This window comes from Heptranchias perlo, chromosome 9, assembly GCF_035084215.1.
Source record: "Heptranchias perlo isolate sHepPer1 chromosome 9, sHepPer1.hap1, whole genome shotgun sequence".
NCBI lineage: Eukaryota > Metazoa > Chordata > Chondrichthyes > Hexanchiformes > Hexanchidae > Heptranchias > Heptranchias perlo.
The window spans coordinates 76,698,790-77,220,757 of NC_090333.1; the positions used below are offsets into that span (position 1 = coordinate 76,698,790).

General features: G+C 45.0%; 2 protein-coding genes across 3 annotated transcripts; one reads left to right on the top strand and one right to left on the bottom strand.

The window, feature by feature from the left end:
- The first annotated feature begins 92,856 nt into the window (after positions 1 to 92,856).
- atf6 (activating transcription factor 6) lies at positions 92,857 to 424,120 on the top strand. Of its 2 annotated transcripts, none has more exons than XM_067990768.1 (16): positions 92,857 to 92,938; positions 113,108 to 113,175; positions 122,936 to 123,020; positions 131,151 to 131,233; positions 134,023 to 134,152; positions 139,561 to 139,743; positions 156,717 to 156,931; positions 192,817 to 193,002; positions 195,499 to 195,590; positions 211,432 to 211,587; positions 230,100 to 230,210; positions 234,167 to 234,266; positions 241,995 to 242,062; positions 251,199 to 251,310; positions 312,512 to 312,596; positions 420,935 to 424,120. In XM_067990768.1, exons 1-16 carry the CDS (start codon positions 92,857 to 92,859, stop codon positions 421,162 to 421,164), a joined length of 1,986 nt encoding a protein of 661 aa, XP_067846869.1. In that variant the 3' UTR covers positions 421,165 to 424,120. The 2 variants fall into 2 exon arrangements, with proteins under 2 accessions (XP_067846869.1, XP_067846871.1); XM_067990770.1 differs by lacking the exon at positions 420,935 to 424,120 and adding an exon at positions 353,628 to 353,792.
- Positions 424,121 to 436,094: 11,974 nt separating this feature from the next.
- Positions 436,095 to 487,706, bottom strand: olfml2ba (olfactomedin-like 2Ba). The gene is made up of 8 exons (XM_067990771.1): positions 487,381 to 487,706; positions 486,337 to 486,600; positions 464,851 to 464,958; positions 457,041 to 457,223; positions 453,653 to 453,887; positions 447,606 to 448,778; positions 442,898 to 443,074; positions 436,095 to 437,492 (listed from the first exon to the last, which is right to left on the bottom strand). The coding sequence occupies exons 1-8, from the start codon at positions 487,573 to 487,575 to the stop codon at positions 436,891 to 436,893; spliced, it is 2,937 nt and encodes a 978-aa protein (XP_067846872.1). The 5' UTR covers positions 487,576 to 487,706; the 3' UTR covers positions 436,095 to 436,890.
- Positions 487,707 to 521,968: the final 34,262 nt, after the last annotated feature.

Consider the following 521,968-nt stretch of genomic DNA (forward strand, 5'->3'; position numbering starts at 1 on the left):
TCACGAGTAGGTTCCTTTATTTAAAATGACAGCGTTCCCAAAACTCCATGGGAACAGCTCTCATTTTACTAAGATTATACCTGGGTCTTTCCTGACAATGTTTTCCCCTCTGCTCCATTTGGATCTTGGCTGACATCTCTGCTGCCTTCGTGCCATCTGTTGAGCAGAGATCATTAATCCAGTGTTTCCCAACATTGCGACAATGACGACACTTCAAAAATACTTCATTGGCTGAAATGCGCTTAGGGACGTGAAGTGCGCAATATAAATGCAAGTCTTTCTTCCCAGTGCGGGCTGGAAGGCAAACAAGAACAAGTCGACATGTTAAACGGTGAGTAACAAGACAAAAAAACAAAAACAAAACATGTTTTCGCAGGGTCGAATACTCCGTGGGACACAATGGTTCTTGTGCTGCCGGGAATACGGCAGAGTCATCTGTGGAAAGCACTTGGCCAGGAGTGAAATATGGGGGTGAAAAGGTCAGTAGGTATTCTGGAATATTCCTCAATTAAATTTGGGTGTCAGAGAAGTTTTTTTTTTCGAAGAGCTTTCCCTCAGGAGATTGAATGGGTGGAGAGGAATCCATCCCAGTGAAGGATTGCACTGCTTCTGACTTGTGCTGCCTTGACCACAGCAGTATGGAGTATTGGCAATCGCTAAGTTCATTGTTCAGTCGGTTTCCTTGAATTGAAACAAAACTCTTTTTGCAGGGCGTTGCGGTGATGAAGCACGTGGGCCTCCAACACACCAAGGAATGGAGCGGCAGGACTTTGTGGGGATTTACGCCCACGGGGAGGGAGGGAGAGAAGGCCTTCTCGAGCCGCTCTCGTGAGACTCCTGGTCAGAGCCAGATTAAGAACTCTTGGGGGCCCCTTGGGCAGCAAGGACGTTCAGAGCCCCTCCGCACAAAGCCCCCCCCCTCCACTCCGATCAAATCAAACACAAACCCATCACACCGTGTTGTCCGATACATTAGCCACCAGCCACATGTGGCTAATTGGGAACCCAGATGTGGCTAATTGGGAATCCGGATGTGGCTAATTGGGAATCCAGATGTGGCGAATTGCATTTCTGATTCGTAAATAAAGAATGTTGTTCATCTGATCCCAATACTCATTTGCACGGCATGTGCACGTGTACTTTTTGTGTATTTGTTGGTTAAATGGTGAGAAAAAGAGCAGTGTTTTTTGATCACTGCGAGTGCTTCACTTCCTGGGTTACTGACTGATGTTTGTTATGTTAATATACACGTGTGAAGTACCTTTACCTGCACTGTGTGAGAATCGGTGAGGCGATTTCTACTAAATTTGGTTCATGCGGCTGAAACGGTGTCACCGTAACCTCACCTGTGGCGAGTCAGTGGTTTCTATTGGACAACACCGGTGGAGCAAAATGCCTGAAAGAATGGGCCTGCAGAACGTTTACACCTGGTATTAATAATAAAACAAATCACATCACAATTAGAGTCTCCACCCCTCAAGGACTGTCCTCGAGTCTCGATGAATTAAAGAGTCGTCTTCTGGACACAGCTACGAGCAAAAAACCCAGGAGAAGGATCATAACAAAATAATTGTGCGTCTTTTTCATTTTCCTTGAACACTTTTGTTTATTCGTTCTAAAAATGTTGGAGATGGGATAAAAGGATGTTTGACCAGGCGAGGAGGTTGGAGGCAGGCAGGTCATGTGATGAAACCTCCAGGAATACGTCCAACCAGAGTTGGCAACCCGACTCACAATATACTACGTTTAAATGAAACTGTTTAATTTTGCCACACACACACACACACACACACACACCCACAAAAACAAAATAACTGTGGTTGCTTTAGGAAAAATGGTTACCAAATATGCAACCATCACAAACACACAGGTCAACAGCAAAATACTGCGGATGCTGGAAATCTGAAATAAAAACAGGAAATGCTGGAGAAGCTCCGCAAGTCAGGCAGCGTCTCTGGAGAAAGAAACAGAGTTAATGTTTCCTTCGACCTGAAACGTGAACTCTGTTTCTTTCTCCACAGGCGCTGCCTGATTTGCTGAGCTTCTCCAGCATTTTCTGACAAACAACACAGGTTGCGTGTACACGTGTCTGATGGAAATTGCCTGCGTGTTTATTAAGTGTGCAACTAAATATGAAAAGATACAAACACACAAATGACATGAAAACGTAATGCCTTCTTTTCGTGAGCTGCAGCGGCAAATCCTGTGACGACCCCACCTCGCCCCCTTCTGACAATGTGTAGAACTGCGAGTATATTTCGCCCAGCGGGCGAGAGCAGATTTCTTTTCTGTGCCACCGTGAGTTCTGCCGGGGGTCTCCCTTATTTGTCTGGGGTGTCTTGGTCCACCCCTGCTCCTCGTGCCCAGCTGTATAGCAACAGTCAGGTAGACTCGGGAATTAATTTCACCTCCGCTCTCTGGGGCTGAGAATGTAGCTCACCAGCAAAACGAGCAGCACATAGCTTGAAAAGTTTAATAAATAAACGACCCATAATGGGATCCTTTGTTGTGCTGGTGTCGTGGGTGTTGATACTATCCCCACCTCTTTATTCTTGAGAAGACTGTGGGCGTCCACAGTGAAACATCTGAAATGAAAACTTTTATTCTCGACCGAACAATACAGCACATTGTATTCTGGACAGAGTTGGATCCTGTCCCATTAGGGTGTGCGGCAATACACGCGATCAGGAGGAACCAGAGGACACAGGATTTGAGTGCACACTCACACCACAAACATACACCACACAAACTCACCACACACTCACACCACACACACTCACCACACACTCACATCACAAACACACACCACACACACTCACACCACAAACATACACCACACACACTCACCACACACTCACACCACACACACTCACACCACAAACATACACCACACACACTCACCACACACTCACACCACACACTCACATCACAAACATACACCACACACACTCACACCACAAACATACACCACACACACTCACCACACACTCACACCACACACACTCACCACACACTCACATCACAAACATACACCACACACACTCACCACACACTCACATCACACACTCACACCACACACACTCACACCACAAACATACACCACACACACTCACACCACACACTCACACCACAAACATACACCACACACATTCACCACACACACACCACACACCACACACTCACACTCATCACACACTCACACCATACACACTCACACCACACACTCACACCACAAACATACACCACACACATTCACCACACACACACCACACACTCACCGCACACTCACCACACACTCACCACACACTCACACCACACATTCACACACCACACACTCACCACACACTCACACCACACACTCACACACCACACACTCACCACACACTCACACCACACACTCACACACCACACACTCACTGCCCACTCACCACACACTCACCGCACACTCACACCACAAACATACACCACACTCACACACCACACACTCACCACACTCACACCACACACATCACCGCACACTCACCACACACTCACACCACAAACATACACCACACACTCACAACACACACACACTCACACCACACACTCACCACACACTCACACCACACACTCACACACCACACACTCACTGCCCACTCACCACACACTCACCGCACACTCACACCACAAACATACACCACACTCACACACCACACACTCACCACACTCACACCACACACATCACCGCACACTCACCACACACTCACACCACAAACATACACCACACACTCACAACACACACACACTCACACCACACACTCACACCACACACACTCACACCACACACTCACACCACACACACTCACCACACACTCACCACACACTCACACCACACACTCACACCACACACACTCACACAACACACTCACCACACACTCACACCACACACTCACACCACACACACTCACACCACACACTCACCACACACTCACACCACACACTCACACCACACACACTCGCACCACACACTCACCACACACTAAAACCACACACACTCACACCACACACACTCATCACACACTCACACCACACACTCACATCACAAACGTACAACGCACACTCACACCACACACACTCGCACCACACACTCACCACACACACACCACACACTCACACCACACTCACCACACTCACACCACACACTCACACCACACACTCACATCACAAACGTACACCGCACACTCACACCACACACACTCGCACCACACACTCACCACACACTCACACCACACACACTCACACCACACACACTCATCACACACTCACACCACACACTCACCACACACTCACCACACTCGCACCACACACTCACCACACACTCACCACACTCGCACCACACACTCACCACACACTCACACCACACACACTCACACCACACACACTCACACCACACACTCACCACACACTCACACCACACACACTCACACCACACACACTCACACAACACAATCACACCACACACTCACCACACACTCACCACACACACACCACACACTCACCACACTCACACTCACACCACACACACTCACACCACACACTCACCACACACACACCACACACTCACCACACTCACACTCACACCACACACACTCACACCACACACTCACCACACACTCACACCACACACTCACACCACACACACTCACACCACACTCACTCACACCACACACACTCACCACACACTCAACCCCACACACAACACACAATCACCACACACTCAATCACACACACTCACACTACGCACACACGACACACTCACCACACTCACACCACACACTCACCACACACACACCACACACTCACCACACTCACACCACACACTCACACCACACACACTCACACCACATTCACTCACACCACACACACTCACCACACACTCAACCCCACACACAACACACAATCACCACACACTCAATCACACACACTCACACTACGCACACACGACACACTCACCACACTCACACCACACACACACCGCACACACACCACACACTCACTCATCACACACACACTCACACCACACCCACACCGCACACACACACCACATTCACCGCACACTCACCGCACACTCACCACACACACACTCACCACACACTCACACCACACACACTCACACCACACACTCACATCACAAACATACACCACACACTCACACCACACACACTCACACCACACATTCACCACACACTCACACCGCACAGACTCACACCACACACTCACACCACACACACTCACCACACACTCACACCACACACATACACCACACACTCACACCACACACTCACCACACACTCACACCACACACTCACCACACACACACTCACCACACACTCACCGCACACTCACCACACACTCACACCACACTCACACACCACACACTCACCACACACACCACACACTCACCACACACACACCGCACACTCACCACACACACACACAACACACACACACACCACACTCACACCACACTCACACACCACACACTCACCACACACACATCACACACTCACCACACACTCACCACACACACTCACCACACTCACACCACACACTCACCACACTCACACTACACACTCACCACACACTCACCACACACTCACCACACTCACACACCACACACTCACCACACACACTCACCACACTCACACCACACACTCACCACACTCACACCACACACTCACCACACACTCACCACACACACTCACCACACTCACACCACACACTCACCACACTCACACTACACACTCACCACACACTCACCACACACACACCACACACTCACACCACACACTCACCACACTCACACCACACACTCATCACACACTCACCACACACACTCACCACACTCACACCACACACTCACCACACTCACACTACACACTCACCACACACTCACCACACACACACCACACACTCACCACACTCACACACCACACACTCACCACACACTCACTGCACACTCACCACACACTCACCACACACTCACACACCACACACTCACCACACACACCGCACACTCACCACACACTCACCACACACACACCACACACACACCACACACTCACCACACACACACCACACACTCACCACACACACACCACACACTCACCACACTCACACACCACACACTCACCACACACTCACCGCACACTCACCACACACTCACCACACACTCACACACCACACACTCACCACACACACCGCACACTCACCACACACTCACCACACACACACCACACACTCACCACACACACACCACACACTCACCGCACACTCACCACACACTCACCACACACACACCACACACTCACCACAATCACACCACACACTCACCACACACACTCACCACACTCACACCACACACTCACCACACACTCACCACACTCACACTACACACTCACCACACACACACCACACACTCACACACCACACACTCACCACACACTCACCGCACACTCACCACACACTCACCACACACTCACACACCACACACTCACACACCACACACTCACCACACACTCACCACACACTCACACCACACACTCACACACCACACACTCACCACACACTCACACCACACACTCACACACCACACACTCACCACACACTCACACCACACACTCACACACCACACACTCACTGCACACTCACCACACACTCACACCACACATTCACACACCACACACTCACCACACACTCACACCACACACTCACACACCACACACTCACCACACACTCACACCACACACTCACACACCACACACTCACTGCCCACTCACCACACACTCACCGCACACTCACACCACAAACATACACCACACTCACACACCACACACTCACCACACTCACACCACACACTCACCACACTCATACCACACACTCACCGCACACTCACCACACACTCACACCACAAACATACACCACACACTCACAACACACACACACTCACACCACACACACTCACACCACACACTCACACCACACACACTCACCACACACTCACCACACACTCACACCACACACTCACACCACACACACTCACGCAACACACTCACCACACACTCACACCACACACTCACACCACACACACTCACACCACACACTCACCGCACACTCACCACACACACACCACACACTCACCGCACACACACCACACACTCACCGCACACTCACCACACACTCAACACACACTCACCACACACTCACCACACACACACCACACACTCACCACACACACACCACACACTCACCACACACTCACACACCACACACTCACCACACACTCACACCACACACTCACACACCACACACTCACTGCCCACTCACCACACACTCACCGCACACTCACACCACAAACATACACCACACTCACACACCACACACTCACCACACTCACACCACACACTCACCACACTCATACCACACACTCACCGCACACTCACCACACACTCACACCACAAACATACACCACACACTCACAACACACACACACTCACACCACACACACTCACACCACACACTCACACCACACACACTCACCACACACTCACCACACACTCACACCACACACTCACACCACACACACTCACGCAACACACTCACCACACACTCACACCACACACTCACACCACACACACTCACACCACACACTCACCGCACACTCACCACACACACACCACACACTCACCGCACACACACCACACACTCACCGCACACTCACCACACACTCAACACACACTCACCACACACTCACCACACACACACCACACACTCACCACACACACACCACACACTCACCACACACACATCACACACTCACCACACACTCACCACACACACACTCACCACACTCACACCACACACTCACCACACTCACACCACACACTCACCACACACTCACCACACACACTCACCACACTCACACCACACACTCACCACACTCACACTACACACTCACCACACACTCACACCACACACTCACCACACACTCACACCACACACTCACACCACACACACTCGCACCACACACTCACCACACACTAAAACCACACACACTCACACCACACACACTCATCACACACTCACACCACACACTCACATCACAAACGTACAACGCACACTCACACCACACACACTCGCACCACACACTCACCACACACACACCACACACTCACACCACACTCACCACACTCACACCACACACTCACACCACACACTCACATCACAAACGTACACCGCACACTCACACCACACACTCACCACACACTCACACCACACACACTCACACCACACACACTCATCACACACTCACACCACACACTCACCACACACTCACCACACTCGCACCACACACTCACCACACACTCACACCACACACACTCACACCACACACAATCATCACACACTCACACCACACACTCACCACACACTCACCACACTCGCACCACACACTCACCACACACTCACACCACACACACTCACACCACACACACTCACACCACACACTCACCACACACTCACACCACACACACTCACACCACACACACTCACACAACACACTCACACAACACACTCACCACACACTCACCACACACACACACCACACACTCACCACACTCACACTCACACCACACACACTCACACCACACACTCACCACACACACACCACACACTCACCACACTCACACTCACACCACACACTCACCACACACTCACACCACACACTCACACCACACACACTCACACCACACTCACTCACACCACACACACTCACCACACACTCAACCCCACACACAACACACAATCACCACACACTCAATCACACACACTCACACTACGCACACACGACACACTCACCACACTCACACCACACACTCACCACACACACACCACACACTCACACCACACACTCACACCACACACTCACACCACACACACTCACACCACATTCACTCACACCACACACACTCACCACACACTCAACCCCACACACAACACACAATCACCACACACTCAATCACACACACTCACACTACGCACACACGACACACTCACCACACTCACACCACACACACACCGCACACACACCACACACTCACTCATCACACACACACTCACACCACACCCACACCGCACACACACACCACATTCACCGCACACTCACCGCACACTCACCACACACACACTCACCACACACTCACACCACACACACTCACACCACACACTCACATCACAAACATACACCACACACTCACACCACACACACTCACACCACACATTCACCACACACTCACACCGCACAGACTCACACCACACACTCACACCACACACACTCACCACATACTCACACCACACACATACACCACACACTCACACCACACACTCACCACACACTCACACCACACACTCACCACACACACACTCACCACACACTCACCGCACACTCACCACACACTCACACCACACTCACACACCACACACTCACCACACACACCACACACTCACCACACACACACCGCACACTCACCACACACACACACACCACACACACACACCACACACTCACCACACTCACACCACACACACACCACACTCACACACCACACACTCACCACACACACATCACACACTCACCACACACTCACCACACACACTCACCACACTCACACCACACACTCACCACACTCACACTACACACTCACCACACACTCACCACACTCACACACCACACACTCACCACACACACTCACCACACTCACCACACACACACCACACACTCACCACACTCACACACCACACACTCACCACACACTCACTGCACACTCACCACACACTCACCACACACTCACACACCACACACTCACCACACACACACACCACACACTCACCACACTCACACCACACACACACCACACTCACACACCACACACTCACCACACACACATCACACACTCACCACACACTCACCACACACACTCACCACACTCACACCACACACTCACCACACTCACACTACACACTCACCACACACTCACCACACTCACACACCACACACTCACCACACACACTCACCACACTCACCACACACACACCACACACTCACCACACTCACACACCACACACTCACCACACACTCACTGCACACTCACCACACACTCACCACACACTCACACACCACACACTCACCACACACACCACACACTCACCACACACTCACTGCACACTCACCACACACTCACCACACACTCACACCACACACTCACACACCACACACTCACCACACACTCACACCACACACTCACACACCACACACTCACCACACACTCACACCACACACTCACACACCACACACTCACCACACACTCACCGCACACTCACCACACACTCACACCACACACTCACACACCACACACACCACACTCACACCGCACACTCACACCACAAACATACACCACACGCACACACCACACACTCACCACACTCACACCACACACTCACCACACTCATACCACACACTCACCGCACACTCACCGCACACTCACCACACACTCACACCACAAACATACAACACAAACTCACAACACACACACACTCACACCACACACTCACACCACACACACTCACACCACACACTCGCACCACACACTCACCACACACTCACACCACACACTCACACCACACTCACACCACACACTCACACCACACACTCACACCACACACACTCGCACCACACACTCACCACACACTCACACCACACACACTCACACCACACACACTCATCACACACTCACACCACACACTCACATCACAAACGTACAATGCACACTCACACCACACACACTCGCACCACACACTCACACCACACTCACCACACTCACACCACACACTCACACCACACACTCACATCACAAACGTACACCGCACACTCACACCACACACACTCGCACCACACACTCACCACACACTCACGCCACACACACTCACACCACACACACTCATCACACACTCACACCACACACACTCACACCACACACACTCATCACACACTCACACCACACACTCACCACACACTCACCACACTCGCACCACACACTCACCACACACTCACACCACACACACTCACACCACACACACTCACCACACACTCACACCACACACACTCACACCACACACACTCACACAACACACTCACACCACACACTCACCACACACTCACCACACACACACCACACTCACACTCACACCACACACACTCACACCACACACTCACCACACACACACCACACACTCACCACACTCACACTCACACCACACACACTCACACCACAAACATACACCACACACACTCACACCACACATTCACACCACAAACATACACCACACACACTCACACCACACACTCACACCACAAACATACACCACACACACTCACACCACACACTCACACCACAAACATACACCACACACATTCACCACACACACACCACACACCACACACTCACACCACACACTCACACTCATCACACACTCACACCACACACACTCACACACACTCACACCACACATTCACACCACACACACTCACACCACACACTCACCACACTCACACCACACACACACCACACTCACACCACACACTCACACCACACACTCACCACACTCACACCACACACACACCACACTCACACCACACACTCACACCACACTCACACCACACTCACCACACACACAAACCACACTCACACCACACACACACCACACTCACACCACACACTCACATCACACTCACACCACACTCACCACACACACAAACCACACTCACACCACACACACACCACACACACACCACACACTCATACCACACTCATACCACACTCACCACACACTCACCACACACACACCACACACTCATACCACACTCACACCACACTCACCACACACACAAACCACACTCACACCACACACACACCACACACACACCACACACTCATACCACACTCACCACACACACTCACACCACACACTCACCACACACACACCACACTCACACCACACACTCAACACACTCACACTACACACACCACACACACCACACACACACCACACTCACACCACACACTCACCACACATTCACACCACACACACTCACACCACACACTCACACTACACACACCACACACACACCACACACACACCACACACTCACCGCACACTCACACCACACACACTCACACCACACACTCATCACACACACACCACACACTCACCACACACACACCACACACTCACCACACACACTCACACCACACACTCACCACACACTCACCACACACTCACCACACACTCACCACACACACTCACCACACACTCACACCACACACACTCACACCACACACTCACACCACACACACTCACACCACACACTCACCACACACTCACACACTCACCACACACACTCACACCACACACACTCACACCACACACTCACCACACACTCACACACTCACCACACACACTCACCACACACTCACACCACACACACTCACACCACACACTCACACCACACACACACACACCACACACTCACCACACACACACCGCACACTCACCACACACTCACCACACACTCACCACACACACACACTCCACACACTCACCACACACTCACCACACACACACACCACACACACCACACACTCACCACACTCACCACACACTCACACCACACACTCACCACACACACACTCACCACACCACACACTCACCACACACTCACCACAAACACACACACCACACACACACCACACACTCACCACACACTCACCACACACACACACACACCACACACACACCGCACACACAGCACACACACAAACCACACACTCACCACACACTCACCACACACACACCACACACACACCACACACTCACCACACACACACCACACACACACCACACACTCACCACACACTCACCACACACACACACACACCACACACACACCACACACTCACCACACACACACCACACACTCACCGCAAACTTAACACACACTCACACCACACACTCACACACCACACACTCACCACACACACCACACACTCACCACACACTCACCGCACACACACCACACTCACACACCACACACTAACCACACACACTCACCACACACTCACCACACACTCACCACACTCACCACACACACACTCACCACACACACTCACCACACACTCACACCACACACACTCACACCACACACTCACACCACACACACTCACACCACACACTCACCACACACTCACACACTCACCACACACACTCACACCACACACACTCACACCACACACTCACCACACACACTCACCACACACTCACACACTCACCACACACACACCACACACTCACCACACACACTCACACCACACACTCACCACACACTCACACACTCACCACACACACACCACACACTCACCACACACACTCACCACACACTCACACCACACACACTCACACCACACACTCACACCACACACACTCACACCACACACTCACCACACACACTCACACCACACACACTCACACCACACACTCACCACACACTCACACACTCACCACACACACTCACACCACACACACTCACACCACACACACACCGCACACTCACCACACACACACACACACACCACACACACACCACACACTCACCACACACACACACCACACACTCACCACACACTCACCACACACACACAACACTCACACACCACACACACCACACACTCACCACACACTCACCACACACTCACCACACACACACCACACACTCACCGCAAACTTACCACACACTCACACCACACACTCACACACCACACACTCACCACACACACCACACACTCACCACACACTCACCGCACACACACCACACTCACACACCACACACACCACACACTCACCACACACACTCACCACACACTCACCACACACTCACCACACTCACCACACACACACTCACCACACACACACCGCACACTCACCACACACACACTACACTCACACACCACACACACCACACACTCACCACACACACACCACACACTCACCACACACTCACCACACACTCACCACACTCACCACACACACACTCACCACACACACACCACACACTCACCACACACACACCACACTCACACACCACACCACACACTCACCACACACTCACCACACACTCACCATACACTCACCACACACACACCACACACTCACCACACACACACCACACACTCACCACACACTCACCACACTCACCACACACACACTCACCACACACACACTCACCACACACTCACCACACACACACCACACTCACACACCACACACACCACACACTCACCACACACACACCACACACTCACCACACACTCACCACACACACACCACACACTCACCACACACTCACCACACACACACACCATACACTCACCACACACACTCACCACACACTCACCACACACTCACCACACACACACACCATACACTCACCACACACACTCACCACACACTCACCACACACTCACCACACTCACACACCACACACTCACCACACACACTCACCACACTCACACCACACATTCACCACACTCACACTACACACTCACCACACACTCACCACACACTCACTGCACACTCACCACACACACCACACACTCACCACACACACCACACACTCACCACACACTCACTGCACACTCACCACACACTCACCACACACTCACACCACACACTCACACACCACACACTCACCACACACTCACACCACACACTCACACACCACACACTCACTGCACACTCACCACACACTCACCACACACTCACACCACACACTCACACACCACACACACCACACTCACACCACACACTCACCGCACACTCACCGCACACTCACACCACAAACATACACTACACTCACACACCACACACTCACCACACTCACACCACACACTCACCACACTCATACCACACACTCACCGCACACTCACCGCACACTCACCACACACTCACACCACAAACATACACCACACACTCACAACACACACACACTCACACCACACACTCACACCACACACACTCACACCACACACTCACACCACACACACTCACACCACACACTCACCACACACTCACCACACACTCACACCACACACTCACACCACACACACTCGCACCACACACTCACCACACACTCACACCACACACTCACACCACATACACTCACACCACACACACACCACACACTCAAAACACACTCACACCACACACTCACACCACACACACTCGCACCACACACTCACCACACACTCACACCACACACACTCACACCACACACACTCATCACACACTCACACGACACACTCACATCACAAACGTACAACGCACACTCACACCACACACACTCGCACCACACACTCACCACACACACACCACACACTCACACCACACTCACCACACTCACACCACACACTCACACCATACACTCACACCACACACACTCATCACACACTCACACCACACACTCACACCACACACACTCACACCACACACACTCATCACACACTCACACCACACACACTCATCACACACTCACACCACACACTCAACACACACTCACCACACTCGCACCACACACTCACCACACACTCACACCACACACACTCACACCACACACTCACACCACACACACTCACACCACACACACTCATCACACACTCACACCACACACACTCATCACACACTCACACCACACACTCACACCACACACACTCACACCACACACTCACCACACACTCACACCACACACACTCACACCACACACACTCACTGCACACTCACCACACACTCACACCACACACACTCACACCACACACACTCATCACACACTCACACCACACACTCACCACACACTCACACCACACACACTCACACCACACACACTCATCACACACTCACACCACACACACTCATCACACACTCACACCACACACTCACCACACACTCACCACACTCGCACCACACACTCACCACACACTCACACCACACACACTCACACCACACACACTCACACCACACACTCACCACACACTCACACCACACACACTCACACCACACACACTCACACAACACACTCACCACACACTCACCACACACACACCACACACTCACCACACTCACACTCACACCACACACACTCACACTACACACTCACCACACACACACCACACACTCACCACACTCACACTCACACCACACACACTCACACCACACGCTCACCACACACTCACACCACACACTCACACCACACACACTCACACCACACTCACTCACACCACACACTCACCACACACTCAACCCCACACACAACACACAATCACCACACACTCAATCACACACACTCACACTACACACACACGACACACTCACCACACTCACACCACACATTCACCACACTCACACCACACATTCACCACACACACACCACACACTCACCACACTCACACTCACACACCGCACACACACCACACACTCACTCATCACACACACACTCACACCACACCCACACCACACACACACACCACACTCACCGCACACTCACCGCACACTCACCACACACACACTCACCACACACTCACACCACACACACTCACACCACACACTCACATCACAAACATACACCACACACTCACACCACACACACTCAAACCACACATTCACCACACACTCACACCGCACAGACTCACACCACACACACTCACCACACACTCACACCACACACACTCACACCACACTCACACCACACACACTCACACCACACACTCACCACACACACACTCACCACACACACCACACACTCATCACAAACTCACCGCACACTCACCACACACTCACACCACACTCACACACCACACACTCACCACACACACCACACACTCACCACACACTCACCACACACACACACACCACACACTCACCACACTCATACCACACACTCACCACACTCATACCACACTCACACCACACACTCACCACACACTCACCGCACACTCACCACACACTCACACCACACACATTCACCACACACTCACACCACACTCATACCACACACTCACCGCACACTCACCACACACTCACACCACACACACTCACCACACACTCACACCACAAACATACACCACACACACTCGCACCACACACTCACACCACACACACTCACACCACACACTCACACCACACTCACACCACACACTCACACCACACACACTCGCACCACACACTCACACCACACACACTCACACCACACACACTCACACCACACACACTCATACCACACACTCACCACACTCACACCACACACTCACCACACACTCACCGCACACACACCACACACTCACCACACACTCACACCACACACTCACACCACACACTCACATCACAAACGTACACCGCACACTCACACCACACACACTCGCACCACACACTCACCAGACACTCACCACACACTCACACCACATACACTCACACCACACACACTCATCACACACTCACACCACACACTCACCACACACTCACCACACTCACACCACACACTCACACCACACACTCACATCACAAACGTACACCGCACTCACACCACACACACTTGCACCACACACTCACCAGACACACATCACACACTCACACCACACTCACCACACTCACACCACACACTCACACCACACACTCACATCACAAACGTACACCGCACACTCACACCACAAACACTCGCACCACACACTCACCACACACTCACACCACACACACTCACACCACACACACTCATCACACACTCACACCACACACTCACACCACACACTCACCACACACTCACACTCACACCACACACACTCATCACACACTCACACCACACACTCACCACACACTCACCACACTCGCACCACACACTCACCACACACTCACACCACACACTCACACCACACACACTCACCACACACTCACCACACACACCACACACTCACCACACACACTGCACACACACCACACACTCACACACCACACTCACACACCACACTCACACACCACACACTCACCACACACTCAACCCCACACACAACACACAATCACCACACACTCAATCACACACACTCACACTACGCACACACGACACACTCACCACACTCACACCACACACTCACCACACACACACACCACACACTCACCACACACACACCACACACTCACACTCACACACCACACACTCACCGCACACTCACCGCACACACACCACACACTCACTTATCACACACACACTCACACCACACCCACACCGCACACACACACCACACTCACCGCACACTCACCACACACACACTCACCACACACTCACCACACACACTCACAACACACACACACACTCACACCACACAAACTCACACCACACACTCACACCACACACACTCACACACCACACACACTCACACCACACACTCACCACACACACTCACCACACACACTCACACCACACACACTCACACACAAACTCACACCACACACTCACACCACAAACATTCACCACACACTCACAACACACACTCACCACACACTCACATCACAAACGTACACCGCACACTCACACCACACACACTCGCACCACACACTCACCACACACTCACACCACACACACTCACACCACACACTCACCACACACACACCACACACTCACACCACACTCACCACACTCACACCACACACACCGCACACTCACCACACACACACCGCACACTCACCACACACTCATCACACACTCGCACCACACACACCGCACACTCACCACACACTCACCACACACACACCACACACTCACCACACACACTCACACCACACACTCACCACACACTCACACCACACACTCACACCACACACACTCACACCACACTCACTCACACCACACACACTCACCACACACTCAACCCCACACACAACACACAATCACCACACACTCAATCACACACACTCACACTACGCACACACGACACACTCACCACACTCACACCACACACTCACCACACACACACACCACACACTCACCACACTCACACCACACACTCACCACTCACTCATCACACACACACTCACACCACACCCACACCGCACACACACACCACACTCACCGCACACTCACCACACACACACTCACCACACACTCACACCACAAACATACACCACACACTCACAACACACACACACTCACACCACACACACTCACACCACACACTCACATCACAAACATACACCACACACTCACACCACACACACTCACACCACACATTCACCACACACTCACACCGCACAGACTCACACCACACACTCACACCACACACACTCACCACACACTCACACCACACACATACACCACAAACATACACCACACACTCACACCACACACACTCATCACACACTCACACCACACACTCACCACACACTCACCACACTCGCACCACACACTCACCACACACTCACACCACACACTCACACCACACACACTCACCACACACTCACCACACACACCATACACTCACCACACACACCGCACACACACCACACACTCACACACCACACTCACACACCACACTCACACACCACACACTCACCACACACTCAACCCCACACACAACACACAATCACCACACACTCAATCACACACACTCACACTACGCACACACGACACACTCACCACACTCACACCACACACTCACCACACACACACACCACACACTCACCACACACACACCACACACTCACACACCACACACTCACCGCACACTCACCGCACACTCACCACACACTCACACCACACTCACACACCACACACTCACCACAAACACCACACACTCACCACACACACACACACCACACACTCACCACACTCATACCACACACTCACCACACTCATACCACACTCACACCACACACTCACCACACACTCACCGCACACTCACCACACACTCACACCACACACATTCACCACACACTCACACCACACTCATACCACACACTCACCGCACACTCACCACACACTCACACCACACACACTCACCACACACTCACACCACAAACATACACCACACACACTCGCACCACACACTCACACCACACACACTCACACCACACACTCACACCACACTCACACCACACACTCACACCACACACACTCGCACCACACACTCACACCACACACACTCACACCACACACACTCATACCACACACTCACCACACTCACACCACACACTCACCACACACTCACCGCACACACACCACACACTCACCACACACTCACACCACACACTCACACCACACACTCACATCACAAACGTACACCGCACACTCACACCACACACACTCGCACCACACACTCACCAGACACTCACCACACACTCACACCACATACACTCACACCACACACACTCATCACACACTCACACCACACACTCACCACACACTCACCACACTCACACCACACACTCACACCACACACTCACATCACAAACGTACACCGCACTCACACCACACACACTTGCACCACACACTCACCAGACACACATCACACACTCACACCACACTCACCACACTCACACCACACACTCACACCACACACTCACATCACAAACGTACACCGCACACTCACACCACAAACACTCGCACCACACACTCACCACACACTCACACCACACACACTCACACCACACACACTCATCACACACTCACACCACACACTCACACCACACACTCACCACACACTCACACTCACACCACACACACTCATCACACACTCACACCACACACTCACCACACACTCACCACACTCGCACCACACACTCACCACACACTCACACCACACACTCACACCACACACACTCACCACACACTCACCACACACACCACACACTCACCACACACACTGCACACACACCACACACTCACACACCACACTCACACACCACACTCACACACCACACACTCACCACACACTCAACCCCACACACAACACACAATCACCACACACTCAATCACACACACTCACACTACGCACACACGACACACTCACCACACTCACACCACACACTCACCACACACACACACCACACACTCACCACACACACACCACACACTCACACTCACACACCACACACTCACCGCACACTCACCGCACACACACCACACACTCACTTATCACACACACACTCACACCACACCCACACCGCACACACACACCACACTCACCGCACACTCACCACACACACACTCACCACACACTCACCACACACACTCACAACACACACACACACTCACACCACACAAACTCACACCACACACTCACACCACACACACTCACACACCACACACACTCACACCACACACTCACCACACACACTCACCACACACACTCACACCACACACACTCACACACAAACTCACACCACACACTCACACCACAAACATTCACCACACACTCACAACACACACTCACCACACACTCACATCACAAACGTACACCGCACACTCACACCACACACACTCGCACCACACACTCACCACACACTCACACCACACACACTCACACCACACACTCACCACACACACACCACACACTCACACCACACTCACCACACTCACACCACACACACCGCACACTCACCACACACACACCGCACACTCACCACACACTCATCACACACTCGCACCACACACACCGCACACTCACCACACACTCACCACACACACACCACACACTCACCACACACACTCACACCACACACTCACCACACACTCACACCACACACTCACACCACACACACTCACACCACACTCACTCACACCACACACACTCACCACACACTCAACCCCACACACAACACACAATCACCACACACTCAATCACACACACTCACACTACGCACACACGACACACTCACCACACTCACACCACACACTCACCACACACACACACCACACACTCACCACACTCACACCACACACTCACCATTCACTCATCACACACACACTCACACCACACCCACACCGCACACACACACCACACTCACCGCACACTCACCACACACACACTCACCACACACTCACACCACAAACATACACCACACACTCACAACACACACACACTCACACCACACACACTCACACCACACACTCACATCACAAACATACACCACACACTCACACCACACACACTCACACCACACATTCACCACACACTCACACCGCACAGACTCACACCACACACTCACACCACACACACTCACCACACACTCACACCACACACATACACCACAAACATACACCACACACTCACACCACACACACTCATCACACACTCACACCACACACTCACCACACACTCACCACACTCGCACCACACACTCACCACACACTCACACCACACACTCACACCACACACACTCACCACACACTCACCACACACACCATACACTCACCACACACACCGCACACACACCACACACTCACACACCACACTCACACACCACACTCACACACCACACACTCACCACACACTCAACCCCACACACAACACACAATCACCACACACTCAATCACACACACTCACACTACGCACACACGACACACTCACCACACTCACACCACACACTCACCACACACACACACCACACACTCACCACACACACACCACACACTCACACACCACACACTCACCGCACACTCACCGCACACACACCACACACTCACTCATCACACACACACTCACACCACACCCACACCGCACACACACACCACACTCACCGCACACTCACCACACACACACTCACCACACACTCACCACACACACACTCACTACACACACACACACTCACACCACACAAACTCACACCACACACTCACACCACACACACTCACACACCACACACACTCACACCACACACTCACCACACACACTCACCACACACACTCACACCACACACACTCACACACAAACTCACACCACACACTCACACCACAAACATTCACCACACACTCACAACACACACTCACCACACACTCACATCACAAACGTACACCGCACACTCACACCACACACACTCGCACCACACACTCACCACACACTCACACCACACACACTCACACCACACACTCACCACACACACACCACACACTCACACCACACTCACCACACTCACACCACACACACCGCACACTCACCACACACTCACACCGCACACTCACCACACACTCATCACACACTCGCACCACACACACCGCACACTCACCACACACTCACCACACACACACCACACACTCACCACACACACTCACACCACACACTCACCACACACTCACACCACACACTCACACCACACACACTCACACCACACTCACTCACACCACACACACTCACCACACACTCAACCCCACACACAACACACAATCACCACACACTCAATCACACACACTCACACTACGCACACACGACACACTCACCACACTCACACCACACACTCACCACACACACACACCACACACTCACCACACTCACACCACACACTCACCACTCACTCATCACACACACACTCACACCACACCCACACCGCACACACACACCACACTCACCGCACACTCACACCACAAACATACACCACACACTCACAACACACACACACTCACACCACACACACTCACACCACACACTCACATCACAAACATACACCACACACTCACACCACACACACTCACACCACACATTCACCACACACTCACACCGCACAGACTCACACCACACACTCACACCACACACACTCACCACACACTCACACCACACACATACACCACAAACATACACCACACACTCACACCACACACACTCATCACACACTCACACCACACACTCACCACACACTCACCACACTCGCACCACACACTCACCACACACTCACACCACACACTCACACCACACACACTCACCACACACTCACCACACACACCATACACTCACCACACACACCGCACACACACCACACACTCACACACCACACTCACACACCACACTCACACACCACACACTCACCACACACTCAACCCCACACACAACACACAATCACCACACACTCAATCACACACACTCACACTACGCACACACGACACACTCACCACACTCACACCACACACTCACCACACACACACACCACACACTCACCACACACACACCACACACTCACACACCACACACTCACCGCACACTCACCGCACACACACCACACACTCACTCATCACACACACACTCACACCACACCCACACCGCACACACACACCACACTCACCGCACACTCACCACACACACACACACCACACACTCACCACACACACACTCACTACACACACACACACTCACACCACACAAACTCACACCACACACTCACACCACACACACTCACACACCACACACACTCACACCACACACTCACCACACACACTAACCACACACACTCACACCACACACACTCACACACAAACTCACACCACACACTCACACCACAAACATACACCACACACTCACAACACACACTCACCACACACTCACATCACAAACGTACACCGCACACTCACACCACACACACTCACACCACACACTCACCACACACTCACCACACACACACCACACACTCACACCACACTCACCACACTCACACCACACACACCGCACACTCACCACACACTCACACCGCACACTCACCACACACTCATCACACACTCGCACCACACACTCACCACACACTCACACCACACACACCGCACACTCACCACACACTCACCACACACACACCACACACTCACCACACTCACACTCACACCACACACACTCACACCACACACTCACCACACACTCACACCACACACTCACACCACACACACTCACACCACACTCACTCACACCACACACACTCACCACACACTCAACCCCACACACAACACACAATCACCACACACTCAATCACACACACTCACACTACGCACACACGACACACTCACCACACTCACACCACACACTCACCACACACTCACCACACACACACACACCACACACTCACCACACTCACACCACACACTCACACTCACACACCGCACACACACCACACACTCACTCATCACACACACACTCACACCACACCCACACCGCACACACACACCACACTCACCGCACACTCACCACACACACACTCACCACACACTCACACCACAAACATACACCACACACTCACAACACACACACACTCACACCACACACACTCACACCACACACTCACATCACAAACATACACCACACACTCACACCACACACACTCACACCACATATTCACCACACACTCACACCGCACAGACTCACACCACACACTCACACCACACACACTCACCACACACTCACACCACACACATACACCACAAACATACACCACACACTCACACCACACACACTCACACCACACTCACACCACACACACTCACACCACACACTCACACCACACTCACACACCACACACTCACCACACACACCACACACTCAACACACTCACACCGCACACTCACCACACTCATACCACACACTCACCACACTCATACCACACTCACACCACACACTCACCACACACTCACCGCACACTCACTGCACACTCACCACACACTCACACCACACACACTCACCACACACTCACACCACAAACATACACCACACTCATACCACACACTCACCGCACACTCACCGCACACTCACCACACACTCACACCACACACACTCACCACACACTCACACCACAAACATACACCACACACTCACAACACACACACACTCACACCACACACACTCACACCACAAACATACACCACACACACTCGCACCACACACTCACACCACACACACTCACACCACACACTCACCACACACTCACACCACACACTCACCACACACTCACACCACACACACTCACACCACACACACTCACACCACACACACTCATACCACACACTCACCACACTCACACCACACACTCACCGCACACACACCACACACTCACCACACACTCACACCACACACTCACACCACAGACTCACACCACACACTCACATCACAAACGTACACCGCACACTCACACCACACACACTCGCACCACACACTCACCACACACTCACACCACACACACGCACACCACACACACTCATCACACACTCACACCACACACTCACCACACTCACACCACACACTCACACCACACACTCACATCACAAACGTACACCGCACACTCACACCACACACACTCGCACCACACACTCACCACACACTCACACCACACACACTCACACCACACACTCACCACACACTCACCACACACTCACACTCACACCACACACACTCATCACACACTCACACCACACACTCACCACACACTCACCACACTCGCACCACACACTCACCACACACTCACACCACACACACTCACACCACACACTCACCACACACTCACACCACACACACTCACACCACACACTCACACCACACACACTCACACCCCACTCACCACACACTCACCACACACTCACACCACACACACTCACACCACACACTCACCACACTCACACCACACACTCACCACACACACACCACACACTCACCACACACTCACACCACACACTCACACCACAGACTCACACCACACACTCACATCACAAACGTACACCGCACACTCACACCACACACACTCGCACCACACACTCACCACACACTCACACTACACACACTCGCACCACACACTCACCACACAATCACACCACACACACGCACACCACACACACTCATCACACACTCACACCACACACTCACACCACACACACTCACACCCCACTCACCACACACTCACCACACACTCACACCACACACACTCACACCACACACTCACCACACTCACACCACACACTCACCACACACACACCACACACTCACCACACACTCACACCACACACTCACACCACAGACTCACACCACACACTCACATCACAAACGTACACCGCACACTCACACCACACACACTCGCACCACACACACTCACACCACACATACTCATCACACACTCACACCACACACTCACCACACACTCACCACACACTCACACTCACACCACACACACTCATCACACACTCACACCACACACTCACCACACACTCACCACACTCGCACCACACACTCACCACACACTCACACCACACACACTCACACCACACACTCACCACACACTCACACCACACACTCACCACACACTCACCACACTCGCACCACACACTCACCACACACTCACACCACACACACTCACACCACACACTCACACCACACACACTCACACCCCACTCACCACACACTCACCACACACTCACACCACACACACTCACACCACACACACTCACACCACACACACTCATACCACACACTCACCACACTCACACCACACACTCACCGCACACACACCACACACTCACCACACACTCACACCACAGACTCACACCACACACTCACATCACAAACGTACACCGCACACTCACACCACACACACTCGCACCACACACTCACCACACAATCACACCACACACACTCACACCACACACACTCATCACACACTCACACCACACACTCACACCACACACTCACACCACACACTCACATCACAAATGTACACCGCACACTCACACCACACACACTCGCACCACACACTCACCACACACTCACACCACACACACTCACACCACACACACTCATCACACACTCACACCACACACTCACCACACACTCACCACACACTCACACTCACACCACACATACACTCATCACACACTCACACCACACACTCACCACACACTCACCACACTCGCACCACACACTCACCACACACTCACACCACACACACTCACACCACACACTCACCACACACTCACACCACACACACTCACACCACACACACTCACACCACACACTCACACCACACACACTCACACCCCACTCACCACACACTCACCACACACACACCACACACTCACCACACTCACACTCACACCACACTCACTCACACCACACACACTCACCACACACTCACCACACACACCACACACTCACCACACACACCGCACACTCACCACACACTCACACACCACACTCACACACCACACTCACACACCACACACTCACCACACACTCAACCCCACACACAACACACAATCACCACACACTCAATCACACACACTCACACTACGCACACACGACACACTCACCACACTCACACCACACACTCACCACACACACACACCACACACTCACCACACTCACACCACACACTCACACTCACACACCACACACTCACCGCACACTCACCGCACACACACCACACACTCACTCATCACACACACACTCACACCACACCCACACCGCACACACACTCACAACACACACACACTCACACCACACAAACTCACACCACACACTCACACCACACACACTCACACACACACTCACACCACACACACTCACACCACAAACATACACCACACACACTCGCACCACACACTCACACCACACACACACTCACACCACACAAACTCACACCACACACACTCACCACACACTCACAACGCACAGACTCACACCACACACTCACACCGCACACACTCACACCACACACTCACCACACACACTCACACCACACACACTCACACACAAACTCACACCACACACTCACACCACAAACATACACCACACACTCACAACACACACTCACCACACACTCACATCACAAACGTACACCGCACACTCACACCACACACACTCGCACCACACACTCACCACACACTCACACCACACACACTCGCACCACACACTCACCACACACTCACCACACACACACCACACACTCACACCACACTCACACCACACACACCGCACACTCACCACACACTCACACCACACACTCATCACACACTCACACCACACACTCACCACACACTCACCACACACACACCACACTCACACACCACACACTCACCACACACTCACCACACACTCACACCACACACACCACACACTCACCACACACTCACCACACACTCACACCACACACTCACCACACACTCACCACACACACACCACACTCACACACCACACACTCACCACACACTCACACCACACTCGCACCACACACTCACCACACACTCACACCACACTCACCGCACACTCACCGCACACTCACCACACACACATTCACCACACACTCACACCACACACACTCACACCACACACTAACATCACAAACATACACCACACACTCACACCACACACACTCAAACCACACATTCACCACACACTCACACCGCACAGACTCACACCACACACTCACACCACACACACTCACCACACACTCACACCACACACATACACCACAAACATACACCACACACTCACACCACACACTCACCACACACTCACACCACACACACTCACACCACACTCACACCACACACACTCACACCACACACTCACCACACACACACTCACCACACACACCACACACTCACACCACACCCACACCGCACACACACACCACACTCACCGCACACTCACCACACACACACTCACCACACACTCACACCACAAACATACACCACACACTCACACCACACACACTCACACCACACACTCACATCACAAACATACACCACACACTCACACCACACACACTCAATCCACACATTCACCACACACTCACACCGCACACACTCACACCACACACTCACACCACACACACTCACCACACACTCACACCACACACATACACCACAAACATACACCACACACTCACACCACACACACACTCACCACACACACCACACACTCACCACAAACTCACCGCACACTCACCACACACTCACACCACACTCACACACCACACACTCACCACAAACACCACACACTCACCACACACACACACACCACACACTCACCACACTCATACCACACACTCACCACACTCATACCACACTCACACCACACACTCACCACACACTCACCGCACACTCACCACACACTCACACCACACACACTCACCACACACTCACACCACAAACATACACCACACACACTCGCACCACACACTCACACCACACACACTCACACCACACACTCACACCACACTCACACCATACACTCACACCACACACACTCGCACCACACACTCACACCACACACACTCACACCACACACACTCACGCCACACACTCACCACACTCACACCACACACTCACCACACACTCACCGCACACACACCACACACTCACCACACACTCACACCACACACTCACACTCACACTCACATCACAAACGTACACCGCACACTCACCACACTCACACTCACACCACACTCACTCACACCACACACACTCACCACACACTCACCACACACACCACACACTCACCACACACACCGCACACTCACCACACACTCACACACCACACTCACACACCACACTCACACACCACACACTCACCACACACTCAACCCCACACACAACACACAATCACCACACACTCAATCACACACACTCAAACTACGCACACACGACACACTCACCACACTCACACCACACACTCACCACACACACACCACACACTCACCACACTCACACCACACACTCACACTCACACACCACACACTCACCGCACACTCACCGCACACACACCACACACTCACTCATCACACACACACTCACACCACACCCACACCGCACACACACACCACACTCACCGCACACTCACCACACACACACTCACCACACACACACCACACACACACTCACAACACACACACACTCACACCACACAAACTCACACCACACACTCACACCACACACACTCACACACACACTCACACCACACACACTCACACCACAAACATACACCACACACACTCGCACCACACACTCACACCACACACACACTCACACCACACAAACTCACACCACACACACTCACCACACACTCACACCGCACAGACTCACACCACACACTCACACCACACACACTCACACCACACACTCACCACACACAAACTCACACCACACACTCACACCACAAACATACACCACACACTCACAACACACACTCACCACACACTCACATCACAAACGTACACTGCACACTCACACCACACACACTCGCACCACACACTCACCACACACTCACCACACACACACCACACACTCACACCACACTCACCACACTCACACCACACACACCGCACACTCACCACACACTCACACCGCACACTCATCACACACTCACACCACACACTCACCACACACTCACCACACACTCACCACACACACACCACACTCACACACCACACACTCACCACACACTCACACCACACTCGCACCACACACTCACCACACACTCACACCACACACACCACACACTCACCACACACTCACCACACACTCACACCACACACTCACCACACACTCACCACACACACACCACACTCACACACCACACACTCACACCACACACACCACACACTCACCACACACTCACCACACACTCACACCACACACTCACCACACACTCACCACACACACACCACACTCACACACCACACACTCACCACACACTCACACCACACTCGCACCACACACTCACACCACACACACCACACACTCACCACACACTCACCACACACTCACACCACACACTCACCACACACTCACCACACACACACCACACTCACACACCACACACTCACCACACACTCACACCACACTCGCACCACACACTCACCACACACTCACACCACACACACCACACACTCACCACACACTCACCACACACTCACACCACACACTCACCACACACTCACCACACACACACCACACTCACACACCACACACTCACCACACACTCACACCACACTCGCACCACACACTCACCACACACTCACACCACACTCACCGCACACTCACCGCACACTCACCACACACACACTCACACCACACACACTCACACCACATACTCACATCACAAACATACACCACACACTCACACCACACACACTCAAACCACACATTCACCACACACTCACACCGCACAGACTCACACCACACACTCACACCACACACACTCACCACACACTCACACCACACACATACACCACAAACATACACCACACACTCACACCACACACTCACCACACACTCACACCACACACACTCACACCACACTCACACCACACACACACTCACCACACACACCACACACTCACCACAAACTCACCGCACACTCACCACACACTCACACCACACTCACACACCACACACTCACCACACACACCACACACTCACCACACACTCACCACACACAAACACACCAAACACTCACCACACTCATACCACACACTCACCACACTCATACCACACTCACACCACACTCACACCACACACATTCACCACACACTCACACCACACTCATACCACACACTCACCGCACACTCACCGCACACTCACCACGCACTCACACCACACACACTCACCACACACTCACACCACAAACATACACCACACACACTCGCACCACACACTCACACCACACACACTCACACCACACACTCACACCACACTCACACCACACACTCACACCACACACACTCGCACCACACACTCACACCACACACACTCACACCACACACACTCACACTCACACCACACACTCACCACACACTCACCGCACACACCACACACTCACCACACACTCACACCACACACTCACACCACACACTCACATCACAAACGTACACCGCACACTCACACCACACACACTCGCACCACACACTTACCACACACTCACACCACACACACTCACACCACACACACTCATCACACACTCACACCACACACTCACCACACACTCACCACACTCACACCACACACTCACATCACAAACGTACACCGCACACTCACACCACACACACTCGCACCACACACTCACCAGACACACACCACACACTCACACCACACACTCACATCACAAACGTACACCGCACACTCACACCACACACACTCGCACCACACACTCACCACACACTCACACCACACACTCACACCACACACTCACCACACACTCACACTCACACCACACACACTCATCACACACTCACACCACACACTCACCACACTCGCACCACACACTCACCACACACTCACACCACACACTCACACCACACACACTCACCACACACTCACCACACACACCACACACTCACCACACACACCGCACACTCACCACACACTCACACACCACACTCACACACCACACTCACACACCACACACTCACCACACACTCAACCCCACACACAACACACAATCACCACACACTCAATCACACACACTCACACTACGCACACACGACACACTCACCACACTCACACCACACACTCACCACACACACACACCACACACACACCACACTCACCGCACACTCACCACACACACACTCACCACACACTCACCACACACACACTCACAACACACACACACACTCACACCACACAAACTCACACCACACACTCACACCACACACACTCACACACCACACACACTCACACCACACACTCACCACACACACTCACCACACACACTCACACCACACACACTCACACACAAACTCACACCACACACTCACACCACAAACATACACCACACACTCACAACACACACTCACCACACACTCACATCACAAACGTACACCGCACACTCACACCACACACACTCGCACCACACACTCACCACACACTCACACCACACACACTCACACCACACACTCACCACACACTCACCACACACACACCACACACTCACACCACACTCACCACACTCACACCACACACACCGCACACTCACCACACACTCACACCGCACACTCACCACACACTCACACCACACACTCATCACACACTTGCACCACACACTCACCACACACTCACACCACACACACCGCACACTCACCACACACTCACCACACACACACCACACACTCACCACACTCACACTCACACCACACACACTCACACCACACACTCACCACACACTCACACCACACACTCACACAACACACACTCACACCACACTCACTCACACCACACACACTCACCACACACTCAACCCCACACACAACACACAATCACCACACACTCAATCACACACACTCACACTACGCACACACGACACACTCACCACACTCACACCACACACTCACCACACACACACACCACACACTCACCACACTCACACCACACACTCACTCATCACACACACACTCACACCACACCCACACCGCACACACACACCACACTCACCGCACACTCACCACACACACACTCACCACACACTCACACCACAAACATACACCACACACTCACAACACACACACACACTCACACCACACACACTCACACCACACACTCACATCACAAACATACACCACACACTCACACCACATATTCACCACACACTCACACCGCACAGACTCACACCACACACTCACACCACACACACTCACCACACACTCACACCACACACATACACCACAAACATACACCACACACTCACACCACACACTCACCACACACTCACACCACACACACTCACACCACACTCACACCACACAAACTCACACCACACACTCACACCACACTCACACACCACACACTCACCACACACACCACACACTCAACACACTCACACCACACACTCACCACACTCATACCACACACTCACCACACTCATACCACACTCACACCACACACTCACCACACACTCACCACACACTCACACCACACACACTCACCACACACTCACACCACAAACATACACCACACACTCACAACACACACACACTCACACCACACACACTCACACCACAAACATACACCACACACACTCGCACCACACACTCACACCACACACACTCACACCACACACTCACCACACACTCACACCACACACTCACCACACACTCACACCACACACACTCACACCACACACACTCACACCACACACACTCATACCACACACTCACCACACTCACACCACACACTCACCGCACACACACCACACACTCACCACACACTCACACCACACACTCACACCACAGACTCACACCACACACTCACATCACAAACGTACACCGCACACTCACACCACACACACTCGCACCACACACTCACCACACACTCACACCACACACACTCACCCACACACCACTCACCCATCACAACACACACACAACTCACCGCACACACACACCACACACACACACAACCTCACACTCACACCACACACACACACCACACACACTCACACACACACTCACCACACACACACCTCACCACCACCACACACTCACACCACAACACACACACACCACACTCACACCACCACACACACACCACACACACACATCACCACACCACACACACACACCACAACCACCCCCCACACCACACACCACCACACCAACTCACACCACACCACTCACACCCACACACTCACACCACACACACTCACACCACACACACCACACACCACACACCACACCCAACACCACCACACACCACACCACTCACACCCACCACCACCACACACCACACCACACACACACCACACACTCACCACACTCACCACTCACACCCCACACACACCCCACACCTCACCACCACACACCACCCACACACACACACACCACACACACTCACACCACACTCACTCACACTCACCACACACTCACCACACACACCACACACTCACCACACACACCGCACACTCACCACACACTCACACACCACACTCACACACCACACACTCACCACACACTCAACCCCACACACAACACACAATCACCACACACTCAATCACACACACTCACACTACGCACACACGACACACTCACCACACTCACACCACACACTCACCACACACACACACCGCACACTCACCACACTCACACCACACACTCACACTCACACACCACACACTCACCGCACACTCACCGCACACACACCACACACTCACTCATCACACACACACTCACACCACACCCACACCGCACACACACACCACACTCACCGCACACTCACCACACACACACCACACACACACTCACAACACACACACACTCACACCACACAAACTCACACCACACACTCACACCACACACACTCACACACACACTCACACCACACACACTCACACCACAAACATACACCACACACACTCGCACCACACACTCACACCACACACACACTCACACCACACAAACTCACACCACACACACTCACCACACACTCACACCGCACAGACTCACACCACACACTCACACCACACACACTCACACCACACACTCACACACAAACTCACACCACACACTCACACCACAAACATACACCACACACTCACAACACACACTCACCACACACTCACATCACAAACGTACACCGCACACTCACACCACACACACTCACACCACACACTCACCACACACACACCGCACACTCATCACACACACACCGCACACTCATCACACACACACTCACACCACACACACTCACCACACACTCACCACACACTCACACCACACACTCACATCACAAACGTACACCGCACACTCACACCACACACACTCGCACCACACACACTCACACCACACATACTCATCACACACTCACACCACACACTCACCACACACTCACCACACACTCACACTCACACCACACACACTCATCACACACTCACACCACACACTCACCACACACTCACCACACTCGCACCACACACTCACCACACACTCACACCACACACACTCACACCACACACTCACCACACACTCACACCACACACTCACCACACACTCACCACACTCGCACCACACACTCACCACACACTCACACCACACACACTCACACCACACACTCACACCACACACACTCACACCCCACTCACCACACACTCACCACACACTCACACCACACACACTCACACCACACACACTCACACCACACACACTCATACCACACACTCACCACACTCACACCACACACTCACCGCACACACACCACACACTCACCACACACTCACACCACAGACTCACACCACACACTCACATCACAAACGTACACCGCACACTCACACCACACACACTCGCACCACACACTCACCACACAATCACACCACACACACTCACACCACACACACTCATCACACACTCACACCACACACTCACACCACACACTCACACCACACACTCACATCACAAATGTACACCGCACACTCACACCACACACACTCGCACCACACACTCACCACACACTCACACCACACACACTCACACCACACACACTCATCACACACTCACACCACACACTCACCACACACTCACCACACACTCACACTCACACCACACACACACTCATCACACACTCACACCACACACTCACCACACACTCACCACACTCGCACCACACACTCACCACACACTCACACCACACACACTCACACCACACACTCACCACACACTCACACCACACACACTCACACCACACACACTCACACCACACACTCACACCACACACACTCACACCCCACTCACCACACACTCACCACACACACACCACACACTCACCACACTCACACTCACACCACACTCACTCACACCACACACACTCACCACACACTCACCACACACACCACACACTCACCACACACACCGCACACTCACCACACACTCACACACCACACTCACACACCACACTCACACACCACACACTCACCACACACTCAACCCCACACACAACACACAATCACCACACACTCAATCACACACACTCACACTACGCACACACGACACACTCACCACACTCACACCACACACTCACCACACACACACACCACACACTCACCACACTCACACCACACACTCACACTCACACACCACACACTCACTGCACACTCACCGCACACACACCACACACTCACTCATCACACACACACTCACACCACACCCACACCGCACACACACTCACAACACACACACACTCACACCACACAAACTCACACCACACACTCACACCACACACACTCACACACACACTCACACCACACACACTCACACCACAAACATACACCACACACACTCGCACCACACACTCACACCACACACACACTCACACCACACAAACTCACACCACACACACTCACCACACACTCACACCGCACAGACTCACACCACACACTCACACCGCACACACTCACACCACACACTCACCACACACACTCACACCACACACACTCACACACAAACTCACACCACACACTCACACCACAAACATACACCACACACTCACAACACACACTCACCACACACTCACATCACAAACGTACACCGCACACTCACACCACACACACTCGCACCACACACTCACCACACACTCACACCACACACACTCGCACCACACACTCACCACACACTCACCACACACACACCACACACTCACACCACACTCACACCACACACACCGCACACTCACCACACACTCACACCACACACTCATCACACACTCACACCACACACTCACCACACACTCACCACACACACACCACACTCACACACCACACACTCACCACACACTCACCACACACTCACACCACACACACCACACACTCACCACACACTCACCACACACTCACACCACACACTCACCACACACTCACCACACACACACCACACTCACACACCACACACTCACCACACACTCACACCACACTCGCACCACACACTCACCACACACTCACACCACACTCACCGCACACTCACCGCACACTCACCACACACACATTCACCACACACTCACACCACACACACTCACACCACACACTAACATCACAAACATACACCACACACTCACACCACACACACTCAAACCACACATTCACCACACACTCACACCGCACAGACTCACACCACACACTCACACCACACACACTCACCACACACTCACACCACACACATACACCACAAACATACACCACACACTCACACCACACACTCACCACACACTCACACCACACACACTCACACCACACTCACACCACACACACTCACACCACACACTCACCACACACACACTCACCACACACACCACACACTCACACCACACCCACACCGCACACACACACCACACTCACCGCACACTCACCACACACACACTCACCACACACTCACACCACAAACATACACCACACACTCACACCACACACACTCACACCACACACTCACATCACAAACATACACCACACACTCACACCACACACACTCAATCCACACATTCACCACACACTCACACCGCACACACTCACACCACACACTCACACCACACACACTCACCACACACTCACACCACACACATACACCACAAACATACACCACACACTCACACCACACACACACTCACCACACACACCACACACTCACCACAAACTCACCGCACACTCACCACACACTCACACCACACTCACACACCACACACTCACCACAAACACCACACACTCACCACACACACACACACCACACACTCACCACACTCATACCACACACTCACCACACTCATACCACACTCACACCACACACTCACCACACACTCACCGCACACTCACCACACACTCACACCACACACACTCACCACACACTCACACCACAAACATACACCACACACACTCGCACCACACACTCACACCACACACACTCACACCACACACTCACACCACACTCACACCATACACTCACACCACACACACTCGCACCACACACTCACACCACACACACTCACACCACACACACTCACGCCACACACTCACCACACTCACACCACACACTCACCACACACTCACCGCACACACACCACACACTCACCACACACTCACACCACACACTCACACTCACACTCACATCACAAACGTACACCGCACACTCACCACACTCACACTCACACCACACTCACTCACACCACACACACTCACCACACACTCACCACACACACCACACACTCACCACACACACCGCACACTCACCACACACTCACACACCACACTCACACACCACACTCACACACCACACACTCACCACACACTCAACCCCACACACAACACACAATCACCACACACTCAATCACACACACTCAAACTACGCACACACGACACACTCACCACACTCACACCACACACTCACCACACACACACCACACACTCACCACACTCACACCACACACTCACACTCACACACCACACACTCACCGCACACTCACCGCACACACACCACACACTCACTCATCACACACACACTCACACCACACCCACACCGCACACACACACCACACTCACCGCACACTCACCACACACACACTCACCACACACACACCACACACACACTCACAACACACACACACTCACACCACACAAACTCACACCACACACTCACACCACACACACTCACACACACACTCACACCACACACACTCACACCACAAACATACACCACACACACTCGCACCACACACTCACACCACACACACACTCACACCACACAAACTCACACCACACACACTCACCACACACTCACACCGCACAGACTCACACCACACACTCACACCACACACACTCACACCACACACTCACCACACACAAACTCACACCACACACTCACACCACAAACATACACCACACACTCACAACACACACTCACCACACACTCACATCACAAACGTACACTGCACACTCACACCACACACACTCGCACCACACACTCACCACACACTCACCACACACACACCACACACTCACACCACACTCACCACACTCACACCACACACACCGCACACTCACCACACACTCACACCGCACACTCATCACACACTCACACCACACACTCACCACACACTCACCACACACTCACCACACACACACCACACTCACACACCACACACTCACCACACACTCACACCACACTCGCACCACACACTCACCACACACTCACACCACACACACCACACACTCACCACACACTCACCACACACTCACACCACACACTCACCACACACTCACCACACACACACCACACTCACACACCACACACTCACCACACACTCACACCACACTCGCACCACACACTCACCACACACTCACACCACACTCACCGCACACTCACCGCACACTCACCACACACACACTCACACCACACACACTCACACCACATACTCACATCACAAACATACACCACACACTCACACCACACACACTCAAACCACACATTCACCACACACTCACACCGCACAGACTCACACCACACACTCACACCACACACACTCACCACACACTCACACCACACACATACACCACAAACATACACCACACACTCACACCACACACTCACCACACACTCACACCACACACACTCACACCACACTCACACCACACACACACTCACCACACACACCACACACTCACCACAAACTCACCGCACACTCACCACACACTCACACCACACTCACACACCACACACTCACCACACACACCACACACTCACCACACACTCACCACACACAAACACACCAAACACTCACCACACTCATACCACACACTCACCACACTCATACCACACTCACACCACACTCACACCACACACATTCACCACACACTCACACCACACTCATACCACACACTCACCGCACACTCACCGCACACTCACCACACACTCACACCACACACACTCACCACACACTCACACCACAAACATACACCACACACACTCGCACCACACACTCACACCACACACACTCACACCACACACTCACACCACACTCACACCACACACTCACACCACACACACTCGCACCACACACTCACACCACACACACTCACACCACACACACTCACACTCACACCACACACTCACCACACACTCACCGCACACACCACACACTCACCACACACTCACACCACACACTCACACCACACACTCACATCACAAACGTACACCGCACACTCACACCACACACACTCGCACCACACACTTACCACACACTCACACCACACACACTCACACCACACACACTCATCACACACTCACACCACACACTCACCACACACTCACCACACTCACACCACACACTCACATCACAAACGTACACCGCACACTCACACCACACACACTCGCACCACACACTCACCAGACACACACCACACACTCACACCACACACTCACATCACAAACGTACACCGCACACTCACACCACACACACTCGCACCACACACTCACCACACACTCACACCACACACTCACACCACACACTCACCACACACTCACACTCACACCACACACACTCATCACACACTCACACCACACACTCACCACACTCGCACCACACACTCACCACACACTCACACCACACACTCACACCACACACACTCACCACACACTCACCACACACACCACACACTCACCACACACACCGCACACTCACCACACACTCACACACCACACTCACACACCACACTCACACACCACACACTCACCACACACTCAACCCCACACACAACACACAATCACCACACACTCAATCACACACACTCACACTACGCACACACGACACACTCACCACACTCACACCACACACTCACCACACACACACACCACACACACACCACACTCACCGCACACTCACCACACACACACTCACCACACACTCACCACACACACACTCACAACACACACACACACTCACACCACACAAACTCACACCACACACTCACACCACACACACTCACACACCACACACACTCACACCACACACTCACCACACACACTCACCACACACACTCACACCACACACACTCACACACAAACTCACACCACACACTCACACCACAAACATACACCACACACTCACAACACACACTCACCACACACTCACATCACAAACGTACACCGCACACTCACACCACACACACTCGCACCACACACTCACCACACACTCACACCACACACACTCACACCACACACTCACCACACACTCACCACACACACACCACACACTCACACCACACTCACCACACTCACACCACACACACCGCACACTCACCACACACTCACACCGCACACTCACCACACACTCACACCACACACTCATCACACACTTGCACCACACACTCACCACACACTCACACCACACACACCGCACACTCACCACACACTCACCACACACACACCACACACTCACCACACTCACACTCACACCACACACACTCACACCACACACTCACCACACACTCACACCACACACTCACACAACACACACTCACACCACACTCACTCACACCACACACACTCACCACACACTCAACCCCACACACAACACACAATCACCACACACTCAATCACACACACTCACACTACGCACACACGACACACTCACCACACTCACACCACACACTCACCACACACACACACCACACACTCACCACACTCACACCACACACTCACTCATCACACACACACTCACACCACACCCACACCGCACACACACACCACACTCACCGCACACTCACCACACACACACTCACCACACACTCACACCACAAACATACACCACACACTCACAACACACACACACACTCACACCACACACACTCACACCACACACTCACATCACAAACATACACCACACACTCACACCACATATTCACCACACACTCACACCGCACAGACTCACACCACACACTCACACCACACACACTCACCACACACTCACACCACACACATACACCACAAACATACACCACACACTCACACCACACACTCACCACACACTCACACCACACACACTCACACCACACTCACACCACACAAACTCACACCACACACTCACACCACACTCACACACCACACACTCACCACACACACCACACACTCAACACACTCACACCACACACTCACCACACTCATACCACACACTCACCACACTCATACCACACTCACACCACACACTCACCACACACTCACCACACACTCACACCACACACACTCACCACACACTCACACCACAAACATACACCACACACTCACAACACACACACACTCACACCACACACACTCACACCACAAACATACACCACACACACTCGCACCACACACTCACACCACACACACTCACACCACACACTCACCACACACTCACACCACACACTCACCACACACTCACACCACACACACTCACACCACACACACTCACACCACACACACTCATACCACACACTCACCACACTCACACCACACACTCACCGCACACACACCACACACTCACCACACACTCACACCACACACTCACACCACAGACTCACACCACACACTCACATCACAAACGTACACCGCACACTCACACCACACACACTCGCACCACACACTCACCACACACTCACACCACACACACTCACACCACACACACTCATCACACACTCACACCACACACTCACCACACTCACACCACACACTCACACCACACACTCACATCACAAACGTACACCGCACACTCACACCACACACACTCGCACCACACACTCACCACACACTCACACCACACACACTCACACCACACACACTCATCACACACTCACACCACACACTCACCACACACTCACACTCACACCACACACACTCATCACACACTCACACCACACACTCACCACACACTCACCACACTCGCACCACACACTCACCACACACTCACACCACACACACTCACACCACACACTCACCACACACTCACACCACACACACTCACACCACACACACTCACACCACACACTCACACCCCACTCACCACACACTCACCACACACACACCACACACTCACCACACTCACACTCACACCACACTCACTCACACTCACCACACACTCACCACACACACCACACACTCACCACACACACCGCACACTCACCACACACTCACACACCACACTCACACACCACACACTCACCACACACTCAACCCCACACACAACACACAATCACCACACACTCAATCACACACACTCACACTACGCACACACGACACACTCACCACACTCACACCACACACTCACCACACACACACACCGCACACTCACCACACTCACACCACACACTCACACTCACACACCACACACTCACCGCACACTCACCGCACACACACCACACACTCACTCATCACACACACACTCACACCACACCCACACCGCACACACACACCACACTCACCGCACACTCACCACACACACACCACACACACACTCACAACACACACACACTCACACCACACAAACTCACACCACACACTCACACCACACACACTCACACACACACTCACACCACACACACTCACACCACAAACATACACCACACACACTCGCACCACACACTCACACCACACACACACTCACACCACACAAACTCACACCACACACACTCACCACACACTCACACCGCACAGAATCACACCACACACTCACACCACACACACTCACACCACACACTCACACACAAACTCACACCACACACTCACACCACAAACATACACCACACACTCACAACACACACTCACCACACACTCACATCACAAACGTACACCGCACACTCACACCACACACACTCACACCACACACTCACCACACACACACCGCACACTCATCACACACACACCGCACACTCATCACACACACACTCACACCACACACACTCACCACACACTCACCACACACTCACACCACACACTCACACCACACACACTCACACCACACACTCACCACACACTCACACCACACACACACCACACACTCACCACACACTCACACAACACACACTCACCACACACTCACACCACACACACACCACACACTCACCACACACACACCCCGCACACACCACACACTCACCACACACTCACACAACACACACTCACCACACACTCACACCACACACACACCACACACTCACCACACACACACACCACACACTCACCACTCACACACCACACACACACCACACACTCACCACACACACACCCCGCACACACACCGCACCCTCACCACACACTCACCACACACTCACCACACACACACCGCACACTCACCACACTCACACTCACACCACACACACTCACACCACACACTCACCACACACACACCGCACACTCATCACACACACACTCACACCACACACACTCACCACACACTCAATCACACACACACACCACACACTCACACCACACTCACACACCACACACTCACTCATCACACACACACTCACCACACCCACACCACACACTCACAACACACACTCATCCACACTCACCACACACTCAACCACACATACTCATCACACACACACTCACACCACACACGCTCACCACACACACTCACCACACACACTCACCACACACACTCACCACAGACTCACACCACACACTCACACCGCACAAATACCACACACATATACCACACACATACTCACACGTACACCATACACACAACGCACACATACACTATTCTCACATCACACACGTATACCATACACACTCCACACATATACACCACACATGTATACCATACAAACACTACACAGATATACCACACACATACACCACATGCAGACTCCACACACAAAAACGCACCACACACATACACCATACACATAAACTGCACATATATACACACCTGACACATACACACACCACACAGATACACCACACACATACACACACTCACGACACACATACACCACAAACATACACCACACACATACAGACACACACACACATACACCATACACATACACACAGCACACACATACACACACTCACACCAAACACATACACACACCATACACACACACCACACATACAAACTACACACATACACACCAGGCATGTACATACACCACACTGATACACCTACACATGCACACAACACACATACCCCATACATACCAAACACATACAACACACACACACCCCAGCACACGCCACACACTTACACTACAGACACCACACACACACATACACACACCACACACAAACATACACCACACACATACACATGCCACATACACACACCACACACATACACCATTACATATACACACCAAACACATAAACACACCACACAGATACACCATACATATACACGCACCACACACACCACACACATACAGACACCAGACACATACACACACCACACTGATACACCTTCACATACACACACCATACACCTGAACACACATACATACACCACACACACCCCAAACATATACACACACATACACCACAACACACACACACCACACACATATACACTCAGACACATACACACTTACACAGATGAGTCCAGGGATGAAATCGATTATCTCGATCACGTTTGACGAAGGATCCCACCATTGAGACTCCAGACTGGCGAATTGTTCCTGCATCTAGACTGAAACTATTGGAGGTCATTTCAAAAGGCAATAAATAAAACTTCAAGGGGTAAAATTCTTCAATGTTCCTTTTCATGTGTAGGTATTTATCGGGTGATTGTACAATCCCCTGCTTGCAGGGAGCATGGGCCCGAGACAAGGCGACAATATCGTGGCCCAGTTCCCTGCCCTGCTCTTCCTGCGAGCCTGATTCCCGTTGGGAGCATGAGATCGCAGAATCACCTCTTCAGAGTGTCCGCATCGGCAGAAAACGGATGCAGCTTTGCTCTTGCTCCTAAAATTCCCCCAGTGGTAACCCAGTTTAACAGACAGACCCGGTGTTAACAACTTTATGGCTTGTTGAGCACTAGTTAAAGGTTAAAGACACAGGTTTAAAGACACAGGCTACGTCTTGCCCACTATAAATGTGGCATCAAGGCAGAGAGTGGATCAGCAAAGGTCCAGTGTGAAACAGAGCTGAAGACTGCATCAGTCCACATGGGTCCATCAGAAAGGCTCACCTTGTCAGAGAAGTTTGATGAGGAGGAGGAGGTGGAGGAAGAGCTAATAATGGCGGGCTCGGGAGTCCAAGGCCATAGGAGGAGAACACGAAAGGCCAGTCGTCACAATCCAAGCTGTGGCTATTCAGGATAGACTATGGGAATGGATGAGAAAGAGTAGGAAACAACATCTGACTCCCCAAAGCCTTTCCACCATCTACAAGGCACAAGTCAGGAGTGTGATGGAATACTCACCACTTGCCTGGATGAGTGCAGCTCCAACAACACTCAAGAAGCTCGACACCATCCAGGACAAAGCAGCCCGCTTGATTGGCACCCCATCCACCACCCTAAACATTCACTCCCTTCACCACCGGCGCACTGTGGCTGCAGTGTGTACCATCCACAGGATGCACTGCAGCAACTCGCCAAGGCTTCTTCGACAACTCCTCCCAAACCCGCAACCTCTACCACCTAGAAGGACAAGAGCAGCAGGCACATGGGAACAACACCACCTGCACGTTCCCCTCCAAGTCACACACCATCCCGACTTGGAAATATATCGCCGTTCCTTCATTGTCGCTGGGTCAAAATCCTGGAACTCCCTTCCGAACAGCACTGTGGGAGAATCTTCACCACACGGACTGCAGCGGTTCAAGAAGGCAGCTCATCACCACCTTCTCAAAGGCAATTAGGGATGGGCAATAAATGCCGGCCTCGCCAGTGACGCCCACATCCCGTGAACGAATTAAAAAAAATATATGAGAGGAGCTGTAACGGGGGGGAGTGGTGGGAAATACTCGAATGGGGGTCCCCAGGGTTTGGTGTCACGGCCACTTCCGTTTCTCGTTAACAGTGGGACTAATTGGATAGCTCTGCCAAAGAGCTGGCACAGGCACGATGGGCCGAATGGCCTCATTCCGTGCTGTATCATTCTACAATAGCCAGAACAGCAGTCGGACGAAGTCAAGATCAAACTGTCAGACCGCACCTTGAACACTGTGTCCAGTTCTGGTTACCAAGACACAAGGGAGGTGTTCCAGTGCTGAAGGCAGTGCAGAGAGGAGCCACAAGGCTGATCCCAAGTATCGGCAGGGGCGGGGGGCGGGGGGTGGGGGGAGCGGGCCTGAGTCCTGAGGAAAGACTGGAGACACCTGAGCTTTCCACTCTGGAAAGGAGACATGTGAGAGGTGATCTCACAGAGGGATCTGAACTGGTCAATGGGATGGAAAGGGCAAATCCGAATGTTACTTTAAATTAAATTTTGGGATTAGGTCAATGGGAGGCAGATTTAAACTAGTAAAAGGTAACTTTAGAACTGGTATCAGGAGGTTCTTCTTCACGCAGAGAGAATAATCAACACTTGGAATGGACTTCCTGATAAGATGGTGGAGGATGAAACCCTGACTGCATTTAAGAAACGACTCGGTGCCGAGATTGTGAGAGGCGGTGGGGGGGGGTGGGGGGTAGGGGGCGTACTGTCAGATCCTGCTCGATGGATGAACCAATATGGTCCAAATGGTCCTCCCCATTGGTAACTGTCTTGTGACCTTGTGAATAGCGGAGGCCTGCAACTATATCAGGCAGCTTGTTTACTGCTGGCAGCAGAGTATCCTTGACCTTGGAAGGGAGCAACAGGTTTGTGGGGTCTATGGGGTAGATCCTGACTTTGTGCGACAGTGTAAAATGGGTGACAGCCGGCCGGCAGCCCGTTTTACGTCTCTCCCCGTTGCAACGGGGATAAAAATCGGGCGAACTGTAAAACCCCGATATCGCAAGGAGCCGGCCATTGGTGAATTGGGCCTCCTCCTGGGGCTGGGACCAGGCCTGTAAACTCTGCCGGTCAGTTGTGGTGAGACTGGTCACGGTTGGCTGTGGAAGGAGGGACATGCCTGTTATGGAAGGTGTGGGTCAGCAACAAACTATGGTCCAGGAGGAGGAGGAGAAGCAGGGTATGATTGGGTCGTTCTTTGCCTTTATGTCTCAGGGGACCGCCCGTGTTGTTGTTTTGTGATCAGCCTTTCATCGTCACTGCTGTCCAATCTGGAAAACAAACAAAATTTGAAGCAAGGAAAGAATGGCTGAAAAGGTCTCCATTGAAGTCATAAAACAACAAAGTGCTGCCGTGCCCCCCCTCGCCAATGGTGCGTGTGTGGTATTTCCACTGTACGGATCTGTAGAATGTCTCATCTGAAAAACAGCATCTCCGGCAGTGCAGAACACCGCCAGGACTGCACTGGGAGTGTCAGCCTAGATTATGTGCTCAAGTGTCCGCAGTGGGGACTTGAACCCACGACCTGGAGGGTTGCTCACTGTGGTTGTACTGCTGGCAGGAGTAGGTCTGGGGTCCTCTGAAGAGGTCTGCTGAAGACCTGCAGACCCCGACAGTCCTGACTGCGAGCCAGAAACAGTCTGTCCTATTTTGGTTGGCGGGGTTTGCTCGCTGTCCCTCGTCCAGAGGGAGGTTTCAGGCAGCGGACTTGCTCGCCTCCTCACTGATACTCGCTGGAGCCCACACTTCTCTCCACTGTGAGATGTCCGAGACCCGCCTTGATGACCATCTCTGAGCTGTGAACATTCCCGTCACCACAGCATCAGTTGGTGCATTTGTGAGCGATGTTCTCACTTGGGTCACCAACCCTCCAGGTCGCACAAACACGACACTAAGATACACACACACACACACACAACCTGACACACAGATACAGATACATATGTAGACAGACAAACATATATAGACATGTGCACACAAACATACAGATACAGATACACGTACACAGAGACAAACAGAAACCGCAGAAACACACAGGCACAGACACACACACACATACACACACAGGTACAGACACACACATACATACACACAGGCACAGACACACACACACATACACACACAGGTACAGACACACACATACATACACACAGGTACAGACACATACATACACACACAGGTACAGACACACACACATACACACACAGGTACAGACACACACATACATACACACAGGTACAGACACATACATACACACACAGGTACAGACACACACATACATACACACAGGTACAGACACATACATACACACACAGGTACAGACACACACACATACACACACAGGTACAGACACACACATACATACACACAGGTACAGACACATACATACACACACAGGTACAGACACACACACATACACACAGGCACAGACACACACACACATACACACACAGGTACAGACACACACATACATACACACAGGTACAGACACATACATACACACACAGGTACAGACACACACACATACATACACACAGGTACAGACACACACATACATACACACAGGTACAGACACATACATACATACACACAGGTACAGACACATACATACACACACAGGTACAGACACACACACATACACACAGGCACAGACACACACACACATACACACACAGGTACAGACACACACATACATACACACAGGTACAGACACATACATACACACACAGGTACAGACACACACACATACACACAGGCACAGACACACACACACATACACACACAGGTACAGACACACACATACATACACACAGGTACAGACACATACATACACACACAGGTACAGACACACACACACATACACACACAGGTACAGACACACACATACATACACACAGGTACAGACACATACATACACACACAGGTACAGACACACACACATACACACACAGGTACAGACACACACATACATACACACAGGTACAGACACATACATACACACACAGGTACAGACACACACACATACACACAGGCACAGACACACACACACACATACACACACAGGTACAGACACACACATACATACACACAGGTACAGACACATACATACACACACAGGTACAGACACACACACATACATACACACAGGTACAGACACACACATACATACACACAGGTACAGACACATACATACATACACACAGGTACAGACACATACATACACACACAGGTACAGACACACACACATACACACAGGCACAGACACACACACACATACACACACAGGTACAGACACACACATACATACACACAGGTACAGACACATACATACACACACAGGTACAGACACACACACATACACACAGGCACAGACACACACACACATACACACACAGGTACAGACACACACATACATACACACAGGTACAGACACATACATACACACACAGGTACAGACACACACACACATACATACACACAGGTACAGACACATACATACACACACAGGTACAGACACACACACATACACACACAGGTACAGACACACACATACACACACACACAGGTACAGACACACACACATACACACACAGGTACAGACACACACACATACACACACAGGTACAGACACACACATACACACACACACAGGTACAGACACACACACATACACACACAGGTACAGACACACACATACATACACACAGGTACAGACACATACATACACACACAGGTACAGACACACACACACATACATACACACAGGTACAGACACATACATACACACACAGGTACAGACACACACACATACATACACACAGGTACAGACACACACACATACATACACACAGGTACAGACACATACATACACACACAGGTACAGACACACACACATACATACACACAGGTACAGACACACACACACAGGTACAGACACACACACATACATACATACAGGTACAGACACACACACATACATACACACACAGGTACAGACACATACATACACACAGGTACAGACACATACATACACACACAGGTACAGACACACACACATACATACACACAGGTACAGACACACACACACATACATACACACACAGGTACAGACACACACACACACATACATACACACACAGGTACAGACACACACACACATACATACACACAGGTACAGACACACACACATACATACACACAGGTACAGACACACACACATACATACACACAGGTACAGGCACATACATACACACACAGGTACAGACACACACACATACATACACACACAGGTACAGACACATACATACACACACAGGTACAGACACACACACATACATACACACAGGTACAGACACACACACACATACATACACACAGGTACAGACACACACACATACATACACACAGGTACAGACACACACACATACATACACACAGGTACAGACACATACATACACACACAGGTACAGACACACACACATACATACACACAGGTACAGACACACACACATACATACACACAGGTACAGACACATACATACACACACAGGTACAGACACACACACATACATACACACAGGTACAGACACACACACACACACACACAGGTACAGACACACACACATACATACATACAGGTACAGACACACACACATACATACACACACAGGTACAGACACATACATACACACAGGTACAGACACATACATACACACACAGGTACAGACACACACACATACATACACACAGGTACAGACACACACACACATACATACACACACACACAGGTACAGACACACACACACACATACATACACACACAGGTACAGACACACACACACATACATACACACAGGTACAGACACACACACATACATACACACAGGTACAGACACACACACATACATACACACAGGTACAGGCACATACATACACACACAGGTACAGACACACACACATACATACACACACAGGTACAGACACATACATACACACACAGGTACAGACACACACACATACATACACACAGGTACAGACACACACACACACATACATACACACACACACATACATACACACACAGGTACAGACACACACAGGCAAAAACTAACACATGTGCACATACAAACATACAGATACACACACACAGGCTCACATGTTGACAGGGACATACAGACACACATACAAACAAATAGACAGACGCCTGCAATTTTATCATCGCCTCACAGTCAGGATTGGTCACTCTGTGCTCAATGACTAACACACTGTGCTCCACTGAGCTATGCAATGAGCCACTACCATACTTCGAAGGAAGAAAGAACGTGCATTTATATAGCGTCTTTCACATCCTCAGGACCTCCCAAAGCGCTTTACTTTTGAAGTGTCGTCACTTATGTTTTGTTCGTAAAACACTCTTTACAAAGAACCTACAAGGTCTGGCTCATGACTGCTGGGTCAGTGGGTGAATTCAGTGCCTGGCTTGTAGAACTTGTACACTCCAGCACCCCTTTATTTATGCTGCTAGATGATTTGGCGATGGGGCAGCGTTTGTACGCTGTGTGTAATAAAATCATAAGCCTGTTTATAAAGGACAGGTTTAAAATGTTGTTGCATGTAGCGTGCAGGAGAAATCACCCTCCGTACTCCCTGGAGCTGGGTGGATGTGTGGGGGGGGTGGGGGGAATGTGTGGAATAGGCAGAATTTCTGCTCCTCCTGATCACCATCCAGCGTACCCTGTGTGTGGATATTGATTAAGAACAGAATCTGTTTCACATGTGATGCTTCCTACAGTTGAACAGACTGCCCTCACACCTGAGAGTGGGAGTATAGAATGGGTGGAGGCTAATGGATGCAAACCAACATCCCAGAGCTCTATGGAAGTGGAATATACTCTACTGCCTTTGTTACCTCCAGACTTGACTATTCCAATGCTCTCCTGGCCGGCCTCCCATCTTCCACCCTCCGTAAATTTGAGCTCATCCAAAACTCTGCTGCCAGTCTCCTGACTCGCACCAAGTCCTGTTCATCCATCACTCGTGTACTCGCTGACCTTCATTGGCTCCCGGTCCGTCAACCCCTTAATTTTAAAATACTCACCCTAGTTTTCGAATCCCTCCATGGCCTCGCCCCTCCCTATCTCTGTAACCTCCTCCAGCCCGACAACCCTATGAGATCTCTGTGCTCCTCCAACTCTGGCCTCTTGCGCATTCCCAATTTTCATCGCTCCACCATTGGCGGCCGTGTCTTTAGCTGCCTAGTCCCTAAGCTCTGGAATTCCCTCCCTAAACCTCTCCACCTCTCTACCTCTCTCTCTCCTTTAAGACGTGGCTTAAAACCTACCTCTTTTACCAAGCTTTTGGTCACCTGTCCTAATATCTCCTTATGTGGCTCGGTGTCAAATTTGGTTGATAACACTTCTGTGAAGCACCTTGGGACATTTTACTACATTAAAGGTGCTGTATAAATGGAAGTTGTTGTTGATAAATAGACTTGTTAGCAAAATTAAAGCCCATGGGATTAAAAGGACAGTGGCAGCATGGATACAAAATTAGCTGAGGGACAGAACACAGAGAGTAGTGGTGAACAATGGTTTTTCGGACTGGAGGGAAGTATACAGTGGTGTACCCCAGGGATCAGTATTAGGGCCACTGCTCTTTTTGATATATATTAATGATCTGGACTTGGGTATACAGGGTATAATTTCAAAGTTTGCAGATGACACGAAACTCGGAAATGTAGTAAACAATGTGGAGGATAGTAACAGACTTCAGGGGGACATAGACAGACTGGTGAAATGGACAGACACATGGCATATTTAATGCAGAGAAGTGTGAAGTGATGCATTTTTTTAGGAAGAATGAGGAGAGGTAATATCAATTAAATGGTACAATTTTGAAGAGACTGCAGGAACAGAGAGACCTGGGGGTGTATGTACACAAATCTTTGAAGGTGGCAGGACAAGTTGAGAAGGCTGTTAAAAAGGCATGTGGGATCCTGGGCTTTATAAATAGAGACATTGAATACAAAAGCAAGGAAGTTATGCTAGACCTTTATAAAACACTGGTTAGGCCTCAGCTGGAGTATTGTGTTCATTTCTGGGCACCACACTATAAGGAGGATGACAAGACCTTAGAGAGGGTGCAGAAGAGATTTACTCGAATGGTGTCAGGGATGAGGGACTTCAGTTATGTGGAGAGACTGGAGAAGCTGGGGCTGTTCTCCTTAGAGCAGAGAAGGTTTCGGGGAGATTTGATAGAGGTGTTCAAAATCATCAATGGTTTTGACGGGGTAAATAGGGAGGAACTGTTTCTAGTGGCAGAAGGGTCAGTAACCAGAGGACACAGATTTAAGATGATCGGGAAAAGAAACAGAGGCCACATGAGAAAACATTTTTTTACGCAACGAGTTGTTATGATCTGGAATGCACTGCCTGAAAGGGTAGTGGAAACAGATTCAATATTAACTTTCAAAAGGGAATTGGATAAATACTTGAAGGGAAAAAATTACAGGGCTATGGGGAAAGAGCAGGGGAATGGGACTAATTGGGTAGCTCTATCAAAGAGCCAGCACTGGCACAATGGGCCGAATGGCCTCCTTCCGTGCTGTATCAGCTACCAGCAACACATGAGCATTTAAAATCAATCTGAAAGGAGTTGATCTCCGTAGGGACTGGAGCACACAACGATTGCACACGCAATGAATAGATGCATGAGGCCCTTGTCTGGTAAAGACCATTTTGTTATGGGACTCCAGGCTCTGCTCCTTTCACTGAAGCTGTCGGAAACAGCAGGCAGCAGCTGATGTTTTGCGCGTGTCTGTTTTTACAAACATGTTTATTGAATCACATCCATTCTCTGCTGAGGAGAAATGTGACCAAAAAGTTGTGCAGCTCCCTTTGCTACAGTGAACATTGTAAACCCTGATACAATCTGAACTTCGTTCCTTTTCTGATTCCATCCATTGTGATCCAGCATCTGTTCAGAGACGGTGACAAGAACCGCAATATTGCCATCTGGTGGAATAAAAATTTATTTTTCGGAAGTGAAGCAACTTCAGCAATGTCTGAGCTTGAGACAATAATACACATTTATAAAGAGCCTTTTAGCATCATAGGATCTTACAGCGCAGAAGGAGGCTATTCGGCCCATCGTGCCTGTGCCGGCTCTTTGAAAGAGCTATCCAATTAGTCCCACAAAAAAGATTCTGAGGGGGCTTGACAGGGTAGATGCTGAGAGGCTGTTTCCCCTGGCTGGAGAGTCTAGAACTAGGGGGGCATAGTCCCAGGATAAGAGGTCGGCCATTTAGGACTGAGATGAGGAGGAATTTCTTCACTCAGAGGGTTGTGAATCTTTGGAATTCTCTACCCCAGAGGGGGTACTAAGTCGTTGAGTATATTCGAGATAGATAGATTTCTGGACTCTAGGGGAATCAAGGGATATGGGGATCAGGCAGAAAAGTGGAATTGAGATCGAAGATCAGCCATGATCTGATTGAATGGCGGACCAGGCTCGAGGGGCCTATTTCTCATGTTTCTTATGTTCCCTGCTCTTTCCCCATGGCCCTGCGAATTTTTCCCCTTCAAGTATTTATCCAATTCCCTTTTGAAAGTTACTGTTGAATCTGTTTCCACCGCCCTTTCAGGCAGCGCATTCCAGATCATAATAACGCACTAAAAATTCTCCTCATCTCTTCCTCTGGTTCTTTTATGTAGAAAAACATTCCCAAGCGCTTCACAGAGGCATAATCACAATAAAAATAAAAGAACGCCAAGCCAAATCAGGAGATGGTGGGAGGAAGGGGCGGGTGGCATTGGTGACCAAAATCCTGGTAAAAGAGGTGGGCCCTTGATGGAGGAGAGGGTGGAGAGGCAGACAGTAATATAAGAGAAGCATCATACAAGCTTTCTATAGAATATTGCTAACCTTGTTAGGAAAAGCATTACATAGGCTTATCCTGTGAACGAGGCTTTCCGTTCTCTGTTGTTAAGCATCCACAGGCTTTTCGTCACCTTGTGTAGAGAGGGCCCTTTGAGTAATGAACATCCCGTGTCATCCTTATCTCATGTGTATAAGATGGGTAAAGGGAGTTGGCCATAGTTTAGTCAGAATACAGGATGCTTTGGGCAAACATAAGTGTCCTTAATAAGTCGGAGACAACTAATCATATGGGAGGCCGTGGTGTCAGATGTTGTGTGTCATCTGGAATGTAAAGGGAGTGAAGTGGATGGCAGCTCCATGAGACGGAGAGGATTATTGATGATTAAAAACGTACATAAGATGAGAATTAAATCGCATTTGTTAGAACGTTCTCAGAGTGAGGCTGGACATGCTCAAGTAATAGCAAGGACCTTCGAGAGGTGGCTTGTATGGTGACAAACTTTGTCAGGTTGTAGTCGAACATCTTATTAGTGTGTTCAATTATACTCTTGTATTTTAACATCTTTGCTACTTATTATAACTTCTTAATAAAACTATTATACATTGGAACAAAACACCTTGGAGCCTTTTTGATTAAAGACTGAACATCACTCACATATTGGCTCTCCAACGTGGGGATCGTGGTGTAGTTTTGTACAAAGTATAAGTATTTGGGTTGTTGTACATGTTAAACGGGCAAAGTTGAGATCAAGAGTTTTGGGTCATGAGAGACCTGTGTAATAGACTTGGGGCAGTACCGTGGTGAGATGTTTAAGCCGGCGAGAGATTATATTCTCGCATGGACTCAAGGTTTATTTTTAAAAAGGGAGTGTTTAGCCATGGCAGATGAGATGCGGGGAGATGGAACGAAAGCCAATAAAAACTCTGGTGGATAAAGCAAAGAAATACATTCAGGAGAAACTAGGAACTTGTGCTTCATCAGTTAAAGCCTGTCAGACTTTGTGTGAGGTTGAGGATAAAATAAAGGAGGTAACTAAAGAGAAAAAGATGAAGGGTAATGGTTGGAAAGCAGGTGAGCTGCTGTTTCAGCTTCAAGAGGTGGGAAGATTAGTGACCAATTGCAGGCAGTTCAGGCTGAGAATAAACTGCTGAAAGATAAAGCACAGAAAGAGGAGCAGGACTGACAATAAAAATAGAAAATATACAGAGATGCTGCAGGGATTGGTGGCGTACATGCAAACACAAGCAAAACACATGAGGCTGCTCAGAGACAGGCGGAGTCGGAGGAGCTTAAATATAAGCGAGAGAAAGCAAAGACTAAAACACATGCATTGACTGCGGCCACTAAAACAATGGCTGATATTACGAGAGAGGAGAAAGAGGCAACCCAAAAGGAGCCTGATCACGATAGAGGTAATAAAGAGATAGAAAAGCATAAACAATAACTGAAATCCCACAGGGGGATAGTACATGTTATGTGGTGTAGTTGAGGGAGATGATAGTGGGAATGAAGGTACAGACGAGGACGATCGCACAGAAAGGGAGGAGCATTACTGGGACGGGGACGATGGCCGAGATTATCATCACGATCGAGGTCCAAGGGACTCGATACCCAGAACGGCCCCAACACGTACGGTCAAACGAGGGGTCGGGAGAATTAGGGTCCAGGATCGAGTCCAACCACCAGAGGTTGCAGAGGCAGGCGCTGCAGGGAACGTGACGCAGACCATAGAGATTCCCTATACAGGTATACAATTAGTGAGAACTATTTCTAAAATAAAAGCCAGGGAAGACCCAAGAGCTTCAATAGCAGCGATAGATCAAACTGCGGAACTGAACAACTGTGACGACAGAAAGTGCGAATGATACTACAAGCCTGCAGCCCCGAGGTATTCAAGTGTCTGTCAACAAGGATAGAGGAGGGGAGGCAGGGATGGGGGGATACTACAGCCACCTGTGCTCCGGAAAGCAGTGGGGATAGTGGAGGTAGTGGAGGTCAGGCTGCTGTGCAAGTTCTGATCAATTGTAAGCAAGAGAAGGAGGAGCCATCCCACACTTGTGCTGCGGGGCTGTGGGATCATTATAAGTGTGTGTTCATGATTGGACCCGATGTACCAGAACGGAACACATCGGAGGGGGCTGAGCTGCGAAGGTTGCTGGGGGCGATCATAGGCGGTTGTAATGAGTTGTACAAGGCGACCGGTGACGTATTTGACCCCACCCACCCCCAGCACACCGAGGCATGGCTTCTTGCCTGGATGGGTAGAAAATATGAACAAAGTAAGGATTAAAAAAAGGGAACGTTAATATGGTGCAGGGGACTGCAGACCGCAGGCAATCGTGGAAGAATGAGGAGAACATCAGAGGGCAATGAGGAGGAATAGAATGTTGGAAGTGTGGAGGGAAAGGACAGATGTCCCACTCCTGCCCCACTAGGGCAGCGGGGAACAAAGAGGGGGAATGGCTAAGGAAATGCCTGCCCAGCCCCCTGGGGGTAGTGAGTACGTCACGATCGGAATGTTATGAAAGGAATTGCAGAAACTGCAGTTTAAAAACAGTGCAGAAGGGGTCACACCAGCCCCGACCTCTCCACTGACCCCACAGCGGGAGGGGTCATACCAGCCCCGACCTCTCCACTGACCCCACAGAGGGAGGGGTCACACCAGCCCCGACCTCTCCACTGACCCCACAGAGGGAGGGGTCACACCAGCCCCGACCTCTCCACTGACCCCACAGAGGGAGGGGTCACACCAGCCCCGACCTCTCCACTGACCCCACAGAGGGAGGGGTCACACCAGCCCCGACCTCTCCACTGACCCCACAGAGGGAGGGGTCACACCAGCCCCGACCTCTCCACTGACCCCACAGAGGGAGGGGTCACACCAGCCCCGACCTCTCCACTGACCCCACAGAGGGAGGGGTCACACCAGCCCCGACCTCTCCACTGACCCCACAGAGGGAGGGGTCACACCAGCCCCGACCTCTCCACTGACCCCACAGAGGGAGGGGTCACACCAGCCCCGACCTCTCCACTGACCCCACAGAGGGAGGGGTCATACCAGCCCTGACCTCTCCACTGACCCCACAGCGGGGGGGGTCACACCAGCCCCGACCTCTCCACTGACCCCACAGCGGGGGGGGTCATATCAGCCCCGACCTCTCCACTGACCCCACAGAGGGAGGGGTCATACCAGCCCCGACCTCTCCACTGACCCCACAGAGGGAGGGGTCATACCAGCCCTGACCTCTCCACTGACCCCACAGAGGGAGGGGTCACACCAGCCCTGACCTCTCCACTGACCCCACAGAGGGAGGGGTCATACCAGCCCTGACCTCTCCACTGACCCCACAGCGGGGGGGGTCACACCAGCCCCGACCTCTCCACTGACCCCACAGAGGGAGGGGTCACACCAGCCCCGACCTCTCCACTGACCCCACAGAGGGAGGGGTCATACCAGCCCCGACCTCTCCACTGACCCCACAGAGGGAGGGGTCATACCAGCCCTGACCTCTCCACTGACCCCACAGAGGGAGGGATCATACCAGCCCCGACCTCTCCACTGACCCCACAGCGGGAGGGGTCACACCAGCCCCGACCTCTCCACTGACCCCACAGCGGGAGGGGTCACACCAGCCCTGACCTCTCCACTGACCCCACAGCGGGAGGGGTCACACCAGCCCCGACCTCTCCACTGACCCCACAGAGGGAGGGGTCAGACCAGCCCCGACCTCTCCACTGACCCCACAGCGGGAGGGGTCACACCAGCCCCGACCTCTCCACTGACCCCACAGCGGGAGGGGTCACACCAGCCCTGACCTCTCCACTGACCCCACAGAGGGAGGGGTCACACCAGCCCCGACCTCTCCACTGACCCCACAGAGGGAGGGGTCATACCAGCCCCGACCTCTCCACTGACCCCACAGCGGGAGGGGTCACACCAGCCCTGACCTCTCCACTGACCCCACAGCGGGAGGGGTCACACCAGCCCTGACCTCTCCACTGACCCCACAGCGGGAGGGGTCAGACCAGCCCCGACCTCTCCACTGACCCCACAGCGGGAGGGGTCACACCAGCCCCGACCTCTCCACTGACCCCACAGCGGGAGGGGTCACACCAGCCCTGACCTCTCCACTGACCCCACAGAGGGAGGGGTCACACCAGCCCCGACCTCTCCACTGACCCCACAGAGGGAGGGGTCATATCAGCCCCGACCTCTCCACTGACCCCACAGTGGAAGGGGTCACACCAGCCCCGACCTCTCCACTGACCCCACAGAGGGAGGGGTCATACCAGCCCTGACCTCTCCACTTACCCCACAGAGATAGGGTTCACACCAGCCCTGACCTCTCCACTGACCCCACAGAGGGAGGGGTCATATCAGCCCCGACCTCTCCACTGACCCCACAGAGGGAGGGGTCATATCAGCCCCGACCTCTCCACTGACCCCACAGAGGGAGGGGTCATATCAGCCCCGACCTCTCCACTGACCCCACAGAGGGAGGGGTCATATCAGCCCCGACCTCGCCACTGACCCCACAGTGGGAGGGGTCACACCAGCCCTGACCTCTCCACTGACCCCACAGAGGGAGGGGTCATATCAGCCCCGACCTCTCCACTGACCCCACAGCGGGAGGGTTCACACCAGCCCTGACCTCTCCATGACCCCACAGAGGGAGGGGTCACACCAGCCCCCACCTCTCCACTGACCCCACAGCGGGAGGGGTCACACCAGCCCTGACCTCTCCACTGACCCCAAAGTGGGAGGGGTCACACCAGCCCTGACCTCTCCTCTGACCCCACAGCAGGAGGGGTCATACCAGCCCTGACCTCTCCACTGACCCCACAGCGGGAGGGATCATACCAGCCCTGACCTCTCCACTGACCTCACAGTGGGAGGGGTCACACCAGCCCTGACCTCTCCACTGACCCCACAGTGGAAGGGGTCACACCAGCCCTGACCTCTCCACTGACCCCACAGTGGGAGGGGTCACACCAGCCCTGACCTCTCCACTGACCCCACAGCGGGAGGGGTCACACCAGCCCTGACCTCTACACTGACCCTACAGCAGGAGGGGTCATACCAGCCCCAACCTCTCCACTGACCCCACAGCGGGAGGGGTCACACCAGCCCTGACCTCTCCACTGACCCCACAGCGGGAGGAGTCACACCAGCCCTGACCACTCCTCTGACCCTACAGTGGGAGGGGTCACACCAGCCCTGACCTCTCCACTGAACCCACAGCGGGAGGGGTCACACCAGCCCTGACCTCTCCACTGACCCCACAGCGGGAGGGGTCACACCAGCCCCGACCTCTCCACTGAACCCACTGCGGGAGGGGTCACACCAGCCCCGACCTCTCCACTGACCCCACAGCGGGAGGGGTCACACCAGCCCTGACCTCTCCACTGAACCCACAGCGGGAGGGGTCACACCAGCCCTGACCTCTCCACTGATCCCACAGCGGGAGGGGTCACAGCAGCTCTGACCTCTCCACTGACCCCACAGTGGAAGGGGTCACACCAGCCCTGACCTCTCCTCTGACCCCACAGCGGGAGGGGTCACACCAGCCCCGACCTCTCCTCTGATCCCACAGTGGGAGGGGTCACACCAGCCCCGATCTCTCCACTGACCCCAGAGGAGAGGGGGGTCACACCAGCCCTGACCTCTGACCCCACAGCAGGAGGGGTCACACCAGCCCTGACCTCTCCACTGACCCCACAGCGAGAGAGGGATTCCCAATTCCTGCTGACAGGGACAGGCCTCGGTAAAGCTGAAGAAATCCCGGACACAACTGTAGTATGATGCATACGGAAGACCCAATGTGACTATTCTGGTTGGAGGCCGCCGGAAAAGATTTTTAGCCGACACAGGACGTCCACTACATTCATATGGGAATCTCTTCCTAGAGGGAGTAAAATCATGGAAACTATTGATATAGGCGGGTTTGCCGGTGTGGTAAATACCGACGTTTTGACAGAAACACCCCCGAAAGTAGGCAAAATTGAGAGTAGGATTCAGGCGGCATGGATCAGGGGTGAGCCGGTAGTTATGTGCTGAAAATTAGGGGGAGACCGGCTGGTGTAGCAGCAGACGTGGTTAACCATTGCTTCTGGAAGACAGGAGTACATGGCCTGGGATGTGTGAGAATAGAGAAGGAAGGATGTATTCATTTAGTTGGGATTCACAAGGGATATAATTTTGAGTCTCTATTAACCCACGAGGATCCTGGAATACAAGAAATCCTCGTACAGACAAAATGTTGGGCTGCTCACAAGAACGACCGTGGAAAGTTAAAACAGGAGGTGATAGTAGAGGGACCCGACCCTCTGCGTCCTGCCTGACAACATTGATTCCTGAAGGAGGCAGAGAGAGCGGTGGCCGAGATTATACAGGCCCGTTTGCAACAAAGGGTTTTGATAGAGATGGCCAGTTCTAACAACTCCCCAGTATGGCCGGTTAAAAAAACAGATGGATCCTGGCAACTGACTGTCAACTATTGAGAGGTGAATAAGTTCACACCCTTGGTAGTCCCGACAACAGCATCGTCACCTGATACCCTCATGCCCAACTGGGCCAGCTCGAAGGTATTTTCAGTCCTTGACATATCGAATGGTTTTTGGTCAGTGCCCCGAACCCCTGAATGCCAACACACGTTTGCATGTACATTCCATCATCAACAACATACTTGGAAATGTTTACGCAGGGTTTCCACAACTCACCCTCTATATTCCATCAGTTAGTGAATAAAGTGTGACAGGGGTTAAACTGACCAGAGGCCCTCGTTCAGTGTGTTGACGATATATTACTCCATACGGAAACGACAGAAGAGCATTGCACCCTCCTCAGAGCACTTCTGGCTCTCTTAGGGGAGAGCAGGATAAAAGTAAACTCAAAGAAGGCTCAGATAGCACAGCTCACAGTACGGTATCTAGGAGTGATTATAGAACATGGTGAACATGGCCAGTGAAGATAAAATTAAGGCTATAGGTTAGAATCCGACTCCCAGAGATATCTCCTCCCTCCGAACATTCTTAGGACTGTCAGGATACCTCCAAGATTTTATCGAGAATTTTGCCGCCGGTGCAGCGGCATTATACGCCCTCCTGCAGAAAGGGGCAACGTGGGAATGGGGCCTCCCAGGAACAGATGGTAAAAGAGTTAGAACAGGCGGTGGCGCAGGCACCGGCATTAAAGACTCCGGAGAACGATTCACCCTTCTCCATGAAGGTCAGGGTGTCAGACATGTCCTTCTCCGCCGTCTTCCTCCAAGAGCGCCATGGAAAGTTAGTGTCGGTGGCTTACGCCTCCTGACACTGGCACAAGTTTGGCATTTATGTTCAGGGTCTTGAAGTGGGCGACAAGGTGATGGTGAAACTGAACAACGTCACAAGAAAGTGAGCGAAGAGATTTGAAGGACCCTTCTTGATAACAGACAAATTGAGTAACAATGCGTACAAGTTTCAAGCTGATAAAAGGGATCGGCAGGCAGGGTGAAGCTGGACGCCTTCGGGTCAGCTGGAACTGTGTCGTCACGAGTTATACCACCAATGATACCAGGCCATGGTCAAAATAGGACTTATTGGCACATGTACCCGCAGGAAAAGGGCTTCAATTGACGTGTACGTGTATCGGCAATGGAAAAGAACCAACTGCTATCAAGTGTTACCAGCTGAGAGCCAATACCAGTAAAAGCGGTGACATTGGGCCTTTTGGCATACCCTATATGGGTGACTCTAAGGATACCTTTACATTCCCTAATGGGAGACAGGCAATGATAAGCTCTCTCGATTTCCCTCAGGTCTGTAAGTGACATGCTGATTGCTATGGGTACATACCCAGGAGAGGGGCCAGTGAGCTGTTATCCTGGTCCTTCTGCTTTAAAGTAATCAAGAATGCAGAGTTGTCAGATGCAACCGTCCGATCAGCCTCTAACGGATGTCTGGTTGTGGACAAGGGCCCCAGCAATGGTTTATTGGTTTTCAAAACATATCAGACCCTATACAATGATTTGAAATCTTCCCTGTTCTGTTTAATTTTTCAAATATTGCTCTGGTTCTAGCTAAACTGTTCCAGTACAGCTACAACACTGGCACCTACCCGACAATGTGGAAAATTGCCCAGGTATGTCCTGTCCATAAAAAGCAGGACAAATCCAATCCGGCCAATTACCGCCCCATCAGTCCACTCTCAATCATCAGCAAAGTGATGGAAGGTGTCGTCGACAGTGCTGTCAAGCAGCACTTACTCACCAATAACCTGCTCACCGATGCTCAGTTTGGGTTCCGCCAGGACCACTCGGCTCCAGACCTCATTACAGCCTTGGTCCAAACATGGACAAAAGAGCTGAATTCCAGATGTGAGGTGAGAGTGACTGCCCTTGACATCAAGGCAGCATTTGACCGAGTTTGGCACCAAGGAGCCCGAGTAAAATTGAAGTCAATGGGAATCGGGGGAAAACTCTCCAGTGGCTGGAGTCATACCTGGCACAAAGGAAGATGGTAGTGGTTGTTGGAGGCCAATCATCTCAGCCCCAGGACATTGCTGTAGGAGTTCCTCAGGGCAGTGTCCTAGGCCCAACCATCTTCAGCTGCTTCATCAATGACCTTCCCTCCATCATAATGTCAGAAATGGGGATGTTCGCTGATGATTGCACAGTATTCAGTTCCATTTGCAACCCCTCAGATAATGAAGCAGTCCGTGCCTGCATGCAGCAAGACCTGGATAACATCCAGGCCTGGGCTGATAAGTGGCAAATAACATTCGTGCCAGACAAGTGCCAGGCAATGACCATCTCCAACAAGAGAGAATCTAACCACCTCCCCTTGACATTCAACGGCATTACCATCGCTGAATCTCCCACCATCTACATCCTGGGGGTCACCATTGACCAGAAACTCAACTGGACCAGCCACATAAATACTGTGGCTACAAGAGCAGGTCAGAGGCTGGGTATTCTGTGGCGAGTGACTCATCTCCTGACTCCCCAAAAGCCTTTCTACAAGGCACAAGTCAGGAATGTGATGGAATACTCTTCACTTGCCTGGATGAATGCAGCTCCAACAACACTCAAGAAGCTCGACACCATCCAGGACAAAGCAGCCCACTTGATTGGCACCCCATCCACCACCCTAAACATTCACTCCCTTCACCACCGGCGCACAGTGGCTGCAGTGTGTACCATCCACAGGATGCACTGCAGCAACTTGCCAAGGCTTCTTCGACAGCACCTCCCAAACCCGTGACCTCTACCACCTAGAAGGTCAAGGGCAGCAGGCACAAGGGAACAACACCACCTGCACGTTCCCCTCCAAGTCACACACCATCCCGACTTGGAAATATGTCGCCGTTCCTTCATCGTCGCTGGGTCAAAATCCTGGAACTCCCTTCCTAACAGCACTGTGGGAGAACTTTCACCACACGGACTGCAGCGGTTCAAGAAGGCGGCTCACCACCACCTTCTCAAGGGCAATTAGGGATGGGCAATAAATGCTGGCCTTGCCAGCGACGCCCACATCCCATGAACGAATTTTTTAAAAAATCAAGCTTGTGTAATGATACTTATGAGAGGCTCTACCAACAGATATTGTCCGAGAAAATTAAGCAGTGAATGAAGAGAAATTCAGGTCGAGATATAGATGCAGTCCCAAGGAACACCACCACCCCTACCAGTGGACAGAGAGAAAAACAGGAAGTGGCTGAATGGTTAGGTATAGGGGCGACAGCTGGGACGGCTACTTGGAACAGGATAGATATAGGAAGCATGTGCAAACAGGATGAAGTTATGCAAAAGCCATTAAAGGACATTATGAAAGGGGAAAATAGGGTGATGAAAGGGTTGGATCAACAACAACAAGTTTTAGTGTCGTTGAAGGAGATGGTCGACAACTTTTGGCAGACTCAGGAGAAAATTAATGAAATAATAAGTGACTCAAAGACATCGAAGATTCAGATCTGCAATCCCTTTTGCACCTGAGACAGCATGAATGTTGCATTTATGCTGTCTCAGGTGCAAAAGGGATTGGAAGATATTGAGAGAAATTGCATCCCTTCTTTTATAACTGATGAACAGCTAGATAAATGGACTGGTGATAATGGAGAGCCATTGGAATATCAGGGGCCTGCGATCTGTATACCCAGTGAAACACCCCTGTGAAGGTTGGAGAGAAGGACAAGTTTCTGCAATGACTATTGCCATTCCACACCTTTCACCCGACCAGAGATCTTTCGAGATGTTCAAGGTGGAGTCCATAGGTGTCCTTGAAGGTGACATACATAAAGAATTTGTCAACTATCCCAAGGTTTTCCTGTGAACGAGGCTTTCCGTTCTCTGTTGTTAAGCATCCACAGGCTTTTCGTCACCTTGTGTAGAGAGGGCCCTTTGAGTAATGAACATCCCGTGTCATCCTTATCTCGTGTATAAGATGGGTAAAGGGAGTTGGCCATAGTTTAGTCAGAATACAGGATGCTTTGGGCAAACGTAAGTGTCCTTAATAAGTCGGAGACAACTAATCATATGGGAGGCCGTGGTGTCAGATGTTGTGTGTCATCTGGAATGTAAAGGGAGTGAAGTGGATGGCAGCTCCATGAAACACAGAGCATGATTGATGGGAGGCCCCATGTAGAACTAATGTGTTAAAAACCTGTAGAAGATGAGAATTAAATCGCATTTGTTAGAACGTTCTCGGAGTGAGGCTGGACATGCTCAAGTAATAGCAGGGACTTTCGAGAGGTGCACCTCAGAACCTTGTATAGTGACAAACTTTGTCAGGTTGTATCCGAATATCTTATTAGTGTGTTCAATTGTACTATTGTATTTTAACATCTTTGCTACTTATTACACCTATTATACCTCAAAACAAAACACCTTTGATGAAAGACTGAACATTATTCACAAGGGTTTAGGGAGGGAAGTACAGAGTGTGGGGCCGAGGCGGCTGAAGGTGCAGCCACATATGGTGGGGCGAAGGGAGGGGTCGATGCAATAGAGGCAAGAGTCAGAGAAACGGAGAGTTCTGTCAGGGGGAGGGGGAGGGAAGAAGTTGTTGGGCTGGACTGAGTTATAGAGACAAGGAGGGGTGAGGCCATGGAGCAATTTAAACATCATGACTATGAGAAATTTAAATTTGAGGTGATGGGTGAACAGGAGTCAATGAAGGACTGAGGATAGGGGTGATGGGTGAGCCAGACTTGGCTTGAATACGGGCAGCAAAGTTTTGAATGAGATGAAGTTTACTGAGGGTAGAGCAATGGAAGCTGGCCAGGTGAGCACTGGAATAGTCAATAGGTGACAAAGACATGGATGAGGGTTTCAACAGAAGACGTGCTGAGGCAGGGCCGGAGACGGGCGATATTATGGAGCTGGAAGTAAACGGATGTTTGTGACGGAGAGGATATGCGGTTGGAAGCTCAGCCCAGGGTCAAATATGTCGCAGTGGTTGTGAACAGTCAGGTTCAGCTGAGGCAGTGGGCGGGGAGGGTACAGAGTTTGTGATGAGGGCTGATTGAAGCCAGTGTCTTCGACCTTCCCAATTATACGGACCTCAGACGAGCTTTATGGGTCTTGGGTATTCATCAGAAGCACAGCAAGCTCCACCACCTACAAGGCACAAGTCAGGAGTGTGCTGGAATAATCTCCACTTGCATGGATGGGTGCAACTGTAACAACTCTCAAGAAGCTCGACTCCATCCAGGACAAAGCAATCTGTTTGTTCAGCACTTCACCTACTAGCCTAAACATTAGGGTTGCCAACTCTTGTTGGACTCTTACCCCTGGAGGTTTCTTCGCATGACCTCCTGCCTCCAGCCACCTCCTCCCCGCCAGTGAAACATTCACCCCCTCCACCACCAGCGCATTGTGGCTGCAGTGAGTTCTATCAACAGCAGGGGTGTCAAACTCAATTTACATGGCGGGCCTGATCTGACATCCAGGCACTTGGCGCAGGCCACATCCAGCAAAAGTTATTTGGACACACTGGGGGTAGAAATTAGTCTGTGATTCACCAATTTTTTGGGTGTAAAACGGGTGCAATGTATACCAATTTCTGGATCTTTTAGATTTTGAAAAATTGCAAATGTAACTATTATTTAAGAAGGATGAGAGAGAGAAACCAGGAGATTATAGATCTGTTAGACTAATATCTGTTGTGGGGAAGTTATTGGAATCTATAATTGAGGACAATGTGACTGAGCACTTAGAGAAATGTGAGCTGATTACAGAAAGCCAACATGGATTTGTAAGATAGGTCATGTCTAACAAACCTAACTGAATATTTTGAGGAAGAAACTAAAGTAGTCGGCAGGGAAATGTCTATGGATGACGTTTATATGGATTTCAAGAAGACATTCGATAAGATTCCACGTAAGAGATTGTTAGCTAAAATTAAAGCTCATGGAATTGAAGGCAAATTATTGACCTGGTTAGAAGATTGGTGAGGTGGTCGAAGACAGAGATTAGGGATAATGGGTATGTACTTGAATTGGAAGCAAGTGAGTAGTGGTGTCCCACAAGGGCTCAACTGGGGCCTCAACTATTCATTATATTTATTAATGATTTAGATAACACAATAGAGAGTCAAATATCTAAGTTTGCCGATGACGCAAGGATGGGCGGCAAAGTAAGTAGTGTAGTCGGGAGCATAAAATTACAAAGAGACCTTGATAGATTAAATGAGTGGGCAAAACTGAGGCAGATGGAGTTCAATGCAGGTAAGTGTAAGGCCATCCATTTTGGACCAAAAAAGGATCAATCCAAATATTTTTTCAATGGTGAAAAGTTAGGAACAGTGGAGATCCAAAGAGATTTAGGGGTCCATGGACACAGATGGCTAAAATGTAGTGGTCAGGTACAAAAAATAATCAAAAAACCTAATGGAATATTCGCCTTTATAACTAGAGGGCTGGAAGTTTTGCTGCAGCTATACAAAGCCCTGGTTAGACCACATCTGGAGTACTGTGTCAAGTTCTGGGCACCGCACCTTAGAAAGGATATATTGGCCTTGGAGGGAGTACAGCACAGATTCACAGATTGTCACATAAGAACATAAGAAATAGGAGCAGGAATAGGCCAGATGGGCCCTCGAGCCTGCTCAATAATTCAATAAGATGATGGCGTATCTTTGACCTCAATTTCACTTTCCCGCATGATTCCCATATCCTTTGATTCCCATAAAGTGCATGGGAGGTGCTGTCGAAGAAGCCTTGGCGAGTTGCTGCAATGCATCCTGTGGATGGTACACACTGCAGCCACAGTGCGTCGGTGGTGAAGGGAGTGAATGTTTAGGGTGGTGGATGGGGTGCCAATCAAGCGGGCTGCTTTGTCCTGGATGGTGTCGAGCTTCTTGAGTATTGTTGGAGCTGCACTCATCCAGGCAAGTGGTGAGTATTCCATCACACTCCTGACGTGTAGATAGTGGAAAGCCTTTGGGGAGTCAGGAGGTGAGTCACTCGCTGCAGAATTCCCAGCCTCTGACCTGCTCCTGTAGCCACAGTATTTATGTTCTTTGATGTGCAGACTGGCCTGCCACACATCACACTTCTATTTCACATTATTGGCACTCCGTTTTTCTTTTCATCTTGTCATTTAGGAGAATTGTTTACAAGGACTGACATCGATAGCAGGTCGTTTGACAGTTCAGTGGTATAACCACATAAACTGCCGTTTACAGCCAGCATTCCTGAAGAAAGCATTGAAGATGAGAAGGAAACTTCAAAAATGTAATATTGTGGTTTTGTGACTGCTCTTGGCAGCCAAAACTAATATAAAGATTAGGGTCAGTCGTAGGAGAAATTGCTTACATGCTGCAAAGTTGAATCTGCAGAAGGAGAAGGTGCTGAACAGCTCGAAGCTGGAGACTGAGGCTCGGACTTCATCTGTGCATCTACAGAGAAAGACAAACGCACACCACTCATCATTCACTTTAACATGTTTGTAACTTCACAAATCACTCATCCCACCCAAGTTTTTTTGCTTGTGCCTGACAAAAGAGCGAGAAAACTAAAACAACAAATAATAAATATACAGGGTTCTGCATACCAAGAGACAGCTATTCTCTCTAATACAGAGCGCATTTAATCGAAATATAGACCAGGGCTGACACTACATTTTGGATTTATTGATATAAAACTGTCAATATTTGTCTCACCAGGCAGATTACAAATAATACAGTAAATCTCATCTACAATTAGCAGCTTTGTCAGGTAGACAATGCATTCACTGGTGTCAGCCTCGGCTCGGTGGGAGCACGCTCACCTCTGAGTCAGAAGGTTGTGGGTTCGAGCCCCACTCCAGAGACTTGAGCCCGTAATCCAGCCTGACGCTTAAATGCAACACTAAGGGAGTACTGCACTGTCTTTCAAAGCAGATGTTAAACTGAGGCCCCGTCTGCTCCCTCAGGGGGGAATAAAAGATCCCATGGCACTATTCAAAGAATTTGAAGAATAGTTCTGGCCAATATTTATCCCTCGACCAACGTCACTAAAAATAACTCTTGGGTCATTTATCTTATTGGCTGCCATTACAAATTGGCTGCCATGTTTCGCTACATGACAACAGTAACCACACTTCAAAAGCACTTCATTGACTATAACGTGCTTTTGGACGCTCTGGGGTCATGAAGCTCTCTACACAAATGCAAGTCTTTCTTGCTTAAAAGTCTGGTGCATTGAATTAAGCCATTTTTGAGTCACAACCTCAATTGAGAATCGTTGCAAGCAGAAAGAAAGGGTCATGCACATAATTGCCAATCAAATCTTAGGCAACCGCAGCTTCCAAAGCTACTTTTATATTCTTTCACTCGGTCTTCCCATCCACAAATCTAGCATGTTTATTTTGGACTGTGGGAGACCCATGTGTAGGGGGCCAGCAGCCCGAGGACCCCTCTGAACCCAATATAAAAGCAGCTTCAGTTGTACAAGGTCTTTTTCACTTTTCAGCTGATGGCCACACTTGAAATACAGTCGAGCTCCCATTACCTGCCCTCCAATTAACCACATCCATGTTTATCTGTGAAATAAGCCAGTGGGAATCACATCCAAATTTAGCTTTCCAGCTGCTGGACTTCAGATCGAGCTTGGATCTTGAGCTGGAACTTCCATGCACAATTTGGGTTAAAGCAGGTCACGTCTTTTAATGAAACAGCATCATCAGTAAGCACACGCGTGTCAACAGTCCACACACGATGTGAACATGTGTTCTGCAGGCAACATCCACATTCATAGACCAATATCAGTGCAGGCCAGTTACCTCGCCCACCACCAACATTTGTTGGCCTTCAGTTCTTAAAACTTCCAGCGGAAAGGTTCCAAGGAAATTTTGGTCACTGGTTCCCCGCATCATGGTTAAGGGTAAATATTCTCATGAGGAAAAATAGTCAAGGGGCATAATTGTCGTAATTCTGAGACTGTGTGTTACCTTCCTGTGCATTACCATCACAACAAGGAGATTCAAATCCGCAGGTTGGCTGCCGATTCGATTTATAGTGCAGACGAGTCTGGTTTGTACAGGAAACGATCTGCAACCAAGACTCATGAGCAAACAAGGCGGCTGCTGCTCCAGGACACCGGTCAAGTGAAGAATGGATAACATTGCTGCAGCAGTGCCAATGCTACTGAAGTTATGACGTGCCCGCATAGGGAAAGCGAAGGAACCACATAGTTTTAAGGGATCAATTCTGCAAACCTCCTGGTTCTTCATTCCCACAGATATATCTCCAGCAGTACATCCTCAGATACTCTACCCTTCAAAACAGTTTCTGGACTCACTCATCCTTCACACTTGTCTCCAAACTTGGGCATCAGTTCATCGATGCTTCAAGCTGACTCCACCCTGTCCACGTCAACTTTATCCCACCACGAGACATCTGGCTTTAACTTTGGACTCCCTCCTACTGTTTCCTCTCTATTCCTTGTTTATTACCAGGGCATATCTATCCTAACAAGAACATAAGAAATAGGAGCAGGAGTAACCATACGGCCCCTCGAGCCTGCTCCGCCATTCAATCAGATCATGGTTGATCTTCGACCTCAACTCCACTTTCCCGCCCGATCCCCATTTTCCTTGATTCCCCTAGAGTCCAAAAATCTATCCACCTGAGTCTTGAACACATTCAATGACAGAGCATCCGCAGTCCTTTGGGGGAGAGAATTCCAAAGAATCACAACCCTCTGAGTGAAGAAACTGATCCTCATCTCAGTCCGAAATGGCCGACCCCTTATCCTGAGACTCTGCCCCCAGTTCGAGACTCTCGAGTCAGGGGGAAACAGCCTCTCAGTATCTTCCATTTGCTACCTTCCAATCCACAGGGACCATTCTAGAATCGAGAGAATCCTGATAACACTCCCCCTCCCTGATGCATCGCAATGTCTGCCGCTTGGACTCCAGCTCAACAACTCTGAGCCGAAGTTCCTCGAGTTGCAGGCACTTCCTGCAGATGTGGTTGCTCAGGATCTCGCTGGTCTCCACCAACTCCCACATGATGCGGTTATGACACACCACCTGCCCTGCCATCCCGATCTAACCTTGTTTTATATATTTAATTAGTGAAAGGTTTTATTCACTCAATTATTTTTGGTTTTATTAACGAATTAGTTAATCTAGTTGAAGTTATGTATTTAATAAAATAACTGTTATAATTACCCGGCTCTTAGTTCAACCCACTGCCCGAGCTCAGAGAGCAAAAAAAAGAAACACTCACCAACCAATCACTTACCTGCTGTCCTGTGACGTCACTCCTTGAATTTTTTGTCTCTCTCCTTTATATCCCGGCCGCTGGGGGAGATTCCCACTCTCTCTCTCTCTCTCCTTCATATCCCGGCCGCTGGGGGAGATTCCCGCTCTCTCTCTCTCTCTCTCCTTCATATCCCGGCCGCTGGGGGAGATTCCGGCTCTCTCTCTCTCTCTCTCCTTTATATCCCGGCCGCTGGGGGAGATTCCCGCTCTCTCTCTCTCTCTCTCCTTTATATCCCGGCCGCTGGGGGAGATTCCCGCTCTCTCTCTCTCTCTCTCCTTTATATCCCGGCTGCTGGGGGAGATTCCCGCTCTCTCTCTCTCTCTCCTTTATATCCCGGCCGCTGGGGGAGATTCCCGCCCTCTCTCTCCGCTCTCCTTTATATCCCGGCCGCTGGGGGAGATTCGCGCTCTCTCTCTCCTTTATATCGCGGCCGCTGGGGGAGATTCCCGCTCTCTCTCTCCCTCTCTCTCTCCTTTATATCCCGGCCGCTGGGGGAGATTCCCGCTCTCTCTCTCTCTCTCTCTCCTTTATATCCCGGCCGCTGGGGGAGATTCCCGCTCTCTCTCTCTCTCCTTTATATCCCGGCCGCTGGGGGAGATTCCCGCTCTCTCTCTCTCTCTCCTTTATATCCCGGCCGCTGGGGGAGATTCCCACTCTCTCTCTCCGCTCTCCTTTATATCCCGGCCGCTGGGGGAGATTCCCGCTCTCTCTCTCTCTCTCCTTTATATCCCGGCCGCTGGGGGAGATTCCCGCTCTCTCTCTCCCTCTCTCTCTCCTTTATATCCCAGCCGCTGGGGGAGATTCCCGCTCTCTCTCTCCCTCTCTCTTTCCTTTATATCCCGGCCGCTGGGGGAGATTCCCGCTCTCTCTCTCTCCTTTATATCCCGGCCACTGGGGGAGATTCCCGCTCTCTCTCTCTCTGTCTCCTTTATATCCCGGCCGCTGGGGGAGATTCCCGCTCTCTCTCTCCCTCTCTCTCTCCTTTATATCCCAGCCGCTGGGGGAGATTCCCGCTCTCTCTCTCCCTCTCTCTTTCCTTTATATCCCGGCCGCTGGGGGAGATTCCCGCTCTCTCTCTCTCTGTCTCCTTTATATCCCGGCCGCTGGGGGAGATTCCCGCTCTCTCTCTCTCCTTTATATCCCGGCCGCTGGGGGAGATTCCTGCTCTTTCTCTCTCTCTCCTTTATATCCCGGCCGCTGGGGGAGATTCCCGCTCTCTCTCTCTCTCTCTCCTTTATATCCCGGCCGCTGGGGGAGATTCCCGCTATCTCTCTCTCTCTCCTTTATATCCCAGCCGCTGGGGGAGATTCCCTCTCTCTCTCTCTCTCTCCATTATATCCTGGCCGCTGGGGGATATTCCCTCTCTCTCTCTCTCTCCTTTATATCCCGGCCGCTGGGGGAGATTCCCGCTCTCTCTCTCTCTCTCCGCTCTCCTTTATATCCCGGCCACTGGGGGAGATTCCCGCTCTCTCTCTCTCCCTCCTTTATATCCCGGCCACTGGGGGAGATTCCCGCTCTCTTTCTCTCTCTCTCTCCTTTGTATCCCGGCCACTGGGGGAGATTCCCGCTCTCTTTCTCTCTCTCTCTCCTTTATACCCCGGCCGCTGGGGGAGATTCCCGCTTTCTCTCTCTCTCTCTCCTTTATATCCCGGCCGCTGGGGGAGATTCCCGCTCTCTCTCTCTATCTCTCCTTTATATCCCGGCCACTGGGGGAGATTCCCGCTCTCTCTCTCTCTCACTCTCCCTAATATATCCCGGCCAGTGGGGGAGATTCCCGCTCTCTCTCTCCTTTATATCCCGGCCGCTGGGGGAGATTCCCGCTCTCTCTCTCTCTCCTTTATATCCCGGCCGCTGGGGGAGATTCCTTCTCTCTCTCTCTCTCTCTATCCCTCTCTCTCCTTTATATCCCGGCCGCTGGGGGAGATTCCCGCTCTCTCTCTCTCTCTCTCTCCTTTATATCCCGGCCACTGGGGGAGATTCCCGCTCTCTCTCTCTCCGCTCTCCTTTATATCCCAGCCGCTGGGGGAGATTCCCGCTCTCTCTCTCTCTCCTTTATATCCCAGCCGCTGGGGGAGATTCCTTCTCTCTCTCTCTCTCTCTATCTCTCTCTCTCCTTTGTATCCCGGCCACTGGGGGAGATTCCCGCTCTCTTTCTCTCTCTCTCTCCTTTATACCCCGGCCGCTGGGGGAGATTCCCGCTTTCTCTCTCCTTTATATCCCGGCCGCTGGGGGAGATTCCCGCTCTCTCTCTCTCTCCTTTATATCCCGGCCGCTGGGGGAGATTCCTTCTCTCTCTCTCTCTCTCTATCTCTCTCTCTCCTTTGTATCCCGGCCACTGGGGGAGATTCCCGCTCTCTTTCTCTCTCTCTCTCCTTTATACCCCGGCCGCTGGGGGAGATTCCCGCTTTCTCTCTCTCTCTCTCCTTTATATCCCGGCCGCTGGGGGAGATTCCCGCTCTCTCTCTCTATCTCTCCTTTATATCCCGGCCACTGGGGGAGATTCCCGCTCTCTCTCTCTCTCTCACTCTCCCTAATATATCCCGGCCAGTGGGGGAGATTCCCGCTCTCTCTCTCCTTTATATCCCGGCCGCTGGGGGAGATTCCCGCTATCTCTCTCTCTCTCCTTTATATCCCGGCCGCTGGGGGAGATTCCTTCTCTCTCTCTCTCTCTCTATCCCTCTCTCTCCTTTATATCCCGGCCGCTGGGGGAGATTCCCGCTCTCTCTCTCTCCTTTATATCCCGGCCGCTGGGGGAGATTCCTGCTCTTTCTCTCTCTCTCCTTTATATCCCGGCCGCTGGGGGAGATTCCCGCTCTCTCTCTCTCTCTCTCTCCTTTATATCCCGGCCGCTGGGGGAGATTCCCGCTATCTCTCTCTCTCTCCTTTATATCCCAGCCGCTGGGGGAGATTCCCTCTCTCTCTCTCTCTCTCCATTATATCCTGGCCGCTGGGGGATATTCCCTCTCTCTCTCTCTCTCATTTATATCCCGGCCGCTGGGGGAGATTTCCTCTCTCTCTCTCTCTCCTTTATATCCCGGCCGCTGGGGGAGATTCCCGCTCTCTCTCTCTCTCTCCGCTCTCCTTTATATCCCGGCCACTGGGGGAGATTCCCGCTCTCTCTCTCTCTCTCTCCTTTATATCCCGGCCACTGGGGGAGATTCCCGCTCTCTTTCTCTCTCTCTCTCCTTTGTATCCCGGCCACTGGGGGAGATTCCCGCTCTCTTTCTCTCTCTCTCTCCTTTATACCCCGGCCGCTGGGGGAGATTCCCGCTCTCTCTCTCCTTTATATCCCGGCCGCTGGGGGAGATTCCCGCTCTCTCTCTCTCTCCTTTATATCCCGGCCGCTGGGGGAGATTCCTTCTCTCTCTCTCTCTCTCTATCTCTCTCTCTCCTTTGTATCCCGGCCACTGGGGGAGATTCCCGCTCTCTTTCTCTCTCTCTCTCCTTTATACCCCGGCCGCTGGGGGAGATTCCCGCTTTCTCTCTCTCTCTCTCCTTTATATCCCGGCCGCTGGGGGAGATTCCCGCTCTCTCTCTCTATCTCTCCTTTATATCCCGGCCACTGGGGGAGATTCCCGCTCTCTCTCTCTCTCACTCTCCCTAATATATCCCGGCCAGTGGGGGAGATTCCCGCTCTCTCTCTCCTTTATATCCCGGCCGCTGGGGGAGATTCCCGCTCTCTCTCTCTCTCCTTTATATCCCGGCCGCTGGGGGAGATTCCTTCTCTCTCTCTCTCTCTCTATCCCTCTCTCTCCTTTATATCCCGGCCGCTGGGGGAGATTCCCGCTCTCTCTCTCTCCTTTATATCCCGGCCGCTGGGGGAGATTCCTGCTCTTTCTCTCTCTCTCCTTTATATCCCGGCCGCTGGGGGAGATTCCCGCTCTCTCTCTCTCTCTCTCCTTTATATCCCGGCCGCTGGGGGAGATTCCCGCTATCTCTCTCTCTCTCCTTTATATCCCAGCCGCTGGGGGAGATTCCCTCTCTCTCTCTCTCTCTCCATTATATCCTGGCCGCTGGGGGATATTCCCTCTCTCTCTCTCTCTCATTTATATCCCGGCCGCTGGGGGAGATTTCCTCTCTCTCTCTCTCTCCTTTATATCCCGGCCGCTGGGGGAGATTCCCGCTCTCTCTCTCTCTCTCCGCTCTCCTTTATATCCCGGCCACTGGGGGAGATTCCCGCTCTCTCTCTCTCTCTCTCCTTTATATCCCGGCCACTGGGGGAGATTCCCGCTCTCTTTCTCTCTCTCTCTCCTTTGTATCCCGGCCACTGGGGGAGATTCCCGCTCTCTTTCTCTCTCTCTCTCCTTTATACCCCGGCCGCTGGGGGAGATTCCCGCTTTCTCTCTCTCTCTCTCCTTTATATCCCGGCCGCTGGGGGAGATTCCCGCTCTCTCTCTCTATCTCTCCTTTATATCCCGGCCACTGGGGGAGATTCCCGCTCTCTCTCTCTCTCACTCTCCCTAATATATCCCGGCCAGTGGGGGAGATTCCCGCTCTCTCTCTCCTTTATATCCCGGCCGCTGGGGGAGATTCCCGCTCTCTCTCTCTCTCCTTTATATCCCGGCCGCTGGGGGAGATTCCTTCTCTCTCTCTCTCTCTCTATCCCTCTCTCTCCTTTATATCCCGGCCGCTGGGGGAGATTCCCGCTCTCTCTCTCTCTCTCTCTCCTTTATATCCCGGCCACTGGGGGAGATTCCCGCTCTCTCTCTCTCACTCTCTCTCCTTTATATCCCGGCCACTGGGGGAGATTCCCGCTCTCTCTCTCTCCGCTCTCCTTTATATCCCAGCCGCTGGGGGAGATTCCCGCTCTCTCTCTCTCTCCTTTATATCCCAGCCGCTGGGGGAGATTCCCGCTCTCTCTCTCTCTCCTTTTTATCCCGGCCGCTCGGGGAGATTCCCGCTCTCTCTCTCTCTCTCTCCTTTATATCCCGGCCGCTGGGGGAGATTCCCACTCTCTCTCTCTCTCTCTCCTTTATATCCCAGCCGCTGGGGGAGATTCCCGCTCTCTCTCTCTCTCCTTTATATCCCAGCCGCTGGGGGAGATTCCCGCTCTCTCTCTCTCTCCTTTATATCCTGGCCGCTGGGGGAGATTCCCGCTCTCTCTCTCTCCCTCTCGCTCCTTTAGATCCCGGCCGCTGGGGGAGATTCCCACTCTCTCTCTCTCCTCTCTACTTTATATCCCGGCCGCTGGGGGAGATTCCCACTCTCTCTCTCTCTCTCCTTTATATCCCGGCCGCTGGGGGAGATTCCCTCTCTCTCTCTCTCCTTTATATCCCGGCCGCTGGGGGAGATTCCCGCTCTCTCTCTCTCTCTCTCCTTTATATCCCGGCCGCTGGGGGAGATTCCCTCTCTCTCTCTCTCCTTTATAACCCGGCCGCTGGGGGAGATTCCCACTCTCTCTCTCTCCTCTCTACTTTATATCCGGCCGCTGGGGGAGATTCCCTCTCTCTGTCTCTCTCTCTCTCCTTTATATCCCGGCCGCTGGGGGAGATTCCCACTCTCTCTCTCTCTCTCCTTTATATCCCAGCCGCTGGGGGAGATTCCCGCTCTCTCTCTCTCTCTCTCCTTTATATCCCAGCCGCTGGGGGAGATTCCCGCTGTCTCTCTCTCTCCTTTATATCCCGGCCGCTGGTGGAGATTCCCACTCTCTCTCTCCCTCTCTCTCCTTTTTATCCCGGCCGCTGGGGGAGATTCCCACTCTCTCTCTCTCCTCTCTACTTTATATCCCGGCCGCTGGAGGAGATTCCCACTCTCTCTCTCCCTCTCTCTCCTTTATATCCCAGCCGCTGGGGGAGATTCCCGCTCTCTCTCTCTCTCTCTCCTTTATATCCCGGCCGCTGGGGGAGATTCCCTCTCTCTCTGTCTCCGCTCTCCTTTATATCCCGGCCGCTGGGGGAGATTCCCGCTCTCTCTCTCCCTCTCTCTCCTTTATATCCCGGCCGCTGGGGGAGATTCCCACTCTCTTTCTCTCTCTCTCTCCTTTATATCCCGGCCGCTGGGGGAGATTCCCGCTCTCTCTCTCTCTCTCTCCTTTATATCCCAGCCGCTGGGGGAGATTCCCGCTCTCTCTCTCCCTCTCTCTCCTTTATATCCCGGCCGCTGGGGGAGATTCCCGCTCTCTCTCTCTCTCTCTCCTTTATATCCCGGCCGCTGGGGGAGTTTCCCGCTCTCTCTCTCTCCTCTCTACTTTATATCCGGCCAATGGGGGATTCCTGCGCCTTCTCTCCGCTCTCTCCGCTCTCCGAGGGCTCCAAGGGTTAGATTACAAGGAGAGATTGCGTAAACTAGACTCATGTTCCCTGGAATATTGAAGGTTAAGGGGTCATTTGATTGAGGTTGTTTGGATTTGGTGGCGGTGGAGGGTGGACGGATCAGAGGTCGGGGGGGCGGTGGTGGTGGGGGGTGGACAGATCAGAGGTCGGGGGGGCGGTGGTGGTGGGGGGTGGACAGATCAGAGGTCGGGGGGGCGGTGGTGGTGGAGGGTGGACGGATCAGAGGTCGGGGGGGCGGTGGTGGTGGAGGGTGGACGGATCAGAGGTCGGGGGGGCGGTGGTGGTGGGGTTTTCGGGAGCGGCGGTGAGCTTTCTTTATATGTGGGGTTTGGGAGGAGCTCCTCCGGGCTCCACATTCAGGAAAGTAAATGTGAAAAACTTACCTTGCGGGTGGCAGGCATTCCAAGGTCTGGTTTTCCTGAGTGCAGCCCGTGGAGGTTGCACCAGGACAAATCAATCTTGAAGTGGGTGCCTCAAACAGGCATTAGGCCCCCTTATTTACAGATGCAAAAGGCCTTCTGCCTGTTGCTGCAAATGATGGCTGTCTGCTCTAGAATCACACCTGTCAGTTAGAATCATAGAATCACAGAAAGTTACGGCACAGAAGGAGGCCATTCAACCCATTGTGTCTGTGCTGGCTGAGAAAGAGTTATCCAGCATAATCCCACTTTCCAGCACTAGGTCCTTGTAGGTTACGGCACTTCAAGTGCACATCCAAGTACTTTTTAAATGAGTTGAGGGTTTCTGCCTCTTCCACCCTTTCAGGCAGTGAGTTCGAGACCCCCACCACCCTCTGGGTCAACAAGTTTCTCCTCAGCTCCCCTCTAATCCTTCTACCAATTACTTTAAATCTATGCCCCCTGGTCACTGACCCTTCTGCTAAGGGAAATAGATCCTCCCTATCCACTCTATCGAGGCCCCTCATAATTTTATACACTTCAATTAAATCACCCCTCAGCCTCCTCTGTTCCAATGAAAACAACTCCCAACGATCCAATATTTCCTCATAGCTAAAATTCTCCAGTCCTGGCAACATCCTCGTAAATCTCCTCTATACCCTCTCTAGTGCAATCACATCTTTCCTGTAATGTGGTGACCAGAACTGTACGCAGTACTCAAGCTGTGGCCTAACTCGCGTTTTATACAGTTCAAGCATAACCTCCCTGCTCTTATATCCTATGACTCGGCTAATAAAGGAAATTATCCAGTATGCCTTTTTAACCACCGTATCTGCCTGTCCTGCTACCTTCATGGATCAGTGGACATGCACTCCAAGGTCCCTTTGTCCCTCTACACCTCTCAGTATCCTCCCATTTATTGTGTACTCCCTTGCCTTGTTTGCCCTCCCCAAATCCATTCCCTCACACTTCTCTGGATTGAATTCCATTTGCCACTTTTCTGCCCATCTGACCAGTCCATTGATATCTTCCTGCAGTCCAAAGCTTTCCTCCTCACTATCAACCACATGGCCAATTTTTGTATCATCCACAACCATCTTAATCATGCCCCTTACATTTAGGTCTAAATCATTCATATATACCACAAAAATCAAGGGACCGAGTACTGAGCCCTGCGGAACCCCACTGGAAACAGCCTTCTAGTCACAAAAACACTCGTCGACCATTACCCTTTGCTTCCTGCCACTGAGCCAATTTTGGATCTAACATGCCACTTTCCCTTGTATCCCATGGGCTTTTACTTTTCTTACCAGTCTGCCATGTGGGACCTTGTTAAAAGCCTTGCTAAAATCCATGTAGACTATGTCAAATGCGCTACCCTCATCGACCCTCTTTGTTGCCTCCTCAAAAAATTCAATCAAGTTAGTCAGACACAACCTTCTCTTAACAAATCCATACTGACTGTCCTTAATTAATCCATGCTTTTCTAAATGACGATTAATACTGTCCCTCAGAATTGTTTCCAATAATTTGCCCACCACCGAGGTAAGGCTGACTGGCCTGTAATTACTAAGTCTATCCTTTTTTCCCTTTTTGAACAACGGTACAACATTAGCAGTCCTCCAATCCTCTGGCACCACACCTGTAGCCAGAGAAGATTTGAAAATGATGGTCAGAGCCTCCGCTACTTCCTCCCTTGTTTCTCTTAACAGCCTGGGATACATTTCATCCGGGCCTGGTGATTTATCAATTTTCAAAGATGCTAAACCCCTTAATATTTCCTCCTTCACTTTGTTTATCCCATCCAATATTTCACACTCCTCCTCCTTAACTACAGTTGCTGTACATCCTCTAACTGACCACAGAGCCTTGTAGGAACAGTGCCCCGGAAAATTGCCTGAAGGTTTGCCTACGAGACTTGTGAAGGAAGTGCGCTGTAAACTGACTGAGGATGTCCGTACAGTGTGGAGTTCAACTGTTGAACTGAGTGCCGGGAAGTAAACAATGAATACAGGCTTTTAAGCAATTAAGTCATAAAGTCATCAATCTCTGGCTCAGGTCCTGGGAAGAAGGGAAGTGAGTCGTAAACAGGTCACGACCCCTCTGATTTGTGCAGGCCCCTCTGTTAAAAGTAAGAGGGGGTTGTAAAAGTAGAGCTGACCTGTCTGTGATTCCATGCTTCAGTACTGACTTGTTGGGGATGATTGACCCCAAAAGGGGGCAAGCCTTTCCGACACATGGTCATTCAGAACAACAACAACTTGCATTTATATGACGCCTTTAACAAAGTAAAACATCCCAAGGCACTTCACAGGAGCGTTATTAAACAAAATTAACATGGAACCACATTAGGAGATATTCGGACAAGTAACCAAAAATTTGGTCAAAGAGATTGGTTTTAAGGAGCATCTTAAAGGAGGAGAGAGAAATAGAAAGGCGGAGAGGTTTATGGAGGGAATTCCAGAGCTAGGCAGCTGAAGGCACGGCCACCAGTGGTGGAGCGATTAAAATCGGGGATGCGCAAGGGGCAAGAATTGGAGGAGCGCATAGATCTTGGAGGGTTCTAGGGTTGGAGGAGGTTACAGAGAAAGGGAGGGATGAGACCATGGGGGGATTTGAAAACAAGGATGAGAATTTTAAATTCGAGGCGTTTCTGGACCAGGAGCCAATGTAGGTCAGCGATCACAGGGGCAAAGTTTTTCTTTGTCCTTGGTGGAAGTAGCAGTTTTGCTTAGTCTTTCTGTGTTAATCAGAAGAAAACTTTTATTTCCTCTGCTCTTGTTCTGTTAGAACTTTTACCTCGCAGGTGTAAGAGGTATCTTTCTGGGCACAAGGTACCTTTAAGGGCAGAGTATCAAGAGTATCAGAATATCAGAGCATAAATTGTGGCTACACCAAACCGTTACAGGCAGAGTTAAGAACGTCACTTAATTGTGAGTCGTGTGAGGTCGAGAAAGGTGAGAGTGAAACTAGCTCAGATATCGTCACTCGTGGGTTGATGAAGGGAATGCAATAGTTGTTGTAAATATGGACTTTCAAGAGGCATTTGATAAAGTGCCACATAACAGACTTATTCAGAAAATAGAAGCAGAGGCGATTAAAGGAACGGTGTTAACTTGTGTATGTAATTGGCTCAGGGTTAGGAGGCAGAGAGTAACAGTGAACAGGTGTTCTTCTGACTGGAGAGAAGTACGCAGTGGGGTCCCCCAGGGGCCGGTATTAGAACCATTGCTTTTCTTGCTGTATATAAATGACCTGTTCTTGGGTACAGGGAGAACAATTTCAAAGTTTGCGGATGACACAAAACTTGGCAATATAGTAAATAATGAGGAGGATAGTAGCAGACTTCAGGAGGACATAGACAGCATGGGCAGACACCTGGCAGATGCAATTTAATGGGGATAAGTGTGAAGTGATGCAGTTTGGGAGGAACAACATGGAGAGGTTGTATAATCTAAATGGTACTATTTTCAGAGGGGTGCAAGAGCAGAGGGGCCTGGGGGTGCATATTCACTAATCTTTGAAGATGGCAGGGCAAGTTGATAAAGTAGTTAAGAAAGTGTTTGGGATACTTGGCTTTGTAAATAGTGGCATTGAATACAAAAACAAGAAAGTCATGCTAAACCTTTACAAATCACTGGTTAGGCCTCAGTTGGAGTATTGTGTCCAATTCTGGGCACCACACTTTAGGAAGGATGTCAAGGCCTTGGAGAGGGTACAGAGGAGATTTACCAGGATGATACCAGGGATAAGGGACTTCAGTTATGTGAAGATATTGGAGAAGCTGGGGCTGTTCTCCTTTGAGCAGAGAAGGTTAAGGGGAGATTTGATAGAGGTGTTCAAAACCATAAAGGGTTTTGATAGAGTAAATAAGAGAAACTGTTTCCTCTGGCAAGTGGGTCAGTATCACAGTAGGTACAGCACAAAAGGAGGCCATTCAGCCCATTGTGCCTGTGCCGGCTCTTTGAAAGAGCTATCCAATTAGTCCCATTCCCCTGCTCTTTTCCCATAGTCCTGTACATTTTTTCCCTTCGAGTATTTATCCAATTCCCATTTAAAAGTTACTAATGAATCTGCTTCCACCATACTTTCAGGCAGTTCATTCCAGATCATTACAACTTGCTGCGTAAAAAAATGTTTCCTCATGCCATCTCTGGCTGTTTTGCCAATCACCTTAAATCTGTGTCCTCTGATTACCGACCATGCTGCCACTGGAAACAGTTTCTCCTTATTTACTCTATCAAAACAGTTCCTGATCTTGAACATTTCGATCAAATCTCCCCTTAACCTTCTCTGTGCTGAGGAGAACAACCCCAGCTTCTCCAGTCTCTCCATGTAACCAGAGGTCATAGATTTAAAATAATTGGCAAAAGAACTAGAAGGGAAATGAGGAGAAATTTTTTCATACAGAGAGATGTTAAGATCTGGAACGCACTGCCTGAAAGGGTGTGGAAACAGTTCCCACTGGAACTTTCAAAAGGCAATTGGACACATACTTGAAGGGGACAAATTTGCAGGGCTCTGGGGAAAAAACTGGGGTGTGCGACTAAATTGGACAGCTCGTTCAAAGAGCTGGCACAAGCACAACAGGCTGAAAGGCCTCCTTCTGTGCTGTAAGATGCTGTGATTCTTTAGTGTTTAAGGTGGGTTCAGTCGGAACCGAAGATCCAAATGAAACAGATAACCTTGCCGCAAAGGAGTTCGCCGACTGATCACTCCAGAAACTAACGCCTATGTCCCAGGAAAGGAAGGAGATTAACACAACCATGCTGTTTGTGAGGATGAGGTCGTGTAAGCTCTGAACGTTGTCAATCACACACGTAGACATGGGCTGTTTGACGGCCTGGCCATTCAAAGCTGTTAACTTGTCAGCTATCTAATTAATTACAATTAAAGTAATCTCACCAATTTATAACCTGAGACTCTGGGCACTGCTATGGTTAATACTCAGCATCCATTTGTGCTGATTTACAGTGATAGACTGAATTGCTTGTGTTGGAAAACTTTGCTGCTCATTTTGTGAAGCAACTCTGTCCATTAATGATTTGCTACTCAACTGCAAGGTAACTCTGATTACGTTTATACTTATCAATTAAGCATTTGTGCACCCAACCATAATCTTAAGTTGTAGTTTGTAACCAATAAACAGTGTTTAGTGCATTATTTGTGTTTCGACTTCTTCCTTGATGATTTGGCAAGAAAGAATTAACTCAGTCACTCAGCAGCTTGAGGGTATCCTGAATGCGGATTAGGAAGTTAGATCTGAATCGTTATTGCAAGATGAGTCTGGCACCATTCATCACTAGATCTACGCTAGGAGGTAAAACCCCAGATGGTTCCTTAGAAAAGAGTTAAAGGGGGGAATTAAGGATTTAGCTGGTTCCTCAGCACATGTCAGGAAACCAAAACCCAGCTTTCTTACAGGCCCTACGAAGGTGTGATGTTCCTTGAACATTCTTCTTTTAATGTGAGTATTCGTGAACTCTGGGCCCCACAGCTCCAAAGCCATGGGCAGCTTTCCCCTTGGCCTCCACTGGGAAGATGGCTTATCCTCTGCTGGGAAGGTGGCTTATCCTCTGCTGGGAAGGTGGCTTATCCTCTGCTGGGAAGGTGGCTTATCCTCTGCTGGGAAGATGGCTTATCCTCTGCTGGGAAGATGGCTTATCCTCTGCTGGGAAGGTGGCTTATCCTCTGCTGGGAAGATGGCTTATCCTCCGCTGGGAAGATGGCTTATCCTCCGCTGGGAAGATGGCTTATCCTCTGCTGGGAAGATGGCTTATCCTCTGCTGGGAAGATGGCTTATCCTCCGCTGGGAAGGTGGCTCTTCCTCCGCTGGGAAGGTGGCTCATCCTCCGCTGGGAAGGCGGCTCATCTTCTGCTGGGAAGGTGGCTCTTCCTCCGCTGGGAAGGTGGCTCATCCCCTGCTGGGAAGGTGGCTCTTCCTCCGCTGAGAAGGTGGCTCTTCCTCCGCTGGGAAGGTGGCTCATCCCCTGCTGGGAAGGTGGCTTATCCTCCGCTGGGAAGGTGGCTCATCCCCTGCTGGGAAGGTGGCTCATTCTCTGCTGGGAAGGTGGCTCATCTCCTGCTGGGAAGGTGGCTAATCCTCTGCTGGGAAGGTGGCTCATCCCCTGCTGGGAAGGTGGCTCTTCCTCCGCTGGGAAGGTGGCTCATCCTCTGCTGGGAAGGTGGCTCATCCCCTGCTGGGAAGGTGGCTTATCCTCCACTGGGAAGATGGCTCTTCCTCTGCTGGGAAGGTGGCTCTTCCTCCGCTGGGAAGGTGGCTCATCCCCTGCTGGGAAGGTGGCTTATCCTCCGCTGGGAAGGTGGCTCATCCTCTGCTGGGAAGGTGGCTCATCCCCTGCTGGGAAGGTGGCTCTTCCTCCGCTGGGAAGGTGGCTCATCCTCTGCTGGGAAGGTGGCTCATCCTCTGCTGGGAAGGTGGCTCATCCCCTGCTGGGAAGGTGGCTCTTCCTCCGCTGGGAAGGTGGCTCATCCCCTGCTGGGAAGGTGGCTCATCCCCTGCTGGGAAGGTGGCTCTTCCTCCGCTGAGAAGGTGGCTCATCCCCTGCTGGGAAGGTGGCTCATTCTCTGCTGGGAAGGTGGCTCATCTCCTGCTGGGAAGGTGGCTAATCCTCTGCTGGGAAGGTGGCTCATCCCCTGCTGGGAAGGTGGCTCTTCCTCCGCTGGGAAGGTGGCTCATCCCCTGCTGGGAAGGTGGCTCATTCTCTGCTGGGAAGAAGCCTCATCCTTTGTTGGGATGGTGACGCCTCCTCTGCTGGGAAGGTGGCCCACCCGCTGCTGGGAAGGTGGCCCACCCGCTACTAGGAAGCTGGCTCATCTTCACCCATGCAGTTCCCTCATGGCTCCTTGAATTTGTTTTTTCTCATGAAGTCCTTTTTTTATTTTTGTTTCATCTGTATTTGCTGTTCTGCTGAAATTTTGTTTCCACTTCAATCACAGTCGGCTTTCTGGTGACACAAGGTGTACAAAGGATTAGGAGAGACAGATAGCACTAGAGTAAGAAATAGTCCATTATTAGATGGGATCAGACTAAGAGAGGATATGAGAAGATCTAAGATTGGTTTGCAGTGCTGTGTGTAAACGCACAAAAAGTGGTAAATAAGGTTGGTGAGCTGCAGGTGCAAATAGCCACATGGGAATATGATGTTGTGGCGATAATGGAGACCTGGCTCAAAAAAGGGCAGGATTGGGTACTGAATATTCCTGGATACAAGGTGTTCAGGAAAGATAGGGAAGGAAAGAAAGGAGGTGGGGGGAAGGGTGGAGGTATTGATTAAAGAGAATATTGCAGTGCTGGAGAGAGAGGATGTCCTGGAGGGGTCAAGGACAGAATCTATTTGGTTAGAGTTAAGTAACAAGAGAGGTGCCATTACACTACTGGGTGTATTCTATAGACTACCAACTCATGGGTAGGATATAGAGGAGCAAATTTGCAGGGAAATTTATGAAGAGATGCAAGAGCCATAGGGTAGTGATAATGGGGGACTTCAACTCTCTTAATATAGACTGGGATAGTAATAATGTAAAGGGCAAAGAGGGGGAGGAATTTCTGAAGTGTGTTCAGGAGAACTTTCTTGACCGGTACATTTCCAGCCCAATAAGGAAGGAGGCATTGCTGGATCTGGTTCTGGGGAATGAGCTGGATCAAGTGGAGCAAGTATCAGTGGGGGAATATTTAGGGAACAGTGATCATAGTCTCATAAGGTTTAGATTAGCTATGGAAAAGGACAAGGAGCAATCTAGAGTAAAAATTGGAGGAGGGCCAATTTAAGTGGGTTGAGAACGGATGTGGCCCGGGTAAATTGGATTCAAAGATTGGCAGGCAAAACTGTAATCAAACAATGGGCAGCCTTTAAAGAGGAGATGGTTCGGGTGCAGTCTAGGTACATTCCCACGAGGGGAAAGGTAGGGCAACTAAAGCCAGGGCTCCCTGGATGATGAAAGAGATAGAGAGTAAGATGAAGCAGAAAAAGGGGGTGTATGACAGATATCAGGTTGATAATACAAGTGAGAACCAGGCTAAATATGGAAAGTTCAGAGGGGAAGTGAAAAGGGAAATAAGAGGGGCAAAGAGAGAGTATGAGAATAGACTGGTGGCCAACAGAAAAGGGAATTCAAAAGTCTTCTATAAGCATATAAATAGTAAAAGGGTAGTAAGAGGAGGGGTGGGGCCAATTAGGGACCAAAAAGGAGATCGACGCATGGAAGCAGAGGGCATGGCCGAGGTACTAAATGAGTACCTTGCCAAGGAAGAAGATGCTGCTAAAGTCACACTGAAAGAGGAGATAGTTGAGATCCTGGATGGGCTAAAAATTGATAAAGGCTGGCTGTACTTAAAGTAGATAAGCCACTTGGTCTAGATGGGATGCATCCTAGGTTGCTCAGGGAAGTAAGGGTGGAAATTGCAGAGGTCCTGGCCATAATCTTCCAATCATCCTTAGATACAGGGGGTGGTACCAGAGGACTGGAGAATTGCAAATGTTACACCCTTGTTTAAAAAAGGGTGTAAGGATAAACCCAGCAATTATAGGCCAGTCAATTTAACCTCAGTGGTGGGGAAATTTTAGAAACAATAATCCTGGACAAAATTAACAGTCACTTGGACAAGTGTGGATTAATAAAGGAAAGCCAGCACAGATTTGTTAAAGGCAAATCGTGTTTAACTAACTTGATTGAGTTTTTTGAGGAGGTAACAGAGAGGGTTGATGAGGGTTGATGTTGTATATATGGACTTACAAAAGGCGTTTGATAAAGTGCCGCAAAATAGGCTTGTCATCAAAGTTGAAGCCCATGGAATAAAAGGGGCAGTGGCAGTATGGATACAAAATTGGCTGAGCCACAGGAAACAGAGAGTAATGATGAACGGTTGTTTTTCGGATTGGAGGAAGGTGTAGTGTGGTGTTCCCCAGGGGTCGATATTAGGACCACTGCTTTTCTTGATATACATTAATGACTTGGACGAGGGTGTACAGCGAACAATTTCAAAATTTGAAGATTACACAAAACTTGGAAGTGTAGTGAACAGTGAGGAGGATAGTGATAGACTTCAAGAGGAAATAGACAGGCTGGTGGCATGGGCGGACACGTGGCAGATGAAATTTAACACAGAGAAGTGCGAAGTGATACATTTTGGGAGGAAGAATGAGGATAGGAATTATAAACTGAAGGGTACAATTCTAAAGGGGATGCAGGAACATAGAGACTTGGGGGTATATGTGCACAAATCATTGAAGGTGGCAGGGCAGGTTCAGAGTGCAGTTAAAAAGGCATACGGGATCCTAGGTTTTATAAATAGAGGCATAGAGTACAAAAGCAAGAAAGTTATGTTGAACATTTATAAAACACTGGATCAGCCACAGCTAGAGTATTGTGTCCAATTCTGGGCACCGCAATTTAGGAAGGATGTAAAGGCCTTTGAGAAGGTGCAAAAAAGATTTACTAGAATGGTTCCAGGGATGAAGGACTTCAGTTACGTGGATAGACTGGAGAAGCTGGGGTTGTTCTCCTTAGAGCAGAGAAGGTTGAAAGAAGATTTGATAGAGGTATTCAAAATCATGAGGGGTCTAGACAGAGTAGATAGAGATTATTCCCATTGGCGGGTCAAGAACCAGAGGACATAGATTTAAGTTGATTGGGCGACATGAGGAAAATCTGAGGGGGTAGTGGAGGTCGACTCAATCGTGACTTTCAAAAGGGAATTGGACAAGTACTTGAAGGAAAAAAAATCGCAGGGCTATGGGGAAAGGGCGGGGGAGTGGGACTAGCTGGAGTGCTGTTGTCGAGAGCTGGCACAGGTTGGCACAGGCTTGACAGGCCGAATGGCCTCCTTCTGTGCTGTAACCATTCTATGATTCTATGACTTAATTATTTTTAGGTTTGCCTGGGAAAAAGTATAATGTCCGTGAAGAGAAAATCCAAGTCACAGGAACATAGGAACAGGAGTAGGCCATTCAGCCCCTCGTGCCTGCTCCGCCATTTGATAAGATCATGGCTGATCTGTGATCTAACTCCATATACCTGCCTTTGGCCCATATCCCTTCATACTTTTGGTTGCCAAAAAGCTATCTATCTCAGATTTAAATTTAGCAATTGAACTAGTATCAATTGCCGTTTGCGGAAGAGAGTTCCAAACTTCTACCACCCTTTGTGTGCAGAAATGTTTTCTAATCTCGCTCCTGAAAGGTCTGGCTCTAATTTTTAGACTGTGCCCCCTACTCCTAGAATCCCCAACCAGCGGAAATAGTTTCTCTATCCACCCTATCTGTTCCCCTTAATATCTTATAAACTTCGATCAGATCACCCCTTAACCTTCAAAACTCCAGAGAATACAACCCCAATTTGTGTAATCTCTCCTCGTAACTTAACCCTTGAAGTCCGGGTATCATTGTAGTAAACCTACGCTGCACTCCCTCCAAGGCCAATATGTCCTTCCGAAGGTGCGGTGCCCAGAACTGCTCACAGTTCTCCAGGTGCGGTCTAACCAGGGTTTTGTATAGCTGCAGCATAACCTCTGCCCCCTTGTACTCCAGTCCTCTAGATATAAAGGCCAGCATTCCATTAGCCTTATTGATTATTTTCTGCACCTGTTCATGACACTTCAATGATCGATGTACCTGTACCCCAAGGTCCCTTTGGACATCCACTGTTTTTAACTTTTTACCATTTAGAAAGTACCCTGTTCTATCCTTTTTTGATCCAAAGTCGATGACCTCACATTTGCCTACATTGAATTCCATTTGCCACAGTTTTGCCCATTCACCTAATCTATCAATATCCCTTTGTAATTTTATGTTTTCATCTACACTGCTTACAATGCCACCAATCTTTGTGTCATCGGCAAACTTAGACATGAAACTTTCTATGCCTTCATCTATGTCGTTAATAAATACTGTGAATAATTGAGGCCCCAAGACAGATCCCTGCGGGACTCCACTAGTCACATCCTGCCAATGTGAGTACTTACCCATTATCCCTACTCTCTGTCGCCTTTCGCTCAGCCAACTTCCTAACCAAGTCCGTACTTTTCCCTCGATTCCATGGGCTTCTATCTTCGCTAACAGTCTCTTATGTGGGACCTTATCAAATGCCTTCTGGAAGTCCATATAAATAACATCCATTGACATTCCCCTGTCCACTACTTTAGTCACCTCTTCAAAAAATTCAATCAGGTTTGTCAGGCACGACCAACCTTTCACAAATCCATGCTGGCTCTCTCTGATTAACTGAAAAGTCAAGTGTTTCCAGTGAAGATGCTTCATTGTGCCCATTACATTTACCTGCCTTTTCTGTTTACAGGTGCAGTCAGCACGAACAGTTCATTCTGTATCTGCAGTGTTTCGATGTCAGTGAACCACTGGGATCTCCCAAACTCGACGCCTGGCGTTGGTGGGATTGCGCGATTTCGAGCTGCTTGGTGCGGCTCTTATTTGACTCTCCGGGCTCGCCGTAGTCGTCAAGTTGTTCAGTGGACGTGTAGTTCGCGAGTGAAAAAGGCCCAAAAACCGGAGACTGAGAGAGGAGAGAGGGGGAGAGAGGGGGAGAGAGGGGGCATGGCCACGGCCACGGAGAGGAGCGAGCGGCCGAACCCCAGGGGGAGCGACATGAGCAGCATGTCCCCGGATCGGGATTGGGGTAAGTGTTGGGGCCCGGGGTCAGTCGGGCCCGGGAGTCGGGGTCAGGAGAAGCCCGGGGGTCGGGGACGGGGGTGGTCGGGGACGGGGGTGGTCGGGGACGGGGGGGGGGGGTCGGGGACGGGGGGGGCCCGGGGGTCGGGATTGGAGGTTGGTGGCAGCCGTTTGAGATTAGGGATAAAGGTTATGATCAGTGACTTGGGGTTAGATTTCAGGACAGCATCCTGTTATTAGCGAATGATGTGGAGATGCCGGTGATGGACTGGGGTGGACAAATGTAAGGAATCTTACAACACCAGGTTATAGTCCAACAGTTTTATTTGAAAATCACAAGCTTTCGGAGTTTACCTCCTTCGTCAGGTGAGTGAGTGAAGCATATCTTATATTAGGCTGGGAGACAGTCACAGCAATCAAAGGTGTCGTTGGTGTTCAGACAGGTGAGCCACGGAAAACATTACATCCCAGTATACTGAATACACAGTGGGTCAGATTACACAGACAGATAGAGAAAGAGACCCGAAAGGCAGAGAGAGAGAATATCCAGTTTTATTAAAAACAGATAACTTTTTTTGCTGGTGGGGTTACGTGTAGCGTGACATCAACCCAAGATCCTGGTTGAGGCCGTCCTCATGGGTGCGGAACTTGGCTATCAATTTCTGCTCGATGATTTTGCGTTGTCGTGTGTCTCGAAGACCGCCTTGGAGAACGCTTACCCGAAGATCGGTGGCTGAATGTCCTTGACTGCTGAAGTGTTCCCCGACTGGGAGGGAACCCTCCTGTTTGGCGATTGTTGCGCGGTGTCCGTTCATCTGTTGTCGCAGTGTCTGCATGGTCTCGCCAATGTACCATGCTCCGGGGCATCCTTTCCTGCAACGTTTGAGGTAGACAACGTTGGCCGAGTCACAGGAGTATGAACCATGCACCTGGTGGGTGGTGTCCTCTTGTGTGATGGTGGTATCTGTGTCGATGATCTGGCATGTCTTGCAGAGATTGCCGTGGCAGGGTTGTGTGGTGTCGTGGACGCTGTTCTCCTGAAAGCTGGGTAATTTGCTGCGAACGATGGTCTGTTTGAGGTTGGGTGGCTGTTTGAAGGCGAGCAGTGGAGGCGTGGGGATGGCCTTAGCGAGGTGTTCGTCGTCATCGATGACATGTTGAAGGCTGCGGAGAACATGGCGTAGTTTCTCCGCTCCAGGGAAGTACTGGACGACGAAGGGCACTCTGTTGGTTGCGTCCCGTGTTTTGTCTTCTGAGGAGATCTATGCGATTCTTCGCTGTGGCCCGTCGGAACTGTCGATCGATGAGTCGAGCGTCATATCCCGTTCTTACGAGGGCGTCTTTCAGCGTCTGTAGGTGTCCATCGCGTTCCTCCTCGTCTGAGCAGATCCTGTGTATTCGCAGGGCCTGTCCATAGGGGATGGCCTCTTTGACGTGGTTAGGGTGGAAGCTGAAAAAGTGGAGCATCGTCAGGTTGTCCGTGGGCTTGCGGTAGAGTGAGGTGCTGAGGTGCCCGTCTTTGATGGAGATTTGTGTGTCCAAGAAAGAAACTGATTCTGAGGAGTAGTCCATGGTGAGTTTGATGGTGGGATGGAACTTGTTGATGATGTTATCGTGTAGTCTCTTCAGTGATTCTTCGCCGTGGGTCCACAGGAAGAAAATGTCGTTTATGTATCTGGTGTATAACGTTGGTTGGAGGTCCTGTGCAGTGAAGAAGTCGTGCTTGAACTTGTGCATGAAAATGTTGGCGTATTGGGGTGCGAATTTGGTCCCCATGGCTGTTCCGTGTGTTTGGGTAAAGAACTGGTTATCGAAGATGAAGACATTGTGATCCAGGATGAAGCGGATGAGTTGTCGGATGGCGTCTGGAGATTGGCTGGTGTTGAGTACTGAGGCTGTTGCAGTGATGTCGTCATCGTGGGGGATACTGGTGCAGAGTGCCGAGACGTCCATCGTGGTGAGAAGTGTTCCTGGTTCAACTGGTCCGTGGGTGCTGAGTTTTTGTAGGAAGTCTGTAGTGTCGCGACAGAAGCTGGGGGTTCCCTGTACGATGGGTTTCAGGATGCCCTCGACGTATCCAGAGAGGTTCTCGCACAGGGTTCTGTTGCCTGATACGATAGGACGTCCGGGTGTGTTGGCTTTGTGTATCTTTGGGAGGCAGTAGAAGTCTCCCACGCGGGGAGTATGTGGGATGAGAGCACGAAGGATGCTTTGAAGGTCTGGATCGAAGGTCTTGATCAGTTTGTTGAGCTGGTGGGTGTGTTCTTTGGTCGGATCTGCGGGTAACCGTCTGTAGTGTTGCTGGTTGTCCAGTTGTCGGTATGCTTCTTTGCAATAGTCCGTTCTGTTCTGTATAACGATGGCTCCTCCTTTGTCCGCTGGTTTGATGACGATGTCACCACGATGGACGTCTCTGCTCTCTCCACCAGTATCCCCCATGATGACGGCATCTCTGCAACAGCCTCTGTGCTCAACACCAACAACAGCCAATCTCCAGACGCAATCCTACAACTCATCCGCTTCATCCTGGATCACAATGTCTTCACTTTCAATAACCAGTTCTTTACCCAAACACACGGAATAGCCATGGGGACCAAATTCGCACCCCAATATGCCAACATTTCTTTACGACTTCTTTACTGCACAGGACCTCCAACCAACGCTATACACCAGATACATCGACGACATTTTCTTCCTGTGGACCCATGGCGAAGAACCACTGAAGAGACTACACGATAACATCAACAAGTTCCATTCCACCATCAAACTCACCATGGACTACTCCTCAGAATCGGTTTCTTTCTTGGACACACGAATCTCCATCAAAGACGGGCACCTCAGCACCTCACTCTACCGCAAGCCCACGGACAACCTCACGATGCTCCACTTTTCCAGCATCCACCCTAACCACGTCAAAGAGGCCATCCCCTATGGACAGGCCCTGCGAATACACAGGATCTGCTCAGACGAGGAGGAACGCGATGGACACCTACAGACGCTGAAAGACGCCCTCGTAAGAACGGGATATGACGCTCGACTCGTCGATCGACAGTTCCGACGAGCCACAGCGAAGAATCGCATAGACCTCCTCAGAAGACAAACACGGGACGCAACCAACAGAGTACCCTTCGTCGTCCAGTACTTCCCCGGAGCGGAGAAACTACGCCATGTTCTCCGCAGCCTTCAACATGTCATCGATGACGACGAACACCTCGCTAAGGCCATCCCCACGCCTCCACTACTCGCCTTCAAACAGCCACCCAACCTCAAACAGACCATCGTTCGCAGCAAATTACCCAGATTTCCGGAGAACAGCGTCCACGACACCACACAACACTGCCACGGCAATCTCTGCAAGACATGCCAGATCATCGACACAGATACCACCATCACACGAGTGGACACCACCCACCAGGTACATGGTTCATACTCCTGTGACTCGGCCAACGTTGTCCACCTCATACGTTGCAGGAAAGGATGCCCCGGAGCATGGTACATTGGCGAGACCATGCAGACACTGCGACAACGGATGAACGGACACCGCGCAACAATCGCCAGACAGGAGGGTTCCCTCCCAGTCGGGGAACACTTTTTAGCAGTCAAGGACATTCAGCCACCGATCTTCGGGTAAGTGTTCTCCAAGGCGGCCTTCGAGACACATGACGATTGCAAAATCGTTGAGCAAAAATTGATAGCCAAGTTCTGCACCCATGAGGACGGCCTCAACCAGGATCTTGGGTTACGTGTAGCGTGACATGAACCCCACCAGCAGAAAAAAAAGTTATCTGTTTTTAATAAAACTGGACATTCTCTCTCTCTCTCTCTCTCTCTCTCGCTTTGTAATCTGACCCATTGTGTATTCAGTATACTGGGATGTAATGTTTTCCATGGCTAACCTGTCTGAACACCAACGACAACTTTGATTGCTGTGATCGTTTCCCAGGCTAATATGTGCTTTGAGATCTTAGAACCCTTCACTCACTCACCTGACGAAGGAGGTAAGCTCCGAAAGCTTGTGATTTCCAAATAAAACTGTTGGACTATAACCTGGTGTTGTAAGATTCCTTACATTTGTTATTAGGGACAGAGACAGGAGAGCGTGTTCCAGGACTCGGATGTGGGGCTGTGGTCAGGAGCCATGAGGAGTATTAGTCAGTCAGTCTGGGTTAAAGTTAGATTTGCTTTTTGTGTGTGACCTTTGCAGTAACCACAACTCTGTGGATGGGAAGTTCCGAAATGGCTGTTCTTTACCATAACTATCTGATAATGAAATTGTAAATTCAGTAATAACATGTTTCAAAGCTGTGATTTCATTAGTGGGCAGTTCGTTATAGAGATAAACAGGTATTCTTCAGTTTCTGGGAAAGGGCACTTGACTCCCTTGGATAACAGTTGCTAAGTGTGCCAACATCGCAAATGCGTTTGTGAAGATCTCCTCTTTATGCATTGCTTGCAAAATTATCAACGTGTTGTATACGAGTGTCTTCGAAGCATCAAACTAAGGATTCTCTTTTCTCCCCCGGCCCATCTGTTCAAATTGATAAATGGATTTTAAGCTGTGTCACCTCGCTGATGTTGACAGCTCTGGGACCCATGGTCCAGTGTGGGCTATACATTGTTGACATTATCTTTGTCCTTCCAAGGAGTTGCCGATTGTGCAGGTGGTGAGGCAAGGTGACGGAGCCAGGAATCAAGGCTCACTGTGGTTCACTGACACATGGGTTCTGCTGATATCATATACAGACCCAGCTATGACTTCCTGATCAAACCAAATCCTTTGGATAAAATCTGATGAACCGCCGTCAATAATAGAAAAAAGAGCAGTGAAGAGATTTCATGTTGCACTATTTCGAAGAAGAGCACAGGAGTTCTCCCTGTGCCTTGGCCAATATTTATCCCTCAAACACCAGCACCAAAACAGATTATCTGGTCATTAGCTCATTGCTGTTTGTGGGAGCTTGCTGTGCGCAAATTGGCTGCCACATTTCCCTATATTACAACAGTGACTACACTTCTAAAGTACTTCAGTGGCTGTGAAGCGCTTTGGGAGGTTGTGAAAGGCACTATATAGATGCATGTTTTTCTTGCTTGCTTTCTTCGATTCACTGACTGATGTTCATCATGAATTGTTTTTATACCGGTGACTGTCTGTCTGTCTGTCTGAGTCAGAGTCTGGCTCCTAAAGTTCACTTGATGCAATCCGATTCCTTTATGCTGCCACCAGAAGGGTACACTCATTTTCTCCATGGCTCTTGGATTCAACTGCTGGGGTGAGTGAGTCTGATTTAACAGTTTGAATGAGAGGAGCTGGCTCATGGATGCTGCTCTTCCACAATTTGACCTAAACAAGTGCCAATAGAAAAAAAAAGGCTGATTATCTGCAACATGTTCATCACAAAAGCAACTTGCATTTATATAGCACTTTTAATGCAGAAACACATCCCAAGGCATTTCACAGGAGTGTCACCAGACCAAAACAGATGCCGAGCCCAAGAAAGGGGTGGGTCCTGTTAGTAGTTCTGTTTAGTGAATAATGGATAGCTTCGAATAATTGCATCTGATGGAGGGAGGAAGGGAAGGGAAGAGGTTCAGGTTTAATAATGCTCTGAGTTGAGGCCAATAAATAATTGTTAAATGTGAGTTGGAGCAAGATCAATACTTTGAATCCGCTTGGGAATTAATGAGAAATGATAATTTTATGGAGTCTACTGAGCCTTGAGGTTGTTCTTTATGCCTGCTGTGAACTTGCGCTACTTGTATTCTTGATTGCCAAACTTACTCCATGTTAGTTCTAGTAGTTTACAGTTTACCTTGCCCAAATGTTGGAAAGATCGTGGTGTCACAACTGCGACCTTTCTCAAACAGTTTAGGAGTCCTCTTTTGGGTGGAGGAAGGCTGATGGTAATTTCAGTCTTGATGCAGTGCAGTGTTATCCACTGTGTGCACCATAACTTTGTTTTGTGATGAGAAGACAAATTCACACAAGGTTTTAAGACAAGTGGGCTCTGATGCTCAGTGTTGCAGTTTGGATGAATTAGCTGTGGGTGTAGCATCTATTATTCTTACTCTTTATTCCTCAAGGACTAGTTCAGTTATCACCCTGCAAGATTGCAGTTTCGTTTGCGACTTGTGCAAACATTACAGAAATGAACACACTAAATACCCCTTTAAAAAAAAATTTGCATTTTGTGACTTGCTCAATTTGGTGTTGGTTGTAAAATGATGAGATGGTGCACTTCAGAATAATAAAGAATTGATTTTACTGAAATTTTTTTTTAAAGATTAGAATCTTATCAAGGGTTGGGAACTGAGGTGTAGACTGCTTCAGTTCTACATGTGTAAAGTTGGACAGAATCGCAGAATAATTCCTTTACTGGCAGGGTGCAATATTCAAACTTACATTGTTGTATTATTTACTGAGCTCGTAAGTTGTAGAGCTTTGTATAATAACATAATTGTCAAGGATGAAAAGAGACTATTTGGCCTGAGCTCTTCCATTATTTTGGTCTCTACTTTCCTGCCCAGCAGATTATTTCCAAGCCTTGATTGCTTTTAGACTGACATTGTTGCACCTGATTTTTCTTCTCCTTTTCATGAATTTAACATTCTGTCTCTTGTTGTGCTTTCCTCATTTATTTAGAAGTAATATTGTTGTTTACATTTTTAAAAAAAATCTTGGGATATGGGCGTCGCTGACAAGGCCAGCGTTTATCACCCATCCCTCGTTGCCCTTAAGATGGTGGTGAGTCGCCTTCTTGAACTGTTGCAGTCCATGTGGTGAAGGTCGGGGGTTCCAGGATTTTGACCGAGCAATGATGATACATGTCCAAGTCAGAATGCTATGTGACTTGGAGGTGATGGTGTTCCCAATGCACCTGCTAACCTTGTCCTTTTGGGTGATAGAGGTCGTGGGTTTGGGAGGTGCTGCAGTACATCCTGTAGATAGTATGCACGGTACGCCGGCGGTGGAGGGAGTGGATGTTTAATTTATGAATCTCAATTCAAAATTCAGTACATGTTCATAATATGGCTGCTGAGCTTCCTTCTTTCTCGGTTGTCAAGCTCGAGTTTCTTCAAGCTTCGCTTGTAGCTGAGCTCCCTTAAGACTTGGGACCAGTCTTGTTCCTTAGACTGTGGTGACCAGAAGTGAACAGAGTACTTTAAGTTGTTATTAAGAATGCGCTGTAAGGCCTCCGCGTCACATCAGTTGACGAGTTCCGGCTATGTGTCTTAGCTTTCTCTAAGCGTTTCCTTTTAACGGAGTGAATATTGGCTGACACAGTGGTGTCAGTGAGTTGGAGGTAGGTGGGACTTTACAGCAAACGGTCTCCTGAGTGCAGCAGGATTATTTCTCCAGCATGTTGCAGTGAGTGGAGGATAGTTACATCATGCAAATTGATTCTTTCTCCAGCATGTTGCAGTGAGTGGAGGATAGTTACATCATGCAAATTGATTCTTTCTCCAGCATGTTGCAGTGAGTGGAGGATAGTTACATCATACAAATTATGTGCACAAAATCAATCCCAGTTACTTATGGCAGAGCGGTCTCCAGGCGTGATTGATGGGTCAATTATCCAATCATCTCGGATGTGGCCGGGAATTGTGGTATCACTTTATGCAGCTCATTTTGAATAGCTCAGTCACTTTGTGTAATATGCCACAGTGTGGGGAAGGAGAAGTTATTAACTTTAGAGGCCAATGGGGCTGCTTCACGGTGATGAGCAAACACCTCTGAAGGGATTGCGGTGCCATCTCATATAGTCCAAATTAAAAACATATTGAAGTACATTTTAATTCCATAATTTCCATAAAAAGAATAAGATGTTACAGATCTGGACTTTATACCACTTCTGAGGAAAGCCTGTGTGAGTTATTTGTGGGATATATGCCAGACTGTGCTTACAGACTGGTAGAACCTTCCTCTGCACAAAAACATTTAGGATGGCTGTCAAAAATATTGAAGACATTGACCACAGTGAAGTCAGTTTTAAGGGAATCACTGATTAAGCAGTCCGAGCAGAGAACCAAATCTTTTTGAGTCTGTAATTATCTTTCCCCCATTTTTGGGAATCAGAAGTTCTGTTCAAAGGAATTAGTCAAACTGATGCATGTTCAGGACATAGGAACCGGAGTAGGCTGTACAGCCCCTTGAGCCTGTTCTGCCATTCAGTGAGATTATGGCTGATCTGTATCTTAACTCCATCCACCTGTCTTGGCTCCAGATCCGGGCATGGCAGGGCAGCTCAGACCCGTGGAATGCACAACCTGTGCCATGTGGGAACTCCAGGATGCTTCCCATGCCCTAGGCAACCACATGTGCAGGAAGTGTCGTCAGCTGGTGGAGCTCGAGCTCCGGGTTTCGGACCTTGAGCAGCAGCTGACGTCACTGCAGTGCATCCGCGAGGCTGAGAGTTTCGTGGTCAGCACGTTTCAGGATGTGGTCACCCCGCAGATTAAGAGAGTGCAGGCAGACAGGGACTGGATGATCGCCAGACAGACAAGGATGACCAAGCAGGTAGTGCAGGAGTGCCCTGAGGGCATCTCACTCTCTAACCAGTATTCAGTTCTGGGTACTGGTGGGGGAGAGGGGTCCTCTGGGGAGTGCAGCCAGAGCCAATTCCAAAGCACCATGGGTGGCTCAGCTGTACAAGGGGGGAGGAGAAAGGTCGAGAGAGCAATAGTGATAGGGGATTCTATAGTTAGGGGAGCAGACAGGCATTTCTGCAGCCGCAAACGTGATTCCAGGATGGTATGTTGCCTCCCTGGTGTCAGGGTCATGGATGTCACTGAGCGGCTGCAGGACATTCTGAAGGGGGAGGGTGAACAGCCAGAGGTCGTGGTCCATATCGGCACCAACGACATAGGTAAAAAGAGGGATGAGGTCCTGCAAGCAGAATATAAGGAGTTAGGAAATAAGTTTAATAAGCAGGACCTCAAGGGTAGTAATCTCAGGATTACTCCCAGTGCCACGTGCTAGTGAGTATAGGAATAGGAGAATAGACCAGATGAATGCGTGGCTGGAGGGTTGGTGCAGGAGGGAGGGATTTAGATTCCTGAGGAATTGGGACCGATTCTGAGGAAGGTGGGACCTGAACAAGCTGGACGGGTTGCACCTCAACAGATTCGGGACTAATATCCTTGCAGGGGGGTTTGCTACTGCTGTTGGGGAGGGTTTAAACTAGAGTGGCAGGGGGATGGGAACCTGAGTGGGGAGTCAGAAGAGAGTAAAGTTGAGAGAAGCAATAGAGGGGAGGACCCAGGGGAAATTTATAATACAAATAGTTGTTCAAGAACAAGCGAAAGGGAAAAGCGTAGAGCAGCAGAAAGAAAGTGTACTTTAGGCACTACAGATAAAGTGAAAACTAGAAGGCGTAAGGTGATTAACCCAGCATCAAAGCTGAAGGTCAGGCTAGGATGTGTGGCCCAACTAAGAGTTCTACATACAAACGCATGGAGTATAAGGAATAAATTAAATGAAGTACAGGCACAAATTCAAATTGGAGGGTATGACATGATAGCTATTACTGAGACATGGCTGCAGCATGGTCAGGATTGGGAACTAAATATACCGGGTTATGAGGTCTACAGGAGAGATAGGGAAAATAGAAGAGGGGGAGGAGTAGCCTTGGTGATTAGAGATGAAATCACTTCAATGATAAAGGAGGATATAACGAGAGATAAGCAGCCAACGGAGACCTTATGGGTTGAATTGAGAAATAGGAAAGGATCTAAGACTGTAGTGGGAATTGTGTATAGGACCCCTGGCAGCTGCTCTAAAGTGCTAGATTGTATAAATGCAGAGATTAGACAAGTGTGTAAGAAAGGCACAGTGGTCTTAATGGGAGACTTTAACCTTCACATAGATTGGGAAAAGCAGACTAGCAACTGTCAGAAAGGTAGTGAATTTCTCGTGTGTTCAGGATAGTTTTCTGCAGCAGTATGTCCTGGAGGCAACAAGGGGGCAAGCCATACTAGATTTAGTAATGAGTAATGAACCAGATTTAGTTGACAGCTTAACTGTGCGTGAACATCTATCCAATAGCGATCATAACATGATCGAGTTCAAGGTAGTGTTTGAAAGGGAAAAAAGTGAATCAGCTGCTAAGATTCTAGACTTGGGTAAGGCTGACTTCAATGGGATGAGACAGAGACTGTCCACAGTAAACTGGGCAAATCTGTTGATGGGTAAAACGACTGATGATCAGTGGGAAATGTTTAAAGAAACATTTAACGTGATACAGAATCGGTTTATACCCCTGAGGGGCAAGAACTCTACTTGCCAAAAGAAACAGCCATGGACAACTAAAGAGGTAAGGGACAGTATAAGACATAAGGAAAAGGCATACAAAAAGGCAAAAATGGCACAGATCCTGGTGAATGGGAAAGATACAAAGATCAACAAAGGGTCACAAAACAGATAGTAAGAGCGACAAAAAGAGAGTATGAAAAGAAACTTGCAAGGGATATCAAAACCATTAAGAAGAACTTTTATAGTTATATTAGGAAAAAGAGGGTGGTCAGGAGCAATGTTGGCCCCTTAAAAACTGAAAGTGGGGATATTGTCATTGACAATGGGGAAATGGCGGACATGTTGAATAATTACTTTGCGTCAGTATTTACAGTCGAAAAAGAGGATAGCATGCCGGAAATCCCAAGAAAACTATAATTGAATCGGGGACAGGGACTCGATAAAATTAACATAAGTAAAGCAACAGTAATGAAGAAAATAATAGCACTGAAGAGTGACAAATCCCCAGGACCAGATGGTTTCCATCCCAGGGTTTTAAAGGAAGTAGGTGAGCAAATTGCAGATGCCCTAACTATAATCTTTCAAAGTTCTCTAGATTCAGGAACTGTCCCTCTGGATTGGAAAATTGCACATGTCACTCCGCTTTTTAAGAAAGGAGAGAGAGGGAAACCGGGGAATTGTAGACCAGTTAGCCTAACATCTGTTGTGGGGAAAATGCTGGAGTCTATAATTAAGGATAGGGTGACTGAACACCTCGAGAATTTTCAGTTAATCAGAGAGAGTCAGCATGGATTTGTGAAAGGTAGGTTGTGCCTGACAAACCTGATTGAAATTTTTGAAGAGGTGACTAAAATAGTGGACAGGGGAATGTCAATGGATGTTATTCATATGGACTTCCAGAAGGCATTTGATAAGGTCCCACATTGGCAGGATGTGACTCGTGGAGTCCCGCAGGGATCTGTCCTGGGGCCTCAATTATTCACAATATTTATTAACGACTTAGATGAAGGCATAGAAAGTCTCTTATCCAAGTTTGCCGATGACACAAAGATTGGTGGCATTGTTTTTTTTATTCGTTCATGGGATGTGGGCGTCGCTGGCGAGGCCGGCATTTATTGCCCATCCCTAATTGCCCTCGAGAAGGTGGTGGTGAGCCGCCGCCTTGAACCGCTGCAGTCCGTGTGGTGACGGTTCTCCCACTGTGCTGTTAGGAAGGGAGTTCCAGGATTTTGACCCAGCGACGATGAAGGAACGGCGATATATTTCCAAGTCGGGATGGTGTGTGGAGGGGAACGTGCAGCTGGTGTTCCCATGTACCTGCTGCAGTCACTCTCACCTCACCTCTGGAATTCAGCTCTTTTGTCCATGTTTGGACCAAGGCTGTAATGAGGTCTGGAGCCGAGAGGTCCTGGTGGAACCCAAAATGAGCATCGGTGAGCAGATTATTGGTGAGTAAGTGCCGCTTGATTGCACTGTCGACGACAGTGTAAGCAGTGTAGATGAAAACATAAAATTACAAAGCGATATTGATAGATTAGGTGAATGGGCAAAACTGTGGCAAATGGAATTCAGTGTAGACAAATGTGAGGTCATCCACTTTGGATCAAAAAAGGATAGAACAAGGTACTTTCTAAATGGTAAAAAGTTAAAAACAGTGGATGTCCAAAGGGACTTCGGGGTTCAGGTACATAGATCATTGAAGTGTCATGAACAGGTGCAGAAAATAATCAATAAGGCAAATGGAATGCTGGAGGACTCGAGTACAAGGGGGCAGAAGTTATGCTGCAGCTGTACAAAACCCCGGTTAGACCACACCTGGAGTACTGTGAGCACCTTCGGAAGGACATATTGGCTTTGGAGGGAGTGCAGCGTAGATTTACTAGAATGATACCCGGACTTCAAGGGTTAAGTTACGAGGAGAGATTACACAAATTGGGGTTGTATTCTCTGGAGTTTCGAAGGTTAAGGGGTGATCTGATCGAAGTTTATAAGATATTAAGGGGAACAGATAGGGTGGATAGAGAGAAACTATTTCCGCTGGTTGGGAATTCTAGGAGTAGGGGGCACAGTCTAAAAATTAGAACCAGACCTTTCAGGAGCGAGATTAGAAAACATTTCTCCACACAAAAGGTGGGAGAAATTTGGAACACTCTTCCGCAAATGGCTGTTGATGCTAGCTGAATTGCTAAATTTAAATCTGAGATAGATAACTTTTTGGCAACCAAAGATATTAAGGGATATGGGCCAAAGATCACAGATCAGCCATGATCTTATTGAATGGCGGAGCAGTCTTGAGGGGCTGAATGGCGTACTCCTGTTCCTATATTCCTATGTTCCTATCACTTAATACCCTTGGCTAGCAAAAATCTATCAATCTCAGATTTAAAATTATTAATTGAGCTAGCATCTACTGCTTTTAGTGGGAGAGAGTTCCACACTTCTACCACCCTTTGCATGAAGAAGTGTTTCCTAACTTCTCTCCTGAATGGCCTGATTCTGATTTTAAGATTATGTCCACTTGTCCTGGACTCCCCCATCAGCGGAAAAAGTTTCTCTATCTACCCTATCAAAATTCCTCCCAAAATTTGAAAAACTTCAATCAAATTACCCCTTAACCTTTTATATTTCAGGGAATACAAGCCTAGTTTTTGTCATCTCTTGTCATAATCCAACCCTTTGAGCTCTGTTAACATTCTGGTGAACCTGTGCTGCACTCTCTCCAAGGCCATTATATCCTTTGTAAGGTGCGGTGCCCAGATTTATACACAGTACTTCAGATGTGGTCTAACTAGGACTTTGTATAGCTGTCGCAAAACTTCCTCCCCTTTTATGTTCTAGCCCTTTAGTTATAAAGGCTGACATTCCATTTCCCGGTTTGGTTATTTGTTGTAGCTGACGACTACATTTTAATGATGTGTGCACATGCACTCCTGAATCTCTTTGGAACTCCATTGTTATTAATATTTCAATGTTTTAAAAAATACTCTGATCGATCCTTTTTTGATCCAAAATGGCTGACCTCACATTGATCTGTGTTGAAATCCATTTGCCACAGTTTTGCCCACTCACTTTATCAATGTCTCTTTGTAATTTTATGCTCCCATCTACAGTACTTACTATGCCACCAATCTTTGTGTTATCGGCAAACTTGGATATATGGCTCTCTTGCGTTATCTAAGTCATTAATAAATATAGTGAATAGTTAAGGCCTCAGCACAAATCCTTGTGGGACACCACTGGTCACTTCCTTCCAATTCAAGTGCATACCCATTGTCTCTACTCTCTGTTTTCAACCACCTAACCAATCTCCTAACCAGGTCAATAATTTGCCTTCAATTCCTTGAGCTTTAATTTTAGCTAGCAGTCTCTCTTATGTGGAACCTAATTGAATGCCTTCTGGAAATCCATATAAACTACATCCATAGAAATTTTCTTGCCGACTACTTCAATTACTTCCTCAAAAAATGTAATTAGGTTTGTTAGACATGACCTACCCTTTACAAATCCATGTTGGCTCTCTCTAATCAGCTCACATTTCTCCTGTTAGACTAACAGGTCTATAATTTCCTGGTTTCTCTCTCTCTCTCTCTCTTTCCTTAAAAGGACAGAGAGAGTGTGTATGTGTGCAAGACACACAGCGAGATTAGACTGAGTGTAAGGGATTAGAGCAGGAAATACAATGCAACTATTGGCAGTTTTTCTTTAGTTGAGCTCAGTTGATTATTAATGTTGGCTTTTTACACTAGATATATCCCTTGGGTCAGGATGTCCAGTAAGCGGATACAATGTGCCGATGAATCGGTGTGTTCCCACAATCTAGCTAATCGCCCACAGAGAAAGAACCTGTATCATTTTATTCTAGATAATGGGATTGCATCATGTGATCCTCTCGTCTTAAGGAGTTGGAACAATACATTCTCTCAGACAGTGGCTGAGGCAGTAAGCCAGTAGACTAATTTATTGAACACAACATGTAGAGGCATGAATGATATTATGTACAAACAGTATATTTACAGTGGTTACAATTTACAAACCCCTTCAATATTAAAATGGCAATGACTCTCTTTTGTGCTAATTCTTAGCATAAAATTGATCCTTGAAACGTGCTTTCTCACTTTTGTTGTACTTCTCTCCACCTTTTTAAGACGCTCCTTAAAACCTACCTCTTTGACCAAGCTTTTGGTCACCTGTCCTAATATCTCTTTTTGCGGCTTGGCGACAAATTTTGCTTCGTAACGCTCCTGTGAAGCGGCTTGGGATGTTTTACCACGTTAAAGGCGCTATATAAATGCAAGTTGTTGTTGAGCTTGTACTCCAACTCGATGCTTCCCACGCAATAGTATTTTAGAGCAGTAGTGTACAGTTACCTTCACCTGTTGGAAGAAAAGAGTAGGATAGAAAACGGAATCGAGCATTATTTCAAAAAGGCAATTATCCAATTTAACTGTTCCAAATTGTCCCAAACCAAAGCAGTTCCCTTAAGTAAACTTCATGTTATGATTCCCTGAATGAAATAATTTGAAGTTGTAGCTGTAAATTAGATGCAGTTGTACTTTGTGTGAGGACTGGGTGTGGAGATTGGAAGGGTGCCGAATGTCGGGCAGGCCATCCGATTACAAGAAGGCTTTAAGATCATGTGGCTTTGGCTCTCGTTGCTGCTGGCTCCTTTTTTGGAGGTGGGCAGTGAGGCTGCCTGTTTTGAGTGGTGGAGACCCATGAAAAAATGGGTCCCTGTTGCCGTGGTGGTTTTTATTTCCAGCTGGCTCTGATGGCGAGAGAAATGTGGGTTTGACATCGGCTGCAGTTTTAATGTAAAAGTGCTTTTTGGAGATGCAACTGAGAGGTGTGTATTCTGTAATATATGTGACCTATCTGAGCAGGTAAAAATGTCAGCTTATTCTGGAGGGCAAAGACTTTGATCACTGAATTGAGGCCCTGCAATGATTGATGTTTACATTTTAGCTGTGGAGCACCACAATTCTCCATAGCCCTGCCCTGCATATACAGAAGCTCAGCAGAGTCTGGTTTGGTTGATAATTGGTAGTGGAACATTAGAAAGTTAAACACTGTGATGACCAAAGCCATGGTCTTTGGCCCCCACCACAAACCCAGTACATTTGCCACCGATTCCATCCCCCTCCCCGACCACACTTTCAGGTTGAAACCAACTGTTCTCAACCTCTGTCCATTTGACCCCAAACTGGGTTTCCAACACTGTATCTGCTCATCACAAAGACCGCCTACTTCCACGTCCGTAATATTGCTTGTCTCTACCTCTGCCTCAGCCCATCTGCTGCTGAAACCCTTATCCATGTCTTAATTACCTCTAGACTTGACTATTCCAATGCTTCCCATCCTCCACCCTCTGTAAACTTGAGCTCATCCAAAACTTGGTTCCCCATATCCTAACCTTCACCAAGTCCCCTGTTCACTCATCACCTCTGTGCTCGCTAACCTACATTGGCTCCCGGTCCCCCAACAGCTCCAGTTTAAAATTCTCATCCTGGTGTTCAAATCCCTCCATGGCCTCACCCCATCCTACCCCAGTAACCTCCTTCAGCCCTGCAACCCTCAGAATTCTGCGTTCCTCCAACTCTGGCCCCTTGTGCATCCCCCCCACTCCCTTTGCCTCACTGCTGACCTTCAACTGTCTAAGCCTTAAGCTCTGGAGTTCCCTCCCGAAACCTCTCCACCTTTCCATCTCTCGCCCTTTTTGAGACCCTCCTTAAAACCTACTTCTGAGTAAGCTTTTAGTCACCTCTCCTAATATCTCCTCTTTGGCTTTGGTGTCAATTTTTGTCCAATCACATTTCTGTGAAATGCCTTGGGACGTTCTTCTGCGTTAAAGGCGCTGCATTTGAGAATAAATGTCTGTACAGCAGCTTCCTGATGCACCATAAACACCTTGCATAATCATTATGCATGTCACATAGTGAAGCATCCCTAAGTGCTTCAGGGAGTATTGGGGGTGGGGTAGGGGGAGGGGGGGGGTGCTATCACGATTAAAAATGTCAATACCCATTTGAATTGTTCAACCCGCTGCAAATTGTTGCGGATTGCCTGGGAATGCCAGCAATTGTCCGATCTTTTCCTCCCCTCCAGCAGAGGGTGCTCATGTCTCTACTTACCATTGCTTTTTCCTAGCAAACCGGCTCAGAATGAGCTGAAACAATCATCATTGCATTTTACATGTTTGCTTCTCCTTCTTCTCATTCCACTCCGGAGCAGTTAACATAAGAACATAAGAACATAAGAAATTGGAGCAGGAGTAGGCCAATCGGCCCCTCGAGCCTGCTCCGCCATTCAATAAGATCATGGCTGATCTGATCCCAACCACAAATCTAAAGAACACAAGAAGTCGGAGCAGGACCCGGCCACATAGCCCCTGGGCCCTCTCCGCCACCCACAGGGCATTGACCGATCCGAACTCAGCTTCATGTCCAATTTCCTGCCCGCTCCCCATAACCCCTAATTCCCTTTACTTCTCGGAAACTGTCTATTTCTGTTTTAAATTTATTTAATGATGTAGCTTCCACAGCTTCCTGGGGCAGCAAATTCCACAGACCGACCACCCTCTGAGTGAAGAAGTTTCTCCTCATCTCAGTTTTGAAAGAGCAGCCCCTTATTCTAAGATTATGCCCCCGAGTTCTAGTTTCACCCATCTTTGGGAACATCCTTACTGCATCCACCCGATCAAGACCCTTCACAATCTTATATGTTTCAATAAGATCGCCTCTCATTCTTCTGAACTCCAATGAGTAGAGTCCCAATCTACTCAACCTCTCCTCATATGTCCGCCCCCTCATCCCCGGGATTAACCGAGTGAACCTTCTTTGTACTGCCTCGAGAGCAAGTATGTCTTTTCTTAAGTATGGAGACCAAAACTGTATGCAGTATTCCAGGTGCGGTCTCACCAATACTTTATATAACTGCAGCAATACCTCCTTGTTTTTATATTCTATCCCCCTAGCAATAAAAGCCAACATTCCGTTGGCTTTCTTGATCACCTGCTGCACCTGCATACCAACTTTTTGATTTTCTTGCACTAGGACCCCCAGATCCCTTTGTACTGCAGTACTTTCCAGTCTCTCGCCATTAAGAAAATAACTTGCTCTCTGATTTTTCCTGCCAAAGTGCATAACCTCACATTTTCCAATATTATATTGCATCTGCCAAATCTCCGCCCACTCACCCAGCCTGTCTATATCCCCTTGCAGGTTTTTTATGTCCTCCTCACTCTCTACTTTCCCTCCCATCTTTGTATCATCTGCAAATTTTGATATGTTGCACTCGGTCCCCTCCTCCAAATCGTTAATATAGATTGTAAAGAGTTGGGGACCCAGCACCGACCCCTGTGGAACACCACTGGTTACTGGTTGCCAGTCCGAAAATGAACCATTTATCCCAACTCTCTGCTTCCTGTTCGATAACCAATCCTCCACCCATGCCAGAATATTACCCCCAATCCCGTGATTTTTTATCTTAAGTAATAATCTTTTATGTGGCACCTTGTCGAATGCCTTCTGGAAGTCTAAATACACTATGTCCACTGGTTCCCCTTTATCCACCCTATACGTTATATCCTCGAAGAACTCAAGCAAATTTGTCAGACATGACTTCCCCTTCATAAAGCCATGCTGACTTTGTCCTATTAAATTATGCTTATCTAAATGTTCCGTTACTGTCTCCTTAATAATAGACTCCAAAATTTTACCCACCACAGATGTTAAGCTAACTGGCCTATAATTTCCAGCCTTCTGCCTACTACCCTTTTTAAATAACGGTGTTACATTAGCAGTTTTCCAATCTGCCGGGACCTCTCCTGAGTCCAGGGAATTTTGGAAAACTATCACCAAAGCATCCACAATCCCTACTGCCACTTCCCTCAAGACCCTAGGATGGAAGCCATCAGGTCCAGGGGATTTATCCGCCTTGAGTCCCATTATTTTACTGAGTACCATCTCCTGAGTGATTTTAATCGTATTTAGCTCCTCCCCCCCGAGAGTCCCCTGTTTGTCCAGTGTTGGGATATTCTTAGTGTCCTCTACTGTAAAGACTGAAACAAAATATTTGTTCAGCATTTTTGCCATCTCCATGTTTCCCACCATTAATTTCCCGGTCTCATCCTCTAAGGGACCTATGTTTGCCTTAGCCACCCTTTTTCTTTTTATATAACTATAGAAACTCTTGCTATCTGTTTTTATATTTTTTGCTAATTTCTTTTCATCATCCATCTTCCCTTTCTTAATCAATCCTTTAGTTACTTTTTGCTGTCTTTTGAAGAATTCCCAATCTTCTATCCTCCCACTAAGTTTGGCTACCTTATATGTCCTTGTTTTTAGTCGGATACTATCCTTGATTTCTTTACTTAGCCACGGATGGCTGTCATTTCTTTTACACCCTTTTTTCCTCAGTGGAATATATTTATTTTGAAAGTTGTAAAATAACTCCCTAAATGAACACCACTGCTCATGTACCGTCTTACCCTTTAATCTATTTTCCCAGTCCACTTTAATCAATTCCGCTCTCATACCATCATAGTTGACTGGTGTCGGTCAGTGGGAGATGGGCACTAATTCGAATGGGTACAGACATTTTAATCGTGATTGCCCAACCCCCAGTACTCCAGCTCAGCCACAACATTCCTGTGTGTCATAAAAATGCTTTCCAGACCCAAAGAAAAACAATCTTTTCTGATACGTTTGATAATGTACATCCCATGTAAAATGAAGTGTTGGTAATAATTCCATGCTGATGTTTTACGATGGTTGGTGTCAGAAATAATGGGACAATGGGTGGGTTAGATATTGAGAATTTTCCATAGGTGTTGGTGATAATATTGGGCAAAAGAGCACTGGTTGGGGGCCACTTGGCTGTGTAGTTGGCTTGGAGTGCTCGATGCTGGAATAACAGTGTTCCAACTTGTAACTATTCCCCGCTCTCCCCTCACTTGGCTCGTCGAGTCCTCCCATACCTGCAGCGTTGTCATTCTGAGAGGGCGGATTGGTGACGTCATCCCAGAGTTCAGCTGCTGCCACTCGCACACTGGCTAATAAGTGAATTAATTGAGGAGCGAATAAGAAGCATTGCAGCAGGAAGATGTTCAGATTGTCAATGATCATGCAAAAGCATGGGTTAACCCTCAACTTAAATAGTCGTGAACATTACAACATGTGGATATGATTTTATTATTCTGAGCAATTTGACAACACTGTTTGCAGGATGGACTCAGTCAGCTTGAGGGTGATTTGGAAAGGAGAGAATGGAGAAGTGCACTGTTGTGAGCCATGCACCAGTTCACGTGTTTATACACTGCGCAGTATATACAGTGTGCTGGATTTTTCTGACGTTTGCTATCCAGATTAGCCAGGTATTTCATCACAAAATTACCTCTTGCGGAGCAGTAAACCTGCATCAATGGCGAAATGGGCTGCTATCAAAGGAAGAATGAAAGACTTGCATTTATATAGCGCCTTTTACGACATCAGGATGTCCTAAAGCGCTTTACAGCCCATGAAGTACCTTTGATGTGTAGTTACTGTTGTGATGTAGGTAACGCGGCAGCCAATTTGCACACAGCAAACTCCCACGAACAGCAATGTGATAATGACCAGATAAACTGTTTTGCGTCATGTTGGTTGAGGGATTAATATTGGTCGGGACAATCAATACTGTTGGTGGTGGGGGAGGGGTTGGGGAAATCACAGTCAATATGATAAACCATACAAGATACATTTCAGTGAATTTAAGACCTTGGAGTCGACGTGTGGCACAAGCCGAGCTCTTGCAGTTTGTTGTCTGAACTACCCTCTGATTTACTGTGTTCTAATTGATGGTGAGCTACACAGAATTCTGTATCATGGAAAAATCCATCCCATCTGCAGGTCTTTGGTATAACTGGTGCTGTTTATTATTTGTTTCTTGTAGAATCGTTACTGTTTGAAGAACTGAATGATTCCAGTGACATGCTTGAGGCTTTGAAAAATCATCCATTTGTAAGTACTATGTGATTAATCCCTTTTTCAGTAGCAGATCAGTTGGGTTGCTATTAGGGTGTTCAGACTGTGTAAAAGCTTTTCTTCATGTTTTGACAGTGTAAATAAGGAGAAACTGTTTCCACTGGCAGGTGGGTCAGTAACCAGAGGAAACAGATTGAAGAAAATTGACAAATGAACCAGAGGGGAGAGGAGGAGAAATTTTTTGAAGTAGCGAGTCATTATGATTTGGATGGCATTGCCTGAAAGGGTGTTGGAAGCAGATTCAATAGTAACTTTCAAAAAGGGAATTGGATATATACTTGAAGGGGGAAAAATTTGCAGGGCCATGGGGAAAGAGCAGGGGACTGGGACGAATTGGATAGCTCTTTCGAAGAGTCGGCACAGACACAATGGGCTGAATGGCCTCCTTCTGTGCTGTATGATTTATGGAAGAGTTTTATTTTCTGTGATCAAAATGCTTCGATGCAGACAGTTGTTCACTGTTGCACAGATTCTGCTTCTGATTCAAGTTTGCCCACTGTTTCTGGTTGGTGGACAGATTTCACTCTTTGCTGCTGAGGCTAAAAGAGGAGAGCACATTTGTTCATTGATGCTGCTTCACTGAATGAGTCATCAGCTGACAGCATCTTGTGTTAGAATGTGAGGGTATTCTCAGTCGAGTTAGAATATTCATTATCCAATCACAATATATTCAAACACTGATATTTAGCTGTACAGTAAAATGCACAATAGTTCTTGGAGTTGGTTGAAATTTAAAAAAAACTTATATTTGTTATGTTTGTGTCAGAAGTTCAGCCAGTCACATACGGACAATGAGGTTTAATTGGACAAATATTGAAACCTTCTTGGGGACTGGGTGGTGTTGCAGTTTGGACACTGTTTTCTGGGCCTTACTCTCCTCTGCCAAGACAGCCGATGACTCCATGGCCATCCTGGAGAGCTGAGCTAACTCCTGGCTTTTTTTCTCCCCTACCAACCATCTCCTTAAACCCCTTTCCTCTGTCCCCTTCACCCTCACCTCCCAGGAGTCCATGGACATCTTTGTCGTTGAGGTTGAGCCCATCCGTTCAGCTGCCTCTGCTGCTTTCCTCCTTCCCCTTTTCCACAAAGCCAAACGCCCCCCCCGCTCAAGCCCTGAACTCGCGTCTCTAATTTCAGTTCCATCTCTCCTCGTGCCCTCTCTGAGCTGATTTCATCAACGAGACCCACCCTCTGTTCCCTTGGGGCCATTCCCACTGATCTGCTGACCACCCAACTTCTCTCCCTGGCCCCCATGCCAGCTAATATTGTGAACAGTTCCCTTTCCTCTGGCAATGTCCCCCTCCCTTTCACTGCTGTCATCACCACCCTCCCTCAATAAACCCATCCTCGACTCCTCAGTCCTTTGAAACTACTGCCCCAATTCCAACCTCCCTTTCCTTTCCGAAGTCATTGAAAGCGTTGTCTCCTCCCAATCTGTGCCCATCTTTCTCTCCATTCAGTTTTCTACCTCTGCCGTAGCACCAAAATGTCCTTTAATCTAAGTCACAAATGACCTCGACTGTGACTGTGGTGCACTCTTCCTTCTTTGCCCTCTCTATAAACCTTTGACGTGGTCAACAACACCATACTCCTCCAGTGCCTATCCTTTTGTTGTTCAGCTTGTTGGTACTGCCGTGATTTGATTCCACTCTTAGCCATCCAATCATAGCCAGAGCATTTACAGCAGTGGCCTCCCATCCCAGTCCCGTACCGTTACCTCAGGATTCGTCCTATGCCCCCTCCTTTTCCTTTTTCTCATCTATGTGCTGCCTGTTGGCGACATCTTCCTCAGATAGAATGACGACACCCACCTTTCCACCACCTCTCTCGACCCCCCCCCCCCCCCCCCCCTCCACTGCCTCTATGTTGCCAGGCTGCTTTTATAGGTTGCAATGCAGTTAAACATGGGTAAATCTGAAGTGATCGCCGGCACAGACTCTGTACCTTTGCCACGGATTCCATCCCCCTCCCTGACCACTGTCTCGGGCTGAACCAGACTGTTCACGACCTTGGTTTTCTGGTTGACCCAGAACTGAGTTTCCAACCCTATATCCTCTCCATCACAAATGCACCTACTTCTGTAACATTGCCTGCTTCTGTCCCTGCCTCAGCCTGTCTGATGCTGAAACCCTCAGTGCCTTTATCACTTGCAGACTTGACTATTCCAATACTCTCCTGGCTGCTTTCCATCTTCCAGCCTCCATAAACTTCAGCTAATCCAAAATTCTGCTGCCTGTATCCCATCCTGTACCAAGTCCTGCTTACTCATCCCCCTGCCACCCCATACTCGCTGACTGATTTCCCCACAGCACTGACATACCACCAGCACCACCTCCCTTGAGTTTAAATTCCCTCATGGCCTTGCCCCCTCCTTATCTGTCTGACCTCTGACAATCATTCCCCCCCACTACCCCCCCGCCCCGATCTCTGGGCTCCTTTGACTGGCATTGTGCATTCTCCCCTCCCTTTGGCCCACTATTGGCGGCTGAGCCTTCTGTCACCTTGGCCCAACTCTCTGGAATTTCTTCCCTCACTCTCCCTGCCTTTCCATCTCCCGTGCATCCTTTAAGACTCTCTTTTTATAAGGCTCTTTTGACCAAGCTTTTGGTCACCCCCCCTAATATCTCTTTGGCTCTGCGTCCACCTTTCCTTGCACCTCTTTGAAGCATCTTTGGATATATTTTCTGTATAAGTGCAAGTTCTTAAGTTATTTTTGATCTGACTTGAGTGAAGAAGGAAAATGTTTGCCAAAAATGGCATGAAGAAGTTACTTCACTTTGAGTGGCTTATCTTGTGGCAATTGCTGATTCCTGATTGCCCAGATTTTTTCATGTGTGTTGCTTACATTTCTGTTTAAGCGCATTTGGCAGAGTTGAGAATTTGCAGTTTTTGTGTAGCGCTCAAGCAGATTATGTACATGACGTCTCAAATAATAGGACTGTATACACCATTGCTTGTGTTCCTTTGCTATATGTAGTTCAAATTTAGAACAGTAGATGGAGCCAATTGCAAACGTTTAGGTTACAGAGAAGTTGGTGAAAGGGATTTCAAAGCTGGCACAAGAGAGGAAATTGGTTATGAAAATAAATTAGACATATCTTTGTAACCTAACTGTGTTAAACCACAGTTTTGTATTGTGGTTTAAATTTGTTTCTTCGTGACCGAATCATTGGCAGACATAAAATGAAAAATGCCAGCATGTGACCTGCACCACTAACAAAATGAAGACATGACCCGGTCGACATGAAACATAGCTTTTGAGCTCTCCAATCTTTGGGCTGTGTGAAAGTTGTGATTGGTTCCCCAGCAATTCTGTCCTGCCAGCAACCACCAGGGTCATATTCTGAACACGTTCTGTTGTGCCATCTCAACTGATGAATAAATGAGATTAGATGGTCGAAGTACTGTAGAGCTTGAGGAATAGCTTAATCTGGTGACCTTGCTGTAACTGTTACAGTAGGTTTGCTTCGAATATCACCCTTTCAGTGTGACAGACTGAGTTGCGAACATGTAACCATGAAGGACTATGTCTCAGCATTATATGGAAACTACACCAAATGCTGTGCAGGTTGAGGTTATAGTTTGATGAAAGTTGTTGATTTTTATTCAGTGCATATTAAGTTTCAAGTTAGGTAAAAGTTCAAATCAGAAGTATGTCAAAGATAGTGTATCCATCAGTTTACACCTTCAAGTGTAGTTACTGATTACATGAAATGTTACAGACTAACAGGCTTGCAGTTACATAAGAAATAGGAGCAGGAGTAGGCCAATCGGCCCCTCGAGCCTGCTCCGCCATTCACTAAGATCATGGCTGATCTGATCCTAACCTCAAATCTAAATTCATGTCCAATTTCCTGCCTGCTCCCCGTAACCCCTAATTCCCTTTACTTCTAGGAAACTGTCTATTTCTGTTTTAAATTTATTTAATGATGTAGCTTCCACAGCTTCCTGGGGCAGCAAATTCCACAGACCTACTACCCTCTGAGTGAAGAAGTTTCTCCTCATCTCAGTTTTGAAAGAGCAGCCCCTTATTCTAAGATTATGCCCCCTTGTTCTAGTTTCACCCATCCTTGGGAACATCCTTACCGCATCCACCCGATCAAGCCCCTTCACAATCTTATATGTTTCAATAAGATCGCCTCTCATTCTTTTGAACTCCAATGAGTAGAGTCCCAATCTACTCAACCTCTCCTCATATGTCCACCCCCTCATCCCCGGGATTAACCGAGTGAACCTTCTTTGTACTGCCTCGAGAGCAAGTATGTCTTTTCTTAAGTATGGACACCAAAACTGTATGCAGTATTCCAGGTGCGGTCTCACCAATACCTTATATAACTGCAGCAATACCTCCCTGTTTTTATATTCTATCCCCCTAGCAATAAAAGCCAACATTCCGTTGGCCTTCTTGATCACCTGCTGCACCTGCATACTAACTTTTTGATTTTCTTGCACGAGGACCCCCAGATCCCTTTGTACTGCAATACTTTCCAGTCTCTCGCCATTAAGATAATAACTTGCTCTCTGATTTTTCCTGCCAAAGTGCATAACCTCACATTTTCCAATATTGTACTGCCATCTGCCAAATCTCCGCCCACTCACCCAGCCTGTCTATATCCCCTTGTAGGTTTTTTATGTCCTCCTCACTCTCTACTTTCCCTCCCATCTTTGTATCATCTGCAAACTTTGATATGTTACACTCGGTCCCCTCCTCTAAATCATTAATATAGATTGTAAAGAGTTGGGGACCCAGCACCGACCCCTGCGGAACACCACTGGCCACTGGTTGCCAGTCCGAGAATGAACCATTTATCCCAACTCTCTGCTTCCTGTTAGATAACCAATCCTCCACCCATGCCAGAATATTACCCCCAATCCAGTGATTCTTTATCTTGAGCAATAATCTTTTATGTGGCACCTTGTCGAATGCCTTCTGGAAGTCTAAATACACTACGTCCACTGGTTCCCCTTTATCCACCCTGTACGTTATGTCCTCAAAGAACTCAAGCAAATTTGTCAGACATGACTTCCCCTTCGTAAAGCCATGCTGACTTTGTCCTATTAAGTTATGTTTATCCAAATGTTCCGCTACTGTCTTCTTAATAATAGACTCCAAAATTTTACCCACCACAGATGTTAGGCTAACTGGTCTATAATTTCCAGCCTTCTGCCTACTACCCTTTTTAAATAAGGGTGTTACATTAGCAGTTTTCCAATCTGCTGGGACCTTTGCCGAGTCCAGAGAATTTTGGAAAATTATTACCAAAGCAGTTCTATTAAGGGCCAGTACTTCTGTGTGTACAATCTAAATTGTATGTGTGTGCTGAGTGCGTATTGCTGGACCCAATTTTTAAGGTGGAAAATGATGGGTATTTTTGTGTCTTTTAATACAAAGGGTATCAGTTTTTACCGATCCACCGCACTGTGGAGAGGGGCAGGGCAGAGAATGGAACTTGATGGTCAAGATAGGTAAAATTTTACTGATTCATTCAGACAGAAGATTCCATTGTTATGAGAACATAAGGCGACGTGAACAAGTGAAGGTCACAGGGTCAGTTTTGCCCAGTGGTTTTGCAAGATAAATAGAGATGATTTAATCAACACTGAAACTTTATAGCATGGATCAGAGAATCCAACTATAAGTGATTGTAGGGTTTTGACTCCACTATGCTTGCTGGCAGTCCACTGATTACTTTGTGTGAAGAACTTGCTGACATCAGTCTTAAATTTACCTTTTATCCACCTTCTGTACCTTTTTTATAAGGTTACTTCTCAGTTGCCCCCTCTCGAGGCTGAATAGGCCAAGTTTCTAAAGGTGCAACTAGTCTCATGGGCTAATTTTGATCATCTAAAGGGGCCGAAAAGGAATTTTCTAGATTTCCCACTGCCCCCCCGCCCCCCTAATTTGGCTTGGGTTTTTCCTCTCTCCCTGGAGATTACATGGCTTTTGGTTGGGGTGGGACGTGTTTATATTGTAATGCACAAGGCACGGTAGTTGTGTGGAAGAGGCTGGATGGTCCAGTGAGTCTTATCCTGTTCATCATTTTCGTATGTTCGTATGTAACTGCACATTGAGGGTTAGGATTTTCCCAAAGTGAAATCCCCTATGAGTTAGAATTATGGGGGGGGAGGGGAACATCACTCCACTCCACTCCACCAAAATGTTCCTGTATATGTTTCTGCAATCTTTGCTCATACCTCGTTTATCTCAAACTAGGGACCAGTTGCGTGGCTCTTCTCTAGATGCCTCCAGGCCTCAAATGTCTGTCTCCCTTGTGAATGGCTGGACACAGTACTGAAGGTGTGGTCAGACTAGAGCATGATACAGTTTGAGCATGTGTCTTCTAACTGAGATTTTATTGCTTTAGCAATGTGCCCCCACTATATTCTTTCGCTGTGTTTGCTGTTCCCCAGTGATTGGACATTTTGAGTGTGAAGTCGACTGAAGCCCTTTGGTGGCCTTCAACTTCATCTTTAATTATTTCAACACCATTCATGGAGGATTCAGGCTCCCTATTTTTTGCCCTCTACATGCAGTAATTAACACTTGTCTATATTATCCGCCACTGTTGCACCAACTTATTTTGTTGAACCCGTTCTGGAGCCTGTCCCTCAGTTTCAACTGCCCCTGGTAGTTTGATATCATAAATGAATTTGACTCGTTTGTTTCGAGTTCTGAATCCAAGTCATGAACGTCAATAGGAATGCCAATGCTGATCCCCGGAGTACCCAACTGGGCATACCTCACTGCTCCACCTCCCCCTTGACGTCGCCCATGTTACAAGTGCTGCTCCTTACCCTCCAAGTAATCTCTTTTCCATTCCATTACCTGGAATCCCTACCACTGTTCGCTTGGGTGCTTGCCTTTTGTAGACCATCCACGGGTCTGCTGTAACACTGATTCTATCCTCCCCACTTCATCGTCTGAGGACAGGTTCTCCAAAGGTTAGTGCAGCACAACTCCAGACTGCTCAACATTTCCAACCACAGTGACTGACTTTGTTAAAATGCTAATCGAAGCCTTACAATTGTTGGCAAATTATAGGACCGCTGAGACATACCAGAACCTCCTGGAACCCCATTCTGATGAAGTAAATACTTTGAAAAGCCTTTTCTTGTGCCTCCAGCAGAGTCTTTACATGAATGAATAAAATGTACAAAGCAACAAGAAGTGTCAATCGTGGCCAGTGTGTACTTTGTGGACTGATTCAGATGTTACACACACGATTCTTGATCTGACCAGTTTGAAATCCCCTGTGCTTTGTAGTTGCATGGCCTATTTTTCATTGCTCACAAATACAGGACGTGTCAGCCGAGAGGATGACAGAATACTACAGTGTTCGTTCGTTGCCTCTTCCAGTCACAATATTGATTCAGAGTTTAAAAAGAGAGAGGTTTGATTGAAGAAAATTATGAATTTCAATCACAAACTTCTATGTTTTGAGTAAGATAATTTGATCAAATTGAAAGAAGCGGACATGAGCTGCCAATATTCCGTGGTCAGAAATATCCACAGATGTATTAATTTTATAAAGTTGAAGTATTTCTGTTCATTGTTCTAAATATCTGGTTATGTCAATCTGTTAATAGAAGAGACAGCAGCTGTGTGGAAAATAACAGAAGAAATAGGAACGGGAGTAGGCTATACGGCCCCTCAAGCCTGCTCCGCAATTCAATAAGATCATGGCTGATTTTCGACCTCAACTCCATTTTCCCGCCTGATCCCCATATCACTTGATTCCCTTTAGTGTCCAAATACTATGTTCTCAGTCTTGAATATACTCAATGACTGAGCATCCACAGCCCTCTGGGGTAGAGAATGCCAAAGATCCACAACCCTCTGAGTGGAAAGTTTTCCTCATCTTGGACCTAAATGGCTGCCCCCTTTTCTTGAGACTATGACCCCTAGTTCTAGACTTTCCAGCCGGGGGAAGAGCCTCTCGGCATCTACCCTATCAAGCCCTCTAAGAATTTTATACGTTTCAATAAGATCACCTTTCATTCTTATAAACTCCAGAGAAGGTAAGCCCATTATACTCAATCTCTCCTCATAGGACAACCCTCTCATCCCAGGAATCAACCAGTGAACCTTCGTTGTACCCCCTGGTAAGGCAAGTATATCCTCCCTTTGGTATGGAGACCAAAACTGTACACAATACTCGAGGTGTGATCTCACCAAAGCCCTATATAATTGCAGCAAGACCTCCTTACTCTTCGCCTTTATTGCAAGGTGGTTGGAGTATAACATACCATTTCCCTTCCGAAATGGTTGCTGTACCTGCATGTTAATGTTCTGTTATTCATATACAAAGACACCCAAATCCCTTTGAATACCAACATTTTTTTTGTGTCTCTCCTTTTGTTTTAAAACAAGAGGCTCCTGTGAATTCCTCCGTCTTCTATTATAATGCTGGGACACATTTCTAATACGCCTCAAGATTAATCCACGGCGACTTTACTGTCAGTGAATAGAGATAGAAGACCAAAGTGCTGTTTAGGCTGAAGTTCTGTTCCCGCCGTACGATCCTCCCCCCGCCCCTCCCCACACTCCTGCCCCAGATTATCCTTTCTGAGCTCCAGCCAGGTGATGCTGAACACTCAGTTGGGAAAGACCAAAGTCTACAACAATGTGTTTAAAACAAAGCTGATTTATTTAACACGTATCCAGAATATCAAACTCTAGCCCAACCACAGGGTTTATTAACATCAGCAGAAAGACATCCCAAATGTCAGAATGAACATGGTTCAGTCCTGGATGTGATCAACCACAGCAGAATCCAACCCCTGCAAAATAACATGCGAACTCCCTGGTGTGTCAGCGGGTAGGATGATAGAGTGAATCCCTTCTCACACACTGAGCAGGTGAATGGTCTCTCCCTGGGATGAGTGTTTTGGTGTGTCAGCACTTCCCTTTTGCTCCCAAAGCTCTTCTCACAGTCAGAACACCCAGTTTGTATTTTCTTCATTCTGTGAAAGGAGAAGTAATACCATGGCAGTGGTTTAAGTTGAGACCTTGCCTTACATTATAGTGTAGTATTAGAGACTGTGGGTGTGGTTAGGGATGAACATTGGGAATATGTGCAGAGTCTTGAGTTGCCTTTGCAGCAACCATAAATGCCAAAGCAGGAGAACAAGTCCAAGTCTGAAGCCAATCAAGGAATCTTCGTTCTTCATCTCAAGTTCACCACTGACTATGTTGTGTTGCAATTACGTACAAGGTGTTTTTTTTGTACAAATTGTTAGCCCATTCATGAAAATAAGTTCCATCTCTTCAAGAGATTTCTGCCCTGGAGAGAAGGACTGAGACTTCTGTTGAATGTTCCCATTGGCACAGTGGGTGTGTGTGCTAGCTCCTGAGAGACTTAACGGTTATTGGTGAAGACTTTGTGTGTTGTGATATAATGCGTAGTCCAAAGCACGAATGTTTCTAGGTACACTTAATTAACACTTTCTATGTATTAACTTTTTGTAACTATTAGTTGCAAGGGCAAGTTTATTTAAAGCATTGAGTAATCAAAAACTTCTGGGTCAAATGAGCAAGTTTATTTTAATATCTTTGATGAAATGGATTTAACATTGTGTCCCCAATATCTTCTTATTGTGTTTATAAATCTTGGCAGCCCCCTTTCCCAAGCGGTGAATGCAGAGTTAATTGAATCTTGTATATATTGATGTTGGCAAATTGGGGCATTGCATTGTGCACAAATATTAAGTTTTTGTTTTATTTTTCTTTCAATAGGATGTTGACATGGAAATTGACTTCAGTTTGGAATTCATGTCTTGGGATTATGATCCTTGGGAACCAATATGCAGCTTGCCTCCAGGTATCTCCTACTCATTATTTACAGTGATTGGAATGATGTGATTTAAAAAAAAAATTCTGAGACGTCTGGGTGAAAGCTTAAAGCCCACAGTACAGAATATCGCCAAGGGTGATAAGAGCAGAGAGAACATTGTCAGAGGCAGACAAAGTTGACGGTGGACAACAGAAACTGGGTAATAATCAATAATCCTTAAAATGTGACCTTAGACTTGTGAGGTTCAGGAACAAGACAACAAAGTTGTGCTAAGAATGTTTGTATGTATCTGCACCAATGAATGATTGTCATGGTTTAGAAGCACACTGTTACTTCAGTTCTAACATCAAAAACGTGAGCCTTTAACGTAGTAAAGCATCCCAAGGCGCTTCACTGGAGCGTTATCAAACAACATTTGACGTCGAGCCACATAAGGAGATATTAGGACAGGCTTGATCGAAGAGGTAGCTTTTAAGGAGCATCTTAAAGGAGGAGAGAGAGGTAGAGATGTGGAGAGGTTTATGGAGGGGAATTTCAGAGCTTAGGGCCGAGGCAGCTGAAGGCATGGCTGGCAATGGTGGAGCGATTAAAATAGGGGTTGCGTAAGAGGTCAGAATTGGAGGGGAGCAGAGATCTTGGAGGGTTGTAGGGCTGAAGGAGGATACAGCGATAGGGAGGGGAAGGCCATGGAGGGATTTCAAAACTAGGATGAAAATTTTAAAGCCAAAGTGTTTCTGGACCGGGAGCCAATATAGGTCAGCGAGAACAGGGGTGATGGGTGAATGGGACTTGGCATGAGTTAGGATACGGGCAAGAGTTTTGGATGAGCTCAAGTTTATGGAGGGTGGAAGATGGGATGCTGGCCAGGAGAGCATTGGAATAGTCAAGTCTAGAGGTAACAACTGGTGATGTTATGGAGGAGGAAATAGGCTGGAAACTCATCTCTGGGTCAAAAAGGATGCCAAGGTTGCGAGCGGTCTGGTTCAGCCTCACAGTGGCCAGGGAGAGAGATGGAGCCGGTGGCTAGGGAACGGAGATTGAGGAAGGGACTGAAGACAATGGCTTCAGTCTTCCTAATATTTAGTTGGAGGAAATGTCTGCTCGTCCAGTACTGGATGCCGGACCAGCAGTTTGACAAATGAGAGACAGTGAAGGGGGTCAAGGGAGTTGGTGGTGAGGTAGAGTTGGGAGTCGTCAGGTACATGTGGAACCTGATATTGTGTTTATGGATGATGTCACCGAAGGGCAGCATGTAGATGGGAAATAGAAGGGGACCAAGGATAGATCCTTGGGGGACTCCAGAGGTAATGGCATGGGAGCAGGAAGAGAAGCCATTGCAGGTGATTCTCTGGTTACGATTGGATACATAAGAATGGAATCAAGCGAGTGCAGTCCCATCCAGCTGGACGACGGAGGAGAGGCGTTGGAGGAGGATGGTATGGTCATCCGTATCAAAGGCTGCAGACAGGTCGAGAAGGATGAGGAAGGATAGATTACCACGGTCGCAGGTCACGTAGGATGTCATTTGTGACTTTGACGAGGACCATTTCAATACTGTGGCAGGGGCGGAAACCTGATTGGAGGGATTCAAACATGGAGTTGCGGGAAAGAGGAGCACAGATTTGGGAGGTGACAACACGTTCAAGGACTTTGGAGAGGAAAGGGAGGTTGGAGATGGAGCAGCAGTTTGCAAGTACAGAGAGGTCCTTCTTGAGGAGGTGATGATGACGGCCGATTTGAAGGGGAGGGGGATAGTACCTGAGGAGAGGGAACCGTTAACAATATTAGCTAACATGGGGGCTAGGAAGGGAAGTTGGGTGGTCAGCAGTTTGGTGGGAATAGGGTCGAGGGAGCAGGAGGTGGGTCTCGTGGTCATGATGAGCTCGGAGAGGGCATGAAGGAAGATGGGAGAGAAACTAGAGAAAGATGTGAGGGTAGAGGGGGCCTTCGGGGAAGTTTGGCTTGGTGAGCTGGGGAGGGAAACAGCAGAGGCAACTGAATGGATGGTCTCAATCTTAATGACAAAAGTCCATGAGCTCCTCGCACTTTTTGTTGGAGGAGGCAGGGTAGAGAGGTTTAAGAAGACGGTTGGTAGTGGCGAAGAGAAGTCGGGGGCCATCTTTGCATTGCAGGATGATCCTGGAATAGTGAGCAGTTTTGGCAGAGGAGATCAGGACCTGATGGTGCTTTATGTGGTCCAGCCAGATCTGGCGATGAATGGCTAAACCAGTTGTCTGCCAAAAATGTTCAAGTCTGCATCCTTTGGACTTAAGGGAGTGGAAATGAGGGCCGTACCAGGAGTAATGACCAGGGAGAGAGAGAATAATGGTTTTAATGGGGACAAGGGCATTGAAAGTGAGAGTGTGATTGAGCAGATCGGGAGCTGCAGAAATGTCGTGGTGAATAGAGGGCCAAAGGCTAGATAGTTGGGAATTTTTTAAGTGCTGCTGCAGGTGACTTGGGGGAGAGTTTTTTCCCTGCAGGATACAGAAGGAAGTGGGATTGGGAGGGGAATGTGGGTGGAGAGGGATACAAGGAAGTGATCAGAGATGGCCTTATCTGTGATTGACACGAGGGGAGTAGACAGGCCACGTGAGATGGCAAGGTGGAGGGAGTGGCTGTGATTATGGGTAGGGGAGTTTATATGGAGGGAGAAATTAAGGGAGTAGAGAGGGCAGGATGAGTTGAGATGGAGTTTGAAATCACTGAGGATGACAAGTCGCTGAGGGAGAAAAGCGGTTTCTCGGTGAGAAACTTGGTGTGGTAATTGGGTTGGCGGGAGAGAAAGAGGATTTTAAAGGAGAGGCGCGAGGGTGGAACAAGGTGAGCTGCTGAAAGGAGGAGAAGGTGCCAGAGGAGAAGAGGGACAGACCGAAGTGTGATAAGGGCCACACTGCCACTGTGGCAGTCTGGGCGGGGAAAGTGGTGGAAGATATAGCCAGGCGGGGAGGCTTCAGTAAGGGGAAAGGTGTCATCACCCGTCAGCCAGGTTTCCGTCAAGGCCATGATATCAATGCAATCATCCACAATAAAGGCCTTGTTCACAAGTGAACGGACATTCTGGAAGAAGATGCGGAGAGGGGAGGTTATAGCTGATCCACTGGCAGAGTGCACAGGGTCAGCGCTGCGAGGGGTGAGTGGGACGGGAAGGAGATTGGCAGATTAGCCCCCAGCCAGTGCGCTGGATGGGAAAGTCGGTGGAGCATTTGGGGTTGCTGCTCGTAAGGAGGCAGCGACGAGTGTGTCAGTGGGCCCTTCAGAGGATGTCGAGAGGCACAGAGGGAAGCTGTAGGTTTATCTCAGAGAATTAAGCCTGGGACGGCGGCAGGAGAGTAGGAAAGTGGAAGAGTGCTCAAGATTTGGGGTAGAGATTTGGACGAGCAAAGTACCCGAGAGGGAAGAAATGAAAGGAGACGTGATGACAGGAAAGAGGGGTCTTGGAGGGCTCGAGAAAAGAAACAAAAACAAAAAATCGAAGTGATGGTCTCGGGTCTACAGCAGCAGTCAAAATGCGGCTGCAAGTGGACACAGGGAAACTCAAGCTACGTAGGCAAGGTTACATAGCAAGATTAGCAAAAGTAAACGTGGGTCTTTTAGAGGCAGAGACAGAAGAAATTATAATGGGGAATAAGGAAATGGCAGCGACGTTAAACAAATATCTTGTACCTGTCTATGTAGGAGAAGACACAAAAAACATGCCTGAAATAGTAGGAAACCAAGGGTCCAGTGAGACTGAGGAACTTAAAGTAATTTAAGATTGGTAAAGAAAAAGTACTGGAGAAGTTGACGAGACTAAAAGCCGACAAATCCCCTGCACCTGATAGGGTTCGAAAAGAGGTGGCTGCAGAGATAGTGGATGCATTGGTTTTGATCTTCCAGAATTCCTTACATTGTAGAACGGTCCCTGTGGATTGGAAAGTAGCAAATGTAACCCCACTTTTCAAGAAAGGAGGGTGAGAGAAAACAGGGAACTACAGGCCAGTTAGCCTAACATCAGTAGTAGGGAAAATGCTTGAATCTATTATTAAGGACCTATTAACAGGACACTTAGAAAATCATGATATGATCAGGCAGAGTCGACGTGGTTTTATGGAAGGGAAATTGTGTGTGACAAATTGATTAGAGTTTTTTGAGGGTGTAACTAGCAGGGTAGATAAGAGGGAACTGGTGGATGTAGTATATTTGGATTTTCAAAAGGCATTCGATAAAGTGCCACACAGGAGGTTGTTACACAAGATTAGGGCTCATGGGGTTGGGGGTAATATTAGCATGGATAGAGGATTGGTTAACGGACAGAAAACAGAGTCGGGATAAACGGGTCATTTTCAGGTTGATAGGCTGTAACTAGTGGGGTGCCACAAGGATCAGTGCTTGGGCCTCAGCTGTTTACAATCTATATTAATGGCTTAGAAGAAGGGACCGAGTGTAATGTATCCAAGTTTGCTGACAGTACAAAGCTAGGTGGGAAAGTAAGCTGTGAGGAGGATGCAAAGAGGCTGCCAAGAGATATAATCAGGTTAAGTGAGTGGGCAAGAAGGTAGCAGATGGAGTATAATGTGGGGAAATGTGAGGTTATCCACTTGGCTAGGAAGAATAGTAAAGCAGAATTGTTTTAAAAGTTGGGAGACTAAGAAATGTTGGTATTCAGAGGGATTTGGGTGTCCTTGTACATGAATCACAGAAAGTTAACATGCAGGTACAGCAAGTAGTTAGAAAGGCAAATGGTATGTTAGCCTTTATTGTAAGGAGGTTGGAGTACAAGAGTAAGAAGGTCTTGCTGCAATTATCCGGGGCTCTGGTGAGACCACACCTGGAGTACTGTGTACGGTTTTGGTGTCCTTACCTAAGGAAGGATATACTTGCCTTGGAGGTAGTGCAATGAAGGTTCACTAGATTGATTCCTGGGATGAGAGGGTTGTCCTATGAATAGAGATTGAGTAGAATGGGCCTATACTGTCTGGAGTTTCGAAGAATGAAGTGATCTCATTGAAAGGTATAAAACTCTTAGAGGGTTTGACAGGGTAGATACTGAGAGGCTGTTTCTTCTGACTGGAGAGTTTAGAACTAGAGGTCGTAGTCTCAGAATAAGGGGTTGGCCACTTAGGACTGAGATGAGGATCAGTTTCTTCACTGAGGGTTGTGAATCTTTGGAATTCTCTACCCCAGAGGGCTGTCGATGCTCAGTCGTTGAGTATGTTCAAGAAAAGTGCCAGGCAATGATCATCTCCAACAAGAGAGAGTCTAACCACCTCCCCTTGACATTCAACGGCATTACCATCGCCGAATTCCCCACCATCAACATCCTGGGGGTCTCCGTTGACCAGAAACTAAACTGGACCAGCCACATAAATACTGTGGCTACGAGAGCAGGTCAGAGGCTGGGTATTCTGCGGCGAGTGACTCACCTCCTGACTCCCCAAAGCCTTTCCACCATCTACGAGGCACAAGTCAGGAGTGTGATGGACTACTGTCCGCTTGCTTAGATGAGTGCAGCTCCAACAATACTCAAGAAGCTCGACACCATCCAGGACAAAGCAGCCCGCTTCATTGGCATCTCATCCACCTCCCTTCACCACCGGTGCACTGTGGCTGCAGTGTGTACCATCCACAGGATGCACTGCAGCAACTTGCCAAGGCTTCTTCGACAGCTAGCTCTACCACCTAGAAGGACAAGGGCAGCAGGCACATGGGAACAACGCCACCCGCACGTTTCCCTTGAAGTCACACACCATCCCGACTTGGAAGTATATCGCCGTTCCTTCATCGTCACTGGGTCAAAATCCTGGAACTCCCTTCCTAACAGCACTATGGGAGAACCTTCACCACACGGACTGCAGCAGTTCAAGAAGGAGGCTCACCACCACCTTCTCAAGGGCAATTAGGGATGGGCAATAAATGCTGGCCTCGCCGGCAATGCCCACATCCTATGTATGAATGAAAAAAAAGACTGAGATTGATAAATTTTTGGACACTAAGGGAATCAAGGGATATGGGGATCGGGTGGGAAAGTGGACTTGAGGTCGAAGATCAGCCATGATCTTATTGAATGGCGGAGCAGGCTCGAGGGGCCGTATGGTTACTCCTGTTCCTATTTCTTATGATCTTGTTAGGATAGATAAATAAGGTAATAAATAAATAAGGAATAGAGAGGAAACAGTAGGAGGGAGTCCAAAGTTAAAGCCAGATGTCTCGTGGTGGGGTAAAGTTGAAGTAGACAGGGTGGAGTCAGCTTGAAGCATCGATGAACTGATGCCCAAGTTTGGAGACAAGTGTGAAGGATGAGTGAGTCCAGAAACTGTTTTGAAGGGTAGAGTATCTGAGGATGTACTGCTGGAGATATATCTGTGGGAATGAAGAACCAGGAGGTTTGCAGAATTGATCCCTTAAAACAATGTGGTTCCTTCGCTTTCCCTATGCGGGCACGTCATAACTTCAGTAGCATTGGCACTGCTGCAGCAATGTTATCCATTCTTCACTTGACTGGTGTCCTGGAGCAGCAGCCGCCTTGTTTGCTCATGAGTCTTGGTTGCAGATCGTTTCCTGTACAAACCAGACTCGTCTGCACTATAAATCGAATCGGCAGCCAACCTGCGGATTTGAATCTCCTTGTTGTGATGGTAATACACAGGAAGGTAACACACAGTCTCAGAATTACGACAATTATGCCCCTTGACTATTTTTCCTCATGAGAATATTTACCCTTAACCATGATGCGGGGGACCAGTGACCAAAATTTCCTTGGAACCTTTCCGCTGGAAGTTTTAAGAACTGAAGGCCAACAAATGTTGGTGGTGGGCTAAGTAACTGGCCTGCACTGATATTGGTCTATGAATGTGGATGTTGCCTGCAGAACACATGTTCACATCGTGTGTGGACTGTTGACACGCGTGTGCTTACTTATGATGCTGTTTCATTAAAAGACGTGACCTGCTTTAACCCAAATTGTGCATGGAAGTTCCAGGTCAAGATCCAAGCTCGATCTGAAGTCCAGCAGCTGGAAAGCTAAATTTGGATGGAAAGCTAAATCTGGCTTATTTCACAGATAAACATGGATGTGGTTAATTGGAGGGCAGGTAATGGGAGCTCGACTGTATTTCAAGTGTGGCCATCAGCTGAAAAGTGAAAAAGACCTTGTACAACTGAAGCTGCTTTTATATTGGGTTCAGAGGGGTCCTCGGGCTGCTGGCCCCCTACACATGGGTCTCCCACAGTCCAAAATAAACATTTGTGGATGGGAAGACCGAGTGAAAGAATATAAAAGTAGCTTTGGAAGCTGCGGTTGCCTAAGATTTGATTGGCAATTATGCGCATGACCCTTTCTTTCTGCTTGCAAGGATTCTCAATTGGGGTTGTGACTCAAAAATGGCTTAATTCAATGCACCAGACTTTTAAGCAAGAAAGACTTGCATTTGTGTAGAGAGCTTCATGACCCCAGAGCGTCCAAAAGCACGTTATAGCCAATGAAGTGCTTTTGAAGTGTGGTTACTGTTGTAATGTCGCGAAACATGGCAGCCAATTTGTAATGGCAGCCAATAAGATAAATGACCCAAGAGTTATTTTTAGTGACGTTGGCCAAGGGATAAATATTGGCCAGAACTATTCTTCAAATTCTTTGAATAGTGCCATGGGATCTTTTATTCCCCCCTGAGGGAGCAGACGGGACCTCAGTTTAACATCTGCTTTGAAAGACAGTGCAGTACTCCCTTAGTGTTGCATTTAAGCGTCAGGCTGGATTACGGGCTCAAGTCTCTGGAGTGGGGCTCGAACCCACAACCTTCTGACTCAGGTGAGCGTGCTCCCACCGAGCCGAGGCTGACACCAGTGAATGCATTGTCTACCTGACAAAGCTGCTAATTGTAGATGAGATTTACTGTATTATTTGTAACCTGCCTGGTGAGATAAGACTGTCAATATTTGTATCAGTAAATCCAAAATGTAGTGTCAGCCCTGGTCTATATTTCGATTAAATGCGCTCTGTATTAGAGAGAATAGCTGTCTCTTGGTATGCAGAACCCTGTATATTTATTATTTGTTGTTTTAGTTTTCTCGCTCTTTTGTCAGGCACAAGCAAAAAAACTTGGGTGGGATGAGTGATTTGTGAAGTTACAAACATGTTAAAGTGAATGATGAGTGGTGTGCGTTTGTCTTTCTCTGTAGATGCACAGATGAAGTCCGAGCCTCAGTCTCCAGCTTCGAGCTGTTCAGCACCTTCTCCTTCTGCAGATTCAACTTTGCAGCATGTAAGCAATTTCTCCTACGACTGACCCTAATCTTTATTAGTTTTGGCTGCCAAGAGCAGTCACAAAACCACAATATTACATTTTTGAAGTTTCCTTCCCATCTTCAATGCTTTCTTCAGGAATGCTGGCTGTAAACGGCAGTTTATGTGGTTATACCACTGAACTGTCAAACGACCTGCTATCGATGTCAGTCCTTGTAAACAATTCTCCTAAATGACGAGAAAAGAAAAACGGAGTGCCAATAATATGAAATAAAAGTGTAATGTGCGGCAGGCCAGTCTGCACATCAAAGAACAACATTGTTTTACATTTTCAGGAAAACGGCAACAGTCAGTCTGCAAAAGCTCCTTTCCCAGCACTAACCAAGACCAACTGGAAGAACAATTAGTCATAGTCAAGCATACAAATTGTCTTCGACTTCTTCAATAAAGGCAGCTCATAGGTTTAATTGCCTGAGAATAGGTTTTCCATTGGTGAAAAGAGTTGTTAAGTGCTGTATATAATCCTAATAATGTTCACCCCTACCAATTTGTCTCCTGCTGCCTTTCCATGGTGCTCACCCCCACCAATCTGCCTTCCTCTGGCTCTCCTTCCTATTTCCTCTCTAAATCTGCCCCCCCTCTCGAGTATCTGCCCTAATCGAACTCTCACTGACTCCCATTGACATTGCCCCGATCCATCTGGTTTTCCCATAATGCTCACCCCTCTCAATCTGGCTGTTCCATTTTCCTTACCAGTCTGTTTTATTTTGCCTTCTCTCCTCAATCTGTTTTCTTCAGCTGTGGTTCGGTGGGTAGCATTCTTTCCTCTGAGCCAGAAGGTTGTGGGTTAAAGCTGCACTCCAGAGACTTGAGCACATAATCTAGGCTGACACTCCAGTGCAGTACTGAGGGAGTGCTGAACTGTTGGAGGTGCTGTCTTTTGGATGCGACGTTAAACAGATGCCACGTGTGCCCTGTCAGGTGGACAGTTCCTCTGGTGCCCAATATTTATCCCTCAACCAACATCACTTAAAAACAGATTATCTGTTCATTTATGTCATTGCTGTATGCAGGAACTTGCTGTGCACAAATTGGCTGCTATGTTTTCCTACATTACAACAGTTACTACACTTCAAAAGTACCTCATTGGCTGTGAAGCGCTTTGGGATGTTCCGAGTACATGAAATGCACTTTATAAATGCAAGTTTGTTCTTTCTAAAGCTGCCTCAGTGCAGTTCATTTTTGTAATTACTCTACTTCAGTTATGGATATATTGTTATCAGTGTTGTTTGGGAAGGGAGAGGAATAGAAGGAATTTCAAGTGAGAAAATTTGTGTCTATTGGTACTTTGATTGTTCTTTTGGTCAGCTGGCTGCCTGACATGTGGAAACCCACTAACATGTAAGAAGTAAAATTGGAAAATGTTGGACAGAAACAGCAGGTCAGTCAGCAGCTGCGAAGAGAAGACAAAAAAAAGACTTGCATTTAAATTGCACCTTTCATGCCCTCAGGACGTCCGAAAGCGCTTTAAAGCCAATACTCTTGAAGTGTGGTCGCTGTCGTAATGTCGGAAGTGTGGCAGCCAATTTGCACACAAGGTTCCACAAACAGCAATGTTCATGTTTCATGTGTAATCTCTTAGCAGAACTGAAAACAGAAAGCTAAGCATTTTAGAAAGATTGAAAAAAATGGAGAGGAGAATGGAAAGAGGTTTTAAAAAAAAACGATATACTGCGATCAGAGAGGCATCTGATGGATTAGTACTAAACATCTATTGCCAGGTATGTTACTTAATTATCCCCCTCCCCAAAGGAGGAGAGGCACTGGCTGGTTGTTAGACAATTCACCTGTGTGGGTTTCAGCTCTTTCTATGTGACAGCAAACACCAGGAACTCCTCATGGGTGACATCATCACTCAGTGAAAATTGTTAGAATGCATTGCCACTCTCTTCCTAACCACAACGTGGCCCCACAACATAGCCGTGAAATGGTGGTTCCACCAGTTGGACATGTGGAGCTTCAGATGCAAATTTTTGCCTTTCCACACTCCTGTCAGGGTGGATCCAGAGCCCTGGATGCATGAGCTTGTGTCCTTCCAGCTAGCATCCATGTGGGCCAGAGGATGCCCTTATATCGCATGCTTGAGTTCTGAACCATGCATAAGAACTGTTTGGACATTTGTCCAAATCTGCACGGGATTTCGCTGTCTTTGAAGAAGGACATGGAAGACCCAAGTACTCTTTGTCCATTCTCAGCACTGTTTTCTAAGTACTGTTTCCAGCCTAAAGTCTGCATCCATCAGTACCCTCAGATACTGATAAAATCAATAGTTGGAACAGATGACCATGATTTCAGTGTTACAAGTCTTTCCGTAACCCTGCTGTCACAATCCATTGCGTCCAGCACCTGGGTGCAGCTCAATGATGGTGCAGTGCACTGAAGCACCAAGTGGTTTCATGTAGGTGATTACTCCTATTTTGTGGATCCTATCTTGTGGACTTGGGTTACTGCTTGATTCCAATACAAGTGGTGAGGCACTGTTTCCAGAGTCTTGGGATAAGGCCCTCATTGTCAAGGAATTCTAAATAATCTTTTAAAGAATGCAATACCTTTAGTATTGAAAGTAGAACTTGGATTTACTAAGTTTTTCAAAGATCCCAAAACGCTTCCCAGGCAATGAATTGCTATGAAATGGTCAGTAAGATAGTGTTATCAAAACGCACATCAGGGTAACTGTGCTTTGTAAGCACATAAAATGCCAGTAGGAATTTGTTAATATAATTACTCTAGCTTTATGTTTTTGAACAGGAAGAGTTGCTCGATACTTCATCACTTCAGTCTTCCCCAGTCTCACTATGTAGTACGACGAGCGACTGTTCTTCTCCAGCACGAGAGTTAAAAGTCAAGAGCTCACCCTCTGTAAAACCTGAGGTACCAGGTATGAATTCTGCATTTTATTTAACATTATCCCTGACAAAGGATCCCAGCTGTAGGCATCATTCATTACCTTTGGAAGTCAGGCTTGCATTTGAAAGCTGTATGGCAACTTGGACGTTATCTTGGAAGCAGTAGCTGGAAATACTGCTCACCTTGGTTTAATTTTACCCAAATGGGACCCAAATTATATTTGATATCTCGGACCCAGCTTATCACCTTCTGACAGACCTGAGCTGGTTATTGATGTGTTGGTCCTTCATGTCATATTACACTATTTCAAGAGGAGTTTTTATCAGTCTCCCTTTTCTTCAAAAAAGTGCAGATCATTAAGATTGAGTTAATTTCCTTGTGTGTGTTTCTTGTATTTCTCTACACTTTGCAGACTTGTTCAAATTGTGAGAGCGAATGTAATCATGGAGGTGACAAACTCACTGTGTCCAACAGAATTAACCTTGTCTGATGGTGTGAGCTCAGGGTGCTTGAGCAATCAGATGCCCTCAGTAATTCAGCTGCCTGATGCAATTAGTTCAGACAGTTTTAACGGACGTCTTGACTACTCTCTGTTGAAACCAAAATATTCAAAAAAGATGAAAGAAGTTTCTTGTTCTTAGACTCGTGTTAAAAGGGCAGCAGAGGTCAGACTTGCTGAATATATTTAAGGACTTTTTAAAGTCAGTACTTATTGCTGATTTTATTAAAATAAAAAGTTTTTTGGCCTGTTTTTCAGTGTTTATTTTTAGCAGCTAAAACTCAGTTTTAATTTTGAACATCACTGGACCGCAAAATAACAAGCAAAGCACTAACGAGGCACTCATGAACTAATTACAGCCCACAGTTTGTGAACATTTCACAGACATTAATTTTATGGTCCTCCTTCAATATCCTCCTTTTCCCCCTGCCAAGAATCAGGCAAAGGACCAGATCCCCACCCAGATCCTCAGTTTAAGACTGTTTAAATGATCTTGGTTTCCTATCTGCCCTGAACTGAAATTAATTCTTCTATTTTCACTCTGCCGTGCCCCCCCCCCCCCATTATAGAATCCTGGTTCCATTCCTGGATTTATACACACATTTAGGCCCCTATTGACCTGCAGCTCATGTCATAGTTACCATAGGAAGACAAATAATGCAGTGGATTTGGTACCTTTTTAGTTAATTCCTTATGGACAGGCAAATGCATTCAGAGAAAGATGGATTCTTATAATCCAATGCTCACTCAGTAAGACTGGCACACGGCTCTGAGACAGACGGCACACGTTTTACCAAGAGGCATCGTCGTCTGGATCAACTGTATTCTGCACAGTTTAGGCCTCCTCTGCTCTTGCAGAACTGAAAAACTGTCAGAAATCAATGGAGGTACCCAAAGTCTCAAAGTGGGAAGCAGATCAGGCAAAAATTGAGGGCATAATTAAGTTCTGCATTCTGATCCATTCTGCCCTGACTGCTAAATCCGTTTAAGCATTATGACCATCAGTAGCAAGAAATATGGAAAGTGACTTCACCTTCAGAATTTGACGTTGAAAGTTGGCCCTGATGTGCATACATGTTGCACTAGTGACATCATCGCGCGTGTATCAACATCTCATCAGGCAGTGTACATGATGCATTCACAATTGCATTGTTCGAGCATCTTGGGATCCATTCGGAGCTGGAGAATTTGTGCTTTTACAAAGTCAGAATCGGGAGAAGTCGTTAATTACCGATCCACCAACCTGGAAAAACACTATTTTATTGATGGAACTAGGCAAGAAAATGATTTTCAAGGTCTCCAAATATATTGGATGGAATAGATTGCAGTTTTACTGAACACCAGTTAGTTTGCTTATGTTGTTAGGTCATGATGTGTATTATAGAGATGGAAATATTGAAATATTATGAAGTATTATATGTTATATTGCAATTGTTAATGGAATTTTGCTTGGAGTAAATTAAATGAACAAACTTGATTTACAGTATCTTCAAAACTGTGTTTTTCCTCCCTATTCTGTATTGTTACTTCTTGATATATTTACAGCTGCTTGCACTTATGGAGGGAAGTGTACCAAGACTCTTGGGTGGCAGGTGGGGGGAGTGAAGAGAGAGGAGGAAACAGATGAAGAGCCTCGTCACCTTCAGCTGCTTTATCAATGACCTTCCCTCTATCACAACTCCTCCGATAACGAAGCAGCCCATGCTGGCCTAGAGCAGGACCTGGATAACCTCCAGGTCTGACTTGACAAGTGGCAGGTAACATTTGTGCCACATAAGTGTCAGGTAATGATCTTGAATGAGAGAAAGCCCAGCCATCTCCCCTTAACTTTTAACAGTACCACTGTCGCTAACTTCCCCCAGTAGTGACATAGAGAGTCATAGAGTTATACAGCACGGATAGAGGCCCTTCGGCCCATCGTGTCCGTGCCGGCCATCAAGCCCTGTCTACTCTAATCCCATATTCCAGCATTTGGTCCGTAGCCTTGTATGCTATGGCATTTCAAGTGCTCATCCAAATGCTTCTTGAATGTTGTGAGGGTTCCTGCCTCCACAACCCTTTCAGGCAGTGAGTTCCAGACTCCAACCACCCTCTGGGTGAAAAAGATCTTTCTCAAATCCCCTCTAAACCTCCCGCCTTTTACCTTGAATCTATGTCCCCTTGTTATAGAACCCTCAACGAAGGGAAAAAGCTCCTTAGTATCCATCCTATCTGTGCCCCTCATAATTTTGTACACCTCAATCATGTCCCCCCTCAGCCTCCTCTGCTCCAAGGAAAACAAACCCAATCTTCCCAGTCTCTCTTCATAGCTGAAGCGCTCCAGCCCTGGTAACATCCTGGTGAATCTCCTCTGCACCCTCTCCAAAGCGATCACATCCTTCCTGTAGTGTGGCGACCAGAACTGCACACAGTACTCCAGCTGTGGCCTAACCAGTGTTTTATACATCTTCCGGCTCACGTCTCACGGCTCACCGGAAGCTGAACTGAACAGCCATATCAACATTGTGGCCACAAACGAAGGGCAGAGACTGGGTACTGTGCAACGAGTGGTTCACCTGTTGATCTTTCAAAGCCTCCCATAGTCTGAAAGGCTCAGCTCAGAAGTGTGATGGTGTAGTCTCCACTCGCCTGGACGGGTGCAGCCGAACCAACACTCAAGCTTGACGCCAACCAGAGCAGAGCAGTTTGCTTGATTGATGCCCCTATTACTGGACTTAATATCCACCCCCTCCACCACCAATACACTGTTGCTGCAGTATGTGCATGCTACAGGAGGCACTGCCGTAATTCCCTTCCTCATGCTTTATAACACCGAGAACAGCAAGAGTAGCAATGTCATGGGAAGACCATCATTTCCAAATTCCCCTCCAAGCTGCATACCATCCTGACTTGAGAATAAATCCCTGTTCCTTCATCTTTGGGTCAAATTCCTGGAATTCCCTACCTAACACCATTGTAGGACCCCAAGGATTGCAACCATTCAAGAAGGCGGCCTACTCTCTCCTCACTACAACTAGGGATGGGAAATAAATGCAGCCTTGCCAATGTCACCCACATCCTCAGAAGATGTATGTTTTTCTTAAAAAGCCGGCACAGAATTGTGGGAGGCTGTTTGGAGGAGAGGGAGAACAAGGCAGAGGGGATTTGGAAGAAAATTGAAGAGTTTAAAATGTGAGGGCAGAATGTTCTGCTACCAATGCTGCAATGGAGGGAGGATAAATGTGAAACAGGTGAGAGTTGGACCAGCAGATATTGTGGAACTGGGATTAGCTGGAGGTGCTTGCAGAGGTCGGGTGCAGCAAATCCACTTTGGGATCTTTTATAGCAGGACAAGGATTTTCAAATCAATGTGCATGGAGATCCAGTGGAGATTAGTGAGAATATAGCCTGCTATCAGGCTCCATATGCGGGCTTTCAACACTGAGTGACACTTAGTACGGGATAGGAAGCAAGTGGGTGAAATTATAGCCGAGTTTGTGCAGAATGGAACTTGAGAGGCTGGTGAGGAGAGGAGATGGAGATTTTAGGGCTTGAGATGACCGATGTCGATGAAAGTTTTAGTAACTGTGAGGTTGATGCAAAAGTGGGCGATGTTGCGGAGGTGGAATTGGTGTTGGTAATGCATGGAATACAAGGTTTAATGTTCATCTCAGCACCAAACAGAACACCAAAGTTGGGCATGTTAGGGTTCAGCCTGAGTGAGCAGCAGGGAAGGGGAATGGAATTGGAAGCTGAGTTTGCAGCTTTTGACAGAAGCCAGACTGGATGCCTTCTGTCTCGTCACCGTTGAGCTGTAAAGGTTATGCTTTATTCATCATGTATTGTCGAACAGGCAGCGTAACAGTACGAAGAAAGTCGTGGAATTGATGGTGATGAAAGAGAACAAGCTGGATGTCGAGAGCATGCATGCAGAGCCTGATAGCAAGCTTCAAGATCATGTCACTGAGAGAAAGCATGTAGCCAAGGAAAAAGGGGGAGGGGGTGCCCCAGAAGCATATGCAAAAGGCTACAATAAAGAAGAGGAAACTGCAATTTAAAAAGCTTAGCCACGTCATTGTGGATGATATGGATGGGGTCATGTAGTTTTTAAGTATATTTTAACACTGCTGTCATTTTAGCAATAACCAGTATTGGAAACAATCTTGATCCACCTGTTGTGGTTGCACAAGATGCTTCTACAGTCTAGACTAGAACGGTCACTTGTTGAAATGCCAATAGTTTTTCCTGCTGACTGGTTATAGCTGACCTTATACAGTATGAATTAACAGATGTAACTAACAATATATTTTCTTAAATGTTGCACTCCCAATATGCTAACCAATAGGACAGCAATGATTATATTGATTTTAAGAAATTGAGAAAATATGCCTGGTTTGGGGAGGAAGAAAATTGAACATTTTAACAGCAAAAAAGTTTAAAGCTGAGGGATATGTTTGGCAGCTGCCTGTGCTCGGCACTGAAATGTCCCACACATGGTCCCAATTTCTCCACTGCTATAAAACATGCAACATTTTACAAAATTGCCTCTGCAAATGTCTGGATTGAATTTTAGTTCTTGATGGACAATTTGATTAATTTCTATTTTTTTTAATAAAATTGAAAATTTTAATAACCTTTCTATTTATTTGTATGGATGTGTGTGTAAATGTAAAATATTTTATAAATATATTTTTAAAACTTAATTCTGTTTCCTATTTGGCATGTGTTTCGTGGGGTGTCTTCTAAATTATGATAAAGGTGAAATTGTTAGCATTCACAAAGAGAGATTAAATGGATTTTTTAGCCTTGCATTTGCACATGAAGCCAAAGAGTTCTGTGTGTTTTGTAATTAACTTGCTGGAGTTCTGCTTTAGCATTGTACTTGTAAAATCTTTTTATAGTTTTAATAACTATTCTTATGTTTATTTGTAATTAGAAGCATGTTTGTTCCTTTGTTACAGTGAATGTCACTTCGAATGTATTGAAACAGAAGCCAATCCAACCAAAGCCCATCCTCATTCCAGCTTTACCCGTCTCACAGCCCAGTCCGGGGCTAACTGGGAAAACAATTATAATCCAACCAGTTCAAACTGTGCTGTCTGTCCTAAAACAGCAGCCAATAAAAATCCGCCCAGCTCCAGCTGGTGAGTACTTTGTGGTTTAAAATATTAAGTGGATCCTCTTTATGGCGTCCTTTGTGTTAATTACTGTATGCGTCAGCAATATCTCTCCTTCCTGACACACAAACTTCTCTACAAAATGGCCATGATCACCCCTTGAAGGCTGTTGCCAAGTTTTTCCTGGCACAGCTCTGTCCAGGGTATCCTGCAGATGACACGGACATAGGGGTAGTTCAAACACAATATAAAACATAGCAACAAATGTCTCTCTGAGGAAGGCACTGAGAGGGCAACCAAGATTACTAGAAAAGTATCTTTGAACAGGTTTAACTTAATACCTTTACCTTTCAGCGGATCATGGTCATAGGTTCCAGAGCTGTAAGTCTTTGACACCTGTCCCTGAAACAAATCAATTTTATAAGATACACTGGGAATGGAAGCATTTCCTGTCTGGTGCCCCAGCTGGACATGCTATCTTTTTCCAAGTTTTTCTCCCAACTTGATCATGAATGTCTAGCCCCTTGATCATGACTCCAAGCAGATGGATGCCCACAGACATGGACTTGCTTGCAACAGTCTAATCAAATGAGAATAACCTGTCAATAAGCATACTTGGAGGTGAGCTTGTTAATCAGAGAGAGGTAGTCATTTACCATAAGTGCAAATGGGATTGTTAAGCTATTACTGCCTCTCATTGGAGAACAGAGGCACATAACTTCACAAAAAGCACATGGGAACAGTGGCACATGGGAACAGCGCCACCTGCACGTTCCCCTCCAAGTCACACACCATCCCGACTTGGAAATATATCGCCGTTCCTTCATCGTCGCTGGGTCAAAATCCTGGAACTCCCTTCCTAACAGCACTGTGGGAGAACCTTCACCACACGGACTGCAGCGGTTCAAGAAGGCGGCTCACCACCACCTTCTCAAGGGCGATTAGGGAGGGGCAATAAATGCTGGCCTCGCCATGATGCCCACGTCCCACAAACGAATTTAAAAAAAAAACAAGGCTCTGCCACCCCAGATCAAAACCGTTATTTTGCAGTCGGCATGTTACTTACACGCCTCCAATTCTTTCTCAGCAGGTCCAACGTGAAAATATTAATTGTTTCTATCGATCGAGTTAATGGGCTGAGCAGCTCCTTCTCATTCTGGGGAGTTGCTAACTCGGCCAGGCCTGAAAGCGAGAATATTGGAAATTCTGTCTAGCGTGGTGCCCTCTTAATGATTTTGACGGTCACAGACCGCAACTTCTGTTTACTACCGCAGTGAAAGATTTGTGTACGTTACACAAATCAGCAATCTGAACAATGAGCCAAAGACACTTGACCTGATTAGGTTCTGGTTGCCAGCAACTCCATGAACAGAGGCAGGCTGGATAGTGAGGCCATCGAGAGGGTACAAAAGAGGATCCCCGAGCTAATACCAAAGATGATGGTTTCCGTGATGAGGGAAGGCTGGAACAGAGAAGGTTAAGAGGAGATTTAATAGCCGTGTCCAAAATTATATTCTGATAAAAAGACTTGGGAGAATCTATTTCCACTGGTTGATGAGTCAGCAACAGGCAATGGTGTGCCCAGGATTAACAAGTAGCCCCTCATCACCATATGTAAGACATGGAGACCATGGAGGATGTACACCAGTCTCTCCCAAAAAGTAAAATACCATATGAAAAGACCAAGTTAACCGAAACACAGATATCAAAAAAAAAGCAGGATATTGAATCAGCACAATACTTAATAACAATTTTGGTATCAGTCTGTAACTGATTAAAATACTGTTTCTAGCAATCACTCCCTGTACCATTCAATAAACATCAGGGGCTTTAGATAAAACAGTCTTGTTGTAGACCTTTACAAGTAAAGCTGTACATGAACAATGCAGACCTCACTGCACCACAGATTTCCAACCAGAATTAATAGTGGAGAACTTCCCAGTTTTAATCAGTCGATGCTGCCACTCGCCCAAGACGAAAGACGCAACAGTGTGAAGTGTTGCATAGAATGCTAATGAACAGCCACTTGCGTATCATCTGGTTTCAGAGCACCTGTTAATGTCTTGATCAAGTAAAATTTAATCTTAGCTTTCACAACATAGCTGTGTAACCTGACGAATTCTCAGGTCCATCAGGTTGGCTTGGTCTCGTAGACAATTGATTTCTACATCTGTTTGAAATCAGTTAAGAGAAGAAGGCTGCCACTTGAAATATTTCCGTAATTGTACGAGATAAAACCACTGGAAATTTCCCCATTCTGTCACAAGTGGATTACACAAGTAGGTCACTGTGGTGTGCATCCCTTATGATCTCTGAGAAGTAGAACCATAACAGTACTTGGGCGGGGGGGAAGGGGGAAAGAAACTGGAATTGAATTTAAGGATGTACCACTAGAAGCAGCTGGTGTTAATTCTAACAGTTGTGTCGGTGAGCACATATCTGGCTGAAGGAGGAAGACTCCGACTGGTTGATTTAAAAAAAAAATGCCTCTCTGATTGTCGAGCACAGAAACAGGAGTAGGACATTCAGTCCTCCGAGCCTGTTCAGTTGTTCAATTGGATCATGGCTGGTCTGTACCTCAACTCCATTTACCCATCTTTGCTCCATATCCCTTGATAACCGTACCTAACAAAAATCTATCTATTTCAATTGACACAGCATCCACACCCTTTTGGGGGAGAGTGTGTGGGAAAAATTGCTACCTGATTTCACCCCCAAATAGCCCAGCTCTAATTTTTAAAATTGTATCCACTTAAGAACGTAAGAAATAGGAGTAGGCCATATGGTCCCTTGAGCCTGCATTGCCATTCAGTAAGATCATGGCTAATCTTCGAACTCAACTCCACTTTCCCGCCTGATCCCCATATCCCTTGATTCCCTTAAGAGTGCAAAAGCTTATCGATCTTAGCCATGAATATACTCCATGACTGAGCATCTACAGCCCGTTGGGGTAGAGAATTCTAGATTCACAAACCTCAGAGAAGAAATTTCTCCTCCTCGGTCTTAAATGGCTGACCCCCTTATCCTGAGACGATGCGCCCTGGTTCCAGACTCTCGAAACATGGACAACAGCCTCTCAGCATTTACCCTGTCAAGCCCTTTTCAGAATCTTACATGTTTCAATGAGATCACCTCTCATTCTTCTAAACTCCAGATCTACTCAATCTTTCCTCATAGGACCACCCTCTCATCCCAGGAATCAATCTAGTGAATCTTCATTGCACCGCCTCTAAGGCAAGTATAGCCTTCCTTAGGTGAGGAGACCAAAACTGTACACAGTACTCCAAGTATGGTCTCACCAAAGCCCTGTAAAATTGCAGCAAGGCTTCCTTACTGTTGTACTCCAACCCCCCTTGCAATAAAGGCCAACATACTATTTGCCTTCCGAATTGCTTGCTGTACCTGCAAGTTAACTTTCTGTGCTTTGTGTACGAGGACGCCCAAATCTCCACACCAACATTTAATAGTTTCTCACCATTTAAAAAAATATTCTGTTCTTCTGACCAAAGTGAATAACCTCACATTTCCCCATATTATACTCCATCTGCCACCTTCTTGCCCACACACTTAACCTGTCTATATCCCTTTGCAGACTCTGCCCTACTCACAGCTTACTTTCCCGCCTAGCTTAGTATCGTGAACGAACTTGGATACATTACACTCGGTCCCTTCATCTAAGTCATTAATATAGATTGTAAACAGCTCAGGCCCCAGCATTGATCCTTGCGGCACCCCACTGGTTACAGCCTGCCAACCTGAAAATGACCTGTTTATTCCTGCTCTCTGTTTTCTGTCCGTTAACCAATCCTCTATCCATGATGATATATTACCACCAACCCCATGAGCCCTTGTGTAACAACCTTTTGTGTGGCACCTTATCGAATGCCTTTTGAAAATCCAAATATACTACATTTCTTTTATCTACCTTGCGAGTTACATCCTCAAAAAAAAAAACTGGAATAGCTTTGTCAAACACGATTTCCCCCTGCATAAAACTGTGTTGACTCTGCCTAATCAGATTATGATTTTCGAAATGCCCCGTTACCCTGTCCTGAATAATAGATTCCAGCATTTCCTGACTACTGATGTCAGGCTAACTGGCCTATAGTTGCCTGTTTTCTCTCTCCCTCCTTTCTTGATTAGCGGTGTTAAATTTGCTACCTTCCAATCCATTGGGACAATTGTAGAATCTAGGGAATTTTGGAAGATCACAACCAATGCATCCACTATCTCTGCAGCCACCTCTTTAAGAACCCTATTCTGTAGGCCATCTGGGCTTGGGGATTTGTCGGCTTTTAGTTCCATTAATTTCTGCAGTACTTTTTCGTTACTGATATTAATTACTTTAAGTACCTCACTCTCGTTAGACCTTTGGTTCCCCACTATGTTTTTGGGCATGTTTTTTGTGTCCTCCACTGTGAGGACAGATATAAAATATTTGTTTAACGTCTCTGCCATATCCTTATTTCCCATTATAATTTCTCCTGTCTCAGCCTTCAAGTGACCAACGTTTACTTTTGCTAGTCTCTTCCTTTTTACATGCTTGTAGAAGCTCTTACAATCTGTTTTTATATTTCTTGCTAGTTTACTCTCATTCTATTTTCCCCCTCTTTTTATCAATTTTTTGGTCATCCTTTGCTGGCTTCTGTAACTCTAACAATTCTCAGGCTTACTACTCTTGGCAACATTATATGCCTCTTCTTTTAAACGAATATTATCCTTAACTTCTTCAGTTAGCTATGGATGGATCACTTTTCCTGTGGAGTTTTTATTTCTCAGTGGAATGTATATTCGATGAGAATTCTGAAATATTTCTTTAAATGTTCGCCATTGTTTGTTTATCTACTGTCATATTTTTAATCTAACTTCCTAATCTACTTTAGCCAACTCGCCCTTCATACCTATGTAATTGGCTTTGTTTAAGTTTAAGACTCCAGTTTCTGATTTATGTCACTCTTGAATTCAATGTGAAATGTTATCATAGTATGATCACTCTGCCCCAGAGTATCTCTTACTATGAGATTACTGATGAACCCTGTCTCATTCCACAAGACAAGATCTAAAATAGCCTGTTCCCTGGTTGGTTCCATGACGTATTGTTCTAGGAAACTGTCTCAAATGCATTCCATGAACTCATCCTCCAAACTACTTTTGCCAATTCGATTTGCCCAATCTATATGAAGATTAAAGTCCCCCACGATTATTGTATTACCTTTGTTACAAAGTCCTATTATTTCTTGATTAATACTATGTCCAACAGTACAACTACTGTTGGGAGCCTATTAGCTATTCCCACCAGTGTTTTCTGTCCCTGAGCACAGGCCAAATCTAAACCACTACCTAACCTAAGGGGTGTGACTGTTTCCTGGATCCAAGTGTCTTGTTAACTCTCCCCTTCCCTGATGCATCGCAATGTCTACAGCTTGGACTCCAGCTCAACAGCTCTGAGCCGAAGTTCCTCGAGTTGCAGACACTTACTGCAGATGTGGTTGCTCGGGATCTCACTGGTCTCCACCAACTCCCATATGCTGCAGTTACTTATTCTGGATTTCCCCACCAGCAGAAATAGTTTCTTTGCATTTACTCTATCAAAATCCTTTATCATTTTAAACACCTTAATTAGATCACCCCTCAACTTTCTAAACTCGCTTAGTTAGTGTCTTAACTCTGGACAAGATTGAACACATTTTCACTTTTTTAGAAAGAAAATATCAATCAGGGCAGTGTTAAAATCTACAAGTTGGATTTCATGTTGCTTTATAACTTGACCTGGAAAATTGGAATTGGTCCAGTACTGCTAAGCTTATGATTTGTTGAAGATTTTATTCATTTTGCATTACTGCTTAATGCGTCCAATTCATGGATATTGAGGGCGGAAACTCGTCTCTTTCCCTCTGACTTTGACTTAGTTACACACTGTCTCTCATCCCTGTGTATACAGGTCCATTTACACTGTAGTTCAAAATCAATGAATCATTAACTCAGTCACCAGTGTTGGCAATGCCGTGGGTGGCAATTACCACCAAACTTTCCCAAATTGAAATAGAATGCCCACAGAAGCATCATCACCAATGTTTATTGAGTGGAACAGGTGCAGTGTGTTACTGTCACGTGCTGAGTCGACCCAGGACACTCGCTGCTCACCTGAAAATTGACTGTTGGTGGTTTATTTAAAGTGAGATCCTGCAGTGGCAATCCTTTTCCAGTAGGAGGTGTGCATGTACCAAAAATATTTCCTAACACTCTTCTCAAATTATTATTCTGTGACAGAAATCCACTTAAAAATGTTAGGATGGAAAGATGTGATATTGCTTCCAGGGATTTATCCTGCCTTCTGTTTACTCTTTCCCTCTTTCATGCTTGAAAGTACAGATAAGTCGATGATTTCCCTTGTTCTGATGGTTGTGATTTACCCCGGGGTACAGTTCCCCAGGTACCAGCAGTCCCTGTGGTACTTGGTGTGTGAGCCTAAACAATGAGTGCCATTAGTCCGTGACAGGCATCACAGCCAAGCCAGATGCTGTCTTCACCTCATGTCCACAGACAAGCACTTGCTCTAAGACTAGTGATCAGGATGACTAACCCCAGGCTCGTTTTTGTGTGCCTTTACCCACCGTGCCTACTGAGGAGCCTGTCATTCAGTGTTTAAATGCTGATTGCTGGTTCCAGCTTGGTTTCAATGATTCAATTCTATCTTGTCTGGCTAAATGTTGGTCATTTCAGTAAGGAGTGATGCAGTAATTTGCAAAGTGATGTGATCAGTTGGTACCTTGAGTGCAGTCTCCTGATGAGTTCTGCTGCTAAAAATATTCCTGTTAATTGAGGAACTTTAATTTCCTTCATTTCTCTTAGTTGAACGAAACCCAATCTTTGGAAATTGTGTCTAGTCTGAGATGACATTTCCATTTACACCATCAAAAAGAGCTCTTGCACTAATTAGACTCTCAATATGGTAGATATTATGAATATGTTTGCATCAGTTGGGTTTCGTGCTTGGTTTGGAGAGCAGTAGGAGGAACTGAGAAGCTAAATCAAGACTGTACAGATTGCTTCTTAAACCATGTCATGGTCTGCAGTCAGAATTATATAAAAACAAATGTACTTGAGATTGAGTTTCTGCAGCAAGTCCTGATCTGAGAATACTTCCTATTTTTGATATGATGACCACATCAACATCTGAAGCCCTTAGATTTAGATCTAGGGGAGGTGCAAATTACTTTAGTATAGGTTTGCCTTTCTAGGTTGTACCTGGTGGCGAAGAATCATCATTCAGATCATAGAATCATGGAATGATACAGCACAAAAGGAGACCATTTGGCCCATCATGCCTGTGCTGGCTCTTTGAAAGAGCTATCCAATTAGTCCTATTCCCCTGCTCTTTCCCCATAGCTCTGCAAATTTTTACCCTTCAAGTATTTATCCAGTTCCCTTTTTGAAAGTTACTTTTGAATCTGTTTCTACCATCCTGCATGAAACAACCCTGGGTGTTTGACTCATGCCCATTAATGATCCTGGCTTGTACTCCTAGAAAGACCACATGGTTCAAACGTCTAATAATTATTACTTTGTGTATTATTTTTGTGAACTTGAAGTTTCTTGAGAAAGCTTTCTATCGTAAAAGTACACCAGACATTGAGTTTCGAGGGTGCAAATGACAATGGGCTAGTGGAACAAGAGAATGCACGAATGTCCTTTTATAAATTTGCAGTGAAAGTTAAGTACTTGATAACCTAAAGGCGTTTGTAGGTGATACTATGACTGTAACGTTATGTGACAAATATTTAAGAAAAACAGGGTAGCATCTAACATTACCGACAGCCTCAAATGGAGTCTTGATTTATTCCCCTGCGGTCTTTTCTTAAAAAAAATTATGAAATTCAAGTGAGACGATCCGACAGCGAATCAGCCTATCTATTATGTAATTGGTTTCCATGCAATTAAAACAAATTGGGGGGGGGGGGGGGGGGGGAAATCAAAGTAAATACAAGTGCAGCAAAGTACGTACATGAATTCATTAAATGCGGCCATGCAGGAGTAGTAATGTGAAAAGTGCACCAGAAAAACGGAAGTCGGGCTGACTGCAAAGCATAAACAAAAATGAAAGACTGCAGAAAATCTGCCAGGCAAAAGAGCTGGCAACCATCACTGGTGGAAAAGCATCAAATTGGCAGTGAGATAATCAAGGGGATTGGAAAGGAGCAGTAAAGTAGAATATCAACAAACCAAAGTGCCTTCCAAACAGAATTCCACCTCCGCCCATTGAGCAAAAATCGCGATCCCTCCCTTTCCCCCCCCCCCCCCCAACCCCAGCTTAAGTAGATTGACCGACTGCAACTCCACTCCATTCAATGGAAAAAAGATTGAGGACTGAACACCACCAGTCAACTGAAGAAAAGCTCTCCTTACCCAGTCTGGCCTATATATAACTTCTGTCGCACATCAACGTGGTTCAAATGATCAAACTGCCATGGCATCATTTGAACTTATGTTCTCTGGATTGCTACTCCAGTAACATAACCACTAGGCTACCATATCCGAATGCTCCTTAGCTCGCGACAAATTGTTACTCAGTATTGACTGTTTAAAATTTAAATTCGGGATGCAGTACAGCAGCCCAGACTTTTTGGAGCTGGGGTTGGATGCAGAAGTCACAGCTGGTGAGTGGCTGCGTATGATTTTGATAACCACCGCCCCACACGGGAAATGCCAGCCCCACTGAGACTAAAATCTAAGTCCCCGTGCGCACCAAAAAGTTAGCTGCCCCCCCACCCCTGTGAGGCTTGACATTTTAGCAGGATTCAGTATCTGCCTGGAGGACTGCTAAATGCCGATGCCCAACCATTTCGGAATCCACCCATCAGGGAGCAGTCCTTCAGGTCCAGGAAATTCTAAGAATTGAGACTGAGCAGAAATGGAAATTGGCTTGGAGCACAAGTGCACAAAATTGAATGGAATTTACTGGGGCTTTGTTGCACAAATACTGCAGGATAATTAGCAGTGAGATCAGGAAACACTTTATTGCACACAGTGGAAATCTGGAACACTTTTTTTTCCCCTCAATGGCTGGATGCTGGGCCAACTGCAATTTTCACGACTGAGATTGGGGGAAAAAAATGTTTTCAGGTAAACTATTATGGAACAAAAGCGGGTAAATTGAGCTGAAGTAAAGATCAGCCAAGATCTAATTGAATGGTGGAAGAAGCTCGAGGGACTGAATGGATTATTCCTGTTCCTTTGATCCTTTTATAAGTTAATGAGCCTATGTATTGCATCATCTGGCATTGACTTTTCGTGCTAGCGTTTTCTTTGGGCTCATGTTGTACAAACTGCTGCATAGGACAATAGTTGTATGACTTCACTCCTGCATAGCCTGCAGTCACTTAAAATTACCACATAGTTAACAAGAAATGGTTTACGTTTTTTCATCGCGGTGGAATAAAACAGTCAATTGTGGTATGTTGGATCTAGAAACGTTTTGCAGTCCTTAACCGAATGACTGGACATGTGTCGTAAATTTTCTGGTGGCATCCGTTGCCCACTGTGTGTGATATTTGCACGTTGTAGTGCAGTTTGATTTTTGATATTTTATATGTAAACTGCATCACTCGTTATGCCTTAACTTGCATAGCTATACAGAATATGAGTTCCAATTTTGGACTTGTGACTTGCCAAAAATACTTAATTCCTGCGTTGAACTTAATGCCTTGACCACTGGTTTGGTGGCTCAGAGTTATGTTAAATTGAACTGCTCAGATTCCTTCAAAACTTTCCAGCAACGTAATTTATTTCCATGTTTTATGTAAAATTAGATTGAGCTGTTTTAGCCTTGATATGCATGGCAACAAAAATGTTTTTTTTTTCCAAATGACTGGTTAAACTCACTTCAGTACCAAAGATGGAACATATCCAAAAATTATTTCTGGTTTGAAGTGGCAAAACAATGCTGTAGGGCAGAGGGTAATCAGTTTGTTTCAAACTGTAGGTTATTGCAGGGTTTTTTCTTCTCAACTGAAGAAAATATAATCCTGCTTACGAGGCGGAGACTAAGGGAAATTTATTACAGTGCTTCTTCGGTCGTAACCATTCCATCTTTTATTGTGGTTTTTCCGATTAAGTTTGGTTCAGGACTGTTAAGAATATTGCTTCCTGCCAGTGCACTTGGTTCCAGAGATAAAAAGAAAAAATGGCTCAGTTGATTAAGGCAGGCTAGTTAAGACTGAGCAATACAAACCAGTAGGGTCTTAAGTTGGATCCCCAATTCATGTCATGTTAATGAATCTCAGCCATGGGGTTGTTACAATTAACATTGGCGTCCCTAGTTTGGGGTTGGGAAGATTGGCCAGGATTCCTAGCCTGATTATTATCCCGGGACTCTTGCTGGCCAGTAACACAAGATCATTAAGTGGCCAATTGAAAAACAATTTGATTCTTGAGTTTTTTTTTATTCGTTCATAGGATGTGGGCGTCGCTAGCAAGGCCAGCATTTATTGCCCATTCCTAATTGCCTTCGAGAAGGTAGTGGTGAGCCACCTTCTTGAACTGCTGCAGTCCGTGTGGTGAAAGTTCTCCCACAGTGCTGTTAGGAAGGGAGTTCCAGGATTTTGACCCAGCGACGATGAAGGAACGGCGGGATGGTGTGTGACTTGGAGGGGAACGTGCAGGTGGTGTTGTTCCCATGCACCTGCTGCCCTTGTCCTTCTAGGTGGTAGAGGTCGCGGGTTTGGGAGGTGCTGTCGAAGAAGCCTTCGCGAGTTGCTGCAGTGCATCCTGTGGATGGTACACACTGCTGCCACTGTGCGCCGGTGGTGAAGGGAGTGAATGTTTAGGGTGGTGGATGGGATGCCAATCAAGCGGGCTGCTTTGTCCTGGATGGTGTCGAGCTTCGAGTGTTGTTGGAGCTGCACTCATCCAGGCAAGTGGAGAATATTCCATCACACTCATGACTTGTGCCTTTATAGATGGTGGAAAGACTTTGGGGAGTCAGGAGGTGAGTCACTCAGCGCTGGATATCCAGCCTCTGACCAGTTCTTGTAGCCACAGTATTTATATGGCTAATCCAGTTAATGTTTCTGGTCAATGGTGACCCCCAGGATGTTGATGGTGGGGGATTTGGCGATGGTAATGCCGTTGAATGTCAAGGGCAGGTGGTTAGACTCTCTCTTGTTGGAGATGGTCATTGCCTGGCACTAGTCTGGTGCGAATGTTACTTGCCGCTTATCAGCCCAAGCCTGGATGTTGTCCAGGTCTTGCTGCATGTGGGCTCGGACTGCTTCATTATCTGAGGGGTTGCGAATGGAACTGAACACTGTACAATCATCAGCGAACATCCCCATTTCTGACTTTATGATGAAGGGAAGGTCATTGATGAAGCAGCTGAAGATGGTTGGGCCTAGAACACTGCCCTGAGGAACTCCTGCTGCAATGTCCTGGGGCTGAGATGATTGTCTCCAACAACCACGACCATCTTCCTTTGTGCTAGGTATGACTCTAGCCACTGGAAAGTTTTCCCCCTGATTCCCATTGACTTCAATTTTACTTGGGCTCCTTGGTGCCACACTCAGTCAAATGCTGCCTTGATGTCAAGGGCAGTCACTCTCACCTCACCTCTGGAATTCAGCTCTTTTGTCTATGTTTGGACCGAAGCTGTAATGAGGTCTGGAGCTGAGTGGTCCTGGCGGAATCCAAACTGAGCATCGGTGAGTAAGTGCCGCTTGATAGAACTGTTGACGACACCTTCCATCACTTTTCTGATGATTGAGAGCAGACTGAGGGGGCAGTAATTGGCCAGATTGGATTTGTCCTGCTTTTTGTGGACAGGACATAACTTGGCAATTTTCCACATTGTCGGGTAGATGCCAGTGTTGTAGCTGTACTGGAACAGCTTGGCTAGAGGCGCCGCTAGTTCTGGAGCATAAGGCTTCAGCGCTCCAGCCGGGATGTTGTCGGGGCCCATAGCCTTTGCTGCATCCAGTGCACTCAGCCGTTTCTTGATATCACGTGGAGTGAATTGAATTGGCTGAAGACTGGTTTCTGTGGGGATGGTGGGGGTATCGGGAGGAGGCCGAGATGGATGATCCACTCTGCACTTCTGCACTCTTTTACACTCACATGCTGGACTCCGCCATCATTGAGGATGGGGATGTTTACAGAGCTTCCTCCTCCCGTTAGTTGTTTAATTGTCCACCACCATTCACGACTGGATGTGGCAGGACTGCAGAGCTTTGATCTGATCCGTTGGTTGTGGAATCGCTTAGCTCTGTCTATAGCATGTTGCTTCTGCTGTTTAGCATGCATGTCGTCCTGAGTTGTAGCTTCACCAGGTTGGCACCTCATATTTAGGTACGCCTGGTGCTGCTCCTGGCATGCTCTTCTACACTCCTCATTGAACCAGGGTTGATCCCCTTGCTTGTTGGTAATGGTAGAGTGAGGAATATGCCGGGCCATGGGGTTACAGATTGTGCTGGAATACAGTTCTGCTGCTGCTAATGGCCCACAGCACCTCATGGATGCACTGTTCTGAGCTGCTAGATCTGTTCTGAATCAATCCCATTTAGCACGGTGATAGTGCCACGCAACATGTTGGATGGTATCCTCAGTGCGAAGACGGGACTTCGTCTCCACGAGGACTGTACGGTGGTCACTCCTACCAATACTGTCATGGATAGATACATCTGCGACAGGTAGATTGGTGAGGACGAGGTCAGGTAGTTTTTTTTTCCTCGTGTTGATTCGCTCACCACCTGCCTCAGGCCCTGTCTGGCAGCTATGTCCTTCAGGACGCGGCCAGCTCGGTCAGTAGTGGTGCTAATGAGCCACTCTTGGTGATGGACATTGAAGTCCCCCACCCAGAGTACATTCTGTGCCCTTGCTACCCTCAGTGCTTCCTCCAAGTGGTGTTCAACATGGAGGAGGACTGATTCATCAGCTGAGGGAGGGCGGTGGGTGATAATCAGCAGGAGGTTTCCTTGCCCATGTTTGACCTGATGCCATGAGATTTCATGGGGTCCAGAGTCAATGTTGAGGACTCCCAGGGCCACTCCCTCCTGACTGTATATCACTGTACCACCACCTCTGGTGGGTCTGTCCTGCCGGTGGGACAGGACATACCCAGGGATGGTGATGGAAGAGTCTGGGAAGTTGGCTGAAAGATATGATTCTGAGTATGGCTATGTCAGACTGTTGCTTGACTAGTCTGTGGGACAGCTCTCCCAATTTTGGCACAAGTCCCCAGATGTTAGTGAGGAGGACCTTGCAGGGTCGACTGGGCTTGGTTTGCCTTTGTCGTGTCCGTTGCCAATGGTCCAATGCCGGGTGGTCCGTCCGGTTTTATTCTTATTAATTATTCCGGCAATGTAGATGGGAGCCCATGCTTTGCATGTCTGCTCCGAATTACTACTGAAGCTCCTTTTAGGCAGTTGCTCATGTGGTCTGGAATCAGGGGACTGTTGAGCATAAGTCTGCCCTATCCCTTTAATCTACTAAATTGGGCTTTTAGCCAAGTGGCAGAATTGTAGACCCATGGGGGCCTGTATTCTGCTCTGGAATAAGAACGACATTTCGCAGTGTAAAGGCAGGATGCCTCTTCAGGTGCTCAGGCCTCCCGGAATACAACTCAAACAAGTGCTGGTATAAAAGGCTTCATTGTATAATTTATGCATTTTCGTGCATGAGTTGGAAAGTATAAATTTACTTGTCAAGACTCATGGAAACAGATAGACCCAACCTCATGGGGTTGGGGGAATTCCTGATTGTCCAAAGGAATGGGCTGGTAGGATAAAGAAGAAATGGCTCTTAGCTCTCTAGGTCTTTGAGAGGTTAAGGGAAAAGGAGGTGTTTTCAGTCCACTAAACCTCAAAACCAGTGATCAAACCATTAAGTACAACATAAGAATTAAGTATTTTTTTTGCAGGTCACGAGACAAAAGTTGGAACTCAGTAATCCAGTGGACTAAATCATATTCTTTATAGTTGAGACATAACGAGTGTTAGCGTGGATTTTGGACTGTTGAATTAAAGGCAATGATGAAGTGACTGATGGGTACATAACAGTGGCATTTACCCTAAAACCACACTGAAATGCGCTTTGTGTAGATTAGACTAACCTTAATTAAAGGCTTAAATATAACACTTGACTACTAATAAAATGGACACTATTAAAACAAAATGGATTCTATTAACAAAGGGACACGATTTTTATTTAATCGTGTCCCTTTGTTAATAGAATCCATTTTGTTTTAATAGTGTCCACTTTATTAGTAGTCAAGTGTTATATTTAAGCCTTTAATTAAGGTTAGTCTAATCTACACAAAGCGCATTTCAGTGTGGTTTTAGGGTAAATGCCACTGTTATGTACCCATCAGTCACTTCATCGTTGCCTTTAATTCAACAGTCCAAAATCCACGCTAACAACGAGTGCGGCAGGTTACATGTAAAATATCAAAAATACCAAAACGTGTCTTCAGAAAGTTGAACTGGATATGGTTGCTGATTGAAAATCCCCAAAATTTCAAGACGTTAAACATGTAGTAATCAATGAATTAATTGAAAAAAAACTGCTCTTCAGAGGCTTGTGCAGTTAGATTGGTTGTATAGTTAAAAGATCACAACGTGTGTGTAACGCTATCAATTCATGAATTAAAATGACTTGTGTTTAAGCCAACAGTTGTCAATCCAGCACGTGAATTTGTAGTGGGTTTAAAAAGTACCACTCCTGGAGGATGCATTCAAAGTAACTTGGCCCAGGTTCTGTGGTTGCTGAATCATTCAAGTGAATCTATTTTGGTAAATTGGATGTTGTCGTCATTTGTGTGCAGTGGCTGGGACTTAATAATTGCTGGTCGTGTTGATCAAGGCTTCTAATGAGACTTTGTGACTGATTCTGGAGTTTTGGTGGGAAGTGGGGGGGTGTTTAGCGGGAAGAGTAAGTTAGCTTGTGAGTTAATCTTCAGTTGGGTCAGATGCAGTCTACTGTACCTGATTTGCTCACAGATACCTTACGATTGCTGAAATCCTTGTACCATGGTTAAATCAGGAAAATAGTCTCCATATATGGAGACCCATTCCTATTGGGTACAAAGGTTCATGGCTACTTGAAAATGCAAACAAATCAAAAAATTCTGATGAGTTTTGAAGTGGAAGGATCACGGCTGAATTTCAACGTTCTTTTTGAGGTCGTCCACCTTAAACATGAAGTCACATTCCAATACAGAAGCAGTTGGAATCTATCCCTTTCTTTAAGCTACATGCCCTCACCGTGCTGGTAGTTGTTAATTGCCTGCAGAGGAAAGGTGGACGAGAGAGTTCTTCCTTGCTGCACATGCACACTTCCTAATGTATTGTTGGAGGTCTGAGAGGAGACTCCAGGCACAAAGATGGCTAACTTAGCATAGCCAAGAAACAAGGAAGATAGTGAATTGAATCGGTAAACTCAGCAAGATAAGTAAAACTGTGAAACTGTGGATTTTTGGTTACAATGATCATGGCTGCCCTTCTACAAAAATTTGATAAAAGAGAAAGCACGAAGACATGGCAGAAGGGTCGGTAACCGAATTTAAGGTGATTGGCAAAAGAACGTGAGGTGACTTGAGGAAACCTTTTGTTACGCAGTGAGTTGTTATGATCTGTAGTGCACTGCTGAAAGGGTGGTGGAAGCAGATTCAACAATAACCTTCAAAAGGGAATTGGATAAATACTTGAAGGGAAAAAAATTACAGAGCTATGGGGAAAGAGCAGAAGAGTGGGACCAATTGGATAGCTCCACCAAAGAGCCAGCACAGGCATGATGGGCCAAATGACCTCCTCCTGTGCTGTATCATTCAATGATACATGGCCAAATTATCCCAGCATGAGATTTGATGCAAACCTCATGTATGAGAAGCATCTCGTTAGGATGAGTCGTTGAACCTGGAGGGCATCTGAGAAAGTCATGGAATGGCCATCTTAAAAAGACTGTCTTCTGAAGAAGTAGTTTCGTGGCAGTAATAGCAGATTGGCTACCAATCAGTCTCTTTTGAATGGAAGGTAATTATCAGCAACACCATCATTTTCATCACATTTTTTTTCCCCACTTTGAGAGATATTACCTCAAGCTTTTAAAGTCTGGGCTCGCAACTGTGATTGGGGGGGGGGAGGGGATTGGAATGCAGTACTGAGTGAATTTACAGAGCAGAAAGATGATGATTCTGAAACTGAGCTAGGCTTTTTATTTTATAAACCTAAAATATAGTTCCCATTCTAGAACTAATGTAATGCGGATGTTTTAATCCTTCAGTACTTGATTCGCTTCAAAAACCTTGTTGCAAAGCAGAAACATTATTGTCACAGAAAATGTGTACGTTGCTTACTAAGAAGTTTTAAGCTCTCCAATGTTTGTGACTGTTGCAGAAAATCTTTTTTTAAAAAAAAGCGATTGTATCAGTATTTTGCAACAGATTACTCAGGCATTTGGGGAATTTTTCAAGTGATAGTGGGGAATGAGAGTGCACTTTTTTACTTGTTTTTCTTCAATAAATTTGGCTGTTTTGACCACTGCAATTTGCAAATTAGGATAATGAATCCTAAGGGAATTATTATGTCCAACTATTATGCCGTCAGAGGTTACAATAATATGCACAAAACATACTGTATACTTGAAGATGGGTCTTTGATGTAAATAAATCTTTGGTACATTGGTTTGCAGCTCGTGTTTTTTGTTTCGGATTGAAAATCCACTTTGGGCGTTATGGATGCTTAATCTCAGCTATTGCCAATAATCTCAAATGCATAGATTTGAACTAAGATGCTTTTCAGTCAGATTTTATTGGATCAGTTTTTTTATTAATGTTGTGATGGGCTTGTTTTTTTAGCTAATTTAGATTAACGCAAGTACAGAATGGTCCAGATTAATTAGATCTTTCATAGAACCCCCTCAACATCTGTAAATCGATGGACTGAGGGTACAGTTGTTGTATCATAAAATTGTGTTTGTTCAGTGATGCTTGCCTGCTTTGTTCTCTGCCTTAGGTCAGCCTATTGTGGTTCCTCAGCCTGCAGTGGTACAGCTTCAGCCCCAAGGTCTTCTTAATTCCCACCCAGTTATAAACATTGTTGGTGGATCCAGCCACATTAGCACAGTTCCAGTGAGTGCGAACAGCAGCACGATGAATGGAAAATCTCCTGTGACAAAAACTGTCATCCCAACGCCTGTACCTGCTGGAGTCAGCAACAAGAAGTCAGATGTAAGTTTTACTTTCTTTTGTGCTCTTGGGAGATCTTTGGAATACTCTGTTTTCTTTGATCAATTCTGTAGCTGTTGTCATTTATTGGTGAGGCAGGTATGGTTTGAGTTTAACTCCTGCAGATGCATGAAGCTGCAGCCTGTGAACCATCGCAGTCTGTCCAGGCAGCTCAAGTTATCTTGGTGTTTATATTTTTTTATTCATTTGAGGTTTGTCCTGTTTGAATTTAGTGGGCCTGGAGGACTGATATTAGCACTATTGCCTTGTTGCTGAATAAATCCTAAGTAAGAACAGGAAGATCTGGTACGATCTGTAGCTTCAGATAAATGCAAATTAATATAATGTTGATTTAATCCAAGCATGTGGCTCTGATACATTAGATACCATGTTTGTTTGTTGGCTGAAACGCAAACACCTTTTTTTGCTACGATTCTGTGATTTCAATCTTTTGGACTCGAGGGGAATCAAGGAATATGGTGATCGGGCGGGAAAGTGGAGTTGAGGTGGTAGATCAGCCACAATCTTATTGAATGGCGGAGCAGGCTCGAGGGGCCGTAGAGCCTACTCCTCCTGTTTCTTATGTTCATAAATCTTCCCCACGTGATAGTAATTCACTTCATGCTAGGACACCTGCCCAGGTCCCAGTGAGGCACGGTACTGCTGCCTGGAGGTTGCAGGAGTCTCGAGGTTGCTGCCCCTCCCTGCCTACGCTTGCCTAAAACACATGAGAGGTGGGTAAAGAGAGAAAAAATGAGAATCAAAAGAATTTTAAGAGGAAAGTTAGGGCAAACAGAATGGAGGAGATGGGGGAAAGGGAGAGTTAAGGAGGAGAGGCGAATGCGTGAGAGATTGTGAAGGACGTGGGGAGAGGCTCATGCGAAAGAGAGAACAAATGGAAATGAGAGGAACAGGAATGGAAATGAATGACATAATTGGCATTGTCCAAGGACTGCTTTTAATCATGAACTCTGCCTGACTCATGTGATTTAATCAACTGTGTCACACTTATCAGTTGTGACACATGTGATGTTCCCATGGTAAGTAAATCAAAGAACTGTGGTGTTTTTAATGCATTCTTTTTTTAGATTTGTGTTCTGGAAGTTTGTGTGTTCCGATTTACAAGTTTTTTTTCGTTTAGCAACCTTAAGTACTGAGTTATTTTGATTGAACAGATAGTAGTAAGAAAATTATTATGCAATCTCAAATAAAATATGGTGTGTCAGCAGGTGCATTTACGCGACATCTATCGTGCTGATGTGAAGCGGCTTCCCTTCGCAGTTGTAGTGTAGATGCAACCTGAACCTAGAGTCATGGGCCCGCGAAGCGGAGTTGGTGCTGGTTGGCGCTTTAACTCCTAATTTGCACTACGCAAGTTTAATGTCGGTGTGCAGTTAAAACCACTCTTCATGCGACTAAGTTTGTAGTGAAAGAGGCTCATACTTCCTTCATAATCTGTCAGCATTTCACAAGGTAGATATGGATGAGGTCAGGCTTTTGACCATTTCAGCTTATCCATCCAGAAAGAACTTCTGGTCTCCCCATCACGACATGCAGCATTTTCTGAAATTATACCAAGGTTTTTGCCTCCACTTGGAAGTCTGATCCACATATTGATTACTTTTTGTGTAAACACGAACTTGTTCACATCAGTCCTAAATTTGTCTTTCACTCGTATTGACTCGTGCTCCCTTGTCCTCTTTCAAGATTGAGTTTGAAGTCATGTTTTGGATTCACCTTTTCTATCCCATTTACCATCTTGAGTACTTAAACAGAAACTTAAGCTGAAAAGCCTAAGTTTCTGCAACCTTTCCTTATAACTCAGTTCCCTGACACTAGGAATCACTCTCCTACCTCTCTTCTGCACTTCGTTCAGGCACTTTGTTGTGTCTTAGTAGCAAAATTCAAGACATCTGACCAAAGAACTGCACAGTTTGAACATCACTTCTGCTGATTTGTACTTGGCTTGGCGATATAATTCAGCAGCCCGGTTGGTTGGTTAAGTTCTGATTAATCACACCTAAACATCAGCCTTTTCTTTTTCTGTTGTTATATTGGAATTTAAACTTACTTGTTACATAGTGCACTTTGTAGAATTGACTTCCATTCATCTCTTTGGAACAAATGAAAGCATGCTCTGATCAATGTTGAAGTATGTCAAGTTTTCATAGATTTTTAACTCTCCATCCCTCTCCAGTCTGCGGTCTCAGCAGTCCTACTGTAAATAATTGGACTTCAGGCTTTTGCTGTTAAGTTTTTTTTTGTGTTATGAAGGGCAGCTTTTAACTCTTACACAGTTTGTTTACATCTATTGTACAGCTTTAATGCAGAACTGTTCCATGAGCAGGTTGTGATATCCGAACTGGACTTTATAAACTGAACAGCTGGGTGTGAAGTGATGTGCAGCTGCTGTTCAACATGGTACTCATCAACTCAGCTTTGTTACAGCATGCCCAATTTAACCTTATTGAAGTTGTTTGTGGAGATAAATTGGAGGCATTGATGTCGTTCCCTGACATCTGTGGAGAATAACTATCTTTATTAATAATAAATTGCTCATATATTTCTGGGTCTTCAATTGTGAAACTATTGTGCTACCCCAGTCATCCAACTGCGAAAAGGTAGTGTTGTCATTTAATGTCACAGTAAACGCTCAGAAGATGCTCAGTTGCAAACTTGAATGCAGAAGTTGTCCCACAACTAAGAGACAGCCAGTGAAGTAGCAGTGCCTCTGAAGGCCACTGATGGGGATATGGTATTGAGCAACTGTAAAGTAGTACATCTCCTGAACCATTTCTTGGCATCTGTGTTCATCGAAGAAGATACTGACTCTCTCCTGGAAGTGAGGGTTGATTTTCCAGGAAAGGAGGAGGACATTTTAAGGACAACAGCAATTACTGATAAGGAAGTGATTGAAACATTGAAGGCTGCTAACATCATTAATTTTAGGAGAGTGTCGGACAGGCATTTGTTGAGGAAAATTGTTTGAGGGATACAAGTAGTGAACTGGGTATTCTGATTGTGAACTCTTGAGGCCAACCAAGTGGACTGGAATGGTTTTCTTTGGTTTTGTAGATTCTCAGTTATTACTGCAATGAATTAGTTATCCAGTGAATTTGTCAGTAATTTATTTAACACAGTTACTTATGGTTTCTTTCACTGCACTAATTAAACATACCTCCTGTGTGTTTTATGTCAAGTGGCTGTCACCTTTCCCTGGAAGATTTTAATCCCATTTTTGTAACCTGTATCCCATTTGCTTGGTTTAAGGTAAAAAAAAATTGAGCTGCAGTTTATTACAGCCCTGAAGGAGCTGATCTGAATTTCCAGCTGTATGTCATTCCATCAGAACATAACATTTTAAAACATGTGTGAGTCAGTAATGGAGCATCAACCCCTACTTATTTTCTTTCCTGAACTGTCAGTTTTCAAGTATCAGAACAATATTTTCAAATACTGAATGTTAAGTATTGAAAACATGGCAATGAGTTTTTAAAAACCTTCTTACAGGACAGTGAAAATGATAACTGGTCAAAAACATCCTCTCAGCTTCTAGGTTAGAGCTTTTTAATCAAGTTATAATCTTTGTTCGTACGGCATTTGCTGTGGCCTGGCAGTGAAATGAAGTGAAATAAACTCGATGATAAAAACATTTGAACCTGCTGTGCTGTTTGTTGCTGTCTGCCAGGACATGTGCCATTGGGGGAGAGAGGAGGGAAGTTTGCTCACCTCAAACTTATCCTGCAGACACGTACAATACTTGGTTGGAATAGATCTCAAGAAGGCCACGCCTTAGGTTGAAATGGTGAATCCACTGGGAGCTTTGCGATTTCAATCACCCTTGAGTTTTCCATGCTTTGCTTTTAACCATCATTGGAATGGTTTTCATTTTATTTAATCTGTTGTAAAATGTAGAAAAGGGGAGAGAGTGAGATGAAAGTTCAGTTCATGGTTCGTGTGATATTCATAAATAAGTTGTGCTTCGCTGTTGTGATTTGTGATCCTTTCCTGTCATCTATAATTCTGTGCTCTGCCTGCAGAGTTTTAATTTAAAACTTTGTTTTTGTGGACGTTGAACAGATTTTCTTGTTTGGGGAACATTCCAGAGTGGCCTAAAGATTGGAAGAGTGTTTATTGCAGATAATTCAGGAAGAGTTTTGTAGGGGATTAGAAGAAATTCTAATTGATAGGCCTATAACTCCTGAGCACGATAGATGAAAACAAGCAACATTGGTCCATCAGAAGAAGAGCGTGCATGTAACATACTGTGTCTGGTCAGTGTTTAGGATTCCTAACGTTGGGAAGAGCCCACTGATGGCAGTCAGGAGTGAGAACTCATCAGCTGAGTTACTTTTGGTTTCTCCTCACTCTTCTTGCTCCCATCTCTGTCATTTTCCAGAGAAGCTAAGGCCATGTTTAATGCTCACCGTTGGCCTCACTGACATTGGCCAAGTAAGAGTGGACCAGCTAACATAGTTGGAGTGTCAGTTGGAGTATCTAGACGCTCAGGGCTGGATCTTGCTGGAAAATGAATAGTGCGTTCATGGCGCACTCCATTATTAATGTGCAAATCGGCCAAGACGTTCAGGCGATTAAGGGTTACGACGTGAGTTGTGAATCACCAGAACTTGCTGGTCAGTTTATGCTGTTGCTTTGCGAAAATGGCATCTCGCCTTTAGCCTCCTCGTTATTTTTAAGAACTTGCTGGATTTGCACATTAATTGTCCATTAAATTTGCCACAGAAAGTTAAGTCTGGTAATTAAGAGCTTAATTACTTTTTTAATAACATAATTGTCAATGCAATGCTAATCAACCTCTCTGGTCCAGATTGGGAACAGTTTGATGTGTTCAATCTCATTCCTACATGCAGTCAAATGTTAGAGATTTTAAAGATGTAAATTTCAAATTTTAAAATGTTTTTCTTTCTTTCCCTTTCTGTCTCTTTTTTTCTCTTTCTCAATCCAATCTTTCTTTTCCTCACTTTATTTCTCTTTCTGTAGATGATTAGACCATATTTCACCCTCCTTCTCAGTCGTGCCTCTGTTTCTTCCTTAATCCTTAAATCTCATTGGTTAAGGAGATACACTGTTGGCCGCACAGTTGACTAAGGTCCAGGTGCCCCATTGCCCTCGCCACTCTGTTATTCGCTAACATTTCCAGCAAGTTACGGTGCAAAACATTTTCGAGCTGATGGGTGCAGGAAAAAGTCTTAACTAACGGCGTACACCACGAGATGCGCCTCCAGCAAGATTTGTGTTTCAGTTAATAACAAGTCTGGGTCTTGAGTTCTTTGATTTCCTTTTAAGACTTTGCACCTTGACATCAAAAGCACAGTGATCAGTGTTGGTAGTTTGAGATTCCAATTTAAAAATAACTGAAAGGATCTGTGTAACTCAGGATTAGAATACTTCCATAGCACTGAGTCTGACCTGTTAATAATTCTTATTAATTCTGCAAGTTTTGCCAGCGAAATCAACATGTGAAAAAGTAGTGTTTTTTTTAAAACGCTGTCTCCTCCGAGTATGTAAAATGCTGTTTGCTTCTTGTAAAGAAATGACCATTTTCCAATATGTACCTTTCATATTCTGATACATGGTAACAAGTTGCAGTAATTAGTTTAAGGTGAGCAGTCCGTGAATATAATTTTTTTCCCCTTTTTTTGGGTTTTGATTTTTTTTGTGGATATTTCAAGAGAATAATAATTTGTAAAATGAGTGAATCCTGGCAGACAAAGATTGGGCAAAGTATAGGTTTCATTTTAGAATTTGGTTGCTCTCCAGTATTGTACAGAAAGTACTGTTCTGGTGGAACGTCCACACTGATTTATTAGATCATTCTAAAGAATCAAGGTACCCTGAACTCAAGCTGCAATTAAACCGAAGCAGAACTCATTGTTCATTTAAAAACTTGCAGTAGAGCTGAACAGAAAATGTTTTGACTTGATTAGCAGAACAGCAGTGCATAATTGCAAACAAAATTGGGACTTTCTATTGTTGTGCAAATGAATCAGAAAAACTGGATAAAATGCTCTTCAATAATATCGTTATTTTTCTTATGAAACAAGATGATATGTTCAGACAATTTGCACCCTATAAATGGGGTAAATTAAATTGCTTGAAAATTTTTGAAACTCTTTCCCCATTTTTCCTTGCTGACTATGGATGAAAAGTTGATCATTTTATGCTGTAGATTCTGCTGTGTGACCAGATATGATTATGATTTGGGCTTCTCAAGGTACACTTTCTCGTGCCGAGCATCAAAGCCCTGTGGGCAAACCTATGCTTCCTATGAACTGCCCAGAAACTTAGTGCGCAAAGTAGTTTAGGATCTTGTGCTGTGGTCATACCACAGAACCAAACCAATTGTTGTCTGGGGATTACATGTCGGATTTCCAATATGCACTTGCGTCACTGTCTTTAAGATTATGAAGGGGTTTGATTGGGTAGACGTAGAGAAGATGTTCCCACTTGTGGGGAGACCAAAACTAGGGGCCATAAATATAATATAGTCATCAATAAATCCAATGGAGAATTCAGGAGAAATTTCTATACCCAGAGAGTGGTTAGAATGTGGAACTCACTATCACAAGGAGTAGTTGAGGCGAATAGCATAGATGCATTTAAGGGTAAGCTAGATGAACACTGAGAGATAGGACTGGAAGGATATAATGATAGGGTTAGATGAAGAGGGGTAGGAGGAGGCTCGTGTGGAGCATAAATGCTGGCACACACCAGTTGGGCCGAATGGCCTGTTTCTATGCTGTAAATTCTATGGAGTGACTGATGTTGCATTACAGACGTTTCAGTAGCATGCTAAACCACTGCACCAGTTTATTCATAGATGGTCACTTACAGTAAGAAGCAGTAACAGCGAGTTGTTGGTCAGTTCAAGAAACAGAGCAACTTGGAAACCGTTCATGAAAAGGTTAAACGGACAAATCAGTCCTTTGCATTTTCTTTGGCTTTCTTTGCAGCTCTTTCAACAAAAGATAGACAGATATCCTTGGAAAATAATCAGCTGCCCAATCCCTAACATTTTCTAAGAATTACGTGGACATTCCTACCTCCGTGGTTGTATTTTGCCTCCTCGTTAGTGCAGCCAAGTCAAAACCATAACTAAATGGTATACCAAAAATGTCCAATCCTTATACACATCAAACCCTTCCACATACAGTCTTGTATTAACACAGACACTTCACACAAACTCTGAACATCAGGTTCTGTAACACATATACAATGGTATGTGAAGGACACCAAAACTATGTGATAAATGCTATCTATGCTAGGGATATCTTATATGTGATGTCCCAAAGCGCTTTACAGCCAGTGAGGTACTTTTGAAGTGCAGTCACTGTTGTAATGTAGAGAAACGTGGCAGCCAATTTGCGCACAGCAAGGTCCCACAAACAGCAATGAGATAAATGACCAAATAATCTGTTTTAGTGATGTTGATTGAGGGATAAATATTGGCCAGGACACCGGGGAGAACTCCCTGCTCTTCTTCGAATAGTGCCATGGGATCTTATACATCCATTTGCAAGGGCACACAGGGCCTCTGTTTAACGTCTCATCCGAAAGACGGCTCCTCCGACAGTGCAGCACTCCTTAAATACAGCATTGGAGTGTCAGCCTAGAATATGTGTTCAAGTCTCTGGAGTCGGGCTCGACTCTAAGTCAGAGGCAAGAGAGCTACCCACTGAGCTATGGCTGACACCTTTTGATAAGTATGTTCATGTTTTGCTCAGTTTGTGTGCATTCCAGTTTTTTTTTAATATCAGAAATTGGTCACTTTCTGAGTCCAAAAGTATGGAAGTCATGATTAACCTTTATAAAACACTGGTTCGGCCACAACTGGAGTATTGTGCCCAGTTCTGGGCACCACGCTTCAGGGAAGATGTGAATGCCTTCGAGAGGGTGCAGAAGAGATTTACTAGAATGATTCCAGGGATGAGGGACCTTAGTTACATGGATAGACTGGAGAGGCTGGGGTTATTCTCCTTGGAAAAGAGTCGGTTGCGAGGAGATTTGATGGAGGTATTCAAAATCATGAAGGGTCTAGACAGATTAGATAGCGAGGAACTGTTCCCATTGGCAGAAGGGTCAAGAACCAGAGGACATAGATTTAAGGTGATTGGCAAAAGAACCAAAGGTGACATGAGGAAAAACGTTTTTACACAGTGGGTGGTTAGGATCTGGAATGCACTGCCCGAGGGGGTGGTGGAGGCAGATTCAATCATGGCCTTCAGAGAGGAACTGGATAAGTACTTGAAAGGAAAAAATTAGCAGGGCTACGGGGAAAGGGCGGGGGAGTGAGACTAGCTGGATTGCTCTTGCGTAGAGCCGGCGCGGACTTGATGGGCCGAATGGCCTCCTTCTGCGCTGTAACCTTTCTATGATTCTATGATTGAGCCTGTTTAGACCACTTCCCCACAGGCAACATTTGAGCAGGCAAAGGTTAAAGTTCTGCTCTGCTCCGTTTTCCTTTTGTGGCCTTAAAGGGGATGATTTAAATTAGCTCCACCGTAGCTTCCCACAAGGCAGTCCCTTTATACCTCCCCTCACCTCTTTCGAGATTACGTGGAAGCTAACTGGTGTGGTTGAGGGATGTTAGTCTCTGAAACAGCAATCAGGACGTGTTCATTGGTCTCCTGATGCTTTAGATTGCCAGCTTGTGAATTAGCAAAGGGCTGTCATTACCCAGATAATCCCCTTGTGATATTCATTATGTGTTACATTGTATAATGCTCCTGCTGTTAGAAACAGCCTACTTGCTGCAAGAAATGCCACGACTGATCCGTTCATTGTAAAATCATGACATGAGGTGGTAATTTGTTCACGGAGGAGAAATAGGCTAAAATTTCAGTGAAGAAGTGCAGGAAGCGGTCTTTCTCGAAGTGTAGAGTGCACAGACTCATCAAAGCTCACGAGCGTACAGACAGATACACTACTTCAGTGACTGTGTCGCACATTTGGGATTGGAGGATCCATGCACCTGAACTAGTTTGGACGTTTAGCTGTGGTGTTTTCTGGGGACTTGGGTGTGTCATTCCACTGAGGTTTTCCCCAATTTGTGGCCATTGTTCTCCCTGTCCAGTTCATTGTGTCACTCTTGAACTCAAAGCAGAGTTAAAAACAAACAGCAGGTAGCGGTTAGGAAAAGAATGCTGTGCAGGCCACACATGGGTGTCAAGTGCAAGAGGCAAAGAGTGGAGAGTGTTGTCAGGTCAGTATAATGAAATGTCAGGCCAGCAACCAGAAACAAAATCCAGAAAATAGATTTTAAGTGACAGATTTTTGGCAGCTTCAGAGGGGTGAGATGTGACGGTAATTGGAAGTGGAACAAATACAAAACTGAAACAAAAGCTCACTTGCTCAGCACTGTGCTCTTCGAGTGACAGGTCTAGATACTAAAGAGAACATTGCTTTCAAATAATTAGACAATATATGCAACATGTATGGACTGAATGGCCGCAATTGTTTTTGTCTGCTGATATTTCTATGGTGACCTTGGGATTTTTATCAAATTTTCGTATTAGGCACTGTAAGTTTTGAGATTGTTTGTTTTAGCTCAGCCGTGTTGAGGCATTTTTGCTCTGAACGAACACACACAAAGTTGCTGTTGTGCTTTTCCATCAGCAAATGTTCCAATTTGAAGATGTTGTCGTGGTAAACCAGTTACTCGTCCTATCGACTGAGCACTTTGATAGTATTCTAGTGCACACATTCTTCTGGTTCAGTTTCTCGGAATTCAAGAGTGAGGGGAAGAGATAGATCGGCAGCAGTGTTCAATTTGTTTCAGAGACCATCTGTGTCGTATTTGAAACAATGCTTCAATAAAATCGTTTGCCAGCATGGCACTATTTGAAACTGTGCTCCTATACTCGTGATTGATGGTGCCTTTAAAACTATTTTTGTGACTTTCCCAATGTTTAGCAAATTTCTTCAGCGTGGACTCTGATTTTTATTGATTACTGTGGGGGTAAGGAGTTGAGAACGTAACCAGAGCTTCTCTTCAGGAGATTAAATGGATGGGGTCGAGTCCATGGTAGGATCGAAGTAGTCTCGCTGAGCCCAAAAGGCTTTTCTTTTCGCACAGTTCTCTGTGGTGACTGTATAGCCTCTATATGTGTTGATGACTGACTTCATATGTGCAGATCCTGAGGCAGGAGTTGGGGAGGGGGGTGGGGGGAGGAAAGAGGGGGTGGGGAGGGAGGGAGGGGAAAGAGAGTAAGGCTGATTTGTTCTCTCCCACCCCAAATTGTTTGTGGTGCGTTTTGTTATCATTCAATCCCTGCGCTCCAGATAGGAGAGGAAATGCAGAGATTATGCAGAGCTCAGCTCGTGCACGCATGCCTGCAAGAATCAGTGATGGCATTGAACCATGAAGTAGGTGAGCAGTACTTTCCCATAAGGGAAGGCTTTATTGGATATCATCATGCACAGTATCATCAGGTGATTGTCAATCTTCTTTTAGCAAGTCAGTAACCACGCCCTCCACCACCCCCCGCCCCCCCCCCCCTTCCCAGCCAAACTGAAATCTATTGGAGCAAAATGACTTGGCAGAATGTTGTCAGCCCCACCTCACACGCAGCTCGCTGACATGAAAAGACCACTCCTGACAGTGAAGGTAAAAAAAAACCCTTCTTCAGTCTTTGTGCTTCTGTGCCAGTTCTTATTTCTCTCTCCTTACACGGTGGTTGCATGTATCGCAGCAGTGGTATAGTGTCTTTGAGCCTGGAAAAAGTTGCCTGAGCTGAGCTGCAGAAATCTGGCCTGGCAGATATTTACACGGGGCCCAGGTCGAAGAGCTAACTGTAAACCACCCTGGGCCCAAAGGCTGGTGCTTTCAGGCTTGGCATGTTTTGTGGCTTTTGGGAAAAACCTCATTTTCAAGTCTGCTTTCGGCCAAGGCCTGAAGTGATGACTGCCGTTCCTGACCAGCTGCTACCCATGAGAAAGAGGGAATGGCAGACGGGCCCGCGCCGGGTACGTGAATGGCAGACGGGCCCGCGCCGGGTACGTGAATGGCAGACGGGCCCGCGCCGGGTACGTGAATGGCAGACGGGCCCGCGCCGGGTACGTGAATGGCAGACGGGCCCGCGCCGGGTACGTGAATGGCAGACGGGCCCGCGCCGGGTACGTGAATGGCAGACGGGCCCGCGCCGGGTACGTGAATGGCAGACGGGCCCGCGCCGGGTACGTGAATGGCAGACGGGCCCGCGCCGGGTACGTGAATGGCAGACGGGCCCGCGCCGGGTACGTGAATGGCAGACGGGCCCGCGCCGGGTACGTGAATGGCAGACGGGCCCGCGCCGGGTACGTGAATGGCAGACGGGCCCGCGCCGGGTACGTGAATGGCAGACGGGCCCGCGCCGGGTACGTGAATGGCAGACGGGCCCACGGAGGAACAAAGAGGGGAAATGCATGTGAAGCTACCTGGGGTTCCTGGGATGGAGCAGACGGAGCTATGTAGACCAAGAAAATCAGACTCCAGGAGGGACCAAGAAAAGCTGACAGAGCTACATCAGGGAAGAGACCACAGACGCCGTGACAGATAGATGGAGGGAGAGAGAGAACCACACACGGGAAATTGAAGACGGTCATAAACGCTTAGTGTATAATAGTTTACTCTGGATGAACTCTAGTATTTATTTGTCAATGACTGCTTGAAAACCTTGCATTTACAAAAGTAAGCAAGAAATAAGTTTAAAAAAAGGAATGAGGTCCTGCAAGCAGAATACAGGGAGTTAGGAAATAAATTAAAAAATAGGACCTCCAAGGTAGTAATCTCAGGATTACTCCCTGTGCCACGTGCTAGTGAGAGCAGAAATAGGAGATTAGACCAGATGAATGCGTGGCTTGAGAGATGGCGTAGGAGGGAGGGGTTTAAATTCCTGAGGCATTGGGACCGATTCTGGGAAAGGCAGGAACTGTACAAGCTGGACGGGTTGCACCCAAGCAGAACCGGGACCAATATCCTCGTGGGGGCATTTGCTAGTTCTGTTGGGGAGGGTTTAAACTAGTATGGGAGGGGTATGGGAACCAAAGGGCAGGTACAGATGGGACAAATTCAGACCAGGAAACGGGAAGTAGAAAAGCAGTTAGTGATGTAGTTAGCGACTCAGAAAGGCAAAAGAAGCAAAGGTTAAATAGTGTTCAGCACAGGAATTTGACGGGGTTAAAGGGTATATACTTCAATGCAAGGAGTATTACAAACAAAGCAGATGAGCTAAGGGCACAGATAGACACATGGCAGCATGATTTCAGTGCTATAACGGAAACCTGGCTTTAAGAGGGGGGTAATTGGCAGCTCAATATCCCTGGATATAGAGTTTTCAGGCAGGATAGAGTGGGTGATAAAAAAGGAGGGGGGGTAGCATTATTGGTTAAAGAATCAATTACAGTTGTGAGAAGGGATGATATGCTAAATGGATCATCAATCGAGGCCATATGGGTTGAGCGAAGAAATAAAAAAAGGGGCAGTCACACTACTAGGAGTGTACTATAGACCCCCGAATAGCAAAAGGGAGATAGAAGAACAAATATGTAGGCAAATTTCTGAATGCAAAAATAAGAGGGCAATAATAGTAGGGGACTTCAACTACCCTAACATCAACTGGGATTCAAACAGTGAGAGGGGCACAGAGGCGCAAAATTCTTGATCGGTATCCAGGAGAACTTTTTTAGCCAGTACGTGACAAGCCCAACAAGAAGGGTTGCGATTCTAGATTTAGTCCTGGGAAATGAAGATGGGCAAGTGGGTGAAGTTACAGTGGGTGACCATATTGGGAATAGTGACCACAATTCAGTTAGTTTTAGCATTATTATGGAAAAGGACAGTGTTCAATCAGGAGTAAACATTTTAAATTGGGGGAAGGCAAATTTCACAGAACTAAGAGGTGATTTGGCAGAAGTGGACTGGACACAACTACTTGAGGAGAAATCAGTGGCAAGCCAATGGAAGGCACTAAAAAGTGAAATTGAATGGGTACAATGCAGACATGTCCCCTAAAAGAAAAAGGGTGGCACTGCCAAATCTTGAGCCCCCTGTTTGTCTAGAAATATATGGGGCAAGGTAAAGCAGAAAAAGAAAGCTTATGACTGTCACAGCTAAATACTGCAGAAAGCCGAGAGGAGTATAGAAAGTACAGGGATGACGTAAATAAGGAAAGCAAAGAGAGGGCATGAAAAATATTAGCTAGTAGATTAAAGAAAACCCAAAGATGTTTTATCAGTACATTAAGAACAAAAGGATAGCTAAGGAAAAGGTGGGACCTATCAGGGATGATCAGGATAACTTGTGTGTAGAAGCAGGGGATGTGGGTAGGGTTTTAAATGAATATTTTGTCTCTGTATTCACAAAGAAAAGAGATGATCCAGATGTAGTAGTTAAAGAGGAGAGGTGTGAAATATTGGATAAGGTAAACATAACGAGAGAGGAAGTACTAGAGGCACTGGAATCCTTGAAAGTTGATAAGTCACCAGGGCCAGATGGATTGTTTCCTAGGCTATTGAAGGAAGCCAGGGAGGAAATAGCGGATGCTCTGAGGATCATTTTCCAATCCTCACTAGATACAGGGGAGGTACCGGAGGACTGGAAGACTGCAAATGTAATACCATTGTTTAAAAAGGGTACGAGGGAAAGGCCGAACAATTATAGAATCATAGAATCATAGAATCATAGAAGTTACAACATGGAAACAGGCCCTTCGGCCCAACATGTCCATGTCGCCCAGTTTATACCACTAAGCTAGTCCCAATTGCCTGCACTTGGCCCATATCCCTCGATACCCATCTTCCCCATGTAACTGTCCAAATGCTTTTTAAAAGACAAAATTGTACCCGCCTCTACTACTGCCTCTGGCAGCTCGTTCCAGACACTCACCACCCTTTGAGTGAAAAAATTGCCCCTCTGGATCCTTTTGTATCTCTCCCCTCTCACCTTAAATCTGTGCCCCCTCGTTATAGACTCCCCTACCTTTGGGAAAAGATTTTGACTATCGACCTTATCTATGCCCCTCATTATTTTATAGACTTCTATAAGATCACCCCTTAACCTCCTACTCTCCAGGGAATAAAGTCCCAGTCTGTCTAACCTCTCCCTGTAAGTCAAACCATCAAGTCCCGGTAGCATCCTAGTAAATCTTTTCTGCACTCTTTCTAGTTTAATAATATCCTTTCTATAATAGGGTGACCAGAACTGTACACAGTACTCCAAGTGTGGCCTCACCAATGCCCTGTACAACTTCAACAAGACATCCCAACTCCTGTATTCAATGTTCTGACCAATGAAACCAAGCATGCTGAATGCCTTCTTCACCACCCTATCCACCTGTGACTCCACTTTCAAGGAGCTATGAATCTGTACTCCTAGATCTCTTTGTTCTATAACTCTCCCCAACGCCCTACCATTAACGGAGTAGGTCCTGGCCCGATTCGATCTACCAAAATGCATCACCTCACATTTATCTAAATTAAACTCCATCTGCCATTCATCGGCCCACTGGCCCAATTTATCAAGATCCCGTTGCAATCCTAGATAACCTTCTTCACTGTCCACAATGCCACCAATCTTGGTGTCATCTGCAAACTTACTAACCATGCCTCCTAAATTCTCATCCAAATCATTAATATAAATAACAAATAACAGCGGACCCAGCACCGATCCCTGAGGCACACCGCTGGACACAGGCATCCAGTTTGAAAAACAACCCTCGACAACCACCCTCTGTCTTCTATCGTCAAGCCAATTTTGTATCCAATTGGCTACCTCACCTTGGATCCCATGAGATTTAACCTTATGTAACAACCTACCATGCGGTACCTTGTCAAATGCTTTGCTGAAGTCCATGTAGACCACGTCTACTGCACAGCCCTCATCTATCTTCTTGGTTACCCCTTCAAAAAACTCAATCAAATTCGTGAGACATGATTTTCCTCTCACAAAACCATGCTGACTGTTCCTAATTAGTCCCTGCCTCTCCAAATGCCTGTAGATTCTGTCCCTCAGAATACCCTCTAACAACTTACCCACTACAGATGTCAGGCTCACTGGTCTGTAGTTCCCAGGCTTTTCCCTGCCGCCCTTCTTAAACAAAGGCACAACATTTGCTACCCTCCAATCTTCAGGCACCTCACCTGTAGCGGTGGATGATTCAAATATCTCTGCTAGGGGACCCGCAATTTCCTCCCTAACCTCCCATAACGTCCTGGGATACATTTCATCAGGTCCCGGAGATTTATCTACCTTGATGCGCGTTAAGACTTCCAGCACCTCCCTCTCTGTAATATGTACACTCCTCAAGACATCACTATTTATTTCCCCAAGTTCCCTAACATCCATGCCTTTCTCAACCGTAAATACCGATGTGAAATATTCATTCAGGATCTCACCCATCTCTTGTGGTTCCGCACATAGATGACCTTGTTGATCCTTAAGAGGCCCTACTCTCTCCCTAGTTACCCTTTTGCCCTTTATGTATTTGTAGAAGCTCTTTGGATTCACCTTTGCCTGATCTGCCAAAGCAATCTCATATCCCCTTTTTGCCCTCCTGATTTCTCTCTTAACTCTACTCCGGCAATCTCTATACTCTTCAAGGGATCCACTTGATCCCAGCTGCCTATGCATGTCATATGCCTCCTTCTTATATAGGTGGGTCAGTCTTAGCTCGGTGGTGGGCAAACTATTAGAATGAATACTGAGAGATAGGATAAATGGTCACTTGGAAAGGCACGGTTTAATCAGGGATAGTCAGCATGGATTTGTTCAGGGAAGGTCATGCCTTACAAATCTGATTGAATTCTTTGAGGAAGTGACAAGGAGGATTGATGAGGGTAGTGCAGTGGATGTTGTCTACATGGATTTTAGTAAGGCATTTGACAAGGTCCCACATGGCAGACTGGTCAGAAAGGTAAAAGCCCATGGGATACAGGGAAATGTGACGAATTGGATCCAAAATTGGCTCAGTAACAGGAAACAAAGGGTAAAAGTCGATGGATGTCTTTGCGAATGGAAATCCGTTTGTAGTGGCATGCCACAGGGCTCAGTGTTGGGTCCCTTACTGTTTGTGGTATATATTAATGATTTGGACTTGACTGTGGGGGGCATGATTGGCAGATTTGCTGATGACACAAAAATTGGCCATGTAGTTGATAGTGAAGAGGATAGCTGTAGACTCCAAAAAGATATCAATGGGTTGGTGGAGTGGGTGGAAAAGTGGCAAATGGAGTTCAACCCGGAGAAGTGTGAGGTAATGCACTGAGGGAGGGCAAACAGTAAAAGGGAATACGCAATAAACAGGACTATATTGAGAGGAGTAAAGGAAGTGAGAGACCTTGGAGTGCATGTGCACGGGTCCCTGAAGGTGGCAGTACAGGTAGATAGGGTTGTGAAGAAGGCATACGGAATGCTCTCCGTTATTAGCCGAGGTATAGAATACAAAAGCAGGGATGTAATAATGGAACTGTATAAAATGCTGGTAAGGCCACAGCTGGAGTATTGTGCGTAGTTCTGGTCACCACATTACAGGAAGGACTTAATTGCTCTGGAGAGGGTGCAGAGAAGATATACAAGAATGTTGCCAGGGCTTGAAAATTGCAGCTCCGAGGAGAGATTGGATAGGCTAAGGTTGTTTTCCTTGGAGCAGAGAAGGCTGAGGGGAGACTTGATTGCGGTGTAGAAAACTGAGGGGCCCAGATAGAGCAGACAGGAAGTACCTGTTTCCCCTAGCGGAGAGTTCAAGAACAAGAGGACGTAGATTTAAGCTGATTGTCAGAAGGATTAGAGGGGACATGAGGAAAAACTTTTTTACCCAGAGGGTGGTGGGTGTATGGAATTCACTGCCTGAATTGATGGTAGAGGCAGGGACCTTCGACTCTTTTAAAAAGTATCTGGACCTGCATCTAAAGTGTTGTAAAGTGCAGGGCTACGGACCGGGTGCTGGAAGGTGGGATTAGAATGGGCACCTGGTTGTTCTTCGAGCCGGCGCGGACACGATGGGCCAAATGGCCCCCTTCTGTGCTGTATCTTTTCTATGGTTTCTATATCCCTTCCATTAATCGAGGCCTAGCAGTCTGTAAGGCCCCATCGCGCGGTTTTTAAAAAAAAATTGCCTGTCGCGCCCTAAGTCTTGATGAGAGAAAGAGATCAGAGCGTACATGGGGATCAATTTTAGGAAAGTTAAGAAAGCAAGTGAAAGAGGGTTTAAAGCAGATGGAGGAGATTACTGAAGTTCCTAGTCTGTGCATTCAATGTCAGAATGTAATTTATCGTGCAGTTACACACTTGCTGTCTTCCCAGGCTGCCATTTATGGTTGTGAAAGAATCAAATGAACTGCTACTACGTGCTCCTGTCCCCACTGTCCAGTCATAAACAGTGTTGCAGTGGGTACCATTCACTCATATACTTGATTTAGAGATAAGGTTGAGGAAAGTGGGATCAGTTTTCCTCCCAAATTCCTCAACAATAATCAAGAATGATGAAAACAATATTCAAGAGAATTTATATTAAAATAACAAATTAGCTCCTGTTGGGCAAATGCTCAAACTCCCCTGTTCTAATTGCTGGTCATACTCACTGACTCTGTGATAGCAGACAGTGTGACGATTTGTTGCCGTTGAATACTTCAGTGCATCTATAATAGATAAAACCCTTCTCTGGCACAAGAAATCTTGTGAATGTAACTGAAATGTAATTGTTTCCTTTAAGAACGGCAAGGATGTGTGGCATACAGATGTGCAGTGGAGCGTTATTTTGACTAATCTTATTTTTAAAATAATAATAGGTTGTTTTTCGTCCTGTGTGTAGTTTTCTGGACCTGGTGTGTTGAAGTGGTTCATCAGGTGCTGCAAATACTGTCTGCCTGTGTACAGTATCTGCATGGTTTGATGAGGCTGCGCACACCGTCCCCGCTGCTTTGTGGGTTCACTGTCGGACGTTCAGTTTCTGGAGCCTAAAACCGCGGGGAGTACAGTTGGTGTTTTTTTTTTCATCTGGCCACGTTGTCTGGGCAATGCGTCATAAATTGGGGCCTGGGGTCCTCACGGAGCAGGTGAATTAAACAGAGAAGTGCAGACAGGTGGCAGTTATGGTGGGCTTTTCAGACCTAGGCCAATATATTGGATAAATACTTGAGGAAAAAAGATTTGCATGGCTGTGGGGGAATGGGGTTAACTGGATTGCTCTTGAAAAGAGCCGGCACAGGCTCAGTGGGCTGAATGGCCTCCTTCTGCGCTGTAAGCACTCTGTGATGTTATTCTATGAAAGGAAATCCCATGGAAGGAGGATCGTGCTGTTTTCAAAAATAGCACAGTGGGCATTTTAAACTAAGGCAAGTTTGCAACAAAAAAAAATGCAGATTTATGACGGGACTTTTGACGAGCAGTCGTCCGCTACCTGCCTGCCCTGAGCGGCCGTTGCAGCCATAGCCTGGACAGGGAATTCAGACTTGAATACTTTACACAGGTCTTCCCAAGTAATTTCCATTCAGTCGCCACTCATATTGGCAATAAAGCAAGGGAAAAGCAGGCCAATGGTGTGCTTGAACCGCAAATCTTTTAACATACCACTAAATGTGCTTAACTGCATTGTCGAGGCTAAAGCCCAAAAATCATAACCAGCCACATCCCTAACCTCTCCCTTCAAATGTTCATTCATGGATGCTTCTGCCCCTGCTCTTGCAGTGAGAATTGGGAATGCTGCTGGAAGTGAGGCTGCACTAGTCTCCAGGGCTGTGAAACTGGCCCGTTCTCACCATAGGATGGGACAGCTCCTTTTACAGTACGATTGATTCCCTGATCTTCATGCAAGAGCAGGAAGGGACAGCTGACACTGGGAGACCCGAGTGTCACATAGAAGAACAGGGTGCATTTGATAGGCCAAGTTTAGGCAAGTGTGTTTCAGTGCTGGGTGATTAATATAGGGGCTTGAGGAATTGGTGGTTTCAGAAGCATGCAGAGACCAACTCTGCTGTGAGCACCCTGTCCCACACAAAGTCTGTACATTTTTAATTAATAGAAAGAAACTCCTTCTAATATTATTAGATAATTTTATGATTCCAAAAAAAAGTTTGTTTTCGCATCATGGTGCACAAACTGGAAACAACAGGCAGTCCATCACAAGCATCCCTTCCCCTGCCAGTAGTCGAAGGGTTAAGTTGCAACTTTCAAGCGTTCCCTCCTCTTGGGTGCACTGTATCCCCTAGATGGCACTGTAACAGGAGGCATTGTTTGAAATCTGAGATTTCATTCATTAGAAAATGTTGGACAATGATGGATACACTTTTTTTTTTGCAAAAAAATCTGGGCAAGTGTTCAAAAAAAATAAAATTCAGCCCTGGATTTCTGCATTGAAGGGTGTGTGTCCTTCAGTATTACCTGTGAAAATAAACAACATAGATAATGCTGTTTCTCTCGCTGTAGGAAATGGCCTGGAGCAGTTTCTGAAATAGCGAATTTAAGAGAACTGAATGAAAGTGCTGGACGCTGCAGTGGCCCTCATCAGTTCACTCTTGCACTTAAATCCATTTCTCTCGCACTGCTATTCTCTGTCGCGGTATTTATGCTTAGTGCCCTTGTGTTGCTGTTTAAATAAATATTCAAGAAGGAAGCAAAGCGCAACAATGATGATGAAAATTCATCATCATCCTCTTCTTAAAGGTGAGATCCTAACCATCACAACAATTAAATATTTCCTATCAATCTGTACCACAGTCATCTCTTCCACATGAACTATTCCACTTTGTTTGAACTGAACAGTTAAGGCTTAGAAAATAACTGAGTTTCAACTTAGGGTCTTAGTGCAATTGAGAACATGGTAAAAAGTATGCAACTCGCTGAGTTTTTGGGTACATACTTGGGAGTTAAAGCTTTTGAAAATAATTGGTGCTTTTTTTTTGTTAAGAACTTCTATTTTTTCTATCTTCACTTGATTCCCCAATAATTCACTTGTGTCGGAGAAGGTGGGTTGAGCAGCATTCTCTTTGGCAACCACCAGTGCTGCTTTTTGGCCATTGCTAGGAATTCTGTGAAAGGAGTTTGGCAGATGCTCACCAGCCAGTTTTCCCCTCCTCCCAGCACGCAATGCTTTTGCTGCTACAGCAACAATGGTCTGATCAGAATCGTTGCAGAGTTAGCAGGGGGAACCTTCTGTATCACTGTAGTTTGTTACTACTTTGTGCTGCTGTTCTCTGGCCTACTGTGCTGTGCCACCATGTACTGTAATAGACGGAATTTTAGACATTTTGGCTGGTTGGTGTGGACCCTTGCCTCGATGTCATGCTCAGTTTTCTAAGCTCTGCAGTGTTCCATAGGAACTATTTTTCTCAGTGCCTAGATGTAGAAAATGTCACAAGGTGTTTCATGTTAGAACGGGATGCTGACCAGTAGACCAAGAGTGAGAGGCAATTGAAAGCATGGTCAAATAGATGGGCTTCGATGAGGTGGGGGAGAGATGTAGCCAGGCAGAGGGATTAAGGAGGCAGTTCCTGAACATAGGGCCGAAATGCCTGTAGGCCCTGCCACTAATGGAATTGGGGATAGCGGAATACATTGGACATAATTGTCAGAGGACTGAGGACGTGGGTTGAGATGTAATGCTGGAGGAGGTTACAGAAATAGGGTAGGGTAAAACCATGGAGGGATTGTAGATGAGGGCAAGTATTTGGAATTTGGTTCTTTGATGAATTGTGAGATTAGTGAGGATAGCGGTGATGGCTCTGCAAGACTTGTGTGGGACGAGGTGCTCGCAGCGGAGTTTCTCGCCTCCCTCCCTCGTTCACTCGCCCTCCCTCGAGACAAATTCCTTTTTGCCTTTGATATACTCACTGAATAGACACGGTTGACAAATTTAGACATACTGATGTTAGATTTAAACACGTGGTTGTTCCTCTAATTACCCTATTTCCAGGTTGAGTAATACGTAGGAGGGTGTTGCTTGCACCTCCCGCAAGAAGTTTTCCGAGCTTAATTAACACATTTATATTTCTGAAACCGGAAGACAAAAGCTACATTTTGGAAACCAGATTAAATGGAAGTTGGTGGCCAACTTAGACATTCACTCCCCTCTTATTTGTATTAATACAGAGTGCATTATATTAATTTATATTAGCACAGAAACCACTGCTTCTATCCATCTATTTACAGTGACAATACCATGGAATTTGTAAAGTCACGAATTTGATGAGCAATAATATGAAAATGAAAACAATCTTCACCTGCACTTCACAAGCTGGATAACAGCTTTTTGCAATTGTGCAAGGCAATTTGTGCCACTGATATAAATAATTCAATGTTTAAAGTTTTACATCATTTACAGTCGTAGGGTTGAGGTACCACTGTACAAACTTTTATATAGCCGCATCTAGCTGAAAGTAACTAGGCTGTGGACCTGAGGGATAATCCAAGGTGAGACACAAATGCAGGACTGTTATTTGCTGGTCTGTAACCAGGCGGATGAAGTTCTTGTGCATGTTCGCAAAATGAGGTTGGAATGAAGACGAGACTGTTTAACTTTCCTGAAGTTGTGCCACTGGCGCTGATCCCAGACTAACTGGTTTCTAGGGAGCAAGATCAGATCTTTCAGCTGCGAAGCTGCACTCTCTGCACGTCATAACTGCATTGATATTGACAAGTTTGCAACTCAGTAACAGATAATAAAATTTTACACCCTCTGTGATGTGGCACGCACTTTTTAAAATCTAGCAAAAATATCTTTGTGAATGCAAGTAGGTTTATTTGCAACTGGCATTCACGTCTCAGTAGGTGATTTGGGAAGAAAAGTTTGTTTTGTTGTTGAAAACCGATTGGACTGAATTGAATTTCTTAGAATGTTGTACAATATACCTAATCTAACATAATGAGTGCTAGTATCATGATGAGCAAGATAATGATAATTAAATCCAATAACGAATTCAGGAGAAACTTCGTCACTCAGATTAGAATGTGGAATTTGTTAAGAGTTGTTGAGGCGAATAACATAGATGCATTTAAGGTGAAGCTAGATAAGTACATGAGGGAGAAAGGAATAGAAGGATATGGTGATAGGGTTAGATGAAGTAAGGTGGGAGGAGGCTCGTGAGGAGCATAAACATCGACCTGTTGGGCCGAAGAACCTTTTTCTGTGCTGTATGTTCTGTGTGATGTAATAAGATGGAGGAAAGAAAATCAAACGTTTACAGCACATGAACTGCGTTATTTTATAACATGGTGAAAATCCTTGCCCAGACTATTGAAGTGATGGTATGGGCAGCATTCTCCTTCCATGGGTTTTTTATGTTGTGTGGTATGCTTGGCTAATCTATATTGGGAATTTGTCATCTTCACCATTGATTGTCTACAGTTGGCTGCATGTGAAGAAGGGTTTCTTAGTTGACGATTTGTAAGGGGGAAATTGACTTAACTGTTGGGTTTTTATTGTTACAAAAATGGTTTCTTTGCCAGCATATCAAATGAGTGTTGCTTTGAATTTACAAACTGAAAATCAAATCACTTTCAATTTGGCGAAAGCAGTCCAATGTGCTTCAAATCCAGGATTTTATTCATGTGAAGGTAGGAGTAACTTATACTGTCAGTAAAAATAATTGGTGCTGTAGCTGGAAGCCAAAATACTGTTTGAAGTTGGAAACAAACACTGCAGATGAATGTTTTTAATTCGCAACACATGTAAGGCAGACTGAGGAGGGTATGTAAATAACAGTAAGTGGCATTGGCTATGTGGGTGGAAAATATGCAACACAGTAGTGATGTCATTCTAACAGTATTGAAAAGAATGAGAAATTCAATCTTTGACGAAACCTTACAGTTCTTGATTTGTTTGTGTTACACATTGTCATAGATTTAAAATAATCAGCAAAAGAACTAGAGGGGAAATGAAATTTTTTCACACGGAGGGTTGTTGAGACCTAGAACGCACTACCTGAAAGGGTAATGGAAGCAGATTCCATAGGGACTTTCAAAAGGCAATTGGACATGTACTTGAAGAGGACTAATTTGCAGGGTTATGGGGAAAAAGCTGGGTTGTGGGACTAATTTGGACAGCTCTTTCAAAGAGCCGGCACAGACACGACTGGCCAAATGGCCTCCTCCTGTGCTATAAGATTCTATGCTTGTGCAATAGTAATGTGCTGGTAGTGGATGATGAAGAGCACAGTGTTTGAAAAGCTATGTCTTGAGTAACCCTGGGATCAAGATGTACTTGACTTTTGTCAGTAAGCTGCTGTAATATATCGGTGCACACTTGTGAGCAGTGAGGTGAATTAAATCACTGAGCAGCTTGGATTCGGTTGCAAGTCTTGGTCAGTTTGTATTGGTTGCAGGAAGAGTAATGTGCCCAATGTCCATTACAAGTACATGCTCGTCAGTACATGTTTGTGGAAGTTGTGTTGCTTAAATGTGGGTTGGATGTGACTAATTAAACTGCCTAATTGAAAACTATCATTGCGTGTTTTAAATGTACTGCACCGTACCTCTCAACCTGCAATGCTTTGAAAGGAGGGAATTTGGGTCAGCAGTTGTTTGGATGGTATTTTTCTGTGGAATATTCTTGTCAGCTGGCTTTATAACTTGGGAGTCTTGGCCCTGCTGCTGCTTTTCGCATGGCTTTGTTTAATGTCCTTCGAGAGTTGTATATGGCACCGATTCTGGAATGGTGTCTAAAACTTTACACAATGGATGTGAAAGGATAGCAACCTTTTCAGAGAGTGTGATGTTATTGAAGGCAACTGCTGCAGTGGAAGCAAAATTCTCAAAGCTTATTTAATAACCTTGGCTCCTGTTCTTTCGGTCTTTGCGATATGGCCTGTCGTGGATTGTGCTTAATTTCTGTCTGCCAAAGGTATATCCAGCTAACGTAATAACCTGTTAATCAGCCTTGCAAGGCTGCTCTCTTCAGTTGTCCATTCCATGGACCCAACAGCATGCAAACCATTGATTTCATTTCTCAGAAGATGTTTAATTTTTTCTTGCAGAAGTTCATTTACGTGGTGATATCAACCACTTCATGGGAAAAATCTATTCCTGATGTTCTTCTGTCTTTTTGTTCTTGCTCAGTCCAAGTTAATTATCATGTTTACATCTATATTATCCAGATACACTTCCAATTTAAAGACTCTGATCGTGTCCCAATAGTATTTTTACCCTACGAAAACAAGTTGGATTGTCTAAACTTAATCACTTATATTTATCTTGTGCATTTCATGTAGTACATGTCCTATGGCAGCTCATAAAGGAGAAACAGACTACAAACAGTTGTAGCAAAATTAGGAGAGGGCATGATCGAAATGAGAGGCTTTGAGGCTTCTGCAAAAGGGAAGAGAAGGAGCAAGGCAGTAGGTTTATGGAGAGAATTGAAGAGCAAGGCTGAAACGGCTGACAGTTGGAGAAGGTTGTTGAGGTAGGTGGGGTGTGCCCATGGAGGTACTTGTAAACTAGAGCGAGGACTTTGAATTGAATATGTATGGTACAAGGAGCCTTTTGAGGTTGACAGAGACAGGGCTGATGGGCACAGGTACAGGCCGCAGGTAATAGAGTTTGGACCCGTTGGAATTTCTAAGACGTTTAGGCAGTCAGAGAGGAGGGCATTGGAGAAATTGAACCTGGAGTTAACATAAATGCGGACAAGCGTTTCAGCAGTGGGGTGGATGAAGTAAAAACAGAGGTGGACATAAGTGATCTTGGTGATGGGTCTGTGGTTTGAAATTCAGCTTGGAGTTGAACCAGACATCAAGATTATGCACTGTTGACTGAGCCAAGAGCCAGAGTGGGGATGGCACCTTGTGCAAGGGCGCAAACTTATAATCAGGATTCAAACAGTATAGTTTTGGCTTTACCAATGTAAAGTTGATGAATACTGGCTTATACAACCTTAATGTTAAACAATTAATCTGATAGGTAGAGGTGAATTTCTTGAAACTACCTAGTGGAAGCTGACTCCATGCCAATGGATAATGTCACCAAGTGGCAACACGTAAAGGTGCAAAAGGATGGTATAATGCAAGGGTTGAGAGCAGAAACCATGACCATGTCGCTGGCAACTTTGACCAGGGTAGTCTCCAGATTGAAAGGATTTGAACAGGGAGTGGTGGGAGAGGAGATCACGTAGCTGGGTGGCACTAATGTATTGAATGACCTTTTGGAAGGGAGAGGAAGCTTAGAGATGGGAGGGTTGTAGGAGAGCTCATAGGGGTGAAGAGTGGGATTTTTAATGAGGGGGCGATGACCTGAAGAGCCCAAGTCCCAGAATCATCACACTTCTTGGAACTATTTCCAAAGAGTCTCTGTTTTGAAATGCAGTGTTTCAACATTGCACTGTCTGGATGTGAAAGGATAGCAATATTTTCAATGTGTAAAGTTTTAGACACTGTTCCAGAATCGATGCCATATAAAATTCTTGACAGACCCAACATTAAACAAAGCCATGTGAAAAGTAGCAGCAGGGCCAAGTCTCCCAAGCTATAAAACCAGCTGACTTGCCAATTCCACAGAAAACTACCGTCCAAACATCTGCTGTCCCAAATTCTGTTCTATATCTTGCCCATACCTTATTAAAATGATGTCACTTGTTTGCCCAGCCAGGTTAATGCCTTTTAAATGCCACCAATCTCATACTCATCAGTTCTCAACCTATTTTGGCAAATTTCATGTTGCAAAATGTACTTTTCCCTGCATCGATCATGATTAGTTTGAACAGGAGACATCCAGAACCCCTTTACACCTCTATATTATGAGTAGTATGAACAGGACAGAGCGGGGTCTCTTCACATATTAACATTTCAGAGTACCAACAGTCAGTGCCCATCACACACAGCATTTCCCAGTTATTGACACTTCCTGTTCCCCATTAGTAACCAAGTCACTCGTGACTCTGTCCTTTTCCACCTCAAACTTTGTGTTAGGTTTCCACAAAATGTGTTTCTCCATTGTTATTGCCATAGCTCCGCGAGACTCCACCTCTGAAACTCACATCGTGTCAGTGGGCCTTTCAAAACACCGTGCAAGTTAATCTTGGTGGACCAAGTTTGAGGACTGTATTCCTTAGAAGCACTGAATATTCTCTCCAGGCGTTGATTTTAAAACTAACACATGTCGTTACACATTTGTAAAAGTGATATCCTGCATACTTCTGAAGGCTATTGCACAATACAGTTAGACATGTGTTGATCTTTGGACGTTATGTCATATAAGCATAAGTCATGATATATAGTTCCCCCATACTTTTAAAAAAAAAATTCTGCCTCCTTTTTCTGCCCCCCCCCCCCCTCCTTTTCCCCTGTTCCCCTGCCCATTTCTTCTGTGCTGAACAATTTTTCCAGGCCTCTGTAATACTGAGAGCTGAATGCAGGAAGACATGGAAGGGCAGTCTGCTTTGACTTGATTTTCATCCCTTACTTGTGAGAATCGACCGGCCCTCTGTCTGGTATTACGGCTTAAATTGGGACCTCGGTATGTGGGAATCAAGAATGTGCACATGAAGGGACCACTAGATAAGCACAAGGCACTGACAGGCCAACTGCAGAACTTGGCTAGATGCTTTAAAGTTTTGGGTGACGTAAAAAATCATGTTTGCTTCAATAAATATAGTATCCTGGTGTGTGAGCCGAGGGTCCCTGCCTCCTGGTGTGTGAGCCGAGGGTCCCCGCCTCCTGGTGTGTGAGCCGAGGGTCCCCGCCTCCTGGTGTGTGAGCCGAGGGTCCCCGCCTCCTGGTGTGTGAGCCGGGGGTCCCCGCCTCCTGGTGTGTGAGCCGGGGGTCCCCGCCTCCTGGTGTGTGCGCCGGGGGTCCCCGCCTCCTGGTGTGTGCGCCGGGGGTCCCCGCCTCCTGGTGTGTGCGCCGGGGGTCCCCGCCTCCTGGTGTGTGCGCCGGGGGTCCCCGCCTCCTGGTGTGTGCGCCGGGGGTCCCCGCCTCCTGGTGTGTGCGCCGGGGGTCCCCGCCTCCTGGTGTGTGCGCCGGGGGTCCCCGGCTCCTGGTGTGTGCGCCGGGGGTCCAAACCTATGTGTGAACTCTGTTGTAGCAAAAGTTCTCTGCCTGGAATGTTAACCTCTTATTTCTGTCTTTGGATTCTGACTGACCTGCTGCATGTTCCCACCATTTCCTGATTTAATCCCTTAATTAGTGTTTGGTGCTGGGAACAAGACAGCTGTTACTTAGAAACTACTGATTGATCACTGAATCCAGTCACTCCCAAAGTTGTGGAAAAGAATGTTGCCAGTCTGCTGTGGGGAACCTGAGGTTCGGAGTCCTTGAACTTGATTTAGAGAACTGCTGCAGGAGCATCTTAAGATGGGTCAGGGAGAACAAAAATCAAGCCCTTTATCAAGAATTTTGCAGTATCTTCTCAAAATTCCATCAAGAACAGATGCATGAAAATCTTTGGTGCGGCCTATCATCATTTGAGTGGAGGTTTTTCTCTTGTGCAAGTTATAGTTTATCAGTGGGTCTGTTTGCAGAGGGGACTGAGGATCAGTGCGGTTTCCTGTCTCAGTTATGACGAAAAACAGAGTAAATTCTAGTTGCATTGTGCTGGGGAGTATGAGAAAACAAACTGCCGATGATTGAGTGGATTTAGCACACTTCTTACCTATGGGAACCTGGGTACGGTTCCAGCGCCAGGTTTCTGCCTTCATTTTCTTCTTGCCGAATGAGCCATGGAATTCTCAAGACGTAGACAGTTCTGAAAATCAGCTTCCCTTGTGCTGGTGATGAAATACTTGTCAATACTTTCTACTCTGGATCATTTTGGCATTAATTACAGACTGCTACTGGCAGCATATGAATATTAACCATTTTACATCAGGATACTTGCTGGGTTAAATGCTTTGCCATATCACTGTTATGTTCTACTGCAAGGTTCTAAAATAGTTTCAGGTGAAATAATGGGTATACGAACATGTGAAATTGACAGCAGGAAAAGACCAACTGGTCCATCAAGCCTGCCCCAATCGTTGCCTAGCTGTTACGATACCCGACTCACAACCCCAAGGTCGTGAGTTCAAATCCCACTGTGTCAAGTTGTGAAATTGAAATTGAATTCAATAAATCTGCTAATTTTGTGGGCTAGCACCAGAAAAAAATGGCCATGAAAGTTGCCAGATTGTCGTAGAAACCCAACTGGTTCACTGATATCCTTCTGGAAAGGGAACCTGCCACTCCCCTGCCTGGCTTGGCCTGGCCTATAAGTGACTCCAGTCCCACACTGCATAGTTGACTCTTGGCGCCCTCAGGGCAACTAGGGATGGCTATAAACACTGCCTAGTCAGTGTCGCCCATGATCCCAAGAACATGATATCAAGAAACGGCTGAGTGCACTGGATACAGCAAAGGCTATGGGCCCCGACAGCATCCCGGCTGTAGTGCTGAAGACTTGTGCTCCAGAACTAGCCGCGCCTCTAGACAAACTGTTCCAGTACAGCTACAACACTGGCATCTACCCGACAATGTGGAAAATTGCTTAGGTACGTCCTGTCCACAAAAAGCAGGACAAATCCAATCCGGCCAATTAACGCCCCATCAGTCTACTCTCAATCATCAGCAAAGTGATGGAAGGTGTTGTCGACAGTGCTATCAAGCGGCACTTACTCACCAATAACCTGTTCACCGATGCTCACTTTGGATTTCACCAGGACCACTCGGCTCCAGACCTCATCACAGCCTTGGTCCAAACATGGACAAAAGAGCTGAATTCCAGAGGTGAGGTGAGAGTGACTGCCCTTGACATCAAGGCAGCATTTGACCGAGTTTGGCACCAAGGAGCCCTAGTAAAATTGAAGTCAATGGGAATCGGGGGAAAACTCTCCAGTGGCTGGAGTCATACCTAACACAAAGGAAGATGGTAGTGGTTGTTGGAGGCCAATCATCTCAGCCCCAGGACATTGCTGCAGGAGTTCCTCAGGACAGTGTCCTAGGCCCAACCATCTTCAGCTGCTTCATGAATGACCTTCCCTCCATCATAAGGTCAGAAATGGGGATGTTCGCTGATGATTGCACAGTGTTCAGTTGCAACCCCTCAGATAATGAAGCGGTCCATGCCCACTTGCAGCAAGACCTGGACAACATCCAGGCTTGGGCTCATAAGTGGTAAGTAACATTCGTGGCAGGCAATGACCATCTCCAACAGGAGAGAGTCTAACCACCTCCCCTTGACATTCAACAGCATTACCATCGCCGAGTCCCCCATCATCAACATCCTGGGGGTCACCATTGACCAGAAACTTAACTGGACCAGCCACATAAATACTGTGGCTACAAGAGCAGCTCAGAGGCTGGGTATTCTGCGGTGAGTGACTCACCTCCTGAATCCCCAAAGCCTTTCCACCATCTACAAGGCACAAGTCAGGAGTGTGATGGAATACTCTCCACTTGCCTGGATGAGCGCAGCTCCAACAACATTCAAGAAGCTCAACACCATTCAGGATAAAGCAGCCCGCTTGAATGGCATCCCATCCACCACCCTAAACATTCACTCCCTTCACCACCGGCGCACAGTGGCTGCAGTGTGTACCATCCACAGGATGCACTGCAGCAACTCGCCAAGGCTTCTTCGACAGCACCTCCCAAACCTGCGACCTCTACCACCTAGAAGGTCAAGGGCAGCAGGCACATGGGAACAACACCACCTGCACATTCCCCTCGAAGTCACACACCATCCCGACTTGGAAATATATCGCCGTTCCTTCATCGTCGCCGGGTCAAAATCCTGGAACTCCCTTCCTAACAGCACTGTGGGAGAACCTTCACCACATGGACTGCAGCGGTTCAAGAAGGCGGCTCACCACCACCTTCTGAAGGGAAATTAGGGATGGGCAATAAATGCTGGCCTCGCCAGCGATGCCCACATCCCACAAATGAATTTTAAAAAATTGGGGAAAAAAAACTGGACTTCGGTTTTTTAAAAAAAAATGTTGAGTTGAAATACTGTCAATCTATAATACTGGATGTAATTGTGTATCATAGGATTAATTTACAGTACAGCTGTACCGCCTGTGTGAAGCAGCTGGGCCTCTCTTCAAGGCTGATGTTATAATGTCAGCGCAGCCTGAATCCAGCCTGACTGACTCCAGCAGCATGGACTCTGCTTCGCGTCAGAGTCAGTTTGAGAACTGGCAACTAATTTACAATCCAAATGTTGGTGCAAACTGGTTTTGGCTTAACGCCAAATGCACCCTTTATGTCCCAAAAGTTTTAAGTTAATGGAATAGAAATGTTTTTGATATTCCATTTATGCACTGAGAAACATTTAGTTGAAACATCTCTTGTACCAGGATGCAATGATCAAGTAACACTGCATGCAGGTGTTTAGTATGTATTATCCCCATCGGATTACACAGTGAGCTAACTCAGTGGTTTGTTTGTCTTTGTAACAGGTGTGAATCCATTTCCCAGACAGAAATCCCATTAGACCCTGCCAAGTTCTGTTGTACCAGACACCACCTTTTTAATAGAATATTTTTGGCCTTTCTGCACTTTTAAGTGTTCACTTAAGACGCACACTCTTCATTAACAAGGCTAGGTTCTGTTTTTGTCATGACGTTTTGTGATAACCAAGGGACTAATGAACTGTGAGTAGTTGCATTCATATTTAGTTTAACAGTAGGTAAGGAAAATTACTGGACACAAGACAACCAAATAATTGAACCAGTTGCTAAAGGGTGAATTAATGAGAAGGTGAAAGCATAAGAAGCAAAATGTGGTTTATACATACACTGAATAAATAAGGCATAATGGAGAACTAAAGCAGCTGATGTTTTTCTCAAGAGCCACGTACCGTGTGGAGAACCTAACCTTTTACATTTTCCACTCTATGCTTTGCCACATATATAATGTTTTACTTTACATTGCAAACTATCATGGCATTTGCAAGGATGGATTTAAAAGTTGTAACAGATCTGATTTATGTGGTGCTGTTATTGAGATTTCTTCTCAATTCCCACGTGCAGTTTTTAGATACCAGTTCCTTATGGCCTTTGAAGGCTTTATGTTTGGTTTCAGTTTTTATAATCTAAGCTTTGCTTTGAATTGGTCACAGTGTTTAAGATTAATAAGTGCAAAGTGGTTTCATGTTAAATAAGTTGAAACAAATGAATATTTTTTAAATGGTGCATATTGGGATGGCAGAATGTGGATGTGCTTGAGAGCTTCACTCACTGAGCTAATGGTTTTTTTCACATCACTGTAGGAAGTGCCAAGCAACTATCAGCTGAAGTTATGTTAAATTTGTATGGAACCTTGGTTAGACCACACTTAGAGTGGAAAGTTCTGGTCTCCATTATAAAAAGGATATAGAGGCGCTGGAAAAAAAATTACAAGGGTGATACCAGAACTGAGAGGTTATAACTATCAGGAAAGATTGAACAGGCTGGGGCTCTTTTCCCTAGAAAAGAGAAGACTGAGGGGTGACCTGATAGCGGTCTTTTAAGATTGAGTATGTGAAAGAGACTGTACTTTTTCATTAGACTGCCTTAAGCATACATTCATAAGTAACCTTTCCTCTACCAGAAGTGTTTTGTGTAGAGGACTTAGAAATTAGACTTAAAATTTCCTTTTAAAAGAAACTCCAGCACAGGCACGATGGGCCAAAAGGTCTCCATCTGTGCTATATTATTCTATGATTATGAAAGGGTTTGTGACGTAGAGAAGATGCTTCCACTTGTAATGGAGACTAAAACTAGGGCCCATAAATCCAATAGGGAATTCAGGCGAAACTTCTTTATCCAGAGAGTAGTTAGAATGTGGAACTTGCTAGCACAAGGAGTAGTTGAGGCAAATAGCATAGATTCATTTAAGGGGAAGCTGGATAAGTACGTGAGCGAGAAAGGAATAGAAAGTTAGGCTGATGGGGCTAGACGAAGAGGGGTGGGATGAGGCTCGTGCGGAGCGTAAACACTGGCATGGACCAGTTAGGCCGAATGGCCTGTTTCAGTGCTGTACATTATGTAGCTGCTTCCTTCCAAAGGGGATGGGATGGTTTGCAGGAGTGTCATTCTTTGGCAGCAATCGCATATGTCCTTGTGCCCAGATTTAGAATGCCTTTAGGAGAGGACCAGGTCACCCAGAGCTGGCATGTTAAATGCAGAGACCCAGCTGTGGTAAAATAAGATCACAATTTTGCCTTCACAAAAGAAAATACTGGTCTGCATAAAAGTTTTAAGTTCTGAAAACTGTTAAAGTTGGTTATATCAGACGAATGGAATTACATTACGGTAACTAGAGTTTAGAGTTTTATAATGTGGCAGATCAAATATATAGAGGTTGAGTATTTCTTCCTTACAGGTGAATTGGGACTTGCTCTTTATGATTTTTAGGCCATCAGATTTAGGTTTAGTTTGATTGTTTCATGGGTCTCTAGGAAGCTGAAAAAAATTACTGGAGAAGGGGAAATACTTTCATGGGAGCAATTTTTCCTTGGGTCCCTTTGAATATTATGGAAGGACTTGGCTCGAAATCAGTGAAACAACATGAGGGAGCCATCTCAATTTCCGCTTCACTGCGACAGTTTTACAAAACACACCAAGATATGACCCAGTGGAGAGTCGGGTAATAGACAGTAGCATTACTGGAAGTGAGAACTTTTCCAGCTAGAATATTATTCAACTTACTATATTTGGATTTCTTGCATTATGGGGCAGTATGTGCAACATGTGAGGATGGAAGAATCCAAACAAGTAATGATAAAGAAAATATATTGCATACTGCAGAATAGCAATATTAAAATAATAAGTCAAGATTAAGCCTGTTAACATTGCAAGGTCATAGAAAAGAAGCTGTTACAGTTGAGAGTTTTGACAAGGACTGAGCTGAAAAGATCCTTCAGAAGTCTACTTGGGGCAAATATTGTCAGGAGATTAGCTATGGGGTTTGCACTAGCTAAGTTCTCAGGCATTATTTTCGAAGCTTCCAAGGATCAGCCAAACGAGTGAGTGAGTATTTGGGGCATGAGTTGTGGGAGGATAACAAGTCAAAGAAAATGACAAAGGGGCAGCATTTGGTGCAAACAGCTAAAACACTTGCATTCCACCTCCTCACCCCTCCATTGTAGAATGAAACTGAGAGTGGGACTCCAGAGACTTGGTATTAGCAAGTCAGTCCCCAAAGTCGGCCCGTGGTTCAGCTGTTTTATTTTAACATGGAAGTGTAATGACTCCACAGTCCCAAATCTCCTGCAAGTTTGCATTAATTTCAAGAATCGTAGTTATTTCTGCACAATTAGGGGTGGTGCACAGACATAACCTCTTAATTCTCTACGTGCATCATCTCGATGAGCCTAACAATGTTAACTCATGCTTGGCCTTGTTGTGGTTATTCAATGATTAATGTTTTACTCAGGACCTGAAGTTATGTGTTAAGTTTCTGTATATTTAGATAAAGTCACTACTTCAATGAGTAGAAATAAAATGTCTGAATGGTCCTTAGACTTTTCTGGCTGCACCTTGTCACCAGTTCCTTTTTTTCTAATTGTGTTGTGGGGAAGGGAGAGAGAGAAGAGGAGTTCAATGAGACAGGAATTCTAAGTAACTAACTTCACTGGTTTCACCCATTGCCTTCCTCTGCAATTATTAACATGGTTTCGCTAATTTCAGCAAAAAGGACCAGGTTTCACTCACCATTTTCCTTACTTCTGATGTCGATACCACCTGCTGCTCTTCAGTCTTCACAAGTTGATGCTTGGCTTTTAAAATTCCAGTCCCTATTCTAAAGAAATTCTAAAGAGACTTCGGGGTCCGTGTACATAGATCATTAAAATGTCATGGACAGGTGCAGAAAACAATCAAAAAGGCTGATGGAATGCTGGCCTTTATGTCTGGAGGACTTGGAATACAAGGGGTTGAAGTTATGCCACAGCTATACAATGCCCTGGTTAGACCATGCCTGGAGTACTGTGTTCAGTTCTGGGCACCGCACCTAAGGAAGGATATAATGGCCTTGGAGGGAGAGCAGTGTAGATTTACTAGAATGATATCTGCACTCCAAAGATTAAGTTACGAGGAGAGATTACACAAACTGGTTTTATATTCTTTGGAATTTAGAAGATTAAGGGGTGATTTGATCAAAGTTTTCAAGATATTAAGGAGAACTGATAGGGTGAAACTATTTCTGCTGGTTGGGGATTCTAGGATTAGGGGACAGAGCCTTGAAATTAGAGCCAGGACTTTCAGGAATGAAGTTAGGAAACACTTCTACACGCAAAGGGTGGTAGAAGTTTGGAACTCTCTTCCACAAACGGCAGTTGATGCTAGCTCATTTGTTAATTTTAAATCTGAACTTGATCGATTTTTGTTAGCCCCATTTCCCTTAATACCTTTAGATAAGGTGGGTATTTGGAGTTAGGTCACAGATCAGCCATGATCCCATTGAATGGCAGAACAGGCTCGAGGGGCTAAATGGCCTACTCCTGTTCCTATGTTCCTAGAAATGATCTTAGTTCAGAATTGCACATGAAGTGTAGGTGACTCTTCTCGCTCAGTGAAGATCCCACCTCCCAAGTAAATGCTGCCGCTACAAAAAAAGGGTGTTTTCTGCTCCCAACACAGCACCTGTGACTGGTGAGGCTGCCCAAGCAGACAACTGGAGTGATGCCACTTGTATTCACAAGTCAAGAAGCTTGAGCAATGGAATAGCCACAAGCAGCTGACAAACCATGTGTCGGCCACCACTGCTCTCAGTGAATCAGGATATGTGACTTAATTTGTGAAATAAAATAGAAGCAACAACAACAACAACTCAAATTTATATAGCACCTTTCAAGTAGTAAAAACATCCCAAGGTGCTTCACAGGGACATTATCAGACAAAATTTGACACCGAGCCACATAAGGAGATATTAGGACAGGTGACCAAAAGCTTGGTCAAAGAGGTAGGTTTTAAGGAGCGACTTGAGGGAGAGAGAGGTAGGGAAGTGGAGAGGTTTAGGGAGGGAATTCCAGAGCTTCGGGTCTAGGCAGCTGAAGGCACGGCCGCCAATGATGGAGCGATGAAAATCGGGAATGCGCACGAGGCCAGAATTGGAAGAGTGCAGAGATTTAGTGTCTTGTACTGTGTACTGTAGTTCAAGAGCAAGTCCGGTTTTATTTTGTACGCTTCAGAAAAATAAATCAATAAAACCAGTGCAGAATTCTAGTTAACTTTTAATGTTTTTTGTTTGGATCAATCTTTTAATATCATTTATCTTGAGGGATTCTTTCAAGTTAGAGATTCCTGATTTATGGTTCCTGTTGGATTCTCTTTGGAAAAACATTCAAGTAAGCTCGATTTTCTAACCAATTACTTTGTTGTCTGTGCTTCTAGTCACCATGAAATTGAAATCAAAAATGCTACAACACCTATTTAAACTTTATCTGAAGTTGTGGTATAAACATTCAGTGGGTAAGCCAAGTATCACTTTAATCTTCGTTGTAATGAAGACCTTTGTTCATGAATCAAGGGCAATCCTCACTCCTGGCCTGAAAAAGTGTTCAGCAGTGAACCATTGATTAGTTTCTGTCTAATAATACGAAATGGATAATTTTGAAACTTGTAAGGGATGGAGTGCTTCAGACTAAAGGATAACCTTTTCTCCTGTAAGAAATACTTTTTTTGGGAGGTAGAAGGAAGAATTTATTCCCCAAAATGCCCAATAGAGTTGGTTGACTGTAATGTGTGTTGTGAACTCTTCCACTTATATTTGCAAACTCTCAGCGTTCAAACTGAAAGCAGACCAGTGTCATAAACAGATCTGCAAAATGTCATTGCATGCCACTAAACTACTATGCATGTAATTTGTAAAATGACCAGAATTAAGGAACACAAAAATTGACTGTGACTGATGATCGAGTTTGGAATCGAAGATTTGATCCGCTAACCAGTAGCATGCGGTATTGTAAGGTTTTCAGTCATTGTACCCCATCTTGTGTTGCTGTCTAATAGGTAAATGCACTAAGACGACAAGAAAGAATGATTAAGAACCGTGAATCAGCGTGCCTGTCCCGAAGGAAGAAGAAGGAGTATCTACTGAACATGGAGTCCAGGCTGAGGTCCGCACTGGTTGAAAATGCAAGGCTTAAGAATGAAAATGGCTCACTTCAAAAACAGCTCCAGGAACTCATGTGTGAGGTGAGTTACTTTCCAAGCTGACTGTACTGCAGAATAGGTTTGAGTCTGAATGTTGAGGAAAGAGAGGTTGCTATTGGTTGAAGAGCTGACTGCAGGTCACAGACAAACTCACAGAGATCAGGATAGTGTGCAAAAACTCCATTCGAAAGTCTTAATTTAACAACTTCACTTTAAAAAGTGCCATGGGATCTTTTTAATAGAAATAGGCAAGCTTCCTCCAAAAACATTTGGACGCTGCAACATCTCTCAAATATGTCTTAAATGTCTCAAAGCACTTCACATGCAATTAATTACTTTGAAACGTGATGCCTGTTATGCGCACAAATGTGGCAACTATTTTGCAATCAGTAAGGTTCCATAAACATCTATGAGATGAATGGACAATTGAGCTATTTTTGGTCGAGGCAGGAATGTTTGCCAGAATACTGGAAGAATCTCCTGCTCTTCTTTGAATAGTGGCAAAGGCTCACCAATGTCCACCTGAACTACGGGTAAAGGCAGACACCTTTTCAGTTTAACGCCTCATCTAAAGGACAGCCCATCTGACAATGCAGCCATCCTCCACTGGAGAGTTAGCTGAGATTATGTGCTGAAGTCCTGGAGTTGACAGAGAAAAAAGAAATCGTCTGTCTCAGTAGTTTGAACTGAATTCAGTTTCAACTATGTTAGTATACCCATTGGGTGTTATCCAAATGTTTATGGGGCCACTTTTCCAGCTAATAAACTCTGGTCTCATTTTAATGACCAGTGGAATGTTACATTTTATAATGGCCTGAAATGAAATCGTTACGTAGCTAGCTGTAAAACGTAGATTTTAAATTTTACTAAGTGATTTTCTGAAAGCGTTCAGCTGCTGCCTCTGCGATAGGGTTGACTGCATTGTACCGTCCCATGTAAATTATACCTTCAAGCACAGTTTTAATAAAATTATATACAGGATTGGCCTGTGCTCAACCACAAGGTGTGATGCAGTGCAAATGATATAGCTGCAACCTGCTGCAGAAGTAGCCAGGGTTGCAATAAGTGATTTTGACCGTTTCAATGGTACTTCTGCTCTGCCTTCAGTCGTACTTCCAAGAACAGCCCTTGAGCTCTTTCAGCACTGACACACGAAAACGTTCTGTGGACATTAGGTTGCAGTTTTCACTATCTGTGCTATTGCAAAGTACAGCTTCTTAAAAGTTATGAAATGTCACTTTTAAGGACTGTGCTGTTGATGTGGTCATCTGGAACTTGAATATGATTGAAGATCATGATTGAAGGGGCACAGTGACACAACACCTGTGTATGTCCATGTCACTTGATGGATTGTCATGCACCTCAAAGAAACAAGTACTCAGAAGAAAAATGACACTGTTATTTCCATGCAGCAGTGTGGGTTCATCCGTCTGTTGTGTTAGGTTATAAGATGCGTGAAATTTATTGCATCTTTCAGGCAGGCATGAAGTCTTCTTCATTTGTTTGATTGCAGCATTGTACACACTTTCAGTATATCTGAGTATAGGCTGAGCTGTGCTGGAGAGTTGCAATGTGCGAGGGTTAAACTTGGGGGGAAAAGAATGATTTGCCTGGCTCTGTGTATTTTATAGCTAACATGGCTGGAATGTTCAATAAATGATTTTAAAATGTAAAATGATCCAAACTGAAGGCAACTTTTGAAAGAAACACATGTTTCTCTTGGGTTTGTCATAAAAATCAAATGAGCAACTAGGCTAAAAAAAAATTTAAAAATGAAATTAGGACTAAAATAATAATTAAAAAAAATATAAAAAATTTTCAGTTCATGTAATGCAAAAATGGTGTTGACATTTTTGTTTGACTATAGAACAGTAGAAAATCAATGTGGTGATACATCAGGTGGTATCACACCATGAGTTTGTGGCTCCAATTTCCTTCCATAGTTGAGTAATTGATTTTCACTGCACTGTTGCACATCTGTATCAAGCTGTTTTGGTGCCTCCCTCACAGACTGGGAAGAATGTGAGTGAGACCCTTCACCCAACTGCTGGACCCCAAGTACTAAGGGGCATCAGTGAAGGCCCAACATGCATGCCATCTCATTCTTTTTTTAAAAATTAATTCTTTGCATGAGGACATTGCTGGCAAGGCCAGCATTTGTTGCCCATCCCAGTTGCCCTGAGAAAGTGGTGAAGGTTTTATACAATGGAGTGGCTTGCTAGGCCACTTCAGAGGGCAGTTAAGAGTTAACCACATTAGTGAGGGACTAGAGTGAAGTGTAGGCCAAACAGGGTAAGGATGGCAGATTTTCCTTCCCCAAAGGACATTAGTAAACCAGTTGTTTTTTTTCAGCTGGTGCATTGAGCCAGGGGATGAGATTAAAAAGGGGCCCGTATAAGTAGATAAGGGGGCGGGGGGGAGAGGAGGATGGAGCAGGAAAATTTGAAAAAGAGGGCTTTGTACTCTTGCAAAGATAGTTTAATGCATTTGGACTCTGCTGTGTATTTGGTCAATGTCACCATTTCTCTTGTCTTGCAGAATCAGCAACTAAAAGTTACTGCTCCAAAACGAAGAGCTGTGTGTGTTATGGTATTGCTGGCATTTATAGCACTCAGTTATGGTCCTGCAAGGTAAGTGACAGCACTTTGATTTACAGATTTAGTTTCATATGCTAATATAGGAACTGGATGAGTCACGAGACTGAGTAACTAATTGCCAAGCTATTTGATAATTATATCCTGGTGGATAAAACTACATGAATGCAGGAGTAAATAATAGCTTTCGCCGTTAATTGCAACAAACAGTGCAAGTCCAACTTTTTAATGCTGTAACTTAGTTAAAAGGAGCAGCTGTGCAAGTGGTAGAATGATCACAAAGGACTGTCTACATCTTGCTGCTTGTTGGAACGACACACCAACTGAAATCCAAGATTGCTCTGTGATTTAACAGCCCTTTTTTGTTTCCAGATTTTTTTCTTATTTTCGCATGTATGCATGGATTTGGTTTTTAAACCACTGCAGCTGCTTCTATCTTTTGATAATACTGTATAATTATTTTGAGCCAAGTAGCTTTGTTAATTTCTGTCCTGCTGCTCAGTGCCCAGGAGGTGGTAGTTCTTTGCTATTAATGTGTTTATAAATGCCGAGGTCAGTTGAATTGATTGAGTGGGAGATCATAATTGAATTGTGAGATCAAGATATTTTACCTTTACAAGCAAAGAGCTGGTGTTTGGATGGTGCAAGGGTAGGTTATGAAAGAGATGATTTTTGTACTGTATGACTGGTGAATGCTCATGAATAGAGAGTGCATTGGATAGAAAGAAATTTCATATCATTCATGAGTGAAAACTTTAGGCTAAATGGCACGAAACACATTGTCACTAGTTGGAGCCATCTTGGGAACCGAAGGGTCGGACTGAACGACTGCCGTCGGTTTTTGTCTTTGTCGTGCTTTTCCAGCAATTGGGTCATTAGTCATGAACGCTGTCCTTGATGTGGAAAATCTTGTTATTGCTTATATTGGCAGCTTTATTACAATTACTCAGGTCTGTGGAAAGTAGAAATGATGCTGTTCAGTATTACAAACACACGTATTAATTTCTGTTCACGTGTAAGGCTACAGATAGGATTGTTTGATTGCTAGTTTCATCAACTCCTCAGAATTTGAGTCAGACTTTGCCAATCATTTTGATTACAGTTATTTTTGTGAGCTGTCCTCAACATCATGCATTGATTACAAAATATGCAAGGCACAGGTGGATATGTGAGAAGGCTGCTGAGGCCAGACTGTTATAATGTCCAGCTTGATGGTATTTCAGCTTATTTTCCTGCTCCAAAACTAAAGCCATTATACCTCTACTCTTTACTGTGTCAGGAATTGACCCAGTACCTTTTTGAAAGTGATCACTGAGAAAGTATTTGTGCATAAGGTGGCAGTCTCCAAGTTTGAAGAGGTGACTCCTTCGGTTGATCTGTTTTTAGATTTGCAATTAAACTCTCTAATTTGCTTGTCTGGTACACAACAAAAATGCCCTCTTCACATCCAAGTTATTTATATCTTGATTTAAAATGGGCATAATCTATATTCCACCACCTTCTTCACCGAGACAGGGATGGGAATTGGGAAGTTGGGAGAAATTCAAAGTGCTTCAGTTTCCACTCGCTGCAATTTTTTTTGCTAATAAGTAAAGATTTGGTTTCCGTTGTTCAGTGATCTAAAATCTGAGATTGTCTTTTGCTCTTGGTAAATGGCACAATATTACAAGAAGTGCCTGTTGCAAAATTTGAAGTATTTTTGTCCAAGATATACCCTGGTATTAGCTTATTAAATTCTGTTGTGATATTTACGGGGTTAAAAACTAGTTTCGATCACAGAAATTGCGTCCCAGCTTAAATTTTTATGTTGCGACAATTGGTCGACTAGGTGTCGGGCAGTGCTTTGAGTTCAGAGCCACACAGCAATTACACACTGCTGTGTGGCTTACCCCAATATGTGTCCAATGGCAATCCTTCAAACGTAACAGCCAGTTATTGAAGTACTGCTTGGCTCTAGTCTCGTTTGCTTAGGTCTTTATCAGCTTGCTTTTTCTTGCAATCACTAAGACTAACTTCGGCTTTACTGGAGGCCACAGTCTATCTGTAGTCTTTGGAAATTTCAGACAGATTCATTCAAACTGTGTAAGCTAAGTTACATACTTCTATAGTTGGTGAGAAAAAAAGTATGAAAATTAATTATAATTAATAGCTGACAAAGAAGTTGCAAACTTTATTGACTGAGGAGTTAGCTATAGTTAACTACTGTAAAAACTTGTTAGATGATTGATGTAATTTGCTTTTCCTATAACTGTTAATTAAATTTATTTGCTGTTAAAGCCTAAAACAAGGTCAAGTGTAGTGTTGTTTTGCCACATTTCCAAGACGAGACGGCAAGGGAACGAACCAATCGTGAAATATTCTAAAAATCTGATCAGCCCATGCTATATTTTACCCACATATCAGGGCAAATGGAAACATTCCCAAGGAAGTAGACAGCTCAGATTCAGCTAATGAGAGTCATCTGAAACACGGAAGCTAAAGAATATGTAGAATAACGAGGGTAAACAAAACCTGAAAATTAATAGCAGCCTCCTCAAGTACATGGATGAAAACCAAAGACCCTCTTCAACCAAGAATCTTGTCCATTATCTTTTTAAATACTTCGGATGAGTCAACATTCATTGTTATTAAATATATCGTCGATTGAGAGTGGAGTTACTGGTTAAATTACATTTAGTTTATGGCTTTGTCAGCTTATAATCAGATCTTTTTTTCTGGCTCTGCATGTCCACCTTCCTACATCCCTTTTGATTCTCTTGTTAATGATTTAAAAACTAAGATTGTGTTTACCCTTAATCTTGCCCTATCAAGTGTGAGTACATTTTCTTAGCCTCTGTTGCTGTTCAAAAGGCTGGCAACCATTTTTAATGAACCAAATTTGAATCTTTCCATTGCTTCTGGCTTCACTAAATAGCATGACCAAAACTGTTGACAGCACTTCATTTTTGGTGTCACTAATGTTTTGTAGAAGGTTCTTTCTTGGATTTTATATTAAATGGCTGTTCTTGAACAGTTGCTGACATAATATAACCATGCTTTCAAAGCTTGCTGAATAGTTGTAGTCAAACCATCATTACATCCATATTTCACGGTGGTGTGTGTGTGTGTGTCTTTTATAGTATAAATCATATTTTTGATTTTTTTTTAATGCCAGTGTGCAATTCATTTCTCAGTATAAGAAATATGGATATGTCATCTACACAATCTCTTAAAGGAGAAACAGAATGGCAGGAGGAAGAACGAGGTCTTTGAATACAAGTCACTCCATTTATCCAACTTAACCCCAAATTAGCTTCAAAACCTTCTACCTGATTGCTGTTTTTTAGCTACATAACATTTTGGATCTCCGTTGAACTGTGGAGCCAATCCCCCGATGTCCGAGAACGGCTGCCCAAGAAATCATGTAAATAAGCTTCCAAGACACAGTAGAACTTTGTGTTCCCAGATCAGGTGCATCCTGAGAGGCTTCCAAACCAAATCCCGGATGTCAATCCACTGCATTCCCAATGATGCTCTTCGCTGGCTTTTCATAAACTGAAGTCAACTGACATCAGTGGAGAGGCTCCCTGCTGAAGAGAGAACTGAAAATGCAAGTCGCTCCCAAGCTGCAAAATTACTATTAATTAGGAATCTCTGCCAAGTAGAAGACATGGAAGTACTTTTTCAAGTGTTGTCTTTGCTCAGTTGGTAGCATTCTTCTCTCTGAGTCGTATTGTGTTGGGTTAAAGCCCCACTCCAGGGCTTGAGATTGTAATCTCTTTTGCCATTTCAATGTGGTCCTGAGAGAGTGCTGCATTGTGACAGGTGCTGTGTTTTAGCTAGAACTTAAACTGAGGCCCTTTCTGTTCAGTTTGACATGAAAGATCTTATGACATTTCCAGCGAGTTGGATTTTGAATTTGGTTTTCAAAACTGTCTTATTTCAAGTTCGTTGATTGAATTATTGATTTTGTCAAACCGTGGAGTGAAAATGCTGGTATCATGTAAGTCAAGGTGCATACTCATTTGGTGATTGATAAGTTTCTGGACTGATCACAAATCTTGGGTGTCAAGGTTATTGTTGGAAATTAAAAATAAATAGTTCTCTGGAAGATATTGTGCGATAAATACTCAGCATTCACTGTGCTTACCCAGACGTTACCTTCTCTTTTTGCACTACAAACAGCACGGGGTGCCAGAATTGATCGCTGAAATCTCTAATGGCAACTATTCAGTAAAAATTAACACCTTGTCTATCTTATATTCCTTATTCGTAGCCATTTTGTTACTTACAGTTTCCTTTTGATCCTAAAATTCTTCGCTTCAAAGATAAACCTCTCTCTTCAATCACCTTGATAAAATGTTTTCTGTAAGCCCCAAGACATTACACCAAATATGTTATTATCCATTCCTCACTTAGGTTGCACTACAAGTCTGATACATCTACTGTAATGGATCATAAGTTTTAAGTACAGTCAGCGAGACCACTGATAGTGTTGTCAGGCTGGGAGCTGCATTCTGCAGACCAGGAGATGGCTCTGCGCATGTACACTTAAACGCTTCAGTGGAGATGTGCACCCTTGCCAGCGAACTTGGAATTTTTGAGAGTTGGTTGGGAGCTTCCCTTTCCTCAAAACCATTTTAAAAAAAAAAGGCTCTGTTGTAAAGATGATCCAACAGGCAGCTTGAGATCCTGAAGTTACCCTTCCTAAGGTGCCAAAATCCAAGTTGTGAAAGACTACTTTCTGCAGTGGGCTTCTGCTGCCCTGTTCCAGAATTAGACTGGGAACTGATTCTGTGGCTATGCTGCCTCTTTCATAGGAACATAGGAACAGGAGTAGGCTGCTCAGCCCCTCGAACCTGTTCCACCATTCATTGAGATCATGGCTGATCTGCATCCTAATTCCATCCACTTGCCTTGGCTCCATATCCCTTCATACCCATGGCTAGCAAAAATCTATCGATTTCTGATTGAAAATGATTAATTGAACTGGCACCTACTGCTTTTTGTGCGAGAGTGTTCCACACTTCTACTACCCTTTGCGTGAAGAAGTGTTTCCTAACTTTCTAACTCACCTATGGAATGCACATCCTGTGCCGTGTGGGAACTCCAGGACGCTTCCTGTTTCCTGGACAACCACAGGTGCAGGAAGTGTCATCAGCTGGAGGAGCTCGAGCTCTGGGTTTCAGAGCTTGAGCAGCAGCTGACGTCACTGCAGTGCATCCGCGAGGCAGAGTATTTCATGGATAGAATGTTTCAGGAGGTGGCCACCCCACAGCTTAAGAGAGTGCAGGCAGACAGGGACTGGGTGACTGCCAGACAGACAAGAACCACCAGGCAGGTAGTGCAGGAGTCCCCTGAGTGCATCTCACTCTCCAACCGGTATTCTGAATACTAGTGAGGGAGAGGGTTCCTCTGGGGAGTGCAGCCAGAGCCAAGTCCATAGCACCATGGGTGGCTCAGCTGTACAGGGGGGAGGAGAAAGGTCAGGAGAGCAGTGGTGATAGGGGATTCAATAGTTAGGGGAATAGACAGGCATTTCTGCGGCTGCAGACGTGATTCCAGGATGGCATGTTGCCTCCCTGGTGCCAGGGTCAAGGATGTACTGAGCAGCTGGTGAGCATTCTGGTGGGGGAGGGTGAACAGCCAGAGGTCATGGTCCATATCGGTACCAATGACATAGGTAGAAAGAGGGATGAGGATCTGCAAGCAGATTTTAAGGAGCTAGTAAAGGAATTAATAAGCAGGACCTCAAAAGCAGTAATCTCCGGATTACTCCCAGTGCCACGCGCTAGTGAGTATAGAAATACGAAGATAGAGCAGATGAATGCATGGCTGGAGAAATGGTGCAGGAGAGAATGTTTAGATTCCTGAGGCATTGGGACCGGTTCTGAGGGAGGTGGGACCTGTACAAGCCGGACAGGTTACACCTCAACAGGGCCGGGACCAATATCCTCGCGGAGAGGTTTGCTAGTGCTGTTGGGGAGGGTTTAAATGAGCTTGGCAGGGGGATGGAAGCTTGAGTATAGATTCAGATGGGAAAGAAGCAGAACTGGAAATGGAAGGCAGAAAATTAGTAAGTGAGTTTGGAAGGCAGAGGAAACAAAGGTTAGAAAATAAACAACGAAGGAGTTTGGCAGTGCTTAAAGGTATATACCTCAATGCAAGGAGTATAGTGAATAAGGCAGATGAGCTGAGGACACAGATAGACACGTGGCAGTACGATATCTTAGCTACTACAGAAACATGGCTTAAAGAGGGGCAGAAATGGCAGCTCAACGTTCCTGGTTACAGGGTTTTCAGATGAGATAGAGAGGGGGATTAAAAAAGGAGGGGGGGGTGGCAATTTTGGTTCAAGAAACAATTACAGCTGTGAGGAGGAATGATATGGTAGAAGGATCATCAAATGAGGCCATATTGGTTGAGCTAAGGAACAAAAAAAGGGGCAGCCGCGCTGCTGGGAGTGTACTGTAGACCCCAAATAGTCAGAGGGAGATAGAAGAGCAAATAGTAGGCAAATTTCTGAGAAGTGCAAAAACAATAGGGTAGTAATGGTAGGGGATTTCAACTATCCTAATATTAACTGGGATACAAACAGTGTGAAGGGTACAGAGAGCACAAAATTCTTAAATTGCATACAGGAGGACTTTTTTAGCCAGTATGCAGCAAGCCAAACAAGAGAGGGGGCAGTTGTGGGTTTAGTTTTAGAAAATGAAGATGGGCAGGTGGAAGGAGTAGCAGTGGGAGAGCATTTTGGTGGTAGTGATCATAATACAGTTTCATTTAGCATAGCTATGGAAAAGGATGAAGACAGAATAGGAGTACAAGTTCTCAATTGGGGAAAAGCCAATTTTACTAAGTTGAGAAAAGATTTAGCAAAAATGGGCTGGAAACAGCTACTTGAAGATAGTCAGAGCAGTGGGAGGCATTCAAGGGGGAGATTCAAAGGGTTTAGATTAAATATGTCCCCACAAAGAAAATGGGTGGGACTGCCAAATCTAGGGTCCCCTTGAAGACCAGGTGCATACAGGGTAAGATAAGGCAGAAGAGGAAATCTTATGTCAGACACTGAGAGCTCAACACTACAGAAAGCCTAGAGGAGTATAGCAAGTGCAGGGGTGAAATTTAAAAAGGAAATTAGGAAAGCAAAGAGAGGACATGAGAAAATATTGGCAAGTAAAATCAAGGAAAACCCAAAGATGTTTTATAAATACATAAAGAGCAAGAGGATAACTAAGGAAAGAGTAGGGCCTATTACAGACCAAAAAGGTAACCTATGTGTGGAGGCGGAAGATGTTGGTATGGTTCTTAATGAATACTTTGCGTCTGTCTTCACAAAAGAGGGAGACGATGCAGACATTGTAGTTGAGGAGGAGTATGAAATATTGGATGGCATAAACACAGTGAGAGAGGATATTAAGGAGATTAGCATCTTGGAAAGTAAATAAATCACCAGGCCCGGATGAAATGTATCCCAGGCTGTTAAATGAAGCAAGGGAGGAAATAGCGGAGGCTCTGACCATGGTGCCGGAGGATTGGAGGACTGCTAATGTTGTACCATTGTTTAAAAAGGGATAGACCGAGTAATTACAGGCCAGTCAGTCTAATCTCGGTGGTGGGAAAATTATTGGAATCAATTCTGAGGGACAAGATAAATCGTCACTTAGAAAGACACTGATTAATCAAGGACACTCAGCATGGATTTGTTAAGGGAAGGTTGTGTCTGACTAACTTGATTGAATTTTTTGAGGCGGTAACAAGGATGGTCGACGTGGGTAGTGCATTTGATGTAGTGTACATGGATATTAGCAAGGCTTTTGAGAAGGTCCCACATAACAGACCGGTCAAAAAAGCACAAGCCCATCTTTGGGAAAGTGGCAAGTTGGATCCAAAATTGGCTCAGTGGCAGGAAGCAAAGGGTAATGGTGGACGGGTGTTTTTGTGACTGGAAGGCTGTTTTCAGTGGGATTCTGCAGCGCTCAGTACTTGGTCCCTTGCTTTTTATGATATATATTAATGATTTGGACTTAAATGTAGGGGGCATGATTAAGAAGTTTGTAGATGATACAAAAATTGGCCGTGTGGTTGATAGTGAGGAGGAAAGCTGTGGACTGCAGAAAGATATTAATGGACTGGTTAGGCGGGCAGAAAAGTGGCAAATGGAATTCAACCCGGAGAAGTGTGAGGTAATGCATTTGGGGAGGGCAAATAAGGCAAGGGAATACACAATAAATGGGAGGATACTGAGAGGTGTAGAGGAAGTGAGGGACCTTGGAGTACATGTCCATAGATCCCTCAAGGTAGCAGGACAGGTAGATAAGGTGGTTAAGGAGGCATATGGAATACTTTCTTTTATTAGCCGAGGCATAGAATGTAAGAGCAGGGAGGTTATGCTAGAACTGTATAAAATACTAGTTAGGCCACAGCTACAGTACTGCGTACAGTTCTGGTCGTCACATTACAGGAAAGATGTGATTGCATTAGAGAGGGTACAGTGGAGATTTACGAGGATGATGCCAGGGGAATTTTAGCTATGAAGAAAGATTGAACAGGCTGGGGTCATTTTCTTCGGAACAGAGGAGTCTGAGGGGTGATTTTAATTGAGGTGTATAAAATTATGAGTGGCCGAGATAGAGTGGATAGGAAGGACCTATTTCCCTGAGCAGAGAGGTCAGTAACCAGGGGGCATAGATTTAAAGTGATTTGGTAGAAGGATTAGAGGGGAGCTGAGGAACATTTTTTTCAGCCAGAGGATGATGGGGGTCTGGAACTCACTGCCTGAAAGGGTGGTAGAGGCAGAAACCCTCATCACATTTAAAAAGTACCCGAGTATGCATCTGAAATGCCATAACCTATAGGGCAGTGGACCAAGTGGTGTAAAGTGGGATTAGGCTGGGTGGCTCATTTTCGGCCGGCATGGACCCATGGGTTGAATGGCCTCCTTCTGTGCCATAAATTTTCTACGATTCTCTCCTGAATGACCTGGCTCTGATTTTAAGGTTATTCCCCTTGTCCTAGACTCCCCCCAGCAGCGCAAAAAAAGTTTCTCTCTATCTACCCTAACAAAATCCTAAAAACCTCAATCAAATCATCCCTTAATCTTCCATATCCCAGCAAATGCAAGCCTAGCTTATGTAATCTGTCCTCATAATTTAACTCCTGGAGTTCTGGGGAATCTTCACTGCACTCCTGCCAAGCCCAATATATAATTTCCGTGGTGCGGTGCCCAGAACTGTACACAGTACTCCAGATGTGGTCTAACCAGGACTTTGTTTCGCTCTGACAAAACTTCCTTCCCTTTATATTCTAGCCCTCTAGATATAAAATGATGACCTCACACTTGCCTACATTGAAATTCATCTGCTGCAGTTTTGCCCACTTACTAAATCTATCAATGTCTCTTGTAATTTCATGTTCCTGTCTACCCTACTCACTATGCTACCAATCTTTGTGACATTGGCAAATTTGGATAGATGGCTCTCTCTTGTGTTATGTAAGTCATTTGTAAAGTCATTAATAAATATAGTGAATAGTTGAGGCCCAGCACAGATCCTTGTGGGAAACCATGAGTCGCTTCCTTCCAATTCGACTACATACCCATTATCCCTAATCTCTGTCTTCTACCGCTAACCAATCTCCTAACCAGGTCAATAATTTGCCCTCCATGAGCTTCAACTTTAGGTAACAGTCTCTTACGTGGAACCTTATTGAATGCCTTCTGGAAGTCCATATAAACTACATCCATTGACATTCCCCTGTCCACTACTTCAGTTACTTCCCCAAAAAATTCAATTAGGTTTGTTTGATGTGACCTACCCTTTACAAATCCATGTTGGCTCTGTCTAATCAGCTCAAATTTCTCTGGTCACTCTGCCCTTAATTACAGATTCCAATAACTTCCCCACAACAGATGTTAGACTAACAGGTCTATAATTTCTCGGTTTCTCTCATACCTTTCTTAAATAATGGAGTTACATTTGAAATTTTCCAACCTAAAGGGACAATTCCTGAATTGAGAGAGCTTTGGAAGATTATGGCTAAAGCAACTGCAATTTCCTCACCATTTCCTTCAAAACTCTGGGGTGGAAACCATCAGGTCCTGGGGATTTGTCAGGCTTTAGTGCCATTATTTTTTCTAATACTGTTTTCTTGTTTACGTTAACTTTAATAAGTTCCAGTCATTGATTCATTATTAGTTTCCCTGGAATGTCAGGAATATTATCCTTTCCCTCTACTGAGAAGACTGACACACAGTAATTATTCAACAAGTCTGCCATTTCCTTATTGTCATTTGCAATATTACCCACATCTGTTTTTAAAGGGCCCACATCACTCTTGACTACACTTTCTTCTAATATAATTATAAAAACTTTTTGTGATAACCTTGATATTCCCTTGCAAGTTTCTTTTCGTATTCCCTTTTTGAAGCTCTTACTATTTTTGTCTTCCTTTGCTGTTCTTTATATCTCTCCCAGTCCCCTGGCGCTACACTATTCTTTGCACTTTTGTATGCTCTTTGTATTAGTTTTATGTTATCGCTCATGTCTTTTATCGACCATGGATGTTTAATTTGATAAGTAGAGCTTACGCCCCTTAGGGGTATATTCTGGTCCTGTAATAAACTATATTCTTTTTTGAACACCTCCCACTATTCATCTGTACTCTAACAGTTTTGAACAGTTTGCTGTCGTCCGTCTCTGTCTTATCCCATTAAAGTCAGCCTTACCAAAATCCAGAATCTTGGGTTTGAAAAGGAGAAACGTAACACTAACCTTGAATTCGATCGTATGATCAGTGTTAGATTATTAGCTAAGCTTGGCTCATTACTAAATCTAGTATGTCCTGCCCTCTTGTTGGTTCCAGAACATATTGGTCCAGAGAATTATCTTGAATGTACTCAAGAAATTCACTCCCTTTCTGACTTGAGCTACTCTGCTCTACACAATCCATATGAAAATTAAAGTCTCCCATTGAAACAACTCTGCTTTTGCTAGAAGCCTCTCTAATCTCTGAATTAATACATTTTGCCACTTCATTGCTGCTGTCAGGAGGCCTGTAGACAACTCCCATTATAGTTTTAAGTCCTCTTATTTCAATTCTAATGATGTGGAGATGCCGGTGATGGACTGGGGTTGACAATTGTAAACAATTTTACAACACCAAGTTACAGTCCAGCAATTTTATTTGAAATTCACAAGCTTTCGGAGGCTTCCTCCTTCCTCAGGTGAATGTGGAAATGAAATCCTCGAACCTCTCGCATTTATAAATCACAGAACAATACCTGGTGATTACAGACATTCTTTCCAACTGCCCGTTGCCAAGGCAATCAGTGTGCAGACAGACAGGTGTTACCTACAAGGTCTCCGAATATACAAACCACCAAAAAAAAAAGAGATAGAGAGGCAGAAACATGGAAAAGACAGATAACATTTGTTCGCTGGTGGGGTAACGTGTAGCGTGACATGAACCCAAGATCCCATTTGAGGCCGTCCTCATGGGTGAGGAACTTGGCTATCAATTTCTGCTCGACGATTTTGCGTTGTCGTGTGTCTCGAAGGCCGCCTTGGAGTACGCTTACCCGAAGGTCGGTGGCTGAATGTCCTTGACTGCTGAAGTGTTCCCTGACTGGGAGGGAACCCTCCTGTCTGGCGATTGTTGTGCGGTGTCCGTTCATCCGTTGTCGCAGCGTCTGCATGGTCTCGCCAATGTACCATGCTCTCTATCTCATTTTTGGTGGTTTGTATATTCGGAGACCTTGTAGGTAACACCTGTCTGTCTGCACACTGATTGCCTTGGCAACGGGCAGTTGGAAAGACTGTCTGTAATCACCAAGTATTGTTCTGTGATTTATAAATGCGAGAGGTTCGAGGATTTCATTTCCACATTCACCTGAGGAAGGAGGAAGCCTCCGAAAGCTTGTGAATTTCAAATAAAATTGCTGGACTATAACTTGGTGTTGTAAAATTGTTTACAATTCTAATGATAGAGTCTCCACTGATTGCTGTCCCATGCCTATATACTCTCTTACTTATGTTGTAATAGTATCTTTGATCAATAAGGCTACCCCTCCTCTTCCAATTCCCCTATCCTTTCTAAAGACCTTAGCACCTGGAATATTTAACTCCCAATGTTGACAAGCTTGCAGCCATGTCTCAGTAATGGCCATCATGTTATACCCTCTAAGCTGTATTTGAGCCTTTAATTCATTCACTTTATTTCTAGTACTCCGTGGATTTGTTTATAATACTCTTACCTGGGCAAGAGATCCTAACCTGTCCTTCAGCCCTGGTGCTGTTTTCCTCACACCATTTAACTTAACACATTTCTTATTTGTCACTCCTGCTGTAAATACTTCACTGCAGTTATTTTAGTATTCTCTTCACCTGGTGTATTTCATGTTGAAGCGAAAGTTGCCAGCATAATCTTGTACCTTCCAAGAATTGCAGTAAGTTAGTTAGGTGGAACTTTCCTTTCATGAACTCACATTGGCTTTGACTTGTTGTTTTTATTGCTCATTAAATGAAGTTAAATTGCTTCCTTTCTTATACACTCCAGTATTTTTCCCCACTACAGATGTTGAGCCAATAGGTCTTAAACTCCCAGATGACGTCCCTGACTCTTTTTTTGAGGCTAGCAATTTTCCAGTCTGGTTGTACCATCCCGTGCCCAATGAGCTGTTAACATGTTTCTGCACGCAACCACGTGTCTCTGACCTATTTTCTTGGCCATATTATAGTGTTGTGTGAATATTCAGATATTCCAGATTTTGCATCTCATTACTGACCTCTGTTTTCTCCATAAATTCTTCTGGCCTTTGTCCTGTTATTTTGGACAGCTTAAAAGGGAAAGTTTTAAAATAAGATCACTAAAATCAGCAAAATAATGCGACATGATTTGATTTCTGTCAAATTACTCTTCCATTTAGTTGCAATAGCAGTTACAAGTGTCAGTGTTAATGTCAGTATCTGTTTTCACAGAAGCCCTTAGCTATAACTCAATCTTTTTACAAAGAGTTTCCTGGAATCATTAATAAGGTTCTGCAGTTTACATATGTACATTGTTGCCAATATTTTCACCAAACTTTTCTCCCAAGGCACAGCTGCACGAGAATGACCATGGGAATAAGGTACTATTTTTTTTTTAAAATGGCTTGGTTCGCCTGATGGCTTAAGGAGTTTTTGCAGTGAGTACTTGAGCCATTCTTTGAAAAAGGTCCTTGGGTTCCATCTCTGGCTGCTGAATTAGCTTTTCTAAACTGGGATGGCAGTATTGGTGCAATAAATTACCCTCGCACTCCTGGACAAGGCAGCGGGGAAATTGTAGCCACTGACTGCTGGTGGAAAAATGTGCAAGCGTTGATGTCTGGTGAGGGACAGAATCTGGCTTGGCTGCGAAGACTATCGACACTCAGGATGAGCACTTCAGTGAAAGGCTAAAGGATAACTGGTGTTTGTGGAACTGTCGCTGTAGGAACCAGTGCCTTCAAGAGAAATCGGGAGGAAATTGGCAAAGTAAAGAAGCTTATCCCAGAAAGTAAAATTGGTGGAAGCAGTGAGGACGTGTTGAAGATCTCCTTAATCTCAAGTTTAACAGTTTGTAAATTCTAATAACTTTGATCCTAGGACAAGTTTTGTTGAAGTTGGTGATGGGGGTGGCAATACAAGCCTTTGTGCATTATTGACAGATTTCACCAATCCGAACAATATGAGACGTAGTCCAAGATGACACCTTGAGTATTTCAACTTCTCCAGCATAACATCCAACTGCCCCTTTTCATTTCATATTCAGGCAGTGGTGTATTCCACTTGATGAACTGTACAAACTAATGAATATACTGCTTTGAAAAATATGAAACTTAATAAACACCAGAAGGTGGACCATCCACGTGTACGTAGTTTTCTCTGGGGATGATGGTAATTTGAATCAGTAAAAATTGTTGAAAATAAAGGGAGAGATGCACGCACCACAGCGCTCTGTTTCAAATCAGGGTTTGAATTCACAATGCTGCTGAGTGGAGCAAAGCGCGTGCTCACTCCATAAGCAGCTGTTACAGTTAGCAGTTGGAAATGCTTGGAACGGTTGAGAAAAGCAGAAAACTATTAAATGTTGTTAGCCAAAATTCAAGTGCTTTTAAGGGAAACAAACAGGTGTCATTGCACTGTAGGGTGAGAATCATGGGATGTTGCACTGTAGTATATCACTTGACCCAACAATGAACCATTTACTGAAAGTATCACATCAGTCGAAGCTGTTGACAACAAGGCTGAAATACATCTCATTGAAGCAAGTAATTTTAGCCAGGTTTAACTTGTGCGTAAAATAACATTTGGACACTGCAATTTTTGGCCCACACTATCAAATAATATTGTTGTACTGGTGAATGTTTGAAGAACAAGGATGATGCAAAGCTATAAATTGAGAGACTAAAAATGTTGATCTGTTTTAATCGCCCACGGGCCACTGAGAGAGGACTTGATTTATGTCCTTGAAATATTGGACGGCATGGATAATGTAAGCAAACAAATGTACAAGAACAGGCTGGGTCACTTGCTCTCCGCATTTTGCTATCTGAATATTCCTGATGTGCCAGGCTGAGCTGAGTGTGCAGTTTGGCAATTAGCAGGTTCAACTCTCATCCCTTTGTTCTTTGATGGTTTCTGTGGGGTTGATCTTCAATCTGTTAACTATTTTGTATTTTTGAAGACTTTCAGATCAGTTGCAGTTGTAAAAAGGAGCAATACTTTCTGTCATTGAGAGCAAATCTGTTGCAGTAAGGATGTTGAGAATAAATCACACTCCATCATATCCATATAGGACACCTCTTGATTTAAAAAGTTGTTCTATAGTTGGATGTTGCAAAGAAAATTCAAATGGACTTGTGCAGTGTCTTTTTGGGCAGTTATACCACACATTTGATGTCGCTGTGATGCATTGTAACTTGGGATTTGGTTTCAGGCATGTGTCTACGTCCAGGTAATCGTCCTGTACCACATGGGCATCACGGTAGTTTAACTACAAAATTCAACTTCTTAAATAAGTGGCAGCAGTCCTGTTGCATCTTTCTTCAGCTTTTAATCATAGCGAAGATCTAATCTGACAGGCCAATCATTTTTCTACTGAGGTTTTACTCGCATTTGGATCTTGGCAACGACAAGTCTGCAAAGTCCTTTCAGTACCTACTTAGAGTCGTGGTTTCCCCCTTGATTTGAAGGTGACTGTATACTGCAGGGTCAAAACTTTTACAGTATGGAACTGTTGATGCAGTGGCATACCACTGTCCTTCCAGTAATTGGACCTGGATTTGAATCCAGCCCAGATTCAAGAGAATGAGCCTGCAATCTCTGACTTCAAGGGTGTTAAGTGAAATGAATTTCAGCAGCAAGTTCCCTGTAATACAAAACTAACAGTGATTGTGTATTGGTTAACCTCAAATCAGGCAAGTCTGCAGGATGGCAGGTGTGAGTTGGTGATGGAGATCTGAAGGTGAGGTTTAAGCATCCTCTTTAGTCATTGTCTGCACGTGGGTGTTTTGGGCTTGAACCTGCAGCAGGCACAGGCTACACCAGGGAATGCTTGATGCTGATGGTCAGTAGAAAAAAATGGGATATGTTTCATTTTATAAAACCATCATCTCTCACCGTTCTGAGTGCAAAATTGATTGAAGACAAATTTGAAGAACATAAGAAATAGGAGCAGGAGTAGGCCAATCGGCCCTTCGAGCCCGCTCCGTCATTTAATAAGATCATGGCTGATCTGATCCTAACCTCAAATCTAAATTCATGTCCAATTTCCTGCCCGCTCCCCGTAACCCAAAGCTTTCAAGCATGGCATTAGACAGATGTACATGAATGTGATCAATATATTGCAAAAATAACTCCCTCTCTGTGTTTTCATTTAGCATATGGGAAAGAGATTCCAGTGCACTGCGGTCCAGTGTCAGTTCTGCCTCCCACAGCAGACATCTATTGGGATTTTCTGATGCAAATGGAGCTGGAAGTTTTCAGGAAACAGCTGAAAAATTTACTGAAGACAACAGTTACACGTCCACATCAAGGCAAGCACACATGTTATCTTAGTTGGAGTTGATACATTTTGAAACATGACTGTCTTCCTTTCCATTTCCTATGGCCTTCTATTACTAAGAATAATTCTTCTATCAAACAAGCTTAAAAAGCAAATGCCTACCTTAAAATCTTTCATATCTATTGTAATATTTATTCATACACTCTTAAAGTTTTCTGTCTGTGGTATCGTACAACAAAAAAACTTGCATTTATATAGGGCCTTTCACAGAAAATATCCCAAGGTGCTTCATATAGGAGTAAAAATGGGCACTGAGCGTAAGTGGGAGGGGTTGGGAGAGGAGACTGAAAGTGTAGTTAAACAGCCAATTAAAGGTGGGGCAAGCGCAAGCCAGATGGAGCGGCTTGGGGATCAAGTTCCAGAGATTAGGGCCGAGAGGGCTGCCAAAAATGGCAAAATAGAATGAGCCGCGATGCTTAGAGGCCAGAGTTGAAGGAATGAAGGGCTTGGGACAGAGCATAAAGTGGAGGAGGGCACAACACCATGGAGGTCTTTGTGGATAAGGATAAGGATTTTGAAATTGATACATTGGGTGATGGGGAACCAATGCCGGTCAGTCAGGATTGGAGTGATGATGAGAGGGACTTAGTGTGGGACAGCGTGAGGGGAGCAGAATTTTGGATGAGCTGAAGCTTAGGAGGCAAGAAGGGCATTAGAGAAATAAAGTCTAGAGGTGACAAGAGCATGGATTACAGTTTTGGGTGCAGAGGGAGTGGGTAGGTGCAGAGGTGGGCCATGTCACAGAGGTGGAAGTAAGTGGTTGTCTTGGTGGCCAGTACACAGGGTCTGAAACTGAGCTTTGGCTCAAGCAGAACACTGAAGTTACAGACCATCTGTGCAGCCTGACCGAGCAGTGGGGGAACGATATGATGTCAGTGGAAAGGATACAGAGTTTTTGTGAGGCTTTGGTCTTCCCATTGTTAATTGGAGGAAATTCTGACTCAAGCACGATTGTTGAACAGGCAGTCTGATAACACTGAGGGAGTTAGAATCATAGAAGTTTACAACATGGAAACAGGCCCTTCGGCCCAACATGTCCATGTCGCCCAGTTTATACCACTAAGCTAGTCCCAATTGCCTGCACTTGGCCCATATCCCTCTATACCCATCTTACCCATGTAACTGTCCAAATGCTTTTTAAAAGACAAAATTGTACCCGCCTCTACTACTGCCTCTGGCAGCTCGTTCCAGACACTCACCACCCTTTGAGTGAAAAAATTGCCCCTCTGGACCCTTTTGTATCTCTTCCCCTCTCACCTTAAATCTATGCCCCCTCGTTATAGACTCCCCTACCTTTGGGAAAAGATTTTGACTATCTACCTTATCTATGCCCCTCATTATTTTATAGACTTCTATAAGATCACCCCTTAACCTCCTACTCTCCAGGGAAAAAAGTCCCAGTCTATCTAACCTCTCCATATAAGTCAAACCATCAAGTCCCGGCAGCATCCTAGTAAATCTTTTCTGCACTCTTTCTAGTTTAATAATATCCTTTCTATAATAGGGTGATCAGAACTGTACACAGTATTCCAAGTGTGGCCTAACTAATGTCTTGTACAACTTCAACAAGACATCCCAACTCCTGTATTCAATGTTCTGGCCAATGAAACCAAGCATGCTGAATGCCTTCTTCACTACCCTATCCACCTGTGACTCCACTTTCAAGGAGCTATGAACCTGTACTCCGAGATCTCTTTGTTCTATAACTCTCCCCAACGCCCTACCATTAACGGAGTAGGTCCTGGTCCGATTTGATCTACCAAAATGCATCACCTCACATTTATCTAAATTAAACTCCATCTGCCATTCATCGGCCCACTGGCAAACTTACTAACCATGCCTCCTAAATTCTCATCCAAATCATTAATATAAATAACAAATAACAGCGGACCCAGCACCGATCCCTGAGGCACACCGCTGGACACAGGCATCCAGTTTGAAAAACAACCCTCTACAACCACCCTCTGTCTTCTGTCGTCAATCCAATTTTGTATCCAATTGGCTACCTCACCTTGGATCCCGTGAGATTTAACCTTATGTAACAACCTACCATGCGGTACCTTGTCAAAGGCTTTGCTAAAGTCCATGTAGACCACGTCTACTGCACAGCCCTCATCTGTCTTCTTGGTTACCCCTTCAAAAAACTCAAATCAGATTCGTGAGACATGATTTTCCTCTCACAAAACCATGCTGACTGTTCCTAATCAGTCCCTGCCTCTCCAAATGCCCGTAGATCCTGTCTCTCAGAATACCCTCAAACAACTAACCCACGACAGATGTCAGGCTCACCGGTCTGTAGTTCCCAGGCTTTTCCCTGCCGCCCTTCTTAAACAAAGGCACAACATTTGCTACCCTCCAATCTTCAGGCACCTCACCTGCAGCTGTCGATGATTCAAATATCTCTGCTAGGGGACCCGCAATTTCCTCCCTAACCTCCCATAACGTCCTGGGATACATTTAATCAGGTCCCAGAGATTTATCGACCTTGATGCACGTTAAGACTTCCAGCACCTCCCTCTCTGTAATATGTACACTCCTCAAGACATCACTATTTATTTCCCCAAGTTCCCTGACATCCATGCCTTTCTCAACCCTAAATACCGATGTGAACTATTCATTCAGGATCTCACCCATTTCTTGTGGTTCCGCACATAGATGACCTTGTTGATCCTTAAGAGGCCCTACTCTCTCCCGAGTTACTCTTTTGCCCTTTATGTATTTGTAGAAGCTCTTTGGATTCTCCTTTGCCTTATCTGCCAAAGCAATCTCATGTCCCCTTTTTGCCCTCCTGATTTCTCTCTTAACTCCACTCCGGCAATCTCTATACTCTTCAAGGGATCCACTTGATCCCAGCTGCCTATGCATGTCATATGCCTCCTTCTTCTTTTTGACTAGGGCCTCAATCTCCCGAGTCATCCAAGGTTCCCTACTTCTACCAGCCTTGCCCTTCACTTTATAAGGAATGTGCTTACCCTGAACCCTGGTTAACACACTTTTGAAAGCCTCCCACTTACCAGACGTCCCTTTGCCTGCCAACAGACTCTCCCAATCAACTTCTGAAAGTTCCTGTCTAATACCATCAAAATTGGCCTTTCCCCAATTTAGAATTTTAACTTTTGGGCCAGACCTATCATTCTCCATAGCTATCTTAAAACTAATGGAATTATGATCACTGGTCCCAAAGTGATCCCTCACTAACACTTCTGTCACCTGCCCTTCCTTATTTCCCAAGAGGAGGTCAAGTTTTGCCCCCTCTCTAGTCGGGCCATCCACATACTGAATGAGAAATTCCTCCTGAATACACTCAACAAATTTCTCTCCATCCAAGCCCCTAATGCTATGGCTGTCGCAGTCAATGTTGGGAAAGTTAAAGTCCCCTACTATTACCGCCCTATTTTTCTTGCAGCTGTCTGTAATCTCCTTACATATTTGCTCCTCAATTTCCCGTTGACTATTTGGGGGTCTGTAGTACAATCCTATCAAAGTGATCTCTCCCTTCTTATTTTTCAGTTCTACCCATATCGACTCAGTGGGCGAACCCTCGGATATATCCCCTCTCACTACTGCCGTGATGTTCTCCCTAATCAAGAATGCAACTCCCCCTCCTCCCTTACCTCCTGCTCTATCTTTCCTATGGCAGCTGTACCCTGGAACATTGAGCTGCCAGTCCTGCCCCTCCCTTAGCATGTTTCAGTAATAGCTATAACATCCCAGTCCCATGTACCCATCCATGCCCTGAGTTCATCTGCCTTGCCCATCAGACTTCTTGCATTGAAATAAATGCAGTTTAATCTAGACTTCCCTTGGTCTTTGCCCTGCTTTCTCAGACCATCTGACCGGTCATGTTTTGTACACTCTCCCTTACTGCCTTTTTGTTTCTGTCACCACTTTACTTCCCACTGACTTCCTGCATCGGTTCCCATCCCCCTGCCACATTAGTTTAAACCCTCCCCAACAGCACTCGCAAACACTCCCCCTAGGACATTGGTTCCAGTCCAGCCCAGATGCAGACCGTCCAATTTGTACTGGTCCCACCTCCCCCAGAACCGGTTCCAATGGCCCAGGAATTTGAATCCCTCCCTCTTGCACCATCTCTCAAGCCACGTATTCATCCTAGCTATCCTGTCATTCCTACTCTGACTAGCTCGTGGCACTGGTAGCAATCCTGAGATTACTACCTTTGAGGTCCTACTTTTTAGTTTAACTCCTAACTCCCTAAATTCAGCTTGTAGGACCTCATCCCGTTTTTTACCTATATCGTTGGTACCTATATGCACCACGACAACTGGCTGTTCACCCTCCCCCTCCAGAATGTCCTGCAGCCGCTCCGAGACATCCCTGACCCTTGCACCAGGGAGGCAACATACTATCCTGGAGTCTCGGTTGCGTCCGCAGAAACGCCTGTCTATTCCCCTGACGATCGAGTCCCCTTTCACTATAGCTCTGCCACTCTTTTTCCTGCCCTCCTGTGCAGCAGAGCCAGCCACGGTGCCATGAACCTGGCTGCTGTCACCTTCCCCTGGTGAGCCATCTCCCCCAACAGTATCCAAAACGGTATACCTGTTTTGGAGGGAGATGACCGCAGGGGACCCCTGCACTGCCTTCCTACTCTTCCTCTGTCTGTTGGTCACCCATTCACTATCTCCCTCAGTAATTTTTATCTGTGGTGTGACCAACTCACTGAACGTGCTATCCACGGCTTCCTCAGCATCGCGGATGCTCCAAAGTGAGTCCATCTGCAGCTCCAGAGCCGTCAATCGGTCAAACAGTAGCTGCAGTTGGACACACTTCCCGCAGGTGAAGGAACCAGGGACACAGGAAGGTTCCCTGAATTCCCACATCCCACAAGAGGAACATGACACGGGTCTGGGATCTCCTGCCATGACTTAACCCTTAAGTTAGCTTAACAACAACTATAATGTCAAGAAAAACAAAAGGAAAGAAAAACTACTTACCAGTCACCAGCCAATCACTTACCTGTTGGCTGTGACTTTGTGCCTCCAGCAGCTGCAGTAGCTCGATCCTCCTCCTAGTCAACTTGCTTGCCCTCCTCACAGTGCCTCCTTTTTTTGTAGTTGTGAAATTGACCAAGTGTGGTATATATGTATTATAAACTGACCTCATGCTGATGGGTGATGTCGTCAAAGGATAACATATAAATGAGTAAAGGAGGAGCCAAGGATAGAACCTTGGGTACACGGGAGGCGACCATGTTGGAGAAGGAGGTAGGGTCATGGCTGGAGAAGGAGATAGGAGTGGAACCTGCAATGGGAGTCCACTGGAGTTGGATCATGGATGAAAGGTGAAGGAGGAGGGCGACGCGATCAATTGCATTAAATGCCACGGAAAGGTTAAGTAAGTATGATATGTCAGAGGATGTAATTGGAGACTTTGACCCAGATGGTGTTGGTGTTGTCGGCAATGCAGAGACCAGATTGAAGGGATTCAAGCAATGTAAAGATGCATGATTGTAGAAACCTGAAAATGTTGCTCATGTTAGTGGCATATTGTACAGCCATGTGGTTACCACGGAACAATCAAATCCCAATATTAAATTCCACAAGAAGCACAGGCTAATCATATTGCCTTTAACATGACCTTGGCATTATTTTTTAATGGTTCTTTCTCTATGCTTATTCCATTTCTGCTTCGCTCCCACTGTTATCCTTGCCACCTGTTCACACTCCCAGAGCCCTACTTACTGCCCATCCAGTGTCCTCACCCTCCACCACCAGAGCAAACGGAAGTAAAAGCAAAATGCAAAAAAACTGAGAGATAATCAGCTAATGATAACTAAAAATGGAAGTTAAAAACCAAAACAGTTTCCAGTCACAGAAAATATGCAACAAAACAAAAAGAAAGCCAGCCAGGCATGGGTCCCCACCTCTTCCCGCTATCAGGCCTTCGCTCCGCTCCCTCCCAGCTGCCAGTTTCTCTTTCATTTGTGGATGCTGCATCAGTTAGTGGGAAGAATGATTGTTCATTTTAATGGTATTGGGCCACCAACTAGTGGGAAGAATATAGAGGAGCAAATTTGCAGGGAAATTACAGAGGTGCAAGAACTATAGAGTAGTGATAATGAGGGACTTCAATGATCCTAATATCAACTGGGATAGTAGTGTACAGGGCCAAGAGGGGGAGGAATTTCTGAAGTGTGTTCTGGAGAACTTTCTTTATCACTATGTTTCTGGCCCAACAAGGAAGGAGGCATTGTTGGATCTGGTGCTGGGGAATGAAGTGGAGCAAGTGTCAACCTCTCACTTTTAGAAATGATAATCTGGGATAAAATTAATGGTCATTTGGACAAGTGTGGATTAATAAAGGAAAGCCAGCACGGATTTGTTAAAGGCAAATCGTGTTTAACTAACTTGATTGAGTTTTTTGATGAGGTAACAGAGAGGGTGGATGAAGGCAATGTGGTTGATGTTGTGCATATGGATTTTCAAAAGGCATTTGATAAAGTGCCACATAATAGCTTGTTAGCAAAATTGAAGCCCATGGAATAAAAGGGGCAGTGGCAGCATCGATATGAAATTGGCTAAGTGACAGGAAACAAAGTAGTGTTGAACTTTTGTTTTTCAGACTGGAGGAAGGTATTTAGTGGTGTTCCCCTGGGGTTGGTACGAGGACCACTGCTTTTTTATATATATATATATATATATATATATATATATATGACTTGGGTGTACAGGGCACAATTTCCAAATGTGCAGATGATACAAAGCGTGGCAGTGTAGTGAACAGTGAGGAGTATAGTAATAGACTTCAAGAGGACATAGTCAGGCTGGTGGAATGGGCGGACACATGGCAGATGAAATTTAACACAGAGAAGTGCGAAGTGATACATTTTGGCAGGAAGAATGAGGAGAGGCAATAAAAACTAAATGGTAGAATTCTAAACGGGGTGCAGGATCTGAGAGACCTGAGGGTATATGTGCACAAATCGTTGAAGGTGGTTGGGCAGGTTGAGAAAGTGGTTAAAAAAGCATACGGGATCCTGGGCTTTATAAATAGAAGCCATGATGTGGAGATGCCGGTGATGGACTGGGGTGGACAAATGTAAGGAATCTTACAACACCAGGTTATAGTCCAACAAATTTATTTTAAAATCACAAGCTTTCGGAGATTATCTCCTTCGTCAGATGAAGGAGATAATCTTCATCTGACGAAGGAGATAATCTCCGAAAGCTTGTGATTTTAAAATAAATTTGTTGGACTATAACCTGGTGTTGTAAGATTCCTTACATTTATAAATAGAGGCATAAGAGTACAAAAGCAATGAAGTTATGTTGAATATAATGCACTGGTTTGGCCACATCTGCAGTATTGTGTTCAATTTTGGACACTGCACTTTAGGAAGGATGTGAAGGCCTTAGAGAGGGTACAGAAAAAATTTCAGGGATGAGGGACTTCAGTTGTGTGGGTAGACTGGAGAAGCTGAGGTTGTTCTCTTTCGAGCAGAGAAGGTTGAGAGGAGATTTGATAGAGGCATTCAAAATCATGAAGGGTTTAGATAAAGTAAATGAAGAGAAACTGTTCCCATTGGGGGAAGCATCGAGAACCAGAGGACATAGATTTAAGGTTATTGGCAAAAGAACCAAAGACGACATGAAAAACTTTTTTAAGCAGCGAGTAGTTATGATCTAGAATGCGCTGCCTGAAAGGGTGGTGGAAGCAGGTTCAGTCATGGCTTTCAAAAAGGAATAGGATAAATACTTGAAGGGAAAAAATTTGCAGAGCTATGGGGAAAGAGCGGGGTAATGGGACTAACTGGATTGCTCTTATAAAGAGCTGGCACAGGCTCGATGGGCTGAATGGCCTCCTTCTGCTGTAACCATTCTATGATTTCTAGTTCACATCTGACCTTTCCCTGCCCAATCCCAGTACTTGCTTGCGAGCCGCGACTTCTTCGCTGTCACTTTGCTGTGTTGCCTGGAGTTTTTATAAAATGGTAGAAAAGACAAAATTGAGAAATGAGGAAAAATAATGTGCAAGGGGCATTCAAGGGAGAGTTGCAGATATACATAGAATATCAAGGGAAAGAGAGGCTTGGAGCAAGAGTGAGAGCAAGAATGAGAAGAATAATCAAACAAACGGAGAGGCACAGATGATAATAAGAGGAAATGTGTGAGAGGCATAGAGAGAATGAGGGAGTGACAAAGACCAGAAGGCAAAGACTGAGAGGGAGACAAGTGTGGAGGCTGTTAAAGCAAATAAGTTTCTTCCATTTGTCAGCAATATCATGGACAGATGAACTTGTATACTCAACAAAGGCCATCTCAGTCAGGCCCTTTGACATGAACAGAAGCTACTGCAAACACTCAGTAGGTCAATCAGCATCTGTGAAGATAATGCAAGTTTATATGTAGGATGTGACCCTTGATTTGAATTGGGTCACTTCAGACGAAGGACTGCACCTGAAATGTTAATATGTCTCTTCCCTCCACAGATGCTGATGGACCTCCTGTGTGCTTACAGCTTTTTGTGTTTTAGATTTGTAGCATTTGCAGTCTTTGGCTTTTTATTAGGTCCTTTCACATCCCTGATAGAGATTTTTTCAACTCTTCCCACCTTTTTTCTTCTATCTTGAGATCCAGTTACAGGCAGTTAAGCCTATTAGCTGCTCCCTTGAAATAGTCCTTAGCATTTCTATACACTTGACCTTGACCTATTCTCCCCTCCCCTCCTGGGCAGTGCCATAAAGGGGGCATCCTCCTAATTTTAGCTGCTTTTATATTGGTCTCAATGGGGTATTTGTGCTGTTGGTTCCTGCAGCGTTGGTCTCATGCAGCTAATGGTATCCTGGTATTTGATTGCGACTTCCTGGACACTAGCCTTAATTAATGCAGTAGGTTCACAATTGGATAGCTGGTGGCTGTATGTGACCTACACATTGGGACCCGATGGCACAAGCACCCCGCTGATATCAATATAAAAGAGGCTTCTGATCCACACGAGCACCCCGCTGATATCAATATAAAAGAGGCTTCTGATCCACACGCACTCCGCTGATATCAATATAAAAGAGGCTTCTGATACACACGCACCCCGCTGTTATCAATATAAAAGAGGCTTCTGATACGCAAGCACCCCGCTGATATCAATATAAAAGAGGCTTCTGATACGCAAGCACCCCGCTGATATCAATATAAAAGAGGCTTCTGATGCACCTGATGATAGGTTCTGTCTAAAATGTTAGCCTGGATTTCACTTTCCAGAGGCTGACTAATCCATTGTGTATTTTGAGCTTTTTCTGTTTTGATTTTCAGATAAACAGAATTCTGGGCTTCTCTACGTCATGCGTAGATTCATTGCGTTTCTTTAATTAAATCCTACACCGTTTCAGAATATTAATAATATAGACACACAGGATCTGACAGCAGTAATGTGCTAATGACTGAAGTGTGAAATAAGGGGAAAAATTTCAGTAACATAAAAAAAATAACAGATGGCGAGAAAGTGTTGTGTGAGCTTTGGGAGTTTGTTAAAGCCTTCAACTCGCACCCAATCATATTATTTATCACATGTATCAGGAACAGACCTTGTTTTGGAACATGCATGTTGTTATTCTGTTCCACTTCATAACTGGAATGTTTTTTGAGTCACTGAGAAATGAATCTGGCAGTAATTCCCACTTGATTATGACAAAGGGCTTGGGTTGAGCCAGACTGGGAGCAGGAAGCCTTCCCATAGGTTGCTTAAATGGGCATTCGACATGTGTTAAACTGCCTAGGGTCAGTACGCAGGCTGTTCATCCTTACAAGGCGCCACAGCTGAGCCAGGTCTTTTGATAAAAATTAAGCCAATCCTTACTTGTATTGCAGTCTTCGCACTGTTTTCTACATCTGTACAGGAGTTGGGATGTCTTGTTGAAGTTGTACAGGACATTAGTAAGGCCACACTTGGAATACTGTGTACAGTTCTGGTCACCCTATTATAGAAAGGATATTATTAAACTAGAAAGAGTGCAGAAAAGATTTACTAGGATGCTACCGGGACTTGATGGTTTGACTTATAGGGAGAGGTTGGATAGACTGAGACTTTTTTCCCTGGAGAGTAGGAGGTTAAGGGGTCTGACGGCAGTAATGTGCTAATGACTGAAGTGTGAAATAAGGGGAAAAATTTCAGTAACATAAAAAAAATAACAGATGGCGAGAAAGTGTTGTGTGAGCTTTGGGAGTTTGTTAAAGCCTTCAACTCGCACCCAATCATATTATTTATCACATATAGATCTTATAGAAGTCTATAAAATAATGAGGGGCATAGATAAGGTCGAGTGTCAAAATCTTTTCCCAAAGGTAGGGGAGTCTATAACGAGAGGGCATAGATTTAAGGTGAGAGGGGAGAGATACAAAAGGGTCCAGAGGGGCAATTTTTTCACTCAAAGGGTGGTGAGTGTCTGGAACGAGCTGCCAGAGGCAGTAGTAGAGGCGGGTACAATTTTGTCTTTTAAAAAGCATTTGGACAGTTACATGGGTAAGATGGGTATAGAGGGATATGGGCCAAGTGCAGGCAATTGGGACTAGCTTAGTGGTATAAACTGGGCGACATGGACATGTTGGGCCGAAGGGCCTTTTTCCATGTTGTAACTTCTATGATTCTATGTATCTGCAGATTCCATTTTTCGCCTTCCTTTTTTTCCTTCAATGAAACCTCCAATTGTTTTCCCATTAGTGCACCAAATTCTATTGAACTGCTTTCTCCTTGTTAATAAACAATCCAAAAATATGCAGCTTTTGCTCTTCACGTGCTGTATCCGATCAGACAAGAAATGTGCTGCTTGTTGTGCATGTGCTAAAAATATATGGGGTTGGGTAGGTGGGTGATGTTTATGTGCCGATTGACTGGTGAGCCTGTTGTGGAGTCCAGGGCCGGATTTTGCTGGAGCGGGGCATCTCGCGGCGTGAACTGTCAGTTAGACTTTTTTCTGCACCGTTTAGCTCAAAAATTGTTTGTGCCATAACTTGCTGGAAGTGGGAGCTGATAACGGCACAGCGAGGGCAGTGGGGCATCTGGGACCTTAGAGAATGATATGACCAACAGCGTATCTCCTTAATCAATAGGATTTAAGGATTGAGAAAGAAACAGAGGAAGGAAACAGGGTGAATTAGATTCAAATCAGGTAACGAAAGAGAAGGAAAGAAAGATTGGATTAAAAGAGAAAGCCATAAGAGACAGAAAGGAGAAGCAAGAAAAAGAAATGTAAAAATTTGACCTTTTTAAAATCACTAAGAACAAGTTACCACCTGAAGGAATGAGACTCCATTATAAATTGTTCCATTTCTGGGCCAGAGAGGTTGATTGGAATTGCATTAACAATTGTCACATTGTTAAAATGGTACTTGTGCTGTTAATTACGAGAGTTAACTTTTTGTGGCAAGTTTAATGAGAAATTAATGTGCAACTCCAGGAAGTTCTTAAAAATAACGGGGAGGCTACGCGGAGCGGCGTAAATTGACTAGCTAGTTCTGGAGATTGGCAACTCACGGCGTATCTCTATCTCCTGAACATGCGAGCCGATTTGCACATTAATAACGTCATGCGTCGTTAACATGCTGTCATTTTTCCAGCAAGACCTGACCCATTGATCAGTACAGATGCTGGATTGTCGTTGGCAACGCAGAAAAAATTAAATTGTCTTCTGTTAGCAGCTGTTGAACTGCCCTGTCTTAGAGTTTAGAAAAAACTGTATATATGATTTTTGTTTTTTTTTAAAAGAAAGATATTACTTCAAAAAGCCAGTCATTTCAAACCAAAATTTTAAAATTGAAGCAGGAAAGCTGGTAGGCATTGAACAATTAACTGTCCAGGCATAATGAGCATTTTTGTTAGTTGTGGTCGATATCTAATGTAGAAATCAGGGTAGATTCTCTCTCGAACTCTCCTTTTTAAAACCTGGAGACGAAAGTTCGAAAGCAGTTGGCTCCAGTATCGGCGTGAAGGTGATGTGAAACCAGCGTGCAGTTTTTCCCAAGTTCAGATACCCTTGAGACATGCTTTTTGCAAACCCCTGGGAAAAACATTCCCTCTGTCAGACGAACAGCCAAGTTATAAAGCTTGAGAAGCTGGGAACCATGGACTATATTGAGCTCTCTTTTATAAAATAAATTATCTATAAAAAGAGATTTTCCAAAACCAAATGTAGCTTTAAGCACGGTTCAGTGCCTTATACTTTCTGGCCAACATATCTTAACAATTTTAATGATCATGGATTCATTTTCTCTCCAGATTTGGGATGTGCTGAATCTGAGATGAAGCTGTGGTAGCAGTATTGGTTTTCAATTTTTCAAGGGTGATTTTTTTTTTTAAAAGCCTCAGCAGCTTTATTTCTCCATTGACAATCTTGTCTTTTTTTCCTCAAACTGAAAGTTAGAACTGTCTTGACTTGTGGTAATTCTCTTTTACAGTTCTGCCAAATATTCACAGGTCTGTTAGTTTTTAATTTTTGTGGAATTTGGCCTTTTTGAAAAGGACCACTGAAACATCAAGGACTCCCGAGAAGTAATTCCTGTGATCTTTATTTATTTTATGAAGTCAAGGTGTTTTGAGTGTGCAGGCCTATAATTTAACTTGCTTCGCTGTCAGAATTCTATTGCTCTTCTACTTTCCTATGAATTGCTCATTCAACGATGTCCTCACTTGAACATCTAACATCCATGCTGGTTGAATTCAGAATTCAGAATCGTCCCTAAACTGCACTTTTTGTTCATGTAACAAAATTTGATTTGCTTGTTTTATTTGCATCAAGATCAGATAGTGTTTTTTAATCAGCAAATGAACTTGGTTTGATTCATTAATTTCATTCGTGAAATTGTTCCTTTTGAGTGGAAAAAAATGGTTTGTTACATTTTGGGCATTTGTACAAGTGTTCCCATCTTACTGGATAGTTATCATTGAATTTCTGGCATGTGTTTTATATTGCTAATTGGATATATGTGTGAAATCTAGTCTGGATTGGTTTATTTGGAAATTTTACATGTGTCCAAGTGGGAAAGGATCTGAGTTTGTTCGTGTCGTTATACGACTGCTTCCCAACTTAGCACGTCAGGAAGACCATGAGAGGTGGCTCTTTTTGATGTTTGGTTGATGAGAGTGAGCCAGACACTATTCAGGAAGTTGAAGTAGCTGGACTGTTGGGGGTTTTGAACTCACGCCCTCTGAGTTGCCGGTTGAATCCCATAACCACAAGGCTCTTGTGCCTTCCAATCAAAAATAAAATAGGTTATTCTTAAACAAGTACTCTAAGTGAGAACCACCACAACTTTCAAAAGCTTGACTAACCTAAAATTTTGTTGAGGTGACGTGACAAATTGATAGGGGAAGCCATACAGCTACATAAGTGGTCACAGATAAATCTGAGTTTCTTCCGAATCTGAACAGTCAGGTTGCACCTAAAGTGTTGTATGGTGTTCTGCTCGCCGTGATACAATGGAGCCATCCCAGCCCCAGAGACAATGCAAAGGAGACCAACAAGACTGATTCCCCCAATGTTAGAGGGAAAAGCTACAAGGGATGACGTGAAAGATTGAGGTTTTTAAACTTTGTTATTGGTGCAGTGTAGGGAAACGCAACAGCCAGTTTACACACTGCTAGGTCCTGTGCACTGCAATAAGATAAGTGACTAGATACTCTTTTAGTGGTGGTGTTTTTGGAAAAATTGTTGGACAGGACACTAAGCACAAACAATCATTTAAATAGCTGAGAGGAGAGAGAAAAATGCTAAGCAGCATCACTCATGGGGGTCAGCTAAAAGAGTCATTTGGTTGCAGTGAAAATTTGGACTACTGGCAAAGTTGATTATATATCAATATAGATAGATAGATATATTGATATATATATATATATATATACAGTATATTAAACTGGTATATGCCACATTGTCCTTCATATTGGAATTTATTTCTCAGTCCAGATTAGTTGCTTTAGTCTATGAACCTTTCATCTGTGTGTGTGAGTATTCACCATTTAGAAGAGAATTTTGGATAATCCAGTAGCAGATCACTAGAAGTTGTTGGCCCCTCAGGTACACAGAAAGGATATAGCTTCCAGATTGGAGGAGACGAGGTTGATTTATGGGGATTGATGTTGGACTATTGATAAAGATGGTGGCTCTGGAAACCCTTTTCCTTAACTACTTCCACATCCGGATACTACCCAGTGGAATAATGCAATTGCAAAATACTTCAAGTTGACTTCATGGTGGTGCTATGTTGTGTGCACTAAAACAGAATCATAGTTTGGGAAGGTTGCAAGTGTGATCCTTCCAATTTATTCTAAATCTGAGGTGAGATGGGTGGAGATTGTGGCTAGAATTTTAGTGGGTGGGGGTGGAGGAAGAGTAGGATGGACTTATCCTGCCTAACCAGTACCTTGCACCTTGTAGCAGGCAGCTGAAGAGAGCATAGGCAGAGATCTTGCAGTAGCCATTTATTTTTTTGACAATGGATGCACAAGTCCAAGCAGATTGAGTTCAAAAGATTTGGTGACAGGCTGGAGTAGAAAAAACATCAGGGATATCAATAGCCCTAAAAGCTGCCGTTTGGCCAATACCTGTTGTAACCTTTCATTATTTAACCGCAAAATTCTTTTTCCTTTTCTCCACCGAAGTGATGACTTAGACTGGTGTGTGGTTCTATGGGCATGGCAGCCTTCTAGTACCTCACCCAAGTGGCTATTCTTTGTGTGATCTCAAATGAGCGTTGGCATGGGCTACATGATGAGGATATCAGTCACCATATGTTTTCTTGCACAGTACCCAGATGTGGGCACTTTCCAGCAGGATTTGATTGGTAAACAGTGAAGAGTTGCTGATTTCTTTTGCTTGTCGGATGATGCTGAGGCTAATTATAAAGCTTCGTTGCTACGTTGGCTCAGGGCAGCTAACTGACCACTGAACATGATTTGCATCCAGGCTTCCTCGTCCAAGTGGTTCACTACTTCAATGGATTTGCCCACTGGGTCACCAGAGGAGCCAGAGCTGCTTTGTTTATTTGAGCCGGTACGGTAGAGTTGTTGACCGGAGGTCTCCAGTTACGGTTACTGGCTTAGTGCACAGAGGAGAAAAGTCAATTCTCTCTTAACTCTCAATTCACTTTATTCACGCCATTAGATCATATACATATAGCTTATACGTCTGGTTAGATATAGGCATGCAGTTTACACCAGGTTATACAGTCTTATACCTAAACTAAGATCTAAACGCACACCCACTAGATTTCTCTGACACTCCCTGAGTGGTCACAAAACATAAAGGATAATACCCGAAAAGGAGAGCTGACGCTGGCCAGGCGTTCCGTTCTCTCTCTCTTTCGACGTCTTCTCTACGTCTCTGACGTAGGTTCTTCCACTTCTGCAATGGTTGATCTCTGGAGTCTTCACTCTGGCTCCACGCTGGATCCTTCATTCTTATTCCGAATCTTATCTCTTCAAGCTGTGCTGTCTCTCTCCCTTTGGTTTAGGCCTACTCGCTTTTTGCCTGTGTCTTCTCCTCATTGGCTCTGTCCCAAGGACTTAGGTAGCATTACCTCATTACTCCTTTTCTAAATAAGGACTTGTGTCTTATCACATTTCCTTTGTCTTTCACAAAACTTGGTTAATTTAAACCGGTTCCAGGCAGCTGAGGCCAGTGACTGAACCCAGGTTACTTTAGTTCAAAAGTCATTCCTGTGTATCAGTAGCTGACGTCTCAGGTTACCTTCTGCAGCCTCTAGCCAACAGAGTAATGGCATTGTTACCAGTCTAGTAAACCAGAGACCTGGACTAATGCTGCAGAGAATGCAAGTCCAAATCCCACCATGGCAATGTGAGAATTTGAACTCGTTTTAAAAACATCTGGAAATAAAAAGCTGGTATCAGTAAAACTGACCATGAAGTTGTTGGATTGTCGTTTTAAAAACTCAACAGGTTCACTAATGTCCTTTAGGGAAGGGAACCTACTGTCCTTACCTGGTCTGACCTATATGTGACTCCAGTCCCACACCAACGTGGTTGACTCTTGACTGCCCTCTGAAGCGGCCCCTAGCAAGCCACTTAGTTGTATCAAACTGCAGCGGTTTAAGAAGAAGTCCCATTACCACTTTCTCAGGGTAACTGGGGATGGGAACAAATGCTAGCCTTGCCAGTGATGTCTACATCACGAGAATGAATAAAGTCAGTACAAAATCACCTCCAAAGTTTTTATACATTGGGGTCCATTTAAAACTCAACTTCTTACTTCATGACACAGCAACCCAAGTGTGCCTAAATCCCAGTGCATCATTTATGGTGGTCCTAATCATTATTAATCAGCCATTTCAAGCAGGTATATAAGATTGATTATATTTTCTAACTAATTGATTACTATTAATACATTTTCTGCTCCTAGTGCTGTCCCTGGTCCAGCAAAGAGCTCTGCACTTTGCTTTGGTTTTCTCAGCTTTAAATCATTAAAAAATAGTTTAAAATGCCAACAGCCAAATAACTGAAATTACATTTTGTTTTGGTGTTGTGTTGGTTTGGCTAGTGACAGAGTTGAAAGAATGAGAATTCTTTGGCCATGGTTCACATTTGCTTTCTTTTAGACATTCAGAGCTTTCTTATTTGTGGGTAGGGAGGATCAGAAGGACATAAGTGACCCCAAGTTAATTCTGGTGATCATTTCACTGGTCATTGATTATAGGTAACAGTATGAAATTCCAATCATTTATTGACTTAATTTGACGTTATTGTCGCCATTTTATGAAGAGATTGTTGAGAACATGAGAAAATATGCTTCAATAAATTTATCCTTTTGGGTTCAGTCTTGGCTCTTTGTCCTTTTGCCCATCAAGCAAATTTAGAAGTAGATTAATGGTTTGCAGATGGCTTTTCTTTGCAGCCAAAGCTCTATTAAAGGACGATATAGCAAAATAATGTGAAGCCATCTTGTGTTGTAAGGATAATGTACTGTACAATGACCCAGTAAACTGTTGTCGCTAAGTGACACGTGAAATGACACATATACAACATTGTTGAGTGTTGCTCGACTTGGGGCTGTCTGGCAGTGTGTTCTTGAGCTTCGTTTTTTTTTCTTTATTGCCTCCAGACTCTTGGCCAATGCAGTGGAATCAGTTCTGGATAAGTTCATTGCTTCAAACCTCTTTTAGCCAGTGTTTTATTGGCTGTTGCAACCACGCCAGCTGACGCACATGTTTGGAAAGCAGTTGCCTAGTCACAGCAAATGCAAACATAGCTTAGTTGGCATCCTTCATATGCACTTCAAATACTGAAACATGGTCATTCCAAAAGTTTTGGTGTTGCCATAATATTTCAGTATTGGTTACATATTTTGCTGCAGTCAAAGACTACAGACTAAGCTTTTTTTATTTTCTCTTCCTCACATCAGGTTGCACAAGTGTACACATAAACAATGTCCAAACTCCAATTGAAGGGAAGTGTACTGTATGGTGACTTTCTGGGGTGGGAGGGAGGAATTATTTCGTATTCAAAATCAATATGGGTGGGGATGGTGGTAGAGAGACAAGAGTGGTATATTTTGGCTTGAAGCCCCCATTAACAGCGGTCATTACTGTTGTCTGTATACACCAGAAAATTTGTTTTTGACACTTATTTTCTCATTCACTGGTACTGTAATCATCTTTTAAAAAAATTTGACCCAAGTCTCAATGTTTTGTCATCAGTCCTCTTTACCCGGGCTAATATTTGTTGAAGCTTGTGTATCATCCCACTGAGGATTTGCCCTCCTTGGTTCAACTGCAGTTGATTAATTGTCACCTTGGTGAACATTTCAGCTTCTTGGTATTCAGATTTTGTGCCGAGAGTCACGGATTATTCCCATTGACCAAAACTTTCAAATCTTGCTTCTCGGGTGCTGCAATATGAAACTACTTTACAAGTGTAAAGCCTCCTTTTGGCTGAACGCAAGGGCTTGATAGGATTTATTTTATTGGTAGCAGCGAGTCTCTGGCAGCATTTTGCTGGTTTTTAACCTTTATTGTATCAAGCCTTGCGTTGAGTCAAAGGAGGCGCCACAGGTTAAAAGTTGGCACTTCCGACTGTGGGAATGAATCACAGGACACTGGCCTTTTCATCGGCGTTGGCAGAAGCCAGAGTGTTGCCGCAAAAGTTGTAAACCTTTGGATTTTGGTCCCAAAAATTGTACGAGGTTTCTGTGCGTAAGGGAAGGTGCCTGGGGGTGGCGGGGGAGGAAAGATGTCATACATCTTCGGAGACTATAGCCATTGTCTTAACCTCACATCTATCAAGATGTTTAAGTTCTTACAATTAATTAGGTTTTGACTTTAATGGTAACTGAGTAGAAAAATGCAGGGTTGCAATAAGTAGCATTTGCCAGCAAGGTGCACCAGTTACGATTGCAGAGTTTAGTTTTGCCATCAGCTTATTGTTTGCTTTAATCGAGTGTCGTGCAGGCGGCTGTGGACTCATCAGTTTTTTTTTCTCCGATTAAACAAGGATGTTATAAATTAAGAATTTGTTCCTTTTCAGAAATGGGATTTCAATTTCGGAGAAGAAAGATCTCATGGTGGTAAAGAAGGAGCCTCTTCTCTTTGTCCAAAGAGCATGTCAACCACAAGTCAATAAGACTGAATCCCTTCGGTGAGTAGAGAGTAGCTATCAGCTGGAAACCTTCAAAGTTCTCTGTTCATTTTAGCCGTGTAAATGCTAATTGCTTCTTCCACTTTTTGAGGCAGAATAGATATGCATGTAGCGCTTTGTATATTTTTATACCTGAAAATCATGCCTATCAATGAAACGAGTATTCTTACAGTATTTAAATTGCACTTTGACCGCCCTGCAGTATTCTAAAGGGCTTCATGTAAGAGTGAGCTGTGCAGGTAGAGTTGTGGCAATGAGACTGTTCATTCCTTCCAAGTGAATTTTTTTTTATATTCGTTCGTGGGATGTGGGCGTCGCTGGCGAGGCTGGCATTTATTGCCCATCCCGAATTGCCCTTGAGAAGGTGGTGGTGAGCCGCCTTCTTGAACCGCTGCAGTCCGTGTGGTGAAGATTCTCCCACAGTGCTGTTAGGAAGGGAGTTCCAGGATTTTGACCCAGCGACGATGAAGGAACGGCGATATATTTCCAAGTCAGGATGGTGTGTGACTTGGAGGGGAATGTGCAGATGGTGTTGTTCCCATGTACCTGCTGCTCTTGTCCTTCTAGGTGGTAGAGGTCGTGGGTTTGGGAGGTGCTGTCGAAGAAGCCTTGGTGAGTTGCTGCAGTGCATCCTGTGGATGGTACACACTGCAGCCACTGTGCACCGGTGGTGAAGGGAGTGAATGTTTAAGGTGGTGGATGGGATGCCAATCAAGCGGGCTGCTTTGTCCTGGATGGTGTCGAGCTTCTCGAGTGTTGTTGGAGCTGCACTCATCCAGGCAAGTGGGGAGTATTCCATCACACTCCTGACTTGTGCCTTGTAGAGTCAGGAGGTGAGTCACTCGCCACAGTATACCCAGCCGCTGGCTTGCTCTTGTAGCCACAGTATTTATATGGCTGGTCCAGTTAAGTTTCTGGTCAATGGTGACCCCCAGGATGTTGATGGTGGGGGATTCGGCGATGGTAATGCTGTTGACTGTCAAAGGGAGGTAATTAGACTCTCTCTTGTTGGAGATGGTCATTGCCTGGCACTTGTCTGGCGCGAATGTTACTTGCCAGTTATCAGCCCAAGCCTTGATGTTGTCCAGGTCTTGCTGCATGTGGGCACGGACTGCTTCATTATTTGAGGGGTTCCGAATGGAACTGAACACTGTGCAATCATCAGCGAACATCCCCATTTCTGACCTTATGATGGAGGGAAGGTCATTGATTAAGCAGCTGAAGATGGTTCGGCCTAGGACACTGCTCTGAGGAACTCCTGCAGCAATGTCCTGGGGCTGAGATGATTGGCCTCCAACAACCACGACCATCTTCCTTTGTGCTAGGTATGACTCCAGCCACTGGAGAGTTTTCCCCCTGATTCCCATTGACTTCAGTTTTACTAGGGCTCCTTGGTGCCACACTCGGTTAAATGCTGCCTTGATGTCAAGGGCAGTCACTCTCACCTCACCCCTGGAATTCAGCTCTTTTGTCCATGTTTGGACCAAGGCGGTAATGAGGTCTGAATCGAGTGATCCTGGCGGAACCCAAACTGAGCATCGGTGAGCAGGTTATTGGTGAGTAAGTGCCACTTGATAGCACTGTCGACGACACCTTCCATCACTTTGCTGCCGATTGAGAGTGGGTCAGGTGAGAGAGAGAGACAGACACCCGGGTAAGCGTTCTCCAAGGCAGCCTTCGAGACACACGACAACGCAAAATCATCGAGCAGAAATTGATAGCCAAGTTCCGTACCCATGAGGACGGCCTCAACCGGGATCTTGGGTTCATGTCACGCTACATGTAACCCCACCAGCGAAAAAAAGTTATCTGTTTTTAATACAACTTGTCATTCTCTCTCTTTCTCTGCCATTCGGGTGTCTGTCTCTCTCTCTCTTTGTGTTCTGACCGATTGTGTATTCAGTAGTCTTGTATGTAATCTTTCTCTGTCTAAACACCATTCCATTCCTTTGATTGCTTTGATGATATCTCTGCCGAGGTGTGATAACGGGCAGTTGGAAAAATTATCTGTAATCACCAGGCATTGTTCTCTGACTATATATGCTGTACCTTTATGGAATCCTCCTGCACTCACCTGACGAAGGAGGAAAGCTCCGAAAGCTTGTGATTTCAAATAAAGCTATTGGACTATAACCTGGTGTTGTAAGACTCCTTACATTTGTCCACCCCAGTCCATCACCGGCATCTCCACATCACAAAAAGCAGGACAAATCCAATCCGGCCAATTACCGCCCCATCAGTCCACTCTCAATCGGCAGCAAAGTGATGGAAGGTGTCGTCGACAGTGCTATCAAGTGGCACTTACTCACCAATAACCTGCTCACCGATGCTCAGTTTGGGTTCCGCCAGGATCACTCGATTCAGACCTCATTACCGCCTTGGTCCAAACATGGACAAAAGAGCTGAATTCCAGGGGTGAGGTGAGAGTGACTGCCCTTGACATCAAGGCAGCATTTAACCGAGTGTGGCACCAAGGAGCCCTAGTAAAACTGAAGTCAATGGGAATCAGGGGGAAAACTCTCCAGTGGCTGGAGTCATACCTAGCACAAAGGAAGATGGTCGTGGTTGTTGGAGGCCAATCATCTCAGCCCCAGGACATTGCTGCAGGAGTTCCTCAGAGCAGTGTCCTAGGCCGAACCCGGAGGGTTGTTTTGCTGAGTTTGGAGCAGGGTCAAAAAGGCTTTGCACTTAGCCTTTGTACCTGCCCTGGGAGTGTTTGACGCTGGATTCCAAAAGTAGTAAAGTCCATTTCTTTGTAATGATGAACAAAAGCAGTGACATAATTCACTCCTCCTACCTTGTCTCTGAATCAGCTATTTTAAGCATTTCAAATGAGCTTGCCGTGTCTGTCGCTTTACCATTAGTTGTCTGTGGCTGGGAAAGCAAGAATGAAGTCAGCTTAGCCCACCCGCGTTGCAACTGGCTTTGGCAGGGCATCGGAATGCTCTTGTGTTTGCAAGGATTGTGTTTTAATAAAAACATAATTGGGAGTTTCAAATTCTGTGTCTTGAGATGATCACAGAATTATGGAACTTAAAGCATAGAAGGTGGCCATTTGGCTCATCATACCTGTGCAGATGCTGTTACACTGGAACTAAATACTGGAATCTTATTTCCCATTTATCATTCTTCCTTTTCTCCACTCTCTTCAGCACTGACCTACTTCATTTCAGAGCCGTCCTGGCCGTCAGTTGAACTATTCCAAAATAAAGGGGCCCACAGCTCCTTTTAAAAACGTTCCCTTTTAATTTAGAACCCAAGAGGAATTTACAACTAAGAATGTGCAATGTAACACATTGTGTCCTGACAGGGGTTGGATAGGTAACTAAGTGGCTACCTGTATGCAGTACCCCAAGATAGCATTTTCTCTGTGGAGCTTAACTGTAATTTTTCAGCCTGTGTTTCAAGAAAGCACTTCCTTCGTGGAGGTAATCCTTTCTGCTGTTGTCTGCAGAGTCACTTCATGTTCTCAAACTGACAAGTTCATGAGAAGAACAAATTAAATCTTCAGTGACCCAACCACAATTTTTAAATAGGATCGAGTCTTGCCCATTGGACTTAACGGTGAATAATTCAGCTGATGTATGATGTTTTACAACCAAGTCAACAGAGCTAAACCTCCCAAGCAAAGATATATACCTATCTGCTGTTGGTGTATCGAGAGTGTTTTATTGGTGAGGGCGATATATTTCTAGGCACACAGAACTCTTTTTTTTTTTAAAACGGTTTTTTGAATATCACTCAAGTCAAGGTGCCTACATCTTAATTCTACATTATTGATTGAATTTTGCAGTTCGATCTAGTTAATGAAACTAAGATCATCCATTTTAACCATACCCTGCTTTAACAGTTCACAGATTTGACTGTCCAGTCAGAACTTGTGGAAATCATCCAAACCAGTGCAGTGACTGTGAATCTACTCCTCATTGAACATTTTCTCCATTATTTTGGTGCAGGCTAGCAGATGAACTCCGTGGGTGGGTCCATCGACATGAAGTAGTCAGAGTCAAGTTGAGAAAAGGGTCCAAGATGCTTCATAAAATACGGACTGTATCGGTATGTACTTTTTTTGTAAAACCTTCTGTGTGTGGATATTTACAGGTTTAGAAACAAGTAAAACAAATGTCGAATTTACTGGCACAGAAGTCATCTGCCACTCGTTTGTGGGCTAGGGCGAGTGTGGTTGCGGTTGGTGGGCGTGGGAGAGATTTTCTGGAGGTGTGTAAGTATTGTGATACAGGAGAGCCAATAAGTCCCAGCGTCTCCAGGTATTTCATGCATCCCTCTCTCTAAGAAAAGGTCAGATTCAGGTTTTGTTGGCAGAGAACGTTAAAGCCCCTTACGTTTGCGGGCCTTTTCTGGCCCTTCTACTCGAGATACTTCGGCTTCTGCATTTCAGATAACATGAGTCTCTGCTCCTTATGGTCTCGGTGTCTCTTCACTGGCCCAGATATCTGGCTAAGTTTCTGTTTGCAAGCCCAGATAACAAGCAGAAAAACTTTGCGTAAATTACTTCAACGACTGGATCTATCCTGTGCCTCCACAGGAACTTAATTCTATCTTGTAAAAGCAACAGAGCATCACAACGTCGGACCGCGTTGTGGACATGAGTAAATTTATTGAACAAAGGAATATTTAACAATAATGTAATTTACATAGATTTGTTTACAGCAGATATCTGAACCAACTTCTCGAAAGAAAAGTAAACAAAGGTATTATTCTGTAGTTAACCTTTTATTTTACGCCGTTATTATCTTGTATTTTCCAACTAGGAGCCAGCTGGAGCTTACTGAAGATTCCCAGTTTTAAAACTTTTAGATTTATGTAATTAGATCGAAGGGACTGCAAGTAAATTAAATGAAGAAAAAATGCTTCATTTTTGTTAGACTCTTAAATGCCTTTTAATTTAATCATAGCGCACATTGGCAATACTTTTTTTGTTAAAACTGTCATTCAGCACATTTCATGTGCTCGTATCAATCTGTAGTTGATTAAAGATACAGGATTTTAGTGCTTGACCATTATATAATGAGGAAATTTGTAGTATCCAGTCAATAGTTACCATGTTTTCATTGAATCAAAGACCAAGCAAACTCAGCAAAAAGATATGAAGTGCAATCAATGGCTGTCATAAATCAAATCATGGCAACCCTGAAATATGATACTACCTTGTAATGTACTGTGTGAATGGCTCTGTTGTTTGAAGTGGTGATGAATGCTGATTTGGAAATGACTAAATGAAATCACAAAGTGCTTCTATTAAAAATGCTAATATTAAAAGTACTGGAGGAAATGCAGAGCAGCTGATCAATTGGCTGTTAAATTTCAGTGAGTGTTGAGCAGGTTTGTTCAGTTGTATAGGACACATTGAGATCAGTTGGCTTTAATCATCATTTGAGCTCCTGACTAAATTCATCACTGTAACCAATTCCAAGTATCAGCTAAGAGTGGCAGATGTTTTTCTTTAAACATGTTATTTCTAATCCTTTATATGTAGAAAATATTTTTTTAAAGCCTGCCATTCCTTACCCCATCCATTCCTTTGATCCAGATTCCTTTGATGCAAGCAGTTTCTTAAACTAGTTACCTGGCCACTTAACAAGGTATCCTCAGCAAATTTTATAATCATCTAGAAATCCTTTCTTTCATGTTAGCCATGAAAAGTGTGAAGAACACAAGCCCCAGAACAGATCTCTGTAGAACACCATTTAGTCACTGCTCCCAGCAAGACCTTTCTCCAATTATTGTCACCTTCTGTTTTCTTGGCAAGCCAGTTCTCAATCCAGATAGCTCATTTGCCTTGAATAAGTACATCAAGCCTTTAAATTTCATTAAAGAGATGGATTGGTCCTAAAGTGTTATATTACTTTCTGAAGTTGCTGTTTTATAGGCCCATTACAATGCCAGTTGCTGGAAATAGACAATGTGATAACTGTGATAACAGCAGGTAGCCATGGAGACACAGTTCTCATTATCACTGGTGCTAGAAGTGGTAAGAAATGTAAAGTTTGATGGGGTTCATGCTGTTGTGCTGCAGCAATCCTATAATCAAGTGTCGGTGGGCAGATGGTAGAAGGGAGCAATCTACAGTCAAAACAACTGATCTGTGCAGGGTATAATTCTATGATGTGGAGATGCCGGTGATGGAATGGGGTGGACAGATGTAAGGAATCTTACAACATGCTAATATTATAGTCCAACAGTTTTATTTGAAAATTAGTTATTTTTTAATACCATTTTAATTTTGGCTTCAAACAAAACATGCTCTTTTGGTGTCGGCTGTTGTATTTTAATCTTTTTTTTTCCTCCTTTTCTGCAGTTCTATTTCTTTTGCTGTGGCTCAGCAAGCAAAATAGCACTGCTGGAGTTGGCACATTTGGAAAAGGATTGTGGTTTGCCCACATGCCGAAACCATTTAATATAATAAACCTTAAGAAAATAGAGAACACCTGCTTACAGCAAACGTCACGGATCAAAGTCCTTTCTGATGAGTTCATGGTTTTGTGGTCAGAATCTCAGTTCGTTTTTCTTGTGGGCGGAGGTTGGAGAACAGGCACTGAATGTATTAACTGTTGTGCTGACACAGCTATTGAGTGTGATAAAACACTCTCTAGTACATCAACAACAGCAAACTTGGCTATGAACATTTTTATTAGTAAGGCAGTGGTACATAGTCCAGAGCACAGCTAGACCATAAAAAAATGGCACAGTTAATAGGGAAAAATCCAGAAGTTTTTGCTTTTGTCTTGCTAATATGGATGTCAGCTGTACAATGCGCTGCTGGAGTTGACTGTGCTGAGTGCCCAGTACTTTCTACACTGTCCAATGGAGTTTACTGTGTTGTTTTCCCAGTGCTCTGTCCACTGCACTGCTGGTGCTTCCTGCTGGCTTTAGGTGTCTAGCAGCTCCTTCTACCTGGGCAGCCAGTTGTGGTAGTAATGGAATCTAGGTCGTGTACTCAATTTTGTGTCCTCGTGAGTCATGTTAACCCATCTGTTTGCAAACCTAAAGCCTCTTCCAGCCAGCTGAAAAGCAACTATTAGGCAGTTATTTGACAGGCATGCAAGGCTCATAATCCATCCAGCTTTGCCTCCTTTACCTGATGACAATTTGTCTTAAAGTTGTACGGATGAAAAAGCTCCTCTGAGCACTGTCTGATAAATCACTAGCAATATTACTTCAGGCTGTTTCATGCATGAAGCATTAAAAGCAGAAGATGGCATGCTTTTTTGTATTGCTGCTGAAAAGAATCTTGGAGAGAGTATTTTGGATGGAGCAGAATATGGCATGTCATTTGAGTGTGGTTGCACCTTAGAATGCCAGTTGTGGCTCACTGTGAAAAGCACCAGTCACATGTAGGATGTTTGGTTTGGTTCTCAGCCACGTTGCTAGGATAGAGGCCAGAGCATCTAAAACCTGAACTTGGTCAGCGTCTTTGTCCGAGAGAACATTGTTAATTGATCATCTTCAATGCCCATCCAATTATCCCCATTTCTATCATCTATTTCTCTTAAGTTTATCAATTATTTCCCACATTTATTTATATTACACTGAGTTTGTGTAAGCTATACTGATATCTTTGTTTTATAATGAGGGGTGGATTACAGATAACCAAACCCTAATATGAGGAATTAAACTGCCCCAATTTGGTAGTTTGGGATCAGTAGGCTAGAAAATGATTTTTTTTTTCAACATTGTAGCTAACCATTGAGTCTGCTTTTTTTTTAATAACTAAAAATGCTGATGTATTTCTTCATCGTAAGCTCATCTGAAAAGCAGGTTGAGTAAGGTGTCCGCTCCTCCTTGCCTGCTTTAGGTGCACAGGATTCTAAATTTTTTACTGCGACCACCACAAGGCTGTGTTGTGATGGGATAACTCATCTAGGAGGGGAGAGGAAGGAACAGTCAGAATGAGACTTGCCTGATTGGAATTGTAACTCCTGTTGGCGGGTGATGAAGCATTAAAAGAAAAGAAAGACGTGCATTTATACTTTCACGACCTCGGGATGTCCCAAAGTGCTTTACAGTCAATGAAGCACTTTTGAAGTGTAGTCACTGTTGTAATGTAGGAAATGTGGCAGCCAATTTGCGCACAGCAAGGTCCTACAAACAGCAGTGTGATAACGAACAGATCATCTGTTTTAGTGATGCTAGTTGAGGGATAAATATTGTCCAGTACACTGGGGAGAACTCTCGAGCTCTTCTTTGGAATAGTGCCATGGGTTCTTTAACGTTCAATAAGTTGGCAGAGGGGTCCTCAGTTTAACGTCTCATCTGAAAGATGGCGACTCCGACTGGAGTGTCAGCCTAGATTTTATGCTCAAGTCTCTGGAGTGGGACTTGAACCCACAACCTTTTGACTCAGGTGAGAGTGCTACCAACAGAGCCACAACTGACACCCTAGAGAAGTGTCTAGTCTGGACTTCTGTGTCCTTCCGACTAAAGGGGGCACATAATGGGGAGTTATGTGGAAAGGGGACCTAATCAGAAAATGAGTTGCACATCAGAACCACTTCTCGCAACACTCAGCTTTCAGCAGGTCCCTTGATTTGGGTGTGATGAATGTACGCACTGTGCTATGAGGTGCTCATGCACTAAGAATAACAAAACGTAAAAGTCACGATGCATGAGAAAACAATAATGACGATGTGCCCATGGAGAAAACGTCTAAGGAACCATTTCCAAATAAGATTATGAATTCTTTTGACTGACAGTTAAACATTGACAGAGACTGGAGGTTTTAACTATTGTGACTTGCACTGAATCTGTCCAGCCAAGGTTGTCATTATTATTGTATAATATCACCCCTCTTATGTATTATGAAGACACTTAAAACCTAAATAAAAAAGTACTTTTGTAATCTTCAACATCATCGATGTGAAATTTAATTGGACTGTAACTATGTTTTGGAGGGTGCACAATTTTTAGAATTTTAATCTTCACTGTTTAGAACTTTTGAGACACAGACTGAAAAATTACAATGCTAGCTTAGGGTAGGTGTCACTGCTTACAGGTAGCTATGATGTGGAGATGCCGGTGATGGACTGGGGTTGACAATTGTAAACAATTTTACAACACCAAGTTATAGTCCAGCAATTTTATTTTAAATTCACAAGCTTTCGGAGGCTTCCTCCTTCCTCAGGTAAATGTTTACCTGAGGAAGGAGGAAGCCTCCGAAAGCTTGTGAATTTAAAATAAAATTGCTGGACTATAACTTGGTGTTGTAAAATTGTTTACAGGTAGCTACTTAAGTACATAGTAAGTTCATCAGCATCTGAAGAGAGAAAAGATAGGTTATCATGTCGATCTTTAGTCAGAACTCCAAGATAAAGTAGTCAAGTGGAAGAAGGACAACAGGGACAAGAGAACAAGTCAGTATACTGGACTCATCACTTTTACTGGTTGTCCTCTCTAACCTCTCCTGTTCCTCCCCCATCCCAACTGCTTTATTCTGTTCAGTCCCCTTTAAATAGCATACTTATCTTTTGTGTCTCCTCTGGAAGATGATTCTAAATTGAGTGTTAACTTTTGCAACTCTGGGCAGTTTTGTGCAGTGGCCCCACACCCCTTGGAATTGCATAGAGACTACCCTAAAATGCTGCTTAAAAACAACAGGGTAGAGAGATTTCTTTCATATTGGTCTAAGTTGGATTCAAGCCCATGCTCCTGGAGTGAGAGGACAGTGTGCGAGCTCATCGTATTCCTCCATGCGCAGTTCCACGTGCTTTTACAACAACAACTTGCATTTATATAGCGCCTTTAACATAGTAAAACATGCCAAGGCGCTTCACAGGACCGTTATCAAACAAAATTTAATCCCGAGCCACATAAGGACAGATGACCAAAAGCTTAGTCAAAGAGTTAGGTTTTAAGGAGCGCTTTAAAGGAGAAGAAAGAGGTAGAGAGGCGAAGAGATTTAGGGATAGAATTCCAGAGCTTAGGGCCTAAGCATCTGAACGCACGGCCGCCAATGATGGAGCAATTAAAATCAGGGATGCACGAGAAGCCAGAATTGGAGGAGTGCAGAGATCTCGGAGAGTTGTAAGGCTGGAGGAGGTTACAGAGATAGGAAAGGGCGTGGCCATGAGATTTGGGCATGAGGATAAGCATTTTAAATTGGGCGCATTGGGCGACTTGGAGCCAAAGTAGGTTGGCGAGCACAGGGGTGAAGGGTGAGCAGGTTAAGATACGGGCAGCAAAGTTTTGGATGAACTCAAGTTTAATGAGGGCGGACAATGGGACGCTAGCCGAGAAAGCGTAAGAATAGTCAAGTTGGGAGATAACAAAGACACTGATGAAAGTTTTGGCCGCAGGTGGGCTGATGCAGGGGCTGAAATGGGCAATGTTACGGAGGTGGACATGGGCTATGTTTGTGATGGAGAAGGTATGGGGTCAGAAGCTCAGTTCGGGGTCAAATACGAGGTTGCGAACAGTCAGCTTCAACCTGACACATTGGCTCGGGAGGGGAATGGAATCGGAGACAAGGTACGGAGCTTGTGGCAGGGGCTGAAGATGAAGGCTTTCCACTTCCCTACGCTCAAGTTGAGGAAATTGCGGCTCATTCAGGATTGGATGTCAGACAAGCAGGCTGACCACACAGAGGAGGTGGAGGGGTCAAAAGAGGTGGTGGAAATCGAGAGCTGGGTGTCATCAGAGTACGTATGGAACCTGAGCCATGCCTTCGGTGGTGTCGCGGAGAGGAAGCATGTAGATGGACAGGAGGAGGGGGCCAAGGATACATCTTTGGGGGACTCTCGAGGTGATGGTACGGGGGAAGGAAGAGAACCATTACTGGAAATGCTCTGGCTACAATCAGATAGGTAAGAGTGAGGGCAGTGCCACACTGAATGAAACTTAAAACATCTATGCTGGATGTTTGCTGAATCAAAGCTTGCAATGTAACCAACTGCTCATGTGACACTGCAGCATTATAAATTTCTTGAGTGTTATGGTGTTGTGTTTCTGTGATTAGCACCACTTTGTTTTATCATGTTTGAGTGTATTCAGCATTGTGAGATCAAAATAAAAACAGAAAATGCTGGGAACATTCAGTGTGAGATCAAAGGGGTCCATATTTATATATGTGTTGGTGGCAGTTTGAGGTCAGATGATTATGCATTTGTCTGGGGTCATTGCAGTGTGAAGTGAGAGGTAGTTGGATTGTGTGTGCACTCGTTTGTGTGCGTGTATATATTGACGGCACTGAGAGGCCATAAAAATCTGATAACGTGGTTCAGACCATGATGTAATAATCCACAGTTGTTAATAGTTTTACTCAATTGTGGTAACTTGTATGGCTGATCAGTGAAATTATTGATCCCACCCATAAAACAAATAGTTCCCAAACCTCTGTCCATTCACTACTGCTGATTGTGGCACGATCTGACCTCAACACATGGGGTTGAAGATCAGGGTCTCGAGATCTAGTTTGGCTGATGAATAGTAATTCTGTTTATGCTATTGAGATTTTCACAAATATTTTCTATGTAATTCTCTCTATCTCTCTCGCGCTCTCTCGCTCTCACACTTTCTCCCCACCTCCTCCCCCCGCCCCCCCCCCCACCCTCCTTACACCTTGGAAAAATAAACATTTAAACTGTGAGTCAGAATTTGCTCACTGGATGAGTAGTATCTGACTCTTATGTGGTTATGTGGCCCACACAGAATCTTGTTGCAGATGCTGGGATACTTTCTGGTTAGTTTTCAAATAAGCCTCCCATTATTTTCACCATCATTTCCACTTTGTCAATAGTTTGTAATGTAGCTCCCTTCACTTCCTTACAGAAACCTGTGGATAAGAAGACTGATGTAGCGCAGTATGTTACCAGGAAGTATACAGACATTGATGAGAAGTAAGTCATTGTTTTGTGACTGGGATTCTCTGTTAAATTGCTGTTTATGGACTTTTTTCAGTTACAGATAGTTTGGTGTATCGGATAAAAGGTTTCAAATCTGCCATTCCCTTCACTGTCCCCCAATTTAAGGGAAAATTGGACAAATATTTGAAGTAAGCCATGGGAGAGAGCAGCACAATGGGATTGCACTGGCAAAGGTCTGGAAAGCCATGCTGGGCCGATAGGCCTCGTCCTGTGCTATAAACTTCTATGCTTCTGTGGGTCTTGCTAAAGAGGATGACTTATGTTTGGATGCATTATTACAATTTGTAGTTGCTGACTTGGACCCTTTTTTAATCATTCTCATGGAAAAGGTCAGCTTTCATACATGCACTTCCTGTGATCCAAAACTTAACTGTATGCTTAAGTTTCTGGGATAGCATTGGCCCAGGACCAACCTTGAACTTTTTTATTGCTACTAAATAGCACACAGGAGTTCAATTGCATCTCTTGTCAGTTAGGAAAATGGATATGAGTCATGCCAGACATTACCACGAAACAAGGCAAAACTATTGAACAGGTTTATGAGCAAATATGCTGGGAATTTCCTCTGGGGTTTGTCTTGATCGGCCGCCTTAACCCCGTTTACACGTCCGTCTGAGGTTTCTGCCAATCTTCCGCCAAAGTTACAGTGGCTGATTGGGAGAAGCCGTGAGGAAAATTCCTGCTAGAGTTTTTTTTTTAACTCTACTGAGTACACTTGTATATTGCACCAGCAACCCATGTGTTCAAATTCCAGAATACTACTTTTAACTTAAATTGAACAAGGTTCACATTAGAGAAGAATACATTTTGGACACTAAGAAAATTCTTCTTCAAACAAATAGTGAACAACATGTGAAATGAACTTTTAGATAGAGTAGTGGAGGCAAAAGCCCTGCAGTCATTTAAGAAACAATTGCATGCTACAATAGGGGCGGGAGCTGTTGAATTTCATAGGATGGATTAATCAAATGGGCTGAAAAGCCTTCCTCATCCCTAGTTATGTGGTGATTTCGATTGGGTTTGGTTACATACTGGCCTCTAGCAGTGCAGAGGTCATGCATTCAAATCCCAACATGGCCTGTCTTGAATTTTGCATGTGATAACTCTGCTAATTTATGGGCTAGCACTGGGATGGGGGCGGAGTGGGGGGGGGGGCTGGTGGTTATGACAATTGTAGTAAAAGCTCAGCTTGTTGACTCATGCCCTTTAGGAAGGGAGCCTGCTACCCCTACCTAGTCTGGCCTACAGGTGACTCTAGACCAATTATATGACTCAACGCTCCCTGGAGCATTAATTGGCCCAGTTGTACACTGGATACAAAACAGAAGACTCATTGTCACCATTTCAAGACAACAAGTGGTGTGCAGTACACTTGGCCTAATCAGCTTTGTCTACATTCCAAGAGAAAATAACAAAATATGTAGCAATAAGCAATGTGGGTGAGATGTTGAATACATGTCTCCCCTTTTCAGTGTTCTATCTTAAAACCAATTTAAACTAAGGTACACAGCAACAACAAAATAAGGAAATATGGGTAGTAATATCCATTTTCAAACTGTTTGAAAATTCATGTATATCATGTGAAAAGGCAACAATTTGTGCCTCACACTGCTCCAGGTGCCCAGCTTTGACCCCTCCTGGTCTAGGTTGAGTGAGATGATCTCAACCAGGGAGGTGATGAAAGTGTTACAACTAACCTGGGGGGCCCTACGGAGGGGAGGAACAGAAATTAGCTAGAGTTTCTGCCCCCACTTTTATACTGGCTGCCTTACAGCGTCTCAGGACTGTATCTGTTTGATATTAAGCCCTGCAAGTTTGTCAGCACAAGACAACGTTGCTATCCCAACAGCAGCAGGAGGGCCTGGTCTTCTTACCAGATCTTTACAAATAAGCAAGTTTTTGTCAGCCTCACAACCTGATAGGGTACAGAGACGAGCAACGAACATGATTGCAGGTATCCAGAATTTATGTTAGGAGCAAAGGTTAAAGACGCTGGGCTTGTTATCTTGGAAGCCTTTGGGGTGATGTAATTCAGTTTTTCAAGATTATGAAGGGAATTTCTGTAGCTGATCCAGGCATACAAGAGGTCATATAGTGGGTGGAAAAATTACCATGAATGGAGAGAAAAGGCCAGAAATTGTAGTTTACATGGAAGCCACTGATTTAGGTAACTTGGAGAGAGTTTGAGGAGTTGGATTTTGGATTGAAGTGCAAGAGCCTGAACATGGTAATCTCCAGATTATTGCAATAATGAACCAGTTTTTAAAAATATTAGTTCTTGGGATGTGAGCGTCGCTAGTTGCCCTGATTTTGATATAACTGAGTGGCTTGCTAGGCCACATCAGAGGGCATTCCTGAAGGACATAGCTGCCGGACTCGTCCCGCGGCAGGTGGTGAGCGAACCAACACGAGGGAAAAACCTACTTGACCTTGTCCTCACCAATCTACCGCAGATGCATCTGTCCATGACAGTATTGGTCGGAGTCACCACTGCACAGTCCTTTTGGAGACAAAGTCCCGTCTTCGCACTGAGGACACTACCTAACGTGTTGTGTGGCACTACCACCGTGCTAAATGGGATAGATTCAGAACAGATCTAGCAGCTCAAAACTGGGCATCCATGAGGCGCTGTGGGCCATCAGCAGTAGCAGAATTGTATTCCAGCACAATCTGTAACCCCATGGCCCGGCATATTCCTCACCCTACCATTACCAACAAGCCAGGGGATCAACCCTGGTTCAATGAGGAGTGTAGAAGAGCATGCCAGGAGCAGCACCAGGCATACCTAAAAATGAGGTGCCAACCTGGTGAAGCTACAACTCAGGACTACATGCATGCTAAACAGCGGAAACAGCATGCTATAGAGCTAAGCAATTCCACAACCAATGGATCAGATCAAAGCTCTGCAGTCCTGCCACATCCAGTTGTGAATGGTGGTGGACAATTAAACAACGAACGGGAGGAGGAGGCTCTGTGAACATCCCCAATGATGGCAGAGCCCAACACATGAGTGTAAAAGATAATTCTGAAGTGATTGCGACCATCTTCAGCCAGAAGTGCTGAGTGGATGATCCATCTTGGCCTCCTCCCGAGATCCCCACCTACACAGAAACCAGTCTTCAGCCAATTCGATTCACTCCACGTGATATCAAGAAATGGCTGAGTGCACTGGATACAGCAAAGTCTATGGGCCCCGACATCATCCCGGCTGTAGTGCTGAAGACTTGTGCTCCAGAACTAGCTGCGTCTCTAGCCAAGCTGTTCCAGTATAGCTGCAACACTGGCATCTACCCGACAATGTGGAAAATTGCCCAGGTATGTCCTGTCCACAAAAAGCAGGACAAATCGAATCCGGCCAATTACTGCCCCATCAGTCTACTCTCAATCATCAGCAAAGTGATGGAAGGTGTCGTTGACAGTGCTATCAAGCGGCACTTACTCTCCAATAACCTGCTCACCGATGCTCAGTTTGGGTTCCGCCAGGACCATTCGGTTCCAGACCTCATTACAGCCTTGGTCCAAACATGGACAAAAGAGCTGAATTCCAGAGGTGAAGTGAGAGTGACTGCCCTTGATGTCAAGGCAGCATTTGACCGAGTGTGGCATCATGAGCCCCAGTAAAATTGAAATCAATGGGAATCAGAGGGAAAACTCTCCAGTGGCTGGAGTCATACCGAGCACAAAGGAAGTTGGTAGTGGTTGTTGGAGGCCAATCATCTGCCCCAGGACATTGCTACAGGAGTTCCTCAGGGCAGTGTTCTTGGCCCAACCATCTTCAGCTGCTTCATCAATGACCTTCCCTCCATCATAAGGTCAGAAATGGGGATGTTCGCTGATGATTGCACAGTGTTCAGTTCCATTCGCAACCTCTCAGATAATGAAGCAGTCCGTGACTGCATTCAGCAACATCCAGGCTTGGGCTGATAAGTGGCAAGTGACATTCACGCCAGACAAGTGCCAGGCAATGACTATCTCCAACAAGAGAGAATCTAACCACCTCTTCTTGACATTCAACGTCATTACCATCACCGAATCCCCCACCATCAACATCCTGGGGGTCTCCATTGACTAGAAACTTAACTGGACGCCACATAAATACTGTGGCTACAAGAGCAAGTCAGAGGCGCTGGGTATTCTGCGGCCAGTGACTCACCTTATGACTCCCCAAAGCCTTTCCACCATCTGCAAGGAACAAGTCAGGAGTGTGATGGAATACTCTCCACTTGCCTGGATGAGTGCAGCTCCAACAACACTCAAGAAGCTCGACACCATCCGGGACAAAGCAGCCCACTTGATTGGCACCCCATTCACCACCTTAAACATTCATTCCCTCCACCACTGGCGCACCATGTTTGCAGTGTGTACCATCTACAAGATGCACTGCAGCAACTCGCCAAGACTGCTTCGACAGCTCCTCCCAAATCCACGCCCTCTACCACCTAGAAGGACAAAGGCAGCAGGCTCATGGGAACACCACCACCTGCATGTTCCCCTCCAAGAAAGAAACCATCCTGACTTGAAAATATATTGCCGTTCCTTCATCGCCGCTGGATACAACAATCCAACAGCTTCATGGTCACTTTTACTGGTACCGGCTTTTTATTTCCAGATTTTTTTTTTAAACTGAATTTAAATTCTCAAACGACCATGGTGGGATTTGAACTTGTGTTCTCTGGATTATTAGTTTAGACTTCTGATTTACTAGTCCATTAATATAACCATGACTCTACGTCCCCCTTTGGGAGAATCAGATTAGAAATACCAACATGTGACGAGAGAGATGGCGTACAAACAACAACTTTCATTTATACAGCACCTTTTAACGTAGAAGAAGCCCCAAGGTGCTTCAGAGACGTAAGCAGAAAAAAATGGAAGCTGAGCTTCAGAGATGGTTTTAAACAGCATCTTAAAAGGAAGAGAAGAGGTGGAGAGGTGGGGTGATTTAGGGAGGGAATTTCAGAATATGATGCCTGAAGGCACAGCCATCAATAGCGGGGCAAAGACAGTCGGGTGGGATGTACAAGAGGCCAGAGTCTGATTAACGTAGAGTTCTGGGAGAGTTGTAGAGCTTACAAAGATAGGGAGGGTCAAACACAAGGATGAGAATGAACTTCTCGAGCTCTCGGACAAGTGCTGGGCAGGGAAGCTGTTCAGATGGGATGGGAATCACCCAAACTGCATTGGTGTTCCTGTCTTTGCAGAGAGGGTAAGTAAGGTAGTGATTTCAAGATTTATGCTGGTAAGGGCAGAGTGGAAGGGATAACCAAAACAGGAAAAAAGGCAATTAGTGGCAACAATAGGAAAATGATCAGTTAAGAAAAGAAATGTTTTGAAGGGTGGGCATAACCGAACAAAATGCAAATACGTTAATGCTCACAGCATTTGTTACAAGATGACTGAACTTGAGGCTGTTCTGACAGTTGGGAATTCTGATCTAATAGGTATTCAGAAACCTGGGTAACGCTTAATAATAGTGAGTACAACAAGGACGGGTTTCGATTGCTTACCTGAGACAGACCACACAGGAAAGGGGAAGAGTAGCGATAATCGTAGCGACACATGCGAGGCAAAGGAGTTAATGGCAAGTGAGACAAATAGTATCGGGAATGAAAGTCATAGGCTTGCTGTCCCCTAGGAGCACTAATGTGATTATATTTTACATGACCTGGGATAAGCCAATATTTGGGTATGCAATTTTAAAAGGGACTACTTCAAGCAACGAGCCAAGATCTTAAAGAATTTGACTTTGACGTGGTACTTCAGAAAATGTGAGTGAAGGGCAAATTGAATACCTTAAAAGACAGACTACTGAGTATCCAAGATAAGTACTTAACAAGGACTAGAAAATGTAAACTAACAGATATGACCCTCAATGGATAATAAGACGATGCCAAATAAATTAAGTTTTTTTTGGAAACAGCAATAAGCTCTGCCAAGCCTGTGGGGAGAAAGGTGAGGGCAACTACTGGGACTAATGGAGGACACTCCAAAAAAAAAATGTCAAATACACGATCAGAGGGGCCAAGAGAGAACTCGAAATGAGCACAGCTTTGGAATCCAAATTCAAGAATAAGAAATTACTCTGGTATTATCGATGATGTGGAGATGCCGGTGATGGATTGGAGTTGACAATTGTAAACAATTTTACAACACCAAGTTATAGTCCAGCAATTTTATTTTAAATTCACAAGCTTTCGGAGGCTTCCTCCTTCCTCAGGTGAATGATGTGGAAATCATTTGTAAAATTGTTTACAATGGTATTATCGAAGAAGAATTGATTTCCCTTACATCTGCTAAGGTTTGAAACTGAAGATGAAATAAAAGTAGTTAACATATTAAGTGCATACTTCCTGAAAGTATTCACTGGAAAATAAACTAGTATCCACTGATCATAGGAGATTATAAAGCAGAGTTTAATGAGTTTAACATCACTTGTATGGAGGGACTCAAGACTAGTGAATTCCCACAGAAAAGTGGAATTGAGAATCTGGATAAACTCTTGGACATCATGATAAATGTCAGCACTTTGTGAATACAAGGAAGGTTCCACTTTTATTCATCTGCTGCTTCATGCCGAATGTCAGCATTTGAAAACAAGCCAACAAGGCAACCATGTTCAAAAAAGGCAACAGAACAAACCCAGGCAATGATGGACTGTATGTCAATAACTTGAAAAATAATAGAAATTGATCATTGGAAATAAAAATTGATCATTTGTTGTTTGAAGCTTAGCTATTAGATGGGAAACAACACAGTTTCAGAAAGGGCAGAGCCAGCCTGACCAACCTTCCTGGTTTCTTTGAAGAAGTGTTATCATAAATGAATGTTGGAAAGCCCAATCACAAGTTAGTTACAAATGAGGGAGGCCGTTCAGCCCATCTAAATTGATCCTTCCAGAAAGATCCGAACCTGCCGCGCGCCCCTCCCCCCACCAACTGTTAAATGATTCCAGGATTTCCACCTTCCTGAATCAGTCATGAAGTCCATTCCATGCTTTGGTGATTGTTTGTGCGACAAAGATTTTCCTGACATCAGTCCTAAATTACCTTTTACTAGTTTCAATCCTTGTCCTCTTGTCCTACACTCCCAATTTAACTTCAGGTAATATTCCAGAATTAACTTTTCTATTCCCTTGCCCGACAGCCTCTATAGTATCTCTGAGGTCACCTCTCTGGCACCTCCTATCTATGATGTGGAGATGCAGGTGATGGATCTCCACATCATGACTACCATCGACACCACAAACTGCCAGCTCACAGTGGAAAGGATATCCAAGAAGATCGCGCATTTAGACACAGACCTCCTATCTAGGCTGAAAAGCCAAAGTTTGTCCAGTCTTTCCTCATAGTCCCAATGTTTGACATGAGGAATCAGCCGCATGACTTTCTTTGTGCTGCCTTCAGTGTTTGAATATGTCCCTTTTGTCTTGTCGGCCAGACTTTGATGCAGTATGCAAGGTGCAGTCTGACCAGAGCACTGTACGGTTTGATTACAGCTTCCTCTGACGTGTATTCTGCTGTTCGGGCTATGTAATTCAACATTCTGTTGGCTTTGTTGATTGCTGCTCTGCATTTGTCATACCTGTTCAGCATTGAATCTACTAAGACTCCTAAGTCTCTTTCAGCTTCGTGCTTAACTATTTCAACAACATTCATGGACTACATATGTTGCTGCTTTTTCCTTGCATTGAGTTTCTGAATCCAGGTCATTTATGTAAATTAGAAACTATGGTGATCCCAAAATGGAGCCCTGGGGTAACTTTCACTCTGGCATAACTCGTCTTAATGAATACTTGTTTTCGAGTTCTTATCTGTTCCCAGGATTTGCCCTGAATCTCCACAGCCTTGAGTTGAACTAATATCTTAATCCATGATTGTAGGACAAGGGGACCGAAATGCAAACTGACTGAATGCAAATTTAAGACTGATGTCAGGGAGCATTGCTCTGCACAGTGAATAATACCTGAAACCCACTTCTGGGATAAGGCAGTGGAAAGGAAAACTTGGGAATCATTGAAGAGGCAGCCAGATACTGTGAGGGGGGAACCATAGTTATGGAAGGATGAGTTCGATGGGACAAATGACCTCCTTCATCTGTGTTTATCCTTGTGACAACGATTGATTGACATTGCTGTCATCCAAGAAATTAAATGTTACACGACATGAGAATTTTTCAGTGGAGGTCAAAAACATGTCAGGAACACATCAAATTCTTCGGACATTTGGGGCTCAACGTGCACCATGTACAAAAACTTGTCCTGAAAGATCTACCTTGAGGTTGCACCGTGCTTACGAAGGAACATAAGAAGGCTCACTTGATTCATTCCAAGAAACTGTAAGAAAAGCTGATGGCAATATTCTCAATACTATTCAGATTGTACCACAGAAAGACTAATGCTTGCAGAGGGTAGATGAATCCCCTTGTGGACTATTTCTGATTTTTTGTACTGGCTGTATTTTTCGTCTGTATTCTTTTGTTTCTGTGAATCACTTTAAATTGTAAATCAATTTGATAAATAACTAATCTGTACAACATGGTTTAGAGTTATGACTCTCTGCCTTCGAATTGACAAGAGATGGAGTGGGCATCCTACATGTTTCTCAGGGAGCAATTTACTGTGATAGACCTTGCCTTTGCTACTGAGAGCAAGGCAGTGAACTTAAAAAAAAACACCAATTTCAGTGCATCAGCTATGCGGTCTGCTTATGGAAGGTGTCATCAAACCGCTTACATCAGTGGAAAGTGCAGGAACATCTTGTCAATGTGTGGATGATCTTCTGTCTCTAATTATCCCCCCAAAAAACTCAAAAAAAATTGAAACATATGCCTGTGTCAGAAGAGTTGAGGCTTAACTAGGGGTGCACCAGAAATCAATTCCAAGACTTGATTGAAATGATCATTTGGAACAAATTAAATCAAAGCAACCTGTTATCTAGCATTCCCCTTCTCAATCTGGTGGTTCTTGCATCAAAGTTATATCATCATTGCAAATATTTGTAAGCCGATGAATTGAAATCCTTTCTGGTAATGCATTTTTCCCTCAGATCTTGTCTTGCGTAATGCTGCTGCATCCTGCTCGTGTTTTAACTCTTCCTTCTCCCCTTCACAGAAACTCAGGGAGTGAATTACAGGTGTATTATGCTCCAGACAAGCGTTATCCAGATTTCTTTGAAGCCATTCGTAGGAGAGGGGATACATTCTATTTGATATCATTTCGAAGGGTAAGTGCTTCATAATTTCCCTGCGTGTATAAGTATGGCGTACGTGGTTTGCCAATATTGCCTTTGGCAGCCACACATAAAAAGGACCTGTGACGCTGACTTAATTAGATTTTCCAAATCATTCCTCCTTTTCTGACTGTGTCTGGGCAGTGTCAGGATCAAGGGCACACTTGGGATTCAGCTGATTTCATCTAATGAGCATAGGATGACTAACATCATAAAGTGAATAATAAAATCAAAGGTACATAGAATATTAAAATTTCTAACATGACATTTGGCAAGGGATCATTTGTCAGGGCCGGGGTGGGAAAGAATGGTAAAAAGACAAAATTAAAGGTTCTTTATCTGAATGCGCACAGCATTCGTAATAAGATAGATCAATATATCCCTGTGAGGAGGAAAAACTCCACAAAAAGGGTGAACCAACCATGGCTAACTAAGGAAGTCAAGGATGGTATCAGGTTAAAAGAAAAAGCATACAACATGGCAAAGATTACTGGTAAGCCCGAAGATTGGGAAAACTTTAAAAACCAGCAAAGGATGACTAAAAGAATAATAAAGAGGGAGAAAATAAATTATGAGAGTAAACTACAAGAAATGTAAAAACTGACAGTGAAAGCTTCTACAAGTATATAAAAAGGAAGAGGGTAGCTAAAGTAAACATTGGTCCCTTAGAGGACGAGACTGGGGAAATAATAATGGAAAACAAGGAAATGGCAAAGGAATTGAACAGATATTTTGTATCTGTCTTCACAGTAGAAGACACTAATAACATACCAATAATAGTAGAAAATCAAGGGGCAAAGGAGAGGGAGGAACTAAAACAATCACTATCACTAGAGGAAAAAGTACTCGGTAAACTAATGGGTCTAAAGGCTGACAAGTCCCCTGCATCCGAGGGTCTTAAAGGAAGTGGCTACTGAGATAATGGATGCATTGGTTGTAATCTTCCAGAATTCACTAGATTCTGGAGAGGTCCCAGCGAATTGGAAAACCGCAAATGTAACAACCCTATTCAAGAAGGGAGTGAGACAGAAAGCAGGTAACTATAGACCAGTTAGCCTAACATTTGTCATTGGGAAAATGCTAGGAAGTAGTAGCAGGACATTTGGAGACTCATAATACAATCAAGGAGAGTCAACATGGTTTTATGAAGGGGAAATCGTGTCTGACAAATTTATTAGAGTTCTTTGAGGAAGTAATGGGAAGGGTGGATAAAGGGGAACCAATGGATGCAGTATATTTGGATTTCCAAAAGGCATTCGATAAGGTGTCACATAAAAGATTACTGCACAAGATAAGAGCTCATGGTATTGGGGGTAATATACTGACATGGATAGAGGATTGGCTAACTAACAGAAAACAGAGTTGGGATAAAAGGGTCATTTTCAAAATGGCAATCTGTAACTAGTGGGGTGCCGCAGGGATCAGTGCTGGGGCCTCAACTATTTACAATATATATCAATGACCTGGATGAAGAAACAGAGTGTCTTGTGGCCAAATTTGCTGATGATACAAAGATAGGTGGAAAAGCAAGTTGCGATGAGGACACAAAAGTGTCTGCAAAGGGATATTGACAGGTTCAGCGAATGGGCAAAAATTTGGCAGATGGAATATAATGTGGGAAAATGTGAAGTCATCCACTTTGGGAGGAAAAATAAAAAAGCAAAATATTATTTGAATGGAGAAATACTACAAAATGCTGTGGTACAGCGGGATCTGGGTGTTCTCGTACATGAAATACAAAAAGCCAACATACCGGTGCAGCAGGTAATCCGGAAGGCAAATGGAATATTGGCCTTTATTTCTAGGGGGATGGATATAAAAGCAGGGAAGTCATGCTACAACTGTACAGGGTTCTGGTGAGACCACACCTGGAGTACTGCGTACAGTTCCTGGTGCCCTTGCTTGCATTGGAGGCAGTTCAGAGAAGATTCACTAGGTTGATTCTAGGTATGGAAGGGTTGTCTTATGAGGAAAGATTGAACAGGTTGGGTCTATACTCATTGGAGTTTAGAAGAATGAGAGGAGACCTTATTGAACATACAAGATTCTGAGGGGACTCGATAGGGTAGATGTTGAGAGGATGTTACCCCTCATGGGGGAATCTAAAACTCGGGAGCATAGTCAGAATAAGGGGTCGCCCGTTTAAGATGGAAATGAGGAGGAATTTCTTCTCCCAGAGGGTCATGAATCTTTGGAATTCTTCACCCCAAAAAGCTGTGGAGGCTGAGTCATTGAATACATTCAAGGCTGAGTTGGACATATTTTTGATCAGCAAGGGAGTCAAAGGATATGGGGAAAAGGCGGGAAAGTGGAGTTGAGGTCAAAATCAGATCAGCTATGATCTCATTGAATGGTGAAGCAGGCTCGAATGACCTACTCCTATCTCTTTTGGTCTTATGGATTTAAAATGTTTACCGTTCATAATTTAAATTGGAGGCAACGTCAAATGCGTAGAGAACCTTGGGGTGCAGTTGAAGTTTTGAATGCGGTTCTGGGAACCCCATTATTTGAAGGATGGAAAAGCCGCGGCATGGATTTGTTACCAGGAATGAGGGGTTACAGTTCTGAAGAGAGATGAGAAATTCAGTGGTCTACTTGAGCTCTTCCCATCATATCAAGTATAGTTAATTTAAGCAACTTATACCTCAATGTGTTTTCTCCCATCATTGGTCTTTCCCCCATCAGGATAACTTACTTGTATAGGCTCTCGCAGACCTGGGTTGAGGCAGAGGGGAATGAATGGATACCACGTGGGAAGGAAGCCCGTAACAGTACTTCCAGTTGGTTTAAAATGTTAACTTTTACGTAAATGATTTGGATGTATTCAGGTAGACCCTGCTATTAAACCTGAGTGGAGAGGTTCTGAGTCTGAGTGAAGACATGAAAGGCCACAATCCACAGGAGGGGAAATGACTAATTAAAATTCAGATGTTGCCTACCATCTGGGAGATGACTCCTTTTAAATGTTGTAAATCGGGTAGAGCTGGCGCATGTAACTAGGCTTGCATGTAATTGGTCTGATTCTATTTTACTGGAACGAATTAAGGCTGTTGAACTCATGAGCATTAAAGGCTCCCGTGTTTCACTGGAACAGGAGATACAGTTCTATTATGACCAGAAAGTGATATTGCAAAGTGTTTCACCTGCTCCATCTGCTGAAAGGCCTCCATTTTGGAGAGGTGCCTAATTGTGCATGTGTTGTATCTATTGATAGATGATATGAGCTAAGTCATTCTGATGACTAACCATCAATTAAGGCAAAAAGTGGTGAGGAGATTATTGGAAAAATCAAGTGCACAGAAGTACAGACTTGCTCAATAATCTTGGACTTCAGTGCCTGTGGATCTGACACTTTGAAGTTCAGTGGTTCAGGAAATGGGACTGAGGTTGCTTTGTTAGCTATTAAAGGTATCAGCTGGGGCCTAGTGGTAGCACTCTTGCTTCTGTGTCAGATGGTTGTGGGCTCAGATCCCACTCTTGACTTGACCACAAAATTTAGGCTGACACTTCAGTGCAGTACTGAGGGAGTGCTACACTGTCTGAGGTGCCATCTTTTGGATGCGACATGAAACTGAGGCCCCGTCTGCCTTCCCAGGTGGACGTAAAAGATCCTGTGGCACTATTCAAAGAAGATAAGGAGAGATTTCCCTGGTGTCCTGTCCAAAATATGTATTCTTGAACCAACATCACTAAAAGAAAAACATTATCCAGTCATTTACCTCATTGCTGTTTGTGGGATCTTGCTGTGTGCAATTTGGCTGCCGGGTTTCCTACATTACAACAGTGACTGTATATTAAAAAATGTATGGCTGTAGAGCGCTTTGAGACGTCCTGAGGTAATGAAAGGCGCTTTATAAATCCAAGTTCTTTTTTACTTGGCTGATTTGTGGTGTGCTTAATCTAGGAGTGCTGGGTAACATTATCAGGGTCAAAATGGAAGAGTTTTTCCATTTGCCAGGATTATTAGCTCTCGGACTTATGATTACCAGGACAAGGTAAGCAGCACAGCTTGATTGATCCAAGAAAACTAATGACTGCCCACCTGGCAAGCATTTGTGATCGCACTGTGTAACATAGCTTCAAGGATGCATGATAATGAAGCGTTTTGGACAGAAAAGGACATTGGACAGCTTTATGTGACAGCGTGTTGTTAACTGTTGAATTGGCATTCCTTAACATCTGTTCATTTGTCTCTCTTGAAACAAATATCATTAGAAGACTCTGATGAACAGCTGTGCATTTCATATTGTTTACCTAAAAAAACTAAAACCTTGCAGGATGCTGCTTTTTGTTGTGCCCAATGTCAGTTGTCACATTTCCCTCCTCCCCCCTTCTCCCCATTTCTAGTTGATTTTCAGGCATTTGATGCATATTGTAGTAAAAGTAATAAGAAAAAAAGACTCTTAATCTGCCTTACACAATAAGGAATCCATAAAAGAAAGCTCTTGTATCTAGATGATCTAGGCTGCCTGATTTAGCCATCAATTATTTTTTGGTTTGCAAGCCTCTTTAGGTCGATAGATTGTTTGTATATGGACTATTGGAGTTCATTATTTGTGAATAATAAGATTGGGGGGGGGGAAATCAAAAAAGGCTTCAACAAAAGTTTCCCTAAGGAAGAAATATAGACATTTTGGTACAGAGAAAGAAAGACTTGCATTTATACAGCTCCTTTCATGACCTCAGGACGTCCCAAAGCGCTTGACAGCCAATTAAGTACTTTTTTTTTGGAAGTGCCGTCACCGTTGTAATGTAACACAGCAGCTAATTTGTGCACAGCAAGGTCCCACAAACAGCAATGTGATAATGCCCAGATAATCTGTTTTAGTGATGTTTAAGGGATAAATATTGGCCTGGACACCGGTGAGAGCTCCCCTGCTCCTCTTCGAAATAGTACCATGGGATCTTTTACATCCATCTGAGAGGGCAGACAGGGCCTCAGTTTAACGTCTCGGCCAAAAGACGGCACCTCAGCACTGCACTGGAGTGTCGGTCTCGATTTTGAGCTCAAGTCTCTGGAGTGGGACTTGAACCCACAACCTTCTGACTCAGAGGCAAGAGCCACAGCTGAGGGAGCGAATTTAACTCATTCTGCAAGTGCCAGCTCCCCAAGGCAGCTATCCACTCTAAACCCCACTTCCCTGTTTACCATGATGCTGCTATTACATAATGAAAATTAAGCAGCAGTTGTGCCCAGCATTTTCACTTTGGTTACTTCAACAAGTGCTGCACTATTTTTGTCCCTGAAAGTCTGTGTGAAATCATGTAAAATGGCAGCACAATCCATCTTGTACTTTAGGAATTTACTTCGTACACATGGCTACAGCATTACAGCTTTTGCTGACCTTCAAAAGAAGAACATGTGGTTTTAAGTTGTTTGCACATCAATAAATTGTATGAATTGGTTCCTGCAGCTTTTGAGGCTTTAATTTATTGCCTGGTCTTTTCACTTGAGATCTGCATGGGTTGCGTCAGAGTAGGACAGCAGGAGGCTCACCCCAGATCTGTGCCAATGCTCTCTGTGGCCAGCAACCAAGAGGCAGGTAGGGAGGCTATTTTCTCCTCCCCCTTGGCAAGATGGCACAGATCCTGCCCAGCACCCGCCTAAAACCAATAGCTCCAATCATCAACTGAGAAGGGTGTGATCGGGGACACTCAACGCAAGTTGTGATCTTGCCATTCTGTGAAACTGGCTAATATTTTAGGGTTTAATATGGTGAGTAGAATGTTCTGTCATTTACAGAGCCCTAAAGTGCTTCTTCCACATTCAATTTTGTGCATTCCTATTTCTTGTAATTTTGAGAAATAGCAACAAATTATTGCATGCTGTTCTAGGTGTGGAGTGTGTTGTCAATCTTAAGTTGCCCTTAAAATTTGAGATGGAATGCCTTTATTCTGTAACTCAAAACTTTTGGGTCATTTTCTCCCATGTGCAATGCCTTGTTTAATTAAGATGAGCAGGTGCTTATTATTTTAAGGGTGTTCGCTCCTTTTGCTGTTGTACAAAGATAAAAGTGCCATCTGTCTGCCAGCGACACTTCTGTTTTCTTGCAACCACAGAAACTAACTTCAGACAGTCATTCAATGTTGGCAAAACATGGAACCAGTTAATTAGCGCTCCAAAATCTATCTTAAAACCAGTTGCTGTCCTGTGAAATCCAAGCTGGTTACCAGCTGCGCTACAATTTTTTCTAGTAATGACAATTAGACCAATTCTTCGAATGCCTTTTTGTCCTGGCCTGCAACTCACATGGCAATGGTTTGCAAATTTTATGGAGGAGATACTGGATTGCATCCTTGCCACTGAAATGACTCTCCCACATTTAACCAGGAAACTCCCATCACAATGAATTGGCTGCACTGTCCCTCTTGTTCCTATTTGTTCCTATCTTTATTTCTGACATTCTTGCAGTGAGAATTTTCCTCGTTGTTTCTGTAACTACAGTGAAATGATCAAATTATGGCTGAAAAGCCCATAATGGGAACTTCAATCTATTTTGATGCAAGTATGTGGTAACATTTAACGATTCTCCATATAGTAATCAATGTCCACCATATTGAAATTCTCTCAGGTGAATGATCGTTTCACAGTCCTAGAGTTTTCCTAGAACGTGTTTTTGTTCTACCTTGGTGAATGTCGCACCATTTGACAGCTACTTAGTGCAACAGGGAACCCCAGCTTTGGCATCATTCAGAAACTATTCTGCTCTTCTGCAATGCAACAACTATGCAAGGGAGGGTGGGCAACCTCTTCAAGGCATTTCACCGATATCCTTGAGCACTCGAAACAGGCTGTAGGTGAGGTGGTCTCCGAGATAATTTTGTGATTACTTGACCTCTGTTGATGTGGGGGGCTCTCCCACACCAACAGAGATCAAGTTATCATAAAATTATCAAACCCATAATCCCACGACACTCGCATATCCAAAGGCCATTATCACTTGTGATCATTTCCCTCTCACCTGCGTTCACTTGTGCAGTAAGTGGACGATGTGAGAATGAAGAGCAGTGACACAAACAGCACTAAGTAAACTGGGTATCTCATTTACTGAAAAGTTGACTATGGAATAATCAGTAAATCCAGTCCCAGGTCGTTCCAGATCCTGCCCATCATCACAGAAGTCCTCCTTTTACAATCCCTTACCATTTGACACTGTAAGTAAGATAATCACGTTCTCAAACTGTGGGCAGGGCACACTAAGCATAAAATGATTGGGTAAAACCATGAGCCGAGAGATCAACAGATCAGGTTATAGATTATATCTCCCACCTTAGTCCCAAAGTAATTGGAAATCACTAGGGAAAATTGAAAGACATTAAAGTTGTGCTATAACCACAGTGTGGGCTAATGTGCATAAGGTTTCTCATTACTGTCAACGAAGCAGCTATTCGGAGTAACATGGATCCTTTCATTAACTGTTATCTTCATCTGTCAGTGGAAAACAACACTCTTTTGGTTGGGTTGTGTGTGCACCAACCTGGCCTTATTATTTAGATCACCTGCCCTTAGCATTTCTGACTGCTTGGACCTTTCTCATAACTTTTTGTGTATGTTCTCTTCTCTTTTAATGAGTGTCTCAGAGGTCTGACATGTAGCAGTGGTTTGTGCATACCCCACTCCCTTCGTCCCACCATTGGTGGTCTTGCTTTCAGGACCCGAAGCTCTGAAACTCCCTCTCTATACCTTGCTGCCTTTCCACCTCTCTCTCCTCTTCTAAGGCCCTCCTTAAAACCTACCTCTCTAACCAAGGTTTTAGATGCCCCTCCTAATATCTCCTTCTTTTACCTCTGTCAGTTTTTGTCTGATTACGCCTCTCTGGCGTGCCTTTTCAACATTAAAGACGCTGTATGAATGCAAGTTGTTGTTGGAAGATCAAGATGGTGTAACACAATACAAAGCTCTTGAAGGGACAGTGTTTTTCCCTGTTAGATGACTTGTTCTTATGTCAAGGTGAAATGTATTGAAAAAATAAGGAAATTCGTATCTGTGAAAAGTAATGTTACATTATCTGCAAAGCAAGTAGGAATGTGAAAAGCTTTTCACTTGAGATGACGAGCAATATTTGAGTGGTTGCACGTGTATAATCTGGCAGACACAGTGCAGTGAACCTCTAGGGTTTGCAGCTCATGTCTTACTTGTGGAGAATTGATTGTGTTCAGGTGGTATGTTTACATTCTACTGAACACTGTGTCTGGTCAGGTCTGTGCATTAATATAATCAGAAATACCACTGAGATTTACATTCCAAATTTGTAACTGTTCAACAGCCCTCGAGTGAACTTATTATTCAAGTTGAATGAGTTCTTTATCTGATGAATATTGGTACTGCCTGGAGTTGTTGGCATCATTCTCAATCCTGTAGAACTGACCACATTTTAAGGAGTAGTTTACAAAAAGCAATTCATAAAAAGCACTCGAGATCAAACAAGTTTGCATTAATAATTTCTTTGAAATTGAAAACAAAACACTTGATGTGTAAAATGATCTCTTATTGAGAAATAAATAGTTTAAACTTGCTGAGCAATGTTAATCATTTGAGAGAATAAAACATGCATTTCAAGATCAGTTTTCTTCCAAATAAATGTGGGTTGGCTTGGCAGATTGGTCATGGGAGTGAATTCAGTTTGGTTCCAAGGGTACAGTAGACTCTGACCTATACAATTAACTGGGATTTGGTGTCAAACTCCAAATCTTTACGTTATGGAAATACATTACCAGAAAGCACACTAGTCTACGTGGTAGTCAAGTTTAGTGTGGTCTTGGTGAGATGAACTGTGACTTTTTTCCTTTCTGAATGTTGTGTGGCATTGATTTTGGGGGAAATGGAAGAACTACCTTCATGAGATTGTGTGATATTGTTGAGTCCGTGTTCACTGTCGAGGTTCAGGATTGTTCAGCCATTTTTTCTCGGAAAGTGGATGGACGTGAGCTCTTTTAAAGTGTGTTTTGAGCAAAAGCTTACTTGAAAAGGGGTTACCTTGTCAAGACAGCCCCACTGGGGTGTGGATCTATGGTCCGATGAGAGGTGATTAAAATACGAGAGGGGAAGTTGTTTCTCTGAGACTGAACAATTAACAATTGACAATTCACTATCACGTCTCGTTCTTGGAAAGGTGCCTAGTGCTTTGGTGTTGTAAATCTGTCTTGAGATGTGCAGGGGCTATGAGAGAACCTTTTTTAAAAAAAAATTCAGAACACAGACAATGAAGCAGCTGAAGCTGGGTAGAGAGAAGACCTGGGCGGTAGAATCTTAGAAAGGTTACGGCACAGAAGGAGGCCATTCAGCCCATCGAGTCTGCGCCGGCTCTCTGCAAGAGCATTCCAGCTAGTCTCCCTCCCCCGCTCTTTCCCCATAGCCCTGCAAATTTTTCTCCTTCAGGTACCTATCTAATTCCTTTTTGAATGCCACAATTGACCCTGTTTCCACCACCCTTACAGGCAGTGCATTCCAGATCCCAACCACTTGCTGTGTTTAAAAAAAAAAAAAATGTTCCTCATGTTGCCTTGGGTTCTTTTGCCAGTCACCTTAAATCTATGTCCTCTGGTTCTTGACCTTTCTGCCAGTGGGAACAGTTTTTCTTTATTTACTTTGTCTAGACCCTTCATGATTTTGAACACCTCAATCAAATCTCCTCTCAACCTTCTCTGCTCTAAGGAGAACAATCCCAGCTTTTCCAGTCTATCCACGTAACTGGGATCCCTCATCCCTGGAATCATTCGAGTAAATCTTTTCTGCACCCTCTCCTAAGGCATTCGCATCCTTCCTAAAGTACGGTGCCCAGAATTGGACACAATACTCCAATTGTGCCTGAACCAGTGTTTTCTGAAGGTTCAATATAAGATTCTCGCTTTTGTACTGTATGCCTCTATTTATGAAGCCCAGGATCCCGTATGCTTTTTTAACTGCTTTCTCAGCCTGTCCAGCCACCTTCAACAACCTGTGTACATATACCCCCAGGTACCTCTGTTACTGCATCCCCTTTAGAGTTGTACCCATTAGTTTATATTGCCCCTCCTCATTCTTCCTACCAAAATGTATCACCTTACACTTCTCTGTGTTAAATTTCATCTGCCACATGCCCGCCCGTTCCACCAGCCTGTCTGTGTCCTCTTGAAGTCTATCACTATCCACCTCATTGTTTACTACACTTCCAAGTTTTGTGTCCTCTGCAAATTTGGAAATTGTGCCCTGTACACCCAAGTCCAAGTCATTAAAAAATATCAAGAAACGCCATGGTCCCACTACCGACCCCTGGGGAACACCACTGCATACCTTCCTCCAGTCTGAAAAACAACCATTCACCACTACCCTCTGTTTCCTATTACTTAGCCAATTTCGTATCTGTTTCCACTGCCCCTTTTAATCCATGGGCTTCAATTTTATCGACAAGCCTATTATGTGGCACTTTTTCAAACTCCTTTTGGAAGCCCATATACACAACATCAACTGCGTTGCCCTCATCAACCCTCTGTTACCTCATCAAAAAACTCAATCAAGTTAGTTAAACACGATTTGCCTTTAACAAATCCGTGCTGGCTTTCCCTTATTAATCCACACTTGTCCAAATGACTATTAATTTTGTCCTGGATTATTGTTTCCAGAAGCTTCCCCATCACCAAGGTTAAATTGACTGGCCTGTAATTTCTGGGTTTATCTTTACATCCTTTTTTGAACAAGGTAGGACAGAGTGTGGACAGATTCTTGGTTTAAGTTGAGTAAGACGACTCAGTGGCGTGTGTTTTTGCTTGCGAGTTATTTATTTTTCTAACAGTGTACGGACATTGGCCTTGCCACCGGGAGAACGCTCTGCTTTTTTGCAAATTGTGCCATGAGAATTTCAAATTCTCTTCGAACAGTGGAAGAGGCAGTTGCTTTAAAGTCTCATCCGAGGAATGTCACTTTTGAGGATGCAACACTGTTATTTCGCCTTAGTCCAGATTATGAGCTCAAGTGCTGGAGTGGGTCTTGAACCCACATTGTCTCATTCAGATGCAAGAGTAGTACTAATTGAGCTAAGTTGGTACACTACATCAACTGTTTGTGATAATGTATGCCGTTAAAGATATAGATTGCTATGTCTGTGTGAAACCATCTGCTCGTGCTGTTAGGTAACCAAGTGAAAACTTCTTCATTAATAAAAGCAGCACGGGAGGGGAAAGGGAGAAGTAAAAATAACAGTTGGTGAATTTGGCTCGGTATAAGTGGAGTGTGTCCTTAATGCCGTTGTCATTAATACTATATTAACTATCAGCCATTTTTGACGTTTCTAATGTAATTTGTGCCATTTTCTGTGGTGATGCATGAGTTCATTATTAAATAAACGAGAGATTTAGCACACTTGCACCAATAGTATATATTTGCAAAACCTTCACAGTGGTGACCTTTGAAGCAAATCAATTTGTTTCCAATCCATAACTACAGTGACATAACCCACTGGCGCCCATGGATAAAGTGAGGTCATCCCATGCACTTCTCTCCATCTGCCCCTCTCCTGAAGGCCATTACCAACAAGAATACCTTGATTTTGAATCATGGAACCATATCAGTGTGTGCAACAATGTCAACTGATTTTGTTGCAACTTCTGTAAATCCTGTGAAAGCAAAATGTGCCATTGCACAAGTAGGTAAACCAGTGCAAGATTCTCAACATTTGACATTTCCTCTTCAGTGGAACTCAGTGATTTTGCTTTTGCCAAAGCAACTCTTTGTGTGTTTGTCGTCAGGAGAGTGGGTGTGATGTACAAAACTGTCCATTCATCAACTTGTGGACAAATGCCTGTCACACGAATAATAATTTTAAAAATGCTTCCTCTCATCAAGAACTGGGTTCCTGAAGGTTTCCCTGTGAACACTCCATCCATAAATAGAGATTTACCGCCATCAAAACAAAATGTTATTGAAGTTTGCATCAAACTTAATAAATGGCTTACTCTTGTTTCCTTTCTCCCCCCCCCCCCCCCCAATCAGACACTGGGTTCCTTTTGTATGTGTGGGAACTGTGAATGTAATCAGAAAAGGCTGAAAGCCCACTAGGACCATGAAATGTTTGGTCATATTTCAATCAAGCTTTCTCTCGCCTGACACAGACATGCTTTCAAAAATAGACATGCTAGATTTGTTTTGTTCCTGAAGCCCTCAATCTGTAACAGAAGTGTTAATAACTTTTAAATCCGCAAAATTTATCCTCCACTGTCAGATGTGTAGAACTGATATATATTTCTTAAACTATTGGTTAGTAAGGTATATTTTTGTCATCGTGGGTTGGTAATTGATTGGGAGGCAGGAGACGGAGAGTAGGGATAAAGGAAATGTTTTCTGATTGGTGGGCTGTGCTAAGTGGTGTTCCCCAGGGATCCGTACTGGGGTCTCAGCTTTTCACCATCTGTATCAATGACTTAGATGAAGCAATAGAGTGTTGTATATCCAAGTTTGAAGATGACACTAAGTTAGGAGGCACAGAAAGTTGTGTAGAAGGGAGCAGGAAGTTACAAAGGGGCATAGTCATCAAATGAGTGGGCAAAACTGTGGCAGACTGAGTTCAGTGTGGGGAAGTGTGAGGTCATCCACTTTGGATCTAAGAAAGACGATTTGGAGTATTTTCTTAATGGCGAGAGGCTAGGAGCTGTGGAGGAGCAAAGGGATTTGGGAGATTAGAAAGACTAAAAGGGAACATGAAAAAAGGCTTGCAATAATATAAACAGAAATAGTAACTGCTTATATTAGCTTATTAAAAAGTTTTTTTTTTAAAAAAAAGACTTGTAGTTGGAGAAAGTTGGCCACAGTTGAAGGTGAGTCTAACTGTGGAAAATGAAGGTATGGCTGAGATATTAAGTATTTTGCATCGGATTTTACTTTTGATTGTGGAAGTGGTTGTGCTAAAGGGAGATATGGAACAATTGTTAGAAAGAACTAGAAAAAGTTTTGGTTCTAAAGCAGTTAGCTTCAGAATCACTAAAAGCGATTATACAGGTACAAAAAGTAATCAACAAGGCTAATGAATTGCAAACCCTGCCTAGAGTACTGCGTTCAGCTTCAGGCACCGCACCTCAGGAAGGAAACATTGGCGTTGGAAGGGGGATCAGTGCAGAGTCACCGGAATTATAGCAGCGCTTAAAGCGTTAAATGATGAGGACAGATTGCATAAACTTGGCTTGTTTTCCCGTGAGTATAGAAGATTAAGTGGTGATTGAATCAAGGTATTAAAAATGATAAAAGGATTCAATAGAATAAACCCAGTGAATCCAGAACAAGAGGGTACAATGTTAAAATTAGAGCTCGGCCATTCAGGAGTGAAATCGGGAAGTACCTCTTCACACAAAGTGTAGTGGAAATGTGAAATTCTGTTCCCAAAGGCTGTGGATGTTGGGGGTCAATTGAAATTTTCAAGACTGAGCTCGACAGATTTTTATTAGGTAAGGTATCGAGGTATATGGATCGACGTTGAATAAGTGAAGTCCAGGTACAGATCAGCCATGATCTAATTGAATGGTGGAATAAGCTCGAGGGGCTGAATGGCCTATTCCTGTTCCTATGTCACAGGCTTAGGTACAACAACTGGGGGAGGGAGCGATGGGTTGGGCTCCGTCTTCCCGCCCCACAAATTGTTTTGGCATGTTACTTCTGCCTTTGCCTTGACCTCCCCTCCCCCACTCCAAAGCATGAAACTCCCTCGCTATATAGGATTGCACGTCCAGCTGGGGCTGTCACCGATCTCCTGACTTCAATTGATTTTTTTTTGAAGTCACAGAGGACGGTGAGGCTGCATTGGATTTTTACCAATTGGCTGCAGTCATCAGTGTTCGCCTCCCTCGGATGCTGCTGACTTTCTCTGTTCCCTTGACGTCAAATATTGATGCCTTCATACCCACGTGCCTAACCCCTGATGCTGCTTCTCCCTGTCCACCTACAGCTGCAAAGACAAACAGGAAAGAGGGATTTAAAAAAAAACAACAGAATAGTAACCAAGAGCAGAAGATCAAGTGAGGGAGCAAAAAGAGAGAGAGATGGAGCACAAGTGAGGGAGCAGAGAGAGAGGGGAATAGAAATGAAAAAGCACAAGGAGTGAGGATAGAGAATGAAAAACAGAAGTGAAGGTAATGCAAGGGCGTTTGGTCACGACAAGAATATCTGTGACTTAAAATTTTGGCATGACTGACCTGTGATTTTACACTCCTAAATTGGCTACATTTGAATGGAACCAAGTTACTATTTGACCAGCACATTCCAGACTCCGATTTCTTTTGGATGAATATTTTGAAGGAGCTCTGTTCGTTTTCCATTTCTTAATGAAGGTCAGGCAGCCTACACCACTGTCTGATGCTTGCTTGTATCTAGAAATAGACTTGGGGAGGTCAGAGAGCAGGTTGTATTGCTGTTGTCTTGAGGTCAGCGTGAGAGGAATAAATCTGCAACTGTCTGCATCCCTTCACTACGCCGAGAAAGATCTTTAAAAGCTCCGCATAAAAACTCTCATCTTTTTTCAGCTTAAAACGTCGATGTTCAATTCACTGTCTCCCTCTTGTTTCGAGATTTTGTAACATAAAACATGCAAATTTAATAGACCTAATTTATTAGCAAAGCTAAATTTATTGGAGACTGCAGTCAAACTGCAAAACGTTTAAACAGTTTCTTATGTGTGCTTTTTGTGTTCGGATTATTTCTGCTCCACTTTGTAAATTGGAAATCCAGCAAACTGTGATCTCTGGATAGTGTTGATTGGAACTGCCAGTAAATACTGTACTACAGATAGATTACTACAGTGACATTATAACTGCTTTTTAAATAAGCAAAAGAAGGGGAAATAATTGCAGAAAATCAGTAGGATACTTCACTTTTTGTTTGTTGGAGGTTTCGCAAAAGCTGAACCAAAGGGATCCTGCAGCTTGTGCTGTTCTGGAGGCAGCGTGACTGCCTGTAACAGTCTGCATTCCTTCAATGTGGAACCGTGCTGAAGTGTAAATTAACGTGAAAACTTAAGAGAAGACTTGACATCCCATTGATGGCCCCAGACAATCCATTCAGTGTAACGAATACAGTGCAGAAACTGGAGTATAGCAAGCCGAGTAACATGTTAAATTACAAGAGGGAATGAACAATTCATGGGTGTACTTTAGGGGAAGCGACACAAGCCTTGCGACTAATGAGATGCGATTAAGGAGCTGAAATCCCTGACCCGAAGCAAATCAGAGGTCAGGGCTGTGGTGCACTATTCCTGTTGTTCCTCATTAGTCATGAATTAGCATATAAATCGTAGGGTGTAAAGGTCCAAGGGTGCAAACTGACAGAGTGAATAAGAATGATTTGCTTCACAGCTCCTGAGGCAAAGTGTAATTTGTCATGTTAGCAGCGTCTTTGACCTTGTTTTTGACTTCCTCATTAACATTTGCTTTGTTGAACAAGTTTACAGTTTGTATTTTTTTCATCACTCATACAATATTAATTTCTGCCAACGAAGGTCACCTGTACCTGCAGCCTGGGGGAGGGGAGGGGGATGGTGGGTTTGCAGCTTTTTTCCCCTTGAGGTTCTTTACCAGCAACAGCTATTCTGTAGCTGAAAACAGTGCAAGCAGCCTGACATGACTTACAGAACCTCAAATCAGAATCATGGCTTATTGAAGTTAAAGGAAGAAAGAACTTGCATTTATATAGTGTCTTTTAGGATGTCCCAAAGTGCCTTGAAAAGCAAGTTAAGTTTTGAGGGGTGCTTTTTTGATGATCTATCTAATCTAAATTGAAAAAAAGTTTTGCTTGGCATTGTGGATGCTTTATGATGTCACCAATGGGAGCGCCCCTTTCATTTCAGCATGGCTCCATTGTAAAGTGTGGGGGTTGGGAATTGGGCCAGTTCAGTGCTAATCTGGGGCTGAGGCACTCCAAGGAAACCATTGCACTGGTTGAATACTGTATGTCCCCATCCAGTAGCAATGTTTCCTCGGGCTCGTGTGGCTTTGCAGCTGAAGGTGCTGCAGGATACATAGGAATGCCTTGCAATCCTACTCAAGAAGCTCAACACCATCCAGGACAAAGCAGCCCGCTTGATTGGCACCCCAGCCACCACCCTAAACATTCACTCCCTTCACCACCGACGCACTGTGGCTGCAGTGTGTATCATCCACAGGATGCACTGCAGCAACTCGCCAAGGCTTCTTCGACAGCACCTCCCAAACCTGTGACCTCTACCACCTAGAAGGACAAGAGCAGCAGGCACATGGGAACAACACCACCTGCACGTTCCCCTCCAAGTCACACACCATCCCGACTTGGAAATATATCGCCGTTCCTTCATTGTCGCTGGGTCAAAATCCTGGAACTCCCTTCCTAACAGCACTGTGGGAGAACCTTCACCACACAGACTGCAGTTCAAGAAGGCGGCTCACCATCATCTTCTCAAGGGCAATTAGGGATGGGCAATAAATGCCGGCCTCGCCAGCGACGCCCACATCCCATGAACAAATTTTTTAAAAAATCACTGACATACATTAGTCAAGCAGTGACAGAAACCTGACACCCTTTTTTAAAAAAAAAATAAGCCTAATTTTATTTTTCTTCCACTGTAGTTTAAATGAAAAACCATCTTCTTAAGGCTTACCTTCTCCATTCAGGCCAGAAAAGAATCTGACTTCTTAAAGGTTGGCATTCTTTGTTTGCCTGCATAACATCAGTGACTGCACTTGAGAAAGTGAAGTTTGAGTTGTCATAAGATGCTATATAAACGCAAGTTCCTTCCTTCCTTTCCACCTAATTTCCTTCCTTCCCCATTCTGTTACCCTTTGAATCCTGGTATGTAGAGGCTTCCTATTTTCCCCATTACTGCTTTTACGATATGGTTTTCTGCCTTCTGGCACAGCTGCTGATTTTTGCCATGTGAGTTTGTACATTGTGCACCTGTCACCTGTTTTTATGCATCTGCTGCTGTGTCTTTGGTGTGGAGATGCCGGTGATGGACTGGGGTTGACAATTGTAAACAATTTTACACCACCAAGTTATAGTCCAGCAATTTTATTTTAAATTCACAAGCTTTCGGAGGCTTCCTCCTTCCTCAGGTGAATGTTGTGGAAATGAAATCCTCGAAATGAAATCGCATTTATAAATCACAGAACAATGCTTGGTGATTACAGACAGTCTTTTCAACTGCCCGTTGCCAAGGTAATCAGTGTGCAGACAGACAGGTGTTACCTACAAGGTCTCCGAATATACAAATCACCAAAAAAAAAAGAGATAGAGAGGGAGAAACATAGAAAAGACAGCAACTGACCCGTTATATTAAAAACAGATAACATTTGTTCGTTGGTGGGGTAACGTGTAGCGTGACATGAACCCAAGATCCCGGTTGAGGCCGTCCTCATGGGTGCGGAACTTGGCTATCAATTTCTGCTCGATGATTTTGCGTTGTCGTGTGTCTCGAAGGCCGCCTTGGAGTACACTTACCCGAAGGTCGGTGGCTGAATGTCCTTGACTGCTGAAGTGTTCCCCGACTGGGAGGGAACCCTCCTGTTTGGTGATTGTTGCGCGGTGTCCGTTCATCCGTTGTTGCAGCGTCTGCATGGTCTCGCCAATGTACCATGTTCTGGGGCATCCTTTCCTGCAACGTATGAGGTAGACAACGTTGGCCGAGTCACAGGAGTATGAACCATGCACCTGGTGGGTGGTGTCCTCTCGTATGATGATGGTGGTATCTGTGTCGATGATCTGGCATGTCTTGCAGAGGTTACCGTGGCAGGGTTGTGTGGCGTTGTGGACGCTGTTCTCCTGAAAGCTGGGTAATTTCCTGCGAACGATGGTCTGTTTGAGGTTGGGTGGCTGTTTGAAGGCGAGTAGTGGAGGTGTGGGGATGGCCATAGCGAGGTGTTCGTCGTCATTGATGACATGTTGAAGGCTGCGGAGAACATGGCGTAGTTACTCCGCTCCGGGGAAGTACTGGACGACAAAGGGTACTCTGTTGGTTGCGTCCCGTGTTAGTCTCCTGAGGAGGTCTATGCGATTTTTCGATGTGGCCCGTCGGAACTGTCGATGAGTCGAGCGTCATATCCCGTCTTTGCCCAGTGAATTCACATGACCTGGAGTTCAGGGAGGGAGGATGGGCGAGAAAGCATGTGCTGATGAGCTGGATTTTCAGTTTCTTGTATGTATATTTTTTGGCCTAAGGTGTAGGGGTGGATCACCAACCACTGGGAAGCCAATGAAAAATATGTTAATCATTTCCTGACTCCCACTTGGCCTCTGCTTCCATTTATCTCCATAACTGCTTAATGAAGAATGAAATGTCTCCACTTTGGGGAGTCGGTGCCTGTCCTGAGACTCCATCGCACAGTAGTTTGGAGTTCCAGCTCACTGCCACCTTTTCGTTCAATTTCCTTGTTTCCTGATCTATCTTTTTAACAAAATCTTTGAAACTACAATATGTGTGCCTTATATTTAAAACCGCACAGGAAGTATTTCAGTGTTGAGATTTTTTTTTAAATGCGGGTTGTGTATATTCTCAAACATAGTCAAGATAACTGAGGATTGACTTTGCATAGAATTGCATAGATTCTACAGCACAGAAACAGGCCATTTGGTCCCACTGGTCCATGCAGGTGTTTATGCTCCACACGAGCCTCCTCCCACCCGACCTCATCTAACCCTATCAGCATATCCTATTCTTTTCTCCCTCATGTATTTATCTAGCTTCCACTTAAATGCATCTATGCTATTTGCCTCAACTACTTCTTGTGGTACATAAGAACATAAGAACATAAGAAATTGGAGCAGGAGTAGGCCAATCGGCCCCTCGAGCCTGCTCCGCCATTCAATAAGATCATGGCTGATCTGATCCCAACCACAAATCTAAAGAACACAAGAAGTCGAAGCAGGACCCGGCCACATAGCCCCTGGGCCCTCTCCGCCACCCACAGGGCATTGACCGATCCGAACTCAGCTTCATGTCCAATTTCCTGCCCGCTCCCCATAACCCCTAATTCCCTTTACTTCAAGAAAACTGTCTATTTCTGTTTTAAATTTATCTAATGATGTAGCTTCCACAGCTTCCTGGGGCAGCAAATTCCACAGACCGACCACCCTCTGAGTGAAGAAGTTTCTCCTCATCTCAGTTTTGAAAGAGCAGCCCCTTATTCTAAGATTATACCCCCTAGTTCTAGTTTCACCCATCTTTGGGAACATCCTTACTGCATCCACCCGATCAAGACCCTTCACAATCTTATATGTTTCAATAAGATCGCCTCTCATTCTTCTGAACTCCAATGAGTAGAGTCCCAATCTACTCAACCTCTCCTCATATGTCCGCCCCCTCATCCCCGGGATTAACCGAGTGAACCTTCTTTGTACTGCCTCGAGAGCAAGTATGTCTTTTCTTAAGTATGGAGACCAAAACTGTATGCAGTATTCCAGGTGCGGTCTCACCAATACCTTATATAACTGCAGCAATACCTCCTTGTTTTTATATTCTATCCTCCTAGCAATAAAAGCCAACATTCCGTTGGCTTTCTTGATCACCTGCTGCACCTGCATACCAACTTTTTGATTTTCTTGCACTAGGACCCCCAGATCCCTTTGTACTGCAGTACTTTCCAGTCTCTCGCCATTAAGAAAATAACTTGCTCTCTGATTTTTCCTGCCAAAGTGCATAACCTCACATTTTCCAATATTATATTGCATCTGCCAAATCTCCGCCCACTCACCCAGCCTGTCTATATCCCCTTGCAGGTTTTTTATGTCCTCCTCACTCTCTACTTTCCCTCCCATCTTTGTATCATCTGCAAATTTTGATATGTTGCACTCGGTCCCCTCCTCCAAATCGTTAATATAGATTGTAAAGAGTTGGGGACGCAGCACCGAGCCCTGTGGAACACCACTGGTTACTGGTTGCCAGTCCGAAAATGAACCATTTATCCCAACTCTCTGCTTCCTGTTCGATAACCAATCCTCCACCCATGCCAGAATATTACCCCCAATCCCGTGATTTTTTATCTTAAGTAATAATCTTTTATGTGGCACCTTGTCGAATGCCTTCTGGAAGTCTAAATACACTATGTCCACTGGTTCCCCTTTATCCACCCTATACGTTATATCCTCGAAGAACTCAAGCAAATTTGTCAGACATGACTTCCCCTTCATAAAGCCAAACTGGTAGCGAGTTCTACATTCTCACTACTCTCTGGGTAAAGAAGTTTCTCCTGAATTTCCCCATTGGATTTATTGGTGACTATCTTATATTTATGGCCCCTAGTTTTGGACTCCTCCCTGCAATGATTTTGGGTGTAATACTTAATTGAGGTGTGAATGCGCATTCTTTGTGATATTGACAGCTGGTGCGTGTGCTTCTGAGTTCACATAAAACAAAACACTTCACGCCCGAGATTAATGTTCTTCATACAGAGCACGTAAGTGTTCACAGGGTGCAGAAGGTCAAAGTAATATACGCATTCTCTCACAATTTGGCAAGAACACACAACACTGAAAAGGCAATAACTGGAGAGTGATTGCAAGACTACTTTAAAATAATGATTTGGCTCACCTGCTTGTGTACATGATTCTTGGTGTTTTAGCTGAACATCAAGGTTAAACATCAGCAAAATTGAATGGGATAAATTCTGAACACTTCTTATTTTGTATACGTATTCCTGTCTGTTAGCAGAATTCAACATTTGGAGCAGAAGTTTTGACCCCTACTCTTTTAGGCCAGGTCTGCTTTTAAATTTGAATGATTATTTTTGTATAGGATTAACAGAGGTACTCTCCCAAGTTAACGCGCTGACTTTCCGTCTGTTCGCTATGTTAAATGTAAAAGCCTGTATGTTGCATCATTTCTAGTACTATTGGCATTAGACACGGGTATCATCATCTTGCATGCACATACTCTCAAAGAAGGGAAGGCCAGTGGTGGTGGTTGGATTGTCATGTCGCTGCTACGCACTTCAACTCCGCAGCAGCCTCCTTGTGTTTCTTCAGCATAAAAGGAAAAGTCAGTTGTTACAGGGTTGTTATTATGCTTGACACTATCTGATCCCAGATTATCTCTGGTTGATGTGGGACCAGAAAAACATAAGAACATAAGAAAAGGAGGAGGAGAAGGCCATATGGCCCCTCAAACCTGCTCCGCCATTCAATAAGATCATGGCTGATCTTCGACCGCAGCTCCACTTTCCCGCCCGATCCCCATATCCCTTGATTCCCCAAGAGTCCAAAAATCTATCTATCTCAGCCTTGAATATACTTAACGACTCAGCATCCACAGCCCTTAGGGGTAGCGAATTCCAAAGATTCATAACCCTCTGAGTGAAGAAATTCCTCCTTATCTCGGTCCTAAATGGCCGACCCCTTATCCTGCGACTATGCCCCCTAGTTCTAGACTCTCCAGCCATGGGAAACAACCTCTCAGCTCTACCCTGTCGAGCCCCCTCAGAATCTTACATGTTCAATGAGATTACCTCTCATTCTTCGAAACTCCAGAGAGTATATGCCCATTCTACTCAACTCTTGTCATAGGATAACCCTCTCATCCCAGCAATCAATCTCGTGAACATTTGTTACACTGTCTCTAGGGCAAGTATATCCTTCTTTAGATAAGGAGACCAAAACTGTATACAGTACTCCAGGTGAGGTCTCACCAAAGCCCTGTACAATTGTAGTGAGACTTCCTTACTCTTGTACTCCAACCCCCTTGCAATAAAGGCCAACATGCCATTTGTCTTCCTAATTGCTTGCTATACCTGCATGCTACCTTTTGTGTTTCTTGTACCAGGACACCCAAGTCTCTCTGGACACCAACGTTTAATAGTTTCTCTCCATTTAAAAAATATTCTGTTTCTCTATTCTTCCTCCCAAAGTTAATAACCTCACATTTCCCCACATTATACTCCATCTGCCACCTTCTTGCCCACTCATTTAACCCGTTTATATCCCTTTGCAGACTCTTGGCGTCCTCCTCACAGCTTACTTTCCCACCTAGCTTTATATCGTCAGCAAACTTGGATATATTTTACTCTGTCCCTTCATCGAAGTCATTAATATAGATTGTAAATAGCTGAGGCCCAAGCACTGATCCTTGCGGCACCCCACTAGTTACAGCCTGCCAACCTGAAAATAACTTGCTTATCCCTACTCTCTTTTCTGTCTAATAACCAATCCTCTATCTATGCTAATATATTACCCCCAACCGCATGTGCCCTTGCCTTGTGTAACAACCTTTTGTGTGGCACCTTGTTGAATGCCTTTTGAAAATCCAAATATACTACATCCACTGGTTCCCCTTTATCTACCCTGCAAAAAATTGAGGATGTACAGCGCTAAATCCATTTGTCATTATTGGTAAATGTAAGGAAAGTGGATATTTTAACTAAGATTACTTTCAGTTGAAAGAAGCACTACTGCCTTTTCAGTGGGTAAATGACAATTCAATTGGGTTGGCAGTTTTACAAAATTTATGTTCAGGATTACCTCTGAACTGAGATTTATTGTATATGCATTTCTAAGCTTGTAAGTGCTGATTTTTATGGTAGTTTTCTCTGGCAGCTCTTGTCATTATGCCATCTACCATATCTGCGAGCCTTGATGCATCAGCCTGCCACTGAAGGAGGAAAGCTGCCTCTGTTGGCTCCAGTGCAGCAGGGTTCCAGTTGCATATCATGGCTATCTGCTATGAGAGCAAATGTAGCCAACTGGCAGTATCGAAACTGCCCTGCCAATGACCGGTAACTTCTCCACCATCCTGTAACGGATATGCCTCTAGCGTATTCCCGGCTAGGCCTACTGAATCAGCTAATGTGCTGCCCACACCTATGACAAACAAGTGACTGATGTATCCGTCAACATTGCCTGCACTTCCATCTTCATTCCCACAGAAGGGGAGCATGATTATGTACTGCTGCACTGTCCAAAGTACGGGGGTAGAGGGAGGTCAACTCTCCGAGATCTCTGCGCTCCTCCCAGTTCTGGCCTCTTGCACATCCCGGATTTTAATTGCTCCACCATTTGTGGATGTGCCTTCAGCTGCCTAGGCCCTAAGCTCTGGAATTCCCTCCCTAAACCTCTCCGCATCGCTACCTCCCTCTCTTCCTTTTAAGATGCTCCTTAAAACCTACCTCTTTGACCAAGCCTGTACTAATATCTCCTTATGTGGCTCAGTGTCAAATTTTGTTTGATAATGCTCCTGTGAAGCACCTTGTGACGTTTCACTAAGTTAAAGGCGCTATATAAATGCAAGTTGTTGTTATCATGGATGACAGCCCGATGATCATCTGGGCAGTAACTTCCTCCTCCTCCTCCAACACCACCGTTTGCTCCTTCTCATGCTTCATCTCTTTCCTTCACCTGGTGCTACCACCGCGGAGGATGTATGTAGCTCTGCTGGTGCTTCCAAATGTTGGTGAGAGGGTGCTGTTTTGTTCTGGGCCAGTCAGACCTGGCAATATGTTCACAGGTCAACATTGACACAAAAGGAACAAATGTTACCACGTTGGCTCCAAGAAACGTCTTCAAAGAGAGCTTACATTGCAAGATACCTTATGTGATGTTTGCTATTGTGTTCATGCGTGTTGGAGTGTATGAGAAAGGGAATAAAACGCAAGAGTAGGATGGTACATGCCCTGAGCTTGCTGGATGCTATCTGCTTCACCTTCCTCTCGTCCCTCCATACGCTTGTATTTGATAATTTCCAGGATGGCCTTCTCCAAAGGATCAGTGGCCTGTGATTTCAGAGCCTTGGTCTGGTCTGTGCCATCTTGATGTGCAATCCAAAAACTAGTGTTGAGATGTTGTGGGTTGAAGGAATACATGCAATTTGACAGAGACATGCCCATCCAGCCCATCCTGGATGACAGGAAGAGATCAGCATCATGCAGCCAGGTTGTGTTACAATAATTAAACATGTGAAACCCTTGGAAGTTGTGAATGTGCTAAGGCTTTCAATTGTATATTACATTCTTGAATGTGTACCCTCCTGAAGCAAGAGCTGTAAGGTTGTTTGTGTGTGTTTTTTTTAAGGGTAAGCAGTAAATGTGCAACAGTTTGATGGGCACCATTTTGTGGCATGCAATATTAGGTCATTTACCTGGTACCATTGGGCTGTCTTTACTTCCTATATTGCTTACAGTGTGCCATCTTTTCCTGCATCTGCTCTGTGGTGTTGCAGGTCCTGTACACAGCATTGTAGGTGTGTGTGTCTGTGTGTGTGTGTGTGTGTGTGCATGAGCTGTTGCTGCGTGCTATGTTTTTCTTTCCTCTGAATTAAATGAAGTGCTTTTCACTTTATCAAGAATTACAGCCATCAATAATCCCATTAGTTATATTAGACCAAACTTGTATATTCGGATACCTAATGCAGTGATGTGGGATATGGGAAGAGACCCTGTAACTTGTGTTGTCTGATGTTCTGAAGTACTTTTTTCTGCACATTAGTCTTTTGAAGTAGCCAGGCTGCTATCTCCTGCCTGACATGCTACACTGTTGTGTTCTGGGGAGGGTGCCCTCGAATGTTAAACAGGGCAGGCCTCCTCACACCGCCTCATGCAGCAATACCCCAGCTGCTTGCCAAACCTCAAGCATGGGGTAAGATTCTGATTTGCACTGTCATTTGCCCACAGACTCCTTTTTATGCCTACATATTGGGTTTACCTTCCTTTTGATTTTTACCTGACGCTTCCTACCTTCTACCTCCCTTGGCCAAGGCTGCCACATATGTAAAATCCATTTTGACCCTTGATGAAGGCTGAAATAATACTTAGCTCCATATGCAGACAATTAGCTTTAAATAAGCCTTCAAATTTGAGTTTCATCCTTTGAGGGGGATTTTTCAGACCACCCCCCCCACCCCCTTCGGGAAGCTCCCGGTACAGGTACAAGGTAGGCCAGGAGTTCAGATACATTGCTGTGCAGCGGATGCAAAGATGGCAATCTAGCTGCACCTGTAGTTGTTGTCAAAGGACTGGGTGCTTTTGACCATGACTGTTTCTAAAGATTGGGAACTTGTTGAATTTCAAGGAAAAGTTGAATGTGATTTTACCACTCATGATTCAGGCACATGCAGGTGATTGACCTCAAAAGTGTAGCCTTTTATATTGGCATAAGATGGTTCCACCAGATGATTCTGAGACTCAATGACAAGACTTTCCCATTTGACCTGAAACTAGTTCTTTCGAGTGTTTACAAAATATTTGTCTGAAACAGTGATCTCCCATCAGTTACATTACTTGCACTTTTACCTGTACCTGGGCAATTTGCTCACCTGAGCTAGCTGTCAAAACTTTGAAAAGATGATAGCAGCGTTTAAATACCTGAGGGGAACTCGGATTCTTCTTAATTCAAATGAAATTCCAATTAGTATGTTACCTGCCTTTCAAAGGTGCGTTGCCCTAGGCAGCTCTATACGTTGCCCGAGGCACCAGGAGTCGTACATTGACGGTGTTGAAGGTGATGACAGCCACTTTACATGTGGTTCTAAATCTATAATGCTGCATGCGAACCATTTCAATTAAACGCCTTCATACGTCACCAAAACACAATTTGTGCTCAGGTAATTGGGATGAACCAAGAGCCATCTACCGCTTTATAATAGTGTTATTGAGCCAGATGTGATAAGCAAATTACTGTTGGAAATGATTTCCCCTCAATTAGAACTTGCGTTTCATGACCTTGGGGCGCCCCAAAGCGCTTTACAGCCAATGAAGTACTTTTGAAGTGTAGCCACTGTTGTAATATTGCTCTGGTGTCTTTGCTTCTCTCCTCTTGGAGGAGTCCGATAAACACATAATTACAAAGCTACTTTTAAAAAAAACACTTGAGCACACTTGCAAAGAAAGAAAAGTTGCATTTCTGTTGTGTCTCATTGCATCTTGCATCTCCCTTGAGCACTTGCCATGCAGTGAATTATTTTGAAGTTCACTCACTGTTACGTGGGCAAACGCAGTGTGCCAATTTGTGCCCAACAATGTCCAATAACCACCAATGAGACGGATAGGCAGTTCCTGTTTCTGGTGTGTTTATTGCAAAAGTAATGTTAACGATAAGAAATCCTTCTTGCTCTTAGAATAATCTCCTGGGATAACATCCATCTGAACTACTATAAAAAGCAAATAGGCCTTGGAGAGTGACTCATCTGAAGGATCTGTCTGAACACGGTGATTGCCTTGGCAACGGGCAGTTGCAGGGGCATTCTGTAAACACCATGTATTGTTCTATATGTATAAATGCGTAGGCTTCGAGGAGCTCCTGAACATTTACCTGAGGAAGGAGGAAGCCTCCGAAAGCTTGTGAATTTAAAATAAAATTGCTGGACTATAACTTGGTGTTGTAAAATTGTTTACATCTGAAGGATGGCACTGCTGACAATGCAGGATTCTCTCAGTACTGCAGTAGTTTATGTGAAGTCCTGCACTGGGACTTGAACCTTTGACCCTTTGACAAGTAGAGACAAGTGCTTACATTCTAATCTCTTTGCTTTCATAAAGAGTATTCTTGTCGCCATTTTAACAAGAATTTGAAGCTCATTTTCTAGGATGTCCCCTTTCATTCTAAGCAAAGTTGACAAACAATAGTTAAAGTAATGGGCTAGTGGGACTTAGTTTTGAGATTCAGAGCTTCAATGTTAATTGTTTCTTGCACAAACTTTTACCAGCCCCAAGGGTCCACTTCATTGAAGGGATTGGCCAAAAATTTGAAGCCAAAGTGAAGATTTTATATTTGATGGATTATTAGGTTCTTAACAATAAGCATCTACAGCTAGGTTTTTACTCTGAACTGGCATTCAGTTGCTATTTGATTCTTGGTGGCATGTTTTTTTTGGTGCTGAGAACAAAAATAAAATATAAATGAAATATGAAAAGGGTTTCAAATTGTACTGAAATTTAAATAAGATATGGTTCACTGCTCACTTTATAAGAGATTATCCAGTGTACCATTTGTACTAAAGAAATTCAGATTTATTCACCACTCCCAGGATCAGCATTCAAATAATGTTAATGCTGGCAGATCTTACTTTTCAGGATATATATTGAGTGAGAAAAAATCCACAGTGACCCCATACATTCACATGTGGCTGAATTTTTCCTCCTGTATCTGAACAGTGTAATGACTTTAAATGCTTGTAAAAATAAACTAAACTATGTTGAAGGAAATTAGATAGAACTCTTGCCAAACTGGTTCACTGTTGAATGCTGCTGTCATCCATTGTTGGGAACAATTACCATTGTTTTGGGAACTGGCACTGCAAGTTTATTGGGAGCAACATGGCCGACAGCCAAAGTCAACACCTAGATGAGGCTTCTGGGTGATTTTTATGTCTAATTAATATGGATTGGTTTAAGAATATTTTCGTTGGTGATTAGTTTTAACAACAGAATTGAACTTAAACAGAAGAATGCCAAAACAATTGATTAACAGCAAGGTTTTGTTCATCATTCACCAGAGAGCTTTCGCTCCAAATGCCTTGTGAAAATCACCAACAGCTCTTGGTGCAGCATTCATTGTTTTACATTCCATAGTACTACATAGTAGTTACAGCACAAAAACAGGTCATTCAGCCCAACAGATCTGTGCCGGTGTTTATGTTCCGCCCGAGCCTCCTCCCACCTTACTTCATCTCACCCTATCAACATACCTTCCAGAAACATGTGAGGAGACTTGTGTGAGGTGTCAAATTGGCCTGCAATGTTTACCAAGTATTTCTTATATTCTGAATGATCCCATACGAAATAAAAAGGACTCCTTGCAATGCTTCTATCCTTGGTGGATCTTAAACTGCAGGTGACCAGTGCCATTTCAGAATACAGTCTATTGGCAGAATGTTGTCCTATGAATCTCAGATTTTTGTCACTTAGTAATGAGGAAATGCTACATAGAAATAAAAATGTGCCATCTGTCACATCTTTTATGTAAGTGAAAAATTATTACAGCAAAAGATTTTACACAAGCTGGCTGTGTAACTGGCAGATTTCACTCCTAAAATCTCTGAACTAGTACGTTGGAGGATTTAGTTAGAATTAGAGGCCATTGGGCCCATTGCACCTGTGCTGGCTTTCTGAAAGGGATATCTGCTTCGTCCCATTTCCCTGGCCTTTTCCAATTCCCTTCTAAATATATGTAAGGAACTAATAAAAGATTCAAGGCATTGGAAACATTTGATCTCTGTTAGGAGAGGTCTTCAAATTCCAGGCAAGTTGCTCACTTACATTAAATAAGACCTAAAAGTCTTGATGAAACCATTTCAGGAAATTTGCTTCTTCAGAACTACCTCCAGTTGGGGAACGAAAAGTCGAGTTAATGTGCCAAGAAATTTGAAACTTCATTTTGTCACCTCTTAGTTCGCTTCAAATGGACCTCCTTCCTTTCTAAATTGAACCTCGTCTGAGAGTGAGATAAAATTAACCACAGTTAATAATAAGATTTTATTTGTTGTTATTCCTTCATCATTCAATTACAAATAAAGCATTATGGGAGATTGATAGCTATGATTAATCAACAATTCTATTATCATTGTATCATGCGACTACTAGATGGTAGAAGACGAACCAGATGGAACATGGTCTTTTTTAGTCAGCAATTCCTATTTTCCTACGTTCCTACGAATGCAGTTTAGGGAGGGCTCCAGTGCTCTGATAAACATGCATTCATTTGAGTGTGCACTTTTGAAGATCAGTAAGCTGGAACAAGAAATTTTTGCAGCCTCTGTCTTTGATTACATACCAGATTTTTTTAATATTAAGAAAGAAAACTTGGCAGTGTGCCTGCACTAAAAGATGCTGCAATATCCAGTGTGGTTAGATGAGGGTTTCCCCTTTGATTCCATCTGTGGGGAAGCTTTCTGATCTTGTGCACGTGGTGAGGCTCAATACATTGAGAAGAAGCCAAGGACTTACTTCTCGTGGAGGGAAACGGTCATCAGAGCAGCGTGCAACACCTGTTGGTGGCTTTGCCAAGAAATACCAGTAATTGCCGCGGTGGAGCTCTTGTTGGCCATAGGCGGGTGTGTGGCATGAGGACAGCGTAGGGAAGAACAAAATAAAATTCCCCTAATTGCTGGTACTGAATGTTGTATCATTAATAGCTTTAGATGTAACAGCTGGAATTATCAAGCAATGAAAATTAGCCAGTCGGCCTCCCACAACACCAAGAACTGCTGCACACTGTGAGTTGAGTCATAGCCATTTAACAAAGAACTGGTCAGTGCTTGTCTTGACAGATCTCTTTCAAGGGCTTGTGTTGTCACGCTGTTACAGTTATGCTGTAAAGTGAAGTTTATTTGACTCTGTGTTTACCTTATTATTCTAATCACTTAGGTATGATCCTCATATAAAATGTCGAATAATTGGCACTGTGCAATAAGAGGTGGAGTCAGGTTTGCTGAATGTATGAAAAGTCCAATCAATATTACCTTATTTTGTGCCAGAATTTTCAGATCTATAAAAGTGATTTTCTCCTTGATTTGCTTTTGTTCCTGTCAAATATCTGTTTTCTTCCTTTTTGTTTTAGCACCTCCCCTTCCCTCCCCTCTCCATGGCACACTCAGAGCCCTGTTTGCGAGGACTGTTAGCCATCCTGTTCCCAGTCGTTCCACAGCGCTTCTTGGAGGTGTACAAGACCTTCAAGGTCACTTACTGTGTGGCAGTGGGGCTTATGTGTTGAAAGTGTTCTGTGGGCTCCCTGTTGGTAGCACCAACAGCTGGTCCCTCAGATCACATGGCAGACATTCAAAACTCACGACTGAGAGCTTGTGGGTACGAACTCGCATCTTAACTCTGCATTGGTTTGCTGAAGAACATTGTATCATCAAACCCACCATGACATATATTTAGAGTTAGATAAGGAAATAGGGCTAAGGAACATTTCTGCAGTTTAAACATTCCTTTTTTAAAAAAAGCATTGTATCACAAAGGGAAAGGGTATTCTACCCTGAGAATACCCTCCCCCATTATAATATATAGATATTTTTAGAAATGCTATTTGCAGTGAGCTGGTTAAAACCTGTGTGGCACAACAGCACTCAAAACAGTGCGGCTTTATTGATTTAGTGGACTATGCATCTGTAAAAGCATCTTTGCCCTGTGAGCTGAACAGCACCAAACTGACACAAAGACCGAATAGTCTAACTGATCATACATGGACATCTGGTATTTTCTGCCAACTGTAAAATGTGTTTGTGATTTTTTTTTGTTGTTGTTGTTTGGGATGAGCAAAGAGAGAGAGCTGCCTGTTGAAAAGAATGACTTCAATGGCAAGCTCATTGTATCCTGTAGCTTAATCACTTCATCCTTCGTTGGCATCCGGACAGCGACCTCAGTGAATTGTGGACAGACCTCGACACAGATTATTTTCACTCTGCACATCTTGTTGAAGATTTAGCCTTTCACACAAGGTCTGCAGATGGCAACGTGAAGCAGTTCTTCACCAGATAATTTATATCCAACAGCTAAGACTGCACACTTGAAAGGAACAGGCAAGTCTTGGGCAGGGGGTGGGAGTAGTATTTTGTCTTTTTTTAAAAAAAAAAGTCTAAAAATATTCACAGGCATCAACAGATGAGCCTGGAGGTGAGGAGGCCAGATAGGTCAATTCTTTCTGGGGTGAGAAATGTGACCTTTTTTTATACTTTTTTTTTTAAACAGACAGTGCGAGAGGGGATATATTTTGGACAAAAGTACTCCTTCTGTCTTAACTAGCCTTCCCCTAAAAAGTCCTTGCTGTTTATGTTTAGGGATGTTTTTGACCATTTCTCCACAAAAAGGGTTTGGAAGAAGTGTTTGCTTTAAAACACAATCTTTGAATTAAAGTGCATTCACACAAGTTTTGGTGGGGGAAAAAACAGACAAAAAGTAGTTAAAATATTAATGAGCTTGGCTTTGAAGTTGTTTCTGCCAAGACTGTAAGTGATAAGCAATTGATTAGTTTGTCTGGATAATTGATGTACACTTCACACCCACCGTGTTGTGAGGCCACAAGTCCCAGGTGCACAGAAGGGGTTGTCTGGCCTACGCCTTCCCCTCAGATTGTGAAGATGTGGAGATGCCGGTGATGGACTGGGGTGGACAAATGTAAGGAATCTTACAACACCAGGTTATAGTCCAACAGTTTTATTTGAAAATCACCAAGCTTTCGGAGGCTTTCTCCTTCGTCAGGTGAGAAAGCTTGTGATTTTCAAATAAAACTGTTGGACTATAACCTGGTGTTGTAAGATTCCTTACATCAGATTGTGAACACTGGGAGATAAAAACAGAGACAGAAACACTTACCGATGATCATTTTTTTTTAAAACAGAAAGCTATGAGGGCAAGCTTTCACCAGACCCAGAAGGTTAGAATTCAAGACTAGTTACAGATTCATTTGTTGAAATCAAACAAGGCAACTCATTAATGTGGAGAAGCGTAGCGTCCTCCCTTCAACTTTCCGGTTGATTTGCCTGACAGCATGGTACTCCAGCATTGTGATAGACCGCGAAGGCGGCAGTTTTTATTTTTTACAAAACTGGCCAGGAAGAAAAGCATTTTTATTTAACAATTGACTTCACCCATTTTCCAACTGCTGATGATGTAAATGAAATCAGCATAAGGGGAGCGGGCTGGCCTTTTGGCTACTGAAACTGGTTGAAACTTTTTTTGGTGCGTTTTTACCAAACGTTTTCAGCATAGCTACCGTTCACAGCGACAGGAAGAGAGGGCAGGCAGGTCTTGTTTGTGTAGCTGACTTGTGCTGTAGTTTGCCGAGATCAATGGGGTGTTAAGTTGGTTTGAAAATTAATACTTCGCCTTTGTTAGATTGTGGTGGAATCCATTGCATAGAAATTACGACAGGGAAACAGGCCATTCGGCCCAACCAGTTCATGTTGGTGTTTAACCTTCACACAAGCAGTAGTTCTAATTCCGTGCACTCACCCTGTTCCCACATCCCTTTATCCCCCTTTCCTTCAACCACCTATCTAACTGATTCTTAAATGTTGACGTGGTCTCTGCTTCAAGCACTAACTCCAGTTGTGCATTCCACAGTCTCACAGCCCTCTGTGCAAAAAAGTTTCTCCTGCTCTGCCCTAAATCTCTCATAACTTAATCTTGTACCTATGCTTTGCCCCTTCAAGCCCTGCAAACGGTCTCATCAGAGTTAGCAAGACTGAAACTAAAAATAAATTAAATATTTAACAGATTTTGACAGAAATCAGAAGTAATTCTATGGAAGAGGAGTTCCTATTATTCTATCCTGTATTACATTGGGTGACAAACTGCGAATTTCATATCATCACTGTGTCAGCACATGTTGCATTACTGCTAACTTGTAAAGGCATTAGTTGTGCAGGGTTTTATGACTTGACAGATGAAATTTACAACTCATGGAAAGTTATGACAGAACGCATGTGAAGCTGTGATGTACCACAGCATATAGTAATTCTGGCTGTCAGCAGTCACATTCGTGTTGAAACGATGTTTTTTAAAGTTCTCAAAATCTGTGTCGTTAAATGGTGCTCTATTTTTGAACTTGAAGAGGATGGATGAGGAATGGTGACTCACACAAGTGTTGTGGATTAGTTTCTTTTTAGTCTTCTCAGTCATCAAAATCTCCAGGAATTGGTGAATTAATCACTTCCCATCTTCATCCAACTCCCCAATTCAGCGATAAATTTCTTCTGCACCTGGCTGAAAATAAACACATCCTTTTTTTTTGGATAAAAATTCAAGTGAAAAGTATTACGATGGGAATTATGGGTGCTGAGGAGTGATTACGAGGAAATCTGGAGATTCCTGCCTTAAGACAGCTCTGGTCCCTGTTAGTTATTTGAAAATATATTGGAAATTGAGCAGATTTCCAATTGCACTTCCTTTCTCCTGGAGGGATGTAACCTAACCACTGCAAATTTAGCGAGCAGCAATTTCCACTTAGTTACTCAAGTTAATGAAGTAAATATTAAATATAGTTAACTTCCTGTGTGTCGTTCTCTTATCCCTCATCTTGATGAGCTCGAAATACATGATAGTATTGGGCATTGGCACACTTTCCATTTCAGACATTCAGTGTCAGCAGTGGTCAGGTACAGTACAGTTAAGATGCTGAAGGATGTACCTCAGCCCAAATCTGAGAGGCAGCCACTACTCCAGCAGTGTGACATTTTTGCATCGCTCACACCAGTTATCTTGTGGCATCTCTGACTAAAATACTATCAGCTTGTATTAAATTAGGAGCAGTGTTGTGTTGAACATAAGAAATAGGAGTAGGCCATACGGCCCCTCGAGCCTGCTCCACCATTCAATAAGATCATGGCTGACCTTCTACCTCAACTCCACTTTCCCACCCTATCCCCACATTCCTTGATTCCCTTAGTGGCCAAGAATCTGTCGGGCCCTTGTCTACTAGGAGCTGGATTGAGGATCCCCAATGTTAATTTCGCGTTGGGTCATTCGAGCTGGCAGACAAAGGAGGTGTTTATCCCATCAGTCTGGGCTGGATTGAAGTCTCAAGTTCCAGAGGTAAAAAGCCAGTGTTGGACTCTCTGCACCACCCAGCCCCATTTTTATCCAGTTTTACTTCAGTTCCATCACAGGTCAGCTAAATTGCAGCTCTGATGTTTCAGATTGGTAGAAGCTCGAAAGCCATCTGCTTTCAAACAGACTGCAGTACTCATCTTTGGTCTAAATGTCCAAAATGCACATGTTTTTAGTTTTTACTTTTTCCTCCCCCTTCACTAGTCATCTCTCACCCTAAATGGCCTTTCTTTGTCGTGAACCTGGATTGTGAGTGTCATTAGCTTACTCCAGTCCGTTGACTGGCGCAGGTCAAATCTAATCCTGCCCTTTGCTGAATGTGTACACAGCAGTGATCATTAGTGAGAGCCCTGGATGATCTACTCTTCCCCACCCCACCCCACCCCTCAAAGCTCAAGGATGCTGAGGCCAGTATCGCCACATTGACATAAAGCTGGGCGTGAGAACTGGTCCCTCTACCTGCTTTTTTTTAGCCCACAAACAGGATGCATTCGGCCCATTTTCATCTCTGTCATGGGTTGCTGCCAAGCCCATATCTTTTTACACCCTGTTTAAAGTGGGAATCTGCCCTTATTTTTGGAATTATGTTACCAAGTCCACATTCATGATTCCAGGTAACAATCAGTTCCATAAGCTGAGTATTTAAGTAATTACGCTTTTTAATTTTACTTTAGTTTGTGGTTCCCTTACCTTATAATATCTTTTAGTCCAACACAAAGAACCTCTCCACATCTACTCCAATTCCTTTGATGATTTAAGTTGAGGGTAAGATTGGGTGTGAAATGTGCAGGAGCAGTCAACTTTTAAAATAGCTCCTGTTAAACTTTGTGTGTCAGTCTTTACGTTGAAACTTCAACATTTTTTGCTGTTTCTTTAAGGTGGTCAATTTGGTTTAGGGGTCTTCAGTATTTTTTGGGCATTCCTGATTTTTCTTCTCCTTTTTAACAGATTTTTGTCCTGTGTTGGAATATTTGTTTATATAGCTTAATATTGCATCTTGCCTTTTGTATGATTTGTGATTATGTGGCCTGTTATAGCAAATTTATACAGGGCCAAAAGAAAAAAATAGAAGGGGTATTGGGGGAATTCAGGTGTTTTGGTGGGGTGGGTAGAATTGATATTTATTAGTGGCAGGCAAAATATCATAAAAATAAGACTCATGAAGTTGAATGGTGCATTTAAGGGTGAGGAAAATCAGACAGTCAAAAATCTAAATAATTTATTGTTATCTCCCATTTTATATAAAAAGTTATACTAATAACATAAGGGGATGGTACACGGGTGAGGTGAAGGGGATGGTACACGGGTGAGGTGAAGGGGATGGTACACGGGTGAGGTGAAGGGGATGGTACACGGGTGAGGTGAAGGGGTGGTACACGGGTGAGGTGAAGGGGATGGTACACGGGTGAGGTGAAGGGGATGGTACACGGGTGAGGTGAAGGGGTGGTACACGGGTGAGGTGAAGGGGATGGTACACGGGTGAGGTGAAGGGGATGGTACACGGGTGAGGTGAAGGGATGGTACACGGGTGAGGTGAAGGGGTGGTACACGGGTGAGGTGAAGGGGATGGTCCACGGGTGAGGTGAAGGGGTGGTACACGGGTGAGGTGAAGGGATGGTACACGGGTGAGGTGAAGGGGTGGTACACGGGTGAGGTGAAGGGGATGGTACACGGGTGAGGTGAAGGGGATGGTACACGGGTGAGGTGAAGGGGATGGTACACGGGTGAGGTGAAGGGGTGGTACACGGGTGAGGTGAAGGGGATGGTACACGGGTGAGGTGAAGGGGATGGTACACGGGTGAAGTGAAGGGATTGGGTGGCTCCATAGCAATGACCACCCCTTTGATAGTTCATGCCTTTTGATGGATAGGCAGGATTATGCAATCTGCAAAGCTGCTTCCATGATGCATTGTTGATGCTCGTAAGAGAGAGGCATTTGGTGTACTGAGCATCCTGTTCCATTAGTTGACCTGGCCAGATTTTTTAAAAATATCATTCTGGGGATATGGGTGTAGCTGGCAAGGCCTGCATTTATTGCTCATCTCTAGTTGCCCTGGAGAAGATGGTGGTGAGCCTTCTTGAACCACTGCACTCCATGTGGTGAAGGTACTCCCGCAGTGCTGAGGTGCTCAAGATGAAGCTGCAAGGGGCCCTCAGAAGGAAAAGCTGCTTTTGGAGAAAAAATTGAACTGAAATTTGCAACATTTTGGAGCTTCAAATGTAGTTCCATTAGTGTTTGCTTTGCAGCCTCACAGCTTTCTATTCCTTTTCTAGTTGAAGAATCCAGAAGCGAGCAGTAGCTGGTCTTGAGGTTTTTAATTGCATCTTCTACAGTGTCATGAAATATCCTGTTCCCCATTTATGCAAGTATATTCCTATTGAGCTTCGAACATCCCATGGCCTTAAATTTCTTGTCGTTAAGATGGTCACTCTCCTGCGCTTAGTTTGTCAGGTTAAATCAGAGAGCTTCAGGCCCCCCACGGTTAGCCCACCATGTTTGCCACTTGTCGAAGAATAGCTGAATCTCTAATCAGAATCCTTTGTTTGAGGTCTCTCTCTTTGGAAATTGCTCCATGCGTATTGTTTCAATTAAATCAAGATATTGCTTTATTGACAGTTGAAAAGAATTACGAGGTAACCTGGTCGCCAGACAATCTACTGCTGGATGGGTTCTGGCACGTCCATGTACATCTTGATGAACGTGTCGGTCAAGAACCAGCAGTTGAAGTCAACGTCCAGTCTACTGAAACCATGGCCATTATATGAGCCAATGTTCAGAGTCACCCTAGATTCCTTTTGTGAGTTGGCCACGTGGACACTTTCACAAAGCACTGCTGCCTGGACTTGCCTTACAAGTACGATACTCATTTTGACACCAGGCCCCTTCAGGAAGGATTTAATATCAAATCACAATTAGTTGACCCCTGTTTTTAACACAGCTGTGGCATGCTCCCGAGGGTACATTTTTTAAAAGAATGAATTCACAAGAAATGATGGTTGTCAGCCTTCAGTGTGGTCTTCTTCATGGTTTAAATGTAGTTCGACTGCTGACAACTTGTTCAAGTTTGCGTCAGATTGAGACGTGAACAGATTTTAAATCTTCTCCTTTTTGAATTGCAGTAAAGAAATGGCCTGAAGTTGCTAAACAAAAGAATCCCTTCAGTAGCCTATTGTACTTCAGTTTGTGCATGTTGTGGTCCTTACGACCTGCTAGGAGAATTTCTGAGTGATTGAAGCTTCTCATAGTTAGTTTCCACGGGCCTAACTCCCACTCTGGTTGTGGAATGTTCAGACATGAATTCTGAAATTCTTCTGTGTGTTGGCAGCGCATTTATGTAGTGAGGTTGTGGAGGATCGCATGGTGCTTGCATGAGTTCTGAGAGTATAAAGCTCCTAAGAGAAGCATCACTTCTGTGATTTCCCCCTTGGATGAGTGATGGGCTATTATAAGATGTGTGGAGACTCAAAGCATCTGGAAACCCCTACTGAAGATTGGGAATCTGCTTTGAGCAGCATCTGTGAAGCACTGCAGCTAAAATCACCACCGCATCCTTCCGGTAGGTTTTGAAGAACTGCTGTACACAAAAACTCAACTATTTTCAGGCAATTGAAGGGACTATTTTAGTCTTAATTTAGTAACCTAAAGCTGTTTCTTCACTACAAATTGAAGGACAAGATTTAAAAGTGGTTCACATCTCAATTTTGTGCAAAGTTGAAAAAGTCATCAAGTTTGGTGGTTCATTAAGTTTGCACATTGATGTTGTTGGCTGGGTAGAAGGTTCAATGAATTTTGTTGTTTTACTGTGCAAAACCTAAGGCTACCAACCAAAATTTCCAAGGACAATTAATAACCATCTGTAACTTTTGCTTGTATTCCCTAGAGTTGGGAAAAAATTATTATCCTTTGTACATTTCAGATTGGAAACATTTTTGGAACTGGAATAGTTCCTTTGGAGCCATGTTTACTTTATGTTGGAAGTTTGTCATAAATTTCAGCTACAGATTAGATGCTCACATGCAAAAATAATTACCTCAGCTGAATTGATAACAAAAGTTTTGAGTTGTGCGGTTCTTTTGCGCAGTTTATTAATTATGCCTTGGCTCAGCTGTTCTTCCTCCCCCCCACCTCCCTGACGATTATAATATTTTTGGAAATAAGCTCCCTTTTCTAGGCACTGCTATGGAACTCGTGCCCAATTACAAAAATTTATCCCAAGAAGTTCAGGGCTGACCAGCCAAAGCTACTTCTGCTTTCAGCTGTTTTACTGTGGCCCCCGTTTTCAGCCTAGATGGTTCCCTTTTCTTCTCTTCATTCCCCCCCGCCCCCCCCCCCCCAACAAAATCAAAAGTGACTGCATGATCTGCTGTGACCAATAGAAAAGTGGCCCAGGCACTCTGAGGCTCAGTAGGTAAATGTACTGCCCAGTGTAGAAAGAATAATGCCATACAGACCAGTCAGATCCCAGATTTAATTCCCAGTGAATGCTGAGTTAACTGACCTTAACCAGGATGGTTGATTTCCATTGTCCTATGTGCCTCTGGGCTCAGGAGGGATAATTCAAACAGGTTTGCTGTTCCTGCTCATTACCCAGTGGCTCTTGCTGGGTTCCAGCATGGTTGGGCTTATTTGTGATGGCCCATGTGGCTGAACAGCCCGCTGGCACATACTTTCCAGGCTAACCCCATGAAACAAAGTTGCTGAAGTTTGGCCAGCACCTATGATACCAGACTGCAGCATGAGCTGCTTAAGTAGAAGAGGGGAGTAAATTGGACGGGGCACCGGAGAGAAAGAGAATTTAAAAATCTAGACAGGTGGCCAGAAAAAGTGAACTAATTATTGTCGTGAAATGAAAGAGCAAATAATCCCATCTTATTGGTGGAATACGGCCCAAGAAAAGGCTTTATACAACAGTTAGAATGGGAACTGCTCTGCTGACATCCCTGATCTGACAGGTACTCCTAAATGTATCCGGAAGCCATGCTGTCGCATGCAGAGGACAGGTATTGCAAGTAGAATTGGATAGTAACAAGACATGATTATTGCACCAGTTCTGTAGTAAAAATCCATCAAACATTTTTCCATCAAATTTTCAAAATATACAAACTACTTAGAAATAATAATGGAATTTGCTGCAACCAGAATCTTATGCAATTATCTTTTTCACGGCAGTTCCATTGCCTCACCTTAAATATAAAATAATGAAAATTGATCCATATTGTATGTACGAAATAGAGCACTCAGATCCCAAACTCCCTTCCCCGCCCGTCCCCAGATTATTTTGAAAACTGACAATTCTGAATCATGTAGTATTTTATGTGCTTCGAATATTTTTTGCAGCTATTTGTTGTCACATGTTTGGAATTTCTTTTGTGTTGATTTTGCTAATGACCATTTTGAGCAGAAAAGGCATCTTTTTGTCTTCAGTCCCTACACTCGAGGAAGCTCCTTGCCATTGTGATGCAGACATGGTTCAGGATGAGCACGCTGATGTGATAAAATAAACGTAAGGACTTGCACAACACCAGGTTATAATCCAACAGTTTTATTTTAAATCACAAGCTTTCGGAGCTTTCCTCCTTCGTCAGGTGAGTGAAGGGTTCTAAAAACACATAGCATATATAGTCAGAGAACAATGCCTGGTGATTACAGATAATCTTTCCAACTGCCCCCTATCACACCTTGGCTGGGAGACGATCACAGCAATCAAAGGTGTCGTTGGTGTTCAGACAGGTTAGCCACGGAAAACATTACATCCCAGTATACTGAATACACAATGAGTCAGATCACAAAGACAGAGAGAGACAGAGACCCGAAAGGCAGAGAGAGAGAGAGAGAGCTGGTGGGGTTACATGAACTCAAGATCCCGGTTGAGGCCGTCCTCATGGGTGCTGAACTTGGCTATCAATTTCTGCTCGACGATTTTGCGTTGTCGTGTGTCTCGAAGGCCGCCTTGGAGAACGCTTACCTGAAGATCGGAGGCTGAATGTCCTTGACTGCATGCAGACACCGTGACAACGGATGAACGGACACCACACAACAATCGCCAGACAGGAGGGTTCCCTCCCAGTCGGGGAACACTTCAGCAGTCAAGGACATTCAGCCTCCGATCTTCGGGTAAGCGTTCTCCAAGGCAGCCTTCGAGACACACGACAACGCAAAATCGTCGAGCAGAAATTGATAGCCAAGTTCCGCACCCATGAGGACGGCCTCAACCGGGATCTTGGGTACATGTCACGCTACATGTAACCCCACCAGTGAAAAAAAGTTATCTGTTTTTAATACAACTTGATATTCTCTCTCTCTCTCTGCCTTTCGGGGTCTCTTTCTCTCTCTGTCTTTGTGATCTGACCCATTGTGTATTCAGTATACTGGGATGTAATGTTTTCCGTGGCTAACCTGTCTGAACACCAACGACACCTTTGATTGCTGTGATCGTCTCCCAGCCGAGGTGTGATAGGGGGCAGTTGGAAAGATTATCTGTAATCACCAGGCATTGTTCTCTGACTATATATGCTATGCGTTTTTAGAACCCTTCACTCACCTGACGAAGGAGGAAAGCTCCGAAAGCTTGTGATTTAAAATAAAACTGTTGGATTATAACCTGGTGTTGTGCAAGTCCTTACATTTGTCCACCCCAGTCCATCACCGGCATCTCCACATCAGTGCTAAAATAAAGCAGTGCAATTTGTTTTTTGACAGCTGCGTTTGTTTCACTTGGGTTTTTGCTGCATATTTTTGCTTGCCTAACCATTCAGTATGTTTTCTTTGTTGAAGGGTCTTTCAAATGATGACTGCGAAAAATTTATTACGTTTTCCTTCATGCTTGTCTGACTGTATTAATTGAATGAAATGCTGGAAAAGAAGCAAAGGCTATATCCTCTATATGACATACTTCTCCATTTCTCTTGTCAAAATTCACATAAAATATCTCCTTTCTACTCAGGGACGTCCTCATCGTATTTGGGGCATTTGCCACCACTTCAGGATCCTGAATTTCAAGCCTCCAGTGCCCTTCTGAGTTGTTCCAGTGATTTAGGTTACAGGGGTTAGTCCAACTGCTTCCCAGGGCACCTATATTGGTCTTAAAGACATCGCCTGTCTACGCCCCTGCCTCGGCTCATCTGTTGCTGGAACCCTCATCCATGCCTTTGTTACCTCCAGATTGGACCATTCCAATGCTCTCTGGCCGGCCTCCCATCTTCCACCTTGCATAAACTTGAGCTGAAACAAAATTCTGCTGCCCGCATCCTAACTTGCACCAAGTCCCGTTCACCCTTCACCTCTGTGCTCACTGACCTACATTGGCTCTCGGTTCGGGAACATCGCGATTTTAGAATTCTCATCCTTGTTTTCAGATCCCTCCATGGCCTCGCCCCTCCCTATCTCTGTAATCTCCTCCAGCCCTACAACCCTCTGAGATTTCTGCACTCCTCCGATTCTTGCCTCTTGCGCATCCCTGATTTTAATTGCTCCGCCATTGGCCACTATGCTTTCCGCTGCCGAGGCCCTAAGCTCTGGAATTCTCTCCCAAAACCTCTCCGCCTCTCTACCTCGCTCGTCCTAAAAGACACTCCTTAAAACCAACCTCTTTAACTGTGCTTTTGGTCACTTGCCCTAATATCTCCTTAACGTGGCTCGGTGTCAAATTTTGTTTGATAACAGTCCTGTTAAGTACCTTGGGACGTTTTACTACGTTAAAGGTGCTAAAGAAATGTAAGCTGTTGTTGTTAAACAGAGCCGGTTGACCCACAATATCTTTAGCTAAGTAAATAGATCATTAGCAGGAAGACTCTGACAGTCGTGCATTTTGTTGGCTCCAGGTACGTGCAGGTTTTCCCTGTAACCGCACAGGAGGGCAGGGAGACCTGAAACGTTGGGTGTTGATGTGACATGAACCATAAGCAAAAAATAGGGGTGCCTCCAGCAGTGGTCAACTAACAGCTTTCTGGATTGGGAACCTTGGCTGATTATTGCCCCCCACCAAAACTGAGGATGCTTGAACCAATTATACCAACCCTTCCACAAACGTAGTTAGCACAAACCACGGATCAGACCTGGGATCTTCCTAACCTGGCACATTTACCCAGGCAGCCATTGGTGTCTTTTTCACTGAATAGGAAGTAACTTAATAATAATTGTGTTAATCCATTCAGTTGCATTGTTAGTAAATGCATATTTATGAGGAGTTCTAGCCTCAATGTAGGTGTTTCATCAGAAATCAGTAATGAACTTGCTTTCAATCCAAACTCACGCTGGAAGTTTGGTGTTTTTTGCTTCTCAGCAACGCTAAACTTATGGAATGTAAATGGGGGGTTAAGACATGTCTTGACTCTGAAGTGAAGCACCGTGAGACTCTGCATGGAGCCCTGCTCCATTTTCTCTGGTGTTAATCAGGCACTCACTCCGTGCTTACGCTACACATACACCATAACTGCAAAATCCATGTGAAACCAAGTTGCATTGTACAAATATTATAGTTGTTACATAAATGCACCCTAAGTTTTTAATCCGTGAGTTCTTCATCCAGGGTCTCATAGTCATAGAAAGTTACGGCACAGAAGGAGGCCATTCGGCCCATTGTGTTCATGCCGGCTGAAAAAGAGCTATCCAGCTTAATTCTGTTTTCCAACACTTGGTCCATAGCCCTGTAGGTTAGGGCACTTCTAGTGCACATCCAAGTACTTTTTAGATGAGTTGAGGGTTTCTGCCACTGCCACCCTTTCAGGCAGTGAGTTCCAGACCCCCACCACCCTCTGGGTGAAAATATTTCTCCTCAGCTCCCCTCTAATCCTTCTACCAATTACTTTAAATCTATGCCCCTGGTTACTGACCCCTCTGCTAAAGGAAATATTCTCCCTATCCACTTTATCTAGTCCCGTCATAATTTTATATACCTCAATTAAATCTCCCCTCAGCCTCCTTTGTTCCGAAGAAAACAGCCCCCCAGCCTATCCAATCTTTTCTCATAGCTGAAATACTCCAGCCCTGGCAACATCCTCGTAAATCTCCTCTGTACCCTCTCTAGTGCAATCACATCTTTCCTGTAATGTGGTGACCAGAACTGTACGCAGTACTCAAGCTGTGGCCTAACCAATGTTTTATACAGTTCTAGCATAACCTCCCTGTTCTTACATTCTATGCCTCGGCTAATAAAGGAAAGTATCCCTAATGCCTTTTTAACCACCTTACCTACCTGTCCTGCTACCTTCAGGGATCTGTTGACATCCACTCCAAGGTCCCTTTGTTCCTCCCATTTATTGTGTACTCCCTTGCCTTGTTTGCCCTCCCCAAATGCATTACCTCACACTTCTCTGGATTGAATTCCATTTGCCACTTTTCTGCCCACTCGACCAGTCCAGAGATATCTTACTGCAGTCTTCAGCTTTCCTCCTCACTATCAACCACATGGCCAATTTTTGTATCGTCTGCAAACTTCTTGATCCAGCCCCCCACATTCAAGTCCAAATCATTAATATATACCACAAAAAGCATTGGACCTAGTACTGAGCCTTGCGGAATCCCACTGGAAACAGCCTTCCAGTCGCAAAAACAACCGTCAACCATCACCCTTTGCTTCCTGTCACTGAGCCAAATTTGGATCCAACTTGCCACTTTCCTTTGGATCCCATGGGCTTTTACTATTCTGAGTTGGTTTTCTTAAAGTTTATTTGATTTTCATTCACAATGCATAGAAAAGTGAACAAGTACTGGGTAATTGTACAAGACTAGAATATTCCTACACTGCGAAGAGCATGAGAAATAAAGGGAGCAGTGCTTGAATTATTTGGAGGTCAGGACCATCAGTTGTGTGGATTAATGGCTAAGTCCAAATAAGGACATAATTTTCAAACTCTGAATTTAAAAAGTTGGAAAAATAGACCAGGGAGGTACAATGTAGTCAACAATAGAATTTCATTAATGTAACTTCAAATGGAGGAGGACAGCCAATTGAAGTGAAAGCATGGCACCAAAGGAAAGAGTGTCATTATTAGGAATTTTCATGGACCACGTTGGTGAACAGGAGAGTTTTAGCAAAATGGGTGAATCCAACTTACAGCTGATTTTTGTCTGAAGTGAAATGATGGAACCTTGCAACAAAGAAAAGGTAAATTCATGGAAGTGCTGCAGAATTGTTTCTTGATTTTTTTTTGTTGTTGTTATTCATTCTCGGGATGTGGGCGTCACTGGCAAGGTCAGCATTTATTGCACATCCCTAGGTAGTGTTCAGTTGCCTTCTTGAACCACTGCAGTCAGTGTGGTAAAAGCACTCTCATAATGCTGCTAGGTAGGGATTCTTTGTAGTGGTTTGCGAGGCATCTTCAGAGTGCAGTTGAGAGTCAATCATGTTTGTGTGGGATTGGAGTCACATATCGGCCAGACCGGGTAAGGACAACAGGTTTGCATCCCTAAAGGACATTCGTGAACCAGTTGGGTTTTTACGATTATCTTCGTGTTCACTTTTACTGGTACCAGGTTTTTATTTCCAGATTTTAAAAAAAATTGAACTAAATTCTCAAACTGCCATGGTGCGACTTGAACTCGCATTCTCTGGATTATTAGTCCAGTAACATAACCACGACGCTACTGTACCTGAAAATTAAGTAGTATAACGGGAGAAGCCAGGAGTTTAGTCATGAGTCAACAGTGGTGGGAAATTTTTAAATTTTGGTAGCACTTAAGTGCCACTCACAGTCAAGTGATGAGAATTGATCACATGACTGAGGCTTGACCAAGGGATAGTTAAGTCAAGGCACTCAATTTCAGACAATGACAAAAGAAGTGAAGAAAATTGGAGGGAGCTGGTGAGAGGAATGTGACTTCTAGACTGAATGGTGAGTTATGGGGTTCAAAACAGATTTGGCACCAAAGCAAAAGAAGTATGAAAATGGCCTGTATGGACCTGAAACAAGCGGATGGGCGGAATTACCTATTTTTCATGTCTTAACTGAGTGTATCCATTATTGTAAGGCTTGTTGAATTTATATTTTCATTAAATTTCATGTTGCTTAGATACAGACTGTGATTGATGGCACTGAAAGTTGAAGACTGCAGAATAAATTGGACTGCAACTTTATTCAGTGATTATTTAATTGTCAAGTTGTGTCAGCAATAGGATTGAAGTCTGTTAGTTACAGTTTTAATTTTAAAAATTTCACACTAAAACCCAGGTAAAATCTATGCACTGAAGATGCATGTTCTATATTTTACAGTTAGTCAACCTGTGAATGCCAGTTGTTTAATAACACCATTTGTGCACATCTGTGAGCACTTCAATTTGTTGCCTCTTTTTTTCTATATAAAACATGTTTAAGCCTGACGGTGCTAATTGTTAAGGATAATCTGGTCTAGACTCGTGCCAGTTTCCTTGACTGCGCAATACAGAAGCAATGTAGACAGTACAAGATGGATCTATTTAAAATAGCTGATTATTTTATCAGGGAAAGAAGCTCAAAGATCTGTCTGATCCTGCACACAGGGCTAATATTGAGTTTCTTGCTGGTAGTTACATTTTTGTCCCTTACCATGGCTTTCTGTCTTGTGTTGATCAGAAGTTTTTTGTTTAAAAGAAGGAGCCTTGAGGAGACTGGTTTAAATTCTGTTGACTTTATATATTAAAAAAAAATGAGCAAACAATTTTTTTTCTGTCTGTGTTTTTAATGCTGAAGTGAAGGACAACTGTGCTGCGAAGCCAAGATATTTTTTCTAACTTCATATCCTTGTATCAGGATTGAAATATCTTCGATGTGACAGCATTAAGCTCAGCAATATATCTAAATCTCAATCTTGGATCACCCACTGCGACTGTGATTTTCCATTTTCCAAAACATTTATGGGTTGAGTGAGAGTCGCACTTGTGATGCATTTTGAGGACAGTTTTATAACTCCACACTTGCAAGGTATGATTTTGGCTCCAATCTATTTACATTAGCGTAAGACTGATGCTTTGCAAAGGTTTAACTGGAGCTAAGGCACAAGTTAGGGATGGGGACACCAACAGCCGATTTAAGTAGATGTTTGTATTATTTGCGAATTGTGCAAATTATCACTACACTGGGTCACAAAGATGTTGTTCTCACCCCAAAACTTGAAGGAAGAAACTAATATTCAGGCAATCCAATTTTTAACTGCATCTTGAACTTCTGACATTGTGTGACGTAGTTGATAAGAATGAAGGCTGACATTTAATTCAACCGAACTGCCAGGCACTGCTGTGAAACTTATCCTCTGAGAAACTGGCTCAGGGGATGAAACGACACTTGTCTTTTCAGGAAAGAAAAAAATCAGCTGGTGGAGTAAAGGTGGCAATGCCCATAGAAAAGCAAGCCAAGCCCAACTTTTTTGGATCTGATTCGTTCAGGAAGGTGGCCCACCGCCACCAACTTCTCGAGGACAAAGAGAAGCCAGAGATGTATTGTCGTATATACTTGGTTTCCTCTGCTGATGCTCTGTTGTCAATGGCAGATTACAATGCATGTTACTGTTGACCCATTGATGTCAGTGAATATCTGGATATTGGACACCCCCATACCAGTCATATCATACAGTCTGCATAGGGTACTCGGCATGCTGGAGTTCTGCCTTGTCCCAGCTGACTCTTCATCAATCCCGATCGCCATTACCCTTTCACACTGTGCGCTCTCCTCAATAGCACCATGTTATTTTCCGATAATATGTGTAATCTTGCTTACATCAGCTTCATAGGGGGGTGATGACAACTGGAAAACCTCTGGGTTTTTCTTGCTGAATGAAAAGAGCAGATGGGACGGTACATTAACACTCTTATCCACTTGAGTACTCTTCCTCAGTACGTGTAGGGGTGAAATTAAAAAGGAAATTAGGAATGCAAAGAGAGGGCACGAAAAGATATTGGCAAGTAAAATTAAGGAAAACCCAAAGATGTTTTATAAATACATAAAGAGCGAGAGGATAACTAAGGAAAGAGTAGGGCTTATTAGAGACCAAAAAGGTAACCTATGTGTGGAGGTGGAACATGTTGTTATGGTTCTTAATGAATATTTTGCGTCTGTCTTCACAAAAGACGGGGACAATGCAGACATTATAGTTAAGAAGGAGGAGTGTGAAATATTGGATGGGATAAACATACTGAGATAAGCAGTATTAAGGGGTTTAGCATCTTTGAAAGTAGATAAATTGCCAGGCCCAGATGCAATGTATCCTAGGCTGTTAAGAGATGCAAGGGAGGTAATACCGGAGGATCTAACCTTCCTTTTCCAATCCTCTCTGGCTACAGGCGTGGTACTGGAGGACTGCTGAAATTGTACCATTGTTTAAAAAGGGAGCAAGGGATAGACCTAGTAATTACAGGCCAGTCAGCCTAACCTCGGTGGTGGGCAAATTATTGGAAACAATTCTGAGGGACAGAATCGTTATTTAGAAAGGCACGGAGTAATGAAGGATGGTCAGTATGGATTTGTTAAGGGAAGGTCATGTCTGACTAACTTGATTGAATTCTTTGAGGAGGTAACAAGGAGGGTTGATGAGGGTAGCGCGTTCGATGTAGTCTACGTGGATTTTAGCAAGGCTTTTGACAAGGTCTCATATGGCAGACTGGTCAGAAAAATAAAAGCCTATGGGATCCAAAGGAAAGTGGCAAGTGGCAAAATTGGCTCAGTGGCAGGAAGCAATGGGTAATGGTCGGGTATTTTTGTGTCCAGTGGGGTTCCGCAGGGCTCAGTTCTAGGTCCATTGCTTTTTGTGAGTTAGACTTAAATGTAGGGAGCATGATTAAGACGTTTGCAGATGACACTAAAATTGGCCGTGTGGTTGATGGTGAGGAGGAAAGCTGAAGACTGCAGGAAGATATCTCTGGACTGGACAGGTGGGCAGAAAAGTGGCAAATGGAATTCAATCCAGAGAAGTGTGAGGTAATGCATTTGGGGAGGGCAAACAAGGCAAGGGAATACACAATAAATGGGAGGATACTGAGAGGTGTAGAGGAACATTGGGACCTTGGAGTGCATGTCCATATATCCCTGAAGGTAGCAGGGCAGGTAGATAAGGTGGTTAAGATGGCATACGGGATACTTTCCTTTATTAGCCAAGGTATAGAATATAAGAGCAGACAGGTTATGCTAGAACTGTATAAAACACTAGATAGGCCACAGCTGGAGTAATGCGCACAGTTCTGGTCACCACATTGCAGGAAAGATTTGATTGCACTAGAGAGGGTACAGAGGAGATTTACGAGGATGTTGCCAGGACTGGAGAATTTTAGCTATGAGGAAAGACTGAATAGACTTGGGGTTGTTTTCTTAGGAACAAAGGAGGCTGAGGGAAGATTTAATTGAGGTGTATAAAATTATGAGGGGCCGAGATGGGTGGATTGGAAGGACCTATTTCCCTTAGCAGAGGGGTCAATAACCAGGTGGCATATTTAAAGTAATTGGTAGAAGGATTAGAGGGGAGCTGAGGAAATTTTTTTTCACCCAGAGAGTGGTGGGGGTCTGGAACTCACTGCCTGAAAGGGTGGTAGAGGCAGAAACCTTCATTGCATTTAAAAGGTGCTTGAAGGTGCACTTGAAGTGCCATAACCTACAAGGGTACGGACCAAGAGCTGGAAAGTGGAATTAGGCTGGATAACTCTTTTTCAGCTGGCACAGACACGATGGGCTGAATGGCCTCCGTCTGTGCCGTAAATTTCTATGATTACGTGCATACAAACTGAAAATATGCAATTATTGTACATAGACACGTTTATGTAACAAGTATTGTGAACAGTTACAGAGTGTATGATAAATACTACTACTTCTGGGCTCCTCTGCAATCTCCACAGTTGCAGCACCTTTCGGAATCTAAAACGATTGCTTCCTCACACAAATTGAGTTTTCATGTCAGAAGTTCTACGACCTGTTGCACTCTTTGTTCACGTGCTAGACGAGCAGTGAGGATTGACAATTGTAAACAATTTTACAACACCAAGTTATAGTCCAGCAATTTTATTTTAAATTCACAAGCTTTCGGAGGCTTCCTCCTTCCTCAGGTAAATGTTCAGGAGTTCCTCGAAGCCTACGCATTTATACATATAGAACAATACATGGTGTTTACAGACTGCCCCTGCAACTGCCCGTTGCCAAGGCAATCACCGTGTTCAGACAGAGAGGTGTCACCTGCAGAACCCCCGAATACACATTCAACAAAAAAACAAACAGGAAAAAAAACAGAGAGAGGCAGAAACATCCGGAAGGCAGAGAAAGCCAGCAAATGACCCATTATATTAAAAACAGATAACATTTGTTCGCTGGTGGGGTAACGTGTAGCGTGACATGAACCCAAGATCCCGGTTGAGGCCGTCCTCATGGGTGCGGAACTTGGCTATCAATTTCTGCTCGACGATTTTGCGTTGTGTGTCTCGAAGGCCGCCTTGGAGTACGCTCACCCGAAGGTCGGTGGATGAATGTCCATGACTGCTGAAGTGTTCCCCGACTGGGAGGGAACCCTCCTGTTTGTCGATTGTTGCGCGGTGTCCGTTCATCCGTTGTCGCAGCGTCTGCATGGTCTCGCCAATGTACCATGCTCTGGGGCATCCTTTCCTGCAACGTATGAGGTAGACAACGTTGGCCGAGTCACAGGAGTATGAACCATGCACCTGGTGGGTGATGTCCTCTCGTGTGATGGTGGTATCTGTGTCGATGATCTGGCATGTCTTGCAGAGGTTACCGTGGCAGGGTTGTGTGGTGTCGTGGACGCTGTTCTCTTGAAAGCTAGGTAATTTGCTGCGAACGATGGTCTGTTTGAGGTTGGGTGGCTGTTTAAAGGCGAGTAGTGGAGGTGTGGGGATGGCCATAGCGAGGTGTTTGTCCTCATTGATGACATGTTGAAGGCTGCGGAGAACATGGTGTAGTTTCTCCGCTCCGGGGAAGTACTGGACGACAAAGGGTACTCTGTTGGTTGCGTCCCGTGTTAGTCTCCTGAGGAGGTCTATGCGATTTTTTGCTGTGGCCCGTCGGAACTGTCGATCGATGAGTCGAGCGTCATATCCCGTTCTTACTAGGGCGTCTTTCAGCGTCTGTAGGTGTCCATCGCGTTCCTCCTCGTCTGAGCAGACCCTGTGTATTCGCAGGGCCTGTCCATAGGGGATGGCCTCTTTGACGTGGTTAGGGTGGAAGCTGGAAAAGTGGAGCATCGTGAGGTTGTCCGTGGGCTTGCGGTAGAGTGAGGTGCTGAGGTGCCCGTCTTTGATGGAGATTTGTGTGTCCAAGAAAGAAACTGATTCTGAGGAGTAGTCCATGGTGAGCTTGATGGTGGGATGGAACTTGTTGATGTTATCGTGTAGTCTCTTTAGTGATTCCTTGCCGTGGGTCCATAGAAAGAAAATGTCGTCGATGTATCTGGTGTATAGTGTTGGTTGGAGGTCTTGTGCAGTGAAGAAGTCCTGCTCGAACTTGTGCATGAAAATGTTGGCGTATTGGGGTGCGAATTTGGTCCCCATGGCTGTTCCGTGTGTTTGGGTAAAGAACTGGTTATCGAAGGTGAAGACATTGTGATCCAGGATGAAGCGGATGAGTTGTAGGATGGCGTCCGGAGATTGGTTGTTGTTGGTGTTGAGTATTGATGCTGTCGCAGCGATGCCGTCATCGTGGGGGATACTGGTGTATAGTGCCGAGACGTCCATCGTGGTGAGAAGTGTTCCTGGTTCAACTGGTCCGTGGGTACTGAGTTTTTGTAGGAAGTCTGTAGTGTCGCGACAGAAGCTGGGGGTTCCCTGTACGATGGGTTTCAGGATGCCCTCGATGTATCCAGAGAGGTTCTCACACAGGGTTCCGTTGCCTGATACGATGGGACGTCCGGGTGTGTTGGCTTTGTGTATCTTTGGGAGGCAGTAGAAGTCTCCCACGCGGGGAGTACGTGGGATGAGAGTGCGTAGGATGCTTTGAAGATTGAGGCGTAGGATGCTTTGAGGATTGAGGCAGGGTGCTTTGGCCCAAGGGCATTCTCTTTCGCAACACAGCACGTGTATTGTAATTTGCTTAACACTATTATTTTCACTGCTTCCTTACTCGTTACATCCTTGCTAACATTTCACTTAGCACAGTGTATTTTTGCTAATAGCTTTACATTTCACTTGATGTCCATCTATGTCTTGTGCTGCTTCCAGCCAGTAGTTGACACTGAGTTCACTCTTCCACTGATTTTACCAAGCATGTTGTATCTTTAGAATATTTGAGAGCCACCTTCCCCTGCTATATGCAATGCTCCATTACATAAACTACTGTGAGGCCAATATCTATAAAAACTATGCATTCTATTGCTGGTTTAACAAAATTTTAGACAGTTAAAACATTTAAATGGTTCTTTAGCTGCCTGGGAAATTACAAAGGAGCGTGATTGCAAATCAGTTGTGATTGGCTGCTAGTTTCTTCTTGGCACGAAAAAGTTCCATTCTCAGCAAGCACACATTTCAAAGCCGCACGTTGCCACAATTTTATTTGGTTGTACGGTATATTTCTCTCTTTCATTTGTTAATAAAAAAATGGGAAGAAATGTTCCTTCTGCAAATACTGTTCCACACCATTTTTAGAAAGTGTGACCACGGCGAAATCAAGTGAAAGTCTTGCGCCTTAAGTTTCAATGATTAACGTTTGGCCGTGTTATGTGGCAGGAAGCCAGAAACGTGGTCAATCATTTTATACCACCAGCTTTTGTACAACTGTTCCTGAAGGCATTGCCAGCAATCTGAAGTATTATGAAAAAAGCATATTGCAGCAGTTTTTTTTTGCAGGACCAAAAGCGTTGGCTAAAATTCCTTTGTACTTTGAGACCTGATCGACGAAAGCACGTTGGTTTCATTTAGGAAGGTCACAAGCATGAGCTGATCAGAGAGTCGGCATGGATTTGTGATGGGTCGGTCATGTCTGATTGAATTTTTTGAAGAGGTCACTAGCATAGAGGATAGGGGAATGTCAATGGATATTGTCTATATGGACTCCCGGAAGGCATTTAATAAGGTTCTGCAAAAGTGATTATTAGCAAAAATGAGAACACACAAAATCGGAGGTAACTTTGTGACATGGGTTGGTAATTGGTTGGGAGATAGGAGTCTGAGAGTAGGGATAAGGGAAATGTACTCTGGTGGGATGTGACATGTGGATCTGTACAGGAGCCTCAGCTTTTCACCATACATAACAATGACTTGGAGGAAGGAATAAAGTTTTGTATATCTAAGTTTGCAGATGACACTAAGTTAAGAGGCACAGTAAGTTTTGTAGATGGGAGCAGGAAGTTACAAAGGGGCATAGATTAAGTGAGTGGGCAAAACAGTGACAGAGGGAGTGAAATGTGGGCAAGTGTGAGGTGATCAACTTTGGATCCGAGTAAGACATATCAGAATATTTTCCTAATGGAGGAAGACTAGAAACTGTGAAGCAGCAAACAGTGTCTAGGTACACACATCACTAAAAGCTAGTAGACAGGTACAAAAAGCAATCAAAAAGGCTAATGGATTGTTGGCCTTTATCTCAAGAGGGCTAGAATACAAAGTTATGCTTCAGTTGTACAGAGCCTTGGTCGGACTCCATCTGGAGGCACCGCATCTCATGAAGGAGATACAGGCTTTGGAGTTGGTACAGTGCAGATTCACTAGAATTATACTGGGGCTTAAAGGGTTAAATTATGAGGACAGGCTGCATAAACTTGGCTTGTGTTTCCTTGTGTTTAGAAGGTTGAGGGTGATCTAATTGAGGTGTGTAAAATGAGAAAGAGATTTGATAGAGTAACTACAAAGAAGCTATTTCCTCTGGTGGGGGAATCCAGAACAAGGAGGCACAATATTAAAATTAGGGCTAGGCTATTCAGGAGTGAAATCAGGAAGCACTTTATCATGGTGTAGTGAAAATGTGAAATTGTGTTCTACAACAGGCTGAGAATCGTGGGTCGATTAAAAATTTTCAAAACTGAGATCGACAGATTTTTGTTGTGTAAGTGTATCAAGGGATTTGGATCAACGGCGGATAAATGAAATTGAGGTACAGATCAGCCATGATCTAATTGAATGGTGTAACAGGCTTGAGGGACTGAATGGACTACTCCTGTACTTATGTACATCATCCACTGCTTGGTTTGCTGAAAATATTTTGCTGCTGCTACAATCTGATAAATTTGCCAAAAACTTGAATTGTAGAAAGCTGCAGAATTGCAGGAGATTATCAGTACGGCTCCATAGATGCTTTGAAAACATCTTGGTTAAATTAGGACTTTGATGATTGCACAGTCACTGAAACATCAATTAAAATGTTGTTTTATTTTGCTGACAGTTAGTTGAGTGGAGGTGTTGATTTAATATGGAGCTACCAATAATTTGCTGTGTTGCACATCCTAATTTCAAGAAAAGAGGGTAGGATGATTTCCACGTTTGCACTTGGATTTCTAAAGTCCGTGTTCGAAGACCGGTGCCAGATCGCTGGCTTGGCTTTGAGATTGGCTTGACCTGGAATAAATCAGGCGTACCCATTTCTGTGCCAGAGTACCAACTGAGTACACTGGCATTGATTCCAAAACAAAAATAAACATCCATTCATCACTTGAAACATCCTACCAGTGACATCCATAAAAAGTTGAAGTATTTATGCAGTTGGAACCCTGTTTTTAATTACTGTCATCTTTATATAGAACTGGAAAAGGAAACACTGTCTGTTTTGCTGCAGCTCTGTATCTCATTAGCGAATTTAAAAAATGATAGTCGTTTCTGCTCATCTTTATTTGTTCCATTTAATTAAGTGTAAAACTTGAAGTTATTTTTACCAGAGTGACGTGCTGAATAAACTAAGTCAAAGAAATCCCAGTTTCTACAAATTAAACAGAGACTGGTTAAAAATGCGTATCGCAACGCAAAAGGTTTTAGTTCTCCCGGAATCGCTTGCCCCAACATTCCGGATATCCCGTACGTTTGTGTTTTGGGCATGTGCTCATCTGTGTCACATTCTGAGCATCATCGGCCTGTTCACGTTTCTTCCAACGAAAAGCAGGAAGTTTTTTTGTCCGAGTGTTCATTGTTTTTGGGATCAGTGATGGCCAAAACAAGTCAAGTGTCCCTGAGTATTGGTGCATCCATTTCATATCGTGCACTTAACTCATTGTTTGTAAATGCTTCAGATTAAGCATTTTACTTTACAGGAGTGCAGCTGACAATAGAGACTTCAATCTCCCCCTGTTTCTTGGACAAGTATAAACAGTAAGACCTTCAGGGAACAAATACCAACATAGGCCCGTAAAAACAGATCTCTATATTGCAGACTGGAGCCCAGTGTTTGCTGGATTATTAAAGGGGGAGATCAGGACATGGAAGTTGTTTTCCCCAGAAAGGGGCAAAACAACCCAGCCATATAAACAAAGAAAGGAGAAAGAACTTGCATTTATACAGTGCCGTTCATGACGTCCCAAAATGTTTCAACAGTCTATAAAGTACTTAAGAATTGTAGTCACTGTTGCAATTTGAGGAGACGTGCACAGCAAGATTCCACAAGCAGCAAGGAGATAAATGACAAAATAGTCTGTTTTAGTGGTGCTGGTTGCGGGATAAATGTTGGCCCCGAGACTGGAGAGCTCCCCTGCTCCTCCTCAAATTGAGTTATAAAATCTTATATATGCCCACTTGAGAGGGCAGATGGGTCCTCGGTTTAACATCTCATCCGAAAGAGAGCAGTGTCATTTGGCAGAAATTGGTGCGGCTCAAAGGCTGGTGTTTTTTTTCTTCACGTTGTGAGCAAGCGAATGGAATGTTTCCGCTGTGGAAGTATCATCACATCATTAAACACTTATTGCAATTGCATTTTAACTGTCACAATTATCTCCCGGCAGAAGCTATGAAGGGACCCAGCAAGTTGGTTGCTTTTCTCGTGTACAAGTAACATTTGTAACACTGACCTTTCACATAGTCGGTTCACCTAGTTTGAACCTACTGCTACTGTAACCTTAATTACCAACAGCTTTGCATGACAAAAATAAAAAGTCGGAGAATGGTTGCCATATGCATACTAACGGAACCAGCTTGACAGTGCTTATGTGAAACAGCTGTGCTACAGTAACATCGCTGCTGACGTGGCTGAGTTGATGAGAATCAACTTTGGGCCGATCCCTGCTTTGTGAGCTGCTGTTCCAAGTGAATAGAATCATTTGTGATGCTGTACCCGAGACACACAATAAACATTTTCATTTGATTCCACATTTTATGAGTGTGAAAATTATCAGTTTAATGCATCTTGTTGAATGTTAAAGAAATAAAGGTGAAGAAAATGTTGCATTACTTGTGTTGCCTTCCTACACTTCATTCTGGGACACTGGTAGGTGAACCTCAAATAAACCTGATATAATAAGAAATATAAATAATTGCTCTCTGTCACTGGACAATCTGTATGTGCAAAAATGATCAGGATCTAATAACTCGGTGCATTAGTACTGAAAGTACAATTCCTTATTTACACCATGCAATGACAGTTTTTTTTAACTGCATTGTGGCCCACTGTGTCACGTGATTACAAAGCAGTGAGAAAGTGCTTTCTGTGCTACTCATTGAGTGAGACAGTGCCAATTTAACAAGTCCTAACATAACAGTTGGAGTATTGGAAGGATGCAGCTATTCCACTCACCATGAATAAAAAAACTGTCCATCGCTAATGATGACAAACATTTTAAACCATCCAGTTGCAGAGGATGGAAAGTTACAGGTGAAAAGTTCAGACGTAAGTAGTGCAGTCAAACTTAGCAGTTGATGCTCTGAAGAGTCTAGTAGTAGAATGGCAGGACACATATGTCTGCATTTGTAAACGTATTATTGGCAGAGTGACTGTATTTGCTGTTATTTAACACATTGCTGATCTACGGTGCAGAAATATACTCCAGTTTCATGCAAAGCTGAAAAATGCTTTTCCTAACTGTAAGGTGTTCCGTTCCTTTCCACCTTACACTGGTTCTTGGACCTCGGAAATACAAGCACAAAATTGCACGCGACAAACAGGCTTTGGTCAGAAATGAGTGAGAGTCAATAAAGGACACAAGATTTCTCTCCCATTCTGAAATACAGATTGTACACATCATGATATATGCTGTGTAAAGGTGCACATGCTACCGTAGAAGCAGTGTTGACTGATCTTCAGATTCACAGTTACAAAAGCGTTGGACAATTATTGCCTCTCGAGGTTGCTGAGTGTTGCGAGCTGCTCTGAAGCTGTCCCAGGTACTGGAGAGTGTGTGCCTGGGACTATTACTGTTCTCTAACAAGGGGAGGACCAAAAGCAATACTCTACCATTGTACCTGATTCAGACCAATAAGTGTACTGTCAGCAACATAAAATTATCTTGCACCACCCTGTAGCACTCGACATGTTCCCTTGCACAAATCAGTCCCCTACCTCTCAGCCAAAAGAAAGAAAATGCAAAAATGAACAACTAAACAATTCCATGTCCAGCGATTGCATTGAACATTATATACTCAGGAATTTAAAACTCGAATGATCTATAAGTAGTCTTGTTTCTTCCCTATTTCTCTTCTCTCCTCCCCCCTCCCACCCCTCCCAGCCCAAACAAATTCTTGCCTTTTATCACCTGCAGCTATCATTGGGTTAGAGGGTGTCCAGGTTATTACCACCCAGACCTCTATTAATGCCATCCTGGAGTCAGCGCAAAAATAGTGTTTATTAAATTGTTTTCCATGTTTCCCTCCCCCTTCCATCCCAAATCATACTGTTAACGTGTTTTGTCGAGGCCAAGCCAAGATCAGAAACTCAGTGATGTTCATGGTTGGAATCTGCTTCATGATATGTTGGTGCCAAACCTGGTTCAACAGCACAAAGCTTAAATCAGCTCAGTACTTTGATGGTGGACAAGGGAAGTGTTGACTCATCTCTTCAAATCGTTTAGTTTGAGAGGGGAATGAGGATGATACACCTAAGATTACAGATCAAGGTCTCGTCTTTGGGGAAAAAAAAGAAACCTGATTACATGAGAGACTGAGCAGGAAATGAGCTCATAGTTCCTGGGGTCAGAAGATCAAAGCAAGACTTGTCGGAATGCAGAATAAGTTTTCGAAATACAAATGATGAAGCTGTAACAGGAGCAGGCGAAAACAAACTCAGTCATAAAGGAATAAGGCACAAAATGAGTGGGGACGCAGCATTTTTTTCTTGTACGTTATCAATATGCAGATTAGAGCTCATTCTAAAAAATATTTTGTCTGAAATGACCTAGCCATGTGATGAGAGAATTACACTGTACTTCTGATGGCTGGAACTGACAGGCAACGTAAATAGCGGCCAACTGGATAAAAGTGGATTGTGGCATGACAAAGCAGTACACGTTCAATTGACAATTGGATTAGTATTTTGACACCATTTTTTAAAAAAATCTCATCACGAGCTGTATTTCCAGCCCTTGTAATGTCACAAGGAAACCCCAAACGTACCAAGTACTTTGTATTGCCCATCCCTTTATCCCGCAACCAGCACCACTAATCGACACATATTTGCATTACTTTTATTGACTGACTTTTAGCTCTGTGCAACAGTAGATCTTTATTTGTGGGGGGGAGGGTGGGGGGGTTGCTATTTGCGTTGCCTGTCAGTTCCAGCCATCAGAAGTACAGTGTAATTCTCTCATCACATGGCTAGATCATTTCAGACAAAGTATTTTTTAGAATGAGCTTGAATCTGCATATTGATAACGTACAAGAAAAAATGCTGCATCCCCACTCATTTTGTGCCTTATTCCTTTATGACTGAGTTTGTTTTCGCCTGCTCCTGTTACAGCTTCATCATCCATCAAGAACAAAGAAATACCAAAAAGTAAGCGGCCAGCGTCAGCAAGCAGCAGCTCAAACCAGATTCAGTAATAAAGACTTGGTCTATATTATAAGCAATTTCAAAAGCCTGGCAGCGAGATCTCAGGGTTTTTCTAATGTTGCTTGAGCTCTACTGTTGTGGTTCATGATGCCTTCAGACCATGACTCAGTTACTGCCTTGTACCATAATGCTAGTATCTGTTTGGCCACAGGACCAATATTGCATTGTGGCAACACTTGTTAAATAACTACAAGGGGCATGGTAAGAATGCAGACAGTCTGGGATAGGAGAGAAAGATAGTTAAAAATGAGGAAATAAAAATAGTGCTGTGTAGAAAGCTATTATTTCGTTGCTTAGCAACAAATAATATTTTTTATTCCTGTTGGAAATGGAAACTGAGAATAATTGGCAGCTGAGGCAGGTTTCCAATTCACTTACTGTGCTGTTATGTGGGAAGTATACAGTAATATTTAAGTTGTCCTGGTGGGAGAAAGTTAGGGCTTACTTGAAAGGATTGTTTTTTTCTGTATCCAATTTTCCTTCGATTTAATCTGAGCCTCATAAGGTCCTTCTGTATGTATACGAGTTAGGATATGGGGCAGCATTGTCCAGTCCTACTTTCAGCGCACGGTCAACTCTTGTGACTCAAGTGAGTCCTCCCTCCTCTCCCCCTCTATGGAACCTTCAGCCACCATGATCTTATACATGGAGATCATTCAAGCCCTTCCATTGCATGACAAGGAGTTCTCAGCCATAAAGGAGAGTTCTTTGGTTACATGTCCTCTCCCCCACTGCCAAAAGTCTCTGCAAAACCAACCTCTTCAACTGCACATTTAATCACCTTCCCTAACTTGTCTCCAGCTTCCTGCTCAGTGTCCTCCAATTCCCCAGTAAAACATCTTGGGGCGTTTCTTTACTTGAAAGGTGGTTGCATAAGTGCAAGTTCTTGTTGTAGAATAGGTATAGTTCCATGTTCAAAAATCATTGCAGGAATCTGATAATAAAAGCAACAGGGTGCTAATCATCCATTGTTTATATCTTAGATTAGATATTTCCCTATTTCTGTGTAGGTGCCAGTCATCATGAAAGAAAATCGGTTAATTTTAACATAAATGTCATTAGTTACTCTGAATACACGTTTGGAATGAGTGTATGTTTTGGTCTGAAAATGAACTATATCAGAATTTTGTTCGATAGGCTCAGATAAACTCTAGTTTTATGATCTTTAGAGGGGCAGATGAAGGAAAGAAATGTTTAATGTGGTCAACTTTCCCCTTTGCCACTGGCGAGGAAATAGCTGGCTGCTTCCAGCTCAAGATCAGATTGGTTTGCAGGCGATTGCCTCTGAGGTTTATTTATTTATTCACAGCTAACAGTAAAACTGGTACTGTCTAACTCCAAGCTACTTTGCCAGTGTCCTGTATTCATATTGAACTGGCAGAGGTCTCACTAATTATAGAGTTAGGAAGGGAAGGAAAAGTGAAGTGGCTGTATAATCTTGCATGTTACTTGTGGCCAGGAACAATGGAATGAGACACCATTCAGAGTCGGATGATGTAAAGAAAGAAAGAAGGAACTTGCATTTATATGGTGCATTTCATGACTTCAGAACATCCGAAAGTGCTTCACAGCCAATTAAGTACTTTTTGAAATGTCATCACTGTTGTAATATAGGGATAATGTCACAGTTTTAGGGGTTAAGCTTTAAGAAAGATTTTAATTAGTCATATTTTCTGCTCCTAAAAGCTAAATAATCTGATCAAAACATAATTTAGAACCTTTACTTATTATCAAATTCCTTTCCCCGGAAGCTTTTAGCACAGACTGTTCAAGGAACTGGCTTGATTTTTAAAAAAACTCCCCTCCTGTTCATCCCCAAACCCCCCCTACTCCTTGAATGAGATTTGAGTGCTGAATGTTCCAAAAAGACTGTCACAAGCCACTCCATGTACCGTTTTAGGTCGAAAATCACTAAACCGCCCTCTCTGGCTCATTTGGTTATTCCCCTGCTCAGTGTAGAAATGAACTATGATGTGGAGATGCGCGGTGATGGACTGGGGTGGACAAATGTAAGGAGTCTTACAACACCAGGTTATAGTCCAACAGCTTTAGTTGAAATCACAAGCTTTCAGAGGCTTCCTCCTTCATCAGTCACCTGACGAAGGAGGAAGCCTCTGAAAGCTTGTGATTTTCAAATAAAGCTGTTGGACTATAACCTGGTGTTGTAAGACTCCTTAGAAATGAACGACACACAGGAAGAAATTTGCAGTATGAGCTGAGTTAGCTGAGCTCAGCTGGAGTAATCATGCTCTAAGTAATCTAAGATATAAACAATGGATGATTAGCACCCTGTTGCTTTTATTGCAAAAGTGCTCCAAGGCAGGGAGAGGAAAATCTAACCAGGATTTACGCTGATGTTCGCTGTCCAGTAACCCCAGCTGGTAAGTGCGCATATAGTGTCAGTCATTCAGGCCCTTGCAGTTAAGTAGCTGACTGATATTCCTTGTGTCAACCCATCCATCGTGAACGGTTGACTTCATAGCACAGGAGAAAACCTATTACCAATAGTATGGTAACCCAACAAGAGTCTAAGCCCTGAGGTGAAGAAGAGAGAAAATTGGAGGGAAAAGACCTCAATTAGACTGGATTATATGCTTTCAAATTGCACCAAATAATCGGTAGTGCTGCAGCACTGAGTTTTTTTTAATTCGTTCATGCGATGTGGGCGTCGCTGGCAAGGCCAGCATTTATTGCCCATTCCTAATTAGGCAATCAGGGATGGGCAATAAATGCCAGCCTCGCCAGTGACGCCCACATTCCCTGAACGAATAAAAAAAATTGCCCTTGAGAGGGTGGTGATGAGCCGCCTTCTTGAACCGCTGCAGTCCGTGTGGTGAAGGTTCTCCCATAGTGCTGTTAGGTAGGGAGTTCCAGGATTTTGACGCACGACAATGAAGGAACGGCAATATATTTCCAAGTCGGGATGGTGTGTGACTTGGAGGGGAACGTGCAGGTGGTGGTGTTCCCATGTGCTTGCTGCCCTTGTCCTTCTAGGTGGTAAAGATCATGGGTTTGGGAGTGCTGTCAAAGAAGCCTTGGCGAGTTGCTGCAGTGCATCCTATAGATGGTACACACTGCAGCCACAATGCACCGGTGGTGAAGGGAGTGAATGTTTAGGGTGGTGAATGGGGTGCCAATCAAGCGGGCTGCTTTGTCCTGGATGGTGTCGAGCTTCTTGAGTGTTGTTGGAGCTGCACTGATCCAGGCAAGTGGAAAGTATTCCATCACACTGCAGACATGTGCCTTGTAGATGGTGGAAAGGCTTTGGGGAGTCAGGAGGTGAGTCACTCGCCGCAGAATACCCAGCCTCTGACCTGCTCTTGTAGTCACAGTATTTATATGGCTGGTCCAGTTAAGTTTCTGGTCAATGGTGACCCCCAGGATGTTGATGTTGGGGGATTCGGCGATGGTAATGCCGTTGAATGTCGTGGGGAGGTGGTTAGACTCTCTCTTGAAGGAGATGGTCATTGCCTGGCACTTGTCTGGCGCGAATATTACCTGCCACTTATCAACCCAAGCCTCGACGTTGTTCAGGTCTTGCCGAATGCGGGCACGGACTGCTTCATTATCTGAGGGGTTGCGAATGAAACTGAACACTGTGCAATCATCAGCGAACATCCCCATTTCTGACCTTATGATGGAGAGAAGGTCATTGATGATGTAGCTGAAGATGGTTGGGCCTAGGACACTGCCCTGAGGAACTCCTGCAGCAGTGTCCTGGTTATCTGAACTTCAAAAAGTTGTTAGCAATTTTATTTAAGATAATAAAGCTGAGTTAACCTTCCAAGTGCATGGTTTTAAAGAAAGGCAGGCTTCAAGCCCTAAGGATTGAACCCGATCTTTGATAATTAATAGAATGCATTCTTACAATATTGATCTATTTGTATTTCAGGATCATCTTTTGCTGCCGGCTAGCAGCCATAACAAGACCACCAGACCGAAAATGTCTCTTGTACTACCAGCAATGAATGTTGATGGTAAGTACTCCTTTTATGGCTGCTGAACACCTGACTGGAGGATTAATATGGTGCAGAACTATCCAGTCATTATTACTCATGAATGTATAATGCACAGATAGACAGCAATAACACATGTTTTAGGGAAAACCTGAAGCAAGTGAATGTGTGTAGGGCCCTTGGACAAGATAGAGCAGACAGGAGAATTTTCAAAGAAAAGATGAGTGGCAATACAATAATTACTGTTAATACCTTCAGGTGGCCTGTAAATTTCCTCTGCTATACCTGAGAAAGGGATGATATTTGTCCTGTCACTCAAAAGAAGATTAAGTCAGGATTCCAGGGATTATGGACTAGTTAACGAAACACAAGTGGAGATAGTGCTTCAAAACATGACTTTGGATGCTGTCAATCTTTACCTAAAGAGCACAGAGATCATAAATCAGCATGCCTCACTTTTGAGGCAATAACTAAATTGGTGAACGAGAGCAGACCAGAGGATGTACAATAATAGAATTGTTAGAACTCATGTGTTAAGATTTTGGCCCAAGGAATTACTGGCAAATTAACTAAATGATTTGATTTAGCGTTCGAAAGCAGAAAGTCATGATAAGTGGAGATGGATTCAGCTGGAAGGTGGTGAGGGATGGAGTTATGCAGGGATGAATTCCAGGCCAGCTGTTCTTTTTTTGTGTGTGTTTGTGTCTCTTTCTATCAAACATAGTAAGAATGAGTTCCTCATTTTAAGTACCAAGTTATGAAAAATCAGATCACAGAAAAGCAGCAGTTGGACTAAGCGAAGCTAACTGAAGTCCTGTACAATTAATGAAAAAGCTTGACAAAGAAAATGATAAGTCACTGAGCTGCTCTACAAAGAGTTCAACGTGCCCCAGACTCTGTGATGTGGGTTTGGGAGAGACACCCAATTGAGAGGGAAGCAGAGGAAGATGAAGATGTCGTTCTTGAGGGAGCAGAGAGAGTTACCCAATTCAAGGGGGAAGAGAGATTGTAGGGGACACAAAAGGCAGAAAAGAGACTCTATTGAGGTGGAGTGAGAGGAGAAAGAGACCCACAGGAATGTCCATACGTACATACATAAAAATACCCTCTCACTTCACTCACTCCACTCACTCAGTCTCTCGCCCTCTTTTGAGTCGGAAGGTTAATGACGAAAGAGAAAGAGACATGAACCCCTTTGCTGAGAGGGCTCCATTTATCAATTACTTTTCTCAGAGCTGCTGCGTCTGTCAGCAGGAGGACGACGGGGTCAAGATCTGCAGCTAGGTACAGGCCGGGGTTATTTGTGGGGTTGTGGATCCAGGGGGTGGCTTCAGCCCCAGTACCAAATAGGTGAGAGATGCCTGGGCTCGGAATAGAGCAGCACTGCCCAGGTCAAGTATGACCAGAGAGAGAGGAAGTCGTGAGACAAGTGTGGGAGAAGTGCTTCAGTTCTGAGTACTAAAGACCTCACTTTTTGTCCTAGACACAGTGATGTAGAGATGACAACAATATGATGTGTGTGTTGGGCATACAGAAAGAAAGGAAATGAGGGAATTAAAGAGCAGGGAGAAAGATCTGTTTTAAATTCTGCCTGTGAGCAGCTCCGTGGGAGATGATTAGGAAATGATGATGAAGAGGATAAACCAAATATTCCCATGATACTGGGCTGTGACAAATTTGAGAAAGATGGACAAATTAAGTAGGCCGACGGACATCAGATGGATTTTAATGGGGTAGATGGAAGAATAAACACATTGAAACAGGGACAAAGATACATGTGCACACAATGGTAGAATATCCATTCTCTTAAGGGAAAAGTTGAGGGATTGATAACTGAACAATTGTTGAAAGAATCTCGTCAGTATGGAGCTGCTAACAACAAAACTGATCAAGTATTGGGATGTACTTCAAGACTATTTAAGTAAAAGCTCAAAGAAGTTCTTTTAATTGTCTTTTGTTAATGTTGAGCCTACATTTGAAAAATGAGTAGATTTTATGATGTGGAACTCTCAGCCCACATCTCCTGTGGATCACACTGATGGCTGCGCTTGAATTCGTGATACGCACTCGCGGTGTGCAAAGCTGTGCCCTTGGTGTGCTAATTTGTAAAATCTAGCACTTTGTGTCCTGAGAGGATCCAGGTTTTCAATTGCTAAGGCAAATGCATGATGTGAATACAGGTAAGGTGCATTTTGAGCACAGAACTCAAAATTGCAAGTACAAAATTAATGAGGCTCACATAAAACGGGCTTAAAAGAAGCTATCCCACAGAATGTTAGATCAATGGAACAGATTCCCAGCAAATACTGTGCAGATTAACTCTGGATAACTAAGAATGGAATACACAGTCATGAGAATAATTACAGCCAGGGATGATCAAATACTGTGTGGAATAAGATGGTTCTTGACCTGGCATCAAACAAGTGTCAAGTCAGTGAAGGCAAATGACCAAGGCCAAACAATAATAATGAGAAATATTAAGTTGGATAGGTATTCTGGAATTTTACCTTTTGAGAGGAAGGGAATTGGAAAAGTTTGCTTTGGAGAGGAAGAAAGAGAGCAAAAGAATTGTACCTTTACAAAATAAATTCCAGCGGTGGGAGCTGCTTGTTTTAGGAAGTTGTTCAGAATAACTCCGTGTTAACAGTTATCAGTTACACTATTTAGCTTCGTTGAACCTGTTATAAAGTACAATTCACTGTAATGCATCCAGTTTCAGGCGTGACTTATGCAAGGAATGATTGACAACTTGCTGAAGATGGAAGCTTTTATTTTTAACAGGAGAAGTGTTCTTTGACCAAAAAAAAATCTTATCGTCTTGGTGTTCAAAATGTCTGTCAGTGACTCTTCTTTTGTTCATCTCAATGGAATTCCTTACCTCTATTATCCTTGTGGCGAAAAGGCTGCCTCTTTTCTCTTCTCCGATTAAAGTCATGCTGTATACATGCTGCCCTCCCAGACCTGATCATCTATGGCAGCTTGTGCAATGTTATGGAGGAGCTGTGAGTTACGGATCTGTCCCATAAATGGAATAAAATGGATCTGGCACATGTCCTTTGCATTCTTTTTTGTTTATGCCACATCTTTGGTAAATAAAGTGTGAACTATTTGTTTTAAATGTCAACCACATAGATGCACAGATTGCAGACTTAGTCCGGTCAGGTCACAGTGCTCCATTTTCTTCTCGGGCTGCCATCTGTTTGCAATTATAACATCTTCTCTGTGAACTGGGAAACATTTTACTGGGTGAATTTGTTTCTTAAACGTTGGTAAGGGGCCATTGTCCATTCTGTATTGTACAGGATACCGCATAGGATGAAAAGAATCAAAGAGATGATGTGATAAATTAGAAAGTAGTGGTGACGTGACACTCAGCTGGGATTCTACAATTCAGTGGGAGGCAGGCAAGATAACACAGTGAATTCCATAGTTCAGGTTCCTGGGAAAGAATGAGTTGGAGGACGAACTGCATCATGAGTCACAGTGGTTATTTCCTGTTCCATGGCTTGCAATACTTGACTGTGACTGTTTCCTCAGTCACTCTTAGCCTGCTACCAGCAGATATCTACTGTATTCAAAAGAGCTTCAAGATTTACAGCAGCACAAATGTTAATAACTTCTGATAAAATGGAATCCTTGGACACTGTTTGTTGTTTTTGGATTCACTTTCCTGCAAGTTCTTCGCCAAGCCTGTATAAAATTTGCTGTAAGGCTACATTTCCTCCTCAAGTCTTTGCCCCCCCGCCACCCACCCCCCTCTGCCTATGAGCCAAGGATTTGCTTTTGTTCTTATTGCTCATTGCCTGCTGGTTGCTGTAGGCTACAACACACGGGGAGATGGTAGAGGGAAGGATTTTGTTTTTGTTCAGCTGTTTTGCACATTCACAGTCAGTTTTGTTTCTCATTGGATTTATGATGGTGTAGTCGGATTTCTTAGGAAGAAAAAATTCTTCTTTTGCACCATTTATTTCTGCCTATGTCCATTGGGTTCATTCATTAGACTGAAAGGTTTTAGGCTGAGAATGCATCTGCCTCCAATTTAAATTATTCTTTTGGAAGTAATCCAAATGAAGCTCCAGACAGATCTAGGGTTTGTCCAATTTATTTTTGGAATGAAACATTTGTTCAAGTTGCATTATTTGCATAAAGTATCCCTTTTACGCCTGTACATGTTGTAATTGAAAACCGATGTTCCATTATAATGGGCCATGATCTGGTCAGGATGAAGGAGGGCGCAACTTAAATAGACAAACAGGGATGGAGAATTGAAGAATAGACAAGAAAAATTTTCAGATCCCAACAAAAATGTTTCAGCCATCAGCAAACTGCAAGCCTTCAACCTAGGGCTGAAGAGCATAGCGTTTCATCACAAATGTCCCTGTGATTACTAAATAAAAGCAGAGAGCTTTCTGACTGTTATCAGTTGAATACCCAGATTGATACAACAATAGTTATCTCGAAGTGATTGTATGGCTGTAATCGGGGGATTCCCATGTTATAAACAAGAATAAAGCTTAGGCAGTTTATTATAACTATCTCCTGAACCCAACGACCGACCGTAGCTTGTTAGTCTTATTACTCCCTGGTATAGTTTTTTTTTCCCAATCATGTAACATTGCATTTTTGGGGCTCTAAATGTAGTTCACTGTGTCATTTTCAATAGAGTTATATGTTAAGCAGTTTAAATGTGTAATTAAATAACATGGTCAGTTGACTCTGATGTCGAATTCAGGAACTCAGGTTAAGAATATCTTGTAGTAGTAATGGTCTGTCCATAAATGTCTTTTGGACACTGTGTAAAGGTTGCATTGGCCTCAATATTAGTATACAAATACTAAACATGTTCATGTGAAATTCCTTTCACTACTGTCTTGAGAGGTGTACACAAAAATAGTACCAGAACTGAGACATTATAACTATTGAACAGGCTGGGGCTATTTTCTCTGGAAAAGAGAAGGCTGAGGGGTGACCTAACAGAGGTCTTGAAAATTATGAAGGGGTTTGATAGGGCAGATGTGGAGAAGATGTTTCCACTTGTGGGGTAGTTGAAAACTTGGGGTCATAAATATAAGATAGTCACGAACAAATCCAATAAGGAATTCAGGAGAAACTTCTTTACCCAGAGAGTGGCTAGAATGCGGACATTACTACCACGTAGAGTAGTTGAGGCAAATAGCATAGATGGATTTAAATGGAAGCTAGATAAGTACATGAGGGAGAAAGTAATAGAAGGATATGCTGGTAGTTAGATGAGGCACGGTGGGAGGAGGCTCATGTGAAGCATTAACACCGCCATACCCCAGTTGAGCCGAATGGCCTGTTTCTGTGCTGTAATTTCTCTGTAACTATATAAACAGGTGAACACCTCTGCTAAACAAAGGAATTTAATTTGAACGTCTAAAACATTTGCACATGATTATAATCCATGTCATTTCAAGGCCACGGTGTTGATCAATTTGTGCTAATGACATGTAATGGCACAACAGCAATACTGTACAAAGCTTTTTACTTTGTTGACAGTGCAGGTGCTTTCTGTAGTGTCAAACTGGAACGTTAGCTATGCATTAGGCAATTGGACACATGGCCACGCAGGTTAAAATAGTTTCTGCCAGTCATTCAGAATTATTTGATTTAGTATCGGGACCATGCAAAAGACCAGCAATTGCTGGCACTTGCTGAAACAAGCTGCTTCACCTTGCTGCAACTTTATTTGTGTATTGTTAATGTAAGTGAGATTCTGGCACACAAGTTTCAATTAACTCCACCAAAAAACATGAATTAACTTTGTGCAAGAACTGAAGACATTTCATCTGCATCCATTGCCCAGTATCGAACACTTTTGTGGTTTTCCAAGCAATTTGCCAAGTCTTTCTGGTGTATTTCTAATCTCTAACCCTCAAGACATTAAATACTCTAAAATGGCATGTTGGGGAAAGGGGAGGAAGGATGTTAAAACAGCACAAATGCAGTGATGAGGAGGTTACGATCTTGTTGAGCTTAACAGTGATAATTGAGGCTGCTTTTCAAAAATACCAAAATATAATTTATGAAAGTTTTTTTTTTGTTAAGCTATATATTTTAGTCCCTTTTGTCTGGCTATCTCTGCATGTTTTTACTGTGCATTTCAGTAATATTTTATGTTACAGGAACCTGGTCAGAAGGATTATTTTATCATCTGTGAGTTAAACTCCCGTGGTGTTGTTGATAACTTGGTTGATGCACTATTTCATAACGAGACAAATGTTACACCTTATAATGCACAACATATTATTCTCCCACTAAAGGTGTAGCAAGTATTTAATCTGGCTTGTCCCTTTAGACCACTAAATCAAATTACTGTAAATAGACTCATTTTAAGGTAAATTAGAGACTAATTGTTATAGAGAGAAATTTGCAGATTAGCATTTGATTGTAAATTCCATGCTCCAGGTTAGAAGAAACCTGCTTGAAATGACTGATTATTTCTTTTGTAATATCGCATTCACGCTTTGAAGCATGGTGGACTCCAAATTTTATTTATAGAAGCAGTGTTCCTAGAAATGCGGCTTATTTTGTTTTTGATGATGCAACTTCTTTTTCAGGACTCTGCCAGAGTTGTGGGGTGTTGTCTAAGAGCAGCCTGGTGTAATATTCCCATCCTATCCTGTCAGGAGGAAAGGATGGAAGAATTAGGCAAAGTTGAATCAGGCTGCTCTTAGGAAACTTGCTGATTGCCCACAGTGAGATTGCTCATTGGTTGCTATAGCGTGTCATGTCCCTACCACTCCACGGGATAATGTGTTTGAATTCATTGTTTGTATCTTTGGCGGTGGGATTCTCGGGATAATTATTCTTTCATCTGTTTGCGGGGAGGGAGGAGGAGGGGAGGAAGGGGAAGCTGGTGGTTACGAGGTCCAATATGAAGAGATCTAACAGATAATCTAAGTTAAATGGAATTTTATAACTTTGAACTGTTAACCTGCTTAAGTTTATTTTATATATTCAGATGAGTACAAGCTTTTTATCTAATTCTCCTTGTAATTTGTTTTACTTGCAACCGAGACTAGCACTGCTATATTGAAAATTTATTAAATAGTAAAAATACTCAATTGGAGGAGGGCCAATTTCAATGGGATGAAAACAGATCTGGCCTGGGTAAATTGGAATCAATTTACAGGCAAAACTGTAATTGAACAGTGGGTGGCCTTTAAGGAGGAGATGGTTCAGGTACAGTCTAGGCACATTCCCACGAGGCAGAAAGGTAGAGCAACTAAAGCCAGAGCTCCCTGGATGACAAAAGAGATAGTGAGATAGTCAGGTTGATAACACAAGTGAACATCAGGCAGAATATAGGAAGTTCAGAGGGGAAGTGAAAAAGGAAATAAGAGGGGCAAAGAGAGAGTATGAGAATAGACAGGCAGCCAACATAAAAGGGAATCCATAAGTCTTCTACAGGCATGTGAACAGTACACGGGTAGTAAGAGGAGGGTTGGGCCGATTAGGGACCAAAGGAGATCTATTCATGGAGGCAGAGGGGATCGAAGAAGATGCTGCCAGAGTCTTAGTAAAGGAAGATATAGTTGAGACACTGGATGGGCTAAAAATTGATAAAGCAGAGGTACTTGAAAGGCTAGCTGTACTTAAAGTAGATAAGTCACCCGGTCCGAATGGGATGCATCCTAGGTTGCTGAGGGAAGTAAGGGTGGAAATTGCAGAGGCACTGGCCATAATCTTCCAAACATCCTTCGATACGGGGTGGGGGTGGTGCCAGAGGACTGGAGAATTGCAAATGTTGCACCCTTGTTCAAAAAAGGGTGTAAGGATAAACCCAGCAATTATAGGCCAGTCAGTTTAACCTCAGTGGTGGGGAAACTTTTGGAAACAATAATCCGGAACAGAATTAACAGTCACTTGGACGAGTGTGGATTGATTGGGGAAAGCCAGCATGGATTTGTTAAAGGCAAATCGTGTTTAACTAACCTGATAGAGTTTTTTGATGAGGTAACAGAGAGGGTAGATGAGGTCAATGCAGTTGATGCGGTGTATATGGACTTTCAAAAGGCGTTTGATAAAGTGCCGCACAGTAGGCTTATCATCAAGATTGCAGCCCATGGAATAAAGGGGGCAGTGACAATACGGATACAGAATTGGCTAAGGGACAGGAAACAGAGAGTAGTGGTGAACTGTTGTTTTTCGGACTGGAGGGAGGTGTACAGTCGTGTTCCCCAGGGGTCGGTGCTGGGACCACTGCTTTTCTTGATATATATTAGTGACTTGGACTGAGGTGTACAGGGCACAATTTCAAAATTTGCAGATGACACAAAACTTGGAAGGGTAGTGAACAATGAGGAGGATAGTGATAGACTTCAAGAGGATATAGACAGGCTGGTGGCATGGGCGGACACGTGGCAGATGAAATTTAATGCAGAAAAATGCGAAGTGATTCATTTCAGTAGGAAGAATGAAGAGAGGCAATATGAACTAGAGGGCATAACTCTAAAAGGGGCACAGGAACAGAGAGATCTGGGTGCACATGTGCACAAATCGTTGAAGGTGCAGGGCAGGTTGAGAAAGCGGTTAAAAAAGTATACGGGATCCTGGGCTTTATAAATGGTGGCACAGAGTACAAAAGTATGGAAGTCATAATGAACCTTTATAAAACACTGGTTTGGCGACAACTGGAGTGTTGTGTCCAGTTCTAGGCACCGCACTTTAGGAACGATGTGAAGGACTTGGAGAGGGTGCAGAAGAAATTTACTGGAATGATTCCAGGGTTGAGGGACTTCAGTTACGTGGATAGACTTGAGAAGTTGGGGTTGTTCTCCTTGGAACTGAGATGGTTGCTATGAGATTTGATAGAGGTATTCGAAGGGTCTAGACAGAGTAGATAGATAGAAACTGTTTCCATTGGCGGAAGGGTTAAGAACCAGAGGACAAAAATTTAAGGTGATTGGTAAAAGAACCAAAGGTGACATGAGGAAAACCTTTTTTACACAGCGAGTGGTTAGGATCTGTAATGTACTGCCTTAGGGGGTGGTGGAGGCAGATTCAATCATGACCTTCAAAAGGGAACTGGATAAGTACTTGAAAGGCAAAAATTTGCAGGGCTACAGTGATAGGGTGGGGGAGTGGGACTGACTCTTGCATAGAGCCGGCGCAGACTCGATGGGCCAATTGGCCTCCTTCCGTGCTGTAACTTTTCTATGATTCTATAGACTAAGATGAGAAACAGGTGCAATCAGTTGTTCTGCATCCATTCTTTATTAAATGTGAAAGGTCGATAAAATTCTGTTTAAAAATCAGCAGAAGAGCACTAAGTTTGTTTTCCTTGTGTAATTTGGGTGGTTTGGGGGGCTGGAATGTGAGACACCAGGAGTTGGTGAAGTATCGCTACTATTGTTGGACTCTGCCAGTGTTGCTACTTATGCCATGTGTTGCTGTTTCGTGTAAATAAGCTATGCTGCAGGCAGTCAGCCTTGGCTGCTGCAGCTAAAGGCAGGATTTAAACCAGACAAAGTGAAGGACTCACTTGTATTTTCCAGCGTGAATGTTGAATGTTATCATTTTTATGAAGGAGTGCACACTGAATGACCCCCGTACAAATTTATGGCATCCTCAACGCCGGCCCTGGCATTCATTTCCCACCTGTAATTTTCATTGGAGAACTGTGATTAACAAACAAAGTAATAGATGGAGCTAAAACCCACTCCATATGACCCAGCCTGGTGTTGCAGCTTTAGAGGTCGGTGTTTTTAGTATCCCGTTTATGCTCAAAACCCCATCCGAGATGCTGTTTGTCGTGATCAGAGTTTTTCCTGCTTCGCTGGTGAACCTGCCCTATTTCTCTGTGGGGAACAGGGCGAGATGGAAATCATGGTGCCCACCTTCCTGCTTCTGTTGTCAGTGCCCTTGAAGAAAGTTAATTTTGTATCTATTGGAAAAGGCAACTTAATATACAAAAAATGTATAAAAATTTATGTTTGAGGCTGCTTTTTAACAACACCAAATCATCAGATGGCTTTCACTAAACTGAGTTATTTTTTCAATTGAAATTCCTCAATTCTTAATATTCATGAGTGCAAGGCCATCTGGAACTTTGTATCACTGCTGACTTCATTCTTATGGGTTTTCATTGGCACTTCGTATGTGAAGAATAAATTTGTATTTTTGAAGCATCCTTCTGCGCTGAACTTGCCTTCTGAAAATTATCTACATCAGATGTTGTGGATTGACGTTTGCTCCTTGGTCAACCACACTACTTGACTCGTGATGCAGCAAAGCAATATGACAAAGTGGTTTTCACAGAAAGTCCCACAAGACTATTTGGATAAATTAGTAATTAATGCAAATATCAGTTGCAAAAAACATTGCTTTGTGCATCAGTTAAATTGTGTCACATTATTGAATTCAGTGTACTAAATGAATGTCCAGTCTTAACGTCCCAAATAATTTTAATTTAAAATGAGTTTGTTTCATATCTGAGTTTGAGGCAGTAGTTAATGGAGTCATTTTGAAATTGGTAAATTGAGCAGCTGCAATCCAACATTGTTAATTTTTAACAAATTTAACATCGTACAAATTTTTAGGGGATTTTCCTGCAAATATTCATGACAATGGTTTTGCCTCCTTAAGTTTCCTCTTATTCAAAATTAAAATGAAATTGCAGGTAGGTTTAAATTGGCAGAAGACTCTCTTCCTGTGCCATGTCTCCTCTCTTAAAACTGTGCTCCAAAAATATATCCCTTTCTTTTGCAGTGTTTTTCACTCATTATCATGAATGAATATTTTTCAAGATTCCTGCTACTTGAAGGATTCAGAAATAAGACAAGTTATTGAAGATGAAATTGTAGGAAAAGTAACTTGCAGTATCAGCGCCAGGCAATGATTATTTTTGCATAATCAGACAGATTTTTAACTAACTACAGCTGTGATACTTGATATTCAAGACCATTATGTAATTTCCCCACAAGGGATAATTCACATCTCAACCTCGTTCTTATGAGTGGCCAGGATAACATTCATAATGGAGAAGTAGCAGAGCCTTTGGAGACGAATGCCCACAGTATGATTAAGTTATAAGGTGATCTACAGACAACACCAGAAAAAACCAAGGCAAAAACGTGCCTTTTAAAAGGGGCAAACATCAAAGAAATGAGGAATGAAGCTCATAAAAGTTTCTTGGAAACTTTGCCCAAAGATTTCACAATCGAAGAAGAATGGAAAGTTTTTAAAATTGTTGATGCAAGGTAAGTTTATACCCAAGGAAGAAAGAAACTGCAAGCAAAGCAAGTATCTTCCAGAATAGACGAGGACAATTAAAATGACAATGACAACAATTACAAATTGCACAAACCTTCAGGGAAGGACTGGAAGGACTGTTGGAATTTTTCTCAAACAGGTTCAGAAAGATATTAGAGGTTATAAAAGGCCCATGAGATGAGGGTAATACATGAAACAGAAGCACTATTCTGTTATCATAGTGAAAGAGTAATGGGAAAGGAAGTTAGATTCCTAAAAGATAAAAATGGTGTAAAAATTGAAAATGAAATATTTATTACAAATTGATACTTTTACAAGTATTCAAAGAGTTTAACTTGCCGTCTTATTTCTATAGTACACCCAGTGGGAATTTTGACATCATTGTGGCAGAGGTATTTAATAAGCTGAAGGAATTTAGCACGAACATATGTCCTGGCAAATGGCATATGTCTGACGGTGACGAGGGAGAAAATTTCTTGAGCTCTAGCTGTCGTCGAGGAGGAATCATTGGCAATGGTGAGGATCCCCAGTTTTGGCAGCCTGTATATAAGAAGAGCAACAAATCTGATCCAGGCAGCAACAGGCCATTTAATCCAACAATCAGTAACGGTTAAAATAATGGGAAGTTTTCCAAGGGATTGGCTCAGCATGTACTCGTATACTAACAACTTATTAAGTATAGATTTAGGAAAGGAAGATTTCCCTGACATGAGGACTTTACAGCGGAAGTAAATAGTGGGTCTCCCTAGAGTATAATTTGTTTGAACTAAGGGAAACTTTTTAACAAAGACACATATGAAAGATTACTATCAAAAGTAAAAGCCTCAGGAATCTTGGCTCGGACATTACTGAATAAGAAATGGGAAAACTATAGGAAACAGAGAGTATTGTAAGAGGTATAATGTCAGATGGGGTTGAAGTCCTGCACGGGTCAGTGTGCTTGGACCTAGGTCGTTTCCATTCTATATTCGTGACCTAGATTTTGAATTCAAATGCAAACTTCTCAATTTTGCTAAAATAGGGAAAGAAGTAGAGACGGAGGATGCAACACAAGATTTACAGATAGATTTGGATCATTTATCCATTGGGAAGACAAAAAGCAAATTCAACATTTATTTATTTTTATATATATATATATATATATATTCCCTATTGATTGACAAAAATGCACATCCAAAGTGTCCAATGAATGTGATTGAATTGGCAGAGGGACATTAGAAGGGGACTTGGTAGTGATGGTAGATTAATCACTTTCCATGTCGAGACAATGGAAAGCATTTTTTTTAAAAGGCTAATGAAATTCTGGGGTATAGAATCAGACCCAGAATGTTCCTTCAGATTAAGCCAGGAAAATGGGACCAGAAGATTTAAATTTTAATTTGTGAAAAATAAATTTAAAGCAGACATAATATGAAAAATTTCCAAGAATGTTAAATATTATTTAATCTGCGAGGAGGATAGTAAAGCCAAAAGCATTTGGCACATTGGAAGTGCAACTGGATGCAATCATTAACGTATTGAAGGTCATTGGCCTTTTATCATCTTTGACTTCTCTGACATTCTTACTTCAACCAATTTGAATTCATTAAAGGTAAAAGAAATAATTGCAGCAAAAGCTGTACAAGTTATTTTGTGAAATCAAAAATAAATTTATGTAAGTTTTGAAAAAAATTAATGGCCATAAGTATTGTGTTTTGGGATCAACTTCATAGATGAAAATATGAACATATATACGAACATATGAATTAAGAGCAGGAATAGGCCATTCGGCCCCTCGAGCCTGCGCTGCCATTTGATAAGATCATGGCTGATCTGACCTCAATCCTACTTTCCCATCTACCTATTATAACCTTCTAACTCAGCCTTAAAAATATTCAATGACCCTGCCTCCACCGCTCTCTGGGGAAGGGAGTTCCACAGACTCCCGACCCTCTGAGAGAAAAAATTTCTCCTCATTTCCGTCTTAAATGTGCGACCCCTTATTTTTAAACTGTGGCCCCTAGTTCTAGTCTCTCCCACAAGGGGAAACATTCTCTCGGCATCGACCCCTTCTAGTCCCCTCAGGATCTTATATGTTTCAATAAGATCACCTCTCATTCTTCTAGACTCCAGTGTATACAGGCCCAACTTGTCCAACCTTTCCTCAAAAGATAACCCCTTCATCCCAGGAATCAGTCGAGTGAACCTTCTCTGAACCGCCTCGAAAGCAATTATGTCCTTTCTTAAATAGGGAGACCAAAACTGCACACAGTATTCCAGATGTGGTCTCACCAATGCCCTGTACAACTGTAGCAAAACATCTCTACTTTTATATTCCATTCCCCTTGCAATAAATGACAACATTCCATTTGCTTTCCTAATCACTTGCTGTACCTGCATCCTAACTTTCTGTGATTCATGTACAAAGACATCCAGATCCCTCTGTACCTCAGAGTTCTGCAGGCAATAAATAATATACTGCTTTTCTATTCCTCCTGCCAAAGTGTACAAGTTCACATTTTCCCACATTATACTCCATCTGCCAAATTTTTGCCCATTCACTTAACCTGTCTATATCCCTTTGCAGACTCCTTATGTCCTATTCACAACTTATTTTCCTAACTATCTTTGTGTCATCAGCAAATTTAGCAACCATACATTCGATCCCTTCATCCAAATCATTGATATAGATTGTAAATAGTTGAGGCCCAAGCACTGATCCCTGTGGCACTCCACTCGTTACATCTTGCCAACCTGAAAATGACCCATTTATTCCTGTTAGCTAACCAATCCTTTATCCATGCTAATATATTACCCCCTACACCATGAGGTCTTAACAGAAAGACAATGCAAGCAGATGGTGCATATCCTTCACCTCTGGAATTTTATATCTGGTCCAGAAGCAGAGGATGCAAGCTTTCCGTCAGTAATTGGTGGTGCAGGGGTCCCAAGGAATTGAGTTGTGGCACAACTTTTGTCCCCACACAGATTGATCCAACCCTAGAAACTGCCTCAATGAGCAATATACTTCCTGGGTCTGTGGCCTATTCAACAATGAGAGTGCACACTTTCCAGGAGAGGCCTCTGGATAGCCATTAGGAAGGAAAACCTTGCTTGCCCAGGGAACCTGAAGCCAATTGTCCCACCCCAGCTGCCAATCAACTAACGCAGGATAGACTGGGGATCAAACCTGGTACACTTTGTGAAGACTGCCCCTTCCCCCTTTAACAAATAGAATATTGGATATTTGGGACAAAGGATAATTATTAAATTTTAAAATCCAATTGGGAACCCCTGTGAACATATGATTGAGTGGGATATGTAGAGCTCAATGTAATTTTGAAGACTCACCTTTTCAAGCAGAATCTATTTGGTTGTAGAAAAATATAGACAGAACCTATTTAGTTAGAGTTACGAAACATTGGAGGTATATTCGATAGGCCACCAATTAGTGGGAAGGATATCGAGGAGCAAATTTGCAGGGAAGTTACAGAGAGGTGCAAGAGCCATAGAGTTATGATAACAGGGGACTTCAATTATCCTAATATAGACTGGGATAACAATAGTGTAAAGGGCAAAGAGGGGAAAAAATTTCTAAAGTGTGTTCAGGAGAACTTTCTTGATCAGTACGTTTCCAGCCCTACGAGGAAGGCGGCATTGCTGCACCTGGTTCTGGGGAATGAGGTGAGTCAAGTGGAGCAAATGTCAGTAGGGGAACATTTAGGGAGCAACGATCATAGTATCATAAGGTTTGGATTATCTATTGTAAGCGAGGAAAATCTGGAAGGTAAAACAGAACTAACAGACTCAGGTGTTACCCAGATCAGTAGTTTATTACGAGTGCACACGGGAGAACAACCTCAGCCACCCCAGCTGGAGACCTCGTTCTCGAAGGAAAAGTGGCAACACGACTTAGTTTATACAGTTTATTAGACAACACCCACTAATTACTAATGGGGGTGTATACATGGTAATATTGATACATCATTGGTTTATAGGGTTAATCAATCAGCTACTAGGCCTGCGCTTTGAACTCGAGTACCCTCTGTGAGAAGCTTACAGGCTGCAGAAGCTTCACTCTAACTTTGCATTCTTGAGCTATCTCTTACCCTTGTTATCACTATAGGGAGGTATCTTCAGCAGGAACATGGCCTGCTGGACTACAAAGCTTTATTGAATTATGCAGCCAAACTGACTCCTTTCCCATACCATCAGCAGATGTTTCATTAATATGCCTTTGTACTCTTATCTCTTCTCAGGAACAGACCCCTTCTAAACATTCCTTAAGTAAAGCTAGGAATGTCCTTGGTCAGCTAAACCTAACGATGTTAGTTTGAAAAGGGTTAACATAGTCAAGTATCCCATGGTGCTTTGTGTTTTGTTTCCAGCCTAACAAGACTGAATGGTACCTTTCAGACCGTTTTATACCGGCGAATTGGGGCCCACCCCTTTATATCCCTTAATCCTAGAAGTAAAGGGAATTAGGGGTTACGGGGAGCGGGCAGGAAATTAGACATGAATTTAGATTTGAGGTTGGGATCAGATCAGCCATGATCTTATTAAATGGCGGAGCAGGCTCGAAGGGCCGATTGGCCTACTCCTGCTCCTATTTCTTATGTTCTTATGTAATCCAAATTTTATCCCCACATCTATGAAAAAGGACAAGGAGCAATCTAGAGTAAAGATACTCAATTGGAGGAGCGCCAATTTCAGTGGGTTGAGAACGGATCTGGCCCGGGTAAATTGGATTCAAAGATTGGCAGGCAAAATTGTAATCAAATACAGAGGCGATGGTTCGGGTACAGTCTGGGTATATTCCCACGAGGGGGAAAGGTAGGGCAACCAAAGTCAGAGCTCCCTGGGTGACGAAAGAGATAGAGAGTAAGATGAAGTGGTATGACACATGTCAGGTTGATAATACAAGTGAGAACCAGGCTGAATATAGAAAGTTCAGAGAGGAAGTGAAAAAGGAAATAAAAGGGGCAAGAGAGAGTATGAGAATAGACTGGCAACTAACGTAAAAGGGAATCCAAAGTCTTTTAAAGGCATATAAATAGTTTATGGGTAGTAAGAGGAGGGGTGGGCCAATTAAGGACTAAAATGGAGACCTGTGCATGGAGGCAGAGGGCAAGGCTGAGATACTAAATGAGTACTTTGCATCTGTCTTTACCAAGGAAAATGCTGCCAAAGTCACAGTAAAAGAGGAGGTATTGAGATGCTGGATGGGCTAAAAATTGATAAAGGGGAGGTACTAGAAAGGCTGGCTGCACTTCAAGTAGATAAGTCACCCGGTCCGGATGTGATGCATCCGAGGCTGCTGAGGGAAGTAAGGGTGGAAACTGTGGAGGTACTGGCCATAATCTTCCAGACATCCTTGGATATGGGGGTGGTGCCAGAGGACTGGAGAATTGCAAATGTTGCACCCTTATTCAAAAAAGGATGCAAGGATAAACCCAGCAACTACAGGCCAGTAAGTTTAACCTCAGTGGTGGGGTAACATTTAGAAACGATAATGTGGGACAAAATTAACAGTCGCTTGGACAAGTATGGATTACATTAGAACATAAAAACATAAGAAATAGGAGCAGGAGTAGGCCAATCGGCCCCTCGAGCCTGTTCCGCCATTCAATAAGATCATGGCTGATCTGATCCTAAATCTAAATCTAAATTCATGTCCAATTTCCTGCCTGCTCCCCGTAACTCCTAATTCCCTTTACTTCTAGGAAACTGTCTATTTCTGTTTTAAATTTATTTAATGATGTAGCTTCCACAGCTTCCTGGGGCAGCAAATTCCACAGACCTACTAACCTCTGAGTGAAGAAGTTTCTCCTCATCTCAGTTTTGAAAGAGCAGCCCCTTATTCTAAGATTATGCCCCCTAGTTCTAGTTTCACCCATCCTTGGGAACATCCTTACCGCATCCACCCGATCAAGCCCCTTCACAACCTTATATGTTTCAATAAGATTGCCCCTCATTCTTCTGAACTCCAATGAGTAGAGTCCCAATCTACTCAACCTCTCCTCATATGTCCGCCCCCTCATCCCCGGGATTAACCGAGTGAACCTTCTTTGTACTGCCTCGAGAGCAAGTATGTCTTTTAATTATGGACACCAAAACTGTATGCAGTATTCCAGGTGCGGTCTCACCAATACCTTATATAACTGCAGCAATACCTCCCTGTTTTTATATTCTATCCCCCTAGCAATAAAAGCCAACATTCCGTTGGCCTTCTTGATCACCTGCTGCACCTGCATACTAACTTTTTGATTTTCTTGCACGAGGACCCCCAGATCCCTTTGTACTGCAGTACTTTCCAGTTTCTCGCCATTAAAATAATAACTTGCTCTCTGATTTTTCCTGCCAAAGTGCATAACCTCACATTTTCCAATATTGTATTGCATCTGCCAAATCTCTGCCCACTCACCCAGCCTGTCTATATCCCCTTGTAGGTTTTTTATGTCCCCCTCATTCTCTACTTTCCCTCCCATCTTTGTATCATCTGCAAACTTTGATATGTTACACTCGGTCCCCTCCTCCAAATCGTTAATATAGATTGTAAAGAGTTTGGGACCCAGCACCGACCCCTGAGGATCACCACTGGCTACTGGTTGCCAGTCCGAGAATGAACCATTTATCCCAACTCTCTGCTTCCTGTTAGATAACCAATCCTCCACCCATGCCAGAATATTACCCCCAATCCAGTGATTCTTTATCTTGAGCAATAATCTTTTATGTGGCACCTTGTCGAATGCCTTCTGGAAGTCTAAATACACTACGTCCACTGGTTCCCCTTTATCCATCCTGTACGTTATGTCCTCAAAGAACTCAAGCAAATTTGTCAGACATGACTTCCCCTTCGTAAAGCCATGCTGACTTTGTCCTATTAAGTTATGTTTATCCAAATGTTCCGCTACTGTCTTCTTAATAATAGACTCCAAAATTTTACCCACCACAGATGTTAGGCTAACTGGTCTATAATTTCCAGCCTTCTGCCCACTACCCTTTTTAAATAACGGTGTTACATTAGCAGTTTTCCAATCTGCCGGGACCTTTGCCGAGTCCAAAGAATTTTGGAAAAATTATTACCAAAGCATCCACAATCCCTACTGCCACTTCCCTCAAGACCCTAGGATGTAAGCCATCAGGTCCAGGGGATTTATCCGCCTTGAGTCCCATTAATTTACTGAGTACCAATTCCTTAGTGATTTTAATCGTATTTAGCTCCTCCCTCCCTAGAGCCCCCTGTTTGTCCAGTGTTGGGATATTCTTGGTGTCCTCTACCGGAAAGCCAGCACGGATTTTTTCTTAAAGGCAAATCGTGTTTAACTTACTTGGTTGAGTTTTTTGATGAGGTAACAGAGAGGGTCGATGAGGTTTATATGGACTTCCAAAAGGCATTTGATAAAGTACCACATAATAGGCTTGTCATCAAAGTTGAAGCCCATGGAATAAAAGGGGCAGTGGCAGCATTGATATGAAATTGGCTAAGTGGCAGGAAACAGAGTGGTGGTGAATGGTTGTTTTTCAGACTGGAGGAAGGTATACAATGGTGTTCCCCAGGGGTGGGTACGAGGACCACTGCTTTTCTTGATATATATTAATGACTTGGGCTTGGGTGTACAGGGCATAATTTCAAAATTTGCAGATGACACAAAACTTGGAAGTGTAGTGGACAGTGAGGAGAATAGTGATAGACTTCAAGAGAACATAGACAGGGTGTTGGAATGGGCAGACACTGGCAGATGAAGTTTAATGCAGAGAAGTGCAAAGTGATACATTTTGGTAGGAAGAATGAGGAGAGGCAATATAAACTAATGGTACAATTCTAAAGGGGGTGAAGGAACATAGAGACCTGGGGGTATATGTGCACAAATCGCTGAAGGTGGCAGGGCAGGTTGAGAAAGCGGTTTAAAAAAGCATACGGGATCCTGGGTTTTATAAGTAGAGGCATAGAGTATAAAACCAAGGAAGTTATGATGAACCTCTATAAAACACTGGTTCAGTATTGTGTCCAATTCTGGGCACTGCACTTTCGGAAGGATGTGAAGGCATTGGAGAGGGTGCAGAAAAGATTTACTAGAATAGTTCTAGGGATGAGGGATTTCAGTTACGTGGATAGACTGGAGAAGCTGGGGTTGTTCTCCTTAGAGCAGAGAAGATTGAGAGGAGATCTGATAGAGGTGTTCACAATCATGAGGGGTCTAGGCAGAGTAGATGGAGAGAAACTATTCCCATTGGTGGAAGGGTCGAGAATGAGAGGACACAAGGTAATTGACAAAAGAACCAAAGGCGACATGGGGAAAAAAAATTTTACACAGCGAATGGTTAGGATCTGGAATGCACTGCCCGAAAGTGTGGTGATGTGGAGATGCCGGTGATGGACTGGGGTGGACAAATGTAGGGAATCTTACAACACCAGGTTATAGTCCAACAGTTTCAACCTGGTGTTGTAAGATTCCTTACATTTGAAAGTGTGGTGGACGCAGGATCAATTGTGGCTTTCAAAAAGGAATTAGATACGTACCTGAAGGGGATAAATTTGCATGGCTACGGGTAAAGAGCTGGGGAGTGGGACTAGCTGGATTGCTCTTGCAGAGAGCTGGCACGGACTCGACGGGCCGAATGGCCTCCTGTACTGTAACCATTCTCTGATCTAAGATTCTACGTCAATAGAGCATAGTTAGTTGTATGTCTACTAATTAAGCATGATGTCAATACTAATTTACGTACCATCTGTAAAACTGGCCATTTTAATTTTTTTAAAATTGTTACTGTATTTTCAAAATTTTCTTAAAGGAACAGGTGGCATACAAATGGTTTTTGATGAATGCTGTACATTGTGCAATTCATGGTTTGACTTTTTTGCTTGAGAAAGTTCAGTTAAATTGAGGAAATCTGCAACATATTTGTCCTGCTTAAGTTTTGCCATAATTGTTAGACAACAATACTGCACAGTATATGTCTCAGAGATTACAATCAAACCTCTTAAATGAACATTTTCAAAGCATTTAGGCACGCTTCCTGCAGAAAAGTACTCCTCTTTCTGCTGGCAGTGTCGTGTTTCTTTTCACTGAAACTTTGCTTTGGAAAGGAAACTCGTTTGGAAAAACAATTGGTGATGATTTCAACCCCTTTTTAATTATATGCATAACTTGAAAATTGGAAAAATCTCATAAGTCCAGTAATTGTTTATATAGGATAGCCATGCTGTTATCCACACTTCAATCTACCATAAATAGTGGAATTTGACTGCAGACCTTCGGGTTTAGTTTAACTAATTGTTTTTTCCATTTTGCTGCTGAGTTGTGGAGTTCATATATTCATTTCACTTGGGAATGTACATACACGTGGGAATGTAACTTAAAAATAAATAATTGTTTTTCTTGTTTGATGCTGTTTGTGCAAATGATACGAGGCCAGGTAGGTTCATCTAATTCTGAAAGCTGTAACATCATATTTGATGTTGCCCAACTTTGTGCGAAAGTATATTGTGAGCTAATCTGTGTAAACACTGTTGAAATGTGTGGTCATCTTAAAAACACTCCCTTCAGGGAGTTAAGTTCATGCCAGTCTGATTACTTAAATACTGCAGCTTTTTTAAGGTTCACTGGCCCTAAAGTTCAGGGTTTGGCGAAATCAGAACTGAAGGTTGATCTTTATGAAGCAGACCAGCACATAAACTTCACTGGAGCTCTAGTGAATATGGATCCAGTGTCTCCCATCACCACTAGGCAATCGAGCAACGTGGACAAATAATCACCACTACAGGACAAGGAATCAAATGTGCTCCTCAGCCAATCTTTTGCACTAAGGGTGTTGTTGGCCCTTTACCTGGGGTTCTCAAAAGAAAATACATTCCAAAAGAAACTGAGCGTAGTTACCAGCTAGCAGATACAAAGGTCCTCAAATTTCTTGGTCCAGGAATGGCAGTGACAGGTCAATCGGGGTAGGTGGATTGGATTTTGGGGAGGACCTGTTTCTGCAGGCCTCCAACCCTTTTTTGTCACCAAATTTTAACAGAAGTGGGTGTGGACGCAAGAGGTGCAGTGCAATGTCATCAGAAGAGGTGGGACTGGCGGTAAGACGTCATCTGTCAGAAATCCTGTTGGTTCTGCTTCCATGGCTCCCAACGCTAAATAGGCTCGCAATATCCTGGCAGAACTGAGGCCCACAATTGTTTCAACTGCTGATTTCTTAATGGCTCTCGATTGCCTCCTCCAAATACAAATGACCCTGACCCCAAGATATGGGCATTTCTGGTGGCCCAGGAATTTCAGTGCCAAAGAACTTAATAAGAGTATAAAGCTCTTGAACATGTATTCTACTAGTTTCAAGTATGTTTGTCCTCCAATAAGACCAGCAGGTATAGGTGAAGTGTGAAAGTAATTTAATACCTCTTGGCCGATCATCCTTGTTTCTGACTTCAGTGTATAGTTCTATTGGGAGTGGATGTTGAGATTGCAAAGAGGTTGCAAAATTGCCATTGACCTGGGTGCTACTGAGTGTGCAGTTAAATTAGGTAACACCAAAAGAATTGAAAGTGTAATGGTGAGATCACTCACAAGATGAAATACCCAGAGATAATGTAAGCAAAAAAAAGAGTGTACAGAGCGTGGAAAGCAGATTATATTCATGTACAAAGTTTTGGGGTTTGGGGGGTGGGTGGGGGTGTGGTGGGGGGTGGGTGGGAAGGCGGTGGCAATAATCTCACTGGAAGAAAGTTTCTTGGAGGATATTTAAAAATTCAACTTTGCCACTGATTTCACCCTAGTGCCCCAAGTGTGCTTACTGCTCTTGTAAACTGTTTCTTTCTCTAGTGCTGTCATCTTTCACCCTGATGCTTAGCAACGCCTGATAGACTAATGTATATGGAAAGTGGCACCTTGATCAATCACACAAAGCTTGCCATAAACCCAGTGATGCCGATCGGAAATGCTGTCGGTCTGGCAGGGTGGCAAGGAGACAGCCAAGGACTCAAGTGACCCACACCTGTGAAGAGGTGACGAAAAGAGAGAGGATATGTTATTCACCCTGAGTTGCTTGTACAAACTATCTTGAAGAAGATCAATGAATAATGTAGATTCATAACAACAACAAAAAAGTTCAAATCAAAGGATCAGAATGACGGAGAATCAAAAACTGTGACATACTCCATAGGTTTTTTTTATATTTGTAAGAAATTGTGGATAATTCTCGTTGTCACATTGGACGAAAGTGAACATCCATCCTGGAACTCTCTTCCGCAAACGGCAATTGATACTAGCTCAATTGCTAAATTTAAATCTGAGATAGATAGCTTTTTGGCAACCAAAGGTATTAAGGGATATGGGCCAAAGGCAGGTATATGGAGTTAGATCACAGATCAGCCATGATCTTATCAAATGGCGGAGCAGGCACGAGGGGCTGAATGGCCTTCTCCTGTTCCTATGTTAATATAGTTTTGCTTCATTACTCTGACCAGTGCGCCAATAATAGAAAAGTATGTTTCTGATGTGGGCAATTGTGTCCCTTAACACTGGTATACACGTAGAAACACCGATAAATAGTTGGGCATAGCTCACCAGTTTACATCTTCATAATTCCTGGCAGAGAAATGAACCAGATATTTGAAGAGGTAAACTCCTACTGATATACTTAATTAATTAATTTTGGCCTTCCCTATAGTCTTGGTTACGTCAAGGCACTACGTATGTCAGATGCCTCGTCACATTGACAGCATAATCTACTTGTGAGCAAGAAATAGCTACTTGTAGCCATGGAAATAGCTAGATGCATAAGTTGTCAATTTCCAAAATTCTATAGGTTATGGAACAGTTCCTGCAGATTGGAGGGTGGCAAATGTAACCCCACTATTTAAAAAAGGAGGGAGAGAAAAAACAGGGATCTACAGACCAGGTAGCCTAACATCAGTAGTAGGGAAAATGCTAGAGTCTATTATAAAGGATGTGATAACAGGACACTTAGAAAATATCAACAGGATTAGACAAAGTCAACATGGATTTGTGAAAGGGAAATCATGTTTGACAAACCTACTGGAGTTTTTTCAGGATGTAAATTGTAGAATAGATAAGGGAGAACCAGTGGATGTGGTTTATTTGGATTTTCAGAAGGCCTTTGATAAAGTCCCAAATAAGAGGTTAGTGTGCAAAATTAAAGCACATGGGATTGTTGGTAATATACTGGCACGGATTGAAAATTGGAAACAGAGAGTAGGAACAAATGGGTCTTTTTTGGGGTGGCAGGCAGTGACTGGTGGGGTACCGCAGGGATCAGTGCTTGGGCCCCAGCTATTCACAATATATATCAATGATTTGGATGAGGGAACCAAATGTAATATTTCCAAGTTTGCTGACGACACAAAACTAGGTGGGATCGTGAATTGTGAGGAGGATGCAAAGAGGCTTCAAGGCGATTTAGACAAGTTGAGAGAGTGGGCAAATACAAGGCAGATGCAGTATAATGTGGATAAATGTGAAGTTATCCACTTTGGAAGTAAAAACAGAAAGGCAGATTATTATTTAAATGGTGATAGATTGGGAGATGTTGATGTACAAAGGGACCTGGATGTCCTTGTACACCAGTCACTGAAAGCAAACTTGCAGGTGGAGCAAGCATTTAGGAAGGCAAATGATATGTTGGCCTTCATTGCAAGAGGAATTGAGTACAGGAGCAAGGAAGTCTTACTGCAGTTATACAGGGCCTTGGTGAGACCACACCTGGAGTATTGTGTGCAGTTTTGGCCTTCTTATCTAAGAAAGGATATACTTGCCATAGAGGGAGTGCAGGGAAGGTTCACCAGACTGATTCCTGGGATGGCAGGACTGTCGTATGAGGAGAGATTGGGTCGACTCGGCCTGTATTCACTCGAGTTTAGAAGAATGAGCGGAATCTCATTGAAACATATAAAATTCTGACAGGGCTAGGCAGACTGGATGCAGGGAGGATGTTTCCCCTAGCTGGGGGGTCCAGAATGAGGGGTCACATTCTCAGGATACGGGGTAGGACATTTAGGACTGAGATGAGGAGAAATTTCTTCACTCAGAGGGTGGTGAATCTCTCGGGTGGAATTCTCTACCACAGAAGGCTGTGGAGGCCAAGTGACTGAATATATTTAAGAAGGAGTTGGATAGATTTCTAGATACAAAAGGCATCAAGGGGTATGGGGAGAGAGCGGGAATATGGTATTGAGATAGAGGATCAGCCATGATCATATTGAATGGCGGAACAGGCTCGAAGGGCCGAATGGTGTACTCCTGCTCCTATTTTCTATGTTTCTTTGTGAGAAGGGAAATCGGCGAATCATGAAGCTCCCTATGTTGTTTGTTTAGCTCAGAAGCACCAATCCATTTATTATTACTGCGATTTATGATACTTGGAAGTGGAGTGCAAAGTAAATAAAGAGCATGATTAAAATTGGAGGTCTGTTCTCATTTAAGGAAATTAAGTCATAGTTTCTTTTCCCCCTTCAGACTTCACCAACCACCTTTCGGTCGAAAGCTTATCATCCCTATTCAGTATGATGAGACAATTAAAAACCTCTATGCAACATGAGTATAGATAATCGCTTGGTTCTGAAATAAAATTTGTGTTTCCCTCATGGAGTTTTAAATGTTGTTCGCATGTTGGCTGACGTCCCTGACTTTGGTGTAGTTTGTTTGTGAGCTATTGATTTTTCCAGATCTCTTTGAAAGTTGGTGTGACAATGATCCTTTATGTCTGCAACCTGAATCTTATATTCTCTTCTATTCAAAGTTTACAGATTCAATGTCATTTAATTGATAATATGTTGCCACCTGAATTGTTTTGTTTTAAGGTTTGGTCCAGCTGATGTTTTAACTCCAAAAATGTGTTCAGTGATTCCCCAGTGATCTTAGGGTATTGGGAGGGTTTTCGAAATCAGCAAAATATCTCAGCTCAGAAAATGAGGATGTAGAATCAGTATGGGTGGAGCTAAGAAATTACATGGGGCAGAACACACTGGTGGGAGCAGTGTATAGCCCCCTAAGAGTAGTCATTGTGTTCAACAGTGTATAAATCAGGAAATTAGAGGAGCATGTAACAAGGGTAATGCAATAATCATGAGGGATATTAATCATGTTATAGACTGGGCAAACCAAATTGGCAAATGTAGTTTGGAGGACGAGTTCATAGAATGCATTCAAGACAATTTTCTAGAACAATATGTCAAGGAACCAACTGGGGAACAGGCTATTTTAGATGAGGCAGTGTTAATTAGTAATCTTATCGTTAAGGATCCTCTGGGGAAGAGTGATCATAATATGATGGAATTTCTTATTAAATTTGAGAGTGATGTAGTTAAATCCGAAAGTAGGGTCTTAAATTTAAACAAAGCTGATTATGTAGGCATGAGGGACGAGTTGGTGAAGATAGATTGGGAAATTAGATTAAAAGATATGGTGGTAGATAAGCAATGGCAAACATTTAAAGAAATAATTCATAATTCCCACGAATGAGGAATAAAAACTCCTACGGGTAAAGTGATCCAACCATGGCTAACTCCAGAAGTTAAGGATAGTATTAGATTAAAAGAAGAGGCTTACAATGTTGCCAAAAAGAGTAGTAAGTCTGAGGATGGTGGATGGGGGTGGTTTTCAGAAATCAACAAAGGGTGACCAAGAAATAGATGAAGAGGGAGAAAATTGAATATGAGAGTAAACTAACGAGAAATATAAAAACGGATTGTAAGAGCTGCTACAAGTATGTAAAAAGGAAGAGATAAGTGAAAGTAAACGTGGTCCTTTAGAGGCAGAGATAGGAGAAATTATAATGGGGAATAAGGAAATGGCAGAGACGTTAAACATATATTTTGTATCTGTCTTCACAGTAGAAGACACAAAAAACATATAGGAAATAATGGGGAACCAAGGATCTAATGAGAGTGAGGAACTTAAAGTAATCAAGATTAGTAAAGAAAAAGTACTGGAGAAAGTAATGGGACTAAAAGCCGACAAATCCCCTGGACCTGATGGCCTACATCCTACTGTTTTGAAGGAGGTGGCCTCAGAGATAATGGATGCATTGGTTTTGATCTTCGAGAATTCCCTAGATTCTAGAATGGTCCCCGTGGATTGGAAGGTAGCAAATGTAACCCTGCTATTCAAGAAAAGAGGGAGAGAGAAAACGGAACTATAGGCCAGTTAGCCTGACATAAGCAGTAGGGAAACTGCTAGAATCTAATATTAAGGATGTGGTGACAGGGCACTTAGAATATCATAATATGATTAGGCAGAGTCAACACGGTTTTATGAAAGGGAAATCGTGTTTGACAAATTGATTAGAGTTTTTTGAGGGTGTAACTAGCAGGGTAGATACGGGGCAACCAGTGAGTGTGGTATATTTGGATTTTCAAAAGGTATTCGATAAAGTGCCACATAAAAGGTTGTTACACAAGATAAGGGCTCATGGGATTGGGGGTAATATATTAGCATGGATTGAGGATTGGTTAACGGACAGAAAACAAAGAGTAGCAATAAACGGGTCAGTTTCAGGTTGGCAGGTTGTAACTAATGGGGTGCCGCAAGGATCAGTGCTTGGGCCTGAGCTGTTTACAATCTATATAAATGACTTAGATGAGGGGACCAAGTGTAATGTATCCAAGCTTGCTGACACAAAGCTAGGTGGGAAAGTAAGCTGTGAGGAGGATGCAAAGAGGCTGCAAAGGGATGTAGGCAGGTTAAGTGAGTGGGCGGGAAGGTGGCAGATGGAGTATAATGAGAGGGAAATGTGAAATTATCCACTTCAGTAGGAAAAATAGAAAAGCAGAGTATTTTTTAAAATTGTAAACAATTTTACAACACCAAGTTATAGTCCAGCAATTTTATTTTAAATTCACAAGCTTTCGGAGATTTTCTCCTTCCTCAGGTAAATGTGAGTCTCTCACCTTTTTTAAAAGGTGTTAGTCTCTCACCTTTTTTAAAAGGTGAGAGACTAAGAAATGTTGGTGGTCAGAGGGATTTGGATGTCCTTGTACACAAATCACAGAATTGTGCAGGTACAGCAAGCAATTAGGAAGGCAAATGGTATGTTTGCCTTTATTGCAAGGTGTGGAGATGCCGGTGATGGACTGGGGTTGACAATTGTAAACAATTTTACAACACCAAGTTATAGTCCAGCAATTTTATTTTAAATTCACAAGCTTTTGGAGATTTTCTCCTTCCTCAGGCAAATGTTTCAAGATCTCCTTGAAGCCTACGCATTTATACATATTGAACAATAATACATGGTGTTTACAGACTGCCCCTGCAACTGCCCGTTGCCAAGGCAATCACCGTGTTCAGACAGAGAGGTGTTACCTGCAGAACCTCCGAATACACATTCAACAAAAAAACAAACAGGGAAAAAAAACAGAGAAAAAAAAACACAGAGAGAGGCAGAAACATCCGGAAGGCAGAGAGAGCCAGCAAATGACCCATTATATTAAAAACAGATAACATTTGTTCGCTGGTGGGGTAACGTGTAGCGTGACATGAACCCAAGATCCCGGTTGAGGCCGTCCTCATGGGTGCGGAACTTGGCTATCAATTTCTGCTCGACGATTTTGCGTTGTCGTGTGTCTCGAAGGCCGCCTTGGAGTACGCTTACCCGAAGGTCGGTGGATGAAGGCTCTCTCTGCCTTCCGGATGTTTCTGCCTCTCTCTGTGTTTTTTTTTCTCTGTTTTTTTTCCCTGTTTGTTTTTTTGTTGAATGTGTATTCGGAGGTTCTGCAGGTAACACCTCTCTGTCTGAACACGGTGATTGCCTTGGCAACGGGCAGTTGCAGGGGCAGTCTGTAAACACCATGTATTATTGTTCAATATGTATAAATGCGTAGGCTTCAAGGAGATCTTGAAACATTTGCCTGAGGAAGGAGAAAATCTCCGAAAGCTTGTGAATTTAAAATAAAATTGCTGGACTATAACTTGGTGTTGTAAAATTGTTTACAATTGTCAACCCCAGTCCATCACCGGCATCTCCACATCATGACTACCATCGACAACACAAACTGCCGGCTCACAGTGGAAAGGATATCCAAGAAGATCGCGCATTTAGACACAGACATCAAGTTTTTACAGAGCTGCAAGAAAGCAGACAAGATCCCGAAAGGACTCCAGATCACGAACCCACTCAAGTCCACATACAACTCGGATTACGCTGAGAGACTCTGCCGCCGTACCTCTCGCACACTCCGCAACCATCTCATACACCAACTCTACAGCAGACGCCACAACCTCGAAACCAAGATAGAGTCCATACTCTCAACCTGTACTCAGGACACAGCAGACCAGCTACGTTATACCGCCAAACAGACGAGGCAACGGAACTACGCTGCCTACATGAAAACCAAGAGCAGGAAGCTTGAGAAACTCGGCATCACCACCAGCAACGACCAAGCTTCCCCTGGTACCACGGTTGCAACCACAGGGAAGTCTATTGTCAATTTATCCGACCACACCCTTCAACCAGACGAAATCGAAGTTCTCAGCCGAGGGCTCAATTTCTGCCCCACTACCAAAATGGACCCCACTAGTCTCGCGGCGGACACAGAGGAATTCATCAGGAGAATGAGGCTCCGGGAATTCTACCACAAACCCCAAGATTTCAGCAGCGAACCCAATGAGACAATCGACGATCCGGAACAGCAGACAGAGGGATCCGCGGTACAGCAACCGAAGAGGAAAGAGTCAAACTGGACTCCTCCGGAGGGTCACTGCCCTCAGCTGGACATGTATGCTCAAGCTGTCAGGAAATGCGTCAATGCCAGATTCATCAGCCGCACTCAGAAGACAGTCCAGAATGTCACCCGAGCACAACGCAACGCCATCAACGCTCTCAAGACCAACCGCAACATCGTCATCAAACCAGCGGACAAAGGAGGAGCCATAGTCATACAGAACAGAACAGACTATTGCAAAGAAGCATACCGACAACTGGACAACCAGGAACACTACAGACGGTTACCCGCAGATCCGACCAAAGAACACACCCACCAGCTCAACAAACTGATCAAGACCTTCGATCCAGACCTTCAAAGCATCCTACGCATTCTCATCCCACGTAATCCCCGCGTGGGAGACTTCTACTGCCTCCCAAAGATACACAAAGCCAACACACCCGGACGTCCCATCGTATCAGGCAACGGAACCCTGTGTGAGAACCTCTCTGGATACATCGAGGGCATCCTGAAACCCATCGTACAGGGAACCCCCAGCTTCTGTCGTGACACTACAGACTTCCTACAAAAACTCAGTACCCACGGACCAGTTGAACCAGGAACACTTCTCACCACGATGGACGTCTCGGCACTATACACCAGTATCCCCCACGATGACGGCATCGCTGCGACAGCATCAATACTCAACACCAACAACAGCCAATCTCCGGAAGCCATCCTACAACTCATCCGCTTCATCCTGGATCACAATGTCTTCACCTTCGATAACCAGTTCTTTACCCAAACACACGGAACAGCCATGGGGACCAAATTCGCACCCCAATACGCCAACATTTTCATGCACAAGTTCGAGCAGGACTTCTTCACTGCACAAGACCTCCAACCAACACTATACACCAGATACATCGACGACATTTTCTTTCTATGGACCCACGGCAAGGAATCACTAAAGAGACTACACGATAACATCAACAAGTTCCATCCCACCATCAAGCTCACCATGGACTACTCCTCAGAATCAGTTTCTTTCTTGGACACACGAATCTCCATCAAAGACGGGCACCTCAGCACCTCACTCTACCGCAAGCCCACGGACAACCTCACGATGCTCCACTTTTCCAGCTTCCACCCTAACCACGTCAAAGAGGCCATCCCCTATGGACAGGCCCTGCGAATACACAGGGTCTGCTCAGACGAGGAGGAACGCGATGGACACCTACAGACGCTGAAAGACGCCCTAGTAAGAACGGGATATGACGCTCGACTCATCGATCGACAGTTCCGACGGGCCACAGCAAAAAATCGCATAGACCTCCTCAGGAGACTAACACGGGACGCAACCAACAGAGTACCCTTTGTCGTCCAGTACTTCCCCGGAGCGGAGAAACTACGCCATGTTCTCCGCAGCCTTCAACATGTCATCAATGAGGACAAACACCTCGCTATGGCCATCCCCACACCTCCACTACTCGCCTTTAAACAGCCACCCAACCTCAAACAGACCATCGTTCGCAGCAAACTACCTAGCTTTCAAGAGAACAGCGTCCACGACGCCACACAACCCTGCCACGGTAACCTCTGCAAGACATGCCAGATCATCGACACAGATACCACCATCACACGAGATGACACCACCCACCAGGTGCATGGTTCATACTCCTGTGACTCAGCCAACGTTGTCTACCTCATACGTTGCAGGAAAGGATGCCCCAGAGCATGGTACATTGGCGAGACCATGCAGACGCTGCGACAACGGATGAACGGACACCGCGCAACAATCGCCAAACAGGAGGGTTCCCTCCCAGTCGGGGAACACTTCAGCAGTCATGGACATTCATCCACCGACCTTCGGGTAAGCGTACTCCAAGGCGGCCTTCGAGACACACGACAACGCAAAATCGTCGAGCAGAAATTGATAGCCAAGTTCCGCACCCATGAGGACGGCCTCAACCGGGATCTTGGGTTCATGTCACGCTACACGTTACCCCACCAGCGAACAAATGTTATCTGTTTTTAATATAATGGGTCATTTGCTGGCTCTCTCTGCCTTCCGGATGTTTCTGCCTCTCTCTGTGTTTTTTTTTCTCTGTTTTTTTTCCCTGTTTGTTTTTTTGTTGAATGTGTATTCGGAGGTTCTGCAGGTAACACCTCTCTGTCTGAACACGGTGATTGCCTTGGCAACGGGCAGTTGCAGGGGCAGTCTGTAAACACCATGTATTATTGTTCAATATGTATAAATGCGTAGGCTTCAAGGAGATCTTGAAACATTTGCCTGAGGAAGGAGAAAATCTCCGAAAGCTTGTGAATTTAAAATAAAATTGCTGGACTATAACTTGGTGTTGTAAAATTGTTTACAATTTATTGCAAGGGGTTTGGAATGTAAAAGTAAGGAGGTCTTGCTGCAATTATATAGGGCTTTGGAAATACCACACCTGGAGTACTGTGTACAGTTTTGGTGTCCTTACCTAAGGAAGGATATAGTTGCCTTAGATGGAGTGCAATGAAGGTTCACTGGATTGATTCCTGGGATGAGAGGGTTGTCCTATGAGGAGAGGTTGAGTAGAATGAGCCTATATTCTCTGGAGTTTAGAAGAAAGAGAGGTGATCTCATTGAAATGTATCAAATTCTTAGAGGACTTGACAGGGTAGATGTCGCGAGGCTGTTTCCCCTGGCTGGAGAGTCTAGAACTAGGGGTCAGCCATTTAGGACTGAGATGAGGGAAAATTTCTTCACTCAGAGGGTTGTGAATCTTTGGAATTCTCTACCCCAGAGGGCTGTGGATGCTCTGTCGTTGAGTATATTCAAGACTGAGATCGATAGATTTTTGGACACTAAGGGAATCAAGGGATATGGGGTTAGGGCAGGAAAGTACAGTTGAGGTAGAAGTTCAACCATGATCATATTGAATGGCGGAGCAGGCGCGAGGGGCTACTACTCCTCCTATTTCTTATGTTCGAATGATGTATTGCCACTGGGTGTCAACACAGAACAATTTTGGATCTTTATATGGAGAGAAATGAATTGGCAACACCAAAGCAGTGTTGGTGATGCACGGGTGCATTTTAACCATACAATTTCGCGCTTCATGAATTTGGATAACTTCCCATTGAGAGCCACTGAGTACTTTTGGAAGGGCTATGCAGGTGAGCAGCTGTGTTAGGTTGCCGCTGATCCATTACTTCCCTGTCAATGCAGATTAAATCCCATCTGAAATGTTCTTCGCTTTGGCTAACCCAGATGATCCTACCAATCTGAACCTCAGTCAGGAACCTAGCAATAAATTGAGGAACCATTTGGTATTACAGATGAGGAATAAGGATTTGATTGAGGCTGCTCGCACTTGCACAGTCATTCGTGATGGATGAACTGTGGTCATGTTTTTTAAAATGCTTCAAATGGTTTATTGTACATCTGTTTTTCATCATTACAATCGCTCTGCATCTGAACTGTTCTTTAGACTACATTCTCAGGAATTTCCTGCTACATCACTGGCCAAGTCACCTATAGCCAAGGGAAGCAAATACAGTTTCCCCTGTCTTGAAGTGGATGTTAAGCAAAATACAGTGCCGCTGACCCAATTCTGGTGGCTTCATTCTGGACCCCATTTACCCTGTTTCCATTTTCTTCACCTCTCAACTTGCCTTTCCCCTTGTGACCTGGAATCACTTATAATTCCCATTTGAAGAATGAGGTCATGTTTTGGTGATGGACGTTTGACCAGTTGCATTCTGGTCATGTCACATGTTCAGAGCCTGATTCCATATTCACTTATATTAATCCTTAGGGTTTTAACTAAGAATTCTGTGCTTGCAATACAGTTGTTTTGTAACTATCCCTTATGCCAGGAGCACATGAGCTGCTGCAGCTGCCCCTCAACACATGCACTCCAGGAGGACTGCACAGAATGCCAGCTGCTGACCACTTGATCTGCTTGCCATTGGAACATTCTCCTGGACATTGCTGTTGCCTGGAAAACTATCCCTTATATACAATATGCAAATGTTGGATTAACCACCAGTTGCTGAACCAGGGCTGTTGGAGTGACCATCACTTTAAGGGAAATGTATGCAATTCAGCCCCCATTGCAGTTTCATTGCATGAACGAAGAGTTGAAATTTTGAGACACGAGTGTCCTTGGCTACCTTTTCCTGCCACCAAATAGACAAAGAAAATTATTGTCTATCTCTAGTTTCCATATTTTTCTATTGCTGATGGTTGCTCATTATAAGTAGTTGCAGGCACAATGTAGCCTAATGGTTTGGAAAGCAGAAATGGAGTTTGGATACCAACAATGTGGTGGTACACCAAACATTCCACCATGAAACTGAACTCAAGGACCACAAGTCTAAGTACCTTACATAGAATTTAAAGCACAGAAACAGGCCATTTGGCCCAACTGGTCTATAATGGTGTTTATGCTTCAAATGAGCCTTCCCCCCAACCCTACTTCATCTAAACCTATCAGCATATTGTTCTATTCCTTTCTCCCTCATGTATTTATCTAGCCTCCTCTTAATGCTATTCGCCTCAACTACACCATGTGGTAGCTACTTTCTAACCACGCTCTGGGTAAAGAAGTTTCTCCTGAATTCCTTATTGGATTTATTAGTGACCATCTTATATTTATGACCCCTAGTTTTTGGACTCCCCCTACAAGTGAAAACATCCTCTCTACATCTAGCCTATCAAACCCCTTCATAACTTTGAAGACTCCGATCAGGTCACCCCTCAGCCATCTCTTTTCCAGAGAAAAGAGCACCAGCCTATTCAGTCTTTCCTGATAGATATAACCTCTCAGTTCTGATATCATTCTTGTTAATCTTTTTTGCACCTTTTCCAGTACCTCTATCTCATTTTTCCAGAGCCTCCATATCCTTCTTTCATACAAGGACTATGTCATTGGTAAGATATTTTTGTAAGATGCTTTTCATCATTGTATATTCTACCCTATCTGTTACTTCAAGTATTCAAAGGAGAAGGAAAGACGAAGGGGAGCACAGTCTGTGTGAAGTATTCCTCCTCAGCCTTTTCATTTGGCACTACAGTATTTTCAGTTGTGTAAGCAATTATCAGAATGTTATGTATTCAGGCATGTGTTGGATGCAAGTGCATCATGCTCTCCCCACAAGATGGATGACGGGTAAGACTTTTGGGGAGTGTACGAGTTCATGTTAATTGTGCTTTATTGTGTTCTGCTGCACTAGTGTATGTCCATTATGGCCTCTGAACTGTTTAAAGTTAGACATGCACTGAGAAGTTTGCGTTCTTAAAGCAAAATATATTTTACTGGGAGCAAATGAGCCAGTCTGAAGGACAAGACCACAGGACAAGTTCTTGAACAAATTCATTTTCCCAGGCGAGTACAGACAGAATTGTTACCATTGTTTTTCTTATTGAAAAACCAAGATGAAAATCAAGCATCATGGAGCAGGGCCTGGCTGAAAGATGTTCTGCTTCAAGTCAAGGCGTAGTCATAAGGTGACACCAGTTTGAGTTTTAAAAGCCTATAGTTTGTAGGAGGAATGGAAGATTAAGCAAATTAAGGAATTCAACAATTTTGAGGTTGTAAAAAAAATGAGTTAGAGTAAGAGACAGTATGATGAGTCCTTATGTCTCCTCAGTATGGTTGTAAAGAGTAGGAAAGTGTATAGGATAGAGCTTTGGCGGAGCAAGAGGGGTAGGTTCAGTGAAGCAATGGCTGAAGTTGTATCAAAAAAAATAATGGTTGCAATGGAAAGAGAGAGGTTGGAGGCGAGAGATGAAGGAAGGTTAGTTATCACAACCAGCCTTTTCTGATATTTTGTCTTGGACTGCCAAAGAGGTGCTTGAAGATCCTTCCCAGAAGTGAGACAAGTACCCACATCTTGGATTGAGCTTTACATTGTGCTGTTAGCAGTTGTTGAAGGAATTCAGCCAAAGACGGATAAATATGTGGATTTCAAGTGAGGAGAAACGTGCTGAGATCAAGGCCAGACTCAGGATGTTGATATTGCAGTGACATGCGTGGGCTGAATGGTTCTTCCTGTTTCTGAATTCTTATTTACAATATTTGCCATAATTTCTAGAAAATGCTGGAAGCTGACGTACAGGTACCACTATACAGGTACCACTACTGACTGAGCTGACCGAGTCCTGAAGGACATACCTGCCAGACTGGGCTTTTGGCAGGTGGTGAGCGAACCAACACAAGGGAAAAACCTACTTGGCCTCGTCCTCACCAATCTACCTGTCGCAGATGCATCTGTCCATGACAGTATTGGTAGGAGTGACCACCATACGGTCCTTGTGGAGACAAAGTCCCATCTTCACACTGAGGACACCATCCAATGTGTTGTATGGCACTACCACCGTGCTAAATGAGATAGATTCAGAACAGATCTAGCAGCTCAAAATTGGGCATCCATTAGGCGCTGTGGGCCATCAGCAGCAGCAGAACTGTATTCCAGCACAATCTGTAACCTCATGGCCCGGCATATTTCTCACTCTACTGTTACCAGCAAGGGGATCAACCCTGGTTCAATGAGGAGTGTAGAAGAGCATGCCAGGAACAGCACCAGGCGTACCTAAAAATGAGGTGCCAACCTGGTGAAGCTACAACTCAGGACGACATGCAGGCTGAACAGCGGAAGCAACATGCTATAGACAGAGCAAAGCGATTCCACAACCAACGGATCAGATCAAAGCTCTGCAGTCCTGCCACATCCAGTCGTGAATGGTGGTGGACAATTAAACAACTAACAGGAGGAGCAGACTCCGTGAACATCCCCATCATCAATGATGGGAGGGTCCAGCAGATGAGTGCAAAAGACAATACTGAAGTGTTTGCAACCATCTTCAGCCAGAAGTGCTGAGTGGATGATCCGTCCTCCCGATGTCCCCACCATCACAGAAACCAGTCTTCAGCCAATTCGATTCACTCCACGTGATATCAAGAAACAGCTGAGTGCACTGGATATAACAAAGGCTATGGGCCCCAACAATATCCCAGCTGTAGTGCTGAAGACTTGTGCTTCAGAACTAGCAAAGCTGTTCCAGTACAGCTATGACACTGGCATCTACCCGACAATGTGGAAAATTGCCCAGGTATGTCCTGTCCACAAAAAGCAGGACAAATCCAATCTGGCCAATTACCGTCCCATAAGTCTACTCTCAATCATCAGCAAAGTGATGAAAGGTGTCGTCGACAGTGCTATCAAACGGCACTTACTCACCAATAACCTGCTCACCGATGCTCAGTTTGGGTTTCGCCAGGACCACTCGGCTCCAGACCTCATTCCAGCCTTGGTCCAAACATGGCCAAAAGAGCTGAATTTCAGAGGTGAGGTGAGAGTGACTGCCCTTGACATCAAGGCAGCATTTGACCGAGTGTGGCACCAAGGAGCTCTAGTAAAATTGAAGTCAATGGGAATCGGGGAAAACTCTAGTGGCTGGAGTCATACCTAGCACAAAGGAAGATGATAGTGATTATTGGAGGCCAATCATCTCAGCCTCAGGACATTGCTGCAGGTGTTCCTCAGGGCAGTGTTCTAGGCCCAACCATCTTCAGCTGCTTCATCAATGACCTTCCCTCCATCATAAGGTCAGAAATGGGGATGTTCGCTGATGATTGCACAGTGTTTAGTTCCATTTGCAACCCCTCAGATAATGGAGCAGTTCGAGCCCGCATGCAGCAAAACCTGGACAACATTTAGGTTTGGGCTGATAAGTGGCAAGTAACATTTGTGCCATGCAATGACCATCTCCAACAAGAGAGAGTCTAACCACCTCGCCTTGACATTCAATGGCATTACCATCGCCGAATCCTCCACCATCAACACTCTGGGGGTCACCATTGACCAGAAACTTAACTGGACCAGCTACATAAATACAGTGGCTGCAAGAGCACGTCAGAAGCTGGGTATTCTGCAGCGAGTGACTCACCTCCTGACTCCCCAAAGCATTTCTACCATCTACAAGGCACGAATCAGGAGTGTGATGGAATACTCTCCACTTGCCTGGATGAGTGCAGCTCCAACAACACTCAAGAAGCTCGACACCATCCAGGACAAAGCAGCCCGCTTGATTGGCACCCCATCCACCACCTAAACATTCATTCCCTTTCACCACTGGCGCACCGTGGCTGCCGTGTGTACCATCTACAGGATGCACTGCAGCAACTCACCAAGGCTTCTTCGACAGCACCTCCCGAACCCGTGACCTCTACCACCTAGAAGGACAAGGGCAGCAGGCACATGGGAACAACACCACCTGCACGTTCCCCTCCAACTCACACACCATCCCGACTTGGAAATATATCGCCGTTCCTTCATTGTCGCTCGGTCAAAATCCTGAAACTCCCTTTCTAACAGCACTGTGGGAGAACCTTCACCACACGGACTGCAGCGGTTCAAGAAGGCGGCTCACCACCACCTTCTCAAGGGCAATTAGGGATGGGCAATAAATGCTGGCTTTGCCAGCGACGCCCACATCCCATAAACAAATGAAAAAAAAACATTTTGTTCAAAACTAAACCTAATTTTCAACCGTTACATGAATTGGCCCAGTTACAGTCGTTAATACGAAATCTTAAATTTGATCTGTGAGCACATCCATTTTTGGAGGAGCTGCAGTAAACTTGCCGAACTTCCTGCTGCAGGAAGATTTGAATGTCAATGAAATTTAGTTTCCGTAATTTTTACAGTCTTTGAACTACATTGGAATGTTTTCCAAAATACCACCTGTTTCAGATTATTACTGTTAAATTGCTGTATTTTGGTAGATTGTAAAAAGCATCCGATGTTATTGAAGTTATGAAGATGTCTTAGTTTAGAATGGGAATGTATTGCCATATATAACCTGGGCACAACACAGCTCCTTAATAAGCGTAAAAAGTCCGAAATTGTTAGTTGAAGGAGTGTGGTACAATAAGCCCAAGTAGCAAGTGGACCTGGGGTGATGCACCACATTGTAGCACCAACATGCAGTGCTGCTGAGTGCTGGGCCTGCTTCAGTTTGCCTGCTCTGCTGAGTTCCTGATCTCAGCCTCATTGCTGTGGAAAGGTGTCATGCTGAGACCAGGCACCTATCCATTTGAAGGAAGAGCTATCATTACTGTAAAAAAAAAAGAAGCAAAATACTGCGGATGCTGGAAATCTGAACTAAAAACAGAAAATGCTGGAAACACTCAGCGAGCCAGGCAACATCTGTGCTGAGAGAAACAGAGGTAACGTTTCAGGTCAAACGTCCTTTCGTTCTGATGAAAGGAACGGAATGGACTGCTGAGATCAGAAAGGAGAGAATATTGAAGAGCAAGAACCCCACGAGGAAAAATGGTTTTGAGTATTCAGTTTCTGTTCACTTCACACATGTATCATTTCTTGGGTATTCACCTAAATAGAGATGATTTGCATGAGATTACAAATGAGTTTTTTTTTAATGATACCTCAACTCCAGTTTCATGCAGCTTGACTGGTTTACCTCATCTGAAGTTAAAGAATTTCTGTCTGTCTAACAGGATTCCACTGTAGACTGATATCACTTTATTTCTTATTCCTTTGATTTCCTACACTTTTCAAAGCTAATTTGATTAGATATGTATAGAATAGAAGCAAATTCATCAGAACTGAAATAAGGAGGAATCACAACTCGTACTTATCCTGCAGGGCGAAGTTGAGGGGTTCCATTAGGATGAATGTTGCTCCATGCAGAAAGAGAGGGTGATCAGAGAAGCAAAGAAGCACTTAGCAAAAGGCATAGCTGCAGAGACAGAACAGAACAATTAGAAATTCTTGAGTGCTACAACAGAAAGAGGGTGGTCAGACTAGAGAGAAGAGCAATAAAAGGTGCAATTGAAGCTGAAAACAGGCGATGAGCATAAGTTCATAGACGGAACAATAACTTTCTTCAAATCTCACCAGGGAAGTCACAAACAACGTTTTCTATCTACATTGAAATAATCCAATATGAATTAATTACTTTGATAAAATAGATGGAAATCCTGGACAGGCAAAAAAGGCTTAAAACAAATAAATCTTCAGGAAGAAATGGTATTTATTCCGAGTAGTAAGAGAGCCAAGCGACGAGATTTGTGATATATTGACAGTCAATATGTGGGTGTCTGTGCACATTGGAACATAGATTGGAAACAAATTAATATGATGCCAATTACCCTGAACCCCCACTGCCTTTTTTGCACAGCTTTGTCAGTTGTCGTGTAGACATCCAAGTACACCACGTTGTTGGGCTTTCCACGTGAGATTCGAAGAAAGTTATTCGAAATTGGTTGAAAAGTAGGGTGCAGTGGGTACACGTTAGAGCAATTATGTTGGGGTGGAGGAAGGTGCTGAGTGCATTGCCCCAGGAATTGTTATTGGGACCACGACTGTTAATAAGTTACCGTAACAACCCGGATTCAAAAACTCAATGAAGTTTGATCAAATCTATAGGCAATGCAAAGCTGGGATGGGCAGTTGGATTTGAGGATCCTGTTCAGGAACTGAAGAATTAGTTTGGCAAAATATGTAAGTGGGCAAAGCAATGGCAGATGAAGCTAATGCAGACAGGTTAAAAGTGCTGCACGTAGGAAGAAAAGAAGGGCAGTAACTGTTAATGGTGTTGAAACAGCTCGGGGTAAAATGGGGTTTTTGTGGACTTGGTATTCAACATGTCCCATCACTGTGGAGCGTCAATCAATAAACCAATCAAAGCTGAACAAGATAATCAAACCCAAGAGTAGAACTCGGAGGAGGTAGTGCCGAAGATGTGCAGTGCTCTGGTCAGGTCAGGCCTAGTTTTGGTCACTGAAACACAAAAGAGAGTGAAACACAACTGACATTTCAGAGCAGAGACTGAAGGTTGATCCCTAGTGTCACAGAGGACAGAGTTATGAGGAAAGACTGGAGAAACTTGGGCTTTTCAGTCTGGGAAGAGGATAGTTGAAAGTGACCCTATAGAGGTATATAAAATATTAACCAGTATAGATTCGTATAAAATATTAACCAGTATCATTCCTTCAAACTAATCCAGGGCAAAGGGACACAGGTTCTAATGGGTAAAAGGCAAAGGTAGGACAAATGTCAGCAAGTTCTTTGATCAACACATGGAATGGGCTGAGTGGAGTTGTGGAGACAAAAACACTGGAATCATTTAAGAAATGGTTGAATGTCATAATGAATGTAGGCTGAGTGAATGAGCTGGCTGACTGACCTTTCCCACCAGCATATGTCTTGTGAAACAAGAAACTTGGCAAGTGGGACTGGGTGAGTGAGCACACAGACCCTTGGAAGTTGGGTTTGAACTTGGTTCAGACCAATTGGATTGAAGTCTGAGTCAGTCTCTCTCTCTCTCTCTCTCTGGTTCTCAGCTATGAGAGTTCTGTGTGAACCAAGTTTGTAGGAGTCTTAACCTAGCTCCTAATTGGCAGAGATGGACAGCACAAAAAATCTAATTAGCAAGTCTCACTGAAAGAAGCTGTAAAGTAAGAAATGGAAAAAGTCATAACATTGCAGTAGGGGGTGCTCTTAAGTTGAGGCTGAATCACATTGTCAGGCCAGAATGGAAAGAGCTTTACCCTGTGACCTGACCTGCAATACTGACACTGGGCGCTTGAAATGACCAAGTGTAGCATTTGTCATTGCCAGGACCTCTCATCTGAATGAGCGGGAAGAAAAATATGTGAAATTACATTTTTGGATGCAGTGGAATCCAGGGTTGGAGCGGGGTTGGGGGGGTGGGGGTAGTGAAAATAAAAACTGCGGTTGTTCCAACATCTGGCATTAAGATGATAGAGGAAAGTGAATTTTTGTGGCTGTAATCGTGTGTAGGAGTCTCAAAGAATAAATGGACTGAAAATAAGCAGGACCAGTATTGTAAATATTTATGGTTTAAGAAGTGTTTTATTTATGGTGCATATACTGCACTTGGCTGGTATAAAACCAAAAATAAAGCTGCATCGGCCTTTTTCTTTAATAAAATGAATTGTTTATATTTGTTTGTCATAAATTTGACTTCCCACCCTGAAAGGACAATTGAATCCACTTCCCACTCAGAAGGTCATCATCTTGCCTTCTTGTTTGTGTGGGCCTCTCGCAACTATTTCTCTCTCGTCTCAACTCGTCTTTTAACCCTCTTAACTATTTCTGTGTTCTTTTCGTGTCCTTCCATTATTGATGATCTTTTATATCAGCCAACAGTTTTCTCTGAGGAGCTTTGCAGGAGTTGAAGAAATTTGCAGGTCTTCAGCTAGTTAACACCATGATTGGAGTATCTGTATCCACGATTGGAGTATCTGTATCCACGATTGGAGTATCTGTATCCACGATTGGAGTATCTGTATCCACGATTGGAGTATCTGTATCCACGATTGGAGTATCTGTATCCATGAATGGAGTATCTGTATCCATGATTGGAGTATCTGTATCCACGATTGGAGTATCTGTATCCATGAATGGAGTATCTGTATCCACGATTGGAGTATCTGTATCCATGATTGGAATATCTCCCTTACCTCCCTTTTTACTTTTTTCCAATTTCACTAAAATGCTTATTTGTTTATCAATTTTCATTTCTGGTAAAGAAAATACACCCAGATCTATTAACTTGTCCTTTGCTTTTTGTAGATGCTGACTGACCTGCAGTGTATTTCCAGCACTTTGTTTTTGCTATGAGGTATATTTTTTTTCCACAGCTCCAGGAAATACCCTGCCTGCCTTTTTTTTTCACCCCATCCCCTCTTCTTCCAAAGGCTTTAGCCCCTTGCTGGAATACAGATCCACCAGTGCTGGGCACCCTCCAGCCCCTTGCCTAAATAGATCAGGCGGGAGCCTTTATGGTGAGTGTCAGCAGGCATCACAGCTGAACCGAGACCTGTTCTTACCTAAGGTCCGCAGCAGGACTCACTGGATTGTCACTGGGAGCAGGAAACCTGGCTGATTTTCCCTCTCAGTGGCATTGAGACCAATTGTAGGACCACCACAGCACCTCCCCCCACCCCCACCCCCCCCCAGGCTGTGAGTTAACTCAACACACACCCAGGCTTCCTGCGCTAACCTCCGTGCTGTGTATAGCGCAGCTGTCCACTCGATAAACCTGATGAATCACCATTGGAGCCACACGTTAGCCATTCTTCAAAAAGCTTTCAGCTTGTGTTGTGATGTTGAAACGGACATACAGCAATAAAATTACTCCGCTGTTAGGAGCAGCTTTTTATTGCAATATTGACATTGCTGATAATTCTGTCAATATTTGCAGTAAAAAAATTGGCTAATAGTCTGAATTGAGTGACATGAATAATACAAGAACATGGAAATTTAGCACTTAAAAAAATTGAATTATTTGAATTAAGTGACTTTGAATTCAGAGTAGAATGGAAACTATAAAGATCTACATTTTGAGTTCTAAATAAAAATGGGGAACATTTTAGATGCTTTGTTCGCATTGCCTTTCCTTCCCTGCCCCATTATAGGAACATAGGAAAATAGAAACATGAGTAGGCCATTTAGACCCTTGAGCCTGTTTCACCATTGAATGAGATCATGGCTGATTAGTGACCTAACTCCATACACCCGCCTTAGCCCCATATCCCTTAATACCTTTGGGTAACAAAAATCTATCAATCTCAGATTTAAAATTAACGATTGAGCTAACATCAACTGACGTTTGCGGAAGAGAGTTCCAAACTTCTACCACCCTTTGCGTGTAGAAGTGTTTCCTAACTTCACTCCTGAAAGTCCTGGCTCTAATATTTAGGCTATATCCCCTAGTCCTAGACTTCCCAACCAGCTGAAATAGTTTCTTTCTATCTACCCTGTCAGTTCCCCTTAATATTTTGAAAACTTTGATCAAATCACCCCTTAATCTTCTGAATTCCAGGGGCTACAACCCAGGTTTGTGTAATTGCCTCTCGCAATTTAAGCCTTGGTGTCCAGGTATCATTCCAGTAAATCTAAGCTGCACCCCCTCCAAGGCCAATATATCCTTCCTAAGGTGCGGTGCCCAGAACTGAACACATTACTCCAGGTGTGATCTCACCAGGACTTTGTATAGCTGTAGCATAACTTCTACCCACTTATATTCTAGTCCTCTAGATATACAGGCCAGCATTCCATTAACCTTTTGAATTATTTTCTGTACCTGTCCATGACATATTAATGATTTATGTACATGGACCCCTAAATCTCTTTGGACCTCCACTGTTTTGAGCTTTTCACCATTTAGAAAGTACTCTGATCTATCCTTTTTAGGTCCAAAGTGGATGACCTTACACTGGCCTACATTGAAATCCATTTGCCACAGTTTAGCCCATTTACTTAACATATTAGTATCTCTCAGTAATTTTATGCTTCCATCTACACTGCTTACAATGCTGCCTATCTTTGTGTCATTGGCAAACTTGGATATGTGGCTCTCTATCCCGTCATCTAAGTCGTTAATAAATACAGTGAATAGTTGAGGCCCCAAGACAGATCCCCGTGGGATACCACTAGTCACATCCTGCCAATTTGAGTAGCTGCCCATTATCCCTACTCTCTCTCTCTGTCTCCTGCCACTCAGCCAATTTCCTAAACCAGGTCAACAATTTGCCCTCAATTCCATAAGCTTTAACTTTAGCTAACAGTCTCTTATGAGGGACTTTATCGAATGCCTTCTGGAAGTCCATATGAATAACATCCACAGGACATTCCCCTGTGTACTACTTTAATCACCTCTTCAAAAAAATTCTCTCTCATATTTATTATTTTAACTTCAATGTAACTTATTTCTAACTAACCCGGCCTATTCTAACATTTCTAAGTCCTTCCCTTAAAAAATAACTGCCAATATTGTAGAAACCATTTTTTTTTTCTGTGCTTCCGAGATTCCATTGTGTGTTTTGGAGATGGAGCCCCCAACATAAAAAGGTTGGATTTTCACTCTGGCAAGATTTAGAAGTCTCGTGACTTGAGTACATTTTTCTAGCGTTGAAGTGGAAGAATTACGCCAGGACGAGATCATGCGTTGGCAGAGCTCCAAGAGTTATACTACTTGCTGAATTCTTTGTTCACTATAATTAATGTCACTGCTGGGGAATGTAACATTTTTCATTTATTATGCCTGATAATGGGGTAGCACAGAGAGAGTCGAGTCTCTGCTCTGCTTCAAGATGTGCCTCTAACCCAACCTGAGAGAACGACCTCGTGTCGCAGCAGTATAACATTTTCACTTCTCACTCCAACCAACCTCATGGCACGGTGGTGAGATAAAAAGGAAAACAGTGAGTGCTGAAATCTGAAATAAAAAGATTTTTGATGTTCAGTTCCCATTTTCCTGGCAGTCCATGCAAACCTCTGCAATTGGCTTTAGGAGTTAGTAGTACTGCTTTCCTATGCTCCTTAGACTGAAAATATGTACATTACCGAAAATACTTTGTGGAAATGTATCCACAATGTTCATGCCCATAATTGGTTGCCAGCAATATTTTGACTGGTGCACCTTGAATTCAGGCCATGAAGTATGAAGGTTTGGTTCCAAGTAAAACTGTATGCACATGTGAGAATGAATTACTAATATAGAAGCAGGGTATAAATGAAGTAGATTTTGTTATTCTTTGTAAAAGTTAAAAAAAATATAACCATGAAGTTGCATTCTCCTTAATCATAATGGATGTAAGTTGCCTGTTTGTACTCAAGGCTCATTACAGTTACTGTTACAGTGACACCCAGACATTCACTTCATACAATTATCCTGAACAGCACAGCATTACAGGGAGAATAATACAGGGCTCAGTCACAGGGCAATTATATTAGGAGTTTAGATCATGAGCGAAATTGATCTTGTGGTTTATAACCAGCCAGGCAGTACCCTGGTTTACATAGCATGAACCTTGCCTGACTGGAACTTTGATCACCCTGCCCAGAGGTGAGTCCTGTATGTACGCACGGAGTTCTCTCCTGATAATTAAAAATGTAAATGTTTAGAGAGCAGGAAGGGGAGAATTCCTCCTCTCTCAAATTTAGGTCAGCCAGGTTTAAGAAGTACCCAGAGGGACCAGCTTACCTCCTGAATACTGGTTAAACCAGGTTTATACTGCACTAGATTTATACTTCATGCAATATAAACCAGAAAGGTAAGAACTTGCATTTACATAGTGCCTTTCACATTCTCAGGACGTCCCAAAGTGCTTGACAGCCAATAAGCACTTCTGAAATGTTGGAAAACGTGGCAGCTAAATTTCACTCAGCAAGATGCCACAAACAGCAATGAGATAAAAGACCACATAATCTGTTTTTAGTGCTGTTGGTTGAGCAATAAATATTGACCCGGACACCGGGGAGAACTCCCCAGCTGTTCTTTGAATAGTGCCAGGGGATCTTTTGTGTCCACCTGACAGGACAGAGGGGGCCTCAGTTTAACGTTTCATCAGAAAGACAGCATCTCCGACAGTGCAGCACTCCCTCAGTTCTACAGATCACGTGATGAAGCCTCTTGAAATCTGTCCAAACAGAGTTGACAACCCTAGATGCGGATCAATTAAGAGACACACGGTCAGTGCCAGGGGCCTCGTAGAAAGCGAAGGAACTAACATATATTTCAGGCATAATGGCTGAACAGAATGAAGTAATGGCAAGAGATTCTTTACAAAGATCGTAGAGATTAGAGTTCAAGGAGAAAAATGCTAAAAAGATCGTCTTTCTGTTTTGGAGAGTGAGCAATTGTACCATCAGAATGTCTTGGCAACTACAGATGTTTTATTTGGTTCTAAAAAGAATTGACCAACTTAAAGCCTCCAAGCTTCACAATTCAGTGTTTAACTAACATGATTGAGTTTCTTGGTGGTATTAACAGCAGAACTATTTAAGGATTAAAAATGAGAGACACGGGATAGATTGCAGAAAACAGAAAAATGTCAGGCAGTCCAGTTTGTATTTGTTTCTGAGGAGAAACAATCAAAGCATTTCAACAACTGCAGTCCATCTATTAGCATTAAAAACTGTTCTGGAACTATATTTTTTCTTCAACTGTTGTTGAGCTCATTTTTTTTGAATCGCTTTATTCATCCATTCAATACTGGTGCATAATTTTCTGACGAGACTTGAGAGCAAGGCTGGGATTGATGAAGAAATTGACACTTTGGGATCAGCTGTGTGTCTGTGCGCTCGTCTTTGGTTGAGACTGGAAACAGTTACAATATTGTAATTATTTGTTAAATTTGTTCAGCTGCTCCAGAAAGGAACTTTGCCTTGAATTTCAAGCTACTCTTGCCTTGGAAATGAAACAAAAGACCAGTTGGATTGCATTTGTTACAACACTAGCCTAGTTTCATCACATTGAACGGGGTTGTTAATGTGGTGTGTATGTGACCTTCATGCTTACATTCACTGTACAGTCAATACAGCTTCACCACAATCAACTGCTAATCCACTTTCTAAGATGAACCATCTTGTTGAAGGCCCACCATTGCTCCTATCACACAGTTGGAAATGCCATTTGCCTTTATTCGTGAACACGCATGTCCATGATTTTGTCACTTGCACGAACATGATTATGACATACCAGTGTCAAAAGTTAGTGTGCCCTCCCCAAAAAGGGAGACAATTCCTTTTAATTTTCCAAGTTTATTTTTCATTTCTCCCCTCTCCTGAAGGTAGTCCCTCAGGCTAGGATGCCGTTTAATAAGCACCAGCAATTCTCCAGTAGCTCATCCTCTCCAGTACCATCACCTAAAGTTCTTCCTCTTCCTCTTTAGTCCTGGTGACGCATGTCAGAAGGTTATTTGACCCTGGAGGGCAAAGCTGAGACTGAATCTATACTCCACTGACATTACCACTTGCAGACTTTGCAGCAGCAGCCAGTGGTTAGTGATTGTGAAAGGGAATCCTGGCTGATATTTTATTTCCACCTTTGAGCCAGAGGGAACTCTGTTGGCTGCAACACCAGTCCAACGGAGATCAGTAACTCAGCATAGACCAGGGATCAAAGCTGGGAACTTTCTTAACTGTATACGGTAATCCGAAACCACACTCCAGTTTTTGTATATATTTGAAGTGCTAAAAATGACAGTTTTAAAAAAAACAAATAATGCCAAGAACAAAAAAAATCGTACAGCACGAAAGGAGGCCATTTGGCCCATCGTGTCTGTACTGGCTCTTTGAAAGAGCTATCCAATTAGTCCCACTCCTCCGCTCTTTCCCCGTAGCCCTGCAAAATTTTCCATGCAGAATATGTTTTCTTCTTGTGTCACACACAAATGCCAGTACAAAAAGACAAACTGACTACCTGCTGTCAGTATTCAGGCAATGTCCCGTGTTACTGGTGACTAGCAAGTGCACAAGAGAAGCTCGGGGTGACCACTCAACATTCCACCCCACCCTCGCACGTGCACACGCTCAATTTAAGCCGTATTGTGCTCGTGTCTCCGGCTCCCAACGGGTCTTGACAAAATTGGGAAGTCACCATTCGAAGGCTGGAAATAGCATAGGAGAAAATTTTAATTTGAAAGCTCAGCCGAATGACACAAAGATAGGCATCATTGTAAGCAGTTTAGATGGAAGCATAGCATTACAGAGAGATATTAATAGATTAAGTGAATGGGCAAAACTGTGGCAAATGGATTTCAGTGTTGGTAAGCGTGAGGTCATCCACTTTGGACTTAAAAAGGATAGATCAGAGTACTTTCTAAATGGTGATAAGCTTGAAACAGTGGACGTCCAAAGAGACTTTGGGGGTCCATGTACATAATCATTAAAATGTCATGGACAGGTACAGAATATAATCAAAAAGGCTAATGGAATGTTGACCTTTCTAGCTAGCATTCAAGAATACAAGGAGATAGAAGTTATGCTACAGCGATACAAAGCCCTGGTTAAACCACATCCGGAGTACTATGTTCAGATCTGGGCACCGCACCTGAGGAAGGATATATTGGCCTTGGAGGGAGTGCAGCGTAGATTTAATAGAATGATACCTGGACTCCAAGGATTAAATTACGAGGAGAGATTACACAAACTAGGGTTGTATTCCCTGGAATTTAGAAGATTAAGGAGTGATTTGATGTAAGTCTTCAAAATATTAAGGGGAACTGATAAGGTGGATAGAAACTATTTCCGCTGGTTGGGGAGTCTAGGACTAGGGGACATAGCCTAAATATTAGAGCCAGGACTTTCAGGAGTGAACTTAGGAAACACTTGTACACGCAAAAGGGTGGTAGAAGTTTGGAACTCTCTTCCACAAATGTCAGTTGATGCTAGCTCAATTGTTAATTTTAAATCTGAGATTGATAGATTTTTGTTAACCGAAAGTATTAAGGGATATGGGGTTATGGCGCGTACATGGAGTTAGGTCACAGATCAGCCATGATCTCATTGAATGGCGGAACAGGCTCGAGGGGTTAAGTGGCCTACTCCTGTTCCTCTGAGTGTTCAAGTGCACTCGACCTTTGTAATGCTCTGTTACAGAGTGACTGGTCTTGGCTTCTATCCTGGCTCTTCTGGTTGTATTTCATGTTGTGTTGTGGGGTACTAAATGTTCCATGTTACAACATGCTAAATGCTTGGCTCCCAAGGACTGTGTTGTGAGGGTGAAAAATACATAACCATTTCCTGTGATTAACTTGACCCAAAATTACACATTTGAAGAAAACAAGAAAGAAAAAATCAAAACAAACAAGTAAAGGGATGTTAAACATTGAAAGACTGTGATTGACTGAATTATGCCAAGTTTGAAAGACAGTGACTCCAAGGCGAAACACTTCCTTTAAATCCTTCCAGGTATCCTCTTCATAGAATATTCCAGAAAATGTGCTCTAAATTCACATTTGTGAACTTTATCCTTCTGAACTAACCAATTAAGAGAGTAAATTTAGGTTCAAGTCTTTTTTTTAATTCCAAAAGCCATCCTGTTCATTTTGACAGCCACCCCTTTCTCCCCACCCCCTCCATTTTCTGCAAAGTTGCATGCAATGACTTTGGGATAGTGTACACCGAGTTTGCAACTCCCTGGCGTCAGCACTGACTCACAGTAGGGCTTTATTTCAGTGCCATATCACTCTCCCAACAGCCAGCATTTCACGTCACAAAAAGCACACAAGTTCTGTCAGCTGAAGTGGTCAGTTTTGTCATGTATTAAAAATGTTATTCCCATCCGGCACTCCCACAACACTGAGTTTTATTTAACTGGCCAATTCATGCTCATTCTCATGAATCAGACACTCACACGAGTGACAATAAAGTACAGAGTCTAATCCTTTATAGAAACCAAGACTGAGGACAGGACTGTGTAGAATCAGACAAGTACAATAAATCCATGGATCTACAACCTTTATATTCTTTATTCAGCAGTAAGGTGTTCAGTATTTTGACTGTCTTTCCTCTCTCTCTCTTAATAAATACTCAGGTATGAACATTTTGGAACAATATCCAAATCCAAAGACTGCTTACGGTAATGCCGAACACGCAGTCACAACTTTATGTCGACAACATTTCAAATGATATAGAATTTGTTGAAATGGACCAAAATGAATGTTCTAATAAAAACAATGGCCCTGAAATTAGACTGTCAATTGCTAGCATACAGACGCAAAATGCATTTGTCTGAAATGCTTATTGGCTGCATTAACCAACTTATTAAATGAGTTCGCACTTGCAATAAAATATTGTGTATAGGAATTTCAAATGAAACTTACCCCACAATGTAATTTCAGGGCTGATGGCTATTGGGGGAGTGAGCTTTTCTTCCTGCCTGACTACATACTGTAGTATTTACAATTATAACAGTACAATTTTCTAATCCATTTTAGTGCAAGTGAAATACTGCCTTAGTATCACGACCAACTACTGAGGTTTCTCATGTTACAATGAAACAAGTTTGGAGGGATAGCCAAGACCAGAGTTTCCCAGTCACAGCGGACAAGCCCTGGGAAAAAGACCTCCTATGGTTGTTGTTACTTGCTGGTCTGATGTTGGGCAATACACTCTGACAAGTATTCCCTTCTGGTTGGGTTTGGGCAGCTGCATTCTCAAAGGATGTTGAGTCAAGCTATTTATCATTTCCTGGTTTTCCAAATCTGTAGGGAGTTACACTCATACTCCTTAACCCATACCATAACAGACCCGCAGTCCAGAAGCTAGTGTTAGCCTGGAGTAAATTATACTTGAACATTCCTGGAGAGCGTGGGTGATTGTGTTTCACCAGTTTGGTTTTTGTTTGTTCTTCCGTTCTTCCCCCCCCCACCCCCCTCAAAATAATAGAATTACTTTTGAACAGTTACTTCTTTTTAAATTGAGAAACTGAGATCAGTGGCCATGGTCTGTAAGTGTGTGACATCACCAAGGTTGAAAAGAATAGAGCACAAGACAAGTTAAATCTTGCACACTTCTCCTTGTATCTTCACTGTATGGAAATCAAGGTGAGTCATGGAATTATGACAAGGGGCAGAGGTGCAAATTTAGAACTTATGTCAGAAGGTTCATCCTCAAACAAAGTGAGTAACACTTTTAGAGTTCTGGGTAGGGTTGTGGATTTAAAAAGCCCTTGCATCCAGTTAAGTTCCAGATTTACTACTTTTGTGCCATTTAAATTCTGTTATGTTTCAATGGGGACCCACCTCAGTTCTCTTGTGTCTCAAATTTGATGTAAGATGCAGTTTGAGCACAGCACTGTGCAGTTTCAGCATGACATCCTCTGACTTGTACTCTACCAAGAAGAACAAGTCTCAGACAGATTGGACCTGATGGAGAACGCAGAGCTGTTACTCGATGCCATGGCCTGTTTGTTCAGGGAACCGTTAAATCGTAATAGTCCAAATGCAGATCTCTTCAGGAAAATGTAGATTTGCAGATGGTGCGAGTCACTCCAGAGCAGCTGGGAAACCTAATATTAGTGCTGTGTTACAGAGTAATTTTATTACACGAAAGCAGTCCATGCCGCAAGTTTAGCCTGTGGACTACTGTCCATTTATTGCTGTGAACCTTTTATGATTTAGCCCAGCGGGCAATTAGATTACGAGAACCTGTGGAAAACGGACCCACAGAATCAGTTCTCTTTTTACTGGCTTTAGTAAATCATCTGATTTCTGGGTAAGGGCAGAGTAATTACTGGAGGTTAAACACCTGACAAAGGGAAGGGCCATGGTTGTCTTCAGTCAGTCTTTTGTTTCTGGTAATATATCGTGCATTCTCCAGAAATGTCCATAAAATCACATTTATGAGCCTCGTGCATTCCTAATGCTGCTCCTACGCCCATTTGTAGAGAGTTGCTTTGCTTGATATGGAATTGCTGGATTCTGAGTCTTGCACTCCTCCCTTCCTCCCCCCCCCCCACCAGTGCTGACCTGAAATAAAAGGTTCCAACTCGCTGCTGTCCAAAAGAAAGTTACTTGAGACATGTAAAAGGACTGACTGCTGCATGGACGGTGGGTAGGTATTATAAAAAAATTATTTCGGGTCAGTCTGAGCAGTCATTTGTGGTTTTCAAAGTAAAATGTAAAACACAGCTACATTTGAACCTCTGGACTTGGCAGGGGGTTTGGCTCACAAAAATCAATTCTTGTCATCCTTTTTCAACACTCCCCATCTCCCCATACTGTGAGCTATGTGGACGAAAGTCCAGGGAGAACGTAGAGGTGGCTTGTACCCTTTCCTCAAAATTGCATTGTGTTCGCTGATGACCTACTGACCACTTCCTCTCGCCTTTGACGATGCGATCAGTGAGCGGTCATACTTTTAAAATATTGCCAGCAAGTGCCCACATCACCAGGGCGCCACAAACCTGCCCTGGGATGCTGTGAAATGTGGTGTTAGGTGCCAGTTCTGTGGGCTTGTTGACCTCCACCAGAAAGCTGTGAGTGGTTTCCCCATGGCCCCTTTGTAAGGTTTTTTTAAAAAACAAATTGTACCTTTATCTTTTTGAGTCCAGGCTCTCTTGCTTGGACCCCAAGAGGACTCTTCTGTCAGGGAAGAGGCTTCTCATTGGGCAAACTGACCTTCTGTGGGGCTGGTACAACGCTGGAAGACCCTGGCCCTGCCCCTTTCCAAGAGCCTGCGGGAGCTTCCAGCACATGCCGGGTCCCAGCATTTCCAGTCCTTCTGGCCTCTCTCACTGGCGTTATAGCAGGAGTATGCCAGAAGGGCAGAGACATTTGTGCCCCAAAAGCTTTTTTTTGCAAAATGCATCACAGGGGCTCAGGTGAAGTCTGTTAATTGGATGTCAATGGTTGACATACTGGGGCACTTTGGAAATGAGCCTAACAACCCGTTGGCCATTCAACATTCAATTCTGACCCTGGACAAGCCTTGCAACATTACCTAAGTTCCAGTTTTTTTAAGTTATCTCTGAATCTTGTTTCTGTCAGTGCTGTACAGATGATAGATGCCGCACAGTAAACTACAGGGCAATAATTCAATCTGATATCATAAACCGCAACATTCAACTAATTCATTCATGTCAATAGAAGTGCAGAAATGAATTGCTACCTTGAACTCTCTGCCAAGCATTTGTTTATGAACTGTTAGTATAAAGGAATGCTTACTGTGGTTATCCATGCAATTCGCTCGAGGACAAATCTTGAGGTTTCCTACCTGCTGATTGGTATTTCTGACTTGCTCAAAGAATGCATTTGCTTAAAATAGTAAGAATGTTTTTATTTATAGCAGTCAATAAGAAATATCTGTCTTTTGAAAATCTGTACAAGCAATGTGCAATCTGTACAAGGGATGTTGGGATTTGTAACTCGTCTTTAGCCCAACTGTACCTTTTCCTGTAACTCCTTCTCTTCCAATCCCCCCATCTGCCCTCCCCCCCCCAAACATTCTGGATGCACAGTATCTGTTCAACAGGCTACAGAATATTAGAAAATTGCCTACTACAAATCATTAAAAGGGACCTTTTAATATATGGTACTACCCCTTATTACAGAAGCAAATTATATTCCAACCTTAAAATTCTTCATTTTTAAAACATGCCAGTTTTATCACCAGCATAGAGGCCTTCAGGTAGAGCCCCCCTCCCTCTTAAACTGCCTCCTTGTCGGGCCACTACCGTGACATCAGTTACTCCATTGTAAAGAATCAGTGGAGGGAGAGGGTGAGAAAGAGGGGGCAAGAGACTTGAAACTCGCCTGAGGGCAGCTCTGGAGTGCCTCCAACCCTGGGAAACTATGTTGCAATCTGGGAATGAGCATTCCTCAGCCGGTTGTACGGTTTCCTGGACTCGGGTGGCTGTTGACCAATTTGAATTTGCACCCACCTCCGCTTGCAGTTGAGCCCAATAATTGATGTCGTCGGAGCAGCCGAGAAGGGAGGCCCACTCAAGGGTCTCTGGCAGTGCATAAGTTGGTATTTTTTAAATTGAAGAAATTTAAGGTTGAGTATCGTTTGCTTCTATTAAAAAAAACATGGTAGTAGTTTGAACAAAAGCACTCCCCTCAGGTTTTCCATCTCCTTTAATGAGCTTGCTCTGAGAAATTAACAATTAATAGTTTCTGTGGAAATTCCACTGGCTCAGACTTGTATACCAACAGGAGTGGCACGAAGTCACTCACGACATGACGCCGGTCCTGGAAACCAGTCATCCACTTCCTTTGTTCATCCCGACCCACAAACCTGCTTCCTATTTAAAGCCTGACAACTGGAAAACAAGTAGTGAGGAAATGAAACAATTGAAAAGATGAAGTAAAAATGAAGGGTAAGAACAGTTGAGAAATGGCGAGTTCAAAAATAGTACATGTGGAGTATTCTGTAGCCCGAGGGATTTTGGCGCACATTACTTCAGCACAGTAATGACTATATCAGCATCCCTGTGGCTACACAAGTTCAGGCTGGCTCACAATCACCTGGTTACAAAGCTACTGCTTTGTGTTGAAGCCAGAAGAAATTTTCAAATCCATTTAGAAATGTAAAATTACAGACTGAAGATTACCATTCCGATACAAATCATGAAAACGAACAATAGAAGATTTTTGGGTTGAGTTCTTCTCTTACTGTTGTTTACAGTTTCCAACATCTTCCATCAACACGAGGAGCATAAGTCTTCATTGACAAACTTCTTGTCCGCTGAGCAGCCTCGGCACTAGATGCATCAGCTTTGCTGCTTCCTTGATGCCCTGATTACTTGTACTTGCTAAGCCCAAAGCACCTGAGACTTTGGATTCTTCATTGTCACAATCTCAGCCAGAGAAATAGCTGTTATGGTGCTTTGTTACTGCACTGCTCATTGAGAGTGAGTCCCTTCAGTTTACACAAGACAGCCCAATTGATCTGTAAAGGTTTTCTTGGGAAGTGAGGAAGAAAAGCTGCCTGGAAGTCTGATTGAGTTGGCAAACATTTCCATTAATCGTAGGATAGTGTTTGCCATGACTTTGTGCCAACATGAGAACTGAACTGTGACACAGTAAAACTCACACATTGGCGTCTACACTAACAATGATTAAGAGCGTAAAAAGAATTGAAAGGATTTTGAGCAGAAACACACGTGCTTGGTTACAGTAGGTAAGCAAAAACTACATGAATTCGGAAAATGGAACAGATTCATACGGTTGTAAGTTTTCAGTATTTGTTTGTGCAGGAGTTGTGAAGAATAACTAAAGTTATCATCGCTTGGTTCTCGCGACCTCTTGCACATAATCCAGGCTGATACTTCAGTGAGGGACTGCTGTACTATCGGAAGGGCTGTCTTTCGGATCAGACGTTAAACATGTGTCCTTTCAGGTGGATGTAAAAGATCCCACAGCACTATTCGAAGAAGAGCAGGGGAGTTCTCCCGGGATCCTGGCCGACATTTATCCCTCAACCAATAACACATCTGGTCATATATCTGAGTGCAGTTTGCTGGACCTTTCTGTATGAAAATTGGCTGCCATGTTTGCCTACATTCCAACAGTGACTACACTTCAAAAATACTTCATTGGCTGTAAAGTGCTTTGGGACATCCCAAGATAGTGCAAAGTGTTACATAAATGCAAGTCCTTTCTTTCTTTCTTGCAGTCAGATTAGCTCAGAGATGTTCACTTCACATTGCCATTTTTCATTCTGCACTGCTAGCAAAGAGTCACAGATGTGGAATGAGCTGTTTTAAACAATGCACCACTGCAATGGTTTAACAAAGACCATTCACAGCAAACATTGAATAAAAATGTAAGCAAAAGCAAGCTTCAAATGCAGTTCTTCCAACCAGCCAAACAAAGGAGTTTCAGGGACATGGCCAAGCAGTAAATGAAGATAAATATTAGCGATTACAAGAGACACACGAGTGATATGCAACACTTTTAGTCTGAGTGTAGAAAGGTCCAAATGGCGAAATCTTTCCTTGCCTTGACCAGTCTGAAATTCTTTTGTATTCTTTCAGTCTCACTGGGCATAAAGTGACTCAGCGGGAGCGAAACAGGGAGGACACTTTGGGATGTCCTAAGGTTGTGAAAGGCACTGTATAATTGCAAGTTCTTTCCTCTCTTTAAATGCCTTTGTGGTTTTTAAAATGTTGGTCTTTAAACCAACAGAAACGTAGGTTGGGGCAAGATGCAGATATCTTTAAAACTAAATTCGGAGTTCTGCTGGTGTTCGGGTTAAAACTGCAGTAAAATCCTTCTTCTGATCAAGGTCTGTAGCTAAACATCGTGGAGGAGCTTCGTGCCAAGACTCCCATAGTTCTAGCCTCTGATGCCAGCTTGCTTGAAAAACCACCTGTGGAGAGGTTGAAAAATGCGTTGACAAAACACAGCAGGATTTCTCCAAATGTTGTTTTTATGGCTGCTGGTCAAAGTATGGAAGTTGTGTCAATTTTTTTCTCTCTTCGAAATTTAAAATGTCAAAATTCTGTCGGTCGCATATCCTCCATAACCTTGTCAGATAAATGCCACCATGTTAGATTGCCAGTGTTTCAGATTCGTGGTCTGTTTTAAGATGGCTGTGTTAAGAGCAAACACAATTCAGAATGATGGCGTCTTTGTAAACCTGGATGCGCAGGATTTAAATGTTCCTTTCGAGGCTGTACGTAAATCAGGTATATTTCTGGCACGCTCATTTGCATGTATAAAGTAACAATGCTTTCCTCACATCAGTTCGCTACACTGTTTGCTGTTGAGGATTCATTTTAAAATCTCAAGTCTCAATTTTAAATATTTGCTGGGAGAGATGTTTTCAGTGCTAACGGTTTGAGTTGCTACTCGATGGAGAACTTCGAATTTATTTGGCAGTGCAAAGCATTCTTTTACCCTGCAGAGTTAATATAATTTCTCTCACTTCAACAAGTTTCTCCCATTAAATCAATTCGCCTGTTGGTTTACTGGAACTACATCTGGACGTTAGGGAGGAAATCATATTACATTCCATGGAAATATTATGAGAGGCCAATTGGTCCCTGGTCAAGGAATGGCCACAGAATAACATTTGGATTGAATTGCAACTCAAGCCATCAGAAAACCACGGCCCATTGTTGGGGGGGGGGGGGGGGGGGCGGGGGCGCGGGATTCAGTGTTTGTTACTAGAAACTGAGTCTTTCAGTTTTCATTTATTTTTGGCTATGTGCCACCTATGCATCCCAAGTGCCTTAATGGCAGCCAAAGGGACCAAGGCCAGTGTCCCAGTTTTGAAGTAAACAGCTGCAATAGCTCCACAGTACTGTTCGATTCTCCCTTACAACTTCTATTGTCACATGTTGCAAACACAGCAAAAGCCCAATGGTGAACCAACACAACTACAATTGAATTTTGCTTTTGTACTTTGGAGGGTAACAGCTCTTAAGACTAGGGTTGAAGTGTGGTTTGAGGAGCAGTTTACGTGGAGTTCAGCACTGCAGCACATCTGGTCCACAAATGATCTGAAACAGCTTCTTACTTCACTTCATGCAGCAGCAGAGATTTTCTGCTCTGCACTGTGGTACCCATCCCCAATATCCTCTACATTCATTGTGATCGAGGTTTGTCGAGTAGATACACGTTACTAGGATGCTGGGCAAGGCAATCAGTTAAAGGTGAATAACTTGGATGTAAGGTTAGGTAGATAATCAGGTGTATGGGTGCATTTACATTGGATGGGATAGGAGGAAACTTTGAGAAACCTTTCCTCTGCTGATTACATGCCTTGGGGAGAGTTCATGATGGAGGCAATTGTGCACATTCCGCAAAAGGAAGGGCTTAATTTCATGTTCTTTGAAATTGCCAAGAACTTCAACTGCATAGACCTTAGTACTCTTGTGAGCTTTGGAGCATATTTTGAACTCAGTGATCATACTGATGAACTCAGTAAACTTGAGCTCATCCAAAACTCTGCTGCCTGTATCCTAACTTGCACCAAGTCCCGTTCACCCATCACCCCTGTGCTCGCTGACTTAAATTGGCTCCCGGTCCAGCAATGCCTTGATTTTAAAATTCCTCATCTTTGTTTTCAAATCCCTCCATGGCCTCGCCCTTTTTTTATTCGTTCATGGGATGTGGACGTCGCTGGCGAGGCCAGCATTTATTGCCCATCCCTAATTGCCCTTGAGAAGGTGGTGCTGAGCTGCTTTCTTGAACCGCTGCAGTCCGTGTGGTGAAGGTTCTCCCACTGTGCTGTTAGGAAGGGAGTTCCAGGATTCCAGCGATGATGAAGGAACGGCGATATATTTCCAATTCGGGATGGTGTGTTACCTCCTCCAGCCCTACAACCCCCCGAGATCTCTGCACTCTTCCAATTCTGGTCTCATGTGCATCCCCAATTTTCTTCGCTCCACCATTGGTGACCGTGCCTTCAGCTGCCTAGGCTCTAGGCTCTGGAATTCCCTCCTTAAACCTTTCCACATCTCTATCTCTCTCTCGTCCTTTCAGTTGCTCCCAAGCTTTTGGTCACCTGTCCTAATATCTCCTTATGTGGCTCGTTGTCAAAATTTGTTTGATAACGCTCCTGTGCAGCGCCTTGTGACATTTTACTATGCTAAAGGCACCATATAAATGCAAGTTGTTGTGGTTGATAATGAATCCTATCATTGTGTGCCTTTTGAGTTAGAATCTTCAATGCAGGCAGCTATAAGGCAGGCAGACGACAGAAGATTCACTGCTCACGGTTTCTTACTGACTTGGATGGTCTGGTAATGCACCACGCACTGGAAGGGCATCATTTAAATCCAAGCCTCAACTGATCTTCAGGCTCAAAAGTTTCCTGAAGGCACCAAGTCAGTGATCTTTGATGTGTAACCAGGTGCAGCAGGAAGCAGAGGTATGGCATTGAGGCCGATGGAGAGTAAGTTGGCAGAGCCCCAGTTCAGTCCCTAATCCAAATCGGGCTCACCACAATGTGGTTTTAGCTGAAATTTTGGAGCTATGTGTGTTTCATGTCCTATCATCTTCCAGCAGCCCTCTCAGTCTAAGATCACAAATCTTTCCCTAGCTGAATACAATTGGGCACCATGAGATTGGTACAACTGTTATGACTGGTTCTTCAAACTGGTGAGTTTAGGCTCTTTTTTATTCGTTCACAGGATGTGGGCGTCGCTGGCAAGGCCAGCATTTATTACCCATCCCTAATTGCCCTTGAGAAGGTGGTGGTGAGCTGCCTTCTTGAACCGCTGCAGTCCGTGTGGTGAAGGTTCTCCCACAGTGCTGTTAGGTAGGGAGTTCCAGGATTTTGACCCAACGATGATGAAGGAACGGCGATATATTTCCAAGTCGGAATGGTGTGTGACTTGGAGGGGAACATGCAGGTGGTGTTGTTCCCATGTGCCTGCTGCCCTTGTCCTTCCAGGTGGTAGAGGTCACGTGTTTGGGAGGTGCTGTCGAAGAAGCCTTGGCGAGTTGCTGCAGTGCATCCTGTGGATGGTACACACTGCAGCCACGCTGCGCCGGTGGTGAAGGGAGTGAATGTTTAGGGTGGTGGATGGGGTGCCAATCAAGCGGGCTGCTTTGTCCTGGATGGTGTCGAGCTTCTTCAGTGTTGTTGGAGCTGCACTCATCCAGGCAGTTGGAGAGTATTCCATCACACTCCTGACTTGTGCCTTGTAGATGATGGAAAGGCTTTGGGGTAGTCAGGAGATGAGTCACTCACCGCAGAATACCTCATATTGCCATGAAACTTCAGACCTCCAGAAACTGTGACCGCTGTGAAGGCTGAAGGAGTCATTTCATTACAATGCCTTTTATTACTCCCACGATTGGTAAATTTGACTTGCCAACTGGCCAGAATGTGCAATACTTTCGATATATATGGGCTGAACTGAAAAAAGGAACACCTCAGTAGCTTGCAATTAAGTGAGTGTCAGTTGTCCTTCCCTTTCCACTTCTCCATTGTTTGTCGGCATCTACCCAGCTCTCTGTTATCTATCCCTCTCCAGCCATTTATTGCATTCTTGCTCTTCCTGGTCTTATGTGGCCTGTTGCAGCTTTTCTCAGTCTCACAAAGGAGCTACTTAAAGGTACCAAGAATGTGGTGAAAACAGAGAATGCTGGAAATACACAGCAGGTCAGTCAATATCTGAAAGAGAAGACAGGTTTTTGTTTCATGTGTTACCCTTCACCGAGCCTTCGTCACTACATTTAATGTTAGCCAATTTTTCACTTCCATATCACAATCGATCTACTGTGCGTTTTCGGCACTTTCTGTGATTATTTCACACTTGCACTGTTAGGGTATCTAAACCTATCCTTGGTTTTCAGGATTAGTTTTCTTGGGTTCAAGTAAGGGTTTTTGATGAGTGAAAAGTTAATTGTAGTGAGTTTAAAACAGCTCCTGCTGGTCAAATAGTGGGCATCTACAAATCCTTTTTTTCCGAGACTTGCTGATGCTCTACATGAGTTTTGGACTTCAATTAATTAGCCCATTACACATTTGTGATGAAGTCAATTAGCTTCCATCAACTCAGCAGATCTGCAGTAAAAGTACCGTGTTGTAACTTCCGATGACTTTGCCAATTAACGACTTTACATGTCCTGCCTCAAGAACCCTTGTGAAAGGTTTGACCTTCAGGTATTGGGATTTGTAACAGTGATCATATGGCGCAGGCCAGTATTGTAATGGTTTGCCCTTACGTTGCCCTCTGTGTGTTTGGGTGCTGCAGGTGACACCAGGGTGGTATTTCAGTTGATAGTGGTGCAGAGCCAAAATTGTTGCTGAGAAGAGTCAGAAACTGACAGTTAATGACGGCTCCCTTTTGCACAGCTGGAACCTAATTAGTTCTGGCCATGCACTGATGTGATAAATGTTGAAACCCTGAAGAAATGGCAAGTGACTCGCAATAGCAGATTCCAGAAGGTTTACAGCATGTTGTTGTCGAGGATTGTTACAATACCACAGTAGTGGGGGGAAAAGTGCATTGCTTGTTTTTAATAATGCTCCTGCACAGGTCAACGTTCATTACAATCTCAATCCCAATCACATCCGACTTATAAGTATAGTACCTAGAGGAGAAAAGGTACCGGGGGAAGCAGTTTCACTGTGAAGGAATGGCTATTCTGAAGAAAATAGTTTAGAAATCTTCAACTGAATCCGAGATAGAGCTGATTTTTAGCATTGTTTTGTGTTGGCACGTGGAGTAGGGTTGACAACCCTCGGGGATTGTCTTGGAGTCTCCAGGAATTAAAGATTAATCTCCTAGACTCGACTGCAAGCAACTCAGATAAAAACCACACGAGCATTAAAAAATGTTGTGTTTTTATTTCATTTTTGTGAACACTTTCATATATTAATATTATAAAAATATTGGAGATGGGGGAAAACGGCCATTTGACTGGGTGGGGCCATTAGAGGCGGGAGGTCATGTAATGAAAATCTCCAGAATTATGTCCAACCAGAGTTGGCAACCCAAATATGGAGAGCTTCCACTTAAGTCTGACCAGGGTCCTACTCTGCTGATCTAAGAGGATCAGCATAGGGTATCCTGTAGATTAGCACTTCATTTGATACTGGATATGAAACAAAGCCCCAGCAGGAAAGCTCATTACCCACTGGGTATGATTATTTGTGTGTCCAGCTGGTGTAAGATTTTACTGCTTGTGTCTCTCAAATAGGTTTCAAGAGGAACTTGATAATGATCTGGCCAGAACTTGTGATTATTGCTCATGATTTGGACAGTAACCTCAATTTTGGAAGTGAAATATGTAACACATAGACCTTCCTGAAGTAATATTGTTTGGATTTACGTTGCATCGTATCACTTTGAAACATCTCAAAGCAGTATACACATGGAATCACATTTCAAGTACAGTGACTGTTAAAATAGACAAATGTGAAAGCAATTCTGCGTCAGCAGCATCCCACACAGCAATGGGAGGACTTGTTTTGTGTCCTCTATCTAACCTACTGGTGATGACAGCATGTGGAACTTGGTGAAAACATCTGGCTCTCTGTGCAAGGAGGTGCCATTGGCATAGGTCGACCTGAGGGTTCCAGTCAGACTTGATCTAACTTGAAATTTGAAATGTTTTGCTGAATGGAAAAATAAGGAAATTGGGTCATTGCAAAAAAGAATCAAAGTACTTGAAAATATTTATTGGAGTGCCCTGCTCCCAAACTCATGATGTAGGTCTTCCAGATTATGTTGTAAAGAATCCATTTGAACAGCACATTAATCTAAAAACCAACCCATTGTACAAGCTATGATTCAATTTTATGGTTTCTATTTTCATTAAAAATCCAGTCATCATTTACAACAATAACAAATTGCATCTATAACATAGTAAAATGTCCCAAGGTGCTTTACTCATTCAGAAGAATATGGTTTGAACACAGTCCGTCAGTCACTGCATTGTCTTTTTCTTCCTGATGGTTAATACTGAGCAGAGCTCTATTGTGCTGCCAGGTGGAAACATTTGTACATTTATACAGAAAATACACAAAGTGTGAAGTTTTTGAAACATGGAACACATCTACTTCATTTTTCCTTATTACAAGTGTCCCCCCAAGGAAATAGTTTAGACATGTTCCCACCCAAATGATGAATGTCTTGTATTTCAGGCACCTGTTCATGTATTAGAGGTAATCGCTGTGTCTCAGGTTTTTTTTTGGTACATGTTGGGAGGAATTTGCTTCTGGTTGCCTCAACCATAAATTATTCTGCAGCGCTGGGACCAGTTAGTAATAAATTATATCAAGCTGCTTCTGCCAAGATATCAGCTAGGATCTAGTAATCTCATTCCAATTCAGTGGGATGTAAAAAGATAAATTGTCATGTCATTGCACAACAGTGCATTGTATTATCAGACATTTAAAACAAATATACTCATTGTGTTGGAGAAATTGTTCCAAACTTAGCACGAAGCCTTCAGTTGTCATGCAGGGGCCCCGGTGAGAACATCTGCTAATGTCAGAGGTCACCGGATTTCCGCTCACTGTGAGCAGGTACCATCAGTGCAGATTGAATGGGAGGGAGGGGCAAATTGTTGTAACTTGGGAGGTTTTGTTTTTGCCACATGGGAAAAACAAGAAAATGAGATAATTGCAAAGAAAATGTGTACAGTGGGAGTCAAATACACACAATTGAATCTCCTGCCTAATGCCATCGTGGGAGCATCATTAGCACAAGGACTGCAGCAGTTCAAGGAAAAGACCCACCATCTTCCCAGGGCAACTATGCATGGTTAGTAAATGGGACCTCGCCCACATCCCAAAATAAATGACATGAAGCTTCTCCGATGTGCAGATTATGTAATAATTCATCCATCTGAACGGCACATCCATTTCAGACCATGCACCATCAAATCCAGTTTAAAAGGAGCGTTGCAGTTTTATGGTTGCCATTTTCATTTGAAATCTGTAAATTGTGAAGCACATTACTCTCCCCCCTGTATTTAGAAGACAGAGGAACACCCTCCAAGGGCACAGTCTGTGAGCTAGATTTTACCACACTTTATTAATCCAAGCATTCCTGTATAAAATAGTTGGTAGATATATGAAACAGCTGGAATAGAAGGCCGAGGGGGAGATCTGTCATCATCGCATCTCCAGTTATAAAGTGAACAAGAAGCAAGTCCACGGGAAATACACTTTTCTTGCACTTAAGCAGTAGCAAGCTCTTAAAGAAATGGAAATGAATCGTGCATCAGTCCTGCAGATGTAATTTTGTTGAGCTACAAGATGTTATCCTTGTGGACCGTGAGCGAAAGTTAAGTATGTCTATATTTGAGGATTGGGATCAGCAGTCTTTGTACTGTCGTGGTTGTGCTCAATATTCCAGGCGACGGAGAAGTTATACTATTTACTCGGATAATGGCTTCACTTAAGCGACGAGATGTGGGAAGCTGTTTGGAAATGACGGAGTGAGGACAGCAATGCAAGGCTGGGCCATAACCAACCACTGACCTGCAAGCAAGAGTGAGCCAGTTCCCTCAGAGTAACTGGTGACTTCATCACAAGCAATGGATGTTGGAACGGTGATATTACCCGAGGGCTTCTGGCACACAGCACAGCTGAGGCATGACCTTAATCAGAATAACAGCAGCAGCACTCAAGATTTTGGAACTCGGCCTGGACCATTCCAAGATAATTGCCCAATTTGCGATAGACTGACTGCACAGTCTCCCCAACACTGGAATTGGCTTTACATCAAGTTTGCCTCCTGCCTCCATTTGTGAAATAATTTTCTCCACAGCGTCTGTGCACTTGCTAATGAATGATCAATGGGTAGCTGGGTGACGGAAACATGTTTTTTCCTACATAAAATAGGTGCTGGTTGCTTGCACTTCACTTGGGTTTCATAAGACTGTTCCGAATGTTGGTCAGGATGGACACAATGTTTTATTTATAATTTTGTTCCACCAGCAGGGCTCGAGCTCCTATTTCTCATCGGTAGCATTCGTTTGGGAATGGTTGCAAAGAATAATGGTCAGCAACTTTTCTTTTCAACCAGTTGAAGGGAATGCAGCAAAAGGTTCAATTTTGTCAGCAAATTTGAAAACCATTGGCAGTACAGCATAATGTATTCTGTCCCCCCAGCAGCTCTGTTTTGCAAGTACTGACACACTAAGATTGTGAGAGGGATTACCAAAGTATGGGGGGTGCCAGGCTGAAAAAGTATTTCTCCGTCAGACTGTGGGTGATGGGTGTGTTGGAGCAGCAGTTTGTGGCATAACTAAGTAACAGGTCACACGGTTTTCAACCACTGTATTCCCAGTCTCATCCACCTCACCCTGCAGAGCCACCAAGATCAGGTGCTTCTTGTTGATCAGGGCCCCACATTTGGGTTAAGGTACAATTATAATCCATTAAAAATGTCAAGGGCATTTTGTTCCTTTTTGCGTTTCTGCAATGTTTGTAAATATATCGCCGTTCCTTCATTGTCGCTGGGTCAAAATCCTGGAACTCCCTTCCTAACAGCACTGTGGGAGAACCGTCACCACACGGACTGCAGCGGTTCAAGAAGGCGGCTCACCACCACCTTCTCGAGGGCAATTAGGGATGGGCAATAAATGCTGGCCTTGCCAGCGACGCCCACATCCCGTGAACGAATAAAAAAAAATGCGGTCTAATTCATTGGTTGTTTGCAGAAATTGTCACGATAGACTCTGCCTTCAGTAGTCTTTTTATTTTGTAGACTTTAAACAATTTCCAATGAACCAGATGCAATGTACAGCGTGGCTCACTATTCATAAACTCTTGCAGGTGGAGGCTGAAAGGCTCTTTGTGAAACCGATACTGTATCTGTTGAAATAAATTTCTGTAGATGATGTATAAAAATTTCCTGGAAGGGGAAATGAATACACCTCTAAAGAAAAGTCTAATGACATTTTCAAATTTAGCTGTAAAATGGAAAATAAAATCACATCCAGAGAAACGTGGGGACCTGTCTGGTTTCTACATCAGCTATTGTACTGTAATGTTTCATTTAAGCAGACACATCCGATCTCATTGTAAAGCTCCACTCCTTCAACAGGTAATCCCAGGCACCCTACTGTAATGAAGAAATTGATTTTGCAAACGTCACGTGTGTGTCGGGTGCTTACAAGTTTTAAACTACTGCCCCATATCCCTTTCATAAAGGAAAGACTTTTAAAAATTTGTTCTCATTTTTAAACATCCTTCCAATCCACCTCCTTTCCTCCCCCCTCTTCCGCTGCTCCATGCTTAGTATTATCGATTATGGATGTATGGTTGTCTTTTTCAGACATAGCCTTATCTTGGTGTGTTCCTTTGATGTATGTGTATTATGGGCTTAAGGAAAAGCCTGAGCACATACCCCTGCCCCCTCGCTTTCAAATATGATTCTGGAACAGTGGCAGATGCCCTTTAGGTTGGGCAGTTTGACCCAGAGATGATTGTGAATGTTTGAAAGGAAATCTCTCCAAGGGTGTCAGTCCTTTGGCGGATTGTTTTGGCATGTTGAGGAAGTTGGCTGTTTGTGTCATTGATATAATGCCCCCTGTTAAAACCGTACTGCCCTGGGTGCATTGGAACTGCCATATTTCAGGACATGCTGTTGATGAGCTGAACACAGTTCACGAACATACTCTTCCCATGGCTTATTTAATGGTTAAGTTTTTTATTATTTTTCTTCTTGCAGACAGTCCTAAGAAAGCCCAAGTATTGGTGCAGACTGCTTCATTTTCCATCACTTACATGTATAGACCGTAAATGTGTGCTTTATATACGTTCATTCACTGCAGTGATTTAAACAGGTTTAGGTTGGTCGAAACGCACTGTATACTTAATATTTGAGTATAGGCTAGAAATTGTATTCGGTGGTATCCCTGCACTAACGCTTAACATGTCGGTATGTTGTCCCCTGTCCATCGTGTTAACATAACATGAACCTATTTATTTAGCCTGCTAATGCCTCTGTTGAAATAGCAGTCAGAGGAACATCGTACAAACTTGTTAAGCTTTGCCTGCTAATATCGCAAACTGTAATTTCTAGCCTAGTATGTTCAGCGCACAGCTGATGTAAGTTGTTGCAACCTTTGGACTTGGATTGAAAAAATTTTTGATCTCTGCATTTCTTCCTTGCAAAGTATTGAATGAACTCAGTGCTGCTGTGGAGGTAGCTTCTGAGGAGAATCATAGAGACATAGGAAAATAGGAGCAGGAGTAGGCCATTCGGGCCTTCAAGCCTGTTCTGCCATTCATTATGATCATAGCTGATTCTCTATCTCAATACCATTTTCCCACTATCTCCCCATACCCCTTGATGCCTTTTGTGTCTAGAAATCTATCTATCTCCTTCTTAAATATATTCAGTGACTTGGCCTCCACAGCCTTCTGCTGTAGAGAATTCCACAGGTTCACCACCCACTGAGTGAAGCAATTTTTCCTCATCTCAGTCCTAAATGTCCTACCCCGTATCCTGAGATTGTGACCCTCCTTCTGGACCCCCCAGCCAGGGGAAACATCCTCCCTGCAACCAGTCTGTCTAGTCCTGTCAGAATTTTATATGTTTCAATGAGATCCCCTCTCATTCTTCTAAATTCGAGTGAATACAGGCCTAGTCGACCCAATCTCTCCTCATATGACAGTCCTGCCATCCCAGGAATCAGTCTGGTGAACCTTCTATGGCAAGTATATCCTTTCTTAGGTAAGGAGACCAAAACTGTACACAATACTCCAGGTGTGGTCTCACCAAGACCCTGCATAACTGCAGTAAGACTTCCTTGCTCCTGTACTCAAATCCTCTTGCAATGAAGGCCAACATATCATTTGCCTTCCGAACTGCTTGCTGCACCTGTATGTTTGCTTTCAGTGACTGGTGTACAAGGACACCTAGGTTCCTTTGTACATCAACATTTCCCAATCTATCACCATTTAAATAATACTCTGCCTTTCTGTTTTTACTTCCAAAGTGGATAACTTCACATTTATCCACATTATACTGCATCTGTCATGTATTTGCCCACTCACTCAGCTTGTCTAAATCGCCTTGAAGCCTCTTTGCAACCTCCTCTCAACTCATAATCCCACATAGTTTTGCGTCATTAGCAAATTTGGAAATATTACATTTGGTTCCCTCATCCAAATCATTGATATAGATTGTGAATAGCTGGGGCCCAAGCACTGATCCCTGCGGTACCCCACTAGTCACCACCTGCCACCCTGAAAAAGATCCATATATTCCTACTCTCTATTTCCTGTCTGTTAACCAATTTTCAATTCATGCCAGTATATTATCCCCAATCCCATGTGCTTTAATTTTGCACACTAACTTCTTATGTGGGACTTTATCAGAGGCCTTCTGAAAATCCAAATACACTACGTCAGCTAGTTCTCCCTTATCTATTTACTAGTTACATCCTCAAAAAACTCCAGTAGGTTTGTCAAACATGATTTCCCTTTCATAAATCCATGTTGATTTTATCTAATCCCGTTGATATTTTCTAAGTGTCCTGTTATCACATCCTTTATAATAAGACTCTAGCATTTTCCCTACTACTGATGTCAGGCTAACTGGTCTGTAGTTCCCTGTTTTCTCTCTCCCTCCTTTTATAAATAGTGGGGTTACATTTGCCACCCTCCAATCTGCAGGAACGATTCCATAATCTATAGAATTTTGGAAGATGACAACCAATGCATCCACTATTTCCATGGTTACCTCTTTTAGTACTCTGGGATGCAGATTATCAGGCCCTGGGGATTTATCGGCTTTCAGTCCCATTAATTTCTCCAGCACTATCTTTTTACTATTACTAATTTATTTTAATTCCTCCTTCTCTCTAGACGCTTGGTTCCCTCGCATTTCTGGGAAGTTATTTGTGTCCTCTTCTGTGAAGACAGAACCACAGTATTTGTTTAATTGCTCTGCCATTTCCTTGTTCCCCATTACAAATTCTCCCGTTTCTGACTGTAAGGGACCTACATTTGTCTTCACTAATCTTTTTCTTTTTACATACTTGTAGAAGCTTTTACAGTCCGCTTTCATGTTCCTTACAAGTTCACTCTCATACTCTATTTTGCCCCTTTTAATCTCTTGGTCCTTTTTTGCTGAATTCGAAAGTGCACCCAATCCTCAGGCTTGCTACTTTTTCTGGCAACTTTATATGACTCCTCTTTGAATCTAATACTATCCTTAATTTCTTTTGTTAGCTATGGTTGGGCCGCTTTTTCTTATGTGTTTTAGCGCCAGAAACGAATGTATAATTATTGCAATTCATGCATTTGTTCCTTAAATATTAGCCATTGCCAATCCACCATCAGGCCTTTTAATGAAGCTCCCCAATCTATCATAGCCAACTCACTCCTCATACCTTCATAGTTTCTTTTGTTTAGATTTAGGACCCTAGTTTCGATTGGACTACTTCACTTTCCATCTTAATGAAGAATTCTATCATGTTATGGTCACTCTTCCCTAAAGGACTCTGCACAACAAGATTATTAATTAACCCCTTCTCATTACACAATACCCGATCTAGGATAGCCTGTTCCCTAGTTGGCTCCTCAGCATACTGGTCTAAAAAACCATCTTGTACACACTCCAGGAATTCATCCTCCACAGTATTATTACTAATTTGGTTTGGCCAGTCTATATGTAGATTAAAGTCACCCATGATTACTGTAGTACCCTTGTTACATGCAAATCTGATTTCCTGTTTGATGCCATCCCTACATTACCACTACTGTTTGGAGGCCGATAGAGAACTCCCACCAGTGTTTTCTGCCCCTTGGTGCTTCTTAACTCCACCCAGACTGATTCTACATCTTGATTTTCTGCGCCAATATCCTTTCTCACCATTGCTCTGATTTCATCCTTTACTAACAACGCCACCCCACCTCCTTTTCCTTTTTGCCTGTCCTTCCTAAATATCAAATACCTTTGGATACTCAGATCCCAGCCTTGGTTACCCTGCAGCCATGTCTCTGTAATTGCTGTTATATCCGTTTACATCTATTTCCGCTGTTAATTTGTCTGCCTTATTATGAATGCTTCCTGCATTCAGATACAGTGCCTTTAGATTTTTAACATTTTTAGACATCTTAACTTCTTTTTTGTACTATGGCCCTATTTGTCTTATTACCATTTTATCTTACCTGGACCCTATTTGTTAGTGCACTCTTTTGTTTGTACGCTCTGTCCCTTCCTGACACAGTCTGGTTATTTTTTTTATTCGTTCATGGGATGTGGGTGCCGCTGGCAAGGCCAGCATTTATTGCCCATCCCTAATTGCCCTTGAGAAGGTGGTGGTGAGCCGCCTTCTTGAACCGCTGCACTCCGTGTGGTGAAGGTTCTCCCACAGTACTGTTAGGTAGGGAGTTCCAGGATTTTGACCCAGCGACGATGAAGGAACGGCGATGTATTTCCAAGTCGTGATGGTGTGTGACTTGGAGGGGAATGTGCAGGTGGTGTTGTTCCCATGTGCCTGCTGCTCTTGTCCTTCTAGGTGGTAGAGGTCACAGGTTTGGGAGGTGCTGTCGAAGGAGCCTTGGCGAGTTGTTACAGTGCATCCTGTGTATGGTACACACTGCAGCCACGGTGCGCCGGTGGTGAAGGGATTGAATGTTTAGGGTGGTGGATGGGGTGCCAATCAAGCGGGCTGCTTTGTCCTGGATGGTGTCGAGCTTCTTGTGTGTTGTTGGAGCTGCACTCATCCAGGCAAGTGGAGAGTATTCCATCACACTCCTGACTTGTGCATTGTAGATGGTGCAAAGGCTTTGGGGAGTCAGGAGGTGAGTCACTCGCCGCAGAATACCCAGCCTCTGACCTGCTCTTGTAGCCACAGTATTTATATGGCTGGTCCAGTTAAGTTTCTGGTCAATGGTGACCCCCCAGGATGTTGATGGTGGGAGATTCGGCGATAGTAATGCCATTGAATGTCAAGGAGAGGTGGCTAGACTCTCTCTTGTTGGAGATGGTCATTGCCTGGCACTTGTCTGGCGCGAATGTTACTTGCCACATATCAGCCCAAGCCTGGATGTTATCCAGGTCTTGCTGCATGCGGGCACGGACCGCTTCATTATCTGAGGGGTTGCGAATGCAACTGAACACTGTGCAGTCATCAGCAAACATCCCCATTTCTGACCTTATGATGGAGGGAAGGTCATTGATGATGCAGCTGAAGATGGTTGGGCCAAGGACACTGCCCTGAGGAACTCCTGCAGCAGTGTCCTAGGGCTGAGATGATTGGCCTCCAACAACCACTACCATCTCCCTTTGTGCTAGGTATGACTCCAGCCACTGGAGAGTTTTCCCCCTGATTCCCATTGACTTCAGTTTTACTAGGGCTCCTTAGTGCCACACTCGGTCAAATGCTGCCTTGATGTCAAGGGCAGTCACTCTCACCTCACCTCTGGAATTCAGCTCTTTTGTCCATGTTTGGACCAAGGCTGTAATGAGGTCTGGAGCCGAGTGGTCCTGGCGGAACCCAAACTGAGCATCGGTGAGCAGGTTATTGGTGAGTAAGTGCCGCTTGATAGCACTGTCGACGACACCTTCCATCACTTTGCTGATGATTGAGAGTAGACTGATGGGGCGGTAATTGGTCGGATTGGATTTGTCCTGCTTTTTGTGGACAGGACATACCTGGGCAATTTTCCACATTGTCGGGTAGATGCCAGTGTTGTAGCTGTACTGGAACAGCTTGGCTAGAGGCGCGGCTAGTTCTGGAGCACAAGTCTTCAGCGCTACAGGCGGGATGTTGTCGGGTCCCATAGCCTTTACCCCAATCACTTTCCTGCACTGCTTCCTTGTCTTTTCTCTTCAGCATTCTAGATTTGTCTCCACTGGGACTCTCCTTCCCCCACCCCCCCCCACCCCAGCTATTTACCTCCCTAGTTATTTGATTCGCTAGAACTCTGGTCCCAGCATGGTTCAGGTGAAGGTGAGATTGTTAACAGTAATAGCTTTGCACAGCACCTGTGGTGCAGCTTGTTGATAAACTACATGGCATGCCCTGGTGTACTACTTGTGTTCATGCATGAGGTTCCCCACCCAGTGAGTTCCCAATCTCGGCCAGGATTCCAAGAGAGCCTGAACCGAGGTAAGCCGCGCCCCCGACATTGAGAGATTGAAGATCACCATACACTCCCCCCCCCCCCGCAAGAATCTTGTTCCCAACAGATATTGGGAGAGGCGTGGGAACATGTAACCTGCCAGTCCCCTTGGTCGGAAGTTTTTTGTGGGTTTGGGCAAATTCTTCACCAAAAACAGTTCCTTTGATAATTCAGCTCCAGAAATATTTGTAACAAAAAGTTACAAAGACCATATTTGTCTGCGACCAACTTTATATATGACCGGCTGCTTTCTCAGTACAACACTGCGTGGAAACTAAGTTTGTAAATAAGAGCTTCGATCCCAAAGGTACCACCATGGGGTTAAAGACACTAATAGGCAAGTCAATCTGCTCCACTACTTCATTGTGCTATCGTTTACTTAAAGCAGGAAGAGATCTCGACAGGTTCCATTTCATCCCAAGAGTTTGTTTCAAGTCAGTTGGAACAGGAGACCAACATGTGTAAAAGTGGAAGAGGAAAATCATAAGAGGATTTATAATGACCATTACTGACATCTGCAGCAGTTAAAGCATTTTTCAAAAATATTGTTATACAGGTGGTGAGCTGCCCCGTTAAATGGTGAGAGAGAAAATGGACTGGGTTTCTACCTTGGCAGTAATTTTGCAACCCCCAGTGGTTAGTCACAGTGTAGCATTGGCACTGGAGTCTGCAGTGTGTGTCTTGGAGGTTACAAATAGCGATAATGAGATGTCTTTAGTTTGACATCCATTTCCATTGTGGCAAAGCACTTTGGTGTTCCCATGCACCTCACCAAATACTGTGAGCTGCAGGTTGGTGCCTGTGGTATCCCATGCAGCAAGTTCCTGATTTGAGTAAGTCGCCACGTGCAGCAAGACAGTAAGGAGGAGGAGGGATGGACAAATCAGTGGGATACTCACCATGGCATATTTTGCACACAGTCTTGCTACGAATTGAAGAATAACATCAGCATAGACCAAAGGGCGGCTTTAGGACCTTGCATGGGCGGTGTTAGCAAGGCTGAATGGTAGCTCTCTCGCCTCTGAGTCAGAAGGTCGTGCGTTCAAGCCCCACTCCAGAGATTTGAGCACATAATCTAGGCTGACACCTGCAGTACTGAGGGAGTACTGCACTGTCGGAGGTGCCATCTTTTGGATGAGACGTTAAACTGAGGCCCCATCTCCCCCCTCAGAAGAAAATAAAAGATCCTACAGCACTATTTCAAAGGGAACAAGGGAGTTTTCCCGGTGTCCTGGCCGATATTTACCCCACAACTAGCATCACTAAAACAGGTTATCCGTTCATTTATTTCATTGCCGTTTGTGGGACTTTGGGTGAAAATTGGCTGCCGTGTTTCCCTACATTACAACAGTGACTACATTTCAACAAGTACTGCATTGGCTGCATAACGTTTTGAGATGTCCTGAGGTCATGAAAGACGTTATATAAATGCAAGTCTTTCGTTCTTCAATCTGTGCAATGGGATCCAGTGAAACGACACTTCTTCAATGGTAATAGCTGATCCCTAATCATCTTGGCAATCTATTTTTATATTACCTTTTTCAGACATGTCTTTTCACCATCATGCGTGTACGGATTTGACCCCTGCAGGACTGGGGGAGTGCTGCACTGTCGGAGGTGACGTCTTTTTGTTGAGACGTTAAACCGAGGCCCCGTCTCCCCCCTCATGGACATAACAGATCCTACAACAATAGATTAAGTAGGTCAATAGGTATCATTATCCAGTGAAATGTAGGGGCCCCAAACCAAACCTTTGCATGAGGCCCCCGCAAGGCAAACACCGCCCTACACCTTCTGACCTGGGGAGTAGCAGCGACAGACCTACAGAAAGTGAGGAAATGAGAAATGCGTAAAAACAAAATACAGACAGGAGCTGTTTGGCACTTTATTGCTTCCATTTGTTTACCGAAGAGTCCTCTAATAATGTATGGTAATTCCCGGCGGAATAGTGCTCCGGATGATATAAGCTTTGCAAACACGCTGCAGGGAAAGGCTGGGATTTGGCAGAATTGAAGAGCTGACATCATTATTGGCTGGAGTTCTCAGTACAATGGTTGTCATGCAAGTTGTTGTAAATATACATAGACAGTCTGTGTTTTTTGAATCAGCAGAGAAGTCTGCTCGGAGATTCGAGACCATTTAAAGTAATGGTAGGAAGATTCTTAAATGCAATATGCAACGGCATGGTCACCACTGCAGTATGGTTATATCCAAGAGGATTGGCAGGGCAGGATGAAATGAAGAATTTCTTTTAGTTCAGCTGTACATTAGCTATGTTTTAGAGAAAAATGAATGAGAATGAGGAAAAAGCATCATCAGAAGTGTACATACTTTAAGGGGATCCCTCGACCTTTGTGTCTCCAGTTTTCACACACCTCTAAGAACGATGTACATAGAGCCCTGTGCTTGAGATTATTGAGGAAACTACTTAGTGAGGAAGAACAAATTATCTGTGATTTATGCCTGCATTAGTTGCACACTGCCCCTGACATTTCTACTTTAGACTCTCTCGTCGGCTTAATAAGCCATACAGATCAAAAAGTGCCCAGGTTCAATTTCTGACCTTTGCTGAAGTCAGCTGCTCCCAGTCCAAGCAGTGCTGAGCTTCTGTTATATTGTTACATTGAGCCTACAGCACAGAAACAGGCCATTCGGCCCAACTCGTCTATGCCAGCGTTTATGCTCCACACGAGCCTCCTCCCTCCCGACTTCATCTATCCCTATAAGCATACCCTTCTATTCCTTTCTCCTACGTGTGCTTATCTGGCTTCCCCTAAAATGCATCTATGCTATTTGCCTCAACTATTCCTTGTGGCAGCGCATTCCCCATTCTAACCACTCTTTGGGTAAAGAAGTTTCTCCTGAATTCTCTATTGGATTTATTAGTGACTATCTTACATTGATGACCTCTAGTTTTGGACTCCCCCACAAGTGGAAACATTTTGTCTACATTTACCCTATCAAACCCTTTCATTATCTTAAAGACCTCTATCAGGTCATCCCTCAACCTTCTCTATTCTAGAGAAAAGAGCCCCAGCCTGTTTAGTCTTTCCTGATCAGTATATCCTCTCAGTTCTAGTCTTTCCTAATCAGTATATACTCTCAGTTGCTGCCTCAATGTCTCTGACAAATCAGCCAGGGGCTCTGCTCCTAAAGGCTATCAATTCAGTGACTCCTGTTGGAAAGAGTGCATGTGTACATGTTGGGTGAGAACAGGGACGGAGAAGATGGCACTGTAGTAATTCTCTGAGTGACAGGTTTGCGAACTCCACTTAGAAGAATATACAGAGAGCCCAGTAATTATGATTATTGTCCCCTCTGTAAATCCAGAAGCACCAAGGCAGCATAGTGCCTCAGCACTGCTTGGGGGAAAACTGGGGCCCCAGTTTAATATCTCAGCCAAAGGACAGTTCTGCCGACAATTTAACACTTCCTCGGAACTGCAGTGAAAAGTCAGCCCAAGTTGTGTGCTCAAATCCCAGAGTGGGCCTTGAACCCCCAACTTTTGACTCGGAGGCGAGAATTCTACCAATATTACAAAACATTTAAGTCCCTTTGAAATGCAAGTCTTTCTTTCTCCACAAACTTTGTGCAACAGGAAAAGAATATCGCTTGCCCAGAAAATGGTTTTAACAATTATATTTTCTCATTGCCCTGCCCAGGTCCTAGAAGAATTTGTAATTTCAAGAGCGATTTATCAAGCACACCAGTGTCATTTGTCTCAAAAATGTTGCAGCTAATTTCACTTACACACACACACACACAAACACACACACTCTCTCTCTCTCTCTCTCGCATCGAATACTTATGCAAAAATTGTCCCTGTTCCGGCAGCCAAAATAAAATTGTATTGTGTTCTGGGTCGCAGTTTGCTTCAAGCATTGAGTAGACTGGAGTGACTGGAAGCTATCAACCAACATAAAGATCCTTCAGTGTTTCTAGTTAAGTGTGACATTTTCAACAATGTCTTTTGCAAAATTTAGCACTTACTGGTCTCACTTTAGGTCAATGGACTTTCCCAGAGTTTTTTCGGGACTGTTTGACAATTCTAACTTGTATGTCACAAGAAAATCAACCTTGAACCTTGCCAGTCTATAAATAAAATTCTTTTGTTTGCTTAACTCGTGTTCTAAGACGAGACTAAATTAATCTGTTATTTTCCAATTTTCATGTGGATCACTGTGTTGCCAAATAGATTTGGCTTAAGATGACACCATGAAAAAGGGTTTTTAACCAATCCAGCCAAAATTGGCCATCTAGTGTGAACAGCAAAAAGAGATGAGTCGGAGCTCTGAGTCCGACATTCAAGTAGGGCAAGAGTGGACTCTGGGCTTGATTCAAGATGATAGATGGAATATATTGTGTATGGGTTAATTTGAATAAACCCAAGATGTACAGTGGGATTTTGGGATATTATGAAAATTTGTTATCTTGTGATAATACACCTTCGAACCAGTGAGCAGCTTCACCATAGTAAACATGCCCCAATGTTGTAGAATTAACTGGCAGATTATCAGTGCAATTTATCTATCTCTATCTATCGACCCAATCTTGTCTTTCCAGACATCTTGTCTACGCTAACCAAGTGGCCAGTACATCGGACCTGTGATTGACATCTGGATATGGATCTTGTGGTTAGCAAGGGCTAATCAGATGTGATATTAGAATCATAGAAAGGTTACAGCATGGAAGGAGGCCATTCGGCCCATCGAGTCCGTGCCAGCTCTATGCAAGGGCAATCCAGCTAGTCCCACTCCCCTGCCCTATCCCCGTAGCCCTGCAAATTGTTTCCTTTACTTATCCAATTCCCTTTTGAAGGCCATGATTGAATCTCCCTTCACCACCCCCTCGGTCAGTACATTCCAGATCATAATCACTCGCTGTGTAAAAAAGTTTTTCCTCATGTCACTTTTGGTTCTTTTGCCAATCACCTTAAATCTATGTCCTCTGGTTCTTGACCCTTCCACCAATGGGAACAGTTTCTCTCTATCTACTCTGTCTAGACCCTTCATGATTTTGAATACCTCGATCAAATCTCCTCGCAACCGCCTCTGTTCCAAGGAGAACACCCCCAGCTTCTCTAGTCTATCCACGTAACTAAAGTTCCTCATCCCTGGAATCATTCACATCATTCCTAAAGTGCGGTGCCCAGAACTGGACACAATACTCTCGTTGTGGCCGAACCAGTGTTTTATAGAGGTTCATCATGACTTCCATACTTTTGTACACTATGCCTCTATTTATAAAGCCCAGGATCCCATATACTTTTTTAACCGCTTTCTCAACCTGCCCTGCCACCTTCACTGATTTGTGCACATATACCTCCAGATCTCTCTGTTCCTGTACCCCTTTCAGAGTTGTGCCCTCTAGTTTATATTGCCTCTCCTCGTTCTTCCTACCGAAATATATCACTTCGCATTTTTCTGTGTTAAATTTCATCTGCCACGTGTCCACCCATGCCACCAGCCTGTCTATATCCTCTTGAAGTCTATCATGGTCCTCCTCACTGTTTACTGCCCCTTCCAAGTTTTGTGTCATCTGTAAATTTTGAAACTGTGCTCTGTACACCCAAGTCCAAGTCATTAATATATAATCAAGAAAAGCAGTGGTCCCAGCACCACCCCCTGGGAAACACCACTGTACACCTCCCTCCAGCCCAAAAAACAACCGTTCACCACTACTTTCTGTTTCCTGTCCCTTAGCCAATTCTGTATCCATGTTGCCACTGCCCCCTTTATTCCATGGACCACAATCTTGATGATAAGCTTATCGTGCGCCACTTTATCAAACGCCTTTTGAAAATCCATATACACCACATCAACTGCATTGACCTCATCTACCCTCTCTGTTACCTCATCAAAAAACTCTATCAGGTTAGTTAAACACAATTTGCCTTTAACAAATCCATGCTGGCTTTCCCTAATCAATCCACACTCGTCCAAGTGACTGTTAATTCTGCCCCGGATTATCGTTTCTAAAAGTTTCCCCACCACTGAGGTTAAACTGACTGGCCTATAGTTGCTGGATTTATCCTTACACCCTTTTTTGAACAAGGGTGTAACATTTGCAATTCTCCAGTCCTCTGGCACCATCCCCGTATATATGTTTGGAAGATTATAGCCATTACCTCCGCAATTTCCACCCTTACTTCCCTCAGCAACCTAGGATGCATCCCATCCAAACCGGGATCTGCTTTATCTACTTTAAGTATAGCTAGCCTTTCAAGTACCTCTTCTTTATCAATTTTTAGCCCATCCAGTATCTTAACTATATCTTCCTTTACTGAGACTCTGGCAGCATCTTTTTCCTTGGTAAAGACAGATGCAAAGTATTCATTTAGTACCTCGGCCATCCCCTCTGCCTCCATGAGTAGATCTCCTTTATGGTCCCATATCGGCCCCATCCCTCCTCTTACCACCCGTTTACTGTTTACCTATCTGTAGAAGACTTTTGGATTCCCTTTTATGTTGGCCGCCACTCTATCTCATACTCTCTCTTTGCCCCTCATATTTCCTTTTTCACTTCCCCTCTGAACTTTCTATATTCTGCCTTGTTCTCACATGTGTTATCAACCTGGCCACATCAGTTGCCGGCTTACTCTTCATGGTGCGGGGGGCTGTTCCAGCAGCCTGGCCTGATCTCATCTGCTTACTTATCTGCTTCCTCAGTGTCTGGCCCTACTCCAATCCTGCAGGCCTTACTCACCTCCGCAACCTGCTTCCGGGCTTCTGGCCCCAGCCCTATTACATCTGTGAAAGGAACAAAACCAAAGAAATTATTCCTTTTTTAAAAAAAATGACCAGAATGATTTGATTTGCAAAGTTACAAATTTAGGTGATGGTCGAAGACGACTTGATTTTTTTCTTCAGTGTCTCTTTCCTTTTTCTTGGCCCTGGCTATTAAGATGATGCAGGCAATGGTAGAATAGTTGACTCATGTCAGTGGGGAGGTACAAGTTTTTAACTTCATAGTCCTGCCCTCCAGTTCAGATACTTGCTGCAATTGGCCATGGTGCGTTTGGGTTTTCAGCAGCATCATCCCAAACAGAAAGGACGTGACTTGATGCTCAGCACAAACTAATGTAACTTGTGTACCACTCTGTCATCCAATCCTTCTGATGGACGTTTCCCTGGGTGTTTATTAATTAATATGGGAATGACTGAAAGGAATGCCATAGAGTTTTACCAAACAGATTATCTATAATATCCGTAGGCCAAGAATTGAGATGCATTTCTTTTTGCAGAGATATGGGCCTTTGGACAACATGTGGGTCATCATGGTCCTTGAAAAGTGACTATAACAAGTTCCTGAGAGGAGGATTCATTGCAGGTTCTCGGGGTTAAGTGGTTAAATGGTTTTGACTGGGGTGCTTCATGGTCAGTTGCAATCTCCTGGAGGACAGTGAGGAATTTCCCAGTTTTTCTTGAATTGATCAGAGGTGTTTTGCTCAGTTTTCTTTTTACCCCACAGAGGTTTGATTTCCCATTTCCCCGCTGAAGGAAAAACCAAACAAGGGTTCTCCCTGACCCACTTGTTGGTACTTTATGGCCAGTGAGACTGGGAGAAAATAAAGGGATTTCATAGTGTTCAAGACATGGTAGGATTTCACAATCAAGACTACATCATTTGGACCTTTCTACACTCTGAGACTAGAAGTGTTGCATATCACTAGCCTGGCTCTCTCAAAATTTAATATTCATCTTCAAAAACTGCTTGCCAATGTCCCTGGAACTCTCTTTGTTTGGATGGTTGGAGGTACTGTAGTTAAAGCTTGCTTTTGGTTACTTTTTGATTGAATATTTGTTTATGAATGCTCTTTATTAAACCATTGCAGGGGCTCACTGTTCAAAATAGCTCATTGCACATCTGTGACTTGTTGCTTGTAGTGCAGACTGAAAAATGACAATGTGAAGCCAACATCTTTGAGCTGATCTGGCTGTAGCATGAGGAGAAAGGTTTCAATGATGGGGCATTCGCAGAGACAGTGCAGGAAGCTCGTGTACTCAATTCTATTTTTTCTTACCATCTGGGCATTTACTTTTACCTTTTCTTGCTGATTTTTCCAACCACTCCTCTGCTGATGGAATTAACTTCTCGCAGAGTTACCCTTCCACAGGCGCCCTCCAATGCCTTGACCAAGTGGTTATTATTCATGTGCGAGTCTTGGTCAGTATGATGGTGAGCAGCAGGGGCCACTTGATGCTGATAGTGTGATAGTGAGTAACAGGGGTCACTGGGGGGTGTTGGTGAGCAGCAGGGGTCACTGAGGGGGGTGATGGTGAGCAGCAGGGGTCACTGGGGGATTGATGGTGAGCAGCAGGAGCCACTGGGGTGGAGAGTGATGGTGAGCAGCAGGGGTCACTGGGTGGTGATGGTGAGCAGCAGGGGTCACTGAGGGGGGTGATGGTGAGCAGCAGGGGTGCAGGGGTCACTGGGGGATTGATGGTGAGCAGCAGGAGTCACTGGGGTGGAGAGTGATGGTGAGCAGCAGGGGTCACTGTGGGGGGATGCTGTGAGCAGCAGGGGTCACCGGGGCGGGGTGATAGTGAGCAGCAGGGGTCACCGGGGCGGGGTGATAGTGAGCAGCAGGGATCACTGGGGTGGAGAGTGATGGTGAGCAGCAGGGGTCACTGGGGGGGTGATGGGAAGCAGCAGGGGTCACTGGGGGGGGGTTGATGGGGAGCAGCAGGGGTCACTGGGGGGGGGGGGTGATGGGGAGCAGCAGGGGTCACTGGGGGGGGGTGATGGGGAGCATCAGGGGTCACTGGGGGGGCGATGGGGAGCAGCAGGGGTCACTGGGGGGGTGATGGGGAGCAGCAGGGGTCACGGGGGGTTGATGGGGAGCAGCAGGGGTCACTGGGGGGGTGATGGGGAGCAGTAGGGGTCACGGGGGAGGTGTTGGGGAGCAGCAGGGGTCACTGGGGGTGTGTGTGATGGGGAGCAACAGGGGTCACTGGGGGGGGGTGATGGGGAGCAGCAGGGGTCACTGGGGGGGGTGATGGGGAGCAGCAGGGGTCACTGGGGGGGGGTGATGGGGAGCAGCAGGGGTCACTGGGGGGGGTGATGGGGAGCAGCAGGGGTCACGGGGGGGTGTGTGATAGGGAGCAGCAGGGGTCACTGGGGGGGGGTGTGATGGGGAGCAGCAGGGGTCACTGGGGGGGGGTGTGATGGGGAGCAGCAGGGGTCACGGGGGGTGATGGGGAGCAGCAGGGGTCACTGGGTGCTCATTAGGATGATTATTTTTCCTCCTCACCAATCCATGAGCATTGAGGCCAATTGTCAAATCCCTACCACTGCCTGGCTGGCATAAGCTAACCCATGAACTGCATGTCCTATCTACTTAATGTATAACCTCTGTGCTAATGGAAGGAAGCAATACTTTTATATTAATCTGTTCACTTTAGGGTGCATAACTAGTTGTTCTGTTTGGATATTCTCCTCTGTAAAAGGATGGTGAGTGTGTCCACAACTGTAATTAAGTGCTTCTCTGCATTCACTGGTTATACTTAAACCTAATTGGATCCTTGAGTACATTAACGAGCGATCAGCACCAGATCGGAATGAGAGAAGGCTTTAAAAGCAAGCCTTTAGTTAGACCGGTTGTTCAAGTCCAAATGCAGGTTTTGTGCCAGTAGAAGACTGTTTAAATCTGCTGGGAAATCCAAATAGCATTTGCTGTGATCTGTAGCAGATCAAAAATGTTGCTGCTTTCCAGTTGTATCCTGTGGAGATTGGGAAGCTGATATGTCTGAATTTCCAGTGGTTTTCAATTTACAAAACTGGCAACAAGACATTGGAAGTTTATCCAATTTTTAAGCAAGTTGTTGACTTTGTCATAGTTATGTCCATCAGAAGAAAGTATATTTAATTGATTTCCCCTTACCTTAGGTTTGACTTAAAACTCCTTCAGACTGGGTGGCTCAGGGGGCTGGCACTGTCCTTTCATGTCGAGGCCCTGGGTTTGATTCCAGCCTGACTGGAAGAAAGGGCTTTCAGTGCAATGAGCTTGGCCAGTCTCAGCCCAGATCCTGGTGGGTACAGATATTGAGCCCACAGTAACACCACTAAATTTCACAGCCTTTCTTATCGAGGCCAAAAGATGGGGAAGGTTGGGGAAATGGGAAAATTACTGAGACAGTATGAGACTCTTTTTAAGGTTAAGGCTAGTGAACATCATGTTGGGTCAGAGTAGATTTAATCTGTCTTAGGCTATGATCAGGGAGCGAAAAGCTCCATTCCCCAGCACTGAGGTTGCTCACTTGAATGATAAATTCACACAAAAAAAAAATCTGAAAAAGGGCAACTGACATCTGGTAAAGTTAAAATCCTGAGTATAGAAAGGATCCTGATGCTTGTCGAAAAGAGGCAAAATTATCCACGCACTTGTATTTTTTTGGTCCTGCTATTTATTGGCGAGTGGCTCAAAATTCACACAAGATGTTGTGTTAATTGTATCCATGTGATTTGTATCAATGTGTTAATTGTATTCAGGTGGTGTGCATCAATTGAGAACTCTCTTGTATCCTTTTATAAGAGAGCTGATCGAGGGCATGGTGGCAGTCATGTGGATCTCTGTGCATAAAGGCTTGAAACAACTGAAGATTAGGCTCTAGTGGTCTATCCTTCAACACTTGGCTATTCAGTTTGCAGCATGCTGTGTCTCTGCAAAGCACTGAGATTAGTACGAGTCCATGAGTGTGCGTATGAGTTAGTCATAGCTGGGGATTGCCATTCATTTCAGCAAAAAAGTTCCAATTTGCTGATGTGGCTTTTCTTGTTGCTGAAATAAATCCCTTGTTTTGACTGTGACTATTTGTACACGTGTACACACACACACACACACACACACACACACACACACACACACACTTGGTGTTGAATCATAGAAAGGTTACAGCGTGGAAGGAGGCTATTCAGCCCATCAAGTCCACGCCGGATCAATTCAAGAGTGATCCCGCTCCCGTAGCCCTGCAAATTTTTTCCTTTCAAGCACTTATCCAGTTCCCTTTTGAAAGCCACGATTGAATCTGGCTCCACCACCCCCTCGGGCAGTGCATTCCAGATCCTAACTACTTGCTGTGTTTAAAAAAAAAAAAAAAAATTTTCCTCATGTTACCTTTGGTTCTTTTGCTAGTCACCTTAAATCTATGTCCTCTGGTCCTTGACCCTTCCACCAGTGTGAGCAGTTTTTCTCTATCTACTCTGTCTCAACCCTTCATGGTTTTGAATACCTCTATCAAATCTTCTCGCAACCATCTCTGTTCCAAGGAGAACAACCCCAGTTTATCCACGTAACTTAAAGTCCCTCATCCCTGGAATCATTCGAGTAAATCTCTTCTGCACCCTCTCTAAGGTCTTCACATCATTCCTAAAGTGTGGTGCCCAGAACTGGACACAATACTCCAGTTGTGGCCGAACCAGTGTTTTATAAAGGTTCATCGTGACTTCCATACTTTTGTACACTATGCTTTCACACATTGAACAATATCCAAGGGCAATTGTGAAAAATGATTTCTGTACAGTATTACACCAATGCAGCCTAGGACTGACTGTCATTCAAGTTCACTTGCCTCAGTTTGGTAAATCTGCTTGGTAATTGTCGAGTGCACAATTTTTCCTCTCTCTCTCACTATGTCTCCATCTCTGTTCTCTCTCATTCTGCTTCTGTCTTCCTTTTCTGTCTCACTCTGCTTCCAGCTCTTCTTTTGCTCATTCTGCCTCTATCTCTCTTTCTGTTGTTTTGCCGCATTTCCTTTTCTCTCTATTGCTTGTTTTGCCTCTGACTCTCTCTCCTCTCACTCTGCCTTTTTGTTCCTCTTCCTCTATTGCTTTTTCTTGTAACTCGACTTTTGCCTCATTTTCTTTCTTTGGCTCGACCTCCCCTTTCTGTCTTACTCTGCCTCTGTCTCTCCCCATTTCTCATTCTTGCTCTCCCTCTGTAGCTCTTTGCTTCTTTCTTCCTTCTCTCTCACTCTGCCTCATTTGTTCGTCTATATGTCTCTGTATGTCTCTCTCACTCCTCTGCTTCTGCTGGTGTCTCTCTTATTTTGCCTCCTTTTTCTCTCTTTCTCCCTACATATTGAAAGTGGTTTTTAGCTTCAGTGCTTTTGAAGTGTGATTGCTTCAAAAAATACTTCTGTCAGCAAATTGTGCAGCTTATTAAAATGCCCCTATTATATTTTAGCTTTTTCTGCTAAGTACTGGCTGCTCTTGTATGGCAGTGGCCGTGAAGTTGTTCCTCTAGTGAAAGGAATACCCTTAATACACTTTACTAATATCAACAGTTCATCTCCTGGAGACAATATTATAGTTGTCATCAAAGGCAACCACATATGGAAGCCATTAAGCTATGGCCATAAATGTAAGAAAAAATGCATTGTGTGTTCAATGTAGTCATGAGATTTTGAACATCTCAAAATTCATCCTTTTATCCGGATTGAATTGTGACTGTTCATATGTCGTGTTGTCCTGTCTGGTAAATCACTTGGCATTGAGATAAGATTTCAGAAATTCTCCATCCTATATTAGTTCCTTGCTGTTTTGCTAAGCTCCACCAACCCTGACCCTCACCAGTCTAACATTCTCTTCCCGGTGAACGAGTTTAGAAGGGCAATCTGCTCTCCCATCTGTCTGAAAACCAATATAAACTACAAGCCAAATTCATTGACCGGCACTCCAAACAGGAAAGCAGATCATTGCTGAATTCACACTTATATTCCAAGTTAGCCTATCCCAATTAAATTCAATACCCTGGGCGAGGGAGAGAAAAAAAATCCACTGGTATTCTTACTCCTGATTGTTGCCCAGGCAAAATTATACATAGGCTTGTATTCCCTTGAGTATAACAACAACAACTTGCATTTATATAGTGCCTTTAATGTAGTAAAATGTCCCAAGGCACTTCACAGGGACGTAATCAGGTAACATTAGACACTGAGCCACATGAATAAATATTAGGACAGGTGACCAAAAGCCTGGTCAAAGCGGTAGGTTTTAAGGAGCAACTTAGAGGGGGAGAGAGAGGTAGAGAGGCAGAGGATTAGAGAGGGTATTCCCGAGCTTAGGGCCTTGGCAACTGAAGGCACGGAGGATATATGGCACATGGAAAATTAAGGGGTGATCTAATTGAAGTGCTTAAGGTGATTAAAGGATTTGATAGGGTAGATCAGAGGTATTTCCTCTGGCGGGAGAGTCCAGAACAAGGGGGCATAAGCTTAAAATTAGATCTAGGCCGTTCATGGCTGATGTTCAGACTTGAGGGGCTGATTGGCCTACTCCTGTTCCTGTGTTCCATGCCTGTTGAGAACAGCATCACCCTTGCCTGTGAGACACAGTCAGTGCTCATTGGCTAGGCTCACAGATGAATAATGGGTACTTGGATGAGATACCAGAGGACTACTAGCGCTCGTGAAATTGTATCCAGCCGAAGTCAGTGCCTTGAGGAGAGATGGTGAAGAAACTGGAAAAACAATTGCTCAAGGAGGTATTTTTCAAATTGAATGCCCATTTGAACTGGTCTTCAGAAACCATCTGAAACACTTATTGAAGTCAAATTTTGATAGTTTTGAAATATGGGAATATCTTGAGTGAGGCAGAGTTTCCCGCATCCTACAAAGTTTTAGTGAGGGAACTCCAGAGCTTAGGGCCTAAGCAGCTGAAGACGCAGAGGATATATGGCACATAGAAAATTAAGGGGTGATCTAATTTAAGTGTTTGAGATGATTAAAGGATAGAGAAGGAATGCAGTTTGTCAGCATTGGAGAAGATGGCAACTCAGTATCTATCTCCATCTCTCAATATCTCGAAATCTATCTATTTCTCTCTCTCGTCTTCCTTCTCCTTCACCTTTATTTCTGACTGTCTTTGGCAGACATAAACTTTGAATGATTGATTTTGCCATCAAGTTTATAGCTGAAATATTGTGCTCTGCAAACTAGGGTAAAACATCAATAATTCCCCCCGCTGAACCGCACATTCTGTGGGAAACCGTAGGTTTCAGCCCTGTGTTGCAATGGGGACAGGATAGTTAGCCGCAGCTTCCTTAGCCTAAGGAGGTTGGAAATGGTTCAGGGTTTTCTGCTCCTGAAAGTGCACGAGTGGGCAGAATCAGGCTGGGCTGGGTGCACCCCATTGATAAATATCCCTGATGGTCACTGTCCAGGCTCCTAGATCTCAGACAATTCCCTTGTGAGCCTTTCACCGAGAGGAGGTATGCAAGAGGATGTGACTCCTTTTGAGAGAAATTTTTTTGGGCTCCCTCTTTATGGGGGACCGGGAGCCAATGTAGATAAACGAGTACATGGGTGATGGGCAAGTGGGTCTGTGCTTGGCTGCTCCCCAGAGCAGATCGATGTGATTGGGAGCTCAGTGACTGTTCCTCTGTCTATACAGTCTGCTGGTACAATTAATCTCCAAAATTGTTTAGTTATCTTTAATCACTGCTGTGCAATGGAATCTATACCATTTTACATATCCACAAAGTGATTATAAATCCGCTCATTGACAGTGAGAGCCTCACGTTTAACCTTGCAAAATGGCTTCTACATGTAGTAAAGATTGAAAGTAATCTCTCTGACAGATGTCTCCGCTGCTCTTCATGAAGCAGCCTGCACCCGTCTCAGTCACTTCACAGCAAGTAGTGGCATGCGGCCTTTTAATGCTGAAGTGACACATGGAGCAGTCGAGACCTTGTATTTGGTAACTGTCAGTGCTGCTCCTGTAATCTGATGGTTCCCACGGACCGCACTTAATTCTCTGCGTTTTTCCTCCATTTTTCCAGATGTTTCCCCCCCATTTTCCAGATGCTTTTCCTGTACACACACAAATGCAAGCACATCAAAAAGAAGTGTGGAACCAACTAAACCGTTCCCCTGCTTTTCTTGGCATGCTGATCCTTCTCGTTATACTTTTATGTTGACAGAAAGTTAAATCTGGTGGAGTCTGTTCAAACCTACATGTCATGCCACAGTCCAGTTAGATCCATTTGACCTGTGGTGATGCAGAGGAATTGCTGTCAATTTTGGTTGTTTTCACAGTCAGTGCTTTCACATCTACGCAGGATGTGGCCTATGTGCTGTCAGTCACTAATGGTTTCAGCACCTTGTAAAATGCGATTCAACAAAGGAGCACTGCTAATCCTGGTGCACTCTTGCTGGCAGTATTCCTTCCCTCTGTTCAGCACATCTTTCATTGAGCAGTGCTTCCTGTTGAATCCATGATGAACTCTGAGTTGAATTTAAGCAAACGCAAGTTTCTTTGTGAAATTTGGTCGCTTTAAAAAAAATGGCAACTTTGTCCTGATGCTTGCTGGAATATTTTTGTATCTATTTCCTTACAAAATCCTGACAAATTACTCCAGTTCTCCTTGTACGTTTAAGACGAGTGAACTTCAATAAACGCCCTGACCTTATTTTTTGGAGAGGGAAATCACTGACTTTTCACTGAATCCCATGGGTATTATACTCTATTCTATAATCCACCATCTGATTAAAAATTCATATGATGTGGATCTTATTGATGGTAAACTTTGGTCACAACCCTTGTGTCTTTCTGTTTTATCGATGTTACAACAGCAACTTGCATTTATACAGCGCTTTCAACGTAGTAAAACGTCCCAATGCTACTATGATCATTGATGCTCTCAACGTTGCTCCCAAGCACCGCGTGCATTGCCCGACATCCTCTTCTTCTGTTCTGCAGCCTCACTATGTTAACTCGTTACTCTGTGTCCATTGTAACTCAGTTCTTTCCAAGGAACTCAAACCTGTGGGACTTCTTAGCTCCCTTACCTTTCCTTTCCACTTAAAATCTGAAGACTTTAGAACACTGGTTTGACATTACAACCCATGATTTGATTCATACCGTCTTCTCAACTTTGTTGTCCTGGACTATTATCCGTGGCCCACCACCACTTTTCTTAATAGAAGAAAAAAAATTGGAGGTTGTACACCTCAACTCATTGGAACATGACCACTGGTGACATGTTTTTGCTCAGACCAAGAAGACTGGCCACCAAGTTTTGCTTACAAATCCGTGATCAGTAACATCTATAATATTTTTATTGGTATATTTATGGACATACTGCTATGGTCAGCTGGTGAGTGTGTGTTAGATGAGGGAGGCGAACTGTTAGATTATCTCCTTTATTAGAAGGAAAAGAGCAAGTTTGAATTTTACTGCATTACATTTCAGTACTCGTTCTTACTTACGTTAAACATATGGCAGCCAATCATTACTAGGCATGTTTTTTCTTACAATAACCAGTGCTATTCTTGTCCACTTTCTCCTCGGCTTACAGAAGAACACAGTGATATTGCACATTCATTTTGAGCCTTCATATACAAACTTTTATATTGTTTCTGGATATAATATTTTCCCCAGTGCTACCTTTAGCTTACCACTGACTATCTTCAGGGCTGCCAGCTGTTTTGTCTGTTATTCCCTGTTGTATTTTTAAATTATTTGAGGGTATGGCTCTTTTTTTAAAACTCTCTATTGTTTGTACTTAATCTGGGCCGTACGCAAATAGAGATCGGGAGGACTAAGGAACTGCACCCCTAGCCTGAGATTATAGCTCCCAGAAATTAGTTGTTTTTTCTGGGGAAGCAGCAGGTCTGCACCCAATAGTTCCTTACCGTAACACAGCGACGAAGGCAACTCAGGGCTGGTGTAGCAAAAACCTATACCGCACTACGGCTTCAGTGTGCATTGATGATCAAAATGTTGCACTGCCATGCTTATCACTGTCTATAGGAATTGCACTCGTATTGTCCTTTAACATTGCAAAACTCCCAAAACAGTTCACAAAGGAGAGTATATCACCAAACAGAGGTTGGGAGCACAATTAGGGGAAATTGTTAGATGTTGACAGAAGTGGTAGATTTTGAGGAGGTTTTTGAAAGTGGAGAAAGGTGTCGCAAGGCAGATAGGTTTGAGAAGTGAACTCCAGAGTGCGAGGCCTGATGCCATTGATCATGGAGTAGAAGGATGGAGGGTGCACAGTGGAGTGGGGGAGCTATACAGAGATGTAGGGCTGGAGGAGCTTGCAGAGATCGTGTGGACGCTAGAGGGATTTGTAAATGAGGTTAAGCATTTTGAAACCAGTGCACTGGGGTCTGGGAAGCCTTTGGAGGTCACATAGTTTAACTTAACTTAGTGTGGCATAGGAAGTAGCGACAGAGTTCTCTATGAGCTGGTATTCGTGTAGGATGATGATCTGGAGGCCAGCTAAATACCTACCTAACCACAGAGAGAGATGCGTCGCAGAGGGCACTACCCTCGCCACATGGTCCACAGACCGAGGCTCAGTTTCCTGGACCTCTCTGAGCAGCAGTGCACACGGAGGCTCAGAGTCACTTGACATGTAGTCGTGGACATCTGCAGCCTCCTTCATGCCGAGCTGCTCCCGGCTGGCCCGAGCACCATCTTCTTTCCTGTCGCTGTCAAAGTCACCACTGCCCTCAACAACTTCTCCTCCGCATCCTTCCAGGGTGCCACCGGGGACATCGCCGATGTCTCTCAGTCGTCTGCACAAAAGAGCCCTGCAAATACACCTACACCCACTCTGCAGTGACACACTGGGTGGCATCAGTTGTGGGTCTTCATTGTGATCCTCAGGAAAGGGCATTATTGCACAAACCAGACAAGATTCGCAAAGACGTGGCAGTAGTGGTGCCAATATAATATGTAATGTGAGTTGATTAGAAATTAAATATAAGTAAAAACCATGACAAACCCTCAAACACCCTTGTGCATCCCCTTCATGCTCACGACACGTTTGCCTTACGCTTCGTACTGCACATATGTGATGCATGCCCTGTGGCTGCAGCACAGGTAGTGGCAGGTTGAGTGAGGCTGTTTGTGAAAGAGATGCATGAGAGGGTATGAGATAGTGCCATGAGATTGTATGAGGATTGGGTTGAGTGGTAGTGGCGGGATGAGTACTGGCGAGGTGAGTAAGTGCAGATAAGATGAGGATGAGGTTTGAGTGGGTGTGAGGGGTGATGTGACAGAGTAGTGTTGGCTGTGCAGAAGGAGGTGTGGGGTGGAGGCGGTGGTGTGGCAGATGGAGTGTAGGGGAATGAGTAAGAGTACTCACTTTGGCTGACCCACTTAGGTCATTGCAGTGTCTCCTGCACTGTATGCAGGTGCGCGATATGTTGGTGGTGCAGGTGACCTTCTCTGCCACCTCGAGCCAGGCCTTCTTGGTGGCACAGGCAAGCCGCTTCCTCCCGCCCGCCGGGGGGAAGATCTCTTTCCTCCCCCTCCTCCTCACCCCATCCAATAAGAGCTGGAGTGAGGCATAATTAACCTGGGAGCAGACTTCCCTCTGGGCTGCTCCATGCTGTAATTTTTCCTATTTCTTGCAGCATCAGTCAGTGGAGGACTGCCCCTTTAAATAGGGCTCGTCCAGCTGACAGACCTTACTGCTCATGCGCAGTCCGCCCGCCCGCCGCGCAGCTTAGCAGCGGGGAACCCGGAAGAACAGGTAAGTGGATCCAATCAGCCTGCGATTGCATGCGGGGCAGACTGATTTCACCGGGCGCGTTACCCCCCGCCGCGAACCCGCCGCCCTGGTAATATCGGGCCCAACATGTTGGGTGATTGGCCAGATATGGTGTTTAAACTCGGTTCGGATATTTTAAGGTTCCTTGGGTTCAGCCTGAATGATCAGTCAGGAAGGTGGCTGGAATCAGGGGTTTTTGTGCATAATTTTTGCCAGGAACTGAAAAGCATGGTTTTGGTTTTGTCATTGTTGAGTTTGGAGAAAATTCTGGCTTATCCACAACTTATTGCCAAACAGCAGCAAGGCAGCAGAGGGACAGTTGAGGTGAGGGTAGTGTTGGCAGGGCAAGGGTGGATGTCCTTGGCATATATATGGAGGCTGGCAGCATACCAAGAGGCAGCTTATAAATGAGGTCTACGAAGGGGACAATGGAACTTAGAAGCAGGTCATTCGTGATTAAGCAGGCACGGGAAGAGAAATCATTGTGGGAGATGTGCTGGCAATGATGAGGGAGGTAACACTGGACCCATGGAAGTGGGGGTGACACAGAGATGGACAGGACGGTAGGAGAATGTGGTGGTGAATCTTATCGAAGGCTACAGAGAAGAAACAGTTACACAGGACGTCAGTGAGTGTTGGTGCTATAGTTGGATGGAAACCAGACTGAGGGGATTTGAACAGTGAGACTTTTGAGGACCTTAAAGTGGAAGGCAAGGTTAGAAGTGGTGCAATAGTTGAAGAGAATAGAGCAGTGAAAGGGTGGCTTTTTACTGAGGGGAGTTGTGATGTTTTGAAGGGGTGATGGGAGGGAAATGGTGCCTGAGAAAAGCAAGTAGTTGGTGATGTCAGTAAGGATTTGCTGAGGAGAGGTAGTTCAGTGGTCAGCAGCAGGTTCAAGGTGAGGGTCAAACAAAGGAGGAGGCGGTGGGTCTCATGGAGTGCAGTTAATGGTAGGCTCTTGTTCTTCTTTTTGACTTGTCTATTGTAGTATGATTTAGAATGTTACAGCACATCAAGTCTGTGCTGGTATGTTTCCACACTTGAGCCATGTTAAGCCAGTGCATATGTTAAGAGTAGGAGGTTTCAGGGTGATCTTATAGAAGTCTATAAAATAATGAGGGGCATAGATAAGGTCGATAGTCAAAATCTTTTCCCAAAGGTAGGGGAGTCTATAACGAGGGGCAATTTTTTCACTCAAAGGGCGGTGAGTGTCTGGAACGAGCTGCCAGAGGCAGTAGTAGAGGCGGGTACAACTTTGTCTTTTAAAAAGCATTTGGACAGTTACATGGGTAAGATGGGTATAGAGGGATATGGGCCAAGTGCAGGCAATTGGGACTAGCTTAGTGGTATAAACTGGGCGACATGGACATGTTGGGCCAAAGGGCCTGTTTCCATGTTGTAAACTTCTAAGATTCTATGATTCTAAGGTTGGCCAATGATATTTGTATTGTCCAATTGGTCCTTTGGACAGCTGATGAACCGTTTGTCCAATATCTGAGGCTGATCTGTTGCAACATAATTATCTTGTAAAAGTCCATGATGTTTTTACATGCATTAAGCAACAACAGTGGTATTATAAAACAAAAAGCAGCATCTAAAAATCCCTCTTTTCTCACCACATCTCTATTGTAACTGCTTGAAATTTTTTTCAACAGTGTCTGTAGCTGCTTCTTTTTCAGTTCAGTGAAGCCTGCAATTATGACTAAAAATGAAAAAAGCCACAAATTTGGGAAGGAGTCTACAAGTCTACAGAACCCTTTACGGTTCAGTTTATTTTCCCAGCCACTTCACAGTTTATGGCAATAGTAGCAATAGTTGAGTGCAAATTTCAGTCAAGGAATTTGGAGCACAAAAGGGGTAGACAGATCACGGTCGATGCTCAGCTGGCATTTATTGGGTTTACTTTGTAAATGCTAACTGCCATTTTGAATTTATTGCCATGCATCAGGGTGAGGAGGCATCTTTGACCTTGTGGGATCATTGACGATCAAGCTCCGGTCCCCTGCATGGGAGCCCAGTGCATAACTTGAAAGAGTAACAGGCTGCTGGTAAGCAATATAAAAAAAAAATCATTAGTTGAGGTTTAAACAAGACTCTGGTAATATGTGGGGTCAAATGTTTATGCAAAATGATTCCCATGTGTACTTTAACTGTCCTTTGGTATCCCCGTTGAACAGATTTTTTTCCCCCTCAAATGAAATATTAGACAACTGAAAATTGATGTTTCATTTGAGATTTAAAAATTGTGTTGAAGTGCTGTGTCATCACTTGAACACTGAGGCAGGTCACATGGGCTTTGTTTTTGGAGTACTTTGTGGTGTTGGTATGTTAATGGTTAGCATTATCGCTTATTCAAACCCAATTGCTGCAGCTTTTTTGAGGCAGGTCGGAAATCCCTTTGAGCTAATTACCCAGTCTCGAAAATTCGAGACTGTGTACACAGTTTATTAATCTGATGTAATAGTCCAGAGGTCCTTGTCTTCAGCTCTAAATTAGGTCTTTTAGCTGCAGGGATTTAGTCAATCATTTATTTTGTGTTGTATGTTGATAGTTTAATGAACCTGTAATAAAGAGACCAAGTAATGTATAAGTGAGCTTTATATAGGCTTTACAGGCTGGTTTGAATCAACAAACTGGTGCCTAAGTAAATGCAAGGATTAGAAAGTCAGCTGGCATGAGTTAGAAAGATTTCATAAATGTTTTTAAAAGTGACACAATAATTGACTAGCATGGTGGCAGTGCATGGGTACGGTGCATAGTGGTTATGTTACTGGACTAGTAATCCAGAGGCCTGGACTAATAATCCAGATTCATGAGTTTAAATCCTGCCACGGCAGCTGGGGAATTTAAATTCAATTGATTAAATAAAATCTGGAATTAAAATACTAGTATCAGTAATGGTGGCCATGTCGATTGTTGTAAAAACCCATCTGGTTCACTGATGTCCTTTAGGGAAGGAAACCTGCCGTCCTTACCCGGTCTGGCCTAAATGTGACTCCAGACCCACAGCAATGTGGTTCATTCTTAATTGCCCTCTGAAATGGCCTAGCAAGCCACTCAGTTGTAAAATCTCGCAAAAAAAAGTCATAATAAGAATAAAACCGGACGGACCACTAGGCACCAGACACGACAAAGGCAAACCAAGCCCAGTCGACCCTGCAAAGTCCTCCTCACTAACATCTGGGGACTTATGCCAAAATTGGGAGAGCTGTCCCACAGACTAGTCAAGCAACAGCCTGACAGAGCCATAATCGCACAATCATACCTTTCAGCGAATGTCCCAGACTCTTCTATCACCATCCCTGGGTATGTCCTGTCCCACCGGCAGGACAGACCAACCAGAGGTGGCGGTATAGTGATATACAGTCAGGAGGGAGTGGCCTTAGGAGCCCTCAACATTGACTCTGGACCACATGAAATCTCATGGCATCAGGTCAAACATGGGCAAGGAAACCTCCTGCTGATTACCACCTACCGCCCTCCCTCAGCTTATGAATCAGTCCTCCTCCATGTTGAGCACCATTTGGAGGAAGCACTGAGGGTAGCAAGGGCACAAAATGTACTCTGGGTGGGGGAGTTCAAGAGTGGCTCGGTAGCACCACTACTGACCGAGCTGGCCGAGTCCTGAAGGACATAGCTGCTAGACTGGGCCTGCGGCAGGTGGTGAGTGAACCAACACGAGGGAAAAACTTACTTGACCTCGTCCTCACCAATCTACCTGTCGCAAATGCATCTGTCCATGACAATATTGGTAGGAGTGACCACCGCACAGTCCTCGTGGAGACGCAGTCCCGTCTTCGCACTGAGGACATCATCCAACGTATTGTGTGGCACTGTCACTGTGCTAAATGGGATAGATTCAGAACAGATCTAGCAGCTCAAAACTGGGCATCCATGAGGCGCTGTGGGCCATCAGCAGCAGCAGCAGAAATGTATTCCAGCACAATCTCTAACCTTATGACCTGGCATATTCCTCATTCTACCATTACCAACAAGCCAGGGGATCAACCCTGGTTCAATGAGGAGTGTAGAAGAGCATGTCAGGAACAGCACCAGGCGTACCTAAAAATGAGGTGCCAAACTGGTGAAGCTACAACTCAGGACTACATGCATGCTAATCAACGGAAGCAACATGCTATAGACAGAGCGAAGCAATTCCACAACCAACGGATCAGATCAAAGCTCTGCAGTCCTGCCACATCCAGCCGGGAATGGTGGTGGACAATTAAACAACTAACGGGAGGAGGAGGCTCTGTAAACATCCCCATCCTCAATGATGGTGGAGTCCAGCACGTGAGTGTAAAAGACAAGGCTGAAGCGTTTGCAACCATCTTCAGCCAGAAGTGTCGAGTGGACGATCCATCTCGGCCTCCTCCCGATATCCCCACCATCACAGAAGCCAGTCTTCAGCCAATTCGATTCACTCCACGTGATATCAAGAAACGGCTGAGTGCATTGGATACAGCAAAGTCTATGGGCCCCGACAACATCCCGGCTGTAGTGCTGAAGACTTGTGCTCCAGAACTAGCTGCGCCTCGAGCCAAGCTGTTCCAATACAGCTACAACACTGGCATCTACCCGACAATGTGGAAAATTGCCCAGGTAAGACCTGTCCACAAAAAGCAGGACAAATCCAATCCGGCCAATTACCGCCCCATCAGTCTGGTCTCAATCATCAGCAAAGTGATGGAAGGTGTCATCGACAGTGCTATCAAGCGGCACTTACTCACCAATAACCTGCTCACCGATGCTCAGTTTGGGTTCCGCCAGGACCACTCGGCTCCAGACCTCATTACAGCCTTGGTCCAAACATGGACAAAAGAGCTGAATTCCAGAGGTGAGGTGAGAGTGACTGCCCTTGACATCAAGGCAGCATTTGACCGAGTGTGGCACCAAGGAGCCCTAGTAAAATTGAAGTCAATGGGAATCAGGGGGAAAACTCTCCAGTGGCTGGAGTCATACCTAGCACAAAGGAAGATGGTAGTGGTTGTTGGAGGCCAATCATGTCAGCCCCAGGGCATTGCTGCAGCAGTTCCTCAGGGCAGTGTCCTAGGCCCAACCATCTTCAGCTGCTTCACCAATGACCTTCCCTCCATCCTATGGTCAGAAATGGGGATGTTCGCTGATGATTGCACAGTGTTCAGCTCCATTCGCAACCCCTCAAATAATGAAGCAGTCTGAGCCCGCATGCAGCGGGACCTGGACAACATCCAGGCTTGGGCTCATAAGTGGCAAGTAACATTCGCGCCAGACAAGTGCCAGGCAATGATCATCTCCAACAAGAGAGAGTCTAACCACCTCCCCTTGACATTCAACGGCATTACCATCGTCGAATCCCCCACCATCAACACCCTGGGGGTCACCATTGACTAGAAACTGAACTGGACCAGCCACATAAATACTGTGGCTACAAGAGCAGGTCAGAGGCTGGGTATTCTGCAGCGAGTGACTCACCTCCTGATTCCCCAAAGCCTTTCCACCATCTACAAGGCACAAGTCAGGAGTGTGATGGAATACTCTCCACTTGCCTGAACGATTGCAGCTTCAACAACACTCAAGAAGCTCGACACCATCCAGGACAAAGCAGCCCGCTTGATTGGCACCCCATCCACCACCCTAAACATTCACTCCCTTCATCACTGGCGCACTGTGGCTGCAGTGTGTACCATCCACTGGATGCACTGCAGCAACTCGCCAAGGCTTCTTCGACAGCACCTCCCAAACCCACGACCTTTACTACTTAGAAGGACAAGGGCAGTAGGCACATGGGAACAACACCACCTGCACGTTCCCCTCCAAATCACACACCATCCCGACTTGGAAATATATCGCCGTTCCTTCATCGTCGCTGGGTCAAAATCCTGGAACTCCCTTCCTAACAGCACTGTGGGAGAAACTTCACCACACGGACTGCAGCGGTTCAAGAAGGCGGCTCACCACCACCTTCTCAATGGGCAATAAATGCTGGCCCCGACAGCGACGCCCACATCCCATGAACGAATAAAAATATGTGGGACTATCTGCCCACAGCACTATCGAGTGAAAGGGTCCTCCTCTTTCAATCTTCTGCCCTGCCCAGTGACTCCATGGAGAAGAGAGAGATAATTGATAGAGATATCCTCATCAGGCTCCTGACACATTCCTCTGGCTGCCGATGCACACACTGTCAGTGGTAGCCCAACCACCCTCTCAGTGGTGTGGAACATGCTCCATCAGAACCAACATGGCAGACTAAAATAAGGACAAATTGCCGCAAGCAAAGTAAAACTGTAATTTAACAAACAAAACCATGACTCGCCAGACAGTTTCACTTAGTCTTTGTTATCCAGCAAAATTGTAATCTGATAATTGGTCTTGTGTATTCAAGACATGATTATCATGTCATTCCAATTCTATGTGTCACACACACATTTATTTGTCCAATGTACCAAACTAACTTTAATTTGCTTTAATATTTTAATCTCCAATTTTCCATCTCTTTTGGGCTAGTGAGCAGGTAACCAGGTCACTTTCTTTGAACCCAAGCAACAGGGAAGCTTGCAGGAATTGGGCAAGTTGACTCAACTTGTGATTTCACCTTCATGTGAGTGGGGAAACGTCTTCCGCTGACTGAGATCAGGACCCACTCATATGTCACTCTGCTGCACAACAGTACTCTGGCAGACCGAGCAAGACATTGGGGATATTTCTTCTATCTTTGATGCAACTCCATAAGCAACAGTACTGAAGTTTATCATCAATTGCATGACATATCCATTTGTAACAGTAACTCTGTAGACAACAATTTCTACACTGGCTGCCCAGCCACATGATAGAGAGTGTGAGCATTAGACAGCTCTGGAAAACCAGAGTTTAAAAGTTGCTGGTACTTGGCTCTTCACTGACCCGAGAATGTTTGAACTTCAACTGAAGGCACAAATCTTGAAAATCCACCTTCGGTATGAACCATGCACTTGTTGGTGGAACAAGAAATAACACGAAATATCAGATATAACGGAAGAGTAGAAAAAGAAACAAGTGGAAGAATTTGAGAAAAAGCATATCCACTTGGCTTTTGAGTTGTCTGAAGCCCGCACGGTTTGAGACAAGTTTCATTTGGCCCATTTCCCTACATTACAACAGTGACTACACTTCAAAAGTACTTCATTGGCTGTGAAGTGCTTTGGGACATCCTGAAAGTTCTTCCTTCTTCCTTCCAACATCCAGCAATAATTGGTCACATCTCTGCTGAGCTGACCATTCATGCCTGATTATGGAGAAGTCTACAGCTAAACATAAGATGCTTACTCTTTGAGATAAGAAGTCTTGGGGTGGGGGGATATAAGAGGAAAATACTCCACTGAATTTTTAAAAATAAACAGTGGCACTTGAAGTGTATTTACAAGGCTCGGTGGTAGCACTCTCACTTCTGAGTCAGAAGGTTGTGGGTTCAAGTCCCACTCCAGAGACTTGGGCACATCTAGGCTGGCACCACATTGCAGTACTAAGGGAGTGCTGTCTTTCGGATGATACGCTAAACTGAGGTCCCGGTGTTCTGGCCAACATAACGTTTATCCCTCAAACAACATTACTAAAACAGATATACTGGTCATTATCTCATTGCTGTTTGTGGGACCTTGCAGTGCACAAATTGGCTGCTGTGTTTCCCTGACAGCAGATTAAATTGGTAATCATTGCCTCGTAAAATGTGACGATAGTGATTATTGCACTTCAGAAGTACTTAATTAGCTGTAAAGTGCTTTGGGATGTTCTGAGGTCATGAAAGGTGCTATATAAATGCAAGATGTACTGCTGATTCCCTTCATCATTTTCTACTTCATTTTGCAACTGCAGTCATAAAATGGTCCAGATGGTCACCATCTCCCAACCATTCACAGGCAGTGATTGGAAACTGTTTGGCAATTGACCATATACCCATCCAGATCCCAAAAGGATGTCAACATCATTTTGCATCTAATTTCCTCAGCTTCATTTGATCATGTAACTTGGCCACAACCGAAGGAGAACCTTTTATGAACATTCTGAACTGACTCATTCCAGCTCAGCAGTAAAATTATATGTTTCTCAGGAAATTTCACAAACCATGAATCTCCCAGGCTTCATTGTGGTTGCATAATAACAGTCTGAGTCTACAAGAGATTAGTCCAACAAGAAGGAGAATCTCTAACAGAAAATACAGCTGTATATAACTGCAGTAGTGCCACTAAAACTGAAAAATTACAACTTTATTTTAAAATTGTGTTTAAAACACAGAACACTTTTGCTGTGCCTTGTCCTATGGAATCAGTTCATTCAACAAGTAAAAGTTAAACCTGCCCACAAGGAAAATATCGCAAAAGTTGTTTTAAGAAATAGCTCACTAACCATTTCAGATACCTCATCTGCTGTTATGAGTTGTCCTGTTGGCTTCTTTCTTACAGCAAAGTGATTGCTTCCTGTTACCTGTCATATCTATTAGCAGCCAATTGCTCTCTATACAGTGAAAAATGCTTTGTAGATTTGCGATTTAACAGAACAGTTTAAGCATCCCATGCGTAAATCAGAAACTAATGTTTCTCCAGGTGTATTTCTTCAGAAAATACTTGTTGATCAAGTTCCTGCAACGAATTCTCCAGTGTTACACAGCGCATCCAGAATTCTCAGATAGACTTGCACTGTAACGCCATAAAAGGCGTAATCTGTACTACATGTGTCCTATCCATATGCTTTGAATTAGATGCTCCCTGAAAGAACAGCCACTTGAAACGCCTTTAATAAGCTTCTGAACTCAAAATTGTTTCAGTCAAAACCATGCATTTAGCACCCTGATCCAGATTGCAGATGCAATCCATCATACTTTTATGTACCTCATGAGCTTTTTCACATTTAAGTGACTACTTTACCATACAAGTCTCCTAAAGAAACCGGATTCTTAAGGAATTAATTTCCCAGCCATTTATTTTGTCAATAGGAGAATCTATCCAAGCACCAATATTCTAACCCTAGGATCAGGTTATCACCACCAGGCTGGCATCTCAACTTTTTCTTTCTAGAGAAACATGGCAGAATGTCCTTTATCCAGTTTATTCTTTGGCTTCAGAATTCAATGCTCTTATATAATATGGGCAAATCAGGATATCTCAGGCATCCAGACTGTAGGTTGTGGATGCAAGATTTCTTTGTATGGAGACAGTGTCCTGTTGTATATCTCTGACCTGTGATTTTCCTTTCTGTTGCCTACATTAAGCAGTTGTAAACAATTTTACAACACCAAGTTATAGTCCAGCAATTTTATTTTAAATTCACAAGCTTTCGGAGGCTTCCTCCTTCGTCAGGTAAATTAAGCAGCACACTGCTCTGTTTTGGACATGAAATTAAGATAGAAGCCGATGTCCTTGGATCTCTCCTGCCTGGAAGCATTGAGACTGTCTTGCCCTTTGGGCGTCCTTTGACCGGGTCTGGCACCACGCAATTATGAACAAGCTACCGTTATATCGTCTTGTACTCGTGCTCCTGGCTGCCTAGTTTCCTTGAAAATTGCCCTTTCTGTGCTGATTTCCATCAACTCAAGGACCCCCCAGGGCTCTGTTGTCTAGCCAGTCTCCATATGAGTTATTTCCTCCACTGCTTATCATTCAATCCTGTCCATTTTCTTCAACTGATGATTCCATTCCACATTCATCAACTTCAGATTGCATGCCTTCAGTGCACAGTCTTCATTCCTATTGTAGTTCAGTGAGTGGAATCACTTCATTGTGATGTACATGCCTTTAAATTGGGTAGTGAAAGTTTTTTAAAAACTCTTCAAAGACATTTTTTACAGGTCTCTTGCAAGTTCAACCAACAGTTGCCACCTCCTCTGATCTTATTCTTTGATCTCAAGTGCAATCCCCATATCTTAATTGCTAAACCTTGTCTGAGAAGCCCATTCAAGACTTGAATACTGGTTCCATATCTGGGAGGCTCTTTTAACACTTCTCTCACACTCTTGAACAGGATGCAGGAAACAACTTGTCTGACACCACCATTTTAATGATATTTCTGTGATAATTGATCCTCTAAATTTCCCTCTCTTGTTCCTTTTAAGCTGCAAATACACCATCCAACATGATTTTGCTCTTCCCTACATCCCCACTATGTTGAAGTCATTGCACTGCAGCGGGGTGCAGTAGTAATTCTTCTCCATCACCTCAAAACTATGGAATTCTTCACCTCCTTCTATCTTACTTTTCTCTTGAAATCTACAGGCTTTTAAAACTCATGTTTGGCATCCTCATTGATTGCCTAATCATGATTCATCTTATAATTTCCCCTACTGTTTTGAACCTTGGTGCTATCTTGGACAATGAGCCTTGACCCTTCATCTCGGTTCCTTAATTGAAAAAAAAATCATCTCCGGTTTTAAGTATTTGTGGTTGTGTATTTTTTCCTGTGTCGACGTCTTTTACCCGAAAAAAGTTTATGGGCTCTTTGGGAGGCAATATCAAGATAATCGCCCTTTCCTTAGATCTTTCCAGGAGGAGTCAGTATTCTTAAAGCAAACATTCTCCCCCATGTTTCAGGTATTTCTGGTTATCTTTTAAGAATTCAAGCATGTCTGCTCCCTCTTTATTTGGAATGACAAGTTAGGCAGATCCAGTCCTCCCACACCTCAAGGTGGAGTTTCCTTTTCAAATTATCTATTTAGTTGCACCCAAATTTTATTTGTCTTGGTTGAAGTTGTCACCTCTAATCGACATCTATGGCTAGTGATGAAGTAGATAGATACACTGCCATCCCGTTCCTGTTACAAATCTGGTTTTCCTTTGCAGTATTTCCTGTCATCATATAGTCTCATCCAAAGTATACAGTACAGTTTCAACTCCTTGTTAAGTTACAGCGACATAAGCATGTTGTTTGTCCGACATTCCTGGTGACCTGCCTGTCAGTTGACCTCTTCAGTATATTCCGAATACCTCTCCCTCTCCAGCTGCAGAGGGATGCAGATAGTGGATTGAGCCGTTACACCAAGTATCGGGGATTTACCGTGATGGTTCAATTACAGAAGAGGAATGAGACAACGTATGAGCCACAACATCAATAGTCTACATCTGTTATAGGCTGTGAGAGGGACAAGTAAACAAAATCTTGCGCCATATCTCCTGTCAGCTCTCCTCATAATCTCTGCACGAATGTTAGACATAATTGGATTCCAGTGACAAAACTGTACTGGTTAATGTTAAATCCAATGTTATCTAACATTTGCTGGCAAAGCTGTAGGGGAACTGGCAATATCTTCTTCATATTTTGGGCCTCTTCACAAATTGTACTGATCTGAGATGTGATATTGAAAGAGGATAAGATGCTGATCAGGATAACCATAGAACTTAATCTGCACCATTGTATTTTAGGATTCTCAATTGGGGCCCCCTTGGTTGCAGATGTGCACTGACCTATTGATTTCTTCCTCCATGCCATATGGTATCAGCCTTTGCTTCCAACCCAGCTCACTGGGAACTGCTTTGTCAGAGAGAATTATATACACTGACTGATTCCAAAACATGAATTACCTTCAGGCATGCCTTACACTTTCTGGAGTTCTGTGCACATGGATTGGCAGGGTGCCCCATCTGTAGGTTCTGACCGAGAATCCCTTTGCAGGTACTTAAGAGCGGTTGTAGGGGAGCTTCAAGAATTCTGGGAACTGTTCTCCACCCCAGTGTGGGTGCTAATTCCCTTTGGATCCACTGATTGCACCCTCCTCTCTTGTTCCTGTTCACATGTATCTATTGCAGTGGTAATATCAGTGACAGTTCCTCGAGCTTCTTTGCAAAGGGATTGCTCCACAGTATTTTTGAGCCATCAGCTCTCGTCTTGTCATCTCACGACTAGTTCCCAGAAAATAAACTGTCTTTGTTGTAAAGCTCTGTGCCTGTTTGTTTCTGTACTTGGCCAGAAATCTCTTTCTGCTCAATTACTTCAATATATTTGCTTATAAAATTTATAAAGGTTTTTAAAAAAAACAACAATTCTGCCAGTGCAGTGGTGGAGGACAGAGAAATACCAAGTGCTGTCACTGGGAAATGAGATACAGAGACCCACCATTTCCACACTGATGGATTTCGAACCTCAGGTATTTCCCTCAGATTAGAAATCCTGAAGGAAGGAGAACTATCTGGAGGAACAGTGACCTTGAGCCTTTGTCACACACTTCCCCATAGCCGATCACCGAGAGTCACTGGCAGAGCCCTCTGTGCAGGTTGGCTCTCTGAGCAGGTTGGCCATCTCTCATTTGTGCTTTCTTGGCCCTCAGTGTGTGCAAATTATCTGGCACATTTGCCTACATAAGAAATCGTGATTGCACTTCAGAAGAGTAAGTCATCGGCTACGAAATGTTTTGTGACATCCTGAGGATGTAAAAGGTGACGTACAAGGGCAAGTTCTTTCTTTCTGTTTTTAGCCATGGATGGCACCTGATGTGGTGAGACCTAAATTATTAAATCGGGGAAAATAACATAAAAACATAAGTTGTGCTGTCCTCACACAAATAAATGACATTATTTCAATTCTCTTCCTTTCTGGCCTCCCTCCAATTTTCTCCCATGTTGTCCTGTCCGAGCTGCCTTGTGTTGGGCACCATACAATAGCACAGTCTATTCTCCACCATGTGATCTAAGTGGCCATTCAGGCAATGAATGTTGGCAAGCTATTCCATAAGTAGAAGGCGTCGCATTGAAACCCAGTCCTGCCCTCGTATGTGCACTTGATAGTGATCGGGAGTGGGTTTTGTTCCTCCCTACCCCAGGGGTACAGACGCCCATTGTGGCCTTTAATGCTGCTCTGGCTGAGACAAGCTAACTCAGCACAGTTAAGCTCTTATTATTTTTATGTTTGCTTTTAATTTGATCAGGTTCAGATACAGTTGTACATGAGCACTGGCAAAGGTCTCAAAAGCTGCTTCCATGAATTTAGGAATTTTAAGTACAAGTTTCTTGTCAAAAATCTCTCTTTATTTTTAAACTGCAAATAAAGTGCCCTCTAGTTAGGCAGTCCAGATCCCAGTAAATTGCTGTTTTGATTCACGTAAGATATTTAGTTCAAAGTGTAGGGTATTTCGTGACTGAAATCTGAATGAGAGGGAAATGTCAGAAATAGTCTTGGTTTCCTTAATTAATATTAGCACAAAATTGTTGCTGTTTGTAAATTGCCTTCATATGTTGGCCGGTTTGAATTTCTGTCAACTGAATGTACGACCCAAATTTATTCTTCATTTTGGCGGGCAAAGTGTTTTTTTAAAAAATTCTAATGCAGTTTTTTCAGCTGCAACGTTCTATGATCACACGGTGGTCCAGCAGGAGTAAAGTTCAGAGTTTAAAATATAGCGTTTTTGTCCTTGTGTTTGTCACATGAGCTGTAAATTAAATCCCCCTCAAAGCAGGAAGTGTGTGTCCAGAATGAACAGCTGGGTGCCAGGCTGTGAAACTGCTTTACTGAAAGTACATCTTTTTTGTGAATAAAGAGAATGGTTGAGGGCTGACCTGGTGCTGAGTCTTAAAGCAGTATCAGTGTCACAGATTGATGAGCTCTAAATTTAGACCCCCTACTTCACTCAGATAATGAAGCAGTCCGTGCCCGCATGCAGCAAGACCTGGACAACATCCAGGCTTGGGCTGATAAGTGGCAAGTAACATTCGTGCCAGACAAGTGCCAGGCAATGGCCATCTCCAACAAGAGAGAGTCTAACCACCTCCCCCTGACATTCAACGGCTTTACAATCGCAGAATCCCCCACCATCAACATTCTGGGGGTCACCATTGACCAGAAACTAACTGGACCAGCCACATAAATACTGTGGCTACAATAGCAGGTCAGAGGCTGGATATTCTGCGGCGAGTGACTCACCTCCTGACTCCCTAAAGCCTTTCCATCATCTACAAGACACAAGTCAGGAGTGTGATGGAATACTCTCCACTTGCCTGGATGAGTGCAGCTCAAGAAGCTCGACACCATCCAGGACAAAGCAGCCCGCTTGATTGGCACCCCATCCACCACCCTAAACATTCACTCCCTTCATCACCGGCGCACTGTGGCTGCAGTGTGTACCATCCACAGGATGCACTGCAGCAACTCGCCAAGGCTTCTTCGACAGCACCTCCCAAACCCACTACCTTTACCACTTAGAAGGACAAGGGCAGCAGGCACATGGGAACAAAACCACCTGCACGTTCCCCTCCAAGTCACACACCATCCCGACTTAGAAATATATCGCTGTTCCTTCATCGTCGCTGGGTCAAAATCCTGGAACTCCCTTCCTAACAGCACTGTGGGAGAACCTTCACCACACAGACTGCAGCGGTTCAAGAAGGCAGCTCATCACCACCTTCTCAAGGGCAATTAGGGATGGGCAATAAATGCTGGCCTTGCCAGCGACGCCCACATCCCATGAGTGAATTTTAAAAAAAGCAACTCGCCAAGGCTTCTTCTACAGCACCTCCCAAACCCGCGATCTCTACCACCTAGAAGGACAAGGGCAGCAGGCACATGGGAACAACACCACCTGCACATTCCCCTCCAAGTCACACACCATCCCGACTTGGAAATATATCACCGTTCCTTCATCGTCGCTGGGTCAAAATCCTGGAACTCCCTTCCTAACAGCACTGTGGGAGAACCTTCACCACACAGACTGCAGTGGTTCAAGAAGGCAGCTCATCACCACCTTCTCAAGGGCAATTAGGGATGGGCAATAAATGCTGGCCTTGCCAGCGAGGGCCACATCCCATGAACAATTAAAAAAAAAAGTACTTCATTGGCTGTGAAGAGCTTTGGGACATCCTGAGGTTGTGAAAGGCACTGTAGAAATGAAGTTCTTTTCTTCTGTTCTTGTACTAACAATCCAGAGGTTCTAGCTTCAAATTCCACCTTGGCAAGATATTTACACATGAGAAAGTTCATTCAGCCCATCTTAATTTATCCATCCAGAAATACCTACAGTCCCCCCCTCCCCAGTTGCTGCATTTAATTGTTTATTCAATGATGCCAGGGTTTTCACCTCCTCTACTCTTTCTGAAAGTCCAATCCAAGTTTAGATCACTCCCTTATAATCATTGTCAGTGTCTCACAATTCTCCCTGGTCTCTGGGATGATCCTTGGGGATTGATTCGTTCTAAGCCTTTTCAGCTTGTCTAGAACTTAGATACAATTTCTATTGAAGTCACAAATTTTGCCTTGGTTCTCTTTTTGGAGAGGGCATATTTTTCGTGTGTTCCATTGAGAATACTTTGAGAAAGTAGTAATTCAGAATATTTACCAATTCACATTTGTCCCTGGTATCAAATCTGCTTACATCTTTCAAGATTCTTATCTCTTCTCTGAGCTCTCTTGCAGTACTGAATCACTTTAGGTTTTGCCTCTCTAGCTATGCTTTTTTTTAGGTCTTTCTTCGCTCTTCTGATCACCTTTTTGATGTATTACTGCACATTCTTGCATTCATCCCCCTCCCTTTTCTTTCTGCAAGATTGTAGACATAGTTTTACCTCTGAGTTTCACTTTTGATTTGCATGTTAATCCATTAAAGGACACACTTATTTAGTCTGAGCTCGCTGATCATCGGTATGCATTTGTCGTCATGCTCAGCTTACACCCTACGATCTTGAGGGAAGTGGCAGTAGGGATTGTGGATGCTTTGGTAATAATTTTCCAAAATTCTCTGGACTCGGCAAAGTTCCCAGCAGATTGGAAAACTGCTAATGTAACATCCTTATTTAAAAAGTGTAGTAGGCAGAAGGCTGGAAATTATAGACCAGTTAGCCTAACATCTGTGGTGGGTAAAATTTTGGAGTCTATTATTAAGGAGACAGTAGCGGAACATTTGGATAAACATAATTTAACAGGACAAAGTCAGCATGGCTTTACGAAGGGGAAGTCATGTCTGACAAATTTGCTTGAGTTCTTTGAGGACATAACGTACAGGGTGGATAAAGGGGAACCAGTGGACGTAGTGTATTTAGACTTCCAGAAGGCATTCGACAAGGTGCCACATAAAAGATTATTGCTCAAGATAAAGAATCACTAGATTGGGGGTAATATTCTGGCATGGGTGGAGGATTGGTTATCTAACAGGAAGCAGAGAGTTGGGATAAATGGTTCATTCTCGGACTGGCAACCAGTAGCCAGTGGTGTTCCGCAGGGGTCGATGCTGGGTCCCCAACTCTTTACAATCTATATTAACGATTTGGAGGAGGGGACCGAGTGTAACATATCAAAGTTTGCAGATGATACAAAGATGGGAGGGAAAGTACAGAGTGAGGAGGACATAAAAAACCTACAAGGGGATATAGACAGGCTGGGTGAGTGGGCCGAGATTTGGCAGATGCAATACAATATTGGAAAATGTGAGGTTATGCACTTTGGCAGGAAAAATTAGAGAGCAAGTTATTATCTTAATGGCGAGAAACTGGAAAGTACTGCAGTACAAAGGGATCTGGGGGTCCTCGTGCAAGAAAATCAAAAAGTTAGTATGCAGGTGCAGCAGGTGATCAAGAAGGCCAACGGAATGTTGGCTTTTATTGCTAGGGGGATAGAATATAAAAACAGGGAGGTATTGCTGCAGTTATATAAGGTATTGGTGAGACCGCACCTGGAATACTGCATACAGTTTTGGTGTCCATACTTAAGAAAAGACATACTTGCTCTCGAGGCAGTACAAAGAAGGTTCACTCGGTTAATCCCGGGGATGAGGGAGTGGACATATGAGGAGAGGTTGAGTAGATTGGGACTCTACTCATTGGAGTTCAGAAGAATGAGAGGCGATCTTATTGAAACGTATAAGATTGTTAAGGGGCTTGATCGGGTGGATGCGGTAAGGATGTTCCCAAGGATGGGTGAAACTAGAACTAGGGGGCATAATCTTAGAATAAGGGGCTGCTCTTTCAAAACTGAGATGAGGAGAAACTTCTTCACTCAGATGTTAGTAGGTCTGTGGAATTTGCTGCCCCAGGAAGCTGTGGAAGCTACATCATTAAATAAATTTAAAACAGAAATAGACAGTTTCCTAGAAGTAAAGGGAATTAGGAGTTACGGGGAGCGGGCAGGAAATTGGACATGAATTTAGATTTGAGGTTAGGATCAGATCAGCCATGTTCTTATTGAATGGCGGAGCAGGCTCGAGGGGCCGATTGGCCTACTCCTGCTCCTATTTCTTATGTTCTTATTCCTTTAAAGATGTTACACTTGTCCTCCATTGTAGTCTTGATGAATATCCTCCTCCAATCCATTTACTTCTGTTGTACCATTCTTTATTTGAACTTAGGCCTTTTGAAGATATCAACTTGGCTTCTGGTCTTGGTGTGTCTGAATCCCAGATCATGCTAAACTTCATTGTGTGGTCACTATCCCCCTCGGAGTGCTACAACCTCCAATTCCTGTATGTTGGCTGGGTTATTTATGACTATCAGAGCAAGATGAGCACTGTTTCTCTGGGCTTTATTTACACACCAAGGGAGATTTTTCTGGATTTGCACGGGCACAGTTCGTCACCCGAACTCCCTTCACCGCCCAGGCTCCCTTCCTCACTATGAGCGAGTCAGAACGTACGACTGTAAAGGAACATAACTGATTTTCTTTCCATCAATTTAAATGGAAGGAAAATAGAGCGGCTTCGTTTATAAGCCTGTACTGTGCTGCCCATTTATTACAAAAAAAGACTAAGTTTATTGATCCCTTAGATTCTTACTTGCCTTTTGCCCTGCCACTGAACCCTCCACACCGTCCCCGAAGCTTTGCAGAGTAGAGCTCTCTCATGGTGAAGCATTTTGCCATTTTTCTACCAATTTCATTGTCTGTCACCCACCTTTATATGTGCTTCCATGATTTTGATTTATTTTGCCATCCAGAGGAGCAGTCTCAGCTACCAACTGGAAGTTCAGAGTCAGTTTTAATAACTATATCTGATATTGTTAGGTTTTTAACTAAAAAGAGCAAATATTTGAATAGTTTGTGTGGACGTGCCTATCCTTTAAGCATTTACCCTGTGTGAAGTGAACATGGAAACCCTGGATGTGGTTGCTTGCCTGGCCTCAGAACCTGGTGTGGTGTAGTTCGGTGGGGGGGCATCAAATTCAACAAATCTGGTAATTGGTGAGCTGGCGCCAGAAACGATGACTATGAAAGTTACTCAATTGTCGTACAAACCTAACTGGTTCACTCATGTACTTCAGGGAAGAGAACCTTCCTCGCCTCACCTGTCTGGTCTGCACAAGACTCCAATCCCACTTTACATGGTTTGACCCTTAATGCCCTTGGGAGTGGCCTAGCAAGCTACTCAACTGTAAAAGCAATCGCTACGAAGCAAGCAAAAAATGGCCCAGCAGCACCTCCTCGGGTCAAGTTGAGATGGTCAGTAAATGTGGCCGTGCCAGTGCCCCCATGTCTCAAACAAATTTTAAATCAAGTTGCACTTTAGGCCATAGCGATAAGTTGCATTGAAATGTATTAATTTCTTTTTTCAGTAATAGCTGTGACTTATGGTTCAGTTGTCTTAATAAACGAACACAAAAAATTCTGAAAATGCACGGTAGGCCGGTCAGCACCTGTAATGAATGTGGACCCTTTATCAGAACTGGAAGCTCGAAGATAAAGGAGCCCCTTAATAGTAATGAGCAGAACGAAGGGGGAGGAAGTCTACACCTGAAATAAGAGCTGTCTTTTCTCTGTACAGATATTCTTAGGCCTACTATGTATTTTTGGTGTTTTTATTTCAGACTTCTAGGGGTTGCGGGTTAGATTTCCTTTTTATTTGTACCAGTTATCTTCATGTTGTAACTTGTTGTTTCGGTTACAGTTACAATTGCAGTTGGCAGTTATTTCAATACTGGCTTGAGAAACGCTTAACTGAGATGGAAAAGGGATTGAGGAAATAAACTGTAATTTGGCACTTTTTAAAAAAACGGTCCCACTGGTTGGTACACCAGAAAAAAATCATCTGCACTTTCAACTTGAAAGTGGAGCTCCTCTCAACTCAGTAAACTCAGATTGGCAATGGTGCAGGGAAGGGTACAGTATGTTTCATATCAGGCTTCAAAGACTGAATCCAATCAACGCAAATGGTTTGCAGTGCTTTAGTTTGGAAGCAAGAGAACAGAGTATTCCATTCTATATGCTCACTAATTTGCCACTCTGTTTGCATTTCAGAACGCTTAATCAATGAACCAAAAGATCATGAGGTGATGATGCAGATTGATTGTGAGGTAATGGCCACCAGAATCATTCACATAAAGACGTCATCTATCCCTTCTTTTCTACGAGAGCAGCGGGAAAACCACACGGAGTCGTACCAGCGTCCAGCTCCTGCACCTACCCGCACTGCACCTCCCATCATCACAGAGTCTACCCAAGGGAGCGGGTTCAAACTTTACCAGTAATTCTCGCCTAAAACCACACAACTCGATGAGCCACTGTACTGCTACCTGTTAAGGTCACAGGGTCAAGTTTGAATCTAAGGCCATGTGTGATCCGATTTTTCTTCCACTTGAAAACAAAATGATTGGAGGGAGATTTTTTTTTTAAATTGACATAATCTAAACTGATCCAATATAATTTGATCTGATCTTACGTGATTCTGATTATCTGTAACGAGCTTTTACATCAGTTTCACTTGGGCCGGTTTAAAAAAAAAATCTTGCTTTGAACAGATTTTGCTTGTGAAATATTTCAGCTTTGGGAGTTGAAATGTTTGGAGGGAAAACCAACCATTGCCCGTTCAGAAAAAGCAATAGTCCTGAGCATTCTTAATCTTCCTCTACAAAATTGGTGTTACTGGAGCAAGCACATTTGCACTGTGAAATCTTGATGCATCAGTGTGTCTTACAATCAAAATGTAGGATGGCTCCATAAAATAAACGTTCATGTAAACTCTTCAAAATAAAATTCAATTGCAACAAATTCCCAATAAATAATTATTGTCTGGACTTATGCCGTTCTCACTGAGCCTGAAAAAACCTCACTGGAGTGCTTGTTTTTTTTTAAATCCACTATTCCATTGGCCCTCAGTGGAACAGGAACATGAATGTCCAAGTTATGGAACCTATTGCTTTTACTGACTGGAAAAGCAGCAGTCCACAGCTTAATTCTGCTGCTCGTATGTCGTTGATTTTTGTTGCTTGAGTGTTTTTCTGAAAAGTTCTTCCATTAATGCTTTTGGGTGGTGTGCATATTCCACTCAGACCAAACCTGTGTTTGCAGCAGCTAAGAAATCTGCTCATAAATCTGAACGAGCCCCCCGTCCGCAGCAGAGAACAGTGCAGTAGAGCTACTTCATGTCAGCGATGATGCGACCAAACTCCTGACAAATGACTTTGTGGAGGATTCAAGTCTATTCAACGCTGGACACATTTTCTCCCCTTCCTCTTATTCTCGTCGATGACTCCCTCTGGAGCATAGCCCCGGCTCCTGAAGGCCTCAGGTACCTTGTCCAAGTGGCTGTTGTTGAAGTGCAAGCTTCTACACGGTGAGTACAGGCTATTTGCCAATTGTGAGCCATCACGGCCAAGCCTGTTCCTGCATCATAGAAAGATAGGAAATCGGAGCAGGAGTAGGCCATTCTGCCCTTCGAGCCTGCTCCGCCATTCATTATGATCATGGCTGATCCTCTATCTTAATACCATATTCCCGCTCTCTCCCCATACCCCTTGATGCCTAGCAGTGAGACATCACATGATGTCTCACTGCCAGGAGGGGCCCCTGGATTTGTGATCAGGAGCAAGAATCCTGGTTTACTTTTCTTTTTAACCTCCTGAGCCAAGCAATGCTGTAGCAATGTTATCACTTTCCATTACTGGCCAGGCTGGTATCAACCAACTCAGTACTGATCAAGATTCAGACCTGGATCTCTATGGCACATTATCATCGCATATTTTAATGCAGTTCGTGGAAATTTAAATTTGAGTTTGGATCAACCATTTACATGACTGTTCTTGTTAAGATTCCATTGCAATTTAGTGCACCATTCTGCTGCAATCAAATGCAAGTGGAGATAGCATTTGGGGGAATTGGCCAGTTCACTTAGCAGCTGCATTGCGATCAGACAGCAGGGCTGCTTGAAGGAGGGTCACTGTTTGTGTCTTTGTCCCAAAATGACCTCCTTCTGTCACCAAGAGCTCCACCCAGCAAAACTGGTCCATCTCATTCCAGCGACAGCAGTCACCCCTGTCAGTGACCTGCTACCACTGAAGTCGTATAAGGCGAAGAACACAAGTTCATTTTTCCTTTATTATCTGCAAACGCCACCGAGGGCTGGTCAGAGTGCAGCCTGAGCAAGATTGTTGTGTGTGGTGCTAAGTCTCTCTTGTGTTCCTTCCCTGCAGCTCAGGATTATAAATTGTTAAAAGAACAAAATGTTGCACTTGGGAGTTAGATTTTCTATGTTCATGCTTTCCTCCATGGATTTCCTCATTATATAATTTATTTTGAGACTTCAATTCTTCAATTTTTTCAGCTACTTTCCGGAGAGGCTGTGAAGTTGCGAATGTTTCTGTGCTTTATTAAAGTTTGTTATTTGTCTTCTGCTGAAGTAATTTATGTAAGCATTTGCGACATAAACCATTAGAATCAGTGTTCTGTGGTGAGCGTTATGACATTTTTATAACTTATATTCATGTTTTTATCGAGATTTGATCTGAATTCAGGTTTACTTTTGCTTTTGGCAAGCGAGACATAAAAGGACTCTCCCACAGTGCTCCTGTCCACCACTGTGCTCAATTGAGACCAAAAGGAGCTGTAATGTTGGAAACAGAGCAAGTTTGATTGAATTAGAGTGAGAGAAGACTCCAGTTTGTCTGTAGCTAGAGGAAAAGTTTTCAAAAGATCTTGTGGATTTATGCTGGTTTTTTTGGGTCACAGTTCCAGCATTCAGGAAGGGAGCTTAACCAAGATGAATAATTATAACATCAGTTTATTAAAGGGCCTAATTATAGGCTCCTGATATACTTCCCAGTCCGAATCACTAATTTCCCTTTCACCATCATCCCACTCCCTCACCTCCAGAAAAAAAACCTCTCTTTTTAGCTTGGATTGTCACAGAGTCATGGAGTCATAGAGTTATACAGCACGGATAGAGGCCCTTCGGCCCATCGTGTCCGCACCGGCCATCAGCCCTGTCTACTCTAATCCCATATTCCAGCATTTGGTCCGTAGCCTTGTATGCTATGGCATTTCAAGTGCTCATCCAAATGCTTCTTGAATGTTGTGAGGGTTCCTGCCTCCACAACCCTTTCAGACAGTGAGTTCCAGACTCCAACCACCCTCTGGGTGAAAAGGTTCTTTCTCAAATCCCCTCTAAACCTCCCGCCTTTTACCTTGAATCTATGTCCCCTTGTTATAGAACCCTCAACGAAGGGAAAAAGCTCCTTAGTATCCATCCTATCTGTGCCCCTCATAATTTTGTACACCTCAATCATGTCCCCCCTCAGCCTCCTCTGCTCCAAGGAAAACAAACCCAATCTTCCCAGTCTCTCTTCATAGCTGAAGCGCTCCAGCCCTGGTAACATCCTGGTGAATCTCCTCTGCACCCTCTCCAAAGCGATCACATCCTTCCTGTAGTGTGGCGACCAGAACTGCACACAGTACTCCAGCTGTGGCCGAACCAGTGTTTTATACAGCTCCATCATAACCTCCTTGCTCTTATATTCTATGCCTCGGCTAATAAAGGCAAGTATCCCATATGCCTTCTTTACCACCTTATCTACCTGTTCCGCCGCCTTCAGGGATCTGTGAACTTGCACACCAAGATCCCTCTGACCCTCTGTCTTGCCTAGGGTCCTCCCATTCATTGTGTATTCCCTTGCCTTGTTAGTCCCTCCAAAGTGCATCACCTCCCACTTTTCCGGGTTAAATTCCATTTGCCACTGTTCCGCCCATCTGACCAACCCATCTATATCGTCCTGCAGACTGAGGCTATCCTCCTCGCTATTTACCACCCTACCAATCTTTGTATCATCAGCGAACTTACTGATCATACCTTTTACATTCATATCCAAGTCATTAATGTAGACCACAAACAGCAAGGGACCCAGCACCGATCCCTGTGGTACCCCACTGGCCACAGGCTTCCAGTCACAAAAACAACCTTCGACCATCACCCTCTGCCTTCTGCCACTAAGCCAGTTTTGTATCCAAAGTGCCAAGGCACCCTGGATTCCATGGGCTCGTACCTTCTTGACCAGTCTCCTGTGGGGGACTTTATCGAAGGCCTTACTGAAATCCATGTATACCACATCCACTGCGTTACCCTCATCCACACGCCTAGTCACCCCCTCAAAAAATTCAATCAAATTAGTCAGACATGATCTTCCCTTGACAAAGCCATGTTGACTATCCCTGATTAATCCTTGCTTCTCCAAGTGGAGACTAATTTTGTCCTTCAGAATTTTTTCCAATAATTTTCCTACCACTGATGTTAGGCTCACTGGCCTGTAGTTCCCCGGTTTTTCCCTACTCCCCTTCTTGAATAATGGTATTACATTAGCGGTTCTCCAGTCCTCTGGCACATCCCCTGTGGCCAGAGAGGTTCTGAATATATGTGTCAGAGCCCCCGCAATCTCCTCCTTTGCCTCACACAGTAGCCTGGGATACATTTTGTCCGGGCCTGGGGATTTATCCATTTTTAGGCCTGCTAAAACCGCCAATACCTCCTCCCGCTCGATGTTAATATGTTCGAGTATATCACAGTCCCCCTGCCGTATTTCTATGTCTACATCGTCCTTCTCCATAGTGAAAACAGATGCAAAAAATTCATTTAGAACCCCTCCTACATCTGCCAGCTCCACACACAGATTGCCATTTTTGTCCCTAATGGGCCCTATTTTTTCCCTAGTCATCCTCTTACCCTTAATATACTTATAAAACATCTTAGGATTTTCCTTTATTTTGCTCGCCAGTGTTATTTCATGGCCCCTCCTTGATCTCCTAATTTCTTTTTTAAGTATCCCCCTGCACTTTTTGTACTCTTCGAAGGCTTTCTCCGTCTTTAGCCTTTTGTATCTGCCAAAAGCCCTCCTTTTTTTCCTAATCCATTCTCGTATATCCCCTGACATCCAAGGTTCCCTGGAGTTCTTGGAACCACCCTTGACCTTTACGGGAACATGTTGCCATTGTATGGTCTCAATCTCCCTTCTGAAAGACTCCCATTGCTCCGATGCGGATTTTCCTACAAGCAGCTGATCCCAGTCCATTTTGGCCAGATCCTGCCTTATCCTATTAAAATCGGCCTTCCCCCAATTTAGAACCTTTATTTCCGGCCCCTCCCTGTCCTTTTCCATGACCACCTTAAATCTCACCAAATTATGGTCACTGTCACCAAAGTGCTCACCTACTAGCACTTCTTCCACTTGGCCGGCCACATTCCCTAGAATTAGGTCCAGTACCGCCCCCCCTCTCATAGGACTTTCTACATGCTGGCTCAAAAAGCTCTCCTGGATGCACGTTAAGAATTTTGTACCCTCTAAGCCTTTTACACTCTGAGTATCCCAGTTAATATTGGGGAAGTTGAAATCCCCCACTATTATTACCCTATTATTTGCACAATTTTCTGAGATTTGCCTACATATCTGTTCCTCTATCTCCCCCTGACTGTTTGGGGGCCTATAGTACACTCCCATCAAAGTGCTTGCCCCCTTTTTGTTTTTAAGCTCCACCCATATGGCCTCATTAGAGGAACCTGCTAATATATCATCCCTCCTTATGGCAGTAATTGATTCTTTAATTAATATTGCAACCCCCCCTCCTCTTATACCTCCCCCTCTGTCTCGCCTGAAGATTCTGTACCCCGGAATATTGAGCTGCCAGTCTTGCCCCTCCCTCAACCATGTCTCTGTGACAGCAACAATATCATACTCCCATGTGTTTATCAACACCTTCAGTTCATCCACCTTATTCGCAAGACTCCTTGCATTAAAATAGATGCCATCCAGCCTTGCCCTCACATATTTGCCCTGTCTTCCAAGCTGACTTGTTTTTTTCTCTATATTTGGCTGCACATCACCCACTATTGTAGCTCCACTCTGTATCCCATCCCCCTGCCAAGTTAGTTTAAACCCCCCCCAACAGTGCTAGCAAACCTCCCCGCAAGGATATTTGTCCCGCTCTGGTTCAGGTGCAACCCGTCCGACTTGTACAAGTCCCACCTTCCCCAGAAGCAGGCCCAGTGATCCAGGAAACTGAAACCCTCCCTCCTGCACCAACTCTTTAGCCACGCATTCATCTGTTCTATCCTCCTATTTCTATACTCACTAGCCCGTGGCACTGGGAGTAATCCAGAGATTACAACCTTTGAGGTCCTGCTCTTTAATCTGCTACCTAGCTCCCTAAATTCTTGATGCAGGACCTCATCTCCCTTCCTACCTATGTCGTTGGTCCCAATGTGGACCACGACCTCTGCCTGCTCACCCTCCCCCTTGAGAATGCCCTGAAGCCGCTCAGTGACATCCATGACCCTGGCACCAGGGAGGCAACAAACCATCCTGGAGTCACGTTTACGGCCACAGAAACGCCTGTCTGTTCCCCTTACGATAGAATCCCCTACCACTATAGCTCTTCCACTCTTTTTCCTCCCAGCCTGTGCAGCAGAGCTACCCCTGGTGCCAGGAAGTTGGCTGCTGCTGCCTTCCCCTGATAAGTCATCCCCCTCAACAATATCCAAAGCGGTATATTTGTTTGAGAGGGGGACGGCCACAGGGGACCCCTGCACTGCCTGCCTGCTCTTCTTACTCTGCCTGGTGGTCACCCAATTACTTCCTGCCTGTACAACCTTTACCTGCGGTGTGACCATCTCACTAAACGTGCTATCCACGACGTTCTCAGCATCGCGAATGCTCCATAATTAATCCATCCGCAGCTCCAGTGCCGCAATGCGGTTTGTCAGTAGCTGCAGCTGGATACATTTCCCGCACACATGGTCGTCAGGGACACCGGAAGGGTCTCTGATTTCCCACATAGAGCAGGAAGAGCATAACACGGGGCTGGGCTTCATCAACATCCTGTTAACACAGCAGGCACACCAAGTACGTTTGTATAAATGTGCCCCAAATACTTGGTCTTCACTATACAAGTTCTGGTGTTATACATCCAATGTACATTGAAAATGCCTTTGCAGTTTATTTTATTAACTTCAATTTGATATTCTTGTAATTTTCGTGAAGAAAAATAATTTTCTTTCGGGGTGAAAGCATTTTTAAATTACAGGAATGTCAATCATTGCACCAGTTTCTTCACGTTATTCATTTGCTCTCTTTCTTCCCCCCCCCCCCCCACCAAGTTGACGCCTTTTTCCCGACATTATTTCCTGTCTTTCCTTTTCTCCCAACACCCACACTCTGCTGAGTTACTGAGGCCAGGCAATCTTTTCCAAGGCGCCAGCTGCCGAGAGGTGCATGAAAGCAGCCAGCTGATGAGGCCTCCTTAACGTAGAAATTGCTGGTGTTCTTTTGACGTTTTGGAATATGGGCCCAGCCTATTCGTACACAATTCCCAGTTTCTGAACAGAAACCTGAGAAAGATTGGAATGTGGATCTCAGCTTGTACCAGTGTCAGTTGTCTAGAATTTGAAGTCGAACCCACCCCCACCCCCCCACCCCCAACTCCAAATCCAACATACAACCTCCTAACTAAGGCACATCCTAATGATAGAATGCTAATAGTCAAAGGTCCATCCCGGGCTGGACTTCTGAGAATGCCAGTGTGTGAGTACCAAAAATAATGAATGTAGTGACCGTAAAAAGAGTTTGATTCATTAAACTATCTGTACTTGTTTTACAAAGGGGAGCAGCGATACTCGAATAATTAGGTGTTGCATGTGGCTGGGTTTTGGATTACACCACCCAAAATTCTACGCATCTGTTCAATATATGTGTTTTTCTGCTAGCAATGATGGGTTTGATTTTGGGATAATATAATGCAGAGGGGCTTCAAAACATCTGCTGTTTCTTAATATTTCAAAATTACTTTCCAAATGTCCATGTCTTCTGAATACTTACAAACAAGAACAACTTGCATTTATACAGCGCCTTGAATGCAGAAAAACATCCTTCGGCATTTCTCAGAAGCATGATCAAAAAATGGATTCCAAGCCGAAGAAAAAGATATTTGGTTAAAGAGGTGGGTTGCAGGTTAGTTTTAAAGGAGGAGAGGGAGGTAGAGAGGCTTAGAGAGAGAATTCTGGAGCCTGGGCCTAGGCAGTGAAGTGATAGATTCACAAAAGACCAGAGTCAGAGAAACCGAGAGCTCAGGGAGGGAGGGGATGTCAGGCTGGAGGAGGTTGCAGAGATGGGGAGGGGTGAGGCCATGAAGAGATTTAAACACAGTAATGAGAAATTTAAATTTGTGGTGTTGGGGGACCAAGAACCAAAGCAGGTAAGCAAGGACAGGGACGATGGGTAAGCAGGACTTGGTGTGAAATAGGATACGGGCAGCGGAGTTTTGGGTTGAGCTGAAATTTACTGAGTGAAGGATGGAATAATTGGGTCTGGATGAGGTTTTCAACAGCAGATGGGCTGAGGTAGGGGCAGGTGTGGGTGATGTTTTGGATGAATTGTTCAACTAAGGTTGTCTGCCTGTTCAGGTGGACATAAAAGATCCCATGGCACAATTTGAAGAGGAGCAGGGTGCGCTCCCAATGTTCTGGCCAACTTTTATCCCTAACCAACACCACCTAAACAGATATCTCGTCAGTTATCTCATTTGCTGTTTGTGTGACTAATCTGTGCAAATTTGCTGCAGTATTAGTCACTGCACTTCAAAAGTAATTCGTCGGCTGTGAAATGCTTGGGAAATCCTGAGGATTTGGTAGCTGTATAAATGCAAGTTCTTTTTTTTTACAGGATGTTTTTCCACGTTCTATTTCAGGGTGTGATTCCTTTTATATTCTGCACATTCCCTGCTCTTGCTGGACCAGATGCCAGATGTGTCTAGGAGGATGATTTGCTTGTGCACAACCATTGATGCCTCTGTGGAAATGGCTGCTCTGAGATTTCCAGAGGTTTTTTGCCTCTCTTGTCCCTCTGCTGCTCCATGATACTGCTCACAATGTTCTGGTCCACACCCTCTGCACCTCTTACTGCATTACTGCATGCTGTGTCCGCCCAGTCGCTGCACCTCTGAAATCCTCTCTCTAAAAACCGTTAACACTTCGCTACCTCCCTCCCTGCCTTTGAACATCTTGAAGAAACCCTTTTTAACTGCGTCTTCTGTCTCTTTCTCCCCATTCCCTGTTCCTTCTTTACCTTCTCTGTGTCCAGCCCCTCCTCCTTGTGATGTGAATGGAAATGTTTCCGTGTGCTAACTGCTCCACAAACATAAGTAATTCTTCAGTTATGCGTGGTTTGTTTTTATAAGTGTTTCTTGGAGAGTTATCCACACCAACTGTGTCTGTGAATATGTTGTTCAAATGTAATCCAGGTTTTTGGAGAATACCTTGTAAAAAAAAATTCTGTGATTTTTTTTAAGTGTTCCGACTCTCATGGTGTGACTGCCCGTTGCTAGAGAAACAAAGTGCTGCTTTTATATTGGTCTTCCTTACATTTGGATTCTGGAAATTTATGTTCCTGGTGTTTGTTATTAAATCCAATTTCCACAGACTCATGGACCCAGATACTGGGCTTGCAGAACCTGAATTAAAAGAAGACCAATATAGTGGACCCCAGGGTGTTGTCATGTGATAGTTGATCACAGAGGGTGGATGAAAAAGAATTCTCGAGGCGTTTGTATGTTTAAACCATCGAAACAACACACCCACACGCATTGGTCCTCCCACAGAGGTCCCTGAAGGTTGTTTGACAAATGTATGTAATTTATCGACACAACAATAAAATCACTACTGTACTGCTTTATTCTGTCAAAAATCTGTTAAGTAGGTTTGTCCTTGACCCATTTATGTAAGATTGGAATGTAAATTTGATTTTTGAAACCTGTTAGGTATTAATAATTCTGCTGTCACCTCTTTAACTCCTCCCCTCAGGTATTTTCTCCTCCCTGATTCACGCACTAATCCCGAAAGGACAAACAGGTGACTACGCTCAGGCTGACTCGGTGCTGCTATGAGCAAACCAGCCAGCGAACGACCCGGTAACTTGGCCACTGGTTTTTCCTCTCCTTGTGCGAATCTTCTGATGTTACCTTGCTGTTCCGTTAAGGTGACACAGCTGAGACCAAAACCCTTTGGTATGAGAAATGTAGACAAATCCTGCAGCTGCACCATCTTCCTTCTATCGGTTTTCTCCTGGAACACATTTTGATCTCCTTTGGGGGTCGGAGAGGAATTTGCAAAATTTTGTTTTTCCCTGGATTGGCCGAGGGTTTTTGTTCATCATTTTTATGCCTTGGATGGGGAGCACTGGGATCGTGATGCTCAGTGAAACATAACTGTACGGGACAGGCTCCCATGGACCAGCTGGTCTTTTCCTGTCCGTCATTTTCGTATGTTTGTAAAACAACATTCTCCACAGATGTAGGAAAACATTTTCAAGTGCTTTACATTAAGGAGGGCAAAAGACTGGACGTTGAGCAGGAGGAGAAAGGGGGGCATAGATAAGTAGGGTGTGGGAGTTGAAACCACTATTGAAGATAAAGATTTTGAGACGGTTTCTGAAAGCAGGTAGAGAGGTGGAAAAGCAGAGAGAACTAGGTAGGGAGTTTGAGACAAGAGTACAGTGGCTAAAACAAGTAGCCAAATGTGATGGAGTGGAGGGAATTGGGAACAAGTAGAATCCCAGTGTTGGAGGGGCAGGAACTTAAGGCAGGCGAGATCACTAAGTTGGAATGGGCCAAGGCCATAGATAGATTCGAAAGCACCGGACAGGAAAGTCTTCTATGGAAGTTTCTTCCCTGGAGCACCAGTACAGATTAGAGAAGACAGGGGTACTGGGAGGGTGGGACTAAGTGTTTGAACATGGGCTGAAGCATTTTGGGAGGATTTAAGATTGTGGAGAGGTGAGGCAGGAAGGCCAGTTTGGACAGCGTTAGAGAAGTCGAGCCTCAAGGTATTGACGGCTTGATTCAAGGGTATCAGCAATGAACAGTGAGAGTCAGGCGATGTTGCAGAATTGCAAGAATGCGGTCTTGGTAACAGAGCGGATTGGGTGGGGGGAAGCTGATGTCAGGGTTGAAGAGTCCACCGAGGTTCTGCACTTCCTGACTCAGCGTGAAGTGGCAATCGGGGAGGTTGATGGAGTCAAGACCGTAGGTGTCAAAAATGATCATCGAATCATGCAGCACAAAAAGAGGCTATTGTGTCAGTGCCGCTCTTTGAAAGAGCTATCCAATTCGTCCCATTCCCCTACTCTTCCCCATAGCCCTGCAAATTTCTCCTTTTTAAGTATATATCCAATTCCCTTTTGAAAGTTACCATTGAATCTGCTTCCACCACCCTTCAAGCAGTGCGTTTCAGATCATAACAACTCACTGCATAAAAAGAATTCTCCTCATCTCCCCTCTGGTTCTTTTGCCAATTATCTTAAATCTGTGTCCTCTGGTTACCGATCTTCCTGCCAGTGGAAACAGTTTCTCCTTATTTGCCCTATCGAAACCCTTCAGAATTTTGAACACCTCTACTAAATCTCCCCTTAACTTTCTCTGCTCTAAGGAGAACAGTCTCAGCTTCTCTAATCTCTTCACGTAACTGAAGTCCCGCATCCCTGGTACCATTCTAGTAAATCTCCTCTGCACCCTCTCTAAGGCCTTGACATTGTTCCTAACGTATGGTGCCCAGAATTGGACACAATACTCCAGCTGAGGCCTAACCAATATAAAGGTTTAGCATAACTTCCTTGCTTTTGTACTCTATGCCTCTATTTATAAAGCCCAGGATCTCGTATGCCTTTTTAACAACTTGTCCTGCCACCTTCGAAGATTTGTTTCTGTGAACCCCCAGGTCACTCCGTTCCTGCACTCCTGTTAAAATTATGGTATTTATTTTATATTTCCTCTCCACATTCTTCCTTCCAAAACATGTCATATCACGCTTCTCTGCATAAAATGTCATCTGCCATATGTATGCCCATTTCACCAGTCTGCCTATGTCTTCCTGAAATTTACTGCCATCCTTCTCACTGCTTACTACATTTCCGAATTTTGTTACATCTGCAAACTTTGAAATTATGCCCTTTATACCCAGGTCCAGGTAATTAATATATATTAAAAAGAGCAGTGATCCTAATACTGACCCACGAGGGACATATACCTCCCTCCAGTCTGGAAAAACAGTGAAGGGTTTGGTCTTGGCAACATTAAGGTAGCTGAAGTTTTGGATCATCCAGACAAGAGACAGGCAGTTGGAGAGTATAGCAACAGCTTTCGGATTGATGGAGGTGGCAGTGAGATAGAGCTCCGAGTCACCAGCATCCATGTTGAAACTGATCCCATGTTATCAAAGTCGTGGACAGATATAGATAATGGGATCCCCTGTCACTCGTATAATAACCTCAGTACTCCATAAAAATGGAGTTACATTAGATAAGACCCAGCATAGCTTGTATTTGAAATATATCAGGAGTGTCGCTAACACAGTGTGCCATTGCAATGTACAGTAAGCTCTCGTAATTACAGAAGTATTATACCACAGTGACACGTTATTATGACACATTAAAACAATTAGATAATGAATAGAAAAGTTTGTTGTACCCCAGTAACACATTTGTTATAAACTGCACTAACACACTGGAGTTATGTTATATAGTGTAGTACCTCTGTGGAATACTATAAAACATCCTTCAGTCACATAGGGAGTGGGAGCGGGGAGAAACTCGGTTGCAATAGTAGCAGTAACTCAGGATGTGAATTTCAGTGGAAAAGCTCAAATAGGAAAGCTCCAGTTCCAGCAGAGCAAAATAAATCGGGGATGCATAAAAGGCCAGAGTTGGAAGAAGTCAGAGATCTCAGAGGGTTGTAGGGCTGGAGGAGCTTATAGAGTTTACAGTTTTAAAGGTTACAGTCATAAAGCAGGAGTATACTTCAGGCAGATTTCAGGCAGGAGTTCTCAGTTGCTGGAACGATCCTTTGAGAAAACTATTTTCTGAGGACATGAAAGCGCAAGTTCTTTTCTTTCAGATGATGGCAGAATAACACTGCACTAGAACTAGACTTAGGCTTTAATTGACAAACAAATTTATTAAACAGTAATAGAACATGCAAATTGGTCTAATAACACAAAATATATATTCACAATTGTTATTAAGCTTAGCTCCTTGTGTGATAGAAAATAATAAATAGTTTGCTACTGCTATGCTCAACTACGATGTCAGTAATATTACATAGCAGTTCTTTTCCTCCTATTGTATACAGAAGCTATCTGGCTGACTATCTCTTTGAGGCTGCAAACGGACTCTGAGTTGAAAAAGAAAGACTGATAAATACCAAGGTGATCAGAACTCAGTGAGTTTCTCTCAAATTCAAAAAGAGCTACTAATCAAAAAAATACTTAAAACAAATCATACAAGATTGTATTTGAATTGAATGGAATGGCTCCTTTCTTTAGCACCTGCTTAACAACAACCAGTGATTTGGCAAGTTTTATCGAAATGAGCTGCAACATTCTGCTGTGGATGAATCCACTTTTTAACCCATTTTGTTCCATAACAGAATTGAAGAAATTCTTAGCAAGCTAAATCTTGAACAAAATTATATTAGTGCTTTCCACACCACTGTCTTTGAAATTACACTGAGCAACATTAGTTTAGAACACTTAAAAGTTTTCATGTGGAATTCAATTGCTGCTATTTTAATGATGTTTTCAATCCATTCAAAGTGAAATTTTGCAGTGTAATTTCAAGCCCACAATGTTTTGTATCTCACAATAATCATCAGTACACGCCACATGTCAAGGGGAAGCTTTGTATGGTCATTATGGATAAGATTATTTGACATTCGATTAGCAAATGTTGTGCATAATTACTATTTATTCATCAGTAAATGTCTTAGCCCATTCTAATTGGCTCACAATTATTGCATTAATTAAAACTAGGATTTTGATACTCATCAAGGAATCGTCGGCCTTGGTCACCAGTAAGACCGCTTCTGTTGATCTGTAGTTACACTTTTTGTGTGTGTGTGTGTGTGTGTGTGTTATCACAGTATCAGTCGCCTCTGATACGCATATGCTGAGTAAGATATTGTATATTCTCCAAAAATATGTTCTCCGCGACATAAAAGGGTGAGAGAAGCAGCCCGCGTTGCTTCCTCCACACTCCACAACCCCCTCCCCCCGCCCCCCACCTTTATAAGTCTAACTGCTCAACACATTCCTAGTTGTCAGATGGTACAGAGGTGATGTGTGATTTGAAGTGTATGACTTCTGTGTTCTTGAAGATTTTAGGATTCATGTGTTGGCTGTTCAGCTCCCCCCTTCCCCCCCCCCCCCCGCCCCGTGCGTCAGAGGTTTCAGGCTGACTACACGGCCAGTTTCAGACGTATTTTAATTGTTGGATGCTGTTAACCCTTTCCTTGCCAAAAGCAATTGGAGTTCCCAATGCTTGGTACAACTGATGATATGGCAAGCACGTGTGTTTGTTACTGGAAAAGTGTGCAACCAGAGCTCTCATTGCAATGGCATTGATTGAAGGGGTGGGGGGAGACTGGCTGTTCTCTTGGCTCTGGGACCTGACTTCATTCGAGCCCACCCCCTACCCCCCCAGACTGAATGGGATAAAGGTCTCTCTGCCAGCTCTAAGGGTCCTGTGTGTGATGAGTTTGGGGAAGTCTCGACCAACTTCCAAGTGGACCCACAGAACGAAACGGATGTTATTTGACACTGAATGAGGCGTCTTACTCTGAGAGGCCACAGGGATGTCTGATGGAATTGTTGCACTGCTGCAGCAGGAAGTCATGAAGATGGGGCAGTGCAGTGCACGTTTTACTCCCTGCCTAATTTATGCTTGGCTTGGGAGAGCTCAATTCTGACCCTAGGGGCAAACAGTAGACAAGCGCTGTGGTCCATCACCTTGGTGAACACGCACATTCACCCGGAAAAATGGAACAGGCAGCAAGGACAAATACCAGATGCGCCGTTTTGGTGATTCCAGTCGACTCTGTGCTGTGTGGATGTTCTGGGCGAACCAACACTTACATTGTACCAATTATTCAACAAAAACTTGGGGGGTGGGGCGGAAACCCTTGGATGAAATGGGATCATTTTCTTTTCCAACAGATGTAAATATCGTCTGGTTAAAACTCCACATCCACTAAATAGTGACTAGAGGGCTCCACTTATAGTGCACACAATGTTACGTTATATGCCGTCGGTCTCAGACTCCGTAACCATCATCAGTTTCTGCTTTGAATACTCCAAAGCGTTCCACAGAAAACTGTAAGATTAGATTTCAATCCAATTTATTAGTAAAAACTAAATGTCGGCAAAATATTTGTAAATTATCAAGCACATAACTACTGATATCTATTATTAATAATACACACCACAGGAAGCAGCCATTTCTAATAAAGATAAGGTGCAATACATCATTCAATAATTCATACCTTTCAGTCATCGAGGTGATAATCCACAATACAGAATGCTTTGAAATAGAAGTCAACTATTTATCCTTTGCAAGATGATGAAACATTGAATTATTTGTTGCAATGCCGTCTTTCAAGGCATTAGGTTAGGATGCTTAGATCAGCTGTTTCATTATTTAGAACGTGAAAACTTAATCAAGCCTGTTGAATTGTATCGTCTCTGTGATTATTCCCAACAGTAGCATGAAGGCCAGTTCATAGTGCAGGGACAGGGGTGGAGAGGCTGGATTCTTCTCTGCGAAGCAACCAATGCGAAAGAAGCATGCAGGTTTTTTGGTCGGCAAGCATGCCAAGTTTATGCAAGAAAAACGATCCATTTGAAACTCAGCAGGGAAGTCTGGCAGGCATCTTATTCCTCTATGTCTTGACATGCAAGGTATGCAACTATTGTATAAAGCGCAGGTCAAAAGGGCCCCTAGTGTGCACGTCTATCTGTCTCTCTCTCTTTTAAAGCAGGTTACCATGGTTATATTAACACAAAACAGATCGATCTACAATCTGTGAATGAATATAAGAACATCATTTCCCCTTCTTATATTTTTTTTTACAAAGCCAAGTGCTGGAAGCACTTCGTTAGTGTCTGTGTGTTTTCCATCCTAATAGGCGAATGTGATCCCATATATGACTTGATGGCCATTGTCCCATGCATACAAGATGCGCTCTTTGGGGTTGTAGTCAATCTGCGTGGTGTAAGAGTACTCATTAGTAAATGGCAGCCTCGGATTGATCTGAGTGTTTGTGTGGGTGTCGAAAGCATAAGAAATGTTAGCATTCTTGTTGTTGTAGCTGTCCACTGCGTACAGCACACCACAGACTATAAAGCAGTTGCCGTAATAGTTCTTCCTCAGGCCGGTCCTCCAGGTGGTCTCCTTCTGCATGGACAGGTCGACGGTGTTGAGCCTGCTGATGATTATGACCTCCTGGAAGGAGCCCACCTCGTCAATGGCCGGGTAGATCACCCACAAACCGTTCTCATCGACGGCAAAGTCTATGTCGGAGTGGCCCCTCCACCTCCAGGGTGTGGCCTCGTCGTACACCACGTCATGCAGCAGGGTCCAGGCAGCCACATACCTTTGCTTCAGATCGTATTTGATGATGTTGCGCGTGAAAGCTCTGTTGTAGTAGAAAGCCCCATTGTACACCACGTGACCCGTCCCAATCCAACTGTAGGGAAGTTTATAGGAGTTACTCCAGCGACCTGGAAGGAGATATCAGGCATGTAAACTTCAATTTTCCCGTTACATTTCATCCACTCCCATTCTTTTCTCCCTACCTCTCCTAAGGACACTGGCTTTTGATTGGGTTCTATGAGCACAAGCTGCCCATCCAGCGCTTTGTCCAAGTGGCTATTTTCCACGTGTGAGCCTGAACAATGAACGTTGCAAGGCTGTTCTGAGCCTGATCCTGATCCTGCCCCCTGCCTGATGTGCACACTTGTCAATGGAATTGAAATCACGATTGATACAAACTCTGCCATCCACCCAGCAATGTTGAGGCCAACTGTAGCACGCTCAGCCGAAATCAGCTAACTCACATCAGGCTGAATCTGAAGCTCTCCGAATCAGTGTGGCTCAATTCTACACCAAGCAATACATTTACCAAGTGGGAACCTATTCAGATAGATAATATGCTGCTCTGTCCATTAATGTTTTGGAATATCTGAAACCCGTACGTTAACTCATTTGCATATCCATGCTCTGTCACAGCTCTTGAGAGCAGGGTAATGGATTCCCAGGAACAAGTTGCAGATGGAATCCTATTGAAGGGTTCGGATGGTTTAGATATAGAATAATAATGAATACCTTGTAGTGAATTACAGGCTGGAATCTAACTAAGGGATTTGAATGATGTGTATGTGTAGTAATAGGCACCCAGTTTCTGGTTCAGATCTAATTGAGGGGTTTGGAAGATTTATGAATGGAACATGGATAACTGACTGTGAGCTGGAGGCTAGAATTTAATCAAGGGGTTTAGATGTAGAGTAACGTGATACTTGAGAATGAAGCTGGATTGGCCTGCAATTCCTGTCTGAACAGCTCAGCTATTTGCCTTGTAGTCACTCCAATGTATCTGTGGCACAGACTGAAAAGAACTTGGCAAAGTCAAGTTTAACAGAAATCGAATATCACCCGAGAGCTTCACTATATCAGCTGTTTATTTGGAAGGTGATTTATTGCCGCCTTGTTTAATGGTCTCACTGAGTCCAAGCCAAGAGATTGGACAAGCCAGGCATCTGCTACTATTACTCTCCAGCCATCTGTTGGGAGGTGGACCGAAGAATTCTATGATTACTCACTGTCCAGTTTTTCCGATTTACCACTTAAGGAAGCCTCCACCCAAGTGATGTGGCTGAGATCGGGACCTCGGGATGCAGGAAGTCACCAGCGTGGACCGCCATTATGCCATTCCGTCATGACAAGCACTGAAGGACCACCACACTGTCTGAAAATGCCTTCTCCCACTCAACTCACCAAAACATCACTCACAGAAAAACATGGCGACTAATCATTCTTGGGAGTGTGCGGGTAATGGCGTACATCTCACTTTCTCCCTTCTCTGTCACCCAGGACCGTGCAGCACATGTGATTAAGTGCATAGGTAGCCTGCTTCAGCCTCCTGCCAATGTTGCCGCTGAACCACTATCAGCTCTATCTCAGATTTTCCCCAGACACCCAAAGCAAAATCCTTTCTTCTGCTCAGCCACTCCCCACAACAGTGCAACCCAGCCAAATATGGATTGGAAACCATATCCCCCACTACTGCAGTACTGTAGGTCAGTCAGAGAGTTTTCAATGAATTCACCTCATTCATAACATTTCTGTTTATAAAGCATCGCAATAACATCAAAGATAAAGCTCACTGGTAATCTTGACTGAGTCACATGTTGGTTCCACTGCCCTTGGAGATAATGCTGTATTTATCAAGACAGGCACACTGTTTCTGATGGGGATGTCCAACTTTAATTAGCTTGAGAGCTGCGGCCAATGTACCATTTTATGTTGGGACATACTAACCAGTGCAGGCTAACGAACGTGAACTTCTGTTTCAATCCTTATAAAAAGAGCATTTTCACATTTGAAGTAACTTCTACATTGCGAGGGGCAATATTTGATCAGTTTTGGCTTGTAAACTAGTCAATATTTATTTGTAGGTCCTACAATTCTGATAGACCCCGCCTGCTTTTGTGCTACAGAAGCTGGAACAGTGCCAACTCCTTAATGTGTTCTTTTGCCTTGCTCAAGGATGAGGGAACAACAAAGAATCCTGGTGTTGGCGGGCCTTCAAACAGGTCCGTAAGAGTTCAGAAAGAAAGAGAACCCAGAACATTGGATTTTATGTAAAATCATTTTCGTTATTAAGTTCAAACTTGTCCATAACTTTGAGACTTGATTTTCTGTTCATGAAAGATCTAAGAACCTAAGAACAAAGGTGCTTGTAACCTCAAGGTTCTACTGCACTTCTGGACTGTGGAAGGGACCAAATATCTCATGTTAGAGTTTGCAGAGTACCACCTCGTCCTTGCCTGAAGTGTTTGAATTGAAAGTGCTGGAACAGGTCACATTGCAACATTTTCCAAAGCATTCAATTTTCAGTTGCAACAAAGCATCCAAGTCTGAGTCCAGTAAGAGCTTGAGGAGTCAGGGAAAACTCCTTAAACTCAGCTCTAATGCTCTCTCTTTAAGAAATGCAAGTGTTGGCAACACTGAAGATTGGTGATGTTGACATTGTTGGCCAACTGTTCGAATATCATGATCTGGCCCTCGATACCTGACCTGACCTGACGATGCCCTTCTAATGCCAGCTTCTGAATCCAGACCACTGTTTCTTGTGCGCTTTATAGAGCATTCCAGGACAATTGGTTTAACCATTATTCACAGCCATTAAACTTGTCAATCCAAATGAGTCAATTAGTCTCTACCCCCTTTAGTGGGAGGTGATCATGATTTAACCAATCCGCACTTCAGAATGGAATTGCATAATCTTTGGAAAATTTCAGTGTATAAACATGAAGCGAATGAAGTTGAAAAGGAGATGAACAGGGTGACCACTTATTTCTCTCCTTTGTTTAGTTTCTATCCTTTTAGTCTGCCCTTCATACTTTCTTCCTTTCCCCTCCATCAAGCCCGTTCCCCGCCACTGGTTGAAAGGTTTGGACCTGCAATCAACTCCCAGGCATCTGCCAATGGCTCCCTTGAGGCATCCTCCAGGAGGTATGTAAGTCATCGAATTATAGAATGAAACAGTACAGGAGAAAGAGCTATCCAATTAGTCCCACTCCCCTACTCTTTCCCCATATCCCTGCAAATTTTTCCCCTTCAAGTATTTATCCAATTTCGTTTTGAAAGTTATTATTGAATCTGCTTCCACCACCTTTACAGGCAGTGCATTTCAGATCATAACAACTCGCTGCCTAAAACAGTTTCTCCTCGTCTCGCCTCTTTTGCCAATTACCTTAAATCTGTTTCCTCTGGTTACTGACCCTGCCACTGGAAACAGTTTCTCCTTATTTACTCTATCAAAACCCTCCCTAACTTTGAACACCTCCAATAAATCTCCCCTTAACCTTTTCTGCTCTAAGGAGAACAACCCCAGCTTCTCTAGTTTCTCCACATAACTGAAGTCCCACTTCCCTGGTACCATTCTAGTAAATCTCCTCTGCACTCTCTCTAAGGCCTTGACATCCTTCCTAAAGTGCGGTGCCCAGAATTGGACACAATACTCCAGCTAGGGCCTAACCAGTGATTTGTAAAGTTTTAGCATATCTTCCTTGCTTTTGTACTCTATGCCTTTATTAATAAAGCCAAGGATCCCATATGCTTTTTTAACAGCCTTCTCAACGTGTCCTCCTCCAGGAAATGATTCAGCCTCTGTATATCTTTTTCTCTCCCTTCCTGCCCACCGTTATAGCATTTGTGGGATGAGGAATTCAGGAGCTGAGCACGATGAGCACAGTGGTCTATGAAGTCCGCTAAATCTCAATACTAGATTACTCATTTGAAATTGGGATGATTACTGTTATTTTGGATTATAAATTACAGAAAGGTTCAGTGTTGGTATATATTATAAATCCATCAAAAACAGATGGAATCAATATTCTTTCGGGGTCTTTTCCTCAATTTTCTTTCCTGAAGGGTGTGCCTCATACGAAATTGTTTTGCATGTCTGCCAGCAGCCCTAAGTGTCCATTCTTCATACACGAGCTTAAACAGTGAGTGGCAACCTCTTGACCAGGGAGGACATCACAGCTGAGCCAGGTCCTTTCCTCGCTCTTTGCTGACAATGAAAATTCATGGTATATAAAGAAAATATCAGATCCCATTCCTTGCCCCCCCCCCCCCCACCATTTTGCTGCCTGGTTGGTTTCAGGCTTGGCAAAAGCTGGCAAAGCTTATTGCAGAATCGGGAATTTTCAGTCTTCCCCAACTCATTCACAACTCACCTTATTTACCTGCCTTTTTCTCCACAACACATGTTCCCTATACCCTAACAGTCTGGTTGAACAGTGCAGGAAGAACTGAGGCAAGTTTCAACAGAGGCTTAGTTACAATTCCAGCTCTTACCTTCCCATTCATTTTTCATCTGCCATTGGCATTTTTTTTTACTCTCCAAACCCTCCTTAAATTCCACTTCCTCAATTCTACTCACCACTTGTTGGCCATGGGGAATGCCAAATGTCACACGACTAAGTGAGGTGACTCAGCTGCCAACTTTCCTGGCAGGACAAATGCCACCTCCATTTGAGGGTGTAGCCAAAATTAGGAATTAGAGCAATGAATCCATGTCTGTATAAAACCTCTCTAATCCAACATCAAGTGTTTCCAGCCAGAATGAGTCACAGGCATTTCTCTGAGTAAGGAATGTGTAACACTCAAGTGTGATAGAATAGATTGTAATGTTTCTTGTAAATAAGATACTGCTGTGTGTTGTGTCACAAGCAGAGGGCAGTAGAAAATGCTACAACAGGGCTCCATTGTAATTTCATCAGAGCATCTTGAGCTGAGAACACTGGACAAATCAAGGTGTGAGATTTTCATTTGTGACTCTGTGCAGCCGAGGCGTCAGCTTGTGCCAAAAATACAGATGTGGTAGCTGTACGTTTGATGAAAGGTCTTTGTTGAAATGAAATGTTATTGAATCCCCTTCTGGTTTTTCAGATTCAACATCTGGTCAATGGACTACTCAAATATCATTGACCTGATGGGGTAATGTTGGGTAGCTTTGGTTAGGGATTTCGCTCTACTGAAAGCAAATAACCCTTTGGCACTGTTTTAGTAATCACTAAATTGTACTGATATATGTGCAGTTTCCTAAATTTTTTTTTCCTTTTTTTAAACAAAAAGGTTGGAACTGTTTGGGGTTGTGTCACAATAATTTCCATTTTACCCATATTCAGAACTGATGGCCAAGTGATGGTGACTCCCTGTAACTGGATCATCAGAGGAGGAGACTTGGAAGTGTTTGAATATCTGCTTCGGAATGGGTTTGAGGGTTATGGGAAGGGAACTGGGCAGAGGTAATGGGATGCTGTGTGGAGCTTTAGCTCCTTGGAATGGATGTGAAAGACCTGACATCCTGTTCTTGTTTGACATTTTATGCTCTCACCTTGCTTGAAGCTTTCCATGTTGCGGTACTCCACCAGGGTGTTGCCGTAATAGTAGTTGGTGATGAAGATTTTGTCACCTTTTGCTGATGGATCCTTCATCCAGGCCCCTTCATTTCTCCCGTAAATGTGTTTAGTCTTGGGGCCAGAGATGGTAGACAGAGTCTCCTTGCACTCCCCTGTAAGGAACAAAGTGGCATTTCAGTTTTACTGTCCATTACAGAGTATTACCTCTGTCCCTGCATAAGTATTTGTGTTTTTTTGGAAAATCATTCAGGAATTGACTGCCAACCACCATGTTGGGATCATGAGTCATCGGATCAGCCACCCCTCAAACTGCCCTCCCCGGCTGAAAGAACCTCAATCAGAGTTCAATGCAAAAGTAAGGTATTCCACCCTTATTAAAGGGAAAACTGGCATTGTCCTCCTTACCAAGTGGGATCACGCCTCTCACTAGCCCCGTATCAGAAAGGCAATGACAGCTGTGGTGAAATCGTCCACAACCAGGCTTCCTGCGTGCTTCTGACTGGAGAATGATTAAAACATCTAAAAGGTACATCACCGAACATTCAAAAATACGTATGCCATGTGGAGCTGTGTTACTTCTGAGTAATCTGCTGTGCCTTAAATATCAATAATCTCACTGATTTACTAAATTAACTTTCATTTGAGAACATAAACATGCAGCAACCGAGTGGAACGTCCCAGTTGTGGGTGTTCACCACCATACCTACCACCGAAACCAACAGGACAGAATTAACCGTTCTGGTTAATAAATAATTCTGTACATTTAAAAGAAAAGACTTGCATTTATATAGCACCTTTCACAACTTCAGGACGTCCCAAAGCGCTTTACAGCCAATGAAGTACTTTGAAGTGAAGTCACTGTTGCAATGTAGGAAATGTGGCAGCCAATTTGCACACAAGGTCCCACAAACAGCAATGTGATAATGACCAGATCATGTTTTTTTTAGTGATGTTGGTTGAGGGATAAATGTTGGCCAGGACACCAAGGAGAACTGCCCTGCTCGTCTTGGAATAGTGCTATGGGATCTTTTACGTCCACCTGAGAGGGCAGACCGGAACTCGGTTTAACTTCTCATCCGAAATGGTTACTTAATGGTTGGGCCAGAGTAATTGTACAAATTGTGTAATTTAGGAGGTTCACATTGCAGAAACTTAAATCTATCAGATTTTCTTTTTTGCAATCATTCCCAGTGAGTCAGCCTCATTGTGCTATATTTACACTGAAAGTGATGTTTTGGGAACGACCTGCAAACGATGGGGTTCAAGACAGAAGACAAATGATCTGCAGCACAAATGTGCTGTGCATGACCAAGTCAGCTAAATGACAGGTCCATATGAGTCTTGAATGGGATTTGACTATGGTAATGTGTTGACATTATGTATTTTTAACTGTGGCAAGGATTTAATAAGTTTTTCCTGTGAGCCTGGCCCATGGATGAAACTTGAAATAAGCTCGCCCAGTGGCCCCCCTGCCGAGATTCCACTCAGACTGCAAATTACTTAAGAATGTGCTGCGGTGATCGAGCAGTTAGACTCCAGGATGTTGGTTTAATAAATGTAGCATTAAGCGGCTCTATAAGCAGTGTCTGTCTCAGTGCTGAATGTGAAGTAACAAACTCCTTCAAGGGCTCAGTGGGTAAATGCACTGTGTTACCAAGCCAGACAGATCAGGAAAGGCCCAGGATCAATCCACCTTGTGTGTTAGCGAGCCCCACAGGCCAAGAAAAGCCCAGGTTCAATCTCTGGTGTGGGCCGTTCATTGACGACAGCGAGGGATTCCATTCCCAATTGCTATCCAGTGACTCCTTATTGGAAAGTACGAGTGTGTGTGCATGTCAGTTGAGGAGAGTATCACACTTGCCTCTCACACCTCCACCATTGAATAGCCTGTCAACACTCACTATCCAGGCGCATATGTGAAAAGTAATCAGTTGCGTGAGGTACGAGAGGTCTGCCAGGTCTAGCGGAACAACACCTGAGCAGGAATCATCACCTTCAACAACCACTCACGCTTACTCAATGCCTTTAATATAGCAAATGCCCCAAGGTATTTCACAACATGAGAAAGGAATAGACCCTGAGCCAGGTTTAGGAGAAGGCTTATGCAAGGTGCTAAAGATATGGGCCGAGGAAACCTTTGGAGCTGGGCAGAGATCCACTAAAGTAGAAGAGTTTAGGAAGAGAATTCTAGAGTAGAAGAATGTGATGGCTGAAGCCCCTGCCCAGACGGTGAAGCAGGAGTGGCGAGGCACTCAGCAGCCCACATTCGGAACAGAGGGTGCAATCTCGGCCGTAGAGCTGGAGTAGCATGCAGAGGTAGTGTGGACTGAAGCTGCGGAGGGATTTGTAAATGAGAGTGGGGACTTTGAAGTCAGTGCATTGAGAGGTGGGTAGTTAGTGAAGGCCAGTGATAGCAGGAGGTAAAAGATGAACAGGACTTAGGACGGGAAATGAAATGAGCAGAGGACAGAGAATTGGAGGAAAAAAGTCATCTGCAGATAAAACTCACTTAAATCACGGTATCAACCTGGAAATATTACACAGATCTACATCCTACGGTAGTGCGATAAATGTTAGTTCAAATTGTGTTGATTTGGAAAAGCCTTAACAGCACATTTCATCATTCTTAGATCATCCTGTGAAACCCCCCCCCTAACGCTCACCATCATCCACCAGAGCCATCTTGCAATAGGGATGAAGAAGAAAAAAATAATTGGATCATCTTGACTCAGGACTCAACATATTGAAGCACTAAGTCTGGGAATATTGTTGATGCTTTAGGTCCATGATTCAAAACAAATACAAAATAATAAATAATATATTTCTTTTCATCGGTTCTTGACCTCCATGCAGCAAGTGTTCTGCGTGAGTTCCTTGTTGCACAGGTCCCCAGTGTGAATACGAAACATCTCACTGAGGGGCGCTGTGATGATCAGAGAGTGAATATTGGATTAGTTTTCTCAATGAAACATTGGATCAACCCCCATACCTGTATCAATGTGCCTCTATATCTATAGGTCAATGTGGCTAAGTTTTAACATCTCAGTCCATTTCATTAGCCATTTCGTGACACCATCTTTATTTATCTTTGTCGATCTACCTTTCCATATACTTGTAACCTTTTCTTTCTAAAGTCCCAAATCCATGCCCATCTATCCCCAAATTTCTCTGTGAATGACTCCAATCAGGCCCTAACCAAAGTCACAAGTGATATCCTCCGTGATCATTGTGCACCATGTCTCCTCGACCTCTCTGCATTCTTTGACATAGTCAACCACACCATCCTCCTCAGTGGGACTGCTTGGTTTCACTCTTACCTATCTGATCGTAGTCAGAGCATCTCTTCCTTCCCCCGCACTGTGGTAAAATTACTTATGGTAAAAGTTCCCCAAGGATCTATCCTTTCCCCCTCCCTTTCCTCATCTACGTGCTGATGCTTGGCGACATGATCTGCAGACGTTGGTTCAGGTTCCACATTTATGCTGACGACGCCCAGCTCTATTCCTCCACCACCTCTCTCAGCCGCTTTTCTGGCTCTGTGTTGTCAGACTGCTTGTCCGACACCCAATCTTGAATGATCTGTAATTTCCTCCACTTAAACATTGGGAAGACTGAAGCCATCATCTTCGACCCCTAAAAGCAACTCTGTACCCCTGTCACAAATTTCATCTCCCTTCCCAGCCTCTGTCTCAGGTTGAACCAAACTGTTTACAGACTTGGTGACCTATTTGAACCTGAGCCAATATCCGCTCCATCACAAACACCGCCTCTGTAACACTGCCCACCCCTACCTCAGCCCATCTGCTGCTAAAACCCTCATCCATACATTTGTCACCGCTACACTCGACTGTTCCAGTGCTCTCCCAGTCTCTCATCCTCCACCCTCCATAAACTTCTGTTCATACAAAATTCTGTTGCTAGTGTCCTAACCCTCACCAAATCTGATTCACCCATCACCCTTGTCCTCAGTGATCTACATTGACTCCCGATACCCCAACCCCATAAATGTAAAATTCTCAACCTTGTGTTTAAATCCCTCCAAGGTATTGTTGCTTCCTATCTTAGTAACCTCCTCCAGTCCTTTAACCCCCCTCCCCCCACAGAACTCTCCACTCTTGTGCATTCCATCGTTCTCTTCACCCTACCATTGGGGCCGTACCTTCAGCCGCCTAGTCCCCGTGCTCTGGAATTCCCTCCCTAAACCCCTTTGCCTCTTCGCCTCCTTCTCTTTTAAGACCCTCCTTAAAACCCTCGTCTTTGGCCATGCTTTAGGTCAATCCTCCAATTATTTCTTTCTTTGGCTCCACATCTTTTTTTTTGATTATGCATCTGTGAAGTGCCTTGAGATATTTTTCTACGTTAAAGGTGCTATATAAATGCAAGTTGTTATTATTTCAACCTGTGTTATTATATATCAATCTGTTTTTCTTCTGGTCTGTTTGTATCTACCTGGTGTCTGTCTCTGTGTTTATCAGTCTAATTTATCTGCCTGTTTACCATCGATTAGTCTGTAAATCTGCCTGAAAGGTTATCTAAAAAGAATAAAAACAGTAGGAGAACTCAAACTATCTCACTGTTGTCAAATTGCAGCTTATTTCTCCATAAATGGGATGAACCTTACATAAATGATCAATGTATCATGCCATAAAAAACAAGTTCTATTTTGATTGGTATCTCACTCACCAAAAGTTTGGTAACTGTCGTCTTGAGTGTGGCTCACATGCTGCCTCCGTGTAACCCCTACCAGCGGTCGTCTCCTGGCAATGGAAGCGAAGGAAGTCGTTGTTCTGGTGTTTGATGGAGTATGCGTAGTAGTTGTAGCAGTTGCCCTTTGAGTGGTGGTGGTGGCGGCGTCTGCAGTGGTTGAAGTGGTGGTGGGTGCGGTGCTCGTGGTGGTGGGTGCAGTGCTCGTAGTGGTGGCTTCGGTGCTCGTGGCGGTGGCTTCGGTGCTCGTGGCGGTGGCTTCGGTGCTCGTGGCGGTGGCTTCGGTGCTCGTGGTGGTAGCTTCGGTGCTCGTGGTGGTGGGTGCGGTGCTCGTGGTAGTTTCGGTGCTCATGGTGGTGGCTGTGGTGGTCACAGGAACAGTGGTGGGAACTTTGGTGGTGCTTGTGGTGGGGACTACAGTGCTCGTCGTGGTTGCTGTTGTCGGGGCTGTGGTGCTCGTAGTGGCTGCTGTGGTGGTGTGGGCACCAGTGGTGGTTGAGGGGGCTGCGGGGCTCGTAGTGGTTGCTGCGGTGGTTGTCGGAGCTGCAGTGGAGGGGACGGTGATGGGAACTTCGCTGGTGGGAATGGTGGTGGTGGTGGGGCCTGCACTAGACACGGGAGCAGCAGTGGGAGGCGGGAGGGGCACTGTGGTGCTAGCAGAAGCTAGCAAAGCTGACGTGTGATCTGCGCCACTCATGATGGGGATGGTGATTGGAATGGCGGTGGGAGTTGTGGCTGTTGTGGAGGGTATAGAAGGAGCTGAGGCAAGAGTTTTAGTGGGAAGTGTGATGGAAGCACTGATGTTGGTAGCAGTTGCAGTGGCCATCGTACTGATTTGGCTGGGTGTGGCGGTTTGCGTATCTGGGATTGTCGCAGAAGAGGTGGTCACGTTGGCATTGCTGGGGATGACGGTCACGCCAGGACCTGTTGGGGCTGTGGTGAGAATTGTACTGGCAGCAGTAGGAGTCTTTGTGTCAGCAGAGGGAATCAGCTGTTGGCTTGACTTTGTCGCTATCTCGGGATTGATAGTTGTGAGCGGTCCCAGTGCAGGATTTGGTGCCTGAGAAACGTTAACCCCCGGCTCCATGTGCTTAATGAGTTGATCGTCCAAAAATAGTAGAGTAGCATCCTCACCACTGGCGGAGCTGGCTTCTGTTTAGAGACCAAGAAATAGCGAGTTAAGTTTAACTGAAGTTCTGATGCAAGGCCCCACCCGGAACGTTAATCTGTCTTTTTTCCCTTTCATATGCTGACTCCTGCTGTGTATTTCCTGTTTTTAAGTACAACTTAACTTTCAGTAGGAGCTGTGGACTTGTTGATTTATAGTATTTTAAGAACCACAACTCATTTAGATCCTGGTCACATCAAGACAATTGCAACAGTGGATATTTTATTGGCTTTTGTTGGCCCCCATCAAAGCTATTTGAATGGTAATGTCACTATTGAAAATGCGAATAGCTTCAAATGATTGGTATTTCCCAAAGGTTTGGTTATAACATTAAACTGAGTAAGGATGAGAACCACTGTTGCAGTGAAGAGTTAAAGCTCGAGGCCTGATCAGATTCTCAGATCCCATTTCCCAGAATCAAGTATTGGATGCAGGAGGCAACATAAAGCAAACCCTAACACAGTTCTACATCTAAAAGTTCACAACGTGCTTCATAAATAAACCACACTGTATTTACTGAACATGACAGTGGTATAAGTACTGTTAATTGGCTCAGTAGTAGCACTCTTGCCTCTGAGTCAAAAGGTCATGAGTCAAACCCCAATCCCAGATTTGAGTATATAAACTCAGTTGACACATGAGTGCAGTACTGAGGGAGTGCTACACTGTCGGAGGTGCCGCCTTTTGCACAAGATGTTAAAGTGAGGCCCTATATGCCGTTCAGGGGACATAAACGATCCCATAGCACTATTTGAAGAAGAGCAACATTTATCCTTCAACTAACACCTCCAGGAAGCGACAGACTGGTTATTTATCACATTTACCATTTGTGAGACCTTGTTGTGCGCAAATTGTCTGCCACCTTTGCCTACAGCGATTACACTTCATTGGTTATGAAGCGCTTTGGGACGTGAAAGGGGCTACATAAATACAAGTTCTTCTTCTCCTTCATTATATTAACAAACTGCTACTTGAACACCTCTGACCTTTAATCCATTCTGTGCTGTTCAGTTGGAATATCAGCTATCCACTGGACACATCAGGGTGGGTCTAATACTGTTGAGGAAACATCAGTCCTGACAGTATAAGCCTTTTCGCAACACAAAACCAATTGTAAGAGTCAGTCTAGGCCCTTTGACACTTGGATTCGATATGAACCCGGAGACTGGGATTGGAGCTGGGTTACTTCAGCACTTATGCACAGGAAGCACATTGTGGTGACTCGTGTTGCTGTTCACCTACTTCATTACTGGTTCGCAATTAATTCAGTTGGCATTTACATTTTAAATTTACAATCTAATCTCATTCGGAGTACAAATTAAAAACATAAGAAATAGGAGCAGGTGTAGGCCATACGGCCCCTCGAGTCTGCTCCACCATTCAATAAGATCATGGCTGATCTTCGACCTCAACTCCACTTTCCCACCCGATCCCCATATCCCTTGATTCCCTTAGTCTCCAAAAATCTATCGATCTCAGTCTTGAATATACTCAACGACTCAGCATCCACAGCCATCTGGGGTAGAGAATTCCAAAGATTCACAACCCTCCAGGTGAAGAAATTTCCCTTGATCTCAGTCCTAAATGGACGACCCCTTATCCTGAGACTATGCCCCCTAGTTCTAGACTCTCCAACCAGGGGAAAACAGCCTCACAGCATCTACCCTGTCAAGCCTCCTCAGAATCTTACATGTTTCAATGAGATCACCTCTCAGTCTTCCAAACTCCAGAGAGTATAGGCCCATTCTACTCCACCTCTCCTCATTGAACAACCCTCTCATCCCAGGAATCAAGATGAAAACTGCACACAGTACTCCAGGTGTGGTATCTCCAAAGTCCTGTACAATTGCAGCAAGACTTCCTTACTCTTCCACTCCAACCCCCTTGCAATGAAGGCCAACATACCATTTGCCTTCCTAATTGCTTGCTGAACATCAGCATTTAATAGTTTCTCACCATTTAAAAAAAATTCTCTTTTTCTATTTTTCCTACCAAAGTGAATAATCTCACATTTCACCACATTATACTCCATCTGCCACCTTCTTGCCCACTCATTTAACCTTAATCCCTTTGCAGACTCTTTGTGTCCTCCTCACAGCTCACTTTCCCACCAAGCTTTGTATCATCAACAAACTTGGATACATTACATTCGGTCCCTTCATCTAAGTCATTAATATAGATTGTAAATAGCTGAGGCCCAAGCACTGATCCTTGCAGCACCACACTAGTTACAGCCTGCCAATGACCTGTTTATTCCTACTCTCTGTTTTCTATCTGTTAACCAATCCTCTATCCATGCTAATATATTACCCCCAACTCCATGAACTCTTATCTTGTGTAACAAACTTTTGTGTGGCACCTTATCGAATGCCTTTTGAAAATCCAAATATACTACATCCACTGGTTCCCCTTTATCCACCCTGCTGGATACATCACAAAATTTATGTCACAACCCACTCATTTATTAAAAATAATTGCTGACCTATTGAAAGCTGCCTGGTGTCTCCCCAGCGGGGTGGGGGAGGGGCTTCTGTCTCCATAATGTATGGATTAACCAACCTCACTTATAGAGAGGATGGGACATTTTCTTTAGGTGTCAAAGTAAAGTTTGCGCCACATGAATGTAAATCAACAGCTAACTCCAGAGACACATACAATTCAGGCACAATTACGAGTGTGGTAAATTCTGATGGACACTCCCGCTCTCTGAACTTCCTGATCCAAGTACAAAACTTAACATAAGAACATAAGAAATAGGAGCAGGAATAGGCCAATCGGCCCTTCGAGCCTGCTCCGCCATTCAATAAGATCATGGCTGATCTGATCCTAACCTCAAATCTAAATTCATGTCCAATTTCCTGCCCGCTCTTAAATGCAAAACTCTGACCCCAGCATAAAATGTCCCAATTTTTTTCTTTAAATCTCCCTGCACCAAGTGGAGTCGCTTCACGGTCATGTTTCATCTCTAGGCAGCAGCACATTTAGGTCTATTCGTTTTCGTGGCCCTGGAATTCATGGCCGAGCACCATCAGCACATGAATGGCGAAAGTTCAAGAAGGCAGCCAACCAGCATCTTCTCAATGTAACTAGGGATGGTCATTAAATGCAGTCGTGCCCACATACCGAGATCAAGTAAAAGACTATTAAAGTCAAATTATTATAAAAATAAAGCTATTGCAGTCCGAAGCAGAATTTCCTTTCCAGGAGGATTAAGGACTTATTTTAATAACGTTTGCTTTGTTTCATTAAATATGAGAGGGAGCAGTATTTAAGGTTAATTGAAGAGTGCACATGGAATATTTAATTAAAAGCAATGACCTCTCAGCTTAGAATCCAGAACTATAATGCACCAAGGCACATTCTCCTAACAGTTTGCTTTTTCAAGTGTTTTTTTTTCACTGGAGTTGCTTGCTAACATTCGGCCTCCTTATTCTGCTGTCTGGCACATCTGCTCTGCATTCGCTGTGAGCTCTGCTGTGACTGGTCGATGGGCTGCTCACTTGCTCCACAGAACAACTTGTAAGGCAAGTGGCAAAAAGTTGTCTCCCAGCAGGTGGATTCGGGTGACTGGCAGCCCTGTTGACTTGAGCCTGTTGCTGGTAATGCAAGACTTCTGCCGCTTGGGCCATTGGATTATTCCTGCAGTTCATAGCCTTGCAAGACCTTGAATCTTAAGATGCTGGGTGACACTTTCTGCTGAAGTGTTGCTACTTTTCCATGAGTAAGAGATCCTTTCTTTTCAAGCACTTTTTCTCATTGTCATTGGCTGGGCTTTCCCGTGAATATTCCCTGGCTGACGATGGGCAGGCAGCCAGTATATTCCCAGCCTTGTGTCAATGCTGCTCTAAAACTAACTATAAAAGATTTCCCCTTCCTGTTTCCCTCCTCTCCCAGCGAACACACACTTGAAGGTTGTTCAACTCTCCACACTACTTGCATTCAGTTGATGGGATGGCCATAGGGGGAATACATCAAATGAGTTTGGGTGCAAAGCGAGCAAAGGTCACAGCATAAAACGGCTCCTAGTTCCTCAGTAATTGGCCATAATCATTCAGAGATGGCAGGGATTGGAAGTGGAAACAGTGCGCTAGTGCAGTAGGGTGCTGATCTAAGGTTGTGGTTAAGACAAATTATTGGGCGGATTGCAGATTACAGGAAGCTTTACCCTATGTCTAGGGTTGCCACCCCCAACAATGGGCAAAATAAAAATGGTAAAAATATTAAACTCCGGCACCTTGATGAACACAAAAATGAAAACTGATCTGGTTTTCCTAAATCTTGGATGACAGAGGCTGCTTCGTAACTAATTGCCGGCATGAGGCCAAACAGGGCGTGATTCTACAGACAATACTTAGAGTAGTGGCCACCAGCTTCGAAAGGTTCCAGCCAAATATTTTTCTTGACAAACCCCATTGCTGATTTCAGGCTACTGGCCTGCCAAACTGATATCGCGGCAAAGTAATCATTCACAATGTGCCATCAACATAAAGCAGACAGAGAGGCAGAGTTTGTGTGGAGAGTGTGGGAAATACTATCGAGGGAGAAAGTGTGCAAGCGAGAGTGCACAGATGGAGCTGAGGTGTGCAAGTATGTGTGCATGCAGCAAGGAAGTGTACAAGTGAAAGAATGTGTGCACAAGTGGAAGGAGAAAGTGTCCATGGTGAAAGAGAAAGGGCGTCAGGGAGGTCTCGTTCTTCCTCTATTGGCTCCAATGTTAAGTGAAAGAACAAACTTGCATTTATACAGCACCCTTGACAACATCAGGACGTCCCAAAGCACTTCATAGTTTTCATAATGAAGTTTTTCTTTTAAAAATAAACCCAGACCCAACAAGAAGAAATAATTATGGTGCACATACGCTCATCGTCTGCAACCTCTTCATCCCCTGCCAGCTCTGCTTCCTCCGAAGCCTTTGCTTTGTAGTATGTCGCTCGTATAATGGTCGGCCTTCGGGAATGTTTGTGCTTGCGGTGCCTCCCAAACCGCTTCTGCTCCATGCGTGACACAGCGAGTGGTTTGGTGTCTTTATTATTACTTCTCTTCATGTTGAGATCTTTGTCAAACATTTCAGCTAATAAACGGATGTGCCTCTCCTTCAAAGAAACCAGAATTAGAGGCTATTAGTTTGGAGAAAGATTCAAGGGCTAGCGGAGGATCCCCAGAGTTAACAAATCACACTCGAGTTTTTGCAACATACTGAGTTTTTTCAGACTCTAAATTGGTTTGCCCAGCGTGACAGAAAAAATATCTTTAATTTACGGTTTTGATGTTTAAGTCTGAGGTACCAGTGTTGCTGTTGAGAAACTGTGTCTAAGAGCAGAGACTGTGCAGTCTGGCATTTCTTTGCCCCAAGTTTATCCCCTCCTCTCTTGAGGTCTTGACTCTTGCTGGAATATGGTTCTGTGAGCTCCATCAACCACCTGATACCTTACTCAAGTAGCACATCAATGGGCCATTTAACCTGAGAGGGCATCACAGCCAAACCAAAAGGAACCACTGGGTAGCCATCAGGAGTGAGAACTCTGGCTGATTTCCCCCTCTGCCCCCTGCCTATTCTCAGTGACATTCTGACCAACTTGAATTGCCCCAACTAAGACCACCTAACTCAGTGCAGACAGGAGATCAAACCTGCAATGGTATAGCACAGTATCACTCTGTACAATGCATTTTCCCATCAGGCAAGCAATGTGAAATCCTGTGCTATTCAAAGGAAATTCCAAGCTCCCCCAATGACTTAGTGGGCAAAATGCACAGTGCGATGTTCAACCGGATGGTTCCTTTTCAGCAAGGGACACTGGCCAGCCTGCCTGCTTTTAGGTTCCCTTAGCCATAGTCAAATGACTTCCACCCCAGTGTATTTTATATAACGGAGAGGGATTTGAATGATGCGCAAGTGTAACCTATATGGCCGATTATTCAGTTACTTGTAGGTATGGTAGCCCAGTGGTTATGGTGCTGGTCTAGCAGTCCAGAGGTTGAGTTCAAATCCCACTATTGGAAGCTGTGAAATTTAATTTACTAAATCTAGTCATTTGCACTAGCACCAGAAAATTATCATGAAAGCTGGTGTTTTGTAAAAACCCAACTGGTTCACTGATGTCCTTTTGGGACTGGTCTGGCATACATGTGACTCTTGTCCCACACTATGTGGTTGACTCTTAATGTCCCCAAGGCAACTAGGGATGGGCAATGAACAATTTGCTTTAAAGACAGTTCACATGGCATTGGTGGAAATCGGGGAGCTAGTTACTCTCCAGGCCTCAGTTAGTGAGCGTTCCAGAGAGACATAAATTTGCCCTGAAATATAAAAAAGAAAATGGAAGCAGACTCAGCCTGTTGAACAATTTGCTTCAAAGGCAGCGAGGACCTTTCCCAAATGGTACTTGCGAGCAAGAAATTAGGCTTTTAACCTCTTTACTCTGCCTCTGCTGGGAGGTCATGATCTATGACAAACATCCACCCTGCGCAGCCCCATTAACACTTAACAAGGGCTTACAGTTAGAAAACTGCCAGAGACTAATTTTCCCACTTAATGAGTGAGTTTAAGCTGTAATGTTTCTTGGCCCTTCCAATATCCCAAAGAAAATCTCTGCCTTTCTCACTCAAACTCCTTGCTATTTACAAATTATGCTTTCTTGTCCCCAAGTACCATTTTATATACTTCCCCAAGAAGCATTTAATATTTTTTTTAAAACAGAAACTTCATGTTTGACCTGCCACGTTAAGAATCACAGACTCGGCACTTCACCCTCTGGGATCAGGTTGAAAGCAGCTTGGACTGATTAGATCTGTTGGCTGGTTGTTAGGGGTCCTTCCTAAGCTGAAATGAGTTTGGGCAGTCTCAATTCTGTTCCGAGTGGGCATTGAGCCCATAACACAAAGCTCCTCCTAATTTGGCACAATTGAACAATCGTGCTCAGAATGAAAACTGGCACTCACTGAAGCAGCAGGAGGTGCTTTCCAGAGGCTTAGGCTCATTATTGGGGCAGAGTTGAGGAAGCTTTATTCTTAGGTGGCTACAGCTAACTGGAGCTGCTCTCATACTGGTACTTGAGTTGGGTTTGCAGGATGCTGTAACCCATTCATCGGCTCCCTGTATTTACATGAATTACATAGAATTAACAGCACAGAAACAGGCCATTTGGCCCAACTGGTCTATGCTGGTGTTTATGCTCCGCATGAGTTTCCTCCTTCCCTACTTCATCTATCAGGATATCCTTCTATTCCTTTCTCCCTCATGTTCTTATCTAGCTTCCCCTTAAATGTATCTATGCTATTTGCCTCAACTACTCCTTGTGGTAGCAAGTTCCACATTCTAACCATTCTCTGGGTAAAGACGTTTCTCCCGAATTCCCTATTGGATTTATTAGTGACTATCTTATATTGATGACCTCTAGTTTTGGACCCACCCACAAGTGGAAACATTTTCTCTACGTCTACCCTATCGAACCCCTTCATAATTTTAAAGACTTCTATCAGGTCACCCCCCCCAGCCTTCTCTTTTATAGAGAAAAGAGCCCCAGCCTGTTCAATCTTTCCTGATAGCTATAACGTCTCAGTTCTGGTATCGTTCTTGTAAACCTTTTGTGCATTTTCTCCAGTGCCTCTATATCCTTTTTGTAACATAGAGACCAGAACGGTACACAGTATTCTAAGTGTGATCTAGCTATGGTTCGATATAAGTTTAACATAACTTCTCTATTTACACTGCTAAACCCAGCTCTCCTATCCTGGCAGCAAGATCCATAGACGCATGAAAAATCCTGCCTTTGGGATAGGCCAGCCGGTTTAAGCCGCGTAAACATGCAGAGGCAGCACACAGGCACTGCCATCTGAGCTAAACAAACAACAACATAAACCCACCTTGGGCCTGTTTGATGGTGGCACTGGATGTCCATTCCCTCAGCATTAACCATCCCTCACCACAATGAGCACAAAAACTCACAATAAAAAAAGGTCACTTTTTTTAAAAAAAACTTGGAGCTGTCACTAATCCATCCGAAGCTCGCTGGCCAGACATGTGTTGCCGTAGTGGAGACGCAGGGAGAGCATTTGTAGACAAGCCCTGCTTCCAAAACTTGGAACAGCTCAAATTATTTAGTCATAGCTGTTTTTCTGCTTAATTGTTCTCTTGGATCCCTTTCTCGACCGTCTGCTTCGGCTGCTTTTCAAAACTGCCGAAAGGGATATAAATGGGACCCAGATGTGTGGGTGCTTTTGTTTGCCTGCTTGGCTTGGCCTCTTACCTCAGACTGGGTGTAGGTGGCTGCAGCGTCTCTCTGTAGGAAGTTTGCGCTGATGTCGGTCATTTCTTCCTTCGTGCTGCTGCGAGCAGTCGTGCGGTTTTCCTTCTTCTCCATCTTATTCCAAACCTTGTTGACATTGCCTGTGATGGGTCTGTCCCCCCTGGAAGTGTTTACAGTAGAAGCCTGAGGAGCAAGCAGATTAGTTAACCAGTGTGTGACCCTTGTCTGTCTGCCTGTTTGTCTTCCCTCATTTCTCTGTTCTTTTTTGATTGGCCCTTTCTTCTGCTTTCGCTACGTTTATTCCTGTAATACAACTACTGCTACTTGCAGTTAACGTAGAAAAACAGCCAAAAGCGCATCAACATCAACAACTTGCATTTATATAGTGCCTTTAACGTAGTAAAACATCTCAAGGCGCTTCACAGGAGCGTTAACGCACAAAATTTGACATTGAGCCACATAAAGAGATGTTAGGACAGGTGACAAAAAGCATGGTCAAAGAGGTAGGTTTTAAGAAGCAGCTTAAAGGAGGAGAGAGAGGTGGAGAGGTTTAAGAAGGGAATTTCAGAGCTTAGGGCCTAGGCAGCTGAAGGCACGGCCACCAATGGTGGAGTGATTAAAGTCAGGGATGCGCAAGAGGCCAAAATTGGAGGAGCCCAGAGATCTCAGAGGGTTGTCGCGTTGGAAGAGGTTACAGTGATAAGGAGCGGTGTGGCCATGGAGGGATTTGAACACAAGGATGAGAATTTTAAAATCGAGGAGTTGCCGAACCAGGAGCCAATGTCGGTCAGCGAGCACAGGAGTGAGCACGGAAGCGCAGTTAGAAGAAATGGAAGCAGTGCCGAAGAAGGAGATATTAGGAGGGGTGACCAAAACCTTGCTGCCGAGCACCTTTCTTATACTGGCACTGTTTTAATTCAGACTCCGGCATTGTGAGCCGGGTCCCAGGATCTGCAATGAAAAATCCTTTAACCTGTTGGCAGAGTCACAAATCCAGAAAAATCTGGGACTGCCGCCTGCAATTCTGGCACCAGGATAAGAAAGTCGAATAGCCATGGATGGAGGGCTCCTGGAATTCAAGCAGTATAGAATCAGCTGCTCTGTCAGAAATGGAAGTTCGGTGTCAGTGGCAAGAGCGTCTGGAAAAAGGTGCTTTTCCACCCCAGGTGCTGCACGTCGACTCTTACACCCAAAGGATTTATTTTCATTTATACTGAGGTTGTGGACAACACTGGCAAAACCTGGTTGCCATGAAGAATCAACCACATAGTGTGGGACTACAGTCACATGTTGGCACGACCATCTAGTGGTGGCAGGTTCTCTCCCCTGAACTAATTGGGTTTTTACACAAATCCAGCAGCTTTCATCATTTTCTTGTCCTGCTGCTTGCCCCACAAATGATCAGATTTATTGAATTCAGTTTCACAGCTTGCCAGAGTAGGATTTGAACTCATGGTCTCTGAGTTCTTAGTCCAGTACTATAATCACTAGTCCACTGTAGCTCAACTACTGCACATTGGCTCTTAGACCCCAAGCATCGCTTGTTGGCTCTTACAAAAGTGCCTATGTCAGAGGCAGTATAGCTGACTCTTTAAAAGCTGTTCCGGGGGGGTCCCTGCAGCACTTACTTTAAACCTGTAGTTCTACAAAAGAAATGATTATTTCATCAAGAATTTCACTGGCAATTGGTCCGTTGAACTCAACTCAGAGAGTGCACAATGCTGGAGGTCTCTGCCATGGTGGTGCAAGTGAGTGCTATGAACACGGCTGCCCGCTCGCAATCACTGTTAATGATGCCCATGATACTGTGCTGCTCTGTGCGGTGTCTCTAGGGCAGTAAGTTATCTGGAGACCCTGTCATCTGGTCCTGCCTTTAACACTCAATCTGTCGGCTTAACACTGTGTCGTACCATATAAACACAACCAGCATCACCTTTCCACGCCTCCGTTCTGCATCTGTTCTGTTGCAGTGTGTTATGAGAACCATCTGTTTAAACACCCAGTCATTTTTTGATATTTTTGCATGAGGTTTACTAATTCTTTTTTTCCTGGAAGATCCTTCATGTGGGGGGTAGCCAAGTGGATTACAGGTGGATGTAAAAGATCTGTAAAAGAGGAGTTCTCCCCAGTGTCCCGGCCAATATTTATCTCTCAACCAACATCACTAAAATAGATTATCTGGTCTTTTATCTCATTGCCGTTTGTGGGACCTTGCTGTGGGCAAATTGGCTGCCACATTTCCTACATTACGACAGTGACTACAATTTAAAACTATATCATTGGCTGTAAAGCACTTTGGGACATCCTGAGGTCATGAAAGGTGCTATATAAATGCAAGTTCTTTTGTTCTTTCTTTCCTGATTTAGGATTTATCCACCAATGAACCAACAGTGCTAAGAACAGCCTTTTTCTGAATCTCTAGGCCCACAGAATTCAAACAGGACGAAACTCAGTGAGTAAAGAAATCAAATCACAAAGTTGCATGGTATCAGGGGCCACATGTGGTCCATGGGCTTGCAGCTTAGAGACTCCCTGGATTAAATCAAGGCTGTAAGGGGCCTTGTACGGAGCCAGGCAGCAAGAGGTGCAGAGTGAAGGAGTGAAAGGTTGCATGTTAAAGGCTGAAAGGTTAATAATAGCAGTTGGTGGCCAGGCCCAATCCACGTACTACTAGGTATGAGTGCAGAGCACAAAAGCAACCAATAATTTGGTACTAATTGGCATCAAATTGCCAATCTCATTCAGGAAGGACTGGCTGTTGTGGGAAATGAAAACATTGTACTGGTGCAGTGGGGAAGGAGAGCTTTGTCTGATGCCATGCAGTGGTGTAGTCTCAATAAAGCGCTGTTGCTCGGATGGTACGGAGATGCACCTCACAAACCCAAAGGAGCGCCAAACGCTGCCAGTTTTTCAAGCTATGGGTGTTGCCTGAGCTCTTAACCGATCTGTGCAGGCCAACGTTGAAATATTTCACGGACTCCTAGAAATTTAAGCACCGAAGGAAGCCCTACAGCCCATTGTGCCTGTGCTAGCTTCACATCGGAGCTATCTAATCCCGTTTCCCTGCTCTTTCACTGTATCTCTGAATACTGTTTCTCTTCAAGTGTTTCTGTAATTCTCTCAGCCACTTTCAGTAATGCATTCCACGTTTTAATAATTCTTTGCAGGAAAAGGGCTGTTCAGGGCTTTAGTGAGACCTCACCTGGAGTACTGCGTACAGTTTTGGTCTCCTTATCTAAGGAAAGATATACTTGCCTTGGAGGTGGTGCAATGAAGATTTACTAGATTAATTCCTGGGATGAGAGGGTTGTCTTATGAAGAAAGGTTGAGTAGAATGGGCCTACATTCTCTGGAGTTTAGAAGAATGAGAGATGATCTCATTGAAACATATAAGATTATGAGGGGGCTTGACAGGGTAGATGCTGAGAGATTGTTTCCCCTGGCCAAAGAGTCTAGAACTGGGGGCATAGTCGCAGAACAAGGGGTCGGCCATTCAAGACTGAGATGAGGAGGAATTTCTTCAAGCAGAGGGTTGGTGAATCTTTGGAATTTTCTACGCCAGAGGGCTGTGGATGCTGAGTCATTGAATATATTCAAGGCTAAGATGGATAGATTTTTGGACTCTAGGGGAATCAAGGGATATGGGGATCAGGCAAGAAAGTGGAGTTGAGGTCGAAGATCAGCCATGATCTGATTGAAAGACGGAGCAAGCTCGAGGGGCCGTATGGCCTACTCCTGCTCCTATTTCTATTTCTTAAAACAATTCATAGAATCATAGAAGTTACAACATGGAAACAGGCCCTTCGGCCCAACATGTCCATGTCGCCCAGTTTATACCACTAAGCTAGTCCCAATTGCCTGCACTTGGCCCATATCCCTCTATACCCACCTTACCCATGTAACTGTCCAAATGCTTTTTAAAAGACAAAATTGTACCTGCCTCTACTACTGCCTCTGGCAGCTCGTTCCAGACACTCACCACCCTTTGAGTGAAAAAATTGTCCCTTTGGACCCTGATCTAATCTCCCCATTTATGCTCTAATACTAATCCTAGAATGATTCATCAACCATTGGAAATACTTTACCCTCTCAAATCCCCTCAAAACAATGAATACTGCTTTTAGATTCTCCCTTAACTTTCTCTGCTCTGCACTCTGTCCCCTTCTCCTGATATGAGTCCAGCCAGAAAACCCAAATCATAATCCATGCTTGACTACAACTGCCCATATGCACCACTGCACGTGAGCAACTGTTTATGTTAACAGCTACTGAACCCAAATCAGTGTAAACGGGCGGTTCTTGAGCAATGGGGAGTCGAATCAATCAGAGTTCAGAAATCACTAACTCTCGTTTCACTGGGAGAGATGGTTACAAGAGTGCTAGAAATATTTCTCTGGACCCGGTTTAAGCAACTGTAATCCCACATGATCAGCAAGCTTGCTCTTTATGCACCTGCATGCAAGTTTAGGGTGATACTTTTTGGAACTGAGAACTGACCTCCACTACCTCTCTATACATCCTCTGTTCATTTGGGATTGGAGACTGACCAGGAGGTATGAGCCTGTTGCAACTGTCATTTCAGCCAAGGTGCAAGGAGCTTGTGTTGACTGACCGCTCCATGCTCAGACCCCATCTGATAGAGATATAAAAATTGGAGCATTTTCCCTGTTTACTGAATCAGTTCAGTTCTCGTAATGCCTCAACAACAATGGGATGGAATTAAGGACTCCATAAATAACCAAGTTCACACATAATCTTTCCTTACAGACAGATGTTCCAAGATATGAGAAATTATTGAAGTTTCGAGACTTCATTAGTTTGAAACAGATTTTTGAGTCCAGTTAACCATTGTTACTTACCTTTCTGCTGTGAGTTGATTAATACTTTGTCTAATTTTATATTTCTTAATAAATCCGATTGGTAGTTTTTAGCCTGAGAGAGATGGTCAGTAACAGCGGGAGAGGTCCATAGTTACTATTTACAGTGAACTTCTCAGCAACATAAGGGATTCATTGTTCACCCTGGGCACACTGGCTTCCAGATAACTTCAAACATAAGGTCATGTTTTGGTTTATGGGAAACATGGACATGCTTGTGGAAATAGTTGTTTACATGAGGCACAAGAGAAAGTTTCTGCAGGGAGACTGAATTTTGGAACCTGCAAACATTTCAAACACAAATTTGGCAATGTATGGGTAAGTTGGATCATTTTCTTGTAAATTTTACAATTTTTTTTGACATCTTGTGTTAGAAACATTATTTCCAATGCTAAATCCCCTCAGTTTAGGGAGCAAGCAAAATGTCTGTTGAAAAGATTTTCAAAAACTATTTTGAGCCATTTCACTGGTTCCCCTTTTCCTTGCTTTAATAGATCCTTAGCATCTTTGTCCAATTGTAATTTGTTGCTGTTTTATGAATTTGAAATTTTGAGTCAATAAATTGCAAGTGTAATATCGAAATTTGCTATATGCAAGTGTGACACCCAAAATATAACATCTTAAGTGTGAGAGACAAAATGTGTGCTTGATGAAAGACCTACATATACCCGAGATGACATATTGTTTTTATACGGGGTATAACACTCCTATTTACAATAATGCACCATTGCTGGATGTAATATTGCTGTAACTATTACGATAGTAACACACTGCATGTTACCAATTTCATTACTCTTGTATATTTTATACAATAATGCACCGTGTTGCTGCTTATAACGCTAATGTATATACGATACAATTAGTCAGTCTCCCTTGGCATTGCATATGGACCAAGTGTAGTCTTCAGGCGAAGTGGGGTTAGAGGAGAGGTAATTATATCAGGGCTGCAGAAATAATTTAGCCATCATTTTAAAATCATAAATTATATCCTTATTTTTACAATTTACTATGTTTACTATAATTAAACAGTAAAACTTAGGGGAATTTAGGAAACTGAGATCTCCTTTGCACATTCTGATGGTTCAGGTGGATGTTTAAGAGCCCGTGATGCTACTGTAGTCGAAGATGAGCAGCTCAGCAACACCCCCCTCCCCACTCTCAACAAACACCATCAAAAACAGAGCATTCATCACAGTGCTGTTTGTGGGATATTGCTGTGCACAATACACAGAATGGCTGCCACGTTTGCTTACATGACAATGATGAAGCACTTTGAGGAGGTGCTATATGAATGTGAGAATCCTCTCAATGTATGTTACTGGGCATAATAATACAATATGTGTTAGGGCTGTAAGGCTGCGGAATATTTTGTACAGATTCTCATGCTGATTCATTCAGATCAGTAGGATTACTTGTTTGCAGTATTCAAGGGCAATTAGGGATGGGCAATAAATGCTGGCCTCGCCAGCGCGCCCACATCCCACGAACGAATAAAAAAATAGTATTGCAAAGTACAATTATTATCTGCGACTTGACAGTTCCCCTTGGAGAAGCTGTGTATGAGAGAGCAGAGGCGAAAGTGGAACTGTGATTCAAACTGTCATTCAGGAACGTGGTGTGGCATTCCGGGTTTTAATTTGAGAAGAACTCATCCAAGGCTGAACTGACTCTTGTCCGACTATTCTTGAAGGGAGCGGGGAGGTTGCCGAAGATTTTCCGCAGCTCTGTGCCAACACACTCCAGTGGCCCAGTGGTCGGTTACACAACAGAAGGGAAAGAAAGACAACATGTGGTCTGGCAAATTACCGACCAGTCTTTTGATGCGTGTGCATCATTGAGGAAGTATTTCTTGTGTTTCTAAATCATGAATGAAACAATGGACGGCACTTGGACAGCTTTCCTCAGTCACTGAAGCCTGTTCTCACTGTGTGTGGTGAGGAACAGTGAATGACTGAAAGTTCTGAGAACTGGCCTCCAGCGTTCCAACAAAACGACAACTGTAGTGTTTCTGCAGCTCTGTCACCCTTGTCCTTCGCTCCCCACCCCCTTCGATTTCCCCCTGGTTCAGCCAAGTATCATTCTCCAGAGTAGTTCATATCGATTATGTCCGATTTTAATTGCTCCACCATTGGCGGCCGTGCCTTCAGCTGCCTGGGCCATAAGCTCTGGAATTCCCTCCCTAAACCTCTCCGCCTCTCTACCTCTCTCTCCTCTAAGACGCTCCTTAAAACCTACCTCTTTGACCAAGCTTTTAGTCACCTGTCCTAATACCTCCTTATGTGGCTCGGTGTCAAATTTTGTTTGATAATGCTTCTGTGAAGCGCCTTGGGACGTTTTACTACGTTAAAGACACTATATAAATTCAAGCTGTTGTTGTTGTTGCAGTTAGAATGTGAAACCCACTGCCACATGGCATGGTTGAGGCGAGTAACATAGATGCATTTAAGGGGAAGCTAGATAAGTACAAGGGGGAGAAATGAATAAAAGGATATGGTGATAGGGTTAGATGAAGTAAGGTGGGAGGAAGCTCATGTGGAGCATAAACACCGGCATTGACCTGTTCGGCCGAATGGCCTGTTTCTGCGCTGTGAAATTCTATGTAATTCTAAAGCCAGCCAATATGAGGTCTGAGAGAGCAGCCTGGGTGACTCTCCCTCTGATTTCCCAAACCCCCCTGTTGGAGAAATCAAACCTGCATTGACTATTTTATGGCATTAGCATGTGGAGCTCCAAGATCGGGCTTGCTGTAGTGCCCCTCGTGGTTGAATACGCTGCTGGCACTCATTGTCCAGGTTCACACATGAAGAGTAGCCTCTTGCACAAGTTACCGGAGGATAGCCCTCACCCATGGAACTGTAAGTCATTACTTTCAGGAGAGGAAAGTGGAAGAAAAGGTGAACCGAGCAACGAACATACAAAAAGATGTGTCTTACCTCTTCCAATTTTTCGATACGCTTGACAAGTTTGGTTGTAACGGTGTGTAACTTTAGGAGGTCCAATCCAAATAAGGTGCCTTCCAACAGTTCCATCACAGAGGAGAGCTGAAAATGAATTTAAAACACGTTGGAACAATGTTGCAATTGGAAAAATAAATCACAGGTCACCGTCATCAAACCGCACACCACGCACCGTAGAGGTGAATTAGTGTAACAGCAGGTTGGAGGCGAACTGGTCTCAGCTGAAAGTGATTGCACCCCCACCCACCCACCCCAACACATCTTAAAGGACATAAATGGTAAAAGTATCTATTTAATGAGCTAAAATATTAACCATGTTACTAATTATCTTCTGCAATCAATATCAAGCACGGTTGTTGGGGTGCCGTGGGGCAGTGGATTATAGTTACACTCCGAGTGGCTGTCTCACAGAGCAGGTGTGTTTGTTGTATGGTGATGGGGGAGTATAGGTGACCCTCCATTTCCCTTTATGGTGCACAGTGTATGGCAGGAGTCACTTCCTGAGGTATCATGATGGAGAACAAACATCATAATATTCTATTAAATATCCAGTACAATTTCTTGAACTTTGTTTTTGTAATTACTTTCAATTTTCTCCTTATTCCATCCATCCTACCCCATTGTCTTAAGACAGCACAATCCAGGCATCAAATAGCTCCATCACTGCTGTCGATGCCACTTCTTGGTTGTCCCATCAGCGGACGCACTTGTGTAGAAGAGATACCTCAGGTTAGATTTTCCCATGTCCATTTGACAACCTACCTGTGAATAGTAACCTCACTCTTGAAGCCTATCACTTGAGGCTGGGATCTGAACTGTGGTCTTTTTTTAAATTTCAAAATATACTTCATTTCATAAAATGTAAGGATACACACAATTCAACGTAAATATCACAATTACAATTCAAAACAATATAATACAGATCATACACACTACGATCCCGTTATTACAATTTAAAACACAGTACATATCTTCTAATACATTCTGTATAATACAAGGTGAAATGGCCTTACACGGTGGCCTTTCTTCATGGAGCCTTTTGTACGCCGCACCATGCTTCAGTGGGTCCCGCAGCTTGTACTCCTGGACCTTGGAGCGTGCCAGTTGGCAACACTGCTTCAGCTGGAGACCAGCAGTTTCGAGCGGACCAAAGGGTCTCCTTCACGAGTTGATAGTCTTCCATCAGCAGTTGATATCTGTCTCGGTGTGCGTCCCGGGGAACAGCCCGTAGAGCACAGCATATTTGTTACCGAGCTGTTGGCGATGAACCGGGGCAGATACCAAAGCATCTCTCTCCGCACCGTCTGTGGGGAAGGGCAGCCCATCAGGAAATGGACGACGGTCTCATCTCTGCTGCAGCTTCGAGGGCAGCACGCGGTGGCGTTGAGATGCCATGCGTGTAAAAAAGACCGCACTGGGAGGGCCCTTCTCACCACCATCTAGGCTACATCCCGGTGTCTGCTGGTCAGTTCCAGCGACGAGATGGCCAAATAGCTTCGATCGTCTAGTCGGGGAACTACCCAATCAGATCCACCCTCTCCTTTCTCTGTAGGACCCCCAGAACGTTCCGTGCCGACCACTGTCTGACGGCCTTGTGGTCGAAAGGGTTCCTCTTCAGGAATTTCTCCACCTGGGACAGATGGTGGGGTACAGTCCAGCTGGACGGGACGTCCTGCGTCTGCTAGGCCAACATTGCCAGACCCAACCTTCTCAGTGTGGTGGACAGGTAGAAACTCAGTACATAGTGACACTTGGTGTTTGCTTACTGGGGATCTACACATATCCTGAGACAGCCACACACAAAGGTGGCCATCAGGATCAGAGCGGTGTTGGAGACACCCTTCCCCCCCTTTGTCTTGGGGGCTTGTACATGGTGTCCCTGCGGACGCGGTCCATCTTGGACCTCCAGACAAAGTGGAAGATGGCTCGAGTGACTGCGACGGCGGAGCGTTGGGGAATGGGCCAGTCCTGGGCCACTTATAGCAACGCCGAGAGCACCTCACACCTTATCACCAGATTCCTGCCGGCCATAGAGGGAATGCCAACGCCACCCCCTGCCCCCCCACCCCATACCAAGCTTCTGTTTGGCCGTGGCGACCCACTCCTCCCAGTTCTTGGTGCAGGTCTGGAGCCCTAGCACCTTCAGGTAGTTGAACCTGACAGAGAAGGGGACAAAGGATCAAGTCTCGCACCTGCCAGAGAACATGGGCTCGCTCTTACTGCAGTTCACTCTGGCCCCCAAGGCCAGCTCTAACTGGTTGCGGATGCCCATCAGTCTGTGGACCGACTGCTGATCAGAGCAAAAGACGGTGACGTCATCCATGTGCAAGGAGGCCTTAAACTGAGAGCCTCCACTGCCTGGGATCGTCACTCCCCTGATATCTGGGTCCTTCCTGATGGACGCGGCAAACAGCTCAATACAACACACGAAAAAGACTGCAGATAGAGGACAGCCCTGCCTGACTCCAGATCTGATCGGAAAGCTCTCCGACTCCCACCTATGTTGAGCAGCTGGATCCAATCGCGGATTCCCTCCCCAAGCCCTATTTTGGAAAGCACATCAATCATGTGCGTGTGGGATATTCTGTCAAAGGCCTTCTCCTGGTCCAAGCTGATGAGGCAGGTGTGCACCCCCCTGTCCTGCACGTAGATGATCGTATCCCTGAGTAGCACAAGGCTATCAGAGATCTTCCGGCTGGGTACAGCACAGGTCTGATCGGGGTGGATCACCAGCTCCAGAGCAGACTTGAGCCTGTTGGCGATGTACTTATTCAGAATATTGTTGTTGGCATTCAGCAAGGAAATGGGTCGCCAATTTCTGATTTCTTCCCTCTCCCCCTTCCGCTTGTAGAGAGGGTGATAATGCCTTTCTTCTTGGACTCTGATATGCTGCCAGATGCATACCCCCGTGCACTTCCAGCAGGTTTGGGCCACAGTAAGCCATCGCTTCTGGGAGTTCTACTCTTCTTGAAGGACCGGATGGTCGTTGTCAGCTCGTCCAAAGTCATCAACCGATCCATGCTCTCCTGCTCTCTCTTCATGATAGAGGCTGTCTGTGGACTTCGTGTCATACAGCCCGGCATAAAAGGACTCGCTGATCCTCAGTCTGTCAGCCTGTGAGGACGTCACCATGCCATCTTCCTCCTTCAGGTTGCTGCTCATCTTCTAGAAGAAAAAGCGTGAGCACATCTCGTCCTGCTCCATGGAGCGGACTCTGGACCGGAAGATGATCTTTGAGGCCGCGGAGATGAAGAGCAAGGCTTGCTGGCCCTTCACCTCTCTAAGTTCCTCCCTGACATCGACCCCCATCGACCACACCTAGAGTAGATCCTGCATGCTCTTCTGGAGCTGAGACAATTTCCTCTGTCTCTCTCTCTCTCGTCTTCTGAACACCTTTGAGGATGAAGAACCTCTTGATGTTGGTCTTGATCACTTCCCACCAGTGCACCGTGGAATCAAAGAGGCGTTTCACGGTCCTCCAACCTGTGTCGTCCCTCCTTACTTCTTCGATGTTCTCCGGGGTCAACAGTCTCATGTTGACAGTCAGCCAGTAGGAGACAGTGTTCAGAGAAAGACGTCGGTGGGTCTGACCTTGAGTGTTGGGGACACAAATAGGAAGTCTATCCCGGAACGGACGGACCCGCCTGGTCTCGACCAGGTGTATCTCCGCAGCGCTCCGTCTGCAGCTTTGCTGAAGTCTCGAAGCTTTACATCTTTCACCGCTTCCATCAGGAGTTTGGACATGTTGTCCAGTATGCTGTGGGCCCTGTTCAATCGTCCAGCTGCATCAGCAATGCAGTAGAAGTCTCCGGTGAGAACAACCAGCCTGGAGGTCGCCAGCAGCATCGGGAGATACTGGAAGACCTCCAGCCGCTCGCTCTTAAGAGTCGGGGCATACACATTGATCAGTCGGAGCGGGGCCTTCTTACACAGAACGTCTGCTATGAGTAGGCGGCTCCCCCACCACCTCCCTGACCTCAGTGATGGTGAATTGGACTCTTCGCAGCAGAATCCCCAGGCCCGAGGAACGACGATCATTGTCTCCCGACCAGATCAACTGCCCCTGGGTCCACGTGCGTGACCAATGCCGGTATTTGCTGAGGTGCGATTCCGCACTCCTGCAAGAACAGCAAATCCCCTTTGACCGTGGACAGGTAGTTCAGGGTCGCAGTACATGACGTAGTCGACTTAACACTAGGCACGTTGACTGATGCAATTTTCAAAGCCCATTTTAAATATAAACAAAGGACAAAAGTTAAGGTCCTACAATTGCATCAACCCGAGTTCTATGTTACCCTCCATTTCCATCCCTTGTTCCAGTTTCTGCATTTGCATGGTGTGCGCAAACTGCTGGACGGTCCTCGGGCTGAGGTTCGAGGCCTGGCCTCCTTTGGGGGAGTGTTGTCGCTCGGGGGTCGTCGGCGGGGTCTCGTGGGGTGATCTGCCTATGAGATCCACAGTGGGTCCGGCTCCTCAGCCTTTGCTGGTTGTTCGCTCTCTGCGACCGTCATGCTGCTCCCGGTTTACCGGAGTTGGGGGACCTCGCTCTCTGCGTCACTTCTCCAGTGTCCCGGAGTTGGGGGCACGTCGCTCTCTGTGTTGCTTCTCCTGGAGGTGGGGTGCGCTGGATACGTCACTGCTTCCGGTGCCCTGGAGTTGGGTGTTACCACTCACGGGTTCCAGGGGTTGGAGTGTGCTGTGTGTGTTCCTGGTCAGTGGCGCGTTTTGCCATTTCCTTCGATGAAGACGGGGTCTCCCCCATTTTTCCTTTTTGTCGGCCGCGGAATAGCTGCTGTTGTCCGTTGGGGACTCTAAGCACCTCTTGCTGCTAGTCCCACCTTTGACATCAGTTCCTCTGGTCCTACAGGACTTCTTCTTTTTCTTTTCCTGCGTCATCTATCCATCTTCTGCCCCGGTTCTCCTTCCATTGGCTCTGCATGCTCAAGGATAGTCTCAGGGTTGAATGTCGGGGTTTGGCTGGTTTCCTCGATGCTCCCTTCCCGCTCTTTGTCATCCTCCTGGTCATTGGCTCTTTCACAGTGGGGCCATGGTGGGCAGGAGGGGTCTGGCCTTCTCTGGGGCTGCCATCACAGCTGCTTTCCTCTCCTGTGTCGCTACCTCTGCATAGCTGTGTCTGCAGTTTGGGCAGGTCTTGTACAGGTGGACCAGCCTCTCCACGCAGGCTGCAACACTTGGCCTCCCGACAGGCCTTCTGGTGGCCGTCCTTCCTGCAGTTCCTTCAGATGTCCGCCTTGCAGGAGGCCGCCTTGTGACCGGGTTTGCCACAGGAGCAACACACTCCGGGATGCCCCTGATACACCATGTACCCGCGACTAATCCCAATCGCGAAGCTTGACGGGAGGTGAGCGATGTTTCCCTCGCCATCCACCCTCAGCGTCGCCTCGATGCCCCTCTTGCTCGACCAGATCCCGAACATGTCCGCGATGTCGATGCTCTGATCTCCTGAGGAACATAAGCACAACCAGGACGTACACACGCATGTTGAACATGTGGACCATCAGCGTCCGTTCCTTCTCCAGCAGGGGCGTGAAGAGCGGCTCCAAAGTGAGAAGCGACAACGACGCTTCCTTTCCCTTCTCCTTGAAGGCCGAGAGCATCTTTATGCGTCCTGAGACATCCCTGAAGGTCATGTCGAAGTATCTGCTCCTCGGGAAGTCTTGCAGGCAGAAGATGTCCACAGGCTTCGAGGTGAACCTTCTTCGCGAAGCATTTCATTGCCACGGCGAGGTTCCTTCACCCATTCTCGCGGTCAGCCCAGGTGTTTGGGTAGCCCTTGTCACCATGTCCGCTGCGATTTAGTTTTCACTCTACTGGAAAAAGGTGTTAGACTGGTCTCCGGCCAGCATTAGGATCCACCTTTACGTCAGCAAAGCTTAAACTGATAATAGCCAATTCTATTCGTCCTGGGGCCCGACTTTCTTGATCATAGAATCGCCCCTGCCAGGTAAGTAACAGAGTTAATGTTTCAGGTCGATGACCTTTCGTCAGAATCTCCTGGTCAGTTGTCTAACACTCTGTAACCATGCAGGTATGGTCATTTGTTCAGTGTGTGTTACTAACAATGTATTTTAACTTGAAACATGTCTTCTAAGTAAGTGTCAGCTTGGTTCAATAGTAGCACTCTTCCCTCTGAGTCAGAATGTCATAGGTTTAGGCCTCCCTCTGGAACTTCAGCATATAATCTAGGATGACATTTTAGTGCAGTACTGAGGAAGTGCTGCATTGTTGGAGGTGCCATCCTTTGGATAAGATGTTAAAGCAGTTCTTCAAAAAGTACTTCATAGGCTGTGAAGTGCTTTGGGACATTCCAAGGACATGAAAGTGCAGGTCAGAGGCTGGGTATTCTGCGGAGAGTGACTCACCTCCTGACTCCCCAGAGCCTTTCCACCATCTACAAGGCACAAGTCAGGAGTGTGATGGAATACTCTCCACTTGCCTAGACGAGTGCAGCTCCAACAACACTCAAGAAGCTCGACACCATCCAGGACAAAGCAGCCCGCTTGATTGGCAACCCATCCACCACCCTAAACATTTACTCCCTTCACCACCGGCGCACTGTGGCTGCAGTGTGTACCATCCACAGGATGCACTGCAGCAACTCGCCAAGGCTCCTTCGACAGCACCTCCCAAACCCATGACCTCTACCACCTAGAAGGACAAGAGCAGCAGGCACACGGGAACAACACCACCTGCACGTTCCCCTCCAAGTCACACACCATCCCGACTTGGAAATATATCGCCGTTCCTTCATCGTCGCTGGGTCAAAATCCTGAAACTCCCTTCCTAACAGCACTGTGGGAGAATCTTCACAACACGGACTGCAGCGGTTCAAGAAGGCATCTCACCACCAGCTTCTCAAGGGCAATTAGGGATGGGCAATAAATGTCGGCCTCGCCAGCGACGCCCACATCCCATGACAAATAAAAAAAAACATCAATGCAAGTTCTTTCCTTTCTATCATTTTTTCTTTCTTTCCTTTCTTTTCATTACCATGGTAACCTTTCTTTCTTTTCCCCTTGCTTTCTTCCTTACTTTTCCTTTACCTTTCTCTTTATTTCCTTTCTTTTTCTCTTTCTCCCTTTTCCTTCATTTCTTTCTTTCTTTTGCATTTATATTATAGACCCACTTTTCTACTTGAAGTGCTGTGAAATCCACCAGTTTACATAGTGAGGCAGATTCCATACCTTCAGCAAATCAACTGTGCTTGCACACTTGCAGTTGTGAGTTGCAACATAGATTTCTGGTTGCGAAACCGTTCCTGACGTCTGGGCAGGTCCGTAAAGGCCAATAACTGGAATGCCTCATTGCTGACCTCTATGGGTAGACAGAAAATTGCTGCTTCGGTTCTGCTGTCTCCTAATGCGACTGGGATAGTTGCCTCTGCAGTGGGTCTTACCTACCTCTACATGCAGTAGCACCACCTCAATTACTATAAAGCAATAGTTTTCAAACTCTTCTGTGTACAGAAACCCCCTGAAAATAGTGATACACTCCCACCAACCCGTGAAAATAATGACACCAGTTGACCACCTGTAAATACTGACAGACACTCCCAAGGACCCCTGAAAATACTGACCCACTCCCAAGGACCCCTGAAAATACTGACCCACTCCTAGGGACCCCTGAAAATAATGACCCACTCCTGGGGACCCCTGAAAATACTGACACACTTCCAGGGACCCTCAGCAAGTACTGACACACTCCCAGGGACGCTTAGCAAATACTGACACACTCACAAGGACTCCTAAAAATGCTGACACAATCCTGGGGACCCCCCTGTAAATACTGACAGACACTCCCAGGGACCCCTGAAAATACTGAGACACTCCCAGGGATCCCTGTAAGCACTGACACACACTCCCGGGGACCCCTGTAAGTACTGACACACACTCCCGGGGACCCCTGTAAGTAGTTACACACACTCCGGGGGACCCCTGTAAGTACTGACACACACTCCGGGGGACCTCTGTAAGTACTGACACACACTCCCGGGGACCCCTGTAAGTAGTTACACACACTCCGGGGGACCCCTGCAAGTACTGACACACACTCCCGGGGACCCCTGTAAGTAGTTACACACACTCCGGGGGACCCCTGCAAGTACTGACACACACTCCCGGGGACCCCTGTAAGTACTGACACACACTCCCGGGGACCCCTGTAAGTACTGACACACACTCCCGGGGACCTCTGTAAGTAGTTACACACACTCCGGGGGACCCCTGCAAGTACTGACACACACTCCGGGGGACCCCTGTAAGTAGTTACACACACTCCGGGGGACCCCTGTAAGTAGTTACACACACTCCCGGGGACCCCTGTAAGTACTGACACAAACTCCCGGGGACCCCTGTAAGTAGTTACACACACTCCGGGGGACCCCTGTAAGTAGTTACACACACTCCCGGGGACCCCTGTAAGTACTGACACACACTCCCGGGGACCCCTGTAAGTAGTTACACACACTCCGGGGGACCCCTGTAAGTAGTTACACACACTCCCGGGGACCCCTGTAAGTACTGACACAAACTCCCGGGGACCCCTGTAAGTAGTTACACACACTCCGGGGGACCCCTGTAAGTACTGACACACACTCCGGGGGACCCCTGTAAGTAGTTACACACACTCCCGGGGACCCCTGTAAGTACTGACACACACTCCGGGGGACCCCTGTAAGTAGTTACACACACTCCCGGGCACCCCTGTAAGTACTGACACACACTCCCGGGGACCTCTGTAAGTAGTTACACACACTCCGGGGGACCCCTGTAAGTACTGACACACACTCCCGGGGGACCCCTGTAAGTAGTTACACACACTCCGGGGGACCCCTGCAAGTACTGACACACACTCCGGGGGACCCCTGTAAGTAGTTACACAAACTCCCGGGCACCCCTGTAAGTACTGACACACACTCCGGGGGACCCCTGTAAGTACTGACACACACTCCGGGGGACCCCTGTAAGTAGTTACACACACTCCCGGGCACCCCTGTAAGTACTGACACACACTCCCGGGGACCTCTGTAAGTACTGACACACACTCCGGGGGACCCCTGTAAGTAGTTACACACACTCCCGGGCACCCCTGTAAGTACTGACACACACTCCCGGGCACCCCTGTAAGTACTGACACACACTCCGGGGGACCCCTGTAAGTAGTTACACACACTCCGGGGGACCCCTGTAAGTACTGACACACACTCCGGGGGACCCCTGTAAGTAGTTACACACACTCCCGGGCACCCCTGTAAGTACTGACACACACTCCGGGGGACCCCTGTAAGTAGTTACACACACTCCCGGGCACCCCTGTAAGTACTGACACACACTCCCGGGCACCCCTGTAAGTACTGACACACACTCCTGGGGACCCCTGTAAATAGTGAGACACTCCTGGGGACCCCTGTAAATAGTGAGACACTCCTGGGGACCCCTGTAAATAGTGAGACACTCCTGGGGACCCCTGTAAATAGTGAGACACTCCTGGGGACCCCTGTAAATACTGACACACACTCCCGGGGACCCCTGTAAGTACTGACACACACTCCTGGGGACCCCTGTAAATAGTGAGACACTCCTGGGGACCCCTGTAAATAGTGAGACACTCCTGGGGACCCCTGTAAATAGTGAGACACTCCTGGGGACCCCTGTAAATACTGACACACACTCCCGGGGACCCCTGTAAATAGTGAGACACTCCTGGGGGCCCCTATAAATACTGACACATTCTCAGGGAGATCTCCTTGCAAATACTCCTGTGGTCTGGGGGCTATGCTAACTTTGGAAAGATAAATGTAAGGAATCTTACAACACCAGGTTATAGTCCAACAGTTTTATTTGAAAATCACAAGCTTTCAGAGATTATCTCCTTCGTCATGTGAGTGAGTGAAAGGTTCTCAAATCGCATATCTTATATTAGGGTGGGACACGATCACACCAATCAAAGGTGTCGTTCAGACAGGTTAGCCATGGAAAACAGTACATCCCAGTACACTGAATACACAATGGGTCAGGTTACAAAGCCAGAGAGAGAAAGAGACCCAAAAGGTAGAGAGAGAGAGAGAGAATGTCCAGTTGTATTAAAAACAGATAACTTTTTTTTCCCTGCTGGTGGAGTTACGTGTAGCGTAACATGAACCCAAGATCCCGGTTGAGGCCGTCCTCATGGGTGCGGAACTTGGCTATCAATTTCTGCTCGTGTCCGTTCATCCGTTGCGACAACGGATGAACGGACACCGCGTAACAATCGCCAGACAGGAGGTTTCCCTCCCAGTCGGGGAACACTTTAGCAGTCAAGGACATTCAGCCACCGATCTTCGGGTAAGCGTTCTCCAAGGCGGCCTTCGAGACACACGACAACGCAAAATCGTCGAGCAGAAATTGATAGCCAAGTTCCGCACCCATGAGGACGCTTCAACCGGGATCTTGCGTTCATGTCACGCTACACGTAACCCCACCAGCAGGAAAAAAAAGTTATCTGTTTTTAATACAACTGGACATTCTCTCTCTCTCTCTGCCTTTCGGGTCTCTTTCTCTCTCTGGCTTTGTAATCTGACCCATTGTGTATTCAGTATACTGGGATGTACTGTTTTCCGTGGCTAACCTGTCTGAACACCAACGACACCTTTGATTGGTGTGATCGTGTCCCAGCCTAATATAAGATATGCGATTTGAGAACCTTTCACTCACTCACCTGACGAAGGAGATAATCTCCGAAAGCTTGTGATTTTCAAATAAAACTGTTGGACTATAACCTGGTGTTGTAAGATTCCTTACATTTGTCCACCCCAGTCCATCACCGGCATCTCCACATTTTGGAAAGATAGTGTAAGCTAATCAAAACACTGCTGTCATTGCAGAAATGTTTATTTCTGTTACTGTATGTGTACTAATTAATGTACTATAAAATCAACAAATACAGAAAAATTCAGAAATCTGGTGACCTTAGAAGCCCCTGGGACCCTGTCACGGTCCCCCAAGGGTCTGGTAATTCCAGTTTGAAAACTTTGAATTGTTGATGCTCAAGTCTACTTGAAGTGATTCCATCACAGTGCTGTGGCTGCCAACTGTTAATGCAGTATTAAGGACAACTTGTCTGTGGTGAACTCCTAACAATTGTGATGGTAAATAGATGATTCAAAAACCAACCTGTATTAGGAGCTTCCTAACGGGCGAAAGAACACTTGAAGTCTGCCCCCTTGTTCTGGACTCCCACACCAGAGGAAATAATTTCTCTCTATTTACCCTATCAAATCCTCTTAAGCACCTCAATTAGATCACCCCTTAATCTTCTCTACTTCCAAGGTGTCATTACGGAAAAACTGGATTGAAGGTTTTTTTTTGTCTGGCGTCTATATTAAAATATAACAGCAGAATGAGAGATGTGCACACATCAAGATGCTTCTCACATAATGTAGTGAAATGTGTCTCTAACTGTCACCAATGGGGCTGTGGCAATGAGTATCGTAAAGAGATTTACTGTCAGGGGAGCGGTGTGTACCATGGCCTCTGTGCACTATGCTACCCCAGTTTCATTACTCACACAGCCCCACTTTGCATAGGCCCGTAGGACTCTGATTGGGAATACCCAGATCCATTTCTCTGTGCAAGTATGCACTGTTAATGACACCATTATAGAGCACTGGTTAGGCCTCAGCTGGAGTATTGTGTTCAATTCTGGGCATCACACTTTCGGAGGGATGTCAAGGCCTTAGAGAGGGTGCAGAAGAGATTTACTAGAATGGTACCAGGGATGAGGGACTTCAGTTACGTGGAGAGACTGGAGACGCTGGGGCTGTTCTCCTTTGAACAGAGAAGGTTAAGAAGAGATTTGATAGAGGTGTTCAAAATTTGATTTGATAGAGTAAATAAGGAGAAACTGTTTCCAGTGGTAGAAGGGTCGGAAATGAGAGGGCACAGATTTAAGGTGATTGGCAAAAGAACCAGAGGTGACATGAGGAAACATTTTTTTAACGCAGAGTTGTTATGATCTGGAATGCACTGCCTGAAAGGGTGAAAGCGTGGTGAAAGCAGATTCAATAAGAACTTTCAAAAGGGATTTGGATAAATACTTGAAGGGAAAATATTTACAGGGCTATGAGGAAAGAGCAGGGGAGTGGGACTAATGGGATAGCTCTTTCAAAGAGCCAGCACAGCCGCGATGGGCCAAATGGCCTCCTGTGCTGTAAGATACTGTGAATTGGCAGTATTGACAAGTTTGACTTCTCACTTTTCTTCTTCCTCATTGCATAAGAGTTTAGGTCTGTGTTTTTTGCTTTCTGATTGGTTATTTGCTATCTTTGTTACATTTTAAATTCATCAATCATATTAGGCCAAAGCCCATCTGCTTGTGCAAGTGGACATTAAAGATCCCATTCAAAGAAGAGCAGGGAAGTCCTCCTGGTGCCCTGGCCAACATTTATCCCTCAAGCACCATCACCAAGAACAGATCAAATGGTCATTCATCTCTCTGCTGTTTGTGGGACCGAGCTATGCCCAAAATGGAAACCATCTTTACCAACATAACAACAATAAATATGCAACGTAATTCATTGTTTGTGAAGAGTTTTGGGATGTTTCTGAGAGGTATGTTAAGGTGCTTTATACATGCAGTTTCTTTTTTTTCTGCACTCCAGCTGTCACTAGATCAATGTTTACTGGATCGATCTTCCAGCTGTTTATCAGCAGGTAAATGATAGCTACAGTTTCCTCTTTTCAGCCTACTTTTAAAAACCTGTTAAAACTGTTGTTCTTGGCTTTTACAGGCAGCGAATCACTGTTTCACTCCAAGTGGCTGCTGAAACAGACTCTACTGTCCCCAGATCTTTTTTTTGAGTATTATAGTCGATCTGTTCTTGAATTCAATGACCAGTCTCTTCTTCATTAAGTATCCTGCGCACACGGTCTCTAAAAAAACCGCACGGTCAGCATGCACACAAAACGTCCTGATGCTGCAGACAGGGATGCTGTACGTGATCTCCTATAAGGACACGTTTGTATTTCTACAGCTGAAAAAAGGTTTTGTTTCCTGAAACAAGTTTCCCCTATGGGGGAGGGTAGGGGAAGAAGGAGGGAAACAGTGAACACTTTTTTGAGGAGATTTTTCCATTTTAAACACCAAGTGTCAGCACCCACTCCCGGATCAGGTACCACATCAGTGCAGAGTTTCTCCACTGCAACAATGTGCTTTGGGCCCAATTTCAGAGAAAAACCATCCTCTGCACCACTGTAACATTTTTCATTAGTCACATCAACCATCTTTGTGGGTTCTTTGAATCGATACCTAAATAAAAGCAGGTTTCTGCTGTGGGTTGAAACTACCCCTAACTCATTTCAGGTTGAACCTAGACAGCCAGCAGAGAGAAAGCGAGAGAGTGAAACGTGCTGTTCATTCCATCAGTCTAAGCTGGATGTAAGGTTGGGTCTCAGAGCTGAAAGGATAGTGTGCTAACTCACTCCATCATCCAGTTCCACTCTCACCCCATCACCAGCCCAAAAAATTGTAATGAAGGACAAGGAACAATTAATTTCTAACTCATCACCAGTCAACACCAGTTGATCGTCCATGTTAAATAGCTTTCGACAGCCTTGGCTCACTCCTATTTTGAGAAAGATAAGTTCAGTGAGCTTCTCACCTGTCTTGGCACTGGGGTACCATCCTGGATAAAATCCAAGATCTAGTCATGTACATGAAGGCTACATGAAGCATGCAGGTTGAAAGGTTTCAGAAAATTAACGAAAAGCAAACCAAGTGGGTTTCCCTTGAGCCTTACATCACTCCGCAATCTTGGGCAAACCTGCCCTGTGCATTCCTTATGCGAATTGGGTTGCCAAAGAAAGAAAGTGTCCTGTTCTCCCATCGTTGACATCCTTTATCTGATGACCACAAAAGAAATTCAACGAAGAAACTCACCAGTTGCAAAAACGAACGTCTGAACTCAAACTAAACTTCTTCCAACAAAAAAAGGCTATGTTGCTGTCACAGTACAAATGAAATATAACAATGCTGGGGAGTGAAGCAGCATTTACACAGTTCCAGTAATGAGTCTGGTTGGACTATGTTCATGTTTCCGGGCTCCAAATATTTTATTGGAACTGACACAATAAGAAGTTCAATCAGGCCACGATTTTTGGAGGCCTTATTTGTTGCCTCTGTCAGTGATTCCTGAGGAATCGGTACACCCTGATGTTGTACGAGCAAACTGATGCTGGGTACTTTTTTCTTACTGCTTTTATTACGTCTATTTACTCCGGTTTTTCTTCTTCTGAAGACACTAAATGTTGCTGAAGTACATTTTCATAGACACAAAAAGTCCTCTTGTAACTCACCCAAGTCAATATTCCTCATGTGTGAGGAAAATTTGCATGCATGTTGATGGGCTGTTTGACCATCGGGGGCATCACAGACACACTCCAGAAGAAATCACTGGTTGGTGACCAGGTGCAAGAATCCCAGCTGAGTTTGTTTTCTTTCCCAGTTCAGGGGTGCTCTGGCCAACTGCAGCACCCATATCACTATCTCAGCAGAGACCAGCTCACTCAGCACAGACCTTGGGCAATCTCACATGGAACCTGGGACCTTCCTATTCTGTGCAATTCAGTTCCACATCGGGCGGCACAGTTATAAACTGAGCCATTAATGCAGTTGGATTTACACGAGTGTTGTACTGAATTCCTAGTATTAAAAAAGATTGATCAGTCTAAGCTGCGATTCCCAAGCTAGCAACTCTGTGAATGTATCCCACATAGGAATGCAGTTTGAATGTGGCTTACACCAGTGGGAGCAAACGTTTCCATTCAACCTGTTCCTTAACCTTTCTTTCCTCCAAGGAGTTGATCAGAAATCCTTTCAGAGTGGGGTTTGTAGGGCTGCTTTGGGACAGACAGACAGTTTTGGATCCTCAAACAGTTCATCCTGAAAACCTGGCCGTAAGTCGTAACATTGAACTGAAAGGCAACTTCACATTTTAGCTGGCGCTGTACCTGTTGTGGTACAAACTTGTTCAATCTGGTTTTTTGTATGGTTAGGCTTAGATTTATTAAGACTAAGGTTTCAAAAATAAGGTACTTAGCACCAAAGGCAACCATCATAGATCACACATAATTGCACCCTCTGCTGTATGTAAACAGTAAAATGTTTTGCATGACATGTTGCCGTGGGGATACAGTCCTGTTTAAAGCTGCAGGATCCTTTCTTTAATAAGCAGACTGCCAGTTCCAGCGAAACTGCTCTTGTACCCGACATATAGGGCAGGTTATAGCTTCAGACGAGATCATGCAGCATGATGAGGCTCTGGGGACACCAACTTACATTGTTTCAGTGGGGCCATTGGCCTGCTGCCTCTCTTAAGAAGCTGGAAGCTATAGGATTACCTGGCCAAATCTTGGATTTTATCTGATGTGTATTCCACCTGCAAGATCATTGAACCGATCTTTCGTGAAAGAGGTCAGAGGCAAGATTATCCACTGTTGACCATCCTGTTCAATTTTCTTAATCAAAGGTGTGGTTGGTGGCATCACTTGGGCTACCTCAGGGTGTCTGTTCCAGGCATTTCTGAAAGTATTGATACTTTTCACAGCCAATAGTATTGTTGACAGACTCACTACTACACTCTACTATCTATCTTCAACAGTAGGCTAACCAGTGGGATGCAGGGCATCTGTCCTACTTGTCGGTTCCTGCAGTTCTGGTGGACACCAGCCTCAGCTTGGACACGATCCCTTGGGGCCAGGCAGAGAAAGAGCCAAAGGCACTCTGGTCTTTCTCAGCAAAGCCCCAATTTAGGTTAAGCTTGTGACCCCTAAAATATGTTTCCAAACAATTTTCTTTCATGGTTCATAATTCCTAGTCATGCAATGGAGGGCTCTCTCCATTTTGTTAGTTAGCTCTAGCCTCGTATCAAGCAACTTCCCCCACCATCTTTCGGATGAGACGTTAAACCGAGGCCCTGTCTGCGCTCTCAGGTGGATGTAAAAGATCCCATGGCACCATTTTGAAGAAGAGCAGGGGTGTTGTCCCCGATGTCCTGGCCAATATTTATCCCTCAACCAATATCACTAAAACAGATTATCTGGTCATTACCCCATTGCTGTTTGTGGGACCTTGTGTGCGAAAATTACCCACATTACAACAGTGACTGCACTTCAAAAAGTACTTCATTGGCTGTAAAGCACTTTGGGATGTCCTGAGATCATGAAAGGTGCTGTATAAAGGCAAGTCTTTCTTTTCTGAAGTAACTCATCCTTGAGTAACTCTCCATCCTTCTTGAGTAACTCTCCATCTATGTAAGGTAATTGTCTAATGTGTTATGTAAATTTCACCCCCCCTATTAGCTAGCTATCCCACTCTTCCTCCATATGAGGTAACTCTAACCCCTGTGTTATGTAACCCTCCCCATGTCATGTGACACCGCCTCCCCCCTCCACCATCAATGTTATCTCTCCTTCCCGTGTTATGTAAGTCTTTTCCCTTGTATAGTAACTCCTCCCCTGTATTGGATGATTCTGCCCCCATGTAAGGTAACTCTAACCCCTGTATTATTATGTAACTCTTGCCCCCCCCCCACCCCCGGCTGTGTTAGGTAACTCTCTATCCTGTATCACATAACTCTTCCCGAATGTAACGTAACACCCCCTCTCCCCCACTGTATTATGTGACTGCATTATGTAACTGTGCCACCCTGTGGTGTGTAACTCTCCCCCCTGTGTTAGGTGATTCTCCCCCCTCCCCTCCATATATTCAATAACTCCCCTGTGTGAGATTACTCCCCCCACTGTATTAAATAACTCTCCACCCACCCCCCGTGTTAGATTACTCCCCCCACTGTATTAAATAACTCTCCTCCCCCCCGTGTTAGATTACTCCCCCCACTGTATTAAATAACTCTCCTCCTCCCCGTGTTAGATTACTCCCCCCACTGTATTAAATAACTCTCCTCCTCCCCGTGTTAGATTACTCCCCCCACTGTATTAAATAACTCTCCTCCTCCCCGTGTTAGATTACTCCCCCCACTGTATTAAATAACTCTCCTCCTCCCCGTGTTAGATTACTCCCCCCACTGTATTAAATAACTCTCCTCCCCCCCGTGTTAGATTACTCCCCCCACTGTATTAAATAACTCTCCTCCTCCCCGTGTTAGATTACTCCCCCCACTGTATTAAATAACTCTCCTCCCCCTCCTGTGTTAGATTACTCCCCCCACTGTATTAAATAACTCTCCTCCCCCCCGTGTTAGATTACTCCCCCCACTGTATTAAATAACTCTCCTCCCCCACCCTGTGTTAGATTACTCCCCCCACTGTATTAAATAACTCTCCTCCCCCCACCCCGTGTTAGATTACTCCCCCCACTGTATTAAATAACTCTCCTCCCCCCCCCGTGTTAGATTACTCCCCCCACTGTATTAAATAACTCTCCTCCCCCCACCCCGTGTTAGATTACTCCCCCCACTGTATTAAATAACTCTCCTCCCCTCCCCCGTGTTAGATTACTCCCCCCACTGTATTAAATAACTCTCCTCCCCCCCCCGTGTTAGATTACTCCCCCCACTGTATTAAATAACTCTCCTCCCCCCACCCCGTGTTAGATTACTCCCCCCACTGTATTAAATAACTCTCCTACCCCTCCCCGTGTTAGATTACTCCCCCCACTGTATTAAATAACTCTCCTCCCCCCCCCCGTGTTAGATTACTCCCCCCACTGTATTAAATAACTCTCCTCCCCTCCCCCCCGTGTTAGATTACTCCCCCCACTGTATTAAATAACTCTCCTACCCCTCCCCGTGTTAGATTACTCCCCCCACTGTATTAAATAACTCTCCTCCCCCCCATGTTAGTTTACTCCCCCCACTGTATTAAATATCTCTCCTCCCCCCCCCGTGTTAGATTACTCCCCCCACTGTATTAAATATCTCTCCTCCCCCCCCCGTGTTAGATTACTCCCCCCACTGTATTAAATAACTCTCCTCCCCCCCGTGTTAGATTACTCCCCCCACTGTATTAAATAACTCTCCTCCCCCCCCCCGTGTTAGATTACTCCCCCCACAGTATTAAATAACTCTCCCGCCCCCCCGTGTTAGATTACTCCCCCCACTGTATTAAATAACTCTCCTTCCCCCCCCCGTGTTAGATTACTCCCCCCACTGTATTAAATATCTCTCCTCCCCCCACCCCCTGTGTTAGATTACTCCCCCCACTGTATTAAATAACTCTCCTCCCCCCACCCCCTGTGTTAGATTACTCCCCCCACTGTATTAAATAACTCTCCCCCCCCCCCGTGTTAGATTACTCCCCCCACTGTATTAAATAACTCTCCTCCCCCCACCCCCTGTGTTAGATTACTCCCCCCACTGTATTAAATAACTCTCCTCCCCCACCCTGTGTTAAATTACTCCCCCCACTGTATTAAATAACTCTCCCCCCCCCCGTGTTAGATTACTCCCCCCACTGTATTAAATAACTCTCCCCCCCCCCGTGTTAGATTACTCCCCCCACTGTATTAAATAACTCTCCTCCCCCCTGTGTTAGATTACTCCCCCCACTGTATTAAATAACTCTCCTCCCCCACCCTGTGTTAAATTACTCCCCCCACTGTATTAAATAACTCTCCCCCCCCCCCGTGTTAGATTATTCCCCCCACTGTATTAAATAACTCTCCTCCCCTCCCCCATGTTAGATTACTCCCCCCACTGTATTAAATAACTCTCCTCCCCTCCCCCGTGTTAGATTACTCCCCCCACTGTATTAAATAACTCTCCTCCCCTCCCCCATGTTAGATTACTCCCCCCACTGTATTAAATAACTCTCCTCCCCTCCCCCATGTTAGATTACTCCCCCCACTGTATTAAATAACCCTCCTTCCCCCCCCCCCCCGTGTTAGATTACTCCCCCCACTGTATTAAATAACTCTCCTCCCCCCCCCGTGTTAGATTACTCCCCCCACTGTATTAAATAACTCTCCTCCCCTCCCCCGTGTTAGATTACTCCCCCCACTGTATTAAATAACTCTCCTCCCCTCCCCCTGTGTTAGATTACTCCCCCCACTGTATTAAATAACTCTCCTACCCCCCCCCCCGTGTTAGATTATTCCCCCCACTGTATTAAATAACTCTCCTCCCCCCACCCCCCGTGTTAGATTATTCCCCCCACTGTATTAAATAACTCTCCTCCCCCCACCCCCCGTGTTAGATTACTCCCCCCACTGTATTAAATAACTCTCCTACCCCTCCCCGTGTTAGATTACTCTCCCCACTGTATTAAATAACTCTCCTCCCCCCCCACCAGGCCCCCCCACCCCCCCGGTTAGGTTACTCCCCCCACTGTATTCGGTAACTCCCCCCCACCCGCCCGTATTAGGTTACTCCCCCCACTGTATTAGATAACTTCCCCGCCCCGTTAGGTTACTCCCCCCACTGTATTCGGTAACTCCCCCCCACCCGCCCGTATTAGGTTACTCCCCCCACTGTATTAGATAACTTCCCCCCCCCCCCCCCCCCGTTAGGTTACTCCCCCCACTGTATTCGGTAACTCCCCCCCACTCCCTGTGTTGGATCAGTGACAGTGTCTCCCGGGGTTAAGAGCTCCACCCGTGTCAGCCAGCTTGTGCAGTGAGCACAGTTGCTGCAAACATTCAGAAGGGAGCAGTACGAGTTCCTGCAACAACGTATGGAAGATAGGTGGGCATTGGGGGATGTGTAACAAGGGTCTCCTGGAACTTGTTTAATTGCCTTCAGGGTTCGGAGAGGAATTTCCCCCGAGTTCCCGCTAAATTGGCCTAGGGTTTCTTTCTCTGTTTTTTTGCCTCTCCGACAAGATTGTGTAACAGGTTGGTGTGGTGGGGGGTGGTGTGAATAAGTTGTATGGAGCAGGATTGATGGATCAGCTGGCCTACATCTGTTCACAGATAACTGTGTGTTTTGCACCTTTCCCCCTGTGTTAGGTAACTCTCTCCTTATGTTAGGTAACGCTCCGCTGTGTAAAATATACTTTCCCTGTATTAGGTAACTTTCCCTATATAAGATAATTCTCCCCTTGTGTTAGGTAACTGTCTCTTCCCCTCCCTGTTCAGTAATTCTCCCCTTGTGTTGGTAACTCTCTTTCTTTGTTTTGTTTCTCTCCTCACCGCCCCACACTCCCATCCTGGGAACGTAAGAACAAGTAAGTGCTTTTATCTTCATCCTTGATGCTGCATCCTATGTCCATCATGCTCTGGCTTTTCCAGTCAGACTGAGAAGTCAGTGTCTTTAGGCACTGGACACTGCTTTTATACAGAGACCCATAGAAAGCAAACGTTTTCCTCCGTGTACACAACTAAAGCCGGCTTATCCCAGTGGCAGAATTATTTTCCTGGATTTACGGCACTGTGGGAATAAGGAGCTGGACTTGTCCCGCGATAGAGACGACTCCACTCCTGTCGGTGACTGCACCTTGAGATTGGTCTCCACCAGCCTAGGGCTGTGCAGAATGAAGGTATATGGTCCTGACACACTCCGGTTGTTTGTAACATTATGCTTCAGAGGTATGGTTTCATTATACAGCGCAGCAAATTACTGCTGGGGCAAGTTCGTCATCATCACTCAGCTCCGCACTAAAGCCAGCATTGTCAGTCTCTAAGACTTTTTAATGCAAAATTGCAGACCTCCACAGCTAATGCTGCATGCAGTAAGGTTTGAAATTCGTGGGATGTGACACTGCATCAGATCAGTGTTCTTGCACCTGGATTGTTTTGTAAATTCTAAAAACATAGGAACATTCAGCCCCTCGAGCCCGCTCTGCCATTTGATAAGATCATGGCTGATCTGTGATCTATCTCCATATACCTGCCTTTGGCCCATATCCCTTAATACCGTTGGTTGGCAAAAAGCTATCTATCCCAGATTTAAAATTAGCAATTGAGCTCGTATCAATTGCCGTTAGCATCAGTTGCCAATTATCAACAGACTCCACAGAACGGAGATGGAGTCGGGTGAAATAGAATAGGAATCAGTGACAAATTGACTGGATAACGGTGACCTGTGAGCTTAATTTCACCAGTGGGACCTGTAGCACACTGGTATTGGCTAATCCCAAGCACCCAATTCCATGCCACCACACCATGCCATGCAAGCAACAGGGTACAAAAACCTCCAAGCGGTACTGTCTGAAAAAAGCGATGGCAAATCTTCAGTCATTTGTTTACAGACATTTAATGTGTTGACACAAGTTGTGTTCAAACGCACCCTCGCATTACTTGCCTGTGATGGTGTCATGGTGAAAGTCACGTGTCCCTCTTTGGCTCTTACACCCCCCCCCCCTCCCCCCATGAAGTTTGCCATGCACTTTTCCATGCAGACAACCCCTCGTGGCCATGTTGCATTGGCTGCTGCCCAATGGTGAATGCAACATGTTCGGTCAATGCAAACATGTTCAGTCAATGCAAACATGTTCAGTCAATGCAACCCACCTTGAATCCGTTCCTTTCCGCCTTCTGGAGCTTCTGGAATCTGATTTCCCCGTCGCAGGGATTGAGAGCCGAGGGTGGAGCGAGGCAGCTGCATTTACAGTGGGGTCCCGAGCTGATAGTCTCCACCGCGTACGAGTCGTCCGCCCTTGCGTTGCCTTCGTTGATCCTGCGGCAGGCGTCCCGGCTCAGGGGTCTGAGCACACACTTACAGTGGCAATCCGAGCCCTCAGACACGGCTTTCACCTTGTCATAGTCCCCTAGCAACTGGAGGCAAGCGAAGAGCGGGTCACAACTGTGTGTGTGTATGTGTGAAGAGAGAGAACACCATACTGTACGCGCTTATTGTAAATCAGCATCTAACCCAGCAATCCTGCAGTCATTACAGGGTTAGAGTGTATTAAATATATAGAGGACTCTGTACAATCAGTCTAAGTAATGAGTGCAAGGTCAAAAACGTGTTTTTGAAAATGTTATATTTCTGTTATTTCTGACTAATATTTTGGATGCAAGTTTCTTTTTTTAAAAAAAAATAATTCTGAAGCTTTCCTGAATCGAGTCAGCCTTGTCGGGAAAGCCCCGACGAGTGTTAAAACACAACAAGCAGATAATTCATTGAAACGATCCTCGAAAATTGAACATTTGCAGTTTTGAGTTAAAATGCAAGGAAGAGGGGTCAGGGTTCTCAGGGGCAAGGGGTGCGCGGCGCGCTCTCTCTCTCTCTCTCTCTCCTAAATACAAGCCCAGTGCCGGGAAGAATTGTCTCAGTCGGAATTGCATTTTTTAAAAACCGGTGCCATGGTGCTGCATAAAATCTAAAAGATACAAATGTTTCTGCACCCAACCAACAGGTTTGTTAGACTGAAATCTGACCAGCACAGATCATTTAGCTCCTTCCAGTGAAATCCAACAAACCTGTCCCACTGCCCCTTTCCCTGGTGTTTCTGCTAAGGTGCAGACACTGCTATTAAAAGATACTGCAGTTGTTGTATTTTAGTACCCATCCCCCTCCCCACTCCCCTCGAACCAGTAAAGCGCTGGTTTTACCTCTGACAGGATGCTGTCCCGTCTCCCGGATTCAGTTGCCGGTGTCCCGGGTTCAGTCTCGTTCTTCGGTTCTTCCAAAACTCTGCTGCTGGGCATCGGTTTGGGATTTTTCGCGGTAATGTTGTGGACCTCGCCGCTCACCGGCAGCCCTCTGCACAGAGCGAAGCCCAAGACGAAGACTGCTCCCAGAAGCATCTTTAACCATCGGCAGAGGGGAGCTTTCCGCACTCAGCCCCCGCCGAAGAGAAGTCGAATCGAGGCGATGGCAGGATTTCGCCGAATCTAGAGAAAGCTGACAGCTGCCAGGAACGGCAGAAAACGAATGCCAAACTTACCCCCACCCCCCCCCCCCCCCAAAAAAAAATCGGCAAGATCAAGGCTGAGACACAAAAAGGAAAAGACTCCAAGAGACTGACTGCAAGAATTGTGGTCCAGTTCCTTCAGAGACGGATGGGAGGAATAAACACCAGTTGTGCAGATAATTCAGTATTGCCATACACAGCAAGCCCTTCTGTGGAGAGTGCACTCACTTTCAGTGTGTGCAGCTGAGCTGGGTGTCATGTAGCTTGCAGCTGGGTGACTGAAGTGACTGAGGGAAGCTAGGAGGAGTTTTACTGCCAATAGTCAGCCGGAGTGGGGGGGCGGGGGGGGTGGGTGGTCAGAGTGTTACAGCCTTGAGGATAAAATACAGAACTACAGAGGGGGTAAGGAAACCAAGGATTGTCTATGTTCACTTATAACTTGGCAAAACTTGTATATCTGAAGAAACTCGACCCCAGTCCAAATCTAGCAATAAATGAGTAAAGTGAGATGAGGGGAAAAAAATTGAAATATATTTTTCTATTCTTCAAGATGAATGATCGTATTTTATGATGTGGTATAATGGTTTTTAGTTTTATTTCTAAAGTTTTACGTTCTGGTGTTTTAAGATGTTACAAGGATTCTATAGCCCGTCGGTGCAGAGAAATTAGTTCCTGTGGTGGGAGAATCAAGAACGAGGGGACATAATCTTAAAATTAGAGCTCGGCCATTCAGGAGGGAAATCAGGAAGCACTTTTTCACACAAAGGGTAGTGGAAATCTGGAATTCTCTCCCCAAAAAGGCTGTGGATGCTGGGACAGTTGGAGCTTGCAAGACGAAGAGCGATAGATTTTTATCAGGTGAGGATATCAAGGGATATCAAGCTAAGGCAGGTAAATGGAGTTGAGGTACAGATCAGCTGTGATCTAATTGAATGGCGGAGCAGGCTCAAGGGGTTGCATGGCCTCCTCCTGTTCCTATTAAATCAAGACTTTTAAGGCTTTCAGTGAAAATGGTATTTTACATCATTCAGATATATGTGGAATAATTGCCGTTTATTTATGTCTCCAAACAACATTGAAAATGAAAAGGAGTGGCTGCATTTGCTTTAATGTCTTATAAAGTCGTCAAAAAATCTTAAAGCGCTTTAAACAAGGGAGTACATTGCAATTAAAACCTGTTTCTAAAAACAAATGATAAGAAATGGTGCACAGTTGAATCGTCTTTATATAAAGCAGGTCAGGTGCTGAAAATTCTTTCTAAGAAGAACTGTATCAAATGGAAATGGGGGTGTCCTGTTTGTTCTGCACTCGGATGCTGCAGTGTGTTGGGGGCAGAGATTTCCAGGACACACTGAGTTTTCTTTCACGTCATACCGTCAGGAGATGGTGTTGAGCGGAATTTGGGGACTTCCTTCCAGAGGTGGAGAGAAGATTGCCCCGAGGCTGCTCTTGAGCACCTCCTCCAGGCCAATTACTGAGTGGCACCCGCAGCAGCCAGGGAAGGGGGCTGTCGACCACCCACTCATCTGAGGAATGGTGAATTGTTCATTAAGGTCGGGAAAGGGAGCAAATGGAAATAACTCACCACATTGTTTAAAAGATCCTGCCATAGTTGAGGAGCTGACTGCTCCCACGGCTATTGCACTGACCCACACAGATTAGGAAGGTTCCTAGTCTCTGCGGAGTTAGTTGCTCTCAGTTGAGGCAGCACTTGGGGTGCTACTATTAGCCTGGCCCAAGGAAGGGTCAAAATCAGCCAGGGATCCCACTCTCAATTGCCATTCAGCAACCCTTTGCCTACATTCAGTGACCAGGCTTGCAGGGTAACAGCTGTCTGCAGGCGCCCCTGGAACCACAGCCCAGTGAGAATCAGCCTCTTAAGGACAGGAGGAGAGAAAATTGAAAGAGGAAAAAAAAATCACCTATTTTTGGACGTATGGTTCCCAAAGCTCTCCACCACTGGGGTTTCCCTCACCTCATGTCTGGGTCTGTTGTAGACTAATTGATAGAGATTGATTGCTATGATCAGTTAACAATTACATTATTGTATCATGCGACTACCAGGATGATAGAAGGCGAACTGGATGGAAGTTGGTCTTTTTTTGTCTTGCATTACCTATGTTCTTGGATAGCATAAGACAAGTAGAGGGGCTCATCACCTCATTCTAATGGCATCACATTTGCTCATTTGGTAGCTCTCTGACTCCTGGGGAGGGCAGTCACAGACTAGCCTGATACAGTCATCATTCAACCTCTCTTTATTCCAACGCTGGAGCAGCTGGGAGCTGCCAAGTTAAATACCAGACTTTATTTTGCATTCCCAACACGGAGGTGAGAGTTTCAAGCCAATATTTTAATTAATGTGAAAGTTATTCAAGAACATTAAATAGATTGTGACACAAACACAGACAGGAAGAACAGGCCAGTTGTTTAGTGAGCCCTTAGTGACCTCACCGAAAGCAATGAAATTTGAAAAACATTGTTAATAGGGGCAGTTTCCTTGTTAATTTGCATTTACAAGTAGATGATTGTATTTTCAATCACTTCTCTGCATCGCATTGTTATATTGGATTGTTATCAGCATGAGAGAGGTCAATAACAGGCAGGCAATTCACACAGCTTGTGAAATCTCTGTGTGCAGCAGATTACAATGGATGCAATAGTTGTATATACTGGGTTAAATCAGGAGTGATGAAGAAGCAAGTTGTGATGCGGTAAAGGTCTGCTTATGAGAACCTCAGTCCCGTTTAGTGGCAAGCCGCAGAATAAAAGTACTTGGTACCAGATGATGATTCTGGCTCTAGTTTTTAGAAAAAAAGGTTTTATAAATATAATGGATGGGCAGCTGAGACCGATTGCCATGTGGGAACTTCAGGATGTTTCATGTGTCCTGGTGGGCCACATGTGCAGGAAATGCCTCCAGTTGCTCGAGCTCAAGCTGAGGGTTTCTGAGCTTGAGGGGCAGCTGGAGTCACTGCAGAGCATAAGGGAGGCTGAAGGTTGCCTGGATCGTACGTCCCAGGAGGTGGTCACCCCGCAGCTACAGGGAGTTCAGGATAGCAAGTGGGTGGCCATTCGAAAGGGTAGGAAGAGGCTGGCAGTGCAGGAATCTTCTGGGTGTTTGGCCACTCTCAAACCGGTATTCAGCATTGAATATCAGTGAGGGTGACGATACCTCGAAGGAGTGCAGTCCTGAGCATAGCACCATGGGGCAAAGGACTGCACAGGGGGGCACAGTGAAGTGTAGAAATGCAGTAATCCTGGGGATTCGATAGTCAGGGGACAGACAGGCGTCTCTGTGACTGTCGACGTGAGTCCTGCATGGTGTGTTGCCTCCCTGGTGTCAGGGTAAAGGACGTCACGGAGAGGGTGCAGAACACCCTGCGAAGGGAAGGAGAACAGCCAGAAATCGTGATCCATGTGGGAACCAACGACATAGAAAGAAAAGGGTCGAGGTCCTGCAGTCAGAGTTTCAGGAGCTAGGGAGGAAGTTAAAAAGCAGGACCTCAAAGGTAGTAATCTCTGGATTACTCCCAGTGCCACGCGCTAGTGAGTACAGAAATAGGAAGATAAGGCAGGTTAATGCATGGCTAGAGACATGGTGCAAGAGGGAGGGCTTCAGACTCATGGGGCATTGAGGCCAGTTCTGGGGCAGGAGGGACCTGTTCAAGACGGACGGGTTGCACCTCAACAGAGCTTGGACCGATATCCTCGCGGAGGGCTTCACTAGTACTGTGGGGAGGATTTAAACTAATTTGGCAGGAGGATGGGCACCAGGATGTCGCAACAGAAAGGAGAAACAAGGTGCACAAAGGATTGGGAGAGACAGATCGTACTAGAGTAAGAAATAGTACAGTTTTTGGTGGGATCAGACTAAGAGAGAATATGAGAAGTTCTAAGATAGGTTTAGAGTGCATGTGTGTAACAGCAAGAAGCGTGGTAAACAAGGTTGGTGAGCTGCAGATGCAAATAGCCATATGGGAGTATGATTTAGTGGCGATAACGGAGACCTGGCTCAAAAAAGGGCAGGATTGGGTACTAAATATTCCTGGATACAAGGTGTTCAGGAAAGATAGGGAAGGAAAAAAAGAAGGGGGGGTGGCAATATTGATTAAGGAGAATATTGCAGTACTGGAGAGAGAGGATGTCCTTGAGGGGTCAAAGGCAAAATCTATTTGGTTAGAGTTAAGAAATAAAAGAGGTGCCATTACATTACTGGGTGTATTCTATAGGCCACCAACTATTGGGAAGGATATAGAGGAGCAAATTTGTAGGGAAAATAAAGAGAGGTGCAAGAACTATAGAGTAGTGATAATGGGGGACTTCAACTATCCTAATGTGGACTGGGATAGTAATAGTGTAAAGGGCAAAGAGGGGGAGGAATTTCTGAAATGTGTTCAGGAAAACTTTCTTGAACAGCATGATTCCAGCCCAATGAGGAAGGAGGCATTGCTGGATCTGATTCTGGGGAATGAGGTGGGTCAAGTGGAGCAAGTGTCAGTGGGGGTACATTTAGGGAACAGTGATCATAGTATTATAAGGTTTAGATTAGTTATGGAAAAGGACAAGGAGCAATCTAGAGTAAAAATATTTATTTGGAGGAGGGCCAATTTCAGTGGGTTGAGAATGGATCTGGCCCGGGTAAATTGGAACCAAAGACTGGCAGGCAAAACTGTAATCGAACAATGGGCGGCTTTTAAAGAGGAGATGGTTTGGGTACAGTCTAGGTACATTCCCATGAGGGGGAAAGGTAGAGCAACCAAAGCCAGTGCTCCCTGGATGACGGAAGAGATAGAGAGTAAGATGAAGCAAAAAAAGGGGGCGTATGACAGATGTCAGGTTGATAATACAGGTGAGAACCAGGCTGAATATAGAAAGTACAGAGGGGAAGTGAAAAAGGAAATAAGAGGGGCAAAGAGAGAGTATGAGAATAGACTGGTGGCTAACATAAAAGGGAATCCAAAAGTTTTCTATAGGCATTTAAATAATAAACGGGGAGTAAGAGGAGGGGTGGGGCCGATTTAAAACCAAAAAGAGATCGATGCATGGAGGCAGAGGGCGTGGCTGAGATACTAAGTGAGCACTTTGCATCTGTCTTTACCAAGGAAGAAGATGCTGCCAAAGTCACAGTAAAAGAGGAGGTAGTTGAGATACTGTATAGGCTAAAAATTGATAAAGAAGGGGTACTAGAAAGGCTGCCTATACTTAAAGTGGATAAGTCACCCGGCCCAGGTGGGATACATCCTAGGTTGCTGAGGGAAGTAAGGGTGGAAATTGCAGTGGTGCTGGCCATAATCTTCCAATCCTACTTAGATACAGAGGTGATGCCAGAGGACTGGAGAATTGCAAATATTAAACCCTTGTTCAAAAAATGATGTAAGGATAAACCCAGCAACTATGGGCCTGTCATTTTAACCTCGGTGGTGGGACAGCTTTTAGAAACAATAATCCAGGACAAAATTAATAGAAACATAGAAAATAGGAGCAGGAGTAGGCCATTCAGCCCTTCAAGCCTGCTCCGCCATTCAATATGATCATGGCTGCTGCTCTATCTCAATACCATATTCCTGCTCTCTCCCCATACCCCTTGATGCCTTTTGTGTCTCAAAATCTATCTAGCTCCTTAAATATATTCAGTGACTTGGCCTCCGCAGCCTTCTGTGGTAGAGAATTCCACAAGTTCACCACCCTCTGAATGAAGAAATTTCTCCTCATCTCAGTTCTAAATGTCCTACCCTGTATTCTGAGACTGTGACCCCTCGTTCTGGAACCCCCGGCCAGGGGAAACATCCTCCCTGCATCCAGTCTGTCTAGCCCTGTCAGAATTTTATATGTTTCAATGAGATCCCCTCATTCTTCTAAACTCGAGTGAATACAGGCCGAGTCGACCCAATCTCTCCTCATACGACAGTCCTGCCATCCCAGGGATCAGTCTGGTGAACCTTTGCTGCACTCACTCTATGGCAAGTATATCCTTTCTTAGGTAAGGAGACCGAAACTGCACACAATACTCCAGGTGTGGTCTCACCAAGGCCCTATTTAACTGCAGTAAGACATCCTTGCTCCTGTACTCAAATCCTCTTGCAATGAAGGCCAACATACCATTTGCTTTCCTAACTGCTTACTGCACCTGCATATTTGCTTTCAGTGACTGATGTACAAGGACACCCAGGTCCCTTTGTACATCAACATTTCCCAATCTACAACCATTTAAATAATACTCTGCCTTTCTGTTTTTCCTTCCGAAGTGGATAACTTCACATTTATCCACATTATATTGCATCTGCCATGTATTTACCCACTCACTCAACTTGTCTAAATCGCCTTGAAGCCTCTTGCATCCTTCTCATAACTCACAATCCCATCTAATTTTGTGTCATCAGCAAACTTGGAAACATTACATTTGGTTCCCTCATCCAAATCATTGATATATATTGTGAATAGCTGGGGCCCAAGCACTAATCCTTGCGATACCCCACTAGTCACTGCCTGTTACCCTGAAAAAGACCCATTTATTCCTACTCTCTGATTCCTGTATGTTAACCAATTTTGAATCCATGCCAGTATATTACCACCAATCCCATATGCTTCAATTTTGCACACCAACCTCTTATGTGGGACTTTATCAAAGGCCTCCTGAAAATCCAAATAAACCACATCCACTGGTTCTCCCTTATCTATTCTACCAGTTACATCCTCAAAAAACTCCAGTAGGTTTGTCAAACACGATTTCCCTTTCATAAATCCATGTTGACTTTGTCTACTCCCGTTGATATTTTCTAAGTGTCCTGTTATCACATCCTTGATAATAGACTAGCATCTTCCCTACTACTGATGTTAGGCTAACCGGTCTGTAGTTCCCTGTTTTCTCTCCCTCCTTTTTTAAATAGTGGGGTTACATTTGCCACCCTCCAATCTGCAGGAACTGTTCCATAATCTATAAAATTTTGGAAATTGACAACTAACACATCCACTATTTCCATGGCTACCTCTTTTAGTACTCTGGGATGCAGATTATCAGGCCCTGGGGATTTATCGGCTTTCAGTCCCATTAATTTCTCCAGCACTATTTTTTTACTAACACTAATTTCCTTTAATTCCTCCTTCTCACTCGTCCCTTGGTTCCCTAGCATTTCTGGGAAGTTAGTTATGTCCTCGTCCATGAAGACAGAACCAAAGTATTTGTTTAATTGCTCTGCCATTTCCCTGTTCCCCATTATAAATTCTCCTGTTTCTGACTTTAAGGGACCTGCATTTGTCTTCACTAATCTTTTTCTTTTTACATACTTGTAGAAGCTTTTACAGTCCCCTTTTATGTTCCTCTCAAGTTTACTCTCATACTCTATTTTTCCGCTCTTAATCAATCTCTTGGTCCTTTTTTGCTGAATTCTAAACTGCTCCCAATCCTCAGGCTTACTACTTTTTCTGGCAACTTTATATGACTCCTCTTTCGATCTAATACTATTCTTAATTTCTTTGTTAGCCATGGTTGGGCCGCTTTTCCTTTTGTGTTTTTGCGCCAGAAAGGAATGTATAATTGTTGCAATTCATGCAATAGTCACTTGGACAAGTGTGGATTAATAAAGGAAAGCCAGCACGGATTTGTTAAAGGCAAATCGTGTTTAACTAACTTGATAGAGTTTTTTGATGACGTAACAGAGAGGGTGGATGAGGGCAATGCGGTTGATGTTGTGTATATGGACTTTCAAAAGGCATTTGATAAAGTGCCACATTATGGGCTTGTCAGTAAAATTGAAGCCCATGGAATAAAAGGGGCAGTGACAGCATTGATACGAAATTGGCTAAGTGACAGGGAACAGAGAGTAGTGGTGAATGGTTGTTTTTCGGACCGGAGGAAGGTGTTCCCCAGGGGTCGGCACTGAGACCGTTGCTTTTTTTGATATATATTAATGACTTGGACTTGGGTGTACAGGGCACAATTCAAAAATGTGCAGATGACACAAAACCTGGAAGCGTAGTGAGGAGGATAGTAATAGACTTCAAGAGGACATAGACAGGCTGGTGGAACGGGCGGACACATGGCAGATGAAATTTAATGCAGAGAAGTGCGAAGTGATACATTTTGGCAGGAAGAATGAGGAGAGGCAATATAAACTAAGTGGTACAAATCTAGATTGGTTGCCGGAACAGAGAGAGACCTGGGAGTATATGTGTACAAATCATGGAAGGTGGCAGGATCGGTTGAGAAAACAGTTTAATAAAGCATACGGGATCCTGGGCTTTATAAATAAAGGCATAGAGTACAAAAGCAAGGAGGTTATGTTGAACCTTTATAAAACACTGGTTCAGCCACAACTGGAGTACTGTGTCCAGTTCTGGGCACTGCACTTTAGGAAGGATGTGAAGGCCTTTGAGAGGGTGCAGAAAAGATTTACTAGAATGGTTCCAGGGATGAGGGACTTCAGTTACATGGAAAGACTGGAGAAGCTGGGGTTGTTCTCCTTGGAGCAGAGAAGGTTAAGAGGAGATTTGATAGAAGTGTTCAAAATCATGAAGGTTTAGATGAAGTAAATAAAGAAACTGTTCCCATTGGCGGAAGGGTCGCAAACCAGATGACACGGATTTAAGGTGATTGGCAAAAGAAACAAAAGCAATATGAAGAAAAACTTTTTTAGGCAGCGAGTAGTTATGATCTGGAATGCACTGCCAGAAAGGGTGGTGGAAGCAGATTCAATCGTGGCTTTCAAAAAGGAATTGGATAAGTCCATGAAGGGAAAAAAATTGCAGGGCTGCAAGGAAAGAGTGGGGGAATGGGACTAACTGGATTGCTCTTTCAAAGACCCGGAACGGGCTCGATGGGCCGAATAGCCTCCTTCTGTGCAGTAACCATTCAATGATTCTCATCTGGCTAGGTGTAGGTTCTCAACTGTACCTCTGTGGGGAGCTGTGGAATGGAGGCCAGGCCCTTTACCACACGGCGGGAGGAAAATTCAGAGGCACATTCATCCTTGGCTCATCCCAGTGCCCAGTTTCAAGAGGTAATGGTTGCCCCCTGGGAACGAGTTACCCAACCATAGACGTTTTTGTTTAATTGAGAGGCAAAGGAGTAGGGTACAAGCAAATTTGAAAACAGAAGAATCAGGAAGTAATGATTGGGTTTCAAAAACTTTCAAATGGTAGGAGGAAGGAAAGACTGAGGGCAGTAAAGAGTTATACAGTTAGAATTCTGAGAAGGAAATTGTTAGAGGAGACAGTGCAATGTCCCCATTTTATCCTAATGAGAATGCAGGGTAGGGGAACTGTGTGTGTGTGTGTGAGTTGGACAGACTATTTGGAGCTTAGAAGGGGCACGAACGAAGTTAAAAAGAGCACAAACCATAATAGTATCATTGAAAGAGAAATATAAGAAAGTTATGACCAGGAGACTATAAGGTGAGAGAAGGATCTCTGATCAGATGACCAGCCTGTATTTGTATCCTGCTCAGCAGTGCAAGGTGTGAGAGATGCCTGGAGCCACCCCAGAAATGGGATCAGTATTCAAGCCTTAGACAGACTTGGACTTTAGAGAGAGTCAAGGCACATGGTACAGGGAGACCTTGTGAAAAAAAGAATAGGATAAAATAGATTTTATTGTAAAAGGTGACTCATTCACCCTCAACAAATTAAGCAATATTGTGTGTAGCATCCCAGTATGAATCATGTCAGGGCAATCAATGGCAGCCAATCGAATCCCAAACTCTTGTCAGTCTGGCTTTCCACTGTTCTCGCTCCTTCTGGCCTGACCCCCGTCAGCACTACAATCTATATTACCACAACATCAACAAAATAATAAATCCACTGCTTGGTATTGTACACATCATTTTTTTTTTAAAGCCAGGTGTGTCGAGGGCACAACCCAGTGACTCGGGTGACTCGGACCCACAAGACCATTTGTAGCATTGCCTGAACTCTTGACTTTAGTTGCATCAGCCACATGTGAATGTGGGCAGTAAGATTCCACAGTGCAAATGAATAGCAATGTGCAGTGCCAGGTTAGTAGGGTATTCACGTTTAATTCCCCCATGCTGCTGAATTGTCGATTTTAGTTCTGCTGTTACGAATAGGAAAAATGAGAAGGAGAGTCCTCCTCAGACTGTTGTTAGTGCCGTATACTGACCAGTTTAAACAGTATTGGTGAAGGCTGAGCAGCAGGTTGTCTTCCCAGCTTCAGCTTTGCAGACAGTGTGCAGTCTGGGAGTAAAAGAGAAGGAATTGAGATTATTACCAGTACTGCATTTCAATTTGTGATTGAAATTACTTCAATATTCTCCCCTCACCACCCTCTCCTGAAAACAGTGACATTTTATGGGCAGTAGTTTCTCAGGGATTGTCCATCATCTGGTAGCTCGCTGAAGTGGCCATGTGTGAGCCAAGACAATGAGTGCTGGCAGATTATTCAATGATGGGGGTGCCAAAGTCAAGCCCAATCCTGTCCTCACCCAAAGCCAACACCCCAATGTTCCTGTTGTAGAGAATGAAGAACATCCACTGATTGAACATGTTAGACACAAATTGGTCGTGTGCAATCTTGGTTAAAAAATGTCGACACTAACACAGTCAGCGTTATTTAATGAAGCCAGCTTAGTAGACTTTGCATTTTCTGTTCATCACATTGAACAAGTTGTGTTGGCTTACAGTAATGGTGGGGATTGGGTGGTCCAGACTCACGGGATGAAAGCTTCCTCTGTGTGTAAGAGTCTGATATAACGTGAGTTTGGACAGTCGTAATCTAGTTCCATGAGCAGGACTTCTTCACTGCACAAGACCTCCAACCAACACTATACACCAGATACATCGACGACATTTTCTTTCTATGGACCCACGGCGAGGAATCACTGAAGAGACTACACGATAACATCAACAAGTTCCATCCCACCATCAAGCTCACCATGGACTACTCCTCAGAATCAGTTTCTTTCTTGGACACACGAATCTCCATCAAAGACGGGCACCTCAGCACCTCACTCTACCGCAAGCCCACGGACAACCTCACGATGCTCCACTTTTCCAGCTTCCACCCTAACCACGTCAAAGAGGCCATCCCCTATGGACAGGCCCTGCGAATACACAGGGTCTGCTCAGACGAGGAGGAACGCGATGGACACCTACAGACGCTGAAAGACGCCCTAGTAAGAACGGGATATGACGCTCGACTCATCGATCGACAGTTCCGACGGGCCACAGCAAAAAATCGCATAGACCTCCTCAGGAGACTAACACGGGACGCAACCAACAGAGTACCCTTTGTCGTCCAGTACTTCCCCGGAGCGGAGAAACTACGCCATGTTCTCCGCAGCCTTCAACATGTCATCAATGACGACGAACACCTCGCTATGGCCATCCCCACACCTCCACTACTCGCCTTTAAACAGCCACCCAACCTCAAACAGACCATCGTTCGCAGCAAATTACCCAGCTTTCAAGAGAACAGCGTCCACGACACCACACAACCCTGCCGCGGTAACCTCTGCAAGACATGCCAGATCATCGACACAGATACCACCATCACACGAGAGGACACCACCCACCAGGTGCATGGTTCATACTCCTGTGACTCGGCCAACGTTGTCTACCTCATACGTTGCAGGAAAGGATGCCCCAGAGCATGGTACATTGGCGAGACCATGCAGACACTGCGACAACGGATGAACGGACACCGCGCAACAATCGCCAAACAGGAGGGTTCCCTCCCAGTCGGGGAACACTTCAGCAGTCAAGGACATTCAGCCACCGACCTTCGGGTAAGCGTACTCCAAGGCGGCCTTCGAGACACACGACAACGCAAAATCGTCGAGCAGAAATTGATAGCCAAGTTCCGCACCCATGAGGACGGCCTCAACCGGGATCTTGGGTTCATGTCACGCTACACGTTACCCCACCAGCGAACAAATGTTATCTGTTTTTAATATAACGGGTCAGTTGCTGTCTTTTCTATGTTTCTACCTCTCTATCTCTGTTTTTTTTTTTGTTTGTTGTTTTTTTTGGTGATTTGTATATTCTGAGACCTGGCAGGTAACACCTGCCCGTTGCCAGACCTGCACACTGATTGCCAAGGCAATCAGTGTGCAGGTCTGCACACTGATTGCCTTGGCAACGGGCAGTTGAAAAAACTGTCTGTTATCAACAGCATTGTTCTGTGAATTATAAATGCGACTTCATTTCGAGGACTTCATTTCCGCATCGTTCACCTGAGGAAGGAGGTAGCCTCCGAAAGCTTGTGAATTTAAAATAAAATTGCTGGACTATAACTTGGTGTTGAAAAATTGTTTACAATAGTTCCATGTGGGTATCAGTCCAGAGCATAATTTAGCACCAACTAGCAATCTCACTCAGAGAGGCCACACGATGGATGGGGCATGAAGTGGAAAATGTCACAAGTGCAGCAAGGGGAGCTCAGCGATTCTTCATCACTCCTACAATCCTCTGCCTTTAAAAACATAAGCTTGGTGTCACCTAATCACCACGACTTCATTTACAGGCAGAGAGAGAGAATGGGGGTAATTCTAACTTTAGGCGTTAGTGTAAAATGGGCGAGATCGGATCGGATAGTCCGCCCATTATACACCCTGGTCGCTTTTCCTTTCTAATGAAGTCGATGAGGCGGGGTTTATAATGGGCAGCCAATCCGATCTCGTCCATTTTACATCATTGCCTAAAGTTAGAATTACCCCCCCCCCACCATAGATTCAGAAAATAAACAGCATAACTGAGGTGTTAAACTTCTTCACTCTGGTATATTCTTTTTCTGTTCCATTGACTAAATGTGCACTTTTACAGAATGAATGATGTGCTTTACATGCACTGATTCATGCTTTGCATGAGTGAAACTTCTATTTGTAATGCAATAGCATCACTTGTGAACTCGTACAGGCAATAAGTGAATCTGAAATGTTCATATAAAAGTTCAGTCGTGTGTATCGTAACCAGAAAGTGCATCTGAAAGTGGTAATAAATCACCAAAAAAATAATGAAAATACAAAGATTTGTCAGTTTATGGGCTTGTGTTGTGTTTGCTCATCTCAGACGGTGTGGCAGTCGAGACACTACAGTTGGCCCCAGCACCCCTGGGCTAGGGATGCTGGCGCCAACTGTAGCTCCTGTTCCTGATCGCTCACCCGTCTGTCTGTCTGTCTGTCTTTCTCTCTCTCTTGCTTACTCAAACCTGGCATGTTTCTACTGTAGCTTTGTTTTTATCGAGAAGGCACAAGGGCAATAACACAGGACACAATCAAGATTGAAATCAAGACCCTCCAAGTGTGTGTGGACAAGGGGTGAAGACAAGATCAGACTTGGATGTGACGCCAGCCACGGTCGAATAGGCTACGGCCGCATACTGCCCAAGTTGACAAATGGGGATTTAGGCGAGTTACCAGAGGGCTCTGTATAATCAATCCAAGTAATGAATGTACAGTTAAAAGCGTGTTTTTGGAATGTTATATTTCTGTCTATTATTTCTGAATGTAAAATTTTTGGACAGGGCATTGTGACTTTTATAACTGTAAAATATATTTAAAAATTACATAGCAGTTACAGGCCATTCGGCCCAACTGGTGAATGCTGGTGTTTGTGCTCCACATGAGCCTCTTCCCACGCTACTTCATCTAACTCTATCAACATATCCTTCTATTCCTTTCTCCATCATGTACTTATCTAGCTTCCCTTTAAAATGCAAAGACTTGTGGAATTCTATCCCTTGGACACACTTTCCCCGCCCCGAACAAAGGGATATTGCTGCCAGGATCCTTGATGGGAGAGAGAAGTGGTGTCCAGACATAATTCTCCAAATTTCTAGGGTGATGGTTTATTTTTACAAATATTGATGCCAGCAGAGGATGGCTGGATACTGTTGAGAAATCTCCAGATAGCAGGAATACTGCAAGGAATGTTGCGATTAGCCGACACCAACACTTGTGCTGAACATGAGGTTTAACTATCTCACCACAGTTTTAAGCATGTTCAAATTAAAGGGGCAATGGATTCTGCTGAAGAATGAGGTCTTCCGGTTTTCAATGCTTTTCTTTTCTCTCTTCTGAATTTTGCCAAAGGAAAACACGGTGTATTCTCCTGGGAGAGGCAAAAAGCCAGAGGAAAAAGGAAAAAATATTCTGGAAAATGATCTGAAAGCAGCCGTAGGCAGATCTTTGAATCTTCATGATACAAACATATGAAATTGATGGGCGGGAAAAGACCAGCTGATCCATCAAGCCTGCCCCTCACCATGATGGCTGGAGTACCATGACTAGACACTTCCTTACTCCCCCCCCACTCCCGACCCCTTCCCTCCCCCCACAGCCATGTTTTCTCCTGAGAGAGGCAAAAAGCCAGAGAAAAAAGGAAATAATATTCTGGAAAATTCCTTGCTGACCCCCTCAGGCGGTCGGAACCAGTCCAAGAGATCACATGGACCAAGTGCTATCTATAAACATGTATAAATATGTTATCGATAAAGACACTTATCTTCCATATGATGCGATCCCTGCCCCAGTCAGGAACCAGTCCAGCTCCCTCTTGAAGGCAGAGAGTCAGCACCCACCGCACCAGCTGGCAATCAGAAAACTTTGGGTCTGATCAGCGGAAGGATTTTGGCAGCAACAAATAGAACACTTAAAGTTAAAAAAAATCGAGCCTAGTAACTATAACGTTGAAAAGAGTTGATGTGCATCACCAGCAGCATCCTCAGCAACTCGTCCCCATGTAATGTTCCCCCGCTTGTGTGATGCACGTTACTTAAGGCACAATTTGTCACTGTGACCCATTGGTAAGGAGAGCAGCTCGATAGCTAACCATGCCAAACAGAGAAACAGCTGTGTGCATCCTACCAGAACTGCAGTATGACGATGCTGATGTTTAGCCTTAATATTGAAGTTCATCATTTGGGAGGGTTTGATAGGTTTTAACCCAAAAAAACAGAAGGCTATCTGATAATCCGCAATGTTCCATGACATAAGATGTATCCCGTTGCTGGTGTCTCTTCAATGGCCCTTGTTGCATTGCTCAGAGCTGGTTAGAGTCAGTCTGCGAGCCGACATTTGATGCAGAATTCACTGCCGAGTGAATGAATTGGAAGAGTGAACTGAGGTCATCATATGATTGGAGCAGAACTTTGTGATGTCACAGATTAAAGTGTTCTGTACAAAATGTCTGTCCCCAGATACGGGCTGTTTATAAGCAGCTGTGCAATGAGAGATGGCTGGCAAATACCAGTAAGTGTATAGATATCTCTCTTTAAAATGTGGAGAGATTATTGGGTGTCAGTTTAATAAAGACAGGATTTTCAACCTAGATTCTGTGACTATTAACTAATTTTTTTTATTCGTTCATGGGATGTGGGCGTCGCAGGCCAAGCTGGCATTTATTGCCCATCCCTAATTGCCCTCGAGAAGGTGGTGGTGAGCCGCCTTCTTGAACCGCTGCAGTCTGTGTGGTGAAGGTTCTCCCACGTGCTGTTAGGAAGGGAGTTCCAGGATTTTGACCCAGCGACGATGAAGGAACGGCTGATTTATGTCCAAGTCGGGATGGCGTGTGACTTGGAGGGGAACATGCAGGTGGTGTTGTTCCCCCCACCTGATGCCCTCGTCCTTCTGGGTGGTGGAGGTCGCAGGTTTGGGTGGAGCTGCCGAGGAAGCCTTGGCGAGTTGCTGCAGCACATCCTGTGGATGGTACACACTGCAGCCACGGTGCGCCGGTCGTGGAAGGAGTGGACATCTAGGTTGGCGAATTAATCAAGCGGACTGCATTGTCCTGGGTCAGTTTTACGCTCGTGAATCCCAGCTCTCTTTCCCTTATGTTTCAACACTTCACATTTGAGTTCCAACAAGGCATCATTGGGGTTCACATTAGTGTTTAAACTGTTCCTGCTTGAGCTTCCCCCAGTGATGTGCAATCCACCCAGTTTACATCAATTCAATGGGATCAGCAGTCAAACAAAAACTACTGCCCATGCAGGCACAAATCACAGCTTTCATTGCCCAGGTGCTAGATCTCATGACACCATGGGTTTAATTTTAAAATCAAATTGTGGGGGCAGTGGGGCTGCAAAAATGGCAAAACTTCCGAGTTTCCCATAGATGCATTGGTGAAACCAGTGAAGGGCCAGATCAGACAAAAATAAACAAAATAAATTAAATAAAAAACCATTGCACAAAGTTAAATCATAAAATCAACCTACCTTTCCAACCTGCTCTGATGTCCGATATCTCCCTCTCAGATGTCCCTCTCCCCCACCACTGACGTCCGTCTCCAATCTCCCCCTCTCCCCCCGATCGTCCCCTCCCTGCCGATCTTCCCCTCTCCCCCCGATCTCCCCCTCTCCCCCCGATCATCCCCTCTCTCCCCGATCTCCCCCCGATCGTCCCCTCCCTGCCGATCTTCCCCTCCCCCCCCGATCTTCCCCCCTCCCCCCCAATCTTCCCTTCCCCCCCCCCACCCCCCACCTTCAGCGTCTGTTCCAGCACCGGATGACGTCTCTCTCTCTCTCTCTCTCTCTCTTTCTCTCGGCGTTGCTCCTGTCGGCAGTCAGCCTGTCAATCAGTCTGGCTGCCGGGCGCAAAACCCAGAAAGAACTTTAATCACCATCAATTACATCGCGATCGCGTTGGAAAAGGTAAGTTTTTTTTATTCGGGTTTGCCACACGCGCCTTCATCCCCCTGCTGCCAACCCTCCACCATTTCAAAATTGAGCCCCATGAGTCGGTAGAGTGGGCTGAGTCCGTCGTTCCCCGGTCATCATGTGTTTGTGGGCTGAGTCCGTCAGCTGTCGTTCCCCGGTCGTCATGTGATTGTGGGCTGAATCCGTCATTCCCTGGTCGTCACGTGATTGTGGGCTGAATCCGTCATTCCCTGGTCGTCACGTGATTGTGGGCTGAATCCGTCGTTCCCCGGTCGTCATGTGATTGTGGGCTGAATCCGTCGTTCCCCGGTCATCATGTGATTGTGGGCTGAGTCCGTCGTTCCCCGGTCGTCATGTGATTGTGGGCTGAATCCGTCGTTCCCCGGTCGTCATGTGATTGTGGGCTGAGTCCGTCGTTCCCTGGTCGTCACGTGATTGTGGGCTGAGTCCGTCGTTCCCCGGTCATCATGTGATTGTGGGCTGAGTCCGTCATTCCCCGGTCGTCATGTGATTGTGGGCTGAGTCCGTCATTCCCCGGTCGTCATGTGATTGTGGGCTGAGTCCGTCATTCCCCGGTCGTCACGTGATTGTGGGCTGAGTCCGTCATTCCCCGGTCGTCATGTGATTGTGGGCTGAATCCGTCGTTCCCCGGTCGTCATGTGATTGTGGGCTGAATCCGTCATTCCCTGGTCGTCACGTGATTGTGGGCTGAATCCGTCGTTCCCCGGTCGTCATGTGATTGTGGGCTGAATCCGTCGTTCCCCGGTCGTCATGCGATTGTGGGCTGAGTCCGTCATTCCCCGGTCGTCATGTGATTGTGGGCTGAATCCGTCGTTCCCCGGTCGTCATGTGATTGTGGGCTGAATCCGTCATTCCCTGGTCGTCACGTGATTGTGGGCTGAATCCGTCATTCCCCGGTCATCATGTGATTGTGGGCTGAATCCGTCGTTCCCCGGTCGTCATGCGATTGTGGGCTGAGTCCGTCGTTCCCTGGTCGTCACGTGATTGTGGGCTGAGTCCGTCATTCCCCGGTCGTCACGTGACTGTGGGCTGAATCCGTCGTTCCCCGGTCGTCATGTGATTGTGGGCTGAATCCGTCGTTCCCCGGTCGTCATGTGATTGTGGGCTGAGTCCGTCATTCCCCGGTCGTCATGCGATTGTGGGCTGAGGCCGTTGTTCCCCGGTCGTCATGCGATTGTGGGCTGAGGCCGTTGTTCCCCGGTCGTCACGTGATTGTGGGCTGAGTCCGTCATTCCCCGGTTGTCATGTGATTGTGGGCTGAATCCGTCGTTCCCCGGTCGTCATGTGATTGTGGGCTGAATCCGTCATTCCCCGGTCGTCACGTGATTGTGGGCTGAATCCGTCGTTCCCCGGTCGTCATGCGATTGTGGGCTGAGTCCGTCATTCCCCGGTCGTCATGTGATTGTGGGCTGAGTCCGTCATTCCCCGGTCGTCACGTGATTGTGGGCTGAATCCGTCGTTCCCCGGTCGTCATGTGATTGTGGGCTGAATCCGTCGTTCCCCGGTCGTCATGTGATTGTGGGCTGAGTCCGTCATTCCCCGGTCGTCATGTGATTGTGGGCTGAGTCCGTCGTTCCCCGGTCGTCATGTGATTGTGGGCTGAGTCCGTCGTTCCCCGGTCGTCATGTGATTGTGGGCTGAATCCGTCATTCCCCGGTCGTCACGTGATTGTGGGCTGAGTCCGTCATTCCCCGGTCGTCACGTGATTGTGGGCTGAGTCCGTCATTCCCCGGTCGTCACGTGATTGTGGGCTGAGTCCGTCATTCCCCGGTCGTCATGTGATTGTGGGCTGAGTCCGTCATTCCCCGGTCGTCACGTGATTGTGGGCTGAATCCGTCGTTCCCCGGTCGTCATGTGATTGTGGGCTGAGTCCGTCGTTCCCCGGTCGTCATGTGATTGTGGGCTGAGTCCGTCGTTCCCCGGTCGTCATGTGATTGTGGGCTGAATCCGTCATTCCCCGGTCGTCACGTGATTGTGGGCTGAGTCCGTCATTCCCCGGTCGTCACGTGATTGTGGGCTGAGTCCGTCATTCCCCGGTCGTCACGTGATTGTGGGCTGAGTCCGTCGTTCCCCGGTCGTCATGTGATTGTGGGCTGAGTCCGTCATTCCCTGGTCGTCATGTGATTGTGGGCTGAGTCCGTCATTCCCCGGTCGTCATGTGATTGTGGGCTGAATCCGTCATTCCCCGGTCATCATGTGATTGTGGGCTGAGTCCGTCGTTCCCCGGTCATCATGTGATTGTGGGCTGAGTCCGTCGTTCCCCGGTCATCATGTGATTGTGGGCTGAGTCCGTCGTTCCCTGGTCGTCACGTGATTGTGGGCTGAATCCGTCGTTCCCCGGTCGTCATGTGATTGTGGGCTGAATCCGTCGTTCCCTGGTCGTCACGTGATTGTGGGCTGAGTCCGTCGTTCCCCGGTCGTCACGTGATTGTGGGCTGAGTCCGTCGTTCCCCGGTCGTCATGTGATTGTGGGCTGAATCCGTCGTTCCCCGGTCGTCACGTGATTGTGGGCTGAATCCGTCGTTCCCCGGTCGTCATGTGATTGTGGGCTGAGTCCGTCATTCCCCGGTCATCATGTGATTGTGGGCTGAGTCCGTCATTTCCCGGTCGTCATATGATTGTGGGCTGAATCCGTCATTCCCCGGTCGTCATATGATTGTGGGCTGAATCCGTCGTTCCCCGGTCGTCATATGATTGTGGGCTGAATCCGTCGTTCCCCGGTCGTCACGTGATTGTGGGCTGAGTCCGTCGTTCCCCGGTCGTCATATGATTGTGGGCTGAATCCGTCATTCCCCGGTCGTCATGTGATTGTGGGCTGAGTCCGTCGTTCCCCGGTCATCATGTGATTGTGGGCTGAGTCCGTCATTCCCCGGTCGTCATGTGATTGTGGGCTGAGTCCGTCGTTCCCCGGTCGTCACGTGATTGTGGGCTGAGTCCGTCGTTCCCCGGTCGTCATATGATTGTGGGCTGAATCCGTCATTCCCCGGTCGTCATGTGATTGTGGGCTGAGTCCGTCATTCCCCAGTCGTCATGTGATTGTGGGCTGAGTCCGTCATTCCCTGGTCATCATGTGATTGTGGGCTGAGTCCGTCATTCCCCGGTCGTCATGTGATTGTGGGCTGAGTCCGTCATTCCCCGGTCGTCATATGATTGTGGGCTGAATCCGTCATTCCCCGGTCGTCATGTGATTGTGGGCTGAGTCCGTCATTCCCCAGTCGTCATGTGATTGTGGGCTGAGGCCATCGTTCCCCGGTCGTCATGTGATTGTGGGCTGAGTCCGTCATTCCCCGGTCATCATGTGATTGTGGGCTGAGTCCGTCATTCCCCGGTCATCATGTGATTGTGGGCTGAGTCCGTCATTCCCCGGTCGTCATGTGATTGTGGGCTGAGTCCGTCATTCCCCGGTCATCATGTGATTGTGGGCTGAGTCCGTCGTTCCCCGTTCGTCACGTGATTGTGGGCTGAATCCGTCATTCCCCAGTCGTCATGCGATTGGAGCAAAACTTCGTAATCTCACAGAATGGGAAGTTCCATACAAAATGTCTGTCCCCAGACACGGGCAGCCCATAATCAGCTGTGCAAAATATTGTCATGGGAGATGGCTGGCAGACACCAACAGGTGATGAGGTAGCTCTCTTTAATATGTGGAGAGATTTACGTGGGGTGTTGGGTTTAATAATACGCTGGTGGTGGAGGGGGCATGGACAGCAAGTGGAAACTTCATCACTGGTCTGCATGAGTGAACTGATCGCTCAGCACCAGCACCAGCCACAAACAATGGCAGCCAACATCACAGTAGGCAGCCCTTCAACCTGCTGTCCTGGTGTTATTCCCTCCGGAGAAGTTCGATAAACCACCTCTTAAGATCGTTCTGTGCTTCTCTAGGGACACCTTGCAGCACTGTGGCCATAGCTGGAGCAGTAGTCAACCTCAGCTCTGTAATATAAAGGCACTTACCTGTGTCAGGTGTTGGCTATGGCTCAGTGGTGGCACTTTCACCTCTGAATCAGAAGGTTGTGGGTTCAAGTCCCACTCCAGAGACTTGAGCACAAAATCTAGGCTGACATTCACAGTGCAGTACTGAGGGAGTGCTGCACTGTCAGAGGTGCCGTCTTTCGTCGTTAAACCGAGGCCCCGTCTGTCCTCTCAGGTGGACGTTAAAGATCCGATGTTACTATTCGAAGAAGAGCAGGGGAATTCTCCCTGGTATCCTGGCCAATATTTATCCCTCAACCGTCATCACTAAAACAGATGATGAGGTCATTATCGCATTGCTGTTTGTGGAGCCTTGTTTTGTGCAAATTGTCTGCCAAGTTTCTCTACATTACAACTGTGACTACACTTCAAAAAAAAAGTACTTCATTGGCCGTGAAGCATTTAGAGATATCCTGTGGCCATGAAGGGTGCTACAGAATTGCAAGTCTGTCTTTTTTCTTTCTGCAATATAGTTCCTGTCTGTGGAGCGTGATCTCTGTGCCCCTTTGCCCCCTTTTACATCATCTCCATCACCTGCTGCTCTTGGGGACCGCTGTGTAATGCTGAGACCTTCGTGCTATCCAAACTCAGCCTCGGGCAGGGGCCTCCTGGGTTTGCTCTAACAGGAAAAGATGGCTTCAACCTGACAGCAGATTATCAACCCCCTATCTCCCTGGGTCTCTGAACACTGGGCTGTTTTACATTAAGGAATGCAGGTAGTGAAGGATGAAGCATTCATCTGTTGTGAGTTGCGCTCCTAGAATACAAAAGTATCTGTCTGTGTCTCTCATCAGCATTGGATTCAACTTAAATCTGTTTGATGAGACGGGTGGAAGGTTGAAGTCACGACTTCACCCGTCAGCAGTCACTGACAGGTACCCGTACAATCCTTCAGTATCAGCACGGATCACCATTACCTTGAACATCTTTTTGTTTTTCTCTCGCTCTCTGTTGGGGACTTTTTCTTTTCTTAAAATATTTCTGCATAGCTCAGTGATGAAAGGTGCTGTTGATAATGTGGGAACCGGCTGGGAGCAGTTACTGGGACTGACAGTGCGAGGCAGCTGAATTAACATCAGTGCAGAATCATTGACCCAGAGATGTTGCTATTAGTGCTGTGTGTGTGTGTATGTGTGTGTGTGCGCAAGAGAGAGAGAGAGAGAGAATTCGGCTCCTTCACATATATGGGCTCAGTAGATCTTTCAGTCAGAAGATAATAAAATATGTTAAAAAAAACTTGACAGAAATAGAGAATGATGTGAATCGAAATTCTTTCTAGCCATTTAGTTTTTGAGAGGGGTCCTGACAGTTAGATCGCTGGTAAACTATAAAATTGCACAGTCCTCAATTCTTGTCAGGGGAAATTCCTGATCTCAGTCGTATTGTGAGGCAGCAGCCTTGCTTGGAAGCGAGGTGCCTTGCAATAACAGAGAGAGGGGAAATCGCCTGACAAGTCATGCCAGATTGCCCCCTCAGTTGAAGAGTGGCTGTCATGAGGAGATATTAAATACCTCAAAAATGGGAGGGAGGAATTGGCCAATGCTGCTTCAGCCTCTAACTAAATGAATAGAGATCTCCGCTACTGCAATCAAATAAAAGAAGAAAGAACCCGCACATTTATACCATGCCCTATAACATTCTCAGAGCTCCCCACAGGGATTCACAGCCAAGGAAGTAATTCTGAATTGTAGTCAGTATTGGTATATAAGAAAATGCAGCAGGAAATTTGCGCACACGGCAAAGTTCCACAAAAAGCAGTGAGATAGATGACTGGAGCATCTGTTTTCCTGCTGTTGGTTGAGGGATGAATATTGGCCAGGACACTGGGAGAACTCCCCTGCTCATCTTTGAAATAGTGCAGTGGGATCATTTACGCCCATCCGAGAGGGCAGACGGGGCCTCGGTTTAATGTCTCATCTGAAAGGCGGCACCTCTGATAATGCGGCACTCTCTCAGCACTGCTCTGAAGTGTCAGCCTGGATCATGTGCTCAAGTCTCTGGAGTCGGGCTGGAACCCGTGACCTTCTGAGTAAGGGAGGAGAGTGCTATCACGAAGCAAACAAAATGCTGCATGGACCAACCCTCAGCCTTTTAAAAGACCCTGTGCCAGGTGCCAAATGTACATTTCACAGCGGATGAAGAGGTGAGTGCCAGGTGATGTAAACAGTGCAGTTTATTGTCATGTGTGGAACAAGTAGGGCAGGTTAAATTACTAGGGTGGTGGAGGAGGACCAGGGTGAGCACAAACCGAGGTTGGGGGGGGGGGGGAAGGGTATGGCGCATGCGTGTATCTTTTTGGTGTTTTTTGGTAGTCCCCCATATAAACTGGGTGATGCCATGCACCAGCTTCTGGTGCTCAACCCGGATTACATATCCAGAGCTTGAATATTTAAAACAAAAAGTCAAGAAAGGGAAATGGCCATTCAGCTCCGCTCTCTGATACGTGAACTCTCCTGTCATGATGTCTAATTGTATTTTGAATAACCCTGATATTTCTGCCTCTGAAGTAGGAACATTAGAGATTAAGGCATCAGAAAGACAGCGTGGGTCATTGGATGGAGATGTAGAAGTGTCACAATGACGCACATGCCAACAAAATAATTCTTAAAAACAAAATTGAACCTTTTTTTGATAGAGGATCTTGTTTGAAGAATGATGCAAACTTGGAAAATTGTTGCATCATTGATTAATTATATTTTGTAATACTCAGCATTTATAGCAAATACTAGTCAATCTATGTGGCATTGCATGCGGAGAGTGAAGACTAAGTGTAGTCTTCAGGCGAAGGAAGGAGTTATATGGCAACAGTCAATTGGACCAGGATGGGTACGGTAGCATAGTGGTTATGTTACTGGACTAATAATCCAGAGGCCTGGACTAATAATCTGGAGTCATGAGTTCAAATTCTGCCACAGCAGCTGGGGAATTTAAATTCAATTAATTAAATAAAATCTGGAATTAAAATACTAGTATCAGTAATGATGGCCATGAAACTACCGGATTGTCGTAAAAACCCATCTGGTTCACTAATGTCCTTTAGGGAAGGAAACCTGCCGTCCTTACCTGGTCTGGCCTATATGTGACTCCAGACCCACAGCAATGTGGTTGATTCTTAATTGCCCTCTGAAATGGCCTAGCAAGCCACTCAGTTGTAAAATCTCGCTTAAAAAAAGTCATGATAAGAATAAAACCAGACGGACTACCCGGCATTGGACCACTAGGCACTGGACACGACAACGGCAAACCAAGCCCAGTCGACCCAGCAAAGTCCTCCTCACTAACATCTGGGGACTTGTGCCAAAATTGGGAGAGCTGTCCCACAGACTAGTCAAGCAACAGCCTGACATACCTTTCAGCCAGACGTCCCAGACTCTTCCATCACCATCCCTGGGTATGTCCCGTCCCACCGGCAGGACAGACCCACCAGAGGTGGCGGTACAGTGATACACAGTCAGGAGGGAGTGGCCCTGGGAATCCTCAACATTGACTCCGGACCCCATGAAATCTCATGGCATCAGGTCAAACATGGGCAAGGAAACCTCCTGCTGATTACCACCTACCGCCCTCCCTCAGCTGATGAATCAAGTCCTCCTCCATGTTGAGCACCACTTGGAGGAAGCACTGAGGGTAGCAAGGGCACAGAATGTACTCTGGGTGGGGGACTTCAATGTCCATCACCAAGAGTGGCTCGGTAGCACCACTACTGACTGAGCTGGCCGAGTCCTGAAGGACATAGCTGCCAGACTGGGCCTGCGACAGGTGGTGAGCGAACCAACACGAGGGAAAAACTTACTTGACCTCGTCCTCACCAATCGACCTGTCGCAAATGCATCTGTCCATGACAGTATTGTAGGAGTGACCACCGCACAGTCCTCGTGGAGACAAAGTCCCATCTTCGCACTGAGGGCACCATCCAACGTGTTGTGTGGCACTACCACCGTGCTAAATGGGATAGATTCAGAACAGATCTAGCAGCTCAAAACTGGAAAACTGGGCATCCATGAGGCACTGTGGGCCATCAGCAGCAGCAGAATTGTATTCCAGCATAATCTGTAACCTCATGACCCGGCATATTCCTCACTCTACCATTACCAATAAGCCAGGGGATCAATCCTGGTTCAATGAGGAGTGTAGAAGAGCATGCCAGGAGCAGCACCAGGTGTAGCAAAAAAATGAGGTACCAACCTGGTGAAGCTACAACTCAGGACTACATGCATGCTAAACAGCGGAAGCAACATGCTATAGACAGAGCTAAGCTATTCCACAATCAACGGATCAGATCAAAGCTCTGCAGTCCTGCCACATCCAGTCGTGAATGGTGGTGGACAATTAAACAACTAACGGGAGGAGGAGGCTCTGCAAACATCCCCATCCTCAATGATGGTGGAGTCCAGCACGTGAGTGCAAAAGACAAGGCTGAAGCGTTTGCAGCCAGAAGCGCCGAGTGGATGATCCATCTCGGCCTCCTCCTGATATCCCCACCGTCACAGAAGCCAGTTTTCAGCCAACTCGATTCACTCCACGTGATATCAAGAAATGGCTGAGTGCACTGGATACAGCAAAGGTTATGGGCCCCGACAACATCCCGGCTCTAGTGCTGAAGACTTGTGCTCCAGAACTAGCTGCGCCTCTAGCCAAGCTGTTCCAGTACAGCTACAACACTGGCATCTACCCGCCAAGTGGAAAATTGCCCAGGTATGTCCTGTCCACAAAAAGCAGGACAAATCCAATCCGACCAATTACCGCCTCATCAGTCTACTCTCGATCATAAGCAAAGTGATGGAAGGTGTCGTCGACAGTGCTATCAAGCGGCACTTATTCACCAATAACCTGCTCACCGATGCTCAGTTTGGGTTCCACCAGGACCTCTCGGCTCCAGACCTCATTACAGCCTTGGTCCAAACATGGACAAAAGAGCTGAATTCCAGAGGTGAGGTGAGAGTGACTGCCCTTGACATCAAGGCAGCATTTGACCGAATGTGGCACCAAGGAGCCCTAGTAAAATTGAAGTCAATGCGCATCAGGGGGAGAACTCTCCAGTGTCTGGAGTCATACCTAGCACAAAGGAAGGTGGTAGTGGTTGTTGGAGGCCAATCATCTCAGCCCCAGGGCATTGCTGCAGGAGTTCCTCAGGGCAGTGTCCTCGGCCCAACCATCTTCAGCTGCTTCATGAATGACCTTCCCTCCATCATAAGGTCAGAAATGGGGATGTTCGCTGATGATTGCAGTGTTCAGTTCCATTCGCAACCCCTCAGATAATGAAGCAGTCCGTGTCCGCATGCAGCAAGACCTGGCTAACATCCAGACTTGGGCTGATAAGTGGCAAGTAACATTCGCGCCAGATAAGTGCCAGGCAATGACCATCTCCAACAAGAGAGAGTCTAACCACCTCCCCTTGACATTCAACGGCATTACCATTGCTGAATCTCCCACCATCAACATCCTGGGGGTCACCATTGACCAGAAACTGAACTGGACCAGCCATATAAATACTGTGGCTACAAGAGCAGGTCAGAGGCTGGGTATTCTGCGGCGAGTGACTCACCTCCTGACTCCCCACCATCTACAAGGCACAAGTCAGGAGTGTGATGGAATACTCTCCACTTGCTTGGATGAGTGCAGCTCCAACAACACTCAAGAAGCTCGACACCATCGAGGACAAAGCGACCCGCTTGATTGGCACCCCATCCACCACCCTAAACATTCACTCCTTCATCAATGGCAGGAGGCAGGAGCGTGTAATTACAGCATGAAAAGTTTACATAGGCAGTTTCCAATATAAAGATGGACAAAGGAACTTATAATGGACAAAGTTGGTAGGAAGTGCAAGCAATGTAAAATGCTTAACATAAGTAGATCGAGGGGTAATGTTGTGAGGCTCTATTCCTGGTGTGGTGTCTTACGAGACAGGAGCACGGTCACAGAATCCACACTTGGGTGTTACTGTCCCATCTCTGACCCATGAGGTTGCGTCCTCGGAGTGAAATATTACCCAGCTTTTATTGGTTTGGCTGATATTATCTGTTTCAGAATGACAGATGTATTTGGGAAATCACCATGGAAACACTGTGTGCCAAAATGCACAGTTTTGCTTGGAATTAAACCTGATTAACTTCACACACAGTGCCCTCTGCTGATATTTGGTCTCAGTTGAAATGGAAATCAGAGTATCACAGATAAATTGTGTCAAGTGATTTTTGAATTAAGTGGTCGTTGAGGGTTTGGAGCAAATGTTTTGGTCATTCAAGGGAGAACTGTCAGGTCCCCAACAACCCTTCAGCAGCTTGTTTCAAAAACTAACTCTCATAAACTCGCCTGCACAGCAACAAGTTGCATTTATATAGCACCTTTAACGTAGTGAAACGTCGAAAGGCGCTTCACAAGAGGGTTATCAGACAAAATTTGATACCGAGCCACATATAGAGATATTAGGACAGGTAACCAAAAGCTTGGTCAAAGAGGTAGGTTTTAAGGAGTAACTTAAAGGAGGGGAGAGAGAGGTGGAGAGGCGGAGAGGTTTAGGGAGGGAATTTCAGAGCTTAGGGCCGAGGCAGATGAAGGCACGCCCACCAATGGTGGGGCGATGAAAATCGGGGACGCGCAAGAGGCCAGAATTGGAGGAGTGCAGAGATCACGGAGGGTTGTAGGGCTGAGGAGATTACAGAGATAGGGAGAGGCGAGGCCATGGAAGGATTTGAAAACAAGGATGAGAGTTTAAAATCGAGGCACAGTAGAAAACGTTTCAAAGGCACATGGGCTCAACCAGTGGTTCAGCTTGTGAATGTAATATACGTCGTGGAGCTGAGCCACACAGAGCAGAAAGGCCCCAGTGCACTCTCCGAATTCAGCTGATCTCAGGCGGTGTAACAGATGGGGAGCTTCAATTGGCCTCGGACTCCCTGAGTTACGGGGAACTATTAGTCGGGGTTTCCACTCCTGTTTGCTAAGCAGTAATCCCTGGTGATGCATTGTGTATACATTACACCTTGATTTAAAGCCTGTGCTTAAACCGCCATAGATCCTCTTCCTGATTAATACTGAGCAGCATTAAAATGTGGATGGAATTAGAGGTTTCGTAGCAGCATACTTCAACATGGAGAGTTTATACTGGGTAACTGTCGCGTTTCCCTACATTACAACAGTGGCTATAATTTCAAAAGTACTTCATTGGCTGTGAAGCGCCTTGGGACGTCCAGAGGTCGTGAAAGGCGTCATATGAATGCAAGTTCGTCTGAACACTGGCTGTAAACTATTACATGCTCCGGTTCAGCCGAGGCTCACTGTGAACCTTAAGGGAAGCTGATTTTTTTCTTCTCCCCAAACCTCCCTCTCCTGGAGCTCGGACTCGTACTGTGGCACGGGGTTCTACGTGTACTGAGAGCCCTTTGACACCAAGTGACCATTCTTCAAGCAGAGAAGTCCACGCAGAGGGCTTAATACTCCAAGATCACATGACACTAGCAGGAACTCACCCACAATTGGAATATCGTGGGTGCACTGGCCTCAATGTTCCAACCAATGGACTGGAAAGTCCGGGCACTCCAACCATTGCTCTGAGGCCTCGGGCTGCATGCCAGGACCCTCTGAAGGTATTGGGTCTTGGAAAGTTTTGCCCAGTGAGTAACGCCAGGCTGTTTAGCCACTGCGGGGTATGCTAGCCAAGCACAGATCCTGCTTTCACCCGACATTTGCTTGTCTAGCGCTCAGGAGCAAGGCTATGGGTGACTTTTCTTCTTTGCAGCCTGGGGTACTGAGGCCAATTGTAGCCCCTACCACCACTGTCCCAGCTCAAATTAGCTCACTTTGACGAGCATGCCCCCAATACAAACATCACATTTATTACATTTTTATTAGTCTTTTAAATATCCCTGCTTCCAATCAGTTTTATTGATCTGTAAAAGCTGTATTATTGGACATAGTCTCCCAGATATCCCTCCTCCCCCGCCTTTCCACTGACCAATGTCCCCCTTCCATTGCAACACCACAGCAGCAGATTACCTTGGATACCTGGATACAGTAATATGGTGATAAATGGTTATGGTCATTTGAAATAGCTCAAATATTTTTGATTATAAATTGGCAGTCAGGAATTTCTTTTTTGTTTTAAAGTTGTTAGGCTCTGGAGTGTGAGAAGTGCCACTGACAAATGGTGAGGAATGGAGAAGACAGCAGATGTTCAAGCAGTCTATCTCAATCAGCAACAATGAACTTACAGCCCGAGCCCTCAGGACGTTTCCCACAGAAAAGCAACAAGGAAAGTACCAGTTCTTCCAATGGGTCGGTTAGCATTAAACCCGCCAGTATGACTAGTATAGACAACATCCAGGAATGAGATCAGGTAAAGTTATATCGGTGGATATGTATGCAAATTTTCTTTTAAAAAAATCTTTGTGTCATTGATAACTATCATCATTGCAATCCTAGCAAATAGATCATAGTAGATTTATCTGAAAGGGAACGTCTGCCTATTTTGCTTATGATATTTTGCTTATAGAAGAGGGCGAGAGAAAGAATGAGAAGAGAGATACAGAGATGACATGAAAGGAAGTGAGAGCCATTCGGTCAGACAGACAAAGACAGGAAGAGTGGAAAACAAAGATGGACAGAGAGGAAACAGAAAGAAGTGGACTGGGGGATAAACAGAGAGACGGTAGCAGGAGGGAGACTCAATTTTTAAAAAAAGCTTTTGTCCATGAGGAAAGGGACAGGAGATAAATGAAAGGATAAAAAGTATTGCTTACAGTATTTTATTTTGAGGTGTTATTTTTTTTATATATGCTGTGCATTCCATTTATTTCATTTACTTCTAGCCAGTCTTACTTGATGGTTTGGAGTATGGGATCACAATTTTGTTTTTGTTTATATTTGGGTTAGTGACGAACAGGTCAGCATATATGATTATCCTGAGAGAGTGGGAGAAATAGGCTTATTCTGTATTTCATATATCTCCAACTATTCCTCCATAATATGTACATACACACACATATATCTATACCTTATTTAAAACCTGATGTCTGTACGCATTTCCTGTCTGCACAATTTGACTTCTGATAGTCAGACTTTGTCCTACGTTTTTTATGTCAACTTTTTCCCATTATAAATTCCTAAGTCCACATTTACGATGGGTTTTTCCTTTGTAAACTCATCACTCTGTGACTGCACAATCCTGGGTTCCCATAAATCATTTATAATGCCATTGGAAATCTTTTTCATCTGCAAATTTTTTCCCTCAACAATGGAAATTTCAAATTGTCCTTGGGACAGTTACCATTGGAAAAGATAGAAAAGGGATTTACGCATGGAGATTTTAGTCTCTTAAATGTTTTATTCTTTTATCAGTTATTCGCATAAGTTGCCTTGACTGGGTACATCGTATGCAGCAGAAAACACAGGGAAGAATAAATTATTTTTCAGCACGGAGTCTGGGGCCTCCTCCATTTCTGATAGGTACAGTGTTCTCTGCCCCATCCGACTCAAGTCCGCGGTACAAATATTACACACCTTAATAACAACCCTTGGTGTACCTTGGAAAAAAGAAGCAGGAAGCTGGGGCAGCAGGGTTTGTCCTTAATCATGAGGATCATTCAGATCTTCCTAAGCTTCATGCATTGCTGGCCCAGATGTCTTTTTCTCAGTCTCGGGGAAAAGGCACAGGTGTGTCTGTTCTGACTTTACTGCAGCTCCTAGGTATTAACATCCATCCAGCAGCAGTGAATGCATGAGACAGAGGAGCTGCCAATTTTAATCTGGACAATAAAATACACTTGGTGTCTATCCCTAAAGCACCTTTTCTGCTTCCCAAGTCATACTTCACAAATTTCTGGTCAGCAGGTCTGGATAACTGGAGCATTTGTCATCGCTGAGACCAGGAGGCACATGTTCTGCCTGTTACGGTTCCAGCCTGTAATTTATCGTGGCCAAGCTTTGATCGGGTAGTTCTGGTTGGCGGTGGAAGCGGACTCAATAGTAACTTTCAAAAGGGAATTGGATAAATACTTGAAGGGGAATAATTTGGCGAATGCAAGTGGCTGTATTCCCACAGAAATAGTACAAATGATGTACTCAGTTGAAGGGCCCTCACGGGTGGCGCCAGAAACTCAACCCCTAACCCCCGCCCCCGTATTCAACATTCTTGTCGTGAAATTATGATACTGTGATACTTGCACTCTTCCTTTCGTTCTACTGCACCAGAGCCTGGTTTTCTGACTGAAGTGAGAGGTAATGGTGGAGGATCAGCAGCAGACAGCGCGATGTGGCGATCCTCTGCAGTGCTGGGTTCATGCAGGTTCATGCCACTGATTCTCCTACATGGACTTTTAGCAACTGTGACTGCGCCATTTTTATCTTGGAGGCGCCGAATTGAAGCGAAAAAATATCCCGAGGATGAGTTACCCTGGCCAGCGATTTTCCACTTGCTCGTAGACAGATCAAGAGTGATCTGGGAGCGAGAAAATATTCTTTCGAAGAACGCTCCTGGCCCGAAACATTAACCGGTCCGTTCTCTCCATCGATGGCGTGTTTCCAGCATTTTCTGTTTTTGTTTCAGATTTCTAGCATCTTTTATTTTTCTTTGATTAAAACCATCTCCTTGTTGATACCACAGCACCACCTTGTGTTCTTTTCATTAGCTTTCGATTGTGATGGACATTACATGGGAGATTGCTGTCACACACAGCCCCTGTTCACCCCCTCTGCTGATTGAGGGCAGTGCAAAGCAGGGAACCAGGAGCCACAGGGCTGTTCTCCAACTATACGGCTGTCTTTACTTTGATGTTAAAGTAAAATCATCTGATGATCATTCCGACTCCTGTGTTAATAAAATCTTTTCTTGTGGTGGGGGGAACCTGTACATTCCAAATTATTCCAAGTTTTCTTCTCTTCTTTCAAAGATTTTGGAAGATATTTGCACGTGATTTGCAGAGTAAATAAGGAGAAATTGTTTCCAGTGGCAGAAGGGTCGGTAACCAGAGGACACAGATTTAAGGTGATCGGCAAAAGAACCAGAGGCGAGATGAGAATTTTTTTTTTATGCAGCGAATTGTTATGATCTGGAATGCACTGCCCGAAAGGGCGGTGGAAGCAGATTCAGTAGTAACTTTCAAAAGGGAATTGGATAAATACTTGAAGGGGAAAAATTTGCAGGGCTTTGGGGAAAGAGTAGGGGAGTGGGACTAATTGGATAGCTCTTTCAAAAGGCTGGCACAGGCACAATGGGCTGAATGGCCTCCTTCTGTGCCGTATCATTCTATGATTCTATGACCCAGTCAGCTGAAAGAAAAATGCCTGGGATAAATTTGCTTATGATTGGTAGATCTCCCATGGCATTGCTCACTGTGAGTCTTTTTCTCACCTGATCTTCTTGTCTTCTTCATTCTATGGGCGTGACATCTCTGTGTCTCCATCTCTTTCTTCCCCCAAGCTCTCTATTCTCTCTCATGAATCTCGATTTTTCACAATGTTGTATCCCGTTGATATCTCTCGCTCTGTCAACTGATCTTCCTCTCACTCGTTCCACACTTCTCTCCTTGTGCCCTGATTTCTTGCTCCGTCATCCTGATCGCTCTCATTCTATGCCCCCGACTTCTCTCTCCACCCAGACTCTCAGTCTGTCTCCGCAGCCTCTCTCTCCCATGATCTGTCTCAATCTGTCTCTTTTTCCCCCAATCTCTCACTTTCTCTCTGTGCCCCATCGCACTCTCTCTCTGTGTCCCCCAATGTCTTTCCCCACAATTCTGTCTGTTCTCCCAATCTCCCTCTCTGCACCTAGCCCCTGAATCTCTCTGTCCACCTAGTCTCTCTCTCTCTCCACCAAATTTGTCTCTCTGTCCCCAACTTCTTTCTTTCACTGGCCCCTGAATCTCTTTCTCTCGCTCCAGGAGAATGCACAGGGCTGTGAAGCAGAGGTGCCAGGAGTGGGGATGGGTCGACCAGGAGGGAACACGGAGGGCATGCTGGAAGTAAGAGCTGGTAGCAGCGAGGCCAGGACTGACGAGGAGGCGAAAGAAGATTTTTTAAAAATGTAAGTTGAATGAAAACAAAAACATTTGTCACACCGGGCCAGAACTTAGGAAGCAACATTTTCAAAAATCTTAGAGTGGGGCCGGACAGGACCAGTAGCAAGAGGCAACAACAGCGAGAGAGATTGAGGTCACAGAGAGCGAGGGAAAGAGAGGGAGATTGTGGGGGTGAGGGGGGCGGGGAACAGACAGAAATAGCAGGGACGGAAAGATATTGGGGGACATAGAGAGATATGGCATAGAGAAAAAGCGGGAGATATGGGGAAAGGCAGACAGATCACGGGAGAGAGAGGCTGTGGGGACAGATGGAGAGTCTGGGTAGAGAGAGGGGTCGGGGACAGAGAATGAGAGCAATCAGAATGAAGGAGCAAGAAACCAGGGCACAAGGAGAAAGAAATGTGGAAGAGTGAGAGGAAGATCAGATGACAGAGCGAGAGATATCAGGAAGATACAACATTGGAGAAAACCAAGATTCATGTAAGAAAATAAGAGAGCTTGGAAGAAAAAAAGAGATGGAGACACAGAGATGTCACGGCCATAGAATAAAGAAGACAGAAAGTTCAGGTGAGAAGAGGACTCACTGTTGTTTTAAACTGGATAGCCAGGTGGTGAAGGATAGAATACTAGAGCCTGGTCTTCAGTTGCTTCCAAGCCTTTATTCACAGAGATCAACATTACACACACCAGACCCCAGATCAGTTCTCTTATAAATGGATACAAGAGAGTTCCAATTGAAATGCACCACCTGAATACAATTAACACTAATTGATATAAATCACCACATGGGTACAATTAACACTAATTGATATAAATCACCACATGGGTACAATTAACAGATCCCCTTCTCTTTCTTTAAATAAAAAATATTAAACTTGATATATACAATCCAAACAAAAATTTCAAAAACTTCCATACTCTGTACAATGTATACTATTCAAAGCCTTACATTGTGAGGCGACCCTTCTCCAGGACCTCTAATAATTTCTTTGTACATGTATTTCTTTTAGTAAAACAATCCGACAGTTGATGGCTTGAATTCACCCATTTAATTTTAGAGATTTCCTTTCTCTCCAGCATTTGTTTCAAGCCAGCAAGGTCAATCTGTAATCTTTTCTCACTCACATTTTTCTTGAGTGTACATTATCCCACAATGAACAATTGTCTACATAACATTCAATGGGTATACTATCTTCAGTATTCCCATTGTGCAGGATTTCACTCAAAATATTTGCCAAATGGAATCCCATATCCACTGCGTCGACAAGAACCAGTGTTTCAGCAGCCAGAGTACTTTTAACTACCCCTTTTTATTTTCTTAGCTTCCCAAGTTAAAGGACAACATTTCCCATTCTCACCCATAAGAAACACTATGAAACCAGCCGCACTAGAATACCCATCAGGACGATTAGGATGTGAAGCACTGTTAAAGATAACTAGCTTCATTTTCTTTGGGTCACCGAAGGATGGGAACTTAAGTGTGCATTTATCTACACTTAATTTTTTTTTGTTATGTTTTATTTGCCCTTAAAACATTCTCTACTGTGGGGTGTTTCGTTGAAGTACTTAACGACAACACACCAAAACCAGCATCTGGTCTGGTCTGAGTGCACAACCAGTTCAACTGACCAATCCAGCTTCATAATTACTCAATCTCTTCTTTAGAT

Coding starts and splice junctions, on each gene's coding strand:
- atf6 (XM_067990768.1), top strand. CDS start 92,857: ATGGCCACGGCCACGGAGAGGAGCGAGCGGCCGAACCCCAGGGGGAGC. Junction 251,311..312,511: donor ATTTGATATCATTTCGAAGG/GTAAGTGCTTCA, acceptor TTTGTATTTCAG/GATCATCTTTTGCTGCCGGC. Junction 312,597..420,934: donor ACCAGCAATGAATGTTGATG/GTAAGTACTCCT, acceptor TTTGCATTTCAG/AACGCTTAATCAATGAACCA.
- olfml2ba (XM_067990771.1), bottom strand. CDS start 487,575: ATGCTTCTGGGAGCAGTCTTCGTCTTGGGCTTCGCTCTGTGCAGAGGG. Junction 486,601..487,380: donor GGGACAGCATCCTGTCAGAG/GTAAAACCAGCG, acceptor GCTTGCCTCCAG/TTGCTAGGGGACTATGACAA. Junction 443,075..447,605: donor CGACAGTTACCAAACTTTTG/GTGAGTGAGATA, acceptor TGTTCCTTACAG/GGGAGTGCAAGGAGACTCTG.